At 47.3% G+C, this 576,716-nt stretch overlaps 6 protein-coding genes across 17 annotated transcripts; 3 read left to right on the top strand and 3 right to left on the bottom strand.

Annotated features, from left to right (window-relative positions):
* Positions 1-26,532: 26,532 nt before the first annotated feature.
* Positions 26,533-117,527, bottom strand: PCGF3 (polycomb group ring finger 3). Of its 3 annotated transcripts, XM_049886557.1 has the most exons (12): positions 117,316-117,527; positions 111,849-111,940; positions 88,479-88,520; positions 83,601-83,754; positions 63,652-63,769; positions 61,628-61,724; positions 57,244-57,299; positions 39,306-39,416; positions 38,625-38,713; positions 35,621-35,758; positions 32,189-32,269; positions 26,533-31,409 (listed from the first exon to the last, which is right to left on the bottom strand). In XM_049886557.1, exons 5-12 carry the CDS (start codon positions 63,758-63,760, stop codon positions 31,362-31,364), a joined length of 729 nt encoding a protein of 242 aa, XP_049742514.1. In that variant the 5' UTR covers positions 63,761-63,769; positions 83,601-83,754; positions 88,479-88,520; positions 111,849-111,940; positions 117,316-117,527; the 3' UTR covers positions 26,533-31,361. The 3 variants fall into 3 exon arrangements, with proteins under 3 accessions (XP_049742514.1, XP_049742516.1, XP_049742515.1); XM_049886559.1 differs by lacking the exon at positions 111,849-111,940; XM_049886558.1 differs by lacking the exon at positions 117,316-117,527 and having other exon boundaries at positions 111,849-117,306.
* Positions 117,528-159,436: 41,909 nt separating this feature from the next.
* On the top strand, positions 159,437-174,528 carry SLC49A3 (solute carrier family 49 member 3). 2 transcript variants are annotated; one of them, XM_049886539.1, is made up of 10 exons: positions 159,437-159,682; positions 165,176-165,334; positions 166,974-167,187; positions 167,381-167,457; positions 170,285-170,422; positions 170,656-170,772; positions 172,135-172,287; positions 172,622-172,779; positions 173,023-173,132; positions 173,879-174,528. In XM_049886539.1, the coding sequence occupies exons 1-10, from the start codon at positions 159,527-159,529 to the stop codon at positions 174,145-174,147; spliced, it is 1,551 nt and encodes a 516-aa protein (XP_049742496.1). In that variant the 5' UTR covers positions 159,437-159,526; the 3' UTR covers positions 174,148-174,528. The 2 variants fall into 2 exon arrangements, with proteins under 2 accessions (XP_049742496.1, XP_049742497.1); XM_049886540.1 differs by having other exon boundaries at positions 173,965-174,117.
* A 10,224-nt stretch (positions 174,529-184,752) lies between these two features.
* ATP5ME (ATP synthase membrane subunit e) lies at positions 184,753-186,476 on the top strand. The gene is made up of 4 exons (XM_049886564.1): positions 184,753-184,857; positions 185,118-185,172; positions 185,820-185,918; positions 186,383-186,476. The coding sequence occupies exons 1-4, from the start codon at positions 184,822-184,824 to the stop codon at positions 186,406-186,408; spliced, it is 216 nt and encodes a 71-aa protein (XP_049742521.1). The 5' UTR covers positions 184,753-184,821; the 3' UTR covers positions 186,409-186,476.
* PDE6B (phosphodiesterase 6B) lies at positions 186,023-248,952 on the bottom strand. Of its 2 annotated transcripts, XR_007517706.1 has the most exons (23): positions 243,987-248,952; positions 234,518-234,670; positions 233,697-233,786; positions 215,465-215,605; positions 215,303-215,377; positions 213,996-214,060; positions 212,824-212,890; positions 212,521-212,568; positions 210,982-211,131; positions 210,516-210,659; positions 209,289-209,354; positions 206,788-206,934; positions 200,736-200,843; positions 200,260-200,369; positions 199,255-199,342; positions 198,306-198,406; positions 197,719-197,826; positions 196,017-196,080; positions 195,449-195,523; positions 193,674-193,757; positions 191,025-191,175; positions 189,508-189,695; positions 186,023-186,051 (listed from the first exon to the last, which is right to left on the bottom strand). XR_007517706.1 is itself a non-coding variant. In XM_049886530.1 (22 exons), exons 1-22 carry the CDS (start codon positions 244,452-244,454, stop codon positions 189,634-189,636), a joined length of 2,565 nt encoding a protein of 854 aa, XP_049742487.1. In that variant the 5' UTR covers positions 244,455-248,952; the 3' UTR covers positions 188,934-189,633. The 2 variants fall into 2 exon arrangements, 1 of the variants encoding a protein (XP_049742487.1); XM_049886530.1 differs by lacking the exon at positions 186,023-186,051 and having other exon boundaries at positions 188,934-189,695.
* Positions 248,953-249,880: 928 nt separating this feature from the next.
* On the bottom strand, positions 249,881-372,501 carry EVC (EvC ciliary complex subunit 1). Of its 5 annotated transcripts, none has more exons than XM_049886525.1 (22): positions 372,313-372,501; positions 363,976-364,104; positions 341,014-341,097; positions 338,530-338,765; positions 333,695-333,779; positions 330,286-330,384; positions 323,495-323,632; positions 314,976-315,134; positions 306,619-306,835; positions 305,399-305,547; positions 302,671-302,769; positions 295,015-295,227; positions 275,822-275,931; positions 271,132-271,342; positions 269,623-269,829; positions 266,057-266,201; positions 264,338-264,449; positions 263,259-263,385; positions 261,547-261,720; positions 261,216-261,309; positions 255,484-255,595; positions 249,881-254,227 (listed from the first exon to the last, which is right to left on the bottom strand). In XM_049886525.1, exons 1-22 carry the CDS (start codon positions 372,484-372,486, stop codon positions 254,146-254,148), a joined length of 3,156 nt encoding a protein of 1,051 aa, XP_049742482.1. In that variant the 5' UTR covers positions 372,487-372,501; the 3' UTR covers positions 249,881-254,145. The 5 variants fall into 5 exon arrangements, with proteins under 5 accessions (XP_049742482.1, XP_049742483.1, XP_049742481.1 ...); XM_049886526.1 differs by having other exon boundaries at positions 249,881-254,230; positions 261,234-261,309; XM_049886524.1 differs by having other exon boundaries at positions 249,882-254,230.
* A 35-nt stretch (positions 372,502-372,536) lies between these two features.
* On the top strand, positions 372,537-571,008 carry EVC2 (EvC ciliary complex subunit 2). Of its 4 annotated transcripts, XR_007517705.1 has the most exons (23): positions 376,330-376,877; positions 387,775-387,829; positions 392,812-392,909; positions 394,136-394,204; positions 397,391-397,577; positions 401,247-401,356; positions 404,254-404,307; positions 438,286-438,420; positions 443,970-444,109; positions 481,238-481,562; positions 492,078-492,317; positions 496,496-496,671; positions 499,581-499,740; positions 503,313-503,767; positions 513,468-513,672; positions 515,834-515,956; positions 544,167-544,394; positions 552,555-552,769; positions 553,422-553,509; positions 560,364-560,563; positions 564,007-564,108; positions 564,583-564,740; positions 566,917-566,989. XR_007517705.1 is itself a non-coding variant. In XM_049886523.1 (22 exons), exons 3-22 carry the CDS (start codon positions 392,838-392,840, stop codon positions 567,182-567,184), a joined length of 3,552 nt encoding a protein of 1,183 aa, XP_049742480.1. In that variant the 5' UTR covers positions 372,537-373,433; positions 387,775-387,829; positions 392,812-392,837; the 3' UTR covers positions 567,185-571,008. The 4 variants fall into 4 exon arrangements, 3 of the variants coding, with proteins under 3 accessions (XP_049742480.1, XP_049742479.1, XP_049742478.1); XM_049886523.1 differs by lacking the exons at positions 376,330-376,877; positions 564,583-564,740 and adding an exon at positions 372,537-373,433 and having other exon boundaries at positions 566,917-571,008; XM_049886522.1 differs by lacking the exon at positions 564,583-564,740 and having other exon boundaries at positions 404,254-404,301; positions 566,917-571,008.
* The last annotated feature ends 5,708 nt before the right edge of the window (positions 571,009-576,716 follow it).

Raw genomic sequence — 576,716 nt, 5'->3', positions numbered from 1 at the left:
CTTCCACTCACTTTAGCTACTCTACAATCAAGAGCAAGTTTCAGAGTCTTTTCTGATATCCTTCTGGTCTTTTCTATCTTTCCTGTCTGTTTAATGACCTTTTGCTTTCTTCATGTATGATGTCCTGATGTCATCCCACAACTTGTCTGGTCTTTGGTCATTAGTGTTTAAGGCATCAAATGTATTCTTGAGATGGTCTCCAAATTCAGGTAGGATATACTCAAGTTGGTATTCTGGCTTTTGTGGACTTGTTCTAATTTTCTTCAGTTTCAGCTTGAACTTGCATATGAGCAATTGATGGTCTGTTCCACAGTCAGCACCTGGCCTGGTTCTTACTGATGATACTGAGCGTTTCCATCATCTCTTTCCACAGATATGCTTGATTTGATTCCTGTGTTTTTTATCTGGTGAGGTCCACATGTATAATTGCCATTAATGTGGTTGAAAAAGGTATTTGCAATATAGAAGTCGTGGGTCTTGCAAAATTCTATCCTGCAATCTCCAGGATCATTTCTGTCACGAAGGCCATATTTTCCAACTACAGATCCTTCTTCTTTGTTTCCAACTTCCTCATTCCAATCACCAGTAATTATCAATGCATCTTGATTGCATGTTTGATCAATTTCAGACTGCAGAAGTTGGTAAAATCTTCAATTTCTTCATCTTTGGCATTATTGGTTGGCACATAAATTTGATAATAGTCATATTAACTGGTCTTCCTTGTAAGCATGTGCATATTATCCATCACTGACAGTGCTGTACTTCAGGATAGGTTGTGGAATTTTTTTTGATGATGAATGCAACTTCAGTCCTCTTCAATTTGTCATTCCTGGCATAATAGGCCATATGATTGTCTGATTTAAAATGGCCAGTACCAGCCCATTTCAGCTCACTAATGCCTAGGATATTGATGCTTACGCTTTCCTTTCATTTTTGACGACTTCCAATTTTCTTAGATACATACTTTGTCTATTTCATGTTCCTATTATTAATGGATGTTTGCAGTTGTTTCTTCTCATTTTGAGTCTGTGCCACATCAGCAAATGAAGATCCTGAAAGCTTGACTCCATCTGTGTCATTAAGGTGTACTCTATTTTGAGGAGGCAGCTCTTCCTCAGTCGTATATTGAGTACCTTCCAACCTGAGTTGCTTGTCTTCTGGCACTATACCAGACAGTGCTCTGCTGCTAATCATAAGGTTTTCACTGGCCACTCTTTTTAGAAGTAGATTGCCAGATCCTTCTTCCCAGTGTCTTAGTCTGGAAGCTTTGCTGAAACCTGTCCATCATAAGTGACAATACTGGTATATGAAATACCAGTGGCATAGCTTACAGCATCACAGCAACATGCAAGCCAGCAAAGTATGGCAAACTGACAAACCAGTGGTGGTTGAGCCCATATAGACAGATCTAAAAAGAGCACAATGCTCAAGGAAGACAGTCTTTACTACTTAAGCCAAACTATTTTTTGGTTTTAAGAAGACGTCAGGGAATAGTTTTGGTTTGTTGTTCTTGTTGTCAGGTGCGTCGACTTGGTTGCGATGCATAGTGATCCTATATGCAACAGAACGAAACACACCCGGTCCTGTGTCACGCTCATGATCATTACACTTGAGCCAGTTGTTGCAGTCACTGCACCAATTCATCTCATTGAGGGTCTTTCTATTTTTCCCTGACCCTCTAATTTACCAAGCGTGATGTCCTTCTCCAGTGACTGATCCCTCCTGGTAATATGTCCAAAATATATGAAACTTAGTCTTCCCATCCTTGCTTCTAAGCAGCATTCTGGTTGTACTTCTTCCAGGACAGATCTGTTCATTCTTTAGGCAGTTCATGGTATATACAATATTCTTCACCAATACCGTAATGCAAAGGCATCATTTCTTCTTCAGTCTTCCTTATTCATCTTCCAGTTTTCCCATGCATTTGAGGCGATTGAAAACACAATCGCTTGGGTCAGGCTCACTTCTATCTTCAAGGTGACGTCTTTGTTCTTTAACACTTTAAAGAGGTCTTTTGCAACAGATTTTCCCAATGCAATCCATCGATTGATTTCTTGACTGCTGCTTCCATGGGTGTTGATTATGGATCCAAGTAAAATGAAGTCCTTGACAAATTCGATCTTTTCTCCGTTTATCATGATATTGCTTATTGGTCCAGTTGTAAGGATTTTTGTTTTCTTTATGTTGTGGTGCAATCCATACTGAAGGCTGTGGTCTTTTTTCTCCATCAGTAAGTGCTTCAAGTCTGCTTCACTTCCAGCAAGCAAGGTTATTTCATCTGCGTAACACAGGTTGTTAAATACTTTTTCTCTATTCTTGATGCCCTGTTCTTCTTCATATAGTCTAGCTTCTCGGATTATTTGCTCAGCACACAGATTGAATAAGTATGGTGAGAGGATACAACCCTGATGCACACTTTTCCTGACTTTGAACCACGCAGTATCCCCTTGTTCTGTCCGAACAACTGCCACTTGATCTAAGTACAGGTTCCTCATGAGCACAATTAAGTGTTCTGGAATTCCCATTCTTCACAGTGATATCCATAGTTTGTTATGATCCACACAGTTGAATGCCTTTGATTAGTCAATAAAACACAGATAAACATCCTTCTGGTATTCTCTGCTTTCAGCCAGGATCTATCTGACATCAGCAATGATATCCCTGGTTCCACATCCTCTTCTGAATCCAGCTTGAAATTCTGACAGTTTTCTGTCAATGTACTGCTACAGCTACTTTTGAATGATCTTCAGCAAAATTTTACTTGTGTGTGATATTAATGTTGTTGTTGTTGTTGCTGTTGTTAGGTGCCGTCGAGTCGGTTCCGACTCATAGCGACCCTGTGCACAACAGAACAAAACACTGTCCGGTCCTGCGCCATCCTTACAATCATTGCTATGCTTGAGCCCATTATTGCAGCCACTGTGTCAATCCACCTTGTTGAGGGTCTTCCTCTTTTCTGCTGACCCTGTACTCTGCCAAGCATGATGTCCTTCTCCAGGGACTGATTCCTCCTGACAACATGTCCAAAGTATGTAAGATGCAGTCTTGCCATCCTTGCCTTTAAGGAGCATTCTGGCTGTACTTCTTCCAAGACAGATTTGTTTGTTCTTTTGGCAGTCCATGGTATATTCAATATTTTTCACCAGCACCACATTTCAAAGGTGTCAATTCTTCTTCAGTCTTCCTTACTCATTGCCCAGCTTTCACATGCATATGATGTGATTGAAAATACCATGGCTTGGGTCAGGTGCACCTTAGTCTTCAGAGTGACATCTTTGCTCTTCAACACAATGTGTCTGTCAGTTTGTTGTACTGTGGGGGCTTGCGTGTTGCTGTGATGCTGAAAGCTATGCCACCAGTATTCAGATACCAGCAGGGCCACCCATGGAGGACAGGTTTCAGCTGAGCTTCCAGACTAAGATAGACTAGGAAGAAGGACCCGGCAGTCTACTTCTGAACAGCATTAGCCAGTGAAAACCTTATGAATAGCAGCGATATTAATGTTACTGTTCAATAATTTCCACATCTGTTTGAATCACCTGTCTTGGGAATAAACATAAGTATGGATCCCTTCCAGTTGTTTGGCCAGGTAGCTGTCGTCCAAATTTCTTGTCATAGATGAGTAGCACTTCCAGTGCTGCATCCAGTTGTTGAAACATCTCAAGTGGTATTCCATCAATTCCTGGAGCCTTGTTTTTCGCCAATGCCTTCAGAGCAGCCTGGACTTCTTTCTTCAGTACCATCAGCTCCTTATCATATGCTACCTCTTGAAATGGTTGAACATTGACTAATTCTTTTTGGTATAATGACTCTGTGTATTCCTTCCACCTTCTTTTGATGCTTCCTGCGTCATTTAAATATTTTCCCCATAGAATCCTTCACTATTGCAACTCGAGGATTGAGTTTTCTTCAGTTCTTTCAGCTTGAGAAACGCCGAGCGTGTTCTTCCCTTTTGGTTTTCCATCTCCAGCTCTTTGCACATGTCATTATAATACTTTACTTTGTCTTCTCGAGCCACCCTTTGAAATCCTCTGTTCAGTCCTTTTACTTCATCAATTCTTCCTTTTGCTTTAGCTGCTCGACATTGGAGAGCAAGTTTCAGAGTCTCCTCTGACATCCATCTTGGTCTTTTCTTTCTCTCTTGTCTTTTCAATGACCTCTTGCTTTCTCATGTATGATGTCCGTGATGTCATTCCACAACTCGTCTGGTCTTCAGTCACTAGTGTTCAATGCATCAAATCTATTCTTGAGGTGGTCTCTAAATTCAGGTGGGAAATACTCAAGGTCATATTTTGGCTCTCATGGACTTGCTCTGATTTTCTTCAGTTTCAGTTTGAACTTGCATATGAGCAATTGATGGTCTGTTCCACAGTCGGCCCCTGGTCTTGTTCCGACTGATGATATTGAGCTTTTCCATGGTCTCTGTCCACAGATGTAGTCAATTTGATTTCTGTGTGTTCCATCTGGCGAGGTCCATGTGTATAGTCGCCGTTTGTGTTGGTGAAAGAAGATATTTGCAATGAAGAAGTCGTTGGTCTTGCAAAATTCTATCATTCAATCTCCAGCATTGTTTCTATCACCAAGGCGATATTTTCCAACTACTGATCCTTCTTCTTTGTTTCCAACTTTCACATTCCAGTTGCCAGTAATTATCAATTCATCTTGATTGCATGTTCAATCAATTTCAGACTGCAGCAACTGATAAAAATCTATTTCTTCATCTTTGGCCCTAGTGGTTGGTGCATAAATTTGAATAATAGTCATATTAACTGGTCTTCCTTGTAGGCGTATGGATATTATCCTATCACTGAGAGCATTATTCTTCAGGATAGATCTTGAAATGTTCTTTTTGACGATGAATGCAACACCATTCCTTTTCGAGTTGTCATTCCCAGCATAGTAGACTATATGATTGTCTGATTCAAAATGGCCAATACCAGTCCATTTCAGCTCACTAATGCCTAGGGTATTGATGTTTATGCGTTCCATTTCATTTTTGAAGATTCCCAACTTTCCTAGATTCGTACTTCATACATTCCAGGTTCTGATTATTAATGGATGTTTGCAGTTGTTTCTTCTCATTTTGAGTCGTGCAACATCAGCAAATGAAGGTCCCAAAAGCTTTACCCAATCCACGTCATTAAGGCTGACTCTACTTTGAGGAGGCAGCTCTTCCCCAGTCGTCTTTTGAGTGCCTTCCAACCTCGGGTGCTCATCTTCCAGCACTACATCAGACAATGTTACGCTGCTATTTATAAGGTTTTCACTGGCTAATGCTTTTCAGAATTAGACTGCCGGGTCCTTCTTCCTAGTCTGTCTTAGTCTGGAAGCTCAGCTGAAACCTGTCCTCCATGGGTGGCCCTGCTGGTATCTGAATACTGGTGGGATAGGTTCCAGCATCACAGCAACGTGCAAGCCCCCACAGTATGATAAATTGACAGACAAGTGGGGGAATGAAAAATTTAATAAGCTGGAAAAATCCATTGACAGATAGCAATCAGAAATTCAGAAGATTAACAATTAAATTACAGAATTAGTCAACTCAATAGAAAGTCAGAGGAGCAGAATCGAACAAGAGGAAGGCAAATTTGTGAACTTGAAGATAAAGCACTTGGCACCAGTATATTTGAAGAAAAATCAGATAAAAGATATAAAAAAAAAATGAAGAAGCCTTAAGAATCATGTGGGACTGTATCAAGAGAAATAACATAGGAGTGATTGGAGTACCAGAACAGCGAGGGATAACAGAAAATACAGAGAGAATTGTTGAAGATTTGTTGGTAGAAAACTTCCCTGATATCATGAAAGGTGAGAAGATATCTATCCAAGATGCTCATCAAACTCCAAAATATGTGTCAACTTGGCTAGGCCATGTTTCCCAGTATTGCGTGGTCATCCTTCATTTTGTGATTGTAATTTTACATTAAAGATGATTAGGGTGAGACTGTAACACCCTTAATAAGGTCATAGCCCTGATCCAGTGCAAAGGAAGTTTCCCTGGAGTGCACCACATTTTATCTTACAAGATATAAAAGGAAAGGGAAGCAAGCAGAGACTGGGTACCTTACACCACCAAGACAGCAGTGCCAGGAGCAGAGTGCGTCCTTTGGACCTGGGGTTCCTGCTCAGAGAAGCTCCTCGCCCAGGGGAAGATTGATGACAAGAACCTTCCTCCAGAGCTGACCGTGAAAACCTTCCCTTGGAGTTGTCACCCTGATTTTGGACTTCTAGCCTACTAGACTGTAAGAGAATAAACATCTCTTCATTAAAGCCATCCACTTGTGGTATTTCTGTTACAGCAGCACTAGGTAACTAAGACACATTCCATCTTCTTTTGATGCTTCCTGCGTTGTTTAATATTTTCCCCATAGAATCCTTCGATATTGCAATTTTGAGGCTTGAATTTTTCCTTTGTTTCTTTCAGCTTGAGAAATGCCAGGCTTGTTCTTCCCTTATGGTTCTCTAACTCCAGTTCTTTGCACATGTCATTGTAATACTTTGTCTTCTTGAGCCACCCTTTGAAGTCTTCTCTTCAGCTCTTTTACTTCATCATTTCTTCCATTCACTTATGCTACTCTACGATCAAGAGCAAGTTTCACAGTCTCTACTGACATTCATTTGGGTCTTATTCTTTTTTTTTTTTCTGTCTTCTTAATGACCTCTTGCTTTCTTCATATATGATGTTCTTGAAGTCATTCCACAACTCATTTGGTCTTCAGTCGTTAGTGTTCAATGCATTAAATCTATTCTTGTGATGGTCCATAAATTCAGGTGGGACATACTGAAGGTCATACCTTGGCTCTTGTGGACTTGTTCTAATTTTCTTCAACTTCAACTTCAGCTTGCATATGAGCAATTGATGACCTGTTCTGCACTCAGCCCTGGTATAATGTTTAAATATTATCTCATGGCAATAGTTTTGGGGGTTCATCCAGGCTCCATGGGTCCAGAAATTCTGGAGTCCATGAGAACTTGAAATTCTGTTCTGCATTTTCCGTTTTGATCAGGAATCTTCTATAGAACCTTTTTTTTTTTAATGAGGGATTTCTACAAATTTCTTTTTCTTTCTTTTTTTATTGTACTTTAAGTGAAAGTTTACAAATCAAGTCAGTCTCTAACACAAATTTTTATATACACCTTTTGTTTTTTTGCTATATATATACTCCGAATTGCTCTCCCCTTAATGAGACAGCACATTCCTTCCCTCCACTCTTTCTTTTCATGTCCATTTGGCCAGCTCTGACCCCCTCTGCCCTCTCATCTCCCCTCCAGTCAGGAGATGCCAACAAAGTCTCATGTGTCTACTTGATCCAAGAATCTCATTCTTCAACAGTATCATTTTTGATCCCATTGTCCAGTCCAATCCCTGTCTGAAGAGTTGGCTTTTGGAATGGTTCCTGTCTTGGGTCAACAGAAGGTCTGGGGACCATGACCACTGGGGTCCTTCTGGTCTCAGTCAGATCATTAAGTCTGGTCTTTTTACATGAATCTGGGATCTGCATCCCACTGCTCTCTGGCTCCCTTAGGGGTTCTCTGTCGTGTTCCCCGTCAGGGCAGTCGTCAGATGTAGCCAGGCACCATCTAGCTCTTCTTGTCTCAGGCTGATGTAGTCTCTGGTTTATGGGGCCCTTTCTGTCTCTTGGGATCTTAATTACCTTGTGTCTTTGGTGTTCTTCATTTTCCTTTGCTCCAGGTGGGTTGAGACCAATTGATGCATCTTAGACGGCCGCTTGCTAGTGATTAAAACCCTAGACGCCACTCTCCAAAGTGGGATGCAGAATGTTTTCTTAATAGATTTTATTATGCCAATTGACTTAGATGTTCCCTGAAACCATGGTCCCCAAACCCCCGTCCCTGCTACGCTGGCCTTCGAAGCATTCATTTTATTCAGGGAACTTCTTTGCTTTTGGTTTAGTCTAGTTGTGCTGATGTCTCCTGTATTGTGTGTTGTCTTTCCCTTCACCTAAAACAGTTTTATCTACTATCTAATCAGTGAAAACCCCTCTCCCTCCCTCCCTCCCCTCTCTCATAACCATCAAAGAATATTTTCTTCTCTGTTTAAACTATTCCCCAGTTTTTGTAATAGTGGTCTTATACGATATTTGTCCTTTTGCAGCTGACTGATTTCACTCAGCGTAACGCTTTCCAGATTCCTCCATGTTATGAAATGTTTCACAGATTCATCATTGTTCTTTATCGATTAGTAATATTCCATTGTGTGAATATACCATCATTTATTCATCCATTCATCCATTGATGGGCACCTTGGTTGCTTCCATCTTTTTGCTGTTAAACAGTGCTGCAATGAACATGGGTATGCATATATCTGTTCATGTAAAGGCTCTTATTTCTCTAGGATATATTCCAAGGACTGGGATTGCTGGATTGTATGGTAGTTCTATTTTTAGTTTTTTAAGAAAGTGCCAAATAGATTTCCAAAGTGGTTGTACCATTTTACATTCCCATCAGCAGTGTGTAAGTATTCCAGTCTCTCCACAACCTCTCCAACATTTATTATTTTGTGTTTTTTGGATTATTGCCAGCCTTGTTGGAGTGAGATGGAATCTCATTGTAGTTTTGATTTGCATTTCTCTAATGGCTAATGATCATGAGCATTTCCTCATGTATCTGTTAGCCACCTGAATGTCTTCTTTAATGAAGTGTCTGTTCATATCTTTTGCCCATTTTTTAATTGTTATTTGTCTTTTTGTAGTTGAGTTTTTGCAGTATAATGTAGATTTTAGAGATCAGACACTGATTGGAAATATCATAGCTAAAAACTTTGTCCCAGTCTGTAGGTAATCTTTTTACTCTTTTGGTGAAGTCTTTGGATGAGCATACATGTTTGATTTTTAGGAGCTCCCAGTTATCTGGTTTCTCTTCTGCATTGTTAGTAAGGTTTTGTATACTGTTTAAGCCATGTATTAGGGCTCCTAGCATTGCCTCTATTTTTTCTTCCATGATCTTTATTGTTTTAGATTTTATATCTAGGTCTTTGATCCATTTTGAGTTAGTTTTTGTGCATGGTGTGAGGTATGGATCTTGCTTCATTTTGTTGCAGATGGATATCCAGTTATGCCAGCACCATTTGTTAAAAAGACTGTCTTTTCCCCATTTGGGCCTTTGTCAAATATCAGCTGCTCATATGTGGATGGCTTCATGTCTGGATTCTCAATTCTGTTCCATTGGTCTATGTATCTGTTGTTGTACCAGTACCACACTGTTTTGACTGTGGCGGCATAATAGGTTCTAAAATCAGATAGAGTGAGGCCTCCCACTTTGTTCTTCTTTTTCAGTAATGCTTTACTTATCCAGGGCCTCTTTCCCTTCCATATGAAGTAGGTGATTTTTTTCTCCACCTCATTAAAAAATGTTGTTGGAATTTGGATGGAAATTGCATTGTATCTATAGATCACTTTTGGTAGAATAGACATCTTTACAATGTTGAGTTTTCCTATCCATGACCAAGGTATGTTTTTCCACTTACATAGGTCTCTTCTGGTTTCTTGCAGTTGTATCTTGCAGTTTTCTATGCATAGGTCTTTTACATCTCTGGTAAGATGTATTCCTAAGTATTTTATCTTCTTGGGGGCTACTATAAGTGGTATTGATTTGGTGATTTCCTCTTCGATGTTCTCTTTGTTGATGTAGAGGAATCCAATTGATTTATGTATGTTTATCTTGTATCCTGATACTCTGCTGAACACTCCTATTAGTTTCAGTAGTTTTCTTGAGGATTCTTTAGGGTTTTCTGTGTGTAAGATCATGTCATCTGCAAAAGAGATATTTTTATTTCTTCCTTACCAATGTGGATGCCCTTTATTTCTTTATCTAGCCTAATTGCCCTGGCTAGGACCTCCAACACAATGTCGAATAAGAGTGGTGATAAAGGGCATCCTTGCCTGGTTCCCGATCTCAAGGGGAATGCTTTCAGACTCTCTCCGTTTAGAATGAAGTTGGCTATTGGATGTGTATAAATGTCCTTTATTATGCTGAGGAATTTTCCTTCTTTTCCTATTTTGCTGAGAGTTTTTATCATGAATGGGTGTTGAACTTTGTCAAAAGCCTTTTCTGCATTGATTGATAAAATCATGTGGTTCTTGTCTTTTGTTTTATTTATATGAGGGATTACACTGATTGTTTTTCTAATGTTGAACCATCCCTGCATACCTGGTATGAATCCCTCTTGCTCATGGTGAATTATTTTTTTGATATGTTGTTGAATTCTATTGGCTAGAATTTTGTTGGGGATTTTTGCATCTAAGTTCATGAGGTATATAGGTGTGTAATTTTCATTTTTTGTCTGTCTTTACCTGGTTTTGGTATCAGGGATATACTGGCTTCATAAAGTGAGTTTGGTAGCATTCCATCCTTTTCTATGCTCTGAAATACCTTTAGTAGTAGTGGTGTTAACTCTTCTCTGAAAGTATGGTAGAACTCTGCAGTGAAGCCATTCAGGCCAGGGCTTTTTTTTTGTTTGTTTGGAGTTTTTTGATTACCTTTTCAATCTCTTCTTTTGTTATGGGTCTATTTAGTTGTTCTACCTCTGTTTGTGTTAGTTTAGGTAGGTAGTAAGTTTCTAGGAATTCATCCATTTCTTCTAGGTTTTCAAATTTGTTAGAGTACAATTTTTTCATAGTAATCTCATATGATTCTTTTTAATTTCAGTTGGGTCTATTGTAATATTGCCCATCTCATTCTTATTCAGGTTATTTGTTTCCTCTCCTGTTTTTCTTTTGTCAGTTTGGCCAATGGTTTATCAATTTTGTTCATTTTATCAAAGAAGCAGCTTTTGGTCTTGTTAACTCTTTCAGTTGTTTTCCTGTTCTCTATTTCATTTAATTTTGCTCTAATTTTTACTATTTGTTTTCTTCTGGTGCCTGAGGGTTTCTTTTGTTGCTCTCTTTCTATTTGTTCAAGTTGTAGGTATAATTCTTTGATTTTGGCCCCTACTTTTTGTATGTGTGCATTTATTGATATAAATTGACCTCTGATCACTGCTTTCGCTGTGTTCCAGAGGTTCTGATAGGAAGTGTTTTCATTTTTATGGGATTCTATGAATTTCTTTATTCCATCCTTAATGTCTTCTATAACCCAATCTTTCTGGAGCAGGGTATTGTTCAGTTTCCAAGTGTTTGATTTCTTTTCCCTGCTTTTTCTGTAATTGATTTCTACTTTTATGGCCTTATGGTCAGAGACGATGCTTTGTAATATTTCAGTGTTTTGGATTCTGTTAAGGCTTGCTTCCCTTACGTGTCTGTCAGTTTGTCGTACTGTGGTGGCTTGTGTGTTGCTGTGATGCTGGAAGCTATGCCACCGGTATTCAGATACCAGCAGGGTCACCCATGGAGGAGAGGTTTCAGCTGAGCTTCCAGACTAAGACAGACTAGGAAGAAGGACCCGGCAGTCTAATTCTGAAAAGCATTAGCCAGTGAAAACCTTATGAATAGCAGCAAAACATTGTCTGATATAGTGCTGGAAGATGAGCCCCCCAGGTTGGAAGGCACTCAAAAGATGACTGGGGAAGAGCTGCCTCCTCAAAGTAGAGTCAACTTTAATGACGTGGATGGAGTAAAGCTTTCGGGACCTTCATTTGCTGATGTTGCACGACTCAAAATGAGAAGAAACAACTGCAAACATCCATTAATAATCAGAACCTGGGATGTACGAAGTACGAATCTAGGAAAGTTGGGAATCTTCAAAAATGAAATGGAACGCATAAACATCAATACCCTAGGCATTAGTGAGCTGAAATGGACTGGTATTGGCCATTTTGAATCAGACAATCATATAGTCTACTATGCTGGGAATGACAACTCGAAAAGGAATGGTGTTGCATTCATCGTCAAAAAGAACATTTCAAGATCTATCCTGAAGAATAATGCTCTCAGTGATAGGATAATATCCATACGCCTACAAGGAAGACCAGTTAATATGACTATTATTCAAATTTATGCACCAACCACTAGGGCCAAAGATGAAGAAATAGATTTTTATCAGTTGCTGCAGTCTGAAATTGATTGAACATGCAATCAAGATGAATTGATAATTACTGGCAACTGGAATGTGAAAGTTGGAAACAAAGAAGAAGGATCAGTAGTTGGAAAATATCGCCTTGGTGATAGAAACAATGCTGGAGATTGAATGATAGAATTTTGCAAGACCAACGACTTCTTCATTGCAAATATCTTCTTTCACCAACACAAACGGCGACTATACACATGGACCTCGCCAGATGGAACACACAGAAATCAAATTGACTACATCTGTGGACAGAGACCATGGAAAAGCTCAATATCATCAGTCAGAACAAGACCAGGGGCCGACTGTGGAACAGACCATCAATTGCTCATATGCAAGTTCAAGCTGAAACTGAAGAAAATCAGAGCAAGTCCATGAGAGCCAAAATATGACCTTGAGTATATCCCACCTGAATTTAGAGACCATTTCAAGAATAGATTTGACACATTGAACACTAGTGACCGAAGACCAGACGAGTTGTGGAATTACATCAAGGACATCATCTGTGAAGGAAGTAAGAGGTCACTAAAAAGACAGGAAAGAAAAGACAAAGTTGGATGTCAGAGAAGACTCTGAAACTTGCTCTTGAGTGTTGAGCAGCTAAAGCAAAAGGAAGAATTGATGAAGTAAAAGAACTGAACAGAAGATTTCAAAGGGCCTCTCGAGAAGACAAAATAAAGTATTATAATGACATGTGCAAAGAGCTGGAGATGGAAAACCAAAAGGAAAGAACACGCTCGGCGTTTCTCAAGCTGAAAGAACTGAAGAAAAATTCAAGCCTCGAGTTGCAATAGCGAAGGATTCCATGGGGAAAATGTTAAACGATGCAGGAAGCACCAAAAGAAGATAGAAGGAATACACAGAGTCATTATACCAAAAAGAATTAGTCGATATTCAACCATTTCAAGAGGTGGCATATGATCAGGAACCGACAGTACTGAAGGAAGAAGTCCAAGCTGCTCTGAAGGCATTGGCGAAAAACAAGGCTCCAGGAATTGATGGAATATCAGTTGAGATGTTTCAACGAACAGATGCAGCGCTGGAGGTACTCACTCGTCTATGCCAAGAAATATGGAAGACAGCTTCCTGGCCAACTGACTGGAAGAGATCCATATTTATGCCTATTCCCAAGAAAGGTGATCCAGCTGAATATGGAAATTATAGAACAATATCATTAATATGACACGCAAGCAAAATTCTGCTGAAGATCATTCAAAAATGGCTGCAACAATATATCGACAGGGAACTGCCAGAAATTCAGGCCGGCTTCAAAAGAGGATGTGGAACCGGGGATATCATTGCTGATGTCAGATGGATCCTGGCTGAAAGCAGAGAATACCAGAAGGATGTTTACCTGTGTTTTATCGACTACGCAAAGGCATTCAACTGTGTGGATCATAACAAACTATGGATATCACTGCGAAGAATGGGAATTCCAGAACACTTAATTGTGCTCATGAGAAACCTTTACATAGATCAAGTGGCAGTTGTTCGGATAGAACAAGGGGATACTGATTGGTTTAAAGTCAGGAAAGGTGTGTGTCAGGGTTGTATTCTTTCACCATACCTATTCAATCTGTATGCTGAACAAATAATCTGAGAAGCTGGACTATATGCAGAAGAACGGGACATCAGGATTGGAGGAAGACTCATTAACAACCTGCGTTATGCAGATGACACAACCTTGCTTGCTGAAAGTGAAGAGGACTTGAAGCACTTACTGATGAAGATCAAAGACCACAGCCTTCAGTATGGATTACACCTCAACATAAAGAAAACAAAAATCCTTATGACTGGACCAATGAGCAGCATCATGATAAATGGAGAAAAGATCGAATTTGTCAAGGATTTCATTTTACTTGGATCCACAATCAACAGCCATGGAAGCAGAGTCAAGAAATCAAAAGATGTATTGCATTGGGCAAATCTGCTGCAGAGGAACTCTTCAAAGTGTTGAAGAGCCAAGATGTCACTCTAAGGTGCGCCTGACCGAAGCTGTGGTATTTTCAATTAAATCACATGCATGTGAAAGCTGGACAACGAATAAGGAAGCCCGAAGAAGAGTTGACGCCTTTGAATTGTGGTGTTGGTGAAGAATATTGAACATACCATGGACTGCCAAAAGAATGAACAAATCTGTCTTATGCTCCTTAGAGGCAAGGATGGCGAGACTGCGTCTTACATACTTTGGAGATGTTGTCAGGAAGGATCAGTCCCTGGAGAAGGACATCATGCTTGGCAGAGTACAGGGTCAGCAGAAAAGAGGAAGACCCTCAACGAGGTGGATTGACACAGTGGCTGCAACAATGAGCTCAAGCATAACCACGATTGTAAGGATGGCTCAGGACCGGGCGGTGTTTTGTTCTGTTGTGCATAGGGTCGCTATGAATCGGAACCGACTCGACGGCAGCTTAGAACAACAACAACAAGACTTGCTTTATGACCTAATATGTGGTTTATTCTAGAGAATGTCCCATGTGCACTAGAAAAGAAAGTATACATGGCTGCTGTTAGGTGGAGTGTTCTGTATATGTCTATGAGGTCAAGTTGATTTATTGTGGCATTTAGATCTTCCATGTCTTTACTGAGCTTCTTTCTGGATGTCCTGACCTTTAACAAAACTGGTGTGTTGAAGTCTCCTACCATAATTGTGGAGCTGCCTATCTCACTTTTTAACATTGTTAGAGTTTGTTTTGTGTAATTTGCTGCCCTGTCATTTGGTGCATAAATATTTAATATGGTTATATCTTCCTGGTATATTGTCCCTTTAATCATTATATAGTGTCCTTCCTTATCCTTTGTGGTGGATTTAACTTTAAAGTTTATTTTGTCAGAAATTAATATTGCCACTCCTGCTGTTTTTTAAAATTTTTATTGTGTTTTAAGTAAAAGTTTACAAATCAAGTCAGTCTCTCACACAAAAACTTATATACACCTTGCTACATACTCCCAATTGCTCGCCCCCTAATGAGACAGCTTGCTCCCTCCCTCCAGTCTCTCCTTTTGTGACCATTTCGCCAGCTTCTAACCTCCCTACCTTCTCATCTCCCCTCCAAGCAGGAGATCCCAACATAGTCTCAAGTGTCCACCTGATCCAAGAAGCTCACTCCTCACCAGCATCCCTTTCCAACCCATTGTCCAGTCCAATCCCTGTCTGAAGAGTTGGCTTTGGGAATGGTTCCTGTCCTGGGCCAACAGAAGGCCGGTGGCCATGACCACTGGGGTCCTTCTAGTCTCAGTCAGACCCTAAGTCTGTTCTTTTTATGAGAATTTGGGGTCTGCATCCCACTGTTCTTCTGCTCCCTCAGGGGTTCTCTATTGTGTTCCCTGTCAAGGCAGTCATCGGTTGTAGCCGGGCACCATCTAGCTCTTCTGGTCTCAGGCTGATGTAGTCTCTGGTTTATGGGGCCCTTTCTGTCTCTTGGGGTCGTAATTACCTTGTGTCCTTGGTGTTCTTCATTCTCCTTTGCTCCAGGTGGGTTGAGACCAATTGATGCATCTTAGATGACTGCTTGCTAGTGTTTAAGACCCCAGACGCCACTGTACAAAGTGGGATGCAGAATGTTTTCTTAATAGATTTTATTATGCCAATTGACTTAGATGTTCCCTGAAACCATGGTCCCCAAACCCCCACCCCTGCTACGTTGGCCTTCGAAGCATTCAGTTTATTCAGAGAACTTCTTTGCTTTTGGTTTAGTCCAGTTGTGCTCATGTCTCCTGTATTGTGTGTTGTCTTTCCCTTCACCTAAAATAGTTCTTATCTACTATCTAATTAGTGAATACCCCCCCCTCACGTAACCATCAAAGAACATTTCTTCTCTGTTCAAACTATTTCTCGAGTTCTTATAATAGTGGTCTTATACAATATTTGTCCTTTTGGAGCTGACTAATTTCACTCAGCATAATTCCTTTTCGATTCCTCCATGTTATGAAATGTTTCACAGCTTCATCACTGTTCTTTATCAACGCGTAGTATTCTATTGTGTGAATATACCATAATTTATTTATCCATTCACCTCCCGCTCTTTTTCGATTCTTGTTTGCTTGATATGTTTTTTTCCATCCCTTGAGTTTTAGTTTGTTTATGTCTCTAAGTCTAAGGTGTGTCTCTTGTAGGCAGCATACAGATGGATCATGTTTTTTTTTTTTTTTAAATCCATTGTGCTACTCTCTGACTCTTTTTCGGTACATTTAGTCCATTAACATTCAGCATAATTATGGATAGGTATCATTTTGATGTCTTTTTTTGTGTGTTGTTGACAGTTTCTTTCTCCCATTTAATATTTTGTGCTGAGTAGTTTATCTTTATATATTGTCTTTTCCTTTTATTCATTGTTGTTGATTTTGTTTCTGCTGTGTCTATTTTTTTCTTGTATTTTATTTTGATGTGGAGGATAGTCTCCTTTGTGGTTACCTTAATATTTACCCCTATTTCTCTAAGTTTAAACCTTTTATTTCTTTATATCGCCTTGTCTTCCTCTCCATGTGAAAGATCTGTGACTACATTTCTTGGTCCCTCTTCATTATTTTAATGTGGTCTTTAACATAATGACATCACCGTTTCCCTGTTTTGAGAGTTTTTTTTAATCTTGATTTATTGTTGTGATTTCCCTGTCTGCGATGACATCTGATTGCTCTGTCTAGCGTTCTAGTCTTGGGTTGATACCTGATATTATTGATTTCTAACCAAAGAACTCCCTTTAGTAGTTCTTGTAGTTTTGGTTTGGTTTTTACAAATTCCCTAAACTTGTCTTTATCTGGAATTGTCCCAATTTCACCTTCATATTTGAGAGACAGTTTCGCTGGATATATGATTCTTGGCTGGCAAATTTTTTCCTTCAATGCTTTACATAAGTCATCCCATTGCCTTCTTGCCTGCATGGTTCCTACCAAGTAGTCCGAGCTTATTCTTATCGACTCTCCTTTGTAGGTGACTTTTCGTTTATCCCTAGCTGCTTTAAAAATTCTCTCTTTATCTTTGGTTTTGGCAAGTGTGATTATAATATGTCTTGGTGACTTTCTTTTAAAATCTACCTTATGTGGAGTTTGATGAGAATCTTGGATAGGTATCTTTTCATTTTTCACTATATCAGGGAAGTTTTCTGCCAACAAATCTTCAACAACTCTCTCTGTATTTTCTGTTATCCCTCCCTGTTCTGGTACTCCAATCACTCCTAGGTTATTTCTCTTGATAGAGTCCCACATGGTTCTTAAGCTTTCTTCATTTTTTAAAATTCTTTTATCTGATTTTTCTTCAAATGTATTGGTGCCAAGTGCTTTATCTTCAAGTCCACCAATTCTGCCTTCCACTTGCTCAATTCTGCTCCTCTTTCTATTGAGTTGTCTAATTCTGTAATTTTATTGTTAATCTTCTGAATTTCTGATTGCTATCTCTCTGTGCATTCTTCCAGCTTATTAAATTTTTCATTATGTTCTTGAATAACCTTTTTAATTTCTTCAACTGCTTTACCTGTGTGTTCCTTGTTTTGTTCTGCATTTGCCTGATCTCTTTTCTGATGTCTTGAAGGGTTCTGTATATTAATCTTCTGTATTCTGCATCCAGTATATCCAGGATGGCACTTTCATCTCGAATATCCCTTGATTCTTTGTTTTGAGAGCTTGTTGTAGCGATCATGGTCTGTTTCTTTACTGATTTGATATTGACCGTTGTCTCCGAGCCATCTATAAGTTATTGTATTAGTTCATTTTATGTTTGCTTACTGTATCCTAGCTTCTTTGTTTTGTTTTGATATGTCCAGATGGGTTGCTTGAGTGAGCTAGCTTGACTATTTTCACCTTTGAAGCTCTGATGTCCTGTCCCCAGATGGCAAGAGCTATTATCAGGTATATCAGTCTAGGAGTACATTCACTTTTCTTGTATGGATTCAGCTCAGGTGTCCAGGTAGCTGACAGTCTTAAAAGGGCAGGGGTAATTGATGTAGGTACCGTTATCTAGTTGCAGCAGGGGATCATGCTCTGAACAAGGCAGGGGGCTGAGAATTGTCCCACAAGTGTCTCTGAGGAAAGCTTGTCACTCTTCCCTAGAGTGTACAGGTGTGTATGTTCTGCAGATGGACCATGGGCACCCAAACTTTTTGGTTGTAAGGACTGGGAGGTACCAGTTATCCTTGGACCCCTGTTGCACGTGGCTCGGTGACCTGAGTGGAGCCACAGTCCTTAGACCCCTGATGTGGGTAGGTGAGGACCCTGTTTAATAGGCAAAGCGATGTCAAACATCAAACACCCACCTCTGTAATGCACAGCTGAAACAGCTGTAGTCTGCCAAAAAGGGTCTATTCTCCTGAAATAGGCCCACACAGGTCCATGCAGGGGGAAAAGGTAAAGTCCATGGACTGTTTATGCCTGGACAGGAGCCGCATCTGTCCTGAGCTCCCCAGGTTAGTGGAGCTGGCAAATTATCTTTTCCCCCAATTGCAAATTTATTCCTTCTCTAAGGCCAGGAAGATGGCTCTAGGTCCTTAACAGGGCCTATCTCAGGCCCAGAGAAATCAACAGCTGCTGAAGCTGGCTTGGGGGCAAGGGGAGCATGGTAAAATATATGCAAGTACTTTTGCCGAGAGCACCGCTCTTCTTTGGTTACGGAGGTGTTAGTAGGCTGTGTGGCTGGCTGCTTCTTCCTGAGGAATCTGCAGCCGGATGCTAGTACCAGTCCATTGCAGCCACTCCCAGGAATGGTGTCTGAGGGCTCCTGGTGATTCAGGTCCGGTAACTCCTCTCCGCTTCTGAACTGTCTCTTCCCCCCCTGTCATTTAGTCCGTTTTCTAACTTTGCCTTTGATGTTCAGGGCTCCTAGCTTGTCATAAATATATCCTTTCACTTGTTTTTTCAGGTCTTTGTTGTAAGAGGGTTCACCGGAAGCATCTGTCTATTCTGCCATCTTGACCCCACCTCTTCTATAGAATCTTTGATCAAATGTTGATCAGTGGTAGGTGGGCACCTTCTAGTTTTTCTGGTCTTATGGCAAAGGAGGCAGTTATTCATGAAGGTAATTAGCTACACATTCCATTTCTTCCCCCTATTTCTGGCTCTCCTTTGTTGCTCCCCAGGCAGATAGAGACCAATTGTTGAACCTCAGCTGGCCGCTTGCAAGCTTTTAGGAACTCAGGCACTACGCAACGAACTAGGAGACAGAACAGAAGCACTAAACACAGTATTAGGCCAATTAAGTGGAATATTTCATGAAAGCATGATCCTAAACCTCCAAACTAAGGAACTACATCCCATGAGGTGCTTAGCTGTACCTAAGCAGGAAGCAAGGGAGTCCAGGATGACACTTTGAGGCATAGGAAAGTGGGAGAAATGGGTTCATTTGCAGAGGGGGGCCAATGGGTGATAGGCTGGGGGTGACCAGGCTTGGTTTGGTTCAGATCTGCTGGTCAAGGGCAGCCAGGGATGGAGACAAATTTCCTGGAGGCAAAGGCTCTCATCTCCTTGTGGTTTGTGTGATGTTGTCATGACTGTTCTCTCCCATTGGACCCCAGATCCTGCCTCTCTCCTCCCTCACCCTCTGTGCCTATTGCCCAGCTTGGTCCCAGCCCTTGTTGCCCAATGGTCGTTACCAGGCTTGATCCCAAATGCTCTCTGCTTCCTCTTGTTTTGTCAGTTCATCTTTGTGTTTTGAGCAACATTTATATGGCTCAGAATAAGAAATTAGCACACATCATTCCATTTCCCTGTGGCCAGCTGGACAGGGGCTTCCTCAGGGTTCATGAGCTCAGAGGGGAAACACAAGGACAATCAGTGCAGAAACAGGAGGGGACCTTCTTCTTTCTTGGTGAATTATGGAGAAAATGTAGAGGTTAATACACACTATTCTATGAATGAATTATGTCTTGAACTTGAAATGTAAAGTCTGAAATTAAAGAACGAAAATATTAGCTTTCCATTTGTGGTTTGTAACATCTGTGATTTGGTAGCAGAGACCTGGCACCTCTTGCCCTGGGTCAAGGTGTCATTGTGAAGCTCATCTTTTCTTTCTGCAATGCTTGATACAGGATTCCACATAGTCAGTTTTAGTCAGTTTCATAATGAAAGCAGGTGTTTACAAATGCAGGGGTGGGCTGCAATGGTTAAGGTTGTGTGCCAACTTGGCTGGGCCATGATTCTCTGTGGTTTGGCAGTTACGATGTAGTTTGGCAGCCAGTTAATGCTGTGATCACCTCCATGATGAGATCTGATATAGTGAGATCACCTCCACAATGGAATCTGCTGTGAGTAGCTGATCAGTTGAAGGGGAGTTTCCTTGGAGGTGCAGCCTGCATCCAATATAGGTGGACTTTCTGGCAAGGCTCCTGGGCTTTTGCTCACTCTGGATCCTACAGCTGGCTCGTGTTTGAACTCCAGTTCTTGGGACTTGAGCTGGCAGATTACCTACCGTCTTACCTGCTGATCTTGGGATTCATCAACCTTCACGGCCACTGAGTCAGAAGCCTCCTGTCTGACCTTCCAGTCCGGGATTTGCAGCCCCTGCAGATACGTGAGTCAGGAGAAGCCTCCAGCCTGACCCACGGACTTGGGACTTGCCAACTTCTACAACCGTGTGAGCCATTTCCTTGATCTAAATATGTCTATATATATTTATACGTTGCACTGGTTTTGCTTCTCTAGAGAACCCAGCCTCAGACAGGTGTCTTAGTTTCCCAGTGCTGCCATAATGAGAATACCACAAGAGGGTTATTTCAAAGGATAGAGATTTTTCTCACAGTTTAGGTGGGGTAACATTCTTTCATCAAGGCATTCCTTGGAGATCTCCACGTGGCATCGATTTTTCCCTATTCTTGCTTCTATTTGTGTGCTTCATCTACTTCTCCGATACCTCAACAGTGATTGGCTTAAAACACAGCCTGCACTAACATGGCCCATTAACATAACGGAGCATATTGTATTCCCAGACAGGATCACACCCACAGGGACAGGGGTCAGGATTTACAACACATATTTTTGAGGGACACATTTCAATTCATTACCAGGGGCTTTACAGATCTCAGCACAGTGATGTTTCATTGGGCGTTAACTGCTCTTGAGATCCTGATGCCACATCTTCTTCATATAGTCTAGCTTCTCGGCTTATTTGCTCAGCGTACAGACTGAATAGGTATGGTGAAACAATACAACCTGGAAGCACATCTTTCCTGACTTTAAACCAAGCAGCATCCTCTTGTTCTGTTCCAGTGCCCTCTTGATCTATGTACAGGTTCCTCATGAGCACAATTAAGTGTTCTGTAATTTCCATTCTTTACAATGTTATGCATAATTTGTTATGATCCACACAGTTGAATGCCTTTGCATACTCAATAAAACACAGATAAACATCTTTCTGGTATTCTCTACTTTCAGCCAGGATCCAACTGATATCAGCAATGATATCCCTGGTTCCACGTCCTCTTCTAAATCTGGCTTGAATTTCTGGCAATTCCCTATCAATGTATTGCTGCAACTGCTTTTGAATATTCTTCAGCAAAATTTTACTTGTGTGTGATATTAATGTTACTGTTCAATAATTTCCACATTTGTTTGAATCACCTGTCTTGGGAATAAACATAAATATGGAACTCTTCCAGTTGGTTGGCCAGGTAGCTGTCTTCCAAATTTCTTGACGTAGATGACTGAGTGCTTCCAGATACTGGTTTTGGAATCATAATTAACATCTATTTCTTTTGCCATGGAGTCCCTGGTTGGTACCAACAGTTAACATGCTTGGCTGCTAACCAAAATGTTGGAGGTTCAAGTCCACCCAGAGGCAACTCGGAAGAAAGACCTGGCCATCTCCTTCTGAAAAACCAGCCATTAAAAGCCCTGTGGAGCAAGTTTTACTCTGACACACCCGGGGTTGCCGTGACTCGGGGCTGACCTGGTGGCCACTGGTTCTTCTCTTGACACGTGTTGGTGACATTTTAAGGGGCCTGAGTTTGGCTTTCACAGAATCACATTTATGTATGCGAGAACACTGGTGTTTAAAAGGAGATGTGAACATTTTCACACATACACAGAATGGCACAGAGAAACCAAACTGCCGGCAAGAGCCAAAAAAAAAAAAAAAGAAAACACGGAAAACTTGGCTATGTGGGAGAATGGCAGATGGTCGCTCACGTGCAATTTTCTAAGGCTGATGCAAAAAGAAGGGCTCTGAGGAGAGATGAGGAATGGGAACCGTGCTAAATTTAGGGTCATTCTTCCCTATCAAGGTAATTTTTAATGAGGCTTTGCTGTTATTGTTGTTAGATGTACTTGGGTCAATTTTTTTCTTTGTTTTAATTGTCTTTAAGTAAAAGTTTACAATTCAAGTCAATTTCTCATACAAAAACTTATACACACATTGTTATGTGACCCTAGTTGCTCTCCCTGTAATATGACAGCACACTCCTTCTCTCCACTCTGTATTCCCCGTGTCCATTCAACCAGCTTCTGTCCCCTTTTGCCTTCTCATCTCGCCTCCAGACAGAAGCTGCCCACATAGTCTCATGTGTCTACTTGAGCCAAGAAGCTCACTCCTCACCAGTATCATTTTATGTCTTATAGTCCAGTCTAACCCTTGTCTGAAGAGTTGGATTTGAGAATGGCTTTAGTTTTGGGCTAATAGAGAGTCTGGGGCATGACCTCTGGGGTCCTGCCTTTGGGTCTATTTTTTATTTATAGAGGCCCCATGTGACAGAGTAGACCTGCCCCATAGGGCTTTATTTTTGAATACACACAGCAAAACATACATGAATTCAACAGTTTCTACATGTACCATTCAGTGCCATTGATTATATTTACGAGTTGTGCAACCATTCTCACCTTGCTTTTCTGAGTTGTTCCTTCCCCATGAACATCAACTCACTGCCCCTAAGGTTCCTATCTAATCTTTTGTGTTGCTGTTATCAATTTGAACCCATATAGTTTTTAAAAGAGCACAATACTCAGAGATTTTTTTTTACTAGTTAACCTACTCTGTTGTTTGGTTTAGGGAGCCTTGGTAATGCAATGGTTAAGCGCTCGGCTGCTAGTGGGCAGTTTGAACTCTTCAGAGGCTCAGCTAGAAAAAGACCTGGTGATCTGCCTCCATAAAGATTATAGCCTAGGGTGGAGACCATGGTCTCAGGAAACATCTAGTGCAATTGGCATAACATAGTTTAGAAAGAAAATGTTCTACATTCAACTTTGGTGAGTAGCCTCTAGGGTCTTAAAAGCTTGTGAGAAGCCATCTAAGATACTCCACTGGTCTCACCCCATCAGGAGCAAGGGAGCAATGAAGAAAACTAAAGATACAAGGGAAAGATTAGTCCAAAGGACTAATGGACCACAATTATCACAGCCTCCACCAGACCGAGTCCAGCACAGCTAGATGGTGCCCGGCTACCATCACGAACTGCTCTAACAGGGATCACAATAGAGGGTCCTGGACAGAGCTGGAGGAAGATGTAGAACAAAATTCTAACTCTCTCTCTCTCTCTCACACACACACACACACACACACACACAAAACTAGCCTTACTGGTCTGACACAGACTGGAGAAACCCCAAGAATATGGTCCCCCCGCACTCTTATAGCTCAGTAATGAAATCAGCCCTGAGGTTCACCCTTCAGCCAAAGATTAGATGGGCCTATAAAACAAAACGAAACTAAATGGACACACCAGCCCACGGACAAGGACAAGAAGGCAGGAGGGGACAGGAAAGTTGGTAATGGGGAAACCAAGGTCAAGAAGGGGAGAGTGTTGATACATCGTGGGGTTGGCAAGCAATATCACAAAACGTGTATTAATTGTTCAATGGGAAACTAGTTTGCTCTGTAAATCTTCATCTAAAGTACAATAAAAAAATTGAAAAATATAAATCAGCCACCTTCTCATTAAAAAAAAAAAGTTTACATACAGCCTAGGAAACCCTATGGGGCAGTTCTACTCTGTCTTACAGGGTTGCTATGAGTCGAAATTGGACGGCACACAACAACATCGTTTGGTTTTAAGAAGACTTCAGGGGATATTTTTGGTTTAAGGTTTAAAGATTACCTCAGGGCAATAGTTCCGGGGTTCATCCACCTTCCATGGCTGTAGAAAGTCTGGAGCCCATGAGAATTTGCAAAGCTGTTCCCCATTTACCCACTTATGATCAGGATTATTCTATAGTTTTTGATCAAAATGTTCCCTAATGGTGGCTGGGCACCATCCAGTTCTTCTGGTCTCATGGCAAAGGAGGCAGTTGTTCATGGAGACAATTAGCCACACATACCATTTCTTCCTCCTATTCCTGACTCTTTTCCTCCATTGTTCCAGGTGAATAAGACCAATTGTTGTGCCTTGGATGGCCGCTTGCAAGCTTTTAAGACCCCAGGCACTACGAAACGAACTAGTAGGCAGAACAGAAGCACTAATGTTATTAGGTCATTTAACTGGCATGTACCATGAAACCATGACCCTAATCCTCCAAACCAAGAAACCAAATCCCATAAGGTGTTTGGTTGTACATAAGCAGCCTCAGTATCTACTCTTTTTTTTTTGGTCATCGTTGTAAATATACCTATCATACAACATTCACCAATTCAACTTTCTACAGGTGTACAACTTACTGACAGCACTTACCATCATCAGCTGTGGAACCATACCCATAATCAATGCGATCTTCCGTCACTGTAAACCTGAGCTCAGTGTTCCATAAGCCATAGCTACCCTCTTTCCCACTCCACTCATAAACTTTGGTCTCTGTTCTGTTTACTTAAGTGAGGCCATCCGATGTTTGTCCTTTTAAGATTGACTTATTTCACTGAGCATAATGTTTTCAAGTTCCATATTGTGGCATGCATCGACTTCATTTCTCCTACCGGCTGAGTGGTATTCCATTGTATGTATGTACCATTTCGTTTATCCGTTCATCTGTTGATGGGCATTTAGGCTGTTTCCAACTTTTGGCTATTGTGAATAGTGCTGCAGTGAACACTGGTGTATAAGTCTTTTAGGCATATACCTCGGAGTGGAATTGCCCAGTCATATGGTAGTTCTATTTTTAGTTTTTTGAGGAACTGCCACACTGCTTTCCACAATGGTTATAGCAGCCCCATAAGGTTTTCTAGGCTGTAATCTTTACAGGGGCAAATCGCCAGCTCTTTCTCCCGTGAAGCCGCTGGGGGTGGGTTTGAACTGTCAACCTTTCAGTTAGCAGCTGAGTGCTCAACCATTGTGCCACCAGAGCTTGATGGGGCATTAGAACTCATTTACTTGAGCAGCTGTCGCTGTGCAGAGCTGTCTTGCCATGCATGCATGATGGTGTTTGGGTCTGTGGGCAGAGCTAGGAGAACCCACCTGAAGGACTTAAACCCATGAGGTGCCCAAGTGACCTCACACGGCAAGGTGGGCACAGGGGGGATGTCTTCACATGCTGCTGACACAGAGACCCAGCAGACGGGCTCTAATGTGAACTCATTTTGAAACTGCCCTGTGGCTTACTCTAATATCTAGGTGAATGGAAACTGGTTACATGTCGTTTCAGCCACTATCTTGGTATCTGTAAGATGGAATAAAATAACTTCCCCAAAATGAACAGACCACCAAACTTTAAGTCTGTTTCTTAAGACTAAACTTATCTTTTACTCTTAATGATCTTGAGCCCTTGAGAATATAATGAGGTCATCATATTGTCCCTTCCTGCCAATTCTAGTTTTCTCCAATTTTCTGCCAGAGTGAACAAGATTGCTTTATGTGTGTCATGGATTGAATTGTGTCCCCCAGAAATATGTGTCAACTTGGTTAGGCCATGAGTCCCAGTGTTGTGTGGTTGTCCACTATTTTGTGATTGTAATTTTATGTTAAAGAGTATTAGGGTGGGATTGTAACAGCCTTACTAATGTCACATTCCTGATGCAATGTAAAGGGCATTTCCCTGGGGTGTGGCCTGCACCACCTTTTAAAAGAGATAAAAGGAAAAGGAGGCAAGGTGGGAGGGGACCTCATACCACCAAGAGAGCAGCACCCGGACCAGAGCACGTCCTTTGGACCTGGGGTTCCTGCGTGGAGAAGACTGAGAGAAGGACCTTCCCCTAGAGCCGACAGAGAGAGAAGGCTTTCCTCTGGAGCTGACACCCTAAATTTGGACTTGTAGCTTACTGACTGTGAGAAGATAAATTCCTCTTTGTTAAAGCCATCCACTTGTGGTATTTCTGTTACAGCAGCACTAGGTGACTAAGATATTGTGACTTAACTTTAAAAATTAAATTTTTGGCCACAGTGCTTTCTGCTCATTGTCTAACGTAGGGAAATAGAACATTGGTCTGTCAGTCAACCATCTAAGAATTAGTAGTAATTTTACCACATGGGTTTTTGTTTTTTAAACAGTATTTTCACTGGCATACCCAGCTTCAAACCAAAGCAACTTCTCTCTCCAGGCAAAAAGACAAACAGCATGAATTTTACATACAGCGTCCGCCAAACCTCTGGCCCAAACACTGGATCAATTTAAATGGAGTTTTGCACCCAGGGTGACACTTTACAAACGCTGAGTGGACCGGGTAGCCTAAGAGAAGGGGTGGACAGGATAGGCAGAGGGAGGGGCTGTGAGTGCACACGCGTGGGGGACCGTTCTCGTGGCGGACCGTTCTCGTGGCTTCCACCAAAACCTGCGGTGTTCTTCATTATGCTGTGTTATCATCGTATACGCTTACGGAGATCTTAGATAATAAATTTCCAGCCTGAAAGGACTTCAGTTTTTCTTTTGCTTTTATTACAAGCATATAATATTAATTGGCAAACACGGGATACAAGCTTCACTATCATAAAATCAAAACATTTAAGCAATATTCCAAAAGATTGTAGACAAAAACTAGCCACCAAGAGTACAAAAATTACACACCAACACAAAGCATAAAAAAATGTAAACTTTCAAATTAAACAGTCAAAAATATGTAGCTGTGTGATCACTTCCATAAACCGTGACAGCTTTAATCTCTCGTTTTGCCACGCGTGGGTGATAAAGGCTTAGTGGTTGAATTGACTGTTGTCCCTTAATCCTAAATTGATTTCAATTGGAAAAAACCGCTTTTGTATACCCAATTAAGGTACTGGAGGAAACCCTTACACTACCGCTACACGTACACCATGGTGGCCACCCCAGCTTGAGTCCATTCTTCAAGTACTCTCCCGGATCTGTGTGAAGTACACGTGGGTGTGACAGAGGCGGCCCCCGAGCTGCCAGGCGGCCCGGCCAGCTGGTGCCGGGCAAGGAAGAGGATACTTGTATAGACGAAGACAGAATTTGGATGGATTTCTAGTCTACTTACCCCAATTTATCTACCTAGTTCACTTAAATACCAAGGCAGAGAAGCACGTTGGTTTATCATGTTAAGGGCACACGTGATGTGGAGGAACTCCGATGATTTCCTGAGGAAACAGAGATGTGGATTTTTGTGTGCGTCTGTGAATTTAGCTGTCTGCATCACGTCTATTTTCAATGTTTTGAGACGGTATCAACTATTCACATACAAAGTATAAATCAGCTGGCTTGTTCCTGGAACACAGAATCCCACGACACATTTAGATCACCGTGAAATACTGTCCTACGTATCCTCTTGTGGAAAACACGCACGTCCCCTGACTGCATGAGCGGGCCGCAGGCAGGCATGGGGCCCCGGGAAGTAGCACCAACCTGTCTGTCATCCAAGTGTGGTCCCACGTGCCCGAGGGTGGCGGTGGTGTGGCCACTGCGGCACAGCCACCCGGAGACCCAGGCAGGCCTGCGGCGGCTCGATGGAGCAGCCAGGAGGCTGGTCTACGGATCACCCACATGTCACGTGTGCTTGCTCGCTTATTACTTTGTAAGTATTGCTGACAGGTAGTTCTCGCGCACACACAGGCACACGCGCGCGCGCACATACACACAATCCCGATTAACAGCATTCTTAGGATTAACAATGAAAAAGGAAAAACCAATATCTGAATGTACATATTCTGAAATTCCACCTACCTTCCCTTTTCAACTTAGCAGAATAGATGCTACATTACAATTTAAACATATTGTCTAATAAATGCATGTTCAAACCTATTGCACAAACGCATAAAAAAATGCTCATCCATAGAAAACAAAAACGTACAAATTAAAAGCTATTCAAAGTAAAAAGAAGCTTGCAAAACATCTCACAATTTCATTTTATATGCCTGTGAATAAAGCTGGGCCATGGGAACCAAACGATTGGATGGAAAATATGATAGAAGGCTTAAAATAGAATAAATAATCTTATAAAGTTAAGTTTCTTTTTTCTTTTTAACCCCCCAAATCTTAAAGTCAATATTATATATTCTATCTGCATTTTCTATTTTCATGAAAGCTGTATCTAGAGGGACCACGTGCCAGGTGACTGGTCCCAGTGCTGTCAAGAACGACGCTGTAGGATCATTCAACAGCGGTGGTTTGTTTTACCAGCAGAGATAGTTGTGAAAACTACTTCACAGTAACTCCATCTGTTTTAAAAAACAAACAAACAAAAATACAGACTCGACAGGATCCAACCCCTAACTGATCCTGGTTTTGGTGCTGGAGGAAAGGAAAATTCAGCCTTTTGATGCTAAATGAAAGCTTAACAGAAATGAAAGGAACCCACTCGGAAGCTTCCCTCTGATGGTAAGGTTCACTCCTCTTCCGCTCTTCCGACTAAGTAAGGCTACAGACAGAGACCACAAGAGGCAGAAGGTCACCAAGGGAATCGTCCTGTAGTGACGGTCGTCTGACACGATGGGATTTTAGAAAAATAGGTACTTTTGCGGCTGAGGTTTTATCAGGTTGACAGTTTCGAAAGCAGAATTACACGATAATGACCTGCGACCAGCTGGAGGTGTTAACGCTGGCTTCAGCTTATCTGCATCTCTCTGTGTATCTGAGTTTATCAACTTAGCACCATAGCAAATTCAAGTGATTTCAAAGGTAGCTACAAAGTTACAAATATATATCATGAGATTACTACAGCGACATCAGGTTGAATCTGAACTGCGAGTTAATTTTATTTGAATTTGGATGTTCATGCCGTTTACTTTTTCCTCAGTTTCAGCACATGGGAAAATACCTAAATTCTAACAGTATACTGAAAACTGCCCTGGGATGATAACACACGGTATGACAGAATGCTTCAGCAGTGTGCATATTTGAGGTAGACAGGTAATATTTACTCACACATATCTACTCTTTAAACCCTTGGAGAGTGACTCTAAAAAATGGCTTGGATGAATAGCAAGCTTAGGTAACTGAACGATTCAAACAGTGCTGGGAGCTGATGGGCTAAAACAGGCGCGTTCTGAACAATTCCGAACAAAGAACCTGTTTCTATGTTTTAAAAAGGCCTTACATTAAAATCACTTGGGCTGAATTAATTTGAATGTGTTTCTCACAACTAAAATTAGGTCTCATTAGTAGCTGCCTCCAACGTTTTCTGTATATGACATAGGAAGCAGAAGAAAAAGCAAACAAAATTGAATGTTGATGAGCCCAACCGTAACTTTCAAAGAAAATTCAAGAAAAAAAAAAAAATGCTAGTCACTAACATGAAACACTTCATGAAGAACCGAGCTCTCAGGGACCCCGTCAGAGAACCACTCTGGACACCCACCTCGGCACCCAGGGCACAAGGCAGCCTTGTCTGGGTCATGACACAGTTGGCACCAACGGCACCTGTCACAGGTTAAACTGGCCCACCTTGTACCGTGGGGTAAAGGTTTACAAAAAGGGGATGAGGAACCCAAAAGCTCACCAAGAAATAAACACACAACGTCCGGATGAAGTGACTTCAGGAGGTAACAGTGAAAACGCCAAGACCTTGAGCCACCTGGAAAATGGTTCTTTTCTCCTCATTCTTGCCTTCACAATTTTGAGTTATTATCTTAAAGGAACAAGTGTTTATGTGCAGGGAAACGGTTTATTCTCTAATTTGGTAAAAATACTAACATTTGGGAGGGGTGAGGGGTTAACAAAAGTGCCTGCTGACTGTGGCTGGTGTTGGAGGTTATGAAGTAACTCAAAAAGCCACTTCTACTGCACGGAATGGTTTTCGTTCCGAGTCCCTCGACCTGCCTACCCCCAGGTATCTCAAGTGCTGGGCTTATAAAATCCACTTCCGTTAACGGCAGCCGTGAAGTAACGAGGTCTTTCCGTGAACAGCAAGGAACGGGGCACTGTGGCAATTATCCAGATACCTGGCTGCTTTAAGGGGGACCATGGTCGAAGCCACGTGTGTGCCCGTGGGTGTCAGAGGCAGGATGCGTGTAAACACGCTGGCTTTCCCCAACAAGCATCACCCTTGCAATGTGGCCGTGCCGTTCAGGAGACTCACCTACTGCATCGGGCTCCTAAAGAAACAACACAAACCACACTACCTCTCTCGCAGCAGAATGAAAACGGGAAATGAAATGATGGCATGGGACCATGTGTACCCATTTTAATCAAAGTGATTTTTAAAAACAGGACTTGTTCTGCACACCAGTGTTATGTGGGTAAAGCTACCCCTAGTCCAGCCTGCTGAACGCAGTGAGAAGAATGAACATGACTTCAAGCGCCCTGTCTTCATGAACAGTGGTACATTCTGGTGACGAAGGTGCCTCGCTCCTGCCTGGGCCCCACGCCCGGCCCAGGGGGCACGTGTCTGCCCCCCACGGGCCCCAGGAGCGTGGGCAGCTACACTAAGTGATCACGGCCTCAGGCTGTCACACAGCCCAAAGGTAAGTGAGGGGAGCTACTCTTTGTTCTGTGTTATCATGTGGAAAATTAAATACCACGGTTAAATCATAATATTAATGGAAACCTCTTTTGGTATGCTTTTAAATTAAAATTTTTATATATTTTCTAAGTCTTCAAGAAGCTAAAGGCAACATAAATATCGTCATTCACCAGGAGAAGGGATTTTTTTCAATAAGTTAGGAAGGAGTCAAGAGAAGTACACGTATTTTTGAGGCTTATCGTGAAACCGAACTCATGAACTGAACTGAAACGAACTGAGATTTTCAGGACCTGGAAAGCAAGCAAAGGCTGTCTGTGTCAGAGGTGAGCTTGTCCCTGGGCGTCCCACCGCGTGGAGGCCGCCGCCTGCGAACGGAAGCCAGGAGGGAGGCGAGCGCTCTCCGGCTACGTGGACTGTGAAGTGTTTTCATCATCTGTGAACGCGGTGCTGGTAGTGTCTTGTTGAGTTGTGAATTCTCTCATACAAAAAGTTATAAATATTCTCTATTCAGAAATCTGGTCCGCGCGACACCCGGAGGCGACGTTCTGTCTGCAGTGAAGTCGCCGTGTGCGCTCCCGCCCGGCCACGCGGTCTGTCTGTGGGGCGCCCGGGTGCGCGGGCCAAGTCTGTGCTGCGCGGCGAGCCCCACCACTCACAGCAGGTCCATCTTGGGTCTGTAGTGCAGCAGTAGAGGGGCTTTCTGCAAAACACAGAGCCGGCTTCTTAGTGGGGCAGGTGGCACAGTGAGGACACACTGGCTCAGAGTGAACGGGAGGAAGCCCAGGACACGGGTTTGAGAAGGGTCACACGACCCATGATCATGGTCAGGGTTGAAGTCAGAAATGTTCTTGTTCCTTGGGCTGCGGAGACAGGCGGGACAGAGGTGGAGAAGAACGAGCCCCCTTCTGCCTGCGCTCAGGTGACCTACTTAACCACCTGTGCCAAAGGCAGCTGAGCTCAGGGCCCAACCGTGCTGCCCCCTGCCTTTGCCCTCGCACCCCTCCAGCCTGACCTGTGGCCCCACTGCCGACCACCATGATCCTGGGCACAATCTCAAACCACAGCCTCAAGATGGCGACTCCATCCGTCTGTCCTCCTGCTTCAGAAAGGGGCCTGAAGGTCCAGGCTGACTCTCCAGTTGCAGCGACCATACCCTCCCCCAGCTACTGTGAAGCAATCTCCACATCCCCTGAGTTTGGTCTCCTCCACTGGGGGGCTGGCAACAATGTGCAGAGACCACCCTCTTGAACACCGAGCCTCTCGACCAAGGGCAGGGAGCCCTGCACCCCAGGGGACCAAGCCCGATCCCAGAGGCGAGGGTTTCTGAAAGACAGCTACTGTCTTTTACGACAATACCTTCTGTCACAGAATTGTTAGTTTTCATCTCTTGGGTAAAAAATAGGCACAGAAAAAGAACTGCCTGTTTGTAACAGATTCTGAAGACCCAGTAAAAGTCATCACCAAGTAACAGGGTCTTACCTTGAATCTCCACCTAGTGACAACTACAAATTTGAGTGTGTGGTCCTTGCCAAGGATTTCTTCATTGCATAATATGTCCAGCTAAGGGAGGAAAAAGATTTGACTTAGAAAGGGCTGACACACGAGTGTCAAACATGGCTTCGTGTTCACACACTTCACAGACGCTTAACAATTAGGTTACCAATTACGCCAGTTTAAAAGGATAAAACTTCTCGGTGCCTTTTTCTCTATTCGCATGTGAGTGAATATATACGGGAATACAGTCTGGCTCATTTATTCATTTACCTCTGCCTCACACCGTAAAAGAAATTTGGTGCAACATAAAGATCATAGCTCGCTAGCAGTGTTTCTGGTACAGAGGGTGTCACCTCCTATAAGACAGGCCACTGGAGTGAGGAGTGCCCTTTCCCACCTGGGCCTCCCTCAGAGCTGCCCTACGTCTCGGGAGGCCTGGGCGGGCACTCCACCATCATGGCTCCTGCCCCCGACTCTGGCTGAGCCCGCACGCAGGCTGTGCCCCCGCCCAGATGCTCCCGGCTTCTCACACATGGCTCCTGGCTGCCACCTGCTGTAGGGATGGTACCTAGCAGCCGCGGGGCGGGGAGGTCCCTTCCTTTCTCTGAGCCCTGCACTCCACACCAGGACACTGCTTGCCATGCTTCACTGTCACTGTCCCGGCACCTGGAGGGCGGCAAGAGCCCTGAGTCATTCTTGCTTTCCACTGTAGCCCCTGCACGTCGGCCCAGGGGTTTGCACACAGGACTAACAGAAACGCAGAGTTTGGAAACGAGCAGCTAGCCCCAAGGATCTCAAGGATCGTAAACGTTTAAGTTGGCTACAGGGTGATGCATCCTGTTACCTGGCACAGCAGGTGAGGGGGAGCCCCGAAAGGCCCCTGTGAGGGTATGAGGTGCATTTCCCTCCTGCTCCTGCCAGTCTAGCCTAGAGCACCTCAGTCAGCCTCAACCCAGCCTCCCCCAACCCCCATGCCGACTCCACCCCACTCCTCCGGGCTCCCTCCCAGCCTGAGCCTCCCCCCACCCCCACACTGAGCCTCATCCATACCCCCAGGTCAGCTCCCCCCAACCTCAAGCCTCACCCACACCCCCTTCCAGCCTTTAGGATCTTGAAAGTCTCTCTTTCGTGCCATCCTGTCTCTGTCCCCTTCAGTCCCAGCTGGCAGCATCTTGTGAGTCTCCTGGGTAGCCCCATCTCTAGTCCTGGCTTTTGCTGATAGGGCTGAGTGGGTCCATGAGTCACACACCTAATCTCTTCAGCAAAAGCTGTCCAGTCACACACCCTTGGCTTTTTCGCCAAAGCATGCTTTCCTGACAGCAAAACTCCTACGAATTTCTCAAATCGTCAAGTCCTGGTTCCCTCTGGCTTAGAAACGCTTCCTCAATTCGCCTCTTTCCTTTCACGTTTCCCTGTAAGTAACGGGGGAAAGGCGGGCTGCACTTTCAGGGCTTTGCTCACAGTCTCCTCAGCTAAGTACCCACATTCACTGCTCACAAGCTCTGCTTTCCACACAACCACAGAGAACAGTAAAGAAGGCCCCCGGCCGCTGTATGCTAAGGGTCGCCTTTCCTCCAGTTCCCAATAACGTATTCATTTCCTTCTGAGCGCTCGCTAGGATCTCCTCTACTGTCCACAGTCCTATCAACGATCTCTTCAAGGCAACCTAGTTCTACCACGTTTCTCAAAACTCTTCCGGCCTCTATTCATTAACCAATTCCAAAACCACTTCCGTGTTTTTAAGCATTTGTTTCAGCAGCATTCCACATTCCAGTACCAAAATCTGTGTTTATTTCTTGAGGCTGCTGTGACAAACTACCATAAATTTGGTGGCTTAAAGAAACAGAAAATTATTCTCTCAGTTCTAGAGGCCAGAAGTTCAAAATCAAGGTGTCAGCAGGGCAGCACTCCCTCTGGGAGCTCTAGGGAAGAATGCTTCCTTGCCTCTTCCGGCTTCTGGTGGCTGTCGGGAGTCCTTGGCGTTCCTTGGCTCGTGTCCACGTCACTCCAGTCTCTGCCTGTTTTCATGTGGTCTTCTCTTCAATGGGTGTCTCAAACCTCCCTCTGCCTTTCCTTTACAAGGACACTTGTCACTGGATGAGATCCACCCAGGGAACTCAGGATGACTTTCTCTCAAGAGCCTTAATTACATCTGCAAAGATTCTGTTTCCAAATGAGGTCACATTCCCAGGTTCCGGGGGCTAGGGTGTGGACATATCTTTTTGGGGGCACCATTAAACCTACCACACTCTCCATAATACACCTTTGGTCTGCCTACTTCTCTCTATCCCGCTGCCACCACCCTGATCCATCTTTCCCAGAACACCTGCTACAGTACCGACTGGCCTCTCCTGCTAATTTCTGCACCCAACAATCCACTCTGCCCATGGCCTGAGGGATCTTTTAGAACTCTACATCAAACCACGCACCCCAGGCACCCCAGCTTCAGGTCCTTCCAACGCCTTTTCTCTGCAGTTCTCTGTGCGCGGCTGGCTCCTACTGACAATCTACATCTCAGTATAAGTGTTAGCACCTCAGCAGAGTTCCCCAATAATGCCTGAGCTAAGGTGTTCACACAGCCCTCCACCTACCAACCCCACTACACACTACCAGATCACCAGGCTTTGTTTGATACTCGGTATTTATCACTATGTGAAGTTATTTGACCTACCTCCCTACCTATCAACGGTCTGCTGCCACCGTCACACCCTGAGGTAAGATCAAGGAGAGCAGAACCTTATCTCGTGTGGTTCTTTTCAGTATGGCCAGTACCTAAAATTACTGCTCAAGTGAGTATTCATTGCAAGAAGATAACTGAGCCTCTCCAACGACAGTGAGTGTGCTCTCCTTCCAGAATGCTCTGATTATCGGGACCCGCCCCATGTGGCTCACTCCGCAGCCCCAGTGGGGCCTTCCTGAGGTCACAGAGGAGCCAGGCAGAATGCCTCCCACACCTGCTGTCCTCCCAGCCTGTTGTCCACATCCTGGGTGGCGCGCATGGCCGCTGTGTCATTCCTGGCTCAGCCTCCTCTGCGTACTTCCTGCACGTCAAAACCCTGCTGCTCCTGGTCTCCTCTTAACCTGCAAGCCCTGGGAGAGCACGCACCTCTGGACATTACAACACAGAGGGGACATCTGGCGTGTGTCTGAAATTAAAGACATGAATTCCTCCTCGTGGTGAAAAACTTGAATGCATTTTGAAACAGCTTCACACCCCTCCTGCCCCCGGGATTCTCTCCTAGTCCCCACTGCTCTTTCCTATCCCACTATCTGGAAAACAAATGGAAATTTTTTTCCTGATTTAAAACCTCTGAACAAAGTTGTAAAAGAAAAACAAAAACCCAAAGATTTTTAGAAGTATCATCTTCTACAAACAGGAAATAACTTACTATATTTTCTATTGTGGTTCAACTATACCTCATTGAAAGATGAAAGATTAAGTTTTTTGGCGATGAACTTCTTTAGATGTAAGACTGTCGCCTGGGCCGAGCAGCGGATCCATTTCCGTTTCAACCCTCGGAGTTTGCTGCTGTTGCATTCCAGACAGATGCTCACCTTGAAGACAGAGGACAGACATGCAGACAGGACTTGTTAAAAGGGAGTCCACGGGGCTTTTCTTTGGGTGCTTTCTTATACAGCTAATAATGCAATTAAATTTAAGAATGCTGACTTTTTTGAAATCAGAACTCTGCTTTGACCTTAAAACTGTAGAAAAATCATTTCACTTAAATTATTTGATACACAGTATCTTGGAATCTTGCCATCATAGAGAATTGAGACACAGAGGTAAACAAGGTGCCAAGGTCATGAACTGGCTAATGGCGGGGTCAGGATGCAAATAGGCTATGGGCCTCGAGAGTCCACGTGCTTCACCACCCCACTAACCCCCAATCCCCCAGAAAGAAAATACAGACTCTTTCTCACACTCGTGGAAAATGTGGGCACAAGTGGAGAACCGGAAAATCTCAACCCCCCAACCAGACAATGGTCGCTGACTGATAGGGAAAGAAGATAAAAATTAGGAGGAAATCAGTAGCCAAAATAGCCTACTTCACTTAGTTATGTAAGAATACGCTTCTCAAAGGCTCTTGGATTAAAAAGGAAAGAAATAATGAAATTATGGCCTCTTTAGAAATGAATGCCAAGGAGGGTGCTACTTGTCAAAGTCAAAGAATGAGGCCCAAAAAGCATTCAGCCTTAAACGCATTTTTTAAAAAGGGACAAAAACCACATAAACAAAGGTTTTAACTCAAGAAGCCAGAGAAAGAATAAAAATATGCCAAACTCAGTCAATTAAAAACAAAAAGTGGTTCTTCTGAAAAAAATCAATAAAACAGATAAATCTTTGGCATGTTTGGGATAAAAAAAGAAAAAGGCAAAAGTAATAATAACCATTGGGAATTTTTAAAACTGCAAACTCTGCAGCCCGACTTAAAACTAGAGGAGAATATACAACTTTATACCCGATAAACATAAAGATGTGCTCGAAAAGGATGTTTCCAGACTCTAGGCAAGGCTAGAGTTCCAGGCTCCTGTAACGGGGAGGGATCAGGGCGGCAGCACTGACAGGACCTGGGACCCAGGAGACCTGCAGGTCTGGGGCCCCATCCGGGCTGGATGTCAACCAGAGGCTCAGGGGGCTCCTCCAAGTCTGAGAAGAAGTGTTCTAGGTAAGCGTACCTGAACAAAGGCTGACCCAGAAAGGCAGAAGTGTGGACAGACGACAGACACAGAGGTACTAAAAGGGCGCCCCAAGATGATTTTACGGAGGCGTTCTACCAACCCGCCAACAGGCGACATCTGCTATTTAAGCTGAATCAGAACCAGGAAAAAGGTGGAATGAACAATAGGCAGTTAAAATACAAAACTATTTCTGCGACTCCTTCTTCCCCAAAGCCTTTGTTGAATTTGAATTGTCTTTTCTCTTCTCCACTGGTTAGAAATGCCAACTTTATCACATCCTAAATTTCCACAGTTCTACTTCTGTTGTTATGTTGATCACTATCTTAAGGAGCAGCAAATAAATTCTACGGGTTTTTCAGTTGATTGTCTTAGGTTTTATGTAACAATGACACCATCTGAGAATAATGGCATTTCTAGTTCTCATATACATATATCTCATTTCTTTTTTTTCCCCTATTGCGTGGGCTAGGACCACCGGAATCCTGTAGAGTAACAGTTGATAATGGGCACTTCTTCCTTGTTACTGACTTTAACAAGACTATGACTCTTTTTCACCATAAAGTATGATGATTATTATGTTTTCAAATTGAGGTAGCTATATTAAAAGTTTATGAAGAAATGGGTATGGGATTTTATTAAATTATTTTATAGCATCTCTTTGATTGCTTAGGAACCCCTAGGTGGTGCAAACAGTGAGTGCTCAGCTACCAACCGCAGAGCTGGTGGTTTGACTCCACCCAGGGGTGATTTAGAAGAAAAGACCTGGTGACCTCCTTCTGAAAGGTCACAGCCACCGAACACCCCGTGGAGCACAGTTCTACTCCGACACACGCAGGGCTCGCCGGGAGTCAGGGCTGACGGTTTAGGGTTCCTTCTGAAAGGTCACAGCCACCGAACACCCCGTGGAGCACAGTTCTACTCCGACACACGCAGGGCTCGCCGGGAGTCAGGGCTGACGGATTAGTGTTCCTTCTGAAAGGTCACAGCCACCTAACACCCCGTGGAGCACAGTTCTACCCTGACACATGCAGGGCTCGCCGGGAGTCAGGGCTGACGGATTAGTGTTTCTTCTGAAAGGTCACAGCCACCGAACACCCCGTGGAGCACAGTTCTACTCTGACACACGCAGGGCTCGCCGGGAGTCAGGGCTGACGGTTTAGGGTTCCTTCTGAAAGGTCACAGCCACCGAACACCCCGTGGAGCACAGTTCTACTCTGACACACGCAGGGCTCGCCGGGAGTCAGGGCTGACGGTTTAGTGTTTCTTCTTGAATCTCACAATGTAGTAAATGACACATGAACAGATTTCTCAAGGTTACGTTTTTACTTTTCTTTTAATACACTACTCAAGTTCAGGTTCTTTTACACGACATTTGTTTGTGCGCAGAAAGACTCCTGACAGACAGGCGCCAGATCACGCGCAGCCATCACCTGGGGCGTGGGACTGAAGAGACACAGGCACGCCGAGGGTGGAATGTACGTTTTTTATATTTAAGATGTTTACAGCCAGTGTAGTTACTTTGGTTCAAGAAAAGGAAGGAAGGAAGGAAGACTAAGGAGTTGGAAGGAAAAAAGCTAAGAAACAGTACTGACATTTAATGCCTGTTTTCTTCCTCCCTCAGCCTTTTGATTTTTAAACGGATACAAACATTCCATGAAGGTTTTCCAGGGCGCTGACTTTCCTGTCACGGCTTTATGACACACACTGGAACACGCACAGACGTGAACACCGCATCTACCTGCTCGTCACTTCTGTGGTAATCGTTATCCTCCTCCTGCTTCTCCTCTGCCGTGTCTTTGTTGGAGCTGTCATCCGCTTTGGTTTCACCTTTTAGCACAAACGGAAAATACTGTATTATGAAATCCAAAATGCCAATCAGAATTTTTAAAAACATCTACAGTATACTCGAAGAGCTATTAAAAATTCATGCTAATAAGAGACTTTGAACCATAAAGAACATGTATGAGAGGCAAAGGAAACCTGTAGGAGATTCCACAGAATGTCTGTGGACGCATGCAGTACTCCTGAAAGGCAGAGGTCTCCCAAGCCGTCGACACCGCTATGAACAGGAAGCGGAAGCTGGTGCATGTGGGTTTATGGGCACGTGTATTTGGGGAGGGGTAGGCACAGAGGATGAAGAGTGGGACAGAAGCTGACAGAATGAACACAGCAAGCTCCTGCTGCCTCCCCCTGTGGCCAGAGCCGTTTCAATGCTATTCCCTGCTTATGACATCAACCTACTTCATGTGCCAAGAGGTGTGTGGAACCCGTCAGATCCCAATAACCTTCCCATGCGCCCACGTACAAAGTTTTACCACTTTATAATACACACTACTTTTCGCAAGGCTTAAAAAGCAAAGTAAGCTTTAAAAATAAAACTTCCTCAACTTCTCTACAGCCAAGTGAGAAGCTTACTCACCATTCCGATGAGAATCTAAGTGCTGTTTTGCAGAACAAGCCTCCCCCTTGGTGTCTCCAGGTACCTCCATGCCCAGTTTGTGGTAGAATTCCCTCTGTTTTCTCATCTCCGCTATGAAAAATAAATACATAATCTTTGATCTTAAGCAGGCAATGAGTTGTATTACAATTCTGTTCACAAATATCACATGAAGAAAATGGTGAGACTGGATTACGAATTTTTGAAGGCTGCTACTAATAAAGCCAGGAATGAATCTGGGCTATAAGTCCTCGGAGGCCCCTGTCAGCTCAGCACAGCAGGAAGCCCACCTCGACGGACTTGTGAGCTACTCAGCTTTGGCCAATCAGCCCACCTGCCTCCACCTGACACGTATGTGCTGGGCACCCACCATGTACCAGGCAATCGAGCTGGGACACAGTGACTGGAGGTTTCTAGAATGCCATGTTTCTAGAATGTCAGGAAAGCATCTCCGAGAGCCGCCGTTTGGGCTGAGATCAGCCACAAGGGGGCCAAAACGGGGACATCCAGCAAGAGAGAAGGAGTGGCTCCACGTGCAAACAAGGACACTTCGGACTCAACATTGCTGTTCTGATCTGTGTTGCAGAACTAAACGATCATTTGGAGTTCAACAAATTTTGACCAGGGTGGCACTGGGGATCCATGACAAATCACCTACTGATGACCTAGGGGGCTCACTCAACGGAATCAGGACTTCTGAGCGCCCACGGACCATGAGCCCAGCAGTTTAATGATCCAGGTGTCATCTAGCATGTCTGTGTTCTTTCACACCACCTTTACGGACCTCTGCCAGCTCGGGAAGGCCTTGTCACCATTGAGGAACCACAGAAAAGCTCTGGCTTCCCTAAGAGTGGGGGATGATGGTGATGACCGTGACGAGGAAAATGACATCTTGTCCTCCCAACCTGTAAGGATGGAGCTCTTCACAGCTGTGGCAACAAGGACGGCTGGAGGGACACAGAGCTGCTGCCCTAGTGCTGGGCTGGGCGGCCTCCCTCCCAGGCTCCTGCGTACCCTTGAAGGTGATGTCTGCCTGGCAGTGGATAAAGAGCGCCCCCTGGTGTCCGTGGCTAGCAGTCACAGTTCACCCGAAATCCTGGGCTACGCTAGGAAAGAACCCAAACGCCAGTACGCAGAGCAGAGCTCCCCACTGTAGAGCGCCCACACTCACTACAGCTGTCCTGTGGCCTTCGCCTTCTCCTGTGTTGTTACTAATGCCATTTGTCTGGATGACGAGACAAGGCCACCCAGCCTCCACCTGCCATCAGTCAGACCTGGCCAGTGACAGGCTTTAAAAATGGATGAAAAAAATGGATGAAAGCAGGACCAGTCGAATCCTTACACGCTGCAGGAAAAGATCAAGTCCAAGAGACCCAGACCACTATTCAACCAATTTCACCAAGTAGCTCTATCAGTGTAACTCAAGACACCCAAGAACAAAGCCAAAGATGGCCAGCTTCCATGCAGAACCAAGCAGTGGGCAGGAAAGAAGCTTAAAAGCAAGCTGCTCTCAGGCCATCTCAGGTTTTACAACAGACATGCATTTAGACAGCAGTGTAAACTACCTCAACCGTAGACCGCCAGGTCCTTCTTCCTAGTCTGTCTTCATCTGCAAGCTCAACTGAAACCTGTCTGCCACAGGTGACCCTGCTGGCATCTGCATACCGGTGGCATAGCTTCTAGTGTCACGGCAACATGCAACCCACATGTGTCTGTCAGTTTGTCACACTGTGGGGACTTGTGCGTTGCTGTGATACTGGAAGCTATGCCACCAGTAGTTGAATGTCAGCAGGGTCACCCATGGTGGACAGGTTTCAGCTGAATTTCCAGACGAAGGCAGACTAGGAAGAAGGACCCTGCAGTCTACTTCTGAAAAGATTTAACCATTGAAAACCTTATGAATAGCAGCGGAGCACTGTTTGACATAGTGCTGGAAGATGAACCCCTCAGACTGCAAGGCAGTCAAAAGACAACTGGGGAAGAGCTGCCTTCTCAAAGTAGAGTCGACCTTAATGATGTGGATAGAGCAAAGCTTTCGGAACCTTTGTCTGCTGATGTGGCACAACTCAAAATGAGAACAGCTACAAACATCCATTAATAATCGGAACGTGGAATGTACGAAGTATGAATCTAGGAAACTTTGAAGTTGTCAAAAATGAAACGGAACACATAAACATTGATATCCTAGGCATTTGTGAGCTGAAATGGACTGGTATTAGCCATTTCCAATCAGACAATCATATAGTCTACTATGCTGGGAAGGACAACTCGAAGAGGAATGGTGTTGCATTCATCGTCAAAAAGAACGTTTCAAGATCTATCCTGAAGTACAACGCTGTCAGTGATAGGATAATATCCATATGCCTACAAGGAAGACCAGTTAATACAACTATTATTCAAACTTACACACCAACCACTAAAGCCAAAGATGAAGAAACTGAAGATTTTTACCAACATCTGCAGTCTGAAATTGATCGAATTTGCAATCACGATGCATTGATAATTACTGGAGATGGGAATGTGAAAGTTGGAAACAGAGAGGGAGGATCAGTAGTTGGAAAATATGGCCTTGGTGATAGAAACTATGCTGGAGATCGAATAATAGAATTTTGCAAGACCAATGACTTCTTCATTGCAAATACCTTTTTTCACCAACATAAAAGGCGACTTTTTTTTTTTTTTTATACACATGGACCTCCCCAGCTGGAACACACAGAAATCAAGCTGACTACATCTGTGGGAAGAGACAATGGAAAAGCTCAATATCATCAGTCAGAACAAGGCCAGGGGCTGACTGTGGAACAGACCATCAACTGCTCCTATGGAAGTTCACGCTGACACTGAAAAAAAATTAGAACAAGTAGACAAGAACCAAAGTATGACCTTGAGGATATCTCACCTGAATTTCGGGACCATCTCAATAACAGATTCAAAGTGTTGAATGCTAATGACCAATGACCAGATAAGCTGTGGAATGACATCAAGGACACCATACATGAAGAAAGAAGTCATTAAAAAGGCAGGGAAGAAAGAAAAGACCAGAATGGATTGTCAGAAGAGATCCTGAAACTTGCTCTTGAACATGGAGCTGCTAAAGCAAAAGGAAGAATTGATGAAGTAAAAAAACTGAACAGATTTCAAAGGGCTGCTCGAGAAGACAAAGTTAAGTATTATAATGACATGTGCAAAGAGCTGGAGATAGAAAACCAAATAGGAAGAACACACTCAGCATTTCTCAAGCTGAAAGAACTGAAGAAAAAATTCAAGCCTCTAGTTGCAGTAGGGAAGGATTCTGTGGGGAAATAATTAAATGACTCAAGAAGCATCAAAAAAAAGATGAAGGAATACACAGAGTCATTACACCAAAAAGAACTGGTCGACATTCAACCATTTCGGGAGATACCATATAAGCAGGAACCAATAGAACTGAAGGAAAGAGTTCAAGCTGCTCTGAAGGCATTGGTAAAAAACAGGTTCCAGGAATTGACGGAATATCAATTGAGATGTTTCAACAAATGGATCGAGCACTGGAAGTGCTCACTTGTCTATGCCAAGAAATTTGGATGAAGCTACCTGGTCAGCCGACTAGAAGAGACCCATATTTATGGCTATTCCCAAGAAAGGTGATCCTACCGAACGCAGAAATTACCAAACAGTATCATTAACATCACATGCAAGTAAAATTTCGCTGAAGATCATTCGAAAGCAGCTGCAGCAGTGTATCAATAGGGAACTGCCAGAAATCCAAGCCAGGTTCCGAAAAGGACGTGGAACCAGGGATATCACTGCTGATGTTAGATGGGTCCTGGCTAAAAGCAGAAAGATGCTTGCCTGTGTTTTATTGACTATGCAAAGGCATTAGACTGTGTGGACCGTAACAAATTATGGATAACACTGTGGAGAATGGGAATCCCAGAACATTGTGCTCAACCCGTGCATAGACCAAGAGGCAGTCGTTCAAACAGAACAAGGGGATACTGCATGGTTTAAAGTCAGGAAAGGTGTGTGCCAGGGTTGTATCCTTTCACCATACCTATTCAATCAGTATGCTGACCAAATAATCCGAGAAGAACAAGGCATCAGGATTTGAGGAAGACTCATTAACAACCTGTGTTATGCGGATGACACAACCTTGCTTGCTGAAAGTGAACAGGGCTGGAAGCACTTACTGACAAAGATCAATGACCACAGTCCTCACTATGGATTACACCTCAACATAAGGAAAACAAAAATCCTCACAACTGGACCAATGAGCAACATCATGGTAAACAGAGAAAAGATTGAAGTTGTCAAGGATTTCATTTTACTTGGATCCACAATCAACGACCATGGAAGCTACAGTCAAGAAATCAAAAGACGCATTGCATTGGGCAAATCTGCTGCAGAAGACCTCTTCAAAGTGTTGAAAAGCAAACATTTCACCTTGAAGACTAAGATGCGCCTGACCCAAGCCATGGTGTTTTCAACCTCCTCCTATGCATGCGAAAGCTGGATGATGAATAAGGAAGAGTGAAGAAGAAATGATGCCTTTGAATTGTGGTGGTGAGAATAATATTGAATATACCGTGGGCCATCAAAAGAATGAACAAATCTGTCTTGGAAGAAGTACAACCAGAATGCTCCTTAGAAGCAAGAATGGCGAGACTACGTCTCACATACTCTGGACATGCTGTCAGGAGGGATCAGTCCCTGGAGAAGGACATTATGCTGGAGATGGACTGACGCAGCGTCTGCAACAACGGGCTTAAGCATAACAACGATTGTGAGGACGGAGCAGGACTGGGCAGTATTTTGTTCTGTTGTATATAGGGTCACTAATGAGTCGGAACTGAGTTGGTGGCACCTAACAACAATGTCAACAGTCCATGGTGCCATGCAGATTTCATTGTTATTGTTACTGTTGGTGTGGAAAATTCAAAGTCTAGGATATATTTTAATTTCATCCCTTAAAACGCCCTAGCAAAGGAACCAAAACCAAAACCGCTGCCGACGAGTCGATTCTGACTCATAGTGACCTAGCAACCCTATAGGACAGAGCAGAACTGCCCTATAGGGTTTCCACGTAGCGGCTGGTGGATTCGAACCATTAACCTTTTGGATGGCCACCAAGCTCTCAGCCACTGAGCCACCAGGGCTCCGGCAAAGGAACACATATTAGCAAAATGGGATTCTTTTTAAATTAGTTAATTTACTTCTCTAAACTCTTTTTTTTAATTAATACTAAACTTTTTTTTTGGTTATAAAAGCAAAACAAACAAAAACAAACTCCCTCATCCAAAAGAAAACAACTAAGCTGCTCAAATCAATAACCTATGAAGCACTCCGTGAAAAGTCATTTATGTGTGTTGACCGTGTAACGCATTACTGCACGTTTCGTCTACATGCTTGTCTTCTGCTAGACCCCAGCTTGAGAGTCCGGGACACATCCTGGTCGTGGCCTGGACATATGCAGACACCGCACAAACACAGAGCTGTGCAGGATCAATGTGAGCACCAGGCGACATACTAAGATGGAAAACGGGGGCTACGCCTCAGGTCAAACAAAGGGAGATGAAATGTTGGAATGAAATGTGGCAAAACGCCTCCTGGGTCAGTTTAGAAATTTTGGGACTGGGCGGAAAACAGATGCATCCCTTAAATAATCATATAAAAGGTGGCTCAGGAAGGCAGGCCTGTAACGCACTATGTGGCAGTTCAGAGGCTGTTTCCCTCAGGGTCTCCAGAAAGGGCTGTGAACTTTACCATAAAACAGCCATTTTTTTTTTTTTTAATTTTATTGTGCTTTAAGTGACAGTTTACATATCAGGTCAGTCTCTCATACAAAAACTTATAGACACCTTGCTATACACTCCTAGTTGCTCTCCCTCTAATGAGACAGCACAGTCCTTCCCTCCACTCTCTCTTTTTGTGTCCATTCAGCCAGCTTCTGACCCCCTCTGCGCTCTCATCTCCCCTCTAGACAGGAGCTGCCCACATAATCTCATGTATCTACTTGATCCAAGAATCTTACTCTTCACCAGCATCATTTTCTATCCCATGGTCCAGTCCAATCCCTGTCTGAACAGTTGGCTTTGGGAATGGTTTCTGTCTTGGGCTAATAAAAGGTCTGGGGACCATGACCTCTGGGGTCCTTCTAGTCTCAGTTAGACCGTTAAGTCTGGTCTTTTTACGAGAATTTGAGGCCTACATCCCATGGCTCTCCTGCTCCCTCAGGGGTTCTCTGCTGTGTTGCCTGTTGGGGCAGTCATCAGTTGTAAGACAGCCAATTCTTACCTCAACACTGGAAGTGAGTCTGCTTCAAACACTCATTTTAATTTCCATTCCCTTTATTTTTCAACTATCAGAATGCCTAAGAATTGGAAATGACAATACTCAGTGCTGGGTATACACTATCCACAGAAATGTTAATTGGGATAACTCTTCAGGAAGGTAATTTGGCAATATGTATCAAAAATATTTAAAAAGCTATCTGGCAACCCACAGATTCTACTGCTAGTAATCTACCCTAAGGGAATGAACAGGGAAACACATAAAAAGATACAAATCCAGATATTTTTTGAAGACCTATGTATGATACTGAAAAATCAGAAATAAATGCTAAATGTCCAACGACAGGGTCTGGGTTAATCAGGAGAGCCAACCACCTGGCCGCATATGCCCAGTCTTATCCTACCACTGCAGACACCTATAGATGACGCTCGTAGGTGAGGCTGATAGAGCCTCAGAGTCCTTCTCTACATTACATTCATGATATCCACTACCATCCACTATGGATACAGTTGACACGCAAGATGAATCCAATGTAGCTGCTATTCTGGGTGAGAGTATGAGCCATCTATTCGATGGAATACTACGCAGCCATTAAAAAGGTGATACAGCTTTACATTTACTGACACAGAACAAGCACCACAATCCGTTGCTATGAAAAAGATTATGGAACAATATATGTACTATGAACTCATTCTTTGTAACAATTTACAAGGCTGTAATACTGGTATGAAGAGGATGATGTGAAAATTCAGAAGAGGGGGCACAGGAGCATGAGGAGAGGCCCATGAAAAGTAACGATGATCCCTGAAGGGACCGAATTACTGGGCTGAAGGCTGTGGGGATCATGGTCTTGGGGAACATCTAACTCAACTGGTGTAATATAATTTATAAAGAAAATGTTCTACATTCTATTTTGGTGAGCAGTGTCTGGGGTCTTAAAAGCCTGTGAGCGGCCATCTAGGATACTCCACTGGTCTCACCAAGGGAGAATGAAGAAAACTAAAGTCACAAGGGAAAGATTAGTCCAAAAGACTAATGGACCATGACTACCACAGCCTCCACCAGGCTGAATTCAGCACAACTAGATGCTGCCTGGCTACCACCAAGGACTGCTCTGACAGGGACCACAATAGGGGGTCCCAGACTTAGCTGGGGAAAATGCAGAGCAAAATTCTAACTCACAAAAAAAGATCAGACTTATTGGCCTGACAGAGACTGGAGAAACCCTGAGGGTATGGCCCCCAGACACCCTTCTAGCTCAGTAATGAAATCACTCCTGAGTTTCACCCTTCAGCCAAAGGTTAGACAGGCCCATAAAACAAAACTAGACTAAAGTGGCACACCAGCCCGGGGACAAGGATGAGAAGGCAGGAGGGACAGGAAAGTTGGTAATAGGGAACCCAAGGTGGAGAAGGGAGAGTGTTGACATGTTGTGGGGTTGGTAACCAATGTCATGAAACAATATGTGTACTATTGAACAAGAAACTAGTCTGTTCTATAAACCTTCATCTAAAGTACAATAAAAAAAAGGCCAAAAAAAAAAAAAAAGTAAAGGTTGTAGTCTTTGATTTTCAAAAGCTAAATAAATAAACGCAACAATGAACGGGGCTTTGAATCTACCAATGTAACTCACTATACAGGTAGTTCCAGACTTACGACAAATTCATGTTAGGATAAACTGCACTTCGATCATTTTTTTTGTTGTAGCACGTAATTTGCTGATGTTATCATTCTCAGATGTTCACTCTCAGGTGTTCACTTTTATGATTTACTGTTCAAAACACTGCCAGTTTTATAAAACTGCTTAGAATAAAAGGCCCTGGTGGCGCAGTGGTTAAGAGCTATGGCTGTAAACCAAAAGGCTGGCAGTTTGAATCCACTGGCTGCTCCCTGGAAACCCCGCGTGGCAGTTCTACTCTGCCCTATAGAGGCGCTATGAGTTGGAATTGAGCTGATGGCAACGAGTTTTGTTTGGTTTTGGTTAAAAATAAAAACTAAAAAAAAAAAAGGTATTTGACTTACATCAGAACCAACTTAGGACGGAGTTGTTGGAATGGAACCCCACTGAAAAACGGAAACCACTGATCACCTCAAGGCATGCAGAAAAAGCATCTAAGTTGAACATCCACTCCTGCTAAAAGCTCTCGGCAAACTAGAAAGGGAAGGGAGATTCCTCAGTCTGACGATGGGCATCTATGCAACGCTAATACCACACTTAGCGGGGAAAGACTGAATAGCCCTCTAAGATTCAGAACAAAGCAAGAATGTCTATTCTCTCCATTTATATTCAGGATTACACTGGAAGTTCTAGCCCCAGGGTTGGCAACCTTTTTCTTGAGTGGACCAAATGGTAAGTATTTGAGGCTTTTTGGAATATGTAGCAAAATTAAGATATTATATAGGTACTTATATAACAGGGCAGAAAATAAATTTTCACAATTCTTTTAGTGATGAAACTCAAAATACAGGAATAATAAATGAGCACAACTGACTGTAACACACTTCTACTAATGACCCAAGCCATGGTGTTTTCAATCAATTCATATGCATGCGAAGGCTGGACAATGAATAAGGAAGACCGAAGAATTGATGACTTTGAATTATGGCGTGGGCAAAGAATACTGAATACACCATGGAGTGCCAGAAGAACAAACAAATCTGTCTTGGAAGAAGTATAGCCAGAATGCTCCTTAGAAGTGAGGATGTCGAGACTCTTTATGTACTTTGGACATGCTATCAGGAGGGTTCAGTTCCTGGAGAGGGACATCATGCTTGGTAAAGTAGAGGGTCAGTGAAAAACAGGAAGGACCCTCAACAAGATAGACTGACACAGTGGCTGCAACAATGGGCTCAAACATAGCAAGGATTGTGAGGATGGTCAGGACAGGGCAGTGTTTTGTTCTGTTGTACACAGGGTCCTTATGAGCCAGACTGACTAGACGGCACCTAACAGTGAAAAGACTGGCATCTCTTTTTGAGTAGAAAATATGCTTAACTGGAGTTACGTTAGTACTCCCTATCATCAACAACGATTCTAAGGATGGCACAGGACCAGGCAGCATTTCGTTCTGTGGCACATAGGGTCACTATGAGTCGGAACCAACTCGATGGTATCTAAAAACATCATTATCATCAAAACTGATTGCAAACGTTCACCAGTTGATGCTCACCTGTAACGAGGTTCTATGTATTTCATCTTTGAAAATGCATTTTCAGACAGGAATACTGCTCTCAAATCCGTGAGCATGATCTGTGTCTGAGCATACTCATCGATGAGAAGGCATTCGTGGAACTCTATTAAATTCCTCATATTTACCTTGTAGTTTTTTTTTTTTATGCCGTTAAGTCACAGATCAATTGCTTCCAAGTGACAGGTGGAAGTGCCTCAACTGTGCAGTTAAATGGATGCTGAAATGTGGACACTTCCTTTGCACTTGCACTGAGGTACAAAAACACTGGTGGAATGTAGCTAGGGCTCAGAAAACACAGCCGCTGCAGGTCTGTGTGGGAACAGGGACTGTGCTTCTTGTCTTAGCTTTGACAGCACAGGAACTGTGTACAGCAGCCTGACACTCTGTGATACAAACATTAGCTGTCATTAGAATTATTTTACTACAGCGTGGGTTTCACATATAAGCACTGCTCTGCCTTGTATTTTAGGTTGAATTCATTAAGAAACATTTCAGGTCTTCGGCAAAAGCTAATCTGCAAAGTTGTTCAGTGTTTGACAAGAGTGGTTTATCTCATTCAGAAAATTTCCAATTTCTGCCCTTAGCTAAAAAAAGAAAAAAAAAAAAAATCACAATAAAACTTTACTACTGCTAAGCTATTGAAACACGTTGTGACAGGGTAAGTCAGTTTATTCAGCTTGTAACTGGTAAAAATTCACAGAACTGATGATTAAGTCCACAGACTGAATGAAGTCTACCGTTGACACTACTGAATCAGTAATGCATGACAGATTCAAATATTTTCTGCCAAGTACGTACTCATGAATAATACAATGAACTTTAAACACCAGCGAAGCTTTAAACATCTTACATTTTTACAACCTTTATAAATTTGTCCAACTACAGTAAACCTTTTTCAGATCCACATGTGTTTTTAAACACCATTGGTTGTAACATATCTTAGCAGATTCCACCTCAGGTCACACAGAAGGAATGTCTTCTCAATTTTTAGAAAATACTCTTGGCTATAGTTCCATGTAGCTATCTATCTATAAAAAAAAATAGAGACTAATTATTCAGTCACGTCATACTTGTCATTTACAACTCAAATATGCAACAAGAAGTGAGCAGTACAAAATTGGCACGAAACGAGAGACTGAAAGGGCTGACTCAATAGGGGGAGAGCAAGTGGGAGAAGGGAGTAAGATGTATGTAAACCTACATGTGACAGACTGATTGGAATGGTAAATGTTCACTTGAAGCTTAATAAAAATTAATTAAAAAAAAAAAAAAAAGAAGTGAGCAGTATTGATAGCATTTATTCATCAAGAGCCAAGGAAAACCCACTTGAGGTCATTTGCCTTGTTTTTTAATTGACTATTGATGTTGCTGCCCATGTCCTCAACTCTTCAAGCAACTGTTCGTGCAAAGGCGCATAATGAACCTAAACAAGCTTATTTTCTCCAGGTGTGTGCTTTGATTGCTGCAATCAAACACTACTTAATTAATTCACCATCGATACACGGCTTTCCTTGTTTGGTGAACAAATGAACCACTCTGAAACTTACTTTGACTGCAGTCTTTTCATTTTTTAATTTTTGTAAGGAAATTCTGCTGTGATGAGACATTCTGTTTTAAATTTTCAGTGTTTTCTAAACATCGCTTTCCTTTGAATTGGGAATATTCTTGTTGTTTGGTGCCGTCGAGTTGGTTCCAACTCATGGTGACTCTATGTACAACAGAACAAAACACTGCCCAGTCCTGCGCCATTCTCATAATCATTGTTATGTTTGAGCCCACCGTTGCAGCCACTGTGTTAATCCATCTCATTAAAGGTCTTTCTCTTTTTCACTATCTACTTAACCAAGCATGATGTCCTTCTCCAAGGACTAGTCCCTTGTGATATAACATGTCCAAAGTATGTCAGACAAAGTTTTGCCACCCTTGCTTCTAAGGAGCACTCTGGCTGTACTTCTTCCAAGAGAGATTTATTTGTTCTTCTGGCAGTCCATGGTGTACTCAATATTCTTCACCAACACCATAATTCAAAGGCATCAATTCTTCGGTCTTCCTTATTTATTGTCTAGCTTTCCCATGCATATGAGGCAACTGAAAATACCATTGCTTGGGTCAGGTGCACCTTAGTCCTCAAAGTGACATCTTTGCTTTTTAACACTTTAAAGAGGTCTTTTGCAGCAGATTTGCCCAACACAATACATCGTTTGATTTCTTGACTGCTGTTTCAATGGGCATTAATTATGAATTGAATGAAATCTTTGAAAATTTCAATATTTTCTCCGTTTATCATGATGTTGCTTATTGGCCCAGTTGTGAGGATTTCTGTTTTCTTTATGCTGAGGTATAAGCCATACTGAAGGCTGTACTTGTTGACCTTCATCAGTAAGTGCTTCAAATCCTCTTAACTCTCAGCAAACAAGGTTGTGTCATCTGCATATCAGAGGTTGTTAATGAGTCTTCCTCCAATCTTGATGCCCCGTTTTTCATATAGTCCAGCTTCTCAGATTTTGCTCAGCATACAGACTAAATAATTGTGATGAATGTTTAATCTAGTAATTTCAATGTATATTCTATTCTGTAGCAGAGCTACAGTGTCCTTATAGCTGTGGGTGGCATCAATGATTAGGCACTTGGCTGCTAACTGAAAAGGTGGCAATTTGAGTCCACCCAGAGGCACCTCAGAAGAACAGTCTGGCAATCTACTTCCAAAAGATCACAGCCATTGAAAATCCTTTGGAGCGCAGTTCTATTCTGACACACAAGCTGGAATCAACTTGAAACCACCTGTTTTTTAATTTTTATAGTGTCTTTGCATGATAAACACAACGATCTGCCATCTAATTCAGTAAGAAAATAATCCAGGCTTCATTGTGCCTTAAAGTGCAACATTTGAAATCACTTTCCTCCTGCTCCTAGTTCTGATAGGTATGCACTGGTAATACCAAAAATATTCTCGATACAGTGATGTGCGTGGCATCTGAAAGGTTGTCAAGTTATAACTGTGTCCCTGAGACAGGTGGCGCACTGGGCAGCAGGGTGAAGCAATGAGAGTGCCACACATGGTTTCGGCCACAACTTCTCAACTGTGCCATTGTATTGTAAAGGCAGCCAGACAATATGTAAGTGAATGAACATAGCTGTGTTCCCATAAGACTTTATGTGCAATCAGATTTAATTTCATATAATTTTCAGGTGTCACAAAATAGTGTTCTTTTTTTGATTTTTCCAACTATGTAAAAATGTAAAAAAATCACTCTTAGCTCGTGAACTGTATGAAGTCAGACGGCAGGTCAGATTTGGCCTGCGGTCTGTAGCTTGCCAATTCCTGCTCTAGCCAGTGCAATAAGGCAAGAAAAAGTAATAAAAATGCACGTGGCTCTTGGCCCAACATCTCACTCTACTTCCAGAAGAAAACCAACAGATCTGTGTATCCATATTCACAAAAGTATGTGTAAGGATACTCAAGGAAGTTTTGTTTTTTTTTTTTTAAAAGCAAAAGATGGGAAATAATTTAAGTATCTATCCACCTGTTAAAAAAAATAAAATGCCAGGCAGCCATTATCAAGAATGGAGCAGAGTCTAACGCACTGATGCTCATCTCAAAGCTACAATGAAATGAAAAAGCCAGGTGCACCGCAGTGTGAGTACCAGCTGTGGGGAAATGGGGAAGTGGTTCTGACATATTTAAAAAACAGATAATTTGAGACATTTTATTGATGAAGATGACCCTTCAGGCAAGACAGTTTTAAAATTCTAAGAACAAAAAGAAACAAAAAAAAAATACCAAGGCAACTCAGAAAACAGAACTGAGCCAACCAGCAACTGCTTAATCCAGAAAGCTACTAATTTGTATTTCCTCAAAAGTACACAGGAGGACGGAAGCTACCCACTGACATACAGCTTCTGCATCAGAGGAAGTCTCAAATCTAAAGTGGGAACAGGAAAGAAAAGTCAAAGTACTGAAGTGGTTTGCAAAGAGCAAGTTAGTAAATGGACAGGTTTAAAGTCTTACTCTTCAAGAAATAAACCTGGAATCTCCAGGGTCAATGCTTTATCTCATCATTAGACTGCCAAGGTTAAAATATGTTGTAGATTACAGGAGGACCAGGAGGAGGCTCTCCGGCCTGAGAAAGTAGGTTTATACGCTCCTGGCACAACAAAGAAAACCCCCAAAACTGTAGAGTCATCATTAACAAGAGTCATGCTGTTAAAGGGTTTCAGGTTCATAATCTTTCTAAAGAGCAACATATGTTCGAAAGTTTGAGACAAGAAAAAAAAACTGTTTGCCTAGACAGAATATACTGGATGACAGTGCCACACAGTGGGAGTCTCTTAGACCCTTGATTTCTTCACCTTTAAAATGGAGTTAATAGCTACATTAGCCTGTTGAGAAGATGAAGTAACTTGTGAAAAACTCCTTGCGTTGGGAGTAAACAACTTGTTATTCAAAATAGTGAGTATAATCTTTATACTTTCACTATTTTCTTCACAAGCAAAAGCTCTATTAAGAAAGGTATTAAACTAGACTGTGCCTGACGACTGCTACCAACTGGGTCTACAACGGGTAGTCCCAGACAGAGTGGGAGAAATTGTAGGACAAAAGATCATATTCACCAAAAAACACCAGTCTTACTGGTCTGACAGAGAATGAAGGGACCCCTGGCCTTAAGACACCCTTCTGACCTGGAACTAAAGCCATTCCCGGAGACCACCTTCCAGCCAAACATCAGACAGGCCCATAAAATAGACATTAACACCTGGGGGGGAATATGCTCCTTAGAAAAACCAATTATAAGAGATCAAAAGGGCAATACTTGCCCAAAGCAAAGCTGAGAAGGCAGGAACGGGTAGAAAATCCAGATGAAAAGAATGGGAAACCGAGGGCGGAAATGGGGAGGGTGCTAACATACTGTGGGAAATGAAGCCAAGGCCATGAAACACTTTATGTGCCAACTATAGAATGGGAATCTAATTTGCTCTGTAAACTTTCATCTAATGCACAGTAATAAAAAAATAGATAGATAAATTAAAAAAAAAAAAAAACCAAACAGAAAGGGCTCAGTCAAAGAATGTGATCAATGTCACTAAATGGTACATGTAGAAACTGTTGAATTGGTGTATGTTTCACTGTGCCTATTCTGAACGAGAACAAAATAAATAAAATCTAGAAAAAAATAAATAAAATCACAAGGAGAAAAGGCTAAAAGAAAAAAGAAAGGTATCAGTGAGCAACCAAGCACCGGACTGTTGGTGTTGAAATACCACTGACCACTAACAGAAACCTGGGCCATGGGGAAAGGGCTGGTTCCACACCTGGGCAGAAAATATACAACCTGAGCCTGGGACACCTTGCTAGCCAGAAAGCAGAGGAGCTATCTGAGACTACTAGGGTTGTGTCAAAGCCACGCAGGAGCTCAGGTAAAGGGGTGCTTACTGGCCAGGGATCAGGTACTTTCAACTTAAAAAAGGGTAATAGCAGCAATCAGCTGAAAACACACAAAATGTGGTTAAATCCGTCTAACTGAGGTGGTTGTAGAGTGCTAATGAACTGACTCAGGATCTTGAGAACAATGGGAAAGCCTTACGCATTTGCCCTGCCTTTCCTATACAAACGGAACCTCAGGGACACCCAACAGTGAAGTTTGTCGTCATGGAAGCAGTCCACCATGCACTATTTCACTACCTCCAATGAATGTGACTGTCAAGGGCTGCAAACAGGACACACAGAGACAATCACATGGTATCTGTCTCCAGATGGAAGAGCACAACTCTACCTGTGAAGGGGGCTTGCCAAAAATGCAAACCACAGTCAGACCAAGCCTCCAAATCCAACTGCCAATTTTGCCAGTTTACGGGAAACGCAGAGGACACCATGGAGATGTTATCAGCAAATCCAGACCTGGGGACTGTACAGGACAGGCACAGCACACCAGGAAAAGGGAAACCCAGAGAGATGCAGCAGACACATCAGTGGCCCCAGGTGTGGGCCTTGTGTGGATACTGAAATAAAACAAAACCACGGCATTTTTGAGACAACTAGAAATTCCAACACTAACTGAATATCAAGGAATTGCTATTATTTTTTTACGTGTTAAAAGGTATTGTGGTTTTTCAACTCCCACAGCCTCCACAAGACTGAATCCAGCACAACTAGATGGTGCCCGGCTACCACCATAGACTGCTCCAGCAGGAATCGCAACAGAAGGTCCTGGACAGAGCTGGAGACAAATGCAGAACAAAATTCTAACACACACACAAAAAAGACCAGATTTACTGATCTGACAAAGAATGGATAAATCCTGAGAATATGGCCCCTGGACACCTTTTTCACATTAAAAAATAAATAAATAATATATATATATATATATTATATATATATATATATATATATTTTATATATATATATATATATATTTTCTAAATGAAGTCACTACTGAGATTCACCTTTCAGCCAAAGATAAGACAGGCCTGTAAAACAAAACGAGACTAAAGGGGCATACCAGCCCAGCGGCAAGGATGAGAGATGGCGGGAGGGGACAGGAAAGCTGCTAGTGGGGAAACCCAGCTCAAGAAGGGGAGTGTTGATATTTTGTTGGGTTGGCAACCAATGTCACAAAACAATATGTGTATTAATTGTTTAATGAGAAACTAGTTCACTCTGTAAACCTTCATTTAAAGTACAATTAAAAAAAATAATAAAAAAGGTATTGTGTTTTTTTTTTTTTTTGAAAAAAAAAAAAAAGATTCCCTATCTTTTCAGGATACATGTGGAAATATTTACAGATAAAGTCCTATGAGGTGGGTAGCTGGGGGGGAGCAGCGATGGAACAAGACTGTGAGCTGCTGGCTGCTGAAGCTGGGTAATGAACACGTGGGCATTCTTTACATGATTCTATTTTTATATGTTTAAAATATTCTGTAATTTAAAAAATTTTTTTAAAGCATTTGTATTTTATTTTGATGTATTCTTTGCCTTTTCCCAGGGCTAAAAGGCTGCGATATCAGTCTTAAATCCACCTTTCAAGTATCAAAAGGTTGGTCGTTTCTATCCATTTCTATTGACTCAGGAAATCTAAACTCTTCATGTATAAATTCTGTAAACAGCAAAAACAAAACAAAACAAACAAAGAAAAAATCTTACTCCCTAAAGTAGGTATTAAAGGCCAGATACAACGTCTCCTGATTTAATGTATCAAACTGTATCTTAAATTATAAATCTATTTTGAAATATAACAATTCAGAAAACACAACCCAAATGAATTCTTCCCACATCGTATCTTTGAAAGAAAACGCACCTACGTTTCACCAGCGGCCCCCAGTCCCGAGCCTAAACCTGCACGCTAAGGCGGTGGCCCATCCCGGCCTCTCTGCCCCGTCACCACTCACACCCAGACGACGAGCAGCAGCTCCAGCCTTCAGAGCTGGGGAAAAACTGAGCCGACGGTTCCTAAGTAATGTATTCCTGCTTTCAGAGTAAGCACCCTGGTGGTGCAGTGGTTAAAGCAGGCGGCTGCTAACCGGAAGTTCTGCGGTTCGAACCCACCAGCTGCTCTGCAGGAGAAAGACGTGGCAGTCCGCTTCCGTAAAGATGTACAGCCTCGGAAACCCTACGGGGCAGTTCTGCTGTGCCTTACAGAGTCGCTGTGAGTCGTGATTGACTCGATGGCAGTGGGTTGGGTTTTGGGCTGGTTTTCAGGGTATTTGTACTAAGTAATATCTGCTTCGTTCTCAGTGTGATCTAAGATTTAATGCACTCAGGCTGTTTCCGAAACATCCGCGCTAAGCTCTAACGATATGGTAGTATCTCCTCCGCTGCCACCGCTCCTTCTGTGAGGGAGGTAAGGTGCTGCTGCGGGCAGGGAAGGAAGCAGGGCCTGGAAGATGTGGATGGGATCCAGAGGGGCCCTCCCCATCCAGCCCACACCTCCTGCTGCCCATGCAGCCTGCTGTACAGGGGAGGCCTTCACCACTGACCACTGCACCCCCGATGCCCAAACGAGGACTGGCAAGTAACAAATGTGCAATCAAAACTTGTTGAAAGAATGAATACAAATCTGTATACCCTAGAAAGACAATGGAAGAAACCAGCAAATAAGATGTAATAGAGTCAAGAGTTATTGTTGTTAGTTGCTGTCAAATCGATTTCGACTCATGGTGACCCCATGTGTGCCGAGAATGTTCCATAGGGTTTTCAAGGCTGTGACCTTATGGAAGTGGGACACTAGGCCTGTCTTCCAAGGTGCCTCTGGGTGGTTTGAACTGACAACCTTTCAGCCAGTAGTCGAGTGCTGAACCGTATGCACCACCCAGGGACTCCTGAGTGAAGAGTAAGGAGAGGCAAGATGGTGATACCACCAGAAGGTAAGAGGAGCTGGTCAGAGAACTGAGACTCCTGCGAAAAGAAGAGCCAGCCAAGGCCGTGCCGTGAACTTGGGGGCTAAAGAAGACATACCGAGACTCACCTTCTTGGAGGCCTGGTACCAATTTGTAAACAATATCTTGCATGGTTCTGTCATGACTGCAAAAGAACAAAAGAGGTGGAATTAGCGACAAGTGCCAGCCTTATAATTCTGGTACATCTTTCTTAAAAAATATCAAAACTCCAGAAGCCCAAGGCTGGAGTTTTGGCTGAATTTTATTTACTTCCAGTTCGCACTTGAAAAAAATGTACTGTCAAATGCGACATTTAAACTCTAGATATGTATGAAAACTTCGCAGTAACAGCAGAAAAGAGAAGAAGGCCACTTTGAGGAGCCAGGGCCCTCTCTCCTGTACAGCCAGCGCTAACACAGAGGGCACCCTTTGCTCCCTGGGTGGCCAAGCACCGCGCCACATGCTCCTACAAGCTCAGCTGTGGTGCTACGTGGCTCAGACACACCCCCTGCTTCCACTGGAAGGAAAACTTTTTATGTTTCCAAATAATTGAGAGAAAAGTTTGTAACATCAGGCCCTTCTTGTGGTCTTTATGATCTATTTATAAAAGTTTCCTGAAAAAGTTACAGAAGCCTAGGTTTTCAAACTTATTCCTTACTCTGGATTGTGATTTTTAAACATAAATTACAATTATCTTTAAGTAACTTTTCTTTGTGGGGGTAAAAAGTATCGGAGAGTTTCTTAATTTTTAAATCAATTTTAATTTTCAAAAATCATTCATTAAAAAGAAAACTCTTATGAGCCTGAACGGGTACTACCTAAATGGCTGGCAAATGATGACATTTCACAGAATCCACAGGAATCTAGCCAGTAGGGTCGAACCCAGGGCCAGCACATAGCAGCACTCTGGGCCACCGTTATAAGACCGTGTATGACATGGGCCTGCAGAGAACTCAGTATTTCCAAGGACTTGTCAAGTTCTGGAAACCCTGGTGACGTAGTGGTTAAGTGCCACGGCTGCTAAACAAAAGGCTGGCAGTTCGAATCTACCAGGCACTCCTTAGAAACTCCGTGGGGCAGTTCTACTCTGTCCTATAGGGTTGTTGTGAGTCGGAATTGACTCGAGGGCAACTGGTTTGGTTTACACTGTCAAGTTCTGGTAGACATCATGCTTTGAACCTTTCTAGGGACAATTCAGGAGGTGCCTCCCTGACCCCGGCCTGCACTGTGGCAGATGAAAGCTGCGCTTCTCTGACCACGATCCCCACTGAGAACTACATTTTCCATTATGACCTGGCCCATTCATACTGACGGGTGTGTGTGGGTCACACACACACACACATCCTCACACGCTCACAGACACATACACACATGTACGTAACCATAATACATACACATACTCATACACACAAAACATACACAAACACACATACACACATGCTCCGAGACACAAACAGATACATACACCGTGCACATACGTGCACACACGGAACCACGGCAAACCACGATTCGCCTATTACCTAGGATGCCCTTTGCTATCTTCTACCCCACCCCCCTCCCGGCTTTCCACAAAGCTTGTCCCAATCCACCATGAGAACAACGCCGGTTGAAAACCAAGCCCAGCTCTGCTCACGTGTCCTCGAACCCAGGAGCCTGGAGTGGGGGGAGACCAGAGAGTGGGCAGCTGGGGAGAGAAGGGCACCAGGAGCCTCCCCTCAGAGAAGGCTCCCTCTGGGTGGCACCTTGTTACTCAGCTGAGCACACAGAGCAGCACGTGCCCTGCTACGAACGTCCAGCCACACGCCAGCCTGCAGCTTGGCCGCCCCCGCAACACAGGCTGCTCCTCTGCGGCTCTCACGGTTGACCTCGCCATGCTAAAAGCTGTGCACCACTTCTCCCCTCTTCACTCATCCCAAGGTCTCCACCAAGGCCCAAGTGGCAACAGCACACAGTGACAGACAGGGGGGTACTGAACCCAGGGTCTCCTTGCCTGTGTGCTGGACACAGGTGCGCTGCCTGAGAGAGACTCAGGGCAGAGTTAGAACGTGGTAACGCTCACAGGGGCTCAGCACAGTCCATCTGTGTGCGAAGTCCCGAAAGGAGAATGGCCAAGACCAAGCGAGTGAAACCATAGTGAGGCCTCTGCCCTATCTGGCCCTCTCTCCACACGGCCCCACCCAGAAGCCAGAGGCCCCGTCCCCGTGGTGCTCACAGTCTGGGGATGCAGAATCAGGGCAAAGGACAGGCTAGGGCTGAGCCGGCGTCAGGAACAAGAAAGCCCTGTGTCAACAGCAAAGTCTGAACAAGATAAAATCCAATGACAGCCTGGTCAGAGCGGTGAAGGCTGCCATCTGGGTGGTTCAGGGGAAACCTGGAAACTGGCATGTGAGGAAGAAGAGGAGAAGGATTACTGGAGGCTGAGGGCCATGGGGTGGAGCTGCTCCCCCAGCTCTATTGCCATCGGGCTCCCCATGGCCTCGTCACCTGGCCTCTGCCTCATCTCTGCTGAGAAGGGTTATGGGGAGAGCCCAGATCAGAGGTAGGGCTGGCCTCCCCTGACCAGTCACAGACCTCTGAGGCCACATGAACCTGACCTGCCCTCGCCAGCTCTATCCCTTCTGCCCTATACCCTCTCCAGCTGCCCTCCTACCTGGTGCTTCGAGGCGGCCACACTGGCCTTGGCCTGGGCTGAGAAGGCCCAGACACCAGAACAAGCACTCAGCTCTCCAGCCAGCTCTCGTCCCCCCACAGCACAGGGGGCAGGCTGGATGCCTGCACTCTCAAGGAGAAGGGGCAGCATCCCAGTGGCTTTGGTGGCAAACACAGGCTTGCCAGGCTCAGTCACATGCTCAGCACGAAGGCTCCTCCAACCTCCCACTCTTAGCAGTTCAAACTGCCACGTCTTTTCCTTCAGCTCTGCAGGACAACATCCAAAGACAGAAAACCGGGGCAACAGGTGGGACCCGGAACGTGTAAAGGACTCCTTGAAACAGACCAAGTAAAACAAGGAGCCCCACCAAAAACGATACAAGGCACAAACAGCATCTCATGACAGAAGCCCAAAGTGCGAGTTAACATGTGGGGAAGATGCTTGGTGGGGCTCACAGGATCTCAGGGAATGGCACGAGACACCATGTCAGGGCCGCCTATTGGCAAGCATTAAAATCTGGCAGTGACAATATCTGTAAGAATGGAGAGCACGGGAACTCACAAACGATGCTGGGGGAGTAAAAACGGCTCCAACCACGTGGCAGGGGGGTAGGAAGACACTTGTTCTAGAACCCAGACATTCCACTCCTGGCTACGGCCGTGGACATGCTCCTGAACATGTACACGTGTGGCTCCTGGAGACACACCTGGAACACTTAGAGCAACATTGGGTGCTGAGAGCCCCAACTGGATGCAACCGAGCTGTGCTCAGGAACAGAGTGCGGGGCAGACTTTGGCCCCTTCTCCTGGGAGAAGGCTGTGAACCACAGCTATGATGGACATGGCTGGACACGGCTGAGTCCAAGGACAAAATCACCTAGAACACAGCACAGCCCCGCTGAGAGAAAGTTACAGGAGCAGACTCAGCTGGTGACTCCATAAGGACAGTGACATTTAGAGGGAGTCTTCTAGGGTGGGGGGACAGGTACCAGATCCTGGCAGGGTTCTACCTCTTAGCCCTGGAGCTGCTTCGACTTCATGAAGCTTCCCACCAGGCCTGTGTGTTTGTACTATTCAGTGTGATGACACCATTTCAGTTTTAAATGTGAAAAAGACCACATACGCCTCTCTCCCCTCAAAACTGTCTCCAGACTCATCTCTGCTATTCTCACGTGGTCTGGGGGTTATTCCATTTCCTTTATAGTAACTTCCCCAAATCTGAAAACAGGCATTAAAAGACCCGTTTAAAAACCACAGGCCCCACGCAGCTCAAACCACCACACTCTGAGGGGCTCCACGGGTCCCTCGCAAGTCCAGGAGCATCCCGACATCCTGAGACTGCCACACCAGGATCTGGGCCAGGTCAGTCCCTGATGTCTGAGAAACAGTAACTGGCTCTAAGATGAGTGGAGGCCATGGCATCGTCAGGGCCCCTCCCGTTCCCCTGAGATCCAGAGAGGCAGAAACCAGGACCCCATGCAGGTGACAGCGAGCCAGTGATGACTGAGTTACCAGCGGAGGCTGGAACTTCAGCCAAACTAGTAAAATTCCAACGTGGTCTCGAGGCTTCTCAAACTACTTAGAGTCAGTGTTGCTAGGGCACCCAGGAGCAGGCCCTGCAGCCCGCAGTCGGGTGTCCAGGGCTGACAGACAGGTGGGCTGGTGGGCAGAGTGGGACCCTGTGCAAGCAGCCGTAGCGGCCTCAGCTACCGGTGTTTAACCAACCACAGAGTTCAGACACTAAGCCGTGACTGTTCTGGAACGTTCTCCCACACACAGTGCCCTGCCCTGTGAGCGAGGTCCGCTGTCCCTGTGCAGACTTACCCAATGTACTGCAGAGGATGGCTCTGGTGGATGACAATTCTACACGTAGGGCAGGTGTTGTTTTCTTCCAGATACTTTACCAGGCAGCTCCTGCAGACTGTTTTCAAAGGTACACTCATGTTAGCAAAGTAAAATCCAGAATTCAGGACGCCCACTTACATCCATGTACTCAGACTAAAGCACAGTCAACAGACGTTCTAGAGGGATCAAGAGGTCACTTTTCATGCCACACTTTAATTATGACTCTTCACAGCTCCGAGTTTCTCAAAGAAAGCACCCTGCCCTTCAGGTCTTAGTAAACCATGGAGAGGTGTTAACTATGTCAACCAACCACCTTACTCCACAGATTCGGGGCTTAAGAATTAAGTTGTTAAATGCTGTTGAGTCGATTCTGACTCACGGAGACCCCATGTGCGCAGAGGAGAACTGTGCTCCACAGGGTTTTCAAGGCTGGGACTTTTCGGAAGCAGACCGCCAGGCTTGTCTTCTGAAGCACCTGTGGGTGGGCTCAAACCACCAACCTTCTGGCTAGGAGTCGAGTGTTTAACTACACCACCCAAGGATTCCTTTATGAATTAAGTAGGAAGAAAAAATTCAAGTGAAGTGATGATCACCAAAAGCAGAGGTCAAGAGCTGTGAAGTAACTGGAATGTCCTTTCTAGTTCTCATCTGAACATTGTAAATACACGGGTTAATTTAAAAAATGTTATAATTAAGGTCACCTTTTTTAAAGGATCACAATATTTTCTTTGTAAAATAAAACTACACCAGATTCAATGAAAATGATGTAACATAAAACGATCCCCGCCAATATTAAAAAATACAATTAGTTTTCAAAATTCTATCAAAGCTGGCAAATATTTTATTTTCTAAAGTGAAAAATACATGACCGAGAATCAGCTGTGTGCCACGTGTTCATGAGACTTTAAAGGTGTCGTCGAGGCGTGTGCCCCTCATCACTTGCCGGGCATTTCCAGCCACCCCATGACCCCTAGGTGCTCACAGGTCAAGGTAAACAACAACACTGACTTTTCAGTTGAGGTGGTACTTGAGAAAGAAGAAAACCAGGCTGAGCAGCAGCTAAGAGTCTTCTAACCATCAGCACCCAGGCTGAAGGTGGACAGGAAGCTGTGGGGTTGGTGCTTTGGAGCATGACTGCTGCCCAGCAAAAAAAAAAAAAAACAAAAACCTGTTGCCTTTGAGTCGATTCCAACTCCAGGTGACCCTAAAGGCCAAGGACTGCCCCATAGGGTTTCCCAGGCTGTAATCTTTACGGAAGCAGACTGCCACATCTTTCACCCGTGGAGTGGCTGGTGGGTTCAAAACACTGACCTTTCCGTTAGCAGCTGAGCACTTAATCACAGCGCCACCAGAGCAGAGCCAGCATTTTAAATGCTGCTTAAAATATTTAAGGAATGAACCACCTGTTTAAAACATTTAGAGGTGCCCTGGTGGCACAGTGGTTGTTAAGTACTCAGCTGCTAACCGAAAGGCTGGCGCATCGAAATCCCCAGCCGCTCCAAGGAAGAAAGATGTGGCAGCCTATATCTCTAAAGATTTCAGCCTGGAGACCCTATGGGGCAGTTCTTCCCTGTCCTGTAGGGTCACTGTGAGTTGGAATCAACTCGACAGCAATAGGTTTTCGGTTTGGGTTAAAACATTTAAGGCCTTTATTTTGACATTTTAAAAAATAAGCATCTCTGCCTACTAGAAATGGATATTCTGTGAAGCTAGTTACTGATTTAGCTGTTTATATTGAGATAAGGTTTTTCCTGTATTTATCTTTCCTGGATGATTAGATCTGATTCTGACTGAAGTTACCCACAGTATTCACTTGAAACGATTTTCTCAACTTCTCGTCTTTACTCCTATTCCTGTATCCTGCTATTCTTTGAGTTTGAGCTACAAACTTTTGGTTAAAAAAAAAAAAAAAGGCAAACACTGCAGAGGGCAGAGATAGACACTGTCACATACGAAGCACGAACACGTCTGCGAGAGAAACACGTGACAACGTGTGTACATACAGGTGTGCAGGCACTCGGTTACGGTGGTGGCGTCGATGAGATAGCCACTGCACAGGCGGCACGTGATATGGGCATTGATGTCCCAAAGTTTAATCTTTCTGGTCAACATCTTTGGCTTCTGCAAGAGAAAAGCACATATTGATTAAAATATCTGAACTATGCTGCTGCGCTTCATCAGAGATTAAGGTTTAACGTAAATCGAGTTAAAAGTCCATCCAGGGTGAACCAGTAACCAGTTGCCCCGAGTCGGCTCTGACTCATGGCGCCCCTATGTGTGTCAGAGGAGAACTGTGCTCCATGCGGTTTTCAACGGCTGGTTTTTTGCAAGCAAATTCCCAGGTCTTTCTTCTGCGGCATCTCTGGGTGGGCTCAAATGTCCAGCCTGTGTTAAGGGAGGCAGGTCGATGACGTGAAGGAGCAGGGCAGGCAGGGAGGACAGCAGGGGTGGTGGTGACTGGCCAGCTGGCCAGCCTCATCCAGCAGCCTTCAACACCACTTTAAACATCACAGGGCACATCCAGGCCACTACCTAATAATAAACAAACAAAACAAGGAACAGAAAGGCAAACGACTTAAAGGAGAAACATCAGTGCACTTCCAATATGATGAGGCATAATGGCAGGAATGCTTGTGGCCATTGCCACAGCTCCGCACAGTTCTGGGGGCCTGTCCGTACTCCACACTGAGAAAAAGATAACCAAGGGGTGTGATGGGGAGGAAGTAACAAGACTGGCACTGTCTGAAGATGGTATCACCACCTACATGAAAACCCGTCAGAGTCAACAGACTATCAGAACGAAAACCCACACTCAGCAAACTTATCAAATCTAAATGCACTTACGAAAATCAAGTGTTCCTCTAAGCCGGCGAGGACCCTCTCAAACTTTCATAGAAAATAAAATACGATGGTACAGCTGTTGTGGAAAACAGCGTGGCGGTTCCTCAAAAAACTAAAAATAGTGCTGCCATATGACCCAGCAATTCCACTGCTGGGAATATACCCAAGGGACTTCAGAGCAGCAGTGTGAACAGACATATGTACACCAATGTCCACGGCAGCACTATTCGCAATAGTGAAATGGTGGCAACGACCTAAATGCCCATCAACACAAGAATGGATGTGGTACATACAAAATGCGACACACACATACAATGGAACACCAGTCAGTCGAAAAGAGAAATGATGTCTTGATACATGCTACAACATAGATGGAGGTGGAAGACGTTACGCTGAGTGAAATAAGTCAATCACAAAAGGATAAATATTGTATGACCTCTCTTTTATAAAAAGACAAGAACAGGCAAATGTATAGAGACCAAAGTTTATTAATGGAGTTGGAAAAAGGAGGAGGCTTATTGCTTATGGAAGCAGCAGTCAAGAAATCAAAAGACACACTGCATTGGGTAAATCTGCTGTAAAGAACCTCGTTAAAGTGCTGAAGGGCAAAGATGTCGCCTTGAAGACTGAGGTGCACCTGACCCAGCCATGGTATTTTCAATCGCATCATATGCATGTGAAAGCTGGACAATGAATAAGGAAGACCGAAGAAGAACTGACGCCTTTGAATTGTGGTGTTGGCGAAGAACATTGAATACACCATGGACTGCCAAAAGGATGAACAAATCTGTCTTAGAAGTAGTACAACCAGAATGCTCCTTAGAGGCAAGGATGGCGAGACTGCGTCTTAGAAACTTTGGAGATGTTGCCAGGAAGGACCAGTCCCTGGAGAAGGACATCATGCTTGGCAGAGTACAGGGTCAGTGGAAAAGAGGAAGACCCTCAACGAGGTGGACTGACACAGTGGCTGCAACAATGAGCTCAAGTGTTACAATGATTGTAAGGATGGTGCAGGACCGGGCAGTGTTTCGTTCTATTGTGCGTAGGGTCGCTATGAGTCGGAACTGACTTGACGGCACCTAACAACAAGAACAATAAGAACAACAACAACTGCTTATGGAGTTTCCGTTTACGATGAGTGAAAAATTGTATCAAGCGCAGATTTGCACAGTTAATTAATGTAATTGTCGTCAGTAAGTTATATACCCGTAAAAAGCTGAAATGGCAAAAGTTGTTTGATAGACATATTTATAAGAATAACAAAAAAGAGCAGCTGCCAAGGTTGCTTATGTACAAACAAATATCTCACGGTATTTGGTTTCCTGGCTTGGAGGTTTAGGGTCATGGTCTCATAGGACATCCCAGTTAATTGGCCTAGTATGGTATTTCACTGCATAGTGCCTAGGGTCTTAAAAGCGTGCTGGCAGCCATCTAAGGCACAACATTGGTCTCTATTCTCCTGGTGCAACAGAAGAAGGGGAGTCAGGAATAGGAGGAGGGTACGGATTTGTGGCTAATTGCCTCCATGACTAACTGCCTCCTTTGCCATGAGACCAGGAGAACTGGACGGTGCCTGGCTATCACTACTGAACATTTTTATCACAGGGGGGAAAGTGTAGAACAAATTTTCAAATTCTTATGGAATCCAGGCCTTCTGGAGCCATGGGAGCTGGATAAACCCCTGAAACTATTGCCCTGAGATAATCTTTAAACCTTAAACCAAAAATATCCCCTGAAGTCTTTTAAAACCAAACAATAGTTTAGCTTAACTAGTGAAAAATGTCAGCTTTAAGCGCTGTGTTCTTTTAAGATCTATCTATATGGGATCACACTGACAATAGCAACTCGAAAGATTACGCAGGAAACTTAGGGGCAGTAAGTTTATGTTAACGGAGGAAGGACAATTTGGAAAAGAAGGGTGAGAATGGTCACACAACCTGAAGAGTGTGATCAGTGACACTGAATTGTACATGTAGAAATTGTTGAATTAGTGTTCATTCTACTGTGTATATCCTCAACAACCAAAAAATAAACTATAAAAAGAAAACATTAAGGTAGAAACTTGTGATCGTTTTCTTTGTCTCTGCTTGTACCCATATCACACTGGGCACGTGTGCTTATGGTCCTTTTAGCTACACATGGTCTTCTACATTCCACACAACAAACGGGTGGGACAATGCAAATAAGGTGTACTGAACCCTAATGAAGGAAGTGGTCAGATTTGTCATCTGCCAGGCTTAAGAAAAGGGCTAATTCCAGAGCAGAGGGGGGACCTCACTACCATCAAGAAGAAGAGCTGGGAGTGAAGCATGTCCTTCAGACCCAGCGTCCCTGTGCTGAGAGCCTCCTAGACCCAGAAGACAGAGAGAGCTGTAACACTGGACACAGAGGGAGACAGTGAGAAGTGGCAGCAAGCTCGCCAGAATCCAGCGGCAGAGAAACAGCAGCAGCAGAACCAGGAGACCGGTTTCCTGGTCCACAGAGCAAGGTGGCTACACTGGATGTGCTGACTCACAGAGAGAGATGAGCTCCTTTGGGCAGGAAGCTTGCTGGTGAACTGAGGTGACTCCAGGCACTTACTGGAGGAGCTAACGACTTTTTTAACACTTGCGTGAGCAGGGCAGAGGCCAGGCCACGGGGCTGAGGGAGATGTGTGCCTGCAAGCATGGCTGAGAAGTTGTCCTGATCAAAGAACTGTATCCTGAGTCATTCCCAATCCTGAACTGTAACCTGTTACTTCCCTAATAAACTCTATAATGGTGCGTGTGGTTCATGAGTTCTTTGTGGCCACTGGAAAGAATTACTGAATCCAACCGAGGAGTAGAGAGTGCCGTGGGAGCGACGGCTGGTGTCAGAACTGGTAAAAGGTTGGAGAGAAGATGAATGTCTGACCTCCGCCTTGGGGAATCAGCCTTGGCTGATGCTGACCTTCACTCTCTCCCCTCCCCCTTGTGACGCTGACAGAGGACCTTGGATGCGCCCACGCCGTCTCTACAGCGCGATGCCCCCATGCCGTCTCTACAGCGCGGTGCCCCCGTGCCGTCTCTACAGCGCGGTGCCCCCGTGCCGTCTCTACAGTGCGGTGCCCCCGTGCCGTCTCTACAGTGCGGTGCCCCCGTGCCGTCTCTACAGTGCGGTGCCCCCGTGCCGTCTCTACAGTGCGGTGCCCCCGTGCCGTCTCTACAGTGCGGTGCCCCCGTGCCGTCTCTACAGTGCGGTGCCCCCGTGCCGTCTCTACAGTGCGGTGCCCCCGTGCCGTTTCTACAGAACATCTCCCTCTTTTGCTCTTCTTTGTCAAAACGGACACATCTATCAGTGGGCTTTTACCTTTCTTCATAAATCTTAGAATGACTATGAGTTCCTCAAAAGTTTAACTAGACTTTTCTGGGATTATGTTAAATTCACAGATTAATCCAGGGATAACTGGCCAATTCAAATATGGGACAAGAAAGCCTAGCCCAGGATAGGAACACCCACTATAAGCACCTCCTTCATGCTGACAACTCTCTGTAAGTCGACATCCCCAGGTGACGTTAACACAGGAATGGCACAAGGCAACAGGCAGACGTGAAGCAAGAAACGGCTCTGTGAGGTGGGCTGATGTGGCCGAGGGGAGGGAGGCCCTCGGACACTGAGCTCTGGGCTGGGGAGGCGTGTGAGGTGCCACAGGAACCCCGCTCAGCTGTACCAGGCTGTGCAGAAGAAGGCAGGAGACAGAGCACTTCTTGGGGGGTTCCTAAGCACATGTCAAGGCCCCGAGGTGGCAGGGGCGGGAGTTAGAGCGTGGGCTCGGGGTGAGGCGGAGGGAGCTGGCGTCTTCACCGTGGGCAAGGCCAGTGAGGGACACCGTGGAGGGCTGCTCCGGGGGTTAGATGGGTCACATGGGAGGTGCTCAGCCAAAGAAACCAACAGTCTCCAGGCAGGGACTTCCCCAGCCCGCCTGACCTGCAGCCCCTGGACACTCACCAGGGCGGCGGGGCTGCCAAGGCCACCCAGTCTAAGGCCAGTACCTCCCTCCTCCGGGGGGCCGGGGGAGTGGGGGTGTTTTCTGCTGCTCTGCCTCCAGAGAACGAAACACTTCAGTTCTCAGATGGGCTTGCCGCCGCTCTGGCAGGCGGGCCTCACACCGGACATGACTTCATGTGGAAAATGACCGCACGTCCTCTGCACACCTGGGCCAAGGCCCGGTCACACCAACACAAAAGCAAACCTGCTGCCCGTGCGTTGACAGCACGTCCTCTGCACACCTGGGCCAAGGCCCGGTCACACCAACACAAAAGCAAACCTGCTGCCCGTGCGCTGGTTCTGACTCCTAGCGACCCGCGTGCTACAGAGTAAAACTGCCCCCCGGGGCTCTCTTGGCTGTAATCTTTACGAAGTACATCACCAGGCCTTTCTTCCTCTGCGCCACTAGGTGGTTCAAACCCCTAACATTCAGTAGCCAAGCAGAAACTGTTTGCACTATCCCGGGACCTAGCATCACAAGACTACTATGAAATTACCATTATTAATTAATTAGCTAAGGCTCCGATACCCTCTGGAGCCTAAAGAGGTGCAGAGACATCTCTACCACAGCTCCTGAGTCCTTCTGAGAGAGCGCCTCCCAAGGCCCAGCATGGCTGCGCCGGAGGACCCCAGAAGCCAGGCACACAGAGCCGACAAGCAGCACCCAGGCCAGCTGTCCCGCGTCCCAAAGATGCGTGTCCACATGCCCCAAGACGTCTCTTCCCGGACACCTGCCTTACGCCCTCTCCCCTTCCCCCTCAGACCAGAGATGTGGTCACCACCCCAGCCTAGGGAGTCAAAATTTGAATCAATTCCAGGGCCTCCTTTATTACTGATTGGGAAAAGGGAAACGCCCAACAACCTCCTAGTCACATGTCATTGTAACTGGTGCAGTGACGGGCAACACAGATAGACAGACTGCCAGGGTCTGAATCCAACTCCACACTTAGAGACTGTGTGGCCGAGGGTGAGGAGCATGATGTCCTGTGCCTCAGTTTCCTTTCACAAGTGAGGATTAAATGAGTGACTGCATGTAAAGCAATCCGACATTAAGCATCTAACCTTAAGTACTGCTGGTACTAGCATTTTAAGCCCAAACCCACTGCTGTAGAGTGGATTCCGACTCACAGCGACCCTGTAGGACAGAGCAGAACTGCCCAGTAGGGTTTCCAAAGCTGTAAATCTTCACAGAAGCAGACTGACACATCTTTCTCCCACAGAGCGGCTAGTAAGTTCAAACCACTGACCTTTTTGGTTAGCAGCTGAGTGCTTAACCAGTGCGCCACCAGGGCTCACTAGCATTTCAGGAAAGATGAAATGGAACTCAGGGGTTCGTCTATACCACACCCTCCCCTTTACCACACATCTACTGAAGGCAGCCTCATCTCCATGCAGCCACGCCCACATCAAAGGCCGGCAGGAGCTGAAACGTTGCCACTGAGTCCTTGCTCTTGGCCCTGGCTGGTAACTTTCACCTTCTGAGAAGGGACTCAGAGAAAAGACGCAGCAGCCCCCTTGTAGGTAAGGAAACATAACGAGTAACGTGTAGACGGGAGAGAAGTCCTAGAATCACTGCCAAGCAAAACCAAAGCACAGAAGAGGGCTGTCATGGATTGAACTGTGTTCCCCAAAATATGTGTTGTAATCGTAACCCCTATACCTGTGGGTGGAAACCCTGGTGGTGTATTGATTAAGAACTTGGCTGCTAACCAAGAGGTTGGCAGTTTGAATCCACCAGCTGCTCCTTGGAAACCCTATGGGCCAGGTCTACTCTGTCCTATAGGGTCACTATGAGTCCAAACTGACTCAACCGCACATAAAAACAACATACCCGTGGTTATGACAACATTGGGGAATGCGCTTTCTTTGTTATATTAATGGGGCAGTATTAGTGTCGGGTGTGTCTTAAATCAATCTCCTTTAAGATATAGGTAGTCCCTGACTTGGGATGTGACAAGTAATGAGGAACCATGATAAGTAATGAGGAACTTCACACTTATGACCAAGACCATCTGTTTTTTTGTCCATCTTGTCGTCAGTAACGTGTACTACATACAATGCTTCGACGCATAATTTGCTGTTATCATTCTCAGATGTTCACTGGAAGATGTTCAATGTTGTCATTTACAAAGATACTGATAATAAAAAAAAGGCAATAATTACGAAAACTAAAAAAAAAAAAGGTATTCGACTTACGTCAGAACCTACTTATACTGGAGCTGTCAGAATGGAACCCCGTTGTAAGTTGGGGACTACCTGTATAGTGAAACCTGTGAGGGCTGGAACTCAACAAATGGGACTGCCTTGTTTTTCCAGATCTCACAAGTTTTCCACCTCTGACAGGGTACAATCTCACCACTTTTCTATCACTCGTTTTAGCGGAAACTATTTGAGTTTTCTTTCTCTGACAGGTATCTACCTTACACAGGCTCTAGCTTTCGTAGGTTTTACTGTGTAAATGAGCAGATTAAGTAAGTGTGCAGGGGTGGGGGAAGGTAAACGCCACGTCACATGAAGATCATCAAGGAGCCAGGGAACAGAAGCTGAAAGACACAAGGCCCTTCCTCCAGAACAAACACAGAGAAAGCCTTCCCCTGGCGTCAGAGCCCTGAATTCGGTCCGTGAGCCTCCAGAACTGTGAGAAATAAATTTCTGTTTGTTGAAGCCACCTGCCTGTGGTATTTCTGTTATAGCAGCACTAGGGAAGACAAATGGCCAATTTGGAAATGTTTTTGTGTAAACTCTACGAACGCCTGAAGATGTGACGCCCCAACCGCCTGCACTGGCTAAGTGTGTAGTTGTTGTTGTGTGCTGTCAAGTCACTTCCGACTCATAGCGACCCTGTGTACAACAGGATGAAACACTGCCCAGTCCTGCACCATCCTCACAATCATTGCTGTGTTTGAGCCCGCTGTTGCAGCCACTGTGTCAATCTATCTCATTGAGGGGTTTCCTCTTTTTTTTGTTTTCCTACTTACCCACTTTTTTTTTTTTAATTGTGCTTTAAGTGCAAGTTTACAATTCAAGTCAGTTTCTCATATAAAAACCTATGCACACAGTGTTATGTGACCCTAGGTGCTCTCCTATGTGACAGCTCACCCCTCCTCTCCACCTTTTATTTCCTGTGTCCATTCAACTAGCTCCTGTCCCCCTCTGCCTTCTCATGTCACCTCCAGACACGAACTGCCCACAGTCTCATGTGTCTACTTGAGCTAAGAAGCACACTCTTTACCGGTATCATTTTATGTCTTATAGTCCAGTCTAATCTTTGTCTGCAGAGCAGGCACTGAGAATAGTTTTAGTTTTGGGCTAACAGAGTCTGGGCACCATGACCTCTAGAGTCCCTCCAGTCTCAGTCAGACCATTAAGTCTGGTCTTTTTAATAGAATTTGAGGTCCGCATCTGTCTTAGTCATCTAGTGCTACTGTAACAGAAATATCACAAGCAGAAGGCTTTAACAAAGAGCAATTTATTTTCTCACAGTCTAGGAGGCTACAAGTCCAAGTTCAGGGCTTCAGCTCCAGGGGAAGGCTTTCTCTATCGGCTCTGGAGGAAGGTCCTTTTCATCAATCTTCTCCTGGACCAGGAGCTTTTCCGTGCAGGAACCCCAGGTCTAAAAGATGTGCTCTGCTCCCGGTGCTTCTTTCTTGGTGGTATGAGGTCCCCAACTCTCTGCTTGCTTCCCTTTCATCTTGAGAGATAAACGGTGGTGCACGCCACACCCCAGGGCAACTCCCTTTGCCCCAGGGCAACTCCCTTTACCTTCGATCAGGGAGGTAGCCTGAGTGAGGGTGGTGTTACAATCCCACCCTAATCCTCTCAACATAAAATTACAATCATAAAATGGAGGACAACCACACATACTGGGAATCATGGCCTAACCAAGCTGACACATATTTTGGGGGGGACACAATTCAATCCGAGACATTCTACCCTTTGGCTCCCCAAAAAATCACATCCTTGCAACATGAAAAACATATTCACCCCATCATATCATAAAAAAAGTCTTAACTCTGAGTCCAAAATCCAAAAATTCCTTTTCATCTGTGGAATCTAGAATACAAGTTATTTGCTCCCAGCGGTACAACGGCAGAACAGGCACAAGCTAGGCATTTCCACTACAAACAGGAGAAACTGAGAGCAAAGAAGGCACAACAGGCACCAAGCAAGTCAGCAGAACACGTGAGATTAGCCCTGAAGGCTTTGAAAATAATCCTCTGTTCTCTGAGACCATTTACACAACGGCTCTGCCCTCCAGACTCTAGGAATTGGCCACACTCTCCGGATTTTGAGTGGAGGCCCCTTGGCCCTGGGCATCACCTCTGCCTTCCAAGCCCACTGGGACAGCAACTCTGCTCCCTCAGCTTTAAAGCCAAAAACCAAACCCACTGCCGTCGAGTCGATTCCGACTCATAGCGACCCTATAGGCTGGAGTAGAACTGCCCCATAGAGTTTCCAAGGAGCACCCTTCGGCTTTAGGCACACCATTTTCCTCAACCATCTGAGTGGCAACTCCACCCCTTGAAACCCCTGAGGTCATAGCCATACCTTTTGAGATGGTGGCAGCTCAGCTTCTTGTGTTCCTTGTCTCTTCAGCCTGCTTCCTGGTTTCTTGGCCTCTTGGGTCCTTGGCCCTCACACCTGCATCTGCCGTGCTGCGGCAAGTGTTCCAAAGCTCTGTAGCTCCACCGATAAGTGCCTAGAGGCACCCCGCTCCGCCAGGAAGCCTCCTGCGCACCTACACTCAGCTCTCTCACTCCATGGGTCGGCTCCACCTGGTCTCCTGGTTCTGCTGCTGCTGCCACTGGTCTTCTGCTGCTGCCGGCCGTCTGTCACTGCAGCTCCTCTATCGATTCACAATTTCAAAACCACTTCCACATTTTCGGTATCTGTTACAGCAGCACCCCACTCTCTTGGTACCAAATTCTCTCCTACTTATCTAGTACTGCTGTAACAAATAACACAAGTAGATGGCTTTAACGAAGAGAAATTTATTTTCTCACAGTCTAGTAGGTTACAAGTCCAAATTCACGGCGTTGGCTCCAGGGGAAGGCTTTCTCTCTCTGTCGGGTCTGGAGGAAGGTCTTTCTCATCAGTCTTCCCCTGGACCAGGAGCTTTTCTGCACAGTAACCCTGGGTCTAAAAGATGTGCTCTGCTCCCGGTGCTTCTTTCTTGGTGGTGTGAGGTCCCCAACTCTCTGGGTACTTCCCTTTCCTTTTATCTCTTGGGAGATAAAAGGTGATGCAGGCCACGCCCCAGGGCAACTCCGATCAGGGATCTGACCTGAGTAAGGGTGGTGTTACAATCCCACCCTAATCCTCTCAACATAAAATTACTACCACAACCAAAAGAGTAAAAAGACCACCTACAGATTGGGAAAAAATTTTCAGCTATGACATCTCTGACCAGCGCCTGATCTCTAAAATCTATATGATTCTGTTAAAACTCAACCACAAAAAAAGACACAACCCAATCAAAAAGTGGGCAAAGGATATGAACACGCACTTCACTAAAGAAGATATTCAGGCAGCTAACAGATACATGAGAAAATGCTCTCGATCATTAGCCATTAGAGAAATGCAAATTAAAACTACATTGAGATTCCATCTCACTCCAACGAGGCTGGCATTAATCCAAAAAACACAAAATAATAAATGTTGGAGAGGCTGCGGAGAGATTGGAACACCTATACACTGCTGGTGGGAATGTAAAATGGTACAACGACTTTGGAAATCTATCTGGCGCTTCCTTAAAAAGTTAGAAATAGAACTACCATACAACCCAGAAATCCCACTCCTTGGAACATATCCTAGAGAAATACGAGCCTTTACACGAACAGATATATGCACACTCATGTTTATTGCAGCACCGTTTACAATGGCAAAAAGCTGGAAGCAACCAAGGTGTCCATCAACGGATGAATGGATAAATAAATTATGGTATATTCACACAATGGAATATACTACGCATCAATAAAGAACCGTGATGAATCTGTGAAACATTTCGTAACATGGAGGAACCTGGAAGGCATTATGCTGAGTGAAATTAGTCAGATGCAAAAGTACAAATATTGTATAAGACCACTATTATAAGATCTTGAGAAATAGTTTAAACTGAGAAGAACACGTTCTTTTGTGGTTACGAGAGGGGGGAAGGAGGGAGGGTGGGAGAGGGTTATTTACTGATTAGATAGTAGGTAAGAACTACTTTAGGTGAAGGGAAGGACAATCCTCAATTCACAGAAGGTCAGCTCAACTGGACTGGACCAAAAGCAAAGAAGTTTCTGGGATAAACTGAATGCTTCGAAGGTCAGCTGAGCAAGGGCGGGGGTTTGGGGACTATGGCTTCAGGGGACATCTAAGTCAATGGGCAAAATAAATTCTATTAAGAAAACATTCTGCATCCCACTTTGAAGTGTGGTATCTGGGGTCTTAAATGCTAACAAGCGGCCATCTAAGACACATCAATTGGTCTCAACCCACCTGGATCAAAGGAGAACGAAGAACACCAAGGTCACATGACAACTATGAGCCCAAGAGACAGAAAGGGCCACATGAACCAGAGACTTACATCATCCTGAGACCAGAAGAACCAGATGGTACCCGGCCACAACTGATGACTGCCCTGACAGGGAGCATAACAGAGAACCCCTGAGGGAGCAGGAGATCAGTGGGATGCAGACCCCAAATTCTCATAAAAAGACCAGACTTAATGGTCTGACTGAGACTAGAAGAATCCCCGCGGTCATAGTCCCCAAACCTTCTGTTGGCCCAGGATAGGAACCATTCCCGAAGACAACTCATCAGACATGGAAGGGACTGGACAATTGGTTGGAGAGAGATGCTGGTGAGGAGTGAGCTACCTGTACCAGGTGGACACTTGAGACTGTGTTGGCATCTCCTGTCTGGAGGGGAGATGGGAGAGTAGAGAGGGTTAGAAACTGGCAAAACGGTCACAAAAGGAGAGACTGGAAGGAGGGAGCGGGCTGACTCGGTAGAGGGAGAGTAAATGGGAGTGTGTAGTAAGGTGTATATAAATTTATATGTGAAAGACTGACTTGATTTGTAAACTTTCACTTAAAGCACAATAAAAATTATTTAAAAAAAAAAGCTCCTTGGAAGAAAGACCTGGCAATCTATTTCCAAAATATCAGCCACTGAAAAATCCTATGGGGTGTAGTACTACTCTGACACACATGCGGTTGCCATGAGTTGGAATTGGCACAATGACAAGTGGTAGGTGTTGGTTCAATAGAGTAAGGGTATTTAAAAGCATGGGCTTAGGTACGATAGGTAAGGGAGTACGTACAGGTAGGGAAGAGTTCTCTGTTACATCCAGTGTCTCCTGCACCAAAATGTTTTTGGTTGTTTTGTGTTGTTAAATTACCAAGGCCTTTCTGCTCTTGATTTAGTCAGAAGCCTATACATCATATTTCATCATCACAGTATTCTAACTACGCGAGGACATTGATGGAAGCCATAGTAATATTAATTGCTGTTATTTATTGAACATGTTGCCAAGTGTTTTTCAAAGTATTTTGTTTGTTGTCTCTAATTTTCTTAACAGCCTGAAGAGCTAAATAATATTATTCCAGTTTGACATATGAGGAAAATGAGGCAAAATGAGACCAAATAGCTTTTCTGAGGTCACAAGGCCAATAATGGCAAAACAAGGATTTGAACTCAAGGCTGTCTGTGTGCAGCATCTGCTTTTCCACCTTGATGAAGCTAAGCAGGTCAAGGCGGGAAAGGGCAAGCGTTTGCTGAGCGAGGAGAACAGGGAAATACAAAGAGGAAGAAAGGAAAAACTGCTTGGAGAGGAGGAGCCTTGTCTGAATCACATCTATATGACACCCATTTCCTAGATCAGAATCTCAAAAAATGTTTAGTGAATGCAGATGTGGTTATAACCAACGAGTCAGATTCGCTCTCTGGCACTCTTTGATACTACTAGCGTACCTATCTCCTCATTACAAAAGGAAGGACTTTGTGCCCCTCACTCCCTGCCTCTCACCACTTTCTCTGCCACCACATGGCAGTATGGGTGTGGGGTGTTCTTTTTTTTTTCTTTTATTGTGCTTTAGGTGAAAGTTTGCAGACCAAATTAGTTTCTCATTAAACAATCAATACACACACACACACACACACAAAAATTACCACCACAAAATGGAGGACAACCACACCATACTGGGAATCATGGCCTAATCAAGTCGACACATATTTTTTGGGGGACACAATTCAACCCATGACAGCACCCCACTCTTCTCCTGCTCCATCGGGGATTCTCTGTTGTGTTCCCTGTCACAGCAGTCATTGGTGGTAACCAGGCACCATCTCTTCTTCTAGTCTCAGGCTGATGGAGTCCCTGGTTTATGTGGCCCTTTCTTTCTCTTGGGCTCATATTTTCCTGGTGTCTTTGGTGTTCTTCATTCTCCTTTGCTCCAGGTGGGTTGAGACCAATTGATGCATCTTAGATGGCCACTTGCTAGTGTTTAAGACTCCAGATGCCACTCACCAAAGTGGAATGCAGACGTTTTCTTAATACACTTTGTTATGTCAATTAGCCTATATGTCCCCTGAAACCATGGTCTCCAGACCCCTGCCCCGGCTACTCTGTCCCTCTAAGTGTTTGGTTGTATTTAGGAAACTTCTTAGCTTTTGCATTAGTCCAGCTGTGCTGACTTTCCCTCTATTGCGTGTTGCCCTTCCCTTCTCCTAAAATAATTCTTATCTACTATCTAGTTAGTGAATACCCTTCTCCCCCCCTCCCCACCCTCGTGACCATCAAAGAATGTTTTCTTCTGTGTTTAAACCTTTTCTTGAGGTTTTATTATAGTGGTCTCATACAGTATTTGTCCTTTCGCAACCAATTCCACTCAGCATAATGCCTCTAGATTCCTCCATATTATGAGATGTTTCACAGATTCATCATTTTTCTTTATCGTTTAATAGTATCCCATTGTCAGGATATACCATAATTTGTTTATCCATTCATCCATTGATGGGCACCTTGGTTGCTTCCATCTTTTTGCTATTGTAAACAGTGGTGCAATGAACGTAGGTGTGCATACACGTATTTGCATGAAGGCTCTTGTTTCTCTAGGATATATTCCAAAGAGTGGGATTGCTGGATTGTATGGTACTTCTATTTCTAGCTTTCTAAGGAAGCACCAAATTGATTTCCAAAATGGCTGTACCATTTTACATTTCCACCAGCAGTGTTAAAGTGTTCCAGTCTCTCCACAACGCCTCCAGCATTTATTATTTTGTTTTTTGGATTAATGCCAGCCCTGTTGGGGTAGGATGATATCTCATTGTAGTCTTGGTTTGCATTTCTCTAATGGCTAATGATTGTGAGCATTTTCTCACGTATTTGTTAGCCACCTGAATGTCTTCTTCGGTGAAGTGCCTGTTCATATCCTCTGCCCATTTTTAAATTGGGTTATTTGTCTTTATGTTGTTGAGGTTTTGCAGTATCTTGGAGGTTTCAGAGATCAGACATTGACTGGATTTGTCAAAGTCAAAAATTTTTTCCCAGTCCAAAGGTTCCTTTTTACTCTTTGGTGAAGTCTTTTGATGAGCCTAAGTGTTTGATTTTTAGGAGTTCCCAGTTATCTAGTTTCTTTTCTGGTGTTTGTGCATTGTTAGTAATGTTTTGTATATTGGTTATGCCATGTTTTAGAGCACCTAGCATTGTCCCTATTTTTCTTCCATGATCTTTATCATCTTAGATTTTATTTTTAGGTCTCTGATCTATTTTCAGTTACTTTTTGTGCACAGTGTGAGGTATATGTCTTCTTTCATTTTTTTGCAGGTGGATATCCAGTTATGCCAGCACCATTTGTTAAAAAGACTGTCTTTTCCTCATTTAACGGACTTTGGGCCTTTGTCCAATATCAGCTGCTTGTATACAGATGAATTTATGTCTGGATTCTCAATTCTGGTCCATTGGTCTAATGTATCTGGTATTGTACCAGTACCAAGCTGTTTTGACTACTGTGGTGGTATAGTAAGTCCTAAAATCAGGCCTTGGTGATAGAAACAATACCGGAGATCGAATAATAGAATTTTGCAAGACCAACGACTTCTTCATTGCAAATACCTTCTTTCACCAACATGAATGGTGACTATATATGTGGACCTCACCAGATGGAACACACAGAAATCAAATTGACTACATCTGTGGAAAGAGACGATGGAAAAGCTCAATATCATCAGTCAGAACAAGGCCGGGGGCTAAGTGTGGAACAGACCATCAATTGCTCATATGCAAGTTCAAGTTAAAACTGAAGAAAATCAGAGCAAGTCCACGAGAGCCAAATTATGACCTTGAGTATATCCCACCTGAATTTAGAGACCACCTGAAGAATAGATTTGACGCATTGAACACCAGTGACCGAAGACCAGATGAATTGTGGAATGACATCAAGGACATCATACATGAAGAAAGCAAGAGGTCACTGAAAAGACAGGAAAGAAAGAAAAGGCCAAGATGGGTGTCAGAGGAGACTCTGAAACTTGCTCTCGAACGTCGAGCAGCTAAAACAAAAGGAAGAATTGATGAAGTAAAAGAAGTAAACAGCAGACTTCAAATGATGTCTCGAGAAGACAAAGTAAAGTATTATAATGACACGTGCACAGAGTTGGAGATGGAAAACCAAAAGGGAAGAACATGTTAAGCATTTCTCAAGCTGAAAGAACTGAAGAAAAAATTCAAGCCTTGAGTTGCAATAGTGAAGGATTCTATGGTGAAAATATTAAATGACACAAGAAGCATCAAAAGAAGATGGAAAGAATACACAGAGTCATTATACCAAAAAGAATTAGTCGATGTTCAACCATTTAAAGAGGTGGAATATGATCAGGAACCAATGGTACTGAAGGAAGAAGTCCAAGGTGCTCTGAAGGGATTGGTGGAAAACAAGGCTCCAGGAATTGATGGAATATTAATTGAGATGTTTCAACAAACAGATGCAGCGCTGGAGGTGTTCACTCGCCTATGCCAAGAAATATGGAAGACAGCTTCCTGGCCAACTGACTGGAAGAGATCCATATTTATGCCTATTCCCAAGAAGGTGATCCAACCGAATGTGGAAATTGTAGAACAATATCATTAATATCACACGCAAGCAAAATTTTGCTGAAGATCATTCAAAAACGGCTGCAGCAGTATATCGACAAGGAACTGCCAGAAATTCGGGCTGGTTTCAGAACAGGATGTGGAACCGGGGATATCATTGCTGATGTCAGATGGATCCTGGCTGAAAGCAGAGAATACCAGAAGGATGTTTACCTGTGTTTTATTGATTATGCAAAGGCATTTAACTGTGTGGATCATAAAAAATTATGGATAACATTGCGAAGAATGGAATTCCAGAACACTTAATTGTGCTCATGAGGAACCTTTACATAGATCAAGAGGCAGTTGTTCGGATAGAACAAGAGGATACCGACTGGTTTAAGGTCAGGAAAGGCACGCGTCAGGGTTGTATTCTCTCACCATACCTATTCAATCTGTATGCTGAGCAAATAATATGAGAAGCTGGACTGTCTGAAGAAGAACGGGGTTGGAGGAAGACTCGTTAACAACCTGCGTTATGCAGGTGACACAATCCTGTTCGCTGTAAGTGAAGAGGACTTGAAGCATTTACTAATGAAGATCAAAGACCACGGCCTTTAGTACGGATTACACCTCAACATAAAGAAAACAAAAATCCTCACAACTGGACCAATGAGCAACATCATGATAAACGGAGAAAAGATTGAAGTTGTCAAAGATTTCATTTTACCTGGATCCACAATCAACAGCCATGGAAGCAGCAGTCAAGAAATCAAAAGGTGCATTGCATTGGGTACATGTGCTGCAAAGGACCTCTTCAAAGTGTTGAAGAGCAAAGATGTCACCCTGAAGACTAAGGTGCGCCTGACCGAAGCCATGGTATTTTCAATCACATCATATGCATGTGAAAGCTGGACAATGAATAAGGAAGACCGAAGAACAATTGATGCCTTTGAATTGTGGTGTTGGCGAAGAATATTGAATATACCATGGACTGCCAGAAGGATGAACAAATCTGTCTTGGAAGGAGTAAAGCCAGAATGCTCCTTAGAGGCAAGGATGGCGAGACTGTGTCTTACATACTTTGGACATGTTGTCAGGAGGGATCAGTCCCTGGAGAAGGACATCATGCTTGGCAGAGCACAGGGTCAGCAGAAAACAGGAAGACCCTCAACAAGGTGGATTGACACAGTGGCTGCAACAATGAGCTCAAGCATAACAATGATTGTAAGGATGGCGGAGGGCGAGGCCGTGTTTCATTCCATTGTGCATAAGGTCGCTATGAGTTGGAACCGACTCAACGGCACCTAACAACAACAACAACAACAAAATCAGGTAGTGTGAGGTCTCCCACTTCATTCTTCTTTTTTAGTAATGCTTTACTTATTCGGGCCTCTTCTGTTTCCACATGAAGTTGGTAATTTGTTTCTCCATCTCATTAAAAAATGCCAGTGGAATGTGGATCAGCATTGCATTGTATCTGTAGATCGCTTTGGGTAGAACAGACATTTTCACAATGTTGAGTCTTCCTATCCATAAGCAAGGTACTTTTTCCACTTACGTAGGTCTCTTTTGTTTTCTTGCAGTAATGTCTTGTAGTTTTCTTTGTATAGGTCTTTTACATCTCTGGTTAGATTTATTCCTAAGTATTTATGATGGTCTTCCTCTTTTCCGCTCACCGTTTACTTTACGAAACATGATGTCATTCTCCAGGGACTGATCTCTCCTGATAACGTGTCCAAACTATGTGTGACAAAGTCTCCCCATCCTCACTTCTAAGGAGCATTCTGGCTTAACACCAGCCTTGTTGCGATGAGATGGTATCTCACTGTAGTTTTGATTTGCATTTCTCTAATGGCTGATGATTGTGAGCATTTTCTCATGTATCTGTTAGCCGCTTGAATGTCTTCTTTGGTAAAGTGCCTGTTCATATCCTTTGCCCATTTTATAATTGAGTTATTGGTCTCCTTCCAAGACAGATTTGTTTCTTCTCTGGCAGTCCACAGTACATTCGATATTCTTTGGCAACACCATAATTCAGATGTATCAATTCTTCTTTGATCTTCCTTATTCTTCGTCCAGCTCTCACATGCATATGACGTGACTGAAAACAGTATGGCTTGGGTGAGGCATACCTTAGTCCTCAAAGTGACATCTTTGCTTTTTAATACTTTAAAGAGGTTTTTTGCAGCAGATTTGCCCAATGCAATACTTGTTTGATTTCTGGGCTGCTGCTTCCACGGGTGTTAACTGTTGATCCAAGTAAAATGGAATCCTTGACAACTTCAGTCTTTGCTCCTTAGTCTTAGGTTACGTGGCTGCTCACACACTGGTCACAAAGATGACCATGAAATACTTGGTGATGTGTGAAAACTCTAATCACAAATTCAACAATAAAAAATTCTTCCCTAAGAGATAAATCCCCAACTAAAGCCAGCAGACCAAATGTTCCACGATTAGACCTGCATTAGCGTTTATACACCCTCTGCCCACCATCCTGCCTTCCCCTCAGCTGGCAGGCACAGTCCTCCTCTGTCCCCTGTCCTGTGCTCCTGGGCTCTGAGGGTGGGCATAAGGCTCAGGCCCAGCCAACCCACATGCAGCCCACCCCAGGCTATAGCACCTGGTAGCAGGACGAGCATACCATCCGGTCTGGCCAGAGTTCCCTGGAGTTCTGGAATGCTGGACAGGCAGGGCCTCTTGCTCCCCTGCCAGGCCTGTGAGCAGCGGAACCCAGCCTGGATCTAGCACAGTCACTGGGCACCGATGGGGAGAGGCACGCAGAGCTGCAACAGGGGGCCAGGCCCTGATATCCCTGGACCCTACCATCTGCAACTAGAGTGGCCTCGCCAATACACAACCCAACAATATTCTTATTTTACTGCTGAAATTCCTCTACAACATGCCATCACTCCTGCTGCATTTTCTTTTGTGAAAAGGAAGAGCTGTCACAATCTCGTGGTCCAAAGGGCAGGCAGTCACCAACTCACAGCTACCTTATCTCATTCTGTCACTTCAGTTACACAATAATTACCACCGAGTACCTACACCCAGGCCAGGACACTCTGCTGAGTTCCACATGTATCCATCTGCCTACGCAACATCTCTGTTGGACTGTCACACCTGCTTCTCAAACAACATCCCCAAACAGAGTTCACGTTCTCCCTCCTGTGCCTGGACTCACTCCATGGTGTCCAAGCTTGGTAAACCACACCCCGCCATCCTGACGTGGGTCGGAGATTGAGGGGTCATCCCTGACCACCTCCTTCCTGCTCACCCAAAGCAGGCTTTCCACCTGTCAAAACTGTCCAGGTGATGAGAGACAAGAAGGAACAGGCTGCCCCATGTGCAGCGTCTGGCTCAGGCCCAGCCCAGAGCCAGCCCAGGAAGGGCCAGGGGACAGAGCTGGACTCACAGGCAACACCTTGCTGGGTAGGTCTAAGAGGCTCATGGTGGCCTAAGGAGCCAAGGGTCAGAGGACCAAGGCCTGGCCTCTACTCTCAGCCCAGATCCTTCCCACCCTACTCACACAAAGGGCTTCACATTTGGACAGGTGGACAAACCTAGCTCCAACAGTCATCACACTCCTTCTTCAAGGCAGAGGAGGAGCCGCATTTAGGGTGGGGTCCAGTGTGCAACAAATGCTCAGCTGATGTCCACTGTGATTACTGCTCTGGTGGACCACTACTGCTTCAGCCAGCACTCCGCTCCCCCCACCCATCCCCTGCACAACACTTCCTCCCTGGACACCAGGTGGGCAGGAGTCAGGTAAACCACAACCAAAAAGAGCCCCAAGATCCTTGGCAAATGGTGCAATCACCATCAAAAATCGAGGCCTACTTTTCAGTTTAGTTTTGTTCACAGTACCTTTAACAGGAAAGAGGTAGGCAAAGACGCAAGGATACCAAGGAAATTAAGCAGTGAAAAATGAACATGAAAACCTGTTCTGAGAGCTGGGCTTCTTGTAGTTGCCAACCCTTCCCCACCCAAGAAAGCAAACACACAGAGTGGAGGGGAACCAGCGTGGCTGTAAGCCCCGGGACTCACCTCCTCTAGATGCCGGGTTCTCCTCCTCTCTGCCTTCGCATGGATCGCTTTAGGCGATGGTTTCCACGTTACTGCTTCTTGTTAGCTGCTTCACTCTGTACTCAGGTTCTGCACGTCTGCTCCTTCCTTCGGTCCCTGGCTTTTTTCCCATTTTCTAGAATGGAAATGGGCACCTGTTACTTCATTTCATGCTATTTATGTCGGATCGCATACAATCCCGTAAGTACATTTTTACCAGTGATTGCCAGTATTCACAGGAGTAAACAGCCAACCAGAAATACCAGTCAAGAGCAAAATGTAAGTATCTATATACAGACACATAAATATAATTTTTCCTAATCTGCTGCACAGAGTTATCAAAAATAATATTTTAAAAGAACTATATAAGGAATTGACTTCAAAGGTCCCTGGGTGGTGTAAATGGTTTGTGTTCAGCTAAAGGTTGGCGGTTCAAACACACCCTGTGGCGCTGCAGAGGAATGGCCTGGCAATCTGCTTCCACAAAGATTACAGGCAAGAAAACCCTATAAGGCAGTTGTATTTTGTAGCACGTGGGGCTGTCTGGGATTGGAACAGACTCGACAGCAGCGTGTTTGGTTTTCTTGGTAGGTCTTTACTTGAACCAAAAGAAACACCTCCAACTGTTGTTGTCAGGTGCCATCGAGTTGGCTCTGACTCCTAGCAACCCCACGTACAACAGAACAGAACACTGCCTGGTCCTGTGCCATTCTCAGGATCGTTGTTACGCTTGAGTCCACTGTTTCAGCCACTGTGTCAGTCCATCTCATTGAGGGTCTTCCTATTTTTCACTGACTCTCTATGTTACCAAGCATGATGTCCTTCTCAGGGACTGATCCCTCCAGATAACATGTCCAAAGTATGTGAGATGTAGTGTCGCCATCCTTGCTTCTAAGGAGCATTCTAGTTGTACTTCTTCCAAGACAGATCTGTTCGTTCTTTCGGCAGTCTGTGGTACATTCTTCGCCAACACCACAATTCAAAGGTGTCAATTCTTCAGTTTTCCTTATTCACTGTCCAGCTTTGACTGAAAACACCATGGCTTGGGTCAGGCACACCCTAGTCTTCAAGGTGACATACCTGCTTTTCAACACCTTAAAGGGGTTGTTTGCAGCAGATCTGCCCAATGCAATGCATCTTTTGATTTCTCGACTGCTGCTTCCATGGGTGCTGACTGTGGATGCAAGTAAAACGAAATCCTCGACAACTTCCATCTTTTCTCCATTTATCATGATGTTGCTCATTGGTCCAGTTGTGAGGATTTTTGTTTTCTTTACGTTGAGGTATAATCCATACTGAAGGCTGTGGTCTTTGATCTTCATCAGTAAGTGCTTCAAGTCCTCTTCACGTTCAGCAAGCAAGGCTGTGTCATCTGCATAATGCAGTCTTCCTTCAATCTTGATGCCCCGTTTTCCTTCATAGAGTCCAGCTTCTCGGATTACTTGCTCAGTGTACAGACTGAATAGGTATGGTGAGAGGATACAACCCGGACACACACCTTTCCTGACTTTAAACCACACAGTATCCCCTTGTTCTGTTCAAATGACTGCCTCTTGATTTACATATAGGTTCCTCATGAGCACAATCAAGTGTTCGGGAATTCCCATTCTTCGCAGGGTTATCCGTAATTTGTTAGTATCCACACAGTTTAACGCCTTTGCATAGTCAGTAAAACACAGGTGACCATCCTTCTGGTACTCTGTGCTTTCAGCCAGGCTCCATCTGACACCAGCGATGACATCCCTGGTTCCGCGTCCCCCTCCGAAGCGGGCTCGGACTCCTGGCAGCTCCCTGGCGATACACTGCTGCAGCTGCTTTTGAATGATCTTCAGCAAAAGTTTACTTGTGTGTGATACTGTTTGATAATTTCTGCATTCGGTTAGATCACCTTTCTTGGGAATAAGCACAAATATGGATTTCTTCCAGTGGTTGTCCAGGTAGCTGTCTTCCAAATTTCTTGGCACAGACGAGGGAGCACCTCCAGTGCTACGTCCGTTTGTTGAAACATCTCAGTTGATATTCTGTCAATTCTTGGAGCCTTATTTTTCACCAATGCTTTCAGGGCAGCTTGGACCTCTTCCTTCAGTGCCATCGGTTCCTGATCATATGCTGCCTCCTGAAACGGTTGAACTTCAACCAATTCTTCTTGGTATAGTGACTCTGTGTATTCCTTCCATCTTCTCTTGATGCTTCCTGCGTCGTTCGATGTTTTCCCTGTAGGATCCTCACCACTGCAACTCAAGGCTTGAATTTTTCCTATAGTTCTTTCAGCTTGAGAAACACCGAGCGTGTTCTTCCCCTTTGGTTTTCTATCTCCAGTTCTTTGCACATGTTGTTATAACACTTTGTCTTCTCAAGACGCCCTTTGGGATCTTCTGTTCAGCTCTTTTACTTCATCATTTCTTCATTTTGCTTTAGCTACTCAACGTCCAAGAGCAAAATTTCAGAGTCTCTTCTGACATCCATTTTGGTCTCTTCTTTTTTGTCTTTTTAATGACTTCTTGCTTTCTTCATGTACAATGTCACTGACATCATTCAACGACTTATCTGGTCTTTGGTAATTAGTGTTCAACACTTCAAATCTATTCTTGAGATGGTCTCTAAATTCAGGTGGGATATACTCAAGGTCATACTTTGGCTCTCATGGACTTGTTCTAATTTTCTTCAGTTTCAACTTGAACTTGCATATAAGTAACTGACGGTGTGTGTTCCACAGTTGGTCCCTGGCCTTGTTCTGACTGATACGGAGCTTTTTCATCGTCTCTTTCCACAGATGTGGTCAATTTGATTTCTGTGTATTCCATCTGGCAAGGTCCATGTGTATAGTTGCCATTTATGTTGGTGAAAAAAGGTATTTCCAATGAAGAAGTCATTGGAAAATTCTATTACGTGATCTCCAGCATCTTTCTATCACCAAGGCACTATTTTCCAACTACGGATCCTCCCTCTTTGTTTCCAACTTTCACATTCCAGTCACCAGTAATTATCAATGCATCCTGATTACACGTTCGATCAATTTCAGACTGTAGCAGCTGGTAAAATCTTCAATTTCTTCATCTTTGGGCTTGGTGGTTGATGTGTAAATTTGAATAACAGTTGTACTAACTGGTCTTCCTTGTAGGTGTATGGATATTATGCTATCACTGATAGTGATGAACTTCAGGATAGATCTCGAAATGTTCTTTTTGACAATGAACCCAACGCCATTCCTCTTCAAGTTGTCATTCCCGGCATAGCATACCATATGACTGTTCGATTCAATATGGTCAATAGCAGTCCATTTCAGCTCAGTAATGCCTAGGATGTCGATGTTCATGCATTCCATTTCATTTCTGATAATTTCCAATCTTCCTAGATTCATACTTTGTACATTCCATGCTCTGATTATTAATGGATTTTTGCAACTATTTTTTCTCATTCTGAGTCATGCCGCATCAACAAATGAAGATCCTGAAAGCTTGACTCCATCCATGTCATTAAAGTTGACTATACTTTGAGGAGGTAGCTCTTCCTCAGTCATGTTCTGAGTGCCTTGAAATCTGAGGGGCTCATTTTCTGGCACTATGTCAGACAATGCTCCACTAGTATTCATAAGGTTTTCGCTGGCCAATTTTTTTAAGAAGGAGACTGCCAGGTCCTTCTTCCTCGTTTGCCTTAGTCTGGAAGCTCTGCTGAAACCTGTCCACCATGGGTAATCCTGCTGGTATGTGCAATATCGGTGACATAGGTTCCAGTATCACAGCAACACGCAAGTCCCCACAGTACAACAAAATGACAGACAGGTGGGGCAACATTTCAAACTACCTATCAGTTAAAATGGAGCCCTGGTGGCACAATGGTTAAACGCTCATCTGCTAACCAAAAGGTCGGTGTTTCGAACCTCCCAGCGGCAATTTGGGAGAAAGATGTGGGTGTGTGCTTCCATAAAGATTACAGCCTTAGAAACTCTGTGGGGCAGTTCTACTCTGTCCTATATAGTTGGTATGAGTCAGAATTGACTGGAGAGCAACGGGTTTGGTTTTTTGGTTTATCAGTTAAAAGGAGAGATGGATTTTGTTCTTCAAAGAAAAAAAAGTACTCATCACAACCAAAAGATAAACGTGCCAGCCAAAATTAATATGCAGGCCTCTGAGAGAAGAGACAAGAGCCCTCATCCATCTCTGCTGCACATCCCTCCTTGGTCTGTCCCTGGGCTCAGCCACAGCCAGGAGGGAACCCATGGCTCCTTTATGGAACAGAGGATGGATCCAGAAGAATCCTATTCTGGATATCCTCAGGCTGTGTGTGTGTATGCATGTGTGTGCGTGTGTGTATGTGTGTATTTGAGCAGGGTTTGATACAGGTGTCCTCAAACCCCGCAAAAGCACACAACTGCCCGTACAGACCAACCCCTGCTTCCTGGCGGTGGGTGGGGCCAGCTGCTGGGGCCTCTGGGGACAGTTGGACAGGTGTACTGTAGGTGCAGGAAAAGCTCACTCAAAAATAAGTTCACACAGGCAAACGTGGTGGATCTGGGAGAGGGCAAATGCTGACGACAACTAGGAAGCAGTGTCAAATTGTCCCTTTGCTCCCTGAAACTTCGTAACAGAATGAAGCTGAGGTAAAACAGACCAGGGGCCTCAAAGAGACAGTGTTACATCCAGCGGGCTACACGCATAGCAGGAGAATGGCTGGAGGCTGTGAGTTGGAATCCACTCGAAGGCAACTTTATTTTTTTTTAATGAGGAATTGACTGTTTTTCCTATGGCTACAATATACTTATTACAAAGTATGATTAAAGGTAAATTTAATCAATTTACATGCATTGAAACAAGGGAAAAAAAAAAAAACCCAGCTATTTAAAGTTTAAGTCACACTCACCTGTAAGTGGCAGCCTAGAATCGCATACTACATTTTGAAAGCCTGTGGAGAGAAGCAGAGAGTGACGTTACCATCTACAGCACTGAGCGGAAGGGCCTACTCCACCACGACACCACGGGCCATGGACATCGCAGGCCCACAAGGACGTGCAATCCACACTGTATTTGCCCCGCCCCCCAGATTAGCAGCTTCAGCTTTGTTGATTTAAACAGGTCTGTTCGTGTACTTTCTTAAAACCACCAAAAGAAAAAGAAAAATTAACGACAGTGAAAAACTAGGATCCAACACAGAGAAATGGGTAGGTCTCATTACCATCACTGCGGGTCTAAGCCCAGCCCCGAGGTATGAGACACATGGGCAGGAGCGGACACAGCTCTCTGGAGTGGCAAGAGACACCCAGGGCTACAGAAACTAAAGGAGACAAGGAAGGATCTTCCAGAAAGTCAGAGAGAAAAATGCAGGCAAGAGAAAGCACCACTCGTAGCACTGCAGACCCCCCTGAATTTGAATTTCTCATCTCCAAAACTGTAAAAGAATGCATTTCTCTGTTTTAAACCTACCCGCTTTGTGGTATTTTGTTATGGCAGTCCCAGGAGACTGAGAGAGACACGAAGACAGTAAGGCAGAATAAAGGAAGGGGGAGAGGAACAGCTGCCATCTTAGGATGGGTAAGAGCTTCTGCACACACCTCAGGGAGCAGCTGAGTTATCTGGGGAGGAATGCTCCAGACAGGAGATCAGCAAGAGCAAAGGCCCTGAGGCAGCCAAGGCTCAGCACCATCAAGGGACATAGTGAGGCCAGGGTGGCTGAGCAAAGGCAGGTCAGGAGAGGAGGCCACAAAGTCATTCTACCCATCATCTGAGGCCTGGGGATTTCTTCTCAGCATGAAGACATTACGGGAGGGTATCCTAGCAGGGCAATGAAGTGACCAGACTTCATTTTTTACAAAGAATCATTGCAACACTTAAACAGAAGAAACACTCGGTGCCAAATGATCTAAGAACCACTTAGAAAAGAGAAAGGTAATTTCTCTTCCCTTAATTTTTTTAAAGGGTTAGGCACAAAATCATATACATTCTTATTCTTAGTTAAGGAGCCCTAGTGGTACAGTCATTCTGTACCACTTGACTCGAAGGCACTAGGTTTTTTTTTGGGTAGCGGTACAGTGGTTATATGCTCGCTCAGCTGCTAACCAAAAGGTCAGCGGTGTGAACCCACCAGCTGCTCCGTGGGAGAAAGATGAGGTAGTCTGTTTCTGTAAAGATCACAGCCTTGGAAACCCCACAGGGGCAGTTCTAATCTGTCCTGCAGGGTCGCTATGAGTCAGAATCTGCAATGCAGCTGGGATCAGTAAGTAAAACTCTTAGCAAATGGTGCAGAAAGAAGCTTCTTTCACTGGATAAAAGTTCTGTATTTGAAAGAAATACTAACACAAATACACACATAAAGACTTACACATCATGAATATTCAAAGGAGCTTTATTCAAATAGCCAAAAGGGAGAAACAATGCAAATGCCCAGCAAATGCCCAACAGGTGCTCCACCCACCCAGGCAAACTACTGACAGTGCAACAGTACAGGAGTGTGATGCGAAGGGAAAGAAGCCAGACACTGCTTCCACTGGACATGAAATTCAGCAAAACTCCACTGAGTGAAAGCAGCTTACGGAGCAGTGGTGGCCAGGGCCTGGGCTGAGGGGAAAGGGCCTGGGCTGAGGGGAAGGGGCCTGACAGCAGCTTACGGAGTAGTGGTGGCCAGGGCCTGGGCTGAGGGGAAGGGGCCTGACGGCAGCTTACGGAGCAGTGGTGGCCAGGGCCTGGGCTGAGGGGAAGGGGCCTGACGGCAGCTTACGGAGCAGTGGTGGCCAGGGCCTGGGCTGGTGGGAAGGGGTCTGACAAGCAGCTTACGGAGTAGTGGTGGCCAGGGCCTGGGCTGAGGGGAAAGGGCCTGGGCTGAAGGGAAGGGGCCTGACAGCAGCTTACGGAGTAGTGGTGGCCAGGGCCTGGGCTGAGGGGAAGGGGCCTGACGGCAGCTTACGGAGCAGTGGTGGCCAGGGCCTGGGCTGAGGGGAAGGGGCCTGACGGCAGCTTACGGAGCAGTGGTGGCCAGGGCCTGGGCTGATGGGAAGGGGCCTGACGGCAGCTTACGGAGCAGTGGTGGCCAGGGCCTGGGCTGAGGGGAAAGGGCCTAGGCTGAGGGGAAGGGGCCTGACGGCAGCTTACGGAGTAGTGGTGGCCAGGGCCTGGGCTGAGGGGAAGGGGCCTGACAGCAGCTTACGGAGCAGTGGTGGCCAGGGCCTGGGCTGAGGGGAAGGGGCCTGACAGCAGCAAAGGAGCATGAGGGGAGTTTCTAGAGTGATGGAATGTTCCATAACATGAGTGTGGTATTAGTTAAGGACTACAGGTATTTGTCAAAATACTTCAAATTGTACACTAAAATTGGTGAGCTTTGTTGCTGTTAGCTGCCCTTGAGTCAGCCCGACTCATGGGGACCCCATGCACAATGGAATGAATTGGTGCCCAGTCCTGCACCATCCCCATGATCGGCTGTGGACTGGACCGTTGTGATCCATAGGGTTTTCACTGGATAACTTTCCGAAGTAGATCGCCAGGCCTTTCTTCCTAGTCCATCCTGGTCCAGAAGCTCTGCTGAACCTGTCCAGCATCACAGCAACACACAAGCCTCCCCTGACAGATGGGTGGTGGCTGTGCGCGAGGTGTGCTGGCCAGGAACAGAACCTGGGTCTCCCATATGGGAGGGGAGAACTCCACCTGAACCATCACTGTCCACACTGGTGAACTTTAATGTAAATGATACCTCTGGATGCCTCCCGTTGCTCCCTCCTTCTCTCCCTCACAGGGGCCCTGGTGGCATGGTCGTTAAACACTCAGCTGCTAACTGAAAGGTGGGCGTTCAAACCCACCAGCTGCTCCGTGGGAGAAAGATGTGGCGGTCTGTTTCCATAAATATTTTCAGCCTTGGAAACCCTCTGGGGCTGTTATATTCTGTCCTGTAGGGTCAGAATCAACTCAACGGTGGCGAGTTTGGTTTTGGTTTGGTTCTCCCCCATATAGCCTGTTGAGCCAGATCCTGTCCCCTCTTCCTGCAAACACCTCATCCTGAGTCTGTCTTCTATGACCGCCTAGAACACCTGCACCAGTCTACCACCCCCTCCATTTCACATTTTAGAACTGCAATCAGAGGCCCCTTCTCTGTGTAGGCCCTCCTGAGGCTCTGAGGGCTGCCACGGCACAGGACTCGCCCTTCACCTCCCCGCCAGCACTCAGTCTTCTCCCAGTCCCCTGAGCTGGTTAATATGGGGCCTTCCCACCTCTCAGCCACAGGGAACCAGCCTTGGGCCCTTCCTCTCCCTGGCCCCAGGCTCTTCCTGCCCTGCCATTAGGAATAAGATCCCCAGAGAGGCCTCCAGAACTTGGAGTTTCTACCATCTTCAACGATACCCGTGTCTCTGCACCCACGTGAGCTTAGGCAGGGCCATGTCTGTCCCTCACCGCTGGTCACCCACACCCAACAGAGCACCCAAGCAAGAGCCGGCGCCCATGCCAGAGCTACTGCGCAGTAAATAAATACCAGATGAATCAGAACCAGAGACATCTCTGCCTCCCTTCAACTACTGTGGAGCCCTAGTGGCAGAGGCTAAGAGCTCCACTGCTAACCAAAAGTTCAGCAGTTTGAATCTACCAGCCGCTCTTTGGAAACCCTACGGGGCAGTTCTACCCTGTCCCGTAGGGTCATGATGAGTTAGAATCGACTCAGTGGCAATGAGTTTGGTTTCGGATTTGGTTCAATTCTGTGGAAAACCTACTCTATTTTCATACAGAAACTATCAGACTACAGAGAGCGGCCCAGTCCCAAGTGCCCTTTCTTATGAACGTGGCCCGCTGCGCCCATGGCTGTGGCCTTAGGTGACATTCAGGGTCCCTACTCATGCAGCCGGAGTAACCAGGTGAAGCCGCCCAGCAACTGTACCGCCCCGCCCTATTCGATCTGTCTTCTCCCACCGTCTTAGTTCCCTAGTGATGCTCCAATAAAAATGCCACAAATGGGTGACTTCAACGAACAGAAACTGATTTTCTCACAGTTCAGAGGCTGGAAGCTGGAATTCAGGGCACTGGCTGTAGGGGAAGGCTCCCTGTGCCCCCTCTGGGGGAGGGTCTTTTTCTCTTTTCAGCTTCTGTTCCTGGTTCTCTGGCAATCTTCTGTGCTGTCTACGTTCCCCCACCTGAGCTGGCTTCTCTCTGTCCTAATCTGCTCCTTTTATATCTTGAAAGTGATTGGCTTTAAGTCACACCCTATGCTGCTACGGCTTCCGTAACACAAGAAAGAAAACCCTACACTCAGATGGAATCGCATCCAGTTACGGGGTGAGGAGCCCAATACATATTTCAGGGGAGACACAATTCAATCTAACACCCGCCAACCGTGAGAAGCGGGGTCACTTCTGCACTCTCAGTGCCCATCACACTTCCGCACACAGCAGGTGCTCAATAAAAGTCTACCTCACACAGTTCTACTCTTTAAATCCTATTTTGTGAGGGGGTGTCTGTCTTGTGCGCTGTGGCCTTTCCCACAGGGCCTGCCCTGCCCCTGGACCCCCACCTCCTGGGCCCCCAGGGCTCTTGCCCCGCCCCCCGGCCTCCGCTTTTCTCCATAGTACCCAGCACCTGCTCACACAACTTACCACGGGCACTCCCTGTGTCTGTCTCCCATGACAAGGTGACAGGGTCTCAGGTTTTGTTGACAGGTGTAGCCCAAGCACCCACAAGAGCGCCTGTGCATAACGGGCACTGACGAGGTCTTTGTTTTTAACAAATGACAAGTGGCTTGATCACCACGTGTTTTATGGGCTGGAGAGGACAACTGCTTTAACCTGAGTGTCACTAAAGGTACCTCAACAAGGACACTAGGCAGGACTTGTTCACTGACTGATTTTTCTTTTAAGGAAGCATATGTCCTAGTGGCACAGTGGTTAAGTGATATGGCTGCTAACCTTGGAAACCCTATGGGGCAGTTCTACTCTGTCCTATCAGGTCACTGAGCTGGAATCAACTCGATGCCAATGGGAGGTGCACATACATTCTAAGCCGCCAGGAAGTCCCTCACCCAGACGGACTGGGAGGTCAGCCAGTACCCTTCCTGCCTGCTCAGGTGGATCTGACACTGAAGATGAGTTTTAGCCTCATGAAGATAAACAGAGCCCATATCGTGAACGTCCCCTGCTTTTTCCAGCTGGGATACTGAAAAGGGGTCAAGTTTAGGAGGAAAAGATAAACTTTAAATCGTTTTGTACGTGGCTATATGGTATCACCTTGAAAGTTTCTTATAAAAAAAATATATAAAATAATGCTGAGTGAAATTAGTCAGTTGCAAAAGGACAAATATTGTATAAGACCACTATTATAAGAACTTGGGAAATAGTTTAAACTGAGAAGAAAACATTCTTTTGTGGTTACGAGAGCGGGGAGGGAGGGAAGGTGGGACGGGGCATTCACTAATAGTAGATAGGAACTATTTTAGGTGAAGGGAAAGAAAACACACAATACAGGAGAGGTCAGCACAACTGGACTAAACCAAGAGCAAAGAAGTTTCCTGAATAAACTGAATGCTTCGAAGGCCAGAGTAGCACGGGCAGGGGTTTGGGGACCATGGTTCCAGGGGGCATCTAAGTCAAATGGCATAATAAAATCTATTAAGAAAACATTCTGCATCCCACTTTGGAGAGTGGCGTCTTGTGTCTTAAACGCTAGCAAGCGGCCACCTAAGATGCAGCAATTGGTCTCAACCCACCTGGATCAAAGGAGAGTGAAGAACGCCAAGGACACCAGGCGATTACAGCCCAAGAGACAGAAAGGGCCACATGAACCAGAGGCTACATCATCCTGAGACCAGAAGAACTAGATGGTGCCCGGCTACAACCGATGACTGCCCTGATGGGGAACATAACAGAGAAGCCCTGAGGGAGCAGGAGAGCACTGGGGTGCAGACCCCAAATTCTCATAAAAAGACCAGACTTAATGGTCTGACTGAGGCTAGAAGGACCACAGCGGTCTTGGCCCCCAGACCTTCTGTTGGCCCAGGACAGGAACCATTCCCGAAGCCAACTCTTCAGACAGGGATCGGACCGGACAATGGGTTGGAAAGGGATGTTGGTGAGGAGTGAGCTTCTTGGATCAGGTGGACACTTGAGACTATGCTGGCATCTCCTGCCTGGAGGGGAGATGAGAGGGTACAGAGAGTTAGAAGCTGATGAAATGGACACGAAAAGAGAGAGTGGAGGGAGGGAGGGGTCTGTCTCATTAGGGGGAGAGTAATTGGGAGTGTGTAGCAAGGTGTTTATAAAGTTTTGTGTGAGAGACTGACTTGATTTGTAAACTTTCACTTAACGCACAATAAAAATTATTTAAAAAAAAAAATATATAAAATAACTCCATAACATGTTGTGAATTTACTCTCAAAAGAGCTCTTGACTGAAAACACAGTAAGAATTCCAGCTCCACTGCCACCCACTCACCAGGCGGCCCTGGCCCTTCTCAGGACCTGACAGAGGGGACTTCCCTCACTGTGGCTCCCACCATGGCCCGTCAAATCACCCTGTGTCTTGGCCTGCGGACAGCCATTAAGTCCCCGGATGCACCATGCCACCCACGTGAGCTCTGTCAAGGCTGCTCCTACAACATCGGTGACTGCAGCCCTCAGGGGCCTCCCCGCGCTCAGAGGGGCTTCCTCACCCTGCTCCAGTCTCGTCTCCACTCACAGAAGCCACGGCCCCCTCACCACACACAGCCACTGCGCCACCCAGGCCACAAGTCCAGAACTACACCTACTGTTAAACCAAGACGACTTCCACTGACATCGGTACAGCAAAGGCTGAGTGGCCCTTCTCAACTACTGAGTTTACTTCCAATTTTTCATTTTTTAAATTAAGTGTCTCTATAAAAAAAATTTTTTTTTTTTTTTTTATAAATACTTGGATACAATTTAAAAAAACAATTTCTTTGAGATAATCACTCATGTAGGATCCTCGGTCAAATGTCACGGCCAGCATTATAGCTCATCCTACATCAATAACCAACTATCAATAGTGAAGTAGTTCCAGAAGCGCTCACAGGTAGACATGGGATAAAACACACACCAACACCCCATCGTTACTCCCTAGGCGCAGCGGGCACATCTGATGATCCCAGTATCAAGTGCGGCATCTGACGGGCCTCCGTCTAGTCAGACTCCTTGGTGGCCCCATCCAATCTCCCCCCCAGCTTAAAACACCATCTATGCCATATAACCCAGCAATTCCACTCCTAGGTATACACCCAAAAGAACTGAAAGCAGGGACTCCAACAGCTACCTGTACACCAATGTTCACTGCAGCACTAGTCACAACAGTTAAAAGGTGGAAATAACCGAAATGTCCATCAACAGAAGAAAAGATGATCAAGACATGGACTATCCATACAATGTAATGTTAGTCATAAAGACAAAAGAAGTCCCGACACATTTTACGAAATGGAAAAACCTTGAAAACATTATGCTGAGTGAAATACGCCAGTCACAAAAGGACAAAGATTGTACGATCCCATTACATGAAATAACTAGAATAGGCAAATGGTTAGAAATCAAAGTTTACTAATGGTTATGAGGTGGGAGGGACAGGGAGAAGGGAAGTTAACTGTTTAGGGGACAATGAGCTCCTGCCACGGATGACAGAAATTTTTGGAAAAGGGTAACGGTGATGGTTGAACATTTGTTGTTATCATTGTTAGGTGCTCGAGTCAGTTCTGACTCACAGCAACCCTACATAGAACAGAATGAAACACGGCCTGGTCCTGTGCCATCCTCACAATCTTTGCTATGCTTCAGCCCACCGCTGCAGCCAATCCACCTTATTGAGGGTCTTCTTTTTCGCTGGCCCTCTACTTTACCAAGCATGATGTCCTTCTCCAGCAACTGGTCCCTCCTGATAACACGTCCAAAGTACTTAAGATGGAGTCTCACCACCCTCACTTCCAAGGAGCACTCTGGCTGTCCTTCTTCCAGGACAGACTTGCTAGTTCTTTGGGCAGTCCATGGTATATTCAGCATTCTTCACCAAGACCACAATTCAAAAGTGTCAATTCTTCTTCAGTCTTCGACACTCACTGTCCAGGTTTGCATGCTTATGAGGTGACTGAAAACACAATGGCTTCGGTCAGGTGCACCTTTGTCCTCAAAGTAACAGCTTTGCTTTTTAACACTAAAGAGGCCTTTCACTGCAGATTTGCCCAGTGCACTACGTCATTTGATTTCTCGACTGCTGCTTCCATGGGCGTTAACTGCAGAGCCAAGTAAAATGAAATCCTTGACTTCAATCTTTTCTCCATTTATCATGATGTTGCTTGTCTTGGCCTGGGTTCTCCAGAGAAGCAAAACCAATTTAAAAAAAAAAGCATATAAATATACATATAGAGAGAAATTCATATCAAGAAAATGGTTCACGCAGTTCTAGAGGCTGGACTGTCCCAAGTCTGTGGGTCAGGATAGACGCTTCTTCTTATTCATATAGCCACAGGGGCTGGCGAACCCAAGATTCGCAGGTCAGAGAGCAGGGTTCTTGCTCACGGGCTGAGAAGAGTGATGAATCCCAAGATCGGCAGGCAAGACCGCAGGTAAGCTGCTAGTTCAAGTTCCAGGAAGTGGAGATCAGATGAACAGGAGCCAGCTGCAGGATTCAGAGCAAGCAAAGAGCCCACAAGCCTTGCCAGAATGTCCACCTATATCTGATGCAGGCCACATGCCCAAGGAAATTCCCTTTCAACTGATCTGCTAAGCACAGCAGATTCTACCGTGGAGATGATCACAACATCATGCAATTGCCAAAGCACCTGGCCAAGCCAAGTTGACATACACGCTAACCACCATGATGCTTATTGGTCCAGATGTGAGGATTTTTGTTTTCTTTATGTTGAGGTGTAATTCATACTGAAGGCTGTGGTCTTGGATCTTCATCAGTGAGTGCTTCAAGTCCTCTTCACTTTCAGCAAACAACACTGTGTCATTTGCATATTGCAGGCTGTTAATGAGTCTTCCTCCAATCCTGGTGCCCTGTTCTTCTTCACACAGTTCAGTTACTTGGAATATCTGCTCAGCATACAGACTGAATAAGCACGGTGAAAGGATACAACCTGGACACACACCTTTCCTGATTTTAAACCACACAATACCTCTTTGTTCTGTTCCAACAACTGTCTCTTGGTCTATGTACAGGTACCACATGAACACAATTTAAGTATTCTGGAATTTTCATTCTTCCCAATGTTATCCATAATATGTTATGATCCACATAGTCAAATGCCTTTGCATAGTCAATAAAACACAGGTACACAACTTTCTGATATTCTCTGCTTTCAGCCAAGATCCATCTGACAACAGGAATGCTATCCCTTGTTCCACATGTCCTCTTCTGAATCCCACTTGAATTTCTGACAGTACCCTGTCGATGTACTGCTGCAACTGCTTTCGAATTATCTTCAACAAAATTTTACTTGCATGTGATATTAGTGATACTGTTGGATAAATTTCCATATTCTGTTGGGTCACTTTTCTTTGGAATGGGCACAAATACGGATCTCTTCCAGTCGGCCGGCCAGGTAGCTGTCTTCCAAATTTCTTGGCATAGGCAAGGGAGCATCTCCAGTACTGCATCTGTTTGTTGAAACTACTCAGTTGGTATTCCATCAATTCCTGTACCCTTGTTTTTGCCGATGCCTTCGGCGTAGCTTGGACTTCTTCCTTCAATACCATCAATTCTTGATCATATGCTACCTCCTGAAATGGTTGAATGCTGACCAATTTTTTTTGGTACAGTGCCTCTGTGTATTCCTTCCGTCTTCGTTTGAGGCTTCCTGCATTGTTCAATTCAAAATAGCCAATACCAGTCCACTTCATTAGTGAATGCCTAGGATATCAACCTTTGTGCATTCGGTTTAATTTCTGATGACTTCCAACTTTCCTAGATTCAGACTTCATACATCTCATGTTCCGATCATTAACGGACGTTTACAGCTGTTTCCTTCCATTTTGAGCTGTGCCACGTCAGCAGATGAAGGTCCCAAAAGCTTGACTCCATTTGGGTCATTAAAGTTGACTCTACTTTGAGGAGGCAGCTCTTCCCCAGTCGCCTTTTGAGTGCCTTCCAACCTGAGGGGCTCATCTTCCAGCACTATATCAATGTTCTGCTGCTATTCATAAGGTTTTCAATGGTCTTTTTTTTCAGAAGTAGATCACCAGGTCCTTCTTCCTAGTCTGCCTCAGTCTGGGAGCTCTGCTGAAAGCTGTCCGCCATGTGTGACACAGCTTCCAGTGCCACAGCAACATGCAAGCCACTGCAGTATGACAAACTGTCAGAGGAATGGTGGTGAACAACATGTGAGGCATAATGTCACTGAATTATGTGTGAAGAATGTTAAAATGGCAAATGTTCTGTTACATATATATTTATCACAATTGAAGAAAAAAAAAAAAAACCATTCAACGTCGACAACCACCATATCCACACCTCTAGCTTGACACTTCCTGGAACTCTCAATTCAGATACCAGTCATCAACATTTCACTTGGAGAGGTGGACACTGCCATATGGATGGCATATTTAAAATAAAACTCACCCAAACAGGCTCTTCTTATGCCTTCATTGCTCTGCCCTACAGCTTCTCAGCCACAAATCTCAGTGTCATCCTTGCTGCTTCCTTCCCTCACACCTCACTTCCAATCTGCAAACAAATCCTTCCAACATGCCCAGAGCCAGGCACTTCACACTTGGTCTGCTGCTACTGTCTTGCCCATGCCACCATGAGTTCCCACTTGGATTACTGCAGGAGCTTGCTAGCTGGTCCCCTGCCAAATACTTACTCTCAACACATACAGCAGAGGCATTCTGTTAAAACATGAATCTGATGAGATGGCTTAAAATCTTCCAGAGGCTCTTAGGAAAAGCCAAGGTCTTCTAATGGCCAACAAGGTCCCACGCCATCTGCTCTACCAACCTACACTACCATGTCAGTCACATGACTTGACTGGCAGTATTAAATATTCAATAGATGGGTTAGATGTTAAAGTTGAGAAAATCTTCCAGGAGAGTAGAAAAAGGAAATGTAAGGGAAAAGATCTAACTTCCAACTAACAGGTGTTCTAGAAAGAAAACATTGAAAGAAGGTGCTTTCAAATATAGTCTTCTATTTTATTTCTTAAGCTGAGTAACGAGTACATAGGTGTTTGTTATATTACTCTCTATGGCCATCTGCAAAGACTCCTGGAAGTGCTCCACTGTTAACCAAAAGGTTGGCAGTTTGAACCCACCTAATGGCTCTGTGAAAGAAAGAACTGGAGTTCTGTTTCCATAAAGATTACAGCCTAGAAAACCCCATGAGGCAGTTCTACTCTATCACAAGAGGTCACTATGAGTTGGAACCGACTCAACAGCACCAAACAACAACATGCCCTTTTGCAGGCAATGTTTTATAATTCGCAAAAAAATTATTCAAGAGTATTTCCACAAGCTGGAAGAATAGACAGACTGAAAGGGCCCAATGAGTGCCTAGCACAATGAAAGGAAAACATCCCACACCCGGCGGTTTTTGCTTAGGGGGCACTGAGTTCATTTTAATGGTGATGGAATGATTTGGAAAAGGACGGCAAAAACGGGTGCACAACTTGAAAAATGTCATCAGTGTCACTGAATTGTACGCGTCCGCACGCAACCACGTTATGAAACGTCTGAATACCAAGAATACAAAAAAGGATCCTAAACCTTTCCGGGGGTTAAAAAAGGAGGGCGTTCACTAAAGTGAATTGGCATCAGACGCTTCAGCAGCAACACCGAAATCTCGAAGTCAGTGAAAGCAGTTCTTTCAAAGTTCTAAGGAAAGACGATCTTCACCTTAGAATTCTATACCCAGCCAAACTATCAGTGAGGTACGAAAGTAAGCAAAGGCATTTTCAGAGGTCTCAGGAAATTTGCTCTCAAACGTTCATTCAAAAAATGTTTATTTAGCACCTTTTACATTCACATTCCAAGGAGCCCTGGTGGTGCAGCGGTTAAGCACTCAGCTGCTATCCCAAAGGCTGGTGGTTCGAACCCACTCAGTGGCTCTGCGGGAGAAAGACCTGGTGATCTACACCCGTGATTTCAGCCTAGGAAACCATATGGGGCAGTTCTACTCTGTCCAACAGGGTCTCTGTGAACTGGGATCAACTCGATGGCACACAAAACAACAACACGCTCCCGTGCCAAGACGCATCCTTGGCACTTGTTATCGCTGTAAGTCAGTCAGATCTCTGCACTCATGGGGATTATATTCCAGCTGGTGAAGAGACAAAAAATAAGCTCATCAGCAGAGTGGTAAGGCAGCGAGGCATGAATGCCAGGGTGGATGGGCTACTTTAGATAGTGGTTAGAGAGGAGTCAGAGCAAAGGGCCACCTACCGCGGACCTGAAGGGTGTGAGGGACCCCATGCAGAGCTGGTGGGCGGCATGCCAAGCAAAGGGAGAGCAAGTGGAAGGGCCTGGGCATGGGAGGAGCAGCTGGAACAGAGTGAGCGACAGGAGGGAGGTGGGAAGGAGGCATGGGAAGGTCAGTGGGGCACTCCCAAAGACGCCAAGGAGGGGTCCAGTAGGGGAAGACACAGACAGGGAGCCCAGTATGACCAATCCTGTGTAAATGGCCCAGAGAACAAGGAGTCAGATGGGAGGACAGACGCTCAAGGAGGGTGTGGGGATCAGATATGATACCTGAGAATTTACAACAGGAGGCCTGTTATGGACTGAATTGTGTCCCTCAAAAATATGTAGCAACTTGGTTAGGCCACGGTTCCCAGTATTGTATGGCTGTCCATCATTTTGGGATCTGATGTGATTATCCGATATGTTATAAAAACTAACCTCTATGATGTTAATGAGGTAGAATTAGAGGCAGGTTAATGAGGCAGAACACGATCTACAGGATTAGGTTGTATCCTGAGTCAGTCTCTTTTGTGATACAAGATAGAAAAGCTAGCAGAGAGGAGAAGGACCTCATTTCCATCAATCAAGAAGAGCCAGGAGCGCTGCACGTCCTTTGGACCTGGGGTCCCTGGGCTGAGAAGCTCCGAAACCAGGGGAAGATTGATAAGGGCCTCCTCCAGAGCCAACCGAGGGAGACGACCTTCCCTTGGAGCTGCTGCCCTGAATATGGACTTCTGACCTCCTCATCTGTGAGAGAATAAATTTCTCTTTGTTAAAGCCATCCATCCACTTGTGGTCCTTCTGTTACATCAGCACTAGATAACTAAGACAAGGCCATAAAGTTAGGCAATGTAAAGGAAAAAGGAAAGGTAAAATTAGAAACCATAAAAAATGGAAAAAGCAATGCAAAACAGAACTTCAGCCACTGCGCTGTCTGCTATTCAAACCAGAAACGAAACCAAACCCACTGCTGTCAAGTCGACTCCGACTCATGGCAGCCCCACGCGTTACAGAGCTGAGCTGTATCCTGCAGGGTTTTCCTGGCTGTGGTCTTCACAGAAGCAGATCGCCAGGTCTCCCTACCGCAGCACCACGGAGTGCCTTCGAACCGTCAGCCCTTAGGTTAGCAGCTGACTGCAAACTGCTGGCACCACGCAGGGACCTACTGAGCTGTACGACAGACGGTATGTGCATAAACGTAACATTAACTTCCAACGCTCGGACCTGACCTTTGGAGAAGCATGAAGGACTTGGGGTTACAGGAAAAAACCAAATTACCCGTCTTATAAAGGCAAAGTAGAAGCAGAGAATAGAACTGAGGGCGGGGGAGGGGGTGAGGGAAATGAGAGAGAGCTCATATTGGAATCTTCCAAAGTGGGAGTGAGGGATACTGCCTGAAGGTGGTGAGGCAGCAGTAACGATATTAGCATCTATGTTAAAACTCAGAGGTTACCAGTAAATGAGCTAAAAAGAGTGATAAAACTATATCAGAGTGTGGGGAGGAAAAGGGCGAGGGTGTAGAGGAGCTAACCCCTCACCTGCTACCCCGATCAGCAGCTGATGCACAAAGCAGATAAGTCTGTATAGGCTTACTCATTTTATCGCGCTCTGCTTTACTGCACTTTGCAGATCCTGCGTTTTTTACAAATTGAAGGTTTGTGGCAACCCTGCATCAAGCAGGTCTATTGGTGCCATTTTTCCAACAGCACGTGCTCACTTCATGTCTCTGTGTCACATTTTGATAATTCTCGCAAATTTCAAACTTTTTCATTATTACTGTATCTGTTATGGTGATGTGTGAAATTACTATTGTCATTGTTTTGGGGCACCACGAACCACGTCCACGTAAGATGGCAAACTTAACTGATAAATGTTATATGTACTCTGACTACTCCACCAACTGGCCATTCCCCGTCTCTCCCTCTCCTCAGGCCTCTCTATTCCCTGAGACATGACAATATTGAAATTAGGCCAGTTAATAACCCTACAATGGCCTCTAAGTGTTCAAGTGAAAGGAAGAGTTGCATGTCTCTCACTTTAAATCAAAAGCTAGAAATGATTAAGCTTGGTGAGGAAGGCATGTCGAAAGCCGAGATAGGCCTAAAGCTAGGCTTCCTTAGCCAAACGGTTAGCCAAGTTGTGAATGCAAAGGAAAAGATCCTGAAGGAAATTAAAACATGAATGATAAGCCTTACTGCTGATACGGAGAGAGGATCAAACCAGCCACAACATTCCCTTAACCCAAAGCCCTAACTTTTCAACTCTATGAAGGCTGAGGGAGGTGAGGAAGCTGCAGAAGAAAAGTTTGAGGCTAGCAGAGGTTGGTCCATGAGGTTTAAGGAGAGAAGCCATCTTCACAACATAAAAGTACAAGGGGATGCGGCAAGTGCCGACGTAGAAGCTGCAGCAGGTTACCCAGAGGATCCAGCTGAGAGAACTGAAGGTGGCGACACTCAACGACAGGGTTTCAGTCCAGAAAACGGCCTCATATCGGAAGAAGACGCCATCTAGGACTCTCACAGCCAGGGAGAAGTCAATGCCCGGCTTCAAAGCGTCAAAGGACAGGCCGACTCTCTCGTCTGGGGCTAATGCAGCTGGTGACTGTAAGTTGAAGCCAGTGCTCATTTACCATTGTGAAAATCCTAGGGCCCTTAAGAATTATGCTAAATCTACCCTGCCTGTGTGCTGTAAATGGAACAGTGAAGCCTGGACGACAGCACATCTGTTTACAACATGGTTTACTGAGTATTTTAAGCCCACTGTTGAGACCTACTGCTCAGAAAAAAAGACCCCTTTCAAAGTACTACCGCCTGCTGACAAAGCTCTCGGTCACCCAAGAGCTCTGATGGAGATGTACAAGGAGATTAAGGTTGATTTCATGCCTGCTAACACAATACCTATTCTGCAGCACATGGATCAAAGAGTAATTTCAACTTTCAAGTGTGATTATTTTTTTTTTTAATTAACTTTTATTAAGCTTCAAGTGAACATTTACAATTCCAATCAGTCTGTCACATGTAAGTTTACATGTATCTTACTCCCTTCTCCCACTTGCTCTCCCCCTATTGAGTCAGCCCTTTCAGTCTCTCGTTTCGTGCCAATTTTGCTGTCTTCCCTCTCTCTCTATCTTCCCATCCCCCCTCCAGTCAAGAGTTGCCAACACACTCTCCAGTGTCCACCTGATTTAATTAGCTCTCTCTTCATCAGCATCTCTCTCCCCCCCACTGACCAGTCCCCTTCATGTCTGATGAGTTGTCTTCGGTGATGGTTCCTGTCCTGTGTCAACACAAGGTCTGGGGAGCATTACCACCGGGATTCCTCTAGTCGCAGTCAGACCATTAGGTATGGTCTTTTTATGAGAATTTGGGGTCTGTATCCCACTGATCTCCTGCTCCCTCAGGAGTTCTCTGTTGTGCTCCCTGACAGGGCAATCATCGATTGTGGCCGGGCACCAACTAGTTCTCCTGGTCTCAGGATGATGTAGGTCTCCGGTTCATGTGGCCCTTTCTGTCTCTTGGGTTCTTAGTTGTTGTGTGACCTTGGTGTTCTTCATTTTCCTTTGCTCCAGGTGGGTTGAGACCAATTGATGTATCTTAGATTCAAGTGTGATTATTTAAGAAACACATCTTGTAAGGCTACGCGTTGAAACCGACTTGACAGCACCTAACAACAACGTCGCTGCCACAGGCAGTGATTCCTTTGATGGTTCTGGCCAAAGTAAACCAGGATTCACTATTGCAGATGCCACTAAGAACATATGTGATTCACAGAAGGAGGTCAAAATATCAACATTAACAGGAGTTTGGGAGAACTTGATTCCAACCCTCATAGATGACTTTGAGGGGTTCAAGGCTTCCGTGAAGGAAGGAAGTGCAGATGTGACAGAAACAGCAAGAGAGCTAGAGTGGGATGTGGCTGAATTGCTTCGGTTTCATGATAAAACCTGAACGGATGAGTTGCTGCTTCTTAGGGACGAGCAAAGAAGGCAGTTTCTTGAGAGGGAATCTACTCCAGGTAAAGACGCTGCAAACGGTCTTGCAACAACAACAAAGGATTTAAAATACTACGTAAAAGTACTTGACAAAGCCACGGCAAGGTCTGAAAGGACTGATTCCAATTTTGAAAGAAGTCCTACTGTGGGTAACGTGCTACAGAACAGCATCACACGCTACAGAGAAATCTTCCGTGAAGGGAAGAGTCAATCCATGTGGCAGACTTCACTGCTCTCTTATTTTAAGAAATTGCCACAGCCACCCCAACCTTCAGCAAACATCCCTCTGATCAGTCAGCAGCCATCAACATCGAGGCAGGACCCTCCCCAGTAAACAGATTATGACTTGCTGAAGGCTCAGATGATAACTGGCATTTTTTAGCAATAAAACCAAAAACCAAACATGTTGCCGTCGAGTCGATTCTGACTCACAGCAACCCTGTAGGAGAGAGCAGAAATGCCCCTTAGGGTTCCCAAGGAGCGGCTGGTGGATTTGAACAGCTGACCTTTTGGTTAGCAGCCGTAGCTCTTAACCACTACGCCACTAAGGTTTTCTTTTAGCAATAAAGCATTTTTTAATTAAGGTATGTACATTTTTTTTGACATAATGCTATTGCACACTTAACAGACTACGGTATGGTGTAAACATAACTTTTATACGCACGGGGGAACACAAACTTCATGTAACTTGCTATATTGTGATAATCGCTTTATTGCGGTGGTGTGAAACCGAACCCGCAGTATCTCCAGAGTATGCCTGTATATGTTAGATACACCTGGCCTTCTGACCTACAGAGCTGTGAGCTAATAAGTGGGTGTTCTTCTAAGTCCCTAAGTTTGTGATCACTGGTTACAGAGCAACAGAAAACTAATGGAGACTTGATACCTGGAAGTGGGATCCTGTTGTAGCAAATACTTAAAAATGCTAGAGCAGCTTAAGAGTTAAGCAGGATGGGTGGAGGCTGGCAGACTTACCAGGAGCATGATAGAAAAAGCTGAGGTTGCTACCACAAGCCAAGACTGCTGTCTTAGCCTTCTGGTGCTGCTGTAACAGAAACACAAGTGGGTGGCTTTAAAGAACTGAAACTCATTTTCTCACAGTTCTGGAGGCTAAAAGTCCAAATCGGGGTCTCAGCCGTGTAGATTCCTTTCTCGTCAGTAGCCCAGGGTGTTTCCTTGGTTTCCTTGCTTGAGGACGATCCTCACGTGGTGTCTGTCTTCTCCAGTTTGTACTGGCCTCTGTGACTACAGTGCTCTTCATGGCACTCAGGAGTGGTTAGCTTTAGGATCCACGCTATACTGGAATGACCCCAACAGGCAGACTGATTACACCACACTACGGAAGGTGATTATATCACATTAGATTAGAGTAGATCCACAGGAATAGGGGTTAGGACCCCAGCATATATTCTGGGGGCGGGGGGGGGCACAATCGCAATGTAACCCATAAAGATTGCCCTGAACAAACTGTCAGTAGACATACGCACGTTAAAAATGCTGCCAGTGGTAGCTAAGAAGAACCTGAGAGTTATCAGAAACTGGAGAAAGGGAGACCCGTATTACACAGGGGGAGAAAACGCAGTGAAATGGTGTTCCGCAGTTATGCAAAAAGCAGGCCTTGTACCCAATGAACTTGGGTACTTAGTTCAGGGGGTTTCTAAGCAGAGTGTTGACACTGTGCCTGGTTTCTTCTGGCTGCTTATAATAAAATGCAAGAGAAGAGAGAGAAATTGAGGGAGAAACTGTTAAGAAAGTGCCAGGATAGGTGATTTTTGAAAATCCTTGGTCTCTCCAGAGGGCAAGAGGCGCTGGAATTAAGAGGTCTGCTGTCAGGAACACATGCTCTAGAGAAAAAGGGGACGACTAGACAACTTTCTGCTAAAACCTCAAGAAGATCCACACATCAGAAGAGTCGTTCACGAGATGCGGGATGTGTCTCACAGATTTTCTCAATCAAGCCTGAGGGTTGCCAGGAAGCTGAAGGGTGTCATCCCTCAGCCTTCTCAGCAGCAGACAGAGAGAGAAGAGAGAGTCTCTGAAAGAGGCCTGTGGATGTCGCTTCTGTCTAAGACGTGGATTACTGAGAAAACTGTATCAACAGAAACTCTGCCAGCTAAGACCGAAAGGACAGAGAGAATATGAAATGAGAGAAGGCTGCCAGACCCCCGAGACCCTACTGGCAGGAGGCGGAATGATAAAACTACTCAGATGCAAAGACATGCTCCCTTTCATGGAAACAGGAAGGATGGCTCAAAGGGTGGAAGCAGCACCCAGACAGTGAAGCTGAGCCAGCAAGGATGACCCCAGACCCTGAACCCCAATCACAGAACTCCAGCTAGAGTTTGCCCCACTGGGTTACACAACTGTTTTGGACCAGTGACTACTTTTCACCTTCCATTTCCCCCTTCTGGAACAGAATGTCAATAACTGTTTTCCTATGACTGTCCCAGCACCAGAAGTTGGGAGTGTTGGGGGCAGGTCACATGTCACGGGTGCCCAGGAGCTGGACTTACTGGATTATACTCCAGAGGCTCACCCTCACCTGATTCAGATGGTTTAGATAACGAGATTTTGGACTTTTGAGCTGACAGGTAAAATTTAGGTGAGATTTGGGACTTTAGTGGTATGATACCATGAGACCCTTAGGAACCTTTGGAGAGGGTGGAAGTATTTGGCATTTGTGAAGGATGTAAATTTTGGGGGGCCGAGGGGAGACTGTGGCAGGCAGAATTCTGAGATGGCCCCCAAGGTTCCCGCCCCTGGTGTACATACCTTCCTCCAGTTATTCAATCACACACTAGTCCAGGTTTGCTGTAAAGAGGTTTTTGCAGATGTAACTGAGGTCCCAAATCAGTTCACCTTAAAGAGATTATGTGGGTGGGCCTGACCTAATCACATGAGTCCTTTAAAAGCAGAGTTTTCTCCAGCCTACTGCAGAGGAGGGAGCCAGAGAGACACACTCCAGCTTGCCAGCAGAAAGCAAACATGAACGCAGTGAACCACCTAGGGGGGACACACAGTTAGCAACTGTGGAAGGCCTTTAGGAGCTGAGAGCAGTTCCCAGCCAGCAGGTAGCAAAAAAACAGGGGCTTCAGTTCTACATCCACAAATGAATTCTACCAACAACCAGTGTGCCTGAGGAGGCCCCAAACCCCAGGCGAGAAGCGCAGGCCTGGCTGACACTTGGATTTCAGCCTGAGACCCTGCACAGAGAATCCAGCCCTGCCGTGCCGGAGCGTCTGACCTGCAGACCTGCGAGCTAATAAATGGGTGTCACCTAAGCCACTAAGTTCATAATTATTCATTATGCAGCAATAAGAAACTAACACAATAGTATTTAGAAAAATGAAAGTAACTGGCAGAAAGAAACTGGAATTCCTGGGTGGGGCAAACCGTTAAGTGCTCGACGACTACCTGAAAGGTTGGTGGCTTGAACCTACCCGAAGGCACTTTGGAAGAAAGGCCTGGCAATTTGCTTCTGAAAACTCTGCCTTGAAAACTCTATGCAGCAGTCCTACTTGGCACACATGGGGTTGCCATGAGCCAGAATCAACTCAATACCGACTAACAAAAACAACAAAGCAGAAGAAAAGACACTTTCCTAAGTATTTAAAATACAGAATGGCCACCAAACCTGTAAAGATTTTTATAAGGCAAGAATTTTAGAGACAAGAAACCAGCTAATAAGCAAGTGGCAGAGACTGGGTCTTCCAGGGCCCGTCCTCTCTCTTCGTATGCCCATCCTCCTCCTGGCGGTCTTTAACGAAAGGCCAGGGGGAAAAGGAACAGCCTCTACCCACTCTATAGTCTTTGTGATAAGAAAGACCAGCTTCGGAATAACTTAAGATACCCATTAATTTATGTGAAGGACATGTTGACAGCGAAGGCCTTATTTCAATTAACAAACTCTTTCCAGCCACCAAACCTTTTATAAACCCAAAACAACCAAACCAAAAAACCCCAAACCCGCTGCTGTCGAGTCGGCTCTGAGTCATGGCAACCCCACGTGTTAGAGGAGAACTGCTCCATAGGGGTTTCCTGGCTGTACTCGTTATGGAAGCAGCTTGCCAGGCCTTTCTTCCACAGAGCCACTGGGTGGGTTCCAACTGCCAACCTTTAGGTAACAGCTGATTGCCAACCACCTGTGTCTCCCAGGCTCCTAAACGTTTTATCAAGTCTGTTAAAAGTAACACAACTGAGTGAACCTGACTCACCCATGTGCACCTCAGAAACAGAAGGAAATGGCCAGAAGAACGCCTCCATGTCAGAAATGAGAAGGAGAGGGTAAAGTTAACATGCCCTCCTGACAGAGAAGGAGGTCCAGCTGCACATTACTAAGGTACAGCTTCCATCAAGCTCTGTGCACCTTGTGACTTGAGTGCTAACAGGTTTCCACTGCCCATTCACGTCACAAAGTCACCCCTCCCTGAGAGGCCACCGGCCAGGGGTGTGGGTCTTTCATGAGCATCTGGGGCCCTGAAGGCAGAACTGTGCCTCCCCAAGGACATGTGTGGCCACCGGGACCTTAACAGGGGGACCACACTCCACATCACAGATCAGCGGACGTGGACGTTGGGTGTCTCTGCTGGGATACAACAGAAAACACCCCACAGCACCCACGAAGTATTCTCGCCAAACCCTGAATCGGACCCAGCCTCTACTCAATTCCCTTTGAGTTTATCAACTGCACCGAGCAACAAAGAAAAAGTCAGACCACGCCGCAAGGGAGCGGCCAGGCCACCACGCCGCGAGGGAGCTGTCAGGCCACGCTGTGAGGGAACGGTCAGACCATGCCGTGAGGGAACAGTCAGATGAATGCACAGCGGCCTGGAAAAGTCAATATCACGGTGGGAGAGGGGGTGCCTGGAGGACAAGACCCTGAGTCACAACCAGGGCATCTGGGACACTCGGCTGGTTTTTGTTTGGGGGGTGAAAGCTGTGGAAGACATTCTTAAAGCTGTTGGAGAGATCTGAAAATGGAATGGATATTCATGAATACTAAGAAATAACTGCTCGTTTTCCTTGATGGGATAATGGCAGTTGTTATAGAGGAGACAATCCTTACTCTCAAGATGGGCAAGCTCTGATTACAGGGTAAAAAAAATAAATAAACCCCACTCACTTCCGTCAACCCAATTCCAACTCACAGCGACCTTATAGGGCACAGCAGAACTGCCCCAGATGATTCGATTCAACAATAACATGAATTTAGAAGAAATGAAGCAAATACAGCAAAATATAAACAACTGCTGAATTTAGGAGGACCACCACCCACCTGGAAACCCCAGTGGCGTAGTAGTTAAGTGCTACGGCTGCTAACCAAAGGGTCGGCAGTTCAAATCTGCCAGCTGCTCCTTAGAAACCCTATGGGGCAGTTCTACTTCGTCCTATAGGGTCACTGTAAGTCGGAATTGACTTGATGGCAACGGGTTTCATTGGTTTTTGGTTACCCTGCACCTGCCAGTCTGTCATATTGTGGTGGCTTGCGTCTGCTATGATGCTGGAAGCTATGCCACCAGTATTTCAAATACCAGGAGGGTCACCCACGGTGGACAGGTTTCAGCAGAGCTTCCAGACTAAGACAGACTAGAAAGAAAGCCCTGGCAATCTACTTCTGAAAATTAGGCAATAAAAACCCTATGGATCCTGACAGAATACTGCCCAATATAGTGCTGGGAAGATGAGCCCCTAGGTGGGAAGGCACTCAAGAAGCACGGTGGCTGCGACAAGGGACTCGCGTGTACTAGTGGCCACGTGGTGCTGCAGCACGGGACAATGTTCTGTTCCGCTGTACGTGGGGTCTCCATAGGTCAGAGCAGTCTCGGTGACAGCCAACAACAGGGGGAGGGGATAAGGTGCTCACCGTAAAGTTCTTTGATGTTTTCTGTACTGTAATAAAAACTTGGGTAAAAAAGTAAAATAGCAGCACTTGAAAATGAGGAAAGGCGAAGCTTTCACTTCCTAGCTGGGACTGTGCCCTGTGCCTCCGTGTCCTCAACAGGCAGATGGGGAGAGTCAGAGAGCGATCCCGGGGCCATGGGAGAATTAGACAGTCAACATCTGCAGCACTCTTGGGACAGGCACAAGAAAGGCACTCAAAGAACGCCAGCTTTTAGTCATTCAACAAGCATTTGCCGAGCACCTAATGCCACGTGAAAGTGGAACAATGGATAAGAAGACCAAAGAAGACTGGATGGATCTGAATTATGGTGTTGGTGAAGAATATTAAATACACCACAGACTGCCAGGAGAATGAACAAATCTGTCTTGGAAGAAGTACAGCCAGGATGCTCCTTAGAAGCAAGGATGATGAGACTTGGTCTCCCTTACGATTGTGAGGATGGCGCAGGCCCAGGCCCAGGCAGTGTTCATTCTGTTGTACATAAGGTTGCTATGAGTCGGAGCTGACTCAACGACACCCAACAACAATAGTGGCCATGCCCTGCCTCAGACCTGAGAGACACAGCAGCTGACAAGACTCATGCAACCCCCACTAATCCCACACAGCCCCCACGATATCTGTGTGGCCACCATGAAACCCACACAGTCCCCACTTATCAGCAGGAGACTTCAGGGAGCTCTACGGACAGCTTTCTACCCTGTGCGTATTTCTTACTACATATCTGGAATTGGCTATTAATGCAGCAAGTCCAGCAAGTATCAGTGCATGTGACCAAAAAAAAAAAAAAAAAAATATCCCATCAGCCTCCACTCTCTTCGTTCACCTAAATACTGGTGATTCTCTTTAAAAGCCAAACCAAACCAGATCAACCTAGCAATCGGTTGACAGGACTATAATTCCTGGTGGGTTTCAGCAGATATCAACAGGAGTTTGGCTTAATTCAATGGATGGTTCTAGAACACTCACGACACCATGCTCACACCTCAGTCCTCTGTCCTCATAGGTTAAGTCTCTCGTGGGTGTTCTTCTCTGTCATTGTGGCTCTGGTATCGTTCAGTTCTGTAAGGAGAAAAGCTGCAGGCAGAAAAGATAGCGTTTTATCATTCTGAAAGACCAAATGTCTTTTTCCAATTTGAAGATAAAATATTAACTTGTAGAATCGAAGAATAATCACCCCGTGGTTTGAAGCACCGTGCGGCATCTTTGCTGTGGTCACAGCAAATATTAAAAGCACAGTGAGAAACAAACAATAGGAAACTATCCCTACACCTTGACGTTCTTCAATAGTCACAGAACAATTACATCTTTAAATGTAATTCTGACAGTTAACCCAATAAGTCTCCAAATGAAACAAATCCTGCCATTTCACAGATTAAAAAGTCACGGTATAGGCCCACAAGCACACCTCGCTTTATAATCCAAATCGAACAACCCACATAATTCCAATCATTGGCTTGTGTCTCCCACACTAGCAGCCCCCTCTGCAGGCCTGAGGGGGGCTGAGGAGGTAGCAGCTGGTGACGCCAAAGTGGAGCCTTGGGTGGTCCTGAGAGTAGGGTGGTGGGGGGTCTCCTTCCACGTAGTGGGATCAGGTACCTGCATCCTGGGACGAGCCCTCCAGAGGGCCTCCCATGTGGCCTCTGGGTGGTTGCCTCGCCAGCCCTGTGCCACGCTCACTCCTGGCAATGCCAGAAAAAGACATGGTGTCTAGAGGTCTGGGCTCTCTCCAGGATGGAAGGCATGGGCCCAGGACTGGCAGGCTCCTGGACAGAGTGAGTTCCTACGTCTCGCAAATCCCTGGGTAGTGATTTCCTTACGAGGAACAACTATCTGAAAAGTTTCATGATCTCACACCTTATACCATATTCTTAAAAGGACACAAATAACTAAGCGTACAAGGATCAAAATTTTCCCTGTCGTTTTTAGGTGCCATCGAGTCAATTCTAACTCATCGCGACCCCTCATGACAGAACAGAACGGCTCCACGGGGTTTTCTTGGCTGTAATCTTCATGGCAGCAGTCACTAGGACCTTCTCCTAGGAAGCCACTGGTGGGTTCGAACCGCCAACCTTTCAGTTAGCAGCCAAGCGCTTAACCGTTGCACCACCAGGGCTCCTCAAAATTTTCCCTACATATTTGAATGGTCAAGGAAAACTTCCTACAGAGGTCAGTTTAGAATTTCTGGGGCAAAATAAAATGGAAAAAAATAAAAAAAGGCTCTGAAGAACTCCCAGGTCCTCCTCAGCAGAAGCCAGTGACAAGGACAGCTCCAACAGAGCACTCCAAGTCACTGCCACACACACCTACACACGCACGGTCGGTCTGCAGGGGTCTGACAGTGTGCGTATTCCAAACCTAACACTGCCTGATATCTTACAATTGCTGAGAACCGCTATTTGTGATTTCTGTCCCCTCGTGTATTTGGTCCCTGGATCACAATGACGTCAACTATATGGTGACACCAGAGGAACCTGTACAACTAAGCAGGCACTCAGATTGCTGGGACCTTGTATTTAACAGCGGCTGCACGTACACTGACGGAGTCCCTGGGGGATGAGAACAGTTAAGCGCTCGGCTATTAACCGAAAGGCTGGAGGTTCGAGTTCACCCAGAAGCTCCTCAGAAGGAAGGCCTGGCGATCTACTTCCCAAAAATCCGCCATAAAACCCTACAGAGCACAGTCCTACTCCGCACACAGGGTCGCCAGCTCCGCACACGGGGTCGCCAGCTCCGCACACGGAGTCACCAGCTCCGCACACGGGGTCGCCAGGAGTCAGAACCCACCCGAGAGCGACTGGGGTTTTTTTTTTTCTTTTCTGATACATGTAATCATGTTAATTTACTTCCGGGATGCTTTTTGGGTAGAGGCCCCGCGTTAGCTAAAAACCAGATAGGTGCCAGGCTCACAACACCACTGGGTCAGGTGGCCTTTGGGAGACCCCAGGGTACTCGGCCCACTCCTGGCGTGCACCCCGTGTATTCCCCATTCCCCTTCCCTTGAGCGCGGGCTGGACCTAGTGACGCACTTCTAACAAACAGAACGTGATAAAAGTGGTGGGTAATCGCTTCTAAGGTGAGGTGACAAAAACACTGACTTCCTGCTTGCTCTCTGTGGCCCTCTCTGACAGGAGCAGCTGCCACGCTGTGAGCTGCCCCGTGGGCAGATGCGCACAGCGGAAAACTGCCATCGCCCACCGACGGCCACGTGAGCGTCCTTGGAAGCAGGTCCTCCTCCAGTTGAGCCATCAGATGAGAACACAACCCCGGCCGACACCCTCGGCACAGTCTTGTGAGACCCTTGCCAGCAGACACAGCTAAGCTGTGCCCAGACTCATGACCCACAGACACTGTGAGAAAATAAATGGGTGTTTTCAGCCACTAAATTCCGGGGTGATCTGTTGTATAACAATAAATAATACAACCACCTGACACAATTACACCTTTAAAAATTAGAAAATGGGAAAAAAAAGAGCCTAACGAAACATGAAGATGACAGTGGTGATTCCGTGGTAGAGTTCTCACCGACTATGAGGGAGACCTCGGTTTCATTCCCGGCCAATGCACTTCACGCGCAGCCACCGCCTCTCTGTTGGCAGAGACTTGTGTGTTGCCATGATGTTGAATAGGTCTCAGTGGATCCTCCAGACTAAGACTAGGAAGAAAGGCCTGGCGACCTACTTCTGAAAATGAGCCACTGAAAACCCTATGGATCACAACAATCCCATCCCACTGTACGCGGGGCTGCCATGAGTCAGGGGCTGACAACAACCAAACTTGACTAACCAGTTTTCTAAATCTTTTACCAAAAATTTTACAGAGCAAATAAAAAGAAAAAAAGTAAAATAAACATCAAAAGAACCAATCAGAAATAAGCAATGAGTAAAAAGGTCCCAAGTGTTGTATGTGGCAAATGAAAGTTTCTAAGCTGGCCTATTCAGGGAGACAATTCTGTTGTGATTAAGTAAGATGAAACATTAAAGTAAAATCTAAAATGAAAATCTGAAATCTAAAATCTCCTAAGTAACAAGTGAAGCTGTACCACAAAACCAGGTACCAAATTGACCAGTCTGATGTCTCTCTGGAGGCCATGCTACAAGCTCAGAGTTTCAGACTATGCCTCATTCTATTGCCCAACTGCTGGATAGGTCTGCAGTCCCAACCCAAGTCCGTTTTTCCAAAAGCATACCCTACTTCCTTTCATTCCTTCCTTCACTCAGTAATATGACCCTACACCAGACTGCCTGTGCTGGGAGCTGAGGCGGGCACAGCCCCTGCCCTCCTGGCCTTTACATTCCCTCCGAACACTTCCAGAATTATTTCACTTGCCACACTCTGGAGCCCTTCCAAAGTCAAAGGCAGCAAATACCACCAGTTCTTTAATATTTCACGAAGTAAAAACTGCACCCTATTTTCTCATTATCACTTCCAAATAAAAGGAAAACACTGACAAGTTCTGGACGAAAGGCTGACTCACAGGTTTCAGAGAAACAAAGACCCTCCCTAAGATCCTTTAATGCTGCCCTTTCCTGGAGGAGAGGGAGAGAGGGGAAGGTGCTTGACTCACTCACCTGACATGCAACCTCACCAGCTCCAACTTTCTGCTCTGGGCCAACTACTCCCCAAATTCCCAGAAGCCCACACACCCAGGCTCACACCCACCCCTTCTGCGTGCTTCTGGAATCTCTGGACACTGAAAATTCCTCTAGGCTTGGGATAAGGGTGCACCTGTGCGACCTTGAGATTGGGGCTCCTTCGGTGATGCCACTGGGAGGAGGGGAAGGACAGAAGTAGCTGCAGCAGCCAGACCCTGACCAAGGGCTCAGACAGGAAATGACAGTGGCCTTGGCTGGGAAAGCAGAGTAGGGACAGGTTGCTGGGTTTGGGGAGTGAGCACAGTGTTGGCCTGGGCCATGGAGCCAGTATGGACTAGGAGCCCCCTGAAGCCCAAGTCCCCAGAGCCAGGAGTGTGGGCCCCAACCTTGGCTCACACCTGCCCCAGGGCCCCAGTTAAGAACGGTCTCAAGGTCTGTGGGGTCGGCCCAGGAGTTCATGATGTCAGGGCACTCAGGGACCTCATGGAAAGGGGGCATGGGTTTCACCTGTGGGGCTCAGGTGACCAGTATCCCAGAGGCCCAGGCTCCCAAAGCAGGCAAGTCCTGTTGAGTAGGCTGGCCAGATTCTGGGTGCCTCTGGATCCCGTCCCAGGATCACAACCCTCTAGGGGCCTGGCTAAGGGGCCCCAGCTCTCGTCACAGACCAGATTTTGGGAGTAGACATTTCCTCAGTGACTTCTCAGGGGTCTGGCCCTCCCTGGGGACTTGTACCATGGTAAAACCCCTCCTCATGGTGTAGTCCAGGGTTCCAGCCTATTGGAGGTGGCTGTATCTGGGTCCCTGAAGTGCTCTTGGGCCTGTCCCAGGGCCTGGACCTTCTCAGTGACCATTCCTAAGATCCGGCCCCCTTCAGCAATCTATTCAGGGTCCCGGCCCTCCTTGGTGACAAGCCCTGGGGCCCCAGTCCTCCTTGGTGATACGTCCCGGGGTCCAGCCCTCCTCGGTGACAAGTCCCAAGATCCAGATCTACTCGGTGGCCTGTCCTGGGTCTGGCCCTCCTTGGTGACCTGTCACAGGGTCCCACCCCTCCTCAGTTACAACTCCCGAGGTCTGGCCCTCCTTGGTGACCTGTCGCAGGGTCCCACCCCTCCTCAGTTACAACTCCCGAGGTCTGGCCCTCCTTGGTGTCCTTGGGTCCCAGCCCTCCTCAGTTACAAGTCCCAAGGTCTGGCCCTCCTTGGTGTCCTTGGGTCCCAGCCCTCCTCAGTTACAAGTCCCGAGGTCTGGCCCTCCTTGGTGTCCTTGGGTCCCAGCCCTCCTTGGTGATGATCCCTAAGGTTAAGCCTTTCTTGGTGATCCGACCTGAAATCCAGACATCCTTGGTGACCTGTCCCAGAGTCCCAGCCCTCCTGAGTGACCCATTCTGGGGTCTCAGACCTCCTCAGTGACCTGTCCTGGGTCTGGCCCTCCTCGGTGACCAGTCCTGGGGTCTGGCCCTCCTTCGTGACTGGTCTCGGGGTCACAGCCCTCCTTGATGACCATTCCTAAGGTCTAGCCCTTCTCGGTGACTGGTCCCAAAGCCCCAGCCCTCCTCGGTGACCAGTCCCCGGGTCCAGTCCTCGCCGGGTTCTGCCCACTCCCGGGGTCTCGCCCTCCCCAGTAACCAGTCCCGGGGTCCGGCCCTCCTCAGCGACCACTGCTAAGGTCTGACCCTCCCTGGGTCCTGCCCGGGTACGGGGCCTGCCGAGGGTACCGGGCTCCTGCGGGCCCAGCCGATGAGGGGGTGCCCAGGACGCGGGCAGAGGCTTCCGGAGCCTTCTGGGCTCGCGGAGGCCGAGGCTGCGGCCTGGGAACGGGCGCTCGGGCCCAGCCCGGCAGGGACGCGGACTCACTGACCTGCAATCTCCTGGCCGCGAGCGAGCGGGGCGCACGCGGGGGCCGCTCCGGGGGCGGGGGAGGGGGCGCCGCTCCCTCCGGGTCCCCCCCAAGAGGAAGATAAAAAAACCAGTCCGGAGTTTAAAACAAAGAGGCGGAAATGCCCGAACGGAGCCGAGCGCCGAGTCGGGGGCGCCGCGCTCGGAGCATGCGCGTTGCTCTGTTCGGCTCTCACCCCGCCGCCGGAGCCGGGGCGGAGCCGGGTAGGGGCGTGATTAAAAGCCGTGGGGCGGAGCCATAGGGGCGTAGCCAGTGTGCGCAGGCCAGTCCGGGCTCCGCAAAGGCGCCAGGGGCCTGGAGGGGGCGGGGCCTGCACAGAGAGGCGTGCTCAGTAGGCGCGGGGCGGGACCAAGAGGGGACGTGGTCAGAAGGCGCAAAGGAATCCGGCCTGTCCCGACGGGCCGGGAGTGGTCGCGGAGGCTGTGCTCAAAGGGTGCAGGAAGCGGGGAGGGGTCTTGGAGGGCGTGGTCAGAGGGCGCTGGGCGGGGCCATGAGGGCGTGGCCAGAGGGCTCAGAACCCGCCGGGCTCCTCCAAAGAACACCGCGGGGCACGTGGGACCGTAGAAGGCGGGGCCTATGGGTGCAGGAGAGGCGTGGTCGGAAGCACAGGACCGGGTCAGGTAGGGGCGTGGTCAGAGTGTCTGGGCGGGGCTCTTGGAAACGAGGAGACGCAGTGGGGACAAACGGGGGCGGGGCCTACGGGAGGGGCGTGGTCAGTGGTTGCAGGGCGGGGCCAGGAGCCGGGCGTGGTTAGAAAGTCCAGGCTGTACTGCTGGACCCAGCTGGGCGCCGGAGGCAAGGAGGGGTCTGAGGCGGTGGCTGGACCGAATGGACGCGGCTGGACTACAATGAGGGGCGTGGCCAGAGGGGCGTGGTCAAAGAATCCAGGCTCCTCCCGCCTCTACAGCTGGACAGAGCGGGGCGTAGGAGGCCAAGAGGTGTCAGGAGGCGTCAGAGGAGGCCTCTGCGAGCCCGGCCCGGGACCCTACAAGCAGCTTAGCACTGAGCATGGCTCTTCGGACCAGGAATTTCGTCCGGGGGAGCCGGTCTCCTCAGAAGGCGGAGACGGTTGGCTGCGGCCACTTCATTCATTCCTGCGTTCCCTGCCCCTTCCCTGGAGACCAGCACTGAGCGCCCTCCGTGCACCAGGCAGGTGCGGGATCGCGGCGGACAGAGGCTCTGCCTCCGGGCTTCTGACCCCACAACTCGTCCTTTTGCCCGTCTTTGCACGGGCACTGCCCTAGAGCCGGGTGCAGTGACCGTGGCGCCCAAGCCCTGTGGGGTCCACACTGTCGTGGAAGGGACAGAGATAACAGAGCACTAAGTAAACACGGTGTCATGTAGGAGAGAAGCTAGCCAGGGAAGTGGAGAGGGAGCAGCTGAGGGTGCCAGAGTGTTACTGGAGTGGATGGACCCGATGGCCCTGCAGATGAGGGCTGGCACAGTAGAAAGAGGGAACTCAAGCAAATATCTGGCGAGGGGACTAGTACAGCCAGGGAGTGCAGCCCCTGGAGGTGGCGATGTTAGGGGAAGGCAGTGTGGCTGAGGAGCAGAGGGCACAGGAGGTCGGAGGTGAGCACAGATGGGGATCAGGGGCTGTGGAGGATAATGAGCACCCAGGGGCAATCTCTAAATTGCGCCCCCACCCCCCATTTCAGGATGAACAGACGTTGATAGCTTACCTCAGCAGATAACCCGTCCCTTGTCCAGCTGTCTCAGTCAGGTGTCTTTCTTACTTGTGGCACCTCATAAAGTCTGACTTTTCTGCGGGCAAGTGCCCCTTTCCACCCCTCCCCCCCACCAGCCTCTGAGTGGCTGGAGGGGTGAGCAGAGGGGTGCCACGACTGGGCTTACATTTTTTGACTCCCTCTGGCTGCCATGTGAATGTAAGTGCAGGATCAAAAGCAGGAGGCCAGTGACAGGGACAGCTGATGGTGCTGGACCAGGTGGGGGGCTGGGGAGGGAGAGGGAGAGGGAGGTTGCTGAGGGCTGTAAGTGGAGACTGGAAAGGATGAAGGAGGAGGTAGTATGACTGAGTCTGTTCTTCCTCCAACAGGGATAAGCCCAGGAGTCAAGAGATGTCTCAGTTTCTTAGTGCCGCTGTAACAGAAATACCACAAGTGGATGGCTTTAAGTAACAGAAATTCATTTTCTCACAGTTTAGGAGGCTGTTGTCGCTGGGTGCTCTTGAGTTGATTTTCAACTTATAGCAACACCACGTAACAGAGTAGAACTGCCCCATGGGGTTTTCTAGGCTGTAATCTTTACAGGGACAGATCACCAGCTCTTTATTTGAGGGAGGAACCACCAACCTTTCAGTTAGCAGCCAAGGGCTTAACCGTTGTGCCACCAGAAGGCAAGAAGTCCAAAATACAGGGCACCAGCTCTTGGGGAAGGCTGTCTGCTCTGGGGGAAGATCCTGGTCTCAGCTTCTGTAGCCCCAGCTTTCCTCAGTTCCTTGGTGATCTCCATGTGGCATTTATCTTTCCCCATTTGTGCTTCCTTCTCTCTGTGTCTAATCTGCTCTTTGGGTCGATGAACCCCTGAGACTATTGTCCTGAGACTTTTCTTTAAGCCTTAAAGAAAAATATTCCCTGAAGTCATTTTAAAACCAATTGTTTAGCTTAGCTAGTAAAGAATTTCGACCTTGAGCATTATGCCCTTTTAAGAACTGTCTATACGGCATCAAATTGACAATGGCAAGATTAGATAGGAAATTTAGGAAGCAGTGAGTTTATGTCAATGAGGGAGCAAGAACTCAGAAAAAGAGAGTGAGAATAGTTGCACAACTCAAAAAATCTAATCAATGTTACTGAATTGTACATTTAGAAATCGTCAAATTGGTGTACGTTTTGCTGTGTATATTCTCAACAATAAAATAAATAAAATTTAGAAAAAAAAGACATTAGGTTTAAGACACTCCCTACACCAATATTGCCCCATTAACATAACAAAGAAAACCCCAATCCCAGATGGAGTTACATCCGCAGGTATAGGGTTAGAATTCCAACATATATTTTGGAGGGCACAATTCAATCCATAACAAGAGGGAATCAGCAAGAAAGACCCAGAAGGAGCAACAGCAAGGAAGAGGAGACCCAAGAGTGAATGGCGTCCCCTGCACCAGGTGAGTGGCTGATGGGTCAGGTCAGCCTCAGTGAAGGCCCCAAAGGTGGACATTGGGAGTCACAGGCAATGTTGGTGAGAGCAGGCTGGGTACATTGTTGGGCGTGAAAACCTGATCATTGTGGGTTTCCAAGAGAAGGGCAGAGAGAAATTGGAGACACAAAAACAGACAACTTTTTTCAAGGTGTTTTTCTATGAAAAGGAATCAAAGAAATGGGGCTAGAGCTGGAGGGGATGTGAGATCAAGAGAGGTGGTTTCTTTTTCATCAGGAGCCATGACTACATCCACGGGTGCTAAGGGGGCAAGCCGGTGGAAAGGGAGATGCCACAGTGAGGTCCTTGCGTAAGATATGGGTTTGGGGTCCAGGTGGAGAGGCTGGCCTTTGACAGAAGTGGAGACCACCCATCACAGAAGGGAAATAGGTAGGCAGGGCGCTGGTGGAGGGGGTGGTGGAAGTGGGCGGGGGAGGAGCTTGTCCACACTCTCTTCCAGCTGCTTTTGTTTTTCCAGTGAAATGGAAGCTAAGTCATAAGAGAATGAGGGTAGAGGAGGAGAGAAAGGAGGTGCCAGGGAGCAGATCTGAGTGTGAGCAGCGGCCATATGGATGAGGGCAGAGTGACCTCAGGAAGTCATCTAACGTCCTTCTTCCATCCGGGCTACCTTGTCTGCAAATGGGGATAAAACAGCTGCTTTTCGGGCTGCTGAGGGGGAGGTGAAAATGTGTGTGTGAGGTGCTGATGTGTAAAGGTATGGTCCAGACCCTCAGTCTCTCTGCCCAGAGGGCTTAGGTTGGATACATGGTTGACCAGCAAGCTCTTGCAGGAGACATTGCCATGCCTAAGACCTCTTCCTGAGACTCAGGGCTGATGGGTCCAGCTGCCTAGGTATCTTTTGTGGTTGTGTACCATCAAGTCAATTCCAACTCATACTGACCCTATAGAACAGAGCAGAACTGCTCCATAGGGTTTCCTAGGCTGAAATCTTTACAGGAGCATATTGCCAGGTCTTTTTTCCCATGGAGCTGCTGGTGGGTTTGAACCACCAGCCTTTCGGTTAGCAGCTGAGCATTTAACCATCGCACCACCAGAGCTCCTTAGGTATCCGTAGGCACCTGTAATACAGCATCAGGACTTGTCTAAGTTCCTAAGGCATAAGAAGCAGGATCATCACAAAGCGGATTTCTATGAGGTGGAGGTCAAGTATATCTCCACTTTCTCCCTTCCACATAGTTTCTGACACCAGCTGTTCCCCCCACGACACTCTCTGCTTCTGTTTAGGGTTCAATAATTCATTGCAATGCCACACAGAACTCACAGACCATACTTACAGGTAGGTGGTTTATTAGGGAAGTAACGGGCTACAACTCGGGATCAGGTTCAACTTGGAAATAACAGGAACAACTCGGGATCAGGTTCAGGAAGCACATAGGCAAGGGCTGGAAGGCTCCCTCAAAGCAAAGAGCACATCCTTCTTCAATGCAGGACAGCTTCCAACTAACAGAGCTTCTTCAGCTGCTCTCTGCCATTAGGCCTCCCTGCTATCAGCCCTCTCTGCCACTTACTGGTCTAGCTGATAGTGTACCAGCCCTCTCTCAGCCATGCAGGCTCTGCTGCTGGGCCCCTTCTAGGCCTGTCAGCTGCTGGCTCTGCTTCTGGGCCCCTTCTGGGCTTCTCGCCACCAGCTCTCTGCTGCCAGGCCCCTTCTGGGCCTCTTGCCATCTTCAGTGTTACAGCTCTTTACCCGTATTGCAGCTCTTACAGGAGGTTCCCTACACAGGAACCCTGGTCCAAACTGCTCTGCTCCAGGCTCTTCTTGGTCTTGAGGTTCCCTCCTTCCCCTTTTAAACCTCTGAGGGTTAGCTGCTCATATAAGTAAACTCCTTGTCAATTTCAAGGTATGGCCCTCTAAGCAGGACATCGAAGTGACCAATCACCACACTGGACCACAACTCACTCAATTCCGTTGGGTGGATTTACACACCACCTTTCTGACTAGTTAACCAAACAATTTCTGCAAGGTGAGTGTGGTTGTTAATGTTACGTGTCAACTTGGCTGGGCTATGATTCTCGGGGATTTAGCAGACACTATGAAATCACCTTGCATTCTTTGATCTGATGTGAGTAGCTGATCTGTTGGAAGGGGAGTTTCCTTGGGGGTATGGCCTGCCTCCAGTATGTAAGTGGACGTTCTCCTAAAGCTCATGCTCTTTCTCTACCCATATTCTTCTTGTTGCCTGACATCCAGTTCTTGTGACATGAGCCTGCCCAAGTGTCTGGACTGCTGCCTGACCTGCAGATTTTGGATTTGCCAACCCCACAACCATGTGATCCAGCAGAGGCCCCTAGCTTGCTGCCTGGCCTGCAGATTTTGTATTCCCCAGCCTCTGCACTCCTGAGAGCCAGCAGAGGTCTTCAGCTTGTCACCTGACCCACGAATTTTGACTTGCCAGCCCCCACACTTGCATGAGCCATTTCCTCACATTTGCATTTGCATGAGCCATTTCCTTGAAATAAATTTTTCTCTCTATATATTTGTATATATTTTACTAGTTTTGCTCCTCTAGATAACATAGATCAAGAGGCAGTTTTCAGACAGAACAAGGGGATACTTCATGGTTTAAAGACAGGAAAGGTGTGCGTCAGGGTTGTATCCTTTCATCATACCTATTCAGTCTGTATGCTGAGCAAATAATCTGAGAAGCTGGACTAGACGAAGAAGAACAGGGCATCAGGACTGGTGGAAGACTCATTAACAACCTGCGTTATGCAGATGACACACAACTTTGCTTGCTGAAAGCAAAGAGTACTTGAAGCACTTACTGATAAAGATCAAAGGCCATAGCCTTCACCATGGATTGCACCTCAACATAAAGAAAACAAAAATCCTCACAACTGGACCAATGAGCAACATCATGATAAATGGAGAAAAGATTGAAGTTGTCAAGGATTTCATTTTACTTGGGTCCACAATCAACGCCCATGGAAATAGCAGCCAAGAAATCAAAAGACTCATTGCATTGGGCAAATCTGCTGCAAAAGACCTCTTTAAAGTGTTGAAAAGCAAAGATGTCACTTTGAAGACTAAGGTGCTTCTGACCCAAGCCATGGTATTTTCAACTGCATCATATGCATGCAAAAGCTAGACAATGAATAAGGAAGACAGAAGAAGAACTGATGCCTTTGAATTGTGGTGTTCAGCAAAGAATATTGAATATACCATGGACTGCCAAAAGAACGAACAAGTCTGTCTTAGAAGTACAACCAGAATAGGCGTTAGAAGCAAGGATGGAGAGACTACATCTTATATACTTAGGGCATTTTGTCAGGAAAGATCAATCCCTGGAGAAGGACATCATGCTTGGTAGAGTACAGGGTCAATGAAAAAGAGGAAGACCTAAATGCTAGCAAGTGGCCATCTAAGATGCATAAATTGGTCTCAACTCACCTGGAGCAAAGGAGAATGAAGAACACTAAAGACACAAGGTAAATATGAGCCCAAGAGACAGAAAGAGCCACATAAATCAGAGACTGTATCAGACCCGAAGAACTAGATGGTGTCCAGCTACCACCAATGACTGCCCAGACAGGGAACACAATAGTGAACGGAGCAGGAGAACAGGGGGATGCAGATCTTAAAGTCCCATAAAAAGACCAGGATTAATAGTCTGGCTGAGACTGGAGGGACCCTGACGATCAGGGTTCTTGGACCCTTTGATAGCCCAAGATTGGAACCATTCTCAAAACCAACTGTACATACAGGGATTGGCCTGGACTATAAAATTTTTTTTTTATAAAATAGACAATAATGCTGGTGAGAAGTGAACTTCGTGGCCCAAGTAGACACATGAGACTATGTGAGCAACTCCTGTCTGGTGGTGAGATGAGACGGAAGAGGAGTACAGGAGCTGGCTGAATGGACATGGCAAATACAGGGTGGAGAGGAGGAATGTACTGTCTCATTAAGGGGAGAGCAGCTGGGAGTGCACAGCAGGGTGTGTACCACTTTTTGTATGAAAGACTGACTTAATTTGTAAACTTTCACCTAAAGCACAATAAAGAAATTAAAGAAGAAAAAAAAAGAATCTTAGGGGGTGGTGACTTTATGTTAATGTGGAGGAACAACTCAGAAAAGGAGTGTGCAAATGGCCGCACAACTCAAAAAATGTAATCAATGTCACTGAATTGTACATGTAGAGATGGTTGAATTTGTGTATGTTTTGCTGTGTATATTCTCAAAAACAAAATAAATTAAAAAAAAAGGAAGACCCTCAACGAGATGGATTGACACAGTGGCTACAATAATGGGCTCAAGTATATGAACGATTTTCTGCATGGTGCAGGACTGGGCAGTGTTTCAGTCTGTTGTATGTGGGGTCGCTATGGGTTGGAACTGACTCGACAGCACCTAACAACAACAGCAGATAACCCAGACTAAGACAGTGAGCAAAACAGATCACAGGGCACACTGTGGCCCAACAGTGATGGTTAATGTTATGTATCAACTTGGCTAGGCTATAATTCTCAGTTGTTTGGCATGTGATCTTCCATGATGCAATTACTTTCCATTTTGTGATCTGATATGAGTGCCAGTCAGTTCAAAGGGGAGTTTCCTTGGGGATGTGGCCTGCCTCCATTTATATAAATGGATGTTCTGGCAAAGCTTGCACTCTCTTTTTCTCTGTCAACACTACACACTTTATTGTACTTTCATTTGGTATTGAGAGTGATTCTAAAAAAAAACAGAAAACAAACCTATTGCCATCGAGTTGATTCTGACTCATAACGACTCTATATGACAGAGTAGGACTGCCTCACAGAGTTTCCAATGCTGTTATCTTTACAGAAGCAAAGCGCTACATCTTTCTTCTGAGGAGCAGCTGGTGAGTTCAAGCCATCAGCCTTTCAGTTAGCAGTCGAGTGCTTAACTGCTATGCCACCAAACTCATTTAAGAGTGGTTCTAGAGGAACAAAAATCTTAAGGATGAGATTTCTGAATTGGTTCTCAAATTTGGCCATATTTAAAGGCACTACTGACTTTATTCCAGTAGTATAGAGGACATTGTTAATCCATGGCATGATGTGACAATAGAGAAAGGGAAAATATCACCACCATTGGATCAAATATTTGTGAGAGACAAGGCTCTGGGTGAATATGTATTTGATGCCTTTCAACATTTTTGTCCAACCAATAAGAATAATGAAGCTAGATGTTTGTTCCTACTTTTGCCAGACAAAGGTGAGGAAGAAAAAGGATGAACTCAGGACTTCAAAGTCCCAGCTTGATCACTGCATAAAGGACCTGAAAGATGCTGTTTGTGCCCTGAAAGAAAGCCTTATTTCTTATCATAACAGAGTTGATGTTGCTGAAAACCAATTCCAGAGTCTTATCATGACGGTGGCTGAATTACAAAACCAACTGAATTACCAATCTCAAAAATTAAAGTGAGGGCATTGACTGGGAAGACAAGTGATCCTGAAAATTAGGATGGTACGATAGTTAAGATTGTGTGTCAGCTTGGCTGGGCCATGATTCTCGGTGTTTTTATGTGATCACTCTCATGAATGAATCTGCTGTGAGTAGCCAACCAGTTGAAAGGGAGTTTCCTTGGAGGTGTGGCCTGCATCTGAGTATAAGCAGATGTTCTGGCATTTTTTGCTCACTTTTGATCCTGCAGCTGTCTCCTGTTCATCTGACTTCCAGCTCTAGGGACCTGAGCTATCAGCTTACCTGCCAATCTTGAGATTCATTGATCTTCACAGCCTGTGAGCAGAAGCCCTGCTCTCTGACCTGCTGATCTTGGATTCGCCAGCCCCTGCAGCTATGTGAACCAAGAGAAGCCTCTATCCTGATCCACACCCTCTACAAATTGATAAAAATCTCTCTATATTTATATGCTTTACTGGTTTTGCTTCTATAGAAAACCCAGCCTAAGACAGATGGAGACATGGGGAGATACAGATGAAATTTTTTCAACAACATAAATGGCAACTGTACATGTGAACTTTGCCAGATGAAATACACAAGAATCAAAATGACTACATCTGTGAAAAGAGACTATGGAGAAGCTCAACATCATCATTCAGAACAAAGCCAGTGGCTGACGGGGGACAGATCATCAATTGCTTGCATGCAAGTTCAAGTTGAAGCTGAAGAAAATTAGAGCAAGTCCGAGAAAGCCAAAATATAACCTTGAGTATAAGCCACCTGAATTTACAGACCATCTCGAGAATAGGCTTGATGCATCAAACACCAATGACCGAAGACCCAGATGACTTGTGGAATGACATCAAGGACATCATACATGAAGAAAGCAAAAGGTCATTAAAAAGACAAGAAAGAAAGAAAAGACCAAAATGGATGTCAGAAAAGATTCTGAAACTTGCTCTTGAACGTTGAGTAGCTAAAGCAAAAGGAAGAAATGATGAAGTAAAAGAGCTGAACAGAATATTTTAAAGGGCAGCTCAAGAAAACAAAGTATTATAATGACATGTACAAAGACCTGGAGTTAGAAAACCAAAAGGGAAGAACATGCTTGGCGTTTCTCAAGCTTAAAGAACTGATTAGTAAATTCAAGCCTCAAGTTGCGATAGTGAAGGATTTTATGGGCAAAATACTGATTGACACAGAAAGCATCAAAAGAAGATGGAGGGAATACACAGAGTCACTGTACAAAAAAGAATGGGTAGATATTCAACCATTTCAGGAGGTAGTGTATGATCAAGAACTGATGGTACTGAAGGCCTTGGCAAAAAACAAGGCTCCAGGAATTGACAGAATACCAATTGAGATGTTTCAACAAATGGATGCAGCCTGGGAAGTACTCACTCATCTACGCCAAGAAATTTAGGAGGTGGGGCGAAGATGGTGGAATTGTCAGATGCTTCCTGTCATCTCTCTTAAAACAAAGACCAAGAAAAACAAGTGAATCAATTATATATGACACTCTAGGAACACTAATTATCAGAGACAAAGCTGAAGAACCAGACTCAGTGGCAGACGGAAGGAGAACAGTTCAAAAGCAGTGGAGGAGTACAGACTACGAGATCGCCAGCACTCTGCTAGATGATGCTATGTGGTGCAGACAGCCCTAGGCAAACAGGATCATTCAAAGATGAGCCAAGCAGCAGTGAATCTGCATGTACCTCCAGAACCAAGTAGGAGTGACACCAGACCTGCGAAAGTTAAGTGCAAGCTTCTAACCTACTGTGTGGGGGCAAAATAATCTCTACCCCTAGAGTTGCACAGCGGAGAAGTACTTCCTTCCCTTCAGCCACCCCTCACCGTGTTCCACTCCAACACCAGTCCCGCAGTATTCATGACTGCCATGCCCCCTAAGCCGGGAACTCAGGGCTCTCCCCACCTACACCAGTCTCACAGCTTTTGAAAACACCATGCCTCCTAAGCTGGGAACTCAGAACTAATTGGTAGGCACTGCTGCTTCACCCAGCCACTGGCATAAGGGGTCTGTGGACTTACTGTGCCCCTCACCCCTGCCCAGATCTGTGCCCCAATTCAACAATGCAGGCACTCAATAGCATAAAACAGCATGCACACAACTGAAGCACATTTTCAACTGCAGCAGCCAAGGGGGAGCCGCAGATTTGTGACATTTGACATTGCCCTGTCACCAAAGCAGGGGCCTCACCCACCCGCACCAGAGCCTGAGGGCTGGCAGTACCATCCACTTCATCTAGCCACCCATGACAGGGGTCTGAGAATTAGTGGTGCCTCCCAGTCCCTCCAGCCAACAGCACCGGGTGCCCAAGGATGAGCTTCAGTACCCCCCACTAAGCATTTTAGGGGACAGGGACACGCCCTCCACTGAGTCACCTGGGGGGCAGCTGTCAGCCCCCTGCCTTGCTTCACACGTAGCCCACCATGGCAGCTAGATACCTGTGCCTGCTCCGAACACCTCTACACAGCCCTGCCCACCTAGGACTGTAGGTGAGAGTCTGCACCACACATTCAGTGACTGACGACCTGGACACCTGTGCCACACCACCACAAGAAAAGTGTACAGATTCCTGGGTTCACACACCTAGTAGCCACTCTGAGCACCTGGAGACAGGACACGAGAGCTTCAAAAATGCTAACAACCAAAGTAGCTCATACACCAAGCCTACTTGGGCATAACAAAACAAAATAAAAAAAGTCACAGTAAACAAATACATGATAAATAAATAAATAAATATAATAACTTATTGATGCCTTGGAGACAACAGTCAATATCAAATCACATAAAGAAGCAGGTCAAGATGGCTCCAGCAAGTGACCACAATAAAGAATCAGGAAGCCTTCCAGAGGAAGACAAGGCAATGGAACTACCTGAGAAAGAATTCAGAAGACTAATATACAGAGCCCTCCAAGAGATCAGGAAGGCAATCAGGCAAAACTAAAGCCACACCAAGAAACATACAGACAAAACAATAGAGGAATTCAGGAAAACAACACAAGAACAAAATGACAAAAGTAACAGGCTACTAGAAACCATACAGAAACAGCAACTAGAAATCCAAAAGATTAACATAAAATTTCAGAATTAGACAACTCAGTAGAAGGTCATAGGAGCAGTATTGAGACAATGGAAGTCAGGATTAGGGAGACTGAAGAGGAATCTCTTGAGACCAATTTATTTGAGAAAAAAGCATAAGAAAGAATTTAAAAAATAAAGAAGTCCTAAGAATTATGTGGGACACTATGAAGAGGAAAAATCTACAAGTGATCTGAGTGCCAGAATGGAGGGGATAACAGAAAATACAGACAAAATTGTTGAACATATGCTGGCAGAAAACTTCCCTGATATCATGAAATATGAGAAGATATCTATCCAAGAATCTCAACGAACCCTATTCGGGGTAGACCCCGAAAGAAAGTTGCCAAGACATACAATAATCAAACTTGCCAAAACTAAAGACAAAGATAGAATCTTGACAGCAGCTAGGGTTAAACGAACAGTCACCTACAAAGGAGAACCAATAAGCCTAAGCTCTGACTACTCAGTGGAAACCATGCAGGCAAGAAGCAATGATCCCATTATAAGGCCTTGACATATAAAAAGCATTGAAGGAAAAAAATTGCCAGCCAAGAATTGTATATCCAGCAAAACTGTCTCTCAAATATGATGATGAAATTAGGTCATTTCCAGATAAACAGAAGTTAAGAGAATTTGTAAAAACCAAAACAAAATTACAAGAAATATTAAAGAGAATTCTCTGGTTAGAGAACCAACAATATCAGACAACAATCCAAGACTAGTACACTGGACAGATCAACCAGTTATTAACCCAGATAGGGAATTCACAAAAACAAATCAAAGCTAAAAGACTGAAAACAAGGAACCAGAGGTGTCACTAGGTAAACAATGACAAAGTAAAAACCAAGAAGAAGGAATAAAAAATGTAGTCATACAACTTTCATATGGACAGGAAGTTAAGGTGATATCAAGAAATAAAAGATTGGTTTAAACTTAGAAAAACAAAGATAAATTTCAAGGTAACCACAAAGCAAGCTAAGAAACCTATCCATCCAAATAAAAAAGAAGAAAAACATAAAGACTTAGCAAACAAAATCAACAATAATGAAAAAGATGAAAATAAAATACATAAAGAAAAAGAACAGCACAGAAAATTAATTGGAACAAAGAAACTCAACACCACACACATGCACACAAAAATCAAAATGACATCAGTAAACTCATACCAATCAATAATTACACTGAATGTAAATGGTCTAAAAGCATCAGTAAAGAGACAGAGATTGGTAGAATGGATTTTAAAAAACTCCATCTGTCTATATGCTGTCTACAAGAGACACACCTTAGACACAAAAACATAAACAAACTAAAACTCAAAGAATGGAAAAAAATGTATTAAGCAAACAACAACCAAAAGAGAGCAGGAGTGGCAATATTAATCTCCAACAAAATAGACTTTAAAGCAAAATCCATGACAAAGTTAAAGAAGGACACTATATAATGATTAAAGGGTCAGTAACCAGGAGGACATAACCATGATAAATATATACACACCCAATGACAGGGCTCCAAAATATATAAAACAAAATCTAACAGCATTGAAAAGAGAAATAGTTCGACAGTAATAGTAGGAGACTTCAACTCACCACTTTCAGTGAAGGACAGAGAACCTATAAAAAACTCAATAAAGATACAGAAGATCTAAATGCCACAATTAATCAACTTGACCTCATAGACATACACAGAACACTCCACCCAACAGCAGCAAAGTTATACATTCTTTTCCAATGCACATGGAACATTCTCTGGAATAGATCACATTTTAGGCCACAAAGCAAGCATTCGCAAAATCCAAAACATCGAAATAATACAAAGCATCTTTTTGATCATAATGCCAAAAAAGTAGAAATCAATGACAGAAACAGCAAGGAAAAAAAATTCAAATACAAGAAAACTGAACAACACCTTTGCTTGAAAACTACTGGGTTATAGAAGAAATCAAGGATAGAATAAAGGAATTCACAGAATCAAATGAGAATGAAAACACATCTTAACCAAAACCTTTGGAACAGCAAAAGCAGTGCTTAAAGATCAATTTATAGCAATAAATGCACACATTCAAAAAGAAGAAAGGACCAAAATCAAAACATTAACCGTACAACTCCAACACATAGAAAAAAAAAAGAAAGAGAGGGACAAAAGGAGCCCTCAAGCACCAGAAGAAAGGAAATAATAAAGATTAGAACAGAAATAAATGAAATGGAGAACAGAAAAACAATTGAAATAGCCAACAAGACCAAAAGTTGGTTCTTGGAGAAGATCAACAAATTTGACAAACCATTGGCCAAACTGACAAAAGAAAAGCAGGAGAGGCAGCAAATTACCAGAATAAGAAATGAGATAGGTAATAATGCAACAGACCCAACTGAAATAAAAAGGATCATAACAAAATACTCACTGTACTCAACAAAATTGAAAACCTAGAGGAAATGGACAAATATCTAGAAACACACTACTTAACTGAACTAACACAAACCAAGGTAGAAAAACTAAATAAATCCATGACAAGAGACTGAAGAAGTTAAAAAAAAAAAAAAAACTTTCAACAAAAAAAACCCTGGCCCAGATGGCTTCACTGGAGAATTCTACCAAACTTTCAGAGAAGAGTTAGCACCAGTACTACTAAAGATATTTCAGAGCATAGAAATGGAAGGAATACCCCCAAACTCATTCTATGAAGCCAGCCTAACCCTGATTGCAAAGGCAGACAAAGACACTACAAAAAAAGAAAATTACAGACCAATATCCCTCATGAACATAGATGCAAAAATCCTCAACAAACTTCTAGCCAATAGAATTCAACAGTGTATCAACAGTGATACACTGTGATCAAGTGGGATTCATACCAGGTATGCAAGGATGGTTCAACATTAGAAAATCAATCAACATAATCCACTGCATAAATAAAACAAAAGAAAAAGAACCACACAATCTTATTAATCGATGCAGATAAGGCATTTGACAAAGTCCAACACCCGTTCCTGATAAAAACTCTCAGCAAATAGGAATAGAAGGGAAATTCCTCATTATAATAGAGGGCATTTATATAAAGCAGTCAACATCGTTCTAAAACAAGAGAGACTGAAAGCATTCGCCCTGAAAATGGGAGCCAGACAAGGATGTCCTTTATCACCACTCTTATTCGACATTGTACTGGAGGTCCTAGCCAGAGCAATTAGGCTAGAAAAATGAATAAAGGGCATCCAAATTGGTAAGGCAGAAGCAAAAGTATCCCTATTTCCAGATGATATGATCTTAAACACAGAAAACCCTAAAGAACCCACAAGAAAACTCCTGGAACTAAATGAAGATTTCGGCAAAGTATCAGGATACAAGATAAATATACAAAAATCAGTTGGATTCCTCTACACCAACAAAGAGAACTTAGAAGAGGAAATCATCAAATCAGTACATTTACAATAGCCCCCCAAGAAGATAAAGTAATTAGGAGTAAATCTAACCAGAGATGTAAAAGACGTATACAAAGAAAACTATAAAACACTACTGCAAGGCACCAAAGGACACCTGTATAAGTGGAAAAACATACCATGCTTGTCTTAGTTATCTAGTGCTGCTAAAACAGAATTACCACAAGTAGGGGGGCTTTAACAAAGAGAAGTTTATTTTCTTATAGTAAAGTTGGCTAAAAGTCCAAATTCATGGTGTCAGCTCCAGGGCAAGGCTTTCTCTTTCTGCCGTCCTTCTCATCAATCTTTCTCCGGACTAGGAACTCTCTGCACAGGGACCCCGGGTCCAAAGGATGTGCTCTGCCCTTGGCACTGCTTTCTTGGTGGTATGAGATCGACCCTGTCTCTCCACTTGCTTCTTTTTTTCACGTATCAAGAGATTGCCTCAAGACACAATCCAATTTTGTAGATTGAGTCCTGCCCATCCTCCCTCATTAACATCATAGAGGCAGGATTTACAACATATAGGAAAATCAGGCAATGCCGGGAATCATGGCCCAGCCAAATTGATAACACACCTTTTTGGGGGGGACATAATTCAATCCATGACAATGCTTATGGATAGGAAGACTCAACATTGTGAAAATGTCAGTTCTGCCCAAAGGGATCTACAGATCCTGATCCAAATTCCAATGGCATTTTTTAATGAGATGGAGAAATAAATCACCAACTTTATATGGAAAGGGAGGAGGCCCCAGATAAGTAAAGCATTACTGAAGAAGAAGAACAAAGTGGGAGGCCTCATACTACCTGATTTTAGAAACTTTTATACTGCCACGGTATAACAGTTTAAGTCAGGAAGGGTGTGCATCAGGGTTGTATCCTTTCACCACACTTATTCAATCTGTATGCTGAGCAAATAATCTGAGAAGCTGGGGTATATGAAGAAGAACGGGGCATCAGGATTGGAGGAAGTCTCATTAACAATCTGCGTTATGCAGATGACACAACCTTGCTTGCTGCAAGGGAAGAGGATTTGAAGCACTTGCTGATGAATATCAAAGACCACAACCTTCAGTATGGATTACCTCAACATAAAGAAAATAAAAATCCTCACAACTGGATCGATAAGCAACATCATGATGATGGAGAAAATATTGAGGTTGTCAAGTCTCATTTTACTTGGATCCACAATCAACATCCATGGAAGCAGCTGTCAAGAAATCAAAAAATGCATCGCATTGGTCGAATCTACTGCAAAAAAACTCTTTAAAGTGTTGAAAAGCAAAGATGTCACCTTGAGGACTAAGGTGTACCTGACCCAAGCCATGGTGTTTTAAATCACCTCATGTGCATGCGAAAGCTGAACAATGAATTAGGAAGAAGAAAGAAGCACTGACACCTTTGAATTGTGGTGTTGGCAAAGAATATTGACTGTACCATGGACTGCCAAAAGAACAAATCTGTCTTGGAAGAAGTACAACTAGAATGCTCCTCATAAGCAAGACTACGTTTCACATACCTGGGACATGTTATTGGAAGGGATCAGTCCCTGGAGAAGGACATCATGCTTGGTAAAGTAGAGGGTCAGCGAAAAAGAGGAAGACCCTCAACCAAAGGGATTGACACTGGCTGCAACAATGGGCTCAAGCCTAGCAACAATTGTGAGGATGGCACAGGACTGGGCCATGTTTCATTCTGTTCATAGGGTTGCTATGAGTTGGAACCAACTCAATGGCACCTAAGAACAACAACAACAAAGGAGAGACTAAAGGAAGAGATCCATATTTGTGCCCATTTCAACGAAAGGTGTTCCAATGGAATGTGGAAATTGTTGAACAATATCATTAATATCACCTGCAAGTAAAATTAGGCTGAGAATCATTCAAAAGTGGTTGTAGCAGTGCATTGGCAGGGAATTGCAGAAATTCAAGCTAGATTCAGAAGAGGATGTGGAATGAGGGATTTCATTGCTGATGTCAGATGGATCATGGCTGAAAGCTGAGAATATCAGAAAGATGTTTAACTGTGTTTTATTGACTATGCAAAGACACTTGATTGTGTTGGGTCATAACAAATTATGGATAACATTGGGAAGAATGGGAATTCCGGAACACAGAATTATGCTATGAGGAACCTGTACTTAGACCAAGAGGCAGTTGTTCGAAAAGAACAAGGGGATACTGTGTGGTTTAAAGTCAAGAAAGGTGTACCTTAGGGTTGTGTCCTTTAACCATACTCATTCAATCTGTATGCTGAGCAAATAATTCGAGAAGCTGGACTATATGAAGAAGAATGGGGCATCAGGATTGGAGGAAGACTCATTAACAATCTATAATGTGCAGATGACACAACTCTGCTTGCTGAAAGTGAAGAGAACTTGAAGCACTTACTGATGAAGATCAAAAGCTACACAGTTCAATATGGATTGCACTTCAACGTAAAGAAAGTAAAAATCCTCACAGCTGGACCAATGAGCAACATCATGATAAATGGAGAGAAGAATGAAGTTGTCAAGGATTTCATTTTACTTGGATCCACAAACAAAGCCCATGGAAGCAGCAGTCAAGAAATCAAACAACGTATTCCGTTGAGAAAATCTGTTGCAGAAGACCTCTTTAAAGTGTTGAAAAGCAAAGATGTCAGTTTAAGGACTAAGGTATGCCTAACCCAAGCCATGATATTTTCAGTCGCCTTACGTACATGTGAAAGCTGGGCATTGAATAAGGAAGATCAGAGAAGAATTGATGCCTTTGAATTATGGTGTTGGCAAAGAATATTGAATATACCATAGAGTGGCAGAAGAATGAACAAATCTATTTTGGCAGAAGTACAGCCAGAATGCTTCTTGGAAGTGAGGATGGTGAGACTCTGTCTCACGTGCTTTGGATGAGTTATTAGGAGGGACTAGTCCCTGGAGAAGGACATCATGTTTGGTAAAGCAGAAGGACAGCAAAAAAGAGGAAGACCCTCAATGAGATGGATTGACACAATGGCTGCAACGACAGCCTCAATCATAGCAACAGTTAGGAAGATGGCACAGGTCCAAGCAGTGTTGTATATAGGGTTGCTAATGAGTCAGAACCAACTCAACAGGACTTAACAACAACAACAACAAAGGAGAGACTAAGGAGCCCTAGTGGCTCAGTGGTTAAAGCACATGGTTGCAAACTGAAAGGTCAGCGTTTCAAGCCCAAAGCTGCTCCTCAGGAGAAAGATGTTGCAGTCTGCTTCTGGAAAGATTAAAGCCTTGGAAACCCTATGAGGCAGTTCTACTCTGTCGTTTCGAGTCACTATGAGTCAGATTGACTCCAAGGAAATGGGTTTTTGGTTTGCGAGTAGAGACTTCAGGCTATAACTCAGATGATAGAGGAGCTGGGCGTTGGGGAGGCCAAGAGACCGCTAGAGTCTGTAGGACAGAGTACAGAGAGGAGGGGGCTGCACAGAAAGAGAGCTCCAGACATCTGTAGACAGTTCTTGAGTCTTGAGTCAAGCACGGTGGAGGCATGCATGGGAGAAAACTGCCCAAGTCCAGGAAAGAGCCACCTGGGAGGGGCAGAGGGAGCACTTCTGGGAGCTTATACAGGGCTGGAAGTAACTTGTGTCCCCACCAGCCACCACCACAGGGTGGGAGAAATAGTCGAATTGATTTGGATTCATGGTGACCCCACGTGTGTCAGAGTATGGTTTTCAGTGGTGGGTATTTTGGAGGTAGATCACCAGACTTTTCTTCCAAGGTGCCTATGAGTGCGTTGCAACCTTTCAGTTCGAAGTTGGGCATGGTAGCCATTTGTATCACCCAGGGACACCAGCCACAGGAAACCCTCGTAATCAAAGAAGCATCACGTAGAAGAATCACTTCTTCAGCAGTAGGAAAAATGGGCTAAAAGACTCCTCTGGTCTGGCCTAACAAAGTTGAAAAGCCTAGGCAGATCAAACTGTTTCCAAGTAATTTTACCCAGGGAATAAAGCACAAGAATATTTATAGGAAAAAAAAAATCCAGGACCAACAAGGGAAAATTAGCAATATCTGATACTCAATAAAAAATTATGAGGCATGCAAAGATGAAGGAAAATACAAGCTATAATGAGGGAAAAATAAAATATAACAAAAATGGTCAATTGGAACAGACTGAGAAATGACACTGATGATAGAACTAGGAGACAAGGCCATTAAAACAGTTCCTATAACAATATTCCATATGTTCAAGAGGCTGGAAGAAAGATTGAACATGCTTGGAAATAGAGCCCTGAAGGTCTTTCATACTAGAAAGCGAATAAGCCACAAAGACCACTGGAGCCGAGTTAAAAACGACTCAGGAGCCAAACCAAAGAGGCACCCATTGGTAAAAAACGAGACAATTGATCACCTAAAAGAATAATAATGGAAATAGATTAAAACATATCAAATATATTTAAACCATAAATTTATGATGCTATTTGGGGAAAAAAAAGTTGGTGTTGAAGGACATAAAGAACCAACTCATTATTTTGAAAACTGGTAAATAATGGAGCCAATCGTTTACATAAAAACCCGTTGCCATTGAGTCGATTCCAACTCACAGTGATCCTATAGAACAGAGTAGAACTGCCCCATAGGGTTTTCAAGGCTGTAATCTTTAGAGAAGCAGACTGCCATATCTTTCTCCCATGGAGAGGCTGGCGGGTTCGAACTGTCAACCTTTTGGTTAGCAGCCAAGTGCTTTAATCGCTGCACTACCAGGGGTCCTTCAGAATCAGCCGTTCATTTCCCCTTACATACAAATTTTGCATTCAAATCACCAGCAATTATCACTGCATCTTGACTGCACTTTTGATCAGTTTCTGACTGCAACAGTTCGTATACCTGTACGTAAAAAACGTGAAACCCTCACAAATGGACCCATAAACAACATCATGATAAATGGAGAAAAAATTGAAGTTGTCAAGGATTTCATTCACCTTGGATCAACAATCAACGGTCATGGAAGCAGCAGTCAAGAAATCAAGATTGCATTGGGCCCATCTGCCACAAAAGACTTCTTTAAAACCTCAAAAAGCAAAAATACAACTTTGATGACTAAGGCCTAACTCAAGCCATGGTCTAAAGTTGGACAGTGAAAAAAGAAAGACCAAAGAAGAACTGATGCATTTGAGTTGTGGGGTTGGCAAAGAATATTGAAAGATACCATGGACTGTCAGAAGAACAAATCAATCAATCTTAGAAGAAATATAACCGGAATGCTCTTAGAAGAGAGAACAGTGACACTTGTCTTGCTTAGTTTGGCTATGTCATCAGGAAAGAGCAGTCTTAGAAAATGAGATCATGTTTGGTAGAGGGTCAGTGAAAATAGGGAGCCCCTCAATGAGATGGATTGACACGATAGCCGTAACAATGGACTCAAACATAGCAATGAACATGATGATGGCAGGGACCTGGCAACTTTTCATTCTGTTATATGTGAGTTTGCCATGAGTCAGACCCAACTCGATGGTGACTAACAGCAACAACATATACAAACTGCACCTCAGGGCAACCAAAGAGTTGACGAGTGATAGCTTCTCTTTATGAAATCTTCCAACTAATAAGTGAAGAATTAGTTATAGAATTGAAATATCGCCATTCCACAACTCCTAATGAACTAGTGGATATAGATAACCATCATCAATGCTACTAGCATCACCAAAAGAGAGGTGATCAGATATGAAGTGCCTTCTGTTGGAAGTGCAACACCATCCATGATGAGGTCTTGTCAAAAAAATCCAGCCTGATTCCAAACGTAGCAGAGACTTTCAGGCCCGGCCCCACATCCCCACACCCACCTCTGACTTCAGCTGCCATTCCTTGACTTGAGGTTCCTGCAAGTTCTCCCTCACTGCAATCTGTCTACTTTCTGTCCAGGGCCATCTCTGACAAAGGTGAGGAGAATCCCAGAGGCCACTGGCAAGGGAAACCCAAAATGCCAGGGAGTTGATGCCCCCCAGATAACCCTCTCACGGCGGGAGGCTCAGCTGTGGGTGGCGTTTCCTCCTTTCCTGTCTCTCACTCCCTGCTTCTTTTTACTTCCTAAAATCACCTCCTAAATAAAGCACCTGAGTCAAGTCTTACCTCAGGCTCTGCTTCGGAGGGACCCAAACTAAGCCTCTGGTCAAACGTCTGGATGGAGTACCAGAGTACAGTCCAGGAAATGAAGGGGACACCCTGTTTAACACCATGGAATGCAACTGGAAACAACTCCGGTTCTTCCACAAATAATCTCCAAGGGATTAAAGAAGGTATAGAGAACCTATACATTAAAAAGAAGAGGAGTGTAGACCCATGACTTTATTTGAATCCTAAGTCAAACAAACTATAAAGCACATAAAACACATATACAAATTAATTAGGGCAATCAAACTCTGACTAGATATTTAATTATATTAAAGATTTTAAGGTGTAATAATGGTATCTGAGTTTTTTTTTTTAATGTGTAACCAGTTGCTGTTCGGTCAGTTCCAACTCGTGGTAACCCCGTGTGTGTCATAGTAGCACTATGCTCCACAAGGTTTTCGATGGTTGATTTTTTAGAAGTAGATCGACGGGTCTTTCTTCCCAGACACCTCTGGGTGGATTCAAACTGCCAACCTTTTTGTCAATAGTCAAGTACTTAATCATTTGTGCCACCAGGGACTCCTGATTTTTTAGAGATAGATGCTAAAATATTTACAGATGAAATGATATAGCTGATAACATAGTTTATAAAGAAAATAGTCTACATTCTACTTTGGTGAGTAGTGTCTGGGGTCTTAAAAGCCTGTGAGCAGCCATATAAAATACTCCATGGTCTCACCCCTTCAGCAGCAAGGAAGAATGAAGAAAACTAAAGATACAAAGGAAAGATTAGTCCAAAGGACTAATGGATCACATCTACCACAGCCTCCACCAGGTTGAGTCCAGTGCAGCTAGATGGTGCCCAGCTACCACCACTGACTAACTACTTTGACAGGGATCACAATAGAGGGTCCCAGACAGAGCTGGAGAAAAACGTAGAACAAAATTCTAACTCACACACACACACACAAAAGACCAGACTTACTGCCCTGACAGACACTGGAGAAACCCCTAGGGTATGGCCCTCGGACACTCTTTTAGCTCAGTAATGAAGTCGCTCCTGAGGTTCACCCTTCAGCCAAAGATTAGACAGGCCCATAAAACAAAACGAGGCTAAAGGGGCACACCAGCCCAGGGGCAAAGATTAGAAGGCAGGAGGGGACAGGAAAACTGGTAACAGTGGACCCATGGTTGAAAGGGGAGAGTGTTGACATGTTGTGGGGTTGTTAACCAATGTCATAAAATAATATGTGTAGTAACTGTTTAATGAGAAGCTAGTTTGTTCTGTAAACCTTCATCTAAAATACAAAAAAAAAAAAAAAATGATACGATGTCTGAGATTTTCTTAAAATAATCCAGAGGAGTGGAGCTAAGGAGCGGAGGTGAGAGAAACCTAGACAAAACAATATTGGACGTAAGGTGATAATGATTGAGGCTGGGTGATAGATTCATGGGTATTTATTATACAATTCTTTCTCTCTCTTTGTTTGAAATTTCCCATAATTGAAACTTTGAAATTGCTATCTGCCTCCCACCTGTATTCCCTGACCCCCTTCTTTACTTATTCCATAGTACACACCACTGTCTGGCATAGTATTGATTCTGTACGTTTTACATTTTTGCCCATCTCTCCTTTCCGGAAGGGGGGATTGGTGATTCAGTGGTAGAATTCTCACCTTCCATCTGGGAGACTCAGGTTTGATTCTCAGCCAGCGAACCTCAAGTGTAACCACCACCCATCTGTCATTGGAGGCTGCTATGTAGCTATGATGCTGAACAGGTTTCAGTGGGTCTTCCAGACTAACAGAGACTAAGAAGAAAGGCCTGGTTGTCTTATTCCAAAAATCAGCCAATGAAAATCCTATGGATCAGCACAGAATGATCATAACCAATTATTAGAGTGGCTCAGGACTAGGCAGGGTTTTGTTCCACTGTGTGTGGGGTCATCATGAGTCAGGGTTCAGCTGGACAGCAACTAACAACAACAACCTCTTCAGACATCAGGCTTCACTGGAAGGCTGGGTGTCTTTTGTTAGTTTCCTTCACAGTGACATCCCCAGCTCCTGGAGCACAGAGCAGTGCTCCATGAATGTTTGCTGATTTAATGCATCAATCAATGAATGAAGCAAGAAGAACTGAAATCAAACAGGTGAGTGCTTAAACCAACCAGGTAGATTTTGGAAGTGAAATTTATAGTCACTGACATAAAAAAAAAAAGACCAATAAATGGGGTGAACTTCCCAGAACACAGTTGAAGAGACACCAATGATAGATACATGACGGGCCTGAGGCTCACGCTGGATGCAGCAGAAGAGGGCAAACAAATAACTGAAGGATGGTTAAGGGCCACGCAGGGCAGATTTTAAGTTGCAGGGATTCCAGGAGAAAAGGAAAGTGGGATGACAGAAAGGCAACCATTGACAAGATGGTACCTGAGACGTTTCAGCTTTGCAGACCATCCTGACTCTGCAGACAGAGATGCAAAAATAAAAGCACGCACAGACCCCTGGTGGAGCTATAGAAGGAGGGGGAAAAACGGGCCATTCCATCCTATAAGGCAGAAAAGAACGACAGACCATCAGCAGATACAACAGCAGCAGCCGAAGCCCAGTTATAACAACTATTGGTTGTGAGCACCACCCATCTGACAGTGTTCTGTCCTGTGGTGGCTTGTGTGTTGCTATGATGTTGGAAGCTATGCCACCACTATTTCAATACCAGCAGGGTCATCTATGGTGGACAGGTTTCAGTGGAGCTTCCAGACTAAGACAGACTAGGAAGAAAGGCCTGGCAACCTACTCTTGAAAATTATCCGATGAAAACCTTATGGATCACAACAGTACATTGTCCGACTCACTTACTTTGGATGTGTCATTAGGAAAGACCAATTGCTGGAGGAGGACATCACGTCTAGTGAAGTAGAGGGCCGAGGAGGGTGAGGGAGAGCCCTGGTGAGATGGACTAGCACAATGGCCACAGTGATGGACTGAACATGCCGGGGATGACGATGATGGCACAGGACCAGGCAATGTTTCATTCTGTTGTGCATAAGGTGGCCGTGACTCGGTGTCTCCGCGACGGCAGCCAACAACGACAACATTCACTGCAACAATGACAGTGGCAAGTTTGGGTGTTTTTTCAACACAAAACGAAAACTCTCAACAATAACCGCAAAGAGGAAGTACGTGGGCTCAATGAAGAGGCAACACACTCTAAGACCCCTGACCTCTTGAGGAAGAGCCTGGAAATACCAGATAACTTTAGAGGTTGTTGGGAAAATCTACAGTTACTAACTGTATATGTTAAAAACTTAATGGCAAATCCTGAAAGAACCGAGAGAAGAGCGAATAAGTGTGATAGACCAGGGAGAAAAGAAAGGAATGGAGAAAACGCTGCCAATTCAACAGAACACAGCAGACGGGGGGGAAAATTAAGTGGTAGAAATCTGCATGATAAATCATCACTGAAAAGAGAGAAAGTCGCCTGTTAGGTGAGAGAATCAGATTAGATAAGAAAACAAAACCCAGATTAATGCTGTTTGCGGAGAGTCACGTCGAAAACAAACAAACAAGCTTGAAAGTCTGAAACAACGGTAGAAAAAAATACACTAGAAAGTTACACTCCAAAAGAAAGCTCTCGTTGCTGTACTCGTATCAGACAAAACAGAATGTAAGGGGGAAGAGCATTCCTAGGGAGAAGGAGGGTTACAGTATAATAAGAAACAATAAAAGAACAATCCATCAAGAAAATCATAATAACAAAATTATAAGAGAAACGGAAGAAGCAAAATCATGGTAGATAGTGACTAATGTCTGTCAGAAACTGAGTGGAGCCCTGGTAGCACGGTGGTTAAGAGTTCGACTGCTAACCAAAAGGTTAACGGTTCGAACCCACCAGCCGCTCCTTGGAAACCCTATGGAGCAGTTCTACTCTGTCTTACAGGGTCGCTAACAGTTGGAACTGACTCGACGGCAGTGGATTTGAATTCTGGATCAGAAATGACAGACCAGCGTAGACAAAAAGTAAGACTATCAAATACTTGCGCATCAAAAGCAAAGAGCTTTAATAGTATAGAGTACTGCAGGAAACAGAACATGTGTATGTTAAAAACTTAATGATATATATCTATATACGTATGTGTACACAAACAGAGAGAGAGGGAGAAGGGGAGAGAAAGAGAGAATATGTATAAATATGAACCAGGTATTTAGTTACAAAGAAAGTCTCAGCCAATTTCAAAGAAATTATTTTGTACAAATGACCTTTTGTGATTTCTCTGCAAATAAATTAGAATTCAACGAGAGGTTTGAATTTGTGTGTGTGTGTGGTAAAACAGGAGCCCTGGTGGCATAGTGGTTAAGAGGTCGGCTACTAATCAAAAGATCAGCAGTTCAAATCTACCAGCCACTCCTTGGAAACCGTATGGGGTAGTTCTCCTTCACCTTATGGGGTTGCTATGAGTTGGAATTGACTAGATGGCAAAGGTTTTTTTTTTTTTTTCTTCAGGTGGTAAAATATATTATTGTTTTTAAGTGCCCTTGCGATTGCACAACAGAACAAAACACTGCCCAGTCCTGTGCCATCCTCAATCATTGCTATGTCTGAGTCCATTGTCGCAGCTACAGCATCAATCCATCTCACGGAGGGTCTTCCTCTTTTTTTGCTGACCCTCTATTAAGCATCATGCTCTCCAGTGATTGGTTCCTCCTGATGAAAATAAAACTGATCATTGTAACCATTTTTAAGTGTGCAATGAAATGGCATTACGTATATATTCACAGTGTTAGGCAACCATCATCACTATTTCCAGAAATTTTTCATTGACACAAACAGAAACTCTACACCCATTAAGCAATAACTTCCCATTTTCCCTTCCTCTAGCCCCCAGTAACAGCTGATCTACTTTTAGCTCTATGCATTTGGCTATTCTAGATATTTCCATAAGTAGGGGCATACGATATTTGTCCTTTTGTGTTTGACTTATTTTATTTAGTGTAAAGTTTTCAAGGTTCATCCATGTCGTAGCATGGAGCAGGACTTTCTTTCTCTTCCTGGCTGAATATATTCCATTGCATGCATATACCACGTTTTGTTTACCTGTTCGTCTGTTGCTGGGCAGTTAGGTTGTTTCCACCTTTTGGCTATTGTGAATAGTGCTGTGATGAACATTGGTGTACAGGTATCTGTTTGAGTCCTTGATCTCGATTCTGTTGGCTGTATATCTAGGTGTAGAATTGCTGGGTTATATGGTAATTCTATGTTTAACTTTTTGAGGAACTGCCAAACGGTTTTCCACAGAGTGTGCACCCTTTTATATTCCCATCAACGGCGCGTGAGGGCTCCAGTTTCTCGACATCCTCGCCAACATTTGTTATTTTCCTTTCTTCTTCTTTTTTTTAAATAATAGTCATCCTAAAGGGTGTGAAATAGTATCTCATTGTGGTTTTGATTTGCATTTCCCTGAGGGCTAGTGATGTTATTACCCAATGGGGGTCTGTGCCCTGGAGCAGTCGAGACAATGAAAGATACTCCATGTCAGAAAGAGGGAGAAAGTTTATTAGGACGTGACACCAACAGAGGGGCCCCGACAGCAACGCAGGCTGTCCTTTATGGAGTCCCCCAAAAGCAATTTTTACATCAGAGCTTACGTGTCATTTTGGAAAGGATTACCTAATGTTTTTAAGCACGTAGCCCACAAATGGTGGTATATATCATAAAACAACTATCAGAAACTCTTTATTAAACTAAAGATGCGTGTTGGACATCTGGACTCTAATCTGTATGCTTGTTACAGGCTAAAAAAAATTTACATAAGAATCTTTCGGCTAGTGGAACTGGCCTGCCAAGTCCACTCTGACTGAGATAACGAGCAAGAAAGAAAGTTGCAGACCAAAAGCACAAGGCAGCCTTCCTAGCTGCCGTCTTGCAGGCCGAAGGCCATTTCTCAAGAGAACGAAGAAGAGGAGAGAGACCAAGGCCACAGGAGTTGAGAGGGCTCCGCACGCCTTTGGAAAAAGGCCAGTACAGCCGGTGTAATAAAAAACGCTTATAGATTACTCAGAGCATCATTATGGCGTTACTTATGTCAGGCTCTCAATCAGCCATCTTGAATAGGAGAAAACATGTTGCGAGGTATTAGGGTCACAATGTTGAGCATCTTTTCACGTGCTTATTGGCCATTTGGATATCTTCTTTGGAGAAACGTTTAGTCAAGTCCTTTGCCCATTTTCAAATGGGTTATTTGTCTTTTTATTGTTGACTTGAGAAAGTTCTTTACATGAGTCTAGGTATAAGTCCTTAGCATGTATATGATTTCCAAATATTTTTCTCCCCACATTGTGAGCTCCCTATGATGCTCTTTGAAGCACAAAACTTTTTAATTTTCACGAAGCCTAATTAATCTATTTTTTCCCCTTTTTGTCTGTGCTTTTAGTGTATTTAAGAAACCATTGTCCAATTATGAATATTTGCCCCTCCTTTTTTTCAGAGTATTATGATTTTCTTTCTGAAATTTAGGTCTGTGATCCATTTTGAATTAATTTTTATATACAGTATATGGTAGGAGTCTACCTTCACTGTTTTGCATGTGGATATTCAGTTTTCCCAGAACCATTTCCTGAAAAGACTTTTTCCCCCCATCGAATGGTCTAGGGAGATTTATGGAAGTGACTGTTAGGCCTTTCCTTCTGAGAAGCTGCTGGGTGGGTTCAAACCTCCAACATTTAGTTTAGCAGCTGGCCGCAAACCGGTAGCATTTTAATTTTTTTTTGATGTTCTTGTAAAGGGAATTATTTTCTTACTTTCATTTTTGGATTGTTCACTGTCAATGTATACAACTGATTTTTGTGTGTTGATTTTATATCCTACGTCTTTGCTGAATTTATTAGCTTTAGTAGGTTTGTGTGTATGTGGATTCTTTAGAATTTGATACATACAATATCATGTCAGCTATGAAGAGAGAATTTTATTTCTTCCTTTCTGATTTGGATGTCCTTTATTTCTTTTTCTTGCCTAATTGTTTTGGCTAGAAGCAATTCAGATCTATTCAATTCTTTAAATTGTGCAAGGGCTCCAAAACTGAGGTGCTTGGCATGCCTAGGGTGCCTGGCCCAGGTGTAGCCCCAACTCCATTTTGTGACTTCTTCTTCTGCATCCCTGAGAATGTAGCCTTGACATCTTCATACGCATATGGCCTTGGGCCTCTGGGTGGTCGGAACTGGCAGATCCTGGCTCCCTATCAATCATCTTGTGACCCCCTTTTGAGCACATATTTCCACAACCACGTGAGTGTACCCAATCCCCTTAACCCACCCATACCCTGTTAACTAATCCCAATCAAATCCCCACTTCAATATATCCCAGCGTCCACTTTACTGATTGCTTGCCTACCAATCAGAGCATTGGTAAGCCAAGTTCCTGGTTCAACTCTATGACTCTGTCCGTGTGACTGCAGCTTGCAGGATTCATTGGTTCCACTTTGTGGGATCCACGTCAACCCCATTCAAATGGCATTGGCTTTCAATAAATCTCTTGAACTTTTATTTTAGTTTTTTGACTTTTTCTCTACCACAGAATAAATGTGATGTTTTTATGCATTTACCTTTTAAATGGTGTAGGAAAAGTAAGAGAATGTAAGCCAAAAATGTATACGCAAACCAAATACACAATAATACTGACTTTTATAATTATCCGTGAAGTTACCTTTGCCACTGCTTTTTTATTTCTTCATATGGTTTAGAGTTACTGACTAGTGTTCTTTCATTTCAGCCTGAAAGACTCCATTTAACATTTACTGTAGTGCAGCACTACTAGTAAAAACCACCTCAGCTTTTGTTTCCCTGGAAATGTCTTATCTTTCATTTTAAAGGACAATTTTGTTAGGCATAGAAATTTTGCTCATCTTAGTTTCTTCGTGCTGCTATAACAAAATACCACAAGTGGGTGGTTTCAAAGAACAGAAATTTATTTCCTCAAAATTTAGGAGGCTAGAAGTCTGAATTCAGGATGCTGGCTCAAGGGAAAGGCTTTGTCTTTACTCCCTGGGGGAAAATTCTTGCCTCTGCTTCTCTAGTGTTCTTCCTTAGAGATCTGTACATTGCATTTATCTTTATTGCATTTGTTCTAGCTTCCCTGTGTCCAATCTGCTCTTTTTATGCCTCAAATGTGAGTAGGTTTAAAACACAACCTGCACTGACATGGCCTCATTAACATAACAAAGAAAACTCTATTCCCAAATGGAATCACATCCACGGGAGTAGCGGTTAGGCTTCCCACACATAAGTCTAAGGGAAAAACATTCAATCCATAACATTGGTTGACAGTGTTTTTCTTTCAGAACTTTCAGTATGTCCTACCACTGTCTTCTGGACTTCATGGATTCTAATGAGCAATTGGCTGTTAATCTTATTGAGGATCCCTTGTATGTGACAAGTTGTTTCTCTCTTGCTGCTTTGAAGATTCTCTTTACCTTTCAGTTATTTGACCATAATGTGTCTCAGTGTGTATCTCTTTGATAAATGCAAGTTTGGAGTTTGTTGGTCTTCTTGGATATGCCTATTCATGCCTTTCATCGAAGTTAGGAAATTTTGATCATTATTTCTTCAAATGTTTTTTTCTGCCCCCTTTTATCTTCCTTCTCCTTCTGAGGCTGTCATGGTCCATAAGTTGGTACACTCAATGGTGTCCCACAGGTTCCTCAGACTCTGTTCATGTTTCTTCATTCTTTTTTCTTTCTGCTTCTCAGATTATATAATTTCAATTGCCTTGTTTTTAAGTTTACTGAATTTTTCTTTTGCCTGCTCAGAGAGGATTAACATCCTGTAGTGAATTTTTCATTTCACCTATTGTACTCTCATCTTCAAAATTTCCATTTGATTCCTTTTTATAAGTTCTATCTCTTTATTGACACTTCCTATTTGTACATACATTGTTATCCAGATTATTGATCCTTGATTTCTTTTAGGTCATTTATCATGTTTAAGACAGTTGATTTAATGTTTTTGAATAGTAATTCCAATATCTAGGCTTCCTCAGAGATGGTTTCTGTCAAAAAAAAAAAAAAATCTTTTTTTTTTTTTCCTGGTGAGTGGGTCATACTTGTCTATTTCTTTGAATGCTTGATAATTTTTTTGTTTAGGGCTAGACATTTTGTGTATTATAGTGTGGTAACTCTGGAAATCAGATTCTTCCCTCCTCAGGGACTGCTGATTTACCTGTTGAGAGCTGTAGTCATGTTTGTGTAGTAACTTTTCCAGGCTGTTTTTGCAAAGTCTGTATTACTTGTTTTTTGTAGTTACTGAGGTTCCTGTTCTGTTATCTCTGTGGTTAGCCAATGACCGAACATAGATTTTCTTAAATGTGTGCATCCAAAAAAAGTGACTGGTTATTATTTTTTTTTTAAGTCTTCCAATAGTCATTGCCAGGGAAGCCGCTACAATCCAAGGGGACTGAAACAAAGGCAAGAATTTGTGCCAGTCCTTCAGGGAATCACCAGACTGACCAAAGTGGATCACACCAAATTTTTGGAGGGCATACTTCTTAGTGCCCATTCTGACACAAGCCAGCCACTCCACAGCCCACGGCTGTGGCAGGGCTGAGGAGTTGGGGATGGTAGCTGATTCATGCATGCTGCACTCTTCTAAATTTCGGCAGCTTCCCTCTTCATCAAACATTCCCCTTGTTGTGTAAGTATCTGATCAGGTTCCAGAGTTCTGAAATAGTTGCTTCTCATATTTTTTTTCCAGTTTAATGGTTGTTTTGGTGGAGGGACCTAGCCCTGAAGCTTCCTAGTCCATCATTTTCCATGACATCATTCTAGACAGAATTTTAAAATTCATACATTTTGAAAATTAGAAATACATTTTAAAATTACTTGTGAATTAAAAGAAAATTACAAATAAATGTAACAAAAGAAGCTGTCTTCCTCCCAGTGACATTCCAGGGCACTAAGAGTAAATACCTCCCCCTTCCCCTCCCCAGAGTTGATTCTCTTGCAGTCTAAAGGTAAAATTTATCTCAAGGGAAGGAGTGAAGAGCAGGTAATCAGCAGCCTTATATAAGATCAGAGTTTTCAAATTTAGGGTTCTTTTCCTGAAATGCACCACACTGTGTGTGTAGGTAACATTTGGTTCTCATTGCACCACCCCATGAAGATCAGGTCTGGGAAAATCAATGCAAGATGTTGCTCTGGCTGCTGCTTTTTCTAAGAGTCATAAACAGTCTTTGTCTTTGACCCAGGTGTCTCACGTCTTATGTTTCCTGTGTGTGTGTGTATATATAAATATATACATAAAATATATATATATATTTTTTAAAAAAGCTGCTGCCATTGAGTTGATTCCAACACATAGCAACCCTATAGGACAGGGTAAAACTGCACCCTAAGATTTCCAAGGAGGGCTGGTAGTTTCAAACTGCCTACCTTTTGGTTAATAGCCATAGCTCAACGTAGCTCTCAACCACTGTGCCACCAGGGCTCCATGTATTACATGTTGTTGTTGTTAGGTGCCGTCGAGTCGGTTCCAACTCATAGTGACCCTATGCACAACAGAAAAATACACTGCCTGGTCCTGCGCCATCCTTACAATCATTGTTATGCTTGAGCTCATTGTTGCAGCCACTGTGTCAATCCACCTCGTTGAGGGTCTGCCTCTGTTCCACTGACCCTGTACTTTGCCAAGTATGATGTCCTTCTCCAGGACTGATCCCTCCTGACAACATGTCCAAAGTATGTAAGACGTAGTCTTGCCATCCTTGCTTCTAAGGAGCATTCTGGTTGTACTTCTTCCAAGACAGATTTGTTCGTTATTTTGGCAGTCCGTGGTATATTCAATATTCTTCACCAACACCACAGTTCAAAGGCATCAAGTCTTCTTCAGTCTTCCTTATTCATTGTCCAGCTTTCACATGCATATGATGCGATTGAAAATACCATGGCTTGGGTCAGGTGCACCTTAGTCTTCAAGGTGACATCTTTGCTCCTCAACACCTTAAAGAGGTGTTTTGGAGCAGATTTACCCAGTGCAATGAGTCTTTTGATTTCTCAACTGCTGCTTCCATGGCTGTTGATTGTGGATCCAAGTAAAATGAAATCCTTGACAACTTCAATCTTTTCTCCATTTATCATGATGTTGCTCATTGGTCCAGTTGTGAGGATTTTTGTTTTCTTTATGTTGAGGAACACTGGTGGCGTAGTGGCTAAGTGCTACGGCTGCTAACCAAAAGGTTGGCAGTTTGAATCCGCCAGGCACTCCTTGGAAACTCTATGGGGCAGTTCTACTCTGTCCTATAGGGTCACTATGAGTCAGAATCGACTCGATGGCAGTGGGTTTTTGGGTTTTATGTTGAGATGCAATCCATACTGAAGGCTGTGGTCTTTGATCTTTATTAGTAAGTGCTTCAAGTCCTTTTCACTTTTAGCAAGCAAGGTTGTGTCATCTGCATAACCCAGGTTGTTAATGAGTCTTCCTCCAATCCTGATGCCCCGTTCTTCTTCATATAGTCCAGCTTCTCGGATTATTTGCTCAGCATACAGATTGAATAGGTATGGTGAAAGAATACAACCCTGATGCACACCTTTCTTGACTTTAAACCAATCATTGTCCCCTTGTTCTGTCTGAACAACTGCCTCATGATCTATGTAAAGGTTCCTCACGAGCACAATCAAGTGTTCTGGAATTCCCATTCTTCACAATGTTATCCGTAATTTGTCATGATCCACACAGTTGAATGCCTTTGCATGGTCAATAAAACACAGGTAAATACCTTCTTTCACCTACATAAATGGCGGTTATACACATGGACCTCGCAAGATGGAACCATATATTACATATATACATATATTCACTGTCTCTCTCTCACACACACACAAATTAAATACTACCTCACATCATATAGAACCAAAAACCAAATCAGCTGCCATCAAGTCAGCTCACACACATATATATGAAACTGTTTTATTGTGCATGGGGTTGCCGTGAATCAAGGGATGACTCGACAGTGGCTTAAGAACAATTCCTTTAACCTCTTTACAGACTAAGTCTGGGAAGCATCGCAAGGGCAGCATAGGGCCAAAGAGAGTGCCCAATGGAAGGAAGCCAGCAAGCTGTGTTCCCAGACACTTGTTACCTTGCCTTTGGGGAATATGCGAGCCCACCATGCCAGCCTTCTGCCAGCCTACATGTGGAATGAGCTAGAGAAGACAGGGAGGAGGCAGACTCTTCCATCTGGTGGTGTGTGTCAATAGGAGCATAGGCAACAGTGACCAGAGCCTTTCTTTGTTGAAATTAAGCAGGCTCACATTCCAGTGCTGATTTGCAAACTGTTTTCAGTTTATAGGATTCCTGATTGACCCTCCAGATGAGTAAGAATGGAGTCATATCATCATTTTTCAGGGCAACATGATTGTCCCTCTTGATTTGCTTACTCAGTTCCCTACCATTGGGCAATGGCCATGTGGGTGGACTTTCAGTGGATGTGAACTGGAAGGGTAACAAAGGGATGGGCATGAGCCTAGGCACCTATTGGGAGGGGGCTGTCTCTGGAGTCAAAGAATGTCTGGAAGACTACTACATAGAATATGCACGGGTAAGACGTGGGCTACGCAAGGAAGAACCTGCCAGACAGACCAGGGGTAGTGGAGACACAAGGGCTTCCGTGGAGTAGCCAAAGAATGGAAGGACACTAACCCAACATATTTCTATTTTTATCCCTAAACTCAGCCTGGGTTCCATCCTAACGCCAGGGATGTAGGTAGGTGTGGACAGACATGGCTCTTGCCCTCATATATTATCTTACCCTCCTCTTGGGAGGAGCAGATAACAGCACGGTAAATAAACAAGGTGGGCCAGTGACTAGCCACAAGTGAGACTTCTGCCTCGGCACAGAGGGAGTTGCCTTACACTCCAGCTTTGACAAAGTCTCCGATTTACATGGACTGCTTTCAATTGAAGGACTCAGAAGAAAGTCCTAGCAATCTGCTCCTGAAAAATCAGCCATTTGAAAACCCTATGGAGCACAGTACTACTTTGACACACATGGGGTCACCATGAGCCGGAGTCTTTTGGACTGCGACTGGGGAAAAAAAAGGAAGACACGTTAGCCTGAAAAAACCTGAATTAATGTTAGTTTGGCATGCTTAAACTCGTTGGTGTTGAGTTGATTCCGACTCACAGTGACCCTATAGGACAAGAGTAGAACTGCCTCATAGGGTTTCCTAGGTGTAATCAACCAGTAATCTTTATGGAAGCAGACTGCCACAGCTTTCTCCTGTGGAGTGGGCTGGTAGGTTTGAACCTATGACCTTTCTGTTAGCAGCAGAGCACTTAACCACTGCACCATCAGGGCTCCTTTGGGATGCTTAGAGAGGTCTTTATGTGGTAAAAAAAAAAAAAATTGAACAGAGATTTAGTCATTAGTCATAATCGTGTATGTTGAACGTTGCTTTAAACAACCTTTAAGGATCATTTTCTTTCTTTTTTTATTGCAATTTAGGTGAAAGTTTAAAAAGCAAATTAGTTTCTCATTAAACACTTAATACACAAATTGTTTTGTGACATTGGTTGCTAACCATGATACGTCAACGATCTCCCCGTCTCCACCCCAGGCTTCCTGTTTCCATTTGTCCAGTTTCCTGTCCCTTCCTACCTTCTCATCTTTGCTTTTTGGCTGGTGTGCCTATTAGTCTCCTATGCACGACTGAACTATGAATCACTTCCTTCACGTGTAAATCACGTGTAAATCGAAAACCAAACCTGTTGCCGTAGAGTCGATTCCTATGCATAACGACCCTAGAGGACAGTCCCATAGGTTTTCCAAGGAGTGGCTGGTGAGTTTGAACTGCCAACCTTTTGGCTAGCACCCTAGCTCTAAACCACTGTGTCACCAGGGCTATTGGCCCTATAGACCTGTCTAATCTTTGGCTGAAGGGTGAACCTCAGGAATAATTGCAGTACTGAGTTAAAGGGTGTCCAGGGGCCATACTCTCGGCGTTTCTCCTATCTTTGTCAGACCAGCAAGCCTGGTCTTTCTGTGTGTGTGTGTGTGTGTGTGAATTTGAATTTCGTTCTACATTTTTCTCCCACTCTGTCAAAGAGCCTGTATTCTGATCCCTACCAGAGCAGTTGGTGGTAGATAACTGGGGACCATTTAGTTGTTCTGGGTTCAGTCTTGTTGAGGTTGTGTCTTTGGTTTTAAGGATCATTTTGAAAAGCAAAACCATGTATGGTTTTGTGTATAGATCCCCAGTGTACACCAAAGACATCCAAAAAATATAACTGTCCTAAAGGTGTGCAGATGAAACTCCTGTGGTGGTGTCATACCAGAATCTAAAACACAAGCAACTTAGACACTGTCTTAGTTACCTAGTGCTGCTGTAACAGAAATACCACGAGTGGGAATTTACTTCTTCACAGTTCCGGAGGCTAGAAGTCTGAATTCAGGGCACTGGCTCTAGGGGAAGCTCTCTCTCCCTTGGCTTCCACCCTTGTCTCAGCTTCCGTAGCCCCAGTGTTCCTTGTTTTCTTGGTAATCTTCAAGTGGCATCTAGCTCCCCTCTCCTACTCCCTATTCATGCTTGCTCCTGTGTTTGATCTTCTCTTTTTATAACTCAGAGGTGATTAGGTTTAGGATCCATCCCACACTGATATGGCCTCATTAACATGATGAAGAACACCTTATTTGCAGACAGGTACACCCCCTGGTATAAGAGTTAGAACTCTGTAACATGTCGATGTCGGGACCCAGGGGGAGGAGAGAGAATCAACATCAGCATCCGCATCAGCCCAGAGCTGATTTCTTTGAGGTAGAGGTCAGTTTCCCCACAACCTTGCCACTATTTCATGTTGTCACCTTTTTTTTTTTTTTTTAGCTATTCTATTAGCTATGTAGAGGTCTCAGCTATGTAGAGGTCTCATCGTGGTTTTGAGACAGATACGGTTAACTGTGTTGGCAGAACAAAAGAACTGCTAAAAGATTACCATCTAGGAGTTGGGTAAACAAGAACCACACCCCATCAACATGAGATAAGGTTGAAACAACCCATGAATTACTATCTCCTTCTAGTGTTTTTCTAGTCCCTTCTGCCTTTACAGGCTCCGCATGCACAGAACAATAACCTGTTTAACCTTCCTTAGCCCTCTGAAGATGGCAATTTAGCCCCAAAGATCAATGTGGTTGCGCTATATCCCATAATAAGTGATGCCAAGGGCTGCCAAGAGGACTCCATCTTGAATATCAGCAGGTTCCAACTTGGATTCCAGATGTGAGCGCAACCTAATTAACACGCACCGCCATTCTGAGGCTTGGCAGAGCACAGGGTCAGCAGGAAAGAGGAAGACCCTCAACGAGGGGGATTGACACAGTGGCTGCAACAATGAGCTCAAGCATAACAACGATTGTAAGGATGGCTCAGGACCAGGCACTGTTTCGTTCTGTTGTGCATAGGGTCTCTATGAGTTGGAATTGACTTGACGGCACCTAACAACAACAAGCCATTCTGAGAAGTACCCACCCCTTGAAAGAAGCCCACTAAATATTCATTACTCTATTGTCTCCACCGAACCCATATAGGCCCTAATCTTGCTTCCCTTTTAAGTTGGTCTTTTGGAGAGGCTTAGTCTTCCACTGACTCCTTTTACTTGGCTCAAGCAAAATAAAGCTTATTGAAGATAAAGTTTGTCTTCTGCGTCTTACTCGGGAAAAGAAGACCCTTTGTGTCAGACTGGTGATGGCTTTAATATGCATTTTCTTAATAGCTAATTATGTTGAATTTCATTAAAATTCATTATTATTTGCCATCTGCATATCCTCTTCAGTGAAATGTCCCTCCAGATCTTTTGCCCATTTTCTAATTGAATTGTTTGTTTTTTGACCATAGAGTTTTGAGGGTTCTTTAGATATTCTTTTGTTGCATATGTGGTTTGCAAATATTTTGTCCCAGTCTATGTCTACAAAAACCTTTTGGTAGGAATTGTGTTAAACATGTAGATCAATTTGGGGAGAATTTGCTTCTTTAACTATGTAGTATCTCCATTTATTTAGGTCCTCTTTGATTTCTTGGAGCTCCAATGGCACAGTGCTTAAAGTGCTTGGCTGCTGACTGAAAGGTCAGTGGTTCAAACTCGCTAGCTGCTCCATGGGAGAAAGATGTGACTGTCTACTCCTGTAAAGATTTACAGCTTTGGAAACCCCATGGGGCAGTTCTAATTTATCCCAGAGGGTCACTATGAGTCGGAATCGACTCAGGGACAATGGGTTTTTTGGTTGATTTCTTTCATTGGTGTTGTGTAACTGTTAGCATACTGTTCTAAACAGATCTTGTTACGTTTATATGTATTTCCTTTTCTTTGGCATGATTGTAAACGGGATTATGGTTTTTATTTAGGTTGCCATATATTCATTGTTAGTATGTGGAAATGTGATTGATTGTTGTTTGTTGATGTTGCATCCTGCAACCTTACTGAACACACCTACTCAACAAAGAGTCCTGAGGAATGGGGAGGAGCCCCATGCAGGAGGAGGAACAAGGTCAAGAGCCTAGCCTTGCTTACATTTACATTAACCATGCAGATCACAGGTGGCCTTGGGAAGGGGACTATTGGTGGAGACTTGGAGTAGACAAGTCAGACTGTACTGGGCAAAGGAGTATGGTCAAGTCTGGTTCTGCATCCAATTCACAAGCTGTCTACCAATACAGATTCTTGGGCCCCATCCAGTGCCCCGGAATCACTGCCTCCAGGATGGGCCCAAAGAACCTGGCTAATGCCACTGTGGCTGCACTATAGCCCTAAGAAGATTCCAGGAACAGGAAAAGGACAGGATGTGGGCACAGGGGGAGCAATGAGACAGGACTGAAAGGTGGGCAGGAGTTCAGGAGAATTGGGCAGGTGCATGTGCTGTGGTGGGCAGGGCTGTTTCCCATTGGAGATGGCAGGAGAATGATCAGAGGGTTGAAGAGAGGGGAAACAGTCAAGCAGGGGAGGTGAGAGAGGGAGTTGGTCAAGTAGGAACATGGCAGGATGCCCAGGCTCTGTGGAGTGACACTGACAGGCCAAATGTGCAGGTGTGCAGAGGCCAGGCAGATTGAGAGAGGCTATGCAGATGTGCAGAGGCTGGGCAAGTATGCAGAAGGCATGCAGGTGTGCAGAGGCTGGGTAGTCGTACAGAAGCCAGGTAGGTTTGCAGAAGCTGGGTAGGTGTACAGAAGCCAGGCAGGTGTGTAGTGGCCATGCAAGTGTGCAGAGGCTATACAAGTATGCAGAGGCCAGACAGGTGGGCAGAAGCCATGCAGGTGTACAGAGGCCAGGCAGATTGGGAGAGGCCATACAGGTGTGCAGAGGCGATGCAAGTGTGCAGAAGCTATGCAGGTGTGCAGAAGCTGGGCAGGTGTGCAGAGGCCACACATGTATGCAGAGGCCAGGCAGATGGGCGGTGGCCAGGCAGCAGCTCCCTTGGTTGTAATCTGCCAGATCCCAGCCCCAGGGTGAGCTTTGGGCAGGTTGATCAGTCTCAGTTTCCTGGTTTATAAAATGGGGGTAATGATCAGCCTCTCCCCAGGGAGGCTGTGAGGGCTGACTGGATGGGCTGCACATGTAGGGCCAGGGACTGGCCTGTCTCACAAGCTTATACTATGATCCCCAGGGGTGTTCACTCTGGGGCAGTGACCTTTGCCTACTGGGCCCCAACCTGGCACATAGTAGGACTTGATGCGTGTTTGTTGATTGAGCGGGAGCCCAGTGGCCAAGGCAGTGAGCAGACTGGCCGGAGGGAAAGACCCTCTGGGAGGATGGGCGCTGATGGACGGAGAGGGAAGCCGATCCTGTGAGGAGGGAGAGGAGGTGACCTGGGCCAGTGGGCATCAGAACTGGTGATGTGGGAAGTGGGTGTGCTTCAGGGATGCTGAGGAGAGTGCAAGGCCCAGGGGAGGGGCCTAATAACAGCTGCCAACAACAACCTGTGCCCATCTGTTACCCTAAGACTCTCTGTGTTCTTGTCTGTTTGCTGATGTTCCGTTGTCATTTCTCCCCATTCAACTGTACAACTCCAGCGCCATCACACAGCAGTCTAAGGGCCTTGTCTGTGTGGTTCAGGGCTCCCCACCTAGCCCCTGGGACACTGTAGACACTCAGCAGAAATTTGCAGATGGAGGAGGTAGCCCCTGGGGTCACTTATATATCTCCTGGTTGAGGAGTTGGGTTCACAGACGCTGCCCCAGGTCCTGAGGCTGGTCATCATCAAATCCAGTCCAAGCCAAGTTCCCTCCAGGGGATGTGGAAGCTCTGGGCTAAGGGCCTGGCAGGCAGCGGAAGCCCCAGGCTATGCAGGCAGTGGAGGAGTCTGTGAGCCGGCCAGGCCCTTGTAACTGAGACGGGATGTCGCTCTGAACAGGGTGGGGTGGGGCCAGGGGACAGAAAGGAGGAGGGGGAGGACCACAGGGTCACCTGTGGTCTCATTGAATGGTGTACTACCCGCAGGAGCGCGTCCACAGAGAGCCCCATTTTCTCTTTGTTACTGGACCAAAAACCCAAAACCAAACAAAAACCAAACCCTGGTGGCATATTGCTTAAGAGGTCAGCAAACCAAAAAGTCAGCCGCTGCTTGGAAACCCTACCAAGCAGTTCTACTCTGTCCTACAGGGTTGCTATGAGTTGGAATCAATGTGATGGCAACATTTTTTGTTTGTTTTCTTGCCATCAAGTCGATTCCAACTCATGGCAACCCCAGGTGTAGCCGAGCAGAACTGCTCCGTAGTTTTCTTGGCTGTAGTCTTTATGGAAGCAGCTGGCCGTGTCTTTCTTGCAGAGTACCACTGGGTGGGTTTGAACCACCAACCTTTAGATTAGTAGTTGAGTATAAACCATTTGCACCAGCCAGGAACCTCTTTGTTTCTGGATGGGCCTCCACAAAAGCAATCCCAGAGTGGGCAGCTCCATCAAACGCCCTATTGCCACTCTGTTCGGCACCCTCCCCATCCCAGTAAAAACCCACACTAAAGGCTGGACCCTCACAATCAGCTTGTTGAGACTTAGGTGTGGATGAAGGATGGGGCCACTCAAAGTGGACAGTTAGGACAAAAGCATAAATAGCTTTGAGACACTTTAGACAGCATGCATTTGAGGAACGAGAGGGCTTGCTTGCTTGGGAGGAATACCACTGGCCTCTGGCCAGGTATCCCCCTCCCCCGCTCACACCCTGGTGGCCCCTTTGGAAGAGAGAGCAAACCCAGACCTCTGTCCACCCTGCTTTCCAGCCCACAGGTCTCACCCTCCTAAACCAAGACTTCCTTAAAATCTCAAAAACCCAATATGTCACTTGGCCTACACAAGCCATGGTGTTTATTTTCAGTCGTCTCACATGGTTGCCAAAGCTGGACAATGAAAAAGGAAGACCAAAAAAACAATAGATGGATTTGAATTATGGTGTCGGAGAAGAATATTGAATACACCATGGACTGCCAGAAGAAAGATAAAATCTGTATCGGAAGAAGTACAACCAGAATGCTCCTTAGAAGTGAAGATGGTACGGCTCCATCTTGCTTACTTTGGACATGTTATCAGGAGGGACCAGTCCCTGGAGAAGGACATCATGCTTGGTAGAGGGTCTTCGAAGAACAGGAAGCCCCTCAGTGAGATGGATTGACACAGTGGCTGCAGCAATGAGCTCAAACAACCTACTACTGTGAGGATGATGCAGGACCTGGCAACGTTTCCTTCTGTCGTACATCCGGTTCGGTCACTATGAGTTGGAACCAACTTGACAGCACTTAACAACTCCATCCTAAACAAATCAGGTGTCTCCATCCCAAACAAACTCCTCCTCTGTTCCACCCAGCTGTTTTCCTCAGATCACAACCCTACAAACGGCCAGGGTGGGAGCTGCCACAACCTGTCTTCTGTGGCCTCGGCCAGCTCCTCTGGCCTCCTCCTCCTCGCTGGCCTTCTTCTTCCTCTGCTGCCAGCACCATCTTGGCTCCTGGACTACCTGCCCCCTAATCCTCACCTCCGTTGGAGGGCAGGTCAGGGCTGGTCTGGAATTCAATGATCTTGGCCAATTGATTCCAGCTTCCTCTTTCGGGCTGGCCTGTGGCCAGTCCCAGTGACCTGATTGGAGTTTGGGAATTGCTGTCCAGCCTGGGGGTGGGGTGGGGGGCATTTCCACAGCCCCTTTCAGGAAATGCTGCCCAGAGCAGAGTGATCTTACCACTGAAATTCTAGAAGGCAAAGCACTGGCTCCTTCTCCTGCATCCATGGAGTGGAGGTCCTCACTGTGGGGACCCCACAGAGGCTGGCCCCCTCTCCTGCCTCCATGGAGTGGAGGTGCCCACTGTGGGGACCCCACAGAGGCTGGCCCCCTCTCCTGCCTCCATGGAGTGGAGGTGCCCACTGTGGGGGCCCCACAGAGGCTGGCCCCCTCTCCTGCCTCCATGGAGTGGAGGTGCCCACTGTGGGGGCCCCACAGAGGCTGGCCCCCTCTCCTGCCTCCATAGAGTGGAGGTGCCCACTGTGGGGACCTCACAGAGGCTGGCCCCCTCTCCTGCCTCCACAGAGTGGAGGTGCCCACTGTGGGGGCCCCACAGAGGCTGGCCCCCTCTCCTGCCTCCATAGAGTGGAGGTGCCCACTGTGGGGACCCCACAGAGGCTGGCCCCCTCTCCTGCTCTATCACATGAGCATGCCCACAGTGGGACAGCGCGCTTCCGGGCAGGGATGGGGGGACATGCTTGTGTGTGGGGTCTGTTTATGACAGGAACTTCTATCCTGCCTCCCCCACACACACCCCTGAAGCTGAGAGAGGAGGGTCCCACTTCACCGACTTGACCTCTTCCCATCTGGGACCACGTGGCCTCGGCGGCCATCTCCCCACTCCTGACCACCCTGTGGCTGGTCGTGGTGACCTCACCCTGTAATATGGGGGTGGAACCGGACACCCCAGCGCCCCGCCCTGCCGGCTGCTCCTCTGGGCCCCGCCCCACCTCCTGGGGCTGTTCCGGCCCTCGCCTCTCGATCTTTAAGCCCGTGTGGCTGGCCTGCGGCTGGAACCGATGGCGGGGGCGACGGCGGACGGGCCGGGAACTGGGGATGACCGATCGGCCGCCGACCTGGCCCAAGTCCTGAGCGCGCTGGGGGGGTACCGCGTCTACGCTCGCCGCTGGGTCTTCCTGCTGGTGCTCAGCCTGCTCAGCTGCTCCAACGCCACGGTAGGGGCGCGGGGTCCGGGGCGAGGGTCCCGCGTGGGGGTCCGGGTGCCGGGGTGCGGCCGCGGTGCCGCGGTCGAGCCGAGGGAGCCCCAGGCCCCGCCGACCTAGCTCCCCACTCTGTCCGCCCCGCACACTCTCGGTGCGTCCCGAGCTCAGGGCGTCGTCTGGTCCCGGCTCGGGGGCGCGGGGACCGCGACTGCACCGTAGGACGCCGGGGCGGGCGCGACCTCAGCCAGGTGGTCCAGCCTGGCTCTGTGCCCTGGCCTCGGGACCGGCCCGGGTTTCATTTTCCTGCTGCCGAAGTGCCCGCCGCCCCGCCCGGCACCAAACTTCCTTCCCGGGCGCCCGCGCGCCGCCAAGCCGGCCTGTGGCCCGGGACAAGCGAGGCGGAGGCTTCGGGGCAGACAGCGCCCTCTCCCCGACGGTGGCTGGCAGCTGCGGCGGCCTGGCAGGCCTCCGGGCCGGTAACCTAGAGTGGTTCCCGGGGATCGCGCTCCTGCAGCAGGGCCCTGGGGTGGGGATGGGAGGCACTGCCGAGAGCGGGAAGGGGTTCCTCCAGCCGCCTAGCCTTTTGGACTGGTGATTCAGGACCTGGTTGCTGCCCTCCCTGGCCAGCCCTGCCCCCACCCCTTCTCAGGCCCCACCCCAAAGGCCATGGGTCCCTGTAGGGTATAGGTCCACGCTCAGCCTTGACTTACCTGTGCCAGGACACCGTTCCCTGGGATTCTGACTCTGGGCTCTTACGGGATGCCTTCCTCACCGCCCCCCGCATCCCACCCCAGTGCTTCCATAGCCCCCAGCTGGGGTCCTGCAGACCTACTCCTGGGACTGCCCTGAGCTGGGCCAGGGGCTCTCCTTCATCCTAACGGCAGAACAGCAGGGCTTCCTGGACCAAGCGGGTCAGCCCGTGAGAACCAGGTTGGATGATTAAGAGGGTCTTAGTGCCCCATTCCCAGACTCGCTCCCGCCCCTCTGGCCACAGGCTGGCTCTCTCTGTCACCCAGCCCACCACAGGCAGGTGGACTTGGCAGGTGAGCATCTCTCCCTGTCCCCCGTCGGGGTCCTGGCCATGCCCTGGAGCCCACCAGGTGACTGGCAACCCTCACTGGCTCTGTGGTGTGTTCCCCCTACACAGCTGCAGGACTAATCTTTTTCACAAGGGAAATAGAATTGAAAGAGGCTGTTTAAGGAACTAGAAGCTGGGTGGGGAGGCCAGAGCAGAGTGGGGGAGGAGAAAGGGGCTGAGAGGTGGCCCAGGGGCCTTTGGGGACCCCAGAGGGAGAAGGGATTTTATTCTGAGTGTGATGGTCTCAGCCACGAGTGGGGACAGTGATTGGGGGAGGGGAGGAGGGAAGCTGGAGAAGGGGCTGTGTGAGCTGATGAGACACAGTAAGAGTGCGGGGGGCGCACGGGGGACATATTCCGGGAGGAGAGGACAGCGTTGTCCACGGGCTGTTTAGGGCAGAGTGGGAGAGGGGCCAAGGCCAATGGCAGTTCCTTTCCCTGGAGCCAGGTGTGCATGAGCCCGTTGCCATCAAGTCGATTCCGATTCACAGCGACCCTATACGACAGAGTAGGACTGCCCCGTAGAGTTTCCAAGAATCAGCTGGTGGATTGAAACTGCCAACTTTTTAGTTAGCAGCGGAGCTCTTAACCAGGGCTCCAGGTGTGGGTGGGCAGGGTGGGTAGAGCCTGTCTGTGAAACCAGGAGGGGGCGTGTTGTGGAGGGGGAGGGGAGAGGTTTAGCCCTGCCCCCCTTTCACACAGTGGGCATCTGTGTGTTTGGGCTTCTCATTCACACGGCTCCTGAATTGGGAGACACTCAACGTGTGTTGTTGCTGAATGAGCATGTGACTGAAAGGGATGCCTGGACCCCCCTGGAGATTGGCATCCCATGATCCCTGTGGTCTTCTACTCTGCCCACCTGTCCAAGCTGGGTCCTAATTGCCCACCCCCTTCCACTGGGGCCTCCTTGGAAGAGCTTTGTGCCAGCCTCTGGCAGCCAGGCGGCCCATGCACCTTGGACAAGCATCCATGTGCACCTGGGTGGCTGCTCCGAGCCCGCTGACCTCCAAGGTGGCCTCCTGCTCAATGGCTGTGGTGGGGACTGGCCATCCTCCCTGCCTGAGGCCACTCCTGAGTCTCCCTCCCTCCCTACTGTGACCACCTCCATGCAGGAAGGAAGGGACTGTGCAATTAATTCACCTTGCAGAGACCTCAGGACGGGAGGGCAGCATGGGACAGCCATGTCATGAAAAGCCGAAATTGGCGGCAGGACCCACAACTTGCAGAGGTGTTGAGCCTCTGCTGGATAGTCAGGGAAGGCAGTCCTGTGACCAGGGATCATGCAGGACAGCTGTGGGACAGAGCCTGAGACTGTCTCTGGGCTCAGGAAGCCCAGTCTTGACTCAACAAGAGAATCTGCGGGCTGGTTCCTGGGGGTCCTCTGCGCGGCCTGAGTTAGCGGGCCAGCCCTGGGTGGTTCAGGTGGATCACCACAGAGCCTGACGTCTGCTGTGCAGCAGCTCCAGAGACCTCCTGTGGCTGCTTGGACCAGCCATGACTTCCTCACTGTGGTCTGGCTCCCAGGCCACCTGTGCCAACAGCCTAGCGTAACTGGCTTATAGTGGAGCGGTCTCAGGTCATAGGACTGCCCTGGAGCAGGGGCTGCCCTCGGCCCCTGGATTCCTTCAACAGTTCTCACAGTCCTGGGGAGCTGGGGCCTCAAGAAATTCCTTGGCCTCTGAAGTGCATCCACTGTGCGAGTTTTTTTTTTTTTTTTAAATCCACAAATCATTATAGAACAAACAATAACCTATCTCTGACAACCAAGAATTGTACAATCCCTGGCCTAGTCACCCTGGTGAGCAGTGAAAATTGTTTTTCCTGATGAGACAGTAGTGGTCCAGGGGTAGAATTCTCTCCTATGTGGGAGACCCGGGTTTGAGTCCCAGCCAACACACTTCAGGCACAGCCACCACCTGTCTGTTGGTGGAGGCTTTTGTGTTGCTGTGATGCTGAACAGACTTCAGCGGAGCTTCCAGACTAAGATGCACTGGGAAGAAAGGCCTGGTGATCTTCTTCCAAAACTCGGTCAGTGAAAACCCAGTGGATTACAAGGTCTGATCCACAACCAGTCATGAGGATGGCGCAGGGCAGGTGGGCAGTGTACATGGGTCGCCATGGGTCACCATGATTCAGGGCCAACTCAGCAACAGCTCACAACAATAAGCTCTACCACAAGCCCTAGCTCCCTGCAGCCCCAAGTACCTAGGGCTTCCAGATTCGGAGAGCGGCAGTGTGAGGGACAGGATGGGGCAGTCCTGGGAGTGAGGTCTGGGTCCCAGCAGACAGCCTGCAGCCCTGGGGAGCCCAACATTCCAGAAGAGAGCCACCGGCATGCCCAAGGGGCCACGGAGGGCGAGCTTGGGGTCCTCTGCACTGGCGCCTGGCAGGACTGGGGGCAGATAAAGGACGTTCTTGCACGAAGCATGAGCCAGGCAAATCAGGGCCCTCTCACCACCTCGCCCAACCCCTCTCCCAGTCTGGCCGGGAGACAGGGCTCTTTAAGAAGCCACGTTCCCCGTCCACTGGCTGGCTGGGCAGGAAGCAGCAGGGCCTGCTAGAGGATGCCCCTCGGCCTGGAGATGTGCTGCTGCTCTGTCAGGAGAAAAGAAGGAAGAAGGGGCAGCTGTTTCCCCACCTCATGTCACTTGAGGGCCCGGGGTCTGTGGCCAGCGCTCTGTGTGGGTCAGGAAGCTGAACCTCGCGCCTCTGGCAGTCTGCGGTCTCTGGCAAGCATCCTGAGTCCCTGCGGGCCTGGGTGGCCTCTTCTCCAGGCACAGCTGGGTTCTTCACAGGCTTTGATTTTGTGACATGCACTTATCCGTGGTCCCTGTGTGGCTTCCCTCCCCGCCTCCTTTAAAGAGCCCCACTCCTCTCCTCCCCCACCCAAACTTCAGGGATGAGTGATGGCATCTCTGCCAGGAAGCCTTCCCTTCTGACCCAGCTACACTGGCCCACTGGCTGAACTCCTGTGAGTTTCAGCTCCTGATGATGCATGTCGGGGAGGGGGATGTCACCTGTCCCCAGGTGAGTCTCACCTGCCCAAAAGCACAGGGTTTCCTGGAGGGGAGGGTGGAGCCACTTGGGCAGGGCTCCCCACGGTTAGATGTTTCTACGTCAGTCCCTGGAGAAGGACGTCATGCTTGGTAAAGTAGAGGGTCATTGAAAAGGAGGAAGACCCTCAACGAGATGGATTGACTTAATGGCTGCAACAGCGGGCTCAAGCGTAACAACGACTGTGAGATGATACAGGACCAGGCAGTGTTTCATTCTGTTGTGCATAGGGTCACTGTAAGTAGGAATTGACTCGATGGCACCTAACAACAAAAACAACACGTCAGATCCGGTCACCAAGTTTGCAGACAGGTGGTGCTGCCTTGTGTATCTCCCAGCCTCTGTTCCCTGGTAAAAAGCCCCTCTGCCCCTGCCTTGATGCTTATGTCTCCCCTGCCCTGAGCAGCCCCTCTGACTCCGTTCTGGGCCTCTGCTTGGCACCTCCACGACTCTCCCAGGCTGTGCTGCCCAGCACCCTTTCTCACACTCCAGTCCTCTGGACGTTCGTCCACAGGCATTAAGTATCCACTGCCCAGGCAGGCCTGGCACTCTCTCCAATGTGTTCTCTGCCCCACCCGGCTCAGCAGGGCTATGTGATCAGGAACCAGGGCCAATGCCATGCCTGTTCCCTCTTCTGCCCTCCAGGTCCCAGCCCAGCTCCAGATACCTCCCTCCTGGCTAGGTCTGGGTCAGCTCCTTCATCTCTGCCATCTTAGGTCCCTAGTGCTCCTGTAGCAGAAATACCACAAGTGGGTGGCTTTAAAGAACAGACATGTATTTTCTCACAGTTCAGGAGGCTAGAGGTCAGAATTCAGGGCACAGGTTCCTCGTCTCTTTTTAGCTTCTGTAGCTCTGGGGTTCCTCAGTTCCCCGGCAGTCTTGGTGGGGCATCTGTCTTCCTTCTGTGCTTGCTTCTGTGTTTAGTCTGCTCTTTTCATACCTCAGAAGTGATTGGGTTTAGGACCCACCCTACACTAACGTGGCCTCATTAACATAATAATGAAAACCTATTCCCAAACGGGATCACAGCCACAGGAATAGGGGTTAGGATTCCAGCATATATTTTGGGGGACACAGTTTCATTCATAACACCCAAGTTCACCATCCTTGGCCTGGGCAGAGCCTCCTGACTGCCCAGCCTGTCCCTTCCTGTCTGTCTTCTATTAGACAAGGTGGACATGTCACCTCACTGGAGGATTAAGTCCAGTCCACAGGACCTCGAGGTTCACGCTAGGACCCCAGGGCCACTCCAGGGACAGCTGTGATTCCATCATGGGCATGCCACCTGACTGCCACCCTGTGCCCCACAGAGCCCAGTGACAGCGTCTGCAGCCCTCTGCCCCGGGCTAACCCCACTGTCTTGTGTCCCCACAGCTGTGGCTCAGCTTTGCGCCCATAGCCGACACTGTCGCCAAGCACTTCTCCCTGTCCTTAGAGCAGATCAACTGGCTCTCACTGGTCTACTTTGTGGTGTCCATCCCATTCGGCATGGCAGCCATCTGGGTTCTGGACTCTGTCGGGCTCCGCAGTGCGGTGAGTCTCCAACACCACACCGAGGCCGGACCTGGGATGGGTGGGGTCTGCCCCATTGGAGCTCCGGCTGTCATCACCTTCCCTGACAGGGTGTCTGCAAGGCCCAATCTCCCCAACCCCGTCCTCAAGATGGGCCGCTCCCCAGCAGGGCCACAGGACAGTCGGGGTGGTGGGAAGTCAGGGCATCTGTGAGTGGGGTGCAGGGCCCAGGGGCTCAGGGTGCTGGGTAGGTTCAGACTGGCGGTGAGTGAGGACGGTCAGGATGTGGGTACAGCATGGGGGGAGGAGAGGTGTCTGGAGGGGAGTGGAGGCAAGCCTGCAGTTGCAGGGAATCTAGGGTGGAGGGCTCTTCAAGAAGGTGCAGGGCTGGCCTTCAGGCTCTGCAGCCCCCTGGAGAGGTTTTCTGGGCCCCATTTCTGCTCTGCACCACGTGGTAAGAGGAGCCTACTTTAGGGAGTTTTAAAGGGTAGCACAAAACGTCTGGGTGATGCCTTGGACAGCATGGGCAAGGCCTTGAGCCCACAGCTCCCATTCATTATCCACAGCGGGAGGTTCTGCCCAGAGGTTGGATGTGGGGCGAGGTGAGGGCTGCAGCTGCAGCCTTGGCCGTTGGGGGGGAAATCTCACAGGACTGTGGAAAAAGGAACAGCAGGGATGCCTCGAGGACCCCAGGACTTAAGGGTGGACTGGGGTCAACGAGGGAGGGGAGCTGCGAGAGGGAGGAGAAAGAGGGACCTAGGAAGTGACCCAGGGAGATCTGGGCTGCAGGGCCTGAGTGTGGGGGGCCGTGTGGGCAGAGACCCTCAGGACCTCAGCCCACCCTGTCATGGCAGTGTCTGGAGAGAAGCAAGGAGGCTGGGAGGAGCATTCCCTGTCACCCACACCAGCCTGCAGGGCAGCACGTGGCAGAAATGTCTCAGAAGCTTGTGGGGAAGGAAGGGACCTGAGGGGTGGTCCCCAGAGAAATGTGACTGGGGAAGGTTCTAAAGGCATGAGACTCAGGGGTGTGCCTGATGGGGGAAGGGGACATGCCAGTAGGGAGGGGGAGGCTGAAGATGAGGGGGATTCTCAGAGCAGGTGGGTGGGGGCTGTGCTGAGAAGGGGACAGACCCTGTGAGCTGGCAGGCAGGGGACTGATTTTCAGTATAGCACGGGATGGAGAAGCTGGATATCGGGGTTGGTTGGGAGAGGCAGAGGCTCCAAGGTGAAAGGGGTGCTGCCCTTGACCCTCAGCTGAGTGAATGTTCCCAGCCTACGGTCCCTCCCCCTCGGCTGTGAAGCAACCAAGTACAAAGGCGAAAGGCAGATTCAGGGTTGGGTTTTGCCCTCCTCCAGAACACCTCGCCCCGGTGCCTGGGTGGGTCAACGGTGCCTGGGTGGGTCAACGGCACACTGTCCACCCTGGCTCCCCACCACCCTCCCTTCACTCCCCTGTCTGCCCATCCTCCATGGAGACCAGGAGGGGCCATCACGGGTCCCGGGGAAGGGTGCCCTGATGATGTGGACACTGCCCAGGCCTGTCTTCCCAGCCACGCGCTTGGTCAGAGCGCTCTGTCTATCCTGGAAGTAAATGCCAGGAAGGGAGGAAGCCGAGGGAGGCAGGAGCGGTCTGAGCAGTGCTTCTGTCCCGTCCCTGCAGACTGTCCTGGGTGCGTGGCTGAACTTCCTCGGAAGTGTGCTCCGCGCTTTGCCCTGCATGGACCTTTCGATCCAGACTCCGTTTTCCTTCCTCCTGGCGGGGCAGAGCCTCTGTGCCCTGGCCCAGACCTTGGTTGTCTTCTCTCCGGCCAAGCTGGCTGCCGTGTGGTTCCCTGAGCACCAGCGAGCCACAGCCAACATGATCGCCACCATGTGTGAGTGCAGGCGGGAGTGGAGGCCACCTCCCAGCCCCTCCCTGAGGCTCCTCTGCCCCCTCTGGCTTTGCTTCCAGGGTCTGGGTGCCTCTCCCCCCCACACTACCAGTGCTTTCCAGCAGGGGGTGATGGCACCAGAGCTGGGAGGGTCCTGCTGGGAGCAGGCAGACCTTATGTTTCTCTGTCCATCCAGCAAACCCCCTGGGTGTCCTGCTGGCCAATGTGCTGTCACCTGCTCTGGTCAAGGAGGAGGGCGACATCCCCTGGATGGTGAGCGAGGTCCTGAGTGTGTGTATGTGTGTCAGTGGGCGTGCACTCACACATCCACACCTATCCGTGTGAGCACGCACCTGCCCATCTGTGCAGACACCAGACACTGGGGTGGGTGACATGATGTCCACGGGACCCTCTGTGTCTGTGCAAGTGTTGGTGTTGTGTCGGGTGCTGTTCTAGGGGCGGGATGCCAGGTGGGTAGTTACATTCCACTGGGAACCCTAGGCCACAGGAGAGCTGAGTGGCAGTCAGGGAGGGCACTGGTGGCCAGGGTCAGGGAGGAGGAGGCATTCATGCTGAGAGAGGGGGTGGGGGGGCTCTGAGGTGTCTAAGAAGAGGGACCAGCAGAAGCCAAGGCCCTGAGACGGGAGTGAGCTCGAGAAGCTAGAAGTTCAAACTAAAGCCCAGTGTGGCTAGAGTCCGTTGAGCAAAGTAAGGGCAAGGAAAGCCAGGTCAGAAAAGGCAGCAGGTGTCACGAGTGGATATTTTACTCCACTGGGGGAGAGTGTAAGCAGAAAGGTGATTGGGTCTGATCCAAGCACAGACTTGGAGCCAGGGGTATGGGCTGGGTGAGCCGACGGGGAGGTATAGATCCAAGGAGAGATACAGGGATAGTGGTCAGGGTGCAGTGGGCGGATAGGGATACACTGTGTGGGCGGATAGGGATATACTGTGGAGTAAAGCTGGCAGAACCTGCCAATGGCTTGGAGGTTCAGTGAGGGAATTGGAGGACTGGGCTTTCTGCCTGAGCAGCTAGGTGAGTGGAGGAAGTGCCATGAACAGAGACAAGAGGAGGGACAGGAGCAGGCTGGAGAGGAGTTTGGGAGGGACTCAGATGCCCTCTTTGGGGTGTGTTAGGTGTGACCTGCTCATTATATGGGATGTCCAGTTAGCCATTTGTAACACAGTGTAACGTATCGTCTAAATTCATGATGGATAAGAATCAAGATCAGCACAAAGCTGGTTCCTATGAGGCGGAAAAAAGCAAAAAACAAACCCATTGCCCTTCAGTCGAGTATGACTCATAGCGACCCTATAGGACAGAGGAGAACTACTCCATAGGGTTTCCAAGGCTGTAATCTTTATGGGAGCAGACTGCCACATCTTTCTCCCACAGAGCGGCTAGTGGGTTTGAACTGCTGACTTTTGGTTAGCAGCCAAGTGCTTAACCACTGCACCACCAGGGCTCCACTATAAGGTAGAGGTCAGGTATCTCTGCCTTTCTACTTCTCCATTATTTCTGACACCAGCCACTCCTGCCATAGCACTCTCTACTTCTCTGTAGGGTTTGATAATTTGTTGCAATAGCCACACAGAACTCACAGACCATACATACGGCTATGTGGCTTATTAGGAAAGTAACAGGCTACAAGTCAGGATCAGGATCAACTTGCAAGTAATAGGAACAATTCAGGATCAGGGAGCACACAAGCAAGGCCTCTTCTGACCAGGACAGCTCTCAGACCGAAAAGGCTCATGGAGCAGATAAGCTTTCCACTGGAGCAGCTCTAAGACTGTTCTCAGCCAGCACCATTGCCCTCTTCCAGTGATCAGTGAGTGTGGCTTCTCTGCTGGGCAGCTGCCTTTTCTGCCATGCAGGCCTCTCTGCCATTGGCCTCTCTACCGCTAACTGGCCCAGCTCATAGCCAGGGTAGCAGCTTACTCATCTCTCTCAGCTGCTTCTCTCCTGGTTAGGAGCCCGCCATCAGGCCTCTCTGCTGTTGGGTGCTCTGCTGTCAGCCTCTCTGCCATCTGCCTCTCTGTTGCTAACCAGCCCAACTTACAGCAAGTGTAGCAACTTGCTCAGCTCTCTTAGCTGCTCTCTGCCATCAGGCTTCTTTGCCACTGGCTCTCCATCATCATCCTCTCTGCTGCTAACTGGCCCAGCTCACAGCCAGTGTAGCAGCTTGCTCACCTCTCTTATGCTCTCTGCCATCAGGGCTCTCTGCTGTCAGGCCTCTCCATTGTTGGCCTCTCTGTCACAGCTCATAGCCAGTGCAACAGCTTCGGGACCACTCTGCCTCTCTGCTTGCTCAGCTGTCAGACACTATCTCTCTCAACTAGGAGGACTAGCAAATCTTTGCATTCAGACATTTATATATCCCAATCCTCATCAGTTACAAGGTGGTACCTCCCTCACCAGACCAGAGTTCAACCAGTCCTCAATTACCCATAAGGTGTCAAAACAATTCAGGTCTAGTACAAAAGTGACATTTTCTGCCTGTAGAGACCAGCTCCTCCCCTGGGCAAAAATAACAACTCTGGGGTATAAAGCAGCCTAGGAGGTCCTCCTCCTTCCCCGGTGCTTCTCCCAAGAACTAGGGCAAAGGTAACTCCTCAGGGCTTAGGGGGAAAATCTCCCAAGCTGTTTTTCCAAAGAACCGAGGCAAAAGGCTGATAAAGGATTTCATTGCACCAGACCGTCGGATGGGTGAATTGGAGTTCTGGAGAAGGTCAAGCTAAAGTTATAAGTGTAGGAGTCATCTTTGTGAGATATTTTGAAAGCCATGGCTCCAAATGAAAGCATCTACGGGGGAACAGGGGTGGAAAAAGCAGAGTAGAGTTTGTAGCCAGCCCTGAGCTCCCAGTTGGTTGGAAACCCACAGATCGAAGGTCTGGAGCAGGCGCAGCTGGGGAGGAAGGAGGGGATGGGGCAGTGCGCCATCATGGAAACCCAGGGCAGGGGCTTCAAGGTGACTGTGCGTGTGAGTGTGCGTGTGTGTTTGCATAAGCCTGTGTACCTGTGTGCATCCGTACCTTTGTGCACATGTGTGCGTGTGTGTGCATGCATGCATACGTGTTCACATATGCATACCTCCCCCAGCTCGGCGCCTATGTGATACCTGCTGGCATCGCCTGCCTGCTGGCCACAGCGTGCCTCTGGGAGAACGTGCCTCCCACCCCTCCCTCGGCTGCCGCTGCCAGCTCCACCTCGGAGAAGTTCCTTGATGGGCTGAAGCTGGTCAGTGCTGCCTGCTCCTGGGGGCCGAGGTAGATTTGCCCTGGCAGGGGGAGGAGCTGAGGAGGAGAAGGAGGTCTGGAAAGCTGGTCAGAACCCCTACAGATTGTATGATTGCTTGTCCTCACACCAGTGTCAGAGCCCACAAATTGTCCCTCGGGAACCTGACTCCCTGAGCACATTGGGCTGGTGCCCCCATTGGTGGCTCCCAGGCTGAGTAGCCCCTTCCCCTCCAGCTGGTGCGGAACAAGGCTTACCTCATCTTGGCGCTGTGCTTTGGGGCCGGCATCGGGATCTTCTCCAGCTTCTCTGCCCTCCTGGAACAGATCCTTTGTGTGAAAGGCTACTCCAATGTGAGTGTCTGCCCACCCCTCCCGCCCTCCAGGGCTGCCTGTGCAGGGAGAGAGGCTCCTAGGCTCTGCCACCCACCTCTGCTGTGGCTGTGGAGTCACCCACAACCTCCCCAGATGCTCACTGTCCATATCACAAACGGGGACAACGTCGATGCCCTTTGGCTGTTGTGGGCGTTATTGAGATACTAAGTATGAAAGTGATGTCAAATGCCAAGCACCATCTCTAGGTGGTGGAGGAGGTGGTGGCGATGGTGGCTCTGGGGATGGACTGGAGGGGGTGATGGTCCTGGTGGCAGGGATGGTGGTGGAGGAGCTGGTGGTGGTGATGGTGGGCCTCAGGATAGGACGGCAGAGGTGGGGGAGGTGATGGTCCTGGTGGCAGGGGTTATAATGGTGGAAATGGTGGCAGTGGTGGCCATGGGGGTAAGTGGAGGTCCTGGTAGCCATGGAGATGGGATGGAGGAGGTGGAGGAAACGATGGTCCTGATGGCAGGGGTAATGGTGGTGGAGGTGGTGGCGGTGGTAGCTGTGGGGATGAGGTGGAGGTCCTGGTGGTGATGGAGATGGGACGGAGGCAGTGAAGGTGATGTCCTGGTGGCAGGGGTAATGGTGGTGGTGGTGGTGGTTGTAGCCATGGAGATGGAATAGAGGAGGTGATGGTCCTGGTGGCAGGGGTAATGGTGGTGGTGGTGGTGGTTGTAGCCATGGAGATGGAATGGAGGAGATGGGCCAGGCGATGGTCCTGGTGGCGGGGGTAATGATGTGGAGGCGGTAGTGGTGGTAGCTGTGGGGATAGACTGCTGGTGGTGGTGAGGATGGTGGTGCTGATGGTGTGATTGGAGGAGGAGATGGTGGTATTGGGATTTTATATGTGGTGCGTTTAAGCATCTTTCCCTGTTAGTGTCCACCCTGGTGGGTCTCTGGGGAGAGGCCCTCCTCTGATAGCTGGAGATAAGGACATTGAGGTCCTGCAGAAGGGAGGCACTAGCTCGGCTCACGACCCTTCTGCTATCTGGCATCATCGCTGGTCCCCACATGCACACTCTCACCCCTACCTGGATGCACAGGCCTGAGGGCACGAGGGCGTCTGCAGTGACCATGCCCTTCCCTTAGCTGGAGGACCATCTCTCCTCAGCAGTTGTTGAGTCTCTGGGTGGGAGATGATACAGTGAAGCACCTTGAGGGAGATGCCCCGTGTGGAGGTGCATGGTACAGACGTGATCTGCCTTGGTGTCATCCCTGGCCCTTGGGAACTGCACAGTGGCCCTACCATGGGCCCCTGGTGACAGTGTACGTCCTAAGGATCAGTGCTAAGCTGATCCTCTGAAGACAGGATGCCCCTGGCTTCTCCTCCTCCTCCAGGATTTTGCAGGCCTCTGTGGGGCCCTCTTCATCACGTTTGGGTTCCTGGGGGCGCTGTGTCTTGGCCTGTATGTGGACCGGACCAAGCACTTCACCGAGGCCACCAAGATTGGCTTTTGCCTGACCTCCATGGCCTGTGTGGCCTTCGCTGTGGTGAGAGCCCCTGCGTGCTGAGACCATCCCTGCAGGGGTGGGAGCTGGGGTGGGTACCAGGTGGGCAGGAGGGCAGGGCTGTGGGCTCAGGGTGCTGTGGGCCAAGGCCAGGAGGAAGGGTGAGAACCAGACGGGGAGCTGCAGCTCAGCTAAGTCAGGCCTCTGACTGCTTGTCTGGTCCCAGATGAGGGCTTCCCTGAGCCCAGCACCCTGCCCTCCTAGCCCCACACCCTGCACAGCCAGTAGGGGTGGGCTCCATCCAGGACCAGTCCAGGTCTGGGGTGTTGGGGTGCGTCCGGCAGCCTTGCCCTCTGTGAGACTGCGCTTGCTCCAGGTGTCCCAGCTACCGGGACAGACCATCTGGCTGGCCATCATCTGCTCCCTGTTCGGGTTATTTGGCCTGTCCCTCGCACCCATTGCCATGGAGCTGGCTGTAGAGTGCTCCTTCCCTGTGGGTGAGGGCGCTGCCACAGGCCTGCTCTTTGTGCTGGGGTAAGTGTCCCCCACCCCAGTGACCCATGTGGCGCTTGGCGCCCTTGGGTCCCCATATGCACTAAGCACCTGGAGACCCTCCCCCACCACCCTCCCCCTCCCAGGCAGCGTGACCCAGCCCCTCCCCTGAGAACAACCACTCATCCCTGCCCCTGCCTGCTGGCTGCATTGCTGTTCCCCACCCCCCGACACTGTGGTGGAGTCCAGCCCCCCGCCGTGACTGAGGGCCACGTGTGTGTCCAGGCAGATTGAGGGCGCGCTCATCATGGTGCTGCTGACCATGCTGACTGGGCGCCGTGCTGAGCCGTCCTTCTCCACCTGCCAGCATGAGGAGGCCCTGCTGGACTGGATGGGTAAGTCCACACTTGGACCCCAGGAGCCCCATTCTCAGGGGCTGGCACAGCCCCCAAGACCCTCAGCCCAGGCCCAGCCCCAGAGAGCAGAGCCAGGGAGGTCCGGGCCTGGGGACAGAAGTCCCCTCCCGCCCTTAGCCCTCCTCTGGCTCAGGCCCTGGACACCTTCCCTCGCTGGCTTAGTTCTCTTGGCTGCCTTACGCTCTCCTGGGGGGGGGGGGGGGGAGGCGTGGTGTGGAAGGACGGGGGGCAGGGGAGCAGTCAGAGGGAGACAGGCAGAACCCTTGGGCATAGCATGAGACGGTGGGGGGAGCAGTCAGAGGGCGACAGGCAGAGCCCTTGTGGGAAGCATGGTGGGAACTGTGGGCTCCTGGAGCAGACCCGAGGACCCACTGAGAGCCCTGCCTCTAAAAACTCCAGTTTGAGATGTTTTTAGATCAGAGAGAGACAGCGGTGGGGATCAGACAGAGACTGAGGTGGAGACAGAGATCAGAGACAGAGACAGAGACAGGAGTGGGGACAGACCCCAGAGAGAGAGGGTCTTTGCAGGTTCATGACCTGGAGACCCCACGCTTGGAACCTCGGAGCCCAGGGCTCAGTTTGTGACGGGCTCTGGAGCCCTGTGGCGACTGAGAAGGGGATCTGTTTCTGGGTGGCTGTGGTCCTGGTTAGTGGGGCCAGAGGGAGTCAGGGTCACCGGGCTCGGTCAGCCCCGGGGGCAGGTGTGACGTGTGCTGCTCCTCCAGCGTCCGTGTTGCTGATGGCCAGCCTGTGCGCCGCATGCAGCTGCGTCTTTGTGCTCTTCTTCCACACCCCGTACCGACGCGCACAGCTGGAGGCCAGCGCCTACCCCTCCATCCAGGAGGATTACGTCCAGGGGGGCGCTGACCCTGCCCCGCCATGGGAGCCACACCCTGAGCCCCCAGCACCGCATCGGCAGCCGGCTCTGCAGGGAGGTGTTGGAGAGTGTGTTTCCAGACGCTGTTCTGGCTCTGCTGCCCCTGGGAAGCCCTGACTCCGAAGAGCCCCAGGACCCCGGAGATGTCAAGATCACGTCCACAGGCGAAGGGAGCAAGGCCGGGTGTTAATCTCTCAGGACAAGAAGTGGGCCAGGGCCTTTCCTGAACAGGAGGCTGGCTCTCATCAGCTGTGCCAGGGAGATGCCCTGTGACAGTCATGCCAAGAGCCTGGTACACGGATGCTGGCACCCAGAGATGCACAGGAACTCGGCATGCCCAGTGCATGCCCCGTGGCCTCAGCCCAAGGCAGATGCTGTGGCTGCGGCAAGAGGAGCTACTGCAGTGTGGACGTGGCCACAGGACACCTTGGTGCCTAGACACAGGACGGCCAGTCCCTGGGAGGGTTGGTGTAGGGAGCCAGACTGGGGGCAGGGCCGAGGGGGTGCTGGGTGGGTGGGGGGGTCGAGGGTGCCTTTATGGCCAAGCCTGAAGTGGGCAGGGATCTCAAGGGCCTGGTTGGAGGAATCCTGCCCCAGACCCCAGGCCGGGTGGTAGGGCCAGGCTGAGTGCAGAGGAGGTGGTGAGGGGGCATGCACCAGGAGACTCCCTCCACCCCAGGCAGACACTGCAGGCGCAGGTTTGGGGGTCCACATTTATTGAGTAGCCACAGCTGAGGAGACCCTGGGTGTGGGCCTCACTCCTTCTCCTCCCCATGGGTGATCACGTAACTCAGGGCCTTGTAGTCCAAGTTGCCTGTGGCATCGATGGCAGCGAACTGGAACATCTGATCGACCTATGAGCCAGGTGGGGTGGACAGGCATCAGGGACGGGGATGGGTCAGGCCCAGGAGGGAGAGGAGGAACCGGAAGGGGTCCCTGAGGGCTCCAATGCAGCTGGAGGTGGGTGAATTACAGGCACTGAACTGCTGCCAGCTCTGAGGCTCTTTTTTGCTGCAAGGGAGGTGTTGGGGGGCTGGGAGGTTAGACTGGCCAGGAGCAGACAGGAGTGAGGGGCTGCGATGCAGGGCCGGGGTGGGAGGGGCAGTGCAGACAGCCTCCACTGTGGCCAAGACCTTCTGCCTGGCCCCAGCCCATACTCTGCCCCTCTCAATCACCTAGCAGGTTAGTGAACACCACAGGCGCCCAGTGCTGGGCCTCTTGGCACGTAGCGGTGGGTGGCAGGGAGCTGGGGAGGGCAGCAGTCTCACCCACTGGGCTTGGGATGTGCAGAGCTGGCCTGGGGGGTTAGGGGTGCAGGGGATGTGGGGAGCCCTGCTTTGAGCACCCACAGCCACCCCGGACAGACCTGGCAGTGGCTACCTTGTGGCCTCCAGCTGCCGGCCCGACCCTGCTGAGCCCTGTTCCCCCGCCCTGGGGCTTTTTCTGAGGGTGACAGCGTAGGGTGCCTAGGGAGAGGGAGCGCCCTGTACTGGGGGGCTGTCATGTCCCACAGCTGACCCCCAGAGCCCCCAGCCCATGTGATGGGTGCTGGATGTGGGGGAGGTAGAGGGGAAGGCTGACAGGCCAAGGGGAGGTGGGCAGGGGCGGTAGGGGCCGAACCTCTTCCTTGGTCATCTTGTCAGCCTGGGACATCAGCAGATGTTTGATGCTAAGGAAAAGGAAGGGAAGGTGTTATGAGAAGGGTCGGAGCTAACTGGAGGGGCTGCCCTGTGTGCGCCTGTGACCAACATGTTGGCAATTCACCCCCTGGGGCTTCTCCACGGAGAGGGGCTGGGGGCAGCACTCTCGGGGAGACCCCAAGGGTGCGGTCGGCTCTGATGTCTCCCCCCAAGCCCTGCCGACAGCACAGGCACCTTGGGGGCAGCACGAGGTGGGCGTCCTTTCCCCATACACACACGGTGTCATCATCCTGGGGACTGCCCCGGGGGTTGGGGGCATCTGACAGGCCAGACACTAAGGGTGATGAGAGGCAAATGCTGGGTACACAGAGGTGCTTTGCCAGAATGTTCCTTTCCCCAGGGCCTGGCACAAGGCTGTTGTCGGGTGCCATCCAGTCGATTCCGACTCATAGCGCCCCCATGTGACAGAGTAGTACTGCCCCATAGGGTTTCCTAGACTGCAATCTTTACGGGAGCAGGTTGCCAGGTCTTTCTCATGCGGAGCCACTAGGTGGGTTCGAGCCCCCAACCTTTCCAGTTAGCAACTAAGCTCATAACCATTGCACCACCAGGGCTCCTGGCATAAGGTCAAACCAAAAAAACCAAACCCTTTGCTATCGAGTAGATTCTGACTCATAGTAGCCCTATAGGACAGAGTAGAGCTGCCCCACAGAGTTTTGTAGGCTGTATCTTTCTGGAACCAGACTGCCGCATCTTTCTCCTGTGGAGCGGCTGGTGGGTTCAAAGCGCCAATCTTTTGGTTAGCAGCTGGGCGCTTAACCATTGCACAACCAGGGCTCTTGGCATAAGGTAGCCCTCAACAAAAGCTGCTAAAGACAATAATAACAAAACAACAATAGTCATGTAATAGCTATTATTAATAATTAATATACTCAGTCACAGTGACAGTGACGCCCCAGTTGCCTGGCTAGGTCCTGAGAGAGCAGGACTGGTTAGCTCTCAGTTATCCAGGAGGGGACTGAAGCCGGTGAGAGGTGGGGGAGGTGGGCTTGGTGACAGGCAGCTGGATGCCCCCTCCCTGGGGCAGGGTGTCCTCAGACCCTGGGAGCTGAGCTGGGGACCCCGCCCTGGTACCCCACCCAGCAGCCAGCTGCACTCACTATTCGTTGATGCTGCCTTTGCCTTCGGGGTCAAGCATCTTGAAGGTGTTTAGGATAGTCTCCTTGGCGTCTGTACCTGTCCCCAAAGCCACCTTGAGCCCTGGGCATTTAGGGTGCCAGTAGGCAAGTGGGGAGGGGCAGGGAGGAGGGAGACAGCCCTGCCTCTGCGACGCCAGGCCTTTGCTACATGGAGCCCTCTGCCTGAGCAGCCCTGTCCATGCCTGTCCACCTGGGACACCCTGTCTTTCTGCCCTGCAGTCACCTCGCTGGGCCTGGCTGGGGCTCTTCTTGGGGGCCCCAGGGTCCATCCCAGGCTTGGAGTTGGGGCGAGTGCTCCATGACTGAGAGATGAAGAATACTGTTGTCAGCATCAAGGGACCAAGGGACAGACAGGAAGTCGGGAGGCGGAACAGCCCAGGTTCGGTTTGAGAGTCCTATCTTACTTCAAGGATGGCTGTCAGGGGCCCCCAGAGATGTAAGCCCCCAAATACTATGTGTTAGGATTTTTCGGGAAAACTGGAAATATCGATTTTTATGTAAAATATCTCGGTTTGTATTAAACCAGTTGCCGTGGAGCCGATTCCTACTCATGGTGACCCCATGTGTGTGAGTAGAACTGTGTTCCAGAAGGTTTGCAATGGACGAGTTTTTGGAAGTAGATCACCAGGCCTTTTTTCCAAGGTCTCTCTGGGTGGACTTGAACCTCCAGCCTTTCGGTAGGAGCTGTGTTTGTTAACCATTTGGATTTGTGTGAGGAACTAGCTAAACATGGGCATGGACACATTCGCCTGAGGGCTTCCCCCGACTAAAGGAGAAGGGGGCTGGCCCTGACTCCACCTGGGGCCTGCACACCTGGCACCTGAGGACACTCACCTGGTGTCCCCACGCCTGGTGCCCACACACCTGGAAGCCACAAGCACTCACCTGGTGTCTCCACCCCTGGTGCTCACACACCTGGCCTCAGCAGACTCTCACCTGGTACCCCCACACCTGGCACCTCCACACCTGGTGTCTGCAGGCACTCACCATTCAGCTTCTCTCCAAACAGGTTGAGGAACATGGTGAAGTTGACGGGCCCTGAGGCCTCCTTGAGAAGGGCACCTAGCTCGTCGTCCTTGACGTTGGTTTTGCCTGTGGCAGAGGCGGGAGTGGAGGTGGGGCAGACATGTCACCTCCTGGGGAAGCCCCTGCCCTCTGTGCCTGTCTCTGGCCCTGCTCTCTGTCCTTCCCCTGTTGTGATTGTGATTGTCATTGCTGCCTATGCTGTCCCCACTGGCAGAGGAGCCCTGGGGGTTCGCTCCACCTCTATCCGTTCACCAGGGTGACCCCACAACAGTGCCGGCACAGGAGACAAGGAGGGGAGATGGAGGGAGGCGAGCAAATTGGGGCACTTGGAGGGAGGAGGCATTCAGGTGCTATGAGGTACAGGTTGGGTGAGTCAGCAGAACCTCAAACCCTGAGCCCCAGCAGGATCCATTGATGAGGGAGGGGAGAAGCAGGCTGAGCCCAGAGCCTGGGAGGACACAGCTACCAGTTCATATTGCTGACCCGGACAGAAGGGGGTCCGAGAGGGGAGAGGAGGCGGGTCAATGTGTACCTGCCTGCTGCTGAGCACGCCCCCATGATGGGGGATGGAGGTGGAGGCGTGCCAGACTGTGCTGTGCTCAGGATGGTGGGGAATGGGGACAGGAAGAACCAAGGAAAGGTGAGCGGGGCATGTCCCCTCCCCAGTTCCACAGGGGCTATGTGGAGTTTCTGGCTTTCCTAGGGCTCCTGGGGCAGGGGGTGAGTCTCTCCTGTCCAAACCGTCAATGCCCGTGATCCTGGTAACGTATAGGCTGGAAGCCTGGCATCGGCCCCTTCCTGGCCCACCCCCCAGCAGCCTGGTGCCCCCAGAGCTGTGCCAACCCCCTCCCATCCTGCTTCACCCTGGGGACATCCTCTTCCAGCTCAGGTTACATCACGGGGGATTTCCCCTCCTGGGGGAGGCCCCTGACCCCACCTCCTCACAGCCAGCAGGAACGTGGGGTTGGCTTTCAACCCAGAATCACACTTGAGGTCGGGGTGCCTGGCCTTTACTCAGAGAGGAAGAATAAGGGTGTGAGGAGGGGGCTCAGGGTCCATGGGCTGACGGCATTCTCCCAGGACCACCTACCCAGGGAGGCGTAGGTGTCATCCAGGTCCTCCTTGTCGATGAACCCGTCTCAGTATTGATCCATCAGTGTGAACGCCTGCAAAGCCAAGCCAGGGTGCTGCTGCCACCGCCACCCAGTTCTGCCCTTCTGAGCTGCACCCGGCTCTGCCCTTCTGAGCTGCACCTGGCTCTCAGACCCGCTGCCACTTGCTCCAAGTGAAGCTCCCAGGGTCTTTCATGCGCCTACATTAGGCTTTCTAGGGGCCTCGGGCCGAGCCTTTGGAAACAGGGGCTCCTGAAGGAGGGGTCTTACCTCCTTGAACTCCTGGATCTGGGTCTGCTCAAAGTTGGAGAAGACATTGGAGGATGCCCTCTGGGCCCAGAGGGCCCCCCCTTCCTTCTTCCTGGTCTTCCTGCTGGCCTGGAATGAGAATGGAGGCTGAGGGTCCTCCAGGCAGCTGGGGTGGAGCGAACACTCCGATGTTTTGTGAGACTTAACTCAGAAGGTGGGTGGGCCGTGCACTTGGGCCCGAGGGGGGCTAGCAGCTTCAGGCTTTGGTGTCTTGGGTTCAGTGTAGGGAGGGGGAGGGCAGTGGCCCCAGGAGTCCCATGAAGAGCACAGCCCCCCAGACTTGGGGCTTCTGAACTTGGCTGGGGTCTAGCCAGGAGCCAGCTGGGCCTCTGGGTGCTCAAGGGGCAAGCAATCAGCATGGGTAGCCAGAAGGTGGGTGGGTTTGTTCTTGGGGGTCTGTCAGCAGGATGGCTGTCGGGCGTGTGCCTCCCACCCCAGCACGGATGTTCACACTGACGCTGACTCTCAAGCTCACGCTCACTCTTCCCAGCCCCAGCTGCCCACCCTCTTGCATGCACGCTCACCATGCCTCTCTGCCGATGTACCACCTGTGCCCCTGCCTGGACTTGCCCTTCTTAAGCTGCTGCCCAGGCCCCCAGGAGGGCTCCAATGTCAGCCACCGCTCCCTATAAGGACAGGCTCCTGGCCACCCCAGGGGACCAGACAACTGCAGAGCAAGCTCTGGACAGCCTGGGGGTGACTCAGGTGCCCCTCCCTGCCATGCCTGCTGTCCCAGTCTTGGCCCTCCCTGCCCCCACCCAAGAGCCTTTGTCCCCCAGGAGCAGTCAGCAGATCCCACGGCCTCCTCCCAAGGCCTTCCTCCATCCCCACGGCCAGATGGGAACAGATGACATGTCCTGGGTGGAAGGGAGCTGGTAGAGCCAAGAGGTTGGCACTCAAACTCCAGGCTGTTGGGCTATGGGGTTCCCACTGCACCCCCCCGCCAATGAGGATAAATACAGCCTCTTGGCCAGTGTCTGGGGGAGCCTGCAGGCCTGCAGAAATAAGAGATGCACCCCAAAGTCAGGAGCCCTCTGCCTGTGGGGTGGGAGCAGGGCAGGGGAAGACCCAGGCGAGGCTGTTGGGGAGTCTGGAGGCCCAGCAGGAGAGAGGAAAAGGCTTTGGGTAGAGAGAGGTGGTGGCGGGGACCCCACATTGTTCCCTGCACTGCAGCTCCCTGCCTGGAGAACACCCTCGGAGCCCCCAGGGCCCGTGTCTGGGCAGGAGGTGGCAGGAAACAGGACCAGGAGCAGCTAGGAACAGGGATAAAGGACCTGGGTCCCTGGGAGGGCTCTCTTCCTGAACCACGTCTGTGTTTGCAAAAGCAGCCCCCATGGTTTCCCCTGTATCAGGGTCCTGCTCCCCAGGGGACACGCAGCCTTGAGGGCACCAGTGGCTTCCTGGTAGGTAGGTGCTACCACGCTAGGTTCCCAGGCTCAGTGTTTGCTGCCCACTGACAGTGTGGGGGACAGGGGACGCTACAGAAACGGTTCACCGTGTGTGTGCGCGCACACACGTGCATGAGAGAGACAGACAGGGCCACGGCTGGGGAGCTCTGGGAGGCACTGATGGCCTCCTGACCTTGGGGGCTGCAGCCTGGGAGGATGTCCAAAGGGACACACAGTTACCTGAAGGGGGAAGGGTGGCGAGGCTGGAGCAAAGGGGATGGGAAGGTTTGTGGGCTTGTTCCTGGCTGGGATCAGAAGGGCCTGATGCTGGGAAAGCCAAGAAGGGCCAAGAGAGCCCCCTGGGGAGGGTTCCTGGGGCAGCGGAGCCTGAGCCAGCACTAAAGATAGCCTGGAGCCCCGGGAGGATGTTGGGATTCGCCTGGCCGGCACAGCTGACAGGTGCAGCCACATCACAGGCAGCCCGGAGCCCTGTGCCAGGCGGGTGCTGGGACCCCAGGAAGGGCCCTGAGCCAAGGCAGGGGTGTGAGTGTGTGTTGGAGGGTCTTCTGCTCGCCCCCGCCCACCTGTGGGAGCTATGGTAGCTATGTGATCCCCTTCTCCTCCCACACTCCACCCCCACGTTCGGCCCCAGAGACACTTACTTATTTTGATTCTGGAAGCAGGAGCTGCTGAGGAGCCTGGTTTATTTTAAAATCCAGTGAAGGAAAGGCACATTTGTCACCTGAGGTCATCAGCCCAGCTTCTCAAGGGCAAGAACCCTGGGCTCCACTGGGTGGGGGCAGGGAAGAGGGTGCTGGAGGCCAGGCATCCCTCTGCAGTTTATCTCATGCCTGGGAAAGGCGTTATAAGCTTCAATAGCAGTGAGGACTGTGGAGGGGTTCTGCCCTCTCATGAGACCCGGCTGAGCCCAGGCCAACGTCCTCGTCCACTCTTACGCTGTCCCCAGACAGATGGAGGCTCGGGGCAGGTCCCAGGGTCTTTGGAGCCACATAGGCTAGGCGTGGTCTGCTCCTGGACCCCTTAGGGCTTGGGTTCAGGCAGAAAGGCATGGGGAGGGGGACATCCCCATGAAGGCTCTGGAGCCACCTCAGAGGCCAGGGAAGGAGCAGCCACTGGAATTCTCAGAGGGCAGATGGCCCAAGGTGGGGCAGTGCTTGGGCCCCAAATCAGCCTCACAGTGCAGCAGAGGGTGGGCAGGAGGGCTCAGTGGTCCTGTAGATTGGCCTTGGTGTTCCCACCCCCCAGCCCGGGAAACAAAGAGGGCAGGTGGCTTCTGTCAGCTGGAAATGACCGTAATTAGTCTGCACCTGCTCCAGGTGCATCCACCTAAAAACCTTCCTTAACTGGTGTTTTCCAAACCCACGTTCTCTGGAGACTTCATGGTAAAGCTAAGAACCCTTGCGCTTCCTGCAAATGAAAGACTGAACACATGGCCCCGTCACAGACTGGACACACGGCCCCGTCACAGACTGGACACACGGCCCCGTCACAGACTGGACACACGGCCCCATCACAGACTTCTCCTCCCTCACCCCTCGAAAGGACCCGTTCTTGCTTCAGTGATGACTTTCCAGACCCTGTCCCTTTTTTTCCCAATACATTTCCTCAAAGCTTCTTAAAATGGAGGCTGCAGTCTTTTTCAAACAGAAGTCTTTGGTGTCTCCTCTACTGCAGCAGTTTGGTTTATTCACAAATAAAACCTTTGTTAATTTTTTCTATAACTCTACTCCAGAACCTGTCATTTAACACTTCCCAGAGTTCCCCAGGAAACCCTGGTGGTGTACTGGTTAGGAGTTATGGCTGCTAACCAAAAGGTCGGCAGTTTCAATCCACCAGGCGCTCCTGGGAAACCCTATGGAGCAGTTCTACTCTGTCCTGTAGGGTTGCTATGAGTCAGAATTGACTCTTTGGCAATGGGTTTGTTTGTTGTTTCTTTTAAGAGTTCCCCAAGCAGGGAGGTCCAGAGCCAGGAATGCATTCACAAGACTGTGTCCTACCCAGTGGTCAGAACCACAGGCATGACCTCTGTGCCACCCTGCCCAGGGTCAGGACGTTGACAATGTGTCAGAGAGGGAGCAGGCTCTGCTTCCAGGCTGTGCAAACTGAGGGGCTCAGCCTGGGTAAGAATGGCCTGAGGCCAGCATGCGGGTCTCCCCCCTTGACAAGGATTTACTGAGCACCTGGGCAGTCCTGGGGTTTTTGGTTGCTCGCTGCCTTTGATTCACTTTAGATTCACAGTCAAGGTCTCTTTTGAGACATGTGGGTTTGATGAGGGGTTAAGAAGTGGGCTTTCTCATCCCAGCATAGTGAGGACCTTGCCGGGGGCCCGAGTCTTGGTTTGCAAGGCACTCCAGCCCGGAGCGGGGTGGGGTTTGGGTGGCAGGAGGTGGGCAGGGTGCTCCTCCGGGCTCAGGGCTCTCCTGCCCAGATTCTCCATGGACGTGCTGTGTCCACACAGGGTACTCCTGTCTGACCACACTGCCTCCATCTCTGGGATAGCCCCTGGGCAAACCTGGGGCTCTCCCAGGCCATGCCTTCCCTCAGTCCAGGCCCAGCCAGAGCTGACCACAGGCTGGGGCCTGACCCGGGCTTGGGAGAGAGGATGGAGCTACCTGCTGAAACAGAGAACAGCAGAGAGGAGAGACCGGGGACAGTTCCTGGGGCCCAGCTGCCTAGTTGGGGTGGGCTGGGAGCTTGAGTCCCCATGTCCTGAGGACAGGGCAGTCAGGGGGGCCCAGAGAGCAGTCTCTGCCAGGGGTGGTCCTCCCAGGAAGACCCCAGCCCTCTGTGGAGTTAGTGAGGAGAGCCCCCAGAGTTTAGGACAGGAGGTGGGGGCGGGCAGGTAGCCTGAAGGTGCACCCAGCAGAGCAGTCCCTGGAGTGGGGAGGGGCTCTGACCAGCCTGGTCTGTCTGTGACTCCTGAGGGGCTGGGCCAGAGGGTCACTCACTGCCCTGGGGCCACCGCCTCTCCAGTAGGAGACCATCTGTACTGAGATCATACTTTGTACCCGGGACCCTGGAATTCCCTGCCCAAAGGCCTCAAAACCAAAAAAAAAAAAAAACCCAGAAAACCAAACCCGTTGCCATTGAGTGGATTCCGATTCACATTGACCCTATAGAACGGAGTGGAACTGCCCCGCAGGGTTTCCAAGGAGCACCTCGTGGATTCGAACTGCTAATCTTTGCCTCACTTGAGCCCAATTCCAGGCCCCCACAACCCCTTCACCACCCTTCCCCGATGGCAGACTTGCCCAAGTGAGCACACCGCTGGACTGGAGGGCTGGCCAAGGGCTTGTGTGCAGCCTGGGCGTCCGCACTTGATTGACAGAGTGGAGGGTGGAAGACCTGTCTCCCTGAGCACCAAGTCCTATGTGAGGGGGGAAGGAGGGAGAGGGGAGGGAGGAAGGGAGGGGAGAAGGAGGGAGGGAGGGGGAGGGGGAAAGGAGGTGGGGGAAGTTCTGGGAGGGGTCCGGGAATCTTTCAAGCGGGTCTTCCAGGCAGTCATGGGATATCTCCAAAGTGAGAGGCCAGCGGAAATTTTGCTCTGCAGATTGTAGTCTTAATTTACGCTGGTCAAATATTTTGACATGCTGCGTGTGGCCTCGGTTTGTATTCAACCTGGCCTCGAAAATGTTAGCGGACACCCTGCGGCGTGGGTGGGGGGTGGGCCCGCAGCGGGAGCGTGGTAGGAGGTGGGGGCGCTCTGCAGCCCGGGTGGGGAGCGGTGGGCGCGCTACAGCCGAGGCCGGGGGCGAGGATCCAGAAGGAGAAGCGCGGGTGGAGACGGGTCCCCCAGGTCCAGCCCTCTTCTGGGAAAGGAACCCTCGCACCCAGGAGCGCCCACCGCAGACGCGCAACCCTCGTGGTTATCGCGCGGGTCCGTGCACGCTCGGTGGCGCCACCCATTGAGCGGGGCACGCGCCGTTCCCTCTTCGGCCACTAGGGGGTGTCGCCTCACGCCAGCTCTTCACCGACGGCGCATGCGTTGGCGAACGGGCAGTGGCGTCACGCTTTTGTCTCTCCGCGGCGTTCCGGGCTCTTGCGGCGTCTTCCTTCGCCTCCGGCTTGTGCTTCCGGTGCGAGGGTCAGGGACAAGATGGTGCCTCCCGTGCAGGTCTCTCCGCTCATCAAGGTGAACCAGGCTCCGCGGCCGCTCCCCGGTTCTCGGCTCTGCGTGGGCCTTGGCGTGGCCGGCCCCACGCAGCCCCGCGTCCCGGTCCTGCACCCCGCTCCTGCCCCTCCGGTCCCCCCGGGTCCCCGGGCGCCCCGAACCCGACGGGCTGCCACCCCGGCTCTCGCGCGCCCCGGTCCCCGGACTCGCACAGCCCCGCTCCGGCTCTCCCAGGCCGCGAGCCCGCACCCCGCACCGCGCTGACCGCTCTTTCCCCGCAGCTCGGCCGCTATTCAGCCCTGGTCCTTGGCATGGTCTACGGAGCCAAGCGCTACAGTGAGTGACCGCGGGCGGGCGCCGGGGGCCGGGGGGGCCGGGGGGACCGGGCCGCCGTTACCCACCAAGGGGCCGCGCTGGGGGCCTGTCGAAGCACAGGGTGTTCAGCTTTGGCTCTCAGGGCTCTTGGTGCCGCTAATAAACCCAGCGAAGTGAGCAGCAATGAGCCAGGACGGGGCGTCTCTTCTCCCGGCCCACAAGCGTCTAAACCACGGTGCTGGGGGCTGGGGCAGGACACACACCTTCCACCCGACGCCTGTAGCAAGGTGCCCTAACGGGTGTCACCGGCGCGGAAACATTACGGGAACGTAAGTCGACTTGAGTTTAGTTCAGGCTGCCAGGTCCCCAAGTGCAGATGGAACTGGGCAATGGTTGGTTCTTGTTGAAAACCGTGGTGCTGAGTGGGTGGGCGTTGGAGAAGCGCTGAGGTTCGAGGGTGTGTGTGTAAGGGGCCAGGCCAGGCGGGGAGGTCAGCAGGGACCGTGTAGCAGCTGCCATCAGAACTGGGTTCTTGGTTGAGGAATGAAGATCGGCCTTGACCTGATAATGGAGAGTGCCCGGGTGTCCAGAGTGTAGGGGGCTCAATTCCCTTTTCCATGAAGAAACTAAGGGGAAGCATCTTCTCCCCCTGCCCCTAAACAAACCAGGTTACCTAAAACCTCGGGCAGAAGAGGAAAGGAGGATAGCAGCTGAGGAGAAGAAGAAGCAGGATGAACTGAAACGGATTGCCAAGGAGCTGGCAGAAGGTACTCACCTCACTCATCTTACTTAGAGGTTCTGTCCTCCCAGATTTGCAGAAAGAGCAATGAGGTGCAGCCTCCTTGTGAGCGCCTGGGTGGGGGGCCGGTCCGCCCCTCCTCTCTTCCTGCTCTGACTGACCTGCCAGGAGAGGGCCCACCCTCTTTATGGGGGGTAGGAGATGGGGAGCAGAGTCACCCCGAGTGTTGGTGGTGGGGGAAATGGTGAGGGTTTGGTTTTGGAGAGGCTCTCCAGCCCCAAGGCCTCAGGGATCAGACAGAGGCGTGAAATGGCTTTACCACCCTGCAAGAGATGCCTCCGGATGAGCTTGCTCTGATTTAAATTGGAATGTCTGGGGATAAGGAGAACCGAGGGCGACAATTTAACTAGTGCACAGCTGAGTTCATTACTGAAAACCTGAGTGGTTCTTTGAGTATATAGTAATGGGTATGTTTTTCTTTTACCATTTTAGCCCAAGAAGACAGCATATTCAAATGAGATTCGTATGAGCTGACTTTTCTTCCCGAGCGGTAGTGGATAAATAAAGCTTTCTGTGTTATACCATCCTCTCTGGCTCTCATTTCAAGTATGTCACTTCTCCCAGCTTTTGGAGGAGAGGCGTGGGAAGGGGGTTTAGAACTAATCAGCGCCACCATTGCAGTCCTGAAATGCAACTCAAACATGGTGGGAAATACAGAAACTTCTCTCGCCCCTTTGCTCTGAGGCATCCAGGTGGGGCTCCCCAGTGGTTGCATTTACAGCTGAGACACGGCAGGTGCTGGATGGCTTGGGTGCTCTTTCTTTACTCTGAGTTCTAGCAGCTTCTCTGCAGCCAGCTGAGACCCTCTGGTGGGCAGGAGGGCCTGAGCAAGTGTATGTATCCTGGGGGAAGGGCCTGGAATTTGGTCCCAGGATTGGGCACAGGAGACGTGGCCTCTCGGGCATCAGCCTGGGGTGTTGCGGGCCCTGTCCTGGACCACTGTCCCACAAGTGGGCTCGGAGATTGGACCTACTGTGCTGGAGCAGACACCACTCCCCAGCTGGGCTTCCTGGCTTCTGTGCGTCACCACTGGTGGAGGAATAATCTCTGCTGCTTTGTAGCCATGTGCCTTGAGCACTTTCCCTAGTCTGGGTCATGGTTTCATTGTAAAATGAGGTCATTTGCAAATGGGAAGCAGTGTAAAAGCATTTAACGCCCTGTTGGTGAGGCGAGGTGAACAAGATGGTGTAGTAGGGTCACCTCAGTAGCTTCCCAGCTGGCATCCACCGCCCTCTCTGTGTCCGGCCGGCCTCAGTCCATCCTGAGGCAGGTTAGGTGGTGCCACTTCTCCCCTCGGACCCCCAGAAGTCCCCACCTCACCTGGGGACTCTGCTCCAGCCTCACTGGACTTGTGACTGCTCCCTAGTAGGTCACGGAGCCCCACCTGAACAACTGCTGGCTGTCTCCTCAGACTGCGTACTATTAGCCTGGATCTGCACCATGACTCCCACCCCTCCCGTCTGCTCAGATGTCATCTCAGATGACACCTGAGCGCCCTACTTGGAATTCCCTGAACTGTCTCCCCTGCTTCCTCCTTCCCTAAGGCACCCATCACCACCTCGCCTCTTAGACACTTGCGTGTTAGATTCACCTCAGGATTATAAACTCTAGGAGAGTGTGTTTGACTTAGCCGCTAGACCCCCAAACCCTGAGCCATGCAGCTGATCCAGGCCCTCAGAGGTAGGTCTGGAGGGGGTGGCTGGCTGGTGCCTGTCTCCCTCCGGAAACCTGGGGGAGCTCCCAGCCCTTGTCACAGGCCCTTGTCATGAGGGATCACAGCCTGTCCGATGAAAATGAAACCTGGCTCCTCCTGCAGGTCTTCTGTGAGTGAGTAGCTGTGCGGGGCATGCTCCTTCCTGCTGGGAGCCTGGGGGGAGGACCCATGTGGCCACCTCCTGAGTAGTCACTGAGTGGCATTAAAACAGCTGGCCCAAGTGTGCTGCTGAGAGGAGTGGCCGCTGGGAGTGAGCCCCTGGGTGGTGCAGATGGTTAAGCACTCGGTTTCTGGCCAGGTTTGCAGATTTGAACCCACCTAGATGTGCCTTGGAGGAAGGGCCTGGTGACCTACTTCCAGACGATCACGGCAATTGAAAACGCTTTGGCGCACACTTCTCTGACACGTGGGGTTGCCACGAGTCGGAATCAACCCAGTGGCAACCGGTTTGGCTTTTGGTTTTAGGTCTTGAGGCAGACGTGCTTTGGAGCTCACATCACGAGTTAATAATCTAATTTCTACCAGATAATTGAAGACCCATTTCCAAGTGACTGCAGCGATGTTTCTCTTTGGCTTTATGACCCAACCACTCTCTCTTAGGAAGCTTATAGCTATAGCTGTAAGGAACAATTCAGCCATAAGAGAATTTGGGACAGATTTCAAGGTTTCGCTGTACAGTGGTTAAGAGCTCGGCTGCTAACCAAAAGGTCAGCAGTTCGAATCCACCAGCCGCTCCTTGGAAACCCTGTGGGGCAGTTCTACTCTACGCCTGTAGGGTCGTTATGAGTCAGAAGCGACTTGACAGCAATGGGTTTGGTTTTTGGTACCATTAAGGCCTATCCTGCCAGTAAGGTTTCAGAGCTCTGTGGTTAGCTGCCGTTGAGTCAGCCCCAACTTACGGCAACGCGACACAGAACAGGAGGAAATGCTGCTCGGTCCCAAGCTATCCCCATGATCGGTTGAAGATCAGACTGTTGTGATCCATAGGGTTTCTATTGGCTGATCTGAAGTAGATTGCCAGACCTTTCTTCCTAATCTTTTTTAGTCTGGAAACTCCGCTGAAACCTGTTCAGCATCATAGCAACACCCAAGCCTCCACTAACAGACGGGTGGTGGCTGCGCTTGAGGTACGTTGGCCAGGAATCAAAGCCAGGTCTTCCGCGTGGAAGGCGAGGACTCTACCCCTGAACCAAGCACCACTGCCGTCTTTCAGGGCTTCACACAGTGTGTTTATTATGGAAGATTTTCTGCAGAGCACCATTCAAGTCTGAATCTCTGCTGTAATCATGATTTCGACCTTCTGGTAGAGGTTTCAGATGGGTCAAATACAACGTGTGTTCGTAATTTTCACCACAGACAAGATGGACAAGTTGTTTTTATTTTATTCTAAATTTCTGGGCATGTTTTTTCCTAAGCCAGTCTCTCTGCCCACCTATCTACCTATATACAGGTATATACATGTGCCAGGGTGAATATTCTCACCCAGATATCTTAGACACACAGTTCCCAGACCCTTTTCCAAGATCTGGTCCTGTTGCTATGTATCCTAAACACGGTTCAGTGTAATGTAGACTACCTTGTTTAAATTATTTGTAGTTGGCTTTAGTTTATAAAAGAGACCTGGTAGCACAGTGGTTAAGTGCTCAGCTGCTAACCAGAAGTTCAGTGGTTGGAACCCACTAGCCGATCCATGGGAGAATGGTGTGGCAGTCTGCTTCCACAAAGATATACAACCTTGGAAACCTTACGGAGCAGTTCTACTCTGTCCTATAGGGTCGGTCACTAGTGAGTCGGAATTGACTTGATGGCAGTGGTTTTGTTGTTGGTTTATAAAAACACAAACCTTAAAAATTTTCAAAATAATCAAAATTATCTTCAGTCCTTTTCTTGGGACGGTTAGAGGCAGAGCCTGAGTCCTAGCCCAGCTTGCACGACAAGGGAGCACCTGGACCCCCCAGAGGACAGACGATCACAGGATGCAGCAGGTGGAAGACTTTGGCGCTGGGCCGCCGTTGCACACCTCTGTGCCCACTGCAAGAGAAGGACAGGAGAGTGAGGGAGAAGGGTGCGGTGTGCACGAAGCCCCAGCCCTTCCCCTCTGCTGGGCGAGTCCTCCACCAGGGCTGCAGGAGAAAGGGCAGGACATGGCCCTCTGGCAGCCTAAAGCAGATTACGCATGCTGAGCCTTTTCTTATCTCGGTGCCTTAGCCCTTGTTGACATGGTGCCCAGATTTACTGCCGGTCCTGGCCTCTGCGACCCTGGAGTCGCCTTCAATTATATTGATCTCCCCACTCAACAGCAAGGAAGAGCAGGAAACAATAATAAGCAATTCAAAGCTGAGGTAGCTGACAGGCAAATCCTGATAACAATGCCATTAGAATTCTAATTTTCTCGTGTGTGTGTGTGTGTGTGTGTGTGTGTGTGTGTGTGTGTGGAGGGGGGTGGGGGGAGCTATCTGACGTGTTACAGTGAAGTCACATTCCCATAATATAGGACGAAAAGCTAGATAAATACCCTGGACACAGCAGAGGAAAAGAGGTGGTATGCACTTGACCCTTTTTTCTTCCCTCCCTCCCTCCCTTTCTCTTTCTTTCTCTCCCTTTCTCCTTCTCTCCATCCCTGCCTGCCTGCCTGCCTTCTTTCCTCCCTCCCTTTTCCTCCTTCCCTTTCTTCCTTCTGTTTCTCAGGTTTGCTATTTTGTTTCTGAGGGTACCCCCCCCAAAAGAAAGCCAAACCCATTGAGTCAATTCCAACTCATAGTGACCCTATAGGAGAGAGCAGAACTGCCCCATAGGGTTTCCAAGGAGCAGCTGGTGGATTTGAACTGTCAACCCTTTCTCTAGCAGCCTGAGTCCCTAACCACTGTACCACCAGGGCCCCTGATGTTTCTGAGGGTAGCAGGGGAATGTAGGCAGATTTTCTGAGTTACTTAGAGAAGTGCTACTTGATGGAGGAACAAAAGGACTGTTACGGGTAGATGAGGCTTCAGCTGGGCTTGCCCTCCCCTCTGTAAAGGGGGTAACCCAACTACCTCCTAAGAGGCAGGGAAAGTTCCTTGGCTAGGAGCCAGAAGGAATACTCTTAGTCCAGGCTTGTTAATTACATTTAGTCCGCAGAGCTGTTTACCTGAAATGGAAAGTTCCAGAGACAGTGGGTAGTCCTGGTGGGTGTCTCTGCAATGCAGGAACCCAGCTGTGTCAACCACAGAGCTGTTTGCATTCCTTTCTGCCTTTTCTCCAAACTTGACTACCTGCCCCCCCCATTCTCTGTCTTTTCTGCTAACATATTCATGCACTTTAACTTGGGGGGCCAGCCAAGACCCAGGGCCAGCAGAATGGCAGTTCACAGAAAGCCCCCACCTTTCTTGACCGCTGCTCTCTCCTCCTCCTTCTTCTCTTCCAAGGCCTTCACCTTGGCCTCGTACTCGTCGGCCAGGGCCTTCCACTCTTTCCTGTTGTTCTGCAGCCTGTCGAACATGGGCAGGATCTCCTCGTGGAAGCGGGAAAACTCCTGGAAGAGAACTGGAAGTCAGGATCCCTCCCGGTGGCCAGGGCTCCTGGGAGGGCTGTGGTAAGTCATTTCCAGCACTCAGCCCACAAAAGGTGCCCAGAGGGGGCCTGTCTGGTGGAGGAGGGAGAACCACTGAGAGGCCACTTCCCTAGCAAAACTCTAAAAGGAGAAGGGCTATGGGGCTGTGTCCCGTGATGGCTAGAAAGGGGAGTTGCAGGTGTAAGTTCTTAAGAAGCAGACAGTCCTGAGAGAGAGGAACCCAAGAATAAAGTAAAAGATATTGGCTGCAGGAAGGATGGGGGGGGCGGTGCAGGACTGAGGGGCGCCCCAGGTGGGGGGTGGGAAGGCGTGGGCAGACACGCATGCCTTATGGCTCCCTCTCCCATCACGCACATGCACGTGCGGGTAAGTATGCAAACAGGCAAACAGGTGGTGACTGCAGGCCAGCACTGACCAGTCAGGTGGAAGCCGGGCCCATCAGAGCTTGCTCCTGGTGCAAGGGCTGGGTGCCGTGTGTGTCTGTGTGTGTGTGTCTGTATATGTGCATGTGTGTACGCGTGCACCACTGCAGCCTGTCCCCAAGGAGACAGCCACCCTGCTCAGCGACACAGAGAAGCACTCTGCCATTTTCAACTCGCTTTTTTTTTTTTCTGCGTTATTTACAAGGGGCATGGCGGGGGAAGGGAAGAGCCCTCCCACCCCACGGCACTGCTGTCCCCTAACCCCACTTGTGTGTGCTTGGGCCTCTCCTCAGTAGCTGGTGTGGAGATGCGGAAGCAGTGGGAGGAGAAGCTGGGGGAGGGCTGTGTATGGACTGAACAATCTCCCAGAAAGTCCCTACCCCTGTGCCTGTGGCCCTGTTTGGAAATAGGTTCTTTGAAGATGTCATCCGTTAATGTGAGGTCATACTAGGGTAGGGTGGGTCCTAATTCCCTATGACTACCTGTTTCTGGTCGAGTCAATTGCGACTTATAGCAGCCCTAGAGGACAGAGTAGAACTGCCCCATAAGTTCTCCAAGGAGCACCTGGTGGATTTGAATTGCCAACCTTTCGGTTAGGAGCTGAGCTCTTAGCCACTGTGCCACCAGGCCTCCTCTGTATGATTGGTAGTGTCCTTATAAAAGAGAAGAGACACCAAGACAGGGAGTCAGAGGAAAGATGCCATGTGATGCCACAGCTGCAAGACACGGGGTGCCTGGAACCACCAGAAGCTTGTTGAGAAGCAGGAAAAGATTCTGCCTCAGAAGGAATCGCCGCAGCTGACCTCACGGCCTCCAGCACTGTGAGACAACACCCAGCTGTCCTCGTAAGCCGCGCGCTGCATGGGACTTTGTCATAGCAGCCCCCAGGAGATTAAGACAGGCTTATTCTCTGTAACTGCCCCCTTGGGTGTCCGTTCAGCTCCTGAAAGTACACCCTGGTCCCGCCTGTTCCCACCCTCGACCAGCACTCACAGTCCAGCGGGGGGCAGCGGTGAAAGGAACTAATGATTCAGTAAAGGGAAGCTCGGGGGCCCTGGGAGCCGAGGTGGGGACTGGGCACAGCCTGGCTCTGCATCTGCAGTGCAGTCGGGGAAGACCCCACTCAGGACTTAATGAAATCATCCTCACAGCAGAGCAGGGCCCGTGGGGAGGTGTGGGCCCCAGGGACCTGGAGACCCAGCAGATGGAGCCAGCGGGCCTTGTAAGCCTTCTGAGGGGAGGGTGGGTGCGCTAGGGAGAGGCTGGGGTGGCAGAACCCGCCTGCTCCTGCACTGCCAGCCGGTGGCCCTGGGCCAGTCTCCTCCTGATCTGTGACATGACATCACAGCACTGTCCCATGCACTCTTGTGTGGATCAAATGGCATAACTTGAGGACCCCACATGGCACAGGGACATCAAGTCCACCCCAGCTCATGGCAACCTTATGTCCGAGAGAAGGAAACGCTGCCTGGTCCCACACCAGCCTCGTGACCCTGGAATGTGTGAGTCCACTGTTGTCACTGTTGTCTCAGTACATCTTATCGAGGGTTTCCCCCGTTTTCACTGACCCTCTACTTTACCAACCGTGACTTTCTTTTCTAGTGATCGGTCTTTCCTGGTGATGTGTCCAAAGTAAGTGAGCCAAAGTCTCACCATCCTCGCTTCTAAGGAACATCTGGTTGTACTCATCAGGTACTCAACACAAATTTATTGAACACCTATGATGGGCTGGGCAAGTGTCAACCCCCACACCATAGTGACAGAGATACAACCCTGTCCTCACAGACATCTGTTGTTAGGTCAAGTGCCCTGGACCAGGCCACAGTGCTGGAGGGGAAGCAGGGGACACACTTGTGCCCTCTCTGGTTTATTCCCCTCCTGTTACAATGCTCCCACTGGTCTGTGTCTGGCTCCATGCCCTGGCTGCAAGCCCAGCCCACATCCCCTCCCTGCTGCCCTGTGCCAAGGGATCGGCCCCCTCCTTGCCCCTCTGCCTCCATCCTGCCCTGCTGGTTGGTGTGAGTGAGCAGTCAGTACCTTGTACACGAAGGTGCATACGAAGTCGATGAAGCCGACTTGCAGCTTTGGGAGCTCGGCTGCTTTGTTCCTGTCCATCATTGGCTTGTTGGGAGGAAGCAAGGACATGGCAAGAGTGAATGACGACATGCCTGTCACATTCCAACAGCAGCCTAAGTCCCAAGTGCTGCCTGGGGCCTGCCTCCCGCTGCCCTGGAGCCCTGCAGGGCCTCATTCAGACGCCCGTCCCCCCAGCTCAGCAACCCCAGTGAGCACATTCACGAGACACAGAATGAACCCAGTGGAGCCTCTGCTTTCCAAGTGCTTCTAGCCCAAGGGGTGCAGATGGAGCCCTGGCCCGGGAGGACCAGACCTGCTTTAACAGACCCTGTGTCCCTGGATGGTGCAAACAGTTAACATGCTCAGTGGTAGATGAAAGATTGGTGGTTCTAGTCCACCCAGAGGCACCTTGGAAGAAAGGCCTGGTGATCTGCTGCCAAAAGATCGTCCGCTGAAAATCCGGTGCGGTGCAGTTCTACTCTGACACACATAGGGGCACCATGAGTTGGAACTGACTCAAAGGTAATTGGTGGGTGCTGCCCTTTGACATGAAAAGCCAAGACATCCTGCTCTGCTCAGCCATCCTGCCCCTGGGTCCTGAGGGCTTCAGAACCGCAGCCCATTCAGCTGTTTATAGTGCTGGCTTTCTTCCCACATTCCCAAAACTCCCCTGGCGCTGTGCTGGGGACTGGCTCAAGTCCTGTTAAGAGGTAAGAGTGCGGTGGCTGGGGGCAAGGACTCTCGCACTCTTGAGGCCCACAGAGAAACTTATCTGGTGCTGTCCATGGTGCTGACCCAGAGCCCAGGCATGAATGCCCATTACTCACATGCAGACCCAACCATCTTGGCCCTAGCACTCTCTGTGGTACAAGCCCAGGGTGCACACAGACTGGAGCCCCTGAGCATCCTTGCTGTAAGTCTTCCTTCTGCAGAGTCACCCCAAGTTCCCTGGCCCAGGAGGGACACACTGCTGCTTCTCCATCCTTCGGGAGACCAAGGCACCCTCTCCTGCTGAGTTTATGCCTGGTCTCCAAGCCTTCTCAGCCCTGCACTCCAGACAGCAATTCACCATTAATTGGAGCTGACTTGTGAGATGAAACCCCTTCCATCCCTTCCACACACTGTTGGAGCAATCCTATGCTGTCTGTGTCCCCTTGATTCCTATCCATGTACCATTCGTGGCACTAGCAGCATGTTCCTGACCCCGAGTTGCTGACTTAAAGACCATAGCATTGTCCATCTCCCTCTGGTGTAGCCCCTTTACCAGCCACCTGCTTTCTCAGGGGGCTGGATGTGGACTCTGGCCCTGGGCACTCTGGTGCTGGCTCCCTACTCCCCATGGGTCAAACCCTGCCCTGGGTCTTCCTAGAGCAGAGCTCGTGGCCCAGCAAGGGCTCATCCGTGAACCTGCCTCCTTGTCCTGGACCCAAAGAGGCTCTTCTTTACTGAGCCTGTAGTCCTGGCTCTGCAGTTTTGACGACCACTTTTTACCTCTGCACGATTATCATGCTTTTATCCAAACCCCTTATATTCCATAACTTTACCCAGATTCTTAGCCACCTAACTTCATGTCAGGCTCATGTCACATGGCTCCACAAAGTGAGGTGAAGGACCAGGATCACAGAACCCCTGGGAATCTCCTACCTGCCACTCTACTAGAACCTGGATGCTCCTGAAACCCAAGTCGATGTCCGAGTCCCTTTTCAGGGATGGGAGATTCTAGAAACAATACTCACAATGGGCTGCTGATCCAGTACCGTCCTTTCCAAGTCACCTTGCTCCCAGAACTCAGCTGCCACCAGCAGAGCCACCTGAAGGCACAGAAAGACAGTCCTCATTGTGGAAACTGTTGTTATGCCCTCCCCATGACTTCCGGGCCCTGCTCTCTTGGCCTCTCTGGCTCCTTTTGCCATTGTCCCCTGGACTGGCCCAGAGCAGGCAGCAGCCCTCAGTGTTACTTGCAAATGCTGTTTTCAGTTGGAACAGGTCCGTCCCTGCATGTAAACCAGTTACCACGGAGTCAGCTCTGACTCCTGGCCGCCCCATGTGCGTTGGAGCAGAAATGCCCTCCATCGGGTTTCCAATGGCTGATTTTTCAGAAGTGGGTCCTCAGGCCTTTTTTCCAAGGTGCCCCGGGTGGATTTGGACCTCCAACATTTTGGTTAGCAGCCCAGCGCTTTGACCATTTGCACCACCCAGAGGTCCCTCCTTCATGTAAGGTCTCCCCTAAGTGCAATCTGAACCCACGGGCGCCGCGAAGGCGATGTTCACCCTGGTCTGGCCTGGGCCTGCGTGAGTTCTGACCTTGCTCTGGATCTCCCAGGGCTTAGTGATGGCAGACAGGTCACACGCGGTCATCATCATGGCCCTGTGGGACAAAGGGGGCCTCAGTTATTCCCAGACAGGAGCTTCCCACTCTTACCTCCCAGAGGCCAAGTGACCATGGTGGTAAGCAGGTCCAAATCCCAGTGTCCTTTCAGTAGTGGGGCTCACTTTCTGCACCCCGCTTTCCACCTCCAGCGTACACCAGCTGTCCCCTCTCCAAGCTCCTTCGCCTACCTCTTCTCCCCACCTCTCACCCGACGCCTCCACCCTTGCTTCCTCCCCCTTCTTACAGCCCCCAAAGGCCCTTCCATCCCTCAGCACCTCTGTGCATTCACAAACTAAAAAGTCAACAAGTGTCATCGGGCGCCTTCTAAGTGCTGGCGCTGGAAGGTGATGTACTGTGTCCTCTTTGCTCTGAGGCAGTCCTGGGGGGAGGACTTCAGTTCTGAGCCTCCATTTGTAGATGAAGACAAGGAGGCTCAGGAAGGTGAAGTAAATTATTGCCAAAGGGCACAAAGCAAGGAAAGGGCCTGTCTGAGCCCAAGTCCTGTGCTGCCTGTCCCCAAAATAAGGAGCAAGTAAGGGTGGAGTACTGTGTGTGTTTAACACATTGTTTTATTTATTTTTTTAACTTAACAATATATCTTTGAGATATTCCCATGTCAGTCCACAAAGAGCTTTCTCAGATTTTACAGTGTCATCGTATTCCATCTTATGATGGTTGGTTTTGTGTTAACTTGGCTAGGCTATGGTTCCCAGTGGTTTTGCCAAACACTTGTCTAATTGCTGTTCCATACTGTAATGTAATGTAATCATGTTCGATAATGTAATATAATGTAATATAATCCATCAATTGATTGAAAGAGGAGTTTCCTTAGCCCGTGGTCTGCTTCCAGACTATCAGTACATACTTTGAAAGAAATCACTCTCTTTCCACTCTGTGCTCTCTCTGTCACCTTGACTTACAGATCCTGGGACACAAGCCTGCAGAAATCTCTGGCTTGCTGCCTGGCCTATGGATTTTGGGACCTGTCAATCCCCCACAACTGCATGAGCTAATTCCTTGAAGTAAATCTCTCTATATAACTATACCTCACTGGTTCTGTTTCTTCAGAAAATCCTAAGAAACATCATACATAATTATTTAGCAAGCCTCCTATTGATGGATATTTAGGTTGCTTCCACTATTTTGCTATTATAAACAATGTAACAACGAACAACCCTAGATCTACCTCATATGGCACATGTACAAGCGGGTTTTTAGGGTAAATTCTCGGGAATGGAATTGTTGGATTAAAAGGGAGCATTTGTTTTGAGGCCTCAGCATCCAAGGTCTTTAACAGATGAGCTACTCTTGTTCCAGAGCATTCTGGGGGTCCCAGGGAGCTCCCCCCGACTTGGCCACAGAGAAGATTTGTAGGATCAATGAGCTAATGCATGGATGGAGAATGCTACCAGAGGTCAACCTCGGGTGTCCTGCTGACTCCCCACAGGAGGATTCCACATCCCTGACACACGCTGTCCTTTCTCTCCAGGCAGGCCCCGCCCAGGAAGCCCCAGGCAGCCCCACCCCAGGCAGGCCCCGCCCCAGAAGCCCCCCGCCCCCCCCCCACCGCAGCCCTCACTCCCAGGAAGCCCCGCCCGCAGGCAGCCCCTGCCCCTCATGCGTGGCAGTGCTCACATGACAATCTCCTTCCGAGTGGTTTCCAGGGACAAGTACTCCACCCATTTCTTCTGGTCATCGTAGTTCTTGGACTCATCTACAATCTTCTGGAACATTGTCCTCTTCCTGAACCCCGAGAAGTAAGGGAGAGCCGCGGGCCAGGAGAAGGTGCATGAGAGATGGGTTAGGGGCTGGGTGGGCACAGGCCCAGCCCCACCCAGACCTCCCCACTCTGATATCAGTGCCTCAGCCAAGTCGTGGCCCCTCGCCCACCCTAGTTGGGACCCTCTGCGCACTCCATGCACTGTCCTTGATCCTAACTCAGTCACCCCCCTTGCAGGAGAGTCAGGACCCCTCTGAGGGGCTTGGGTCTGGGGCAGAGCAGGGTGACAATCTGGGTGTTTGCGTCTGAGCTCAGCCCGCCTCGCCCTGGCCAGACTGCAGCCTACCCTTGCCTGGGGCTGGAGGTGGGGGGCTCCTGGCTGAGTCCCTCCAGGTTGGCCTCAGAACCCAGGACTCCCTGCCCCGCCCAGGTGAGGCTAAGACCCGCCTGGGGAAGGGGACTCCCAGTCCAGCTCCCAGGTGCCCAGCAGGGGCGGACCCACTTGAAGTAGAGTGCCAGGTCAGTGGCGATGATGGCGATGTCCATGAGGTGGATCACGTGCTCGTGCTGGCGCCGGTTCAGGTTCTGGTAGATGTTCAGGGTCTGCAGAGGCCAGGGGTGCCTGTCGGGGGTTTGTGCAGGCACAGGGCTTCTAGCCCACCACATGCCCAAGGGTCCTCCATGTTCATAGTTGGCCTTCCAATGGATGCTGAAGTCCGCTGGGGCTCCAGCCTCCCTCCTCCCTCTGTGGGTCTCTACACCTGGGCCTCCTCTTGCCCTGAGCCCTAGCCCACGTGATTTCGCAGACTATGACCAGGGGAGGCGGGAAGGGAAAGCACTGAGCCGGGTAGGCGTCCTGGGTGCTCCAGGCCCAACCACTCTCTGGTTCCCCTGCTCCCTCTCTACTGTCCTCCAGCGGGACCCCTACTCTCCAGTTTCCACCCCAACTCCAGCCCAAGCCTGTTGTCTCTTTGGCCTCCACCTCCACAGCAGTGATAGTTCCAGCCCAGGGGTGGATTAGCCAGTAAGCAAGGTACGCGCAGGCTTACTTGTGTTTACTTACTAATCTGTAGAGAACAGTCATCACTATGTCATCACTACAGAGTAGTAAGTATGCACAAGTAAGCCCGTGTGTACCTCGCTTATTGGATAAGCCACCCTGCTCCAGCCATAGATCTAACCATGCAATTTCTTTACACAATGTCCACTGCCTATTACTGATCCTCCAGGGTGGCCCAAAGCCTGTTTCAGATCCCAGATGCACCCACCGCTCCCACTGGGCCACATGGACCTCACTCTTGAACCTTTCTCTGTGTGCTCAGAACACCTGCTCCCCGAGGACAGTGACTGTGACACCGGATCCCCAGTGTGCAGACAGGGCTTGGTACGCCGGCGATGGCCAAAAGGCCAAGAAACAACCATGAATAAACCCCAGGAACAAAGATACAAACCTCCTCTGAGAGCAAGAACTTCCCAAATTCCAGATGGTGCCGTTCCAAAATGGAGGAGCCGTGGAGCTTTGCTAAGGGATTCTGGGATCTGTTGTGCAGATTTTATTAAAAAAAAAAAAGGGGTTAGAAGCCCCAATAACCGTGTAATGGATTGAATTGTGTCCCCCCAAAAGATGTGTGGGCGTCCTAACTCCTGTGCTAGTGAACGTGACCTTGTTTGGAAATAGGGTCTTTCTTTGACAATGTTACAGTGAAACCTGTGAGAGCTAGAACTCGATGGAACTGCCTTGTTTTTCCGGGTCTTGCAAGTTTTCTGCCTTTGTCAGGATGCAGTCTTACCACTTTTCTACCCTCTCTATTAGTGGCAAATATTTGCATTTTCCTTCTCTGACAGGTTTCCCCCTTACACGGGTTCCAGCTTTCACAGGTTTTAATGTATCAATTAAGCGTACAGGAGCCAGGTGGGTCCTAGTCCTAATTCCTTCGAGTGGTGTCTTATAAAGAGGAGAAGAGACACAGAGAAGGACACACACAGGGGGAAGATGCCATATGAATGTCCTTCTATAAGCCAGGGAAGGCCAGGAGCCACCAGAAGCTGGGACGGTCACAGAAGGATCTTCCCCCAGGGTCTTCAGGGGGAACACGGCCTGCGATGCCCTGAATTTGGACTTCCAGACTCCAGAACTGTGAGGCAATCATTTCTGCTCTTCCACACCCCCGTCTGTGATACTTTGCACCACAGCGTGGTCACTAAGACAAGCAGCCGTGTTGCAGTGAGGGGCAGTCTCGGCACCTGCCCCTGTGCTGGGAACCTCTTGGTGCCATCCTGGACCCTGCCCCATGGTGGCAGGGCAGGACATCCCGGGGGCATTGTAGGCCCCTGAGGTGGACCCTCCTTCTGCGAGTCTGTTCCCGTGGGGTGCTCAGATCCCCCAAGGTGCTGCTGAGGCCCCCCTCCTGGGTGGGGAGTCCGCCACCCCTTCTGCCCGCACCCTGGCCACCTACTTCATCTGGTACAGGTTGTTGGTGCCGCGGTGGTCAATGTCGTGGCACAGGCCGGCCGTCACCATGGCCAAGGCCTCCAAGTCTGTATAGTAGTTTTTCAGTTTGCCGGTCTGTGGGGACAGGGTCACCCATGCCCATGAGTCCTGCAGCCTGGCCCTGTGCCCTCCCATGAGGCCCAGGCGCTACCTACCCACTTCCTGGGGGTGGGGCTGGAATGGGGGTGCACCAGTCCTAGGAGTGATGGCCTTTGCTATCTCTCCTGAGAGGCTGCGTGAAGCACTTGAGGGGCTCCCCATGTGGAAGAGCACCCCCACCTCTAGGCATGTGGGGTGGGGCCTTTGGAGCCAGAAGGACTGGATCAACCCCAGGCAGCCAGGAGGCCTGATGGGAGATGCTTCTCAGTACACAGCCTGAGAGCGTTTTTGGACAGCCCTGGGCTCCTGGGGACCCTGTCCTGCCCACCCACATCCACGCACCATGAGCAGTGTGAACATCGTCTGGGCCACGTTGAAGCCATGGCGCCAGTTGTGGTAGGTGATTCTCCGGTACCCTTTGCTGACAGAGTAAAGGAACCGCACCAGGACCTGAGGGAGGGGCAGAGAGAAACACGTGGGTTCCTGCCTGCAGAGCTGAAGTTGCCTGTGCCTCAGAATGTAAGTCCCACCAAAACGTTACCATGGCAGTGGCTCCATGGTCAAAACTGTCTTCATCCCCATCACCCATCGACCCTGCACACCCCATCACATCCCATTTCCTAGGCCCCCATGACACTCCCTACTCCCCACTGATTCACTAGTAGCTGCCTGACAGTCCTTGGCAGGTGACCCTGCCCACCCCCCAGCCGCATTCTTGGGTGGGGAGTGTTAGGTCGGGCACCTATGGTGGATGGGGGGGTGGCAGGAAAACGTGAGGTGGGCAGGGTAGAAGCTAAGGACCACTCCATTGTTCATTAGGTTTCTGGAGGCTCCATCTTGTTGCCCAGCCTAAAACTGGGTAGTGGACCCTGGAGGACCTTGGGATATTTTAAGAAGAAAAGGCCAGCTTTAGGCATCGGTGTTTGGATGGGGTGGATTTGTGGGTAGGCTGGCACCCAGTGCTGGAGGGGCAAGATGGCAGCTAAAGGTCCAAAGGCTGAGGAGTCGATAGGAGGGGGAGAGCCGTGGGGTAGTGTAAGCCCTTTGTCTCTCTGGGTGAGAGAATGCGGGTCAAAGAGAGCCTCTTAATGCTTCCACTCTGATTTTTAGGGCCAGAAACCTATCTGAAAATATTTTAAACTTGTTACTATTTTCTTTAATTTTTCTATTGAGTTTTCCCTTAGTATTTGATAAAATTTTCTTTTGAAAATGCCAGCCTGCTCCACTTGCTTTCAGAAGACTATGAGGAAAGACGGTTACCTCACCTGGGCGTGAGGAAGCAGATACCACATGCCCTTTGGAATGGAGGTGAAAGCAGGAGAGGAGCAAGAAAGCGACAGGGAGGGAGCAGAACCATGGGGCAAAGAGTTGGGGACCCTGGGAAAGCCATCCCTTCTCCCTATGGTGATCTCTGAAGAGTTCTGCTGGGTTCAAACCCTAGAGGATGTTGTGTGCTTTCTGTTAGGTGATAGGCTGGTCGTATTTGCTCTCTACTCCCCCTAAACCTCCAATTACTACCCAGCGATGCACCTAATGATTAAACTACCTGTAATTTATCTTCACCAAACCATGCATCCATCTATCCATTCACCTGCTCACCCACCCATCCATCCACCAGCCCGTCCGCCATCCATCCACCCATCATCCATCCATTCATCCATCTACCCACTCACCCACCTTATCCATCCACTGACCTGTATTCACCCATCCACCCATCCATCTCCTCATCCACCCATATTCACCCATCACCCATCCATCCACTTGCCTCCCATCCACCCACCAACCCATCCAATATTTATTCTAGACATACTTGCTAAGTATATTCTACCTGACTGCCTTGTTCTAGACTCTGGTATATGATGATGAACAAAGCAGCTTCAGTTGCTACCCTCGGGGAGTTTGCAGTACAGGGAGTGGGGGTGCGGAGGACCTACTACCTATTCCCTATGGGAAAGGACATTTTCAGCACCTTTGATTATATTTGCACCCTTTTCAGGGTGACTTTCAATTTGTTTACTTTTTAACATTTTCACATATTTGTAGCCAATGTTTCTAAGGAGATTTCTGCTTTCACTTCACAATTTTGTAGATTAGCTTGTAACTATTTCTGCCCCCTTGAAAGGTCTGAACGGCAAACTTAAAAAGACATGGCAACATTAATTTTGGAGAACTGCCTGGGTGGAGCAGCTCCATGAGCCTGTACCAACCTGAGCTGCCTCTCTGGATGTGCGTGGGGGCCAGGGTACAGGAAGAGGCATCCCTGAGAGAAGGGCACCACCTCTCAGGGTTCAGGAAAGTTGCTTTCCTGGCCTGGACCAGCTATGGCAGGAGGTGCTGGATCCCAGACGGGACTTCCTGTGCATCTCTGGTGCATGTGCTGTGTCTACCAGTGTCCCACGCTCAGGTGTGATGTTAGGATTAGATGGTTAGAGCCTAATGATGAAGATTAGAACCTAAAGTTCCCCAAACTGGCCTATGCAACACAGCCTTCACAGACCCCTGAAATTCCTGATAAATTCACATGGGCATAAAAGCACGGCCACCTCCTCACCATGTTCCTCCTTAGCCTGTTCCAGTTTTAATTCCGTCCCGGCCACTCCCTGGAATGACTTTTGTCAAGGTCTCCAACCACTTCCAACATGTTAAATCCACTGTCAGCTCCCCACCCTTATATGACTTGGCTGCTTGACCACTCCCTCCTTGAAATGGTTTCTCTTGGTTTTTAAGACACCAGCTCCCTCCTGCGCCACTGACTCCTTCTTGCCCTTCGTTCTCTGCTTTGTGTCTAGACGTTAAGACATCACAGCTCAGTGCTGGTTCTCTCCTCTCTTCTCACTCCTAAGGTGGCCTCACCCAGCCTTGAAGGGCTCTAAGTACCATCTATAGGAATCCCTGGGTGCTACAAACAGTCAATGTGCTTAGCTGCTCACCGAAAGTTTGGGGGTTCAAGTCCACACAGGGGTGACTCAGAAGAAAGGGCTGGCAGACTTCTCTGTCTGGGATCACAATAGAGGGTCCCAGGCAGAGTGAGAGAAAAATGTAGAACAAAAATTAAATCCATAAAGAAGACCAGACTTACTGGTCTGATAGAGACTGGAGGAACTTTAGAGCCTACAGCCCTAAGACATCGTTCTAACATGGAACTAAAGCCATTCCTGGAGACCATCTTTCAGCCAAACAATAGACAGGCCTACAAAACAAACAACAATACCTGAGAGGAACAAGTTCTTTAGAACAGTTAATTCTATGAGACCAAAAAGGCAAAATCTGCCTGAAAGCAAAGACGAGAAGGCAGGAAGGGGTAGGAATACTGGATGAAAGGTATCAGGGAACCCAGGGCAGAAATGGGGAGAGCGCTGACACATTGAGGGAACAGTGACCAGTGTCTTAGAACAGTCAGTGTACAAATTGTCGAATGGGAAGCTATTTTGCTCTATAAACCTTTACCTAAAGCATAATTAAAAGAAAAAAAAGGTCTTGCAATCTACTTTTGAAAAAACAGCCATTGAAAACCCTGTGAAGCACAGTTTTACTCTGACACACATGGGGGTGCCATGAGTCAGAATCAACTCAACAGAACTGGTTTTTATACCCTGATAATCAGATCATTTCAAACGCACACCTCCACCATGGACTCTCTCTGAGCTCCAGTCTCAGGTATGCACCTGCCTACTCCTTGCTCCACATCACGTGTCTGTCAGTTTGTTGTACTGTGGGGGCTTGCGGTTGTGATGCTGAAAGCTGTGCCACTAATATTTCAAATACCAGCAGCATCACACATGGTAGAGAGGTTTCAATAGAGCTTCCAGACTAAGACAAAGAAGAAGGACACAGTGGTCCACTTCTAAAAATACTGGCCAGTGAAAACCTTATGAATAGCAGTGGAGCACTGTTTGATATAGTGGCGGAAGACGAGCCCCTCAGGTTGGAAGGCACTCAAAATACAACTGGGGAAGAGCTGCCACCTCAGAGTAGAGTCAACCTGAATGATGTGGATGGAGTAAAGCTTTTGGGACCTTCATTTGCTGATGTGACACTACTCAAAATGAGAAGAAACAGCTGCAAACATCCATTCATAATTGGAACATGGATTGTACAAAGTATGAATCAAGGAAAATTGGAAGTTGTCAAAAATGGAACACTTGAAGATCAATGTCCTAGGCATTAGTGAGTTGAAAATGGATTGGTATTGGTCACTTCGAAGGGGACAATCATAGGTCTACTATTGCTGGGAATGACAACTTGAAGAGGAACATTGTCCCATTCATTGTCAAAAAGAACATTTCAAGATCCAAACTGAAGAACAATGCTCTCAGTGATAGGATAACATCCATATGTCTACAAGGAAGACCAGTTAACGAGACTACTATTCCAATTCACACACCAACCACTAAGGCCAAAGGTGAAGAAATTGAAGATTTTTACCAACTTCTGCCGTCTGAAATTGATCAAATATGCAATCAAGATGCATTGACAATTACTGGTGATTGGAATGCAAAAGTTGGAAACAAAGAAGGATCAGTAGTTGGAAAATATGGCCTTGGTAATAGAAATGACCCTAGAGATTCCATGATAGAATTTTGCATTGGAAATATCTTTTTTGAACAACATAAATGGTGACTATACAAGTGGACCTTGCCAGATGGAATACACAGGAATCAAATCAACTACATTTGTGGAAAGAGATGATGAAGATGCTCAATATCCTCAGTCAAAACAAGGCCAGGGCTGACTGCGGAACAGACCATCAATTGCTCACACGCAAGTTCAAGTTGAAAATGAAGAAAATTAAAACAAGTCCAGGAGAGCTGAAGTATGACCTTAAGTATATCCCATCTGAATTTAGATACAATTTCAAGGATAGATTTGACACATTGAACACTAATGACCGAAGACCAGATGAGTTGTGGGATGATATCAAGGACATCATACATGAAGAAAGCAAACGGTTATTAAAAAAGAAAGAAAAGACCAAAATGGATGTCAGAAGAGGCTCTGAAACTTGCTCTTGAGTGTAAAGTAGCTAAAGCAAATGGGAGAAATGAAGTAAAAGAGCTGAACAGAGTTCAGAGGGCAGCTTGAGGAGACAAAACCTAAACCAAACCAAACCCGCTGCCGTCGAATCAATTCCGACTCATAGTGACCCTATAGGACAGAGTAGAACTGCCCCATAGAGTTTCCAAGGAGCGCCTGTCAGATTCGAACTGCTGACCTTTTGGTTAGCAGCTGTAGCATTTAACCACTACGCCACCAGGGTTTCCTGAGAAGACAAAGTATTATAATGGCATGTGCAAAGACCTGGAGTTAGAAAACCAAAAGTGAAGAACACGCTCAGCATTTCTCTAGCCTGCAGTTGTAGAGGCTGGAAAATCCCACGTCCATGGGTCAGACTGGAGGGTTCTCCGGACTCACGTGGCTGCAGGGGTTGGTGAACCCAAGCTCAGCAGGTCAGACAGCAGGCCCCTGGCTCACAGGCTGTGGAGGCTGACGAATCCCAAGATTGGCAGGTAAGCTGCTAGCTCAAGTCCCATGAACTGGAGGTCAGGTGGGGATCCAGAGTGAGCAAAAGCCAGCCAACTTTGCCAGAAAGTTCACATATATTGTCCACATATATTGGATGTAGGCTACAGCCCCAAGGAAACTCTCTTTCAACTGACTGGCTGCTTCCAGCAGATCTCATCATGGAGGGGATTACATTATATTAGACCTCATTATGGAGGTGATTACATCATTACATAACTGCCAAACTACATCATAACTGCCAAATCACTGAAAATCATGGCCCAGCCAAGTTGACACACAACCTTAACCATCACGGATGGGCTCAAACATAGCAACAATTGTGAGGATGGCGCAGGACTGGGCAGTGTTTCGTTCTGTTGTACACAGGGTTGCTGTGAGTTGGAACGGACTCCACAGCACCTCAAAACAACAACAACGCTCATCGCTCCGGGACATTTCCAATAACTTCCAGAACAAGACTTCCAGAAGCGAGCTCAAATCCACTCCTCCTCCTCTCTGCCCCGTGTAAGGAAGTGGCACCACAGCTCACCCTGTTGCTCAGGCCCTAAATCTGGAAGCCATTCTGGGCTCCTCTTTCCTCACACCCTTGTCCAATCCCTCAACAAGCCTGCCTGTGCTGCCTCTGAAACACTCCCGTCTCATTTGCCAAGACTCACATAACTTTGGCCTCGAGGGATGTGAGCTTTCTTGGAAAGGAGGAAGCTGCTTACCAGAGAGGAAAAATGTAACTTAACAGACACAACTTTGGAGAAGTCACTATTATGCAGATTGACTCCCAGGGTGGTTGCCCCATTCCCATCTCCCCGTCATGCCTGGTCCCACCATTCCCCTGGGGGACTCCTCCTTCACCCCATGCCTGCAGCCCCCTTACCTCCTGGGGGATCTGGAACTTGCGCACCACGCCCAGCTCATAGTACATCTGGATACCACACTTGACCAGCTCCAGCTCCGTGCACTCCAGGTCTGAGAAGTGGAACTCATAGATGGCGAACTTGGTGGGCCCCGGGAGCTCTTCTTTCTGGGGAAGGGAGGGGGGGCTAAGGGAGGCCGGCCACTGCAGCCCCTGCTTGTTCCTCATCTCTCCTCCTTCCAGAGCCATCTGTCCAGCCTCAAACTCCCAGAGCTCACCAAAACCCCAGGCTTCTCCGGTGACTCCCGCACTTCCAGACATTCTGGCCTCTAGCTGGGGGCTTTCGCAGCCCCTGCCTGCTCAGCCTTCCTTCCTCCCCTCTTCTCCCACCGGGTGCCCAGTGCCAAGGGACTCGCCCGTCTGGGCAGACACAATGACACTGTCAGGGACACACAAAAACACACCCACAAGGAGACACACACAAAAGGTATACAGGCACACAAAGACACACAGGGACATACAGAGGTACTCAGGGATATACCTGGATACACAGGCACACACGTGGTTACACAGGCAGACATGTGAAAACACAGGCACACATGGACTCACTGCACACACATGAACATATACATACATGGAGACACTAGCATACACACACGCAAGCACATGGTTGAACACACAGGCAGACATGGATAATGGTCGGCACATGAACACACACACATACAGTTACAAACGCACACACCGGGATCTGTAAGGGCAGATGATACAAATTAAAAATAAGGAAGCGGCACCCTGCTCCCTTTTCTTTCAGCACTGCCTTTAGAAAACTTATTGTCAGTTCATTCTCTGTCTCTTTGAAAAGCACGAAAACCAAGAACTGGGAGCCTTCTCTTTTGAAATGTAGCCATCAAGGTAGATCACACTCCTACCGCCTAGTTTCGTGGAAGGAAATTAACAGGACTTCAGGTGGCTCCTGCCATAAAGATGCTAAAAATTAGCAATTTTGTCTTGGAAATGTGAATGCAAAGGGTCGTATCCACTTAGCTATATAAAAGTGGAAGAATTCGCTTTGTCTCGGCCATCTTCTGCTGATTGCCTGTGATGCATCACATTTTGCTTTAATGCTTGTTCAATAATAAAACTGTTTTCTTTCTCTTCTATTTTTGTGGGGATGTTTTCTGGGTTGGGAACAAATTTTGTTTTTAATTATATTTCCCCAACAATAGAAACAACAACAACAATACACGTATACACGGGTATACAGATGGGTACACAAGCATATACATGCAAACACAAAACACCTGGATATACAGCCGTACACACAATTACACAGGCACACCTATGGATACAGAGGCACTCACACAGATACACTGGCACACACATGAATACAGAGGCGCAAACACAGATACAGAGACACACACATAGATACACAGATACACATGAAAACACACGAATACACAAAAGAACCTGGACACACAGGCACACACATGGTTCCAAAAGCATACACATGGATATGGTGCACACACATAGACAGGCACACACATGACACACAAGCACACACATGGGTACAGTGCACACACATAGATACACAGGCATACACATAGTTACACTGGCATACACATGGACACGCACATGCATGGAGACAAGACACACACACGGATAGGCAGAAGCACATAGGGATACATGGTGCACATGGATACACAGACACACACTTGGGTAGACAGGCCCACCCGTGATACACAAGCACACATATGGATACACAGGCACACACACGGATACATAGATGAACACACGGATACACTGATGCACGCGTGGACACACTGGCGCACACAGGGATACACAGACACAGATATGGACACATTGTGATACACGTAGATTCGCTGGCACATCCCAGGCAGACTCCCCACACAGAGACGCACACTCAGACACTGGGCACTGTAGGTACCAGTTAACTTCCTGAGCCTCCAGATGCTGAGTCAAAGCCCTGTCACTAAGACCCACAGACGTCGGATGGTTCTGGGCAAGTGAGACAGGCAGACATGCGGTGACGTAGACATTACACAGTGTCCGTAGTGATCCAGCCATGTTCTCTGTGAGCACACCACAGACGTGTGCACGTGCACAGGCACACATACACACGTACAGTTGCACACACACACACACACCTGGGAAAACACAGATGGAGACTTAGTCCAAGTCATATGCTCACACAGACTAAAATATTGGATAGTCAGGACAATCAACAGAAGAGACAGACAGACACACAGACACATCTGGTAGCATAGACATCAAGTTAATTTTTTAGCAGGACAAACGCTCTGGGACACATACTTCTCAAGACTCTACACTAAGTAAGGCAGACACATGTATGCTGAGAAGTACAGACACACACACAAGACCCTCACAAGATGACTTTACAAGCTCAGAGAACGCCCCAGCCTCCTGGGAACGGAGACGTCTCCGACATCCCAGTTCTCAGGCGCTTCCAGTCTGCACCTGAAGGACCGAGTCTGCTTCCTTACCAAGATTTGCCGCAGCTCTTCCTCCTCACATTCAGCAGGCTCCTTTCCAAGGCGCTCTCTTGTCGGCTAATGAAGAACAACAGGCGTGTTGTGAGACAGAGTCATAACGTATACCCGTCATGGGCAGGGGACAAATGACAGGGTCGCCTATACCCATCATGAGCTCTTGTGATGATCAACCTGATGCCTCCAAACCCTCCGTCCACCATGAACGTGAGACAAACTCTGCTATACAAGGAACAGCCATCACAAGTTCACCTTCCATCCCTGAACCACGGCACCTCTCTCTGCCTTGTACCTTCAGTGGCTCTAAGCACCTGACATACAAGTGACCCTATGGGCTCCTGCACCCACTCTCATGTACACTGACTGGGTCTCTCCCTTCTGGATGGATCTGTCGCCCCTCTTCAGGGCTGCCCTCCAGGGCTCAGAGCCGGGGGTGGTCTCCAGGGTACCCAAGGCTTGGCCACATGGAAGATGCTGTGGCTCTGCTGGGGCTTACGGTGTCCATAGCACCTTAGTACAGGGACTGCTTTGTCTTTGATTTCTCCACTCCTAGAAGAGGTTCAAGGAGCCCTGGTCGCACAGTGGTTAAAACTACTCAGCTGCTAACCAAAAGGTCAGCAGTTTGAACTCAGCAGCCACTCTGCCGGAGAAAGAAGTGGCAGTCTGCTTCTGTAAAGATCACAGCCTTGGAAATCCCATGGGACGGGGCAGTTCTACTCTGTCCTACAGAGTCACTATGAATTGGTATCAACTCCAGGGCAGTGGGTTCAGTTTTGGTTTTAGAGGAGGTTTCCCGTCCAAAAACCCTCCTGGGCAGGACAGCAGCTTTGACAGTCCCACGGAGGAGGTGGACAACATCTGAGCCACAAAGGACAAAAACTGCCCTGGGAAGGTCTGGCCAGAGCCTCTAATTGCCAAGATAAGTGGCAATGTGCGTGGTTGTGGCTAACATCTCCTGAGTGTCCCTGTCTCTCAGGTGCTGTCCTGAGCACTTCACAGGGGTAATTGATGGAATCATACCACCCTACAAGGCAGGACTACTTATTCCCCTTTTACAGAGGAAACTAAGGCACAGAGAAGAAACTCATGCTGGGTCATACAATGTGTGGGGAACCCAGGCTTGAACCCGGCCGTCTGATCCCAGGGGTGTGTGGTAACACCTGGGCGACCCTGCCTCCCTGCTGGGCAGAGGAGAGACCAATGGAGTGATGGGAGCGGTACCAGGATCTCCTGAATTTCATCCTTGTCGCATTTCACATGGTACAGAACCATGTCTTGGGCGATGTCCTTGCGATTCTCCAGCTTGTTCATCTTGTCATAGGTGTCAGTGTTCAGCACTGACCAGCCCAGGAACTGAGTCAGGGACTGGGAGACAGGACAAACAGTGTCACCAACCCCCATCACACCTGCACTGAGTACCTACTGTGTGCCAGTCCCTGCGTCTTAGAATGAGGATTCCTGGGTGCCACTTGGATATAGTGAGTGCTCTGAATGGGGTCTCCAGGATGCCCACCAGAGGCTCCTAAGAATGGGACCTCTTGAGCTTTTCCTTGTTCCTGCTCTCCCTGGCCTTCACGCTGGGCCAGGGTGGCTAACGTGAAGGTAGGGAGGGACCCCACACAACCAGCGTCCCACACCATCACTCAAGATGTCACCTCCAAAGCCACGCCTGGTGACAGGACTTTACCTCCATGAGAACTTCATCCTGCTCGTCAAAGGGCTTCCCATCTTTCCTGTTGTAAAACGTCGCAACCCCCACAATCTCCTCCTTTTTGTTGACAATGGGCATGGACAGGACATTCTTGATGGTCCACCCAGAGTCGTCAAGTGGTCCCTCCTGCAGGAAGAGGTCTTCAGAGATGACCCCATGCTCTGGTCTGACCCTGGCCAGAGCTTCTTACCAGAGAGTGTAAGCCTCACTCATGCTTCAAACAGTTACAATTGGGTTATTGTTCCTCGCTCTTCACTCCCTCCCTGCAGGTGAATTTTACCTCCATGCATTCTGGGACATGACTTCTTCCATTATAGGAGGTAGAGGATATTTTCCCACCAGGGCCAGCTCCACGGCTGTGTAAGCTGTGCAGTCACACAGGGCTCCATTCCGAGAAGGGCTCCACATCTGGCTGAACGTTCTGTTGTTGTCTTAAAGCTCTTAATAATTGCTGAACAAGGGGCCTCACGTTTTCATTTTGCATTGGGCACCACAAATTATGTAGCTGGTCCTGTCTCCCACCTCACTGATGCTGGATTTCGTCAGTGAAATGTGGAAGGTGACCAGTTTCTAGAGGAGGCCCTTAGAGTCAGAACATGTTTTCACTGGTCCACTTGTCCCTCTGTCTCTCCCAGGAAAGAGCCTACCCTGGTCACATGGTCATATGTTCCCAGATAAAGACATGTGGTTCAGACTTGAACTCTTGGTGGGGCCCAGCCTGGTCCAGCCAAATTGAGCCAAGATCAGCTGAGCTCCAGATGAGCCCAGCTAAGATCAGCCATGTCTCAGCTGAGCCCAGCCAAGATCAGTTAAGCCCCAGCTGAGATCAGCCTAGCCCCGGCCAAGCCCGGTCAAGATCAGCTGAGCCCCAGCTGAGCTCTGCCAAGATCAGCCAAGCCCTAGCCAAGCCCAGCCAAGATGAGCTGAGCCCAGTCAAGATGAACTGAGCCCCAGCCAAGCCCAGGCTGAGATAAACTGAGCCCCAACCGAGCCCCGACTGAGATCAGCTGAGCCCCAGCCAAGAACAACTGAGCCCCAGCCGAGCCCCAGCCAAGGACAACTGAGCCCCAGCCGAGCCCCAGCCAAGGGCAACTGAGCCCCAGCCGAGCCCCAGGCAAGGGCAACTGAGCCCCAGCCGAGCCCCAGCCAAGGGCAACTGAGCCCCAGCCGAGCCCCAGCCAAGGGCAACTGAGCCCCAGCCGAGCCCCAGGCAAGGGCAACTGAGCCCCAGCCGAGCCCCAGGCAAGGGCAACTGAGCCCCAGCCGAGCCCCAGCCAAGGGCAACTGAGCCCCAGCCGAGCCCCAGCCAAGGGCAACTGAGCCCCAGCTGAGCCCCACCCAAGATCAGGTAAGCCCCACCAACCTGCAGACCTGTGAGCATGAAATACATGCTTGTTATTTTCAACCACTAAGATTTTCAGTTTTTCAAGCAGCAAAGACTAATTCAGTCCATGTTCCTAAACCAAAGCCTCTTCCTTCCTAAACAAAATACAATTGCTATTAATTAATAGATACCTGAAAGTTAAACATTTCATCAGCGGGGGCATTCATAATGTTACAGATCTGAAAAAGGATCAGAAAACAGTCTCACCTGAAGCAGTCACGTGTACAATACAATTCTAAAAAGGGCCACCCAACCCCAGCCTCACTTGCAAGCAGTGAGCTTCCAACTAGGCAAAGCAGAGCAGCCAAGCGTCGGCTGGGGCACACGTTCAGGCTGGCGGGCAGGGCTGGCATGTGGGGGAGACAAGCGCAAGCAAGCAGCAGACACTGGGCGAAGGCAAGGCACTGGGGGCCACCAGACAGCTCTGGACTCACAAAGCCACTTTCTGCCACATAGGTTGGAAGGCCGCTGGCCAGGGCCCAGTGATCGGCTGGGGGTGTACTGGGAAGAGAGAAGTAAACGGTCAGATGGACTAGATGCTTGAGGTTGTTAGACGTGTCCATGTAGATTTTTGGTACACACACACACACGTTTTAACTGCTATTCCATTCTCTGAGCTCCAGGGTCCAGGGGGCAGCAGTGTATGGAAGTGGATGGACCCAGAAAGGCTGGTGGGTCATGGGAATCTGGTGCGGGCCTGAGGAGAATGAGAGGAGGCAGGGGAAGGGGCTTGGGGGTGTCTGTGTTGTCTCCTTTCTCCTCCCAACTCTGCCCATGCTGGGACCACTTGCTCTGTAGGGACCCCTTTCTCCCCTACTGAGGGCCACATGGCTTCATTCCTGCCCCTTGGGGCTCAGTGTTGGTCCCCAGTCCTGTGGGTCTGGCCCTGTCCGGTGCCGAGGCCTGCCACCTGATCCCAGTCCCTGCTGGATAGGTTTATGGGATTGTGGGGTCACATGGCCATGAGGCCATGGGCTTGGGAATAACTGACCACCTTTCTCAGTGTCCCTGAGCTCAGCTGATCTTGACTGGGCTTGGCCGGGGCTAGGCTGATCTCAGCCGGGGCTTAACTGATCTTGGCTGGGCTCAGCTGAGACACGGCTGATCTTAGCTGGGCTCCTCTGGAGCTCAGCTGATCTTGGCTCTGCCCTGCCCTCCACCAGCTGTGCTGCCTGAGGCTTCCCCACCACCCCCAGCCTCACCGCGGGAGCAATGCCAGACCTGCCCCTTCTAGCAGCTCCATCGCCTGGGCTGGGCTGGCTGAACCAAGATGGGACCCTGAGGGCCTCAGAGGTCAGTAACTGCTGATGGGGCCAGTCCTGCCTCCTGCCCGGCCATCTCACCCAATCCCCCTGGATGTCCCCTGGCTAGTCACCTCTCCACCTCCTAGCGCCACTTCTCACCCTCCCCGAGAACAAGGAGTTAGTGTCCCTCCCTACCCCGCTCCCCTGAGACCATAAAGCAGGGAGCTCCTGGGGCCCAGGTCCGCTGCCTTTAGGGGCTGAGCTGAGCTGAGCCTGAGAGGAAGGCCCCCAGTCTCCATGAGACACTTCTCGGGAAGCCCTGTCACTTACGAGATGACTTCTCAGGAAGCCCTGTCACTTACGGGATGACTTTGATGTCCTCCTTGCCGTGCAGGATGTAGTCAATGACTTTGTAGAAAAGGATTTCCTGAGAAATGGCACCGCGTCAGTCATTAAGGGTCTCCCTGGGCCCAGCCCCTGGCAGGCACCCTCCCTGAGCACTTGAAGAGACACCAGGGGCCCCCACCACCCGGACACACACACACGCACGAATATCCACCAGGGTCCACCCACCACCCATTCCCACACATATGTATTTATACGCACATACACACCACAGACATGCCCACTGTGCACGTGTGTCTTACACATACACATGCACACACACACGCGTGGACACACCACACACACATATTCATGTACACACATGCAGACCGTCACTGATACTCCCAGGACACACTTTGCACACTGACTTAGATCTATCTTCTCTCTGTGTCACATCCAACCCTCCCCAACAGGGCCCCATACTCCACACACATGCCGCCCACCAGGCCACACCTAAGACCACACACTGACATTCTCCCACAGTCCTGGCTGGGCAGGTACACCCGCACCACCCACTGTCATCCACATGAGCACAGGGGCTGGCAGGCTCTGGTGCTTTGGGGCACGTGTGGATGTTAGCGAGTGTGCGCGTACACACACATACACAGAGACACACACACAGTGATGACAGATAGCAGTCAGCCGTCACCGCCAACACTTGCGCAGTTCTCCCCACTGCCAGGACTCTTCTACGCGCTTTGCACCCACAACTCATGGAATCCTGACAACACCCCTGCAAGGAGGGTGCTCTTATTGCTCCATTTGACAGATGGGGAGACTGAGGCACAACCAGACCGTGCAGCATGTCCCAGGTTGGATCCTGGTAAGCAGCCGAGGTATCTGACTCAGGAGACTGTGCCTCTACCCACTGGACCACACACCTCTCTGGTGTGTGCACACACACACACATTCACACACAGTCCCAGCCGGGAGAGATGTTATGAAGATTTAAGGACGGGGCAGCAGGGGCACTAGCCAGTCAGAACAGACACTAGCGATTACCACCTGGCCGGTGATCCTTATCTGGGGGACCAGGCCCGGCCGCCTCACTCCCAGGAGCACCAGAGTCAGGGGGAGACACAGATGGACACTCAGGGGTCTGCCCCTCAGGGCGAATATGCAGCCGGCCAGGCTGTGACCACCTGTCCTGTCTCCACACCATCCCACCTTAGCCCTCCCCTAACCAGGGGTTGGGCTGGGACAGGCTCCTCTCCCACCCTAGAGCTGGGGCCAGAGGAACCCAAGGGTCTGGGCTGCACTATCCCCTTGCCTCACCCTGACTTACCCGGCCATCGGGTGTCCGTGGGCCCGAGTATGGCTGGGCTTCCCCCATCAGCACAGGCCACACGTCGAAGAATTCCTGGGTTGAGGAGAAGCAACAAGTGGTCAGTGCTGCCGCCGGAGCTGGGCGAGGTGGGCAGGAGCCCCCAGGAAGCCTGGGCCTCACCTTCTCCTTGGTCATGTCCAGGAGGCCCACTGAGTACCGGTCGCAGTTCAGGTAGGCCCTTACGGTGTAGAAGGCCTTGTGAAACTGCCGCTCGATGTCTGTCAGCTCCTCAAACACCTTGTTGGCCGACCACAACAGCACCTTGGGGGGGCACACCTGTGGGCCCATGGCCACACCCAGACCCACCCATCTGACCATAGCAGTACACACACACACACACACACACACACACACACACACACATACATACATACACTGCCCACAGCACACACAAGGGGACCCAGATACCACCTGACTGCAGGAGGAGCCACTGACTGCCGGCCACACCTCTAACAGCTCTGGAACTGGGGTGTCATCCACAACCCATGAGCACAGAGGCCCCCAGAAACCCACTGGACAGTGAGGCCACCAGGCTGGGAGCCCGTCCCTTCTATTCACCACCTAGCGCTGGACTGGCACTCGGTTGAGTGGTGAATGAATGTCTGAATAAACATTTAAATCAATTGCCATGAGCTTGAAATGGAAAGATGTGACCATGCAGCCGCACAATGGACCACTCTCATGAGCAGCCTGAGATGCTGGTGTTTGAGGGTAGCGATTCATTGCTTTCTGGATATCAGGCCCTTTCGTGGGCTCAGCAAAGTGAATCTGAGAGTGATGATTCACTAACATGCTCCGTGGGGCAAGGCCAGCTGGCCCTGCCTGGGACATCACTCCCTGGCCAGGGCTGGGACTCACTCCTTATAGCTCTCCGTCCCACCCAGCCTGGAGCCCCATTTCTCTGGTTCTCCCATCATTGCCCAAAAGCAGACCCCTCTGGTCCCTGCTCTCTCGCACCATCACCCTCACAGCTTCGTGTACCCTCTTGCCAGTGCTGAGTGCTGCCTAGTGCCAAGTCCTTTTCCTCCACCGTGACTCCTCCTTGCAGCCTCCCTTCCTGCCAGCCCCTCTCTTGGGTCCTCTGTAGTCCCCTGTGCTCCTTGCTATTACCGAAGACACCACCTCTCAGTGTCATCTAACCAGAAGGAGCTGCCCAGGCTCTGTGTCCCTCTGAAGGCCAGCTGGAGTCCTCCCGCACACACCCACCTTCAGACCAGGGTCTATTCCTGTGTATCCCCATACGTCCCCACTGGGGGAGCTCATGTTGGCCATGCCCACTGCTACCCCACACCAAGGCATGATGACTTTGACTTCTGGTGTCCTGTCTACTCCCGCCTGCCACTATCCTGCGAGCTATCAATGCCCTGGGCATCTGTAGCCTCTATATCCCCAGCGCACTCTGCCTCTGAAATCCTGGACTCACATATGTCCAGAGACTCCTGTGCCTCCAATTCTCAGCTCTGCTCACGCCGCTCCTGCACTGGAACTTCTGGTCAACCCCCACCATTTATGCCATAGCCAGCACTTCTTTGATACTGCCCCTACCTTAGTCAACCCCTGCCTTGACTCCCTAGCAATCCAAGGGACATGAATTTCTGCACCACCAGCTGGCAAGTGATAGGTGAAACCTACCACTACCCAATACCAAGTCCACTTGTGGGAGAGAAGCACAAACCGAGTCTATGTCAGGAGATAAACACAACACCAAGCCCAGCGGTGGGAGAAACGCACACCGTGCTTTTCATCGATGGGGGAACAGGGCCATCAGACACGCTACAGGAGAAATGCACAATAGCAGGTCCACTGTGAAAGAAACAACACCAAGTCCGCTATCATGGACCATCTCACAAGCATAGAGTGCATGCCTGTGAGTGTGTGAGTCTGTGAGTGCATATACGTGTGTGAGAGTGTGTGAATACATGTGTGCATGATTTTTCACGAATCTGAGTGTGAATGGGTTTGTGAGTATGCATGTGTGTGCGTGTGCATGCGTGTGACTGTGTGTGTACATGTGTATGAGTGTGCATGTGTGCATATGTGGGTGTGTGAGTATGTACATATGTATGCATACATGAGCGTGAGTGTGCATTTGTGAGTGTGCATATATGTGTGAGTATGATGTGTGCATGTATGAGTGTGTGTGCATGTGTACATATGTGAGTGTGCACATGTGAGTATGCATGTGTGCATACACGAGTGTGTGTGTATATGTATGGGCGCGTACGTCTATGCATGTGTGTGCATATGTGTGTGTTGACTGTTAATCTTTTTTGCATTGGTTCTACAGATATTCCCTGTACTTTTCCTAGTACAAAGCCCTGGTCAGAACCACTGCTCACACCAGACATGAGCCCTGTCCTCCTGCGGGAGGGGGAGCCATTAATCGAATAATTATACAAACAAAACACCAACTTGGGACTGTGATGAGCAGTGTGATGAGATTCTGGGTTTCTCTGAGTCAGGGCTCTGGGCAGCATTTCTGGGGAGGGAACAGTCCTGCTGAGGACATGTGGGGCAGGCAGGATTCCCTAGGTGAAGAGGAATGTGCACAAGGAGTGGGTCACAATGAGGGCTTTGTCTGCATCTCAGGGTAATGAGAAGCCATGGAGGAGATTCCAGGTGGGTGGGTGGGGGTCACTCTTGGACCTGCTTGGTGTAGTGCCTGGATGGTGCACAGGTGAGCAGGGAGGCTGGCCAGGAGGTACACAGGAGTGGGGTGGGGTGGGGGTGAAGAGAGCCTGGGTCAGGGCAAAGGGTGTGCAAATACAAATACATGGGTGGAGATATTTGGGAGGACTTGAAAACATGGAGGTGGAGAGTTATGGATTGAACTGTGTCTTCCCAAAATACATGTTGAAGTCCTAACCCTGCACTGGCAAATGTGAACTTGTTTGGGAAAATAGGGGTTTTTCTCTGCAGATGTTATTAGGTAAATTAAAAACTCATACTAGAGTAGGGTGAGTCCCAGTCCTGATCCCTTCTGAATGGTGTCTTATAAAAGAGAAGGACGGAAACAGGGTTACACACAGGGGAAGACAACATGTGAGGATCCATCTATAATTCAAGGAAAGTCAGGAAACACCCAGGGCTACAGAAGCTGAAGGAGACAAAGAAAGGATCTTCCCCCAGAGTGAACAGAGAGAGAGCATAGCCCTGCCAATGCCCTGAACTCAGATTTCTAGCCTCCAGAACTATGAGCCTATACACCTCTGTTCTTTAAAGCCACCAACCTGTGGTGTTTTGTTCTGGCAGCCCTAGGAAACTAAGACAGGGATGGCAAGAATGACTCCCAAGTTTCCAGAATAGTGGCACCACTCGCCAAGGTGGGAGATAGGAGCAAGCATCAGGTTCGGGTGAGGGGGTGTTATATGTTCAGAGATGTCATGGTGGGGGGGGGGTCAAGCACTCAGAGAAGTTGGGGGGATTAGGTGTTTAGAGATATGGGGGGGTCAGCGGTTCAAAGATATCAGAGGTGTAATATATATATAATAGGAATATCAGAAGGAGAAGAAAGAAAGGAACAGAAGAAATACTTGAAATAATGGAAGAAAACTTTCAAAAATTAATGGCACTAAACCATAGATCCACAAAGCTCAAAGAACAGTAAGCAGGGTACATGTAAAAAAAATCTACACCTAAACATATCGTATTCAAACAGCAGAAAACCAAATACAAAGAGAAAATCCTGTAAGAAGCCAGAAAAGGAAGACAAGACAAAACAAAACAAATACCACCACCTTACTTATAGAGGCAGAAGGAGAAAACTGTATTGGACATCTTGTCATAAACCATGCACGCAAAGGAGATTGTAGTGAAATATTTACTGTTGAAAGAAAAAAATCTCAACAATCTAGAATCTTATATCCTTCAAATTATCCTTCGGAAGTACAGGGTAAATAAAGACTTTCTTGGACAAACAGAAAGTGAAGAAATTCATCACCAGTGAACCTGCCCTGAAAGAAATGTTAAAGAAAGTTATTTAGAAGGAAGGACAATGGTATAGGTCAGAAACTCAGGTCTACATAAAGAAAGGAAGATCCCTGGAGAAGGAAGAACGGAAGGCAAAATAAAATCTTTTATTTTTATTTTTCTCATTCTTAATTGATCTATGCCTTAGTTTCTTAGTGCTGCTATAACAGAAATATCACAAGTGGGGGACTTTAAAGAACAAAAATTTCTTTTTCGCAGTCCTGGAGCTAAAAGTCTGGGCGCTGGCTAAAGGGGAAGGCGGTCTCTCTGCTGGCTCTGGGGGAAGATCTTTGTCTCAGATTCTGTAGCCCTGGTGTTCCTTGGTTCCTTGACGGGCTTCACATCACATCTATCTTCTTTGCTGCTTGTGCTTACTTCTGTGTCTAATCTGCTCTTTTTATAACTCAGAAGTGATTAGGCTTAGGACACACCCTACACTGATATGACCTCATTAACGTAACAAAGAAACCTTATTTCCAAATGGGATTACATCCACAGATATAGGAGTTGGGATTCCAATACATGTTTTTTTTGGCGGGGGGGAGGACACAATTCATTCCACAGCAATCTAATAGACAAATATTTGTTTAAAGTAATAATAGTAACAGCACATTAGCTGATTACTGCATATAAAAGTACATATAAGATCACTATGAGTTGGAATGACTCAGTGATAATGGGTTTCATTTTTTTTTGGTTTTAGCATATAAAAGGAGCCCTGGGGGCACAATGATTAAAGCACCTGGGTGCTGACAGAAAGGTTGGTGGCTCAAACCCACCCTGCAGTTCCTCAGGAGAAAGGCCCAGCAATCTGCTCCTAGAAAGATTACGGCCTAGAAAACCCTATGGGGCAGTTCTACTCTGTTACATGGGGTCACTATGAGTGGAGTTCAACTTGACGGCACCTAAAAACACAGCATATGCATAAGTGAAATTAATGACAGAAATGTACAGGAAGGAGGAATTGCAAATACCCTACCCTTGAAGCAGTCTAGAGATAATATATGACTCCATTCATATGAAAAACCCATAGAGACAGAAAGCAGATTAGTGGTTGCCAGGGGCAGGGAGTGGAGGATGGGGAATGATTGCTCAGTGGGGTCAGGGTCTCCTCTGGGAGTGATGAGAATGTTTAGGAAGTAAACAGAGGTGATGGCTGCACAACATTGTGAATGTACTAAATGCCACTGATTCGTATGCTTTAAATGGCTAATTTTATGTTATGTAAATTTTACCATAATAAAGCAATTCTCTTACCCTATTCATTCTCCTACCCTCCATCTCATCCTCAAAACATCATATTCTTTTTCATTATTCCTCGAATAGCAAGTGGGAATATTGTAGAAAGTTAATAAAGCTTATTGTCAGGATTTTTTTTTTTTAATAAAGTAAATGGATGGAGAACTACATACTATGCTAACACCAGTCAAAAGTAAGCTGGAGTAGCTATATTAATTTCAGACACAGAAGGCTTCAGAACAAAGAAAATTATCAGGGATAAAGAAGGGTATTACATAATGATAAAGGGGTCAATTCTCCAAGAAAACATAATACCAAAAAACCAAACCCATTGCCGTTGAGTCGATTCCAACTCACAGTGACCCTATAGGACAGAGTAGAACTGCCCCATAGAGTTTCCAAGGAGTGCCTGCTGGATTTGAACTGCAGACCTTTTGGTTAGCAGCCATAGCTATTAACGACTACACCACCAGAGTTTCCAAGAAAACACAAGAATCCTTAAAATGTATGCACTAACAACAGAGCATGACAATATGTAGACAAAAGCTGACAGAACTGCAGGGAGAGATAGACAAACCCACTATTAATTATAGCTGGAGACTTTGATATCTCTCTTTCAGTGACAGATTCAGCAGGCAGAAAATCGCTAATGGCGTAGTTAAACCCAGTAGCACCATCAATCAACTGGATCTAATTGACACGAATAGTTCATCCAACAACAGCAGAATACACATTCTTCTCAAGCTCACATAGGATATTCACCAAGATAGACCACATTCTGGGCCATAAAACACGCCTTAACAAATTGCAAAGAATAGAAATTATAGGAAGTGTGTTCTCAGACCACAATGGACTTAAATGAGAAATCAAGAACAGAAAGATAGCAGAAAATCTCCAAAAATATTTGAAGATTAAACAACACGTTTCTAAGTAACACCTGGGCCAAAGAAGTTGCAATAGAAATTAAGTAATATTTTGAACTAAATGAAAACAAAAATAAACTCAGTGCCATCGAATCGATTCCGACTCATAGTGACCCTAAAAGACAGGGTAGAACTGCCCCATAGAGTTTCCAAGGAGCGCCTGGCGAAAAATACTATTTGTTAAAATTTGTCCGATACAGAGAAGGCAATGCTTGGGGAAAATTTATAGCATTAAATGCTCATATTAGAAAAGAAGAAAGATCTAAAATTAATAATCCAAGTTTCTACTTTGGGAAACTAGATAAAGAAGAGCAATTTAAGCCTAAAACAAACATAAGAAAAGAAATAATAAAAAATTAGAGCAGAAATCAATGAAATAAAAAACAAAATCAATAGAGGAAATAACAAAACCAATAGCTGGTTCTTGAAAAGATAAATAAAATTAATAAACCTCTAGCCAGGATAACTAAGAAAAAAGAGAAGGGTCACAAATTACTAATATCAGAAATAAAAGATGGATCATTATTACTGATCAAATGGACATTAAAAGGATAATAAATGAATATTATGAGCAACTCTACGCCCACATTTTTGATAACTTAGATAAAATGGGCCAATTCCTTGAAGGATACAAACTACCAAAAGTCAGGGAAAATTAAGTCTGCTTTATCTGAAATTTCTCTGAAAGCATGGAGAAATAGATATTTTGAATAGATCTATAACTATTAAAGAAATTGAGTCCATAAATAATAATCTTCCAAAACAGAAAGCACCAGGCCCTGATGGTTTCACTGGTGAATTCTACGAAACATTTAAAAAGAAATAATATCAATTTTCTACAATCCCTTCCATAAAATTGAAGCTGACAGAACACTTCCTGAATCATTCTATGAGGCCAGTATTATCCTAATACCTAAACCAGATAAGGACAGTACAAGAAAGAAAAACTACAGATCAATATCTTTAATGAACATTGATACAAAAACCCTCAATAAAATATTAGCAAATTGAATCCAACAATGTATAAAAAGAATTATACACCAAGGCCAAGTGGAATTTATTTCAGATATGCAAAGCTGGTTCAACATTCAAAAATCAATTAGTTCAATCTATCACATCGACAGGCCTGAAAAGAAATATATGATCATATCAACTAATGCAGGAAAAGCATTTGACAAAATCCAACTCATGATAAAAACTCTCAGCAAACTAGAAATAGAGTGGAATGTCTTCAACTTGATTAAAAAACATCTACAAAGAGACCTACAGCTAACATTATACTCAATGGCAAAGAACTGGATGCTTTCTCCCTAAAACTGGGAACAAGGTGAAGATACCTCCTCTCACTGCTCCTATTCAACATTGAACTGAAGTCCTAGCTAATACAATTAGACAAGAAAAGGAAATAAAAATTATGTAGTTTGGCAAGGAAGAAATAAAACTCTCTTTGTTCACAGGTAAGATGATTGTTTATGTAGAAAATTCCAAAGAATTGACCAAAAAACTCCTGAAACTAATAAGTGATTACATCAAGGTAATAGTATATAAGGTTATATACCAGCAATGAACAATTGGAATTTGAAATAAAAAATGTAATAACATTTACATTAGCATAAAAAAATGAAATTCTTAAGTATAAATCTAATAAAATATATACAGGATCTATATGAGAAAAATTACAAAACTCTGATGAAAGAAATAAAAGATCTAAATAAATGGAGACCTATTCCATGTTCATGAATGGGGAAGATTCAGTAGCATTAAGATGTCACTTCTTCCCAACTTGATCTGTAGATTCAGTGCAAGTCCAACAAAAACCCTAGAACACTAGCTTGAGGATATTCACAAACTTATTTGAAAGTTTTTATGAAAACAAAACAAAAACAAGAAGTCAACACAATAGTAAAGAAGAAAAAAATTTGGAAGATTTACATTACCCGACTTCAAGACTTACTGTAAATCTACAGCGATCAAGACAGTGTGGTATTGGTGGAAGAAAAGACATAGAGATCAACGGAACAGAATAGAGAGCCCAGAAATACACTCACACTAACAGAGTGAGCTGATCTTAGACAAAGGAACAAAGGCAGTTCAACGGAGAAAGAAGAGCCTTTTCAAGGAATGATGCTGGAACAACTGGATGTTCATAAGCAAAAACTGAATCTAGACACACATCTTAGACCTTTAAAAAAATAACTTAAAATGGATCGTAGACCTAAATACAAAATGCAAAACTATAAAACTTCTACGAGATCACACAGAACAAAATCCAAGTGACCGTGAGTTTTTAAACGCAACACTAACAGGCTGATCCATAAAAGAAAAAATGGATAAATTGAACTTCATTAAAATAAAAAAATTCTGATCTGTGAAAAACACTCTTAAGAGAATGAAAAGGCAAGCCATAGACTGGGGGAAAGTATTAGCAAATCATATGTGCTAAAAGACTTGTATCCAAAATATATAAAGAACTGCTAAAACTCAATAATAAGAAAACACAATTGAAAAATGGGCAGAAGATCTGAACAGACAATTCACCAAAGATGACATACAGATGGAAAACATGAGAAAAGATTCTCAACAACATTTGTCATTAAAACCCATTGCTTTCAAGTCGATTCCAACTCATAGCAACCCTATAGGACAGAGTAGAAGAACTGCCTCACAGGGGTTCCAAGGCTGTAAGCTTTATGGCCACCACTCATCTCTTAGTTTCGTGTACTGTGGTGGCTTGCATGTTGCTGTGATGCTGGAAGCTTTGTCACTGGTATTTTAAATACCAGCAGGATCACCTGTGGTGGATAGGTTTCTGCAGAGCTTCCAGACTAAGAAAGAATAGGAAAAACGGCCTGGAGTTCTACTTCTAAAAAAAATTGGCCAGTGAAAATCTCATGAATAGCAGTGGAACAATGTCTGATATAGTGCTGGAAGATGAGCCCCTCAGGTTGGAAGGCACTCAAAATATGACTGGGGAACAGCAGCCTCCTCAAAGTAGAGTTGACCTTAATGACATGATAGAGTCGAGCTTTTGGGACCTTCACTTGCTGATAAAGCACTACTCAAAATGAGAAGAAACAGCTGCAAACATCCATTAATATTGGGAATGTGGAATGAACAAAGTATGAATTTAGGAAAATCAGAAGTCGTCAAAATTGAAATGGAATGCATAAAGATCGATATTCTAGATATTAGTGAGCTGAAATGGATGGGTATTGGCCATTCCGAGTCAATCATATGCTCTACTATGCCAGGAATGACAAATTGAAGAGGAATGGCATTGCATTCATCATCAAAAAGAACATTTCAAGTTCTATCCTGAAGTACAATGCTATCAGTGATAGAATAATATCCACATGCTTACAAGGAAGACCAGTTAATAGGACTATTGCTCAAATTTGTGCACCAACCACTCATGCCAAAGATGAAGAAATTGAAGATTTTTGCCAACTTCTGCCGTCTGAAATTGATCACACATGCAATCAGGAAGCAGTGATAATTACTGGTGATAGGAACGCAAAAGTTGGAAACAGAGAAGGATCGATAGTTGAAAAATATGGTCTTGGTGATAGAAATGACGAGGGAGATTGCATGATAGAATTTTGCAAGTCTAATATAATGACTTATTCATTGGAAATACCTTTTTCAACAATATAAATTATGACTACATGTGTGGACCTCACCAGATGGAATACACAGGAATCAAATCGACTACATCTGTGGAAAGAGGAGATGGAGAAGCTCAATGTTATCAGTCAGAACAAGGCCGGGGCCAACTGCAGGAACAGACCACCAATTGCTCATACGCAAGTTCAAGCCGAAGCTAAAGAAAATTAAAACAAGTCCATGAGAGTCAAAATACAACCTTGAGTATATCCTATGTGAATTCACAGATCATCTCAAGAATAGATTTGACACATTGAACGCTAACAACCAAAAAGACCAGATGAGCTGTGGAATGACATCAAGGACATCATACAAGAAGAAAGCAAAAGGTCATTAAAAAGACAGGAAAGAAAGAAAAGACCAAAATGGATGTCAGAAGAGACTCTGAAACTTGCTCTTGAACATAGAGTAGCTAAAGTGAACGGAAGAAATGATGAAGTGAAAGAGCTGAACAGAAGATTTCAAAGGGCATCTCAAGAAGACAAAATAAAGCATTATAATGCAATATGCAAAGACCTGGAGTTAGAAAACCAAAAAGGAAGAACACACTTGGCATTTCTCAAGCTGAATGAACAGAAGAGAAAAAAAATTCAAGCCTCAAGTTGCAATATTGAAGGATTCTATTGGCAAAAATTGAGCCCTGGTGGTGCAGCGGTTAAGAGCAATGGCTGCTAACCAAAAGGTCAGCAGTTTGAATCCATTAGCCACTCTTTGGAATCCCTATGGGGCAGTTCTACTCTGTCCTATAGAGTCGCTATGAGTCCAAATTGACTAGACAGCAATGGGACAGGCAAGATATTGAATGACACAGGAAGCATCAAAAGAAGATGGAAAAAGCATAAAGTCACTGTCCTGGAATCATGGATTGAATTATGTCCCCCCAAAAATGTGTGTATCAATTTGGCTGGCCATGATTCCTGGTATGTGTGATTTTCCTATAAGTTATAAATCCTGCCTCTATGATGTTAATGAGGGAGGATGGGCGGCAGTTGTGTTAGTGAGGCAGGACTCAACCTACAAGACTGGATTGTGTCTTGAGGCAATCTCTTGAGATATAAAAGAGAGAAGTAAGCAGAGAGACAGGGGGACCACATACCACCAAGAAAGGTACCTGGCCAACCAACTGGAAGAGATCCATATTTGTGCCCATTCCAAAGAAAAGTGATCCAACAGAATGTGGAAATTACTGAACAATATCACATGCAAGTAAAATTTTGCTGAAGATAATTCAAAAACTGTTATAGCAGTACATCAACAAGGAACTGCCAGAAATTCAAGCCGGATTCAGAAGAGGGCTTAAGACGTGGGATATCATTGCTGATGTCAGATGGGTCTTGGCTGAAAGCAGAAAATACTAGAAAGATGTTTATCTATGTTTTATTGACTACACAAAGGCATTCAACTGTGTGGCTCATAACAAATTATAGATAACATTGCGGTGAACAGGAATTCCAGAACACTTCATTGTGCTAATGCAGAACCTGTACATAGACCAAGAGGCAATGGTTTGAACAGAACCAGGGGATATTGTGTGGTTTAAAATCAGAAAACGTGTGCGTCAGGGTTGTATCCTTTCACTATACTTATTCAATCTGTATGCTGTAACCTGAGAAGCTGGACTATATGAAGAGGAACGGGGCATCAGGATTGGAGGAAGACTCGTTAACAACCTGCATTATGCAGATGCCACAACCTTGCTTGCTACAGTGAAGAGGGCTTAAAGCACTTACTGATGAAGATCAAAGACTACAGCCTTCCATATGGATTGCACCACAACATAATGAAAACGAAAATCCTCACAACTGGACCGAAAGGCGACATCACGATAAACAGAAAATATTAAAGTTGTCAAAGATTTCATTTTACCTGGAACTATAACCAATGCCTACAGAAGTAGCCGTCAAGAAAGCAAATGACATACCACGTCATTGGGCAAACCTGTTGCCGAAGACCTCTTTAAAATTTTAAAAAGCAAAGATGTCACTTTGAGGACTAAGTTGCTCCTGACTCAAGCCATGGGATTTTCAGTCACCTCGTATGCTGAACAGCGAATCCGGAAGACTGCATGAGTATTGGCGCAGTTGAATTTTGGTGCTGGCGAAGAATGCAGCAGGTACCACGGGCTGCCAGAAGAACCAACAAATTGGTCAGAATGCTCCTAGAAGTGAGGATGGTGAAACTTTGTCTTGTTTACTTTGGACACAGCATCAAGAGTGACCAATTGCTGGAGAAGGACCTCATGCCTGGTAAAGTAAAGGGTCAGCGGAAATGAGGGAGACCCTTAATGAGATGGATTGACACAGTGGCGGCAAGAATGGGCTCAGCCATAGCAACGGTTGTGAGGACAGCGCAGGGCCGGGCAAAGTTTCGCACTTGTTATATATAAAGCGGCTGCCATGAGTCAGAGCCAACTTGACAGCAACTAACAACAACATCGTCTGCTTTACGGTCTATGAAAACACTTCCCCAACTGCCCCCAATGTCTCTCTTAGCTTCTGACGTCCAGAACCCTGCCCAAGTCTATGCATGGAGTTTCGTTCTTAGGACTGTAGTCTAGACCAGTTCCCTTTGCTTTTTTTATTGCTGTTGTTTGTTTTGTTATTTTTCACCACCATGTGTTTCTGAGGAACCCTGGTGGTGCGGTGGTTAAGAGCTCGGTTGCTAACCAAAAGATCAGCAGTTCAAATCCACCAGTCGTTCCTTGGAAACCCTATGGGGCACTCTACTCTGTCCTATAGAGTCACTGTGAGTTGGAATTGACTCCGTGGCAACGGGTTTTGGTTTCTTTATTTCTGATGAGCCCAGGATTTTGCCTTGAGCACGTCTCGCACCCTGGATTTGTCTGTTTCTCAGGATTGGACTCAAGGTGAGCCCTGATGGTGGGAGCCCTGCAGAGGAGATGCTGTGAGCTCTGTCCTCCTTCTGTGGAGGCACTGTCTCTAGCTGTCCCACTGCTGGGGATGCTGATGGCATGCCACGCCTGATTAGGATGTTGACCACTGCAAGAATGGTTCAATGCAATGTAAGTATGGCATTCCAACTGCAATGTGTTGTGTGATGGTTACTTTTATATGTCAACTTGACTTGGCTATGGTGCCCAGTTGCTAGGCCAAATAGTAGTCTAGTTGTTGTTATGGAAACATGTGATGAAATCATTTGGCCTTGGGTGGAGCAGATTGCCTGCCATAAAGCAATGTTATGTCAAGTCATATTGTGGAAGCCCTGCTGGCACAGTGGTTAAGCATTTAGCTGCTCACCAAAACGTCAGCAGTTTGAATCCACCAGCTGCTCCTTGGAAACCCTGTGGGGCAGTTCTACTCTGTCCTTTAGGGTTGCTATGAGTCAGAATCTACTTGATGGCAATGAGATGGGCAAAATATTGAACACAGGAAGCATCAAAAGAAGAAGGAAGGAAAAACAGAGTCACCGTACCGACAAACAATTTGTCGATGTTCAACCACCTCAGGAGGGTAGCATGTGACGGAAAAGCGATGGTATTGAGGGAAGAATACCAAGTTGCACTGAGGCATTGGAGGAAAACAAGGTTCCTGATGGAATATCAATTGAGGTATTTCAGCAAGCTGCTGCAATGCTGGAAGAGTTCACTTGCGTATGCCAAGAAATTTGGAAGACAGCTACCTGGCCAACCAACTGGAAGAGATCCATATTTGTGCCCATGCCAAAGAAGGTGATCCAACAGAATGTGGAAATTATCAAACAATATCGTTCATACCACATGTAAGTAAAATTTTGCTGAAGATCATTCAAAAACAGTTGTAGCAATACATCAACAGGGAGCTGCCAGGTTTGGTTTTTGGTGCTATTGTGTCCGTGAGTTGAAAAGGGAGTTTCCCCCTCGTAGGCTCTGCCTCCAGATTCTAAATAGAGATTTTGACAGAACTCCCACCCTGCACTCTTCTAGTCACCTGACCCACAGAGCCTGGGATGCAAACCTGCCAGAATCTCTAGCCTGTCCCCTGACTGATAGGTTTTGGACTTGCCAGCCCCCCAGAATTCTGCTGTCTGACCTGTGGATCTTGGGTTCGTCAGCCCCTGCAGCTACGTGAGTGAGGAGAAGCCTCCAGCCTGACGTCTGACCCATGGACTTGGGACTTTCCAGCCTCTGCAACCTCGTGAGCCATTTCCATGAGATAAATCTCTCTCTATGACTAATGTGTACACACACACACACACACCTCCCTTTTATATACATACGCTTCACTGGTTTTGCCTAAGACAGATGCTTACAAAAACAATGTGATAAAAGGGAGGTTTACACAAAACTTCAGAAGTCCGACCTTTTTCTGTACTTTCCTTGCTTTCTGAAATGCTGGCTGTCTCGTACTTTGATTCTTTGATGCTCCCTTGGAGTGTGGCTGACAATTTCTTTTTTTTTCAGGAATTTGGTCCCTGAGTGATACTGACAAGGGGGATTGTTTGAACCGACATATTTCAGAGCCAATTCCAGAAGGCATTATACGACAGTCACAAAGGAAAAATGGAGACCTCTAAATGTGTGGACAACGCCATACTTAAACATGTTATTTGATACAACGATATTTTACATGAATCATTGAAGACAATTTCAAAAGAAGAAGAACATTGAATAAACAAGCACTTGTGTTTGAGGGGAGTCCCTGGGTGGTGCAAACGATGAAAGCACTCGGCTGCTAACTGAAATGTTGGGAGGTTCGAGTCCACCCAGAGGTGCCTTGGAAGAAAGGTCTGGTGATCTACTTCTGAAAAATCAGCCACTGAAAGCCCTACGGAGGGCAGTTCTGCTCTGACACACACCCTGTGTCCCCGGCTCACAGTGAAGAAGCGTCTAGAATATGAGGCTCTTGTGAGAGAGTAAGAGGGGTGTACTGAAAAATACTGCTGCCAAGGGGACTCTGACTTCTAGTGACCCTGTAGGACAGAGTAGAACTGCCCCATAGGGTTTCCATGGCTGTCAATCTTTATGGAAGTAGGCTGCCACATCTTTCTCCTATGGAGCAGCTGGTGGGTTCAAACTGCCAACCTTCTGGTTAGCAGCCACCGGGGCTCCTTAAAAAATGCCCAAGTTCTTCTGGGGTCTTAAAAGCCAGCAAGCGGCCACCTAAGACGCATCAATTGGTCCCAACCCACCTGGAGCAAAGGAGAATGACGAACACCACAGACACAAGGTAATTATGAGCCCAAGAGACAGAAAGGGCCACATAAACCAGAGACTCCATCAGCCTGAGGCCAAAAGAACTAGATGGTGCCCAGCTGCCACCAATGAGTGCCTTGACAGGGAGCACAACAGAGAGTCCCTGATAGAGCAGGGGAAAAGTGGGATGCAGACCTAAAAGTCTCATAAAAAGACCAGACTTAATGGTTTGACTGAGACTAGAATGACCCCAGAGGTCATGGTCCCCAGACCTTCTGTTAGCCCAAGACAGGAACCATTCCCAAAGCCAACCCTTCAGACAAAGATTACACTGGTCTATAAGACATAAATGATACCGGTGAGGGGTGAGCTTCTTAGCTCAAGTAGACACATGGCAGACTATGTGGGCAGCTCCTGTCTGCAGGTGAGATGAGAAGGCAGAGGGGGACAGGAGCTGGTTGCATGGACATGGGAAATACATAGTGGAGAGAAGGAGTGTGGTGTCACATTGTAGGGAGAGCAACTAGGGTCACATAACAATGTGTGAGTAAGTTCCTGCATGAGAAACTGACTTGAATTGTAAACTTTCACTTAAAGCACGCACACACACACACAACACCTAATTGTGACAAAAGCAACAGCTGGGAGGGATTCCTACCCTCCAAACAATCATGATTCAAAATCAGAATCAGAGTGTGACATGCGATGTCTACGAAATTCCCAGTATTGCCCAAAAGGCACAAATCACATGAGCCACGCTGGGAAAAAACCCTGCCCTTAGATCGCTGGCACCCGATTCCTACAGAAAAGTGAGTAGCCAGTCGTCCACCCGGTAAAGAAACAGATAATGCCTGAAGTTGTCTAAATGGTACCCCCCCTGCCCCGATGAGTAATTCCAGCTGCTGTTGTAGCAGTGTTCAGTGGTGATTAATAAGGTTTCCGTTGGCTAAGTTTTCGGAAGCAGATCACCAGGCCTCTCTTTCTATTCTGTCTTAGTCTGAAAGCTCAGCTGAAACCTGTCCACCATGGTGACTCTGCTGATATTCAAAATGCTGGTGGCATAGCTTCCAGCGTCACGACAACATGCGAGCCACCACAGTACAGCAAACTGACAGCCATGTCAGCGAAGACAAGGAAAACCTTCAATGAGATGATTGGCACAATAGCTACATCAATGGGCTTGAGCGTATCGATGATTGTGAAGGCGGCGCAGGACTGGGCGACGTCGTGTTCTGTTGTACGTAAGGTCTGCAAACTGGCAGAGGCAGCGTCTCCTGCCCAGCTGACCTCACCCCACTGGTGGGGAGCTGCACCACCACCTGGGATCCTTCCCCAGGGTGCTCCCGTCTCGGCCCAAGGCTGATGCCCTGTGTTTGATGAATCCTGGGGTGCCCCAGCTGGGCCCGAGGGCTTTCCATCCTGGTCAGGGCCTCGAGGACCTCAGTCCTCTCTGGCTATGCTTTTCGCCACAGAAAATCAGGAAACGGGCCTACATACGTAGTCTTGGTGAAGTTCACCAGCAGGAGTTAGAACGATGAATGCCCTGACCACTCTGTAGAGAAGGACATCAGACTGGTGTTATGGATTGAATGTGTCCCCTCAAAATATGTGTTGGAAATCCTAACTCCTTTAGCTGTGGTTGCAATCCCATTTGGGGATAGGTTTTCTTGGTTATGTTAATGAGGCAGGACTAGTGAAGGTGTGTCTTAAATCAATCTCTTGAGACATAAAAGAGCAAATTAAGCAAGCTGCAAAAAAGCAGAGATGCAGGAAGACAGATGGCACACCACATGAAGATCCCCAAGGAGCCAAGCAATAGGGACCTTCCTCCTCGGAGCCGACGGAGAGAGAAAGCCTTTCCCTGGAGCTGACACCCTGAATTCAGACTTCTAGCCACCTACACTGTGAGGAAATAAATTTCTGTGTGTTACAGCCACCCACTTGTGGTATTTCTGTTACAGCAGTTGGTAAAGTGGAGGGTCAGAGAAAACAAGACAATGAGATGGATTGACACAATAGCCGTAACAATAGGCTCAAACATAGGAATGATCGCGGACACGGCACAGGACGGAGCAACGTTTTGTTCTGTTACCCATAAGGTCGCCATGAGTCGGAGGTGACGCCACTGCTACTGACCACGGCAGTGCCCTCAAGTGCAAAAGCACCAGTAGATATTTTGCTTCCAGAACTGGTTCACTGCCACTGCAAGCAACGTGGCTTAAAATCCAGCCCACTCTGGACACTCGCTTCGCTTGCTCAGCACCTCCTGGGATACCAGTTGTCCATCCCATCTTCTCAGGAAATCATGGGCGGTCTGACAGTTGGCATGAGAGGAGCCATCAGCTCAACAATTGGCCAACAGGACGTCATCTATCGCTGGGCTGAGATGACTGCCACCCTCGTAAAATCGCCAACCCAGAGTCGTTCCAGCATCATCACGGAGCACCCCAGCCACCCACAACAAACTCATCTCCTCCCCCTCCTCCCCCAGGGACGGGCAGCCATTATCTAGGAAGTGGTCAGGTCACCTCCACTCTCTTCCTTCTCTGAGGCGCAGCCCAGCCCCACACCCAGACTGACAGCTGCAGCCTTTTTGGTTGTCTGCTGGCCCTCCCCCTCCCTGGCCCACCCACTTTAACTCAGGACCCCCCAATGGGCCTGGCGTCCAGAGGCCCCCAGACCACTTGCCCTGGAGGGTGGAGGTGGAGCATACCTGACTTCTCTCCGAGGGCCCCCATTAGCTTCGCACCCTCTGCCCACAACAGAACGTCACTCCCTGCCCCGTCAGGCCCCCACACCTCCCTGGTGCCCAGAGAAGGCAGTCCCGGCACAGGAAGCTGTTGTTTCTTGAGGGGCTTGGCTGGGGCCGGACTGGGAAGTCCACCTTGCAAGCAGCCAGACTATCTGTTCCCTTTGTTTATAATTTACGCCTGCTCCTTCCAAAGGCGATTCAAGACAGCTCCTAAGAAGGGGCCGGCCTTTCTGTCTGCAGCTCCCCGCACTCAGCACCACAACCACAGAGCACACTGCACCCTCCTTTCCTGGGAGCAGTTGGCCCTGGGAAGCTGCCCCGGGGGACACAACATCACCTGTCACCCCTGGTCTTCCTACAGAGAAGCCGAGGCCGAGGCCGAGGGAACCCAACAACTCCGCTCAGGGATGGGAGCCCAGGCCTGGCTGAGGTCACTGATCACGGAGTCTGTTCTGCCCTCAGTGGCCTGGACACAGGAGTTGAGGCTGGAGGGGCTGTCTGGGCCCATCGGGCAGGAGGGCAAGGGGCCAGAGCGGTAGAACGAGGGAGCTTGGGATGGAACCACGGGTGGGTCCATTGAGCGAGACATCTCAACCGGTGGAGGCCAGCTGGCTAGAGAGGTCAGAGAGGCTGGGGACAGGAGCACCAGCCCTGGGTGGTGTCTCCTGCAGGTACCTGGCCTCGGCGCGTCTCACAGTTGTGGAGGTAGCTCAGGTGGTAGATCTTCAGGTTTAAGGTGGCAAAATTCAGGTACTTCAAGAAAACCTGGAACAGGAATTGTAGCAAAAGAGTTAAAAATCCTTGTCATCAGGTGTGCCCAGAGGGGGCGCTGCGTACACACAGAGCCGAGGACTTGCCCACCCAAGAGCACACACACAGACTTCTGTGTCTAAGAAACACACCGCGGTACAGCTGAGTACGTGGAGCTAAGACAAGGAGACAGGTGTTGCTGTTGTTAGCGGCTGTCAAGTTGGCTCCCAACTCATGGCAACCCCATGCACAACAGAGCAAAACGCTGTCCAGTCCTATGCCACATCCGCATGGTCAGTCGTGGATCGGACCTTTGTGATTGGCTGGTTTTTGGACGTAGATTGCCAGGTCTTTCTTCCTGGTCTGTCTTAGTCTGGAAGCTCTGTCAAAACTGTTCAGCATCACAGCAACACACAAGCCTCCCTGACAGGTGGGTAGTGGTTGCCCATGAGGTGCACCGGCTGGGAATGGAACCCGGGTCTCCCGCACGGAAGGAGAGAATTCTATCGCTGAGCCATCACTGGCCCGCCCCATAGGAGATGCATACACACAGACATACGCAGGCAGACTTGTCTCCTAAACACACAGAGACACGTGCGAAGTGGAGACGCCCACAGACATGTACAAGGCATGCAAAGACGCGGAGATCTAGAGGCAGGCCTCGGTGCAGACGCAGACACGTGTGCATGGAGGGGACCCACCCAGGACCACACAGAGGCCACGCCCAGAGGTCCCACGGCACTCACATCTTCATCTTCAGAGGTGAAACACTGGCCGTCAAGCTTGTTCACAGCCATGATGACGGCCACCACGTCCTTGCCATTCATGATGGGTGTGGCCAGGATGTTCCTCGTCACATACCCGGTGAGCTCATCAGCAAACGGGCTAAAGTGGGGGCACTGGAGCGATGGTGGAGACACAAGGGAGGGCTCTGCTCAGCGATGGGGAGTTCCCTGCACCCCTGGTCCCCGTGGAAGGGACTCAGCTTTGCAGAGACCACTGCCTAGGCCGGGGTTGAGACTCCAGATGGCCCGGCCTGGGGCATCAGGACACGGGTCATAGGCAGTGGGAGCTGGTCCACCCCAGGAACTGGAGCCAGCTCACACCCTTGTTTTCCACACAACCCTCCTCCTCACCCCGTCCCTCTAAGCCAATGCTCCCTAAACGTCTGACCCCCAGCCCCCAGGCCAGCAGTCTATGGAGAGGCTTCAAGGCACCACAGAACTTCCTGCCCCACTACCTTACCTGCACCTGGCTGGCGGCACAGACCTGGGCCCTTCTATACCTTCCAGCCCTTGAGTCTGTCCCCTCTGACCCCTACCACAAATCCACCCTGGCCCAGGCTACTGTCTCCTCCTGCCTCCAGACCAGCTCCCAACCTGAGTTTCCACTGAGTCAGCTTCGCCTCGTGGCGACCCCATGTGTATAAGACCAGAGCTGCACCCGATACGCTTTTCAACGGCTGAGTTTTTGGAAGTAGATCGCCAAGACTTTCTTCCCAGGCATCTCTGGGTGGGCTGAAACCGCCAACCTTTCAGTGAGCAGTGAGTATGTTAAATGTTTGCACCACCCAGGGACTCCTACCCCACAGGCTCCTCCTCTGAACGAAGGATAAGTCCGAATCTGACTGATGGCTTGTCCACCAGCCCCCTGGAGGGGGTCCCCACCCCTCCCACTCCCACCAGTTCTAGGATGGCTCCTCTGGGCCCCTCCCCTGGTCTGGGGATGGTTGAGGAACACTAAGTTTTTCTTCCACAAGAAGCAAGGCCACCATACTGAGCCTCGTCCAGACATACTGAGTGCTGGGGACAAAGCAGTCCAGATGACCGTTCCTCTCCTTTTAAGAGCTGGATGTACTGCGACCTCACCCTCCACCTGCTGGGTTCTGACACTTCTTTACAAAAGGCCAAAGTGACCAAGGTGGACAGCTCCAGAGTCTGACCCTGGGCTGGGTCTGTGTGACCTGCAGCAAGCAGGGCCTGGCCTGCACCCATCTCTGGCCTGGTCAATTGAACAACAGTAGCAGTATCTGCCTTTGCAGTCAACTGCTAGTCTACAGGTTGCTGGTTCAAACCCATCCAGCGGCTCTGCAGAGGAAGAGGCCTGGCGATCTGCTTCCGTAAAAATTACAGCCAAGAAAACCCTATGGGGCAGCTCTACTCCAAACACATGGGGTTGCCATGAGTTGGAATCAACTCCATGGCGACTAACAACAACAACCCTTGTCCTGTGGCAGGTGTGGAAGTTGACCAACGCCACGTGATTTCTAGCGCCTCCTCTCCACCATGGAGTCCCTGGGTTTTCTCTCCACCAGGGGGCCAGAGAAATGGCAAACTCAATTCCCAGCCTGCCTTGCAGTTAGGGGTGGCCATGCCTCTGTTTTGCCCAACAGGATGTAAAAGGACGTCCCCTGGGGACTTCTAGGGGTTTTTGATGACCTCATAAAGGGGCAGAGGCTGGTGCCAGCCCTCCTGCCCATTCTTGATTCGTTGAGGTGCGTCTGCCATTGCAGCCACGTGGTGCCCAGTGCTGGGATGAGAGCCGACAATGGTGACATGGAGCAGGAGGGACAGGCAAGCCTGGGAGGTGATGGCCCCATGGAGCAGGAGCAATGATATCCTGTGACTCGAGGACCCCGAGACCCTAGCTGGCTAAACTGCTGTCATTTGCAGCTGAGTATCAATCCCACCCCTGTGGGCCCCAGGGCCTCAAACAGGTGTCCTCTCACATGCTTGTCATGTGGCCACCTCATGTTCTTCAGTGGCTCTTTGGACAATGCCCTCCTCCCCACTCAGCTGTTAGCACACGAGGGCCTGGGCTATTCCTGGTTGTGCTGTGGTCCAGATTCTGCCCTGCTTCTTCCTGGTCACCCAGAGCCATCATGCCACCCCTTTCCTTGCCAAAGTCCCTCGTGCTCCCTTCCTGGCCCTTTGGTGGTGAACGTCAAGCATTTCTGGGAATGAAGTGATCTTGTCTGCTGGGCAGGCCCCATGGCTCCTTCCCTGATGGCTACTATTACCCTCTGTTACGGGTTGACTTGCGTCTCCCAAAAAGATTTGTGAAGTCCTAACCCTTGTACCTGTGCATGTGACCTTATTTGATCTCAAACCTGGCCGCCCCATCACCTCACCCCCCCCACCCCCGCACACCTGCGTGGTTCACAAGGACAAGAGCAGAACTGCTGGGGGGTCTCCCCATTTGCCTTCCCTGCCGCAGTCTGGACCCTTCACCCAGGAGCCCCCACCATGCCTCACCCCTTCTCTCAGCCATGGTCTCCCCACTCCCGGCCTTTAAATATGCTCCAGACTCTTTGTTTCAAGAATGTCCTCATGCCCTCCATCTGCCATCCCATCTCCCTCATCACCTTCGCTGCGAACCTCTCTGAAGGACTGTCTCACTTGCTGATTCTTCGTCTTCCCTCCTCATCACGTCCCAAGCCACCCCGTCCGCTTCTACCCATCTTGCATCGAAATTGCCCTTGTTAAGTCACGAAGACACTGGGCCACTACCTGTGGTGGCACTTTCTGCCACCTCTCTCTCTTGCAGAGCACCCTCCCTTTGCTCTGTGTAGCCGTCTCCTCTCCTGGGTTCCCCTGCCTTCCTGGCCGTCCCACCTCATCTCCTGGCAGGCCCGGTGGCTCCTTTCCCAGCAGCTGCTATTACCCTCTGTCAAGGATTGAACTGTGTCCCCAAAAGATGTGGGGAGGTCCTAGCCCCTGTATCTGTATCTCTTTGGGAAAATAGACCTTTTCTTTGAAGATACTATCAGTTAACGAGGTCATTCCAGAGTAGGGTGGTCCCTCTTCCCTTCTGATTACAAAATTCCTCTTATAAAGAGGAGAAGAGACACAGGAACAGAGTCAACAGGAGGTGAAGCCGCCATGGGATGATTCGTCTACAAGCCAAGGACTGTCAAGAAACGCCAGGGGCTACAGAAGAGTAAGAGACCAGGAAGGAGCTTCTCCCTGAGCCGCTGAGAGAAAGCCTCGCCCTGTCAACACCTTGAGTCTGGACTTCCTGTTCTTTTGGAAACCCTGGTGGTGTAGTGATTAAGTGCTACGGCTGCTAAACAAAAGGTCAACAGTTCAAATCCACCAGCTGCTCCCTGGAAACTCTATGGGGCAGTTCTACTCTGTCCTATAGGGTCACTATGAGTCAGAATCAACTCAAGGGCAACAGGTTTTTTTTTTTTCTGTTCCTACAGTCACTTGCTTTGTGGTGGTTAGTCACAGCAGGACCAGGACACTGAGATACCCACCTTATGCTGATGGCATCGCCTCTCTGCTCCTGTCAGCCTCTGACCTCCCCGTGGAGGCTAAACCAGCCTTTGTGATACAGCCAGGTCCTGCCCTGCCCATGTCTGACACCCATCTCTGACCCCCACAGCACCAGGGTCTCCACCCTGTGGCCTCTTGATGCTAGCTGCTCCTCAGCCCCACCACTTCCTCAGTGGGGAGGTCATGGGCCTTAGGAAGCTCCAGGGCTGCTGGGGGTGGGAGGGGGCTGGCCACCCTTCAGGCTCTGGGTGGGTCATCTGTGGGCTTTGCTGGCCCCTCCTTCCCTGTCCCTGTCCCCCATCCAACACCCCCCAGGGAATGTCTTCCCAAATCCAGGTTCTGAGGGCAGAGTCAGGGGGCCACAGCAGCTCAGCTACATCTTTGTAAATCTTTGCAAATCTGCCATCAGGCCGGGGAGGGTCCCACGTGAAACCAGGTCTGCTAACCATAAGCAAGGTTTCCAGGCTCATTCTTTGTAAATCTTTGCAAATCTGCCATCAGGCCGGGGAGGGTCCCACGTGAAACCAGGTCTGCTAACCATAAGCAAGGTTTCCAGGCTCATTCCCTTCCTTCATCACCAAGTTCTCGTCCTCCTCAGCTCCCATCACTCTGCTGCCCTGACCCCCCACCTCCATGGAGGAACAGCCCACTGAGGGAGCACCTGACCCTGTCCCAGCTCCGCAGGGCACCCCTCCCAGCCTCAGCTGCCCCTCCCCCATTATCCTCAGCAGCCCTTCCCTCCCTGAGCCATGGAGGAAACTGAGGCCAGAGGTGCTGAACTACCCCACTTGCAGGCCCACCGGCAAACCTACTGTGGGGGTCCCCTAGTTGATCCTTCCCATCCTGGGCACATGGCCCTCTGGATCCTCGGTCCACAATGAGGCCTAGCTAGAGCCCGGCCCAGACAGCCTCTTCACCAGCCCCTTGGGAAGTGGGGACCCTCCCGGCTCCATCACGTGTTCTCCTGTAAGGCCCCAGGAGCTGATGTGAGGATGGCCAGGACCTCCCACTGCCACAGAGAAGGGCTTCCCCCAGGCTTCTTTCTGCCTGACCTCCTGCTGCCCCTAGCTCCTCCTGGAGAGCTGAGGTAAAAACATGCATCGAACACATGGCTTCCTGGCTGGCCCGCTGGCCTCCCAGGTTCCCCCTGCCTCCCCTTCCCAGCCTCTCCTGCTTGATCGCCTCCCTATGCCCCCCAGTAGTGATGCTCTCGGGTCCCTCCTTCTGTCCCCCAATAGTGATGCTCCCAGGCTCCCTCCATCTGTCCCCAATAGTGATGCTCCCAGGTCCTTCCTTCTGTCCCCCAATAGTGATGCTCCCAGGTCCTTCCTTCTGTCCCCCAATAGTGATGGCTGGGCTCCCTCCCTGTTTCCCTCTTACTCACTGCCTTCCCAGAGCACCACCTCCGCCCCCCCGCCCCCGCCCCAGTGTGGTCTGTGGCCGGCATCACCCTGGAATGCATTACAACTGCACCTGGAGTCAAACTCTGTACAGGTGTATTCAATGTGAGTAGCCTAGTCCAGACTCCACCCACTGGCTGTGCCCTAAACTGCATCCCAGCCACCCCTGCCCTCTCTGTCCACCACCCCAGCAACGGGCACCCACCAATCCCCTGTAAAGGAGCCCCGATGCCACCCTGGCACTCTCTCCTCAGGTTTGGTGGGTCTCCACCAGGATGTCACAGCCCTGCGGGATCTAGCAAGGGACAGGGAAGGCCTGGTGCCAGCTTTGGCATTCCAGACATGCTGCTTCCATTTGTTCATTCATTCACTCAGCCCTGCTTGGAGAATTCCTGCATCCTCCTCTGAGAGGCTGCCCCAGGGCCTTAAACACTAGATAGCCAGGGTGGAACCACTGACCAGGCTGGTGGGCCATGAGCCCAGCCCCCACCCTTCCTGGGGTCTGCAGATCCCTGGGTCCTCGGTTTTGAGGCTCAGAGCCAGAGGGCCCTCCTGAGACCCCAACACACCAAGGCTGCACTTCATGGAGCCTCAACCTGTCAGGCACGGATGGTGCAGGCCATGATGTCTGTCTGTCTGTCTGTCTGTCTGCCCAGGGCATGGTCATGACACCTGACACATCCCAACATTCCCAGAGTCAATGGTCCTCAGAGGCTTGATTGCCCAGACAGGCCCGTATCAGCCTGGCCTGACCGGGTGCTGGGGAAGAGGGAGCTCACAGGCTGTGCCACCCTCAGCCCAGGAAGACAGATTCTGTAGCTGAGGGAGGGTCCGTGGCCAGCCCAGGGCTCGGGGTGCCCCAGCACCATGGCTAAGCCATCGCAGCAGCCGGTAGAGGTGAATGTCGCCCCCCCAGTTTGCAGCAGAGGAGACAGAGGCCTCTGCAGGTTCTCCCCGGCCCCGTCCAGGTGTGGCCTGCCATCCCCTCCCAGCCACCCACACCCACGCATTTCCTATCGTGGGCAAGTGTTCCCCGTACCCTGCTCTCCAAGACCGCCACAGGCTGACCCACTGCTGCTCATGACTTGGAGGGACAACTGGGGGTCACTGCCTCAGTCTCCCCTTCTGTAGAATGGGGAGTGAACATGTAAAACTCTGTAAAATGGGGGCGAACCCACGTCTGGGTTCCTGCCAGGTGTGTCCTGCACATTCTAAGCAAGCGCTAACAGAGCCCGCCGCTGGGCGACGCTTAAACCGGTTGCCGTGGGGTGGACTCTGACTCACGGCGCCACCATGTGTGTCACAGCAGAGCCGTGGGGTGGACTCTGACTCATGGGGCCACCGTGTGTGTCAGAGCAGAGCCATGGGGTGGACTCTGACTCACAGCGCCACCGTGTGTGTCAGAGCAGAGCCGTGGGGTGGACTCTGACTCACGGCGCCACCATGTGGGTCATAGCAGAGCTGTGCACCACAGGGTTTTCAGTGGCTGATTTTTCAGGAGTAGATAGCCAGGCCTTTCTTCTGAGGCACCTCTGGATGGACTTGAACCTGTAATGTTTGGGTTAGCAGTCCAGCCCTTAGCCATCGGCCCTGCCCCTTAGGGCATCGTTAAGCACTTATGGAAAGATGGCCTCTCTGTGGATTTCAAGCCTGGGCTCTGTCCCACAATGGTGCTAGGGATACTGAGGTGAACAAGACTGAGTATGGCCCTTAGGATTTTCAGAGTAGAAGCGAGGCAGGTGCAGTGTCCACGTCCCAAAGGGAGGCAGTGCCTGCTTTGCCAGGCAGTGGGGGGCATTCCAAGGCAGAGGTCTTCAGCCTAGTGCTGGTGGGGGTCAGGAAGGGGAGATCGGGCCAGAGCAGGCAGGTGTGAACCAAGGTGCATGAGGGGCAGAGTGAGGGGGCACCAGGCAGGGGGCAGCCCTGCAGGGAGGGCGTGGGGGTGAGGCCCAGTTGAGGAGGGCGTAGCAGGCCATGCCGTTTGAGCAGGAGCCTCAGAGCCCTGGACCCGCCCCTGGACATGGTTCTCAAGTGTCTCCTTGCCCTGCTTGAGGACCCCCAAACTAGCCTCCACAGTGACCATCGGCAATGAAGAGCTTTGGGGGCTCTGTGGTGCCCTGCAGGGGGAGGCTTGTGGGGAGCCCTGGCTGGGAGAACTTGGTCAGGGCTGAGGGGAACAGACGAGGCCCAGGGGGCAGGTAGGGCTGGGGAGGGCGTTTGAGGGCACGCAGCTGAATTTCTTTTCTTCTGGTAACTCACGCTCCTGGTGTTCCATTTGATTCATGGTTGACCCATTTCTTAAAAAGGAAGTGAAGACAGAGCTAATCCCAGAGATTATTCTATTCAGGTCGCTGCTTGTTGACAGCAGATAACCGTAAGAGGATCGGGTCCTGCTGCATTTGTCCATGTGTGTCCAGGGGTGAGGGGGCCATGGGACTGCTCGGAGGGCCTGGGTCTCGGGCTTGGTCACTAGAAATGGAGGAGGCTGGCCCAGCACGTGATTCCTGCTTCCATGCGCCCAAGCCCAGGGGTCTCGGCAGACCCCAGCTCCCGCGTCCCTCAGCCTCCTCATCCATGGAGAAGGTTCAGGAAGGGCAGGGTGGGACGGGGCTGCCTCCTTCTCTTCCTCAAAGCCCTGCCCTGTCTGCAATCCCACCTTCTGGCTCCTCTGCAGATTCTCCCTGCATCTCTGCCCCAACAACATGTCCAGCATGTCCCAAACCGACATCACCTTCTTCTGCAATCCCACGCCACCCTCTGCCTACCTAGTTAAACAAAACCAAAAAACCAGGTGCCATTGAGTCAACTCCGACTCGTGACAACCCCATGCGTGTCAGAGTAGAACTGTGCTCCATAGGGTTTTCAATGGCTGAAACCGTTGTTCAGAAGATCACCAGGCCTTTCTTCCTCTCAGTTAGCAGCCAAGTGCTTAATGTTTGCCCACCTGGTTACTGAAGCCCAAACCCGGCTGTCCCCACTGCGCCCTTCCTCTTCCCGCCCATCAATAACCCCCCAGCAGGTCTGTTTCGAATCTAACTCCTCAATCTCCTCTAGACCCAGCACTGCTCTCCACCCCTCCTCCCTGCCCTGAACCGGCCCCTGGTCCTGCTTCCCAAGTGGTCTCCCTGCCCCTCCTCAGGAACGGCGTCACTACAGAGCTCCGCGGAGCCCTGAGGACCAAATGCAAACTCCTCCCCATTGTCACATAGCCCTGCCAGCCTGTCCACCCTCATCTGCCACCCACCCGCCCTCCCCCAACCCTGGCTGCTCCCCCTTCCTCTGGGCTTACCCTACCACTGCTCTGACCCTCATTCTCACCCTCAGGAGTCCTGGGCCTAGGAGCTGACCAGGTGTTGCCCCAGGCCATCATCTCTGGCCACTTCAGACAGGGCTTCCTTCCCTGCAGGCTCTGGATGGGTTCCCTTTGGCCCTAGATGGCCCTGAAGCCCCCACCTGGGCTGGGGGCCTTCCCACGGCACCTTTGGCCCCCAGCCCTGTGGAGCCCTGGGCCCAGCCTCAGGATCCAGGTGCAGACATGAGGGCACAGAGCTTGCATCTGAATCTGTGTCACCCGGGTCTCCCAGCCACACACTCAGGTCTGATCACGCTGGTCAAACAGATACGTTTGCGTGACTACCAGCATCAGTGTTGGGGGAGCCACAGCTGCACTGTCTGTCCCCTGCAGAGCTCAGCGGGGGCCTGATTCTAGTGAAAGAGACGGTGGTCCTAGGGCAGGGACCTTCCATTCCCGGGATGGATGGGCAGGTGGCCACGAGGTATGGGTGTGCCTTTCAGAGTGGGACTCAGGAGGCTAGCAGTGGCTCCAAGGCCAGGGTGATGGGAAGACAGCAGGCGCCTCCAGGAAGAGGAGCAGCCTTGGGCTGACTGAGCCCGTGGGGCCTCTGAGTACTTGTTAAAAAAACAAAAAAACTAAAACATTTTCAATTCTTTTCTAACCAACCAAACCAAAAGCCAAAGCAGGTGCCATTGAGTCAACGCAGACCCACGGTGACCTCATGTGTTCAGGGTAAAACTGGGCTCCACAGGGTTTTCAAAGCTATAACCTTGGGCAAAGGGTTGAGTGGTTGGCTACTAACTAAAAAGTTGGTGGTTTGAATCCATCCAGAGGCACATCGGAAGAGAGAGCTGGCGATCTACTTCCGAAAGGTCACAGCCACCGAAAACCCTATGGAGCACAGTTCTACTCTGACACACACGGGGTCGCTGTGAGTGGGGGTCACTCAACGGCAGCTGGTTAATCTGTCAGATGCAGACCGACAGGCCTTTCTTCTGAGGGCTTCTGGGTGGGTTTGAACCACCAACCTTTCCATCAGTAGCTGAGTACTTACCTGTTTGCACCACCCAGGGACGCCATAAGAAGGTGTTCTTTGGAGCAAGAATAAACCCTTTGCCCCAAGGAGGCCCTCTTAGGGGGCCTAGGTATCAGACTCTGAGTGGGTGCTTGGCCACCACCAGACTGTGCCCAGGAAATGCCTAGTCGGACAAGCTGCCTGCCATGAAGTCCAGCCCAGACCTACCTCGTTCACGTCCTTGACGTTCACCATCTTCTTGGTCTGGGCCACATGCCCGACCACCCCAATGTCCAGTGGAAAGACGATCTCAGAGTCAGGGGGCACCAGGCATTGCTCCAGGGTGCTGCCCGGCTGCACGCTGAAGAGGCGCGTGGCGAGCTCGGCCACACCGTTGCGTTGGCGGTACATGAAGAGGCTGCAGTGGTCGGCGCGCAGGAGGCCGCAGAGGCGCCGCAGGATCTTGAAGACCACCCGCTCCATGTTCACGCTCTCCTGCATGTCCTGCACCAGCTCGAACAGCACCGCGCTCTCCTCCACCTGGCACAGCTCCTGGAAGCTGCTGCAGTCCGCCAGGCTCCCGGCCTCACCAGCCCTGGCTGCATGCTCGGGGCACAGCTGCTTCCCAAAGTACCGCTCCGTGAAGCCAGGGTTCTCGTCCAGAAACCTCTGCACGTGCTCCTCACTGAGGCTCATGGCGTCTCCGTTCCAGACCCCAAGAAGCCACTAGTTCCTCCAGGAGTGCATGGGTGCCAAGTGGGGCTGGGCTCCCAGCAAACACTGTCATCAGCAAAGTCTTTCTTAGGGATGATTACGGGATGAGTCAGCTGACTCCCAGGAGCTGAGGGAGAACCCCCCTACCTCTCCCTTAGACCCCGGAACTTCCCACTTCTGCAGGAAAATCAAACTCCCCTGGCATGGGGGCCGAGGGGTCGCTGAGCCCGGGGATCCTGCCTGGTGCAGGTGTCGTGGACAGCTGGAGGCAGGTAGTGAAAGCAGCCCCTCACACCTAATCCCCAGGGAGCAGGTAATCCCATAGACAGAATGACCCTGTTTACTTGGGGGAGCTGGCCGGGGCTGGTCCAACAGGCGGCCCGGGTCCCTCCTCGGTGCCCAGACCTGGGCTTAGGTGTGCTGGGGAAGATGGTGGCATGGCTCTGCCTCTGGGTGTGGCAGCCCACTCCCAGGCAGGGCGACGGAAGCTAGGCTGGCTGCGCTCTGTGCCCCAGACACCCAGCCTGGCGAGAGGGACCACACACAGAGCCGGGAGCATGCTGGTGGAGGGGCATGGTCCGAGCCCCATGGAGGTCACAAGGGGTGATTCCGCAGACATTCTCTTCTCTGCTGGTGTAGAGAGGCCTGTGGCTTCATCTCTCAAGGGGCTGGCACGTAAGAGCTGGTCTCGTGAGCTCACCACGATGCATCTCTGCTAAGTGGTACACAGTGATGCCATGGCACCCTTAGCCGGAGTCTCTGCGTGGTGTAAACAGTGAATGCACTTGGCTGCTGACCGAAGGGCTGGAGGGTCAAGTCCACCTGGAAGTGCCCTGGAAGGTCTGGCAATCTGCTTCCAAAAGATCACAGCATTGAAAACCCCATGGAGTGCATTTCTACTCTGCTCTAACACACATGGGGTTACCGTGAGTTGGGGCTGACTTGACGGCAACTGCTTAACCGCCCTTAGTTACCAGGCATCTAGATTAGCCCCAAAGAGCCCTGGTGGCGCATCAGTTAAGCCCTTGGCTGCTAACTGAAAGACTGGTGGTTTGAACTCACCCAGCAGCTCCACAGGAGAAAGGCCTGGTGATGTGCTCCGGTAAAGGTTGTTGTTCTTGTTCTCTCCTAGCAACCCCACGGACAACAGAAGGAAACACTGCCCAGTCCTGCGCCATCCTCACAACTGTTGCCATGTTTGAGCCCACTGTAGCCACTATGTCAATCCATCTCACTAAGAGTCTTCCTCTTTTTTGCTGACCCTCTACTTTACCAAGCAGGATGTCCTTCTCCAGGGACTGGTCCAAAGCATGTGAGACATAGCTTTGCCATCCTCATTTCTAAGGAGCATTCTGGCTGTACTTCTTCCAAGACAGATGTGTTCATTCTTCTGGCAGCCATGGTATATTCAATATTCTTCACCAACACCATAATTCAAATGCATCAGCTCTTCTTCAGTCTTCTTTATTCATTGTCCAGCTTTCTCATGCATATGAGGCGAGTGAAAACACCATGGTTTGGGTCAAGCACACCTTACTCCTCAAGGTAACATCTTTGCTTTTGAACACTTTAAGGAGGTTTTTTTTTTGCAGCAGATTTGCCCAATGTAATACGTTGTTTGATTTTTTGACGGCTGCTTCCACGGGTATTGATTGTACATCCAAGTAAAATGAAATCTTTGACAAATTCAATCTTTTCTTCATTTACCATGATATTGTTTATGGGTCCAGGTGTGAGGATTTTTGTTTTCTTTATGTTGAGATGTAATCCATACTGAAGGCTGTGGTCTTTGATCTTCATTAGTAAGGGCTTCAAGTCCTCTTCACTTTCAGCAAGCAAGGTTGTGTCATCTGCATAATGCAGGTTGTTAACGAGTCTTCCTCCAATCCTGATGCCCCATTCTCCTTCATATAGTCCAGCTTCTCAGATCATTTGCTCAGCATACAGATTGAATAGGTATGGTGAAATGATACAACCCTGATACACACCTTTCTTGGTTTCAAACCATGCACTATTCCATTGCTCTGTTTGAATGACTGCTTCTTGGTCTATGAACAGATTCTGTGTGGGCACAATTAAGTGTTCTGGGATTCCTACTCTTCAAAATGTTATCCATAATTTGTTATGACCCACACAGTTGACTACCTTTGCACAGTCAATAAAACTCAGGTAAACATCCTTCTGGTATTCTCTGCTTTCAGCCAGGATCCATCTGACATCAGCAATGATATCCCTGGTTCCATGTCCTCTTCTGAATCCAGCTTGAATTTCTGGCAGTTCCCTGTCGATGGACTGCTGCAGCCGTTTTTGAATGGTCTTCAAGATAATGATATTAACGCTCTTGATCAATAATTTCCACATTCTGTTGGATGACCTTTCAGTGAGCACCAATGACCTTTGACCAGACGAGTTGTGGGATGACAGCAAGGACAGCATAAACGAAGAAAGCAAAAGGTCATTACAAAGACAGGAAAGAAAGAAAAGACCAAAATGGACGTGAGAAGAGACTATGAAACTTGCTCACGAATGTCGAGGAGCTAAAGCAAAAGGAAGAAATGATGAAGTAAAGGAACTGAACAGAAGATTTCAAAGGGCAGCTGGAAAAGACAAAGTAAAGTATTATAATGACATGTGCAAAGAGCTGGAGATAGAAAATCGAAAGGGAAGAACACACTCGGTGTTTCTCAAGCTGAAAGAACAGGAGAAAAAATTCAAGCCTCGAGATGCGATACTGAAGGACTCTACAGGGAAAATATGGAGCACTGGTGGTGGAGTGGTTAAGAGCTACAGCAAGCTATGGCTGCTAACCAAAAAGGTCAGCAGTTCGAATCCACCCGTTGCTCCTTGGAAACCCTACAGGGCAGTTCAACTCTGTCCTACAGGGTCGCTATGAGTCAAAACTGACTTGATGGCTCCTAAGAACAACAACAACAACATGGGCAAAATGTTGAATGATGCAGGAAGCATCAAAAGAAGATGGAAGGAATACACAGGGTCCATGTACCAAAAAGAATTCAACGACATACAACTATTTCAGGAGGTAGTAGAAGATCAAGAACCCATGGTACTGAAGGAAGAAGTCCAAGCTGCACTGCAGGCATTGTCGGAAAACAAGACTCCAGGAACTGAAGGAATACCAACTAGATGTTTCAACAAATGGATGCAATGCTGGAAGCGTTAACTCAGCTTTGCCAATAAGTTTGGAAGACAGCTACCTGGCCAACTGACTGGAAGAGATCCTACAGCCCAGGAAACCCTATGGGGCAGTTCTACTCTGTCACATAGGGTCGCTAGTAGTTGGAATCAACTTGACTGGCACCTAACAACAACAGATTAGCCCCACCCATGCATCTAAGGCCAGGCGATCTACTTCTGAAAATCAGCCAGTGAAAACTCTATGGATCACGACCCATCACAACCAACTGTGAGGATGGCATATGACCAGGCAGCACTGCTGTGCATGGTGTTGCCATGAGTCGGGCCAACTTCACGCAGCTAACAATGGAGAGTGCTTATCTTCCACTCCCCACGTTTCCACAGACTGAGGGGACTTCCATGGAGTTGGGGGCTGTTGTGGTCTCTCACTCATACTTTAGGGCAGAAGGACCAGTCCTTGATAGGTCAGGCTGGAAGAAGAAGTGAGCATGCTCTTTGGAGAAGCCTGGCCTCAGGAGACAGGTTTCCTCAGAAGCTCAAGTTTCAGGCATCTCAAGGGCTTAGATCCTTACCAAGGCCCCAGAGTGGGCTGGTAATGTGTTCACAGAGGCATACATTGCTGCAAATTTTACAACAGTCAGATGTTTAAACTGCAGCCAGTTAAGGCCACCATTTTCTTTGACTAAGGAGCCCTGGTGGCACACTAGTTAAGTGCTAGGCTGCTAACCAAAAGATTGGTGGTTTGAACCCACCTGCAGCTCCAGGGGAGAAAGACCTGGTGATGTGTCCATAAAATCGCAGCCAAGCAAACCCTGTGGGGCAGTTCTACTCTGTCACGTGGGGGTTGCTTTGAGTCGGAATCTATTCAATGGCACCATAACCACAGCGATGTCTGTCTTATCAGGGACATTGGAGAGCCCATGGTCATGCTTGGGAGCTGGGTTACAGCAAGTTGAGTTGGGTTTAGTGGGATATTTTTGGGGTTCACACTGAGTACCGCTGTGTGTAGTTAAGTTACTGCTGGCCAGCCCAGTGTACACATGGCTTCTAGGAATACTCTGCCACCTACTGGTCAACTCACCCAGCATCAGGACACAAACGTGCAGGGCCAGCGGTTATCATGACACAAACGGTTCCCATGGCAACCAGCACCAGAAGTGTGTGGGTACTGAGGAGTTGAGTATTGAAATGGACAGAGCCAGAAGCTCGTCTATGGAAAATCTCCCAAACACCAGATGCATGAAATTTTAAGTGAAGAAATATTAGAAGAAAAATATTTCAAAGGTGTGTCAGGCAATTCACTCACAAAGATGGATTTTTCATTTTGTGGCATTTGTTAGATTTAAAAATATATATAATTTGTTGATTTCTTCTCTGTTTAATCATACTTTTTGTAATTCTTTGCTTTTTATAAAGAACCTTTTCCCCCCCAGTGTACAAGTTCCAGGACCCACAGAAGTTGGGTCTCCCCAGCTTCTCCTTCCCTGCTGTGCATGAGCAGTGTCCCAAGGGTGAGGGCCTGGGATTGGGTCTCCACATCTGGGTGACTGGATGGATGAGTTTAATTCAGGGTTGAGTTAATTGAATTGTGGTGTTGGCAAAGAATACTGAATATACCATGCATTGCCAAAAGAATGAACAAATCTCTCTTGGAACAAGTACAGGCAGAACGCTCCTTAGAAGCAAGGATGGCTAGCCTACATCTCACATACTTTGGATATGTTATCAGGAGGGATCAATCCCTGGAGAAGGACGTCATGCTTGGTAAAGCTGAGGGGCAGCCAAAGAGAGGAAGACCCTCAACGAGACGGACTGACACAGTGGCTCCAACAATGGGCTCAAGCGTAACAGCGATTGTGAGGATGGTGCAGGAACAGGCAGTGTTGTGTTCTGTTGTGTATGGGGTTGCTATGCATCAGAACAGACTCAACAGCACCTAACAACAACAGCAATTCTAGCAGCAAGACCTAGAGTGCTGGGAGTATAAAAGGGGGCCTGGTCTTGTCTGGGAGTCCCTGGGTCGTGCAAACTGTGAACATGCTTGGCTGACAACTAAAAGGTTGGAGGTTGGAGTCCATGCAAAGATGCCTCGGAAGAAAGAAAAATCAGTCAAGGAAAACCCTGCAGAGCACAGTTCTACTCCGACACACACGGGGTCACCATGAGTCCGAATTAACTTGACGCCCACCAGCCTGATGGTGCAAACAGCCAACATGCTGGCTGCTAACTGAAAGGTTAGACATTTGAGATCACCTAGAGGAGCCTCAGAAGAAAGGCCTGACAGTCTACTTCCAAAAAAATCCGCCACCGAAAACCCTACAGAGTGTGGTTCTACTCCGACACACATGGGGTCACCATGAGTTCAAGTCAACTGATTGGCGAGTTTTTTTGTTTTTGGTCTTGTCTGGGGGAAGGGATCAGAGAAGGCTTTATGAAGATGTGACCCCTGAACTGAGATGTGAAAATGGGCAGGAGTTAAGGAGGCCGACGGGGTGCGGACGGGGCAAGGGTGTCTCAGGGAGAAGGACATCACGTGCAAAGGCCCCGTGGTAAGCAGGGGTATGGCCCATGGGAGGAAACGAGAGACAGCAGTGAGGCTGGGTAGTGTGAGGGTTGGGGGCAGGAGCTGGGCTGCAGGGAGGCTGATGCCAGATCTCACAGGGCCTATGGGCCATGCTAAAGACTGGATTTTCAACCCTAATATCAACGGGATGCCACCAGAGAGGGTCACAGATTTGTGTGTTAGAAAGATCTCCTCGATGCAGTGTGGTGAACAGATTAGAGGTGGGTGGGGCAGGTCGGAGGGATGAGTGGGACCAGTGAAGAGACTTCTGCACCAGCAGGATCAGCACCGCTCTCGTCAGGGGTTGCAGAGAAAATACAGTATGAGCCAGATACCAGGCTGGCTGGGAGACTCCTAAGAGGGTTTACTGACCTTGTGTTTGGATTGAATTGCATCTTCCAAAAATATGGGTTGGAATCCTAAATCTTTTACCTGTGGACATAATCCCAATTGGGAATGGGGTTTCCTTTGTTATGTTAATAAGGCCGTATCAGTGTAGGATGTGTCTTAGATCTAATTACTTTTGAGAAATAAAAAGAGAAGATTGGGCACGCAAATGGAGGAAAGATAGACGCCACGTGGAGACTGCCAAGGAACTCCGAGAGGAAGCTAGAGAAGCTGAGACAAGAATCTTCCCCCAGAGCCAACAGGGTCTTATCCTAGTTCTGTTCTTTAAAACCATATAATTTGCTACCCTGTTACCACAGCACTAGGGAATTGTTACACTGTTGTAGTTGTGGTTGAGAGGACTTGGACTCATGGCGACCCCACCTGTGTGGAATAGAACCACACTTCATACGGTTTTCAAGGCTGTGACCTTTTGGAAGCAGATAGCCAGGCTTTACTTCTGAGGAGTCCCTGGGTGGGTTTTGAATATCAACCTTTTAGCTAGTAGCCCCGTGCTTAACCATCTGGTCCACTCGAGGACTCCTGCTAGCTGAGATGTCTTATAAACCCCAGGGCATCATCCTAGAGTCTCAAGTTCAGGCCAGTGTGTTTTCATATTAGAATTAATTCACTAAGCCCCTCATTATAGGCCATCCCTTTCCAGCTCTACTTCCTTCCATTGCCGTAACAACCACATTCCATAATAAGAACTAGGAGACGTAATCAAAAGGCGGGGAGACTTGAGATTTGTCGTGGGGCCTCATTGCTGATCTCATTCTTTCCCCTGGCCCTGGGTGTGCTGCGTTCACGTTGCCGTCCAGCCGATTCTGACTCACGGCGACTCCACGCGAGTTGGGGTAGAACTGTGCTCCATGGGATTTTCAATGGCTGATTTTTTGGAAGTAGATCGCCAGGCCTTTCTTCCAAGGTGCGTCTGGGTGGTCTGGGAACTCCAGCCTTTCTCCAAGAGCATGTTAACTGTTTGCACCACCCAGGGATTCCTCATCAGCTTCAGGGTGTCACACAGTCTGTGCCAGGACACTGCTGAGCACCGTGCGTCTTCTGGATAGCCATGCTTGATTTTAATCAGGGAGACAATTCTAGTAGGAGTCAGTCACCTCTATGCTCCTGATCCTAATTAGAAGTGTCAATTTGTGATGGAAAAAAAAAAAAATCAGCCCACAAGTGTTTATTTATGTGCCCCTAATGTGGCCAGACGCAGTGGGTTTTTTTTAACGTGGCCAGCACAACAGTTGGAATGAGGGTGGGAAGGGTACAGCTGCATGTGACACAGTCCCTTTGCTAAGGAGGTTATACTGAAGCAAAGCCAGGACCCATCCAACAGCCGCCACGGCCAGAATCTGCTCAGCCCAGAAGCTGTGGGCAGGCTGAGGCGGTCAGGGTGACTTGGGGGGACAGGGGCCTGGGCTGGGCCTCGTGGTCTTTAAGTGTACTGAGACCCAGCTGCTGTCGAGTCAGCTCCCACCCATGGCGACCCCATGGGTTTCAGAGTAGAACTGAGCTCTGTAGGGATTTCAACGGCTGACTTTTCAAATGTCAGTCTCCAGGTCTTTCTTCCTAGGTGCCTCTGGGTGAACTCGAGCCTCCAGCCTTTTGGTTAGTAGCCAAGCGTGCTAACCACTCGCATTACCTAGCAACTCCGTTAAATCTACACTCACCAGTTACTCTCAGGGTAACTGGCCAGTCCTGGTATTGCCAGAGGGGGTGTCTGCATTTACAACACCCGTGACACCAAATCAGACATTCCCAATGAAGGAGTCATCCCTCTGGGCTGAGGACACCACGTGACAAAATAAAAGAGATTTCTGTGCAAACCAGATTCCGAAGGTATTGTACAAAAGAAGTGGTCACTTTTTAAAAAGACGACTCTGCTGAAGAATGGAATGTTTTATTTAGCCACAAGAGGGCGCTGTCGGTTCATTTGGGGGAAGCTGACTGGGGAGGAATTGGGGATTAGCAATGGGTAACGGTTAATGTTAAAAAATGGCATAAGTATTGCGGATTATTTTTTCTGTTAAGGAGCCTCTTCATTCCTGAATAAGAGAGTCTAGCTTAGGTTTCAAGAAATAAAAATTCAGGCCACAAATGGTCCAGAAAATCCCCGAGACAAAGGCCCCAACAGCCACGGAGCCAACCTTGTGCTGGGAATTTGTGGAAGGAGTGGGCTGGATTTGCCCAGGACATGCACGCTCAGACCCACGCTCCTCAACTGCGGGGTGTCCCCAGGGGACAGGCGTCAAGGTCTGGGGACTTTTGCGGCTGTCACAATTTGGGGGTGCTCTGGTGGGTGGAGGCCAGGGACGCTGCTCAACACCCCACAATGCACAGGGCGGTGGTCCCTCATCTCTGCTGCAAAGAACTATCTGCCCAAAAGGTCCACAGTGCTGAGGACAAGAATCCCTGGTTTAGAAGCAAAAAGCAATTTTCTCTATGGGGAGGAAAGGCCGCTCCTGGCAGTGGTTTAACACGTGCGGCTGGGCTGGAAGCTTCTAGATGTTCTCACCATCCACTGGGAACCTCTGGCGGGGGAGGGGGGGATGGCTATGTGATGGAAGAGCTCACTCCCCTCCAAGGTCAAGTCCAAGGGCTGGGCCAGACCTCTCTCCAAGAACTTCAAGTGCTCCCAAGAGGAAAGCCTGCTACAGATGCCATTATGGGTCTCTGGGTTCTCAGGCCCCAGGGTGTGGTCAGGACAGACCTTCAGGCCAGGGGTTCCTGGTCCCTGTCAGAGCTATTGGCCCTGAGATTCAGCCCCATAGTGGCCAGGCCTCAGCTACTGGATGAGCCAAGCAACGGAGAATGCTAAAGACGGGAATCCACTTGGTCAGGACAGGTAGGCAATGGCCATGCTGCGTGAGACAGTGGGGGTGACCAAGTGGCGGAGACAAAGGCCTGGAGACCATTCACTGGCCCTGGGGAGCTTCATGGAGAAGCCTGGAGAGCAGAGAGGTCCCAAGGCTATAACCAGGACACCTGCAAAGGCAATGGGATCAGCACCGCTCGGGGAGGGAGGTCCGGGCAGTGTCAGGACAAGGCGTTGTTGGGTGCCGTGGAGTCGATACTGACTCGTGGTCACCCCACGTGACAGAGGAGAGCTGTCCCACAGGGTTTACAAGGCTGTAATTGTTACGGGAGCAGACGGCCACATCTTTCTCCTGAGAAGCAGCTGGTGGGTTGGAACTGCCAACCTTTTGGTTAGCAGCTGAGCACTTAACCTCTGCGCCACCAGGGTTCAACATTAGCGGAGCGGAAACACAGGCCAGGGAAGCCCAATGAGATAAGAATGTGTTTCCAGGCAAAAAAAAATTTTCTCAGGCGAAGGGCAATCATACTTCTGCTTTTTGAGGCTCTCTGACACCCATGCCCCATCCACCCTCACGACACCCTGTCAGGCCCGCAGGGAGATCCCATCTTCACGAGGACGCCAGGGCTCCCATGTCCCCCCCATGGTCTCCTGCATGGCTGGGGAGCAGGTGTGGGCTGGGGTCTTCAGAGTCTCAGCCAGGAGCCTAGACTGCTCCCCGTCACCGCCCGACCGGCCATAAACTACAAATTGCTTCTTTTCTTCAGCATCTTGTTTGCATCCTCAGCGTCTGCAGTGTCACCGTCTTGCTCACTCAGCCGTTTGCTGCTGCAGACACGGAAGACATGTCAGTTAGGACCTGTGGGGTCAGTCCCGACCACGTCTGCCCTGGTGCAGTCACTTGTCAACTGATCTGTGCTGGGCCCCTGAGAAGGCAGTGACAAGCCAGCAAAAGTTTTCTTTTTTAACTTTTTAAATTTATTTTTTGTACTGCAGTGAGATATATCCAACAGAACGTTTGTCATTTCAACCCTTTTCACATGTGTAATTTGGTGACATTAACGACGGTCGTCATGGTGTACAATCATCACCGCTGTTTCCAACTGCTTTCACCCCCTTCATGGAAACTCGTGGCCCCTCCCCTCCCACTCACCCCTGTAACCATGAGCGAACTTTAGTCTCTACGCATTTGCCTGTTCTAGGGATTTCCTGTAAGTGGGATCAGGAACACCTTGGCTGGGCCTTACGTCTGTGATACCTGTCCTTTTGTGTCTGGCTTTTATTTCACTCAGCACGGTGTTTTCAAGGTTCATCCACATCATAGCCTGTATCAGGACTTTCTTTCTTTTTTCTAGCTGAACGATAGTCCAGTGGCTTTCATTTTGATGTGGGTTGTTCAATCAATCAATCAATCAATCAATCAATCAATCAATCAATCAATCAATCAACCAACCAACCAACCAACCAACCAACCAACCAACCAACCAACCAACCAACAAACAAACAAACAAACAAATAAATAAATAAATAAAGTTCCTCATTTCCTCGTGTTGGGCGGGAGAGCACCCAAATGCCATGAGACTAAAGGCATGTATGGCCACGTGACTGGGGTGCCCAGGGCTGACCTCCCCATTTTAAATCCCACAGCATCTTTAGCCAGCGGCTGCCCTGGTGGGAGAGGGGTTTGTCCGACTGGTCAGGCACGGAGCCCATCTAACCAAAATTAGATGTTAATCATAACAGTGGTGATAGGAGGAAAGGGCTGGCAATCTCCTTCCAAAAATCAGCCAGTGGAGACCCTATGGATCACAATGGTGCAGTCAACAACCGATCATAAGGATGGTGCAGGATCACGCAGGGTTTCGTTCCGTTGTGCACAGGGCCGCCACGAGTGGGGAGCCAACTTGACGGCAGCTAACAACAACAACTACTAAATAGTAATACTAACACAGTATTTCCCACTAACATCAGGGTTTACAGTTGCCGTGCCCCGTTACAGCCATCATTCCTTGGACCCTTGCACTAAATGCCCCTGAGAGAAGGGCTGGCAGGTGAGCAGGAAGCCGGGGACCCCCTCATACCTGAGTGGTCCTGTAATGTGGCCCCCAGAAGCAGGGTCTTCGTCATTGAGCACCCCCGGCTCCCCTCTCTCCCGGGGAAGAGGCTTCTTTCTTTTGGTCCTCAGGGGCTTCTCTGCAGAGGACAGATGAAACCAGACACCGATGCTGACTGTAGGCTAGGGGCACCTTGGCTGGGCCTCACTCCAACCTGGCTGGCATCTGGGCATCCTCTGTAGGGCCTCATGCCCATTTAATCTACCAGGAAACTGAGGCCCAGGGAGGTGCAGTGCTTTGCTAAGCCCACACAGCTAGAAGTGGTGGAGCTAGGATTGGAACTCTGGTCTCTCAGATCCCCCTCCCATTGTCTTACTACTACACCCAGCTGCCTTTAAGCCTCACAAGGCAGGAGGAAGCTGAGAACACAGTGCGGGAGCTACGCTTCTACTTTATTAGAGCTCTGCGTTTTCCCACCACCGTACTAGCCGTCATCTCGTTACACCTAACCTGTTGCCGTTGAGTCGATTCCGACTCATAGTGACCCTATAGGACAGAGTAGAACTGCCCCATAGGGTTTCCAAGGAACGCCTGGTGAATTTAAACTGCCAGCCTTTTGGTCAGCAGCCATAGCTCTTAGCCACTATGCCACCAGGGTTTCCATCATCCCACTAGCACCACTCTTTTCCTATACTGGCATCCTGGGGTCAGGTTTGGGCCACATTGGGGACAGTTGGTCACGCTAGTGGCAGAACTTGGATGAGGCACTTGGATTTAAAACTTGGGCCCCTTGCGGGGAGTGCAGGCTATTCCAAAGTGATAGATGGAGGATGAGCCAGGAACAAGGACACTGTGATGTCACTGAGGTGGTGACTGTCAGGGGGAGGGGCTAGGAACATGGACACTGTGATGTCACTGAGGTTGTCACTGTCGGGGGAGGGGCCAGGAACAAGGGCGCTGTATGTCACCGAAGCTGCCACTGTTGGGGGAGGTGCTAGGAGCGAGGACACTGTGACATCGCTGAGGTTGTCACTATTGGGGGAAGGGCTAGAAACAAGGACACTGTGATGTCATTGAGGTTGTCATTGTCTGGGGAAGGGCCAGGAACAAAGACAGCACTGATGTCACTGAGGCTGTCACTGTGGGGGGAGGGGCAGGAACAAGGACACTGTGTTGTCACTGAGGCTGTCACTATTGGGGAGAGGCCAGGAACATGGACACTGTGATGTCACTGAGGTTGTCACTGTTGGTGGAGTGGCTGAGAACAAGGACACTGATGTCACTGAGGTTGTCACTGTTGGTGGAGGGGCTGAGAACAAGGACACTGATGTCACTGAGGTTGTCACTGTTGGTGGAGGGGCTGAGAACAAGGACACTGTGATGTCACTGAGGTTGTCACTGTTGGTGGAGGGGCTGAGAACAAGGACACTGATGTCACTGAGGTTGTCACTGTTGGTGGAGGGGCTGAGAACAAGGACACTATGATGTCACTGAGGTTGTCACTGTTGGTGGAGGGGCTGAGAACAAGGACACTGTGATGTCACTGAGGTTGTCACTGTTGGTGGAGGGGCTGAGAACAAGGACACTGATGTCACTGAGGTTGTCACTGTTGGTGGAGGGGCTGAGAACAAGGACACTGATGTCACTGAGGTTGTCACTGTTGGTGGAGGGGCTGAGAACAAGGACACTGTGATGTCACTGAAGCTGTCACTGTTGGTGGAGGGGCTGAGAACAAGGACACTATGATGTCACTGAAGCTGTCACTGTTGATGGAGGGGCTGAGAACAAGGGCACTGATGTCACTGAGGTTGTCACTGTTGGTGGAGGGGCTGAGAACAAGGACACTATGATGTCACTGAAGCTGTCACTGTTGATGGAGGGGCTGAGAACAAGGGCACTGATGTCACTGAGGTTGTCACTGTTGGTGGAGGGGCTGAGAACAAGGACACTGATGTCACTGAGGTTGTCACTGTTGGTGGAGGGGCTGAGAACAAGGACACTGTGATGTCACTGAAGCTGTCACTGTTGATGGAGGGGCTGAGAACAAGGGCACTGATGTCACTGAGGTTGTCACTGTTGGTGGAGGGGCTGAGAACAAGGACACTATGATGTCACTGAAGCTGTCACTGTTGATGGAGGGGCTGAGAACAAGGGCACTGATGTCACTGAGGTTGTCACTGTTGGTGGAGGGGCTGAGAACAAGGACACTATGATGTCACTGAAGCTGTCACTGTTGATGGAGGGGCTGAGAACAAGGGCACTGATGTCACTGAGGTTGTCACTGTTGGTGGAGGGGCTGAGAACAAGGACACTGATGTCACTGAGGTTGTCACTGTTGGTGGAGGGGCTGAGAACAAGGACACTATGATGTCACTGAGGTTGTCACTGTTGGTGGAGGGGCTGAGAACAAGGACACTGTGATGTCACTGAAGCTGTCACTGTTGGTGGAGGGGCTGAGAACAAGGACACTATGATGTCACTGAGGTTGTCACTGTTGGTGGAGGGGCTGAGAACAAGGACACTATGATGTCACTGAGGTTGTCACTGTTGGTGGAGGGGCTGAGAACAAGGACACTGTGATGTCACTGAAGCTGTCACTGTTGGTGGAGGGGCTGAGAACAAGGACACTATGATGTCACTGAGGTTGTCACTGTTGGTGGAGGGGCTGAGAACAAGGACACTGTGATGTCACTGAAGCTGTCACTGTTGGTGGAGGGGCTGAGAACAAGGACACTATGATGTCACTGAGGTTGTCACTGTTGATGGAGGGGCTGAGAACAAGGGCACTGATGTCACTGAGGTTGTCACTGTTGATGGAGGGGCTGAGAACAAGGACACTATGATGTCACTGAAGCTGTCACTGTTGATGGAGGGGCTGAGAACAAGGGCACTGATGTCACTGAGGTTGTCACTGTTGGTGGAGGGGCTGAGAACAAGGACACTGATGTCACTGAGGTTGTCACTGTTGGTGGAGGGGCTGAGAACAAGGACACTATGATGTCACTGAGGTTGTCACTGTTGGTGGAGGGGCTGAGAACAAGGACACTGTGATGTCACTGAGGTTGTCACTGTTGGTGGAGGGGCTGAGAACAAGGACACTGATGTCACTGAGGTTGTCACTGTTGGTGGAGGGGCTGAGAACAAGGACACTGATGTCACTGAGGTTGTCACTGTTGGTGGAGGGGCTGAGAACAAGGACACTGTGATGTCACTGAAGCTGTCACTGTTGGTGGAGGGGCTGAGAACAAGGACACTATGATGTCACTGAAGCTGTCACTGTTGATGGAGGGGCTGAGAACAAGGGCACTGATGTCACTGAGGTTGTCACTGTTGGTGGAGGGGCTGAGAACAAGGACACTATGATGTCACTGAAGCTGTCACTGTTGATGGAGGGGCTGAGAACAAGGGCACTGATGTCACTGAGGTTGTCACTGTTGGTGGAGGGGCTGAGAACAAGGACACTGATGTCACTGAGGTTGTCACTGTTGGTGGAGGGGCTGAGAACAAGGACACTGTGATGTCACTGAAGCTGTCACTGTTGATGGAGGGGCTGAGAACAAGGGCACTGATGTCACTGAGGTTGTCACTGTTGGTGGAGGGGCTGAGAACAAGGACACTATGATGTCACTGAAGCTGTCACTGTTGATGGAGGGGCTGAGAACAAGGGCACTGATGTCACTGAGGTTGTCACTGTTGGTGGAGGGGCTGAGAACAAGGACACTATGATGTCACTGAAGCTGTCACTGTTGATGGAGGGGCTGAGAACAAGGGCACTGATGTCACTGAGGTTGTCACTGTTGGTGGAGGGGCTGAGAACAAGGACACTGATGTCACTGAGGTTGTCACTGTTGGTGGAGGGGCTGAGAACAAGGACACTATGATGTCACTGAGGTTGTCACTGTTGGTGGAGGGGCTGAGAACAAGGACACTGTGATGTCACTGAAGCTGTCACTGTTGGTGGAGGGGCTGAGAACAAGGACACTATGATGTCACTGAGGTTGTCACTGTTGGTGGAGGGGCTGAGAACAAGGACACTATGATGTCACTGAGGTTGTCACTGTTGGTGGAGGGGCTGAGAACAAGGACACTGTGATGTCACTGAAGCTGTCACTGTTGGTGGAGGGGCTGAGAACAAGGACACTATGATGTCACTGAGGTTGTCACTGTTGGTGGAGGGGCTGAGAACAAGGACACTGTGATGTCACTGAAGCTGTCACTGTTGGTGGAGGGGCTGAGAACAAGGACACTATGATGTCACTGAGGTTGTCACTGTTGATGGAGGGGCTGAGAACAAGGGCACTGATGTCACTGAGGTTGTCACTGTTGATGGAGGGGCTGAGAACAAGGACACTATGATGTCACTGAAGCTGTCACTGTTGATGGAGGGGCTGAGAACAAGGGCACTGATGTCACTGAGGTTGTCACTGTTGGTGGAGGGGCTGAGAACAAGGACACTGATGTCACTGAGGTTGTCACTGTTGGTGGAGGGGCTGAGAACAAGGACACTATGATGTCACTGAGGTTGTCACTGTTGGTGGAGGGGCTGAGAACAAGGACACTGTGATGTCACTGAAGCTGTCACTGTTGGTGGAGGGGCTGAGAACAAGGACACTATGATGTCACTGAGGTTGTCACTGTTGGTGGAGGGGCTGAGAACAAGGGCACTGATGTCACTGAGGTTGTCACTGTTGGTGGAGGGGCTGAGAACAAGGACACTGTGATGTCACTGAAGCTGTCACTGTTGGTGGAGGGGCTGAGAACAAGGACACTGATGTCACTGAGGTTGTCACTGTTGGTGGAGGGGCTGAGAACAAGGACACTGTGATGTCACTGAAGCTGTCACTGTTGGTGGAGGGGCTGAGAACAAGGACACTATGATGTCACTGTTGGTGGAGGGGCTGAGAACAAGGACACTATGATGTCACTGTTGGTGGAGGGGCCAGGAACAAGGACACTGTGATGTCACTGAGGTTGTCACTGTTGGTGGAGGGGCTGAGAACAAGGACACTGATGTCACTGAGGTTGTCATGTTGATGGAGGGGCAGGAACAAGGACACTGTGATGTCACTGAGGTTGTCACTGTTGGGGGAAGGGCTAGGAACAAGGATATTGTGATGTCACTGAAGTTGTCACTGTTGGTGGAGGGGCTGAGAACAAGGTCACTGTGATGTCACTGAGGTTGTCACTGTTGATGGAGGGGCAGGAACAAGGACACTGTGATGTCACTGAAGCTGTCACTGTTGGTGGAGGGGCTGAGAACAAGGACACTGTGATGTCACTGAGGTTGTCACTGTTGGGGGAAGGGCTGAGAACAAGGACACTGTGATGTCACTGAGGTTGTCACTGTTGGGGGAAGGGCCAAGAACAAGGATATTGTGATGTCACTGAAGTTGTCACTGTTGGGGGAGGCACCAGGAACAAGGACACTGTGATATCACTAAGGTTGTCGCTGGGGGGGGAGGAGCCAGGAACAAGGACGCTGTGGTGTCACTGAGGTGGTCACTGTCAGGGAGGAGGACGTGTCCCCACTTTACGGCTGAGAAGACAGAGTCAGGGATGAGAAACAGCTGGGAGGGGCCAAGCAAGGACTCGGGATTACCACCAGACTGGGGTTTAGACAGCCAGGGCCCTGGGGTGTCCTTCCTGAGCCTGCTCACTACAGACAGGGATGCGGGGCCCAGCACCAGCTGCTTGACTACTACGCCCTTGCGTTCTGAGCCCGGAGCGCCTCCCTGCAGACGACGCCTTCTGAGACTTACCCAACAGCCCCCGCTTACTTGAGGACGAGTTGCTTTCAGCTAGGGGCACCCGGGCCAGTGCAGCCAGCTCCATGATGAAGCTCTGTTCGGCTTCCTGAGTGCAAAAGGGAGAGGGTCAGCTGGGCCCCCATCGCCCTTCTCCATCCCTCCACACCTCCCCACCAGAAGGAAATCTGACACCTCTGAGGATGGCCTAGGGTCCACTCCAGGCTTGGAGGATCAATCACCATGAAGCATCTAGAAAGGGCTGGGCAGGGCAGAGGCATGAGGGAGGGAGGGAGGGAGCTAACATTTACGGGCTCCTGCCAGACAACTGGCTCTCCTCACTCACACTGGTCATGGGCCCCCTTTTACAGATGAAAACACTGAGGTCGGAGGCTGAGGATCTGCTGGGGCCCTGGAGGTGGACGCAGCAGAGCCAGGATCTCAACACTTCTGTTGGCTCCAGAACCTGAGATCTTAACTGCCACACCACAGTTCGACTGGACAGACCTGGATTCCAAACCTGTGGGTCCATGCCTTGTTAGCTGCGTGACACTGTCTCTAAGCCTGTTTCCCCACTGTAACTGGGACAATAACAGTAACCTCCTCCTAGGTTGTCGGCGGATGACATTGGACACTGCATGTGAAGCTCTCAGCCCAGTGACTGTTTCTAACAGCCCCTTAATAAACAAATGTTAACTAGGAGCCCTGGTGGTGCAGTGGTTAAGTGGTTGGCGGCTAACCAAACGGTTGGCGGTTTGAATCTACCAGCTGCTCCTTAGAAACTGTGTGGGGCAGTTCTACTCTGTCCTATAGGTTTGCTATGAGTCTGCATCGACTTGATGGCAACAGGTGTACGACTACTCTGGAGTCCCTGCGTGGCACAAACGGCTAAGGCGCTCGGCTGCTAACTGAGAGATTAGAGGTTTGAGCTCACCAGAGGCGTCTTGGAAGAAAGGCTTGGTGATCTACTTCTAAAAGGTCACAGCCTTGAAAACCTTATGGAGCACAGTCCTGTTCTCCGACGCAGGGTTGCCAAGATTCAACAGCAGCTGGCTTTTATAATCACTACATTCTTATACATATTCTTACGTATATTCATATATATATCTCGGAGCCCTGGTAGCACAGTGATTAAAAGCTCGGCTGCTAACCCAAAGGTCAGCAGTTTGAATCCACCAGCTGCTCCTTGGAAACCCTATGGGTGGCTCTATCCTGCCCTATAGGGCTGCTACGAGTTAGAATCAACTCAACAGCATCGGGTTTGGTTTTTTGGTTTTATATTCTTTTATGACCGCCACCACTGGTGGTGACTACTCCCAAGGGCCCAACACTCTGTGAAATGCTTATATTCCGGGATATTTGATTTTTCCTTTAACGGCAGCCACTTTGCTTGACTGCCTCCCCTTACAAGCTCAGTAACAAGATGTTTCCGGGACGAACTATCCACTACACATAACGAGATCAGATCTGCCTGTATGTTCCAGAAAAAGTGCAAACTTCAGTTACCACCAAAAAACCAGCTGCCACTGAGTCATTTCTGACTCATGGGGACCCCACGGGTGTCACAGTAGAACCTCGATCCACAGGGTTTTCAATGGTTGATCTTTTGGAAGGAGACTGCCAGGCCTTTCTTCTGAGGTGCTCTGGGTGGGCTTAATCCACCAACCTTTCGGTTAGTCACCCAGTGCTTAATCATTTGCACCATGCAGGGATCCATCGGTCACCGATGCTGCCTAAAGGCACTGCCCTCACCTTAGGCACCACCTGCGGCGAGAGCCACACACGGGGAAATAGTCGTCTCCCTTCCCGCTGAATCGACAGGAACTGGTCAGCTGCTGTGGGCCTGGCCCCAGCTGGGTGCAGCGGACACCCAGGGACTTAGCACAGGGCCTCGCTGCCTGCCTTCCAGGTGTTAACGGTCCAAGCTGACGGCCACCAGCCGGTGAGACTCAGCAGGCAATGAGGGACGTGCAGGCACCAGGGCCCTGGGGAGGGGCTGGCGGTACGAGCCGCGAGGTTGGGTGCCTTATTTCTCCTCTTCTTTCCCATGCCTCGTACCTGAAGCTGGGTCTCCAGCTGGCCTTCCAGGAGGTCCATGGCTCTGGCCCTTTGCTTCCCGGCGTCTAGGCGTAGCTGCTGATGCACAGCGAACTGGGCCAGGAACCTTTTCTGCTGTGACAACATCCTGGGGGAGGGAGGAAGGCAGTCAGTGCCACCCATGCTGGCAGGTCAATCAGAGTCCCAGCACCAATCTTTGTGCAGGGCTTGCCAAGTTGTGACAACTAGACACGTGAGAGTTGAAACCGACTCGACCGCAATGGGTTAGATGCATTTGGGGGCCCTGGTGGCACAGTGGTTAAGAGCTAGGTTGCTAACCAAAAGGTCGGTAGTTTGAATTCACGAGCTGCTCCTTGGAAACCCTCTTGGGCAGCTCTACTCTGTTCTATAGGGTTGCTAGGAGTGAGAATCGACTTGACGATAGGTCTCATGGATTTTTAGACACATTAGAGCCCTTGGAGCCATCGAGGAGGATGGCTGTCTCGGGCATGATTTATCGCAGCCATAGGCTGCAGACACAGCACGCGTCCCCCTCACCAGTAGGCTGACTCAGCATAATGGTGGACGCCGACTGACGAGTGTTTGGGAGTTTGCAGAGCTTCCACGTGCATGGTTTTTCATCTGATCCCAGGTGGCTCGGTGACATCAGCAGGACAGGGAGCAGAAAAGTCAGGGAGGAGGGAGAGGCTCCGAGGGACAGCCCTGAGGTTGCCCCGCTGCAAAGTGGCTGAGCAGCCAGCACATCTAGACCCCCTTGGCCTCCCAGGCCTGTCTCCTGTGAGAACAACATCATTCTCTTGGGAGAACACCATTACACTAGGTCACTCCCTGTAAACAACCGGCACCCATGCCTCACCCCAGGCTCTGGCTCTGAGGCACCCAAAATCAGAACAAGAGGAGAGGTGCCATGTCCTGGGCTGTGAGCACCACACCACAGCCGGCAGAGTGGGGAGGGGACGGCCTCTGGGGCTTCCACACTAGGCAGGGAGACGGGCAGTAACAGATAGCAAGCGCAGGTGCCAGATGCGGATCCGTGCAGCAGAGACGTGAGGGGACCCACACAAAGGTCATGAGCTCACCTCTGGTGGATGGCCTGGGGGGCGTCATGGGCTCCGTCTGCCATCTTGGCCCCCGATGAACGGTCACTGAGTTCTTGCTTTTTCCTCACCTTGAAGTTTTCCACTCTCTCACCTAGACCCATTGGACACACAACCATCAGGGGTGTGGATGAAGGACCAACTCTGCGCTGGGCCTGGGCGGGTGCTGGGGGCATGGGGGTGGGTGAGGCACACTGTTCTTGAAGAGGACACTGTCGCCTTCTCACCAGCATGCGCAATTCCACCCTTGGGAAGGGGATTGTGTGTGTATGTGTGAGGGGTGTGTATGTGATGTGTATGTGTATGTGTGAGGTGTGTGTGTATGTGTGAGGTGTGTGTGTGATGTGTGTGTATGTGTGTCGTATGTGTTTGTGAATGTGTGTATGCTGCATATGTGTGAGGTGTATGTGTGGTGTGTGTGGTAGTATGTAGTGCGTATGTTATGTGTGTGGTGAGAGATGTGTGTGCATGGTGTATGTGGTATATCTGTGAAGTGTATCTGTGCGTGTGTAGTGTGCGTGGTGTGAGGAATGCGTATACGATGTGTGTGTGGTATGTGGTATATGTGTGCTGTGTGTGTACGGTGTATGTGGTATATGCGTGGTGCATATTTGTGAGTGTGTGGTGTGAGGAACGTGTATACAATGTGCGTGTGTAGTATGTGTGTGGTCTGTATGTGTGGTGTGTACGGTGTGAGGTGTGTGTGTGTGTGGTGTGTGTGTGTGTATGATTTAATTGAACACAGGCCTTGGTTTCCCCAGTACAGGGGGATAACAAAGGAGGCAGCTAAGCTCAGTTGAGAGAAATAACATTCACAGAAGACCACCCCAAGGACCTGTTGCCTGACCATTCTCTTGAAGGCCATTCCAACCCCAATCCTTGGAAAATCCAGTCAAACTCCATCAAAGAGCACAGAATTCCACACTGTTCTGAAGCTCCCAGATGTTGGGAAGGATATTACAAGGAGTGGCCTTCAAAAAATTGACTTTTTCATATTATTATGTACATATTATTGCTGGAATTGGGGATATTGTCCGTTCCTTCATTTGGGGTGGCCTTTTGTTAAAACCCATGTGTTATGGATTTAATTGTGTCTCCTCGAAAATATGAGTGGAAATCCTAACCCCTATACCCTGTGGATATAATTCCATTTGGGAATAGCATTTTCTTTGTTATGTTCATGAGGTCCCATCAGTGTAGGGTGGGTCCTAAACCTAATCACTTCTGAGATATAAGAAGAAGTCTAGACACAGAGATAAGGAAGCACACACTGGGGAAGACAGACGCCATGTGACAGAAGACAGAACCGAGGAACCCATGGGCTCCAGAAGCTGCAGGAGACAAGGGCTACTCCCCAGAGCCGACAGAGAGAGAGCCTTCCCCTAGAGCCAGTGCCTTAAATTTGGAATGCTAGCCTCCTGAACTACGAGAAAATAAATTTCTGTTCATTAAAGCCATCCCCTTGTGGTATTTCTGTTACAGCAGCACTAGATAACTAAGACATTGCTATATGCATGTATTTTTATAAGTGTCCCAAAAGCGCTTTGTTGGACAGAGCAGCAGACAAATAAAAACGTTAAAAAAAAAAAAATTAAATTTCAAAAAATGAAATTAGAAAACCCTGAAATTCTACCCAGCCCCAAACTGAACTCAGCGTTTGCTCATCTCTCCCTGGGTTCCCCCCCGCGGCAGGTGCCCTACTCTGCAGGGTCCTCAGCTGCTGCAGTCTCCTCTCCTCGTGGTCTTGCATCACCTTCTCAACCTGCTGGTAGTACACCTGCACCAGTCGACTGACACCTGCGCTGGTCACATAGACGCTCTCTACGGCCGCCTCCATCAGTGATGTCTGTGGGGAGGACAGAAGGACTGTGACTCAGCAGAGAAACCATGTACGGGAGCACAGACTGACCCCTGTCTCGTCTTGCCCCGATTCATACCTTCCACTCCGCTTACCAAACTTGCTTGGCCAGAGAGCAGGCCAAGAGGCCATGGTTGGCTTAAAGCAGTCATGACAATCTTATTTCACCTGCTCTAGGAAACAAATCTGAACTTAGCAAAAGGAGACTTTATTCAAGAGATGATTGCAAGCCTGGAAGCTATTGCTCTCAGATAATCTTTAAACCTTAAACTGAAGCCTTCTTTGTACCAAAAATCAGCTTATCTTAATTAGCAGAGTACATCTTCTTTGAGCACTGTGTTCTTTTAAAGAATTATCTATTCCAAGTCAAATTGGCAATGGCAACTCGAAAGGTTAGATGAGCTTAGGGGGCAGTGGGTTTAAGTCAATGGTGGTAGGATAATGTGGAAAAGGACAGCAAGAATGGTAGCACAACCTGAAGAATGTAATCAATGTCGCTAGAGTGAACATGCAGAAATTGTTGAATGGTGTACCTTTGGCTGTATATACTTTTACCAAAAAAAAAAAAAAAATTAAAAAAAAAGGTGATTACAAGACAGAGTCGGAGGAAAGACTATAGCAATAGGGAGAACACTCTGACTTTAAGATCGGCAAGTGTCCCAAAGGTTATTTAAAAAGGGTTTTTCTTTTACAGAAATGACAATAAACTAGACTCGGAGAACCAGGTGTGGGAAAGTGGGATGAGAGGGGGGTGTGATGGCACAGTAAATCAGAGAATGTTTTTGGCTGAGTCCAGCTTATCCTCCAGGAGGGGCCCTGAAGGGAGGGTTGTATGTTGGCTCAGGCTGAGGGTGGCTGAAGTTCAGGGACCTGGGGGCAGGAGGGAAGTTTGGTTGACAAGCATTTTGTTCTGATTGATCAGTGGGGACAAGCTGTCCAGCTAATCATTTATGGGACCAAGAATGGGAATTGGGGCCCTGGGGGGTACAGGGGTTAAGAGTTCAGCTGCCAACTAAACAATTGGCAGTGCAAATCTACCAGCTGTTCCTCGTAAACCCTACAGGGAGGTTCTACTCTGTCCTATAGGGTCGCTATGAGTCGGAATTGACTTGACAGCAATGGGTTTGGTTTTTTTCACTTGGGTTTGGCTCAGGAGCCCTGGTGGCACAGTGGTTAAGCTCTAAGCTGCTAACTGGAAGGTTAGCGTTCAAATCCACCAGCTTCTCCGCAGTAGAAAGATGTGGCAGTCTGGTTAGGTAAATATTTACAGCCTTGGAAACCATATGGGGCAGTTCTACTCTGTCCTATAGGGATGCTTGCTATGAATTGGGATTGACTTGATGCAACAGGTTTGCTTTGGTTTTGGGTCTGGCCTGGGAGGAGGGAGGCAGCTCAGGCGAGCAGGACATGTTGGTTGTGGAGAAGGCCTGAGCTCCCATTCTGTCTCTTCCACCCACTAGCTGGAAGGCTGTAAATAGGTCTTTTGTCCAATCATGAGGCTCAGTTTTCCCAACTGTACAATGGGAACAAAAATTAGCCTTAATTGTGCAAGGACAGTAGTGAGACTCCCGTGAGATAAGGTGGACCAAAGCTGTTACAACTTAGAAGTGCACTGAGACACATATCAACCCTATGCACAAGAGAATGAAACACTGTCAGTCCAGCGCCATCCTCACAGTCATTACTGTGTTTGAGTCCATCGTTGCAGCCACTGTGTCAGTCCATCTTGTTGAGGATCTTCCTCTCTTTCACTGACTTTCTGCTTTACCAAGCAAGATGTCCTCCAGGGATTGATCCCTCCTGACAACATGTCCAAAGAATGTGAAGTCTTGCCACCCTCACTTCCAAGGTGCATTCTGATTGTACTTCTTCTAAGACAGATTTGTTCATTCTGCTGGCAGTCCACGGTATATTCGATATTCTGCACCAACACCATAACTCAAAAGCATCAATTCTTCTTCGGTCTTCCTTATTCAATGTCCAGCTTTTGCATGCATATGTTGTTGTTGTTTTAGGTACTTCCTATAGTGACCCCGTGTACAACAGAATGAAACACTGCCTGGTCCTGCGCCATCCCCACAATTGTTGTTATGCTTGAGCCCATTGTTGCAGCCACTGTGTCAATCCATCTCGTTGAGGGTCTTCCTTTTATTTGGCTGACCCTCTTCTTTACCAACCATGATGTCCTTCTCCAGGGACTGGGCCCTCTTAATAACATGTCCAAAGTATGTGAGATGAAGTCTCACCATCCTCACTTCTAAGGAGCACTCCGGCTGCACTTCTTCCAAGACAGATTTGTTCATTCTTCTGGCAGTCCATGGTATATTCAGTATTTTTTGCCAATACCATAATTTAAAGGCATCAATTATTCTTCAATCTTCTTTATTCATTGTCCAGCTTTTGCATGCATGTGAGACTATTGAAAAGACCATGGCTTGGATCAGGCACCCATTACTAGTATTGATTTTCTCATTATTATTTACCATTACTGTAAATACAAAGAGTAAACCACTGCCTATTCAGGCCAAGCCGAAGCTGGCTGCCGTTCTCAGCCCTTAGGGTCAATTCCATAAAGCCTCAGAGTCTCAGCAGAGGTGGCTGGTGTCAGGGACAGTACATGCCACTCTGGGACAGGGGCTTGGGTTTGAATCCTGGCTCTGCTGCTGACTTGTCATGTGACTCTGAGCCAAACCACATTCCTCTAAGAGCTGTGACAGACGAAGCCAGTGTTTGGAACACATCTACCACAGTGCCTGGCACACAGCAGACAGAAACCTGCCATCTGCTATGAGCGGTGGTCACAGCTCTACGAGGGAGGCAGTCCCAACTTGTTCTTATTAGTTGCCATCGAGTCAACTCTGACTCATGGCAACCTCAGGTACTACAGAATAAGACACGGCCCAGTCCCGTGCCGTCCTCATGGTCCCTGGCACGTCTGAGTCCACTGCTGCCTCTCAACCCGGAGAGCTCGCCTTTCAGCGCTACATCAGGTAATACTCTGTTGTGATCCACAGAGTTTTCATTGGCTAATTACCAGAAGTAGATCTCCAGTCTTCCTTCCTGATCTGTCCTAGTCTGGAAGCTCTGCTGAAACCTGGCCACCATGAGTGACCCTGCTGATATTTGAAAGACTGGTGGCATAGCTTCCAGCATCATAACAACATGCAAGCCACCCCAGTACAACAAGCTGACAGATGGGTGACAGAGTCCCACCTTACAGGTGCAGAAAGTGAGGCCTGGAGAAGTGAAGTCAACTCTGCAAGGCCACAGGCTCCCAGTGAAGGGGCAGCAAGAATCAGACCTGGTGTGCTGACCCCTAGGTGCTGCTCTTGCCTGCCCCCCACCCCCCCGCCACTTCACCCCAATCCTTCTTGCCACTCGGGTTCCCCAGGGACAGGTGGGCAGGTACCTTGAAGTCTTCCCTGTCCTTGGTCCGGCTCCTGGTGGCCGAGTTCCGTGCGTGTCCCAGCAGCGCCTGCCCCACGGCACGCTCTGTGTGCTGCTGCAGGAGCCGCCCGGCTTCCCGGGCCTCGGCCAGGAGCTGCTGGCGCAGCTGCAGCCGCATCTGCTGGGCCTCGTCCTCCAGCCTGCCGGCTTCCTCCAGGACGCGTGCCTCCTAGAGAGGGACAGGAGGCGGGGGGGGGGGGGCGTGGAGAAGCGCCGGCCAGGAGTTGTTGGCCCTGCCCCGGCCCCAGGAAGGTGTGGGAGGGGTGGGGAAAGGCAGAAAAGGGGCTTGCTATAACCAACAACGGAGGAGCCTCAGTGTCTGTTGAAGGCTCCCCAAAAGCATTTATTGAGCACCAATTGTGTGCCCGGTGCCATCAGTGGTCCATCACATGTATAACAAGTTGCTAGAAGGCCATGAGGCCTGGACAATAGGACCAATGAGGGCACAGAGGCTCAGAGAAGTGACTTTCCAAAAGTCACACAGTGGAGACAGGGTTCAAAGCCAGGTCTGAGTCTAAGAGTAGTCTGGCGACATCAGGAAGCCAGGGCAGGGCACACAGGGCCTGGGGTTGCCTTTCTGTGGAGGAGGAAGGAGTCTGAGACGGGGTGAAGGAGCAACCAGAGCCACGGCAGAGCACGCTTTCCTGGGCAGAGCTGAGGAGAGGGTGAGCCTGTCCCTCGCCAGAGAGTTGAACACTGGCTGCCCCTGTAGCCTGGTGCCTCTGTGCAGACATGGAGCCAGCCTGCTTGGGTTTAAATCCCAGCTCCCCAATTTACAAACTCTTTCTTCAGATCAGATAAAACCTTCAAACAGATTAACCAGTTGCCGCTGAGTCCCCTCTGACTCATGGCAACCCCATGCATGTCAGAGTAGAACTGTGCTCCACAGGGCTTTTAATGGCTGATTTTGGGAAGATCACCGGACACTCTTGGGTGGATTTGAACCTCCAAACTTTCAGTTACCAGCCCATCTCGTTAACCAATTGCACCTCCCATGGATGCCTCAAACATGTTGCTGTTGTTAGCTGCCATCCGGTGGATTCCAACTCATGGCGGCCCATGTGTGTCAGGGTAGAGCTGTTCCACAGGGTTTTCAAGGCTGGGACCTTTCAGAAGCAGATCACCAGGACTGTCTTCCAAGGTGCCTCTGGGTGGCTTTGAGCTGCCAACCTTTTGGCTAGTAGTCAAGCGTTTAATCATTTGTACCACCCAGGGCTTCAAAACATTACAGGGGCCCTTACCACCCCCAGCCCCTGATATCAACTGTACCTATCTCCTATGAATTTTCTATTATAATTCTATCACTCACTTAGAGCCCTTCGGTACACTGGGTGGTCCCCTGTGGGGTGTCTCCACCCTGCAACAACACTGGGGAATAGGACTTTGGGTGTTGGCCAATGTGGTTGGGGCCGGGTGAAGGGGCATGGCCTGTCTGGGGTGCGGGCACAGCAGAGGCACCGTCCTAACACACCAAGGCTTTCAGCAGCTGCCACTGGTGCTCGTCCAGGCACTGGGAGGAGCCCTGCTCCAGGGCGTGCTGCTCGCGAAGCTCCTGGAGGAGGCTCTTCTTCCCAGACAGCCTCATCTGGGCCAGGGTGGTGATGGCGCTGCTGCGGAGTGCCAGCCTGCGGAGCGCCGAGCACAGGAGCAGGTCATGGCTCTGCAGGACACACCGCGTGGACCTTCGGGGAAGTGGGAGGAGGAGAGGCATCAGTCTCTTGGACTCACTAAGCTAGGAGAAACTCCCCAAACTGTCGTGCCCACAGGGGTCCTTTCTAAGAGGGACGTAGTTTGGAATCATCCCTTCCTCTTCTGCCTCTCTGTTATGGATTAAATTGTGTCCTCCTCAAAATACATGCTGGAATTCTGGCCCCTATACTTGTGGATGCAATTCCTTTGGGAACAGGGTTTTCTTTGCTATGTTAATGAGGCTGTATCAGTATAGGGAGTGTCTTAAGCCAATCATCTTTGAGATATAAAAGGAGCAGATTAGGCACAGAAGCAAGGATGCACAAATGGTGAAAGACTGATGCCATGTGGAGATCTCAATCAACTGAGGAAGAGAAGCCAAAAGAGACAAGGATTTTCCCCTAAAGTGGACACAGAGCACCTTCCCCTACAGCCAGCACCCTGAATTCAGAATTCTAGCATCTAAATTTTAAGAATTGGTCAATGCTCAACCATTTTGGGAGGTGACATATGACCAGGAACTAATGGTACTGAAGGAAGAAGTCCAAGCTGCACTGAAGGCACTAGTGAAAAGCAAGGCTCCAGGAATTGATGGAATACCAACTGAGATGTTTCAACAAATGGACACAGCGCTGGAAGTGCTTACTCGTCTATGCCAAGAAATTTGGAAGACAGCTACCTGGCCAACTGACTGGAAGAGATCCATATTTATGCCTATTCCCAAGAAAGGTGATCTAACTGAACGTGGAAATTACTGAACAATATCATTAATAGCACGTGCAAGCAAAATTTTGCTGAAGATCATTCAAAAGTGGCTGCAGCAGTATTTCGACAGGAAACTGCCGGAAATTCAGGCCTGATTCAGAACAGGATGTGGAAACAGGGATGGATCCTGGCTGAAAGCAGAGAATACCGGAAAGATGTTTACCTGTGTTTTATTGACTATGGAAAGGCATTCGACTGTGTGGACCATAACAAATTATGGGTTACGTTTCGGAGAATGGGAATCCCAGAACACTTAACTGTGCTCTTGAGGAATCTGTACATAGATCAAGGGGCAGTTGTTTGAACAGAACAAGGGCATACTGCATGGTTTAAAGTCAGAAAAGGTGTGTGTCAGGGTTGTATCCTTTCACCATACCTACTGAATCTGTATGCTGAGCAAATAATCTGAGAAGCTAGACTCTATGAAGAAGAATGGGGCATCAGGATTGGAGGAAGACTCATTAACAACCTGCATTATGCAGATGACACAACCTTGTTTGCTGAAAGTGAAGAGGATTTGAAGCCCTTACTGATGAAGATCAAAGACCACAGCCTTCAGTATGGATTGCACCTCAACATAAAGAAAACAAAAGTCCTCACAAGTGGACCAACAAGCAACATCACGATAATAAAAAAAAAGACTGAGGTTGTCAAGGATTTCATTTTACTTGGATCCACAATCAACCGCCATGGAAGCAGCAGTCAAGAAATCAAAAGACGGATTGCATTGGGTAAATCGACTGCAAAAGACTTCTTTAAAGTTTGAAAAAGCAAAGATATCACCTTGAGGACTAAGGTGCAATTGACTCAAGCCATCGTGTTTTCAAACGCCTCATATGCGTAGGAAAGCTGGACAATGAATGAGGAAGAGCGAAGAACGGGTCTTTGAATTGTGGTGTTGGAGAAGAATAATGACTATACCATGGACTGCCAAAAGAACAAACAAACCTGTCTTGGAAGAAGTACAACCAGAATCCTCCTTAGAAGCAAAGATGGCGAGGCTATATCTCACATACTTTGGACATGTTCTTAGGAGGGATCGGTCACTGGAGAAGGACATCATACTTGGTCAAGTAGAGGGTCAGCAAAAAAGAGGAAGACCCTCAATGAGATGGACTGACACAGTGGCTGCAACAATGGGCACAAGCATAGCAACAACTGTGAGGATGGCGTAGGACCGGGCAGTGTTTCGTTCTGTTGTGTACAAGGTTGCTATAAGTCAGAATCGACTGGACAGCACCTAACAACAACAACAACAAACTGTGAGAAAATAAATTTGTTTTCTAAAGCCACCAACTTGTGGTACTTCTGTTACAGCAGCACCAAGAAACTGAGACATCATCCTCTTAAACACTGGTCTCACCAAAACACAAAACCCATTGCCATGGAGTCAATTCCAACTGATAGTGACCCTATAGGACAGAACAGAACTGCCCCATAGGGTTTCCAAGGAGCACCTGGTGGATTTGAACTGCCGACGTTTTGGTTAGAGCTATAGCTCTTAACCACTGTGCCACCAGGGCTCCACTGGTCTCACCAGGGGTTTATAATCAGTCCTTTGCTTTTTTATCTTTTTAACTTTATCATATCCTCTCTCAAGTTTCAAATGCATATTATGTAGCTGCCTACAGTACATATCCATTTGAATTTCTTACATAACTCTCCAAATGCACACATCCAAAATGGAAATTGTGAACTAACCATGCTATTTTTGAGTTCCTATCTCAGTGACTTAAGAATACAAAAACAAAAACCTCGGTCTGCCAGAGAGGTCTGACATTTAGTTTTATAACCTCAGGTATTTGCTGAGAAGCTGAAGGGCTACACAGAGCTTTGGGAGTTTTATGGGATTTACCAGTTGCTGTCAAGTTGATTCCAACTCATGGCAACCTCATGTCTGTCAGAGTAGAACTGTGCACCATAGGGTTTTCAACAGCTGATTTTTTCAGAAGCAGGTCTCCAAGCCTTTCTTCCAAGGTGCATCTGGGGGATTCCAACTGCCAATCTTTTGGTTAGCAGCCGAGTGTGTTAACTGTTTGCATCACTGATTCCTTTATGGGATTCCCAAAACCAAGAACCAAACCCATTGGCATCAATTCTGACTCGTAGTGACACTATAGGACAGAGTAGAACTGCCCTATAGGGTTTCTAAGGAGCTGCTGGTGGATTTGAACTGCTGACCTTTGGGTCAGCAGCCAAGCTCTTAATCACTGCACCACCAGGGCCCCTTTACGGGATTAGGGAGACAGAGATCAGAGTTCAGGACCTACCAAGGAGAGAGGACCTTGCAAACATCTCAGGGTTTCACACTGGGATCTCTGAAAGGTCCCATCCTAGGAATAAGGGTGGACCATCTCTTACAAAGGCTTAGCTTTGAATAGCTAAATTCCTAAATGGATGGAGTTGGTCTGCCACTATCTGAACTTCCTCCTAGAAGTAAGATAAATCCTCTCTGGAGGAAGATTTCATCAGTCAAAATCTTATCTCTACAAGATTTCATATACAGTGTTTGTCATTCAATAATCAGACATGTAAACAGAAATGAATTGCCCAAAAATCAACAGAATAAACAACAAAAACATACCCATACCCATAAGATATCAGCTATTGGAATAATCAGATGTGAACTTGAAAATACTTATGATTAATATGTTCAAGAAATTAATTGACGAGATGAAGAATTTCAGCAGGTAACTAAAGTCATCTAATGGAAATTCTAGAAATGAAAACACAGTAACTAAAGAACTCAGTAGATGAACTTAACAGCAGATAAAATATAGCTGAGGAGAGAGAAAGTGAACTGGAAGATAGGTGTTATGGATTGAATTGTGTTCTCCCAAAATGTGCATCAACTTGGCTAGGCCATGATTCCCAGTATTGTGCAGTTGTCCACCATTTTGTGATCTGATGTGATTTTCCTATGTGTTGTAAATCCTACCTCTATGATGTTAATGAAGCAGGATTAGAGGCAGTTATGTTAATGAGGCAACACTCAATCTACAAGATTAAGTTGTGTCTTACGTCAATGTCTTTTGAGATATAAAAGAGAGAAGTGAGCAGAGAGACAGGGAGACCTCAAAACACCAAGAAATAAGAGCCAGGAGAAGAGCGCATCCTTTGGACCCAGGGTCTCTGTGCTGAGAAGCTCCTAGAACAGGGGAAGATTGATGACAAGGACCTTCCCCAAGAGCTGACAGAGAGACAAAGCTGGCATCCTGAATTCAGACTTCTAGCCTCCTAGAATGTGGGAGAATAAGTTTTTCTTTGTTAAAGCCATCCACTTGTGGTATTTGTTATAACAACACTAAATGACTGAGACAATAGGTCAAAAGAAAATACACAGACTGAGGTATAGAGAATAAAAGAATAAAAATACAAAATAGCATGTAAGAGACATACGGGGCAAGGTGAAAAAGTCTAATATATGTATAATTGGAGGAAAAAATTACTATCCCCATTTCATAGATAAAGAAATTGAGGGTAATAAATCTTAAGTAATCCGCCCAGATTAAGTTTGACTCCAAGTGTGAGCTTTTAACCATGGCATTCTACTACCACTCTACTGGACATTTGTACTTAAAATTTGGTTAGGTCCTCAAAAGCACACAGTGAGGAAGGAGGGTGGTGGTGAATGTGTCTACCTTATAGGTAAGGACATCAAGACTAGAATGGAGTATCATGCAGGACTTTCAGAAAGCTGTACTCACTCTTCACTGAGGCCGGTGAGTCGGTTCAAGACCCCATGGATGATGCTCTCGTGGTCTTCTCGCAGGTGCGTCTGCAGCACAGTGGATAATGCCTGCTCCTCCATCCACAGCTAGACACCAGGGAGAGAGGGCACACTTGGTTAATCCACTGAAGCTCATTTTTATCAACCATTGCTTTGTTGGATTTTGCCTTTTGTTTCTTTTTTTTTTTTTTTAATCATTTTTTCACATCAATTGGTCCCAACCCACTTTGGAGCAAAGAACACCAAAAACACAGGGAAAATATTAGCCCAAGACAAAAGGACCACATAAACCAGACTCCAACAGCCTGAGACCAGAAGAACTAGATGGTGCCCAGCTACCATCAGTGACTGCCCTGACAGGGAACACAACAGAGAGTCCCTGATGGAGTGGGAAAAAAATGTGAAGCAGAACGCAAATTCACGTAAAAAGACCGGACTTAATGGTCTGACTGAGACTGGAGGAACCCTCAAAGCTATGGCCCTTAGATGCTCTGTTAACCCAGGACAAAAACCATTCCCAAAGCTCACTCTTTGGACAAAAATTAGACTGGACTACAAAACATAAAATAATCCTCATGAAGAGTGTGCTTCTTAGTTCAAGCAGATAAGCGAGACCAGATGGGCAGCTCCTGTCTGGAGGTGGGATGAGAAGGTAGGAAGGGACAGGAGCTGGTTGAATGGACACACAAAACCCAAGGTGAAAAGGGGGAGTGTGCTGTCCCACTATAGGGACTGCAACTAATGCCACTTAACAATATGTGTATAAATTTTCATATGAGAAAATAACTTGAGCTGTAAACTTTCACCTAAAGCACAACTAAAAAATATAAATATTTTTTCCCCTGAGACCAGAGGAATTAGATGGTGCTTGACTACCACTATCAATCACTATGACTGGGATCACAACAGAGGGTCCCAGAGGGAGTGGCAGAAAAACGTAGAACAAAAATTCAAATTTACAAAAAAGACCAGACTTACTGGTCTGACAGAGAATGGAGGAATCCCAAGGTTACGGTCCTAAGACACCCTTCTGACCTGGAACTGAAGCCATTCCCAGAGACCACCTTCCAGCCAAACAACAGGCAAGCCCAAAAAATACATAGTATATACCCAAGAGGAAGGTGCTCATTAGAACAATCAATTATATGAGATCTAAAGGGCAATATTTGCCCAAAAGCAAAGATGAGAAGGCAGGAAGCAACAGTAAATCAGGACAAAAAGAAACAGGGAAACCAGGGCAGCAATGGGGAGGGTGCTGACACATTGTGGGGAATGAAACCAAGGCCACGAAACACTTCATGGACAAACTATTGAATGGGAATCTAATTTGCTCTGTAAACGTTCACCTAACGCACAATAAAAAAAACTTTTTTTTTTTTTTTTTGTAGTAAATATGCTGTTGTTGTTAGGTGCTGTCGACTCGGTTCCGACACATAGCGACCCTAAGCACAACAGAACGACACACTGCCCGGTTCTGCGCCATCCTTAAAATCGTTGTAATGCTTGAGCTCATTGTTGCAGCCACCGTGTCAGTGCACCCCATTGAGGGTCTTGCTCTTTTCCGCTGACCCTGTACTCTGCCAAGCATGATGTCCTTCCCCAGGGACTGATCGATCCCTCCTAACAACATGTCCAAAGTATGTAAGAAGCAGTCTCGCCATCCTTGCTTCTAAGGAGCATTCTGGCTGTACTTCTTCTAAGACAGATTTGTTTGTTCTTTTGGCAGTCCACGGTATATTCATTATTCTTCGCCAACACCACAATTCAAAGGCTTCAATTCTTCTTCGGTCTTCCTTATTCATTGTCCAGCTTTCACATGTGTATGCGGTGATTGAAAATAGCATGGCTTGGGTCAGGCGCACCTTAGTCTTCAGGGTGATATCTTTGCTTTCAACACTTTGAAGAGGTCCTTTGTAGCTGATTTGCCCAATGCAACGCGTCTTTTGATTTCTTGACTGTTGCTTCCATGGCTGTTGATTGTGGATCCAAGTAAAATGAAATCCTTGACAACTTCAATCTTTTCTCCGTTTATCATGATGTTGCTCATTGGTCCAGTTGTGAGGATTTTTGTTTTCTTTATGTTGAGGTGTAATCCATACTGAAGGCTGTGGTCTTTGATCTTCTTTAGTAAGTGCTTCAAGTCCTCTTCACTTTCAGCAAGCAAGGTTGTGTCATCTGCATAACGCAGGTTGTTAATGAGTCTTCCTTCAATCCTGATGCCCTGTTCATCTTCATATAGTCCAGCTTCTCGGATTATTTGTTCAGCATACAGATTAAATAGGTATGGTGAAAGAATACAACCCTGACGCACACCTTTCCTGACTTTAAACCAATCAGTACCCCCTTGTTCTGTCCGAACTACTGCCTCTTGATCCATGTACAGGTTCCTCATGAGCACAATTAAGTGTTCTGGAATTCCCATTCTTCACAGTGTTATCCGTAGTTTGTTATGATCCACACAGTCAAATGCCTTTGCATAGTCAATACAACACAGGTAAATATCCTTCTGGTGTTCTCCGCTTTCAGCCAGGATTCATCTGACATCAGCAATGATATCCCTGGTTCCACGTCCTTTTCTGAAACCCGCCTGAATTTCTGGCAGTTCCCTGTCGATATACTGCTGCAGCCATTTTTGAATGATATTCAGCAAAATTTTGCTTGCGTGTGATATTAATGATATTGTTCTACAATTTCCACATTCGGTTGGATCACCTTTCTTGGGAATAGGCATAAATATGGATCTCTTCCAGTCAGTTGGCCAGGAAGCTGTCTTCCATATTTCTTGGCATAGACGAGTGAGCACCTCCAGCACTGTATCTGTTTGTTGAAACATCCCAATTGATATTCCATCAATTCCTGGAGCCTTGTTTTTAGCCAGTGCCTTCAGAGCAGCTTGGACTTCTTCCTTCAGGACCATTGGTTCCTGATCATATGCCACCTCTTGAAATGGTTGAATATCGACTAATTCTTTTTGGTATAATGACTGTGTGTATTCCTTCCATCTTCTTTTGATGCTTCCTGCATCGTTTAATATTTTCCCCATGGAATCCTTCACTATTGCAACTCGAGGCTTGAATTTTTTCTTCAGTTCTTTCAGCTCGAGAAACGCCAAGCGTGTTCTTCCTTGTGGTTTTCCATCTCCAGCTCTTTGCACATGTCATTATAATACTTTACATTGTCTTCTCGAGAGGCCCTTTGAAATCTTCTGTTCAGTTCTTTTACTTCATCAATTCTTCCTTTTGCTTTAGCTGCTCAACGCTGAAGAGCAAGTTTCAGAGTCTCCTCTGACATCCATCTTGGTCTTTTCTTTCTTTCCTTTCTTTTCAGTGACCTCCTGCTTTCTTCACGTATGATGTCCTTGATGTCATTCTACAACTCGTCTGGTCTACGGTCACTAGCGTTCAATGCATCATATCTATTCTTGAGATGGTCTCTAAATTCAGGTGGGATATACTCAAGGTCATATTTTGGCTCTCGTGGATTTGCTCTGATTTTCTTCAGCTTCAGCTTGAACTTGCATATGAGCAATTGATGGTCTGTTCCGCAGTCGGCCCCTGGCCTTGTTCTGACTGATGATATTGAGCTTTTCCATCGTCTCTTTCCACAGATGTAGTCAATTTGATTTCTGTGTGTTCCATCTGGTGAGGTCCATGTGCATAGTTGCCGTTTATGTTGGTGAAAGAAGGTATTTGCAATGAAGAAGTTGTTGGTCTTGCAAAATTCTATCATTCGATCTCCGGCACTGTTTCTATCACCAAGGCCATATTTTCCATCTACTGATCCTTCTTCTTTGTTTCCAACTTTCGCATTCCAATCGCCAGTAATTATCAATGCATCTTGATTGCACGTTCGATCAATTCAGACTGTAGCAGCTGATAAAAATCTTCTAGTTTTTCATCTTTGGCCCTGGTGGTTGGTGCGTAAATTTGAATAATAGTCGTGTTAACTGGTCTTCCCTGTAGGCGCATGGATATTATCCTATCACTGACAGTGTTGTACTTCAGGATAGATCTTGAAACGTTCTTTTTGACGATGAATGCAACACTATTCCTCTTCGAGTTGTCATTCCCAGCATAGTAGACTATATGATTGTTCTATTCAAAATGGCCAATGCCAGACCATTTCAGCTCACTAATGCCTAGGATATTGATGTTTATGCATTCCATTTCCAATTTTCCTAGATTCATACTTCGTACATTTCAGGTTCTGATTATTAATGGATGTTTGCAGCTTTTTCTTCTCATTTTGAGTCGTACCATATCAGCAAATGAAGGTCCCGAAAGCTTTACTCCATCCACGTCATTAAAGTCGACTCTACTTTGAGGAGGCAGCTCTTCCCCAGTCATCTTTTGAGTGCCTTCCAACCTGGGGGGCTCATCTTCCAGCGCTATATCAGACAGTGTTCCGCTGCTATTCATAAAGTTTTCACTGGCTAATGCTTTTCAGAAGTAGACTGCCAGTCCTTCTTCCTAGTCTGTCGTAGTCTGGAAGCTCAGCTGAAACCTGTCCTCCATGGGTGACCCTGCTGGTATCTGAATACCGGTGGCATAGCTTCCAGCATCACAGCAACACACAAGCCCCTGCAGTACGGCAAACTGACAGACATATGGGGGGTAGTAAATATATATGTAGCAAAACATTTGCTATTCTGACATTCTTCACAAATAAAGTTCAGTGACATTAACTTATATTCATCATGTTATTCAACCATCACCCTTACCTGTCTCCAAATTTGGCCATCATCTTTAACATCCGCGTCCCCTAAGCACTGAATTACTTTGTCTTGTTAAAAATTTTTTTTCTTACCCTGATTTCATTAAAATATTCTCCAAATTTCTTCTCTACCCTGTTTTCATTAACATTTTCTCCTATATTTTCTTGTAAATATTTTGCTATTCACATTTGGTCTTAAGGCATCTAAAACTTATTGTTCATGGTGTGAGGAAGGGATCCCATTTTCTCTAGATAACTAATGGTCCCAACACAGTTTACTGAATTACGTATCAATTTCTTAGTGGACTTTAATGTCACCTTTGTCTTACATAGTTCCTATATATCACACATCTATTTCCAGGCTCTCTATTTTATTCTATTGATCTGTCTGTTATTTCTGCACCAATACATACTGTTGTCATTGATACAGTTTATAACAAGACTGCATAGGTGGTAAGGCAAGCCCTCCTTTAGTCTCTTGTTCAGAACTGCTTGGCTGTTCTTGTTTGTCTTTCCTTTCATATGAATTTTAGGGTAAGTTTGTTAAGCTTAGCAAAAAAGCCCTTTTGGATTTTATTGTAATTAGGTTGAATTTATAGATTTGGAGAGAGTTGCCATCTTTTCAAAATTGAATTTTCCCATCAAGAGTGTGGTATTTCTCTCTATTCAAATCATCCTTTATGCTTTTGGTAAGTTTTATAATCTTCTCCGTTAAGCTGTTGCATAGTTTGGTCAGAGTTATTCTTAGGCACCCTATAGTTCTTATTCTGAAGAGGATCATTATTTATGTTATCACTGGGTGTTGCCAGTAGGTAGGAAATCTACTGATTTGGGATATTTATTTTTTTATCCACCAACCTTGCTGAGCTCTTTCTTTTTTTTAAATATAATTTTATTTATTTTGGTGCTTTTGTTGAGAATATGTACAGCAAAACATACACCAATTCAACAGTTTCTATGTGTACAATTCAGTGACATTGATTATATCCTTCAAGTTCCACGACCATTCTTATACTCTTTTTCCGAGTTGTTCCTCCCCCATTAATATGAATTCAGTGCCCTCTAAGGTTCTTATCTAATCTTTTGAGTTGCTGCTGTCAGTTTGATCTCGTACAGATAGTTCTTAAAAGAGCATAAAAAAGAAAACCAAACTCGTTGCTGTTGAGTCAATTCTGACTCTTAGCAACTCTATAGGACAGAGTAGAACTGCCCCCTAGGGTTTCCAAGGATTGGCTGGTGGATTCAAACTGCCAAACTTTTTGTTAGCAGGTGAGCTCTTAACCACTACACCGAGGCAGATTTTTTTTTTAATAGTTAGGTTAAAAAACTGTTTGATTTTAAGAAGACTTTAGGGGATATTTTTGGTTTAAGGTTTAAAGATTATCTCAGGGCAATAGTTTCAGGGGTTCATCTACCCTTCATGGCTCCAGAAAGTCTGGAGTCCATGAGAATTTGAAAATTGTTCTGCATTTCCCCCCTTTTGATCACTATCATTCTATGGAATCTTTGATCAAAATGTTCAGTCATTATAGCTGGTCATCATCCAGTTCTTCTGGTCACATGGCAAAGGAGGTAGTTGTTCCTGGAGGCAATTAGCCACATATTCCATATCCTCCTCCTATTCCTGACTCTCCTTCTTCCTCTGTTGTTTCAGGTGAATAGTGACTAATCGTTGTGCCTTGGATGACCACTTGTAAGCTTTTAAGACTCCAGGAACTAGGCAATAAGTTAGGTGATAGAATACAAGCATTAAACATGTTGTTAGGCCAATTAAATGGAATATCCCATGAAACCATGACTCTAAACCTCCAAACCAATGAACCAAATCCCATGAGGTGTTTGGCTGTATGTAAGCAGCCTCAGCAGCTACTCTTCTTTCTGTGCTGTAAATATATCTATCACACAACTTTTGCTGATTCAATTTTTTACAAGTGTACAACTTATTCCAATAATTGGCTGTTCAACTCTACCCTTAGCCAATGCAATTTTTCCATCACGGTTAACACCGCCTTTTCCCCTCCTTCTCGCCCCTGGTAACCACTAATAAACTTTGGTCTCTGTACTTTTGCCTTTTCTTGTCTTTCTATACAAGTGAGGTCATATAATATTTGTCCTTTTGTGACTATTTTACTCAGCATAAAGTCTTTAAGCTCTATTCATATTGTAGCATGTATCAAGAATTCATTTCACCTACTGGCTGAGTAGTATTCCATTGTGTGTATGTATCACATCTTGTTTATCCATTCATATGTTGATGGGCATCTAGGTTGTTTCCACTGCTTGGATATTGTGAATAGCGCTGCAGTGAATACTGGTATACAAGTCTCTTTTTGAGTCTCTGCTTTGAAGTCTTCTGGGCATATACCCAATATTGGAATTGCTGGGTCACATAGTAGTTCTATTTTTAGTATTTTGAGGAAGTGCTATGCTATTTTCCGCAATGGCTCTACCATTTTTCACTTCCACCAGCAATGGATAAGGGTTCTAATTTCCCCCCATCCTCACCAACATTTGTTATTTTATTAATCTTAGCCATCCTAGTGGAAGTGAAATGGTATCTCATTGTGGTTTTGATTTGCCTCTCTCTGTTGGCTAATGACGCTGAGCATCTTTTCATGTGTTTGGTGGCCAGTTGAAAGCCCCTTTGGTGAAATGTCTATTCAAGTCCTTTGCCCATTTTGTGATTGGGCTGTCTTTTTGTTGTTGCTGTTAAGTAGTCGAAGTTTTATACATGTTTTGATTATGAGAGTCTTATTGGAAATATGGTTTCCGAAGATATTCTCCCAGTTGGTAGCTTTTCTTTTCACTCTTTTGGTAAAGTCTTTTTATGAACAGAAGTTTTTAAATTTTATGAGGTCCCATTTATTTATTTTGTCTTTTGCTTTTATATTAGATAATCCATTGTTGAAAGCTAGGCCTGACAGTGTTGCCCCTGCATTTTCTTCTAAGAATTTTATGGTTTTAGTTTGTACACATTTAAGTCCTTAACCCATTTTGAATTTGTTTTCGTGTAGGGTGTGAGGCATGGATCCTGTTTCATTTCTCCACAGGTGAAAAAATCAATTTTCTCAACGCCATTTATTGAAGAGGCTCTTCTTTTCTCATGGAATGGACTTAGCATCCTTGTCAAAAATTGCTTGACCATAGATATGGGAGTTTATTGCTGGACTCTCAATTCTATTCCATTGGTCTATGTACCTATTGTTATACCAGTACCAGGCTGTTTTGATTACTGTAGCCATATATTACGTTTTAAAATCAGAAAGTGTGAGTCCTCTTACTTTGTTCTTCTCTTTCAACACTGCTTTAGCTATTCAGGGCCTCTTGTCTTTCCATATAAAGTTGAGGATTGTTTTTTCTATTTCTGTAAAGAAGGCTGTTGGAATGTTGATTGGGATTGCATTGAATCTATAGATTGCTTTGGGTAGTACTGACATCTCAACAATATAAGTCTTTCAATCCATGAACATGGAACATCTTTCCATTTATTTACGTCTTCTTTAATCTCAGCAGTGTTTTATACTTTTCATTGTATAACTCCTTCGCGTCCCTGGTTAGATTTCTTCCTAGGTATTTTATTCTCTTAGATTGTAAATAGAATTATTACTCTAATTTCTCTTTCATATTTCTCATTGCTGGTGTATAGAAATCCAAATGATTTTTGTTTGTTGACCTTGTACTCTGCAACTATGCTATATTTCCCTGTTAGCTCTAGAAGTTTTCTTGTGGACTCTTTGGCTGTATGTAGGATTATATCATCTGTGAATAGAGATAATTTTATTTCTTCTTTTCCAATCTGGATACCTTTTATTTCTTTTCTTGTCTTATTGCTCTGGCTAGGACTTCAAATACAATATGAATAGAAGTGGTGAGAGTGGGCACAGTTGTTCCAATTTCAAGGGAAAAGTTCTCAGGCTTTCTCCACTAAGCATGATGTTGGCTGTTTGCTTTTCATATATGCCTGAATCATACTGAGGAATTTCCCACCAATTTTCTTTAAGGTTTTCACCAAGAAATGGTGTTGGGTTTTATGCAATGCTTTTTCTGCATCCATAGAGATGATCATGTTGTTCTTTTCCTTTGTTCTACTTATGTGGTCTGTTACACTGATTGATTTTCTAATGCTGAACTATCCCTGCATTCCTGGAATAAAGTCCATTTGATTATGGTGTCTGAGTCTTTTAATATGCTGTTGGATTCTGTTCCCTGGCATTTTGTTGAGGATTTTTACACCTATATTCTTAAGAGATATTAGCCTGTAGTTTTCTTTTCTTGTGGTGTCTTTGGTTTTGGTACCAGGGTTATGGGGGCCTGTCCTGAGAGAGAGACAGAGAGACAGGGACAGAGAGAGAGAAGAGAGAACCCTGCATGGCTGAGAGAGCTGTCCTGCACCGAAGAAGGGAGACTCAGCCGACCTGCTTCCTGACCCTGATCCTGAGTTGTAGCCTGTTGATTCTGAACCTGAACTGTTCCCTGTTACTTCCTTAATAAACCACTTAATTGTGAGTATGGTCTGTGAGTTCTGTGTGGCCATTTCAACAAGTTTTTGAACCCAGCAGAGAAATACAGAGTGCTGTGGGAGGGATGGTTCGTGTCAGAATTGATAAAAAGATTGGAGGGTGGAGGTGTGTGTTGCATTCACTACCTACTAGGCATTTGTGCTCAACTACTAACCTAAAGGTTGACAGAACCCACCCAGCAGCACTGAGGAAGAAAGGCTTGGCAAGCTGCTTCTGTAAAGATTACACCCAAGACAACCCTATGCGGCAGCTCTACTCTATAATACATAAGGTTATCATGAGTCGGAATTAACTGGACAGCAATGGGTTTTTTTTTTTTTTGGTTTCGACATTGCTCCAACTTTTTTACTCATATTATCTCAATCATCCTAAAAACATTATTAAGTCAATACTATAATCCCCATCCTACAGATGAGGAAACTAAGGCACAGGGAGGCTAAGTAATTTACTCAAGATCACACATTCAACAGTTCATCCAACAATTCATTCAATAAGTATTTGCTGTGCTTATATTATGTGTCAGGCACTGCTCTCAGTGCTTGGGGTATATCAGTGAACAAAACAGATAAGACTCCCCAACTCAGTGTTTTTAACTTAATCACACCTGCCAAGTTATACGGTTTGCTGTGTAAGGTACCACAGTCACAGGTTCAGGGAATTAGGATGTGGATATATTTCAGGACCCATTATTCTGCCAACCACAAGTAAGCTAGGGAGAAGCCCAGAAACCATCATTTCAATAGTCACATTTTGAGAAACACCATTCTAAGACTTGTTGCAATCATACCATTGGTAACTTCCAGAATTCTTGATAACTTCTCTAAGTAGCAGGATATGAAATTAACAGGGCCCCTTGTGTAAAAAACTCATGAGTCGGAATCGACTTGACGGCACTGAGGGTTGTGTAAAAGGCTTGGTGATCTGCTTCTGGTAAAGAGGACAGCCAAGAAAACCCTATGGAGCATTTTTACTCTGTGACACATAGCGTTGCCACAAGTCAGAATCGACTCAATGGCAGCGGGTTTGGTTTTTGATTTTTGGTGTAGAAAACCTCGTGGAAAGGCAGTTCGTAGTCTGGGTGTGTTTTTGATTCGCCGTGAATAGTTTTGTGGGTGTTTTTCTTCTCATAACTAAATATTCATCTAAAGCACAGAAAGTTCATTTCTCATTTTTCCATCAACGAGGAAACGTGGTAAGTGGGCGAGAACATGGGTCTCTAAATATGGTAATTCAAAGCAATTGAACCATCAATTATGGCATATATACCTTGAGAAAACAGTCTGGAGTCAGACTTATTTAATCAGTTGATAATGTCATTACCTCTTCTGCTTGCTTCTTGCATGCCAAATCCTCTTGAAAATCTTCCCCACAGATCAACGAAAGTTCACACCAATATACACATCAAATAAGTAAATAACCATAAGAAACCATAGCTATACATAGTCTGATGTTTGCCTAAATAATTTAAGAATCGTAAGTAGAGCATTTTAGATGAATTGGGGTGTTTGTTTATTCATTTATCAGAAATCAAATTCTGGATATCTTCAGCGTCAAGCAGGAAATCTAAAATGATGATGCTAACAAATGGACACCGTGTGAAAGGTCCGGACATGCAGTATTTCACGGGAGTCCTGCTGGCTGTTTTGATCACTGTTTTTCAGATGCAGAAGCTGGGGTTCCAAGACATTTACCAAGTTGTACAAAATCACAGAATTGCAAGAGGTCGCCAACAGGCTGAAGCCGCTCATCCCATTAATGCGCTTGCTCTGGACTCTGGCTCAAACACAAGGTGAGAGGCCATCCTATAAGACTGCAGTGGTCTCTAAGAGGCCCTCACACCCACTGGGTGCTCCACCCCAGAGACACATTAGATGCCCCTGGGGAGCCTTCTAAACCATGCTGCCAGGTCCCTGCCCATGAATTAACCGGCCTGGGTAAATTCACCAGGCCCAGGGATATCACTGCTGACATCAGGTGGATTCTGGCTGAATACCAGAATACCAGAAAGATGCTCACCTGTGCTTCACTGACTACGCGAAGGCATTTGACTGTGTGGATTATAACAAATTATGGATAACATTGCGAAGAATGGGAATTCCAGAACACTTAGTTGTGCTCATGAGGAACCTGTACGTAGATCAAGGCAGTTGTTCAGATAGAACAAAGGGATACTGCATGGTTTAAAGTCAGGAAAGGTGTGTGTCAGGGTTGTATCTTTTCACCACACCTATTCAATCTGTATATTGGGCAAATAATCCAAGAAGCTGGACTACTTGAAGAAGAACTGGGCATCAGGATTGGAGGAAGACTCATTAACAACCTGTGTTACGCAGATGACACAACCTTGCTTGTTGAAAGTGAAGACGACTTGAAGCACTTACTGATGAAGATCAAAGACCACAGCCTTCAGTATGGATTACACATCAACATAAAGAAAACAAAAATCCTCACAATTGGACCAACAAGCAACATCATGATAAATGGAGAAAAGGCTGAAGTTGTGAAGGGTTTCACTTCACTTGGATCCATAATTATCACCCATGGAAACAGCAGTCAAGAAATCAAAAGATGAATTGCATTGGGCAAATCTGCTGAAAGAGACCTCTTTAAAGTGTTGAAAAGCAAAGATATCATCTTGAACACTAAGGTGCACCTGACTCAAGCCATGGTGTTCTCAATTGTCTCATATGCACGTGAAAGCTGGATGGTATATATAAGAAAGACTGAAGAAAACCTGACACCTTTGAATTGTGATGTTGGCGAAGAATATTGAATACACCATGGACTGCCGAAAGAACGAACAAATCTATCTTGGAAGAAGTACAACAAGAATGCTCCTTAGAAGCAAGGATGGCAAGACTACATCTCACATACTTTGGACATGTTGTCAGGAAGGATCAGTCCCTGGAGAACGACGTCATGTTTGGTAAAGTAGAGGATCAGTGAAAAAGAGGAAGACCTTCAGTGAGATGGATTGACAAACGGGCTGCAACAACAGACCCAAGCATAACAAAGATTGTGAGCACAGCACAGGACCCGGCAGTGTTTCGTCTGTTTTACATAGGATCACTATGAGTCAGAATCGACTCAACGGCACCTAACAACAACAACAACAGGACTTGGTATGAACTGGATGGATTCGCTTCATTTAGACCACTTGGAAGAATAAAGGGCCAAGGACTCTGTGATAATTTCTGGAGCCCTGGTGGTGTAGGATTAAGAGCTTGGCTGCTAACCAAAAGGTCGGCAGTTCAAATCCACAGCCACTCCTTAGAAACCCTATGGGGCAGTTCTATTCTGTCCTACAGGGTCGCCATGAGTGATCATTTCTAAAGTTTCCTTATTCTTGTGTGAAATGCTGCAGAGTACTCCTGAGTACTTACACATCCCAGGCACCAGGCTTTGAATAAGGGGATGTAAATAAATATGAAAGAGGTCAAATTGGTGGTTTAACGGTAAAATTCTCGCCTCCCGTGAAGGAGGCCCAGGTCCCATTCCCGGCCGATGCCCCTCATGGCAGCCACCACCCATCTGTCAGTGGCGACTTGTGTGTTGCTGTGACTCTGAAAAAGTTTCAGCGGAGCTTGCAGACTAAGGTGGACTAGGAAGAAAGGCCCAGTGAACTACCGAAAATCAGCCAGCGAGAACCCTGCGGAACACAAGGGTCTGATCTTCAACCAGTCACAGGGATGGTATGGGACGGGGCAGTGGTTTGTTCCATAGTGCGTGGGGTTACAGTGAGTCAGGGGCAGACTCTACTGCAGTGACAACGACAAACATGGAAAAGCTGGGCTGCTGTCCTCAGTGAACTTACAATCAAATGCAGGTGATGCGCACGTTACCTGCGACAGGACAACGTGATGAAGCTTATGGGGGACTGGGATAAACGAGAAGGACTTGGACGGGCAGGAAACCAGGCTGTGTTCCCACCCCATGGCTCCCACTGGCCTCGTGTTTGCACAAAGCCTTCCTCTGTCTCCTTCGTACCTTCTGTTGTTGTCATCATGTGTTGTTGATTCTGACTCAGAGTGACCCCGTGTGACAGAGGTGAACTTCCCCACAGGGTTTTCTAGGCTGTAATCTTTACAGGAGCAGATCGCCAGGTCTTTTCTCCCATGGAGTCATTGGATGGGTTCAAATTGCCAACCTTTGGGTTAGCGGCAGACTGCTTAACCATTGTGCTACCAGGCTCCTTAGCAAACACATAGCAACCAAAAACTACTAAGGGTTACCAGGAGTGGGAGGAAGGGGAGAAGGGGGAGCTTCAGCTTCGGGAGCAGAGAATTTATGTTTGTGTTCACAGTGGGGGAATAATTTGGAAAAAGGTAGCGAGAATGGCTGCACAACTTTAAGAATGTAATCACGTCACTGACTCTTACGTGGAGAAATTGGTGAATTGGTGGATGTTTTTCTGGGTGTATTTTCACCACAACAAGACAAAAAGAAAAGAAGAAAGAAACAGGTTGTTTCTCATAACACGAATGTAGGAGTGGTGGTCCAGGGCTGGTACGGCACCTCCGCCACGTGATCCCGAGGGCTGTCCAGCTCTGCCCCGCCCTCCCTCAGACGTCAGTCGGCCTCCGCCCCGCCCTCCCTCACACGTCAGTCGGCCTCCGCCCCGCCCTCCTTCAGACGTCAGTCGGCCTCCGCCCCGCCCTCCCGCAGCCGTCGGCCTCCGCCCCGCCCTCCCGCAGACCTCGGCCTCCGCCCCGCCCTCCTTCAGACGTCAGTCGGCCTCCGCCACGCCCTCCTTCAGAGGTCAGTCGGCCTCCGCCACGCCCCCCTGCAGACCTCCGCCCCGCCCTCCCTCAGACGTCGGCCTCCGCCCCGCCCTCCTGCAGACCACAGCCTCCGCCCCGCCCTCCCGCAGACCTCGGCCTCCGCTCCGCCCCGCCCGCCTGCACACGTCGGCCTGCCCTCCGCTCTCTTGCAGACCTCGGCCTCCGCCCCGCCCCCCCGCAGACCTCGGCCTCCGCCCCGTCCTCCCGCAGACCTCGGTCTCCGCCCCGCCCTCCCGCAGACCTCGGTCTCCGCCCCGCCCTCCCGCAGACCTCGGCCTCCGCCCCGCCCTCCTTCAGACGTCAGTCGGCCTCCGCCACGCCCTCCTTCAGAGGTCAGTCGGCCTCCGCCACGCCCTCCTGCAGACCTCCGCCCCGCCCTCCCTCAGACGTCGGCCTCCGCCCCGCCCTCCTGCAGACCACAGCCTCCGCCCCGCCCTCCCGCAGACGTATGCCTCCGCTCCGCCCCGCCCGCCTGCACACGTCGGCCTGCCCTCCGCTCTCTTGCAGACCTCGGCCTCCGCCCCGCCCCCCGCAGACCTCGGCCTCCGCCCCGCCCCCCCGCAGACCTCGGCCTCCGCCCCGTCCTCCCGCAGACCTCGGCCTCCGCCCCGCCCTCCCGCAGACCTCGGCCTCCGCCCCGCCCCCCCGCAGACCTCGGTCTCCGCCCCGCCCTCCCTCAGACCTCGGCCTCCGCCCCGCCCTCCCGCAGACGTCGGCCTCCGCCCCGCCCTCCCGCAGACCTCGGCCTCCGCCCCGCCCTCCCTCAGACGTCGGCCTCCGCCCCGCCCTCCTGCAGACGTCGGCCTCCGCCCCGCCCTCCCTCAGACCTCCGGCTCCGCCCCGCCCTCCCGCAGACGTCGGCCTCCGCCCCGCCCTCTCGCAGCCGTCGGCCTCCGCCCCGCCCTCCCGCAGACCTCGGCCTCCGCCCCGCCCCCCCGCAGACCTCGGCCTCCGCCCCGCCCTCCCGCAGACCTCGGCCTCCGCCCCGCCCTCCCGCAGACGTCGGCCTCCGCCCCGCCCTCCCGCAGACCTCGGCCTCCGCCCCGCCCTCCCTCAGACGTCGGCCTCCGCCCCGCCCTCCCGCAGACCTCGGCCTCCGCCCCGCCCTCCCGCAGACGTCGGCCTCCGCCCCGCCCTCCCGCAGACGTCGGCCTCCGCCCCGCCCTCCCTCAGACCTCCGGCTCCGCCCCGCCCTCCCGCAGACCTCGGCCTCCGCCCCGCCCTCCCGCAGCCGTCGGCCTCCGCCCCGCCCTCCCGCAGACCTCGGCCTCCGCTCCGCCCTCCCGCAGCCGTCGGCCTCCGCCCCGCCCTCCTTCACACGTCGGCCTCCGCCCCGCCCTCACTCGCGCGTCGGCCTCCGCCCCGCCCTCCCGCAGACGTCGGCCTCCGCCCCGCCCTCCCGCAGACCTCGGCCTCCGCCCCGCCCTCCCGCAGACGTCGGCCTCCGCCCCGCCCTCCCGCAGACCTCGGCCTCCGCCCCGCCCTCCCGCAGACGTCGGCCTCCGCCCCGCCCTCCCGCAGACCTCGGCCTCCGCCCCGCCCTCCCGCAGACCTCGGCCTCCGCCCCGCCCTCCCGCAGACCTCGGCCTCCGCCCCGCCCTCCCGCAGACCTCGGCCTCCGCCCCGCCCTCCCGCAGACCTCGGCCTCCGCCCCGCCCTCCCGCAGACCTCGGCCTCCGCCCCGCCCTCCCTCAGACGTCGGCCTCCGCCCCGCCCTCCCGCAGACGTCGGCCTCCGCCCCGCCCTCCCGCAGACGTCGGCCTCCGCCCCGCCCTCCCGCAGACCTCGGCCTCCGCCCCGCCCTCCCGCAGACGTCGGCCTCCGCCCCGCCCTCCCGCGGACCTCGGCCTCCGCCCCGCCCTCCCGCGGACCTCGGCCTCCGCCCCGCCCTCCCGCGGACCTCGGCCTCCGCCCCGCCCTCCCGCGGACCTCGGCCTCCGCCCCGCCCTCCCGCGGACCTCGGCCTCCGCCCCGCCCTCCCGCGGACCTCGGCCTCCGCCCCGCCCTCCCGCGGACCTCGGCCTCCGCCCCGCCCTCCCGCGGACCTCGGCCTCCGTCCCGCCCTCCCGCAGCCGTCGGCCTCCGCCCCGCCCTCCTTCACACGTCGGCCTCCGCCCCGCCCTCACTCGCGCGTCGGCCTCCGCCCCGCCCTCCCGCAGACGTCGGCCTCCGCCCCGCCCTCCCGCAGACGTCGGCCTCCGCCCCGCCCTCTCGCAGACGTCGGCCTCCGCCCCGCCCTCCCTCGCGCGTCGGCCTCCGCCCCGCCCTCCTTCACACCTCGGCCTCTGCTCTCAGTCATTTGAAGCCTCAGAGTCAAAAGCAGGTTTGTGCCGCTCCAGGCAGGAAGAACAGGCCAGGCCCAGGGAGACGTTTTCTCCCAGCAAGACTTGGTAGTGCTTGGCTGAGATTCTGCACCTCATCTCCAGGCCAGAGCTGTCTACTCGGCTACTGCGGCTGTAAGGGATACTCGGGTCCGAGCACGTTAGGTTTACAGCCAGGTCTCTGGGTGGCACCAATGCTCTGTGCTCCGCTACTAACCTAAAGGTTGGCAGTTCAAATCCACCCAGTGGTGCCATGGAAGGAAAGCCTGGTAATCTGCCTCCATAAACGTTACAGACAAGGAAACCCTATAAAAAACACAAAACCAAACCCTCTGCTGTTGAGTTGATTCCGACTCATAGTGACCCTACAGGACAGAGTACAACTGCCCCATAGTTTCCAGGGGGTGCCTGGTGGATTTGAACTGCTGACCTTTTGGTTAGCAGCCGTAGCACTTAACCACCAGGGTTTCCGGTCTCCTATACAGTAGCTCTATTCTGACACACGTGGGGTTGCCACGAGTCGGAGTCCCTCGGCAGTAACTGGTAGTGGGTAGCGGGTAAGGGTGGAGGAAGGCACGGAGAAAGGACATGCAGGCAGCTTTGCTGTCTGTCCCATTTGGAAATTTTTTTCTTTAAAGGTATTTAATTTTTTAAATATAAAATTAATGTATATTGTATTTCCTGTTGTTGCTCTGAGGAACCTGGTGGCACAACGAGTAAGTGCTCAGCTGCTAGGCAAAAGGTGGGTGGTTTGAGGCCCCCCAAACAGCTCTGTGGAAGGAAGACGTGGCGATCTGCTGTTGTGAACATTATAGCCTGGGAACCCCTGTGGGGTGTTCTACTCTGTCACCTGGGCTCGCTGAGTCTGAATCCACTCGCCAGCACACAAAAACCACACTGCTGCTGTAACCCATTACCACAAACTTAGTAGTTTAAAACGCTACAAAGTTATTATCTTACAGTTCTGGAGGTCAGAGTCCAGAGCGGGTCTTGTTGTGAGGACGAGTCAACTCCGATTCCTGGTGACCCCATGTAACAAGAGAACTGCCCTGTAGGGTTTTCTAGGCTGTGATCTTTACAGAAGCAGATCTCCAGGTCTTTCTCCCTCAAAGCGTACTAATGTGAGTATCTTTTCACATTTGTGTGTGTGTGCGTGTGTGTGTCTGCGTGCGTTAGATGCCACTAAGTCAGTTTCAACTCATAATGACCCCGTGTACAACACAATGAAACACTGCCTGGTCCTGTGCCATCCTTACAATCGTTGCTAAGTTTGAGCCCATTGTTGCAGTCACTGTGTCAATCCATCTTGTTGAGGGTCTTCCTCTTTTTGGCTGACCCTGTACTTTACCAAGCATGATGTTCTTCTCCAGGGACTGGTCCCTCCTAACTGGCTCTGTATATCGGCTCTGACAGGGCTAAAATCAAGGTGTTAACAGGGCTGCGTTCCTCCTAGAGGCTCTGGGGGAGAATCCATTTCCTCGTCTTTTCCAGCTTCTGGGGTCCACCTGCATTCCTTGGCTTGTGGTCTCATCGTTCCAACCTCTGCTTCCATCATCACATGGCCTCCTCTGACCCTGACCCTTCCTCTTATAAGGACGCTTGTGATTACATTGAGACCACTGGATAATCCAGAAAGAAATCTCAAAATCCGTAATTAATCACACCCGTAATGTCCGTGTCAGGTAACCCAGTCACTGGTTCCCAGGAGTAGGATGTGGACATCTCTGGGGGACATTATTCCATCTACCACACTTCTACATGGCTTTAATCATCAGATAGACTCTCACTGAAAAACCCGAGTCCCATGTGGGCAGCCCTTCCCACCTGAGTCCTTTTCTCTTTGAACCACGTCCCTTTCTGTCACCTTTTTGTTGTCATTTTGTTGACTATTTACTTCCATCATTGTAAATAACATGCTTTGCTGGGCTTCTTTTTTTTTTTTTCTTTTATTGTGGAGCCCTGGAAACCCTGGTGGCGTAGTGGTTAAGTGCTACGGCTGCTAACCAAAGGGTCAGCAGTTCAAATACACCAGGCGCTCCTTGGAAACTCTGTGGGGCAGTTCTACTCTGTCTATAGGGTCGCTATGAGTCAGAATTGACTCGACAGCACTGGGTTTGGTTTTTTTTGTTTCGTTTTATTGCGGAGCCCTGGTGGCATGGTGGTTAAGAGCTTGGCTGCTAACCAGAAGGTTGGCAGTTTGAATCCACCAGCCGCTCCTTGGAAACCCTATGGGGCAGTTCTACTCTGTCCTACAGGGTCGCTATGAGTAGGAATTGACTTGACGGCGAGTTTATATCTATATAAAAAAAAAAGAGAAAGAAAGAGTTCTACTCTGCACACATTGGGATGCCTTGAGTTGGAACCGACTCGACGGCAACTAACGACAATATATACGTGTAACAGGAATGTGCTATTTCCACGCTTTTTACATGTACACCTGAGTGCCATTAGTTGCATTCATCACGTTGTGCAACCATCACCACTGTCCATTTCCGAATTTTTTCATCGCCTTTAACAGAAAGAAGCTCAGTGCCTCCCAAGCAATGACTCCCTGTCCGCACCCATGGCTCTACCTCTGGTAACCAATAGACTTTGATTGCTGCTCTTTCTTGACTGATCAACTTAAGACATTACCTACTGACTTCGTGTCCTGGATGATGAGGGCTCAGCTCTCTCACCCATTCTCTTGGTGGGCTGTTGTCAAAGTTGGCAACAATAATATTTGTAAAATGCCTAGAATAGGGGCTGCGAGATGCTCAGTAAACAAAATCTCCCATGATTCTTCGCAAGTTCCAAAAATGCTGACCCCAGACCCTGTTTTACCAAATCCCGTACCTGCTTCTCTTGCTCCTGGACATCTTGGAAGAGTCTCCACTGCTGTTTCCGGAAGCGGTCTGACTTCCCCAGCTGTCGGGCAGCATTCTCCTGGACCTCCTGTCTCAAGTATTCACACTCTGCCTGGGATAGGCCGGTTACACCAGAGAGCGTCTGGAGGAATAGGACGTCCACAAGCTTCTGGAAAGTTCCAACGGTGCTGTGGTACAGTTCCTGAGGCCGAGAACCACACAGTGGGTTAGAGGTCACACTCTCACACTGCGAGGGGTCATGCTCTTTCCTTGGCCCCTCTACCACATGGTGCCCGCATGGCACAGCCCTGACCAAAAGACTCTACAGAGGAACCCACACATCTTGGGAAATGCTTCCTACCTGAAGCAAGTTCCAAATCTTCCCTCCTGACCTGCCATGCCATTAACCTCTGATGTCTCCTCTCAGAGACCATCTCTGGTTCTTCCGTCAGTCACCATCTAGATGACTTTCACAGCCCCTCAGGGGTCTCTCTACCTCCCCTCCATCCACACACTCAGGCCAGTTATGTGTGTGACCACAGATCTTATTATGAGTCTACCCTGCCTCAAACTCCTTTGAAGACCTGCCACCGTCTGTTACGAACTGAACTGTGTACTCCCAAAATATGTGTTGGAATCTGCACCTGTATGTATGACCTTGTTTGGAAATAGGGTTTTTCTTTTGTTATGTTAATGAGGCCTTACCAGTGTAGGGTGGATCCTAAACCTAATCACTTCTGAGCTATAAACAGAGCGAAACAGATGCAGACACACACAATGGGAAGACAGAGGTCACATGAGGACCATCTACAAACCAAGGAACTCCAAGGAACCAAGGAACGCCTGGGGCTACCAACAAGGAAGGAATAGATACGGCCGAGACCCCAATCTGGGGTCTGTTCTTTAAAGCCACCCATTTGCGGGATTTGTGGTATGGCTGCCCCAGGATTCTAAGATACCATCACAATGAAAATTACCACAGAGCTTGGTGGTCTTTCAGAATGGGGCTCTTGTCCTACCTCATCTCCCATCTTTCTGTTGTCTTCACTCCATCTCCTCCTGCCCCAAGGTGATGGACAGTCTCTTCATAAAGATTATTTCTTTAAGTTGTGGGGGAAAAAAACCCTCACAGATAATAATATAATAAAAACCTGTAACTCCACCACTCAGATACCCTGTGTATAAACTAAAAATATGAAATCTTATAAGTTGGAGTCCCCTATGTTCCTCCAAAATTCAATTCTCCCCCCGCCACCACCCTCCCCAGAGGCACCCATCCCGTGAATTCAGTGCCTGTCTCTCAGCTTGCTTTTTTCTATGCTTTCACGACATGTCATGTCCATCAACATGGTGTTCCAGCTTGGCCATGAGTTTCTCAGAGCATAGCATTCTTCTGAGTTTGAATTAAATTCAGCTTACATTTATTGAGCACGCTGATTGTGACCTAGATACACTATACTAGATGCCGATCCTCCATATTTCATTAAAAAAAAAAAATTCAATTGTCCCTGTATCATACTGGTTAAGAGCATGAGTCCCAGAGTCTGATGGCCAGGGCCCACTGCCTACAAACTTGTTCAAGTTACTTATCATCTCACTGCTTCAGTTTTCTCATCTGTAAAATGGGGGTGATTATAACAGAACACCTTCACTGAGTTGGTATAAGGACTGAAAAAGATTATAAAAGAAAGTGCTTTTGACATTGTCTGGCACTGGTTACAATTCCTAATTATTAAAAAGTATAGTTATTTATTACCTGCTGTTTGCCAGGTACTCTGAAAGGCCCTATAGATGCAAAGGTAGTAAGATAAGACTTCACTCTTAAGAAACCTTATGGTAGTCCATTAGAAAGACAATCAAACAAACGATGACCCAGAGGGTAGAAAGTACAAGGAGAGGTAGTAACAGACGAAGGATACCTAGGTCAGGGGCCCAAGACCACTGCAAAAGGTCAGCAGTTTGAACCCCCCGGCCACTCTGAGGGAGTAAGATGTGGCAGTCTGCTTCCATAAAGATTACAGCCTTAGAAGCCCTATGGGGCAGTTTTACCCTGTCCTGTAGAGTCACTGTGAGTTGGGATCAGCTCGAGAGCAATGGGTCTTTTTTTTTTTTTTTGGTTTGGCCAGCACACATGTTGTTGCTCTCAGCTGCCACCGAGTCAGCCCCCGACTCATGACAACCCCATGCACAACAGGACAAAAAGCTGCCTGGTCCATGATAGGTTGCAGACCAGATCATTGTGCTCCACAGGGTTTTCACTGGCTGATTTTCAGAAGCAGATCACCAGGCCTTTCTTCCTAGTCCATCTTAGTCTGGAAGCTCTGCTGAAACCTGGTCGGCATCATAGCAACACCCAAGCTTCTACTGACAGACTGCTGGTGCCTGCACATGAGATGCACCGGCTGGGATGCGAACCCAGGTCTCCCACGTGGGCAGCGAGAATTCTACCACTGAATCACGAATGCTGTCACAGAGCACGTGGTAAGCACTTAATAAATGCTAGCTATCATCATCAGATGGAAGTTGGGAAAGTTGGTGTGTGAATCTCAATAAATGTTATCTATTATTATTTTCAGGTGCCTGGGTGGCGCAAACGTTAAGTGCTTGACTACTAACCGAAAGGTTGGCGGTTCAAAGTCACCCAGAGGTGCCTCGGGACACAGGCCTGGCAGTGGAGCCACTATGGGGGTACGGACCACACGGGCTGACACTGTCAGATGGGGTGACACCAAAATGTCTATAAAATTTTTGTGCAGTGTTTCAGCAGAAATTTATTATTTTTTTATTAAAATATTCCTGTAGTTAGTTATAACAACAAAAGCATTTTTTGCAAGCTCACCTGAAATTTATCGATATATCTACAAGGTTAAAACTCTATGCTAATTTACTTTTTGAACCTTCTAATGCAGTCCGTTGCCACTGAGTCAATTCTAACTCATAATGACCCCATAGGACAGAGCAGAACTGCCCCATAGGGTTTCCAAGGAGCTGCTGGTGGATTTGAACTGCCAACCTTTTGGTTAGCAGCCTGAGCTCTTAGCCACTGCACCACCAGGGCTCTGGTCATCAAATTCCTCCCACAACCACTGCATACACAATACCATGACTGGTGTCACGCCCAAAAGTGGAGTAAAATTGTGTGCATGTGGGACAGGGCCTGGGACACAGCCAGCCAGGCTGTAAGGCAGGTTAACTGTGTGTGTGCTCTGTGAACACACACCCTCCTACACAAACGTGTTAAGTGCCTGCCGAGTATTGGATCATTTAGTCCTTACATTTGATCGTTCCCCTTCCTTTGCAGAACAATTTCCTTAATATCACACACAAGCAAAATTTTGCTGAGGATCATTCAAAAACAGCTGCAGCAGCGTATCGACAGAGAACTGCCAGAAATTCAGGCCAGTTTCAGAAGAGGATGTGGAACCAGGGATGTCATTGCTGATCTCAGATGGATCCTGGCTGAAAGCAGAGAATACCAGAAGGATGTTTACCTGTGTTTTATTGACTATGCAAAGGCATTCCACTGTGTAGATCATAACAAACTATGGATAACACTGTGAAGAATGGGAATTCCGTAACACTTAATTGTGCTCATGAGGAAACTTTACATAGATCAAGAGGCAGTTGTTTGGACAGAACAAGGGGATACTGATTGGTTTAGAGTCAGGAAAGGTGTGTGTCAGGGTTGTATCCTTTCACCATACCTATTTCATCTGTATGCTGAGCAAATAAGCTGAGAAGCTGGATTTTATAAAGAAGAACAGGCATCAGGATTGGAGGAAGACTCATTAACAACCTGCGTTATGCAGATGAAACAACCTTGCTTACTGAAAGTGAAGAGGACTTGAAGCACTTACTAATGAAGATCAAAGACCACGGCCTTCAGTATGGATTACACGTCAATGTAAAGAAAACAAAAATCCTCACAACTGGACCAATGAGCAGCATCATGGTAAACGGAGAAAAGATTGAAGTTGTCAAGGATTTCATTTTACTTAGATCTACAATCAACAGGCATGGCAACAGCAGTCAAGAAATCAAAAGACGCATTGCATTGGGCAAATCTGCTGCAAAGACCTCTTTAAAGTGTTAAAAAGCAAAAATGTCACCTTGAAGACTAAGGTGTGCCTGACCCAAGCCATGGTGTTTTTGATCGCCTCATATGCATGGGATATGATGAATGGATGATGAATAAGGAAGATGTAAGAAGAAGTGACATCTTTGAATTATGGTGTTGGCAAAGAATATTGAATATACCATGGACTGCCAAAAAGATGAACAAATCTGTCTTGGAAGAAGTACAACCAGAATGCAAGGATGGCAAGACTACATCTCACATACTTTGGACATGTTATCAGGAGGGATCAGTCCCTGGAGAAGGACACCATGCTCGGTAAAGTAGAGGTCAGAGAAAAAGAGGAAGACCCTCAAAGAGATGGATTGACACAGTGGCTGCAACAATGGGCTCAAGCATAAACAATTGTGAGGATGGCGCGAGACAGGGCAGTGTTTCGTTCTGTTGTACACAGGGTTGCTATGAGTCGGAATCGGCTCGACGGCACCTAACAACAACAGTGTGAAGAAAGCTTATTAGCCCCATTTTAACAAAGGAGGAAGCTGAGAGTAGGCCATCGAGAGACCGAAACCCTATAGCTTGTCATAGCCCGTCAGTGCCATTCTAGACTAGCCCCCATCATTTCTGGCCTGGACCATTGCACTGCCTTCCATCTGGTCTCCCGGCTGCCACCAGTGCCCCCTACTGTCCACTCTCTATACCGATACCGGGGATGCTTATAAAACATAACTCATGGCACTTTCCTACTCAGAACACGCCAGCAACTTCCTGTCTCATTCAGAAGTAAATACAATCATCTTAGGATGGTCTCCAAGGCCCTGCAAGGCTTCTGACCTCATCGCCCAGCCCTCTGCCTTCCTCTCCTGCTCCCTGCTGTCGCCACCAGCAGCCTATGAGAACATGAGCGTCATCCATTGGTTTGCTGCTAAGCCCCAGTGCCTAGAACTTTCAGCAGTATGTGTAGTGCTCAGCAACATTCGTTGAAGGAATGAAAAAACATTCCCAAGGTCACCAGCTGGCCAGGGAGGGAGCTGGGGTCACACTAGGTCCCTGGACCCAGAGCTGGGCTCACACAAGTGGGTCCACGGCCTCCTGGTGAACAGACTGAGTGGTGGGAACCTTCTGAGGATTAAATGATCAAATACTCAGAAAGACCTGAACAAGGATGGGCCACAATCTTGATGTCATCCTCATGCGTGTCGCTGCCCACCTGGGGACATCTCCTCTGCAAACCTGGCTCGGGCATCACTTCCTGAGGCAGCTCCCACCCCTCCTCTTACTCTCAAGTTGTTGTTGGGTGCCACGGAATCAGCTCTGACTCAAGCGACCCACATATAACAGAGCAGGGCAAAGACTTCCAGTCCTGAGCCATCTTCACAACAGTAGGTATGCTTGAGCCCAGTGTCACAGCCACTCTGTGGCAGCCACCATACTCACAAGTGGGAGTGTGATTACGGGAGCAGCAGGCACTGGGCACCTACTGTGTGCAGAGTGGAAGGGTTATTACGGGAACAGCAGCCACTGGGCACCTACTGTGTGCGGAGTGGGAGTATTATTACAGGAGTGACAGGTACTGGGAATCTACTGTGTGCAGAGTAGAAGGGTTATTACGGGAGCAGCAGGCACCGGGCACCTACTGTGTGCAGAGTGGAAGGGTGATTACAGTAGCAGCAGCCACTGGGCACCTACTGTGTGCAGAGTGGGAGTGTTATTACAGTAGAGCAGGCACTGGGCACCTACTGTGTGCAGAGTGGGAGTGTTATTACAGGAGAGCAGGCACTGGGCACCTACTGTGTGCAGAGTGGGAGTGTTATTACAGTAGAGCAGGCACTGGGCACCTACTGTGTGCAGAGTGGGAGTGTTATTACAGGAGAGCAGGCACTGGGCACCTACTGTTTGCAGAGTGGGAGGGTTATTACAGGAGTGACAGGCACTGGGCACCTACTGTGTGCAGTGTGGGAGTGTTATTACAGGAGAGGAGACACTGGGGACCTACTGTGTGCAGAGTGGGAGTGTTATTACAGTAGAGCAGGCACTGGGCACCTACTGTGTGCAGAGTGGGAGTGTTATTACAGGAGAGCAGGCACTGGGCACCTACTGTTTGCAGGGTGGGAGGGTTATTACAGGAGTGACAGGCACTGGGCACCTACTGTGTGCAGAGTGGGAGGGTTATTACAGGAGAGGAGACACTGGGGACCTACTGTGTGCAGAGTGGGAGTGTTATTAGAGGAGTGACAGGCACTGGGCACCTACTGTGTGCACAGTGGGAGTGTTATTACAAGTGTGACAGGCACTGGGCACCTACTGTGTGCCAGCAGTTGCATAAACCCCTCACGTCCACCACCTTGTCCAGGCCTCATGACACTGCTGTGATGGGCAGGGTCCCACACTGTCCCCATCTTACAGAGGGGGAGACTGAGGCCTAGGGAGGACAGCAACAGTCTCCAGGCCTCGCAGTGAGGAAGGGAAGAGCAGAAGCAGTGGGATGTTGAGTCCAGAGTCAACTGCTCCTGGCTCTGTCTACCATGATCACACTCGTAATGACCCTCTCCTAGCTCAGGGAACATGGTTCTGTCTTTTGATAGCGCTGGGTTCTCGGCTGTGTATCTTGTTTGCCATCACGTCCCCGTGGTCCCTTGCCACTTTGGAGGGCCCAGGGGCTCACATCCAGCCTGTGAGCCTTCATCTCCCCATTCCAGAACTGCATGAGGTTGCATGGAGAGAGCACTCAAACCCAGGCCTCCCCATGTCAAGCCCAGCATGCCTTCTGCCTTCATCCCTGTACACAAATGACTCCCACAAACATCAGCCTATTTTTTAGATGTTATGGATTGAATTGTGGAAACTCTGGTGGCGTAATGGTTAAGAGCTACGGCTGCTGACCAAAAGGTCAGCAGTTCAAATCCACCAGCTGCTCCTTGGAAATCCTATGTGGCAGTTCTACTCTGTCCTATAGGGTTGCTATGAGACAGAATCTACTTGATGGCAATGGGTTGGTTTGGGATTGAATTGTGCCCCCCACAATAAGTACTGAAGTCCTGGCACCTATACCTGTGTGTGTGATCATGTTTGAAAACAGGGTTTTCTCTGTTATGTTAATGAAGTCATACCATTGTAGCATGGGTTCTAAACCTAACTCCTTCTGAGTTGTGGGAAGAGCAGAAAAGACAGAGACACGTACAGAGGGAAGACACATGCTATGCAAGGCTGGTTAACAAGGAAAGGAATATCAAGGATGGCCAGCAGACACTGAAAACTAAGAAAGAGGCTGTGGAAGGAATCAACATGCCCAAGTCCCTGATTTGGACTTTTAGCCCCTAGAACTGTGAGACAATAAATGCATGCTCTTTAAAGCACCCCAGAAATGGACAGGGCCTCACACGTGACCCAGGCCAATCCCCCACATTCCAGTGTGGACAAAGGGGACCATTGAGAGGATGTGACTTGACTGTGTCATATGGTCAATGACTGCCAGGGCTGGACCTGAACCTCGGTCCAGGAGGGGCAACGTTCTCACGTACCCTAAGATCCTCAGGCCTCTGTGCAGGCCCTGCCCTGAAGGCCACCCACCTGGCAGAGCACAGCCATGGCCTCTGTTGTTTTCATGTCTTCCTCTTCCTCCAGTTGGCTCCACGTCAGCCTGTGCCTCTCCAGGACCTCATGAAACTCCTGTGGGTGAAACGGGAGCTGAACCCTGTGGGCTTCTGGGTGGAGGTTTACTGACCTTTCTTTCTGGAAAATTCTCTCCACTGACCCTGCCTCTCAGATGGTAAGGTGTTCACCCTGCTTTGTACATAAGGAAACAAGGCACCGAGATGTCAACTGTGGCTGAGGCCTGCACCAGCAATCCTGATTTCCAGGTTTTCCAGGAAACCTACAGACTGTGCCTTGTTAACCCAAACTGGGAATCTCTTAGTATCAGGAGGGGCCACAGGTCACCCCCTCATTCCATCTCTCAGCCACATTCTCCCAACCTCACCCTCAGACGTTGGCTGTGGGGGACCACCGCCCAGACCCTGGAGACCACCTGGAGAAGACCGTGGCCTAGCGTGGTGATAGACACTGGGGGTCACAGGTCAGTGTGGTCAGCAGCCAGTGGGGCCTGGCCTGTCCATGCAACTGGGCACTGGGAGGAGCCAGACACAGCCCTGTCTGGGGCCCAGCCATGCAGCAGGGTGCAGGGGCAGACACCAGGAGTGCACTGGACGTTCTGGACGCAGTCAGGGAGCGTGTTATCAGGGGTGTCGAGACCGTGACAGATTCCCCGAAAGAAGGAGCTATGGGGGAAAACTGCCCGTGGGGGCCATGTTCAAGTCGAGTCTGTAAGCACGAGGACAGTCCTCTGGGGCAGATGGGAAGCCAAGGCCATCCAGGCTCAAGGGGTGACAGCAGCAAAGACTGGGAGGTGAAAAGCGGCCAGCTCTGGGGAAAGCTGGACGGGGTCCTACGTGATGGCAAGTTAGCAGGAGCCAGGAACAGACAGAGTGGGCAGGGGTGAAATGAGGCAGAAGGGCGGGATCAGAAATTGGGGGGTCTTAGAGGCAGTGCTAGAGGGTTTGGTTTCCATGCATCCCGCATTCATCCATGCATCCATCCATCTTTCGTTCATTCATCTATTAATTAATTAATTCATTCATCCATTTGTTCCTTCCTTCATTCATCTGTTCATTCATTCATCCATCCACTCATCATTAGTTCATTCATTCATTCATCCATCCATCTGTTCATTCATTCACTCTTCCATCCATTTGTTCATTCATTCAGCCCTTCCCTCCTGCATCCGTTGTCCCCTAATGCCAGCGTGTGCCTGGCCTGTGCTGAGGTCCCGAGATGTAGAGACAACTCAGTTATCTTCTCTGCACTGGGGACTCTCACCAAACAATGTGACATACAAGGAGAGGGCCCAGAAACCTTGGAGTAACCAAGAGCTATGTAAGCTTATCTTCCTACTCTTATTTCAAAGGATAAGACAGCTACCCCCTGTCCTTGGCCCTTTCGGACAAATCCCAAGCTCCTCTCCCAGGTGGGGGCTCAGCAAGGAGGCTCCCTAGTGGGGAGGGGCAGGTGGACCAAGGGCTGAAAGGCCTTTCCTCTGTTTTTGGGGGGTCCCCTCCCTTGGCTTCTTACTGGGAGGATGCTGCCACCTCCTCGCTAGCCCCAGGGAGGGGTCCCATGCCTGGGCTGAGTCTGGACCTAGACACTGTCCCAGGTGGAGCAGAGACGAGCTGTGCCAAACACTAAGACAGAACAGAGTGTAGAGGAGCAGGCTGCCCCTGACTTGGTCTCATGGAACCCTAACAGCCCCATGAAGGAGGTACAATGATTCCCATTTCACAGATGAGAAAACCGAGGGGTGAGGGGTTATGCCATGTCCTCAGGTCACTCAGCTAGTTAACACCAGTCAGCATTCAAACTGCAGAGCCCAAATGCTTGACCAACATGCAAGGTGGCCACGAATAAGTAGTCCCCTCGCCCCCTAGTTCCACCTCCAATTACCAGGGAAAACACACAGAGCAGTAACAGGTTTCTGGATTCTCTGAGATTGACAACCTGCGCTGACACCAGCTAATTTCTTCTCCCTCTGGAGGGTGACATCTGGCTTCCCGTCCTCCTGTGGGTCCCCTTATCCCCTTGTCCTTGTCCCCTTCCCATTCAAGTCCATCTCCCAGTCTTGCCCACTCATCCCAGGTTCAGGGCTGGGGGCTACCTTGCTTCCCTGGGACTTGGCACCTGACCAATGAGGGGCTTGTCCCTGTATGGGTGGGCCTACCCTGCATTCCAGGACACGGTTGGTCCCCTCTGGTCCATACAACACGTTGCCGGTGCCACCATACACTGGCCACCTCTGGGGAGCCCCTGCTGTGTGCCAGCCCCACGTGAAGCTTTCTCCACAGAAACCCAGGCCTGTATCTTCTGGCTGCTTGTCACAACTGGTGTGACCTTGACAAAGTCACGGGTGCCCTCTAGGTCTCAAGCACCAGCCTGCCCATATCCCAGGTTGGCACAGGAGCAGGAGTGTGGGGGACACCACCTGCGTGTGGACTCTCCCATCTAACTGAGGGTGCTGTTACACTGACCACTAGTTTACAGACGAGGAGATGGGGATGCAGGGACTAAGGGCTTGTCTAAGTCACTCGGCTGGCACGTGGGAGGTGAGGCATTCATCTCATGTCTGATGGGTGTCAAGGCCTCCCTCTTCCCAAGCATGGTAAGCGGACCAAGCCACCACCTAGCACTCCTGCAGGGCTGCACCCAGCGATGGGGCCTCAGCTATGGGCGAGAGTCAGGAGCAGGTCACCTTGAGGAAACCCTCTGCGTCGGCGGCCGGCTGAGCCTCGGCCAGGAAGCTTCTCCGCTCCTTGTCATGGGCCAGCGCAAGTCTGCTGGTGGCCTCCGCCTGGTGGGCCAGCGACGCCCTGACGAGGTCTTTGCCCCGCTGGACAAGCTCTGCAGTTGAAGGAAGCACACAACATCACAGTGCGCTCTTGGGCAAGACTTCCAGTGGCCTCTTCTGCCAGCACTGAAGACTTGGCGAAATGTGGGGCAAACCCCATTGTTATCTCAGTTTTGTCACTGAGGCTGGTGTAGGGAGTCCCTGGCCCCTCGAAGCCCCAGATCCCTCATTATTTGAAGGAACTCCCACTGCCCCTGGGTCCAGGGCTCAGGGTCCCACAAGAGGCTTCAGTTAGCTGCTGTGCAGAGTGTGACCAGGATGTAAATAAGATGTATTTTCCTGGGAAAGATGGAGAGGATATTAATTTTGGACAAAAAAGAGCTCGGGGGAGGGGCTAGGTGGGTGGGTGCAGGTGACCTGAGAGGGCAGACAAGAGTCCAAGTCTGCAGGGGAGACTGGAACATTCTAGACTTGAGTCGAGATTCAAAACCCACAAGGATGAGTGCTATGGATTAAATTTTATCCCCCCAAAATATGTGTCCAGTCCTAACCACTATACCTGTGACTTCGACCCTGTCTGGAAATCGCGTTTTTTTTATGTAAATGAGGTCATATGGAGCAGGATGTGTCCTAAACCTAATCCCTTCTGCGTGGTATCTAACGAAAAGAGCAGAACAGACACAGAGAGAGACACAGGGCAAGACAGACGCCAGTGAAGATACATCTACAGGCAGCCAAGGAATGTCGAGAAACACCCGGGGCTATAGACGCAGAAAGAGACCAGGGGTCTTCCCCAAGAGCCCACAGGAGAGAGAGAGAGAGAGAGATGCTAGCCCTCCCGATGCCCTGAACTCAGGCTCCCAGCCTCCGGAATGTGAGATATTAAATTTCTGTTGCTTAAAGCCACCCGCTCTGTGGTACTTTGTGACAGTGGCCCTAAGAGGCTAACTGTCCCCTGACAGACCAGGAGCCACAGCCCAGGCACTGTCTCATGGGCCACATGGCTCTACTTCTCCCGACATGTGGAAGTGCTGCCCCCAGCCCAGGCCACCCTGCCTCGGCAGCACTGCAGACCCCAGAAGGACCATGTCCCAGACCAGGGCGCCACAGTCCTGCCCACTCACCCCTGCTGAAGTGCTCGGCCTCCTCCCAGAAGGCCTTGTGCTGCCGGGTCAGCAGCTCCTCCTTCTGCTGCCCGGACAGCTTCCCCTCCACCGTCAGCAGCTCTAGGCTTTGGGAGATGGCGGCCAGCCGGCACCTGGTCTCCTCCTGGATCTGCAGCTTCAGGCACTCAATCATCTTGGCCATGTGCTCCCGTGCCAGGGTCCTCTCCAGGATGTCCTGGGGGGAAACAGAGAGACAGTGAGCTGGGGCATCCCGGTTTGTGCTTAATCATGGTATCTGGTTAGTGCATGACCCTAGAGTTGACAATTGGCTCCAACCCAGGCGTCCCACCTCCTTCTGAGCAGAGCGTGGACAAGTTCACAAAGACCTCCCTCATGAGGACACGGAGAGCTCACACAGCGCTCAGTACATAGTGAGTGCTCTGCAGAGCGTAGCTATGTGGGGCGGAATTCAGTCTTTGCATGCAATTAAAAAGGAAAAGCTTCTTTTTTTACAGTCATCCCCTCCCCATTCCATCCCTGGGTGGCAAAAATGGTTTGTGCTTGCCTACTAACCAAAGGGTTAGCTGTTTGAACCCGCCCAGCGGCACCATGGAAGAAAGGCCTGGTGATTTGCTTCCGTAAAGATCACAGCCATGAAAACCCTATGGAGCAGTTCTACTCTGTAACACATGAGGTCGCCATGAGTTGGAATTGGCTCAACGGCAACAGGTTTGGTTTGGTTTTCTCCCCCCACTCAAGCTGGACCCTTGGCCTCCACAGTCCCGGAAAAGGATTGCATAGAAAAGCAACACTAGACCAAAAAAAACCCAAACCCGTTGCCGTCAAGTCGACTCCGACTCGCAGCGACCCTATAGACAGAGTAGAACTGTCCCATATAGTTTCCAAAGAGCAGCTGGGTGATTCGAACTGCCAGCCTTTCTGGTTAGCAGCCGAGCTCTTAATCACTGCGCCACCAGGGCTCCGGGCTGCTCTTTAGATAAGTCAGAAGTGATTAGGTTTGGAACACTCTCTACATTGATATGTCCCCAATTAGCATAACAAAGAAAACCCTATTCCCAAAGGGGATTACATCCACAGGTATAAACAGGGGTTAGGATTCCAACACATTTGGGGGGAACACAATTCAATCCATCACAGCGGCCTTTCAGATGTGGACACGGCTCTGTCACCTCCTCACCCCAAACCCTGCACCCACTGTCCTCAACTCAAGGGCAAACTCCTGGGCATGGCTGCCAGGCCCCTCAAGACCAGGCCTGGCTTGGTCCCCAGCCTTATCCCTCCACGCCTCCCTGCTGCTGGCCCCCCACCCCCTGGACACCCTCGCTGCCTCCTCCCCCAGAGCCTTCTCTGATCTCTCTTCCCCCTTCTAATTAGCCCCTCCTGCATGCTCCCACTGGCCCCCATGCTTCAGTCCTTGAGGAGGTAACCCCAGAGGAAGTCCTTGGTCTGAAAGTCCTTAAGGCAGGGCTGTGCCTGGGTCACCCATGTCCCCACTGCCCAGCCTGGCCTGATGGTCACTCAGTTTGCTGAGCTGCACTGGTTCCTGTCCTAACAACGTGGGAACAGGCAAGGATAACGACCCCCTGGGCACAGACAAGAACACTGTGGATTACTCAGGAAGACCACTCCACAACTGATGGTGACTTTGAACCCTCCTTGCTTCAGTTCAGGCCACAGCTGAAGCAAAAACAAAACAAAACCAAACCCAAATCCGTTGCTGTAGAGTGGATTCCGCCTCACAGTGACAAGCTGATTCTGACTAAACCCTACGGGGCAGTTCTACTCTGCCTTATAGGGTCGCTATGAGTCAAACGAAATCCACTTTACAGAAACGGGATTTTTTTTTTTTTTTTTGCTTTAACAGTCCACCTGACAATAGTCAGCGTGACCACTAGAGGGCATGAGAGGATAAGCGCTGAGTGCCAGGTGCGGGCAGCAGGAAGGGCAGATCAAAATCCAGGGTGAGTGGCCAGGCTGGGTGGGGTAGGGGAGAAATGAGTGGACCATCCTGGCTGCAGCCACCCCTAACGCAATGCTGTGAGGAAACAAAAGCCAATGCAGGCCCCCACGGCTCAGGAACGAGAGCCCAGTCCATGGGTTCCTGTTCATGGAAAGATGGCGGTGGACAATGGGTTGAGTAGGGGCAGGGGCGAAGGCAGGAACCACCGCTCCTCCCAGCCTGCAGCAGAGTCTTTACAAGTGCCAATTCAAAGCTTTGCTCCACCCCTCGTGGCTGCATGACCTCAGACTCTTTACTTACTCTCACGGGGCCTCAGTTTCCTCAGCTGTAAAACCAGTAAACCAGTTGCCATCAAGTCAATTCTGACTCACGGTGACCCCTTGTGTGTCAAAGTAGAACTGTGCTCCACAGGGCGTCCAATGGCTGATATTTCAGAAGCAGATTTCCAGGGCTTTCTTTCAAGGAGACTCTGGGTGGACTCAAACCGCCAGCCTTTTGGTTGGTAGCCGAGCAAGTCCACCATTGCACCAGCCAGGGGTTATTATTATCACCTTTCACAGATGGGAGTCCCTGGGTGGTGCAAACAGTAAACACGCTTGGCTGCTAACCAAAAGTTGGAGGTTTGAGTCCACCCAGAGGCACCTTGGAAGAAAGGCCTGGTTATCTACTTCCAAGAAATCAGCCACTGAAAACCCTTTGGAGCGCAGTTCTACTTTGACACACATGGGGTTGCCCTGAGTCAGAATTGACTCTATGGCAACTTTTTTTTTTTTTTAGTAACACCTCACTGATACGGCTCTCATGAAGATTACCTAAGTTAAAATATATGTTGTTGTTATTGTTGTTGTTAATTGCCATCAAGTCAGTTCCAACTCATAGTGACCCCATGTATAACAGAATGAAACACTGCCCGGTCCTGCACCATCCTCATCATCGTTGTTATGCTTAAACCCATTGTTGCAGCCACTGTGTCAATCCATCTCATTGAGGGTCTTCCTCTTTTTTGCTGACCCTCTATTTTACCAAGTATGATGTCCTTCTTCAGAGACTGGTCCCTCCTGACAGCATGTCCGAAGTATTTGAGATGAAGTCTTGCCATCCTTGATTCTAAAGAATATTCTGGTTGTACTTCTTCCAAGACAGATTTGTTTGTTCTTTTGGCAGTCCGATATATTCTTTGCCAACACCACAATTCAAAGGTGTCAATTCTTCTTCAGTCTTCTTTTCATCGTTCAGCTTTCACGTGCATAGGAGGTGACTGCAAACACCATGGCTTGGGTCAGGTGTACCTTAGTCTTCAAGGTGACATCTTTGCTTTTCAATACTTTAAAGAGGTCTTTTGCAGCAGATTTGCCCAACGCAATGAATCTTTTGATTTCTTGACTGCTGCTTCCATGAGTGTTGATTGTGGATCCAAGTAAAATGACATCCTTGACAACTTCAATCTTTTCTCCATTTATCATGTTTCCTATTGGTCTAGTTGTGAGGGTTTTATGTTGCGGTGTAATCCATACTGAAGGCTGTGGTCTTTGATCTTCATCAGTAAGTACCTCGAGTCCTCTTTACTTTCAGCAAGCAAGGTTGTGTCATCTGCATATCATAGGTTGTTAATGAGTCTTCCTCCAATCCTGATGCCTCATTCCTCTTCATATAGTCCAGCTTCTTGGATTATTTGCTTCGCATACAGATTGAAAAGTTATGGTAAAAAGATACAACCCTGACGCACACCTTTCCTGACTTTAAACCAGGCAGTATCCCCTTGTTCTGTTTGAACAACTGCCTCTTGATCTATGTAAAGGTTCCTCACGAGCACAATTAAGTGTTCTGGAATTCCTATTCTTTGCAATGTTATCCATAATTTGTTATGATTCACACAGTCAATGCCTTTGCATACTCAGTAAAACACAGGTAAACATCCTTCTGGCATTCTCTTTCAGCCAAAATCTATCTGACATCAGCAATGATATCCCTCCTTCTGCGTCCTCTTCTGAATCTGGCTTGAATTTCTGGCAGCTCCCTGTCGATGTACTGCTGCAGCCACAAGGTAAGATATATAAAGCATTTAAAATAATAGCTGAACACAGTAGGTGAGCCACAGACGTGGATATTTTCATAATTATCTAGGGCAAGTCCCTATATCCTTCTTGTACATCCCAGGAGACTGATTCTAATGACCTCTTGGGTTCCCTTCCAGTTTCGAGATTCGGAGATGCCATATGACCCATCACAGGTCCAAGTGCCCAGCCAGAACTGCTCAGACTCCAGCCCAAGGCTTTAAACTCCTCTAGAGTTTATCAATAAGGCAATCCAAGACACTGAAGCTTCCTCTGTCCTCTTGGGTACGTACAACACAGGCGGAGCTAACCCATCCCTCCTCTGTCCAACCCTAGATTGTAGCCTGCCATGGCTCGATTCGTGTACCCCAAAAACGACAGGCTCATGTCCTAACCTGGGAACGTGACCTTGTTTGGAAATAGGGTTTTTGAAGATGTTGGCAGTTAGGTTAACGTGAGGTCACACTGGTCCTCATCCCATATGACTGGTATCCTTATAAAGGGGGAGAGACACGGTGACAGGGAGGCGCACATGGTGGCAGAGACTGGAATGAGCCATCCATAAGCCAAGGAATTCCAAGGACTTCGGGGAACCAGTGGAAGCTGGGAGAGAGGCAGGGGACAGACTCCCTCAGAGCCTTCAGAGGGAACCAATCTTGCCAACACCTTGATTTTGAACTTCTAGCCTCCAGAACTGTGGGAGAATAAACCTCTGTTGTCCTAAGACGCTTGGTGTGCAGCCCTCAGGAATCTAACACACAGCCCTTTCCAGGAGTCATTGGAGTCATTACAGAGGCTTGTTCCTGTCGCTTCTGCCTGCTGACATGTGACCTGCAGGGTTCTAACAACTGACGCAGACTGGGTGCTTCCTACCTGCCAGGCTCTGTTATAAACGCTTCACTTTATTATTGATACTTGAACACTCTCAACCCTGTGAGACAGGTGCTATTATCACCCCCATTTTACAGATGATGAAACTGAGTCAGTGAGGTTAAGTAACGTGCCCAAGATCACGCAGCTCAGAAAGGGCAATTCGTGGTATGAGCTCAGGTTTCTGGCTCAAGTTTGCATTCTCAACCTCTGGGATAGGGTTTCCTTAACAGGACAAGGCATACAGTAGGTGCCCACTACCGGCCTAGCAATCTACTTCCAAACACCAGCCACTGAAAACCTGGTGAAGCGCAGTTCTTCACTGACACACATGGGGCCACCATGACTTGCAGTCAACTTGACAGCAGCTGGTTGGCCTGGTAGGAAGGTCCTACGGTTCAAACTGGGTGATTACTTGGAATAAACCATCTTTCTCTTTGGAAGTTATTGGCTAATATTTGGTCAGAGTCACCTAAGGATTTTTTTTTTTTTTTTGGATCAATCGCCTGCTGACAGCAAAAATAAATAGATATTTAGATAGATAAATAATTAAATAAATAAGAGAGAGCAATGTCTCTCTATGCTGATGGGCATTAACACGTCTCAGCAGCCTTACCATTAATATCCAACTCGGAGGGGCCTGGGAGGAGACTGGGATCTCAGGCCAGGCTCAGCTCTGTCCTCAGACAGGATGGGGTATCGGGACCTGGGCTTAGCTGTCTCCTTAGACAGGATGGGTGCTCAGCTGTGTCCTTAGACAGGATGGGGTCTCAGAGCTAGTGTGTCCTTAGACAGGATGCGGTCTCAGGCCAGGCTCAGCTGTGTCCTTAGACAGGACGGGAGCTCAGGCTAGGCTCAGCTGTGTCCTTAGACAGGATGGGAGCTCGGGGCCCAGGCTCAGCTGTGTCCTTAGACAGGATGGGATCTCAGAGCCAGGCTCAGCTGTGTCCTTAGGATGGGGTCTCAGGCCAGGCTCAGCTGTGTCCTTAGACAAGACGGGAGCTCAGGCCAGGCTCAGCTGTGTCCTTAGACAGGGCAGGAGCTCAGGCCAGGCTCAGCTGTGTCCTTAGACAGGGCAGGAGCTCAGGCCAGGCTCAGCTGTGTCCTTAGACAGGACAGGAGCTCAGGCCAGGCTCAGCTGTGTCCTTAGACAAGACAGGAGCTCAGGCCAGGCTCAGCTGTGTCCTTAGACAAGACAGGAGCTCAGGCCAGGCTCAGCTGTGTCCTTAGACAGGATGGGGTCTCAGAGCTAGTGTGTCCTTAGACAGGATGCGGTCTCAGGCCAGGCTCAGCTGTGTCCTTAGACAGGGCAGGAGCTCAGGCCAGGCTCAGCTGTGTCCTTAGACAAGACAGGAGCTCAGGCCAGGCTCAGCTGTGTCCTTAGACAGGACAGGAGCTCAGGCCAGGCTCAGCTGTGTCCTTAGACAGGACAGGAGCTCAGGCCAGGCTCAGCTGTGTCCTTAGACAGGACAGGAGCTCAGGCCAGGCTCAGCTGTGTCCTTAGACAGGACAGGAGCTCAGGCCAGGCTCAGCTGTGTCCTTAGACAGGATGGGGTCTCAGAGCTAGTGTGTCCTTAGACAGGATGCGGTCTCAGGCCAGGCTCAGCTGTGTCCTTAGACAGGGCAGGAGCTCAGGCCAGGCTCAGCTGTGTCCTTAGACAGGATGGGAGCTCAGGCCAGGCTCAGCTGTGTCCTTAGACAAGACAGGAGCTCAGGCCAGGCTCAGCTGTGTCCTTAGACAGGACAGGAGCTCAGGCCAGGCTCAGCTGTGTCCTTAGACAGGGCAGGAGCTCAGGCCAGGCTCAGCTGTGTCCTTAGACAGGACAGGAGCTCAGGCCAGGCTCAGCTGTGTCCTTAGACAGGACAGGAGCTCAGGCCAGGCTCAGCTGTGTCCTTAGACAGGACGGGAGCTCAGGCCAGGCTCAGCTGTGTCCTTAGACAGGACGGGAGCTCAGGCCAGGCTCAGCTGTGTCCTTAGACAGGGCAGGAGCTCAGGCCAGGCTCAGCTGTGTCCTTAGACAGGACAGGAGCTCAGGCCAGGCTCAGCTGTGTCCTTAGACAAGACAGGAGCTCAGGCCAGGCTCAGCTGTGTCCTTAGACAAGACGGAAGGAAGCTCAGGCCAGGCTCAGCTGTGTCCTTAGACAGGATGGGAGCTCAGGCCAGGCTCAGCTGTGTCCTTAGACAGGACGGGAGCTCAGGCCAGGCTCAGCTGTGTCCTTAGACAGGATGGGAGCTCACGCCAGGCTCAGCTGTGTCCTTAGACAAGATGGGAGCTCAGGCCAGGCTCAGCTGTGTCCTTAGACAGGATTGGAGCTCAGAGCCGGGCTCAGCTGTGTCCTTAGACAGGATGGGGTCTCAGACCCGGGCTCAGCTGTGTCCTTAGACAAGACAGGAGCTTAGACCAGGCTCAGCTGTGTCCTTAGACAGGATGGGATCTCAGAGCCGGGCTCAGCTGAGTCCGTAGCCAGGATGGGAGCTTGGGGCCCAGGCTCAGCAGTGTCCTTAGAAAGGACGGAATCTCAGAACAGGGCTCAGCTGTGTCCTTAGACAGGATGGAAGCTCGGGGCCCAGGCTTAGCTGTGTCCTTAGACAGGACGGGAGCTCAGGCCAGGCTCAGCTGTGTCCTTAGACAAGATGGGAGCTCAGGCCAGGCTCAGCTGTGTCCTTAGACAGGATGGGAGCTCGGGGCCCAGGCTCAGCTGTGTCCTTAGACAGGACAGGAGCTCCGGCCAGGCTCAGCTCTGTCCTTAGACAGGATGGGAGCTCGGGGCCTAGGCTCAGAGTCATCTGGGGCATTTTGAATCTGGAGATACCAGGGTCCCCACTACAGTCTCATCAGATCGGAATCTCAGGGGTGAGGCCTGGGCACTGCAGGTGAGTTTTTAAAGCTCCCCAGGGAACACGGTGTGGTGAGAAAAAACCTACCCGTCTCTGCCAGTGGGTATCCACCATGGCTGCTCACTGTGCTCACTGGGGCGTGCTAAGACCCCCCAATGCTCAGTTTACGCCTAGACTAGTTAAGTCTATATCTTTGGGGGGACCAAGTGGGGACTTTTTAAAGCTGCCCCGATAACTGCAAAGTGCAGCCAGGCTTGGGAACCAGTAATACCCATCTTCTGGCTACCGGTACCACTTGTCATCAAGTCAGCTCTGATTCATGGGGACCCCATGTGTGTCAGAGTAGAAATGTGCTCCACAGAGTTCTCAATGGCTTATCTTTCAGACATAGACGGCCAGCTCTTTCTTCCGAGGACCCTCTGCATGGATTTGAACAGCCAGCCTTTCAGCTAGCAGCTGGGTGTGTTAACCGTTTTCTCCACGATAGCTTCTCTATTTACCAACTGAATGAATGCGTTGCTCTTTTTCTGCAGTATGAAGGGGTTTGGCTGATCACTTGGAGGCTCTCCAAGCCTCGGGATGCCACACCGGTCCTGGGAACATCTCCGTGCCCATCCCGGCCCCGTGTTACCAGAGCGTGCACGTCCTGAGATTCCTGCAGTAACCCCTCGACTTCGATCATTCTTTCTGTTAGAGTCAGCAAGAGCTGCCGGGCTTTGGAGCTGGAACACTTAAACTGGTCCACCAGAAAGTGTGGGATGTTTTCCATCTGTTTCCAGAAAGCTTCCATCTGTGGGAGGAGAGAGAGAAATAAGAGGTGGGGGAGCAAACCTACTTAAGAAAATGACATGGTTTTACTCGGGGATTATAATTCGCTCCTTATCGCAAGTGGGCATTCTAAACAATTGGTGGTGAGTTTATTTTGGCAATCATCGTGTTCTGTGGAGAGTTTCCTCCCTGGGCCACCGTTGGTGTCAATCAACTTGGAGACGGCTTTTCAGTGAACACCAATGCCTTGCTGATGCAGCAGGAACACTGAACTCAGCCAGCTTCAGCGGCTTAAAGACAGGTAATCAGATCCTGGCTGCTACACGGGGGATGTGGGACACGTGATGTTGTCTTGGGAACTTTGGGACCTTTCAAGGGGATTATACATGTTCTGAAAATAAAGGCAGAAAAACTATTTAAATATAGTTGTTACCGTAAAAGTATAAAAAGAATAACATTGCAGAGATGGCACCAGCCATGAACACATTTTGCTTTGAGATCATTTTCCTTTTTCTCCCCTTCTTATCGGGGGCAGAGCTGGGAATCGCCAAGTGGCTGAGAATGCCGGGGGCTTAACGGGAAGCTGAAGGAGCCCTGGTGTTGCAGTGGTTAAATGCTCAGCTGATAACAGCAAGATCGATGATCCAAACCCATCAGCTGTTCCATGGGAGAAAGATGTGGCAGTCTGCTTCCATGAAGATTATAGCCTAGGGAGCCCTACGGGGCTGTTCCACTCTGTACTACAGGGTCGCTCTGAGTCAGAATTGACTTGACAACAGTTTTTTTTTTCTGGGTAATGTGAACCTGTAATCCCAGCTCTGAAAACAACAATGCCAGGAATCATAGAAGCTTTCCTTTACGGTACGCCGCTTGTGTGCCAATATATAAAATATGTATTGGGAGGGCACGGCACAAACGGTTAAGTGCTTGACTACTAACCGAAAGGTTGGCGTTCAAACCCACCCAGAGGCGACTTGGAAGAAAAGCCCTACTGATCTGCTTCCAAAAGGTCACGACCTTGAAAACCCTGGAGCACAGCTCTACTCTGCAACGCATGCGGTCCTTGTGACTTGGAATCAACTTGATGACAGCTGGTTTGGTTTAGGGACAGGCTCAGAGTAGTCAGGTAACTTCTCACAGGTCGTGGAGCTAACGAGAAGCAGAATTTGATGGAGGTCCATGCTGTGAGGCTGAGATTTTCTCTCCATTTTGGCTCTGCCTCCCAGAAGTGAAATGAACACTTCTTCTTGCTGGACAGGACATGGGAGAGGACAAGGGTTAGTGGCACCAAAACCCCATACTGATCTTGCTGCTGTTGTTGTTAGGGGCCATAGAGTCGGTTCCAACTCATAGTGACCTTCTGTATAACGGAAGGAAACGTGCCTGGTCCTGCACCACCTCCAGGGTTCTCGGTATGTTTGCGCTCGTTGTTGCAGCTACTGTGTCAGTCCATCTCATTGAGGGTTTCTTTATTTCACTGACCCTCTACCTTACTGAACAGGATGTCCTTTTCTAGCCAATAGTCTTTCCCGCTGACACAGCCCAAGTAATCGAACTGATGTCTCACCATCCTCATTTCTAAGGGTCATCCTGGTAGTAACATTATTTTGCTGCTAAAACCCACTGCCATTGAGTAGATTCTGACTCATAGCAACCCTGTAGGACAGAGTGGAGCTGCCCCATAGGGTTTCCAAGGCTGTAATCCTTACAGAAGCAGACTGTCACATCTTTTTCCCATGGAGCCACTGGGTGGGCTCGAACAGCCGACCTTTCTGTTAGCAGCCAAGCACTTAACCACTGCACCACCAGGTCTGATTTGGTTGCTGCAGCTACATAAAAATGACAATTCTGCTCTGTCAACGTTAAACACCCAGTCATTCAGACCGTCCACCTCCCAGGAGCTGGGCACTGCCAGGAGAAGGCCCACACCTGCAAGAAATGGCACCTCTCTGAAAGTTTGGCCCCCTGTCACGGGGACTCACTGTAGCTTAGTAAGCCCTTTATCTGCCACTGCTCAGCTCCTCACCCCATCCCCACCAGGAGGGACTTCAGACCTAACCGCAACCCTCAAGCTCTCCAAAGGCTCTTGCCCCTCTCCCAACAACAGGTAACACACCTTCCAATTGTTGTATGAGAATGTGGACTATCAGCTAAGCTACTGACCATGGAGGCAGGGGTGGCTCAGTGTTAGGACTCTTGTCCTCCATGAGGAAGCCTGAGATTCGAGTCCTGGCCAATGCACCTCATGGGCAAACACCACCCATCTGTCGGTGGAGGCCTGTGTGTTGTTACAATGCTGAACAAGTTTCAGTGGAGGTTCCAGACTAAAACAGACTAGGAAGAAAGGCCTGGGGATCTACTTCTGAAAATCAGCCCATGAAAACTCTGTGGAGTGGGCGAAGCAAGAGGGCAAAGTGAGTGGTCACTCTCATTTACTCCCCTAGCAACTAGCCCACTGAACAATGAATTAAAACAAGCACAGACTGAGATCTCAGAAATTCAGATGGCAGCTGAGGTGTTGGAGAATCGGGGTGAGTCCAGAAGTGGTGGAGAGGAGGAGCGAGGGCAGCACAGAAGCTGGGAGAACCTACCTGCTAACATTTGGAGCGCTAGCTTATTGCAGCCATTTTGGGATGTGGGTGGGCAAAACCCGAAACAGGTAACACAGAAGAGGAGCTAACCCGAGGAAACCTGAGTTTGAAAGGCAGCACAGGTTGGCCACGTGGGTTCAAGGGCCGCACAATTGGTGGGGGGCAAAGGGAGACCTTGGCACTGTGAGAGAATGGTCTTGTATCTTACCGAGGTCCGAGACGGGCAGACACTAGGACCAGGAGGAACTGCAAGGGCTTCAGGACGAGAGGAATGCACTGGATGGTAACACAGAGGGAAACAGTTGGTTCTCTGCTCACAGAGGGACACTGTGGGAACACCTGTGCAGGAGTCCATGCGAGGGAAAGACATGGAGAGCCCCCAACCTTCTCCACAGGAAAGCCGAGCCCCACCACTGCTTATGTCAGCATCTGCGACCAGCTAACCCCCAAACTGTGCATGCGTACTGAATTCCAGAGATCAAGTATCCAGAACTCCTGAATCAGCAGTGGAAAAAAACCTAAGGATTAGAGTGCCTTCTAGTGGTTCAAAGGAGAAGATACAAAGTCCGCTGCTGGTGGATCCATTCTGACTGGTAGCAACCCTGTAAGGCACAGTGGAGCTGCCCTCTGGGGTTCTCAGGGCTATGAGTCTTTGCAGAAGCAGGCTGCCACATCTTTCTCCCATGGAAGAAATACAAAAATATGAAAGAAATACAAAAAGATCAACTCCACATCATATCTTAATAAAATTCTTGAAAACCAAAGACAAGGAGAGAATTTGAAAGCAGGAAGAGAAAAACACAATAGAACATACCATGAGTCTTTCATAAGAAACAGTGCAGATTTCTCCCCAGAAATTCTACAGGCAAGAAGACAATGGAGCCACAAATACAAAATACTGAATGAAAGCAATTGCCAACCAAGAATTCTTTATCCAGCAAAGTTGTCATTCAAAAACAAGGGAATAAATCAAGACATTCCCAAGCAAACAGAAGCTCTGGGAATTTGCCACTACCAGACCAGCTCTGCAAGTATTACTCAAGGGAGTGCTCCAAAGGGAAAGGCAAGAGCATTAAATAAATACTAGTATCTATACATGAGAAAAATAAATAGATGAAAAATAAGAGAGAAAGAGAGCTCTTTGAAAAAATACTGCAAAGTGGGCAATCACAAGGACCAACTATATGATATTTTCAGGAAATAAACTCAATAATTAGATTCTACCAACAATACAACATCAAGTTGGTAAGAAACAAGTACACAGTACACTTATGGGCTATAGGTGGTATATTGATGCTAACGGAGACATACCTACAGAAATGGGGAGGGAGAAGCATATCAGGAATAGATTTAATATGTTAAGGTTGTATGTTAACTGGTGTTCATATGTTAAATGTTACAGTTGTAAGTTGTGTAATATATGTGGTAACCACTAAGAAATCACCCAAAAAAAGGACTCATAAGAAATGAAGGAAGAAGCAAAAAGGCTCATCCCAAGAAAGCAGCCAAATACAAACAAAATCAGAATAAAAAAGAAGATAGGAAACACTCAAAAAACAAATTGTAAAACGAGTGAGGTAGACAGTTCATTTTCAGCAATATCCTTAAACGTAAATGGTCTAAACGCTCCATGCAAAAGGCAGAAGTGGCAGAATGGGTTAAAAAAAACATAATCCATCCTTTTGCTGTCTACAAGAAACACATCTTAGACATAAGGACACAAATAAACTGAAAATAAAAGGATGGAGAAAAATATTCCATGCAACCAGTAAACAAGAAAGATCAAAGGGGGCCATACTGATAGAAGATAAAATACTTCAAATCAAAATCTGTTACAAGAGATAAGGAAGGTACAGGTCAATTCAACAAGAAGATATAACAAGTATAATTATACATGCACCTAACAGAAATGCTCCAAAATACATGAAATAAATACTGATTAATATGAAAGGAGAAATAGACATCTCCACAATAAGACTAGGGGATTTCAACACACCACTTTCAATACAGATAGATCATATAAAAAGGAGATCACTAGGGACCATGAGAACTTAAATAAAACCATAACTGCTGGTGGGACTGTAAAATGGTACAACCACTACAGAAAACCGTGTGGAGCTTTCTCAAAAAACTAGAAACGTAACTACCCGATGATCCAGCAATTCCACTCCTAAGTATATACTCTAGAGATCAAAAATAATGACATGCACAAAAAGATGCACACCTATGTCCACTGCTGCTTTATTCACAACAGCAAACACATGGAAACAACTAAAATACCCACCAACGGATAAACGATGAGCAAATTGTGGCACATACGTACCATGGAACACTACGCAACCATAAAAAATGATGATGAGTCCGCCAAACATATTACAACATGGATGCACCTGGAGGGCGTAATGCTAAGTGAAATAAGCCAAGCATATAAGGACAAATATTGTATGATCACTCTTTTATAAGAAGACAAAAATAGATATATACAGAGACAGCAATCTTCATTGGTGGTTACTAGGGAGAGGTGGGGGGGGTGGGGGAGGGGAAAAAACGCTTTGGATGGTAGAAACTTGTTATTTTTGGTGACGAGAAAAGTGGCACCAAATGTGGATGGAGCGAGCACAGCACAACCTAAGTAAGAGATGTCGCTGAGAAGCACTCAAGAGAAAAAGTTATCTGTACTAAAAAATTGGACGTATACAAGATGGCAACAACTCCAACAAAGACCAAAAAATGAGTGGTATCTGGATGGGAATAGGCACAACGATATATGGGTAAGTACAGGACTATACATAAATGAGAAAAGAGAAAACTATGTTGTTGCTGTTAGGTGCCATGGAGTCAGTTCCGACTCATAGTGACCCTGTGTACAACACAATGAGACACTGCCCGGTCCTGTGTCATCCTGTTATGCTTGAGTCCGTTGTTGCAGCCACTGTAGAACTATCTGTAGGTATATTTAAATACAAATACATAGGTGCAGGCCCATATATTTATTTAAGACACAAATATGGATACTCCTCAAATATAACCAAATACCTTCCAAGATTGGTTTTCTGGGTTTGAAAACTTAGGACCGTAGTCTCATGGGACGACTCAGTCAATGGGCATAGCATAGTTCATGACAATCATGCTCTGTATCCTAGTGAAGTAAGTAGCACCTGAGGTCTTAAAAACTTGTGAGCAGCCATCTAAGTTACAACTGCCGGTCTCTACTTGTCAAGAGGAATAGAGTAAGAAGGTAACCAAAAGCTCAGTGAAGAAGTAAGTCAACACAAGCCATGACTTCATCAACCCTGAGATCAGAAGAACTAGATGGTGCCCAGTTACCATCACTGACCGTTCTAACTGGGATCACAATAGATGGTTCTGAATAGAATCAGAGAAAAATACGAAGCAGAACTCAAATTCTTAATTAAAAAAAAAAGTCAAACTAGAACAATAGAGAACAGAGGACTCTCTGAGACCATCACCCTGAGACACTCCTGAAACCTAGAAGCCAGCCTATCCCCCAAGATCACCTTTTAGTGAAATAGCAGAGTGGCACACAAAATAAAAGATATTACCTGTAAGATCAGTGCTCTACTTAAAAAGCATATGTATGAGACCAAAGGCTCAACAATTACTCAAAAGAAAAGATGAGAAGAGAAGGGGCAGAGAAGCTAGAGCACTAGAAATAGAACAACCAGAACACAATTAAAGAGAATGTTGACACACTGGGAAAAATGTAACTAATGTTACTGAACAATTTGTGTGGAAATTTTCAAATGGGAACCTGATTTGCTTTGTTAACTTTCACCAAAAACTCAATAAAATATTATTAAAAAAAAAACCCTATGGGTCATAACGGCCTAATCCACAATCAATCACAGAGATGGCACAGGACTGGGCAGCCTTTTGTCCTGTTGTGCACGGGGTCTCTATGACTCGGGGGCTGACTTGCTGGCAGCTAACAACATTGAAGTTGACAAGGATTTCATTTTACTTGGATCCACAATCAACACCCATGGAAGTAGCAGTCAAGAAATCAAACACATTGCACTTGGGCAAATGTGCTGCAAAGGACCTCTTTAAAGTGGTAAAAAGGAAAGATGTCACCTTGAGGACTAAGGTGCACCTGACCCAAACTATGGTGTTTTCAATCACCGCACACACGCATGTGAAAGCTGGACAGTGAATAAGGAAGACCGAAGAATTGATGCCTTTGAATTATGATGTTGGCAAAGAATATTGAATAGACCACAGACTTCCAGAAGAATGAACAAATCTGTCTTGGAAGAAGTACAGCCAGAATACTCCTTAGAAGCAAGGATGGTGAGACTTCTGAGGAAGACCCTCAATGAGATGGATTGACACAGTGGCTGCAACAATGGGCGCAAGCATAACAACAGTTGCGAGGATGATGCAGGAGCAGGCAGTGTTCTGTTCTGTTGTGTACTGGGTCACTATGAGTCATAACCAACTTGATGGCACCTAAGAACAACAACAAAAGAGCTAGCAGATATTGGGTGCACTTTCATGGGCTATGCAAAGCAGGCAGGCTCTAAGTGGCTAAAAATCTACTTATTTGGGCTATTTTTAAACACAGCTGGATGTGTACCAATTTGAGTTTGGTGCCCGTGGTCTTTTTTGTGCCCACGGGCCTCAGCTTGCTATGAAGAAGTAAACAACTTGGGGCCAATACAGAGAGACCATCCTTGACTCATCTACAAAACTGGTCCCTTCAAAATAGAAACTGGACCAAGCCACCCCCTGCATGAAGCCTACGAGAACTTCTACTAGCCTCCAGCTAAAGTGCAACCTCTCTGGCGTGACATGGAAACCTTCAGGCCACATCTCTTTGGCTTTTTCTTCTCTCCCTGTTCCCCATAGCTGCAACAATGGACTCAAACATACCAACGATCACGAGGATGGCAAAGGACTGGGCAACATTTTGTTCTTTTATACATAAGGTCACCATGAGTCAGACAGAGCTCACTAGACAGCAACTAACTACATCAACAACCTGCTCTCCAGGCCTCTCTGCCTCCCTCTTCTGCCCAGCCATCAACCAGCGTCCTTGCTTCTTCCAACTAGCCTTTGGATAGTCCTTTCTCTATGGAAACATTCCTGGCTCTGGGGTAAAACGAACTCTTCTCTGCCCTGTGCCTCGGCCTTCCGTGGTGCTTGTATCTACCACGGCACCTGGAACCCCAGAGAGTCATCATTTGCTTATCGTTGGTCTCCACCACCCTGGCTATGAGCATGTCTTGGGCACGGCCAAGGCCAAGTTCATTTTGAATCCCCAGTGCCTAGCACAATGCTTGACAAAGAGTGGGTGCCAAGAAAATGCTTTTAAATAAATATCATCAGAATACTGAGGAACGGACTAGGGGTGGTGCAGCCCCAAAGGGAAAAAGATCTTTTTGGGAAAACCATCCTTTCCAGAATTTACAACACGCTTCTGTGAGTGATGCCTGGCATTTGAGAAGTTAGTAGCTAGCATCAGCTCTACTCCACAGGGCAGTAATGACATAGAGGGTTACGCCAAGCTTCACATTGAATGATAAAACGATCAATCTAAAATTTAAATGAAGGAAATTCATTAAAAAGCTTCCTCTGTAAATCCGCTCCTAAATTACACTTTCTCTATCCCTTCACTTCGGAAACTGGATTTCTGCTTCCAGGGCAGAACACGACAGGGAATTCACGTATTAAACAGGCGTCTCAGTATCATTGCTTTAATCTAACCAATTTTACTGTCCCAGAAACTGAGGTTTTTTTTTTTTTTACAGAAAGAAAATCCATCACATACGTTATCTATTAGCTGCTCAGAGTATTCTCTCTCCTTCCTTTCCACGTCGGCCAGGGTGATGTATTCAGAGTCACAGGCACCCAACATTTCCGTGTTTGACAGCTTGGTCTGAAGTTCCTTTTCTAATTCCTCCAAGTCCTGAAAAAAAGAAAGCAAGTAGACAGAATAATCTCATGTGTCTTAAGTTCTAGGAAGATCAAGGCTTTTCTTCTTCACATTATCACGAAATTTAACCATAATTAAATCCTCTCTGTGCGATGTTCTACTTAAAATTTGATAATAAAAATCTACTTTTCTAATTTAATATCGAGCATCAAGAATAATGGATTATTTTCTTCTGAATAAAAAAAAATTAGACTGTATTTGAACAAAAAACAAAAGTTTATCTTTCAGAACTTATGGAGATCTGGAAAATGTCATTTTAGGGGGCTGGGAAGGAATGTTTCTTCAATACTTCCCCGATTTCCATGGGGAACGATTACTCACTGCACCCCAGGGGGAGGAAGCGCTATGTATTTGATTGATGGATTCCAGAGCAGGAAGTGAGCACAGTGGTCCAACCCACCCAGCCTCTCCCTCTTCAGCATGGACCCTCCAGAGAAGGCTATTGCTCTGGTCTGGCCTCAGCCCACAGAAAGCCGGGCAGCAAAGACGCTGGGTCCATGTAAGGAGGTCCGAGGTGGCCCAGCGTTGCCAGTAGGTGATTTAGTTAATTCTGGAATTCAGTATTAGGAAGTCATGTTTCTGCACACTTAAGCCTCGTCCTCCAAGCTGGCCCCTATCAGTAATAAGGCTGACGTTCCCATATGCGTCTCATTGACTCCTGGTCTCTCAATTGATTCAGAATACAGGAAGGAAAAGGGGGAGCCCTATCTTTGGAGCCTTTAAACCCCAACATGGAGAGTGGAAGGCAGTCCTATTTTCTCCAGAGCTGTGCTCTTTGGCATGTAACCAACACAGGTATAAGCCCAGGTTGACTAGGAAAGGTAACATCGATAAAAAGTGCTCTTAAGTATCTAAGCACCTGGTGGATTTGAACTGCCGACCTTTTGGTTAACAGCAGTAGCACTTAACCACTACGCCACCAGGGTTTCCATCCAAGCAGAGGCCTTGTGTAATTTCTAATCCTCAAGGCATCTCGACAAGAGAGAAATCACGGCCCTTTTCCAGAGAAGGAACCTGATATTTGGGAAGATAAGACATTTTGTCCAAAGTCTCCAGGTAGGAAGTGGCAGTGCTAGGCTTCTCACTTGCCCCGACTGTCTCTAGACATTCCATTGCCCTTCCAACCACATGCATCACGCCACCTCTCTCCAAGGAGCAGCTGCCACTTCAGAGCACTTGTTCTCTTCTGTGCTAGAAGCTTTAGGGCCTTTGTGAGCATTAAAGGAAAGCATGCATATAAGCCCTTGGCCACACTGTTGTTAGCTGCTGTTGGATTGGTCCCCTGTGCACAATGAAACTGGACCCTTGTGATCCACAGATTTTTCACTGATTTTTCGGAAGCAGATTGCCAGGTCTTACCTCCTAGTTTGTCTTAGTCTGGAAGCTCTGTTAAAGCCTGTTCAGCATCCCAGCAACACACAAGCCTCCAGAAACAGATGAGTGGTGGCTGTGCTTGAGGTACACTGAACCGAACCCCAGTCTCTCCAGGTTGTTAGCTGCTGTCAAGTCATTTCCAACTCATAGCAACACTGTGTACCACAGAAGGAAACACTGCCCTGTCCTGTGTCACGCTCACAATCGTTATGCTTGAGTCCATTGTTGCAGTCAATGTGTCAGTTCATCTTCTTGAGGCTCGTCCTCTTTTCCTGTGACCCTGTACTTTACCAAGCATGATGTCCTTCTCCAGGGACTGATCTCTCCTGACAACATGTCCAAAGTTGCAGTCTCGCCATCCTTGCTGCTAAGGAGCACTTTTGTTGTACTTCTTCTACGACCGATTTGTTCATTCTCCTGGCATTTCGTGGTATAGCCAATATTCTTCGCCAACACCACAATTCAAAGGCATCAGTTCTTTTTTGGCCCTCCTTATTCATTGTCCAGCTTTCTCACGCATATGAAGCGATTGAAAATACCATGGCTTGGGTCAGGTGCACCTTGGTCTTCAAAGTGATGTCTTTGCTTTTCAACACTCCTTTGCAGCAGATTTTCCAAAGCAATGTGTCTTTTGATTTCTTGACTGCTGCTTCCATGTAAATGAAATGAAAGTAAAATGAAATCCTTGACAACCTCAATCTTTTCTCTGTTTATCAAGATGTTGCTTATTGGTCCAGTTGTGAGGATTTTTGTTTTCTTTATGTTGAGGTGTAATCCATACTGAAGGCTGTGGTTTTGACCTTTATTAGTAAGTGCTTCAGGTCCTTTTCAGTTTCAGCAAGGAAGGTTGTGTCATCCGCATATCACAGGTTGTTAATGAGTCTTCCTCCAATTCTGATGCCTCCTTCTTCTTCATATAGTCCAGCTTCTCAGATTATTTGCTCAGCATACAGACTGAATAGGTATGGTGAGAGGATACAACCCTAACACACATGTTTCCTGACTTTAAACCACAGAGAGCAATTGTCCGAACAACTGGCTCTCAATCTATGTACAGGTTCTTCACGAGCACAATTAAGTGTTCCAGAATTCCCATTCTTTGCAATGTTATCCATAATTTGTTATGAACCACACAGTCAAATGAATCAGTCAATAAAACACAGGTAAACATCCTTCTGGTATTCTCTGCTTTCAGCCAGGGTATGTCTGACATCAGCAATGATATCCCTGGTTCCACATCCTCTTCTGAATCTGGCCTGAATTTCTGGCAGTTCCTTGTCAATATACTGCTACAGCTGCTTTTGAATGATCTTCAACAAAATTTTGCTTGTGTGTGATATTACTGATATTGTTTGATAATTTGTGGAAATTCCCCTTCTTGGGAATAGGCATAAATATGGATCTCTTCCAATTGGTTGGCCAGGTAACTGTCTTCCAAATTTCTCGGCACAGACGAGTGAGCACTTTGAGTGCTGCCTCTGTTTGCAGAAACATCTCAGGGGATAGTCCATCAATCCCTGGAGCCTTGTTTCTGCCAATGCATTAGTACTGCTTAGACGTCTTCCTTCAGTACCATCGGTTCCTGATCATATGCTACCTCTGGAAATGGTTGAATATCGACTAATTCTTTTTGGTATAACAACTCTGTGTATTCCTCCCATCTTCTTTTGATGCTTCCTGTGTCATTTAATATTTTCCCCACGGAATCCTTCACTATTGCAACTCGAGGCTTGAATTTTTTCTTCAGTTCTTTCAGCTTGAGAAATGCCAAGTGTGTTCTTCCCTTTGGTTTTCTATCTCCAGCTCTTTGCAGGTGTCATTACAATACTTTACTTTGTCTTCTCGAGCCTCCCTTTGAAATCTTCTGTTCAGTCCTTTTACTTCATCATTTCTTCCTTTAGCTTTAACTACTCGATGTTCAAGAGCAAGTTTCAGAGTCTCTTTTCTGACATCCATTTTGGTCTTTTCTTCCTTTCCTGTCTTTTTAACGACCTCTGGCTTTCTTCATGTATGATGTCCTTGATGTCATTCCACAACTCTTCTGGTCTTCAGTCATTAGTGTTCAATGCATCAAATCTATTCTGGAGGTGGTCTCCAAATTCAGGGGGAATATACTCAAGGTTGTACTTTGGCTCTCGTGGACCTGCTCTGATTTTCTTCAGTTTCAGCTTGAACTTGCATATGAGCAAATGATGGTCTGTTCCACAGTCAGCTCCTGGCCTTGTTCTGACTGATGATATTGTGCTTTTCCATCGTCTCTTTCCACAGATGTAGTCAATTTGATTCCTGTGCATTCCATCTGGCGAGGTCCATGTGTACAGTCACCGTTCATGTTGGTGAAAAAAGGTATTTCCAATGAAGAAGTTGTTGGTCTTGCAAAATTCTATCATGCAATCTCTGGCATCATTTCTATCACCAAGGCCATATTTTCCAACTACCGATCCTTATTCTTTTTTCCAACTTTCATATTTCAATCACCAGTAATCATGAATGTATCCTGATTGCATGGTCAATCAGTTTCAGACTGCAGAAGCTGATAAAAATCTCAAATTTCTTCACCTGTGGCCTTAGTGGTTGGTGTGTAAATTTGAATAATAGTATTAACTGGTCTTCCTTGCAGGTGTACCAATATTATCCTGTCACTGACAGTGTTGTACTTCAGGACAGATCTTGAAGTGTTCTTTTTGACTATGAATGCAAAGCCATTCCTCTTCAAGTTGTTATTCCCGGCATAGTAGATCATATGATTGTCCCATTCAAAATGGCCAATACCAGTCCATTTCAGCTCACTAATGCCTAGTATATCGATGTTTATGCATTCTATTTCATTTTTGACGATTCCCAATGTTCCTAGATTCATACTTTGTATGTTCCAGGTCCCGATGATTAATGGATGCTTGCAGCTCTTTCTTCTCATCTTGCGTCCTGCCACATCAGCAAATGAAGGTCCCAAAAGCTTAACTCCATCTACGTCACTAAAGTCGACTCTACTTTGAGGAGGCAGCTCTTCCCCAGTCACCTTTTGAGTGCCTTCCAACCTGGGGGACTCATCTTCCGGCACTATATCAGACAATGTTCCGCTGCTATTCGTAAGGTTTTCACTGGCTAATGCTTTTCAGAAGTAGACTGCTGGGTCCTTCTTCCTAGTCTGTCTTAGTCTGGAAGCTCAGCTGAAACCCGTCCTCCATGGGTGACCCTGCTGGTATCTGAATTCTGGTGGCATAGCTTCCAGCATCGCAGCAACACGCAAGCCTCCAGAGTAGGACAGACTGACAGACATGTGAAAGGCGAGAATTTTACCACTAAACCACCACTGTCTTCTTTGGCCAGCCAAATACCAAAACCAAACCAAACCCAACCCATTGCTGCTGAGTAAATTCCGACTCATAGCGATCCTGTAAGGCAGAGTAGAACTGCCCCTTTTGTTTCCAAGGAGCCACTGGTGGATTCAAACTGCTGACCATTTGTTTTGCAGCTGAATGCTTAACCACTGGGCCACCAGGGCAGCCTAAGTCTCCATAATAATAGCCATTATTATAATTAAGATGCTTGCCCAAGGTCAAACAGTTCTGTAAGTGGTGGAGGTGGGGTTGGATCCCAGGCTCTCATTCTTTCCATTATGACACTAGGCATTGCTTCATTATTACTGGCATAATTATGAATATCATTACCATTATCATTATTTTACCATTGGAAATTTATCTAAAGTCATCAAACCTCAGTTTCCTCAACAGTAAAACAAAAATAATAATTCCCACCCCCAGGGGTGTTGTGATGAGTAAGTGAAACAGTGCATGGAAATCACCGACTGTACTGCCTGATGATTGTGGTGGTGGTCCTGGGGAGATGACAGGGACCGTGAAATGATGAACTATCACCCCCAGGATGCGTGGGGGAGAAACATTTCCTCCCGACTGCCCAGATTCCATGGTGGCGCTAATGAGGATGATGATGAAGAAGACGGTGGCGGAGATGATGATGATGGTGACGATGATGACAGTGGTGGCGGTAATGAGGATCATGTTCTCATGGATTATACTTCAACATAAAGAAAACAAAAATCCTCACAACTGGGCCAATAAGTAAGATCATGATCAATGGAGGCAAGATTGAAGTTGTCATGGGTTTCATTTGACTTGGATCCACAATCAACAGCCATGGAAGCAGCAGTCAAGAAATCAAATGATGCATTGCAGTGGGTAAATCTGCTGCAAAAGACCTCTTTGAAGTGTTAAAAAGCAAAGATGTCACTTTGAGGACCAAGATGCACCTGACCCAAGCCATGGTATTTTCAATCACCTCATATGCACGTGAGAGCTGGACAATGAGTAGGGAAGACCAAAGACAAATTGATGCATTTGAATTATGGTGTTGTAGAAGGATATTAAATAGACCATGGGCTGCCAGAAGAACAAACAAGTCTGTCTTGGAAGAAGTACTGCCAGAATGCTCCTTAGAAACATCTCACGTACTTTGGACGTGTTATCAGGAAGAACCAGTCCCTAGAGTAGGACATCATGCTTGGTAAAGTAGAGGGTCAGTGACTCTCGATGAGATGGATTGACACAGTGGCTACAACAACGGACTCAAACATAACAAGATGGTGAGGACCGGGCAGTGTTTCATTCTGTTGTGCACAGGGTCGCTATGAGTGGGAACGGACTCAAAGGCACCTAACAACAACAACAGCATGTACTCGGGGTCTAACTATTACTTTTCTAGTAGTAGTTCACACATATTCTTTTATTTTTTATACAACCATTTCACACAGGAAGAAACTAGGATTCCGAGAGCTTGTAAGAGATAGAACCAGGATACAAACCTCTACCATTCTGACTTCAAGCCCTGCCTCTTTTTGCTGCTACAAATGAAACAGTATAAACTTTTTATAAGAGACTGAAAAGAATATGATACAAAGTAGTATAAGCAGTGACAACCAACAAACTATGTATTTAAGAATACCCCAAACTTGTGCAGAAAAAGCCGTAACAGTGGTTGTCTTTGACTAATGGACATGGCCAACATTCTTCTCTTTCTTTGGCTTTCAAAATTTTCCAAATTCTAATGATATACATTGTTACATTTTATTATTTCTATGCATACTTTATATATCATCATCTACTGTTCAAAGTGTATATTGTAATAAACTAGTTTTATCCATTAAAGCAAAATACTTTCATGCCATAAGTTTTCGATATTGTAATATACTATTTTTTAAGTTACCTTGAAATATAAGTTGAAGACTGACTTACATTTTCTTGTTTTGAAAGAATCTTCTGGTATAACTCATCATCAGACTTCTTTTTTGGAAGAAGGTCAAGGAGGCACATTTTAAAAATTTGAATAAACATCTGTTGCCAAAAAAGAAAACATGAGAAAGGTTTTAACAATCCTTTTGCAAATGGGATCTTACTCTCCCTTTTTCTCTCTGTCCCTCTCTTTTGCGTTGTCTCCGTATCCATCATCTATGTATTTACCTACCTGTCTCCCTGCCTACCTACCTATCTACCTACCTGTCTACCTGCCTACCTACCTATCTACCTACCTGTCTACCTGCCTACCTACCTATCTACCTACCTGTCTACCTGCCTACCTACCTATCTACCTACCTGTCTACCTGCCTACCTACACATAAACTTTTTGCTATAGGAAAAGACCTCAGGTTTTAAATCATACCACAACGGCCTATCACGGATTGCATTTTCATGAAGTTTCTTAAAAAACCCGCTGCCATCAAGTGGATTCCAACTCCTAGCGACCCTATAGGACAGAGTAGAAACCACAGGGTCTCCAAGAAGTGGCTGATGGATTCAAACTACTGACCTTTTGGTTAGCAGCCTTTTAGTAGCCGAGCTCTTAACCACTGCACCACCAGGGCTCATGCTTTATTTCTTCTTCATTCATCCATTCAACAAATAATTATTAGGTGCCCACTCTGTGGAAGGAAACCCTGGTGGTACAGTGGTTAAGAGCTATGGCTGCTAACCAAAAGGTCAGCAGTTCGAATCCACCAGGAGCTCCTTGGAAGCCCTATGGGGCAGTTCTACTCAGTCCTATAGCGCTGCTATGAGTCAGAATCGACTCAACAGCAATGGGTTTGGTTTGGTTTTTTTACTGTGTGCGAGGTCCCTGGGTGGTCAGACGGTTTGTGCTCAACACAACAGGCCTCTGGGGTTGGGGGCAGGGACACCCTCTCGTTCTGGGATTCTTGGGTGATTTGTGGTTTCAAACACTGGCACTGTTCATGAGGTCGGTCCTGCTCCCACGGAGCTTGGATTTTTTTTTTTTTTTTTGCTACATCCCCAATTTGAAAGTCTTAAATCTCCAGTTGACAATGAGGTTGCCCCATGGGGACATCTGTCTGCCTGTGTCTCTATTTCTCTGTCCCTCTCCATCTCTCTTTCTCCTTCCACCAGGCTGTCTCTCCCCCTCCTGTAGGTCTCACCCCTCATTCAGTATTTCAGAGGATGTGCCTCTGGGAGACACGATTCCCCATTTGCACTCCTTCCTCATGGTGTCTGGCTACACCAACCAGGAACTCTGTTCCCACAGTGAGGCCTCGCCCTCTGACACTGTAGCTCAGGTCCAATGTTTATTCGATCACATTTCATGAAGGGCCATGTGTCTCTGGCAGGGAATGTCTTTGTTTTTCTAAAGCGCAATGGCCCTGATTTCTCATTATTCAATCACTGAGTACCTGAACTAGTATCTGCTTCAAAAAGGCACTAAACTTCTTATCTTGGCCCCACACTTACAGCTCTATGACCTTGGGCAAGATCCCCCTCTCTGTGCCTCAGTTTCCTCATCTGTAAAGTAGAGAATAAAGGCAACCACCTTGCTGGGTTGTGGTGGTGAGGTTTAAATATAGTCATCCATATAACACCCCCAGGGCCTAGTACAATGGAAGCACTCATAAAGGTCAGCACTCATTAATACTATTGTCACTGCAGTAGGGTAAACTGTGACCCCCCCAAAAGATATGTCTAAATCCTTACCCCCAGGACCTGTGAATGTGACTGTCTTAGCTACCTAAGGCTGCCCTAACACAAATACCACAAGGGGGTGGCTTTAAAGAACAGAAATTTAGTTTCTCACAGTTCTGGAGCCTAAAAGTCCAAATTAAGATCCTGGCCATGTCAAGTCCTTTCTTTTTGGTAGCCCTGGGTGTTGGCTGGGGCCTCGGCTCCTTGGCTTGTAGATTATCTTCACATGGTGTCTGTCTTCCCCCCGTGTATGGGTGTGTCTAATCTGCTCTTTTTATAAATCAGAAGTGATTAGGTTTAGAACCCACCCTACTTGGGTTAGTAACATAACAAAGAAAACCCTATTCCAAACAGGATCACATCCACAGGTATAGGGGTTAGCATTCCAATACCGTTTTGGGAAGGACACAATGTAATCCATAACAGTGACTTCTTTGGAAATAGAGTCTTTAAGGATAGATGTAATTAAGGATTTCAAGATGAGATCATTCTGGATTTAGCGTGGCTGCTAAATCCAATACCTGGTGTCTTTATAAGGCAAACAAGAGAGAGAGCTCCGAGATAGAGATGCAGAGAGAAGAAGACCATGTGAAGACAGAGGCAGAGGTTGGAGTGATGAGGCCACAAGCCAAGGAACGCTAAGGATCACCAGCAGCCACTACAGGTGGCAAAGAAGGATCCTCCCCTTGAGAACTCTGGAGGGAGTGTGGCCCCACCAACACCTTGATTTCAGACTTCTGGAATCCAGAACTGAGAGAGGATATAGTTCTGTTGTTTTAAATGTACCTAGTTTGTGGTAATTTATTATGGCAGCCCTAGGAAATTCATATAATAATTATTCTCATTCATTTAAAAATATCATTCTCTTTGAAATTTCTTTTTATCTCTTGTCTCCACCATGAGATGTACTCCAGGCAAGCACCCATTCATCTGTCTTCTTAACCCCTACAACTGTGGTTAGAGTAAGGGTATTCTGAGAACAGAAGAGTAATCCTCCTAACATGAGGCATATAAAAAGAACCATGCCCAAAGACTAGAGGTTGGCCTGTATGCTGAAGAAGTACTTTACCCAAATAATTTGGGTTTTGTTGCATTTTCCAGGGAAGTGACTTTTTTAATTTCCCTAATGATTTGGTGGTTAGAATGTCTCTGTTATTCATACAGGGATCCAGACCACCTAAGAGTTTGAGATAACCTGATGATTCAAGGTGGGAGGGAACCATGCCAGACAGACCCTCTGTGTGGGAGAGCCCAACCTCAAGGGAGAGATGGGGTGGCTGGAAAATGCATTCAATCATGTGGCCAGTGATTCCAGAAATCACTCCCAGTCAAGAAATACTCAGGACACCAAAGCTCAGCTGAGCTTCCTGGTTGGTGATACACATTGGTGCACTGGGAGAGTAGTGTATACCCGGGACATGAAAGCTCCTGGAACTTTTTCTACGTGTCTTTTCTTTGGTATCTTTCTTGGTATACAAAACTGTAATCATAATTATTTAAAAAAAAAAAAAGGGCTGTACCCTTCTCGGCAGGCCTGGACCTCTTCTCCATTCTGCTCTGATGTCTAACCCCGCTTTCCCTGCCCTAGAGTGAAGGTATCCAGTACTCAGTGTACACAGACAGCCTTGTTGCCCAGCCCATCCCCAGGACAGGGAGATAAAACAATGTCTCCAACTACCATATGCTTTTCCTGCCTCAGCGCCGAGTCCAAATGCAGCAGGTCTTTTAAGTGAAGGTTGTAGGCACACAAGTTAATGTCTACACTGAAAAATAAAAAGACAAACAGAGAGGACTTGTAGAGCATTTGAAGTGAGAGATGAGGGTACAAAATATCAGCACATTTCTACTCAGTACAGGTCACAGTAGCGCTGACTCCAGGTGGTAATTCTGCATTGTGCTGATAGTCCCAATATGATAGGAGGGGAACATACGACATGTGATATGACGATATCATCGCTGATGTCAGATGGATCCTGACTGAAAGCAAAGAATACTATAAAGATGTCTACCCATGTTTTACTGACTACAAAAAGGCATTTGACTGTTTGGATCATAACAAATTACGTGTGATATTGTGAAGAATGGGAATTCTGGAACACTTCATTGTGCTCATGTGCAACCTGTATATAGATTAAGAGGCAGTTGTTCGAACAGAACAAGGGGATACGGCACAGTTTAAAGTCAGGAAAGGTGTCCATCGGGCTTGTATCCTTTCATCATACTTATTTAATCTACATGCTGAGCAAACATAATCCGAGAAGCTGGACTATATGAAGAACATGGCATCAGGACTGGAGGAAGAATCATTAATAACCTGTGATATGCAGATGACGCAACCTTGCTTGCTGAAAGTGAAGAGGACTTGAAACACTGATGAAGGTCAAATATGATAGCCTTCAGTAGGGATTGCACCTCAACATAAAGAAAACAAAAATCCTCACAACTGGACTAATAGGCAGCATCACGAAAATTTGAGGTTGTCAAGGATTTCATTTTACCTGGATCCACAATCAATACCCATGGAAGCGGCAGTCAAGAAATCAAATGATGCATTGCATTGGGCCAATCTGCAAAAGACCTCTTTAAAGTCTTGAAAAGCAAAGATGTCACCTTGAGAACCAGGGTGGACATGATCCAATAGCCTCATAGGCATGTGAAAGCTGAGCAATAAACAAGGAACACCAAAGAATTGGTGCCTTTGAACTATGGTTTTGGTGAAAAATATTGAATATACCATGGACTGCCAGAAGAATGAACAAATCTGTCCTGGAAGAAGTACAGCCAGAATGCTCCTTAGAAGTGAGAATAGAGAGACTCCATCTTGCTTAGTTTGGACATGTAAGCAGGAAGGACCAGTCCCTGAAGAAGGACATCGTGCTTGGTAAAACAGAGAGCCAGCTAAAAAGAGGAAGACCCTCGACGAGAAAGACTGACACAGTGGCTGCAACAATGGGCTCAAACATAGTAACAACAGTGTGGATGGCGCAGGACCGGGTAGTGTTTCGTTCTGTCGTGCATGGGGTCCCTATGAGTTGGAAGTGACTCGACAGCACCTAACAACAATGGTGATATGGGATGATAAACCCACCCAAGGTTTATAAGATGGAATCAAATGAGCTAAGAGACACCCACTAACGACCAGAAGGGGACAGTCAGTGTAAGAGACACAGCTGCCTGTGACAAGAGAGACAGAATATATGAAGAGAAGTAAGGTGAGAGGAAAGAAAAATGGTATTTCCTTGAGATTCTCATGTCTATCATCACATGTCCGCCGCCTGGCTGTCAGTTTGTCATACTGTGGTGGCTTGGGTGTCACTGCGATGCTGGAAGTTATGCCACTGGTATTTCAAATACCAACAGGGTCACCCATGGTGGACGGGTTTCAGCCGAGCTTCCAGACTAGTACACACAAAGAAGAAAGTCCTGGCAATCTACTTCCGAAAATTAGCCAGTGAAAACCTTACGGACCACAACAGAACACTGTCCAGTATAGTGCTGGAAGAGAAAACCCTACGGACCGCAACAGAACACTGTCCAGTATAGTGCTGGAAGATGAGCCCGCAGGTCAGAATACACTGCATAGTGGCCGCAACAATGGACTTGAGTATTCCAACAATCACGGAGATGGTGCAGGACCAGGCTACATGCCGTTCCGTTGTGCATGGGATTGCCATGAGTTAAAGCTGACTTGGTGACAACTGAAAACAACAATGATCGCATACGGTCTTTCCTTGGTGCCTGATGTGAACTTCTTATTCCCATATTACAGATAAGGAAACTGACTCAGGATACAGATGCCCAGAGAAGTCAAGGCAAGCAGATAAGTGGGGAAGTGTAATAAACGTCTTTGGCCTTATTTCCCTCATAAAACCAAAAACCAAACCAGTTGCCTGCCGTCGAGTTGATCCAACTCAGGGTGCCCCCATGGGTGTCAGAGTAGAACTTTGCTCCACGGGGTTTTCATGGACGGGGCCTTTCAGAAGCAGATCACCAGGCCTATCTTCTGAGGAGCCTCTAGGTGGGTTTGAACTACCAACCTTTTGGTTAGTAGCCAAGCACTTAACTGTCTGCACCCCTCAGGGACTCCTTATTTCCTTCGCATTATTGTTGCTGGTTGCTGTTGAATTGATTCGGACTCACAGTGGCCTCATGTTTTACAGAGTAGAGCTGCTCCATAGGGTTTTCTTGGCTGTAATTTTAACGGAAGCAGATTGCCAGGTCTTTTCTTCTGTGGTACTACAGGGTGGGTTCGAACTAGCAAATGCATTTTAAATAATGAGCTTTATACTCCAGTGGTTACAAGGCATTCAAATCCACATGATGACAAACAGCCTGTCCAACCCAAGAAGGCTTTTTTTCAATAAAGTCTCTTCCTCCCTGGGCCACCTTCAGGGTCAACACCAAGCTCGAGGCTCCGAGCCTGTTCCTTCCGCGGCCCTGGGCCATCGTTGTGCCCTGGCTCACCTCACCCAAGGTCCCCTGCACTCCCTGAACTTTAGGGCAGAATGAGGCCTGGGGGCCAATGTACAAACCTGCCAAGGCTGAGTTTCTTGAGCACCAATCACACGCTGAGCTCTGCTCTGGGCTGTAGAGTTTGGGGGTCCAGAGAGCAGACTTTGGGATAAGGTGGCTGGGTCACAACCGGCTCTAACACTCATTCGCTGTGTGACCTTGGGAAGTAACTGAGCCTCTCTGTGTCTCACTTGATTCTTTGTAAAATGGGAGAAATAATAGTACCTACCCCACAGGGTTGTTTGGAACCCTGGTGGCACAGTGGTTTAAGAGCTCGGCTGCTAACCATATGCTCGGGAGTTTGAATCCACCAGCCGCTCCTTGGAAATCCTACGGAGAAGTTCTACCCTGTCCTATAGTCACCATGAGTTGGAGTTTGTTTTTGTTTTTCCACAGGGTTGTTAAGCCAGTTGCCGTCGAGTCAACTCCGACTTATGGTGATGCCGTGGATATCAGAGCAGAGCTGTGCTCCCTAGGGTTTTCCATGACTGATTTCTCAGAAGCAGATCACCCGGCTTTTCTTGCAAGGCACTACTGGATGGACTCAAACCACTAACCTTTCGGTTAGCAACCAAGTGCTTGACTGTGCCACCCAGGGACTCCATAGGGTTCTTAGGAGGAATTAATAAATAATTAATACGTATTTATTGATCACTGACCCTGGTCAATTGCTCCCAAGGCTAATAGGGACACGCCAGCAACATGGTGGAGCTAGTCCTTGAACTCACGAGGTAATCCATGTAAAGGGCTTAGCTCTCTGCCAAGTACACACACACACACACGCACACACACACACACAAAAAAAAACTGCTTGCTGTCGAGTAGATTCTGAATGGTGCTTAATCAGTGCCAGCTGGTGCTATGCAATGCACAGGTCGTATCAGCAATTCAACAAGGAGGCTCCCTTGACATCTCTGTAGCCCTAATCCCAGCAAACCCCACATGTTGTTGTTGTTGTCAGGTGCCGCCAAGTCGGCTCTGACGCATAGCCACCCTACGTGCGAGGGAACCAAACACTGCCCAGTCCTGTGCCATCCTTATAATTCTTGTTATGTTTGAGACCATTGTTGCAGCCGCTGTGTCCATCCATCTCACTGAAGGTCTTCCTCTTTTTCACTGACCCTCTTCCAAGCATGATGTCCTTCTCCAGGGACTGATCCCTCTGACAACATGTCCAAAGTATGGAGATGCAGTCTTGCCAGCCTTGCTTTTAAGGAGCATTCTGGTTGTACTTCTTCCAAGACAGATTTGTTCATTCTTCTGGCAGTCCATGGTATATTCAATATTCTTCATCAACACGGTAATTCAAAGGCATCAATTCCTCTTCCGTCTTCCTGTTCACTGTCCAGCGCTCACGTGCACATGAGGCAATTGAAAACACCATGGCTTGCATCAGGCGCACCTTAGTCCTCAAAGTGAAATCTTTGCTTTTTAACACCTTAATGAGATCTTTAGCAGCAGATTTGCCCACTGCAATGCATCATTTGATTTCTTGACTGCTGCTTCCATGGGTGTTGACTGCAGATCCAAGCAAAATGAAATCCTTCACAACTTCAATCTTTTCTCCATTTGTCACTATGCTGCTTGTTGGTCCAGTTGTGAGGATTTTTGTTGTCTTTATGTTGAGGTATAATCCATACTGAAGGCTGTAGTATTTGATCTTCATCAGTAAATGATTCAAACCCCATACAGTGAGAGACAACGCATCAGGAGCCCGGCTCTGACATTAGTCTGCTGAGTGTCCTTGGTTATGTCAGTCAACCTCTCTGAGCCTCGATTTCCTCATCTGACAATGCTATAACCCACTGGCTGGCTCAGAGAGAGCCGGAGGCCCCACCTCCCCCCGCCGCCCTCCTTATCTCTCCCAGGTCAGCACCTCACGGAAGGTGTCCACCCAAAGGCTCTCCCCATACCCCACCACCCTCCTTACCTCTCACAGGTCAGCACCTCGGGGAAGGTGTGCACCTGGAGGCTCCCTCCATACCCCACCACCCTCCTTACCTCTCGCAGGTCAGCACCTCGGGGAAGGTGTGCACCCGGAGGAAGGAGCGGCTGAGGAACCTGTCGTCACTGGTGGCTGAGTGGATGGTGGACGAGGAGCTGCCATCATCCTTGCCGGCCTGGCTCAGGCTCCCCAGGCTGCTGGAGGGGGAGGCCTCTGTCACTTGGTTTGGGAGAGCCACCACCTGCTTTAGGTTTTCGTGCAAAGATGGGTTGGACGAACCGTCAGCAAGAGGCTGGGGCAGAAGAGAAGTCACGCTTGGTTAATTCAGGAGGCCATGTGAGGGCATCGTGGGGCTCTGACATCAGTGATGCCTGAGGTGGCCCACGGAAGGGCTGGTAGACAGACTGGTGATGGGTGGATGGGCAGGATCCTGGCTACACCTATGCTCTGGGGCCCTGGTCACAGCTGTCCCCACGAGGGCAGCCCCTGTGCACTGGTGCTTCTACCCTTAAACTCCTACCCCTAAGCTCCTACCCCTAAGCTGCCCACCATCTGTGCTGCTGGCCCGGACCCTGGGCCTGCCCTGTCTGCTTAGGTCCTGGCTGACCACCCAGATCCTTGCTGACCACCCAGATCCCTGCTGACCACCCAGATCCCTGCTGGCCACCTAGATAACTGCTTACCACCCAGCTCCCTGCTTACCACCCAGCTCCCTGCTGACCACCCAGCTCCCTGCAGACCACCCAGATCCCCTCCACCGACACTGACGTGCCATCTCCTCCTGCCCTCGGCCTTCCAGGTGGCTCCCACTGCCCCCAGGACAGGCTCAAAGCTCCTTAACAAGGGACTCGAACCTCCAGGCACTGCTGTGTGACACGGGTAAGAGCTGGTACCTGGCATGGCCGGGGTCTCAGCAATGCTGGCTGCCACCTGTGCCCAGCCCATCGCCTGCTGCTCCCTAATATGCGGCCTGAGCAGCACTGAGCTGGCTGCCAGCTCCAGGCCCTTCTCGTCATCTCATCCTTCTGGCCTTCCCAGGCCTGCCTGAAATGCCCTGCCCTCAGGGTTTGCTGGGCTGGACTGTCCACCCAACACCGATCCCAGAGTCTCCCTTGATGCCTGGGCCCACCCCACGCTGGTCCTGCAGGCCCCTGGTTGTTCCTATGTCACCTGCTACCATGTGCTGCCTCACTGTGAGGTCTCCAGGGCTAGGACAAGGCTTCCTGAGCCCTACCTAGTCTCCAGACCCCCTGTGGGGCCTCATGGGCTGCTGGGCGGTGTGTGGGGTGGGTGAATCTAGCCTGGAAGTTTCACTCCTTCATCCACTCATCAGACAGCAAAGCCAAGGAGGGGGTTCCCATTGTGTGTTCCAGGGAGCCACTCCATGAACGATAACCAGTTACTCCTCACAACAAAGGTTCCTTGGAGAAAATGCTTTGGGAAAGGCTCGGTTCACCAATACGAAACAATGTCTTCAGTGCAGGAGTTCACAGACCCTTCAATGTGCTCTGAGTCTCTTCAAAGGCAAATAATAATTAAAAAAAAAACACAAAAACCCAAAATCCTAACAAGGACCCAGTGTTTATAGTATTGCACACATGTGCTAAGGCCCTACATATATTGTCCTGTTTAACCCTCACAACGCCCAGTGACATAGAAGCCTCACTCTCCCCATTTCACAGGTGAAGAAACTGAGGCACCAAGTTCGGAAATGGCTGAGATGGGAACGAGAGTCGAGGCAGCATGACTCCAGAGCCTGCCCTCTTCAACGCCAGGAGCGTTGGCAGCATCTTCCTAAATTTACTTGCCCGGGAACCTCTTTTTCCCCAGATTGGCTCATGGGCCGAGCGCTCCCTGTGGGACCATGGGATATACGGATCTCTGCGAAACTCCCAGACACAGGTGTGAACTCCTGGCTCAAGGTGTGAGAGGCCTGGGTTCAACTCAGGCTCTGCCACTACCTACTATGTGGCCTTGGGCAGATAATTAGCCTCTCTGGGCTTCAGTTTCCCGGCATGTAAAGTGGAGATAATGATATTATTTACCTTGTAGGATTATTGGAAGGTGGGAAGGCCTGAGGCATGACAAATATTTAGCACTCTGCCAGCCCCACAGGCAGTGTTCAATAATGTCAGCTGCTGGTATTCCTGCAGCCCTGGGGTCTGTGAACGAGGGCTGATGGTAGTAACTTTGCCAGTGTCACTACCTGTATTAGTGTTAAAAGAACAGGGTGGTGCTGGCATGTCCTTCTGTGTGGCTGCCCTACTGTGCTGTCTCCTGGTGTCCCTGGGGACAACAGAAACTACAGCAGTTCCTTACCGTAATATAACACGGGCGTACCCTGTTTACTGACAACGCTGTCGTAACATGGATTAACACTGAAGCTTGCCTCCATTACAAAGCCCCAACACGACCTTATTAACATGCCATAAAACCATCGAATAGGATCTAAAATTGTGCGTTTAATGCCCCAGTCCCACCTGAATCTCTAGTACATTACTGAATGACTGCATTTCTAAAACAGAGCTCTGAACTCTCACCCGGAATTTCTGGTTGATGGGATAGACGACTTTTGCCTTCAGTGCAAATGCTGTGATGTTGCTGTTGAAAGACGGCTCACATTCCTGGGGAAGAAAGAGAACAAACAACGTGGGATGCTTTCCATAAAATGAGGGGGAGCCAACCAAGTATTGGCAAAGCACCGCACTCCATTTGTAACAGTGACCTCAGAAAGGGGCCATGATAGGCACACTCAGGTCCAAGTAAGTGCTCACTTGCCAGAGGATGGATGGATGGGTGGATGAATGGTTGATTAAATGGATGAATAGATGAATGGCTGGATGGTTGGGCCGATGGTTCACTGAATGGATATATGGATGGTGGATAGAGGAGTGGATGGGTGAGTGGATGGATGGATGGATGGACAGTGGATAGATGGATGGGTGGATGCATAGAGGTAGATGGATGGTGGCTAGATGGATGGGCCGATGAATGGATGGATGAGTGGGTAGATGGTGGATGGATGAGTGGGTGGATGAACGGATGGATGGATGGTAGACTGAATGGATGGGTGGATGGATGGATGGATGGATGGTTGGTTGGTTTAATAGATGAATGGATGGATGGATAGGTAGATGGATGGGTAGATATATGGACAGGTGGATAGATGGATGGCTGATTGAATACATGGATGGATGGGTAGATAGATGGATGGGTGGATAAGTGGATGGATGGTTGATTGAACAGATGGATGGATGGGTAGATAGATGGGTAGATGGATGGATGAGTGGATGGATGGATGAATAGACATACGGATGGTCACTAGATGCTATCAAAAGAAAATGACACATTCTTCATTTAATTCTAATTCTTCAGCTTTGGAAGAAATAAAAATTTGAATAACATGACAATAATTAATAAGAGCCTTTTTAAAAACCATAAATCACTTTTTTGTGGAAAAAGCAAACCACGACATAATTTTAGCATTGTCAGGGGTATGAGTGTGTACACTGACAATATACATGCAAGGCTTTGGATTAGGTCCTTAATAGGTGGTTGGGCAAGTTTTTTTTTGGCAATTTAATATTTTTCAAATATACCATTCGGTGACATCAATTATATCAATCATGTTATGTAACCATCACCAATATCTACTGTGGGTGAGCAAACCCTTTAACTTCTCTGAGTCTTAGTCTTTCCAGTCAGTGAACAGGTGTGGAATTCCCCAACCAAGGAACAGAAAGATAAAGCACCCAGCTGAGTTGCTACAACAGAGATACTAAGCAATGGGTAGCTGTGAATAGTGGTAGTAACAAGCTGCTCTCAAAGCCTGCTCATGAATCACCTCCACCAAGAAGCCTTCCCTGACTGCAGCCAGATGGACATATGCATAACCTGCCCCTCCATGCCCACATCATCTGCCTATCTGTCTCCTTTGAGGGCAGCCCCGTAGTACTCTGCAAAGCCAGTGCTGAAGAAATGCTCTATAAATAGCCATTTTCAAGGGAATGGAGACTGGGAGGCTGGCCAGGTGCCTGGAATTCTAGACCATGAGAAATCTCTACTCAACAATTCCAAACAGGTGGACTGATGAAAACTGCATTGAAGTCAACTTCCGTGCTTTTCACTAAATCTTGATGAAAGAGATCCATAAGAAATTATTGATTCCCAATTGCTAAGTTCACCTTGGAACAGGACACCCTATCATGGGGAATGCAAATGATTTATTTCTTCTTCAATGTGGGGCGTTTAAACAGTATCTGCCGGAGCTGGCAACTTGGCCTATATACGTCCCGAGAGAGTTTCACCTTGATGCCCTTCTGAGTGAACAGTGAGGGAAGCTATGTAGCAAGAGCCTAAGCGTTTCGATCTATACCTTATGACTTGCAAAACCCGATTTAGATGACAAGAACGTGGAAAAGCCAGAACATGGGTTACCTTCTGTCTTAGTCTCTTGGGCTGCTATAACAAAGTACCACAGACTGGGTGGCTCGCAAGAACAAAAGTGTATTGTCTCACAGTTCTGGAGGCTGGGAGTCCCAGATCAGGGTGTTGGCAGTGTTGATTCTTTCTGAGGCTCTGAGAGAGAATCTGCTCCATGCTTCTCTCCTAGTTTCTGGTGACAGCCTGCGATCCTTGGTGTTCCTTGGCTTGTAGACACATCATTCCAATCTCTGCCTCCATCCTCACACGCTGTCTTCCCTCTGTCTCTTCTCTTTTATAAGGTCAACACTCATATAGGATTAAGGAGTCTTGGTGGTGCAATGGTTAAGCTCTTGGCTGCTAACGGAAAGGTCGGTGGTTTGAACCCACCAGCCACTCTGCAGGGGTAAAGACCTGGTGATCTGCCCCCATAAAGATTACGGCCGAGGAAACCCTATGAGGCAGTTCTACTCTGTCCTATAGGGTCGCTATTGACTAGAAGGCACACAACAACAACAACATATAGGATTAGGACCGACCCTACTCCAGTATGACCTCATGTTAACTGATGACATCTTCAGAGGCCCTATTTCCAAACAAGGTCATGTCCACAGGTAACGGGGGTTAGGACTTCAACCGACCTTTTATGGTTATTCAGTCTACAATACCTCCTTAAGCTTCTAAGAACCCTGGCAGAGAGGTTCTGGTCTCCATTTATCAGATTAAGAAAATAACACTCAGAGGGGTTAAGCCACTTGCCCAAAGCCACACAGCTAATAAGGGCCAGAACCAGGATTTGAGCTGAGATCCCCTGGTTCCAAATCCCATGCTTTTTAGCTGACACCACGCTGTCTCCTTCAACATCATGCAAATTGGAACAAGAGTAAGAGCCATGAAGATAAGAGAAAGTGCAAGCTCAGTACACAGGGCCCCGCAGTAAGACAGCTGCTGGGCTTGGCTTCCCCACACCCCAGGACCACGGGCCAGACACTGTCACTCCCGCACCCCAATCAACCACCTCATCCATTTCACCGCTTATAAATAACTTCTCCAATCCAGAGCCCTGGTCTAAACCTCCACCACCTTTACCTTGAATGGCTGCAATAGCCTCTGGCAGGCTCCTCACTCATGAACTGAAGGCCTACTGTGTGCCGGCGCAATTGGCCCACGATCAGCCACTAACCCAAGGGCTGGTGATTCAAAGCCACCCAGCAGCACTGCAGAAGAAAGCCCCGGCAGCCTGCTTCTGTAAAGACCACAGTCAAGAAAACCCTATGGAGTAGCTCTACTCTGTAACACATGGGGTTGCCACGAGTTGGAACTGGCCCGACAGCAATGGGTTTCTTGGTTTACTGTGTGCTAGGTGTTTTACGTACATTTGCTCATTTATTTATCGCACAAAGGCAGCTTAATGAAGTACATATTATTATTATTATACCCATTTACAGAGGGACAAAACAAGGCTCAGAGGTTGTTGTTGGTGCTGGTGCTGTTAGTTGCCATTAGGTCAGCCCTGCCTTATGGCAACCCCACACACAAGAAAAGGAAAAGCTGCCTGGCCCTGTGCCATCCTCATGATTGACTGAGGATTGGATGGTTGTGATTCGGTGGGTTTTCACTGGCTGATTTTCAGGAGCAGACCACCAGGCCTTTCTTCCTAGTCTGTCTTAGTCCAGAAGCTCTGCTGAAACCTATTCGGCATCATAGCAACACCCAAGCCCCCACTGACAGACGGGTGGTGACTGTGTGTGAGGAGTACTGGCTGGGAATCAAACCCAGGTCTCCCACATGGGAGGTGAGAATTCTACCACTGAGCCACACCTTCTAACTCACTCTCCCCATGGCAATCGGATGGCTTTTTAAATATATGCAATCCCCATCACTGCCTGGTTTGAAATCCTTTCTGGGTTCCCTTTGCTCTGAGGGTCCAGAGCAGGGCCTGTCCCCAACCCCCACCTCCAGCATCCTGTCCCACTCTCTGCTTGAAGCACTTTTGCAGAACTGGGACAAAAGCTGAGAATGGCAGTAAGATGAAAATAGCTGACTTTGGGACCGGCTCCTCATTAGCGGAGCCAGTGCAAAATGAAAATGGGGGCCCCCTCTTAAAAACCATTAAGAATTTCAACACAGCAACAGCAGAGCCCAGCAGCCAAGTGTGGGTCCCCTCTCAGCATGGGTCCTGTGTGAGTGCCCAGGCCACAGCCTGGGTTGGATCACCCAGTGCGAAAGGTAGGCACAGGCTTACTTACTAATCTGTAGGGACCAATTTTCCACATGGGTTTCACCATAGACTGGTAAGCACAAGTAAGCCCATGCTTACTCTGCTTACTGAAAATCCATCCCTGATAAAACCCAGGGACTGTAATTTGAAAAAAAGGCTTTGATTCTGTAGGAAGGTGCTGTGGGGTTGGGAGAAAAACAGATGCCAGCCATACCTAGAAGCAAAATCTTTTTTTTTTTTTTTTAGTTGTGCTTTAGATGAAAGTTTACAGTTCAAGTTAGTTTTTCATACAAAAATTTATACATTAGTTGCCATCCCCACAATGTGACTGCACACTCCTTTCCACCCTGGATTTCCTGTGTCCATTCAGCCAGCTCCTGTCCCCTTCTGCCTTCTCATCCTGCCTCCAGACAGGAGCTGCCCATTTCATCTCATGTGTCTACTTGAGATAAGAATCACACTCTTCGTGAGTATTATTTTATGTCTTATAGTCCAGTCTAATCTTTGTCTGAAGAGTTGACTTCAGGAATGGCTTTAGTTTTGGACTAAAGGAGAGTCCGGGGGCCATGCCTTCCAGGTTCCCTCCAGTCTAAGTCAGACCATTAAGTCTGGTATTTTTACTAGAATTTGAGTTCTGTACCTGACTTTTCTCCTGCTCCATCAGGGACTCTCTCTTATGTTCCCTGTCAGGGCAGTCATTGGTGGTACCACCACAGAGTTCTTCGGGTCTTGTTGTTGTTGTTAGGTGCCGTTGAGTCAGTTCCGACTCATAGCGACCCTATGCAAAACAGAATGAAACACTGCCCGGTCCTGCGCCATCTTTATAATCGTTGTTATGCTTGAGCTCATTGTTGCAGCCACTGTGTCAATCCACCTCGTTGAGGCTCTTCCTCTTTTCCGCTGACCCTGTACTCTGCCAAGTACGATGTCCTTCTCCAGGGACTCGTCCCTCCTGAAAACATGTCCAAAGTATGTAAGACGCAGTCTCGCCATCCTTGCCTCTAAGGAACATTCTGGCCGCACTTCTTCCAAGACAGATTTGTTTGTTCTTTTGGCAGTCCATGGTATATTCAATATTCTTCGCCAACACCACAATTCAAACGCGTCAATTCTTCTTCGGTCTTCCTTATTCATTGTCCAGCTTTCACACACGTATGATTTTTTTTTTTTAATAACTTTTATTAAGCTTCAAGTGAACGTTTACAAATCCAATCAGTCTGTCACATATAAGTTTACATACATCTCACTCCCTACTCCCACTTGCTCTCCCCCTCTTGAGTCAGCCCTTTCAGTCTCTCCTTTCGTGAGAATTTTGCCGGCTTCCCTCTCTCTCTATCCTCCCAGCCCCCCTCCAGACAAGAGTTGCCAACACAATCTCAAGTGTCCACCTGATATAATTAGCTCACTCTTCATCAGCGTCTCTCTCCCACCCGCTGACCAGTCCCTTTCATGTCTGATGAGTTGTCTTCGGGGATGGTTCCTGTCCTGGGCCAACAGAAGGTCTGGGGAGCATGGCCGCTGGGATTCCTCTCGTCTCAGTCAGACCATTAAGTTTGGTCTTTTTATGAGAATTTGGGGTCTGCATCCCACTGATCTCCTGCTCCCTCAGGGGTCCTCTGCTGTGCTCCCTGTCAGGGCAGTCATCGATTGTGGCCGGGCACCAACTAGTTCTTCTGGTCTCAGGGTGATGTAGGTCTCTGGTTCATGTGGCCATTTCTGTCTCTTGGGCTCTTAGTTGTCGTGTGGCCTTCGTATTCTTCATTTTCCTTTGCTCCAGGTGGGTTGAGACCAATTGCTGCATCTTAGATGGCCGCTTGTTAGCATTTAAGACCCCAGACGCCACATTTCAAAGTGGGATGCAGAATGATTTCATAATAGAATTATTTTGCCAATTGACTTAGAAGTCCCCGCAAACCATGTTCCCCAGACCCCCGCGCTTGCTCCGCTGACCTTTGAAGCATTCATTTTATCCCGGAAACTTCTTTGCTTTTGGTCCAGTCCAATTGAGCTGACCTTCCATGTATTGAGTGTTGTCTTTCCCTTCACCTAAAGCAGTTCTTATCTACTGATTAATCAATAAAAAACCCTCTCCCACCCTCCCTCCCTCCCCCCCTCGTAACCACAAAAGTATGTGTTCTTCTCAGGTTTACTATTTCTCAAGATCTTATAATAGTGGTCTTATACAATATTTGTCCTTTTGCCTCTGACTAATTTCGCTCAGCATAATGCCTTCCAGGTTCCTCCATGTTATGAAATGTTTCAGAGATTCGTCACTGTTCTTTATCGATGCGTAGTATTCCATTGTGTGAATATACCACAATTTATTTACCCATTCATCCGTTGATGGACACCTTGGTTGCTTCCAGCTTTTTGCTATTGTAAACAGAGCTGCAATAAACATGGGTGTGCATATATCTGTTTGTATGAAGGCTCTTGTATCTCTAGGGTATATTCCTATGAGTGGGATTTCTGGGTTGTATGGTAGTTCTATTTCTAACTGTTTAAGATAACGCCAGATAGATTTCCAAAGTGGTTGTACCATTTTACATTCCCACCAGCAGTGTATGAGAGTTCCGATCTCTCCGCAGCCTCTCCAACATTTATTATTTTGTGTTTTTTGGATTAATGCCAGCCTTGCTGGTGTGAGATGGAATCTCATCGTAGTTTTAATTTGCATTTCTCTAATGGCTAATGATCGAGGGCATTTTCTCATGTATCTGTTGGCTGCCTGAATATCTTCTTTAGTGAAATGTGTGTTCACATCCTTTGCCCACTTCTTGATTGGGTTGTTTGTCTTTTTGTGGTTGAGTGTTGACAGAATCATGTAGATTTTAGAGATCAGGTGCTGGTCGGAGATGTCATAGCTGAAAATTCTTTCCCAATCTGTCAGTGGTCTTTTTACTCTTTTGGAGAAGTCTTTAGATGAGCATAGGTGTTTGATTTTTAGGAGCTCCCAGTTATCGGGTTTCTCTTCATCATTTTTGGTAATGTTTTGTATTCTGTTTATACCTTGTATTAGGGCTCCTAATGTTGTCCCTATTTTTTCTTCCATGATCTTTATCGTTTTAGTCTTTATGTTTAGGTCTTTGATCCACTTGGAGTTAGTTTTTGTGCATGGTGCGAGGTATGGGTCCTGTTTCATTTTTTTGCAAATGGATATCCAGTTATGCCAGCACCATTTGTTAAAAAGGCTATCTTTTCCCCAGTTAATTGACACTGGTCCTTTGTCAAATATCAGCTGCTCATACGTGGATGGATCTATGTCTGGGTTCTCAATTCTGTTCCATTGGTCTATGTGTCTGTTGTTGTACCAATACCAGGCTGTTTTGACTACTGTGGCTGTATAATAGGTTCTGAAGTCAGGTAAGGTGAGGCCTCCCACTTTCTTCTTCTTTTTCAGTAGTGCTTTGCTTATCCGGGGCTTCTTTCCCTTCCATATGAAATTGGTGATTTGTTTCTCTATCCCCTTAAAATATGACATTGGAATTTGGATCGGAAGTGCGTTAAATGTATAGATGGCTTTTGGTAGAATAGACATTTTTACTATGTTAAGTCTTCCTATCCATGAGCAGGGTATGTTTTTCCACTTAAGCATGTCCTTTTGAATTTCTTGTAGTAGAGCTTTGTAGTTTTCTTTGTATAGGTCTTTTACATCCTTGGTAAGATTTATTCCTAAGTATCTTATCTTCTTGGGGGCTACTGTGAATGGTATTGATTTGGTTATTTCCTCTTCGGTGTTCTTTTTGTTGATGTAGAGGAATCCAAGTGATTTTTGTATGTTTATTTTATAACCTGAGACTCTGCCAAACTCTTCTATTAGTTTCAGTAGTTTTCTGGAGGATTCCTTAGGGTTTTCTGTGTATATAATCATGTCATCTGCAAATAGTGATAACTTTACTTCTTCCTTGCCAATCCGGATACCTTTTATTTCTTTGTCTAGCCTAATTGCCCTGGCTAAGACTTCCAACATGATGTTGAATAAGAGCAGTGATAAAGGGCATCCTTGTCTGGTTCCCGTTCTCAAGGGAAATGCTTTCAGGTTCTCTCCATTTAGAGTGATATTGGCTGTTGGCTTTGCATAGATGCCCTTTATTATGTTGAGGAATTTTCCTTCAATTCCTATTTTGGTAAGAGTTTTTATCATGAATGGGTGTTGGACTTTGTCAAATGCCTTTTCTGCATCAATTGATAAGATCATGTGGTTTTTGTCTTTTGTTTTATTTATGTGATGGATTACATTAATGGTTTTTCTGATATTAAACCAGCCTTGCATACCTGGTATAAATCCCACTTGATCAGGGTGAATTATTTTTTTGATGTGTTGTTGGATTCTATTGGCTAGAATTTTGTTGAGGATTTTTGCATCAATGTTCATGAGGGATATAGGTCTATAATTTTCTTTTTTTGTAATGTCTTTACCTGGTTTTGGTATCAGGGAGATGGTGGCTTCATAGAATGAGTTGGGTAGTATTCCGTCATTTTCTATGCTTTGGAAGACCTTTAGTAGTAGTGGTGTTAACTCTTCTCTGAAAGTTTGGTAGAACTCTGCAGTGAAGCCATCCGGGCCAGGGCTTTTTTTTGTTGGGAGTTTTTTAATTACCGTTTCAATCTCTTTTTTTGTTATGGGTCTATTTAGTTGTTCTACTTCTGAATGTGTTAGTTTAGGTAGGTAGTGTTTTTCCAGGAATTCATCCATTTCTTCTAGGTTTTCAAATTTGTTAGAGTACAATTTTTCATAATAATCTGAAATGATTCTTTTAATTTCATTTGGTTCTGTTGTGATGTGGTCCTTCTCATTTCTTATTCGGGTTATTTGTTTCCTTTCCTGTATTTCTTTAGTCAGTCTAGCCAATGGTTTATCAATTTTGTTAATTTTTTCAAAGAACCAGCTTTTGGCTTTGTTAATTCTTTCAATTGTTTTTCTGTTCTCTAATTCATTTAGTTCAGCTCTAATTTTTATTATTTGTTTTCTTCTGGTGCCTGATGGATTCTTTTCTTGCTCACTCACTTTCTATTTGTTCAAGTTGTAGGGACAGTTCTCTGCTTTTGGCTCTTTCTTCTTCTTGTATGTGTGCATTTATTGATATAAATTGGCCTCTGAGCACTGCTTTTGCTGTGCCCCAGAGGTTTTGATAGGAAGTATTTTCATTCTCGTTGCTTTCTATGAATTTCCTTATTCCCTCCTTGATGTCTTCTATAACCCAGTCTTTTTTCAGGAGGGTATTGTTCATTTTCCAAGTATTTGATTTCTTTTCCCTAGTTTTTCTGTTATTGATCTCTAGTTTTATTGCCTTGTGGTCTGAGAAGATGCTTTGTAATATTTCGATGTTTTGGACTCTGCAAAGGTTTGTTTTATGACCTAATATGTGGTCTATTCTAGAGAATGTTCCATGTGCGCTAGAAAAAAAAGTATATTTTGCAGCAGTTGGGTGGAGAGTTCTGTATAACTCAATGAGGTCAAGTCGGTTGATTGTTGTAATTAGATCTTCCGTGTCTCTGTTGAGCTTCTTACTGGATGTCCTGTCCTTCTCCGAAAGTGGTGTGTTGAAGTCTCCTACTATAATTGTGGAGGTATCTATCTCGCTTTTCAATTCTGTTAAAATTTGATTTATGTATCTTGCAGTCCTGTCATTGGGTGCATAAATATTTAATATGGTTATGTCTTCCTGATCAATTGTCCCTTTTATCATTATATAGTGTCCTTCTTTATCCTTTGTGGTGGATTTAAGTCTAAAGTCTATTTTGTCAGAAATTAATATTGCTACTCCTCTTCTTTTTTGCTTATTGTTTGCTTGATATACTTTTTTCCATCCTTTGAGTTTTAGTTTGTTTGTGTCTCTAAGTCTAAGGTGTGTCTCTTGTAGGCAGCATATAGATGGATCGTGTTTCTTTATCCAGTCTGTGACTCTCTGTCTCTTTATTGGTGCATTTAGTCCATTTACATTCAGGGTAATTATAGATAAATAAGTTTTTAGTGCTGTCATTTTGATGCCTTTTTATGTGTGTTGTTGACAATTTCATTTTTCCACATACTTTTTTGTGCTGAGGCGTTTTTCTTAGTAAATTGTGAGATCCTCATTTTCATAGTGCTTGACTTTATGTTAGTTGAGTCATTACGTTTTTCTTGGTTTTTATCTTGAGTTATAGAGTTGTTATACCTTTTTGTGGTTACCTTATTATTTACCCCTATTTTTCTAAGTAAAAACCTAACTTGTATTGTTCTATATCACCTTGTATCACTCTCCATATGGCAGTTCAATGCCTCCTGTATTTAGTCCCTCTTTTTGATTATTGTGATCTTTTACCTATTGACTTCCATGGTTCCCTGTTATGTGTATTTTTTTTTTTAATTAATCTTAATTTGTTTGTTTTTGTGATTTCCCTATTTGAGTTGATATCAGGACGTTCTGTTTTGTGACCTTGTGTTGTGCTGATATCTGATATTATTGGTTCTCTGACCAAACAATATCCTTTAGTATTTCTTGTAGCTTTGGTTTGGTTTTTGCAAATTCTCTAAACTTGTGTTTGTCTGTAAATATCTTAATTTCGCCTTCATATTTCAGAGAGAGTTTTGCTGGATATATGATCCTTGGCTGGCAGTTTTTCTCCTTCAGTGTTCTGTATATGTCGTCCCATTCCCTTCTTGCCTGCATGGTTTCTGCTGAGTAGTCAGAACATATTCTTATTGATTCTCCCTTGAAGGAAAACTTTCTTTTCTCCCTGGCTGCTTTTAAAATTTTCTGTTTATCTTTGGTTTTGGTGAGTTTGATGATAATATGTCTTGGTGTTTTTCTTTTTGGATCAATCTTAAATGGGGTTCGATGAGCATCTTGGATAGATATCCTTTCGTCTTTCATGATGTCAGGGAAGTTTTGTGTCAGGAGTTCTTCAACTATTTTCTCTGTGTTTTCTGTCCCCCCTCCCTGTTCTGGGACTCCAATCACCCGCAGGTTATCCTTCTTGATAGAGTCCCACATAATTCTTAGGGTTTCTTCATTTTTTTTAATTCTTTTATCTGATTTTTTTTCAGCTATGTTGGTGTTGATTCCCTGGTCCTCCAGATGTCCCAGTCTGCATTCTAATTGCTCGAGTCTGCTCCTCTGACTTCCTAGTGCGTTGTCTAATTCTGTTATTTTATTGTTAATCTTTTGGATTTCTACATGTTGTCTCTCTATGGATTCTTGCAACTTATTAATTTTTCCACTATGTTCTTGAATAATCTTTTTGAGTTCTTCAACAGTTTTATCAGTGTGTTCCTTGGCTTTTTCCGCAGTTATCCTAATTTCATTTGTGATATCATTAAGCATTCTGTAAATTAGTTTTTTATATTCTGTATCTGATAATTCCAAGATTGTATCTTCATTTGGGAAAGATTTTGATTCTTTTGTTTGGGGGGTTGGAGAAGCTGTCATGGTCTGCTTCTTTAAGTGGTTTGATATGGATTGTTGTCTCCGAGCCATCACTGGGAAACTAGTTTTTCCAGAAAATCCACTAAAAAAAAAAATGCAGTCAGATCCCTATCAGAGTTCTCCCTCTGGCTCAGGCTATTCAGATGTTAATGAAGCCGCCTGGTGAGGGTGGGGGAGGGAACAGAGAGATAGGAGAGTAGCACCTCAGAATATAGCCAGAGTTGCTTGTCTTGCTTGGAATGACTATTATATCTGAGATTCCCGGGGGCGTGTCGCCTATGTGTGCTGGCTGTGTGGAGATTGCCCCCGGGGGGTCTGGCCCGTTGGAGTCACGGTCAGATCCTCCGCTTCCAGCCCCACGCCCAGTGTCAAGGCTCCCCTACTGGGACGGTGCACTCTCGACTCCAAAATCAGTCACTGCCTATCAGTCACTGCCTCCCGGGGACTTCTCGTCCCTCCAGCCGCGTGGCCGTGCCGCCCCCGAGAACCAGTTGGGGGTTAGTTCAGATGGGTGGAGCAGCTCCCCGTGCTTGTGCCGTGACCGAGTGTCCCGGCTGGGACGCTGTTCTCCCCGCTCCAATACCAGTCGCTGCCTCCCGGGGACTTCTCCTACCGGCTGAGTCCCATGCCGCCCGCGCGACCCGGCTGGTCCCCTTCCCAGGGTTAGTTCAGGGGGGTGGAGCAACTCTCCGTGTTTATGCCGTACCTGCGTCCAGTCCAAATCCCTGCGGGACGGTTCCCCGGCTCGGACGCTGCTCTTTCTGCTCCAAGACCAGTCACTGCCTCCCGGGGATTTCTCCTACTGGCTGCGTCCCATGCCGCCCGTGGAACCGGCTGGTCCCCCTCCCGGGGTTAGTTCAGGAGGGTGGAGCAGCTGTCTGTGCTTGTGCCGTACCTGACTGGTACGCTGGCTCCAGGCTCTGGAAACAATCGCTGCTTCCCCGTATTAGTTCGTTCTCCGTCTCTAAATCTGTGTTTGTTGTTCAGGGTTCGTAGATTGTTATGTATGTGATCGATTCACTTGTTTTTCCGTGTCTTTGTTGTAAGAGGGATCCGAGGTAGCGTCTGCCTAGTCCGCCATCTTGGCTCCGCCCCCCACACACGTATGATTTGATTGAAAATACCATGGCTTGGGTCAGGCGCACCTTAGTCTTCAGGGTGACATCTTTGCTCTTCAACACTTTGAAGAGATCCTTTGCAGCCGATTTGCCCAATGCAACGCGTCTTTTGATTTCTTGACTGCTGCTTCCATGGCTGTTGATTGTGGATCCAAGTAAAATGAAATCCTTGACAACTTCAATCTTTTCTCCATTTATCACGATGTTGCTCATTGGTCCAGTTGTGAGGTTTTTTGTTTTCTTTATGTTGAGGTGTAATCCATACCAAAGCCTCTGGTCTTTGATCTTCATTAGTAAGTGCTTCAAGTCCTCTTCACTTTCAGCAAGCAAGGTTGTGTCATCTACATAACGCAGGTTGTTAATGAGTCTTCCTCCAATCCTGATGCCCCGTTCTTCATATAGTCCGGCTTCTCGTATTACTTGTTCAGTATACAGATTAAATAGGTATGATGAAAGAATACAACCCTGACGCACGCCTTTCCTGACTTTAAACCAATCAGTATCCCCTTGTTCTGTCTGAACAACTGCCTCTTGATCTATGTAAAGGTTCCTCACGAGCACAATCAAGTGTTCTGGAATTCCCATTCTTCACAATGTTATCCATAATTTGTTATGAACCACACAGTCAAATTAATCAGTCAATAAAACACAGGTAAACATCCTTCTGGTATTCTCTGCTTTCAGCCAGGATCCATCTGACATCAGCAATGATATCCCTGGTTCCACGTCCTCTTCTGAAGCTGGCCTGAATTTCTGGCAGCTCCCTGTTGATTTACTGCTGTAGCCGTTTTTGAATGATGTTCAGCAAAATTTTGGTCGCATGTGGTATTAATGATATTGTTCTATAATTTCCACATTCGGTTGGATCACCTTTCTTCGGAATAGGCATAAATATGGATATCTTCCAGTCAGTTGGCCAGGAAGCTGTCTTCCGTATTTCTTGGCATGGACGAGTGAGCACCTCCAGCGCTGCATCTGTTTGTTGAATCATCTCAATTGATATTCCATCAATTCCTGGAGCCTTGTTTTTCACTAACGCCTTGAGAGCAGTTCGGGCTTCTTCCTTCAGTACCATCGGTTCCTAATCATATGCCACCTCTTGAAATGGTTGAATATCAATTAATTCTTTTTGGTATAATGACTCTGTGTATTCCTTCCATCGTCTTTTGATGCTTCCTGCATCGTTTAATATTTTCCCCATGGAATCCTTCACAATTGCAACTCGAGGCTTGAATTTTTTCTTCAGTTCTTTCAGCTTGAGAAATGCCGAGCGTGTTCTTCCCTTTTGGTTTTCCATCTCCAGGTCTTTGCACATGTCATTATAATACTTTACTTTGTCCTCTCAAGAGGCCCTTCGAAATCTTCTGTTCAGTTCTTTTATTTCATCAGTTCTTCCTTTTGCTTTAGCTGCTCGACACTCAAGAGCAAGTTTCAGAGTCTCCTCTGGCATCCATCTTGGTCTTTTCTTTCTTTCCTGTCTTTTCAATGACCTCTTGCTTTCTTCATGGATGATGTCCTTGATGTCATTCCACAGCTCGTCTGGTCTTCGGTCACTAGTGTTCAATGCGCCAAATCTATTCTTCAGATGGTCTCTAAATTCACGTGGGATATACTCCAGGTCATATTTTGGCTCTCATGGACTTGCTCTGATTTTCTTCAGCTTCAGCTTGAACTTGCATATAAGCAATTGATGGTCTGCTCCACAGTCGTCCCCTGGCCTTGTTCTGACTGATGATATTGAGCTTTTCCATCGTCTCTTTCCACAGATGTAGTCAGTTTGATTTCTGTGTGTTCTGTCTGGTGAGGTCCATGTGTATAGTCGCCATTTTTGTTGGTGAAAGAAGGTATTTGCAATGAAGAAGTCATTGGTCTTGCAAAATTCTATCATTCAATCTCCAGCATTGTTTCTATCCCCAAGGCCATATTTTCCAACTACTGATCCTTCTTCTTTGTTTCCAACTTTCATATTCCAATTGCCAGTAATTATCAATGGATCATGATTGCATGTTGGATCAATTTCAGACTGCAGCAGCTGATAAAAATCTTCTATTTCTTCATCTTTGGCCTTAGTGGTTGGTGCATAAATTTGAATAATAGTCGTATTAACTGGTCTTCCTTGTCGTATGGATATTATCCTATCACTGACAGCTCTGTACTTCAGGATCAATCTTGAAACGTTCTTTTTGACGATGAATGCAACACCATTCCTGTTCGAGTTGTTGTTCCCAGCATAGCAGACTATAGGATTGTCTGATTCAAAGTGGCCAAAACTAGTCCACTTCAGCTCACTAATGCCTAGGATATTGATGTTTATGCGTTCCATTTCATTTTTGACGATTTCCAATTTTCCTAGATTCATAATTTGTACATTCTAGGTTCCGATTATTAATGGACATTTGCAGCTGTTTCTTCTCATTTTGAGTTGTGCCACATCAGCAAATGAAGGTCCCAAAAGTTTTACTCCATCCACGTCATTAAGATCGACTCTACTTTGAGGAGGCAGCTCTTCCCCAGTCATCTTTTGAGTGCCTTCCAACCTGGGGGGCTCATCTTCCAGCACTATATCAGACAGTGTTCCACTGCTATTGATAGGGTTTTCACTGGCCAATGCTTTTCAGAAGTAGACTGCCGGGTCCTTCTTCCTAGTCTTAGTCTGGAAGCTCAGCTGAAACCTGTGTTCCATGGGTGACCCTGCTGGTATCTGAATACCAGTGGCATAGCTTCCAGCATCACAGCAACACACAAGCCCCCATAGTACAACAAACTGACAGACACATGGGGGTCTTCGGGTCTTAGACTGATGGAATCTCTGGTTTATGTGGCCCTTTCTGTTTCTTGGGCTAATATTTTCCTTGTGACTTTGGTGTTCTTCATTTTCCTTTATTCCAGGTGGGCTGGGACCAATCGATGCATCTCAGATGGCCACTTGATAGCTTTTAAGACTCCAAATGCCACTCACCAAAATGAGATGAAGAACATTTTCTTAATACACTTTGTTATGCTAAGTGACCTCTCGAACATTTATTGTCTTTTTTGGATTAATGCCAGCCTTGCTGGGGTGAGATGACATCTCATTGTAGTTTTGATTTGCATTTCTCTAATGGCTAATGATTGTAAGCATTTCCTCACGTACCTGTTAGCAGCCTAAATGCGTTCTTTGGTGAAGTACCTGTTCATATCCTTTGTCCATTTTTTTATTGGGTTATTTGTCTTTTTGTGGTTGAAGTTTTGCAGTATCTTGTAGATTTTAGAGATTAGACCCTGATTGGATATGTTGTAGCCCAAAATTTTTTCCCAGTCTGTAGCTTGTCTTTTTACTCTTTTGGTGAAGTCTTTTGATGAGTGTAAGGGTTTGATTTTTAGGAGCTCCCAGTTATCTAGTTTCTCTTCTGGTGTTTGTACACTGTTAGTAATGTTTTGTATTCTGCTTATGCCATGTATTAGGGCTCCTAGCCTTTTCCCTATTTTTTCTTCCATGATCTTAATCATTTTAGATTTTATATTTAGGTCTTCGATCCATTTTGAGTTAGTTTTCGTGCATGGTGTGAGGTATGGGTCTCGCTTCATTTTTTTGCAGGTGGATATCCAGTTACGCCAGCACCATCTGTTAAAGAGACTGCCTTTTCCAGGCTAACAGGTTCTAGGCCTTTGTCAAATATCAGCTGCTCATTGGTGGTTGAATTTACGTCTGGCTTCTCAATTCTGCTCCACTGGTCTATGTATCTGTTTTACCAGTACCAGGCTGTTTTGACTACTGTGGTGGTATAACAGGTTCTAAAAATCAGGTAGAGTGAGGCCTCCCACTTTGTTTGAAGCAGAATCTTTGATGTGATGAAAAAAATGCAAAATTGTTCACTATAGATGATCTGGTAAGTGAGGTAAGCACCATGCTTACCTTGACTATTGGACAATCCGCCCCTGGCTGGACCCCACAAGCCGGCCCCAGGTGATGGTCAAGTGAAAGCTCATTTGCTCAAGAAGAAGGTGAAGAAGCAGAAAGAACAGTGTGCATTTTGCACTTCTTCCAAATAGAGGGAAACGAAAGGGCAGATGGAAGGTGTGGGGAGAGTGAGGAAGGTATGGTCTTCTGCTCCCCAGGGGCTCATCTTCAAGACACCAAACGACAACTGCACTTAACTGCAATTCATGTGAAAAGATGATAAGAAGAAAAGGATGTAGGTGCTTGGTACCACCTGACACCCACAAAAGCAGGACCTGGGGGGGCGGGGCTGGACATGTGCGTTCAAAACACAGTCCCAAGCTGATAATGAGCCCGGGAGTGGCACAAATAGTTAAGCACTCGGCTACTAAGCAAAAGGTTGGAGGTTTGAGTCTACCCAGAGGTGCCTCAGAAGAAAGGCCTGGCAATCTGCTTCCAAAAGGTCACAGCCATTGAAAACCCTAAGGAACACAATTCTATTATGCAACATATGGGTCACCAGGAATCAGAGTCCACTCGCCGGCTGATGGCACTCTTGCACCCGTGTGGAGACCCTCTGACTGCAGTCCCCTGGAGGTCAGGTGCCGATGGCAGTGGTGGGTTTGCAGGAATGAAGGATGGGGAAGCACTTGGCACACGGAGTCAGGCGTGAACTGGCTTCTGCTACCTGAACAGCATTCTCTGCTTTCGTTTTGTCTTTTTAACGGCTCTTCTTATTAAGTTCGGATGTCCTCCACGCTCTAATAACCTCCCTCGCTGAAGCAGTACAATTATTCAGAAAATCGGCTGCAGCACACATTTACGATGTAAAACTTCTTCAGCTGGAGCAATGCAATTATTCAGAAAATTGGGTAAAGCACAATTGTAGGGGAAAAAAAGCCATTTCACTGGGTGACAGAAAGGTGTTCTTTTCAGAGATGGCACAAATGCATCCATCACCAGCCTGTCCCCTTCTCCCTCGTCCAAAGCAGAACAACGGGAGAGAGAACCCAGGCTATGGGGTAGCATGCCTCAGAGCCTTCTGGAATTTTCTGTTTGTTCTGGCTGAAGGGCGCTCTTGATCAAAACAGAGTTCGTTCAAGGAGCGGCTCAGACCACGGACACCTTGATTTTCTGCACATTGGAGGACAGTGGGGTTATAGCTCAACTCACCCAGCCAAAAAAGTCCTGCCCACCTTGGATTGACAAACTCAGACTGCCAGGGGCGGTAAACACAGTATGCGCCAGCTTATAGCAAGCAAGGAACCCATGGGCTTGTGTTTACTTGCTATTCTGTAGTGCACACCTTTGACGGTGAAACCCAGGTGAAATCGTGCACCACAGGTTAGTAAGTAAGCACAATTAAGCCCGTGCCTGCCTTGCTCGCTGGTGACCCGTCCCTGCAGACTGCCAAAGGCTGCGGCATTCCGGCCAAGCAGTCAGTGGAAGAGGGAGACCTTTAACTTGACTCTTGGCAATGATTAGCCTGATAATGGGGCGTAGCTAAATGGTTAACAGGTAAAACATGCCTAGGCGCAAAAGCTGAGTTCGCTTTCCTGGGGAGTGGAAAGTCTTGGGCTCCACTGCCAACTCTGAGCAACTGTTGTGTGGCAGGAATGTTCACCTGGGCTAACTCCATCCTGGGTGGCCCTGGGACGGGGGTTGGTAGCCTCATTACTGTCATTGCCACGGTGAGAAACTGGGGGCTCGGAAGGGTTACTTTCTCGTCCAATATCACACAGGAAGCACATGGCAAAGCTGGGCCTGGATTCCAGGACTCTGGATCCCAAGGCCAGAGTTCTTCTCATCACATCCAAAGCTGCCCTAAAGGAGCCCTGGTGGTGCAATGGTTAAGCACCTGGCTGCTAACGGAAAGGTTGGCAGTTTGAACCTACTCATCAGCTCCACGGGACGAAGACCTGGTGATCTACTCAGGTAAAGACTGCAGCCTAGAAAACCCTATGGGGCAGTTCTGCTCTGTCACATGGGGTCACTATGAGTCGAAGGCACCTAACAACAACAAAGCTACCCCGGGGTGAGCAGGGGTTAATAGTATGGAGCGAGGGGGACAGGGAAGTAGAGATGGATAGATGAGGGCGTGTTATGGGTTGCCCCCCAACCCCAGCTGTGACCTTGTTTGGAAATAGGGTCTTTGAAGATGTTACCAGTTAAGTTCACATGAGGTCAGACTGGAGCAGGGTGGTCCTAATCCTACATGACAGGTGTCCTTATAAAGGAGGAGAGACACAGAGACAGAGGGGGACAGCCATGTAACGACAGGCAGAGACGGCAGTGATCCAGCCACAGGGAACACATGGACCACCAGAAGCTACAAGAGACAAGAGAGGGTCCTCCCCTAGAGCCTTCAGAGGGAGCGCAGCCCTGCTGACACCTTGACTTCAGACCTCCGGCCTCCAGCACGCCAGAGGACATGTTTCTGTTGTCTTAAGCCCCCCAGTCTGTGGTACTTTGTTAGGACCGCCCCAAGGCAGTGCCACAGGTGGAAGGAAACCAAGAGAAGGGAGGCACCACACACCCACAGACTCACACGCACTGTTACACACGCACACACAACAGTGATACAGGTGGAAAAAAGGGAGAGAGAGAAACCCAGAGGGGGAGACAGCACACACCCAGAGACTCACATGCACTGTTACACACACACAGGCATACACACACACACACACACACACACACACACACACAGACTTACAGGGCCGTACAGGGGAGAGATGCAAACAGAGAGGGGTGGACAGAAGGATTTATTATTCATTGCCACTGAGTCAATTCGGACTCACAGTGACCCTACAGGACAGAGCAAAACTGCTCCAAAGGGTTTCCTAGGCTGTAATCTTTACGGGAGCAGATCACCGGGTCTTTTCTCCCAAGGAGCCTCTGGTGAGTTTGAACTGCTGACCTTTTGGTTAGCAGCTGGGTGCTTAACCGTTGTACCACTAGGGCTCCTTATCTTATATATACACACATACACATATATACACATATACGTGTACATATACAGAGACATATATTTATACACACTTCCACTATCCTGCTCTCTGGAGCCCTGGAGGAGCAGCGGTTAAGCGTTTGGCTGCTCACCAAAAGGTCAGCAGTTTGAATCCACCATCAGCTCCTCAGAAACCCTACGGAGCAGTTCTACTCTGTCCTACGGGGCCGCTAAGAGTTGGAATCGACTTGATGGCAATGGGTTTATTCTGTTTTCTTTAGTAATTTTTAACAAAGACAGAAAAATGACAATTTGTAGTTTATTTTTTAAAGAAATTATACTTTTACGAGTACTTCTGTGTAGTGTACACTTTGCTTTATTCATTTATTTTTATTGCGGTGAGTATATCTACAAAAATAACAAAATTTGCCGTTTCGGCATTTTTTACGTGCACAATTCAGTGACATCCAGTGCTTTGATCATGTTGTGCAAACATCACTACTACTTGTTTGCAAATCTTCCATCATCTTTAGCGGAAGCTCAGTGACCCCCAAGCAACGACTCCCCCTTCCCCAACCTCCCAGCTCTGGGAACCACTGGTAGACGTGGGTCTCTATACATTTGCCTGTTATAGATATTTTATGTAAGTGGGCTCATGCAATATTTGCCCTTTGGTGACTGGCTTATTTCACTCAGCATAATGTTTTCAAGGTTCATCCATGTTATTTTTTAACTTTGGGTGGTTGAGCCTGAAGTACTGAAGTCTGCAGTACCTTCTGGGAGACCAGGAAGTGACTAGAAATACCACAAATTTGGAAGAAACACCCTGTCTTAGTCATCCAGTGCTGCTATAGCGGAAATACCACAAATGGATGGCTTTAACAAAGAGAAATGTATTCTCTCACAGTCTAGGAGGCTACAAGTCCAAATTTAGGGTGTCAGCTCTAGGGGAAGGCTTTTTCTCTCTGTCAGCTCTGGGGGAAGGTCCTTGTCATCAATCTACCCCTGGTGGAGGAGCTTCTCGGCACGGGGACCCTGGGTCCAAAGGATGCGCTATTACCTGCCTCTTGTTTCTTGATGGTATGAGTTCCCCATGTCTCTCTGCTCACTTTTCTCTTTTATATCTCAAAAGAGATTGGTTTAAGATGCAACCTAATCTTGTACATTGAGTTCTGCCTCATTAACATAACTGCCTCAAATCCTGCCTCATTAACATCATGGAGGCAGGATTTATATCACATAGGAAGATCACATCAGATGACCAAATGGTGGACAATCACACAATACTGGGAATCATGGCCTAGCCAGGTTGACACACATTTCTGGGGGACACAATTCAATCCATAATACTCTCTGTCCACATAGCCCACATGGGGAGCAGTGCTCTGGGGAGTAGGTGCAGGGCTGGGCAGAATGAGGGTGCCAGAAAGTGGAGAGCAGAGAGAATCATAGCCTCAGCCTTTTAACGTCCCTGCCAGAGACCCAGCAGCCCCACTCCTAAACATTTACTTGAGAAATGAAAACAAAAGACTCACACGTAAAGGTCCATAGGAGCCTCGTTCATAAAAGCCAAACACTGGGAACAGCCCAGTCCATCTCCCAAACGTGCACCAGCTGGGGAACGGATAAGTGAACCGTGGAGTATCTGCTCAGTGAGATACAGCTGTCGGTGCGCTTTGTTGCTGTCAGGTCAGCCCCGACTCACAGTGCCCCATACGCCACAGGACAAAACGCTGCCCGGTTCTGTGCCATCCTCGTGATGGGGTGTGGGTCAGACTGTTCGGATCCACAGGGTTCTCCCTGGCTGATTTTCAGAAGCAGACCACCAGGCCTTTCTTCCTAGTCCCTCTTAGTCTGGAGGCTCCGCTGACACCTGTTCAGCAGCTCGGCAACACACAAGCCCCCGCTGACAGATGGTGGTGGCTGCACATGAGGTGCACTGGCTAGGAATTGAACCCATGTTTCCCTCATGGGAGGCGAGAATTCTCCCACTGAACCACCACTGACCCCATTCAATGGACTACGACTGAGCAATAAAAACGGATGAACCACTGAGACACACGTAAGAGAGATAAATCCCGAAATTGCTATGTTGAGGGAGAGCAGACACAAAAGCAACACACAATTCCATTTATATGAAGTTCTAGAACACGTGAAATGAATCCCTGGTGACGGAACTCCCAGGAGCGGTTACCTCCGTAAGGGCGGAATTCACCGGAAGGAGCACCAGGGAACTTTCTGGGGCAACGGATGTGTTCTTGATTGGGGTGTCAGTCACATGGGTGTGTACATTTGTCAAACTCATCAAACCATAAACTTACAACCTCTGCATTTCATTATATGTAAATTATACCTTGAAAAAGAAGGCTACTGGAGAAGAGAATTTCAAATTCTCATGGAATCCAGACTTTCTGGAACCATAGAGCCTGGATGAACTCCCAAAACTACTGCCCTCAAATAGTCTTTAAACCTTAAACCAAAAATATCCCCTGAAGTCTTGTTAAAACCAAATAGTAAAAAAAGTCTGGCTTAACTAGTAAAAAAGTTCTGCCTTGAGCATTGTGCTCTTTAAGAACTATCTATATGGTATCAAAGTGATAACAGCAACTAGAAAGATTAGATAGGAACTGTCAGGGATTGAACTGTGTTCCCCCAAAATATCTGCCCACTTGGCTAGGTCATGATTCCCAGTATTGTGTGATTGTCCACCATTTTGTCATCTGATGTGATTTTCCTATGTGTTGTAAATCCTATCTCTATGACGTTAATGAGATGGGATTAATGGCAGTTATGTAGACTCAATCTACAAAATAAATCTACAACTAAAGCCAATCTCTTCTGAGATATAAAAGAGAGAAGCGAGCAGAGGGATGGGGGACCTTTATACCGTCAAGAAAGTAGAGCCAGGAGAAGAGCGTGTCCTTTGGACCTGGAGTCCCTGTGCTGAGAAGCTTCTAGTCCAGGGGAAGACTGATGACAAGGACCTTCCTCCAAACCCAACAGAGAAAGGAAGCCTTCCCTCGAGCTGATGCCCTGACTTTGGACTTCTAGTCCACTAGACTGAGAGAGAATAAACTCCTGTTTATTGAAACCATCCACTTGTGGTATTTCTGTCACAGCAGTGCTAGATGACTAAGAATTCTTAAGGGGCAATGGGTTTATGTTAGTGGGGAAGGAAGAACTCAGAAAGGGAGAGTGAGAATGCTTGCATGACTTGAAGAATGTAATCAATGTTGCCCAATTGTACACGTAGAAATTTGAACTGGTGTATGCTTGTGCTGTGTACATTCTCAACAACAACAAAATAAAATAAATTATTCTAAAAAATGCTTGAAGAAAAAAAAAAAAAGAAGCCTATTGGGGAAAAATATCTGTCAGAGCCTCCTCTGGATGACACCTGTGCTGCCAGGTGGGACGTTCGACACCACCCTGCACCCTGGCAGATGAGTGCATTCAGAGAGCTTACCTCCAGCACCCCAGCATCCTTGGATGGCTGTGCTTCCCTCCTTCTCCTCTTCCTTGACGGGGAGCCCGTTCCCGAGGGGGTCTGCACACCACACTCCAGATTCTTGAGCAGACTCTGAGTGTCGTCTCTCTAAAATCAAAAGGGGTGGGGCACAGCACTGAAGTCAGTCAGTCTGGTACCCTCCGGTGACATAGCCCTCAGCTCTCTGCCTCTGTCCCCTCTGCTCATGTCTGAGCCTTTGCAGGTGTGGCCCTGTGTCTGCAATGCCCTCTTTCCACGCCCACCTGGAGCTGCTACACAACCTTCAAGACTGTTCAGGCATCCCCCTCCCAAGAAGCCTGCCCCGAAGCCCCCAAGACAGGAGCTGCCCCATCTCAGTGCACCCTCAGGACTTGGAGGAAAGAGTCTGAGCAAAGCTCATTCCACTTTTCTCTTGGCTCTGTGGCCCGTGTGAGACTGTGAGCTCCGGCAGGGTGATGGCTTAGCATAGGAAATGGCACACAAGTACTGAGTCTCCTCTCATCCACCATAATTTCACTGGATTACTCTTAAGGAAAGGAGTCCCTAGATGGCACAAATGGCTAAACACTTGGCCATTAACCAAGACGTTGGTAGTGCAATCCACCTGGAGATGCCTTGGAAGAATGGCCTGGCAATAAGATCCAAAAAATCAGCCATTGAAAACCCAATGGAGCACAGTTCTACTTTGCAACACGTGGGGTTGCCGCCATAAATCAGGACTGATTCAACAGCAGCTGGTACGTATATATGTATGCGTTCTTAAGGCAGTACCTTGTTGTTAGTTGCTGTTGTTAGCGCAAATGGTTAACGCACTTGGCTGCTAACTGAAAGACTGGAAGTTTGAGTCCACCCGGTGGTGCCTCCAAAGAAAAGCCTGGCAATCTACTGTCAAAAAAAATCAGCCACTAAACACCTGTGGAGCAGAGTCCTACTCTGACACACTTGGGATTGCCATGAGTCACAACTGACTTGATGGCAAAAACAAAACAAAAAACTATTAAATTATACAGTGGTTTCTGTTGTGAAGTACTTAAACTCTTATGCCTGAGACCTTCATCAAGTCCCTCTTTGACCACTAGCTGTTTACAGATATAATCTTTGATACGGGAGAAATACCACCAGTTTGCCACTGAATTAGTCAGTAATTATTACTGAGCATCTCCTGTACGCCAAGGAGCCCCGGTGGTTCAATGGTTAAGCACTCCACTGTTACCCAAAAGGTTGGTGGTTCGAATCCATGAGTCACTCTATGGGGGAAAAACCTGGAGATCTTCTCCTATAAAGATTACAGCCTAGGAAACCCTGCAGTGCAGTGCTGCTCTGTCCTCTAGGGTCAGTATGAGTCGAAACCAACTCAATGGCACCCAACAACAACAACGAATGTGCCAAGTCTTGTTCTAGGCACTGGGAATAAAGTAATGACCAAAATATACAAAGTCCCTGCCCTCACGGAGCTTACGTTCTAGTGACAGAAGACCCACTGCTGTTGAGTAGAATCCAACTCGGAGACGAGAAATGTAAACAAACAAATACATGGCATGTCAGGGGTGAGGAGTGTCATAGAAAAATAACAGAGGATGGGGATGGAGAGGGATGGGAGGCGAAGGCCTCTTGGATAAGGCAGATTTGGGAAGAAACTTGAAAAAGGAAGGGAGCAAGCCATTGAGATACTTCAGGGAAGAGCATTCCTGGGAGAGGGAATGGCAAGTGCAAAGGCCTTGAGGCAGGTGCGTATTCAGCACGTGCAGGAGGCCCCTGTGGGGGTTGTCAGGCACAGAGGGGTAGACGATGGGGCTGGAGCGATGGCAGGGACTAGATCATGTAGGGCTTCCTAGGCCATGAGAAGACCTTGGATCTGACTCTGAGTTCGAGGGGAAGCCTGCAGAATATCGTGAGCAGAGAAGCGGCACGATCTGACCAGTCAGATGTGCCCTGTGAGGGCACCACGTGGAGTGCTGGCTGGAGAACACAGTCAGAGGCAGAGCAGCTGGCTCCTTAGGGAGAAAGTGGGTGCAGAGCAGGGTGTGCGCCGGGGTGGAAACAAAGAGCCAGGCTCTGCATATGTTTTGACGACAGAACCAACAGGATGTCTTCCTATCAGATGAGATGCCAAGGGAGTGGGAGAGAAAGCGAGGAGTCAGGGATGAGTCCAAGGTTTGGGTCTGAATGGCCAGACAATGGTGGCACCAGTGATCTTATGTATTCTCCACCTTTAAAGGCAAAACAACAGAGACAGTACAAAGATCAGTGGCTGCCAGGGGCTCAGGGGACGTGGGAAGGGATGACTAGGTGGAGTACTGTGCACTTTTAGGGCAGTGAAACTATTCTGCATGGTACTGTCATGGACACATGATAATGATTTGTCAAAACTCATGGGACTATACAACACAAGAGTGAACCCTAATGTAAACCACAGACTTTATGTAGTAACAGTATATCAATAGTGGTTCATCAGTTGTAACACATGAACCCAGGAGTGCAGGGTGTTGATAATAAAGAAACCCCGGACAGGGGGCCGAGGGGGCATATGGGGACCCTCTGTACTGTCTGTTCAATTTTTCTGTGACCCTAAAACTGCTTTAAAGCATAAAGTCTAAGTTTTAGGTATCTCTATGAGCATTTGCCTGCTCAAACTCACCAGCTACTCCATAGGAGAAAGATGTGGCAGTCTGCTTCCCTCAAGATTACAGCCTTGGAAACCCCATGAGGCAGTTCTCTTCTGTCCTACAGGGTTGCTATGAGTCAGAATCGACTTAATGGCACACAACAACAACATGTTTAGACGTGCCACTAACTGAAAGGTTGGAGGTTTGAGTCCACCCAGAGGCACCTCAGAAGAAATGTCCGGTGATTTCTTTCTGAAAAAATCATTCATTAAAACCTTATGGAGCACAGTTCTACTGTGACACACATGAAATCAACTCAAAGGCACCTGGTGATGTTTCAATAGTCTATGTTTAAAGTCACTGAAGCTCTAAGAGCCTCAGTTTCTCCACCTGTAAAATGGGATTGCTAATACTGCCACTAATATAAGTTGGAAGGACGGGTTTAAGAAGCTCTATGCCAATAAGCGTGTTCCCTACTGTGTTTCCTGCCAACAAAACTCTTTGACGGAGCTCTGATCTTAACCCCACAGAGCAGCTGAACAATGGGTGTGAACTTCCCATCAATTTGAGAAGAAGTCTGTGCCCAGTTGAACAAAGGACTTGCTGGGGGAAATCAGAAGACCTGTCCTCATCCTTGAGGTTCTTATAAGGCACACATGTACTTTCTGATCCTGATTCATCCTTTCTATTGAACCTCCCTGCTCTGCCTCTGACTCTACCCTCCATCCAGGATTCCCAGGTACCAAAGACAGAAGAATCCATTGCCATCAAGTCAATTTCAACTCAGAGTGACCCTACAGGACAGAGGAGAACTCCCCCATGGGGTTTCCAAGGCTGTAATCTTTACAGAAGCAGTCTGCCACATCTTTCTCCTGTGGAAGGGCTGGTGGGTTCAAACTGTCGACCTTTCAGTTAGCAACCAAGCAATGTAAACACTGCACCACCAGGGCTCCTCAGAGACAGAAGTTTAGTAAATGTTCACTGCATAATTAAAAGTAAACTTCTACTCCCGGGTGTGTACATACGGGTGCCTCACACATCCCCACATGTTTCCCTGTGCCCCGCAAGTCCCTGGCCCAGTGCAGGTGTCCAGAAATGCAGGACAGTGAAGCAGAAAGGCCACTGATTGAATCATGCCAAGCTGAGTCTGGTTGGGGCCCACTGTGTGCTCACGCAGTGGGATTCAGAGGGGAGGGAGGGCAGGGGGCTTTGTGAGGTGTGGGGGACACCAAGACACTCCTTTATTCATCCAACATTTACGGAGTGATGATGCCGCCTTTCAGACATACAAATTCTCAAAAGAGCTGTATCCATCCCTTTCTCAGAAAGCTACTGTAGGATGCGCTTCATCTGTGTGAGGAAGTTGGCCAAGAAAGACAAGTGCACGGATCCCTGAAACAGAGGCTCCAGCCCAGGAGAGAAGTGAGGAAGTTCCATCATTATGGTCCTGAGAGATCTCAACGGTGACAGCTAAAACCTAGAGTAGCTCTTCTCTAACTTTTAAGATCACAGAACTTACCAGGAGGACTTGCCAAAAAGCCCAGCTTCTCCAGAGTCTGATTCAGCAAGGCTAGGGTAGAGTGCAAGAATTTGCATTTCTAACAAGTTTATGGTGATGCTAACGCTGCCGGTCAGGGCACACTTTGAGTATCTGTGGTCTGGACAGGTGGGAAGGTCTGAGGAGAGATTTTTTTTCAAGATGATAAGATTGATCATATATCAAATATTGAGATGTACTGAAAGGTAATGTACATAAACGGGGGAGAGATGGTGGTAAATGAATGATAGCGGATGCTGTCGAGTCACCTCTGACTCACGGCAACCCAAGGTGTGGCAGAGGAGAACTGTACTCCACAGGGTTTTCAATGGCTGATTTTTCAGAAGTAGATTGCCAGGCCTTTTTTCTGAGGTGCCCCTGAATCTCCAACCTTTCAGTTAGCAGCAGAGCATGTGAGCCATTTGCACCACCCAGGGACTCCAAATGAATGGTAAGTACATAGAATCTAAGTAAAAAACCAAAACCAAACCAAACCAAAAAAAAAAAAACAATAAAAAAAAAAAACCCAAAACTGGGCAACTTCACTTTGGGACAAAAGAAATGTTGAGTAAGAAAGGAAAATAACTGTAACCATAATTAGCATTTGACTAGCAGTGAACAAAGTTTACAGAATTGTAATAATGGAAACAGTGACTGCTGATTGAACCAAAATTATCCTCTAGCCACATAGGGAGGGGAGGGGAGTGGCGGAGGGGTGGGCACATGTATGAAGGAGGGGGGGGGAAAGAGGGAGAAATTCTCCCCTTCCACAGTGGGACATCAAAAAGTATTGCCTAAAGCCAAAAATGCAAAAAAAAAAAAAAAAAAAAGGCAGCAATGTAAGCAAGTTATTTAGAAATATGAGTAAATCCTGGTGGCTCAATGGTTAAGCACTCATCTGATAACCTAAAGGTCTGTGATTTTTGAACCCACTGGCGGCTTCAAGGGAGAAAGACCTGTCAATCTGCTCCTGGAAAGATTAAACTTACTGCCTTCAAGTTAATTCCCACTCATTGCGACCTTATAGGACAGAGTAGAACTGCCCCACAGGGTTTCCAAGGAGCAGCTGGTGAATGCCAACTGCCAACCTTTTGGTTAGCAGCCATAGCTCTTAACCACTGAGCCACCAATCCCGTAAAGCCTACAGCCTAGGAAACTCTATGATAGGGCAGTTCTACTCTGTCACATAGGGTCCCTAGGAGTCAGAAACATTAGCTGAAAGAGCTGAACAAGGGAGTGGCTTCCAGGGGTGAGGAACGGGTAGCGGTGTTGCTGTTCGTTTGCGTGTTTTGTGTTTTTTATTTTAGCAAACCTTGTAAACGGATACTTTAAATGATGTCTGATGCAAAGAAACATTTTTAAATGATGAGCTAAATAAGTAAAATCATAATAAAACATAAATGACGAAAGGGAGATGTTGCAAGATAAAATGATGAGTCTGTAACTTGGACCAGGGGAAGAGAGGGAAGAATGCTCTGGAAGCAAGGAGGAGGAAGTGTCTGATGGAGCCTAGAGGGTCAGAGAAGGCTCCCCCAGGGGTTCTTCTCTCTGGGTCTGAGAAAAGGAGCAGCCAAAGAGGCAGAGACAGGTCACCACGGCAGAGAACGTACGTGTGTGCCGACGCACAGAGGCGTCTGGGGAACCGGATCTCCTGTGTGGCTGGAGAGCAAAATGCAGCACAGGCACGTGCATAACTGTGCGTCGGGTGGGATGCCCCCCAGCAAGGTAAGCCACATTAGGCACCATGCTAATTTGGAATTTGGACTTGGTCCTTTGTAGGCAACCAGGAGTCTCCGGAGGTTTTTCATCAGGAGAGTCATATTGTCAGATGTGCATTTTAGAAACAGGAGGTAAGGAGAAAGGAGGCCCATCAGAAAGGAGGCAGCCGCAAAGGTCACGTTCAAGCCATCAGAAAATCCTGTCGGCCCTGCCCTAGAGCCAGTGCCCCCTCCAAGATGACCACTCTGGTCTGAGTCACCGTCATCCCCACCTGGACTAGTACAGCTCATCACTGAGCAGCTTCAAGAGCCCAGACAACTTGATTAACCCCGCTGAGCCTTGGCTTACTCAGCTGCGAAATGGGAGCGCTAACCCCCCACCTTTGAATTATGGCCTTGGCAGAGAATATTGAGTATACCATGAACTGCCAGAAGAACAAACAAATCTTTCCTGGAGGAAGTACAGCCAGAATGCTCCTCAGAAGCCAGGATGGTGAGACTACGTCTCACATACTTTGGACACGTTGTCAGGAGGGACCAGTCCCTGGAGAAGGACATCATGCTTGGTAAAGTAGAGCGTCAGTGATAAAGAGGAAGACCTTCAATAAGATGGACTAACACAGTGAATGTGACAACGAGCTTGAGAATAGCAATGATTGTGAGGATGGCACAGGACCAGGCAGTGTTTTGTTCTGTTGTACAAGGGGTCGCTATGAGTTGGAAGCAACTCTACGGCCCCTAACAACAACCCCCACCTCACCAGGTAACAAACGTTTAAAGCCCTGGCTTTGGGGTTCAGGCAGACCGGGGCTCAAATCTCAGCCTCACCATTTATGGATGAAAAATAACCTCTAGGCTTGGAGTGAGGATAAAAAAATAAATGTCCACTTTGATCACCCCTTTGCAGCAAAACACTCCCCCAGAGGTTCCCTGCAGGCTGAAAGAGGCTGTGCACACACCTGTTACCTGCCACATGGGCCAGGGTTCTGGGGGAGAAGACCACACCAGCTTCTCTCAGATTCTCCCAGGTAGACCTTACAAAGTCAACAATGCAAGCACCTACAAGAATGATCCTACCACGATTTATCAAAGAACACTGTTAGTGCAGTGGTTAAGTGCTCAGCTGGAACCCACCAGCTGCTGCACAGCAGAAAGATGCGGCAGTCCGCTCCCGTAAAGATCACAGCCTTGGAAACCCTATGGGGCAGTTCTACTCTCTCCTACAGGTTTGCTATGAGTCGGAATTGACTCAACGGCAGTGGGTTTGGATAAGGATTTATCCAACGCCTGCCATATTCCAGACATTGCCATGAAAATCCAATTTCCTGACAACAATCGCAGGTGAAGGATCCATTCATCTCCTCCAGGCAGCCATCCCCCTGCCCCCGCCCTCCATCCGCATCAGAACCCCGCCACACTGAACAGAGTGGTTAGGGGCTTGGGCTTTGGGGTTAGATACACAGCTGCCATTTGGGCAAGTTACTTAACCTCTCTGTGCCTCAGTCTCCTCATCTGTAAAATGGGGACGTGGGTGGAGCTGGCTCAGTAAGGTGCTATGCAGACTTAAGTGAGATAACTCCTGTAGAGTGTCTAGCCCTGTGCCCAGCAGAGTTAGTGCTCAATAAAACGCTAGCTAGCATTGTTATTCCCCATCACAAAACTAACCAGGCTATGTTACCATCAAATGGTTACTTGTAACTTGAGGCTGTGAACCTCAAGCGGTGGAGGACAGGGTCTCTCCTGGACATCCCTGTGTAGTCTAAGCCTCAGTAGAAGGAGCTCAGCAACGTTTTACTGCGGAGGATGAATGAATGAATGTAGGAATGAATAAATGCATGCATGAATGAATGCAGAAAAGGAAGCTGGGGATCAGAAAGGCTAGGGAGCCCACACAGCAAGGAAGCAGCAGGAGCAAGAACTGACAACCGGGGGTGAAATCCAAAGCCCCCTCGCTGAGCTGGGCCCCTCTGACAGCACAGAGCCCAAACCCACTGGAAATGCTACAGGTAAGGAGACCGAGGCCCAGAAGGTTTAGCAGCTTGTCCAGGAGCCCTGGTGGTGCAGTGGTTAAATGCTGGGCTGCTATCCGAAAGGCAGGCCGTTGGTACCCCAGCTGCTCCACCAGAGAAAAGACCTGGCAATCTGCTCCCATAAAAATTACAGCCCAGGAAACTCTATGGGGCATTTTACTCTGTCCCGCAGGGTGGCTTTGAGCCGGAATCACTCAACAGCAACGGGTTACCGGGCTAAAATCACACAGCAGAGTCGGATGGAGCCGCCACTTCCGGGGGACAGCAGGTCAATGTTCTCTTGTCGCTCGGCCTCCTCCCTCTGAAGTCAAAGGGAGCCCGGAGCCCGCGATCTCGCTGCGAGTGGCTGCAGAGCCCGCTCTCGTACCCCGGGGCCCGGAGGCCCGCGCCGGCCGCCCCTCCCCGGCTGCCCCGGGCGGACCCACCTGGCGCCTGGGCTGCAGGCGGCCGGCGCGGCAGCCGAGCCAGAGGGCGCAGCAGAGGCCGAGCGCCGCGCCCAGCAGGACCGCGGGGGCCAGCAGCGCGGGCGCGGGGCGCACGGCCTCGCTGCCCACCAGCAGCCGCGCGGCGTCCCCGCAGGCCACCGCGCCGCGGGTCATCCGGGCTCAGGCCGCCGGCCACCCGCCCGCCGCCGCCGCCGCCGCGCCCAGCACGCCAGGCCAGCGCTGCGGGGCGCGGGGCCCGCGGGCCAGAGACATGGCTGCCTGCGCGGCGCCTCCCTTCGCTTGCTCCCCTTTCCAGGGCCGCCGGCCGAGCGAGCCCGAGGGAGGAGCCTGGGCCGCAGCCCCAGCTTCAGCCACCCTTCCCTCCTCTGCCTCGCACTGGGCATGCCCGGCGACAGAGGCCTGCCAGGAGCACCGTTTGGGAAGATTCTGGCTTTACAAACAAAATCTTAAAAAGCAAAGATGTCACTTTGAGGACTAAGATGTGCATGGTATTCTCAGTCGTCTCAAATGCATGTCAAAACTGGATAGTGAATAAGGAAGACAAAAATCTGATGTGGTGTCGGCGAAGAATATTGAATGTATCTACTGGGAACTGCCAGAAGCACAAACAGATCTGTCTGGGAAGAAGTACAGCCAGAATACTCCTTAGAAGAGAGGATGGCGAGACTTCAGCTCGCTTACTGTGGACACATCAGAAGGGACCGGTCCCTGGAGAAGGACATCATGCTTGGAAAACCAGAGGGTCAGCAAAAAAATGGGAGACCCTCCATGAGATGGATTGACACAGTGGCTGCAACAATGGGCTTAAACATAGCAACAATTGTGAGGATGGCACAGGACTGGGCAGTGTTTCATTCTGTTATGCACAAGGTCACTATGAATCAGAGTTGACTGGATGGCACCTAACAACAACAATTATCCTTACAAAATAGTACAAGTTTCTGGCTTCAAAAGGAGAAATAGACACCCAATAGTGTGGCTGTTTATATTTATTGAGCACCTAGGATATGCCAATCATTTTGCCTGGTGATCTCACCAAGGCCGTGACAGCTCTCTGTGATGGGTCAGTGGGTGCTATTATTAGCCCATCCTCCTGAGGGGTAAGTTCATGGTCAGCAAGGTTATGTGATCAACTGCAGGCTGTCCTTGGGCCGCCTTAGCCTCGGCCACTCGTTAGCGTGAAGACCCCTGTTTTCATCCTGTTTTCCCTCGTGGGTGCCTGATGCTTTTCTGGGAGGCATTGTGTACAGAGACTGTTACCTCCAGCCCCCTCTAGGAAGGAGATGCTGTGTCTTTCACTCATTGCCTCCTCATTCATTCATCAGCATTTTCCGAGAACCTGCTGGGAGTGAGGCCAGCGATGAAGCAAACAAGAAATGAGCCAGACAAGGTCCCAGGTGTTGAGGTCTCACACCCTGCGGGGACATAAACAACTAGATGACTTCAGCCCCCTGTTCCTCCTTTAAGCAAACATTTACTGAGCAGCCGCCGCGTCTCTTTTTTCCAGTTACTGTTGAGTTGATTCTGACTCCTGACAACCCATGTGTGTGAGAGTAGAACTGTGCTTCGTAAGGCTTCCAATGGCTGGTTTTTCTTCAAAGGCTGAAGTAGATTGCCAGGTCCTTCTTCTGAGGCACCTCTGGGTGGATTCAAACTGCCAACCTTTGGGTTAGCAGTTGAGCACTTAATTGTCTGCACCATCCAGGGACTCTGAGCAACTAACTACTAGATGCCAGTTATTGTCCTAGGTGCTGGAGCAACGGCAAACACACACACACACTCACACTCACACACATACATATACACACAGACACTCCCATATACACACTCATACACACAGAGACAAACACACAATCACACGCACACACTCATATACACATACACCCCTACCTTCTTGGAGCTTACATTCTGTGGTGATGGCAGAGCAGGCAGACCATGGGGTCTAATACACCAACCGAAAGCTGCTGAGGGGATTCTGACTCACGGTGACCCTATGGGACAGAGCAGAACTGCCCCATAGGGTTTCCAGGGAGTGGCTGGTGGATTCGGACTGCTGACCTTTTGCTTGGCAGCCAAGTTCTTAACCACTGCACCACTGGGGCTCCTATAAAATGTGAAAACAAAACTGTTGCCGTCGAGTCAATTCCGACTCATAGTGACCCTATAGCATGGAGTAGAACTGCCCCATGGGGTTTCCAAGGAGCACCTGGTGGATTTGAACTACCAATCTTTTGGTTAGCAGCCGTAGCTCTTAACCACTAAGCCACCAGGGTTTCCAAGACTCCAGTGTTGTTGTTGTTAGGTGCTGTTGAGTTGGTTCCGATTCATAGTGACCCTGTGCACAACAGAATGAAACACCACCCAGATCTGCTATGCCTGTGCCCATCGTTGCAGCCACTGTGTCAATCCAACTTGTTGAGGGTCTTCCTTTTTTTCCCAGACTCTCTGCTTTACCAACCATGATGTCCTTCTCCAGGGACCGATCCCTCCTGACAACATGTCCAAAGTATGTGAGACGCAGTCTCTCCTCTCCATCCTTGCTTCCAAGGAACACTCTGGTTGTCCTTCCTTCAAGACAGATTTGTTCCTTCTTTCGTCAGTCCATGGTATATTCAATATTCTTCACCAACACCACAATTCAAAGGCATCAATTCTTCTTTAGTCTTCCTTATTCATTGTCCAGCTTTCACATGTATATAAAGTGACTGAAAATGCCATTGCTTGGGTCAGGTGCACCTTAGTCCTCAAGGTGACATCTTTGCTTTTCAACACTTTAAAGAGATCTCTTGTAGCTGATTTGCCTAGTGCAATGCGTTTTTGATTTCTTGACTGCTGCTTCTGTGGGTATTGATTGTGGATCTAAGTAAAATGAAATCGGGGTTTTGTGCTTTTTAGCTGGATGTCCAGCTTGAGTTTCTCATTTCTTTCATTATCTCATCAACCCTTTGAGGTGGGCAAGGTGGGAACTACTACCCCAAATCCCTTTTTAAAGATGAAGAAAGTCACAGCTACAGAGGAGAGGGTACTCTTCAAGGTCACACAGCTGGGGAGTGGGACAGAATATATCATACCCTCGTCTGTCTGGCTTCAGGGCCCTCTCTACTCTGCAGAGCTTCTCAGATGTCTCCTTAGAAGAGTCTCCAAGGTACAGAGGGGGTAAACTTGGCTCCTGGGAACTTCTACCGGGGCAGCAACCTGAAGTTACTGCTTTACGCTGCGTATTTCTTTGTTGTGGCCGTTGTTAGGTGTCGTGGTGTTGACTCTGTGACCTTCTGTCTGACAGAACGAAACACTGTCCGATCCTGTGCCATCCTCACCATCGTTGTAGCCACTGTGTCAATTCACCCCATGGAAGGTCTCTCTATTTTTTACTGACCCTCTACCTTATCAAGCATGACAGGGCACCATGTACTGGCCTGGCTCCCTGCCTCTGACTGGGGTGTGTGTTCGTGTGAGTGCGTGTGTGTGAATGTGTTTTTGTGTGTGTGAACTGGGCCAGTGCAGGGGCTGATTTACACGAGGCTGGCGGCGAAGGGGCCTCAGGCAGTGGGTGCTGCACTGTGGGAACTGAACCCAAAAGGAAGCAAGGGTTGCTTTTCCCTTTGCCCCCAATGCAGAGCCAGTGCTGAGCTGCCAGCCCTCCTCGGTGCCCCCCTCCCTGTGATGTCCTGTCCCCTGTGGGCTTTCCAGGACACTTTCCGCTATCTCTGCAAATGCTTCTCAGGGCTGCTGCACCTGGAGGTGGCTCTGATTCAGCCCAGGTGTGCGCGTCAGAGAAGGCTGCCTGGAGGAGGTGAGTCTGAGCTGAGACTCAGAGAACCCAGCAGGGATTAGCAAAAGGGTTCTAAAATCATAAACCAGTTGGAGTGGGGTCGATTCCATTCCAACTCATGGCGACCCCATGCGTGTCAGAGTAGAACTGTGCTCAACAGGGTTTTCAGTGGCTGATTTTTCTAAAGTAGATTGCCAGGCCTTTCTTCAAAGCTGTCTCTGGGTGGACTCGAACTTCCAACCCATTGGTAAGGCACCACCCAGGCACTGGGGAGGGGCCCTTGGAATCCTTTAAAACTCTGGGACTCAGGAGTGACGCGACCTGATTTGGGCACGGCGGAGCCCTGGGGTGGGGCCCATCAAACCGAGCATGGCAGCGGCCCCGCCAGCGGCGCTCCCTCCCAGTCTCCCTGGCAGCCTCCACGCCCGTCAAGCCCCAGATGCCGGGGTCAGTTCCAGAAAACTTTGGGCGCCCGCGCGTACTGAGCATGCTCGGCGGCGGGGCGGGCCTGGGGTCCGGAAGCTCCCGCCACTTCGCGGCGCTGGGCACTTGGGGGTCGCCCGTCCCGGCAGCGATGGGCCCCGCGGGCGCCCCGTGGGTGCTGGCCGGGGGTCTTCTGGCCGCGGCCCTGGCACTGCCTGAGGGCGCGGGTACTCTCCAGCACCCCCTGGCCGCTCAGCCTCTCCCGGGGACCCTCGCGGCTCCCGGGACCTGGTCCGGCCCAGGGATGCCTCCCGGGCCGAGTGGAGCGGGGCCCCAACCGACTGCGCAGGTGAGTGTCCCCGCGACGCCTCGGGCCGCCGGGACTCGCGCCCAAGTCTCAAGCCTGAGTCGGGCCGCCTGGCTCGGTCTATACCCGCAGGCGGAGGAAGGTCCCCTTAGTGTTGGGCAAAGAATCCGAAAGGAAGGGCAAGATCTGCCGAGACTCTTTGCACTGTGCAGTAGCCAGTCCCGCCTGTAGTCCCCAGACTTAGGGGCAAGGTGGAAACGCCGCGGGGCAGTGGCCTCAGGCATGGAGCTCTCGCCGGGGTGGATACCCGCTCTGCAGCCTGCAGGCTCTGGGCGCTGGTGAAAGTCACCTTCCTTCTCTGCCTCTGTTTCCTGATCTGTAAATGGGGGACCGTCAGTCACAGCATCTACCTGAAACGGGCTGCGTGAGACTTAGCGGAGTTCCTCTAAGTAATGCCCCTGGGTCTTAAGCGCTCAGTGTTAGCCTCCAGTTGCCATGGAGCGGATTCTGACTCTAGTCGACCCCATGTGTGCGTAGGGTTTTCAAGGCTGTGACTTTCAGAAGCAGATCACCAGGCCTGAATTCCGAAGGACCTCTGGGTAGATTAGAACTGCCAACCTTTCAGTTAGTAGCAGAGCCGTCCAGGGAGTGTTAAAAAACAAAAGAAAACAAAACACACAACTGTGCCGTGGAGTCAATTCTCACTAATACAGTAAACTGCCCCATAGGTTTCCAAGGAGTGGCTGGTGGATTCGAACTGACCTTTTGGTTAGTAGCCAAACGCTTAACCACCACCTCACCAGTGATTGTCAAAGGAGTTGAAAAACTACTGGCTGGGTTTTAAGTAAATTGCACTCTCCTGGTTGTTGGGTTTAGCCCTTCCTCACTTCAGCCTGCTCCTTCCTTTGTGGTCCTAGACTTAGAAGGGCACAGGACCTGGCAGTCACCTTAGATGTCGTCCCCCCACCACCGGCTAATCACCAGATCCTACCAACATTGCTCCCAGTGGGCTCTGATGTCTGTCCCTCCCACAACCCACTGCCATGGGAGTCAAGCCCCACCCCTGATCCTCTGGCCCTTGGTAATTGAGGCCCCTGTGTCTCCTCCCCGCCCTCCCTTCCCCATTTCTATCCTCTGGCATCTGTTCTCTGACAGGCTTCTGTCCAACCAAGTCCCTCCTCTGCTTAACGTCCCCCCAGGCCCAGGCTTCCCTGCCTGCCCTCAGGGCTCTGGGGAGGAACCCAAGCTTACTGTCCCAGGAATGCCTGGTCCAGTGTTCTGACCCGCTGACACCTGGGGTCCTGTGTTCTGACCTGCAGACACCTTGAGGTCCTGTGTTTTGACAGCTGACACCTGGGGTCCTGTGTTCTGACCTGCTGACACCTGGGGTGTCAATATTTAGGTCTCTTAAACGAGATTTTGTCCACTCTCTGTTACGATTGATTTTGTCCACTCTCTGTTACGATTTTCTTAGATCTTCACTAGAGAAAAACAAACAATATTATATTGATTTGCTGCGCTTTTAAAAAATCTTAAGCGACAAAACATTTTTACGCAGCCCTTTTTTTTTTTTTTTTGCTTCTGCCGTGTGGGATGGGAAATAACCTGGCTGGTTTTGAAGAAGAGGAAACCCAAAACTGAGACTCAGGGAGGAGCAGTGAGGCTCCCCCTGCCTGTCCTGTGCTCTGGCTATTTCCCCCATACTCAGAGCCCATTTGCACTTCAGCCTCTCCCTCAGCCCTTCTGGACTCACACGTCTCTTCCGGAACATTCTGTGGGCATTTACATCTGTCAGAGGGAGGACTGTGCCCTCTGGGAAGGGCCTGAGAGTAGCCAGGGCACCCAGCTGTCCCACCGTGAGCCTGTCCTCTGGTCCCAGGGCTCCGGCCTTGCACAAACCAGAGTGAACGCCTCCTGGCTGCCCGTGGGCCCACCTCCCTCCGCCGCTCTGGGCCTGCTCAGACGGTCCTTCCACGGGCTCTACAGGAAAGAGCTTGGCCTTGGGTGTTAAGTTCTGACCATGCCACTCCCTCACTGTGGGACTTCTTGGGCCTTGCTGCTCCAGTGTGTCATGCCTGCTTCCAAAGTCCATCCCTGACGGCGCTTGTTTTCGTTGCGATTATTCGGAGCCTTTGCTGGTGTCTCCTGCATTCATTCACTCACCCATTTATTCTCTGATACATGCATTTATTGCACTTTTGCTAAGTTCCATGCTTTGTGCTGGGCGCCGGGGAGGCAGACTTTGAACAAACAGGCAGATGCGTTATTGCACATAGTCATTAAGTGTTATGAGGAGAATAATGCGGAGCTACCACCGAGAGTGACAGGGATGTCCTTTAGTTTGCAAGGTCAGAGGAGGACACATGAATTGAGAATGGAAGAATGAGTAGGTTCAGCAGGGAACGAGTTGGGGAATAGAATGTCCCAGGTAGAGGGAACAGCCTGGGCTTGGCCCCCTAGGTGGGAAAAACCAGTCAGTTTTTTTTTTTTTCATCCATTACGTTTTGATTGTTCTTTAAAAAAAATTTTTTTTTATTGTTCTTTAAATGAAAGTTTACAATTGAAGTCAGTTTCTTATACAAAAACTTATATACACAGTGTTATGTGACCCTAGTTGCTCTCCCTACAATGTGACAGCACAATCCTCCTCTCCGCCCTGTATTTCCCGTGTCCATTCAGCCAGCTCCTGTCCCCCTCTGCCTTCTCATCTCGCCTCCAGACAGGAGCTGCCCACTTAGTCTCATGTGTCTACTTGAGCCAAGAAGCTCACTCCTCACCAGTATCATTTTTTGTCTTATAGTCCAGTCTAATCTTTGTCTAAAGAGTTGGCTTCGGGAATGGCTTTAGTTTTGGGCTAACAGAGAGCCTGGGGGCCATGACCTCTGGGGTCCCTCCAGTCTCAGTCAGACCATTAAGTCTGGTCTTTTTACTAGAATTTGAGGTCTGCACCCACTTTTCTTCTGCTCCATCAGGGATTCTATGTTGTGTTCCCCGATTCATGGTGACTCTGTATGTGTCAGAGTAAGAACCGTGCTCCGTGGTGTTTTCAATGACTGACTTCTTGGAAGTAGATTGCCAGGCCTTTCTTCCAAGGTGCTTCTGAGTAGACTCGAACCTCCAACCTTTCAGTGAGCAGCTGAGCACTTTTACCATTTGTACCACCCAAGGACTCCCCTAGGTGGGAAGGGCTTGGCATATTCCCCTTTCTGGCCCCACGATGCCTGGACTTCCAGTGGTGAGAACATTTATCACATAGTTGGGGTGACTTGTCTTTATTCCTGGCTGGACTGTGAGTTCCCGTGGGGCAGGGTTTTTATCTTCCTTCATTTCTTTATTCAGTGCTCACGAGAGTGCTGCCTTTACCCCAGCGATTCTCCAAGTGGGGTGCTGGGACTCCTGGGGTTGCTGAACCCCTTCAGGGCTCCGGCTGTTTTCATAGTAGTAGGAAGTCATTACTTACCTTTTCCACTCTCCTGTTCTCACAAGGGTACAGTGGGGCTTTTTCAGAGGTGACCAGTAACTGACCAGTTGCTGTCTAGTGGACCCTGACTCATGGCGACCTCATGCATGTCAGAGTAGAACTGTGCTCCGTGGAGGTCAATGGCTGATTTTTTGGAAATAGGTCGCTAGGCCTTTCTTCTGAGATGCCTCTGGGTGGACTTGAACCACCAAACTTTCGATTAGTAGACAAGGGCTTAACCCAGGGACTCCTTTTCAGGGTGACAGCGGTGTGATACTACAGCACATCGAATGCAGAAACATTCATTCAAGGTGTTTTTTAAGGAATTGGCTCAGGTGATCGCGGGGGGCTGGTCCACAGCAAGTCCAAAGTTTGTGGGTCAGGGACAGGCTGGAGGTTCCTGCAGTCTGTGCCCTGAATCTGTACTTCAGTCAACAGGCTGCAGGTTCCTGCAGGCTTTCTCCCAGATCCCCAGGTCAGGTGATGGGAAGAGAGGAGAGACGGAGGTTCTGGCATCATGCCTATTTGTAGTCCGGAGGCAGAACTTGTTGTTGTTGTTAGGTGCCGTTGAGTCAGTTCCAACTCATAGCGACCCCACGTACAACAGAAGGAAACACTGCCCAGTCCTGTGCCATCCTTACAATCGTTATGCTTGAGCCCATTGTTGCAGCCACTGGGTCAATCCACCTCGTCGAGGGTCTTCTCCTTTTCTGCTGACCCTGTACTCTGCCAAGCATGATGTCCTTCTCTAGAGACTGATCCCTCCTGACAACATGTCTAAAGTATGTAAGACGCAGTCTCGCCATTCTTGCTTCGAAGAAGCATTCTGATTGTACTTCTTCCAAGACAGATTTATTCATTCTTTTGGCAGTCCGTGGTATATTCAATATTCTTCGCCAACATCACAATTCAGAGGCGTCAGTTCTTCTTCGGTCTTCTGTATTCATTGTCCAGCTTTTGCATGCGTATGAGGGATTGAAAACACCACGTCTTGGGTCAGGTGCACCTTAGTCCTCAGGGTGACGTCTTTGCTTTTCAACACTTTAAAGAGGTCTTTTGCAGCAGATTTGCCCAGTGCAATGTGTCTTTTGATTTCTTGACTGCTGCTTCCATGGCTGTTGATGGTGGATCCAAGTCAAATGAATCCTTGACAACTTCAATCTTTTCTCTGTTTATCATGATGTTATTGGTTGAGTTGTGAGGATTTTTGTTTTCTTTCTGTTGAGGTGTAATCCATCCTGAAGGCTGTGGTCTTTGATCTTCATCAGTAAGTGCTTCAAGTCTTCTCCACTTTCAGCAAGCAAGGTCATACCATCTGCATAGCGCAGGTTGTTAATGAGTCTTCCTCCAATCCTGACTTCATATAGCTCAGCTTCTCAGATTATTGGCTCAGCATACATATTTCTCTCTAGGGATCATAATATATAATGATAATATAAGGAATAGTATCACTATATATTATATTATGTTTTTTTTTTTACTATATTATTAAATAGGAAGAAAGATTCTTCGGTCTATTTCTGAAAAGCATTAGGCAGCGAAACCTTATGAATAGCAGCAGAACATTGTCTGATACAGGGCCGGAAGATGAGCCCCCCAGGCTGGAAGGCACTCAAAATACGATGGGGGAAGAGCTGCCTCCTCAGAGTAGAGTCGACCTTAATGACATAGATGGAGTCAAACTTTTGGGACCTTCATTTGCTGATGTGACACGAGTCAAAATGAGAAGAAACAGCTGCAAACATTCATTAATAATTGGAATCTGGAGTGTACAAAGTATGAATGTAGGAAAATTGGGAATTGTCAGAAGTGAAATGGAACACATAAACATCGATATCCTAGGCATTAGTGAGCTGAAATGGGCTGGTATTGGCCATTTTGAATCGGACGATCATGTGGTCTGGTATGCTGGGAATTACAACTTGAAGAGGGACTGTGTTGTACATCGTCAAAAAGAACATTTCAAGATCTATGCTGAAGTACATTGCTGTCAGTGATAGGAGAATAGCCATACACCTACAAGGAAGGTCAGTTAATATGACTATATTCAAATTTATGCACCAGCCACTAAGGCCAAAGACAAAGAAATTGAAGATTTTTACTAACTTCTGCAGTCTGAAATTGATTGAACATGGATTCAGAATTCATTGATAATCACTGGTGTTTGGAAGGCAAAAGCAGAAACAGAGAAGGAGCGGTAGTTGGAAAATATGGCCTTGGTGACAGAAATGGTGCCAGAGATAGCATGACAGAATTTTGCAACAATTTCTTCATTGGAAATACCTTTTTTCAATAACATAAACTGTGACTGTACATGTGGACCTCATCAGAAGGAATACACAGGAATCAAATTGACTACATCTGTGGAAAGAAATGATGGAAAAGCTCAATATCATCAGTCCGAAAATGGCCAGGGGCCTACTGTGGAACAGACCATCAGCTGCTCATATGCAAGTTCAAGTTGAAACTGAAGAAAATTAGAACAAGTCCACAAGAGGCAAAGTACGACCTTGAGTATATCCCACCTGAATTTAGAGACCATCTCAAGAATAGATTTGACTGAATGAACACTAATGCTCGAAGAGCAGACGAGTTGTGGAATGACACCAAGGACATCATCCATGAAGAAAGCAAAAGGTCATTAAAAAGACAGGAAAGGAAGAAAAGGCAAAAATGGTTGTCAGAAGAGACTCTGAAACTAGCTCTTGAACTTACGCTAAAGCAAAGGAAGAAATGATGAAGTAAAAGAGCTGAACAGAAGATTTCAGAGTGTGGCTCGAGAAGACAAAGTAAAGTATTATAATGACATGTGCAAGGAGCTGGAGCTAGAAAACCGAAAGGGAAGAACACGCTCGGCGTTTCTCAAGCTGAAAAAACTGAAGAAAAAATTCAAGCCTCAAGTTGCAATTGTGAAGGATTCTATGGGGAAAATATTAAACGACACAGAAAACACCAAAAGAAGATGGAAGGAAAACACAGAGTCATTATACCAAAAAGAATTGGTTGACATTCAACCATTTCAGGAGGTAGCATATGATCAGGAACCGATGGTACTGAAGAAAGAAGTCCAGGCTGCACTGAAGCACTGGGGAAAAACAAGCCTCCAGGAATTGACAGGATACCAACTGAGATGTTTCAGCAAACAGATGGAGCGCTGGAAGTGCTAAGTCACCTGTGCCGAGAAATTTGGAAGACAGCTACCTGGCCAACCAACTGGAAAAGATCCATATTTATAGCTATTCCCCCCAAAAAAGGTGATCCAGCCAAATGCAAAAATTATCAAACAATATCATATGCAAGTAAAATTTTGCTGAAGATCATTCAAAAGTGGCTGCAGCAGGACATTGACAGGGAACTGCCAGAAATTCAAGCTGGATTCGGAAGAGGACATGGAACCTGGGATGTCATTGCTGATGTGAGGAGGATCTTGGCTGAAAGCAGAGAATACCAGAAGGATGTTTACCTGGTTTTTATTGACTATACAAAGGCATAGTGTGGATCATAGCAAATTATGGATAACATTGCAAAGAATGTGAATTCCAGAACATTTAATTGTGCTCATGTGGAATCTGTACATAGACCAAGAGGCAGTCATTCGAACAGAACAAGGCCATATTGCATGGTTTAAGATCAGAAAAGGTGTGTGTCAGAATTGTATCCATCCACCATACTTATTCAATCTGTATGCTGAGCAAATCTGAGAAGCTGGACTCTATGAAGAAGTGCAGGGCATCAGGATTGGAGGAAGACTCATTAACAACATGTGTTATGCAGAAGATACAACCTTGCTTGGTGAAAGTGAAGAAGGCTTGAAACACTGATGAAGATCAAAGACCATGGACTTCAGTATGGATTACACTTCAATATAAAGAAAACAAAAATCCTCACAAATGGACCAAGAAGGAGTGTCATGATAAATGACATGAAGAGAAGACTGAAGTTGTCAAGGATTTCATTTTACTTGGATCCACAAGGAATGCCCATGGAAGCAGCAGCGAAGAAATCAGAAGACGCGTTGCATTGGGCAAATCTGCTGCAAAAGACCTCTTTAAAGTGTTGAAAAGCAAAGATAGCCCCTTGAAGACTAAGCTGTGCCTGTCCCAAGCCATGGTGTTTTCAACTGCCTCATATGCATGTGAAAGCTGGATGATGAATAAGGAAGACCGAAGAAGAATTTATGCCTTTAAATTATGGTGTTCGTGAAAAATATACCATGGACTGCCAAAAGGGTGAACAAATCTGTCTTGGAGGAAGTACAACCAGAATGCTCCTTAGAAGCAAGGATGGCGAGACTGCGTCTTACATACTTTGGACATGTTGTCAGGAGGGATCAGTTCCTGGAGAAGGACATCTAGCTTGGTAAAGTAGAGGGTCAGCAAAGAAGAGGAAGACCTTCAGTGAGATGGATTGACACAGTGGCTGCAACAGTGGGCTTAAGCATAACAGTGATTGTGAGGATGGAGCAGGACTGGGCACTGTTTCGTTCTGCTGTACATACAGTCAGTATGAGTTGGAACTGACTCAACGACACCTAACAACAAGAACAAGAATATTATTATATTACATATTATGTTATTAAATATAAAACGAGGGATCCCTGGTGGCAAAATGGTTAAGCGCTCGACTCCTAACTGAATCCTTGGCAGTTCAAACGCATCGAGCCTCTCCACAGGAGAAAAACTTGGCAATCAGCTCTGGTAGAGATTATAAAAAACAAATAGACAAAACAAAAAACCAAACCTGTTGCCATTGAGTGGATTCCGACTCATAGCAACTCAAAGATTACAGCCTAGAAAACCCTATAGGGCACATGCAGTCACTATGAGTTGAAAATTGATGACACCTAACAGCAACAAATGTAAGATTACATTCTAAATATATGTTATTATTAAAAATATAAGTATGTCATCAAACATTGAATATATTTATGTATAGAGCTATATACATGTATACAAATTTTATACATATATAAATAATTTTCTAAATATGTATAAATCCCAGTTTTACTCAATGGGATCATATTTTTTGTACTTTTTGTGACTTGGCGACTTCACTTGATTCAGAGGCTCTTTCTAGGTAAAAATCGATCTATCTTGTTCTTTTTAATAGTGGCTTAGACTCCATGGTGTGGCTGGACCTTAATTGACTATTTTAAATAGGATTCTTCAGGCTGCCCCCACCATAAGGCCCTCAGGAAGTGCCGTGAGCTGGGACTGCCAGGGCTGGGAGGGGGAGCGTTGACAGGCAGGGCTGGATGGCTGCATAGTTTCCTACGTGTTCTCTCACTTCTGCCTGTCTCCTCCTCCCTCTGCCCCTCTAGGAGCTGATGTGGTACTCTGGTGTTGATGGGTGTCCCCTGTGCAGCTGGGACAGGTGGCCTCCAGTGTTGTAGGCTCCATCATCCCAGCACCGGTGCCTCAGCCCAGGGATGTCCAGGGGCCTGGGGGTCTGTGACTGGCTGGGCCCGAGACCCACTGCCCCTTCTGGGGCCAAGGGGATGGGCGTACTGTGACCACAGAAGGGGAAAGGTTTCCAGGTGCACAGACGCAGTGACCACAACAGTGTCCTCTCTAACCTTGGTGACCGTCCTATTGTCAGTGCTTTGCTGGGGCCCCAGGCCATGTGAGAGCTGTTTAAGGATTAGGCACGTGAACTCACTATGGGAACTGGACTCCAATTCCAGGCTCCCAAGTGTCCCATTTGGCGCTTGAGGTCTCACACCTTTGCGTATCCTTTCTCCTTCCACTTACGTAGTGGCCAGCGTATATATTACAGTGTGGGTGAAGGTCAGCTAATCAGGCTCCTGGGTTCAAAGCCAGTCTCTACCACTTGTGACTTGTGTGACCTGGAGTGAGTTACCTGGCCATTCTGCATCTCAGGATGCTACCTCTTCAGTGAGGATAACACTCGGTGGGTTATTATGAGGACCACAGTGTAGCATTCACTGGGAACACACAGCACAGTGGCTGGCACGTTACGAGGGCTGGATCCAGGACAGCTAGTATTATTGTTATTGTTATGCAATCACGGGGTCCGGGCTTTCCCAGGGCCCAGTATTCACAAAGATGGAGTGGAAGGGTTTGGCTGGGCTCAGTGTGGACATATTTTCATAACTAAACAAGGCTAAGCACCTACTTCACCTGGAAGGAGACTTCGAGGCCCTCACTTTTCAGATGAAGGATGTGTCTTAGTTTCTTAGAGCTGCTATAACAACTACCACAAATAGGTAGCCTTAACGGACAGAAATTTATCTTCTCATGGCTAGGAGCCTTGTTGTTAGGTGCCATTGAGTCGAATTTTGACTCATAGTGATCCCACGTGACGGAGTAGAGCTGTCCCATAGGGTCTTCTAGGCTGTAATCTTTATGGAAGCAGATTTCCAGGTCTTTCTCCTACAGAGCTGATGGGTGGGTTTGATCCACCAACCTTTCGGATAGCAGCCAAGTGCTTAACCGTTGCACCGGCAGGGTTTCCTGCTTATGAGGCTAGAAGTTTGAATTCAGGGCACCAGCTCTAGAGGAAGGCTCTCTTTGTGTTGGCTCTGGGGAAAGGGCCTTGTTTCTTTCAGCTTTTCTTCCTGGGTTCCTTGGCTGTCTTCATGTGGCATCTGTCTTCGTGTATCTGTGCTGGCTTGCTTTTGTGTCAAGTTGCTCCTTTTCCATTTCAAAGGTGATTGGCTTACGACGTACCTACACTGATATGGCCTTATTAACATAATAAAGAAAAACCCTGTTCCCAAATGGGGTTATATTCACTGGTATAGGGGTTAGGATTCCAACAGGCATTTGGGATGGGGGGACACAATTCAATCTATAACAGTGTCTGAGGCCCAGAAGAGGCTGAAAGACTGGGCTGAGGACTCACAGTAAGTAAATGGTTCCAGCTAGAATCCAGCTCCCCCCTGCTCCCCGTCTCACATTTTACCTGCCACTTCATGAAAACTTGCAGGACCTTGGAATTCAGAGGTTCGAGACTTATCCAAGGTCACAGGGTTAGTGAATGGCGGAGCTAGAATTCGAACCCAGCTCTGTCTGACTATATACAGGTAATCTCCGACTTATGACGAGGTGCCGTTTCAACCACTCCACTGTAAGTGGGTTCTGTCGTAAGTCGAATACCTTACTTTGTTTTTAGTTTTTGTAATTACTATCCTTTGTTATCAGTGTCTTTATAAATCCGATCTTTACTTGTCTTTGAGGGTTGGCATGAGAATGGTAACATCAGAGAATTACAGGCTGCAATACTGTATGCAGTACCTATTACCAAGGATGAGATGTACAAAAATAAGAAAATAAAAACCTGACTGTGGTAAGTGCAGTTGTCATAACTTGAATACATCTTAAGCTGAGGACCACCTGTACTTCAGACTTCGGGATGAAAGGGTAACTGATCTCAGTGTGATCCACTTATGAAAATTACTTTCATCCATTCCTTGTATGTTCTTAAGTTAATGACTTTGTGCCCTTTTTTTTTCTTCAGGACTTTTCCCGTGTGATTTGGCCTGATGGTGAAAGCTCTCATTTTAACACTGCAGGTAAGTTTTTCTTTTGGTGGAGTTTTCATTGTTTTGCCCATGAAAGAGAACCAGAACCCTAAAGACTTATCCCTGCAACCCTTACCTCCCTCACTCTCTGCTGATTCCCTCACCATCCCCCTATCTTCTGCCAAGAGGTTAAGCCTTGACCTCACAAAACAAGGGCAGCGTGCTGCTGCCTCCACCTCCAACAGGTGGCTGGAGCTTCAGTGACACAGAACAGAATTTAGGGTAAGGCGGGTCTGTCTCCAGTCCCCTCGGAAGGAGTCTGATTAATGAAACACGGAATTTATGTATTGTCTGTTGTTGTGGGCTGCCGTTAAGTTGGCCTTTACTTGTGGTGACCCCATCCACAACGGAACGAACCACTGCCAGGTCCTTCGCCATCCCTGTGATGGCTTTCACGTCAGACAGTGTTCCACTGTGATCCATAGGGTTTTCATTGGCTGATTTAATTAATTCATTTATTTTGTTGTTGTTGAAAGTATACATAGCAAAGAATACACCAATTCAGTAATTTCCTCATGTCCATTGATTACATTCTTCAAGTTATACAACCATTCTCAATCCCCTTTTCCCAATTATTTCTCCTCCTTTAGCATAAACTCACTGTCCCTTAAAAAAAAAAAAAAAAGGCTTCCTGTTTAACCTTTCAAGTTGCTGTTGTCAATTTGATCCCATAGAGATAGTTCTTTAAAAGAGCACAATGCTCAAGGCAGATGTTCTTTACTAATTAAGCTAAACAATTGTTTGGTTTCAAGAAGACTTCAGGGGATGTATTTGGCTTAAAGATTAAAGATTACCTAAGGGCAATTGTTTCGGGTGTTCATCCAGTGTCCATGGCTCCAGAAAGTCTGGATTTCATGAAACTTTGGAATTTTGTTCCGCATTTTACCTCCCTTTCGATCAGGATTCTTCTATAGAATCTTTGATCAAACATACAGTAATGGTAGCTGTGCACCATCCAGTTCTTTTGGTCTCATGGCAAAGGAGGCAGTTGTTCCTGGAGGCGATTAGCCACACATGCCACTTCCTCCTCTTATTCCTGACTCTTCTTCTTCCTCTGTTGCTCCAGGCAAATAGAGACCAGTTGTTGTACCTTGGATGGCCACTTGCAAACTTTAAGACCCCAGGCACTACGCAACAAGCTAGAAGGTAGAACAGAAGCACTTAAACCAGGGGTTCGAGCTGGTTTGGTCGGTTCAAACCCCTGCTGAGAACTTGCATTTCTAACAAGTTCCCTGCTGAGAATTTGCATTTCCACCCCAGATATACTGAATCAGAATCTACAAGATCCCCAGGTGGTTCTTATGTATAACTTCCTGGGAACTCGTTAGAAATGCAAATTCTTAGCAGGGAACTTGTTAGAAATGCAAATTCTCTGCAGGGGTTCCAACCAGACCGAGTGGGTTCCAAGCCCTGCTAGAAATGAAACTTGGCCAATTAATTGGGATGTCCCATGAAACCATGACTCTGAGCCTCCAAACCAAGAAAACAAATCCCATGGGGTGGCTTGTTGTCTATAAGCAGCATCAGCAGCTGCTTCTCTGTTTTTGTTGTTATTGTTGTTGTAGAAATATCTATCACGCATCATTCGCCAATTCAGCTTTTTCCAGGTCTACAGCTGAGTGAGCTAAATGGCAGTAATTAGCTGTGCACCCATTACCCTTGATCAGTGCCAAACTCCCCATCACAATAAACAGAAACTCAGTGCTTTATAAACAATGACTCCCCCTCCCCTCTCCCTCAGGCACCTGGCAACCGCTGATAAACTCTGGTCTCTCTACATTTGCCTATTCTTGTCATGCAGTATTTGTCCTTTTGTGATTGACTTACTGACTTGTTTCGCTCAGCCAAATGTCTTCAGTCTCTGTCCATGTTGTAGCATGTATCAGGACTTCATTTCTCTTTCTGGCTGAGTAGTAGTCCATTTTATGTATGTATCACATAGGGTCGCTATGAGTCAGAATCAACTCGATGGCAGTGGGTCAATGGGTACCACATTTTGTTTATACATTCGTCTTAGTTAGCAAATGCTGCTGTAACAGAAATACCACCAGTGGATGGCTTTAACAAAGAGAAATTCGTTCACTCACGGTCCAGGAGGCTACAAGTCCAAATTCAGGGTGCCAGTTCCAGGGGAAGGCTTTCTCGTCTCTGTCGGCTCTGGGGGAAGATCCTTGTCATCAGTCTTCCCCTGGTCTAGGAGCTTCTCAGTGCAGGAACCCCGGGTCCAGAGGACAGGCTCTGTTCCTGGAGCAGTTTTCTTGGTGGTGTGAAGTCCTCATCTCTCTGCCCATTCCTCTCCTCTATATCTCAAAAGGGATTGACTTAAAACACAGCCTAATCTTGTAGATTGTGCCCTGCCTCATTAACATAATTGCCTCTAATCATGCCTCATTAATATCATAGAGGTAGAATATACAACACATAGGAAAATCATATCAGATGACAAAATGGCGGACAATCACACGATACTGAGAATCATGGCCTGGTCAATATGACACATATTTTTTGGGGACAAAATTCCATCCATGACATTTATCCATTGACGGACATCGAGGTCGCTGGGTGATTTTTGGAAGTAGACCACCAGGCCTTTCTTCCTAGTCTGTCTTAGTCTGGAAGCTCCACTGAAACCTGCTCAGCATCATAGCGACACACAGGCCTCCACGGACAGATGGGTGGTGGCTGCACGTGAGGTGCATTGGCTGTGAACTGAACCTGGGTCTGTCGCCTGAGAGGCAAGAATTCTATCCTTGAACCTCCAGTGCCTCTAATAATGTGCATATTAGCCAGATGTATGGGAGTGCCTGGGGGGTGCAAGTGGTTAATGAGTTCAGCTGCTAGCCAAAAGGCTGGAGGTTTGAGTCCACCCAGAGGAGCCTCGGAAAAAAGGCCTGGGGATCTGCTTTGGAGAAATCAGCCATTGGAAGCTCCATGGAGCATGGTTCTACACGGACACACGTGGGGTCACCATGCGTCAGAACTGACTAGACAGCGACTGGTAGAACTGGTAGGTAGTATTAGCTTCCTATAGCCCCTGTAACAAATTACCACCAACTTAGTGGCTTAAAACAACGCAAATGTATACTCTTACAGTTCTGGAGGCCAGAAGTCTGAAATCAGTTTCACTGGGCTAAAGTCAAGGTGAGCCATAGTGGTGCAGTGGTTCAAGCACTTGGCTGCTAACAGAAAGGTTGATTGTTCGAACCCCCCAGCAGATCCACTGGAGAAAGACGAGGCAGTCTGCATCTGTAAGAATTTACTGTCACGGAAACCCTGTGGGGCAGCTCTACACTGTCCTGTAGAGTTGCTATGAGTTGGAACTGACTCTACCACAGTGGGTTTGGTTTAAAGTCACAGTGTCAGCAGGGCCACATTCCCTTGGGAGGTTGTTGGGAGAACCCATTTTCTTGCTCTTTCCAGCATCTAGAGCTGCGTTCCTTGGCTCTTGGGCTCTCCCTCCATCTTCAGGGCCAGGGGCGTAGCTCCTTCTGCTCTGACTCCGTGTCCCTGCGCTTCTGTCACACGGTCTTCTGTCTGCAGCCACATCTCCTTCTGGTTCCATCTGCTGGGCAAGCATTAGTCCAGAAAGCTGACCCTTAGTCCCCCGGGCTAATGCGTTCATTTTCTAGGGCTTCTGTAACAGCACCACCAAATGGTGGCTTAAACCAATAGCAATTTATTTTCTCACAGTGCTGGAGGCTAGAAGTCCACAATCAAGGGTCAGCAGGGCCATGCTCTCTCTGGAGGCTGTGATTGGGGGGTCCTTCCTTGCCTCTTCTAAATCCTGGTGGCCCCAGGCGTCCCTGGCCTCGGCGTCACACCAGTCCCTCCCTCTATCTTCAATGGCCTCGTCCCGTGTGTCTGAGCCCCTGTCTTCACCTGTGTTCTCCTCTCTGTGTCTGTTCTCCCACACGGACACCAGTCATCTCCAGTTAGGGCCCACCCTTCTCCCATATGACAGCATGTTAACTAATTACGTCTGTAAAGACACTATTTCCAAATAAGGTTGAGTTCACAGGGACAGGGGTTAGAACTTGAACATATCTTTTTGGGAGGCACACATCAGCCCGTAACACATAAACCTGTTCCCATCAAGTCGATCCTGACTCACAGCGACCCTAGAGGACAGAGTAGAACTGCCCCATAGGGTTTCTAATGAGCGGCTGGTGGATTCGAACTGCTGATCTTTTGGTTAGCAGCTGTAGCTCTTAACCACTATGCCACCAGCATTTCCCTATAACATATAGCATTCATGAATTTCCAAAAAATATCCACACCGAGAAAATTCCAGAGGGAGGAATTTCATGTTGGATGATTCAGCAGGCATTTGTGGTCCTCCTTACCCATGATAGTGAAACGTCATAGCAATTGGTGTTATTGAAGGCTTACTCTGCAGTAGGAGGTACTGAGAGTGTCCTGTGCCTTATCTCACTGAATCCTCAAAAGGACCCAGTGAGTTGAGATGTATTCTGCCCACTTTACAGTCGAGCAAACCGAGGTTCAGAGAGTTTAGGTTACTTACCCAGGGACTCATACCTGGTGAGTGGGCAGAGCTAGGATTCGAACCCAGGACTGTGATGTCCCTTGTGTGTGTGTGTGCGTGCGCGTGCAAGAATCACCCAGGGTCCTGCCCTTTCCTAGTGGTCTTGATTCAGTAGATTTGGGGTGGGGCCCAGGAATGTGCATTTTGGCATACAACCTGGGTACAGAGACCACGCTGGAGATAAACTGTGCTTAAGCTCTGGAGCCTTCCCAGTGAGCATGCCTCAGTTTTTTATGGCAGAGAGACAGTACGTCTTTCATTCATTCAACACACATTTTCCAAGTGCTGCCCACATGCCACGTGGCCTGCCTCCAGGGCTGAACCACCGGGCTGTACTGCCTTTCTGTATGAGGTAACAGGTAGGAAACCCCACTGCACATGAAATGCAACAGGAAAATTGAAGACTTTAACCCTCTCCTGACTTCTGCAGCCTCAAGCAGCCCACGGACTCGTTCCATGTTCGCTTTTACACCCTCAGGGACCAGGAAGACCTTATTCAAAAGAGAGTCTTCTATAGCACACCACCTGGTAAGTAGCAACTCCGATGTGTTAACAAAAATATCAGAAGTTGGAAAGAAACTAATTTTCAGCTGACTGTGTATAAAATGTCATAGGCTTTTATTCCTCAAAACATACAGTAAAACCTAAGAAAGCTGGAACCTGTGTAAGGCAGAAACCTGTCAGAGAAGAAAAATGGAAATATTTTCCACTAATACGGAGGACAGAAAGTGGTAAGACTGCACCCTGTTAAAGACGGAAAACTTGGGAGAGCCAGAAAAACAGGGCCGTCCCGGCGAGTTCCGGCTCTCACAGGTTTCACTGCATTTTTCATTTGGAAGCAAATCCACTTATCTTTCCAAAGTGCTATTTCATCTGTGCAACATATCGTATTTAGAAGAAGAGAATATTTGAATCTGAATATTAGGCCGCCACATCTGATGGTTTTAACGTGTGGCTCCGGGTTCGGCTTTAACCAGGCTGACTCTCTCCCCAGCTGTTGCAGAAACGATGCTGCTCATACTAGCAGTGAACATTTCATTAATATTTACTGGGGCCCTGGCCCTGTGCTTAGCACTCTCTCTTTCTCTCTATATATGACCCCATGTGAGACCCATTGCCTGTATTTTAAACAGGTGCACTTTTTAATAAAAAATCTTCAAAATGGCTTAAGGCAGTTTCATACTAGCGGAAGTAATTTCTTTATTCCCTTTTACAACACTCGTCATACTGTGCTTTTATTAAATATGTATTGTTGTTAGGAGCCGTTGAGTTGGTTCCCACTCATAGTGACCCTGTGCACAACAGAATGAAACACTGCCGGGTTCTGCACCAGCCTCACAATCGTTGTCATGCTTGAGCCCATTGTTGTAGCCACTGTGTCTGTCCGTCACGTGAGGGTCTTCCTCTTTTCCGCTGACCCTCTACTTACCAACCATGATGTCCTTCTCCAGGGGTTGGTTCTTCCTGACAACATGTCCAAAGTATGTGAGACGAAGTCTCATCATCCTTGCTTCTAAGGAGCATTCTGGCTGCATTTCTTCCAAGACAGATTTGTTCATTCTTTTGACAGTTCATGGTATATTCAATATTCTTCGCCCACACCGTGAATCAAAGGCGTCAGTTCTTCCTTATTCATTGTCCAGCTTTCGAATGCATACGAGGCGATTGAAAACACTGTGGCTTGGGTCAGGCAAACCTTAAATATGTGTAGCATGAAATAATTTTGACTTTCTAATATTTCTGTCTCATTGTAGTATGGAGACATTTCAAGAGAAGTTCAAGGCACTTATGAGAATGGAGTCATTTTTCAGAAATGTGCGGTGGTAAGTGTCTGTAGGCGGCTTATACTTCAAGAGACAATAATTGGACTTTGCCCAAATCATTTGTTAATAGAGTCTTCACCGTGTGTTAACCAGGTCACAGGGTTACCTACTAGAACCTCGATACGTGAATGCTCAAGTAACGTACAAGGGATCTTATATTTTATACGGCAACCCCACAGTTGAGACTTTTTTTCTAACAGTTAATTTATTGGTAGTAGAAATCCACTGTGATCGTTTTAAATGGGGAAGAAAGTGTGATGTCTTTTCTCATAGATCATACACATTGATATGGTGCTTGACAGTGAAAAACGTTGTTGAATGCCTGGGGGGTCGTTTAATCTAATTCCATGGGGTGGTTATTTATATTATCCTCATGTTTGCTGTCGTTGTTAGCCACCGTCCTTGAGATGGCTTCCCGACTCGTGGAGACCCCATACAGGGTGAGATTGGCCTGTGGTGATCCATACGATTTCCATTAGCTAATTTTTGGAAGTAGATCATCAGGCCTTTCTTCCTAGTTTGTCTTAGTCTGGGAGCTCCACTGAAACCCGTTCAGCATCACAACACCATGCAAGCCTCCGCTGACAGACGAGTGGTGGCTGTGCATGAGGTACCTTGGCTGGGAATCGAACCCAGGTTTCTTGCATGGGAGGTGAGAATTCTACCACTGAACCTCCACTGCCGCCTGTCCTCGTGTTACATTTTGGACTATAGGGTCTCCCTCTTCTTGTGCCCATCTTTCCAAGGGGTACAGGACACCTATGACAATGTTAGTGCCTTGCCAGGCTTGGAGATCAAGTACTGTATCCTTCCATGATGGAAACCCTGGTGGCATAGTGGTTAAGTGCTACAGCTGCTAACCAAGAGGTCGGCAGTCCGAATCCGCCAGGCACTCCTTGGAAACTCTATGGGGCAGTTCTCCTGTGTCCTATAGGGTCGCTATGAATCAAAATCGACTCGATGGCCGTGGTTGGGTTGGTTACCTTCCCATGAGAAGTGTGCCATCTGGTGGAGAAAGGCTGGTGACTGCAGGGCAGCGTGAGGGTGAAATCAGTGCGTTGATAGGCCTGGTGGTGCCAGGGACAGCTGCCTGAAGGAGGTGAGCGTTGAGCTGAGTAGTTTAGAAGGCACAGGAGTTAGGGACAGAGTGAGTGACCGGAGAACAGGGTAATCTAGAAAGATCAACATGCATGAATAGAGGGCACAGTGACGGATTGCAGTGCGAGGCTAGGGTAAGTGTTTGAAAGAAGCCCAGAGAAGAACATGGACTCAGAGCTGTCTTAGTCATCTAGTGCTGCGGTAACAGAAATACCACCAGTGGGTGGCTTTCACAAACAGAGATTTATTTTGTCACAGTTTAGGAAGCTGTTGTTGTTAGATGCCATTCAATTGGTTCCAAATCGTAGGGACCCTGTGTACAACAGGATGAAACACTGCCCGGTCCTGCGCCGTCCTCATGATCGTTGTTATGTTTGAGTCCATCGTTGCAGCCACTGTGTCCATCCATCTCTCTGAGGGTCTTCCTCTTTTTCGCTGACCCTCTCTACTTTACCAAGCATTATGTCTTTCTCCAGGGACCGATCCCTCCTGATAAGATGTCCAGAGTATGTGAGACACAGTCTCGCCATCCTTGCTTCTAAGGAGCATTCGGATTGTACTTTTTCCAAGACAGATGTGTTCATTCTTTTGGCAGTCCATGGTATATTCAATATTCTTCTCCAACACCACAATTCAAAGGCATCAGTTCTTTTTCAGTCTTCCTTATTCGTTGTCCAGCTTTCACGTGCATATGAGGCGATTGAAAACACCATGGCTTGGGTCAGGTGTACCTTAGTCCTCAAGGTGACATCTTTGCTTTCTAACACTTTAATGAGGTCTGTTGCAGCAGATTTGCCCAATGCAGATGGCATCTGTCTTCCCTCATTTGTCCTTGCCTGTCTCTGTATATGGAGCCCTGGTGGCATGGTGGTTACAACTCGATGGCTAACCAAAAGCTCTGCAGTTCAAAGCCACCAGCCGCTCCTTGGAAACCCTATGGGGCAATGGGTTAGGTTTGGTTTTGGTTTCTCTGAATCTGTGCTGCCTGATACAGTGATATAAAGATATTACTTCAGGTCTTTGTACCACTCAGATGTGATTAGGTTTAGGACACACCCTGCATTGTATGGCTGTGTTAACATAACAAAGAAAACCCTATTCCCAAATGGATCACAGCCACAGGAATAGGGGTCAGGACTCCACCACGTATTTTGAGGGCGGGATGCATTTCAGCCCATAACAGGGGCCATGAATGAGGCCAGCCTCAGAGTCCAGCCCTTGGTTGAGAGGGGCTTAGGCAGCATTCACGCCCCCCAGAGGGAGGGTGGGAAGGAGGCCTCTGAGAAGGGCTTCCTCGCAGTGTGGGGCTCGTCCACCCATGTTGGCTTTGTAGGCAAACCTGTGTGAAGTCCAGGGTGTGGCCACAGGGCCCAAAGCCCTCAGGAACTGATTGGTGACCCTTGTCCTCTGGCCTCCTTACTTCCTTGGGGAGATGGCTAATGTCAGAGATGCCTTCTGGGGCCAGGGCTGATGCTTCTAAGTAACTGAGTCTGCTGTTTGTTTTTCTGGGTGACACCAATGGTCACACACCTGCCTGGGGTGCTGCACTTGGGTCTTTTTTCTTCCAAGTTTTTCTGCAGGTATGATTTCACTGCATCATAGGGTCCCAGATCTTCCAGTGGAGTTTCTGGGTGGTACACATGGTTAAGTGCTCAACTACTAGCCCGAAGGTTGGCAGTTCAAGCCCACCCAGAAGTGCCTCGGAAAGACAGGCCTGGGAGTAGTTCTACTTTGTAACACATGGGGTTGCCCTGAGTTGGAATTGACTCAGTGACAACCAGCAACAACAACAACGTCTTCGAAATTATCTCCAAGGAACAGCTGCACAAGCAAGCGTGTGTCAAAAGCCTCCTGGGGCCTCTCGAGTCAGACGGAGCCTGGTGGGTTGTCAGAAGCTTTGTGAGGTGGCAGAGCTTCCTTCTTCCTGGGAGAGTGGGTGCAGGCACAGGGGGAAGTCGCTCCCCTCAGCAGACCGGAGCTGATCCCAGAGGTGGCATAGCTTCCTTCTTCATGGGAGAGTGGGTGCAGGCACAGGGGGAAGTCGCTCCCCTCAGCAGACTGGAGCTGATCCGTTTCTCCCTGTCCTAGGTGTCTGGGCAGAGCGTACCACAGACGGCTCACGTGTGGCTGCTGGTCAACAACACCAGGTTGCCCTCGGCCGCCAACCTCTCGGACCTGGTGCTGCTGGACAACATCACCGGCCTCACCGTGAGGGAGTCGGCTGGAAATAAGACGTCGGAAGGATTCCAGGCTTTCAGAAGGAAGTTTCTGCAAGGTAACCTCAGAGCGCGCTCAGGTCAGGGATGCAGATGATGAGCATACCTGGGACCCACGGAGGGGGTGGTGTGTGCCAGGCATGTTTTTGTTTTTTCTCTACCTGAAAAACCAAACCAAACCTTTTGCCGTAGCGTCAGTTTCGACTTTTAGTGACACTATTACAAAATAGAAGCACTCCATAGGATTTTCTTAGCTGTAATCTTTATGGAGCCCTGGTGGTACAGTGGTTAAAGCAACTGTTTACTAACTGAAAGGTTGGAGGTTCAAAACCACCAGTGGCTTAAGGGAGAAGGATGTGGCATTCTGCTTCCGTAGAGTTTTACAGCCTTGGAAACCTCATGGGGTCACTAAGAGTCGGAATCAACAGTGGGTTTTTGGTTTTTAATCTTTATGGAAGCAGTTCTCCAGGCCTTTCTTCCGCAGAGCCACTGGGTAGGTTTGAACCGCCAACCTTTTAGGTTTGTAGTCGAGTGTAAGCCACTTAGGTTTGTAGTTGAGTGTGAGCGGCTAGCACCACCCAGGCTCATATCTCTACGTAACCTTTAAAAATAAGTTATATGTAAGAAAGCATTTGCCATTTCAACATTTTTTGCACGTATAATTCAGTGATATTAATTACGTTGGTCATGTTGTGGAGTTCTAGGAATGGTGGTGCCTTCAGCAGCGGAAAAGGGGTAGCTGCTTTGTCTCAGAAGCTGAGTTAGTTAACACCAGGTTTCTCCCATGCCTCACCTTTTACAAAGTCCCCGGAGTTAAGGGAACACGGAAGAGTCTCACAAAAACAAAATGTGCTCAGTTCAGCAATGAGAAGGAATAAAGTGCCGGTACAGGTTACAACGTGGGGGAATCAAAACACGTTACGTTCAGTGGCAGAAGCCAGGCATGAAAGACCACATTCTGTATGGTTCCATTCACCATTGTCGTTGTTTTGTGGTGTCCAGTCGGTTCTGACTCTTCGTGACCCTATAGGACAGAGTAGAACTGCCCCACTGAGCTTCCCAAGCTGTGATCTTTATGGGAGCGGATTGCCGGGTCGTTTCTCTGGCAGAGCTACTGGGAAGGTTTGAACTGCCGACCTTTCAGTTAGCAGCCGAGCGCCTAACCATTGCACCACTAGGGCTCCTTCTATTTATGTTAAATGTCCAAAGTGCACTTGGCTGCTAACTGAAAGGTTGGCGATTCACGTCCACCCAGAGGCACCTCAGAAGAAAGGCCTGGCGACAATCAACTTTTGAAAAATCAACCAGTTCTCCTGTAACACACATGGGGTCTCCACAAGTCAGAGTCAGCTCCATGGCGGGTTGGGTTTTGGTTTTGGACCCAGGGAGAGACCCTGGGTGGTGTAAACTGTTAACACGCTCGGCTGCTAACAAAAAGGTTGGAGGTTCGAGTCTACCCAGAAGTACCTCGGAAAAAAGGCCTGGTGATCTACTTCCCATAAAATCAGCCACAGAAAACCGTATGGAGCACAGTACTCTGACACACGTGGGGTTACTATGAGTGTGAACTGACTTGATGGCAGCTGATTTGTTGTGGTTTTTTTTGGTTTTAGGGGTGGGCGAGGACTGAGGAATGACTGTTACTGGTTACAAGATTTCTTTTTAGGGTGATGGACATTAAATTGTGGTGATGGTAGCACGACGTTGTAAATAGACTAAAATTCCCTGAATTGTACACTTAACGGAGGTGAATTTTGTGCTAGGTAAGTCATACCTTAATGTCTCAGTTTCCTGTGTCTGGGCTAACAGATTAGCACAGACTGGGGAGGCTTAAAACAAATGGAAATGTCTTGTCTCACAGTTCTGGAGCCCAGAAGCCCTCTCGGTACCCCTGGGCTGAATCAAGGTGTTGGCAGGGCCACACTCCCTCGGGGGTTCCAGGAAGTGGAGTTGAGACATCGCTGCCTCCTCCCAAATCGAAATACCACAGTGGGGGCCACTTGCCCCCCCCAGGTCTTGTTTCAGGTTCCTCTCTTTCCCATCCAGGACTCCCAAACCCAAAACCAAACCCATTGCTGTTGAGTTGATTCCGACTCATACCAGCTCTATAGGACAGAGTAGAACTGCTCCATAGGATTTACAAGGAGTGGCTGGCGGGCTCAAACTGCTGACATTTTGGTTAGCAGGCGAACACTTAACCACGTGCCACCAGGGCCTGTTAACTTACCTTGGGGTTTAACTGAGTGCGGCCTCTCCCCAGCAACTGGGCTCCACCTCTCAGGAGCGGACGGGGCAGGCATGTTGGATCTTGACTTCTTGCTGGGAGAGTGCTTTGATCCAGAAACCCTGTCCCCTGGCTCCCAGGGAAGGGTGTAATTAAGCTACCTGGAGATAACTAGAGGCCACGAGGTTGGGACTCTGTGGGTGGACAGGGTGCAGGAACCCATGGGTGCCTTTTCCACCTCCTTTCTTGGCCCCAGCCTCTTGCTGCCTCCCCATGCCAGGGTGAAGGGGACCTTGCCGGTGCCCCCTAGTGCTCACAGAACCCAGCTGCCTGGGGGTGTTAGAAAAAACCAAAACCAAGCCCCTTGCCGTCCAGTTGATTCTAACTTATGGCAACCCTGTGGCAGCAGCTACTATCACACCCACCCAAGGCCTGAGGATCGGGGAAGGAGTCTGTGGAGGGCAGGCTGTGGTGCTGGGAATAGTAGATCCCACCTGAATCCTGAACGAGACTAACAGGTTGTGGATTTCCAGTGTGTGAGCTCAGTGAATCCCAGATTAGTGCTGCTGTAACGGAAATGGAGCCCTGGTGGTGCAGTGGTTAAGAGGTGGACTGCTAACAAGAAAAGGTTGGCAGTTCGAATCCACCAGCTGCTCCTTGGAAACTCTGTGGGGCAGTTCTGCCTCTGAGTTACAGGGTCTCTGTGAGTTGGAATCAACTCAATGGCAATGGGTTTGGTTTTTCTTTTTTGGTAACAGAAATAGCATAAGCAGGTGGTTTTAATGAGCAGAAATGGATTTTCTCACAGTTTAGGAGACTAGAAGTCTGAATTCAGGGCACCGGCTTGAGGGGAAGTCTTTTCCTCTGTCCTCTCTGGGGGATGGTCCTTGTCTCAACTTCTGTGGCCCTGGTGTCCCTTGTTTCCTTGGAGATCTCCAAGTGGCAGCTGTCTTTCCCCATTTGTCTTGTTTCTCTTTCTGCCTGATCTGCTCCTTTGGTATCTGAAAAGTGATTAGGTTTAAGACACACCCGACACTGGTAAGGCCTCATTAGTGTGACAGAGAAAACCCAGTTCTCAAATGGGATTACACCCACAGGTGTAGGGGCTAGGATTCCAACACATAGTTTTGGTGGACACGAGTCAACCCATAACACACCCAGTCCCACGCAGTGCTGGGTGGGGGTGTGCATGGGGGTGCCCAGGTAGGACTCTGGCAAGCAAGAGCAGAGTGGAGCTCCTGTGCTCCCCGACACCCCGTTTTAATGGGAAAAAAGAGGGAGCCCAGGAGCTGAGTAGCCTAGTTGATTCTTCTCCTGTTTACTACTCAGAATTCTCCCTGTTAACAGCGTGTCGGATGGGAAGGACTCCCTGACGGCAGACTTTGGGAGGTGAGGGCGGCCTCCTTTTGAACCCTGAAAGCAAGCTGTGTGGCTGGGCCTGGGGGTGGTGGGTAGCTGCGTGGGGAAAGCCTCTTCTCACCCCGTGTGTCTTCTCTCTGAGCAGCTGGAGATGCCTTTGCTGTCAGCTACATAGCCTCGCTCGTGGCCCGACATGTCAGGGACGGGGAGACCCTGCTGCTCCCGGCCCAGCTCACGTTCCACAGCTCGTCACAGGTACTGCCCCGTCCCTTCTACCTCTGTGCCGTCATAGTGTGAGGGAGATTTAGAGACATTGGCACCCAGGGCACAATATTGCTGTTGTTGTTAGCTGTTGTCGAGGCACCCCGACTCATGGTTGTTGGGTGCCATGTTGAGTCGATTTTGACTCCTAGTGACCCTAAAGGACAGAGAACTGTCCCATAGGGTTTCCAAGGCTGTAATCTTTACTGGAGCAGATTGCCAGGTCTTTCTCCCATGGAGCCGCTGGTGGGTTTGAACCTCCAATCTTCTGATTAGCAGCCTAGTGCTTAACCATTGTGCCACCATGGCTCCTTCCAACTCACGGTAACCCTTGCAAAACTGAATGAAACAGTGCCTGGTCCTGCGCCATCCCCATGATTGGTTGTGGATTGGACCATTGTCATCCACAGGGTTTTCTTTGGCTGATTTTCAAAAGTAGATCACCAGGCCCTACTTCCTGGTCCGTCTTAGTCAGGAAGCTCCGCTGAAACACGTTCAGCATCACAGACAGACAGGTAGTGGCTGTGTATGAGGTGTGCTGGCCAGGAATTGACCCAGGTCTTCTGTATGAAAGGTGAGAATTCTATACTATCTGTTAGTTCATCCCTTGATTGATTCATTCCGTGGTGTCGTGGGCTCTGGGCTCTGACACACGTTGCCACAAACCTGTCTCTGTGAGTAACTCTCCTTGGGACCTTGAGAAAGTTACTTGCCCCTTCTGGGCCTCACGCAGGGTTATTATAAAGACAACTTGGACATGTTATCAGGAGGGACCAGTCCCTGGAGAAGGACATCATGCCTGGTAAAGTAGACGGTCAGTGAAAAAGAGGAAAACCCTCAACAAGATGGATTGACACAGTGGCTCAACGATGGGCCCAAACGTAGCGATGACTATGAGGATAGTACAGGACCAGGCAGTGTTTTCTTCTGTTGTACGTGGGGTCCCTGTGAGTCAGTACCAACTTGGTGGCATCTGACAGCAACAGCAACAGATGGCTTTAAAGAAAAGAAATCTATCGTCTCCCAATTCTGGAGGCTGGAAGTCAAGTCAGGGTGTCGGCCATGTTGATTCCTTTTGAGGATTTGAGTGAGGCACCGTCCCATGCTCCTGTCCCAGCTTCTGGTGTTCCTTGGTGTTCCTCTGCTGCTTGTGGATGTGGCCTCATGTGGTGTCACCCCCGGGTGTGACCGTCTCATGCCTGTCCTCTAAGACACCACTGGGAACGGATAAGGAGCCACTCTACTCCTCTGTGACCTGGGTAACTGATAGTATCTTCAAAGAAAGACCTTATTTCTCCAAACAGGGTCACATTCACCTGTTGAGGAGGTAGGACTTTAACATTTCTTTTCTGGGGACACAGTTAAATCCATAACACCAAGTAAGTTAAAATAAAAAGTTAAGATAGGGCAATAGTTTGCACTCGAAAGCCAAAATGAAACCAGAAACCTCCATCTCCTCACATAGGAGTATCAGGACTCTGCGAGCTCTGACGAAGCTCTGACGCACCCAGGGGGCACCATGGGAAGTGCAAGCCCTGGGTGGGTGGACTTGGGCATGGGGCGCGGCTCCCTGGCTCACTCCAGTATGACCTTCCCAGCCCCGTCACACCCAGACGTCGCCCTGTCTATTAATCCGATTCTTGGTTTGTGTACGATACTGACTCTTCTACCCCCAGCCTCCTCCCCACACTGCTGCCACTGGATTGTCAGCTCCACGTGACAAGAGACCTCATCTGTCATATTCACAGCCGTGTCCCCAGTGCCAAAAATAGAGGCTGACACATATCAAAACCAAAAGGCCAAACCTGTTGTCATCAAGTCGATTCCAACTCATTGTGACCCTATAGGACAAAATAGAACTGCCCCATTGGGTTTCCAAGGAATGGCTGGTGGATTCGAACTGCCAACATTTTGGTTAGCAGCCATGGCTCTTAACTACTGCGCCACCAGGTGCTCAGTAAATATTTGTTTCCCCACCTGTCTGTCAGTTTGTCATGGTTTGGTGGCTTGGGTGTTGCTGTGATGCTGGAAGCTGTGACACTGCTATTCCAAATACCAGCGGGGTCACCCATGGTGGACAGGTTTCACTGGAGCTTCCAGACTAAGACAGACTAGGAGAAAAGGCCTGATGACTTGTTTCCCAAAATTAGTGGGTGAAAACCCTATGGATCACAAGAGAACATTGTCTGATACAGTGCTGGAAGTCGAGCCCCCTAGGTTGGAAGGCACACGGAATAGACAGTGGTCGCAACAATGGGTTTGAGCACGCCAATGATCGTGAGGATGCCGCAGGACTGGGCAGTGTTTTGATCTGTTGTACATGGGGTCGCCATGAATTTGGAGCCAACTGGATGGCAACTAACAACAACATACGTTCTCAGTGGCAGAGTGTGAGGAGGCATTAAGATAGACCCATAGGGAGCTGGCATTTGGGGGCAAGGGGTGCATTAGAATGAAAGGGGAACCCACCTAGTCCCGACAGAGCCCAGCAGCTTTTTCCACCTTACTTGATGGAAGCCGATGCTCAGAGAGTTCCAGGAACCAGCTGCAGGGCGCACACCTGGGCATCTTTGAGGTCAGCACTCAAGCCTGTACTAACTCCAGCCCCAAGTGTTTCACCACACGGCCATACTGCAAATAATTTCCTTGGTTATTTGGGAAACTGGTGTTTGGATGCCACATGTGCCTTCAGTAGAGAAAGAGGGGTCCTGATTCCATCGATCTTTCCCCCAAAGGGGTTGTAAGACCTGTGCAAATCCCCACCCCCCACCTACAGCTCCAGGGCCTGTTGCAGCTACAGACACGGTGGGTTGGAAATATTACCACATGTATTCTGCTGTATCGGAGATCCAAAAACTGTCGACCAAAGCATTTCCTCTTCTTTTTTCTAGAACAGAACACAGCTTAAAGCCCTTTTCGCCATCACAGCAGAAGAAAAGGTAACGGTAAGAGAAAAGACAGGACTTGCACACCATCGTTATGCAAATGTGTCTTTTGTGCCTGCGGTGTGCTGGCCTCTTGCTTGTCCTCAGAGCCAAGGGGAGGGCCTGTAGCTAGCCTTGGCACCACAGACGAATGGTGAGGCTGTGGACTTCATGCTGTCTTTCACATCTCCAGCATGTCCCCAGTGTGGCTTGAGGAGGTATAGCTAGCTTACCATCCTCTGTACCCCAGTGGAGCCCCTGGGGGGTGCAAACTGTTAACCCACTTGGCTGCCAGCTGAAAAGTTGGAGGTTCGAGTACACCCAGATGCACCTCGGAAGAAAGGTCTGGCAATACACTTTCAAAAAATCAGCCATTGAAAACCCCATGGAGTGCAGTTCTACTCTGACACACAGGAGGTCACCGTGAGTCGGTGTCAACTGGGCAGCACCTGGTTGGTTGGTTGGTTGGTATCCCTGATGACCCTTCCGTCTGGGCAAGATGGATCAGGCTACTGCCTGGACAGGCTGAGGTTCCACCTATTCCCCTGTGTTCCTACCTGCCCCTGGTGTGCCCCGCCTGGTCCAGCTGGTGGTGAGGCTTTGTTTTCATGGATCTTTACAGAGCGTGGGGTCCTGGAGGGCTCTCTGCTGTTCGCCACTAATCTTTCAGGTTTTTGTTCATCAGTTTGATCCTTCACACTCGTGCTCTCACTCACTCGTTCACGTAGTCATCACGTGTTTGTTCACTGTGTAGCAACAGTGCACGTTTCTCACGCAACAGTCGTGACGGTGCTGCAGGGCTGGGCAACATTTCTTTCTTTATACACGTAAGGTGCTTGTGAGATGAAGCTGACTCACCACAACCAACAACCACAACAACAACAACGTGATAGGCTTTCTACAGAATTTACATGTGCCAAATCATTTCATCTTCACCACAATCTTGTGAGATAGATTCTATTTTTAAGTGACTTCCATCTCACAGATGGGGAAACTGAGGCACAGCCAGGTCAAGTAACTTGCCCAAGGTCACATCATATTAGGAATTGAATTGTATCCCCTAAAACTGTGTATTGGAATCCTAACCCCTATACCTGCAGATGTAATTCCATTTTGGAATAGCATTTTCTTTGTTATGTGAATGAGGCCATGTCAGTGTGGGGTGTGTCTTAAACCTGATGATTTTTGAGGCATAAAAAGAGCAGGTTAGACACAGAGAGAAGCAAGCACAAATGAGGGAAAGATGGATGCCACGTGGAGATCCCCAAGGAACCAAGGAACGCACAGAACACTTGTGAAACTGACGCGAGGATCTTCTCCCAGAGCCCTCAGGGAGAGCCTTCCCCTAGAGCCCAAGAACGCATTGGTGTCGAGTTGATTCGCAGCGACCCTGTAGGACAGGGTAGAACTGCCCCATAGGATTTCCAAAGGCTATAATTTTTTTTTTTATTATTATTGTACTTTAGATGAAGGTTTACAGAACAAACTAGCTTCTCATTAAACAGTTAGTACACATACTGTTTTATGACATTGGTTAACTACCCCATGACATGTCAGCACTCTCCCTTCTTGACCTTGGGTTCCCTATTACCAGCTTTCTGGTCCCCTGCTGCCTTCTAGTCCTTGCCCCTGAGCTGGCGTGCCCCTTTAGTCTGGTTTTGTTTTATGGGCCTGTCTAATCTTTGGCTGAAAGGTGAAACTCAAAAGTGACTTTATTACTGAGCTGAAAGGGTGTCTGGGTCCATACTCTCAGGGTTTCTCCGGTCTGTCCGGCCAGCAAGTTTGGTTTTTCTTTTTGAGTTAGAATTTTCTTCTACATTTTTCTCCAGCTCTGTCCAGGACCTTCTACTGTGATCCCGGTCAGAGCAGTCAGTGGTGGTAGCCGGGCACCATCTAGTTTTATTGGACTCAGTCTGGTGGAGGCCGTGGTAGATGTGATCCATTAGTCCTTTGGACTAATTTTTCCCTTGTATCTTTAGTTTTCTTCATTCTCCCTTGCTCCCAAAGGGGTGAGACCAGTGGAGTATCCTAGATGGCTGCTCACAGGCTTTTAAGACCCCAGACGCTATTCACCAAAGTAGAACGTAGAACATATTCTTTTTAAACTGTATTATGCCAATTGAGCTAGATGTTTCTCTTGACCGTGGTCCCCACATCAAGGCTGTAGTCTTTGCGGAAGCAAACTGCTGCATCTTTCTCCTTTGGAACAACTGGTGGGTTCAAATTGCTGACCTTTCATTTAGTAGCCAAGCGCTTAACCACTGCACCACCAGGGTTCCTTCCCCTATAGCAGGTTCCCTGAATTTGTCTCCCGAACTGCAAGAAAATATATTTCTGTTTGTTGAGGCCACCCACTTGTGGTATTTCTGTTATAGCAGCACTAACTAACTAAGACAGATGGCTAGTGTGTCAGGGGCCCCCGACCCATGCTGAGGTCCGGTGATTCTCTAGGAGGACTCCCAGGACTCAGCACACAGTTGTACTCATGGCTGTGATTTCTTACAGTGACAGGATAGAGCAAGACCAGCACAGGGAAGGGGCACGTGCGGCCGGGTCTGGGGAACCCAGGCCTAAGTGTCCAAGAGTTCTCTCCCTGTGGAATCACACAGGACTCGCTGAACTCCCCCAACAGTGACTGTGACAACACAAGTGAGATTGTCTACCAGGGATGCACGTTAGAGACTCAGTGCTCAGCGTCTTCACTGGGGGCTGGTCACGTAGGCATCTCCTGCCTGGCACGTGGCAAGGTTCCAAACTCCCAGAAGAGCAGCTGTTCGGCGTAAACCACATAGTGTGCACGACAGTTTAGCCTGGTGAGCCACTCATCAAGAAATGGTGGGGCGGGGGGTTGGGTGGGGAACAACAAACCAAACCTGTTGTTGTGAAGTTGATTCTGACTCATGGTGACCCCATGTGGTACAGAGTAGAACTGCCCCATAGGGTTACCTTGGCCATAATCTTTGTTGTTGTTGTTAGGAGTCATCGAGTCAGTTCTGACTCATTGCAACCCTGTGTACAAAATAATGAAACACTGCCGGGTCCTGCGCCATCCTCACAATTATTGTTATGCTTGAGTCCATTGTTGCAGCCACTGTGTCAATCCATTTCGTTGAGGGTCGTCCTCTTTTTTTCTGACCCTCTGCTTTACCAAGCACTGGATGGGTTGGACCTCTTCCTTTAGTACCATCAGTTCCTGATCACATGCTACCTCCTGAAACGGTTGAATATCGACGAATTCTTTTTTTTAAATTGTGCTTTAAGTGAAAGTTTACAATTCAAATCAGTTTCTCATACAAAAACTTATACACACATTGTTATGTGGCCCTAGTTGCTCTCCCTACAATGTGACAGCACACGCCTCCTCTCCACCCTGTATCTCCCATGTCCATTTAACCAGCTCCTGTCCCCTTCTGCCTTCTCATCTCGCCTCTGGGCAGGAGCTCCCCACATAGTCTCATGGGTCTACTTGAGCCAAGAAGTACACTCCTCACCAGTATCATTTTCTGTCTTAGAATCCAGTCTAATCTTTGAAGAGTTGGCTTCGGGAATGGTTTAGTTCTGGGCTAACAGAGAGTCTAGGGGCCATGTCTTCTGGGGTCCCTCCAGTCTCGGTCAGACCATCAAGTCTGGCCTTTTTACTAGAATTTGAGTTCTGCACCCCATTTTTCTCCCGGCCCATCAGGGACTCTCTCTTGTGTTCCCTGTCAGGGCGTCAACCAGTTCTTTTTAGTATAGTGACTCTGTATTGCTTCCATCTTCTTTTGATGCTTCCTGTGTAGTTTAATATTTTCTCTATAGAATGCTTCAGTATTGCAAGTCGAGGCTTGAATTCTTTCTTCAGTTCTTTCAGCTTAAGAAATGCCAAGCATGTTCTTCCCTTTTGGTTTTCTATCTCCAGGTGTTTGCGCATGTTGTTATAATACTTTATCTTCTCGAGCCACCCTTTGAAATTTTTTTGTTCTGCTCTTTTACTACATCATTTCTACCTTTTGCTTTAGCTACTCAATGTTCAAGAGCAAGTTTCAAAGTGTCTTCTGACATCCATTTTGGTCTTTTCTTTCTTTCCTGTCTTTTTGATGACCTATTGCTTTCTTCATGTATGATGTCCTTGGTATCATTCCACAGTTCCTCTGGTTTTTGATCATTAGTTTTCAACACTTCGAATCTGTTCTTGAGATGGTCTCTAAATTCAGGTAGAATATACTCAAGGTCGTACTTTGACTGTCATAGACTTGTTCTAATTTGCTTCAGCTTCAACTTCAACTTGCATATGAGCAATTGATGATCCATTCTGCAGTCAGCCCCTGGCTTTGTTCTGACTGATGATATTGAGCTTTTCCATCATCTCTTCCCCAGAGGTAGTCGATTTGATCCCCGTGTATTCCATCTGGCGAGGTCCACGTGTATGGTCACTGTTTATGTTGTTGAATAAAGGTATTTCCAACGAATAGGTCTTTGGTCTTGCACAATTCCACCGTGCTGTGTATCACCAGAGCTGTATTTTTCAACTTTGTGTTGTTTCCAACTTTCACGTTCCAATTACCAGTAATTATCAATGCATCCTTATTGCATGTTTGATCCATTTCAGACTGTGGAAGTTGGTAAAAATCTTCAATTTCTTAATCTTTGGCCTTAGTGGTTGGTGTGTAAATTTGAATAATAGTCATAGTAACTGGTCTTCCTTGGGAAGACCATTCCTCCCATAGATATTATCCTGTCATTAACAGCGATGTACTTCAGGATAGATCTTGAAATGTTCTTTTTGATGATGAATGCGGTGCCATTATTCTTTGAGTCATCATTCCTGGCATAGTAAACCATATTGTTGTCTGAATCCAAATAGCCAATACCAGTCCATTTGAGCTCATTAATGCCTAGGATATCAATGCTTTTGCATTCCATTTCTTTTTTGATGGTTTTCAATTTTCTTAGATTCATACTTCATACGTTCTATGTTCAGATTGTTAGTGTTTGCAGTTTGCAGCTCTTCTCATTTTGAGTCCTGCCACATCAGCAAATGAAAGTCCAGAAAGCTTGACTCCACCCACATCATTAAGGTCAACTCCACTTTGAGGAGGCAGCTCTTCTCCAGTTGCTTTTTGACTGCCTTCCAACCTGAGGGGCTCATCTTCCAGCACTATATCAGACAATGTTCCGCTTTTATTCATAAGGTTTTCAGTGGCTAAATCTTTTCAGAAGTAGCCTGATGGGTTCTTCTTCCTAGTGTGTCTTAGTCTGAAAGCTCAGCTGAAACCTGTCTGCCATGGGTAACCCTACAGTACAACAACCTGACAGACTTGTGAGACCTGTAATTTTCATGGAAGCAAATTGCTAGGCCTTTCTTCTGTAGTGCTGCTGGATGAGTTCGACTGCCAGTCTTTAGGTGAGTAGCTGAGTGCAAACCATTTTTGGCCACCCAGGGACCTGAAATAGTGGGAACCTTCCCCAAATCAAAGTTCTAGATATCAGCCAGGGGCCAATCTTGCCAGCAGCCCTTTCTAGGGGTAGCAGTCTCAGGCCTCGTGTGGGAACTCCGCACAGCTAGCAAGTGGTGGAGCCAGGACTTGAACCCAGGCAGTTTGGCTCCAGAGCACGTGCTGTTAAGCAGTGGACCACACTGCTGCCCAGTGAGCTGGAGCCCCGGAGCAGAAGAGACGGAAATAAAGCCTGGAGCAAGCTGACCGTGTAGTGGGGAGTCAGGTACACAGTAAAACAAATGTCCTCACTGGTCTGTGGGCTCTTTGCTGGTGGGGTCACATCTGATACATCCCTGTGTCCCCATGTGCCTCACTGCCAGGGACGGGTTACCCAATAAGCAAGGTATGCGCAGGCTTACTTTTGTTTACTTACTGATCTGTAGTGCACCATTTCACTTGTTTTTTATCACATCTGTGAAATGGTGCACTGCAGGTTAGCAAGTAAACACAATTAGGGTGGTGCGTACCTTGCTTATTGGTTACCTTGCCCTTGAAGTAAGTTACTGCTATGGTGCTTAGCAGGTAAATGTCCCTTGATTGTTCTTATCGTCACCAGTGACGGTGATTGCTGATCAGTGGAGGAGGTGGCAGGTGGCCACAACAGAGGACCTTCATGGAGCTGACCTGTATGAACTGACCCTCCTTGTCCCCAGCCCTCTGATGTGGATGGAGACGAGCAGTACCCAGGTCCTCGGGGCTGCCCATAGCCCATAGCCCATAGCCCATAGCCCATAGCCCATAGCCGGTACATTGTCTTCAGGAGAAACAAGAAAAGGGGTCCCCAATGGGGTGCAGCTCCAGGGGTGTAAGGCCTGGCACTGGGGCGAGGGCTGGATTTTAGCCCCTGTTAGGAGCCCTTTGGAGCCCTGGTGGTACAGTGGTTAAGAGCTCAGGCTGCTAATCAAAAAAAGGTCGGCAGTTTGAATCCACCAGCTGCTCCTTAGAAACTCTATGGGGCAGGTCTACTCTGCCTTATAGGGTCATTATGAGTCGGAATCGACTCGATGGCAATGGGTTTGGTTTTCTGTTTGGTTTAGGAGGCTTATCCAGGGACTGGTCCCTCCTGATAACATGTCCAAAGTTCGTGAGATGAAGTCTTGCCATCCTTGCTTTGAGACTTCATCTCACGTACTTTGGACATGTTATCAGGAGGGATCAGTCCCTGGAGAAGGACATCATTGTTAGTAAAGTAGACCTTCAATGAGATGGATTGACTCAGTCCCTGCAACAATGGGCTCAACCATACAATGATTGTAAGGATGGTGTAGGACCAGGCGGTGTTTCATTGTGTCGCACATGAGATCACTATGAGTTGGAGCCGGCTCCACGGCACCTAAAAACAACAACAGAGCCCTCGTGACCCAGTGGTTAAAGTGCTCAGCTGCTAACAGAAAGGTCAGGGTTCCAATCTACCAGTAGCTCTGCAGGAGAAAGATGTGGCAATTGGCTCCAGTAAAGATTCCACCCCCCCCAAAAAAAACCCAGAAAACAAACCCAAACCCACTGCTATTGAGTCGATTCCAACTCAAAGCGACCCTGTAAGGCAGAGTAGAAGTGCCCCTGAGGGTTTCCAAGGCTGAAATCCGTGCAGAAGCAGTCTTGCCCCTTCCACCCCTGGTCCATGCGGTGGCCATCTTCCTTAAAACCCAAACTTGCCTGCTCAGTGTTCTCGAGGGGTTCCCACTGCCTGCTGGATGAGGCCCAAGACCTTCGGTTTAGTATTCAGGATCCGTCAGGAAAGTTGACCCCACCGCCCATCTGTCAGTCTGTCACACTGTGGTGGCTTGTGTGTTGCTAGGAAGGAAGGCCTGGTGATGTGCTCCCCAAAATTAGCCAGTGCAAACCCTGTGGGTCGCAGGAGATCCGACCTGCTTGCTGTGGCCGTGTCATCAGTAGGGATCAGCTGGTAAAGGAGGACGTCATGTCTGGTGAAGGAGAGGGCCAGTGAGGGCGAGGGAGACCCTCAGCGGGATGGACTGGCTCAGTAGCTGCAACGGTGGACTCAAACCTGCTGACGATGGTGAGGGCGACGCAGGACAGGGCGGTGTTTTTGTTCTGTTGTTCATGGAGTCGCCGTGAGTTGAAGCTGACTCGATGGCAGCTCACAACTGTTTCTTGGTGCCATTGGGTTTACCTGTCTTACACATCTCTCTGGTTTTGCACAGGCTGCTCTTTTCCTACTTGCCTTTTGAATTCTCGAGAAGCTCATAAAATCTCTCAGAACACCGTCTGGCTTCTTCACTGTGGTTCCCTAGCACTGCAGTTCTCGGCTCCCCCTCGCGGACTGGTTGTGCCCTCTGCTGGGATCTCTGGCTCTGGACTCTCTGTGAAGCCCTTGTCATTTTTCTATTGAGATTATTCTCCTGGTTGGCACCTATTGCACTATTGTTGGCATCCGAACGGAATTTTTGTCTTGCAAGAGACTTTACAGAATTCTGAATTTTATGCAAATAACACGCACCGCTGGCGCTCATGAAAATACCTTACAGGGGAGGGAATGGCCGGCAAACAAACAGAAGGCTCGTGTGATTTGTATAAAAATATAGTACCTAGTCCCTCTTCCTCCTTTTATAGAGTAAAAACCTCAGGTCCAGAGAGACTCCAGGAACTGGCCAAGGTGCCACAGCTAGAAGACACCATTGCAGGACAGAATAATGCCCTAATAGATTGTCTGATCCAGCCTCATTCAATAGACTAGTAAGTTAGCAAAGCTGAGAATCAGCCGGTGAAAACCCCATGGATCACAGCAGAACATTGTCAAGTATAATGCTGGCCGATGAGCCCCCCAGGTTGGAAGGCACTCAAGATACGACTGGGGAGGAGCTGCCTCCTCAAAGTAAAGTCAACCTTAATGACGCGGATGGAGTCAAGCTTTCCGGACCTTCATTTGCTGATGTGGCAGGACTCAAAATGAGAAGCAACAGTTGCAAACACCCATTAGTAATCGGAATGTGAGTGAAGATGGCACAGGACCAGGCAAGGTTTCTTTGTGTTGTATGTAGGGTCGCCATGCGTTGGAGCTGACCGTATAGGCAGCTAGCATCACCACCTGTGTGTGATTCCCTCTGAGCTCTTGCTCTTGGCCAAATTGTCGGCTGGGAGGCCAAGGGTCAGTCTGCTCTCGGTGGTGCCCCTCAGGGGCTGTGGGACAAGTCACTGCCTTGTTCTTGGATATTTTGCTCAAAGTAAAGGATTTGAACTAAATTGCTCCTAAAATCTCTTCCAGGAAAATCACTCTACATCATCTTCCCTTTTCTGCAAACATTTTCAGTTTTGGGGGGGTGGGACGTGGAATTTGGTTTTTATCTATGATGAGTATTTAGAGGAAACAACCCCTCCACATTCCCCCTTCCCCCACATACACTGCAGAAGCTGGAAGAATAAAAAAACCTTACCCTCGTATTCCTGCCACCTGACAGAACCATTGCTAACATGTTAGCTTCTTGCCTACCACAAGGCTGTGAATAAATATATTTCTTACATAATTGAAGTCAAACTGTATAAACCATTCTTCATGCTTTTGACACTTGATGTTGGCTTCCAAGCTTTTAAAGCATTCCTTTTGAAAGGCCTTTTCGTTCTAGCATCGTCCTTCGTAAATGTGGTGATAGAGCTCATGAAAGGAGCCTGCCGCCAGCTATTATGTGACTAAAGCGTCTTAATGACGGACGATTCTCTTTCAGGGACAAGAGGAAACGTAGTGAGGGCTCTGGAGGGCGGGAAGCAGGGACCACTAGCCACCTCTTTAGTAAGGGAAATGTGCTCATTGCCATCTGTGCTTGTAATGATCATCAGTGGGATGTGACTGTGCCATTCTTAGGGGACTCTCAGGGGCATCGTTAACTTGGGACTGGTTTCTGGTGCCCTAAGCTGCTTAGATTTCTGTACTTCTCACCGCAGCCGTGGGTCCCACCAGCACCCAGCTTCCCAAGCAAGACGCTCAGGGACACTCTGTCCTTCGTCCGCTCTGACATCCACACCACTGCTCAGTCACTATGTCCTGTTGACTCTGACCCCTAAATATTCCTCTGACCAGGGCCCTTCCCTCTAGCCTGACCATAGTCATAGTAGCAGTAGGAGTAGCAGTGAGGGTGGTAATGGTAGCAATAGTACTGGTAGGAGTAGGAATGGTGGTGGTAGTAGTAGTGCTGGTAGTAGTAGTGGTTGTGGTAGTAGTAGTGGTAGTAATAGTAATGGTAGTAGTAGCAGTGGTGGTGGGAGTAATCGTAATGGTAGTAGGAGTAGTGGTGGTAGGAGTAATGGTAGTAGTAGGAGTAGTAGTGGTAGTAGTGGCGGTGGTGGTGGTGGTAGTAGTAATTGTAGCAGTAGTAGGAGTACTGGTGGTAATGGTGGTGGTAGCGGTGGTGGTAGTAGTAGTAATTGTGGGAGTAGTGGTGGTCATACTGGTGGTGATGGTAGTAGTAGTAGTAGTAATAGTAACGTTAGTAGGAGTAGTGGTGGTGATGATAGCGGTGGTGGTGGTAGTAGTAGTAATTGTAGTAGTAGCAGCAGCTCCGATTTACTGACTGATTTCTGTGTGCTACAACCCAGTGAAGCAGGCGCTATTTTGTGTGTGTGGTAGAATATCCATAATAACATTTACCATTAGTTAGTGACATAGTACATTCACAGTGTTGTGCAATTATCACCAGTGTCCAGTTCCAAAATGTTTTCATCACCCTCTTACCTAAAAAACAAACCAAAACAAACCCTTACCCATTCGCAGTCACTTCCCAGCCCCTTCTTCTTCAGTCCCCGGCAACCACTAATCTTTCTAGCTCTGTGAATTTGCTGACTGTGGGTATTTCATATAAATTGTTAGTTTCCATCCCATGGTGACGTTATGTGTAACAGAACTGATGTTGGCTGCTCCCGTGCTGTCTTCGTGATCGTTGGTAGTTCGAGTCCATTGTTGTGGCCATGGTGTCAGTCCATCTCAGCGAGGGTCTCTCGTTTCTCCTGACCCCATAGAGTCCTAAGTAGACAGCCTTTTGTGTCTGTTGTCTTTCACTCAGCACGGTATTTTCCAGGTTAGCAGTGGTAGTAGTAGTGGTGGTACTAGTAGGCTCATTCAAGGCTCGTAGGACTTAATTCCTTTTTATGACTAAATACTATTCCATTGTATGGCTAGACCACATTTTTTTTTTACCCATTCATCCATTGATGGATATTTGAGTTGTTTCCTACTTTTGGCTCTGCTGTGAACATTTCACTTACAGGTTTTTATTTGAACGCCCACCTGTTTTCAATTCTTGGGGTGTACTTTAGTTCCAGTTGTGGGATTGCTGGATCATAAGGTAATTTTTAACTTATTGAGGAATGACAGGTACTATTTTTATCTTCATTTTTCAGATGATGAAGCTGTAGCTTAGAGAGGTGAAGACCCCGGCTCCCTCAGTGTGGTCCGGGGAGGAGCTGGGCGTTGAACCCCCAACTAGGGCCAAGGTCTGTGGTCTTGACCAGCATGTTTTCCCACTTCCTACAGTCTGCCTCTCGCCCTTATCATTTCTCCCTTGGCTGTAACATCTGGTTTGCCTTCTCCAGGCTGAAGTCCACACAGCAGCCAAAGCCTTCTTCTTAAAATACTGATCTGTCCATGTTACTTAGCCCCTGAGTGGTGCAAATGGTTAAGCGCTCAACTACTAGCTGAAAGGTTGGTGATTCAAACCCACCCAGAGGAGACTTGGAAGACAGGCCTGGTGATATGCTCCCAAAAGGTCACAGCTTTGAAAACCCCATGGAGCACAGTCTTGCTCTGCACACATGGGCCACCATGAGTTGGAATCGACTTGATGCCAACTAACAACAACCTTGTTACTTCCTGGCTTAAAACGCTTCAGTGATTCCGTTTGCCCTTAGGCTAGTATCACAGATCCTTAACCTGCTTTCCAAGGCCCTGGGGCCACCTGCAGGTCTTTGCTCATGCTGTCCCTCTGCCTGACTCACCTTCCTCCTGGCCTGGCTCCTTTTCCTTGGTCTGTGGGTCCAAAGAAAAAAAAAAAAAACCTGTTGCCGTCGACTCGATTCTGACTCATAGGAGAACTATGAGGGTTTCGAAGGAGCGACTGGTGAATTCCAACTGCTGACCTTTTGGTTAGCAGCCGTAGCTTGCCATAGATCTTAACCACCGTGCCACCAGGGCTCTGCCCATGGGTCACTTCTTGGAAAATCTTCTTTGGTACCATAGGTGGTACAGATGGTTTTCACTTGACCACTACTCCGAAAGTTGCCTTGAACCCCCCCGGAAGTACCTTGGAAGAAAGACCTGGTCACCTGTGTCAGTAAAGATTACAGCCAAGAAAACCCTATGGAGCAGCTCTATTCTGTAACACATGGGGTTGCCACGAGTTGGAATCAACTAGACGGCAATGGCCTTGAGCTAGGTTAGGGGCCACCTCTCCTCCCTCTCCCAGTCTCAGCTCCCCAGCCTCAATCAGACTGTCACGCTGTATTACCACTGCCACCTTCCCCCTTCCTCTGAGAGGCCATGAGCTCCTTGGAGCAGAGTCTGGGTCTGGTTCCTCCTCGTCCTTCCAGCACCCAGCGCAGGGCTCATCAAATCAGTGAACTAACTGGTTGTCAGGAAAGCTTATCACAGTGTCTAAACACAGGTCAAACCTGGCAGCAGCCCAGTGTGATGTATCCACTTCAATAGAGAACGTCAGCAAACAGAATCGTGGAAAAGCTTGGTTTCTGCACCTGGGAGGCGGACATAAGAATTCTGAATTTGAAGTGTTTAAAAGATTCCAAAGAGAGTAAGGCCTGGCCTGTGGTAAAAGTTCAATAGAGGTTGATGGTTAAGGGTAATTTTGAAGGGATTGTGATGGCTTTTGGGTAGAGTCTCAGGAATTCTCAAATTCTGCCCTGCTAGGCACTCACCCCCAAAAGGTTCCTGGGAGAGCTGATGGCTCAGAGTGGGAATCAAAATGTTAATAGTGACACCAGTCCCTGGTGCCCCAAATACAGGGCTCATGGTAAAAGGCTAGACTGGAGCCTGAACCCTAGAGAGGTGGCCGAGCTGTGATGGCCACTGGCCCAGGCTCTGAAGCCAGACAGTTGGGTGTGACTCTCCTGGGTCCACTATTTACTGGCTGGCTCTGTGACCTTGGGCAATTTATTTAACTTACCTGTACCTTGCCTTTATAATTTGAAAAAATAAGAATCAAAACAAATGCCAACCTCATAGTAAGTCCCTGGGTGATGCAAATGGTTAACGTACTTGGCTGCTCACCAAAAGATTGGTGGTTTGAGTCCACCTAGATGTGCCTCAGAAGAGAGGCCTGGTGACCTGCTTCTGGAAAATCAGCCATTGAAAAGACCATGGAGCACAGTTCTACTCTGACACACACAGATGGGGACACATGAGTCAGAGTCAACTCGATGGTGACTGGTCAACCTCACAGTAGTGTTGTGAGCATTAAATGGAGTAACACATTGTATTAATTAATTGTATTAATACATGTGAAGCACTTGAGACCGTCTCTGGCCCTTAAGATCTGCTCAGTACACCTTAGCTACAGTAATGGTGATGCCGCTGCTGATGGTGATGATGGTGGTGGTGGTAATATTGATGATGATGGTAATGATGGGGATGATGGTGATGATAACGATGGGAATGGTGGTGATGAAGGTGATGATGATGATAACAGTGATGGTGATGGCGGTGATTATATGGAGCCTCCTGCTTCCCCTAAAACAACGTCTTAAGATCTTACTCTCTTTGGCTGACCACATGGAGGAGGAAAGTTGAAGAGCAGTGGCGGGTAGTTGCCAGAAATCGTTGGCATCCCTTGGCTTGTAGCTGCCTCACTCGCATCTCTACCTCCGTCTTCTCATGGTCCTCCTTCTTCTGTGTGACTGTGTTTCCCCAAATCTCCCTCTCCTTATAAGAACACCAGTCATTGGGTTTAGGGCCCACCCCAGTCCAGCATAACCTCGTCTTAACTTGATCACATTTGCAAAGACCTTATTTCCAAATAAGGTCACGTTCACAGGCACTGGGGGTTAGGATTTCAACATATCTTTTTAAAAACAAATTCAACGCGCTGCATGTACCTAGACTGGCATACTGTAGGTGATCAAAGCTCCATCATTCCTTTTACTTTGCCATCCCTCTTCCTAAAGCTGTAAGAAAGTTTTTGCTGTCTTTGAAAGAGCAAACCCTGAAGACAGATTTCTTATCTATGGCCCCTTTGTTTTCTTTAGAGGCAGATTTCTTTGGTCTCATTTCCATCAATATTTCAATATAATCTCCATGCAGTGCCCTTCATATTTATCCAGTTTATTGATTTTTTTCTTGCCCAGTAGGTACGCAATCAAGGCTCTGGGCTCAGAGCTCAGACGGATGTTCCCAGCACAAATGGGGAGCTTGCGTTTTATTTTGGTGCTAATTGGAATTCAGGATTTAGAATCGGGAAGGTGTGAGGATGTGAAAGCAGAAGTGGTTCCCTTACCGCCTCTGATACCGCCTTTATAAACGGAGGCTGGTTCATCACAGGCGAGTTGTATGTAGAAGTACACTTTGATTCAGATTCTAGTAAATGTCTAGACTGAAGCTCCTGTTTCCAACCTGCCATAGGCTGGGTTCTCTAGAGAAGCAAAACTAGTGAAGCATATCTATCTATCTGTCTGTCTGTCTCTCTACCGATTGAGGGATTTATCTCAAGGAAATGGCTTACAAGGTTGTGGAGGCTGGCAAGTTCCAAAGTCCGCGGGTCAGGCGTCAGCTGGAGGCTGCTCCTGGCTGCAGGGGCTGACAAACTCGGAACTGGCAGGTCAGACGGCAGGCTACTGGCTCACAGGGCCGCATAGCTGGTGAATCCAAAAATTGGCAGGCCAGATGACAAGCTGCTGGCTCCAGTCCAAAAACCCAGAGGTCAGATGGGGATGAGCCAGTGACAGCATCCAGAGCAAGCAAGTGAGCTTTGACAGAATGTCCATGTATGTATATGTTGGATGCATTTCCACATCCCTGAGGAAACTCCCCTTACAGCTGATTGGCTGATCATATCCGATTACATCATGGAGGTCATTACATTGTATTACTTATAGGAGATCACAAAATAGGGAATGATTACGTCGGACCACAAAATGGAGAATAATTGACACAATACTGAAAATCGTGGCCTCGTCATGTTAACGCAGCCTTAACCCTCACATGTGCCTAACTTGGCTTTGATGGTCTGGAAGGTCACCTTGGCCTTGTTGGTTTGTCAGAAAAATGTAACCTTGACTACAGGCTGCTTAGCGGTTACAAGAATGAGGAATAGCTCAACTGTCTTCTAGCTCCTAAATAACATGTTTAATGTTCCCATTAGCTGCAGCCATTTTGAATTAAACCTGTGGTCACAGGTTGGGTTCTCTGGAGGTGGATGCTTAGATAGATTGGGGTATAAGATTGACATCTGTGAAGGAAGGAGGAGAAAACAGGATTGGGTGAAGGAGAAGTCAAATCGTGATCTGGGGGACAAAGCCTCAGCTATGCTGGCAGGATAACAGTTGCTATCAAGTGGATTCTGACTCATGGCGACCCCATGTGAGTCACAGGAGAACTTTCCCCCATAGGGTTTTCAATGGCTGATTTTGTGGAAGTAGATCACCAGGCCTTTCTTCCGAGGCAACTCTAACTAGACCTGAACCTCCAGTGTTTCAGTTAGCAACCGAACGTACGAACTGTTCGCACCACCCAGGGACTCCGGAGCAAGTGTAGCCATTTTGTCCGTTGCCTTGCCTAGTTACCATATGTCGGCTGCTCTGGAAGGGGAGGTGGCTCTCTGAGGCTGATGCCGACCCTGAAGCTGGAGGCTGTCTACTGACCACGCTGCCCATAGCTGGGCACCAAGTCCTTCCTTGAAAAGGGACCTGGGTGGCACATGTTTTCTACCAGGGTTGCATTTAAAAATACATTTATTATTATTATTTTTTTTAAGTACTACACGCCCACTGTAGAGATCTTAGAAAACAGAAATATAAAGAAATGGAAAAATTCATCAAGTAATCACACTCAACAAAGTCCTGGGGATTTTCTTCATATTTTATTTGCGTATGTGTGTGCATGTGTATTTTTACTTTAGTGATATTGGGATCATACTGCATATACAGCTTCGTCCCTTCTTTAAAATATTGTATTAGGATGTTGTTAGCTGCCGAGTTGGTTCTGACTCAAAGCGACCCTGTATACAACAGAACGAAACACTGCTCAGTCCTATGCCATCCTAACAATTGTTGCTGTGTTTGAGCCCATTGTTGCAACCACTGTATCAATTCGTCTCGTTGAGGGTCTTCCTCTTTTTTGTTGACCCTCTACTTGATGTCCTTCTCCAGGGACTGATCTCTCCTGATAACATGTTCAAAGTTTGTGAGATGAAGTCTCATCATCCTGGTTTCTAAGAGGCATTCTGGCTGTACTTCTTCCAAGACAGGTTTTTTCTTCTTTTGGCAGTCCATGGTATATTCAATATTCTTTGCCAATACCACAACTCAAAGGCAGCATTTCTTCCTCGGTCTTCCTTATTCACTGTTCAGCTTTCCCATGCATATGAGGTGACTGAAAACACCATGGTTTGAGTCAGGCGCACCTTAGTCCTTAAAGTGACGTCTTTGCTTTTCAGCATTTTAAAAGAGGTCTTTTGCAGCCAATTTGCCCAATGCATTGTGTTGTTTAATTTCTTGACTGCTGCTTCTGTGGGTGTTGATTGTAGATTCAAGTAAAACAAAATCCTTGACAACTTCAATCTTTTTCTCCATATATCATGATGTTGCTTATTGGCTCAGGTGTGAGGATTTTTGTTTTCTTTATGTTGAGGTGTAATCCCTACTGAAGGCTGCAGTCTTTGGTCTTCATCAGCAAGTGCTTCAAGTCCTGTACACTTTCAGCAAGCAAGTCATGCTGATGTCATCTGCATCATGCAGGTTGTTAATGAGTCATCTTCCAATCTTGGTGCCCCATTCTTCATACAGTCCAGCTTCTGGGATTGCTCAGCATACAGACTGAATAGGTATGATGAAAGGATACAACCCTGATGCACCCCTTTCCTGGCTTTAAACCAGGTAATATCCCCTTATTCTATCTGAATGACTGCCCCTTGATCTATGTACAGGTTCCTATTGAGTACAATTAAGTGTTATGGAATTTCTGTTCTTCACAATGTTATCCGTAATTTGGTATGATTCACACAGTCAAATGCCTTTGCATAGTCAATAAAACATGGGTAAACATCTTTCTGTTATTCCCTGCCTTTAGCCGAGAGCCATATGACATTGGCAATGGTGTCCCTCGTTCCAGGTCCTCTTCTGAATCTGGTTTGAATTTCTGGCAGTTCCTTGTCGATGTATTGCTGCAATAGTTTTTGAATGATCTTCAGCAAAAGTTTACTTGTGTGTGATATTAATGATATTAATGATATTGTTCGATAATTTCCACATTCTGTTGGATTCGCTTTTCTTTGGAATTGGCATTAATATGGATCTCTTGAACTTCCGGCCAACTTGGTGCTATAGATGGAAGCACCACACCGTCCCTCCACAACAAAGACCTGAAAAACTAAGAAAAACAGAGACAAGCGTCAACCCTGGAACCCTAAGCATCAATTGAAGAGATAGAGAACTGGGCAAACACCAACTGGAATAAGAAACTGACAGAGAACACAGAGTGAGGAGATATGCATTCAGAGGTCCCTTGTTTGCGAACACAGCGTGAATTCACCATCTTGGACTCCTGTTGAAGATGGGCAGATGGGGAGTGCTGGAGGGCAGCTTCATGGAGCTTCCAGCAGGAGCACCTAGTAACCAGCAATACACGCTTTCCCACCACCCATCGTTCTCCCCCCTGGTCAACCTCTCCCACTTCGTAGCTGGCTGCAGTCGCTTGGCTGGCCAGGAAATGCCTGGATTTGCCCTGCCTATTTTTTTTTTTTGTCCACCCACATTGGGGATTGGTGGACAAGGAGTACAGGAAAGCAGCTTTCAGGAGCTCCCAGCAGGAGACAGAGCACCTGGTAACCAGTGATATGTGCTGTCCCACTCCCCCATCCTTCTTCCCTGTGCTGCTCAGCTTCCTCTGCTTCCTGCCACCCGCATTCACCTGGACTGGAGGCACTGGCTTCGGTCCCTTGCTGCAAATAACCCAAATACGAAATGAAATGCAGGACATTACAACAGACCCAACTGAAATAAAAAGGATCGTTACAGAGTATTATGAAAAACTGTACTCAACTGTCATGGTTTGAATTGTGTCCCCCCCAAATATGTGTCAACTTGGTTAGGCCATGTGTGGTTGTCCTCCATTTTGTGATTTTTCAGTGTATTATAAATCATAATCTCTGCCTGTCATTAAAGACGATTAGGGTAGGATGTAACACCCTTGCTCAGGCCACATCCTTGATCCAATGTAAAGGGAATTTCCCCGGGGTGTGGCCTGCACCACCTTTTATCTCTCAAGAGGTAAAAGGAAAGGGAAGCAAGCAGAGAGTTGGGGACCTTACACCACCAAGAAAGCAGTGCCGGGAGCAGAGTGCATCCTTTGGACCTGAAGTTCCTGTGCTAAGATGCTCCCAGACCAGGTGAAGATTGATGCATCACAAGGACCTTCCTCCAGGGCTGACAGAGAGAGAAAGCCTTCCCTGCAGCCAGAACCCTGAATTGGAACTTCTAGCCAACAGGACTGTGAGAAAATAAACTTCTCTTTGTTAAAGTCCTCCACTTGTGTTTCTGTTATAGCAGCACTGGATGACTAGGACACTCAACAAATTTGAAAACCTAAAGGAAATTGACAAATTTCTGGAAACACACTACCTACCCAAACTAACTTAAAATGATGTTGAAAATCTGAACAGACCCATAACAAGAGAAGAGATTGAAAAGGTAATGAAAAAGCTCCCAACGCCCCAAAAAAGCACCCTGGCCCAGATGGCTTCACTGGAGAATTCTACCAAACATTCAGAGAAGAGCTTATGCCAGTACTACTCAAACTACATCAGAACATAGAAAAGGAAGCAATGCTTCTGAATTTATTCCATGAAGCCAGCATAACCCTGATGCCAAAACTCAGCAGAGACACTACAAAATAGAAAATTACAGACTAATACCTCTCATCAATATATATGCAAAAATTCTCAACAAAATTCTAATCAATAGAATTCAGCATCATATCAAAAAAATAATACACCACTACCAAGCAGGTATGCAAGGGTGGTTCAACATTAGAAGGTTAATCAACGTAATCCACCACATAAATAAAAGGAAAGAAAAGAATCACGATATCATCTCAATCGACACAGAAAGGACATGCGACAAAGTCCAACACCCATTACTGATAAAAACTCTCAGTGAAATTGGTATAGAAGGGAAATTTCTCAACATGATAAAGGGCATCTATGTAAAACCAACAGTCAACGTCATTCTTAATGGAGAGAGGCTGAAAACATGCCCCTTGAGAACATGAACAAGAGAAGAATGCTGTTTATCACCACTCCTGTTTAATCTTGTACTGGAAGTCCTAGTTAGAGCAGGAAGGCAAGAAACAGAAATAAGGGGCATCCAAATTGGTAATGAAGAAGTTAAACTCTCCTTATCTGTGGATGGTATGATACTATACATGTTGTTGTTGTTAGGTGCTGTAGAGTCGGTTCCGACTCATAGCGACCCTATGCACAGCAGAACGAAACACTGCCCGGTTCTGAGCCATCCTTACAGTCGTCATTATGCCAGAGCTCATTGTTGCAGCCACTGTGTCAATCCACCTCATCAAGGGTCTTTCTCTTTTCCACTGACCCTGTACTCTGCCAAGCATGATGTCCTTCTCCAGGGACTGATCCCTCCTGACAACATGTCCAAAGTATGTAAGACGCAATCTCGCCATCCTTGCTGCTAAGGAGCATTCTGGTTGTACTTCTTCCGAGACAGATTTGTTCTTTCTTTTGGCAGTCCATGGTATATTCAATATTCTTCGCCAACACCACAATTCAAAGGCGTCAATTCTTCTTTAGTCTTTCTTATTCATTGTGCAGCTTTCACAGGCATGTAATGTGGTTGAAAATACCAAGGCTTGGGTCAGGCACACCTTAGTCTTCAAGGTGACATCTTTGCTCTTCAAGACTTTGAAGAGGTCCTTTGCAGCAGATTTACCCAATCCAATGAGTCTTTTGATCTTTTAAAATAATTTTTATTGTGCTTTAAGTGAAATTTACAAATCAGTCTCTCACACAAAAACTTATATACACCTTGCTACACACTCCCAATTACTCTCCCCCTAATGAGACAGCCCACTCTCTCCCTCCACTCTCTCTTTTCATGCCCTTTTCACCAGCTTCTAACCCCCTCCACCCTCTCATCTCCCCTCCAGGCAGGAGATGCCAACATAGTCTCAAGTGTCCACCTGATCCAAGAAGCTCACTCCTCACCAGCATCCCTCTCCAACCCATTGTCCAGTCCAATCCATGTCTGAAGAGTTGGCTTTGGGAATGGTTCCTTTCCTGGGCCAACAGAAGGTGTGGGGGCCATGACCACTGGGGTCCTTCCAATCTCAGTCAGACCATTAAGTCTGGTCTTATGAGAATTTGGGGTCTGCATCCCACTGCTCTCCTGCTCCCTCAGGGTGTTCTCTGTTGTGTTCCCTGTCAGGCCAGTCATCGGTTGTAGCCGGGCACCATCTAGTTCTTCTGGTCTCAGGATGATGTAGTCGCTGGTTCATGTGGCCCTTTCTGTCTCTTGGGCTCGTAATCGCCTTGTTTCCTTGGTATTCTTCATTCTCCTTTGATCCAGGTGGGTTGAGACCAATTGATGCATCTTAGATGGCTGCTTGCTAGCGTTTAAGACCCCAGATGCCAATGTTCAAAGTGGGATGCAGAATGTTTTCTTAATAGATTTTATTATGCCAATTGACTTAGATGTCCCCTGAAACCATGGTCCCCAGACCCCTGCCCCTGCTACACTGGCCTTTGAAGCATTCAGTTTATTCAGGAAACTTCTTGTCTTTTGATTTCTTGACTGCTGCTTCCATGGCTGTTGATTGTGGATCCAAGTAAAATGAAATCCTTGACAACTTCAGTCTTTTCTCCATTTATCATGATGTTGCTCATTGGTCCAGTTGTGAGGATTTTTGTTTTCTTTATGTTGAGGTGCAATCCATACTGAAGGCTGGGGTCTTTGATCTTCATTAGTAAGTGCTTCAAGTCCTCTTCACTTTGAGCAAGCAAGGTTGTGTCATCTGCATAATGAGTCTTCCTCCGATCCTGATACCCCGTTCTTCATATAGTCCAGTTTCTCATATTATTGCTCAGCATACAGATTGAATAAGTATGGTGAAAGAATACAACCCTGACGCTCACTTTCCTGACTTTAAACCAATCGGTATCCCCTTATTCTCTGAACAACTGCCTCTTAATCTATGTAAAGGTTCCTCAGGAGCACACGCAGCTAAAGCAAAAGGAAGAATTGATGAAATAAAAGAACTGAACAGAAGATTTCAAAGGGAGGCTCGAGAAGAAAAAGTGAAGTATTATAATGACATGTGCAAGGAGCTGGAGATGGAAAACCAAAAGGGAAGAACACGCTCGGTGTTTCTCAAGCAGAAAGAACTGAAGAAAAAACTCAAGCCTCGAGTTGCAATAGTGAAGGATTCTATGGGAAAATACTAAACGATGCAGGAAGCATCAAAAGAAGATGGAAGGAATACACAGAGTCATTATACCAAAAAGAATTAGTTGATGTTCAAGCATTTCAAGAGGTGGCATATGATCAGGAACCGATGCTACTGAAGGAAGAAGTCCAAGCTGCTCTGAAGGCATTGGCGAAAAACAAGGCTCCAGGAATTGATGGAATATCAATTGAGATATTTCAACAGACAGATGGAGCATTGGAGGTGCTCACTAATCTATGCCAAGAAATATGGAAGACAGCTTCCTGGCTAACTGACTGGAAGAGATCCATATTTATGCCTATTCCCAAGAAAGGTGATCCAACTGAATGTGGAAGTTATAGAACAATATCATTACTATCACACGCAAGCAAAATTTTGCTGAAGATCATTCAAAAACGGCTGCAGCAGTATATCAACAGGGGACTGCCAGAAATTCAGGCTGGTTTCAGAAGAAGACGTGGAACCAGGGATATCATTGCTGATGTCAGATGGATCCTGGCTGAAAGCAGAGAATACCAGAAGGATGTTTACCTGTGTTTTATTGACTATGCAAAGGCCATTCAACTATGTGGATCATAACAAATTATGGATAACATTGCAAAGAATGGGAATTCCAGAACACTGAATCGTGCTCATGAGGAACCTTTACATAGATACTATACATAGAAAACCCAAAAGACTCCATGAGAAAGCTACTGGAACTAATAGATCCAGCACAGGGGCTGAATACAAGATAATCATACAAAAATCAGATTCCTATACAGCAATAAAGAGAACGAAGAAAAGGAAATCAGGAAAACAATACCATTTATAATAGCCCCTAAAAAAAGAAAGTACTTAGGAATAAATCTAACCAGGGAAGTAAAAGACCTATACAAAGAAAACTATAAAACACTACTGCAAGAGATCTACATAAACGGAAAAACATACCATGCTCATGGATAGGTAGTCTCAACACTGTGAAAATGACAATTCCACCCAAAGCGATTTAGAAATACAATGCAATCCGGACCCAAATACCAACAACATTCTTTAAAGAGATGGAAAAACTAATTAGTAACTTTATATGGAAAGGGAAGAAGCCCCAGATAAGTAAAGCACTATTGAAGAAGAAGGTAGGAGGACTCACACTACCTGACCTCAGAACCTACTATACAATGTATTTGGTACAACAACGGATCCAATGACCAGTGTAACAGAATTGAGAACCAGGTGTAAATCCATCCACCTGTGGTCACCTGATCTTTGACAGGGGCCCAAAGTCCATAAAATGGGGGAAAAAACAGTCTTTTTAATAAATGGTGCTGGAAAAACTGGAAGTCCATCTGCAAAAAATGAAACAGGACTCACACTTCACACCATATACAAAAACTAATTCAAAATGGATCAAAGACCTAAATATAAAGCCTAAAACTATAAAGTTCGTAGAAGAAAAAATAGGATCAATGCTAGAGGCCCTAATACACGGCATTAACAGGATACAAACCATGACTAACAACACACAGACTCCAGAAGACAAGCTAGATAACTGGAATCTTCTAAAAATTAAATACTTACACTCATCAAAAGACATCACCAAAGGAGTAAAAAGAGAACCTACAGACTTGGAAAAAATTTTTGGCTATTACAAATCAGACAAAGGTCTAATGTGTAAAACCGGTAAGAATACCCAACACCTGTACAACGAAAAGACAAATAATCCATTTAAAAAATGGGCAAAGGAAATGAACAGACGCTTCACCAAAGAAGACATTCAAGCGGCCAACAGACACATGAGGAAATGCTTGCAATCACTAGCCATTAGAGAAATGGAGATTAAAACCATAGTGAGATACCATCTCACCCTGGCTTTACTGGCATGAACCAGAAACACAGGCTGTAACAAACATTAGAGAGGCTGCAGGGAGATCGATCGGAACTCTTATTCAGTGCTGGTGGGAATGCAAAATGATACAGCTGTTTTGGAAAATGGTATGGCACTTCCTTAGAAAACTCAAAATAGAAATACCATACGATCCAGCAATCCCACTCCTAGGAAATAAGAGTCGTCACACGGATATGTGCACATCCATGTTCATTGCAGCACTGTTCACAATAGCAAAAAGATGAAAACAACCTAGGTGCCCATCAACAGATGAATGGATAAATAAACGGTGGTACATACACACGATGGAATACTATGCAACGAATCTGCGAAGGATCTCATAACATGGATGAATCTGGAGAGTATTATGCTGAGTGAAATAAGTCAATCACAAAAGGACAAATATTGTATGAAATCACTACTGTAAAAACTCACGAAAATGTTTATACACAGAAAGAAACAATCTTTGATGGTTAGGAGGGAGGGGAGGGGTGGGGATGGAGAAGCACTAAGTAGACAATAGGTAAGTGGTGACTTTGGTGAAGGGTGAGACAGTACACAATACTGGGGAAGCCAGCACAGCTTGTACACGGCACGGTCATGGAAGCTCCGTAGCTACATCCAAATTCCCTAAGGAACTGAATTGCTGGGCTGAGGACTTTGGGGACCATGGTCTCAGGGAACATTTAGTTCAATTGGCACAACATAGTTTATAAAGAAAATGTTCTACATTCTACTTTGGTGAGTAGTGTCTGGAGTTTTAAAAGCCTGCGAATGGCCATCTAAAATACCCCACTGGTCTCACGCCCTCGGGAGCAAGGAATATTGATGAAAACTAAAGATACAAGAGAAAGATTAGTCTAAAGGACTAATGGACCACACTACGGCCACGACCAGACTGAGTCCAGTACAACTAGAAGGTGCCTGGCTACCACCACTGACTGGTCTGACAGGAATCACAATAGAGGGCCCTGAACAGAGCTGGAGAAAAATGTAGAACAAAGTTCTAAGTCACAAAAGAAGACCAGACTTACTGGCATGACAGAGATTTGAGAATCCCTAAGAATATGGCCCCTGGACACCCTTTTAGCTCAGTAATGAAGTCAGTCCCTAGATACACCCATCACCCAAAGAGTAGACAGGTCCGTGAAAGTAAATGAGACTAAAGGGGCGCAGCAGTCCAGGGGCAAGGACTGACTAGAAGGCAGGAGGGGACAGCAGAGCGTGTAATAGGGAAACCAAGGTCGAGAAGGGAGAATGTTGACGTGTCGTGGGGTTGTTAACCAGTGTCATAAAACAATATGTTTACTGTTTAATGAGAAAATATCTAGTTCTGTAAACGTTTATCTAAAGTATCAAAAAAAAAAAAAAAAAAAGAATCTCTGCCAGTCAGTTGACCAGGTAGCTGTCTTCCAAATTTCTTGGCATAGACGACTGAGCACTTCTGTACTGCATGCATTTTTGAAATATCTCAATTGGTATTCCGTCAATTCCTGGAGCCTTGTTTTTTGCCAATGTGTTCATTGCAACTTGGACTTCTTCCTTCATTACCATCAGTTCTTGATCATATGCTACATCTTGAAATGATTGAAATTCAAACAATTCTTTTTGGTACAGTGACTGTGTATTCCTCCCATCTTCTTTGGATGCCTCCTGCATTGTTCAGTACTGAATGACTGAACGACGCATATTAGGGTATAAGCATTTTTTTCATATTGGTAGAAGTTTCTTCAAAACCTTCTTTTAAATAGTTGGGCATTCAGAACTCCAGGGGAAGAAGGAGAAACTTAAAAGCTTTCAGAAAGCAAAAACAGATCCATCCAAAGATTTTCAGGCACACTTATGCCAGAAGACAATGGAGTGGGACCTCCAACATCCTGAGGGAAAATGATTGTGGACCTTCAGTTATTTGCTAAGGCAAACTAGTAATCAGATGAGGGCAAAATAACAACATTTTCAGACCTGTGAGGAAAAAAAAATCTTTTCTAAACAAATTTAATTGAGAATAAATAAACACTGAGGGTACTCCATCAAAATGAAAAAAAAATTATCCAAGGAAAAGAAAGGAGTGAATCCAGGAAACACAGTTTTGCTTAATCAGTAATTCTGGGATAACACAGAAAGCAGTGGAAAAATAGCTCAAAATGCCAGCTGTGAAGCAAGCCTAGAGCAAATGGGGAAGGGTGACTTTAAAAATAAGAAAATTTAATCCTTGCCACAGATATTATCATCAAGTGAACATGCACCTATCACGAGCAAAGGGCAATTAGAAAACCCAGGAAAAACAAAAAGTTATACAAGGAAGTCTTGGTTCAAATTGAAGCAAACCAAAAATGAGGCATGATTTTGAGTAACTGATAAAATGTAAGAAAGAGGACTTCATTGGAAATATCCTCTTTTGAGGGGTACATGTTTAGTGACAGTATTGCATTCAATTACTTTATTCTGTAGTAAATAATATTTACCTAATCATCATCATCATCATCATAATATTCTTTTTCGTTTTTAGTTTCAATCATAAACAAGGCATGGAAGACTTAATTGTGGTTGCAGAGGAGAACACATTTTATAAATCAAAATGCACAAAGATAGAGGCAAGTGTGGGGGCACTAATTTCATCATTTTCTTAGTAAGGAACCAAGAGATATTTAAAGTTAATGCCGTATAAAAAACCAAAAAGCCAAACCAGTCACTGTCGAGTTGACTCCGATGCATGGGGATTCCATGTGTTTCAGAGCAGAACTGTACTCCAAAGGGTTTTCAGTGACTGATTTTTCAGAAATAGGTCACCATGCCTGTCTTCCGAGGTACCTCTGAGTGGATTTGAATCATCAACCTTTTGTTTAGTAGCCAAACGCTTAATCGCTTATGCCACTTGGGGACTGTCATAAAAATGGGGGTTTAATTATTTAGTTTGAAATTGTAAAGGTGATAAATTGTGAAGCTAAAAATAATAACTACTCAAATTGGCGGGAAATGTGGAGAGGGGTATCTGTTGGGTAACATCAAGACCTAAATGCACATCTGTCTTAGTAGGAATTCAGTAAATAATGTGTAGTGTTGACGGATCAAGAAATAGAGACAGATGCATATTTTTTAAAGTATTGGAGTTAACTAACCATTCCGGCTAACTTAACCGTAGAAACTAAAAACAACTGTTTCAACTAGACACCTCTGAGAAGTGGGATTGTTGTTGCTAGGTGCCGTCGAGTAGGTTCCGACTCATAGCGACCCTATATACGACAGAACGAAACACGCCCGGTCCTGCACCGTCCTCAAAATCCTTGTTATGCTTGAGCCCCTTGTTGCAGCCACTGTGTCAGTCCATTTTGTTGAGGGTCTTTCTCTCTTCCACTGACCCTCTACTTTGCCAAGCACAATATCCTTCTCTAGGGACTAGTCCCTCCTGATAACGTGTCCAAAGTATGTGAGACGAAGTCTTGCCATCCTTGCTTCTAAGGAACATTCTGGCTGTACTTCTTCCACAGTATATTCAGTATTCTTTGTCAGCACCATAATTCAAAAGCGTCAGTTCTTCCATGGTCTTCCTTATTTTGTCCAGCTTTCACGTGCATACGAGGCGATTGAAAATACCATGGCTTGGGTCAGGCACACCTTAGTCCTTAAAGTGACATCTTTGCTTTTTAACACCTTAAAGAGGTCTTTTGCAGCATATTTGCCCAGTGCAATATGTCCTTTGATTTCCTGACTGCTGCTTCCATGGCTGTTGATTGTGGACCCAAGTAAAATGAAATCCTTGACAACTTCAGTCTTTTCTCTGTTTATCACGATATTGCCTATTGGTCCAGTTGTGAGGATTTTTGTGTCCTTTATGTTGAGGTGTAATCCGTGCTGAAGGCTGTGGTCTTTGATCTTCATCAGTAAGTGCTTCAAGTCCTCTTCACTTTGAGCAAGGAAGGTTGTGTCATCTGCATATCACACGTTGTTAATGAGTCGTCCACCAGTTCTAACGCTCATTCTTCTTCATATAGTCAGGTTTCTTGGATTATTTGCTCGGCATATGGATTGAATAAATACGATGAAAGGATGCAACTCTGATGCACACCTTTCCTGACTTTAAACCATGCAGTATCCCCTTGTTCTGTCTAAGTAACTGCCTCTTGGTCTAATACAGGTCCCTCATGAGCACAATTAAGTGTTCTGGGATTCCCATTCTTCACAAGGTTATCCATAATTTGTTATGAATCACATAGTGGAATGCCTTAGCATAGCCAGCAAAACACAGGTAAACATCTCTCCGGTATTCTCTGCTTTCAGACAAGTAGGATTAGGGGTATGGATATGGGAAGGAAAGAAAGGAAACTTGCCTCCCTTTTTTAAACCCTTGGTGTCTCTTAAAAAAGTTTTTTTTCTGCCATGCATGTATTACTCTCCTTTTTAAAACTAATAAAATGGCTATATAATTGCATATTTTATGGGTGAAATAGTTTATCAAAGCTTAAAATATTTAACCATCTTCCATATTGTAGGCATTTAGGTTGTATTCAAATTTCGTTACTTATGTAATGCTCTGAAAAACGGCTTTGTATATAGATAAATCTTTGCCCATATTTTTGGTTAAGACAAATCTTGTATATAAATCTTTCTGCATATTTCTGAATTATTTCTTGAGGAGCGAGTCCTATATATGAAATGACTGGGCTAAGGGGGAGGTTTTTTTTTTTTTTTTAATTTCATTAATTTTCTTGTTGCTGAGAATATACACAGCAAAACATACACCAATTCAACAGTTTCTACATGTACAATTCAGTGACATTGATTACATTTTTGAGTTGTGCAACCATGCTGACCCTCCTTTTCTGAGTTGTCCCTCCCCCGTTAGCATAAACTCACTACCCCCCTAAGGTTCCTGTCTAATCTTTAGAGTTGCTGTTGTCAGTTTGATTCCAAATGGATGGATCTTAAAATAGTGTAATGCTCAAGGCAGACCTTTTTTTTTTCACTAGTTGAGCTAAATTATTGTTTGGTTTTAGGAAGGCTTCAGGGAATATTTTTGGGTTAAGGTTTAAAGATTGCCTCAGGTCAATAGTTTGAGGGATTCATCCACCCTCCATGGCTCTAGGAAGTCTGGATTCCTTGAGAATTTGAAATTCTATTCTGCATTTTTGGGGGTGGGGTGGGATTTGAACTTTTTAAAAAATAATTTCTATTTTTCTTTAAGTGAAAGTTTACAAATCAAGTCAGTCTCTCACCCAAAAACCCATATATACCTTGCTACACACTCCCAATTACTCTCCCCCTAATGAGGCAGCCGGCTCTCTCCCTCCACTCTCTCTTTTCGTGCCCTTTTCTCCGGCTTCTAACCCCCTCCACCCTCTCATCTCCCCTCCAGGCAGGAGATGCCAACGTAGTCTCAAATGTCCACCTGATCCAAGAAGCTCACTCCTCACCAGCATCCCTCTCCAACCCATTATCCAGTCCAATCCATGTCTGAAGAGTTGGCTTTGGGAATGGTTCCTTTCCTGGGCCAACAGAAGGTGTGGGGGCCATGACCACCGGGGTCCTTCCAATCTCAGTCAGACCATTAAGTCTGGTCTTTTTAGGAGAATTTGGGGTCTGCATCCCACTGCTCTCCTGCTCCCTCAGGGGTTCTCTGTTGTGTTGCCTGTTAGGGCAGTCATTGGTTGTAGCCGGGCACCATCTAGTTCTTCTGGTCTCAGGATGATGTAGTCGCTGGTTCATGTGGCCCTTTCTGTCTTTTGGGCTTGTAATTACCTTGTGTCCTTGGTATTCTTCATTCTCCTTTGATCCAGGTGGGTTGAGACCAATTGACGCATCTTAGATGGCTGCTTGCTAGTGTTTAAGACCCCAGACGCCACTGTTCAAAGTGGGATGCAGAATGTTTTCTTAATAGATTTTATTATGCCAGTCGACTTAGATGTCCCCTGAAACCATAGTCTCTAAGGCCCTGTCCCTGCTCCGCTGGCCTTTGAAGCATTCAGTTTATTCAGGAAACTTCTTTGCTTTTGGTTTAGTCCAATTGTGCTGACCTCCCTTGTATTGTGTGTTGTCGTTCCCTTCACCTAAAGTAGTTCTTATCTACTATTTAATTAGTGAGTGCCCCTCTCCCACTCTCCCTCCCTCCCTCCGCCATCTCGTGACCACAAAAGAATGTTTTCTTCTTAGTTTAAACTATTTTTCAAGTTCTCATAATAGTGGTCTTATACGATATTTGTCCTTTTGCAACTGACTAATTTCACTCAGCATAATGCCTTCCAGGTTCCTCCATGTTATGAAATGTTTCACAGATTCCTCACTGTTCTTCATCGATGTATGATATTCCATTGTGTGAATATACCATAATTTATGAATATCCGTTGATGGGCACCTTGGTTGCTTCCATGTTTTTGCTATTGTAAACAGAGCTGCAATAAACATGGGTGTGCATATATCTGTTCGTGTAAAGGCTCTTATTTCTCTAGGATATATTCCAAGGAGTGGGTTTGCTGGGTCGTATGGTAGTTCTATTTCTAGCTTTTTAAGGAAGCGCCAAATCGATTTCCAAAGTGACTGTACCATTTGACATTTCCACCAGTGGTGTAGAAGTATTCCAATCTCTCCACAGCCTCTCCAGAATTTATTCTTTTGTGTTTTTGGATTAATGCTAGCCTTGTTGGACTGAGATGAAATCTCATTGTAGTTTTGATCTGCGTTTCTCTAATGGCTAATGATCGTGAACATTTACTCATATATCTGTTAGCTATCAATGTCTTCTTTAGTGAAGTGTCTATTCATATCTTTTGCCCATTTTTTAATTGGGTTATTTGTCTTTTTGCAGTTGAGTTTTTGCAGTATCGTGTAGATTTTAGAGATCAGGCGCTGATCAGAAATGTCATAGCTAAAAACTTTTTCCCAGTCTGTAGGTAGTCTTTTTACTCTTTTGGTGAAGTCTTTGGATGAGCATAGGTGTTTTGACTACTGTGGTGGTATAATAGGTTCTAAAACCAGGTAGAGTGAGCCCTTGCACTTTGTTCTTCTTTTTCAGTAATGCCTTATTTATCCGGGGCCTCTTTCGCTTCCATATGAAGTTGGTGATTTGTTTCTCCATCTCCTTAAAGAATGTCTTTGGGATTTGGATCGGAATTGCATTAAATGCATAGATTGCTTTTGGTAGAATAGACATTTTTATAATGTTAAGTCTTCCTATCCACGAGCAAGGTATGTTCTTCCACTTACGTAAGCCTCTTTTGGTTTCTTGTAGAAATGTCCTGTAGTTTTCTTTGTATAAGTCTTTTACATCTCTGTTAAGATTTATTCCTAAGTATTTTATCTTCTTGGGGGCTACTGTAAATGGCATTGATTTGGTGATTTCCTCTTCGATGTTCTTTTTGATTTGAACATTTAAAAACCTTACATATACAGGCTTTTTTTCCTTTCAATTTTGAGTATAAACAAGTTGATTAAAGCACTCCGAAAGATAAAAAGGATTTAAAAAAAAGTGAGGCTATCTTAGCCCATGTCTATATTCTTGAGGCCCTCTTACTAATGAATAACCACACATAGTATCTCCATCACTGTGTGCCTTAGTTACCCAGTGCTACCGTACCAAAAATAACATAAATGGATGGCTTTAAAGTCCAGAAATGAATTTTTTCACAGTCCAGGAGGCTAGAACTCCAAATTCAGGGCTTGGCTCTAGAAGGAGCTCCCTCCTTGTCTATTATAGCTTCTAGTAGCTGCCAGCAATCAATCCTTGGCGTTTCTGGGCTTGTAGAGGCGTCTACCGTGTGCATCTGTCTCTGTATGATGTCTTCCCCTGTGTGCGTCCCTGGGTCTGTTCTGCTCTTTTTACAACTCAGAAGTGATTAGGTTTAGGACCCACCCTACTTGGGCATGAACATAACAAAGTTAACGTAACGAAGAAAGCCCTGTTTCCAAATAGGGTCACATCCACAGGTATAGGGGCCAGGACTCCAATACATGTTCTTGGGGGCACAATTCAATCTTAACACCATGTCAGTAGAATCACTTTACTTACCAGGTCACAAAGGAAGGGAGGACAGCCAAACCCACTGCTGTCGAGTTGATTCCGACTCATAGCCACCCTATAGGACAGAGTGGAACTGCCCCATAGAGTTTCCAAGGAGTGCCTGGTGGATTTGAACTGCCGACCTCTTGGTTTGCAGCCATAGCACTTGACCGCTACACCACCAAGGTTTCCGGGAGGACAGTAGTCACTTGGATTTAGTGAGCAAGTGCTATGGGCCAGGCATTCTTCTAACCATTTCCGTTGAATTTTTTTTTTTTTTGAATCCTCAGAACAACCATCTGAGAGTTATTATCTACGTTTTACAAGAGAAGGAGCAGGGGCAAAAAGAGATAAAGTGATTTTCCCAATGCCAGACCAAACCACACCAAACCAAACCAAACCTGTTGCTGTCAAGTTGGTTCTGACTCATGGCAAACCCATGTGTGCAGAGTAGAACTGCTCCACAGGGACATGGCCAATAGGTGCCAGCATTGGGCACTACACCCAGGCCTTCCGAGTCCACATTCTTTCTGTGCTGTTGGAGGCCATTATTCACAAAAAGAGAGTAAGCCCAAGACCAGTGAGTGCTACGTAAAGAATATAATGACGCAAGGGAAGAAAGATTCACTACCTGATGACTTTCTACCATATGGCCTGGTAATAGACACTCAATAAATAGTTGTTGAATAAATAAATAAGCCAAGCTTTGCACTAAGCTCCCATGTAGTCATTATTTTATTTAATATTCACATTGTTGTTGCCCTTGAGTTGATTCCAACTCATGGTGACCCCATGTGTGCGGAGTAGAACTGCTCCATAGGGCTCTCAAGGCCGTGACTTTTCAGAAGCAGATTGCCAGGCTTTTCTTCCAAGGTGCCTCTGGGTGGGTTCAAATTGCCAACCTTTCAGCTAGTAGTCAAGCACTTAACTGTTTGCCCACCCGAGGACCTGTCAGTCTTCCTGCTTTGAGGTAATTATTTGATGCCCATTTTACAGATGAGAGGCTGAGGTTCACAGTGGTGAAGTCACTTGCTAAAGGTACCTCTTGGGATTTGAAATCCTGCACTTATAGGGTTTCGGGGAGAGTTTAACGAGCTAATCTTTGTGAAGCTCTTCGCCTAGTGATTCTCAAGGTGTGGTCCCTGGACCACCACCACCACCAGCAGCAGCAGCATCTCCCGGGAACTTGTTATTTCTGTTAGTTGCCATCGAGTCAGCTCCGACTCATGGCGACCGTTTGTATAACAGAACGAAACGTCGCCTGGTCCTGCGCCATCTTCATAATCATTGCTGTGTTTGAGTACATTTTTATAGCCTTTGTGTCAGTCCGTCTCACTGAGGCTTTCCCTGTTTTTGCTGACCCTCCATTTTACCAAACATGGTGTCGTTTTCTAGCAATTGGTCTTTTGTGATGACGTTTCCGAAGTAAGTGAGTGGAAGTCTCACCGTCCTCACCTCCAAGGAGCATCCTGGTCGTATTTCTTCTAAGACTGACTTGTTCGTTCTCCTGGCAGTCTGTGGTGTATTTGATGTTCTTTGTCAACACCACCGTTCGAATACAGGGAACTTAGTTGTTAGAACTGCAGATTCTTGGGCCCTACTCCGGACCTATTAGAAACTCTGGGAGTGAGCCCAGCAATCTGTGTTTTCACAAGCCTTCCAGGTGGTTCTGATGCAGCTCAAATTTGAGAACACAGCTTTATCCCAAGCCTGAACCATTATTGTTGTTGACATCATTATCTAGGTCCCTGGGTGGTGCAGATGGCTAAGTACTCACCCACTAACTGAAAGGTTGGTGGTTCAAATGCTCTCAGAGGTGCTTGAAAGACAGCCCTGCCAGTCTACTTCCAAAAGATCACAGCCATCGAAAACCCTATGGAATGCAGTTCTACTCTGAAGCACATGGGTTCCCCATGATTCGGAGTCAACTTGATGGCAACTGGTTTGTTCTTTGGAATCCCTAGGTGTTGCAACAGATACCTCTCTCAGCTGCTGACCAAAAGGCTGATGATTCAAGTTCACCTATAGGCACCTCAGAAGAAAGGCCTGGCAATCTACTTCTGAAAAATTATCCATTGAAAACCCTATGGAGTGCGGTTGTACTCTGACACACATGGAGTTGCCATGAGTTGGAATGGCCTCCGCGGCAACTGGTTGGTCTTATGGAAAGGGAGGGCAGTGGGATGTGGAGTGCCTGGGACTCTCCTGCTTCTGTTATTTGATGTCAGTTACTTCTGTCCTATCAGTGGATTCACGTCGGTCCCAGGCTGCTACTGGCTGGAGCCCAGCAGAGGTCTTTAGAGGGGAGAGGAACTAACTGGGCCTGTTAAGCCCACCCAGGCTCTCATGACCATCCCATCTGGTTGCATGAATGCCTGGTGCCTGTCTTCTACCTGCTTTGTAATTCCTCCCAACCATGTGCGTTCTCCATTGTGCTCCCAGAGTCAAGAGTTACTGTGCCTCAGATGAGAAGTGTTTGCAGGGCGCGGCAGGGTGGGGCGGGGTGGGGCAGGGCAAGGCAGGGCGGGGTGGGGCGGGGCAGGGCAGGGCAGGGCAGGGCAGGGCAGACAGTGTCCAAGGAAGGGGAGGATGACTTGCCAATTGTTACTCTGGCAGATTCTGCCCCTCGTCTCTTGGAAAATTTCATGAATTCCTAGTGTTGCCTTGGGGTTGTATATCCCATGTGGGAATTTAACATTTCTTGAGTGCCTACTATGTGCCAGGCATGGGGCTACATGGAGCCTACTATGTGCAGGCCAGCACGCGTAAGCTCCGTTGGTGCCCGTCTCGTGTAATCCTTACAAATGTGCTGTGTGGAATCCATGCTGTAAGGAAGCTCAAGTGCAGAGGGCTCCAATGACATCCTCAAGTCCCATAGCCGGGAATTAGGTGGCGGAGCTGGGCTGCAAACCCAGGCTGGCTGTGTGGACTGCAAAGCCTGTCCTTGTTCTGCTAGAACTGTTAGTCGTGTACTTGACTTGAATATGTAAAGTAAAACTACAAATGCATGCTCTCTCTTTCGTCCTTGTAGGTTCTACCAAACCACGGTCTCCACGCAGCAGGATTTTTCGGTGCCTTCATGGTCTCTCTTGCCCTGACCTGGATCACGCTTTTCTTCATGGTTCGATATCAGTGTTTAAAGGGAAACATGCTTAACAGACATCAGGTGAGTTTCCACGTGAGTGTTCTTTCCCGAGGGTGGTTTGGTTGGTGCAGAGCTGAGATGGAAGTGTCTTCCCCAGTTTGTGGTTCTCAATCCTAGGTCTGCATCAAGGTTACCTGGGGAGATGTTGACAAGTACTAATGTCCAGGCCCCACCTCCAGAGATTCTGAAGTGACCGTCCTGGGAGGGGTCCCCATCATTAGTAATTTTTAGAAGCTGCCTGGATGATTCTAACCTGCAGCCAGCACTGAGAGCCCTTGCAGTCTCGCTGAATCGCTGACCACCCCACCTGTGTGGTGGGCTTTGTATTTCTGCCACACCCTAATTTAAGTCTGTGGGGTACTGGACCTTGTTTTACTCAGTAAGGTGGCATTTGAGGTGTCTTGGTCTGGGACTTCCAGAACACACCTGATGATTTGTGCTGGCAAGTGGAGGCTGGCCAGAGCAGAAACAACTTATCTGGGAGGCAGATATCAACTAGCCTGAGGAGGCATGTATTTGCCTATCATGTAGGACTGGCCAATAAAAGCCTAGAAAACAAAGCTCAGAGAGCTTCCTGGTTGGTGAAGGGAGGGTCACGTGCCCTCTGAGACATGGCAGCTCTGCATTGGAACCTTCCCAGTCCTTGCTCGTGCATCCCTTCCTTATGATGATTCTGATTTTTATCTTCTTAATATAGTAAAAAGGAGTTCTATGCAGTGCTTAAGCACCCAACTGCTAACTGGAAGGTCAGTGGTTCAAGCCCACCAGCAGCTCCTCAGGAGGAAAGACTTGGTGATCTGCTCCTATAAAGATTACACCCTAGGAAATCCTATGGGGCAGTTCTACTGTGTCATACATAGGGTCACTATGAATCGACTTGATGGCACACAACAACAACAATATTGTAGTAAAACCAGTAGTTGTGAATATAATGTCTTCTGTGAGTTCTGTGAGTCATTCCAGCCAATTAATGAACCCTAGGACAGTGTCCTCTTAACTTGTAAGGTCTGACCTAGCCCTGGGTGGCTGGGGTCAGACAGAGAGAGACAGAGTGCTGTGTGGGTGGCTGATGTCAGAAATGATGGGGAAGTGGGAAAGTGGGGATATGATTGATCTCCACCTTGTAGGAACTGGCTTTATGCTGATTCACATCCATGAAGCTATCCCCATAAGATCTCATTCCACTCCTGCTAAAAAGTCCTCAGAGACTTGCTATTATCCTCAGGATACAGCCCATACTCTTTAGCATGACTTATAGCTACCCCTTACTTCCCTGTGATCTGACTTTGGCTCACCCTGCAGTGACACTTTCCACTTCCCACCTCCACCTCCAGCCATGCAGAATGACTTGGTGTTCCCTGAACATGCCGAGCGCCGCGTGCTCACACCTACACACCTTTCCAACCACTTCATCACGCTTCAGTGAGTGTAATTCTTACCCATCCTTTAAGACTCAGCTGGGGCATTGTGGATGTCTTCTCTGGTCACCTCCTGGCCAGGAGAGGAGCCCTCTTTCTGGGTGCCCACACTAGCTTTTCTCTGCTCCATCCAGCACTTGTAACCTGTAAAGAGCTCTGCATTCCTGTCTTAGTTTGGGTTCCCACAGAAGCAGACCCTGAGATAAGGATTCAAATTCAAATAATCTGTATGGGAGATGACACCAGGAAATAACGGTGGGGGTGGGGAAGCTAGACAGGGCAGAGAAAGCAGCCAATAAAGGGTGAGTTATCATGAGGTTACCACTTTGGCACCTGGAGCTTAATTCCGCTGTGGACCTCTGGGAGACAGTGAAGAACTAGCCTCAGAGTCATTCCAGGGAGCTGGGGTATCTATTAACCAGGTCCCAATAGTCATTGATTGAAGACTGCTTCTGGGTAAAGTGGGGGTGAGGAAGAGGGGTGACATTATTTCTCTGGCATGGACTCTGAAGGTCAGAGAAAGCATTCAGAGAAAGAAACATAAGTGTTGGGCAGTGGATCCTGGGCTAGTGGGTACTGAAGTGGTATGGGTAATGGGATATAGGCAGGGAACCAGTGGTATCTGCTACAGTCCACATTGCTGGGTATAGAGCCTGTAGCTTAGAAGGTACTCAATAAATACGTGAAGGAATGAATGAGCTCTTGGCCAACCAATGTATGGGAGATGCAGTGCAGTGAGTTACTTAACTGTTTCATGACCCGTGGGACATTTGGTATCCCACCCACTTTTTCTGCTTCTCAGGTCTCTTGGGACCTTTTCTCACTAAAAGTATTTGTTACCCTCCAATGGGGATTTGTGTAACAGTGAAAGGTGAAAGAAACATTCATTGAAGCAAAAATAGCAGAAGTATCAGGCTTAAATGTAAGATAGTGCATCCAGGAAATGTGATTGGGTAAAAATTTTGTCTCTTTTGGCTTTTGTACCCCTAGATAAGCCTCGTAAACATATTTATGCTTTCCTGTGTGATAGTTAGGGAGTCCTGGTGGGCTTGTTTTTTTTTTTGGTATGTGTGATATTTGGAAAACCAGAGGTTCCCCACGTAACCTAATGGAAGGTGCCCCACAATAAATCGTGTCTTCCATGACCAGTGGGAAAGTCAAGCATCCATCAATCATGATGCCTGAGAACCCCTCAAGTTTTGTGGTAAGCTTGTATTCCCACATAATATTTCTCAAAACCTATGTTACCAACTAAAAATATAAAAACACTCCATGACTTAGCATGCTTTCATTAATGAAAAACACATGGTGTTAAAAAAAATTCAAAGTGGAAAATACTTAGGTCTTGAAAGGGTTTTAATATGGCCATTCTAGCCATGCGTGGTCTTGTGACTCCCATGAAATGATTGGGTGAAACTGTGCAAATGAGGAGTTAGCAGACCACCAAGGGGATTGGACAACCTGTTAAGAATGCAAATAAGGTGCATAGAAACTCTGTGGGGGGTAGTACCATGCAAATAAGGCGTATGGAACTCTAACAAGGGGATTGGTCAGTTTTGCTATCCTGCTAGGCTTAAAAGAGAGCCAATCCAGAGCAGAAAGGGGACCTCAATACCATCAAGAAACAAGAGCTGGGAGTAGAGTGCATCCTTTGGACCTGGGGTCCCTGTGCTGAGAACCTCCTAGACCCAGGAGAAAGAGAAAGATGGTGAGAAGCAGTGTCAGAAAAATGGCAGCAGCAGAACCAGGAGACCGGCGAGAGACAGCAAGGTGGGCTTCCCGGCTCATGGAGTGAGGTGGATACAGTCAGTGTGCTGATTCATGGAGTGAGAGAGCTGAGAGCCTTCAGGCAGGAGGCTCCCTGGTGGAGTGAGGTGCCTCTGGGCACTTACCAGCTAAAGAGCTTTATAACACTTTCCTGAGCAGGGCAGAGGCCAGGCCTGAGCTGGGCCAAAGGTTGAGGGCCAAGAGAGGAGGCCTGTCCTGAGGGGGCCTAGAGGAGCCTGTCCTGAGGGGGCTGAGAGGAGCCTATCCTGAGGGGGCCGAGAGGAGCTGAGAGAGCTGTCCTACACTTAAGAAGGGAGACTGCCTACATCCTTCCTGATTTTGAACTGGAGTTGTAGCCTATTGATCCTGATCCCAAGCTGTAAGCTGTTACTTTCTTAATAAACCCCCTAACTGAGTATAGTCTATGAGTTCTGTGTGACCATTGCAACGAATTATCTAACCCAGCAGAGAAGTAGAGAGTGCCGTGGGAGGGATGGCTGGTGTCAGAATTTAACAGATTGGAGAGTGTAGGTATGTCTGACCTCCACCTCATAGGAATCAGCCTTGGGCTGATGTTAATCTTGATTCTCTCTCCTCCCCTTCCTGAAGTTAGATGAGGAGGTCTGACACCCCCACACCGTTTTTACAGAGGGACGGAGGGAGGAAAACAAGGTGGCAGTTGACAGAGGGGGACAAATTCTCTGAAGCTTTCCAGAAGGCATTGTTGATAGTGAGCACCCTTGGCAGGTTGATGTGTTCCTGTGGGACCCTTGGAGGCTGGGCTGTTGTGACTTGGTGTCTTCAAGACGAGTCCTCCAAAGGCGCATCCGCCGTCTTCCTCCCTCTGCCTTTGTATTGAGGAAACCGAGGCCCATGAGGTTCAACGACTTAATATGGCCAAGCTGAGCCTGGGACGTGGACTTCTGGGCCCCCCTCTGTCTGGAGCACTGCAAGGCCCTCCCAGCCTAGGACCCATTGTTCATTCTGTTCCTGCTTCCTGGAGGGTGGGGTTATCACTCTAAAGTGAGGTCAGCCCATGGCCTCCTTGGTGGGCAAAAGTGGGAAGAAGGAAATGGCCCGTCTACTCAGACATTTTACTGACTCTTCCCAAGCTGTTATCAATCAGAAAAGAACAGAATGCACTCGGCTGCTTTGAGGGAGGTGCAGGATTTACTTCCTGGAGATTAAAGGCTGACTGTTACAATCTCGGAGAGGCTAGCCAAGGGTGAATTTGATTTAAGGCCTGACAGCCCTTGCAGTATTTTTTCCCCTCCATCCCAGAATAAACTCTTTTCACATTTTTCTTTGTTTTCTGCCAGTGTGGCGGCAACCATAGAGATGACATGGTGTGTAAAGCAGAAGGGGACAGCGTTCAGAGCTAGGTTGACTTGGGATCAGATACCCGCCTGGCTCTTTATGAGGTCTGTGACCGCATTGTTGTTGTTAGGTGTTGTTGAGTTGATTCCGACTCATAGCGACCCCATGTGACAGAGTAGAACTGCCCCATAGGGTTTCCTAGGCTGTAACCTTTGTGGGAGCAGATTGCTAGTGCTTTTTCCCAAGGAGCTGCTGGGCTAGTTTGAATCGCCAGCCTTTCAGTTAGCAGCCCAGCACCTAACCGTTGCACCACGAGGGCTCCCTTTTGGGACCTTAAACCGTTGCACCACGAGGGCTCCCTTTTGGGACCTTAAACCGTTGCACCACGAGGGCTCCCTTGTGGGACCTTAAACCGTTGTACCACGAGGGCTCCCTTTGGGACCTTAGAGGATGTTATTTCACCTTTCTGAACCTCAGTTTTCTTATTTGCAAAGTGGGGCAACACTTACCTTGTTGTTGGAACAGCTTAATGATGTAACCTATACAAAGAATATTACCTAGCAAAGGGGCAGGGATTCTTAAATGTTAGCCCTGGGTATTGCATTTCTGCAGAATTAATAATATTGGGGACAGAAGATATATATCATCTATACAGTCAGAGGACTGGCCTTAATTATCTCTAATGTCCTTTTCGTCTCAAAGTTCTGCACTCTGGTTTGAAGCCCGCTAGACCTTTGGTGCTAAGTTCCACCATACTGATTGCAGTTTCCTCTGATGATGATGATGATGGTCATACAATATTTTATTGGTCTTTACAGGTTACAAAGGCCTTTTCCATTCATTGCTTCGTTTTAGCCACACAACACCCCTGTGCAGGGCTACAGGAATTATGAGCCCATTTCTCTGATGAGGAAACAGAGGCTCAGGGAAGTGCAATGGCTTACCCGAGTTTACCCTCTCATGAGTGGCAGGGCCCACTGACCTTTCTGACTCCAGATCCCCCACCTTCTCTCACATGGCATTCACAAGGAGGCCCACTAACCTGTTGTTTCTGAAATTCTCCTGAAGGTTCAGCACCAAGAGAGCAAGCTGGAACACTCCCAGTTCACCTCGGCCGATGGCGTGAATGAGGATCTTGCTCTCAATGACCAGATGGTAGACATTCTGTCTTCCGAGGACCCCGGGAGCATGCTGCAAGCCTTAGAAGAGTAAGAATTATAAATTGCGTTATACTTTCAAAGATGGGCTTTGTCTGCAGGAGAATGAGAGCAAACACTGAGTATGTCTCATTCGTTCATTCATTCCATTAATCATTCATTTGGCACTCAGTAGTCATAATCGGAAAACCCTGGTGGCTTAGTGGTTAAGTGTTACGTCTGCTAACCAAAAGATCGGCAGCTCGAATCCACCAGGCACCCCTTGGAAACTCTAGGGGCAGTTTACCTCCATCCTGTAGGGTTGCCATGAGTCGGAAATCAACTCAACGGCAGTGGGTTTGGATTTTTTTTGGTTTTAGTCATAATCGAACACCTGCTGTCTACTGAACACTGCTTGGCAGTTAGGAAAAGAGATGAATAAGACATGCACAACAGAACGAAACGTTGCTCAATCCCGTGCCATCTGCACAATTGTTGGTATGCGGGAGTTCATTGTTGAGGCCACTGTGTGTTTTGAGTGCTTTCCAATCTAGGGGGCTCCTCTCCTAGCACTATATTGTACATATTCTCTTGTGCTTCACAGAGTTTCCATTGGCTACTTTTCAGAAATAGATGGCCAGGTCTTTCTTTTTAATCTGTCTTAATCTGGAAGCTCCACTGAAACCTGTCCACCATGGGTGGCCGTGCAGGCATGTGAAATACCAGTGGCATAGCTTCCAACATCACAGCAATACACGAGGCTCCACACTGTGACAAAATGACAGACGCTGGTGGAGATAAGACGTAGTTCCTGCTGTAAGGCAGCCTCGTGTAGTGGGAAGGACAGCACCCAGAGACAGGTGACCACAAAGTTTGGCAAGCACCATGCTGAAGAGAAGATCAGGGCTGGCCGAGCCTAGAAGAGGAAGCCATTAGCGTTGGCAGGGCCGTAGAAGTGCTTCCCAGAGGAGGTGACATTTTACTAGTTCTTGAAGCATGAGTAGAAGTTTTCCAGGTGGGTTAAGTGAGGAAAGGCTTTTCAGGCAGAGGGAAGAAAGGGCAAGTGCAAGGATGGGAAATGAGCAAGCCATGTTTGACATAGCTAAATATGATTGCCGTGTAGGCTGGAGTATTGAGTGTAGAAGAGTTGGGAAAAAGGCAACTGGAGAGAGAGGTTGGGCCAGGTGATGTGATGGTCCGCCGAGCTGAATTCAATTCTGTTTATTTATTTGATAAATACTGAAATTGTCATACTGTGGTGGCTTGTGTGCTGCTGTGATGCTGGAAGCTGTGACGCTGGTGTTTCAAGTACCAGTGGGATCACCCGTGGTGGACAGGTTTCAGCAGAGCTTCCAGACTAAGACAGACTAGGAAGGAAGGAAGGGCTGGTGACCTGCTTCTGAAAATTAGCCAATGAAAACCTCATGGGTCACCACAGAATATTGTCTGATAAATTGCTGGAATGCTCCCCTAGGTTGGAAAGCCCTGAAAATACACAGCAGCTGTAACAATGGACTGAAACATAGCAATGACTATGAAGATGGCTCAGGACCAGGTAACTTTTCATTTTGTTGTACGTGGGGCCGCCATGAGTTGGAGCCAGCTCAATGGTAACTAATAACTAACATCAACAACAACAACCACAACAAATGTGCCAGACACTGTTCTGACTCATATAATTCACTTAACAACTCTATGAAGTAGGTGTTGTTATTTTTCCACCTCATAGATGAGGATTTGAGAGAGGTTAAGTAGCTGCCCAGGGGCACACACTAGTAAATGATGTTGGTGTTGTTAGGTGCCGTTGAGTCAGTTCCAACTCATAGCAACGCTGTGTACAACAGAATGAAACACTACGTGGTCCTGCACCATCCTCACAGTCATCGCTACGTTCCAGCCCATTGTTGCAGCCGCTGTATCAATCCATCTCGTTGAGAGTCTTCCTCTTTTTCACTAACCCTCTACCAAGCATTATGTCCTTCTCTAGGGACTAGTCTCTCCAGGTAACATGTCCAAAGTACATGAGATGAAGCCTCGCCATTCTTGCTTCTAAGGAGCATTCTGGCTGTACTTCTCCCAAAACAGATTTGTTCATTCTCCTGTGAGTCCATGGCATAGTCAATATCCTTTGCCAACACCATAATTGAAAGGTGTCATTCTTCTTAGGTTTTCCTTATTCACTGTCCAGCTTTTGCATGCATATGAGGCGATTGAAAATACCGGGACTAAGGTCAGGCGCACCTTGGTCCTCAAAGTGCCATCTTTGCTTTTTAACACTTTATAGAGGTCTTTTGCAGCAGATTTGCCCAATGCATTACATCATTTGATTTGCTGACTGCGACTTCCATGGGTATTGATTGTGGATCCAAGTAAAATGAAATCCTTGACAACTTCAGTCTTTTCTTCGTTTTTCATGATGTTGCTTATTGGTCCAGTTGTGAGGATTTTTGCTTTCTTTATGTTGAGTGGAAACTCTGGTGGTGTAGTGGTTAAGTGATACGGCTGCTAACCAAAAGGTCAGCAGTTCGAATCTGCCAGGTGCTCCTTGGAAACTCTATGGGCCAGCTCTACTCTGTCTTGTAGGGTTGCTATAAGTCAGAATCGACTTGACGGCCATGGGTTTGGGTTTTGGTTATGTTGAGGTGTAATCCATGCTGAAGGCTGTGGTGTTTGATCTTCATCAGCAAGTACTTCAAGTTCTCCTTTTTCGTAAGCATGGTTGTGTCATCTGCATAACAGAGGTTATTAATGAGTCTTCCTCCAATCCTGATGCCCCGTTCTTCTTCATATAGTCCAGCTTGCTGGATTATTTGCTCAGCATACAGATTGAATAAGTATGGTGAAAGGATACAACCCTGACACACAACTGTCAGGAAAGGAAATGATAGGACCAGGTTTTAAGCCCAGGAGGCCTGGCTCCAAGCATATTAAGCATAACAATTTTAGAAGTCTCTGTCTGAAAACCCCATTATCTGGACCTCTGGGTCTGATCTATTATCTATTGTTCCATTTAGTTTTAGTCAGATTTTCTTGTCCCCTTATATGCCTAGGTATTTTTGTTTATGTGCCAGACATTGTACATGAAAATTGAGAAGATAATTTGAGGACAGGGATGATGTAATCTTCCAGGAGTACCTTAATCCAACCAAGGGTTGAGATCGTGCAAAACTGGACTTCATTTCCTTCAAAACGGAAAAACCAAACCTATTGCCATTGAGTCAATTTCAACTCACAGTGACCCTACAGGACAGAGTAGAACTGCCCCATAGGGTTTCAACAGTTGTAACCTTTACGGAAGCAGACTGCCACATCTTTCTCGAACCTTTTGGTTAGCAGTTGAGCCCTTAACCACTGCGCCAGGGCTGCCTATTTCCAGTATACCTTTTCTTCTAAGAAATGGTCCTTCAGAGTCCCAACCAAAAGCCAAGGGGAACCTCTCTTTGGCAGTCTCTGGACTCCAGGTTTTGGTCCCCAAGCTCTATCAGTCTGTCAAAAGCTCTGCTCAGCTTATCAGCCCCTTCTAGAATCAGCAGGTGCCCTTAGGGAAAAAGAGGTTCCAGATGTGGGGCTGCCCTCTCTGGGTTTCTTTCTTCTCCCACGTCTTGGCCCTGTAATTTTTCACTATGTTGTTATCTCTCAGGTATGCTCAAACAGATTTTGATTTTTCCCAGCTTTTCTATTTGAGGTAGTTGGTCCACATTTACCTAGATGATTCTTACTGGGAGTAGAACCTTCTAGGCGTCTTTGTGTAAACCATACTCTAGGTGATGAGCCAGATATAGCCTCCATCATCAGAGGGAGTCTGATGAGGGAAATAGACATGGAAATAGACCAGGCTCAAAATAGCATGGAGCAATAGGGTCAGCTAGTGCATTGATTAAGAGCATGGTCCCTTTAGACCAGGGTTTGAATGCAGACTCTGCCACTGTGTGACCTCGGTTAAGTTTCCTTTCCCAGCTAAGCCTAAACCCAAACCAAACCAAACCCGTTGCCATCGACTCGTTTCCGAGTCATAGCAACCCTATAGGACAGAGTAGAACTGCTCCATAGAGTTTCCAAGGAGTGCCTAGTGGATTCGAACTGCCGACTTTTGGTTAGCAGCCATAGCACTTAAGCACTACGCCACCAGAGTGGAGATAACTGTAGAACATTCCTCATAAGAATGGCATATAAAGACTGGCATGCTGTCTGGAACATACAAAGTGCTCAATACCTGGTGCCTGGTATTATGTAAGCAGTCTGGTATATCTGGTCATGGTTGTGTTACATGTGTGGGTGGAGAGTGAGGGTGGAGAGGTGAGGGATACATCATGGAGGGTTCCAGGCTCCACAGTAGGCACTTTTAGACCTAGGGAATGGTTTTTAAGTATGGGCATATTTGTGTTATAAAAGACCACGGTGGATGGAAATGGAGAATGGCTTGGAGGGGAGAGATGGAGGCAGGGAGACTCTTGTAGGAGGCGTTGATGGGTGACGTAGGGTAGGAGCAATAGGCTTGGGGAGGAGGGGGTTAAGCAGGAAGAGCGTACACAACTTGGTGACTGATTGTGGTATGACTGTGTGTGTATGTGGATGGGCATGTAGCTTGGGCACTGAAGGGAAGGGAAACAGCCAGGGTGAATTCCCTGATTTCTGTTTTGTTTGTTTGAATGTTTGTTAGTTTGATTGTGTTTTGAGTGGGGAAGGAGGGAGAATCCCATGGTTCAGGCTACTCAGCAGATCCAGAGACTGCAGAAATGTCCAGAGAGAGGAAGAATGAGAGGGTCTACTTTCATGGGAACAGCCGGACACTGAATCTGGGGAAAGATCATTGGAAGACCCATTGAAGCCACATAATTCAACCATTGAAAGAGACCTCATTCTTTTTTATTGTACTTTAGATGAAGGTTTACAAAACAAACTAGCCTCTCATTAATTAGTATGTGTATTGTTTTATGACATTGATTAACAACCCCATGACATGTCAACGTTCTACTTTTTCGTCTTTGAGTTCCCTATTACCAGTTTTCCGGTCCCCTCCTGCCTTCTAGCCCTTGCCCCTGGGCTGGCGTGCCCCTTTAGTCTCGTTTTGTTTTATGGGCCTGTCTAATCTTTGGGCTGAAGGGTGAACCTCAAGAGTGACTTCATTACTGACCTAAAAGCGTTTCTGGGGGCCATACTCTGAGGGTCTCTTCAGTCTCTGCAGGCCAGTAAGTCTGGTCTTTTTTTTGTGAGTCAGAATTTCGTTAAACATTTTTTTCCAGCTCTGTCTGGGACCCTCTATCATGATCCCTGTTAGAGCAGTCAGTGGTAGTAGCCGGGCACCATCTAGTTGTACTGGACTCAGTCTGGTGGAGGCCATGGTAGTTGTGGTCCATTAGTCCTTTGGACCAATCTTTCCCTTGTGTCTTTGGTTTTCTTTATTCTCCCTTGCTCCAGATGGGGTGAGACCAGTGGAGTATCTTAGACAACTGCTCACAGGTTTTTAAGACCCCAGACATTACTCACCAAAGTAGAGTGTAGAACATTTTCTTTATTAAACTATGATACACCAGTTGAGCCAGGTGATCCCCAAGACCAAGGTCCCCACAGCCCTCAGCCCAGCAGTTTGGTCCCTCAGGGAGCTTGTATGTGGAACAGACCTTATTCTTACCTGGTTTTATCTGATTTGATCTTTCCTTCCTTGTTAGAGTGATGATTGATTATGAAGGGGCAGGTGAGGACCCCTCAACCTGGATTCCATTTATAGGAACCTTACTTATTCTAGATTCAAGGTGCATAGCCTCACCTGCATACTGCCTAAGGGGCATAATTTCTATAGATTTATAGTCATAACAATGATGACAAAATTGTGAAACCAGAATTTTTATGTAATACCTTATATTTGTGTCCAAACCAAAACCAAACCCATACCCGTCGAGTTGATTCCGACTCATAGTGACCCTAAAAGACAGTGGAACTGCCCCGTGGGTTTTCCAAGGAGAGGCTGGTGGATTCGAATTGCCAACCTTTTTGGTTTTAGTTAGCAGCCAAGCTTTTAACCACTGTGCCACCAGGGCTCCTATATTTGTGTAGCATTGAAAAATTTACAGTCTCTTTCACTCACCTTATTTAATTTGGTTCTCATAGTAATACCTTTGGAGCCCTCCCTGTTGGCTCAGTGGTTAAGTGCTCAGCTGTTAACTGAAAGGTTGTTGGTTTGAACCCACTAGCTGCTCTGCAGGAGAAAAACCTGGCTATCTGCTCCATGAAGATTACAGCCTAAGGAACTCTGTGGGGCAGTTCTATTCTGTTACTCTGTCCTATAGGCTCGACGTGAGTTGGAATCGACTCCATGGACGGAACAACAGTAACACCTTCTGGTAGGAAGGGTTAGAATCTGATCCTTCAGCAGGTTAAGAGGTTTACCCAGGGCCACTATTTAGTGAGTGACAGAACAGAACTTGAGCCTTCTAACTATTTCATCCTGGATACATTATATTTCATAAAAATTCTCTGAGCCTCAGTTTCCCCATCTCTCCAGTGGAGAAACCATAACCTACCTCCCTGGGATACTCTGAAGTTTAATGGTATGAAGGAGAGGTGTGCTTGTAAAGACTCCTGAAGCCCATCATTGCCTCTGAGCCTGGGTCTGCTTTAAAGGGGAGATGGTTGTTAGTTGCCTTGAGTCAGCTCCAACTCATAGCAACATCATGTATAACAGAACAAAACTGCCATCTTCATGATCATCACTGTGTTTCGGCCACTATGTCAGCCCATCTCATTGAGGGTTTCCCTTGTTTCCACTGACCCTCTATCAACCATGGCATCCTTTTCTAGTGATTGGTCTTTCCTGATGACATGTCTGAAGTAAATGAGCTGAGTCTTGCCATCCTCATGTCTGTGGAACATTCTGGTTGTATTTCTTCTGAGACCGATATCCTTATGGTTAGCAAAGGGAAGATAGCTGTTGTCAGGTGCCATTGAGTTGGCTCGACTCGTAGCGACCTTGTATACAACAGAAGGAAATGTTGCCTGGTCCTGCACCCTCCTCACAATCCCTGCTGTGTTGGAGCCCATTGTTACAGCCACTGGGTCAGTCCATCGCTTTGAGATTGGCAGAAGCTAAAGAGGCGTGTTCAAGATGATTGATTAGTATATTCTTGAGTCTTCCTCAAGAGAACAGAAAATAGCACTGAAAATGGGGGCGCGGGGCTTGGAAGCAGAATCGGGCATCTGTCTGATCCTGTCTCCTGGGAACCTGGAAACAGTATCCTGTGGCTTATAGAGATGGATCTGGATAGAACCTGAAGTGAACAACTCTGCCTTTTCTTTTTTCCGATGACTCCTTGTTGGCTGGAGAGAAATGTTCTGTTATGTCTGACTTGGACCACTTTGTGAGCTGAACAGATACTCAAGTGGAAACGGGTTTTCACGCTGCTCAGAAGTGTGCTCCTTCTCAGCAAAGCGTCTCTGTGAAGTGCCGGCCTCCAGCTTCCCAAGCGCAGGCTGACCTTGCACCGAGGTGGGCGTCAGGCCTTGTTCATCCCCTTCTGGGTGGCAGGCAGTCTGGCTTGGCTAATTAAGCCTTGTGCAATGCTCAGATGCAGTCCTTCATTTTACCTTAATTCCCTAATCAGAATGCCAAGTGTGATAAATTAAAATTTGCCACAGAGTGCCCAAGAGGGACGAGGGAGGGGTGGCAGAAGGAGGGAGAAAGGCGGGTGGTTACTGAAGGAGGTTCATAGATGTTGTTTGTTCTATTAAGTGGGATGAGCAGGTAATTCTCAGAGTATTTCCTAACTCAAAGTCAGTTTTCTTCCAAAGCAGGAACATGAAATGTCGAGGGAAATGATTTGGTGTGTGTGATCCGTACCTGGATATTTAATTAGCAGGTAGACAGTACTCCGTAACCTTTGGGCCAGAGTAATATAATAGTTTAAATATGAAAGTATTAGTCCTCCTTCCTTTGTTTTTGACTCAAAGTGTGATGGATTATAAGAAGCTCAGTGTCAGGGTTCTCTGCAGAAACAGAACCAGTAAGAGATATATGGGTGTGTGTGTGTACACGTGTGTGTGTGTATGTGTGTACATAAAACCGAACCCATTGCTGTCGAGTTGATTCAGCTTATAGCGACCCTATAGGACAGAGTAGAACTGCCCCATAGGTTTTCTAAGGAGCACCTGGTGGATTTGAACCGCTGACATTTTGGTTAGTAGCCAAGCCAAGCTCTTAACCATTATGCCACCAGGCTCCAATGTGTGTGTGTGTGTGTGTGTGTGTGTGTATATATGAACATGTTGTTGTTAGGTGCCATCAAGTCCATTCTGACTCGTAGCGACCCTGTGTACAACAGAACAAAACACTGCCCGATCCTGTGCCATCCTCACAATCATTGCTGTTTGAACCCATTGTTGCAGCCACTGTATCAATCCATCTCCTTGAGGGTCTTCCTCTTTTTTGCTGGCCCTCCTCTTTACCAAGCCTTCTTCAGGGACTGGTCCCTCCTGATAACATATATACACACCACATGTCGTCTTTAGGAGCTGTCGAGTTGCTTCTGACTCATAGTGATCCTATAGAACAGATTAGAGCTGCCCCATAGGGTTTCCTAGGCTGTAATCTTTATGTTGTTGTTGTTGTTAGGTGCCGTTGAGTCGGTTCTGACTCATAGCGACCCTATGCACAACAGAACAAAACACTGCCTGGTCCTGAGCCATCCTTACAATCGTTGTTATGCTTGAGCCCATTGTTGCAGCCACTATGTCAATCCACCTCATTGAGGGTCTTCCTCTTTTCTGCTGACTGTACTTTGCCCAGCATGATGTCCTTCTCCAGGGACTGATCCCTCCTGACAACATGTCCAAAGTATGTAAGACGCAGTCTCGCCATCCTTGCCTCTAAGGAGCATTCTGGCTGCAGTGCTTCTTATAATCTTTATAGGAGCAGGTTACTAGGTCTTTTCTCCCACAGAGCTGCTGGTGGGTTTGAACCGCTGACCTTTTGGTTACCAACCCAGTGCTTAACCATTGCACCATTTCTAATATATGCCATTGTTGTTGTTGTTGTCGTAAAGTCGATTCTGACTCATGGCAACCCCATGCGTGTAGAGTAGAACTGCTCCATAGGGTTTTCAAGGCTGCGACCTTTCAGAAGCAGATCGCCAGGCCTGTCTTCTGAGGCCCCATTGGGTAGGTTTCATCCGAAAACCTTTACACTCTTAGTCAAGTGTTTAACAGTTTGTTGCCACTCAAGGACTCTTCATATCCCTTAGGTGACTTGATTATATGTAATCAAGGGTTAATTTCCAGCTCCACTATTTATGAGAGTGGCTGAGAGAGAGAAGAGGGAGAGAGAAATAGATTTACTTCAAGGAATTGTCTCACACAACTGTGGGGAGTTGGAAGTCCAAAGCCCACGGGTCAGGTGACAGGGAAGAGAGGAGTTCTGGCTAGATGCCTGTTTATAGTTGGGAGACGGAATACTCCCCAGGGAAAATGCTGCTTTTGTTCTTGAGGCCTCTAGCCGATTGGATGAGGCCCACCCGCATTTTGGAGGGTAATCTGCTTTACTTAAAGCCAACCCATTCAATCACCTGTAACTACTGCATAATTTAAAGTCTGGAAAGGTGTGTGTCAGGGTTGTATCCTTACACCACACCTATTCAATCTGTATGCTGAGCAAATAATCTGAGAAGCTAGACTATGTGAAGAACGGGCATCAGGATTGAAGGAAGACTCATTAAAAACCTGTGTTATGCAGATGACACAACCTTGTTTGCCAAAAGTGAAGAGGACTTGAAGCACTTACTGATGAAGATCAAAGACTACAGCCTTCAGTATGGATAACACCTCAACATAAAGAAAACAAAAATCCTCGCATCTGCACCGGTAAGCAACATCATGATCAACGGAGAGAAGACTGAAGTTGTCAAGGATTTCATTTTACTTGGATCCACAATAATGCCCATGGAAGCAGCAGTGAAGAAATCAGACGATGCATTACATTGGGCAAATCTGCTGCAAAAGGCCTCTTTAAGGTGTTAAAAAGCAAATATGTCACCTTGAGGACTAAGGTGCGCCTGACTCTAGCTGCGGTATTTTCAGTCACCTCACATGCATGCGAGAGCTGGACAATGCTTCGGGAAGACAGAAGAAGAATTCATGCCTTTGAATTACAGTGTTGGTGAAGAATGTTGAATATACCATGGACAACGAGAAGAATGAACAAATCTGCCTTGGAAGAAGTACAGCCAGAATGTTTCTTAGAAGGGAGGATGGTGAGACTTTGCCTCATGCACTTTGGACATGTTATCAGGAGGGACCAGTCCCTGGAGAAGGACATCATGCTTGGTAAAATAGAGGATCAGTGAAAAAGGCAGAGACCCTCAGTGAAATGGATTGACACAGTGGCTGCAACGATGGGTTTAAGCATAACAAGGATTGTGAGGATGGCATAGGACCGGGCACTGTTTCGTTTGGTTGTACATAGGGTCGCTATGAGCCAGAACCGCTAGACAGTACCTAACAACAACCACCACCCACTATTCCGTACCCTACATTATATGAAATTGGAAACAGCTGCCGAATTTGCTGGTCCTGAAGCTTTAATGCAATAGAGATGGTGACGTTTACAAAGGTTTTAGTCTCATAAAGCACTTAGTAGCTCTAGAAGTTTATATTTCTTTCTCCTTGGAAACCTAGCTTATTTTGCCTTAAGAGTGTTTAATGTTGATTATCAAGCATGGCCTGACAGTGTTCAGCTTGAGAGCTAAATTTATCTCTTCCTTTCTCCCTCCGCCCTTTCCCACCTCCCTCCCCACCCCGACATTGGATATTTATTGGATGCCAGCTCTGTTCAGGCAACTTGGTTGAATGCTCCTGTTAGGGACCTGGCAAACTTTTAAAAAATTGTCAATTACTTTTAATCTTTCCATCTTGGCTTATAGTCAGTCCTAGGCAGGCGCTCCTGGAAAGAAAATGTCATTCAGAATGTCAGGGGCTTAGCATGCGTGGAAATCTGTGATAGTCTCCCCTCTAAAAATAGCTTTCTTTCTGTAGCAAATCCCGCATCCCAATTGTAATTCTTCCATGAGGCTTTGCTGGGACTTTAAATATGCCATTAGGTGAGCTGATTGCCACCTCACCTCTAAGACCAAAGCCGTAACTTTGCTCTATCTTGGTGATTTATTTTTGACAAAGAGCATATCCTTGGTTTGGGTGATTGTTTATCTTTTAGATCATTTATTCTCAGGCTGCCTCGTGAGGAGAGGATTTGAGGAGGACTGTTTCCCTGGTGGAGCCCTGGTGGCGCAGTGGTTGAGAGCTCAGGTTGCTAACCAAACGATCGGCAGTTCAAATTCACTAGCAGCTCTTTGGAAACCGTATGGGGCAGTTCTCTTTCCTGTAGGGTCGCTATGAGTTGGAATCGACTCGACGGCAACGAGTTTGGTTTTTTGGTTGATTTCCTTGGTTGCACAATGGTTAGTGCTAGGCTGCTAACCAAAAGGTGGGCAGTTCAAACCCACTATCGGCATCATGGGAGAAAGATGTGGGAGTCAACTTTCCTAAAGATTACAGCCTTGGCAGCCCTTTGGAGGCATTTCTACTGTGTCCTATAGGGTCGCTATGAGTTGGAATTGACTCAGTGGCAATGGTTACTTCCTTTGAAAGGAGCCCTGGCAGGACAATTGTTAAACACTCGGCTTCTAACTGTAAGGCTGGTGGTTCAAACCCACCGGTGGCTCCGAGGAACAAAGGCCTGATAACCTGCCCCCATAAAGGTTACAGCCTAGGAAACCCTACGGGGCAGCTCTACTCTGTCACATGGGTTTGCAGTGAGTCAGAATTGACTCGATGGCATACAACAACAACAACAACATTTCCTTCAAAATTTATCAGGCTTCTTGACTGTTGTCATAATGGAGGTTACTTGCTGGGTTGGAGAGGAAGGGGAAGTGGGACTGACTGGATCCCGGAAGCTTCTAGAAGCATAGAACACCTGCGGTACTTTAGCTCTGCCCTCGCTCTGGGTCTGAGTACTCCCAAGCCTGTCCTGCCCGTGATCTTATTTAATTCTCCCAGCAGCTCTCATTTTTTAGACAAGGAGCTAAAGTTCAGAGGTTCATTGGTCTTGCCTAGGCTCACACTAAGGAGCCCTGGTGGTGCCTTGGCTAAAGTGCTTGCCTGCTACCCAGAAGGTTGGTGGTTTGAACCCACCAGCTGCTCCACAGGAGAAAGACCTGGCAATCTCTCCTGTAAGGATTACAGCCTAGGGAACCCTGTGAGGCAGTTCTCTTCTGTCACATGGGTTGCTAGGAGTTGGAATTGACTCGACGGCACCTAATAACAACAAGGCTCACGCTGGTGGTCCTGGATTCAGGCCGGGCCTCAGTGCTTTCAGGCCCACTGTCCTGTTGACAGCACAGCTTTTTATAAAGATTGAGCTTTGATTTTCCAGGGAGGCAACGAAAATAGAGAGCAAGGACACCCAGACCTGTGTTATTTCCTTTCTTATTAGAGTGAAGCTTGTCTCCCTCTTTGGATGCTGCCAACATCGCCTCTAAGCTGTTTTGTGCAAAGTAAATGTTCAATGAGTATTTGTCGAATTGAGGCTTTATTTTAGTTTTATTGAGTAGTTTTTTTATGGGCCAACCATATGGCATGTTTAAAAATAATGTTATCCTTTTAATTCTTTTACAGACTTGCTACAGAGAGGCAGCTCTGTTTCTCATCTCTAAAAACCTGCCACCCAGTGTCTTAGTTACCTGGCGCTGCCCTAGCAGAAATACCACAAGTGGTGTTTTTAAAGGACAGATGTTTATTTTCTCATAGTTGTGGAGGCCAGAAGCCTAAATTAGAGTCTCGGCTGTGTTGATGCCTCTGTCTTAGATTCTGGTGTCTGCCAGTCCTCCTTGGCATTCCTTGCTAGAGACCCTGGGTGGTGCAAAAATGTTTAATGTGCTTCACTGCTAAGCAAAAGGTTGGAGGTTCGAGCCCACCACAGGTGCCTTGGAAAAAAGGCCTGGCAGTGAACCTCTGAAAAATCAGCTGTTGAAAACCCTATGGGGTGGGGGGCGGGGCACCGAGCTTCTGTTAAGGGCGAAGGGGAAATTTGGAAGTGGCTACCGGTGATGGCTGAAGAGCGCAATAAACATAACCAGCGTCGCTGGATTGTGCACGTGAAGAACGTTGAAATGGCCTGCGATTTGTTATATACATATTTACCACAGTGAGAAAAAAAATCAACTAAAAGAGAAAACAATTCTGTGGAGCACAGTTCTACTCCGATACACGTGGGGTCGCCATGAGTTGGAATTGACTGGATGGCAGCCGGTTGGGTACGAGCGACCCGGGGCTGCCGTAACGAAATACCACAAACTGGATGGCTTTAAACAACATTCATCCCCTCACAGCTCTGGAGGCTGAGAGTCCAAGATCAGAGTGTCGGCAGTGTCAATTTCTTGTGGGGCTCTGAGGGAGAACCGGTTCCCTGCCTGTCTCCCAACTTCTGGTGGCTCCAGGTGTTGCTTGGCTTCAGCTGCAGTCACGTGGAGTCCCTCCTCTGTCTCCCTGTCTCTTTTCCTCTTTTCCAAGAGCACCACTCATACAGCATTAGGGAACCCACCCCCCACTTCAGTATGACCTTTTGTGAACCTAACTGATAACATCTTCAAAGACCCTGTTTCCAAACAAGGTCACGTTCACAGATAGTCGTGGTTAGGACCTTGTCTTAGTCATCTAGTGCTGCAATAGCGGAAATACCACGAGTGGATGGCTTTAACCAAGAGAAGTTTATTCTCTCACAGTCTAGGAGGCTAGAATCCGAATTAGGGTGCCAGCTCGGGGGGAAGCCTTTCTCTCTCCGTCAGCTCTGGAGCAAGGTCCTTGTCATCAATCTTCCCCTGGTTGAGGAGCTTCTCAGCGCAGGGACCCCAGGTCCAAAGGACACGGTATTCTCCTGGCTCTTGTTTCTTGGTGGTATGAGGTTCCCCTGTCTCTCTGATGGCTTCTTTTATATCTCAAAAGAGATTGGCTCAGTCTTGTAGACCGAGTCCTGCTTCATTAACAACTGCCCTTAATCCCAATTCTTTAACATCATAGAGGCAGGATTTACAACACATAGGAAAATCACATCGGGTGACAAAATGGTGGACAGTCACATAGTACTGGGGATCATGACCTAGCCAAGTTGACAGATCTTCGTGGGGGACATAATTCAATCCATGAGAGACCTTAACATATCTTTTTTGGGGGACACGATTCAATCCATCACAAACCCCGGAATCAATACTCATGGCACTTTTGTGGTCATTTGCTGACATGCCCAGGGTGGCAAAAAATCTGAGGGACTCAGCAACACACAGGGCTGGTCCTGTATTTGCCAATTCAGTGTGCCAGGGGACTTTATAGAGCATGCCAGTTGTCCATGAAGTCAGTCCTAACTCATGGCAAGCCCTGGTGTGTCAGAGTAGGACTGTGCTCTCTACGGTTTTCCATGGTTGAGTGTTTTGGAAGTAGGTCACCAGGCCTTTCTTGTGAGCCACCTCTGAGCAAACTTGAACTGTCAACCTTTCAGTTAGCAGGAGAGTGCTTAGCCTCGTACCACAAATAATGTGTAACATTTCAGTTTCTCCTTTCTCATCTCCCCCATCAGGGAAGGCACCTCCTGAGGGGAGCAGTGAGTGGGAGAGAGGAGAGAGGCCAGAGCTGCTGCCCTAACAGGGTCCCCTTGTGTAAAATGAGGCTGCGGATGGGGGGGTCCCCTGCACATCTGCCTTTGAGGGGACATGAGAAGGGGTGGGCTCATGCCTGTCCATGTGCCACGGTGTGTGGACTCCTGGGCCCCCGTGCTCCTGTCTTCTGGGCCAACACTAACCACAGGCCCGTGTTTTGGGGGGATGCTGCGTAAACATCTGTGAACGTCCCCACAGAGCAGAGCAGAGCAGTGGGCCTCTGAGGACGCTGGAGAAAGTTCAGCAGTTTCCAGCTCTTTCAACAGCAATATACTCATCACACCCAGGAGGGTGGTGAGATGATCCCATTAGTTCTTTTTGGTTTCTGGGACCTGCCATATGCTTTATGCTGTTTCTCAAGGAATGGAATTGTTAGCAAAGTGAAATAATCTAGAACAGTGATCTGTGCGTGGTTTTGGTTTGCCTTTCCTTCTGAAAGCCAGCCCTTTGTTGGAGTCACCTCATGATGGACTAGTGCATCCTTGGTAGATTTCACCGTGGGTTTCAGGGAGCTCTTGAATTTTCATGGATTAATTAGAATAGACTTCAATAAAATGGTTGAAGAATCAACCAATTCCTTCCTCTGTTTCTTCCTCTTTCTCCCTCTCCTTCCTTCCTTTCTTCTTTCCTTCCTTCCTCTGCCCTCCTTTTGCTTCTTCTTTCTGTATTGGTTAAAAAAATAAAATAAACACCCTTGCTGTCAAGTCCGTTCCAACTCATAGTGACCCTATAGGACAGAGTACACCTGCCCTATAGTATTTCCAAGGAATGGCTGGTGGATTTGAACTGCTGACCTTTTAGTTAGCCGTAGCTCTTAACTACTCCAAGCATCTAGTATATGACAGGTGCAGCCCCTGGGTGGTGCAAACAGTTGACGTGCTTGGCTGCTAACCAAAAGGTTGGAGGTTTGGGCCCATGCAGAGGCACCTTGGAAGAAAGTCCTGGCCATCTACTTCTGAGAAATCAGCCATTGAAAACCCTACTGAGCACAGATCTGCCCTGACACACGTGGGGGCGCCATGAGTTGGAGTCTGTCAGGTATGTGTGATACGGTAGAGACTGAAGCAGTAAGCATGCATGTTCCCTGCCTTTGGGGCTCCGTCGAGTCGCACACCACATTGTTTGCAATGATCGGGTTATATGTCCTTCTCCCACATGAGACCCCAAACCCCTCTGGTGGCCCAGGTCTGGTGGCACCAAGCAAGGGCCAGTAAGCATCTGACGAGTGAAAGGGTAACATGTGAGGTGATGTTTGAGCTGGGTCTTGAAGGGTCACTAGGACTTTGTCAGGAAGAGAGTGAAGTGTTCTCGGCAGAGGAAACTGAGCCTTCAGGGGATGTCCTCAGAGCCTGGGGGACTTCAGGAGTCTGGGCTGTAGGTCCCCGGAGAGCGTCAGGGAGGAGGCCTTTTTGGCTGTTGTTAGTCGCCGTCGAGTCAGCTCTGACTCACAGTCCCGCACCATCTTCGTGATTGCTGTGCTGCTGTGGCCGTTTTGTCAGTCTGTCTCACGGAGGGTCTCCCTCATTTTTCCTGACCCTCTACATCACCAAACATGATGACCTTTTCCAGCGATTGGTCTTTCCTGATGGTGTGTCCAACGTATAGTGAGCCAAGTTTCGCCATCCTTGCTTCTAGGGAACGTTCTGGTTGAATTTATTCTAAGACTGATTTGTTCATTCTTTTGGCCAAAAAAAAATCCAAACCAGTTGCTGACGAGCTGATTCTGACTCAGGTGGGTCTCACATGTGCAGAGCAGACCTGCTCCGTAGGGTTTTCATTTGCTTTTGGAAGCAGAACTCCAGACCTTTCTTCCTGGGCTCCGCTGGATGGGTCCGAACCACTAACCTTTCAGTTTCTAGTTGAACGCCAAACGAGTTGCGCCATCCAGGGATTCTTCCGGCAGTCCACGGTATGTTCAGTGTCCTTCACCAACACCACAGCTTAAACACGCCAGTTCTTCTTCAGGCTGCCATTTCCACTGTCCAGCTTTCACATGCATATGAAGCAATTGAAAAGGCCATGGCTTGGGTCAGGTGGACCTTAGTCATCGGAGTGACATCTCTGCTTTGGAAAACTTGAGAGAGGCCTTCTGCAGCATAGTTGCCCAGTGCAACGTTGTTCAACTCCTTAACACTGCCTTAGTCTCTGCAAAAAGGCGCTCACAGACCCTGATTCCTTCCGCACTCCAACCCAGCAGATTTCTGGAAGGATCAGCATCAGAGTTCACCCAGAGCACCGAACGGCCAATAGGAGCACATTTGCTGTGAAGGTCAGCTGAGGTAGAAATCGGCCCTGGGTCACACCTGCACGTCGTCTGGGCTACCTGTGAGGCCGTGGGCTGCAGCACAGTGCCTGGCAAGCCAGAGCAGCATTTTTATGGGGACATAAAGGCCACGGCTGATGAGCAGAGCAGCGGTAATACTCATCTGGTTACCACGACAACCCTGGCTGTCATCTTCCCAGCAAGGTGAGGGTTTGAGGAGCTCTGTGTGCAACCAGCACCTCCCATTCTTGGCAAGTGTTCCCGAGCTCCCACTCAACGCCAGGCACTGGGCTGGGGTAGGGGCTGGAGAGGATGCCAGGAAAACAGGAACCTCACGATGCTCACTGTCAACCAAGAGAGACCACTCTCTTGCAAATAAATACAGTGCAGGGTAGAATAAATTGGGACAGTGGTGGTTCAGTGATAGAATTCTCACCTTCTATGTGGAAGGTGCAGGATTGATTCCTGGCCAAGCCACCACCCATCTGTCACTTGAGGCTTATGTGTTACTATGATGCTGAACAGGCTTCAGCAGAACTTCCAGACTAAGACAGACTAGGAAGAAAGGTCTGGCAATGAAAACCCTATGGATCACAATGGTCCATCTACAACAGGGTTGCCATGTGTCAGGGCCAACCTTATGGCAGTGTCATGGATTGAATTGTGTCCCCCCCAAAATATCTGTCAACTTGGCTGGGCTGTGATTCCCAGTATTGTGTGGTTGTCCATCATATTGTCACCTGATGTGATTTTCCTATGTGATGTAAATCCTATCTGTGATGTTGATGAGATGGGATTAGCGGCAGTTATTGAGACAGGACTCAATCTCTAAGATTGAGTTGTGCCTTGAGCCAGTCTTTTTTGAGTTATAAAAGAGAGAAGCTGAAGAGACAGGGGTCCTCATACCACCAAGAAGCATGAGGTAGGAGAATAGTGTATCCTTTGGACCCGGGGTCACTGCACTGAGAAGCTCCTTGACCGGAGAAGATTGATAATAAGGACCTTCCCTCAGAGCTGACAGAGAGACAAAGCCTTTCCCTGGAGCTGGCACCTGAAATTTGGACTTCTAGCCTCTTAGACTGTGAGAGAATAAACTTGTTTGTTAAAGCCATTCGCTTGTTTTTCTGTTACAGCAGCACTAGGTGACTAAGGCAGCTAACAGCAGCACGCCCAGGGCTGAGAACAATGGGTGCCCGGCTCAGAGTAGGTGATGGACCAGTTTCTTGTTGTTTGATTTCTGGACTTTTAATTTTTCCGGGGTCGCTGGCCTGTGGCCAGGTAGGGAAGCTGAGGAAGGCAGGATGGAGTGGGGTCTGGGCAGATTGTTTGGGATTGGGGAGATCCTGGCAGCTTCTGGCTTTGGAGAAGGGGAATGAGGGGGTCAGGATGGTGCTCGAACCCCCTCAGCTGGTTGATGTCAGTGGGAATTACACGGTTTTTCCCTGTGAGCATCTGTCGATGTGGTCTCTGAATCCTTACCAGGCGATTTAGTTCAGTTTTCTTTACTTCCTCGTCAATCTTTGCTCTGTTGTTTTTGATGTTCGTTTGTCTGCTTTTTCACAGACACTAAGAAACATCCAAGACGTTCAGTTGGTGCTGTTGTACACCCGTCTCTCTGGAGGGATCTTCCTTTCTCATCGTTGTGGTCCCAGTGAGGGGGACTTCATCCCGGGGGTCCCTGAATTACCGTTAGCTTCTCGGCGCTGCGGGAAGTCAGTCTCAGTAGGCGTGTGATCGTCGGAGGTGCTGATGTTGACAGTGATACGGTGTGCAGCCAGAACAGCTGTCAGGCTGGCACTCCCACCTGTCAGGGGCAGCTCAAGTCCACACTCAAGGCATCGATTGGCGCCTTTCTGCTAAGCAGGTGTCTGAGCAGACTTCCTGCTGAACTCAAGGAGGGAAGCTTGAGAATGAGTGTCCCCTTCTGTCTGTGGAGCAGTGAGGAGGGAGGTGGAAGGACAAACCCATAGCCTTCCCTCCTGCTTGGCCTCCGGTGATGAGTGGAGGCTCCCCCTTTTTAGAAGGTTAAGGATGGGGAATAAAGGTTCCCCTTAATATTGCCCCAGGGTCTTTTCTTCTAACCTCTTGGATTCCTTGGCTAAGTCTGTGTGCTACCAGGGTCACGTCTGTCCCCTCAGGGAAGGAGGCCTCAGGACATCAGAGCAGCCTCCATTGGCTTCCTGAGGCCCTTCTCCAGGCCCCAGCTCCTCCTCATGGGTCATCCACAGTTTGGGGGACAGGCCAACTTTTGACCTTGGAAAGTCCTGAAAGAGGTGAAAATGGGGCATAAAAGTTAACTTTGAGGCCACAGTGTACACTAAGCTGACTCTCAGCCTCGGCAGAGAGGATCCAACGGTTATATAAAGAATGGCCCAACTTGGGATGATATGTTGTTGTGGTTAGCGGCCATTCAGCCAGCCCTGGATTCACGGGGTCCTGCACCATCCCTACAATCGGTTGGGGGTCAGACTAGGGATCGTTTACTAAGTTAGCAGAGAGGAATTAATGCCCAAAATGAAACCTCCTTGAATTAAAGCCCAGTGAAATTCAATGAGTTTCTCGCTCTGTCCCCTAATTTCTTAATCTGCTCAGTTGTAGCCAGAAGAGTCTGACACCAGTTCAGCGTGGCTTCTATGAGCAGCCGCTGCATCTGGGCTGTCTGCAATGGGCCCGCACAGAGAGGCGCGATGATTAATCTACTAGACGACCCTTCTTTGGGCTGGGTGATAATCTCACCTTACTAACAAGGAAGGAGGCAATGGTGGCTCTGTTGTAGAATTCTCACTTTCCATGTGGGAGTCCCAGGTTCAGTTCTCAGCCAGTGCACTTTGTGTGCAGCCACCACCCATCTGTCGGGGGAGCCTGGTGTGTTACTATGATGCTGAACAGGTTTCGGCAGAGCTTCTGGGCTAAGATAGACTAGGAAGAAAGGCCTGGCAGTCCACTTCTGAAAATCTTCCAACACGAACACCATAGATCACAATGGTTTAATCTGCAGCTGATCACGGGATGGCACAGGACTGGGCAGTGCTTTGATCTATTGTTCATGGGGTCGCCGTGAGTTGGGGGCTAACTAACGGTACCTAACAACAGCAACAACTAATCAGGAAACTAGGCTCAGAAGGATGTTACACAACAAACCTGAGCTCACCCACTTCCTAAGGGTGGGGCAGAGAGTGAAGCTAAGTTGCTGAGACTCCCGAGCCGGTGCTCTCAGACATAATGGAGTACAGCACTTATCACTGTCCAGGGGAAGGTAATTAGCATGTACTCAAGGGGAAGTCGGGAGAAAGGTTCAGGAAGGAACCGGAAGTGGGTTCTGTCCAGAGTTGACTGCCCTATCGGGCTCTGTCCAGTGAGTAGGCTGAGAGTGGGCAGTGATACGGAAACCCCAGCCCAGAAAGACCCAATGGCGTCTGTCCCCGTCTGTACTCACTCCCTTTTAAGGAGTAGCTCAAGCCCTGGAGAGGTGCCTGTCAAGTCAGTTCCGACTCATAGTGACCCCATGTATGTATAACAGAAGGAAGTGTTGCCTGATCCTGCGCCATCCTCATAGGTATGTTTGAACCCATCATTGCAGCCACCGTGTCAGTCCATTTCATTGAGGGTCTCCCTCTTTGTGCTCACTCTCTGCTTTTACTTCTCAACATCAAAAACTCTCAATAAGAAGAAAGTGCTGCTGAGGACATATGCATGTTTCTGACCACCTTGTATCACTCAGATTTATGACAGACTGAAAACTCAAAATGTGTCCCAAGTTTAGGAGTCCCTGGCTGGTGGTGCAAACGGCTAAGCGCTTAGCTACTGACCGAAAGGTGAGTGGTTCAAATCCACCCAGAGGCACCTCGAAAGAAAGGCCTGGCGGTCTACTTCTGAAAGGTCACAGCCATTGAAAACCCAGTGGAGCACAGCTCTACTGTGACACGCATGGGGGCGCCATGAGTTGGAATTGACTCTATGGCAACTTTTTTTTTTTTTAAATAATTTGTTTATTTTGCTTTTGAGGATATATGCAGCAGAACATACACCAATTCAGTAGTTTCTGCACGTACAATTCAGTGACACTGATTACATTCTTGGAGCTGCTCAACTGTTGGCACCCTCCCTTTCTGCATTGTTACCAACTGGCTTTTTACCACAAGTTTTAGGGATGCTTCTTTCACCTATGGTAACTCCTTTTACTCTGATTTAACCTCCCACTAAAATTTTGGCAATAAAAAAAGCTCGAGGGTGGGAGTGTTTTCCCCTAAATTTCTCTTATCCAGGCCCTGAAATCAACAATATGTAAACACGATTTGTGGTCCGGCCTGGGATCTTGCAGCGTTATCTCTCTACCCATGGAAATTGACTCCTGTTGGGGACAAGTTCACTTTCACTAATACCGAATTGGCTTTTGTGGGTCTGTTAGTGTAAAATGGCATGGTGGGGCGTCTGACTTCCTCTAACTTCGTGAGGGAGGAGGAGAATTCAGACCAACAGCCCATAGCTGATTCCTATGAAGTGGAGGTGAGACACACCTCCTCTCTCCAGCCTTTCAACCAATTCTGACACCAGCTGCTCCCCCCACGGCACTCTCTACGTCTCTGCTGGGCTCAGTAATTTGTGCAGTGGCCACACAGAACTTACAGTCCATACTCACAGTTATGGGGTTTATTAAGGAAGTAACAGGGCACAACTCAGGATCAGGATCAACTTGGAAATTGCAGGAACAACAACTCTGGACAAAGTTCCTCCATCAAGACAGCTCCTTCTCGTCCTCTGCCACCGGGGCCTTCTTGGACAAGTGTACAACTCTTAGCTCCATGGTCCGGCAAGCCTCACTGCAGCCATTGTGCACCGGTCTACTGGGTCCTGCTGACTCAAGCCACTATTGCTCTGCTATTGTTGTGCCACCGTCTCTCTTGCTGTCTTTCTTTCATGCTACAGCTCCCTCTGTGTCTCTGAGGTCTAGGTGGTTCTCAGCGCAGGGATCCCAGGCCCTACTCCTAGCTTTTTTTTCTTAGCAGTAGTTTGGTCCTCCTGTGTTCTGGGATTGGCTCTCTTTTAAGCCCAGCGGGATGGCAAAACTGACCAATCCCCTTGTTAGGGCTCCATACACCTTATTTACATGTTTTTATTTATTTTTTACCCAATCATTATTTGTTGTTGTTGTTGTTGTTAGGTGCTGCTCAGTCGGTTCCGACTCATAGCGACCCTGTGTACAACAGAACAAAACATTGCCTGGTCCTGCACCATCCTCACAATCGTTGTTATTCTTAAGCCCATTGTTGCAGCCACAGTCAATCCATCTCGTTGAGGGTCTTCCTCTTTTCTGCTGACCTCCTACTTTACCAAGCGTGATGTCCTTCTCCAGGGACCGATCTCTCCTGACAACATGTCCGAAATACGTAAGATGTAGTCTCACCATTCTTGGTTCGAAGGAGCTTTCTGGTCATACTTCTTCGAAGACAGATTTGTTTGTTCTTCTGGCAGTCCATGGTATATTCAGTATTCTTCACCAGCACTGCAATTCAAACGTGTCAATTCTTCTTCAGTCTTGCTTATTCATTGTCCAGGTTTCACACGCATATGATGCAATTGAAAATATCATGGCTTGGGTCAGGCGCACCTTAGTCTTCAAGGTGACATCTTTGGTTTTCAGCGCTTTAAAGAGGTCTTTTCAGCCCTGACAGGGAACACAACAGAGAATCCCTGATGGAGCAGGAAAAAAGTGGGATGCAGTAAACAAATTCTAGTACTAAAACCAGACTCAGCGGTCTGAGACTGGAGGAACCCCAGAAGACATGGCCCATGGACTCTCTGTTAGCCCCAAACTAAAACCATTCCTGAAGCCAAAACTTCAGACAAGGGTTAGACTGGACTATAAGACATAAAATGATACTAGTGAGGAGTACACTTCTTGGCTCAAGTAGACACGTGAGACTATGTGGGCAGCTCCTGTCTGGAGGTGAAATGAGAAGGCAGAGGGGGGACAGAAGGTGGTTGAATGGACATGGGGAATACAGGGTGGAGAGGAGGAGTGTGCTGTCACATTATAGGAAGAGCAACTAGGGTCACATAACACTGTGTGTATAAGTCTTTGTATGAGAAACTGACTTGAATTGTAAACTTTCACTTAAAACACAATTAAAAATAAATAAATAAAGAGGTCTTTTGCAGCAGATTTGCCCAATGCAATGCATCTTTTGATTTCTTGACTGCCGCTTCCATGGGTGTTGATTATGGATCCAAGTAAAATGAAATCCTTGACAACTTCAATCTTTTCTCCGTTTATCATGGTGTTGCTCATTGGTCCAGTTGTGAGGATTTTTGTTTTCTTTATGTTGAGGTGCAATCCATACTGAAGGCTGTGGTCTTCGATCTTCATCAGTAAGTGCTTCAAATCCTCTTCACTTTGAGCAAGCAAGGTTGTGCCATCTGCATAACGCAGGTTCTTAATGAGTCTTCCTTCAATCCTGATGCCTGTTCTTCTTCATATAGTCCAGCTTCTCAGATTATTTGCTCAGCATACAGATTGAATAGGTACGGTGAAAGGATACCACCCTGGTGCACATATTTCCTGACTTTAAACCACGCAGTAACCCCTTGTTCTGTTAGAACAACTACCTCTTGATCTATGCACAGGTACCTCATGAGCACAATTTAGTGTCCTGGAATTCCCTTTCTTCGCAATGTTACCCATAATTTGATATGATCCACACAGTTGAGTGCCTTTGCATAGTCAATAAAATATAGGTAGACGTCTTTCTGGTATTCTCTGCTTTCAGCCAGGATCCATCTGACATCAGCAATGATGTCCCTGGTTGCACGTCCTCCTTTGAACCTGGCCTGGATTTCTGGCATTTCCCTGTCGATATACCGCTGCAGCTCCTTTTGAATGATCTTCAGCAAAAGTTCATTCACTGTATGGGAGTCACAGAAACTATGGCTGGAAGGGCCACATTAAGTAATTCACTGCACCACAGTTATGCTTACAGGGAGCCTTGGTGGCACAATGGTTATGCACTCGGCTGTTAACTGAAAGGTTGGTGGTTCGAACCCATCCAGTGGCTCTGCAGGAGAAAAGACCTGGCTATCAGTCCCTGTGAAGATGACAGCCTAGGAAACCGTATGGGGAAGTTCTGTTCTGTCACATGGGGACACTGTGAGCAGGAATCGACTCATTTCACGCAATTGTGCTTACACCAGCTAACTTGAAGAAACTGGATGCATACTGTAAAAAACAGCCACGGCCATTCATTTTCTTTCTGGATTAATTATTCTCCGTGTTGATTAACGAGTCCTTTTCACATTTCATATCAAATTCTCTCCTGATGTTATTCTGACATCTTGCTTGCCATTTGGTGAGAACTTGATTAATTTTTACGTGAAAGAAATGAGGAAAAGAAAACTAATGTCTTTCTTTTTTTATCATCAGTAGCTAATCAAAGTATTAATCAGCTCTTGAATAATTTAAGCAGTGCTATTTCTTTTAGGAAGATCCTGTCATGGGCAAACCTGTTCGCGAATCCTAATGGCCTACTTTTATTGAGTGCTACTTTTGTGTTGAAGTGCTCAGCTGCTAACCAAAAGGTGGATAGCTGAACCCATCATCTGCTCCGTGGGGGAAAGATGTGGCAGTCTGCCTCTGTAAAGATTACAGCCTTGTAAACCCCATGGGGCACCTCTACTCTGTCCTACAGTGTCACTATGAGTCAGAATAGACTTGATGGCACACAACAACAACAACAACAACCTCTGTGTTGAGAGCATTGTTCTAAACTCCTGTGGGAAGAAACTCATCTACAAGAGGGATCTCACTTGTATGTGCAGCACAACAGATCTGAGCAAATAAGCTCATTTTTAAAGTGTAGCAGACGATGGCACTTTTGTGACCTGAAAAATGAACAGTCCCTAGGAAAGCAGGGTTTATCCACCTGTGAGTTTCTCATACTGTGGTGGCTTGTGTGTAGCTGTGATGCTGGAAGCTATGCCACCAGTATTTCAAATACCAGCAGGGTCACCCATGGTGAACAGGGTTCAGCAGAGCTTCCAGACTAAGACAGACTACGAAGAAAGACCTGACGATCTACTTCCAAATATTAGCCAGTGTAAACCTTATGAATCACAACAGGATGTTGCCCAATTCACTTTACATCATCAAGGGGGATCAATGGCTAGAGGAGGACATCAAGTTTGGTGAAGTAGAGAGCCAGTGAGGGTGAGGGAGACTCTCGGTGAGATGGGTTGGCACATATCTTAGTTATCTAGTGCTGCTATAACAGAAATACCATAAATGGATGGCATTAACAAACAGAAACTTGTTTTCTCACAGTTTAGGAGACGAGAAGACCAAATTCAGGGTGCCGGCTGTAGGGGAAGGTGCTCTATCCAGTCTGAGGGTAATTCCTTGTCTCAGCTTCTCTAGCCTGCCCTTCTTTAAGTTCCTGGGCTTGTAGACTGATCTGCCTCTGTCTTCTTTAGATACTGTGGGCCTTCCTCTGTGTCTGCTTCTTCTGAGCCTAATCGATTTTTTTTTTAATGTCTCAAAAGTGACTGGTTTTAGACACACCCTACACTGATGCAGCCTCATTAACATAACAAAGACAATGGCATACCCAAATGGAATTACATCTACAGGTATGGGGGTAAGGATTTACAACATATACATTTTTTTTAATTAATTAATTTATTGTGCTTTAAGTGAAAGTTTACAAACCAAATCAGTCTCTCATACAAAAAGTTACACACACCTTGCTATGTACTCCTAGCTGCTCTCCTAATAAGAAAGCATAATCCTCTTCTCCACCCTGTATTCCCCGTGTCCATTCAGCCAGCTTCTGTCCCCCTCTGCCTTCTCATCTGCCCTCCAGACAGGAGCTGCCCACATAGTCTCATGTGTCTACATGAGCCAAGAAGCTCACTCCTCACCAGTATCATTTTCTATCTTATAGTCCAGTCCAGTCCCTGTCTGGGGAGTTGGCTTTGGGAATGCTTCCAATCTTGGGCTAACAAAGGGTCTGGGGGCCATGGCCTCCAGGGTCCCTCTAGTCTCAGCCAAACCATTAAGCCTGGCTTTTTTTTTTTTTTTACGAGAATTTGAGGTCTGCATCCCACTATTCTCCTGCTCCATCAGGGATTCTCTGTTGTGTTCCCTGTCAGGGCAGCACAGCACATATTTTTGGGGACACAATTCAATGCACAACAGCATAGCAGCTGCAATGATGGATTTGAACATGCTGGCAATTGTGAGGATGCTGCAGGACCAGGCAACGTTTTGTTCAGTTGTACGTAAGGTTGCCGTGAGTCAAAGTTAACAGTAGCTAATGATAACTTTGCTATGTTGTTGAAGAAGTAAAAAATCTTTAAGAATCAGAGCCCAGCAAATGTAACTCAGAATGCCTCTGTCTCAAGGAGTCATTAGGGACTTATTTTTTTGAAAAATACGTGTTTCATTGTCTGAATAATTAAAAATGCCATAGGGAGTAATGAGAATCTACGTCTTCACCAGTGGACCCAATCTTGTGCATAAATGAAGAAGTCTTAATGTTTATTTTTCTCTCCTGTGGCCATATGGGAAATTAACAGATGCCAGCTAGCTTCGTTCATAGCATGGTGTTTTAATTGCTTTAAGGGAACATTGTTCTTTTATGGCTTTGGAATATCCTGACAGTTTTTATTGTTGTCAGTTCTGGTAGTTTATCCATAGTGACTGTTACAGATTGAATCATGTCCCCCAAAACTATATGTTGAAGTCCTAATCCCTGGTACCTGTTAATGTGACCTTGTTTGGAAATAGGGTCTTTAAGATGCAATCAGTTAATATGAGGTCGTACTGGAGTAGGATAGGTCCTAAACCAATATGAGTCGTGTCCTTATAAAAGAGGAAAAGAGACACAGAGGGAAGACCTTATGGCCAGCTGATGATGCAGTTAGAATTAAAGTGATGAATCTATAAGCCAAGGAACGCCAAGGATCGCTAGCCATACCAGAAGCTAGGAGAGAGGCAGGAACAGATTCTCCCTCAGAGCCTCAGAAGGAATCAACATGGCAGACACCCTGATCTCGGACTCCCAGCCTCCAGAACTGTGAGATAAATTTCAGCTCTTATGAGCCACCTTTGTGCTCATGAGGAACCTGTAGATAGATCAAGAGGCAGTTGTTTGGACAGTACAAGGAGATACTGAGTGATTTAAAGTCAGGAATGGTGTGTGTCAGGATTGTATCCTTTCACCATACCTATTCAATCTGTATGCTGAGCAAATAATCTGAGAAGCTGGACTATATGAGGAGGAACAGGGCACCAACACTGGAGGAAGACTCTAACAACCTGTGTTATGCAGATGACACAACCTTGCTTGCTGAAAGTGCAGAGGACTTGAATCACTTACTAATGAAGATCAAAGACCACAGCCTTCAGTATGGATTACACCTCAACATAAAACAAAAATGCTCACAACAGGACCAATAAACAACATCATGATAAATGGAGAAAAGATTGAAGTTGTCAAGGATTTCATTTTACTTGGATCCACAATCAACACCCACGGAAACAGCAGTCAAGAAATCAAAGTCACATTGCATTGGGTAAATCTGCTGCAAAGGACCTCTTTAAACTGTTGAAGAGCAAAGATGTCACCGTGAAGACTAAGGTGTGCCTGACCCAAGCCATGGTATTTTCAACAGCATCATATGCATGTGAAAGCTGGACAATGAATAGGGGAGACCAAAGAAGAATTGAAGCCTTTGAATTGTGGTCTTGGTGAAGAATATTGAATATACCATGGACTGCCAAAAGAATGAACGAACCTGTCTTGGAAGAAGCGTGGCCAGAAAGCTCCTTAGAAGCGAGGATGGCGAGACTGCATCTTACCTACTTTGGACATGTTGCCATGAGGGATCACTCCCTGGAGAAGGACATCATATTTGGTGAAGTACAGGCTCAGCAGAAAAGAGGAAGAACCTCAACGAGATGGATTTACACAGTGGCTGCCACAATGGGCTCAAGCATAACAACGATTATAAGGACGGTGCAGGACCGGGCAGTGTTTTGTTCTGTGGTACATAGGGTGGCTATGAGTTGGAACCGACTCGACGGCACCTAACAACAACAACGTGAGCCACCTTGGAAAGCCTGGTGGTCTAGTGGTTAAGAGCTTTGACTGCTAACCAAAAGGTCGGCAGTTTGAATCCACCAGGCGTTCCTTGGGAGCTCTATGGTGCTGTTCCACTCTGTCCTACAGGGTTGCTGCGAGTTGGAATCTGCTTGGCAGCAGTGGGTGTGGTTCTTGGTTTTGGATGAGCTGGCTGGTCTGTGGTACTTTGTTACGGCAGCCACAGGAGATTAAGAAAGAGTCCTGGTGGTGCAGTGAGTAAGTGCTCGGGTGCTAAACCAAAGGTTGGTGGTTCAAACCCACCAGCTGCTCCTCAGGAGAAAGATGTGGCAGTCTGCTTCTGTAAAGATTTACAGCTTTAGAAATCCTATGGGGCAGGTCTCCTCTGCCCTACAGGGTTGCTATAAGTTGAAATCAACTCCACAGCAATTGGTTTAGTTTTGGTTTTATGCCGGGCATTTTATGTTTCTGATCTGGTTAGCGCTAAACAATAGCCTATGAGAGTTGTCCCCGCTATACTGGTGGGGAAACTGAGAAACTCAGAAAAACTGAGTACTCTACCCAGGTCCCTTAGCTAGTTAAGTGGTTTGACACCAAAGCTCTTTGACAGAGAGGTCTTCTTGTTCGTTTCAGTCTCCCTCTCACAATTTACCCAACACTGGCAACCACGGATACTTCTTGTGCAAGTTAATAAATGGATTAATGAATGAGTGATGGATGGGGTTGTCAAGTAAGCTGTGTTAGTCTCCTACTTTGCTGTAACAAATTACTGTAAGCTAGTGACTCAAATATTCTGTTGATATCTGGAAGGTTTTCACTGGCTCATTTTTTTTTTCAGAAGTAGATTGCCAGGGCCTCCTTCATAGTCCATCTTAGTCTTGAAGCTGCACTGAAACCTGTCCACCATGAGTGACCCTACTGGTGTTTGAAATACCGATGGCATAGCTTCCAGCATCACAGCAACAAGCAAGCCATCACAGTATGAGAAACTGACAGACAAGTGCTGGGCCGGGCAACATTTCATTCTGTTGTATGTAGGGTCACTATGTTTCTTAACTGACTCAACAGCACCTAACAATAACAACAGCATAAATTAATTTTCTTACATTTCTGGAAATCAGAAGTCCAAAAAGGGTCTAACGAGCAAAAATCAAGGTGTCACAGGACTGTGTTCCTTGTGGAGGCTGTAGGGGAGAATTTGGTTCCTTGCCCTTTATAGCTTCTAGAGGCCGCCCACGTTCCCTGGCTTGTGGCCCCTCCTCCATTTTCTCAGCCAGCAATCACACCACTCTTAGCTCTGCTTCCGTTGTCACATCTTTTCTCTGACTCCTTCTGCCTCCGTCTTCCACTTCAAGGACCCTTGTTCTTAATCTTCCTATGGTAAGATCTCTTCATGGCTCAACCAGTTAATACTTTTGGCTGCTAACTGAAAGATTGGAGGTTCAAGTTCACCCAAAGTGCCTTGGAAGAAAGGCCTGGCAGTCAACTTCCAAGAGGTCACATCAGTGAAGACCCCATGGGGTACACAACTCTAGTCTGACACACATGTGGTTGCCATGAGTTAGAGTAGACTCGATGGGAACTGGAAAAGGAAATCTTAGGATCAGCTGATTAGCAACTGTAATTCCATCTGCATCCTCAATCCCCCTTTGCCGTGAAATCTAACAGACCCACAGGTTTTAGAGGTTAGGACATAGACCTCTTTATGGGGCTATTATTCCGCCTTTAATGAAGGAGTCTTCATTAAAGATCTAAATCTGTTTTGTTTGTCCTAGAGTGGAGACATGTCTTCTCCTCTGAACTTGTGGAATGCTGTTTGGTTGGTTGGTTGGACACCGAACCATGCACGGACTGCCTCGATCGGTCTCCCGTTCCTTTCTTGCCTTGTAATGTGGAAAGCACTCTTTGCAGACGTACATGTGCAGTGAATACTTGTTGAGAAAATGCAAGATCGAATGAATGAACTGTTGTTTAAAACTAGACCAGCTGGGTTGTGTCTAGAGGACACAGGAGCCAATGTGATCTAAGGTGATGAAATTTTAGCATCAGGAAAGAATAATGACTGCAGTTATTGAACCCACAGTGGGTCTCTATGAGTCAGAACTGACTTGACGGCACCTAACAACAACATTGAAACCAACAAATACGTAAAAATCTATAATTTCATGGTGATGTTATGGAGAGATGCCAACGATCACGAGGATGGCGCACAACCGGGCGATGTTTCGTTCTGTTGTACATAGGGTTGCCAGGAGTCAGAGTCGACTCTGAGGAAGCTAACCTCCATAATTCTGCAGGGACAGGAGGGTCTTCCTTGTTGCTATTGTTAGGTGCCCTCCATTCGGTCCTGTCCTGACTCATAGTGACACTATGTACAGCGGGATGCCCGATCCTCTCAATCGTTGTTATGCTTGAGCCCATTGTTGCGGCCACTGTGTCAATCCATCTTGTTGAGCTTCTTCCCCTTTTTCACTGACCCTCTACTTTACCAAGCATGATGTCTGTCATGGATTGAATTGTTTTCCCAAAAAATGTGTGTATCAATTTGGTTGGGCCATGATTCCTGGTGTTATGTGATTGTCCACCATTTTATCATCTCGTGTGATGTGTTGTAAATCCTGCCTCTATGATGTTAATGAGGGGGGATGGGTGGCAGTTGTGTTGATGAGGTAATCTATGGGATTGAATTGTGTCTTGAGCAGGTTTCTTTTGGGATATAAAAGAGAGAAAGGAACAGAGAGACAGGGGAATGTTATATCACTGAGAAAGCAGTGCTGAGAGCAGAGTATGTCCTTTGGACCCAGGGTTCCTACGCAGAGAAATCCCTAGTCCAGGGGAAGATTGATGAGAAGGACCTTCCCCAGAGCCAACAGAAGGAGAAAAGTTTCCCCTGGAGCAGACATCCTGAATTTGGACTTTTAGCCTATTTTACTATGAGGAAATAAATTTCTCTTCATTAAAGCCATCCACTTGCGGTATTTCTATTATAGCAGCACTAGATGACTAAGACAAGATCCTTCTCCAGGGACTGGTTCCTTCTGATAATATATCCAAAGTAAGCAAGACAAAGTCTAGCCATCCTTGCTTCTAAGGAACATTCAGGCTGTACTTCTTCCTAGACAGATTTTTTTTTTTTACTGTGCTTTAAGCAAAAATTTACAATTCAGGTCTGTTTCTCATATGAAAACATATACACACATTGTTATGTGACCCTAGTTGCACACTCCTCCTCTCCGCCCTGTATTCCCCGTGTCCATTCAACCAGCTCCTGTCCCCTCTGCCTTCTCATCTCGCCTCCAGACAGGAGCTGCCCACACAGTCTCATGTGTCTACTAGAGCTAAGAAGCACACTGCTCACCAGTATCATTTTATGTTTTATAGTCTAGTCTAATCTTTGTCTGAACAGTTGGCTTCAGGGATGGTTTTAGTTTTGGGCTAACAGAGCGTTCAGGAGCCACGACTTCTGGGGTCCCTCCAGTCTCAGTCCAAGACAGATTTGTTCGTTCTTCTGGCAGTCCATGGTATATTCAGTATGCTCTGCTAACACCATAATTCGAAGCTGTCAATTCTTCCTCAGTCTTCCTTATTCATTGTCTACCACACCTCTCTGTGGATGGGGTGGGGGTTGGGGGTCTTCCTAGTTTCAGCTAAATGTCCAGACTCACAAGACTTTCACCAGCCAACTTGTCCATACACAGAAGGTTAGAGGGCGGCGGCAGCTTGTACTCATGACAACGTTAGGCACTCCTCTCCAGGTGTCCTTGCTACCTGTCACACTGCAGCCTGTATACCTCTCCGGGAGGCATCACCCTCCCAGGTGAGCTGAGAAGCTCCATGTGATCCACAGGAGCCAATATCTCTTTGACCAATTCACAGCCTGTAACTTCCAGGGTCCTCCCCAGGGACATGCTCGGTTACAAGCATCACCACCCTCAGGGACATCCAAAGTATGGCATTCCCATCAGGGATTTATGCTTCACCGACAGGCCTTCCCATCCAGACGTAATTTACCAATCAGACATCATTTTTTTTTCATAAGCATGCCGTTGTCGGTTGCTAGGTGCTGTTGAGTCAATTCGGATGCATAGTGACCCGATGTGACAGAGTAGAACTACCCCATAAGCTTTTCTTGGCTGTAATCTTTACGGGAGCAGATCGCCAGGTCTTTCTCCTGCGGAGGCCCTGGGTGGGTTCGAACCTCCAGTCTTTCTGTTAGCAGCCAAGTGCTCAACCGTTGTGCTACCAGGCCTCCTTTATAGGCTACATTGCCTAATAACATGTTTGATGTTCTTGTCCTCATTAGATTTCTAGTGGGACAGAGCTGAAGAGTTAGCGAAAGCTCAGATTCTTGGGGAGCTGGGGAAAGTTTTGTTAACTTTTGCCCTCATGCTAAAGCAAAACCAAACAGACAAACACACAGACCAGAACTCATGGTCGCCATTGGAGGGTGCGATGATACTAGCTCCTTAATGAGAAAGTTGATAAAGTGCAAGGAGAGAATCAAATATCTCCTGTCCTGTGAACTTTTAAGTCAGGGTAACTGAATTCTTCTCTCTGAAGAATTCTAGCTACAAAATGTGGCAGAAATAACAAAACTAGAAAGTCTGCATTTTTCAACCCCTGAAGAAATCATGGATCTAGATAACAATTATAAATGGGTGCTAAAACCATTAGGCGAAGGGTTGATGGGGAATTTTATAATGCAGGGATATCATCCTGGCCTCACTTGAACCTACAGATCTAAAATAAAACAACAGAACAAAAACGTTAGCTGTGGCAACAGCTGCTATTGTCAAAACGCTAGGTGGAGACCATAGTTGCAAACCATTAGGGGAAAGGTTGATAGAGAATTTTATAACGCAGGGATCCTTCTGGCCCCACTTGAACCTACAGATGCAAAACCAAACCAAACCAAAAGCAGTTGCTATAGCAACAGTTGCTATGCCAGTTCCAACTGATGGCAACTGGCTATGCGTCCAAGTAGAATTGTTCTCCGTAGGGTCTTCAATGGCCGATTTTTTGAAGTAGATCAGCAGACCTTTCTGCCAAGGCATCTCTGGGTGGAGGCGGACTGCCAGAACTTTTGGTTAGCAGCTGAGCACTTAGCTGTTTGCTCCACCCAGGGACCCCTGCAGATCCATCAGCCCATGGTACGATCCAGTGAGGGCACTGATGGTTCAAGGATAGAAGTCTCGTCTCCCATGCAGAAGACCCAGGTTTGATTCCCGGCTGATGCACCTCATGTGCAGCCCCCACCCGTTTGTCACTGGAGGCTTGTGTGTGGCCCTGGTGCTGAACAGGCTTCAGTGGAGCTTCCAGACTAAGGTGAAAAAGCCCCAGCTATCTGCCTCTGAAAACTAGCCACTGAAAACCCTGTGGATCACAACCGTCCGACTTGCAGGCAATCATGGGGATGGTGTAGGCCCGGGCAGTGTTTCGTTCCACTGCGCACGGGGTCGCCACGGGTCGGTGGCTGACTGCACGGCAGCTAACAGCAGCAGTAACCACAACCTAGTAAGGAGCACACGGCACTAATTATAAGGTGTTTTGAAAAACAAATTGAATCTGACTCCGGTCCAGACCTATCAGTTTATAGGAAACATGAGAATTGCAGAATAATAAAACGCCATGGAAGCATTCAGCCAATTCCAGAATATGGGGCATCACACAGGCTGAGTGGCCTCATCTCCTCAACAAATCAGTGGCATGGAAGAGGAAATGAGAGGACGGAATTCTATAAAATCGTGAAGGTGACACAGGAGCGGGTAACTGAGGAAATCATCGTGAATATTGAAAGCGCTACACAAAGATGCTTACTTACTTCAGGGTTATTTTAAATTTTGAAATTTCCAAGTAATATTTGCACAAGGATAGAAGTATGGGTAACTGAACTGTGATGTATCCCGTGATGACATATTCTGCAACCATTATAAATGACGCTGTTACGGTCTTTAAATGCCACCGAAAGATCCCTGTTACGGTGTTAGTTAAAAAAGAGGGTGAAATTGTACTTGCACCTATGTAAATGGCGTTTTTGTTGTTCATTTGGCTCTGACTCGTGGTGACTGTCGTGGATTAACTTGTGTCCCCCCAAAATAATGTGTCAGCTTAGGCAATGATTCCCAGTTCTGTGCGGTTGGCCTTCATTTTGAGATTGTAATTTTCCTAGGTGTTGTAAATCCTAATCTCTGCCTGTGGTTAATGAGGCAAGATTAGAGAATTAGGGTGGGATTGTAGCACCTTACTAAGGTCACATCACTGATCCGACGTAAAGGGCGTTTCCCTGGGGTGTGGCCTGCACCACCTTTTATCTTACAAGAGATGAAAGGGAAGCACGCAGAGTAGGGGAGACCTCATACCACCAGGAAGGCAGCACCAAGAGCAGAGTGTGTCCTTTGGACCTGGGGTTCCTGTGTGGAGAAGCTTCTAGTCTGGGGAGAAGATCTTTGGCAAGGACCTTCCTCCAGAGCTGACAGAGAAAGCTTTCCCCTGGAGCCGATGCCCTGAATTTTGACTTCTAGACTCCTAGACTGTGAGAGAATAAATTTCTCTTTGTTAAAGCCTTCCGCTTGTGGCATTTCTGTTGTAACAGCACTAGTTAACTAAGACAGTGACCTTATATATAATAGAATGAAACGTTGCCTGGTCCTGCACCATCTTGAATCGACTCGAGGACAGTGGGTTATGTAAGAAATATGTGTAGAAGAAAGACTGGAAGCAAATACAACAAAATGCCTTCATTGGTTGTGATTCAGTGATGAAACTACTGTGATTTTAAACCTTCTTCTATTTCTCCCTGTTTTTCTGGATTTTCCGTCATGAACGTAATGAATTTTTCCCTCTGCATCTTTTTACAGCTTTGCAGAGTTATAGTTAACACACTGTAATAGTCATCGTCTTAAAAGCTTGACGAGTTATGTAACTGTACACAGCCTGCGGTCACCACCAGGGTCAGGTTGTAGAGCACTGTGAGCCTGTGCATCAATTCCTATATATTTTTTAATGACTTTGTTTTTAGAGCAGTTTTAGATTCACAGAAAAACTGAGAAGATAGTACAGAGGGTTCCGTCTGCCCACTCCCAGTTTCCCCTATTAACATCTTAGCATTAGTCTGTAAATGAGTAATTTCTTTGACAATGATCAGCACAAAGCTGGTTCCTGTGAGACAGAGGTTAAAGATGCCCCAAATGTCTGATTTTTCCAAGCTGCTGTCCCCCTCCATCGTCTCTAACACCAACTCCTCCTCCTCCCCTCAGTACTTCCCCTTCTGCCTTTGGGTTCAGTAATTTGCTGCAGCATCTCACAGAACTCACACATGGTACTTACGATTACGGGGTTTATTAGGGAAGTAACAGGTTGCAATTCAGGATCAGGACCAACCTGGAAGTAACAGGAACACCTCAGGATGCAGTTCTGCAAGCAGGACAGCTTCTTCTTGGCTTGATGCCACCAGGCCCTGGTCAGGCCTTGCTGCTGCCTTGCTCTGTATGCCGGCAAGCCCACCGCAGCTGTTTCCTGCTAGTCTCCTGGCTCTCACTGCTCTTGCCGCTGCCACTCTTGCCACACTGTCTCTCGCGGCCCTCAGTGTTACAGCCCCTTCTTTTGTTTCTCCGTGTCTCTCCTAAAACCTCTGTCAGGGAAGCTGGTTATATAGCAAGCTCCTTACCAGTCTCAAGGTGTTCCCCCTCAACCGCCAGCAAGACCACGAACTAACCAATCCTCTACAAGGGTTCCATGTATCCTATTTACATAGTCCTACCCATGCAAGGATTCCATGCACCTTTTTTGCTTTAGAAAACCTGTCCAATCTCCTTGGTAGACCACAGGCACCTTATTTGCATGGCCCCACCCAACTGTTTTGTGGGAGTTACAGGACCGTGGCTAGAAGGGCCGTATGAAAGCAATTCACTGCATCACGGTATGGTACATTTGTTACAATTAATCAACCAGTGTCACGTTGCTGTTACCTGCCTCTGAGCCGACTCCGCCTCATGGTGACCTTATGTATAGCAGAAAGAAATGCTGCCCAGTCTTGCATCATCCTGACAATCACTGGCATGTTCAAATCCATTGTTGTGACTATTGTGCCAATTCGTGTCCCTGAGGGTCTCCCTCACCCTTCTTGGTCCTATACTGTCATGGATTGAATTGTGTCTCCCAAAAATATCTGTCAGCTTGGCTAGGTCATGATTCCCAGTATTGTACGATTGTCTAACATTTTGTCATCTGATGTGTTCCCTATGTGTTGTAAATCCTATCACTATGATGTAATGAGATGGATTAGTGGCAGTTACATTGATGAGGTCTACAAGATTAGATAGTATCTTAAGCCAATCTCTTTTGAGATATAAAAGAGAGAAGTGAGCAGAGAGACGGGGAGCCTCCTACCACCAAGAAAGCAGTGCCAGGAGCAGAGGTTCCTGAGCAGGGAAACTCCTAGACCAAGGGAAGACTGATGACATTGACCTTCCTCCAGAGCTGACAGAGTGCCTTAGCTAGTTAAGTGGTTTGACAACAAAGCTCTTTGACAGAATAAATTTCTCTTTGTTAAAGCCATCCGCTTGTGGTATTTCTGTTATAGCGGCACTAGATGACTAATATATCTACTTTACCAAACATGATGACCTCCTCTAGTGACTGGTCTTTCCTGATGACATGTTCAAAGCAAGCGAGTTAGACAACGTTCTAATCAGCAATGTTGATCCATTATTATTAATTAAAGTCCATACTTTATTCAGATTCCCTTCGTTTCTTCCTAATATTCTTTTTCTGTTTTAGAATACCATCCAGGGTACCACATTTTATTTAGTTGTCATGCCCATAAATTAATTTTTAATTGGAAAAAAAAGTAAACATTATTTTTAAAATCTTCAAATATATTTAACTAGCCATTTTCCTTTTTTTTTTTTACTGTTTACTGTTCTTAGCATGGTACTTAAAAAATTTACTGAATAGAAACTACTAAATTTAGTGGCTAGTCTTAAATAACTGAATAGAGCATGAGGCAGGCAGTAAGGGAAGAGAAAGAAGGGAAAAGGAAGAAAGAAAGGCCTTACCGGCAAATAATTTAAGACTTGAGGGCCTTGGGGGAACCTTTGGTTTCTGTTGTGATTTCATGTAATGGAATTCTCTTGACCTTTGTGTTTTCCAGCTTGGAGATTGCAACCCTAAATCAGGCCGACTCCAATCTGGAGGCTTGTCGAACCCAAATCAGCAAAGACATCATTGCACTTCTACTGAAAAATCTGACCAGCCGTGGCCATCTCTCCCCACAAGTAGAGAGGAGGATGGGTGCTGTTTTCAAGAAGGAATTTCTGTTGCTGGAAAATGAAATACAAGAGGAGTATGATCGGAAGATGGTGGCGTTGACAGCTGAATGTGACCTGGAATCAAGAAAGAAGACAGAAAGCCAGTACCAGAGGGAGATGGTGGCAATGGAGGAAGTGGAAGAGTTGCTGAAACGTGTTAGTGAGAGGGTAAGGTGGCTCTTAAAGAAGCCTTTTGCTTGCCTCACTCCTTCCTTTCAGGGATTTGTCATGTATCCACTCATCCCACCACCCATCTATCTATCCATCCATCTGTCTGCACATCTATCCATTCTTTCATCCACCCACGTGCCTCCCCACTGACCCATCTACCTAACCATCCGTCCATCCATCCACCCATCCATCTATATGGTCATCTACCCACCCACTCATCCATCCACCTATCCATCCATTTACCTATTCATCCATCCACCCATCCATCCATCCGTACAGTCATCTACCCATCCATCATCCATCCATCCATCCATCCATCCGTATGTTCATTCACCCACCCACCACTCATCCATCCATCTTCCTATTCATCCATCCACCCATCCATCTATCCACTGATTTACCTACCCACCCAAGCATCCATCCCGCCCATCTATCCATTCATCCATCCACCTATCCATTCATTTATCCATCTATCCACCCATCCATCTGTCCATCCATCCGTCCGTCCATCCATCCGTCCATCCACCCACCCACCTACCTGTTCATCTGCCCACCTATTCATTTGTCCATCTGTTCATCCATCCATCTGTCCGTCCATCCGTCCATGTATCCATCCACCCATCCATCCATCCATCCATCTGTTTACCCACCCATCCATTTATCCATCTACCCATCCATCCATCTGTCCATCCATCCACCCATCCATCCATCTGTCCGTCCATCCGCCCATCCATCCATGTATTCATTCACTGATCAATCCATCTATCCATCTGTTCATCCACTCATCTATCTACCCATCCACTTATTCATCTGTCTGTCCATCCATCCATGTATTCATCCACCCATTCATCCATCTAGCCATATGTTCGTCCACCCATCCGTCCATGTATCTGCCCATCCACCCATTCATGCATCTATCTATCCATCCACCCACCCAGAATTCATTTAGCACACATTTATTGAGCACTTACTGTCTCTCAGGCACTGTGTTAGAGAGTAAAGGTACAGAGAAAAAGGAGATACGGCTCTTCCATTCAAGAAGTTCATAGTCTACTGAAAGATTCTCACATATAAAAAAACACAACATCATTCAACTATGTTATAATGGAGGCATGTTCAAGGTGCCATGGGGGCTCATAGGGAGAGTAGGAAGGCTTTGTTCTTGGAAGAGTGTATTGCAGAGAGCACGGCTTGGGGAAGGCAGTGCACACGTGTTCCTTGGAACTGGAATCCATTGGATCACGGGTCTCTTCCTCACAGGCTGTAGACACAGAGAGACCTGGATTCACATCCTAGCTCTGCTCCTGAGGACCTCAAATAGCCTAATCCTAAGTCTGTAAAATGAGGCCAATGACATCTACCTTTCAGGGCTGCTGGGAGGAGTAACCGCACACGTGGGTTTCAGAAGGCTGTCAGTGCTCAGAGTTCTGAGAGGTCTGACTTCTCAGCCTTCTCAGAGCTGGCCTCTGTCAGAGTTCAACTCTCATTTTGCCTAGAGATGTGTTAGTTGCTGTCTTCAAAGGAATCATCCCAGAGTTTTTCCCTGAGTGTACCAAATTAAGCCTGATTTCTACCTCACTTGTCTTCCTCCGTGAAGAAGACAGCTTGCCCAATCCATATGCCTAGTCAGGACTCAAGCCTACACATCCTGTTTAGAGGAGTCCTTGGGTGGCACAAACAGTTAATGTGCTCGGCTATTCACTGAAAGGTTGGAGGTTGGAGTCTACGCAGAACCTTGGAAGGAAGGCCTGGTGATCTACTTCCAAAAAATTAGCCATTGAAAATGCTATGGAGCACAGAGCTACTCTGCCATATACGGGGGCACCATGAGTTGGGGTCTACTCGATGGCAACTGGGATCCTGTTCTGAAAATCTACTACCCAAGCTTAGATTGTTGTTGTTTTTAGGTGCTGTCAGGTCGGTTCCGACTCACAGGCGACCTTATGTATAACTGAAGGAAAAGCTACCTGGTCCTGCACCATCCTCACAATCTATGTTTGAGTCCATCTTTGCAGCCACTGTGTCAATCCATCTCATGGAGGGTCTTCCTCTTTTTCACTGACCCTCTACCAAGCATGATGTCCATCTCTAGGGATTGGTCCTTCCTGATAACATGTCCAAAGCATGTGAGACTAAGTCTGGCCATCCTTGCTTTTAAACAGAATAGATTTGGGTGGTTGAATACCCACTGTGTTAGTCACCTTGTGCTGCTGTAACAGAAATACCACAAGTGGATGGCTTTACCAGTGAGAAGTTTATTCTCTCACAGTCGAGTAGGCTAGAAGTCCAAATTCAGGGCACCGGCTCCAGGGGAAGGCTTACTCTTTCTGTTGGCTCTGGAGGAAGGTCCTTGTCATCAGCCTTCCCTTGGTCTGGCAGCATCTCAGCACAGGAACCTCAGGTCGGAAGGACGCACTCTGCTCCCGGTGCTGCTTTCTTGGTGGTATGAGATTCCCATGTCTGTCTGCTCGCTTCTCTCTTTTATATCTCAAAAGAGATTGGCTTAAGACACTACCTAATCTTGTAGACCTCAACAGTATAATTGCCGCTAGTCCAATATCATAGTGATAGGATTTACAACACATAGGGGAATCAAATCAGAAGATAAAATGGTAGACAATCATACAATCATACAAACGAATCATGACCTAGTCAAGTTGACAGATATTTTAGTGAGGACACATGACACCCACTTAGGAACAGCTTCTCAGCTCTTAACTTCCACCCTCTAGACTCTTGGCATCCACAGACATTCCCTGGGAGCTCGTAGTTTTCAGGTGGTCAAGTGTGGCCAAAACATGGGCTAGGAAGAAAGAAAAGAGGCAAGTCTCCCACTGCCTGGCAGCCATGTGCCTCCTTGTGCCTGGTGCCTCCCCTACCATAATACTCAACTTGTTTTGAGGTTAGATTAATTTGTGGTTTGGTTCTTGTATAGTTTCCTAGGGCTGCTGTGATGAATTACCGCCATCTGGGTGACTTAAAACAACAGGCATTTATTTTCTCGCAGTTCCGGAGGCCAGAACTCTAAAATCAATGTGTTGGCAGGGCTGTGCTCTCTCCAGAGGCTCCAGGGGAAGATCCTTCCTTGCCTCTTCCAGTGTTCCTTGGCTTGTGGCCACATTACTGCAACCTCTGCCCATCTTCACGTGGCCTCCTTCCCTGTGGCCCTGTTTTCTCCCCTTCTGTCTCCGGTAAGGACACGTGTCTTTGGATTTAGGGCCCATCCAGACAATCCAGGATGCTCTCTTCCTCTCAAGATTATTAATTACATGTACAAAGACCCTTTTTCAAATAAGGTCACATTCACAGGATGTGGGGGTTAGGATGTGGCCATATCATTTGGGATTCCACTCACTACAGCCCCCAAAAGGTCATTTAGCACTTGGAAGAGGTCTTTTGCAGCAGATTTGCCCAGTGCAGTACATCACTTGATTTCTTGATTGTTGCTTCCATGGGTATTGACTGTGGATCCAAGTAAAATGAAATTCTTGATAAGTTCAATCTTTTCTCCATTTATCATGATGTTGCTTATTGGTCCAGTTGTGAGGAGTTTTGTTTTCTTTATGTCGAGGTGTAATCCATACTGAAGGCTGCAGTGTCTGATCTTCATTAGTAAGTGCTTCAAGTCCTCCTCACTTTCAGCAAGCGAGGTTGTGTCATCTGCATTTACGCAGGTTGTTAATGAGTCTTCCTCCAATCCTGATACCCCATTCTTCTTCATATAGTCTGGTTTCTTGGATTATTCACTCAGCGTAGATGGAATAAAGGTGGTGAAAGGATATAATCTTGACACACGTCATTTCTGTTAAAAAGCAAAGATGTCACTCTGATGACTAAGGTGCGCCTTACACAGACCGTGGTCTTTTTATTTGCCTCATATGCATGCAAAAGCTAGACAATGAATAAAGAAGTCTGGAGAAGAATTGGTGTATTTGAGTATAGTGTTGGTAAAGAATATTGAATATACCATGGACTTCCAGAAGAAGGAACAAATCTGTCTTGGAAGAAGTACCACCAGAGTGCTCCTTAGAAGCAAGGATGAGGAGACTTCATCTCACATACTTCGGACATGTTGTCAGGAGGGATCAATCCCTGGAGAAGGACATTATGCTTGGTGAGGTGGAGGGTCAGAGAAAAAGAGAAAGATCCTGAACGAGACAAACTGACATGGTGGCTGCAACAATGAACTCGAGCATAACAGTGATTGTGAGGATGGTGCAGGACCGGGCAGTGTTTCGTTCTGTTGTACATAGACAGGCTCGCTACGAGTTGGAGCCAACTCAGTGGCACCCAAGAACAACACCAACACAGCTCCCCCCCGCTCCCCCCCAGCCGGCCCCATTCTTTGCTGCTCAACACCACGTTTCCTGGAGCTGGCACATGCCGCTCACTTCAGAAGAATGTTTCGAATGCACTGTTCTGTGATGTAGTGCTAAATAATCTCGTTCTCTCTCTCCCATCCTCTTCTTCCCTAAATTTGTTCTAGTTGTTCCCCTACCACCTCGTAAAAATGAGACATGCTCAGTGAAGGAAACTTGGCAGATACTCCAAAGCAGGGGTCAGGGAACAAAGGCCCAGGAGCCAAATCCAGCATGGCCTGCTGTTGTAGGACCCACGAGTTAAGGGGAGTCCCTGGGTAGTGCAAAGGTGAACATGCTCAGCTGCTAACTGAAAGGTTGTAGGTTTGAGTTCACTCAGAGGTACCTCAGAAGAAAGACCTGGCAATCTATTTCTGAAAAATCAGCCAGTGAAAACCCTGTGCAGTGTACTGGGCAAATAGTCTACATGAATCATGGCCTTATCTACTCTGAGACTAGAAGAACTAGATGGTGCCAGGCTACCACTACTGACCATTCCAATCAGGGCCGCAAAAGATGGACCCTTTTAGAATGGGAGAAAGATGTGGAACAGAACCTCAAATTCCTAAAAAAAAAAAAAAAAAATTAGGACAACAGCAACAACTTGAAAGCCACTCCATCATACGAAACCCCCAAACCAAAAGCTGAACTGGTTGCTGTCAAGTTGATTTTGACTCATGGCAACCCCATGTGTGTCTGAGCAGAGCTGTGCTCCAGAGGGTCTTCAATGGCTGTTTTTTTTTTTTTTTCATCGTGCTTTAAGTGAAAGTTTACAGCTCAAGTTAGTTTCTCATACAAAAATTTATGCACTGTTATGTGACCCTAGCTGCTCTCTCTGTAACGTGACAGCACACTCCTCCTTTCTACTCCGGATTTCCCATGTCCATTCAACCACCTCCTGTCCCTTTTTGCCTTCTCTCCTCATCTTCGGACAGGAGCTGTGCGTTTAGTCTCGTGTATCTACTTGAACTAAGAAGCACACTCTTCATGATATCATTTTATGTCTTATAGTCCAGTCTAATCTTTGTCTGAAGAATTGGCTTTGGGAATGGTTTTAGTCCTGGGTTAACAGAGATTCTGGGGGCCATGTCTTCTGGGGTTTCTCGTCTCAGTCAGACCATTAACTCTGGTCTTTTTACTAGAATTTGAGTTCTGCACCCCACTTTTCTCCTGCTCTGTCAGGGACTCTGTTGTGTTCCCTGTTATGGCGGTCATTGGTGGTAGCCAGGCACTATCTAGTTCTTCTGGTCTCAGGCTGATGGAGTCACTGGTTTATGTGACCCTTTCTTTCTCTTGGGCTCATATTTTCCTGGTGTCCTTGGTGTTCATTATTCTCCTTTGCTCCAGGTGGGCTGGGACAAATTGATGCATCTTAGATGGCTGCTTGCTAGCTTTTTAAGCCCCAGATGCCACTCACCAAAATGGGATGCAGAACTTTTTCTTAATAAACTTTGTTATGCCAATTGAGCTAGATGTCACCTGACACCATAGTCCCCAGACCCCAGCCCCTGCTACTCTGTCCCTCGAAGTGTTTGGTTGTATTCAGGAAACTTCTTAGCTTTTGGTTTAGGCCAGTTGTGCTGCTTCCCCTGTATTGCGTGTTGTCCTTCCCTTCGCCTAGAATAATTCTTGCCTACTATTTTTTTTTAATCTAGTTAGTGAATACCCCCTTCCCTCTCATGCCACCCTAGTAACCATCAAAGAATGTTTTCTTCTGTGTTTAAACTTTTCTTGAGTTCTTGTGATAGTGGTCTCATACAGTATTTGTCCTTTTGGGACTGACTAATTTCACTCAGCATAATGTCTTCCAGGTTCGTCCATGTTACGACATGTTTCTTGGATTCGCCATTCTTTATTGTTGCGTAGTATTCCATTGTATGAATATACCATAATTTGCTTATCCACTCATCCATTGATGGGCACCTAGGTTGTTTCCATCTTTTTGCTATTGTGAACAGTGCTGCCATGAACATTCATGTGAGGGCTCTTATTTCTGTGGGATATATTCCAAGGAGTGGGATTGCTGGATTGTATGGTACTTCTGTTTCTAGCTTTTTAAGGAAGTACCAAATGGATTCCCAAAGTGGTTGTACCATTTTACGTTCCCACCAGTATTGTAAACAATGGCCGATTTATTGAACGTAGATCAACAGGCCTTCTGAGGCACCTGTGGGTGGTATCGAACCTCCAACCTTTCATTTAGTAGCCGAGTGCATTAGCCATTGGATCACCCAAGGGCTCCAGATTTATTGAGTTATCTTTAAACGCCTGTGGAATACCTTATGGCTTTCAAAGCCTTTCTGTGCTGAGGGGTCCTTGGAGAGAAGGGAGGGACATAGACGCTGAAGGCTGATTGTTTGGGCTTGGAGCCTCACTCTGTTTTTCACAAAGCACATTGCTCAGTCTCCCTGGGTATCAGTTTCCCCATCCTTAAAATGGGAATAATAACGATGCTTATCTTATCGACTGTTGTGAGAACACATAAGCTAATATTTGTATAATACACTGACCAGTGCTTGGCACAGAGTCAGCCCTGTAGAAAAGTGTTTGCTATGATTCATCATTTAATGAAATCTTTAATGAAGCCTGTGGCATAGAACAATCAAAGAATGTGACATATCTCCACTCTGAGATGGGAGAACCAACCAAGGACCAGAGGGGAAGGGCCTTGACCGGCCTCCTGCAACCAGCCACTGGAGGTCAGGGCTGTGCTTGACTGGAATCTTTAGCCAGGAGCTTCTCAGATGGTGAAAGAAGATGGTGGGCGTGTGTCTTACGCCGTGCTGCCGAGGCATTCAGACTCCTCGGTGAGTGTCTTCAAGGAAGATTCCTTAAGCACCAGAACACTTATATTTTAACCATGTCTGATGGATGTATTCTTTAAAACATTTTTCCCATCTACCTGTCTTGTTAAACTGAGTACAGGGAGTATAATTTAGTGCAGTCATAATTTTGTGAGTGTGATTTCAGCTTTTTGGTAGTTTGGAGTCAACATTACAAGCAGCGATTGTCCTAGAACAGTCTGGTTTCAGCCTGGGTGTCTCAAACCAGAACTTAAGAGCCCTCTCTCACCCCAGCCCCTGAGGCTCCCCTACAGGACAAGTTGCTTTCCGAGGCACTTGAAACCATGGGATAAATACGCCTCGTTTCCCTGAAAAGTCCATGTTACTGGAAAGTTCAAGAGAGAGCTGGGCATAAAAAGACCAGACCTAATGGTCTGACTGAGACTAGAAGGACCACAGAGGTCATGGTCCCCAGACCCTCTGCTAGCCCAAGACAGGAACCATTCCCAAAGCCAACTCTTCAGGCAGGAATTGGGCTGGGCAAAAAAAAAAAAAAAAAAAAAATTTTTTTTTTTATGGGATAGAAAATGATATTGGTGAGGAGTGAGCTTCTTGAATCAAGTAGACACATGAGACTATGTGGGCAGCTCCTGTCTGGAGAAGAGATGAGAGGGCAGAGGGGGTCAGAAGCTGGCTTAAATAAAGGAGTGTGCTGTCTCATTAAGGGGAGAGCAACAAGGAGTACATAGCAAGGTGTATATGAATTTTTGTATGAGAGACTGACTTGATTTGTAAACTTTCGCTTAAAGCACAATTAAAAAAAAAGAGGGAGTTATTCAAAATATAAAACTTCACCTAAGAATCTGGAATTCCAGCTTCTCCCGTATCCCTGCAGAGCGCCCTCTGGTGGGCTGAGCAACGGCTGCCCCTTTACACAGGGGTTGCTGTCTCCACTTTTCCCCAGTTCTCATCACTCTCTAGTGCCTGGCATACCAGGCCCACCTCAGTCATTTCCACACGTGACCTGCCCTGCTTGGCAGGCCTGGGGGTGTGTGTCCGCTTCTTTACGGCTTAGTTTTCTCATCTGTGTCCCAGGAAGGGTGCAGCAGTCTGGACCCCATTCGCAGGGCAGCGTATTTGGAAGTGGGGGGTGGTTCCTGTGCAAGTTTATTTTAGGAAGTGTTTTCATTCTGACACAAACTCATCATTGCCTTATGCCTCATTCTTAAGCAGAAATTTGTGTGCGTGGTGTGTGTGTGCTTTTTGTGCTAGCTGTGAGAAGCTAAATTAGTTTTACCCATATTTCATTCCTATTAATTTAAATATAGAACCCTGGTGGCACAGCGGTTAAGAGCTCGGCTGCTAACCAAAAAGGTCGGTAGTTTGAATTCGCCAGCCACACTTTGGAAACCCTATGGGGCAGTTCTCCTCAATGGCAGCAGGTTTGATTTTATTAATTAAAATAACTTGAGGTTTGGGGCTTATCAAATTCCATACTGTCAAAAAAGAAGGTCATTTTGATGGCTGGGCCAATGTACCTGGGCACCAGCTACCTCCTCAGTAGCTGAATGTCCCCACGGCACCTATAGTCAGTGCCCCTACACCTTCATGGTTCCTTGCAAATTGCTTCCTGTGGGTTAAAGGCAGCTGTGAATAACCACTTTTCTCAGGTAGAGAGACTCAGAAAAGCCGAATCCAAAGTCTAATCCTTTTTATAAAGCAGATTTTTTAAAAGACTGTGTTGTTATTTGGTGGCTGATATTGGGGTGGATACTGGAGGTGTGGAAACCCTGGTGGCATAGTGGTTGAGTGCTATGGCTGCTAACCAAAAAGTTGGCAGTTCGAATCTGCCAGGCGCTCCTTGAAAACTCTACAGGGCAGTTCTACTCTGTTCTATCGGGTTGCTATGAGTCGAAATCGACTCAACGACGGTAGTGGGTTTGGTTTGGTTTTTACTGGAGGTGTGGTCAGAAGGATGCAAACGAAAGTCTGGTCGCTGCTCTTCACATCCTTTAGGTGGCACTGTGAGCACCTCGAGGGCAGGAGCTGTCATGGGGTGGCTGTAGGATGTCTCTGTTGTTAGCTGTTGTGGAGTTGGCCCCTGATTCGTGCACTGCGGAAGGAAACGTTACCCAGTCCTGTGCCATCCCCATGGTGGATCATGGATCAGACCATTGTGAGCCATAAAATTGTTGATTACACTCTTCAAATTGTGCAACCATCCTCACCTTCCTTCTCCAAATTAGTCCACTGCCATTACCATGACGTCACTGCCCCTAAGCTTGTCGTCTAGCCGTCTGAGATGCTGTTGTCAGTTTGTCCCCACATAGAATAATCTTTGAAAGAGCACAATGCTCAAGGCAGACATAGTTTTAAACATGAAGCTAAACTGTTGTTTGGTTCAAAGCAGCCTTCCGGGGAAGTTTTGGGTTGAGGTTTAAGGTTTAAAGATTATCTCAGGGCAGTAGCTTTAGGGGTCCAGGCAGCCTTAATGGGTCCAGAAAGTCTGAAAATCCCTACACCTTTGCCATACAACATAACCTAATCATGGGAATGACCATCCTATTATATTCCAAGTTCTCGGCCACACTCAAGGAGAAGGGGTTGACGTGTGAGTACCCCAGGGGGCGGGGATCTTGGGGGCCGTCTTAGAATTCTGCCTACCACCTGGAGGTAATAGTGCCCTCCTTCCCACCACAGGACGTGTGACAAATTGAAGTAATGGGGGTGAGAACACGGCAAAGGCGTTTTCCTCTTTTGCTTTCCTTAGACTGGACCACATGAAATGCTGGCATCCAAATAGTCATTTCTTTACACCTCTGTTGCTTCTCTTTTTACCCAAATGATCTCAATTTGGGCCTGATTGCTGGTACTTTTTTCTTCAACTAATGAAAAAAATGAAAGATGATGGAAATCACCTTGGAAGCCTAACAGCGCGATGCATCCATGTGTAAGAGTTTTCCATTCAGGCAGGCTGTTTCCAGGCAGTTTGATTTGCAGATTTCCATCCCTGTGAATTTTCTGCTTTTGAGATTATTCTGGAAAGCGTTAAGCTAGCAGGGGAGGGCAGACTGCGACAGCATTGCGTGGGACAGAGGAGCCTCATCTTTGTCAGCGTGTGACATTGTGTGCGCGTGTGACAGTGTGCATGTGCCAGTGTGTGTGTGCTAGTGTGCATGTGTGTGGATTGTGTCTCGTGTACATATGTGTGCACGTGTCTGTCATGTGCATTGCATACGTGCATGTGTGTGCGTGTATGTGTATGAGCTGTGTACATGTGTGTTTATTGCATGCGTGTGCCTATGCATGTGCACACCTGTGCTGTGCACGTTCAGTGTGTCAGCCTCACGCAGCTGCTCTTCTCCCCGCAGTCGGCAGCCGAGTGCAGCAACCTCCTGCGGACCCTGCATGGCCTGGAGCAGGAGCGTCTGCGCAGGGCTCTGGCCCTGCAGCAAGAAGACGACTTTGCCAAGGCGCACAGGCAGCTGGCCATCTTCCAGAGACACGAGCTGCAGAGGACCTTTTTCACTCAGATCCAAAGTGCTCTTGTCAAAGGGGAGCTGAAGCCTGAGGGGGCTGAAATGCTGCTGCAAGATTATTCAGAAATGCAGGTAACGCCCGATCAGGCTGCTGTGACGGCCACCTCTCCTCCCACAGGGCAGCCCTGCCTCCGCTTTTGTGGGCTTACCAGTGGACTGACTTCTCGTCCTTCTGCCTCTGGCCGTGGGGGCAGCTTCCAGGAAGTAGGGCAAATCGTGGCTTAGAGCCTGGGCCTCGGAGCCAGGCAGACTGGATTTGAATTCTAACTCTACCACCCACCAATTGTGTGAACTTGAGCAAATTACTTAACCTCTCTGAGCCTCAGTTTCTTCATCTGTAAAATGGAGATAATACTGTACCCACACTCACTGGGATGTGATGAACATGATACAAGCTGACTCACAAAAAACCAGAGCTTGGCACAGTATATGCTTAATGTTTATAGCAGTAAAAAATGAGATAGATAGCTGCTGTCCAGTCAACTCTGACTCATGGTGACCTTACGCACAACAGAATGGCGTGTTGCCTGGTCCTGCTATGATCGTCCTCGTTCTTGCCGGCATGTTTGAGTCTATCGTTGCGGCTACCGTGTCAGTCCTTCTCACCGAGAGTCTCCCATGCCCTTGCTGGCCCTCTGCTTTACCAAACATGATGTCCTCCTCCAGTGGTTGGTCCCTCCTGATGATGTGTCCAAAGCAAGCGAGTTGGACAATGCTGTATTGTGATCCATAAGGTTTTCATTGGCTCATTTTTGGGATGTAGATTTCCAGGCCTTTCTTCCTAGTCTGTCTTAGTCTGGAAGCTCCGCTGAAACCTGCCCACCATGGGTGACCTTGATAGTATTTGAGATACTGATGGCTTAGCTTCCAGCATCATAGCAACACACAAGCCACCATAGTATGACAAACTGACACGTGACTGGTGGATATATATATACGTGTGTGTGTGTGGTGGGGGAACCCTGGTGGCGTAGTAGTTAAGAGCTACAACTGCTACCAAAAGGTTGGCAGTTCGAATCCACTAGGCACTCCTTGGAAACCCTATGGGGCAGTTCTACTCTGTCCTGTAGGGTCTCTATGAGTCGGAGTCGACTCAACGGCAACAGGTATACGTGTACGGATGTGTTTATGTATCTCTGTATCTATCTTGAGGGGAGCCTTGGTGGCACAGTGGTTAAGCGCCGAGTTGCTAACTGAAAGGTTGGTGGTTGTATCCCCCAGTTGCTTTGTGGGAGAAAGATGTGGCAGTCTGCTTCCATACAAATTTACAGCCTTGGAAATCCTATGGGGGCAGCCCTACTCTGTCGTATGGGGTTGCTATGAATCAGAATTGACTCTGTGGCAGTGGGCTTTTTATATCTACCTCTCTGTGTATTTATGATATCAATTGACGTATACCTCGGGTTAAGAATGTGTCTAGATGTGCCTGGATGCACTGGTGTGCATTTTCCACGTAGGGTTGAGTTTGAATGTTACTAATCCAGACCAAATAGATTCCTAGATCATAGCAAAAGTCATCCTTTGGCCCCGTGTTCCCCCTCGGGGCTGAAAGCTGGCCCCGGGGGTGGCGATGGCAATTCTTACCTTGTGGGATTTTGTGTTTGGCCTGTGAATAGACTATTTGAGAAATGCAGATATCACTGCTTAGAGGGACTGCCTCTTTTGGTTTACGAGCTAAATCTCTGACTATAAAATAGCGAAGATACTGTTGGGCCCTTTAGGGGGACGGGGGTGCTGCTTGACATACTCCAGCTGGGAGGGGCTCATGGTACAGTTTGCTCCTTGGTCCGTTGTGTTCATCTTATGAATGCAAACCTGTGGTTCTAGAGAAATGTGTTTTTCTGATGTAGAAGTCACTCTGCTGTTTCAATTTTGTCTTTATATGTGAAAAAAATTCTAGGGAGTAGGCTTGCTGGTTCCATTGCTGTCTTTAAAACCTCCTACTTGGGTGAAAGTCCAGGTTCCACTCACAACAGTGTCAGCACATCCATTCAGGGTAAACCAAGGCAGGGACCGGCCCCTGTTACTGCTGTGGCCAAGGCAGAGGTCAAGGTGAAATTGAACAAGCGGAGAAGGTGCGGACACAGAGGCCCAAGTCTGGTGTGTGAGCAGGTCCCCAGAGATGAAGGCGTGCTACTTGGTGTCACCTAACAAACGACAAAAGGCCGGCAAAGGTGGGTCCTGCCCATCCCCTGGGGAGACACGCCAGGACGGATGTCTGGCCCGGGCCCAGGCCGAGTGAGTGAGGGTAGAGACAGACCAGAAAGTCCCGGGAGGAGACCGAGAAATCATCGGGAGCCTTTCAGGAAAAGAGGGACAATCTTGGAAGGGCCCCGGGACGTGAAGAGAGCAGCCAGCCTCTTAATTTGGTTTTTCCCAGTGAAACTTTGTTGTTGGTGTTACTGTCAGCTGCTGCGGAGCCAACACAGTGGAACGGAATGCTGCCAGGTTCTGATCGGTTGTGGATCAGACCATCGTGACCCGTAGGGTTTCCACTGGCTGATTTTAAGAAGTTGCTCACCAGGCCTTTCTCCCTAGTCGGTCATTGTCTAGAGGCTCTGCTGAAACCTGTCCAGCGTCATAACAACACTGACAGACTGGCAGTGGCTGCACGTGAGGTGCATTGGCCGGGAATCGAACTGGGGTCTCCTGCATGGATGGGGAGAATTCTACCACTGACCCAGTAATGGTAAATAAAGTCACGAACTGCCGTATTCACAGTGTAAACAGATGATTAAAATGGATGTTCTGGAGACAGCCTGGTACAGACCCTGCAGTTATATGGCTGAGCTCAAATCCTTGCTCAGCCATTTACCAGCTGTGTGATGTGGACTCAGTTTCCTCATCTGTGAAGCGGGAATAACGGTACTCCCTTAGATTAAGTTAGGTAAGCGTGACTAGCTCTTGGCCCGGAACCTGTCCCAGAGAAGACACCTACTGTAAGCTATTATTACTCTCATGTGTTTGGTTGGGTTTTGTTCATTTTGTAGATTGAGAAAAACTTGCTGCTACTTTTGGCTGTGTGCCTTTTGTCTCCTCCGTGAGTCTGGGAGTTCCTGGGGGTCAGGACCAGTGGCTGATTTATCCTGGAAGGTCCTGGGACCTTTAGCACCTGTGGGAACTCTGCGGTGTGAATGTGTGCACGGGTGAATGGACGCGTGACCAAATGAGTGAAATTTACGCTTCATGTCTCGGGGCGGTAAAGTTGTTTTGATCACCCTGTATCATCTGGGACCGTTGTTGTTGTTAGGTGCCGTTGAGTTGGTTCCAACTCATAGTGACCCTGTGTACAACAGAATGAAACACTGCCCAGTCCTTACAATCATTGCTAAATTTGAGCCAGTTGTTGCAGCCACTATATCAATCCACCTCGTTGAGGGTCCTCCTCTTTTTTGCTGACCTTCTACTTTACCAAGCATGATGTCCTTCTTCAACACCTGATCCCTCCTGATAACATGTCTGAAGTAAATGAGACGAAGTCTTGCCATCCTTGCTTCCCGGGAGCACTCTGGCTGTGCTTCTTCCAAGACAGACTTGTTCGTTCTTCTGGCAGTCCCTGGTATATTCAGTGTTCTTCACCAAAACCATAGTCCAAAGGCATCAATTCTTCTTTGGCCTTCCTTATTCATTGTCCAGCTTTCGTATGCATACGAGGCAATTGAAAATACCATGGCCTGGGGTCCTCAAAGTGACATCTTTGCTTTTTAACACTTTAAAGCTGTCTTTTGCAGCAGATTTTCCCAGTGCAAGGTGTTGTTTGATTTCCTTACTGCTGCTTCCATGAGCATCCCATCTGGGACTAGCGTTCACTTCTTAAAGCCCTCTGTTCTTGTTGGAGTCCCTGGGTGTTACAAAGGGTTGGCTGATGCACTCGGCTGCTAACCAAAAGATTGGAGGCTTGAGTCCACCCAGAGGTACCTCAGAAGAAAGGCCTGGCAATCTACTTCTGACAAAATCGACCACTGAAAACCCTGTGGGTCACAGTTCTGCCGAGACACACATGGGGTCCCCGTGAGCTGGAATCGACTTAATGGGAACTGGTTTTTGGTTCTGGTTTCCTTTCTTGTTAGTGTGCACTTTTCTTCTAAGCCTTTGCGAAGGGCTCAGAGGTTTAAGATTTTAATCTGCACACTTCTTTATCAGTGTGTTTTCCTTTGAAAGGAAGAAAAAATCCATTAAATGACCAGATAGAATTTTCTCTTAAGTTTTAATTAGGCATAATATCTCGATTTTTTTTTTTTTTCAAACAGGGGAACGTGGAAGAGTTAATGGACTTTTTCCAGGCTACGAAGAGATACCACCTAAGTAAGAGATTTGGTCACAGGGAGTACCTGGTTCAGAACATGCAGTCGTCAGAGATCCGCGCCCAAGGCCTTCTGAGCGCGGCTGCTGCTCAGCTGACCCACCTCATCCAGAAACACGAGAGGTAAAGCTGAGAAATGTCAGAACGGTGCAGGCGGGCTGCCTCGGCCAGACCTTCTTCCCAGGGACATCCCTCTGCTCTCACTGCTCCGGACTTACTGCTAAAGAAGATGTCTCTAAGTTTAAAAATTCTTCGCACTCTAGAGTCTTAGAAACGTACACAATAGTCGAGAGAACAGTATAATGAGCCCCATGGGTTCATCATTCATCCTCAACACACACCAGCTCGTGGCCAGTCTTGACGTAGCTGTTGTTGTTAGCTGCCATTGAGTAGCTTCCAACTCACGGCGACCCCATATCTGTAGAGTAGACTGCTCTGTAGGGTTTCAAGGCTGTGACCTTTCAGAAACAGGTCGTCAGGTGTGCCTTTGAGAAGCCTCTGGGTGGGTTTGAACCACCAACTTTTTGGCTAATGACCCCAAAACCCATTGCCATCAAGTCAATTCTGACTCATAGCGACTCTGTCGGATAGAGTAGAACTGCCCCATAGGGTTTCCAAGGGGTGGCTGGTGGATTTGAACTGCTGACCATCTGGTTAGCAGCTGAACTCTTAACCGCTACACCACCAGGGCTCCTTTCAGCTAGCAGTTGAGTGCAAACTGATGCAGCTATATATCCTGTATTAGTGTCCCAGCACTGGGGGACTTACAAGAACCGAAATTTATTCTCTTACAACTCTGGAGACTGGGAGTCCAAAATCAGGGTGTTGGCTGTGGTAATTCCATCTGAGGGCTCTGAGGAGAATTTGTTCCAAGCCTCTCTCCCAGCTTCTGGTACGGCCAACAACCCTTGGCTTGTAGATGCATCACGCCAGTCTCTGACTCCGTTGCCACAGGGCTGCCGTCTCTCTATCTCTCTGTGTCTCCTCCTCCTGGATTAGGATCCAGCCTGTTCCAGTGTGACCTCATGCTACCTGATAGCATCTTCAAAGACCCTGTTTCCAAACAAGGTCACATTCACAGGTACTAGGGGCTAGGACTTCAGCGCATCTTTTTGGGGGACGCCATTCAACCTATCACATGTCCCCACTCTGGATTACTTTGAAGCAGACCCCCAGCAGCGTTCCTTGAGAAGTCAGTGCTGGAGGCTCATATTGACAGCACTGTGGAGAGGCCACTCCCTTTTGAGCTCCGACACTCTGCCTGGCTCTTGCATTCACCTCTGGGATTAAGTCTGAATGCCCAGCTGCTTGTCCTGGATTCTGACTGGTTTTTCTCAGTCACACCTGGGGCTCGAGCAGCCAGGTAACATGGCGGTAACATGGAGTTCTCATCCGTATGCTTCTTCCCCCTCACAGCTTTCCTTCCCAGCTACTCTTTAAGGAGGCTCAATTGTACACAGTGAAATTTATTCTTCATAGGTGACAAGAAGCTCTAAAATTCATAGGGACATGACTGTGAAGTTGGTTTTCTTATGATGCTCTGTGGCTTTATAAGTCGGTTCCGCCACTTAGGTAATTTTATCAAGGCTTTGCAGCTCTCGTGCTCAGTTAATTTGGATTCTGTAAGGTGCGAATTATGCACACACTCCCCACCCAAAGATGTTAATGAATTTATCACACAGTTTATGTGACATCCTTGATTAATTTTCAGTTAAGTGAAAGAATCATTTCCTTGCTTTGAACTGAAGTACCTGACAGCTGGCTGTACCGTTGTGAGCAGTTACCGGAGAAAAAAGTGTTTTACCTTTTATCTTAAAATTTGGTTTTAAAAAGGCTGGCTCAGACTTATATTTCTAAAGTGTTTATCTGCCACTCATTCATTCACTTGTTTATTCCTTCAAGAACCCGGCATTGAGGATCCAGCATGTGCCAAGCCCGGGGCCGCACAAAGATGCAGCTAGATGAGGAATAGTGGTGATAGTGTCATTGTTGTCGTTGTTGTGTGCCCTCGAGTCGCTTCTGACTCATAGTGACCCTGTAGGACAGAGTAGAACTGCCCCATAGGATTTCCAAGGAACAGTTATAGTGGTAATCAAAAAACCAATCCAAACCCGTTGCGTTGATTCTGACTCATAGTGACCCTCTAGGAAAGAGTAGAACTGTGCCATAGGGTTTCCAAGGAGTGGCTGGAGGATTCGAACTGCCGACCTTTTGGTTTGCAGCCCAGCTCTTAACCACTGCGCCACCAGGGCTCTGGTAACAGTGGTAGTAAGAAAGTATTCTGTACATTCACTTCTTTGCCTCTGTTTGTGCTGTTCTTGCCACCAGGAATTCTTTATCCAATTTTCCTCTTGGAAAATTCTATCTGTAACCACAGCAGCCCCTTGAAATCCCACAAGTGGGTGGCTTTAAAGAACAGACATTTATTTTCTCACAGTTCTGGAAGCTAAAAGTCCAAATCACAGTTTCAGCTGTGTTGATTTTTCTGCTGGAGTCTCTCCTAGTTTCTGGTGTCCGTGGCGATCCTTGGCTCCTTTGCTTGTAGACACGTCCTCACATGGCATCTGTCTTCCCCTGTGTGTCTCCGTCTGTTCTGCTCTTTGTATAACTCAGAAGTGATTAGGTTTAGGGCCCACCCTACTCTGACATGACCTCATTAATATAACAAAAGGAAAACCCTGTTTCCAAACAGGATTGTATCCACAGGGCCACGGGCCAGGAATTCAACACATATTTTTAGGGGGACACAGTTCAATCTATAGTAGTTACTTTCTCCCCAAACTCTTGCCCTGCTTTCCCGCAACAGATGCCTTCTGTCTTGATACCAAGCTTTCTTCGCACGTCTCTAGAGACACTGACTTTATTCCGCTTGTATTTCAGTACTGTCTTAGCCACCTACTCTTCTAGTCCTTCTCGAGAGTAATGATTTTTCTGATTCATTAAACACCAATATAGAGGTGAACAATCAGCCACAGCGGCCAAGCCCCAGGTGAGTTGGGAAAGTACATCAACTCTACTTCCTCTTCGTCTAGAGCTGGGTACTTGGATGAGGAGCAGATGGAAATGCTGTTGGAACGGGCTCAGACGGAAGTCTTTTCTATAAAACAGAAGCTGGATAATGACTTAAAGCAGGAAAAGAAAAAGCTCCACCAAAAACTGGTAACTAAGAGAAGACGAGAAATGCTGCAAAAGGTACGTATAGCCTTATGCTATTTGTTCTTCCCATAAACACCTCTGAGTGCCCACCAAGGGCCAGGTACCACACCGATCATTCAAGCTGTCAGAGAGCTAGGATTGGAAGGGTGGCTCAGCAGACATCATGGTGGCCATCTATGGTTGATTGGTAGTGACTTTTTGCAGCGCTGTGTCGAGAAGGATTCTGAAGGTCCTATCCAGCCTCAACAGAGCGGAAGATGGTGGTGTATAAGAGAGCTGGCTTGAGTGAACGATGATGATGGCGATAGGTGCTAAGATTTCTTAACTGTTTACTTGTTGCCATTGCTGTTAATTGCTGTAATGACTCATAGTGACCTTATGTATAACAGAACAGAACATTGCCTGGTCCTGTGCCATCATCATGATCCTTGGTATGTTTGAGTCCATTGTTGTGGCTACTGCATGATGCGTCCCGTCCTAGAGAGCTCATCTTCCAGCACTACATCTGACAATATTCTCTTGTGATCCATATGGTTTTCATTAGCTAATATTCTGAAATAGATCACCAGGCCTTTCTTCCTAGCCTAAGAGTGTTTAGTTAGCACTGTGCTAAATGTTATGTAAGATATCTTGTTTAATTCTTACAGTAGCCTATTGTAAGAATTAAACAAGGTACCTTAATCTTGATGGAGACACTGTGGCTTAGAGAGATTAAGTAACCTGGTCAAGGTCAAATATCTTGTAGGTGTTAGAAGTGGGGTTTGAACCCAGGCCTGACTGACTTAGAACCTAAGCCCTTATCACCAACACTAGCGTGCCCAGCTGTCTGCCTGTATTGAGAGAGGAGGAGAGACCAACGCATAAATGCACTGTAATGTGCTCACCTCGTGATGTATGCAACATGACTCAGTAGCAGAGAGAGGAAGGGACTGCCCACGGATACCAGGGAAGGCTTAACGGAGCAGGTGCTGGGTAAACCGAGTCCTGAAGGGCGATGTGCATTTGATGTGTGCAAGGCCAGGAAGGACATGACAGGCAGTGGGAGGCTTCTCGTTCGTAGGTGGAGCAACTAAGGAGAAGGTATGCTGCTTTGGGGGATTCAGCAAACATGATGTGGCTAAAGCATGCAGAAGGAGAAGGGCAGTGGCCGGAGAATACCTGTGCAGGAGGCAGGGGCTAAGGCATGAAGGCATGGTATGCCAGGCTCAGGAGTTTACCCTTCATCCGAGGACAGAGGGGAATGTTGACGGATTTCACGATCAGGTTTATGATTTAAGAAGCTCGTGTGACCAATCCGTAGGGGAGAGTGGGAGAAGCCTGGGGCAGAAGACCCATGGGAGGCTCTAGCACTTGGCAAGGTGAGAGATGGTGAGTGTCCTGAGTGTGGAGAGTGTCTTAGTCTCCTAGTGCTGCTGTAACAGAAATACTGCAGTGGGTGGGTTTAACAAACAGAAATTTGTATTCTCACGGTTCAGGAGGCTAGAAGTCCAAATTCAGGGTACTGGCTCTAGGGAAAGTCTCTCTCTCTGCCAGTTCTGGGGGAAGATCCTTGTCTCAGCTTCTGTAGCTCGGCCGTTCCTTGGTCCCTTGGTGATCTTCATGTGGCATTTATCTTTCCTCCATTTGTGCTTGCTTGTCTCTGTCTCTAATCTGCTCTTTTTATACCTCAAAATTCATTGGATTTAAGATACTCCCTACATGAATATGACCTCATTAATATAACAGAGAAAACCCAGTCCCCAAATGAGATTACATTCACGGGTGTAGGGGTGGGATTCCGAGACATATTTTGGGGGACACAATTTAATCCATAACAGGGAGGAAGGACAGACTCAGAGGATAGATGGGCTATAAAGGATGTCCTCTAGGCTATTGCTTGGTACCTTTCAAGAGAGAGAGGAGGGGGTACAGAATAACTTTTTCATTTGGAACTCTGATTTTTATTACCAAGTTTTGGGGCCAAAAGAAAGCCATGAGTCTTATCTTAACCATTGATTGGACTTGACCATCCTTGAGCCATTGGTCAAGAGACCAAAACAATGGGGCCTGGGACCACATACCTGTGATGGTCTGGCCTAATCCAAGCATAGTATCTAGAAGTATGAATGGATGCAGGTCTTAAAAGAGATTCTGGAAACCTACCATAAATATTATTTCCTGTGGGCACTCTTGATAAATATCGTGAGTGGCACAGAGTTAGTTTAGGATGGAGCTCCACAGAGGCAAGGACTTACATCCCTAGTCCTTAGAGAACTGCTTGACACATAGTAGGTGCTCAATACATACTTGTACAATGAATGAATCAAAGAAGGAATTGACACTCTCTGGTCACCAGGAGCCCTGAACAAAAGGAAGACCATTCCTTGTTCTTGCAAAATAGAACTAACAGACTATCTGTGGGCCCATTATTGTAAATAGCACTGCGGTGGGTATCTTTGTGCATGTCAGCGTTTTTCCCCCTGTAGGGCCTCCGTGGCTGCTGTTATCTCTCCAAGGGATATTCTTTTCTCATATCTTGACCCAAAATAAGACCTTATCCATCAGGCTTCACTTAGATTTTCTTTTTCAGAAGAGCTTCCCTGACCTCCTTATTTAAATTGTCACTTGTGCTCAGGGTTTTTGTTTTGTTCCTTCTTATAATATAAAAAAAAAAAATTTTTTTTTTCTTTTTATAATATCACAGTTTGCAATTATCATGTGCTTGGCACATTTTGGCACATAGTAACAATTATGTTGTTGTTGTCAGTTGCCATCTGGTCAGTTCCAGCTCACGGCGACCTTACGTATAACAGAACCAAACGTTGCCCAGTCCCGCGCCATCTTCATGATCATTGCTGTGTTTGAATCATTTATTGTGGCTGTTGTATCAGTCCATCTCATGGAGGGTTTCCCTTGTTTTTGCTGACCCTCTATGTATCAACCTTGGTGTCCTTTTCTAGAGATTGATCTTTCCTGATGACATATCCAAAGTAACTGAGCTGAAGTCTTGCCATACTACGTGCCAGGCATTTGTCTAAGAGTTGTACATGTTGTTGTTGTTTTGTGCCGTCGAGTTGATTCCTACTCACAGTGACTGCATGTTACAGAGTAGAACTGTTCCATAGGGTTTTCTTGGCTGTAATCTTTATGGAAGCAGACCGCCAGGCCTTTTCTTCCGTGGTGTCACTGGGTGAGTGTGAGTTGTCAAGTGCAAACTGCACCACCCAGGAACCTTTGGAGATGTTTTAAGCAACTCATAACCCTTACAACTACGTTATGAAGAAGGTCCTGTTATTATTCCAGTTTTACAGATTAGGGAGTGAAAGCACGGAGAGGGTAAGAAACACGCTTTGGTTCACCCAGATTGTAAATGGAGGAGCCAGGATTTGAACTGTGGACTCTGAGCTTTATTTACTCAAAAAATATGTGTTCAATGGATATAGAACAAGTGAGGTTTTTGCTATATTTTGGGTTATTTCCTCAGGGAGAATTTTCTGGTTGTGTGATTATTGGGGAAAAGGGTATAAACATTCTGTGCCACATGCAACCAGTTTCCAAAGTGTTTTCCCAAAGGGTTGACCCCACTGAAGCCCACTCCCATTTAATGTTCCTTCCTGGACTTTCCCCAGCACAAGGAGCAGCGGAGGGAGCAAATGTCCATTGGAGAGGCCTTCCGAGTGGCCGAGGATGCCAGCCAGTACCTCAGCCAGTGGCGGAGCGTGATGGTGGACCACAGCGCCGCCCTGGAGGAGCTGCAGGAGCGGCTGGATCAAGCTGCCCTGGATGACCTCCGGGCCCTGACCCTCTCACTGTCCGAGAAAGCCACTGAGGAGCTGCGGCGCCTGCAGAACTCAGCAATGACCCAGGAGCTGCTCAAGCACAGCGTGCCCTGGCTCTTCCTGCAGCAGATCCTGGAGGAACACAGCAAGGAGATGGCTGCGAGGGCCGAGCAGCTGGAGGGCGAGGAGCGGGGCAGGGGCCAGGAGGGCGTCCAGAGCTTGCGGCAGAGGCTAAAGGACGATGCGCTCGAGGCCTCAGTGGAGGAACAGGCAGAGCTGAGGCACTGGGAGCATTCCGTCTTTATGTGAGTACCAGGTGCTGTGTCGTCACGGGACCTTTGTTCGTTGGTTTGTTCATCATACTGTTTACTTTGATGATTGAGCCAAGAACCACACATTCACGTCTACTTCTCAGGAGTTGTAGTGGACCACAGCCCTCCGACACTCCTGCTGCAGTAACTGGATAGTAACGGACACATCACACAAGTCATGGTAGTAAAGGTGGGAGAGCGAGGGGCAATGAGAACTGCAGGCAGGCCCCGACTTACACTTTTCATTCCCAAGACTCCGTCATAAGTCGGTTCTGACATATGTTGAATACTTCATTTTTTAAAAATGTTTTCATTATTTTTGCCTTTTCTTATCAGTATCTTTAGAAATCCAGTCTTTATTTGTCTTTGGGGCTTAGCAACATTACATGTAAACTTACAGATGTGATGACATTAGCAAATTACACGCTACAACATTGTATGTGTTGTTTGTAGTATGTGTTACTAATGATAAGATGTACCAAAAAAAAAGGCAGTTCTAAATGTGGGTACATCATAAGTCGGGGACTACCTCTTGTTATTCTTAGGTGCTGTCCAGCTCATAGCAACTCTGTGTACAACAGAACAAAACACTGCCCGTTCCTCACAATGTTTGTTATGCTTGAGGCCAGTGTTGCAGCCACTGTGTCCCTCCATCTCATTGAGTGTCTTCCTCTTTTTCACTGACCCTCTACTCTACCAAGCATGATGTCCTTCTCCAGGGACTGATCCCTCCTGATAACATGTCCAAAGTATGCGAGATGTAGGACTACCTGTAATTGAAGTAAAATCCCAGAGAAACCAGTGATGGACGATCTCCTTCCTTCCTACAGTGTTTGCCAGTTCTTCTTATGGTCCAAGGATGGGGCCTTTAGTGGTACAAGAGAACAACAGAGCCTTTGTGGTCACAGGGGGAAGGGGTGGCACAACGTATTGGAAAATGAAGGAGCTTAAACATGGCCAGTATGGGGGCTGTAAAGAGCAATGAGGTGTGGGCAGTGTACATAGAAAGACCCGGGTTTAAATCCTAGCACCGCCACCAACTGTCTGAGCCTGGGCACTTGCTTTACCTCTCTGGGTTTCATCTTTCTTACCTGTAAAATGGGATGGTAATACTAAGTTATTTAGAGTGCTTTCAGCTACGCATAAGACACTCAGGTGGTTTAAAACATGAAGGAAGTGTTTTATAAGAAGTCAGGAGTAAACATTCCCAATTCTGGTTCAGTGACTCAGTGATATTAAGTACTCAGCTCTTGCCATCTTTCTGCTCCACCATCCTCAGGGTGTCGCCTTGATCTTAGGGCTTGCCCCCTTGTGGTTTCAGAATGGCTGCTGCCATGCCAGGTGTCACAGTCATCTCTTTTCAACATCTGAGGAATTGAACCTTCTGATCTCACAGGCAGAATTACATCACAAGCCCATGCCTAAACCATTCCCTCGCAAGTAGAGTAGAATGGCCACGATTATCTTAGACCAGAGGACAACAGACTTTTTCTATAAAGGGCGAGATACTAAATGTTTTAGGCTTTGAGGACCACATAGTCTGTTGCAGCTACTCAGCTCTGCTGTGGTAGCATGAATGCAGCCATCAACAATATATAAACAAATGAGCATGGCCCTGTTCTAATAAAATTTTATTTATGAAAACAAGCCATGGGCCATAGTTTTCTAATTCCTGCCTTAATCCAGTCATGGTTCCCTCCCTGGGAATGTGAGGGGTGTTCCTATCCCCAAGATTTTTGGAGGGTCAGCCCCTGTAAACAAGATCACTACTCAACCAATAAGGGGTAAGGAGCATGGCTCTTGGTTATATAATCAACAATGTCTAGCAAAACACCCACTTCACGGTGTTGAAGAGGGAGTGAATGAGCTAACGTATTTGCAACTCTTCACACAATCCTTGTCCACACTCAGTGTGCAAGAAATACAAGCGGCTGTCACTGTCACCATCATTCCTGGGCTGGAAGAGCTCACTTAGCAGAAGAAAAACAGACACCTAGGAAGATGGTCTTGATAAATGAAGCGGGAGGAGCTAACTGTTGGGATGTGCAGTGGAGAATCGTCATCTTTGGCAGCGTCCCGAAGGAGGGATGTTTTGTGTGTGGGGCACCAGTTGGTGCTGGGAGCCAGAGATGAGCGGGACATACTGGCCGTGGGTGCTTTGCTGAGACGGGGTGAGACTGAGGGCAGAGAAGCTTGGCAGGAGGTGAGGTCTTTATCTAGGTGTGAAGAAGGGAGACCAATTTGACCAGATGTGGGGGAGCAAAAACAAACAAACAAAAGCTGCTTAGTGTAGATAAGCACTAGCCGTCACGTACACAGTCTGTTCGTTTAGAGCAGTAGACACTGTTCGCGTGTGAGGACATAATCATACCCATTTTCTCCCTTTCCCTTCAGCCAACAGATCTAGCAATTCTTAAAGTTGCTTGTCCTTTAAACAAACAAACGCAGAAAACCCCATTCGAGCAGATAAACAAATAAAACCTAAGCCACTTCAGTGTGATTTCTTGGTGGAGAAACACCACAGTTCCAAATCTGTATCCCTTTTTATTAGGAATGGTTGCTTCTAGCACAGGTTTGTGGAGGGTGTGTTGTGTGTTAGGGTGAGGAGGAATGAGACCTATCTTAGTTCCCTTGGACCCTGGGTGGCTTTAAAGAACAGAAATGTATTCTCTCACAGTTCTGGAGGCTGGGAGTCCAAATTCAGGGTGTTGGTGGGCCCATGCCCGCTGTACCCACTTTAGGGGAAAACCCTTCCTTGTCTTGTCCAGCTTCTGCTACCTGTTGCCATTCAGTCGATGGAGACTCATAGCGACCCTATAGGACAGGGTAGAACTGCCTCATAGGATTTCCAAAGAGTGGCTGGTTAGCAGCTGAGCTCTTAACCTGTGTGCTACCAGGGCTCCCCAGCTTCTGGGTAGCCCCAGGCATTTCTTGGCGTTCTTGGCTCTTAGATACTGTAAAAATGGCTTGGCAGGGTTGGCGGGGGGGGGGGGGCCGGCGGGGGAGGTGGTATCTGACCTCCTCCAACCCTACAAGGGGGAAGGAAAACCAAGACAAACAGCCCAAGGCTGATTCCTATGAGGCAGCGGTCAGACACGCCTCCTCTCTCCACCATCTTTACCAATTCTGACACCAACAGTCCCTCCCACAACATTCTCTGCTGGATTCGATAATTCATTGCGATGGCCACACAGGACTCCCAGGCCACACTCACAATTACGGGGATTATTAGGGAAGTAACAGTTACAATTCAGACTCAGGAACTCTCAGAATACAGTTTTTCCATGAGGATAGCCGCTGCCCAGCCGTGCTCACAGGTACGCCTCTTCCTGGCCCTCAGGCTCTGCCCAAAGACACTCAGCTTTCTTTCTCTGTGGGCTGGGAAGCCCACCATGCCATCTCTTGCTGCTGGGTCTTCGCTGCTGAGTCTCAGCTGCTGTTCTCTGCCTCCTGAGTGGTGGGCTTTTCCTCTCTGCTCTGAAATTGGCTCACTTTTTTTTTTTTTTTTTAATAATTTTTATTGTGCTTTAAGTGAAAGCTTACAAATCAAGTCAGTCTCTCACACAAAAACCCATATACACCTTGCTGCACACTCCCAATTACTCTCCCCCTAATGAGACAGCCCGCTCTCTCCCTCCACTCTCTCTTTTCGTGTCCATTTTGCCAGCTTCTAACCCCCTCCACCCTCTCATCTCCCCTCCAGGCAGGAGATGCCAACATAGTCTCAAGTGTCCGCCTGATCCAAGAAGCTCACTCCTCACCAGCATCCCTCTCCTACCCATTGTCCAGTCCAATCCATGTCTGAAGAGTTGGCTTCAGGAATGGTTCCTGTCCTGGGCCAACAGAAGGTCTGGGGGCCATGACCACCGGGGTCCTTCTGGTCTCAGTCAGACCATTAAGACTGGTCTTATGAGTGAAATTGGCTCTCTTTTAAGGCAAAAGTGACCAGTCCTCTGGGGGGGCCACAATTACCCTATCACACAGTCCCACCCAATCACCTGGGTGGGAGTTACAAGTCCACGGCTAGAAATGCCACACAAATGTCATCAATCACACCACAGGTACGCATTCACGTGGCGTCTGTCTTCCCATTGTGTGACTCTGTCTCCATGTCTGTTCTCCCCTTTTATAAGACACCACTCAGAAGGGATTAGAACCCGTCCTATTCCAGGATGACCTCGTGTTAACTGATAACATCTTCAAAGTGAAACTCTATTTCTAAACAAGGCCACTTCCACAGCTACCAGGGGGTCAGGGTGTCAACACATCTTTTGGGGGAACACAATTCAATCTATAACAAGGACTTTTCTATATATCCTGTCCATCCGTCTGTCTGTCTCTGTTCATGCAGTTTGCCCTGCTTTGCTCTCTGCAAACAGAACCCAGAGGTGTGTGTTGCTCAACCTTGGTGCTCCCCACCGGCACTCCTGCCTTGGACCCTTCGATGTGTGTCAGATGGTAGAGCACACTTCTGTGATGCTGGTCTCCCATCCTCCCTTGGTGGGAATCACCTTCCCAGGCACGGACTCCTCCTGGCCTGAACGATTTAATGCCTCTTCCTACATAGCACGCTTCTCCGGGACTGGCTTTGCCACCGGGGAGATCAGGGCCCCAGGTGTTTGCAGAGCGTGATATTGTCTTGATTGGAGTGAAGTGACCTCCGGCTTTCTCGTCTCTCTCTTTTATGTTTCTGGCCTCATTTATCTTCCAATTTTGGTTCGTTTTTGCTTTCTTGACAAGGCAAACAAGATTCAGCCTTTTCCAAGCCCGTAAAAAATCAGATCTTAAATGCCATCTCTTATTTCCACGAATCGTTCTCAACAATAATTATTCAGCTCAGCCTGTTTTCCGCTGGAGTCTTTTATAAGTTCCAGCCTGGCCTGGACTCTTGGCAGCATGTGAATTAGACTTGACATTCCATTACCAGATGGGGCATTTTCTTCAACTTCATTTGGATCCGTTTTGCAAGGAGTATTACGGTTGTTGCTGCTGTTACGGCCGTTGCTGCTGTTACGGCCATTCGACAGGAAGAGAGAAATCTCACCTGGCTGTTGGAAAGCTCTTTATGATTTCCTAAGGGTTAAAGAGGGTCACTCAGCCACACAGATGGTTGGAAGTCTGCTTACATACTTTGCTTTTATTTAAGATTCTAAAAGGTTCCAGCCTTTATTCCTGAGGCATTGTATAAAATTAGCCTTTGCACAATAGTTTTGAAACACATTTTTATAAGCTTCCCATTTTCAAGCAAGATGGGGTTGCTCTGTGCCTGGTTGGATAAACCAAGGGTTAATGAGTATGAATATTTTTGTCTCAGAAAGCACATCTTGGAGGCTCTTTCCCAACTTCCTGTCGTGATTTGAAAGTTCTTTCGGGGGAAAGACTTGTCTTCAGTATTTCTGGGTCATTTTGGTACATTCCACATAGTTGAAGACTGAAGCACGTAACCACCAATGGCTGGCTGGTTTGAAGATGGTGAAGAATAATGACTTGGATTAATTTTAGAGTTGCTTGCACTGTGTATTCCATGTTACCAGCAAACAGACAGGACATAGGTTTCACAGGAAAGAAATTACCTGAGAGTGGCTACAGTTTTCTGCACCCAAAACACAATTGGTGGGCAACATGGGGTGAAGAAGCCCAAACAGGCGTGTCTAGCGATGAATGAGGGCTTGGGGCCTTCTGACCATTTTCAGCTGAGCGCCCACGTCAGCTCTGAAGGATCTATTCTCTTTCCACAAGAGACCTTTTTAGTTGAGCCGGTGTCACACATTCCAGCGTTGAGATTTGGGCGTGGTCAGGAGGCCCCCAAGGAGTCCTGGTGGCGCAGTGGTGAAATCGCTGGGCTACTAACTGAACCATCGGCGGTTTGCTCCTTGGGCGAAAGATGTGACAGTCTGCTTCTGTAAAGACTTACACCTTTGGAAACCCCATGGGTCAGTTCTACTCTGTCCTCTAGGGTTGCCATGAGTCAGAATTGACTCGATGGCAGTGAGTTTGGTTTTGGGTTTGGTTTAAGGAGTCCCTCGGTGATGCAAAAGGTTAACAAGCTCAGCTGCTAACTGAAAAGTTGGAGGTTGGCATCCATCCGGAGGTGCCTCAGAAGAAAGGCCTGGTGATCTGAAAAATCAGCCATTGGAAACCCCATGGAGCACAGTTCTGCTCTGACGCACACGGGGTCACCCTGAGTCGGACTTAACTCCATGGTAACTAGTTTTTAAGCCTGGCCATGGCCTCCGCCTCTAGGTCTTCTCGTCTATTTCTGAATTCTAAAGCACTCACAGAAGCTTATTTTCGGCAGCCAATGTCGACGGGACATTTTCGTAATAATCACACAATCCGAGTTTGTCCGCAGAAGAATATTTGCTGAATGAAAAAAGGGACAGAAACATTGTTCAAGGCAGGAAGGAAAGAGGACGGCCCCTCCTTGAATTACTCTCTCCCCTGGATCATGGGGGACAGCCTGTCCAGAAGGCCCCTCTGACCTTCCATTTATCACCTTGGCCAGAACCAGGTCCCGTGAGGCTTAGAAAGTGGGTCTGTACCCCTCTTCCCTTCAGAGGGTGTTATGGATTGAATTATGTCCCCCCAGAATATGTGTTGTAAATCCTAACCTGTGTGCCTGTGGTGGATCCTGGTGGTCCAAGGGTTAAGAGCTAGGCTGCTAACCAAAAGGTCTGCAGTTGGAATCCACCAGCCACTCCTTAGAAACCCTATGGGACAGTTCTATTCTGTCCTGTAGGGTCGCTATGAATCAGAATTGACTGGATGGCAACGGGGGTTTTAATGGTTTATGCCTGTGGCTATAATCCCATTTGGGAATGGGTTGTCTTTGTTATGTTAATGAAGCAGGATTAGTGTAGGGTGTATCTTGAGTCAAGCTCTTTTGAGATATAAAAGAGATTAAACAAGCAAGAAGAGAGCGTGATAGGGTAAGATAGATGCCAAATAGATGCCGAGACACATGGAGATCTCCAAGGAACCAGAAAGCAGAAGCTAAAGAAACAAAGACCTTGCCTCAGAGTGAACAGAGAGAGAGAGCGCCTTCCCCCAGGGCTGGTGTCCTGACTTTGGCCTTCTAGCCTCCTAAACTGTGAGAGAATAAAAATGTTTGTTCTTTAAAACCACCCACTTGTGGTATTTCTGTTACAGCAGTACTAAGAAACTAAGCGTGTAAACCACTCAACATGGTTTCTGGCATAATAAACCCGTTGTTGTCAAGTCGATTCTGACTCATAGCAACCCTGTTGGATGGAGTAGAATTGCACCTTAGGGTTTCCAATGCTGTAAACCTTTATTGGACCAGACTGCCGCATCGTTCTCCCGAGGAGCAGACTGGAGCCACCGGCCTTCCGGCCAGCAGCCGAACGTTAATCCACTGTGCCACCAGGGCTCCTCTGGCACATAATTAAAAAAACCAAAACCAAACCCATTGCCATCGAGCCAATTCTGAATCATAGCGACCCTACAGGACAGAGAGAACTGCTCTGTAGGGTTTCTAAGGAGTGGCTGGTGAATTTGAACCACTGACCTTTTGGTTAGCAGCCAACACTTAACCACTGTACCACGAGGGCCCCAATAAAAACCAAAACCAAGCCCATTGTTGCGGAGTCGATTCTGACTCATAGCGACTGTATCCCCAATAGGTGCTACTAAGTGATAACCCTGATAGCGTAGTGGTTAAGAGCTCAGCTGTTAACCAAAAGGTTGGCAGTTCAAAACCACCAGCCATTCCTTGGAAACTCTATGGGGCAGTTCTACTCTGTCCTATAGGGTTGCTATGAGTCGGAACCGACTGGACGGTACCTAACGACAGGAACAACAAATGATAGCTGGAGTCTCCGGGTGGTGGAAATGGTTAACACACTGGGCTGCTACTGAAATGTTGGAAGCTAGAGTCTACCCAGAGGTGCTTGGGAAGAAAGGCCTGGCAATCTGCTTCTGAAAAATTAGGCATTAAAACCTCTATGGAGCACAGTTCTATTCTGACACACATGGGGTTGCCATGCCTTGGAGTCAACTCAATGGCAACTTTTTTTTTTTTTAAATGATAGCTGTTGGTCATCATTCTTTAAAGCACTGTGCAAGAGTCCCCTTTTCCCTGACCCCCCTGTGAAGAGTTGACCACGCACCTCTGTGCCACTGGTTGTCATGCTGCTTGCTGACCAGGCTCAGTGGACAACCCCTTGTTTCCATGTGTCCTTCTACTGTGAGACAGCCTATTGCTTCTCAAAGACATCCTCACGGTGTCATCTTAACCCAGTAACTCAGTGCTGTCGAGTCGATTCCAACTCATAGCGACCCTACAGGACAGAATAGAACTGCTCCATAGAGTTTCCAAGGAGCACCTGGTGGATTCGAACTGCCGACCCTTTGGTTAGCAGCTGTAGCACTTAACCACTACGCCACCAGGGTTTCTGGTGTCGTCTTAGTCAACCCTAAATTCTCAGCTCCAGCACCATGTTGTGTTGTGGAATAAATTCTGTCCCCCAAAATATGTGTTGGAATTCTGACACCTATTATCTGTGGATATGATCCTGTTCAGAAATGGAGTTTTCTTTTAATTGTGCGTTAGGTGAAAGTTTACAGCTCAAGTTAGTTTCTCATACAAAAATTTATGCACACACTGTTATGACCCTAGTTGCTATCCCTTTAATGTGATCACACATTCCTCCTTCCCACCCAGATTTCCCGTGTCCATTCTATCAGCTCCTGTCCCTTTCTGCCTTCTCATCTCGCCTCCAGATAGGAGCTACCAATTCAGTCTTGTGTGTATACTTGAACTGAGAAGCGTACTCTTCATGAATATTGTTTTGTATTTTATAGTTCAGTCTAATCTTTGTCTGAAGAGTTGGCTTTGGGAATGGTTTTAGTTCTGGGTTAGCAGAGAGTCCGGGGGCCATGTCTTCCGGGGTTCCTCTAATCTCAGACTGTTAAGTCTAGTCTTTTTACTAGAATTTGAGTTCTGTACCCCGCTTTTCTCCTGCTCTGTCAGGGACTCTCTGTTGTGCTCCCTGTCAGGGCAGTCATTGGTTATAGCTGGGCACCATCTAGTTCTTCTGGTCTCAAGCTATGAAGCCTCTGGTTTATGTGGCCCTTTTTGTCTCTTGTGCTCATATTTTCCATGTGTCTTTTGTGTTCCTCATTCTGTTTTGCTTCAGGTGGGTTGGGACAAATTGATACATCTTAGATGGCCACTAGCTAGCTTTTAAGACTAGAAATGGGGTTTCCTTTGCTACATTAATTGGATGATACCCAAGTAGGAGGGGTTCTAATCTAATCACTTCTGAGTTCTAAAAAGAGCAGATTAGACATAGAGCACATGTCGGGGGCAGACAGATGCCATGTGAGGATTGTCTACAAGCCAAGGAACCACGGAACGCCCGGGGCTCCCGACAAAGAAAGAATCAACAGGGCTGAGACCCTGATTTGGACTTTCAGCTTCCACAACCGTGAAAAAATAAACCTCTGTTCTTTAAAGCCATCCACTCGTGGTGTTTGTGTTACAGCGGCACTAGGAGACTAAGGCAGTGCTGAAGAGATACTTGGGTTAGACATGCAGGATTAAGGAGACCCCGCTCTTCTCTCCCTGTGTGGATTTAACCCCTTTTGAGCTTTGAGTTTCCAGCTCCCCTTCTCCACCAGCACCCCCGTTTGTTCTCTCGACGAGAGTGTGTGACTGTCCCCCCTCCTCTAGGAAGCTCTGCTCTGCCGCCGTCTGTCTGTCTGAGGAGGAGCTGCTCAGAATGAGGCAGGAGGCCCAGGGCTGCTTCGCTCAGATGGACCAGAGCTTGGCCCTCCCTAAAATCCGGGCCCGGGTGCTGCTGCAGCAGTTCCAGACTGCATGGCGAGAAGCAGAGTTCCTGAAGCTGGACCAGGCCTTGGCTGCCCCCGAGCTGCAGGTAGGAGGGACACTGGGTCGCCCCCTGGACTGTAGTGGTGTGGCCACCCTGAGTTGCCGGCCCCGTGGGACCCAGCATCTCCCCCTGCCCCCTCACCCATTCTGTCCTGTCACCTGGTTGGTGTTGTCAGCTGCTGGCCTCGGTCTCCTTGTCTGTCAAACAGGGCGTTTTTTGTTAGTGGTTGCAGCTTGGACCGTTGTGACCCACAGGGTTTTCATGGTTGAGTTTCGGAAGTAGATCACCAGGCCTCTCTTCTGACACCATCTTCGTCTGGAAGCTCTGCTGAAACCTGTTCAGCATTGTAGCAGCACGCAAGCCTCCCCTGGCAGACAGGTGGCGGCTGCATGTGAGGTGCATTGGCCGGGAGTCAAACCTGGGTCTCCCACATGGACAGCAAGGGTTCTCCCACTGAACCACCACTGCCCTCCAAATGGGGCGTCTGAACCCAGGGTGCTCGAGTCCCGAGACGGATCCTATCTCTGTGAATTACTTGTGTGTGTGTGTGTGTTTGCTTTCCTCTGAGAGTGGGGGGCGGGGCAGGTGCTGGGGACCTGGGGGTCCTCTCATGTATTGTCACCATGGCCAGCCTAAGTGATAGCTTGGGAGCCTGGGTAAAGTGCGGTGGGCAGGCCTGAGTCCAGGCCTGCAGTGGACTCTGGAGGATCACGGGACCGCAATGGTGTAGTGAAGACGCAGAGAAAGGGCCGGTGGGAGAGCTGGGAAGGGAAAGAGACCAGCCTTCACTGGGGACAGCCACCCGGCACGGATTGCATCTGTGTGTATTGTGTTGGGTCACCTTCCATTACGTGATGCTGTGTCCTGTTGTGTCATGTTGTACTGTTAAAGTATAATGTCATGTTGCATTGTTTATGTGTGTTCCGTTACATCGTGTTATGGTGTATCATGTTGTTATGTGTTATGTCCTTAGGTTGTGCTATGTTCTGTTGTTCTATTTATTATGTTATATTATAACATTATTGTATTATGGTAGGCGTCCCTGGGTGGTACAAACAGTTCAACAACATTTTTCTGATTTGGGAGGAGGCAGCAATGTCTTAACTTCACTTTCTGACAGTGGAGCCAGCAGGCATGAGCCCTTTCTCCACATGCTGTTAGAGATGTGGGGCTCCCACATTACCTAATGGGGATTCCTCCCCACAAGGTGGTGTGTTTTTCGGTCCCGAGTGGTGCAAACAGTTAATGTGCTGAGCTGCTAACTGAAAGGCTGAAGGTTTTCTTCTACCCAGAGGCACCTTGAAAGGAAGGCCTGGCGATCTACTTCGGAAAAATCAGCCGTTGAAAACCCTGTGGAGCACAGTTCTGCTCTGACACACATGCGGTCGCCATGAGTCAGAGTGGACATGAAGGCAAGTGCTTTCCATAGGATCACAGCAAGAACACAGCACAGCATAGCATAACATAAACATACCAAGAATCTGCTGCCGTCGAGTCAATTCAGACTCACAGTGACCTTATAGGACAGAGTAGAACTGCCCCATAGGGTTTCCAAGGAGGAGCTGCTGGATTCGAACTGCCGACCTTTTAGTTAACAGCCGAGCTCTTAAGCACTGCACCACCATGGCTCCAACATAAACGTAACAACATAATGTAGCATAATATGTTGTCAGTTGAGTCGATTCTGACTCACGGCGACCCCATGTGTGCAGAGTAGAACTGCCTCATATGGTTTTCAAGGCTATGGCCTTTTGTAAGCAGATCGCCAGGCCTGTCCTCCGAGGTGCCACAGGTGAGTTCGAACCATCACCCTTTCGGCCAGTAGTGAACGCTTTAGTTATTTACGCTCATGTGCACTGATTGTTTCCTCCGCTGACACATGAGTTCACAAGGCAAGGACCTCGTCCATTGTGTTCTCTGCCCAGAGGTTGACATAGGCGGTGGGTCCGCGTCGGTCCGCTGTCCTTCTGACTCCCGAGCCCTGGTCCTGCCCTAGACTGCCCGCCTCTCCTCTTTCTGCTGCAAGGAGCCCACCAACATCTGTGAAGACTAGAGTCCCTGACACCGAGCTTGCTCCCAGGCAACAGATGTTTTTCCTCCTCACCGTCCTGTGAGCTGCAGAAACTTCTCTTGCGTGGGGAGGTGGTGCTGCCTGAACTTGCTGTTGACCCGTTTCTTGCCCTTGTGTTCTCTGCATCCCCTCCAGCAACAGTCCAAAGGGAGAAAGCAGCGCTCCAAGAGTAAAAGCAAGACAGAACTTTTGAAGAAGTGCCTTGAAGACAAAATTCGCCTCCTGGAGGAGCAGGCCCCTGAAGACCTGGTGGAGAAGGTCAGTGTTCTGCCTCACTGGTTGTTTCTTATCACATAGGGCAGAGCTGATGGCCACCCATTAGCCAAGCACACAAGTCCTGGAGGCTGTTACCATCTGCTCTGCACTGAGCTCTAAACTTGTTATTGTCATGTTAGCTGCTATAGGGTCAGCCCCAGACTCAGGGTGACCCCACGCTCATTGGGATGAATCACTGCCTGGTCCAGCACCATCCGCATGATCAAACTGATGTGATCCGTAGGGTTTTCATTGACTGGCCTTTGTTCCTAGTGTATCTTAGCCTGGAAACTCCAGTGAAGTCTGTTCGGCATCATGGCCATGCGTAAGCCTCCACTGACGGATGGTGGCTGTGCATGGGTGCATTGGCTGGGAATGGAACCCGGGTCTCCTGCTTGCAAGGCGAGAATCCTACCACTGAGAAACCACTCCCCATATGTGCCCTTAACATGTTGCTCTTGTCTTTGGGTGCCGTCAAGTTGACTCTGACTCCTAGTGACCCCATGCGACAGAAGAGAACTGCCCCATAGGACTTCCTAGGCTGTAATTGTTGTGGGAGCAGCTCACTAGGTCTTTCTCCTGTGGAGCCGATGGGGAAGTTTGAAGTGCCAACCTTTTGGTTAGCAGCCAAGTGCTTAATCTTTGTACCACCAGGGCTCCTTGCTCCTAACTTATGGACCTACAGATAGGACCCATTCCTTACCGCCCCCTTGCCTTTCCACCTGTCCTCCTGTCTGGAATCCTCTTCCTCCCTGTCACCACCTGGAGGCCTCCGTGCATCCTTCAGGCGTCATCTCCACTGCTGCCGCCACTGACCGTGGTTGCTGCCACCACTGACCGTGGTTGCTGCTGTATTTGTGCCTGGCTCTGCCAGAGTCATGTGCAGATGTCATTTCACTTGTTGTTGTTGTTAGGTGCCACCGAGTCGGGTCTGACTCACAGCGACCGTATGTACAACAGAAAGAAACACTGCCTGGTCGTGCACCATCCTCACTATGGTTGTTATGCTTGAACCCATGGTTGCAGCCACTGTGTCAGTCCATCTCACTGAGGGTCTTCCTCTTTTTCACTGACCCTCTTCTTTACTAAGCATAATGTCCTTCTCCAGGGACTGGTCCCTCCTGATAACAGGTCCAAAGCACATGAGAAGAAGTCTCGCCACCTATGCTTCTAAGGAGTATTCTGGCTGTAGCCTTCCAAGGCAGATTTGTTTGTCTTTCTGGCAGTCCATGGTATACTCAGCATGCTTCACCAGCTGGTGGGATCACACCCTCCTCGGTGCTCTCACAAGCGGCCTGGCTCCCCTCTCCAGCCGCATTTCTCCTCACTCCCTATTACTGCTTTGTGTTCCAGCACATACCACACGGTGCTTCTATTCATGCTCTTCCCTCTTCCTGGGATTTCCTTTCCACCTTTCTTTATGTGGAACAATGAATTTTGTCCTTCGCTGCCCTAAGGTGTTGCCTCTGTCTTCAGGTGTTACCTTTTCCAGGAAGCCTCCCTGGATTTACCTGGACACCCACTTGTCTTCTCCCCCCACCGTCCTCCCAGTTTTCTTCCTTATCATATCAATTATCACATTGTTCGCTCATTCCACAAGTATTTTGGGGAGACAGCAATGTCCCAGGCACTGTACTAATGAACTTTGGGGTGCAGCAACGACTGAGATGGTCTTGCTCCCTGCTCTCAAGGGGCACACTTTCTGGTGAGGGAGACAGATAATAAACACTTAGGCAAACAGCAGTTACAGACTGTGATCAGTACTATCAAAGAAGCAAATACGATGATGTCAGGGACAGGTTATCCAATAAGCAAGGTAGGCATGGTGCTTACCTTGCTTACCAGATCATCTGTAGTGAGCAATTTCACATTTTTTCACCATGTCAAAGATTCTGCTTCTAGGTATGACTAGCATCTGTCTCTCTCCCAACCTCGCAGCACCTGCCTGCAGAATCAAAGCCTCTTATCAAATTTACAATCCCTGACGGGGTGGGTTACCCAGTGCTTACCTTGCTTTTTGGGTAATCCACGCCTGGATGATGTGATCGTGAAGGTGGGCTGGGGTGGGCTTGGATTGGCTGTAGGTAGGAGGGTCAGGAAAGGCCCTTCTGAGCAGGTGACACTTACGAGTTGACACTGTGTAATTATCACCTTAGTGTCTGCCTGTCTCCCTCAAACCCAAAGCCAAACAGTGCTGTTGAGTCAATTCCGACTCATAGCAACCCCATGTGTTATGGAGTACAACTGAGCTATGCAGGGTTTTCTTGACTGTAATCGTAGTTGAGGTAGGTTGCCAGGCCTTTCTTCCACAGTGCCACTGGGTTATTTGAACCACCCGGAGACCTCTGTCTCCTTCAGGTCTCAGCAAAGAAGAGGTTTCCAAGAAAAGTCATGTGCAGTGAATGGGTGTATGAAACCCCATTTTGGAGCTGCTGCTGTTGTTCCGACCTTCTGTGCACAGGCTTTGCCTGGTTTGTAGATATTTTGCAGTATGTGTGTATTTCTCAGGACACAAATCCATAACCAGTGAAGAGCCACGGAGACTGCTCTGGGCAAGGTCAGTCACTCCTCCCAGGCAGGTCAGGTGGCTAATGTCTTAAGGGACCCAACAAATTGCACCTCTGTCCCTTCAGGTTCTGTATGAAGTTGGGAAATAAGACTAAGTCTTATTAAGTAATAAATGTTGAGAGAGAGGCTAGAAAATTATCTTTCTTATTGCTGAAGACTAATTCAGGGGATATAAATGAGTGGGAGAGACAAGTGGGCTTGCACATCAGCCCCAGAAGTAAACAACCACCCAATCAAAGGCAACACCAGAGGACACATGGCGGGGGGAGGTGGCTGCCTGTCCCTGGAAGAGCAGAAAAGAAGTTGAACCTCCAAAGAAGTGAGGAAGTTGCAGAGGCAAGCCTGCCCAGTTTACCTGCATTTTCTAACAAGGGTGTATTAGTTAGCTAGTGCTGCTGTTGAAATGGAAGAAAATTAAAACAAGTCCATGAGAGCCAAAGTACGACCTTTCGTGTATCTCATCTGAATTTAGAGACCATGTCAAGGATAGATTTGACATGTTGAACACTAATGACCTCCAGCCCCCTTCCCCCACCTGTCGCCTGGGTCCATTCCCCCCAACCAACTCCAGAGTCTCCCCACCTATCGTCTTCACTCCCTGCTCCCTGGCAGAGCCATTAAGCCCCTGACTACCCGACCCCGCACCACCCCACTGCCTTTCTGCCTTTTGTTTCTCTGCTTTCTTTATAGCAGGGACCAAGCTGAGTGCCCCCACCTGTCTGTCAGTTCGTTGTACTGTGGGAGTTTGCGTGTTGCTGTAAAGCTGGGAGCTATACCACCTGTATTCAAATACTAGCAGGGTCACCCATGGCAAACAGGTTTCAGCTGAGCTTCCAACATAAGACAGACTAGGAAGAAGGACCTGGCAGTCTACTTCTGAAAAGAATTATTAGCCAGTGAAAACCTTATGAATAGCAGCAGAACGTTGTCCTATATAGTGCCAGAAGATGAGCCCCTCAGGTTGGAAGGGACTCAAAAGACCACTGGGGAAGAGCTGCCTCCTCAAGGAAGAGTTGACCTTAATGACGTGGATGGAGCCAGGCTTTCGGGACCTTCGTTTGCTGATGTGGCATGACTCAAAATGAGAAGAAACAGCTGCAAACATCCATTAATAATCAGAACGTGGAATGTATGAATTATGGATGTAGGAAAACTGGAAATTGTCAAAAATGAGATGGAATGCATAAACACCGATACCCTAGGCATTAGTGAGCTGAAATGGACCGGTGTTGGCCATTTTGAATCAGACAATCACGTGGTCTACTATGCCAAGAATGACAACTTGAAGAATAGCATTGCATTCCTCATCAAAAAGAAGATTTCAAGATCTATCCTGAAGTACAACGTTGTCAGTGATAGCATAATATTCATATGCCTAGAAGGAAGACCAGTTATTACGATGATTATTCAAATTTATGCACCAACCACTAAGACCAAAGATGAAGAAACTGAAGATTTTTATCAGCTTCCGCAGTCTGAAATTGATTGAACATGCAGTCAGGATGCATTGGTAATTACTGGTGATTGGAATCTGAAAGTTTGAAACAAAGAAGAAGGATGAGTAGTTGGAAAATATGGCCTTGGTGGTGGAAACAATGCTAGAGATTGCATGACAGAATTTTGCAAGGCCAATGACCTGTTCATTGGAAATACCTTTTTTCACCAATATAAACGGCAGCTATACACATGGACCTCGCCAGATGGAACACACAGGAATCAAATCGACTACATCTGTGGAAAGAGATGATAGAAAAACTCAATATTATCAGTTAGAACAAGGCCAGGGGCTGACTGTGGAACAGACCATCAATTTTTCATATGCAAGTTCAAGTTGACACTGAAGCAAATTAGAACAAGTTGATGAGAGTCAAAGTACGACCTTGAGTATATTCAACCTGAATTTAGAGACCATCTCAAGAATAGATTTGACACGTTGGACACTAATGACCAAAGACCAGATGAGCTGTGGAAAGACATGAAGGACATCATACGTGAAGGAAGCCAGAGGTCATTAAAAAGACAGGATAGAAACAAAAGGCCAAAATGGATGTCAGAAGAAAAGATTCTGTAACTTGCTCTTGAAAGTCGAGTAACTAAAGTAAAAGGAAGAAATGATGAAGTAAAAGAGCTGAACAGAAGATTTCAAAAGGCAGCTTGAGAAGACAAAGTAAAGTAGTATAATGAAATATGCAAAGACGTGGAGTTAGAAAACCAAAAGGGAAGAACACACTCCACATTTCTCACACTGAAAGAAAGGAAGCAATAATTCAAGCCTCAACTTGTAATATTGAATAATTCTATGGGGAAAATATTAAACGATGCTGGAAGCATCAAAAGCAGATGGAAAGAATACACAGAATCACTGTTCAAAAAGGAGTGGGTCGACATTCAACCATTTCAGGAGGTAGCATGTATTCAAGAACCAGTGTTACTGTAGGCATTGGCGAAAAACAAGCCTCCAGGAATTGACAGAATACCAAGTGAGAAGTTTGAATAAACAGCTGAGCGCTAGAGGTGCTCGCTCATCTATGCCAAGAAATTCGGAAGACAGCTACCTGGCCGTAGCTGGCCAACCAACTGGAAGAGATCCATATTTGTGCCCATTCCCAAGAAGGGTAACCAACAGAATTGGGAAATTATTGAACTATATAATTAATATCACAATCAAGTAAAATTTTGCTGAAGATCATCCAAAAACAGTGCAGCGGTACATCGACTGGGAACTACCAGAAAGTCAAGCAGGATTCAGGAAGAGGATGTGGAACCAGGGATATCATTGCTGATGTCAGATAGATCCTAGCTGAAAGCAAAGAATACCAGAAAGATGTTTAACTGTGTTTTATGGACTATGCAAAGGCATTTGACTGTGTGGATTATAACAAATTATGGGTAACATTGCAAAGAATGGGAACTCAGAACACTTAATTGTGCTCATGAGGAACCTGTACATAGATGAAGAGGCAGTCTTTCTAACAGAACAAGGGATACTGCTTGGTTTAAATCAGGAAATGTGTGCGTCGGGTTGTATCCTTTCACCATACTTACTCAATCTGTGTGCTGAGCAGATAATCCGAGAAGCTGGACTATATGAAGAAGAACAGGGCATCAGGATCGGAGGAAGACTCATTAACAACCTGCGTTATGTAGATGACACAACCTTGCTTGCTGAAAGTGAAGAGGACTTGAATCACTTGCTGATGAAGATCAAAGACCATAGCCTTCAGTATGGATTACACCTCAACATAAAGAAAACAAAAATCCTCACAACTGGGCCAACAAGCAGCATCATGATAAATGGAGAAAAGGTTGAAGTTGGGAAGGATTTCGTTTTCCTTGGATCCACAGCCAACGGCCCTGGCAGCAATAGTCAAGAAATCGAAGGATGTATTGCATTTGGCCAGTCTGCTGCAAAAGACCTCTTTAAAGTGTTAAAAGGCCAAGACGTCACTTTGAGGACTAAGGTGCTGCCGACCCAAACCACGGAGTTTCAACTGCCTCATACGCCTGAGAGAGCTGAGTGGTGAACATGGAGGCCTGGAGAAGGACTGGTGCCTCTGGATTACGGCGTTGGCCAAGAATATCGGATATACCGTGGGCTGCCAGGAGAAAGGAAAATCCGTCTTGGAGGACAGAGTGTTCCTTAGAGGTGAGGAAGGTAAGACTTGTCTCACCATACTTCGGGCGTGTGTCATTAGGAAGGACCACAGCAGTGACTGCGCGGACGGCGTTCGGGCGTGTCGTTAGGAAGGACCACAGCAGTGACTGCGCGGATGGCGCGGGAGCCGGCAGTGTCTGGTCCTGTCGTACGTAGGGCTGCTGTGACTCGGAACTGACTCGATGGCACCTAACGACGGTGCTGCCGTAACAGAAATACCAGAAGTGGCTGGTTTTAAAGAACACGAATTTATTTTCTCACAGTTTAGGAGGCTAGTAGTCTGAACTCAGGGCGTGGCTCTGAGGAGAGGTCTCTGGTTCAGTGTCTGTTGTTGACACTGGATGTCGCTGTGTCTATTTTCAACTCGTAGCAGCTCCGTATGCCGGAGTAACCCTCTCCACAGAGTTCCCTAGGCTCCGTCCGACAGGAGCAGATGGCCAGGGCTTCCTCCCGCAGAGCCACTGGCTGGGTTCCAATCGCCATCCTTTGGTTAACTGCGGGGCGCTTAGCTGCTGCTCCACCGGGGCTCCGCTTTCACCTTCCAGCAGCTGGTCATCCTTGGGATTCCTGGGCTTGGAGATTCAGCTGGCCTCTTCATCATCAGGTAGTATCTGTCTTTCCCTGTGTGTTCTTGTTTCTGTGTCTTATCTGCTCTCTCTGTCCCTCAGGAGTGATTAGGTTTAGGACACACCCTACACTGACATCTATATGTATATGTGTGTGTATGTGTATGTATGTATATATATGTAAACTCTGGTGGTGTAGTGGTTAAGAGCTACAGCTGCTAACCAAAAGGTCGGCAGTTCAGATCCACCAGGCGCTCCTTGGAAACTCTATGGGGCAGGTCTACTCTGGCCTTTAGGGTCACTATGAGTCGGAATCAACTCGACAGCAACGGTACGGTATGGTGTATATATATATATAGTCTCATTAACATAACAAAGAAAGCCCTATTTCCAAACAATTGGTATACCTTGTTGCTGTTGTGTGGATTCTGACTCATGACAACCCCGTGGGTTACAGAGTAGAACTGCCCGATAGGGTTTTATTGGTTGTATCCTTCACTGGAGCAGATTGTCAGCCCTTTCTTCTGTGGTGTTGCTGGGTGAGTTGGAACCGTCAACCTTTAGGTTAGTGGTCAAGTGCAAACCATTTGTGCCACCCAGGGACCTCTCCACAGGTACAGGGGCTAGGTTTCCAATACCTGTACTGGGCGTACAGAATTTATTCCATAAAATGAGGAAGAGGAAAGGGCGGAGAGAGGCTGGGAGCTGCACTGAGTGAGCTCTGTCCCAGGCAGAAAACCATAGCACATCAGGGTGGGGGAGCATCCCCCCAATCCAGGCCAGTCCATGATCCTGCCTGAGTGCTTCAGGTACTCTTCACTTGCAGTCAGAGCTCAGGAGGACCTTGTCGGAAAAGTGCTCTTGGAGAAGGAAAAGTTGGAATTTGGTTTGGCAGAGAGGATGCATAGCCTGAGCCAGGCAGGTTTGGAGGAAGCCCAAGAACGTGAAGCCCCATACAGAGCAGGCCATGCTGGGCTGTTGGGTCACAGCAGGTGATGGGAAGGCAGGCCGGTGGAGGAGAGATCTCAGTGCCAGGCTGGGAAAGAGGGGTTGGGTCTCACTGGGATCATTGAAATGGAAGAGTTCCAGGATGAATGATTGGGTAGAGAGCACACAGTGGCAGTGGTTGTAAGGTGCATATGTACCACAGAACGAAACACTGCCTGGTCCTGCACCATCCTCACAATCGCTATGTTCAAGCTCGTCATTGCAGCCACTGTGTCAATCCATCTTGTTGAGGGTCTTCCTCTCTTTTGCTGACCCTCTGCTTTACCAAGCATGATATCCTTCTCCAGGGACTGGTCCCTCCGGATAACATGTCCAAACTATGTGAAATGAAGTCTCACCATCCTTGCTTCTAAGGAGCATTCTGGTTGTACTTCTTCCAAGACAGATTCATTCGTTCTTCTGACAGCCCGTGGTATACTCAACGTTCTTCACCAACACCACAATTCAAAGGTGTCAATTCTTCTTTGGTCTTCCTTATTCATTGTCCAGCTTCCACATGCTTATGAGTCAATTGAAAACACCATGGCTTCGGTCAGGTGTACCTTAGTCCTCAAGGTGACATCTTTGCTTTTCAACACTTTGTCGTTGTTGCTAGGTGCCGTCGAGTTGGTTCCGACTCATAGCGACCCTATGCACAACACAATGAAACACTGCCTGGTCCTGCACCATCCTTACAATTGTTCTTATGCTTGAGCTCATTGTTGCAGCCACTGTCAATCCACCTCGTTGAGGGTCTTCGTCTTTTCTGCCGACTGTGCTTTGCCAAACATGATGTCCTTCTCCAGGGACTGATCCCTCCTGACAACATGTCCAAAGTACGTAAGATGCAGTCTCACCATCCTTGCTGCTAAGGAACATTCTGGTTGTACTTCTTCTAAGACAGATTTGTTTGTTCTTTTGACACTCCATGGTACATTCAATATTCTTCGCCAACACCACAATTCAAAGGCATCAATTCTTTGGTCTTTCTTATTCATTGTCGAGCTTTCACATGCGATGCAATTGAAAATACCATGGCTTGGGTCAGGCGCACATTAGTCTTCAAGGTGACATCTTTGCTCTTCAACACTTTGAAGAGGTCCTTTGTAGCAGATTTACCCAATGCAATGCGTCGTTTTATTTCTTGACTGCTGCTTCCATGGCTGTTGATTGTGGATCTAAGTAAAATGAAATTCTTGACGACTTCAGTATTTTCTCCATTTGTCATGATGTTGCTCATTGGTCTAGTTGTGAGGATTTTGTTTTCTTTATGTTGAGGTACAACCCATACTGAAGGCTGTGATCTTTGATCTTCATTAGCAAGTGGTTCAAGTCCTTTTCACTTTCACCAAGCAAGGTTGTGTCACCTGCATAACTCAGGTTGTTAATGAGTCTTCCTCCAATCCTGATGCCCCGTTCTTCTTCATATAATCCCAGCTTCTCATATTATTTGCTCAGTGTAGAGATTGAATAGGTATGGTGAAAGGACACAACCCTGACGCACACTTTCCTGACTTTAAACCAATCAGTATCCCCTTGTTTTGTCCAAACAACTGCCTCTTCATCTATGTACAGGTTTTTCATGAGCACAATTAAGTGTTCTGAAATTCCCATTCTTCCCAATGTTATCCATAATTTGTTATAATCCACACAGTTGAATGCCTTTGCATAGTCAATAAAACACAGGTAAACATCCTTCTGGTATTCCCTGCTTTCAGCCAGGATCCTTCTGACATCAGCAGTGAATCCCTGGTTCCACACCGTCTTCTGAAACCGGCCTGAATTTCTGGCAATTCCCTGTTGATATGCTGCTGCAGCAGTGTTTAAGTGATCTTCAGCAAAATTTTGCTTGAGCGTGATATTGATTATATTGTTCTGTAATTTCTGCACTGGGTTGGATCACCTTTCTTGGGAATAGGCATAAATACGAATTTCTTCCAGTCAGTTGGCCAGGAAGCTGTCTTCCATATTCCTTGGCATAGATGAGTGAGCACCCCTGGCACTGCATCTGTTTGTTGAAACATCTCAATTGATATTCTATCAATTCCTGGTGCCTTGTTTTTGCCAATGTCTTCAGAGCAGCTTGGACTTCTTCCTTCAGTACCATCGGTTCCTGATCATATGCTCCCTCTTGAAATGGTTGAACATTGATTCTTTTTGGCATAATGACTCTGTATTCCTTCGATCTCCTTTTGATGCTTCCCGCGTCGTTTAATGTTTTCCCCACAGAATCCTTCATTGTTGCAACTCGAGGCTTGAATTTTTTCTTCAGTTCTTTCAGCTTGAGAAACACTGAGTGTGTTCTTCCCTTTTGGTTTTCTATCTCCAGCTCTTTGCAAGTGTCATTATAATACTTGACTTTGTCTTCTTGAGCTGTCCTTTGAAATCTCATGTCTTGTTCTTCATCATTTCTTCCCTTTGCTTTAGCTGCTTGACTTTCGTGAGCAAGTTTCAGAGTCTCCTCTGACATCCACCTTGGCCTTTTCTTTCTTTCCTGTCTTTTCAGTGACCTCTTGCTTTCTTCATGGACGATGTCCTTGATGTCATTCCACAACTCGTCTGGTCTTCGGTCACTAGTGTTCAGTGCGTCAAATCTGTTCTTCAGATGGTCTCTAAATTCAGGTAGGATATACTCAAGGTCATATTTTGGCTCTTGTGGACTTGCTCTGATTTTCTTCAGTTTCAGCTTGAACTTGCATATGAGCAATTCATGGTCTATTCCACAGTCGTCCCCTGGCCTTGTTCTGACTGATGATATTGAGCTTTTCCATTGTCTCTTTCCACAGATGTAGTCAATTTGATTCCTGTGTGTTCCGTCTGGTGAGGTCCATGTGTGTAGTCACTGTTTATGTTCGTGAAAGAAGGTATTTGCAATGAAGAAGTTGTTGGTCTTACAAAATTCTATCGTTTGATCTTCGGCGTTGTTTCTACACTTTAAAGAGGTCCTTTGCAGCCAATTTACCCAGTGCAACGAGTCTTTTGATTTCTTTACTGCTGCTTCCATGAATGTTGACTGTGGATCCAAGTAAAATGAAGTCCTTCACATCTTCAACCTTTTCTCTGTTTATCATGATGTTGCTTGTCGGCCCAGTTGTGAGGATTTTTGTTTTCTTTATGTTGAGATGTAATCCATACTGAAGGCTCTGGTCTTTCATCTTCATCAGTAAGTACTTCAAGTCCTCTTCACTTTCAGCGACCTGACAACTTTGGTCACGTCCTTAGGAAAGGCCAAGCACTAGAAGAAGTCATCATATTTCATAGAGAGTCATCAAAAATTAGGAAAATCCTTAACGACATGAATTGATACCACAGCTACAACAACGCACTCAAATGTACCAACAATCACAAAGATGGTGCAAGACCAGACATAGTCTCCTTCTTTATGTGTAAGGTCACAGTGAGTCGGAGCTACTGACGGCAACTAACAATAGTCTTGTTATGGATCCTTGACTGTGGGGACCCATTTTATTCTTTGCTCAAACTTGTCATTTTAATGGAAGGAACCAAGCCCATTCCTGCCTGTAGTTTTGAGTTTTTAACTCCTACAATAGTTTCTCTTGGTGGCAGGGATAAAATATTGCTTTTATTCCTTCTTTTCTTTTTCTCCTTGCTTTTGTTCTGTTTGTGAGTTTTATTTCATTTTGAAATTCTTCATGCTTTGTATTTACTACTTTTACTTTTCTTTTGTATTTTGTTTCAATATTCTTCAGTTTTTTTAAATTACAATATTCTGAGGATTATTTTTAAAGGGAAAGAAAAAAACCCAAACCCACTGCTGTCGAATTGATCCCAACTCATAGTGACCCGCAGAACAGAGTAGAACTGCCCCATAGGGTTTCCAAGGCTGTAATCTTTATGGAAGCAAACTGCCACATCTTTCTCCAGGAGAGGAGGTGGTGGGTTCAAATGGCCAACCTTTTGGTTAGCAGCTGAGCACTGAACCGCTGCACCACCAGGGCTCCCTGGTTTTACAGATGCAGAAATTGAGTCTCGGGGTGGTTAATGAATTCGCCCAGGTTCTTGCAGCTATGTGATAGCGGATCCAGCACTTGAACCTGAGGTTCTCTCCGTCTGTTCTCACCTCTGTGCCTGCGGCCTCCTGACCAAAAGCTCATCAAGGTTGGCAGGAAATATTCTCACAGTTGCGTGTTAGGTGCTGGCGAGTTGTCTCTGACTCATACCAACCCTGTGTAAAACAGATGAAACGTTGCCTGGTCCTGCGCCATCCTCACAATTGTAGGTATGTTTGAGCCATTGTTGCAGCCTCTGTGTCAATCCATCTTGTGAAGGGTTCCCTCGTTTTCACTGTTCCTCTACCCAACAGAAGCCCTGGTGGCAAAGTGATTAAGAGCTTGGCTGCTAACCAAAAGGTCAGCAATTCGAATCTACCAGCTGCTCCTTGGAAACCCTATGGGGCAGTTCTACTCTGTCCTGTAAGGTCACTATGAGTTGCAATTTACTCGATGGCAATGGGTTTGGTTTTGGTTTTCTACCCAACATGATCTCCTTCTTCATGGCCTCATCCTTCTTGATAACATGTGCAAAGTAAGTGAGATGGAGTCTCACCATCCTCGCTTCTAAGGAGCATTCTGGCTGTACTTCCTCCAAGACAGTTGCATAATAAGGAACAAACATGCCTTGGCTCTTGCATCTAAAAAATGAAGATGGTAGCAATGATAACCCACTCATCACAGGGTTTTTGGGAGGTGCAAGTGGGTGGGAAGGTTTTTTCAACTTTGAAGTGGAGTACAATACTCATTTCTGCTGATAGTTGAGAAGCTCACATGCTGCCTAGCCCGGGCCTCAAGGAGAAAGCAGATGAGATCAAGATGGCATCCACTGAAGGCATTTGTCAGCTGTGGCCTTTGAATGACAGGCCATCTCCAGGAGTGGCTATTTCATTGTGGCAAATGCCAATACAAGAAGCCTACCTGAGTCAGTGGCTTTGATGTTGCTCCTGAAATATATCAGCTGCATCTCTCAGCACTGCGTGTTGTCGGTTCAGATTTTTTATTTGCAGGGTAATTGCTGATGAAAATGACAGCCCCAACAGCTGAGAATGGTTTGATCAGGTTTCAAGACTGCAAAGTCCCTCAGAGTTTATGTAGCTGGAAATATGGAGCTGGGCTTTGCCAATGACTGCCCAAGAGATGGTTGTAAGCCCAGCCTGGTGGGCTACCTAGTACCCCCAAAGGAGATTTGGGTTTATGGCTGGAGTTGTAAAGCTCTCTGGGAGCACCTGCTGGGTGCCCCCTTTCTTACTAGAATGTGCCCCAGATATCCACTCCAACCTTCAACCCCACACTGTAAGCCCCTTCTCTGGACTCTTCCATCTGGTAGATGGGGAAAGAAAGATCTGGAGAGCTCACACGGTGAGTGAGTGGTGGAGCTGGGCTTTGAATGGAGTGTCTGTCCCATCAGCCATGTCTTCCCTTTCCGACATCGGGACTGCATCTGGCTCTTCCAGTGAGAAGCCTGGAACTTCCCAGAAGGACCCTGGGATGCTCTTCCTTCCATCCCTCTCCCCTTTCCGCCATTTTCTTTCTTTTCCTTGCCCTTCTCCACCTCCCCTTTTCCTGCTTCCTCCTTCCTGTTCCTCCTCTTTGAAGGAACATTTTGTGGAACGTTCTCTGAACCTCCTGGGTCGTGCAAACGGCTAATGGGCTTGACTGCTAACCAAAACGTTGCAGGTTAGAGTTCACCCAGGAAGGCTGGTGATCTACTTCTGAAAGTCAGCCACTGAAAACCCTATGAGCACAGCTCTACTCTGACACACAAGGGTGCCATGAGTTGGAGTTGACATGATGGCAGCTGGTTTTTCTTCCTCGGGACTGGACACAGTTCTAGGTTTTTGCTCTTAAGGTACTCTCAGTTTTGGGAGAGAAACTGATTTGTCTGTCAACCATTTGGAAGTTCGAATCCAGCTTTCAGATAGAAAATCCACCCAGCTAATCTGTAGCCCCACCTTGAGTGAGCGGTTGTGTGAATTATTCAGAAAGAATGGTATGGCTAGATGAGGAAGGAAGAAAGAGCCAGCCAGACAGACATGAGCTCCCCGGCTGCCCATGGGTTAAGGGCGTAAGGTGTCAGCTCTGGTCCCAGGCAGCAGTCCCAAGAGGCCAGATTGCTCCTATGAAAAATGGGATACTCAGCCGGTCTTTCTGATGGGCTTGTTGCAAGCTCAGAGATGCAGAATTTTCAACCTGAGAGCCTTGGGTGGGCATACGCATTTTAGAAGAGTTAATCAAGCTCCTAAATAAATTTCTGTTTTGGATTGCTTTGAATTTAGAGATTAATTTGAGAATTTTCATCTCACCTGAAAAGATGGAATGTTTCTTATTTTATTCAGATCACCTTTTATGATCTTTAGTGGAGTCCCTGGGTGGTGTGAACTGTTAATGTGCTCAGCTGCTAGCTGAAAAGTTGGAGGTTTGAGTCCACCCAGAGGTGCCTCTGAAGAAAGGCCAGGTGATCTACTTCCAAAAAATCAGCCACTGAAAACCCAATGGAGCATAATTCTATTCTGACACACGTGGGATTGCCATGAATTGGAGTTGACTTGATGGCAGCTGTTTTTTCAATAGAATTTTATAATTGCTTCCATATTAGGGTAACCATACATTCAGATTTGCCTGGGACAGTCCAGATTTCCCACATTATAGCCAGGTACCTTCCCCATGAGCTCCCTCTTTCACTCTCAGGTTGGGTGTTAAATATATGGTCATCTTATACGTAAAGGTCTTGTGTGTTCTTTATGGTCATTCCTGGATACATTACAGGTGGTTGCAATTGTAAATGATAACCTATTTCTGATTTTATTCTTGACTTTTTTTTGATACTGGTATAAAGAAATTTTTATAAGTCTTTTCAGACTCCCTTTTTGTTCTATCTCTGGAGCCAGATTGCTGGATCCAAGTCCTACCTTTGCCACTTTCTAGCTGTGTGACCTTGGGAGATGTAACCTCTCTGCCTCACTGTGCTCGTCTGTAAAATGTGGGTAAGAGAGCCACTCACTTCTTAGAATGGTTGTGAGGATAGTTGATTCTGTTGATTTTTTTTTTTTGCACACTTTATCATAATAAGTAGAAATAATTACAGTTTTATAACTTCTCTTCCAATCCATACACCTCATTTCTTTCTCTTACTGTGTTAATAAGGACCCTTGGTGCTATGTTAAACCAAAAACAAAAACAAACCAAACCCACTGCCTTCAAGTCGAGTCCAACTCATAGCAACCCTCTAGGATGGAGTAGAACTGCTCTCTGGGGCTTCCAAGGCTGTAAATCTTTGCGAAAGTGATTGTCAGCCACATCTTTCTCCCACTATGTTAATAATTGTCTTGTTTTTGCTCTTAAACAGAATGAGTTTAAAATATTCTGTTAAGTACAGTGTTTGTTACAGTTGTGTTTACCCCATAACCTAGCAAATTGAGAAATTTCTTTTTATTCCTACTTTGCTGAGTTTTTTAAAATCATAAATAGGTATTGAACTCTATCACTCTTTTTCCAGCATCTACGGAAAGAAGCTTATGATAATCTCTTTTTGTCTATGAATGTTGTGAATTATACTGGTAAATCTGTACTGGACCCTCTCTTTCACTTAATGCAAGTTGGCAAATTCCCTGGCATAAAATCATTCATAATATTCCCATTTCATCTGCTGTTTATTTAGGATCTGTAGTGATGGATGGGAGAAATTATGTCTTCTTTCACTCTCTCTTTTTCCTTGATCAGTCTGGCTAAAAGTTGATCAGTTTTATTGACTGGTTTTTCAAATAACGAGCTTTGGCTTTTATTTTTCTCTATTATATTTCTGTTTTTAAATCTTATTTGATTTCTGCTCTTACCTTTTATTATTTCCTTCCTTTTGCTTACTTTGGGTTTAATTTGCTCTTCAGTTTTTTAGTTTCCTAAGTGGAAACTCCTAGAGACCCTATAGGACAGAGTAGAACTGCCTCCAGGGTTTCCTAGGCTGTAATCTTTACATGGGCAGATCACCAGGTCTTTTCTCCCGAGGAGCGACTGGTGGGTTCGAACCACCAACCTTTCGGAATGCTCAGCTGTCCACCAGTGGTTCCGGGGAAGAGAAGACCTGGGGATAGGCTCCCGTAAAGATTACAGCCTAGGAAACCCTAGGGGCAATTCTATTCTGTCCATTTCCCTCTAAGTCAGAAACTGACTTGATGACACACAACAAGGTGGAAACTTAAATTTTTGATTGGAGTCCTTTCTTCCTTTTAAATATAATTCGATGATACTACGAATTTCTCTATAAGCATTGCTCTGGGAGCCTCCCGCAATTTTTTATATGTTGAGTTTTTTTTTCATTCAGTTCCAAGTATCTTCAAGCGTGATTTCTTCTTTCACTCGTGGGTTATTTAGAAGTGGACGATCGAATGCTTAAACGTTTGGTGAGTTTTCAGGTGTCTTCGTGTTATTTGTAGACATTCTCATCGACTGTGCTTGTTTCTCTTACTAGTTTCTAGTTTGAGTCTGTGTTGTCAGAGATCATACCTTGTCTGATTTCAATCTCTTTAAATCCATTTAAATTTATTGAGATTCCATTGATGGCCAAAACTCTGCTCCATTTTGGTCAGCATTCCAAATTTCCTTGATAAGAATGTGGAATCTGCTGTTTGGGGCTGAGTGTTGCATAAATGTCAATTAGGTTGATTTGGCTGACAGTGCTCGTCAAGTCTTCTGTGTTCCTACTGATTTTCTGTCTTTTTTTCTGTCAGTTACTGAGAGGAGACTGTTGAAATCTCCAACTACACTTGTGGATCACTCTATTTCTCCTCTCATTCTCTGCCAGTTTACGTTTCACGTATTTTGAAGCTTTGATATTAGGTGTGTAGGGAACTTGAGGGAACTCAAGGCTGATTGAGAAAAAAGATGTTCCCATGTGACAGCAGCTTTGCACAAGTTATTTATTGGGGCCAAGGCTTGACAGGTACATGCAGGGATGGTCCCCACAGCAGGAGGTCTGACAGAGGCAAGTGCCTTAGGAAGCCACCAGGAGGGGAAGAGGGCATGAAAATTCCAGGAAGGAGGAGAAGAGGGGAGACTTACCTGTGTCTTGGTAAAATCTTCCTGCAGCAAGGTGGGAAATCTGAGTCAGAAAACCCTAAAAGCAGCAACATCTTAAAACCCTGCCGTAGAGTTGATTCTGACTCATAGTGACCCTACAGGACGCAGTAGAACTGCCCCCCTAAGGCTTCTGAGGCTGTAATCTTTATGGAAGCAGATTGCCACATCTTTCTGCAGCAGAGAGGCTGGTGAGTTCAAACCACCAACCTTTGGTTTAGCAGCCGATCGCTTAACCACTGAGCCAATAGGGTTCCTTTATGCCGTACTTAATCTGTCATTTATCCATCTCACTGAGGGTCTCCCTCTTCCTTTTTGGCCCTGCACTTCACCAAACATCCAAACATGATGTTCTCCTTTAGCGGTTTGATCCCTTCTGACGATGTGGTGAAAGCCAAGTGACTTGGACATTGTTCTTTTGTGTTCCATAAGGTTTTCATTGGCTAATTTTCAGAACTAGATTGCCAGGCCTTTCCTCCTAGTCTGGAAGCTCCACTAAAACCCTGCTGGTATTTGAAATACTGGTGGCATAGCTTCCAGCATCACAGCAACACGTAAGCCACCACAGTACAACAAACTGACAGGCGGGTGATGAAAATATTCTTTAGGAACATTGAAATGTAAGTGAAAATGAGATGACCCTATTTCCGGCTCACCTATCGTTTCTGGTCTTATTGTAATATCTTGCCCTCCATCTGGGTGGTTCTTCTACCGTGAATCCATTCATCCCTCCATCATGCATTCGTGTCCAGACCTCATGATAAGCTGTGCGTGCGTGCGTGCGCAATTCACTAGAAACCCCTTTCAATATTCAGGAGCGGGCCTCCCACAGTGCGTCCGCCATACATCCTATTGTGTTTCTGCAGCTGCCTCGGCAATTATGCAGAGGTGGCTGGCACTCCTTCCAGAAACGGCTCTTCACACGCCTGTCCCTCCAGAAGTGACAACAGTTTATGCATGAGAATAATGCGCTGACTTCCAGATGGCCTGACAAGAGAGAAACCGATGCCGCTGGCACTCACAGAACTTGGAAAAGAAGACGTATTGCAGGGGAATCCATCTCAGGAAGGAGAGGGAAACGCCATCCATCCCCGAAGCCAGGGAGAGCCTTCAGATGGTTCTCCTCATGTCTATGCTTTCCGTTCTTACCCTTTTAGACAGACTCCTTCAAAGGCATCTCCCTGAAACACTGTTCTGAGAGGCATTTCATAGCCTCCAGCTGCTAACCAAACACAATCCTGATTCCTGAGCTTGGCAATCAAGGCTCCGCGGTCAGGCTTCAGGCCACCTTTCTCCTCTTACGTTCTGCTTCCACCTTTCACATAGTAAGACGTGACCATGGTTATCTTGGCGTGGTTTGAATGTAGTTATTTCTTTTCTACTTTTCCATATGGCCCATTTTTAAATTTTACTTCACCATTTTATCAAATTTATGCATCAGTCTTTTAAAGAGTCAAATAACGTCTGCTGAGAAGAGATCAGCACCCTCTCATGGCACAATGCCCCCTTCACCGCCCACACACATTTTCAACTCCCCAGGTGTTGTTAGTTGCCGTGAGCCAGCCCGCACTCGTGGTGACCGTATGTATAACAGAACAGAACTCCACCTGGTCCTGCACCATCTTCATCGTCGTTGGTATGTGTGAGTCCATTATTCTGGCTATTGTGTCCGTCTGTCTCATTGAGGGTTTCCCTCATTTTCACTGACCCGCCACTTTACCAAACATCATGTTCTTTTCTAATGATTGGTCCTTCCAAAGTAATTGAGTTGAAATCTTGCCATCTTTGCTTCTAAGGAGCATTCTGGCTGCATTTATTTTAAGACTGATTTATTCATTCTTCTGTCAATCCATAAGATATTCGATATTCTTTGCCAATATGTATAACCCGAAAGTTGGAAACAAAGAAGAAGGATCGATAGTTGGAAAATATGGCCCTGGTGACAGAAATGATGCCGGAGATTGTATGATAGAATTTTGCAAGACCAATGAGTTCTTCATTGCAAATACCTTTTTTCACCAACATAAACTGTGACTATACTTATGGACTTTGCCAGATGGAATTCACAGGAAGCAAATTGACTACGTCTCTGGAAAGAAACGATGGAAAAGCTGATATCATCAGTCAGAACAAGGCCAGGGGCTGACTGCAGAACAGACCATCAATTGCTAATATGCATGTACAGGTTGAAACTGAAGCAAATTAGAACAAGTCCATAAGAGCCAAAGTATCACCTTGAGAATATTCCACCTGAATTTAGAGACCATCTGAGGAATAGATTTGATGTGTTGAACACTAATGACTGATGACCAGACAAGTTGTGGAATGACATCAAGGACATCATACATAAAGAAAGTAAGAGGTCATTAAGAAGACAGGAAAGAAAAAAATGGACATGTTATCAGGAAGAATCAGTCCCTGGGGAAGGACATCGCGCTTGTTAAAGTAGAGGGTCAGCCTAAAAGAGGAAGACTCTCAATGAGATGGATTGACACAGTGGCTGCAACAATGGGTTCAAGCATAACAACAATTATGGGAATGTCACAGGAGTGGGCAATGCTTCATTCTCTTTTACACAGGATCACTATGAGTCGGAAATGACATGACAGCACCCAACAACAACAACATATAGAGAGAGAGAGAAAGAGGAAGGGAGAGATTGAGAGATTTATCTCAAGGAAATGGCTCCTGCAGTTGTGGAGGCTGACAAGTCCCAAGTCTGTGAGTCAGGTATCAGGCTGGAGGCTTCTCCTGACTCAGATAGCTTCAGTGGCTGACAAACCCAGGATCGGCAGGTAAGATGGCAGGCTGCTGGCTCAAGTTCCAGGAAGTGGAACTGAGATGATGACAAGCCAGATGCAGGATCTAGATTGAGCAAAACCAACAAGGTTTGCCAGAATGTCCGTATGTATTAGATGCAGGCTACACCCCAGAGGAAAGTCCCTTTATAATTGTTTTGCTGGTCACGTCAGATCTCATCATGGAGTTTACATTGTATCACAAAATGGAGGATAACTACATCATTACATAATTGCCAAATTACATCATTACAAACTACATTATTACATAAATGCCAAACCACTGAGAATCATGGCCCAGCAAAGTTGACACACAACCTTAACCACTGAAGACCCTATAGGACAAAGTGTAACTGCCCCATAGGTTTTCCAAAGCTGTAATCTTTATGCAAGCAGATGGCCACATCTTTCTACTGTGGAGTGGCTGGTGGTTGTGAACTGCTGACCTTTTTGTTAGCAGCTGAGGGCTTAACCACTGCACCACCAGGGCTCCTTAAATTACCCACTGCTGTCGAGTCAATTCCAGCTCATAGCAGCTGTGCAGGACAAAGTAGTACTGCCCCATAGGGTTTCCCAGGCTGTAATCTTTACAGGTGTAGATTGCCAGGTCTTTTCTCCCCGAGGAGCCGCTGGTAGGTTTCGGTTAGCAGCTGATCACTTAGTCATTGCGCCACCTGGGCAATGCCCTAGTTGTTTTAGACTTTTGCACTTTGAATATATAGTTAATGGGGGAGGTGTCTTTTCATGCATAGAAATAAATTTTTCTATCTCTAAAATGTAAGCATTTATGATGCTTATTTACAAGCTGTTATTTCATTCAACAAATATTAATCCAAGAAATGTTTACTGAGTTCGCTCCCCTCCTGATATGAGATGGAATTGAGGGTTTTAAGCCCTCTCCCTCTTCCTCCTCCCTCCGGATATTTAGAACTCATCCAGAAGAACATGGGTTAGGCCAACCTGATTTTTGAGAGGGCTAGAGCCCTGGTGGCACGATGGTTAAGGGCTTGGCTGCTAACTGAAAGGTCATTGATCAACTCACCCAGTGGCTCTGTGGGAGAAAAGACCCGGTGTTCTGCTCTCATAAGGATTACAGCCTACTCTGTCATACAGGGTCGCTACAAGTCGGAATCAACTCAAGGGCACATGACGACAACAAGACACTAGAATGGGAAGTCTCGAATTGTACACTTATATTTAAACATGGTTTCACCAGCCTTCTCATTTCAACATTGGGATGTATCAAAAATAATTAAAGCACATGGAAGCTAAAGCATGCATACCCACAAAAAAGGCATACACGGTTTATTTGAGCAATCAATCTGTATGCATACAGGGAGACCTTTCCGTTCAGAAAGAACCACACAAGGCCGGTTTTAGGCCTGTTACAGTGAGATTTTAAGGAGGGAAGGAGGAAATAGAGCAGAAAATTAACCATTGGCTAATCGGAATAGTGGCACAGTGGTGAAGTGCTTGGCTGCTAACCGAAAAGTCGATGGTTTGAACCTACCGGCCTCTCTGTGGAAGAAAGATGTGGCAGTCTGCTTCCGTGAAGGTTTACAGCCTTGGAAACGCTGTGCGGCAGTTCTCCTCTGTCCTGTAGGGTCGCTATGAGTCTGAATTAACTCAATGTCAATGGGTAATCTTAACGTGATTGATTGAACCATGCCTCCCTTTCTGAGGTCAGCTGGCATCAGATCACGAGGTGGTCTCTGTGGGCTGGCCAGCCACCCTTCATTTGCATGATAAAGGTATGTCAATTTCTCAGGAAGCTTCAAAGGTTTAGATTTATCTTCTCATTAATTCCCATATGAACCTCACACACTCCAACCTCAGTGCCTGTACTTGTAGTAAGTCCTTCCTAAGTCCTTCAATGTCCAGGTCAAATGCCAACTCCTTTCTAAAGCCTTCCCTGACCCTTCTACTTCATTTTTTCCTCTGATCTATTTATTATAGGAGCACATAGGGACCTCTCTTATGGCACTGACCATTTTCTGCCTTTAATAAGATTATTGACACTGACAACAGCAGATAAACTCTGAGCTCCTTTATGGTTAACAGACGTCCTTGTCACAAAGGGGAACCTGTGCGACTTGGTAGCGTTAAAAATAATCAAAACCCCCTGAAATTTGAACCTGAGGTTTATTCCGAGCAGTTATTCTGCATGCATAGGGGGAGATCATTTTGATTCCAGAAGAAACAAATGGCACGAAGAAGCTAGGTACAATGAGGCTTATAAAGAGAAGAGGAGGGAGAAATATAGATCAACCATTGGCTAATGTTTTTTTTTTTTTTAATTTGTTCATTATACTTTAGGTGAAAGTTTACAAATCAAGTCAGTCTCTCGTACAAAAGCCACACACAGCTCGCTGTACACTCCCAGCGGCTCTTCCCTTAATGAGACAGCACACTACTCCTCTCCATCCTGTATTCCCCGTGTCCATTCAACCAGCTCCTGTCCCCCCCTTCCTTCTCATCTCACCACCAGACAGGAGTCGTCCACATAGTCTCATGTGTCTACTTGAGCCACGATGTTCACTCCTTACCAGCATCATTGTCTGTCTTATAGTCCAGGCCAACCCCTTTCTATAGAGTTGGTTTCGGGAATGGTTTCAATCTTGGGCTATCAAAGGGTCTGGAGACAATGACTGTCAGGGTACCTCCAAACTCAGTCAGACCATTAAGCCTGGTCTTTTTACGAGAATTTAAGGTCTGCATCCCACTGAACTCCTGCTCCATCAGAGATTCTCTATGGTGTTCCCTGTCAGGGCAGTGACCATTGGCTAATCTGATTGACCAAACCCTGCCTTCCCCTTTTACTGAGATCGACTGGCCAGTCTGCTGCTAATTTGTCCCTCCACCCACGTGCAGCCATGAAACATTTTGAGATTTCAGTTAGGAGGTACTGGTTTGAAGAATATCCTTTTCTAGCAGGATAAAACAGATTTGCATTGCGGTAGACAGTGGGCTCAAACAGAACACCAATGATTGTGAGGATGGCTCAGGACCAAGCAGCATTTAGTTCTGTTGTACCTAGTGTAGCTATGAGTGGGAACTGACTCAAAGGCACCTATCAAACAAAACAAAGAACAGTTTCTGGCAGGCTTTTGCAGTTTGGGTCAGGCTTTTTATGGTTGCTGTCTGGTACCGTGGGTAAGAAAAACCTTAAAATCAAAGTAAGATGTCTGTTATCAATTTTCCTATTCAAGAGTGGTCACTGTATCTCCACATTGTTTCTCTATTTCTGATTTTTGGTGTATGCCACAATGGCCAATGTCCTCTGAATTTTCCTGTGCCTTCAGAGGAATCTGTCAATCTGGGCCTCTCTTTCCTTTTTCACGTGTGATTCTTGATGCGGACCACTGTCCTGACCCTCTCCATGTGGAAGGACTTTTTCTGGTGGTGTTACCCAGCTCAAGTTCTTGGTTCGGGCCCGGTGTGACTTGGCCAGGAAGGACAACACCAGGATGAGGAACAAAGAGAGGATTTATTCTGAGCTTGTTGCATAAGCTGAGGCAGAGGAGAACGCTATCCTCAGATTCTGCCTGTCTTGGGTTACACAGGTCAGATATTTTACACTCTGAGGAAGGAGTGTTGTTGGGTGAAAAACCCCAGGTTTTGCTTGGTGTGACTTGGTACAGCCAATAAACAAGAGGCCGAGGTGGGAGATCAGAAAGGCACCATTATTTCATTGCGCAAGGAAAGGAGCAATCGGGACTGTTTCCTCCAAGACTGCTCGCACGCAGCTTGGGGAGGTGGGCTTTTGCAGAGAGCAGACAAGAAAATGCAAATTCATCATGAATATTCATGACTGAATTTCATGCAGGCGCTCAGGGTTTGGGGATGACTGTATTTTCTCTAGACAAGGGTTCAATTCTCAGGGATGGAGTAAGAGGTGGATTTTTCTTCATTAGCATGTTATGTCTCCACCTAGAGGCGGGTTGGGGCCCTCTATGACCTGTTCTGTGGCTATCTTGTCAGGGACAATTTCAGAAGAAAGGGCAGTTTATTTTGTTTGGTGTTTTTTAGGAAGATAAGCCAGAGCAGGTGTCTCTCAGAAGGGCTGGGCTCTGAGGCTGCCTACCTCAAGAGGAGCCCATTAAAACAAACAAACCATTGCTATTGAGTTGATTCTGACTCATAGTGTAGACTCGTATGTGTAGACCTTATTAAAAAAAAAAAAAATAGAACTGCCCCATAGGGTTTCCAAGGAGCAGCTGGTGGATTTGAACTACCGACATTTTGGTTGGCAGCCAAGCTCTTAACCACAACACCACCAGGGCCCTGAGGAAGGAGGAAGTTCTCAGCAAATCATACAACTACAGGTTTCTGCATTTTCTAACATACTATGTAAACACAATACAGTACTAACCTCATATTGTTAAAAAAACCAAAAACTTTTTTTTTTTAATATCTTTAGGATGTCTCATTATCCTGTTAAGTTTCCTCCTAGGGAAGTGACTTTTACTATGTCAATGAGCCTGTCTCTGACCTTTGGGCTCAAGGTTCTGGTGCAAGGGTTAGCATTGGACAGTTGGCCTGCTGTGGTTAGTGCTCTGAAGGTTTAACAGGGAGTTACCGTTTTGTTCTTAGCAAGTTTTGTGTAAACTAGGCTCGCTCAGCACATACTGATGGTATTGGTGGCACTCGGCCTTTCCTCATTCTTTGCTCACTTTTCTCCAAGGAAGGAGTTATACGACTGGTGTATTTGGTTCCAAACTTCGTCAGGGAGGAGGGGTGGGATTTATTGGACTCCCTAGAACCCAACAAACTCTGTTTGTTGACATGGGTTGATTTTATTTTGCATTTAAAGGTTGTCAGGGTCCATAGAAGAAACTTGTTTTCTGAAATCCACAGGCAGTCATAGAAGACTAAGGAAGGTGCTTGAAACTCCCATTTAAAACAGTGTTTAGCAACGTATTATTTTGCAAATGAACTTGTATTATTTTGGATAGCTTGAATATGTTATGAAGCCTGTCATTGATACCTCACAGAAATGCAAATCTGCCCCCTTGTCCACGTGTTTCCTGGAGGATGAAAGCCCTCACTGGGGACTGTCTCATGGTGCTGGAATTAACAAATTAAGCTTTCCAAAGAAGAAAAGAGGATTTTAGAGAGTCTCCCTTTTTTTAATTCACTTTCTGCATTGTCCTTACAGTACCTAACGTAAAAGGCTTAAAGCTTTACCCACTCATTTTAGTTATGTGTGTTAAAAAAATTAAAACTTTGAAGAAATTGAGTGTAAGGTTAATTCTGAGCAGTTTTTCTATATGCATGTAGGGAGACCGTCCTGATAAAAAAAAAAAAAGGCAAATAGCTCAAAGTAGGATGGTTACAATGAAACGTCTAAGAAGAAGAGGAGGGAGAAGAATAAATACATCAACCACTGGATAATCTTAACTTGATTGATTGAACAGCCCTGCCCTCCCCCTTTCACTGAGATTAGAAGGTGTTCTCTGGTCTGGCTGCTAAAAATTCAGCCCTCTACCCTCCTACAGCCATAAGATCTTTTGAAATTTAAATTAAGTAAGCCTAAGGTCTTTTTCATTAAATCACAAGGTCATAGTTTGCTATTAACTGCTTCTCACATAGGAAAGAAAAATTGCTTAGCACCTTTGGGTGGAAAAAAAAACAGGCCAGGTAAGGCACCAAAACCTAAAAACCAAACCCATTGCCGTCGAGTAAATTCTGACTCATAATGACCCTATAGGACAGAGTAGAACTGCCCTATAGTTTCCAAGGAGCACCTGGTGGATTCGAACTGCAGACCTTTTGGTTAGCAGCCGTAGCACCTAACCACTACACCACCAGGGTTTCCAGCTAAGGCACAGGCAGGATTAATTTGGGGTCAGGAATTTTTAGGTTCACAGATAAGAAAGTACTTTTGAAATAAAAGTAAAAACTCTATTTCTAATAAAAAATATTATTCCACGTGTGTTTGCGTAAATATGTTGACCACCTCCACTCTGTCCTGCATCTTTGCGGGGGACTCGGCCGTACAGTCTGCTTGAATCCCATTCCGTTGCAGAACAGGGAAGACTGAGCAGGCATGATGTCCTTTTCCAGCGATTGGTCTCTTCTGATGACGTGTCCAAGTAAGCAAGCTGAATTGTTACCATCCTCACTTTTTTCACTTCTAAGGGCACTCTGGTTGTATTTCTTCTGAGATTAATTTGTTTGCTCTTCTGGCAGACCACAGTATATTCGATATTCTTTGCCAGCATCACAATTGAACCGTAGCAATTCTTCTGTCTTCCTTTTTCATTGCCCAGCTTTCTCATGCGTATGAGATGATTGAAAAGCCCATGACGAGTCAGACACACCTTAGTCATCAAAGTGACATCTTCTTACACCTTTAAAGAGGTCATGGAGGCATGAAAAACCAGTTACCGTTGATTCTGACTGGGTCGTTGTGGCGACCCATGTATGTCAGAGTAGAACTGCTCCATAGGGTTTTCAAGGATTGATTCTTTTGAACGTAGATTGCCAGTGTTACAAAGCGCTAGAAGGTGGGTCCTTGTCCAGTGCGCTCAGACTTGCCAATTATCTGGACGTCGGTCTTTGAGAAAGTAACTTTATTGCTACGCACAGAGCAAGGAGCCAGAAGGAAGTTCCTCAGATCCGGCTCCCTGAGCTATGGAGAAAAGCAGGGCTTATATGTGATTAGGGCAGCAATATGGCAGCTGAGCAGGTATTCCTGGGAGGGAAAACTCTAGAAGGTGGCCAGGAAACCGGAGGTGACGTGGTTCTTGTCGGACCCTCACTTCGAAATAGGGCCTGGGTGTTGATTTCCTTCTGATTTGTCCCTCCTGTGCCTGCATCCTCTGTTGAGGTCAGTAAGCAGCCACAGCTGGCCATCCTGTGCATGCGGGGTGGGCCAAATCTGATTTGTGTTAGTTTAAGGACTAATGGGAATTTACTGGTATTAGTAAGGTCAGGTTATACCAAGCCTTTCTTCTGAGGTATCTCTGGCTGGATTCAAACTGCTAACCTTTCAGTTAGTAGGCAACGGTTAACTGTTTGCACCACCCAGGGATTCCACAGGAAGCACAGAGAGCTTAATTTCCATGCCCAAGGTCGCCAGTTAGGAAGTGACAGAGTAGGAATTCAAACACTGAGGTCTCTCTCTGGAGCCCATGCTTTTCTCCACTGTTGCTTGATGAGTTGTTTGATGGTTGGATTCATGTCTGATTCACTTCTCCTCTCTCCCCATCTCAGTGCTGCACCCAGCACTTTCTATCATACACAGTTGGTACTCAGTTTTTGGATGAATGAATAAAGGTATAAATATATTTTCTGTTGGAAATTTACAATGGAAAATTAACTGTGGTAAAAAGGGAGTTTACTGAGAGGCTGTGAATATCTGTAAAGGACTTTAGAGCTCAGGTTCTATGAGATCCCCATACAAAAGTCGTCAGAAACCTCTCTCAGGCCCCATTCTCACAGTGTAGCGCTCAGTCTTAGGTGGACATTGGACCCCACCCACTGTGTGAGCTGTGCGGACTCCGCAGGCGGACCATGGCTTGAGTCAGGTGCATCTAAGTCATATACGGAGACGGTGAAATGAAAAGAGTGAATGAAGTCATGCGTCTAGAATTTTCTGAGCCCTTTGGGTGCCAGACCCTGCTCTGGAAAAGTTTGTGTTCTAGTTGGGGAAGCTGTGTCATGCGGGCCAGGATGGAGAAGAGCGTGGAAGGAAGGAAGCTCAGAGAAAACAGCGATAAACACCCACAGAAGTAAGGAGGCATTGAAGGGGCTTGCTGGAGACTAGAGACTCAAGGACAAATAGGGGATGTATAGGAAGACGAGGATGGGGGTGGATTTCATTCATAAGAAAGAGCACAAAGGCTTTTAGACACAAAAGGCATGGTGTGTAGGGAACAGCAGAGGTCCCTGGTGTGGGGTGGGGGCCAGCTGAAGAGCCAACCAGACCTTTCCCGATGTACCTTAGCTGGGTGGAAGGTAAGGGGTGGAAGTGTTTCGAAGTCCATATTAAGAAGTTTAAACTTTTGTCCTCTAGTAAGTGGGGAGCCATCGAAGGGTTTGGAGCTGGAGAGCAGCGTGAATAGATTTGCCTGTGGAATGATAAATGCGGAGTCAGGGACAACTGGACTGCAGCAGCCACATGACGTCTTTATAAGCTGAGATGCCCCTGCTGTATAAAGGCGCTCCATGCAGATTTCCAGTGCTTTGGTGTTCAGCATTTGAGACGTTTCTCAGAATCCTGACTTAAGGACTCACTGCTGTAGGAAGGAGGCCCTGGGGGGCACACACGGTTATGTGCTTGACTGCCAACTAAAAGGTTGGGGATTCATACCCGCCCAGGAGCACCTCTGAAGAAAGGCCTGGCAATCTGCTTCTGAAAAGTCACAGCTTTGAAAACTCTGTGGAACCCGTGGGGTCGCCATGAGTTGGAATCGACTCAATGGCAACCAGTTTGGTTTGGTTTCTTTGCCGTAGGAAACCTGATGGGAAGCTAGTTTGTAAGTTGTATGCTGTCTTTCCTTCACTCTGTGTATTTACTCCTCTCCGCCTTCCGGCTTGGTCACTCCCCAGGTCCAGGGAGAACTGCTCCGGGAGAGAGTGCAGCAGCTTGAGGCCCAGGAGCAGCGGTTCGCAGAATCCATCGTGTCCCTGCAGTTCCAGAAGGCCGCCAAGACCACCAAGACGCTGTCGGCCTACACCGCCCTCCTCAGCATCCAGGACCTGCTGCTGGAGGAGCTGAGCGAGTCGGACACCCTGACCAAGTCGGCCTGCACCCAGATCCTGGAGTCACACAACCCGGTGAGTGTGGGTGGTGGGAAGGGAGAGGATGAGCTCGGCTACCACCATCCCGTGGGGGCTTCCTGGGCTCACCTCGCTCCTCCCATGGTCACCTGGTCCTGCTGGCATCCCCGTCCTGCTGTGCTGCAGGGCCGCTGGGAGGGTTCAGTGAGGGCAACAAGAAGTACCTCGAGCTTTCTCAAACCAAGGCTGCTGTATTTCATTGATTCTAAGAAGCAAATAGTCCCTGGCTGGTGCAGACAGTTAACGTGCTTGGCTGCTAACTGAAACGATGGAGGTTCGGGTTCACCCAGAAGTGTCTCAGAACGAAGACCTGGTGATCTACTTCCAAGGAATCAGCCACTGGAAGCCCCACGGAGACCAGTTGTACCCTGATTCACGTGGAGCTGCCAGGAGGCAGGGGCTACTCCGTGGCATCTGGTTAAGCAAACTTTTGAATTTTAACATCTCTGGAACCGGGATGCATCTCACGATCCACAGCATGTCATGGTTTCATTGGCGTACACCAGTGAGGATGGAGACGGTGCGGGACCGGGCACCCTTCTGTTCCGTTCTGCATAACAAGGTCACCAGGAGTCCGAGCAGACCCTGTGGCAGCTAACACAGCAACGAACAAAGACAACAACGGCATCGTGTCTTTCGCAGCGTTGGGACCAACGGCATCGTGTCTTTCGCAGCGTTGGGACCAACAGCAGTGTGTCTTTCAGTTGCCGTGTTGTTAGTTGCCGCTGGATGAGCTCTAATTCACGGCGAGCTTGTGCACAACAGAACCAAACGTTGCTGGGTCCTGCGCCGTCTCCAGGATCGCTGGTATGTCAGAGTCCGTTGTTCCAACCGGTGTATCAGTCCGTCTCGTTGAGCGTTTCCCTTGTTTTCACTGACTCTCTGCTTTACCAAATGATCTTTCAAATGTTTTTTTATTATCTGCCACTAATCTTCCAATTTTTTCTTTTTTTTTAAAAAAAAAAATAAAAGCAGTTGCTGTTGAATGAACTTCAGGTCCTAACAATCCGTGTGTGCCAGAGTAGGATTCAATGGGTGATTTTTCGATAAATCCAAAACCCAAACCCACTGCTGTTGAGTCGATTCCGACTTATAGCGACCCTATAGGACAGAGTAGAACTGCCCCGTAGAGCTTCCAAGGAGCGCCTGGCGGATTTGAGCTGCTGACCTGTTGGTTAGCAGCCGTAGCACTTACTTCGCCTTGATAGCAGCAATGAGATAAGGATTATTTTCTATTTCTATCACTCTAATTAGGTGCCCTGCTGGCACAGTGGTTAAGTGCTCAAATGCTAACCGGAAGGTTGGCAGTTTGAATATACCAGCTGCTCTGTGGGGGAAAGATGTGGCAGTCTGCTTTCGTACAGATTACCAAAAACAAACAAACAAACAAACCCGTTGCTGTCAAGTTGATTCTGACTCAATTCCGACTCACAGCGACCCTAGAGGACAGAGTGGAACTAAGTGTCCCATAGGGTTTCCAAGGAGTGACTGGTGCATTCGAACTGACGACTTTTTGGTTAGCAGCTGTAGTTCTTAACCACTGCACCCCCAGGGCTCCTCCGGAAAGATTACAGCCTCAAAAACCCTATGGGGTATTCCTTGTTAGTTGCCGTCAAGTTAATTCCAACTCATGGCGACCCCACGTGCGGAGTAGAACTACTCTGTGAGGTTTTCAAAGCGATGAACTTTCAGAAGCAGATGGCTGAACCTGTCTTCTGAGGTACCTCTGGGTGGGTTTGAACCACCAACCATTGGCCAGCAGTCGAGCACTTAACCATTTTCACCACCCAGGGAGCCTGCCAGTATTCCTATGGGCTGCGTTACTCAAGGTATGAGTGGCATACCCATAAAACAAAAGCTATGGCAATTGCTGTTTGAAGGACTAATTTTAAGACTCTTGTAGATTTTAGAATTTCATATATTCCTTGTTATTATAATAATTGATAGTAAAGAAAAAGGAACTCACACTTATTGAACACCTAGTATGTGGTAGGCAGGCACTGCTAATTTGTGAATGGACATGATCGCATTTAACCATTAAGAATTCTTTAGTTAATTATGCTTAAGATGCCTTAAGATGCCTTAAGCATGATTAATAACCGTTTGCAATTTTATGCTGCTTTGCAGTTATGCTTTTTGTCACACATTTTATTAGCTAATTATTGCATCAGACCATGAAGAAGGTACCGTTAATATGCTCAATTCTCAGGTGGAAAAACCGAGATTCAGGCTGGTCAAGCTCTTGGTCAAGATCACTTGGTTGATAAATGACAGAAGGCAGAAACGGAATCGGTTTCTGACTTCAACCCACACGGACTATACCAGTTGAGGTTGCGAAGGAGGACTCACTTCATTTCTTTAAAAAGTGTAAATAATATTAGACTCTGAAGAATGTAAGACTATTTTTCTGGCAAACACTCTGCGCTACACTATGACAACTGTTTTAGGGGTAGAAAGGAAGTAGGAGCATTGTTGAGGGCAGTGGTGGTTCAGTGGTACAATTGTCGCCTTCCGTGCAGGAGACCCAGGTTCAATTCCTGGGCAATGCATCTCACGAGCAGCTTTCACCTCTCCGTTAGTAGAGGCTTGCATGTTGCTCTGATGCAGAACAGTCTTCAGCAGAGCTCCTAGACTAACCCAGGCTAGGAAGAAAGGCCTAGCAATTTACTTCCCAAAACCAGCCCCAGAAAACCCTGGGGATCAGAATGGTTCCATCCTGTTGTGCATTATTCATTTTAGCATGAAACTTCCAGATGCTGGATAGCTAAGAATACCCATACTTCTTAATGCTTTGCTGAGTTACAAGAGGATGTGGAGAACCCCCAAGGGCCAAGCATATCTCAGAGTAAGCTGAAATCACAGAAGCTGAAAGCAATTTCAAGAGCTAATTCTACCGTGGAAGCAAAGGCTGAAGTCTTAAACTCATGGATTTGGGATTAATTTGGGGGGATACAACAGGAGGCATTAGGATGCCCTGACGCGGTAGAATACGAAGTGAGGGGTGGGAGGAGAAACCACCTGCTGGCAAAACAAACTGATGAAGAAACCCTTCTGTCCCCACACCTGTTCCAGGTGTCTGGGGACAGCCTCTCCTGTGAATCTGTAATCAAAGACCTCTCTAACGTGGGGAAGGAGTTCAAATGCATTAGCCATTCAGTCAGGGAATCTCCAAGCTGATAAATTAATAAGGAGTCCTAGTGACACGGTGGTTAGAGCATTTGGCTGTTAACCAAAAACTGGTGATTCAAATGCACCAGCCTCTCTGAGGGAGAAAGATGTGGCAGTCTGCCACCTTAAAGATTAAAAAAAAAGGAAACCCTATGGGGCAGTTCTACTCTACACTATAGGGTCACTTTCAGTTGGAATTGACTCCATGGCAATGGGATGGCAATGATGGCTCCAGTTTAGCAGTCTACCCTGGAGCATGGCAGAAGCAAAGCCAGATCTTCTCCGGACAAAAAATATTCTCGATCTGGGAACCTCAGGATTTTCGCAGATTAAGTTCAGCCAAATACGAGTTGAGTTCTCGATTAAAAAAAAAAAAAAAGATCAAGAAGCAAGGCAAGATGACCTACACACAGCAGAAACAAAAGAATAACAGAGTAAGGTTCGTAAAGGTTCAAGATATCCTAATTATCAGTACAGAGTATAAAATAATGATTTATCAAATTATTAAAGAAATGAAAGATGTTACAAAGATAGTAAGAAACTTAATTCAGCTGGAGAATTTTCTAAGCATGCATATACTTAATAAAAGACTCAGAGTAGCAAAAGGAAAAATGGATAGGACAACAAGGAGAAATTGATGAATCTAGCCTCGACACATCGATTGGTATTCCATCAATTCCTGGAGCCTTGTTTTCCGTCAGTGCCATCCGTCCAGCTTGGACTTCTTCCTTCTGTACCATCAGTTGTTTCAACAAACTGATGCAACGCTGGAAGTGCTCACTTGTCCACACCAAGAAACTGGGAAGACAGCTACCTGACCAACTGACTGACTGAAAGAGATTCATATTTATGGCTATCCCCAAGCAAGGTTATCCAACAATGTGAAAATTGTTGAACAATATCATTAATATCACACGCAAGGAAAATTTAGCTGAAGATCAAGCAGCAGTATATTGCCAGAAATTCAGGCCGGATTCAGAAGAGGACATGAAACCAGGTCTGTCACTGCTGATGTCAGATGGACCCTGGCTGAAAGCAGAGAATACCAGAAAGATGTTTACCTGTGTTTTGTTGATTGTGCAAAGGCATTCACCTGCGTGGATGATAACAAGTCATGGATAACATTGTGAAGAATGGGAATTCCAGAACACTTAATCGTGCTCGTGAGGAACCTGATATAGATCAAGAGGCAGTTGTTCGGACAGAACAAGGGGATACCGAGTGGTTTAAAGTTAGGAAAGGTGTGCGTCAGGGTTGTTTCCTTTCACCATACCTATTCAGTCTGTGTGCTGAGCAAATAATCTGAGAAGCTGGACTATACGAAGAAGAACGGGCATCAGGATTGGAGGAAGACTCATTAACAACCTGCATTATGTAGATGACACAACTTCGCTTGCTGAAAGTAAAGAAGACTTGAAGCACTTACTGATGAAGATCAAAGACCACAGCCTTCAGTAGGGATTACACCTCAGCATAAAGAAAACAAAAATCTTCACAACTGGACCAATAAGCAACATCATGATAAACAGAGAAAAGATTGAAGTTGTCGAGGATTTTATTACTTGGACCACAGTCAACACCCATGTATGCAGCAGTCAAGAAATCAAAAGATGCATTGCATTGGGCATATTGGCCGCAAAAGTCCACTTTGAAGTGTTAAAAAGCAAAGATGTCACCTCGAAGACTAAGAAGCTCCTGACCTAAGCAATGGTGTTTTCAATTGCCTCATGCATGTGAAAGCTGGATGATGGATAAGGAGGACCGAAGAAGAATTGATGCCTTTGAATTGTGGTGTTGGCGAAGAATATTGAATATACCATGCACTGCCAGAAGAATGAACAAATCTGTATTGGAAGGAGCACAGCCAGAATGCTCATTAGAAATAAGAATGGTGAGACTTCATCTCACATACTTGGGACATGTTATCATGAGGGACCAGTCCCTGGAGAAGGACATCATGCTTGGAAAAGTGGAGAGTCAGCAGAAAAGAGGAAGACCCTCAATGAGACGGATTGACACAGTGGCTGCAACAAAGGGCTCAAGCATAACAACAACCGTGAGGATGGTGCGGGCCAGGCAGTGTGTCATTCTGTGGTACGTAGTGTTGCTAGGAGTCGGAACTGACTCGACAGCACCTAACATCAACAACATGACAATTTTCAGGATACTGAAGCTTCTGACTCTCAGGTTACCACTGCTCCACTCATTGTAAGTGCCCTAGGACGCACCCTCACTCCAGCCCTAAAAACACTCAGTGGCCCTTCTTACTTGAGACCACCTGACTTCTATTAGTGATCGGTTACATTTTCAAATTTATTTTAAAGCTGTTTTTGGGTAACATCAACACTTCCTATCTCTTGTTTGTTTAGAGGAGAAGAGTTAATATGCCCTGAATTGGACGCAACTGATAAATCTTTGAATCCAGTGTGGCACATCGAAGGCATTCGGGGAATGTTCGCCACCGTTATTATTACGGTTGTTGTTGTTATTATTATTACGACCAGGATTATTGTTACTTTTGCCGTGTACCAGGCCCTGGCTCGCTGCTGGGGAGATAGATAAAGAAGTCAGCTACGGTCTCTGCATCCCTGCCTTCAGCATTTCAAATCGAGTGAGGATTATGGGCATTAAAAAAAGATAGTTCCAGAACCGAGTTTTGAAGTCTGACTGTGCTAAGTGGCAGCAGACATGTGGGGTGTTGCAGGGTTTGGGGGACAGAACTGAACTCCCAGGAGGACTTGCCGTTAGTGGCAGCAGATTATAAACTGCAGGACTTATTTCCACCTGATTGTCAGTTCCTGGCCAGGGCACATCAGTAGCTTGAGCGACAGAAGTATGAGGTGCCCACCACGTTCTCTGGTGACATCAAAAAGCGTGGCTGGGCCTGGCATCGCAGTAGATGTCTGTCTCTGACTCAGGCTTCCGTGTGGCTGACAGCTTAACAGAGCGCACTGCTGGAGACTCAGTTTGGACAATGTCCCTTTGCGCTTTTGAGAAGCCTGTGTTCAGATGTGTTTCCATTCGGGATAATGCAGTGAGAGGCGTCTTCCTCATTACAGTCTCACCATGTTAGTGACTTCTGCTCAGACGCCTCCACGGTCCTGGGATAAAGCCGAGTACCTTGACTTGGAGATAAGGCTCTCTGCTGCGACCTTAACTTCCTCTCCAATCTTCTGTCTTGGGTCTCGAGTAGCCTGTGTGGGCCTCAGGGCTTTGAGGCCTATTTGAGAATTTGATGCAAGCTGCGGTGTCTCTGCAGAAAGACCATCTTGTACATGTTTTAGGAGGATCAAGGACCATTGTCTTGGTTACCTAGTGCTGCTGTGACCAAAAAAAGAAAAATGCCACAAGTGGGTGGCTTTAAAGAACAGGAATTGATTTTCTCACAGTTCAGGAGGCTGAAAGTACATATCGGGCCATGTTGATTCCTTCCGAGGCTTCGAGTCAGCGTCTGCTCCCTGCTTCTCTCCCAGCTTCCGGTGGCTCCCTGCAGTCCTTGGCTTGCAGCCGCAGCGTCACATGGCGTCCTACCTCTGTCTCCCAGTCTGTGTCCCTCCTCCTCTTTTATCAGGACACCAGCCACATGGGATTAGGACCCATCCTACTGTGATACAACCTCAAGTTAACCTAAAAAATGTCCACCATGTTAAACTTTATATGAACTCATGGGCTTCCTTTTTCAATTCATGAATCTGAGAATGTCTGGTATAGAAATCAGGTATAAGCTCCGAAGAACGGTACAAAGCAGAAGGGTAGTCACAGACAGACAGGAACAAAGTAGCTTGTTGTTGTCAGGTGCCATCGAGTCAGTTCCCACTCATAGTGACCCTGTGTACAACAGAACGAAACACTGCCCGGTCCTGCGCCATCCTTAAAATCGTTGTTATGCTTGAGCTCATTGTTGCAGCCACTGTGTCTGTCAATCCACCTCGTTGAGGGTCTTCCTCTTTTCCGCTGACCCTGTACTCTGCCAAGCATGGTGTCCCTCTCCAGGGACTGATCCCTCCTGATAACATGTCCAGAGTATGTAAGGTGCAGTCTCACCATCCTTGCCTCTAAGGAGCATTCTGGCCGCACTTCTTCCAAGACAGATTTGTTCGTTCTTTTGGCAGTCCATGGTATATTCAACATCCTTCGCCAACACCACAATTCAAAGGCGTCAATTCTTCTTTGGTCTTCCTTATTCACTGTCCAGCTTTCACATGCATATGATGTGATTGAAAATACCATGGCTTAGGTCAGGCGCACCTTAGTCTTCAGGGTGACATCTTTGCTCTTCAACACTTTAAAGAGGTCCTTTGCAGCAGATTTACCCAATGCAACACATCTTTTGATTTCCTGACTGCTGCTTCCATGGCTGTTGATTGTGGATCCAAGTAAAATGAAACCCTACGCTGAGCAAATTTCACAATGGCTGGCTGGCTTTTTTTTTTTCTCTTATTTGGGATCAAGGGGAAATTCTGAACTAGGTTAAACTGGGCAGGCATGTCCTGATTGACTAGCTTAGGTTTCTGTTTCTTGGAGGGTCCGTTGTTTGCCTTGGGTTTTGACTCCTGGGAAAGTCAGGCATTTACAGGAAATAGAAGCTTAGCTGGGTTTCAGTTTGCTGATTTAGCGTAAGTGACTCCATCTTGGGCCTGGTATAGTCAGGTTCATACCTAACTGATGGCATCTTCAAAGACTCTATTTCCAAACAGGGTCATATTCACAGATACAGGGTCGCGACTTGGACATGTCTTTTGGGGGACACCATTCAATCTGTCACAGGCAACCAGGAGAAAGGCATTATAGGCCAAAGGAACACCTCGTGGAAAGGCATGAGGCCTGAGATATTGCAGTCACACTGTGCCATTTGGCACAGCTAGACAGGAGAGGCAGACAAGACCCACTCCTGCCAGGCTCTCAACACCATGCCCACAGGTTGGATTTTGTCCTGCGGCCATCCTGCCTTTTGCAGCGGGACTCACCACCTGCCCCCTCTGCCTGCAGGAGCTACAGGAGCTGGAGAGGAAGCTGGAGGAGCAGCTGGTGCACCAGGAGGGGGCTCAGCAGCAGCAGGCCCTAGCGAGCTGGCAGCAGTGGGGGGCTGAGGGGCCTGGGCTGCTGAATGAGCCTGCGGAGGTGAATTCTGAAGGGCTGGTCTCTGCCATCCTGCGGCAAGCTCTGAGCAAGGGCCGGAAGATACTGGAGCACCACCGGCAGAGGTAAACCAAGGGCCCTGGTGGCTCTGTGCTGGGTCAGCCCATGGGGGGCCGGGGACACCCGGACCTCTCACACCCAGTTTGATATCGTCTACCTAGGCTCTCATGCACCTTTCTAAGGTATGGGTCCCCGACTCAGGCCAGAGCTGCTGACTTTGTAGCATGCTCCCTCACCCTGACATTTTCTGTGCCTTACTTTTTCCTTTAAATACCATTGAGGTTTTACTACACACAATATGCTTTTGACTTTTTATTTTGAAATAATTGCAGGCTAACAAGAAGTTGCACAAGTAGTACAAAGATTCTATGTACCCTTCATGCAGCTTCCCTCAATGGTAACATCTAACATAACAAAAATAAATAAATAAAAATAAAAATCCAGCTGCCAAGGTGACAACTTCCCCAAAATCAGCCATTGAAAACTCTGTGGAGTGCAGTTCTACTCTGACACACACGCCATTAATTGGAGTTGGCTCAACGGCATCTGGTTCTAGATAAGAAAAATGAAGCTCTTTGTTTGATACTCACGGTATCAAACAAAAAGACCATGTAGATTAGATTTGTGATTCTTTGTTACCTAAATGACAAGATAATTCCTCTCATCGCATCACTGTATAGCAGAAGTGGACTCACCTAGATTTTAATTTTACTCTAGTTTGAGAGAAGAACAACAGAACAGTGTCATGCTTGAAGATTTGCTGGAAAATATGGAGACCGATACCTTCCTGACCCTGTATGGCCAGGTAAAAACATCCCACACCAGCCCATCATGTCATCTCCCAGAGCCCAGGTGCCCTCATCTTAGGATGGGGTGACCATGGAAACACATCATCTCTCAGAGCCCAGGAGTCCTCATCTGCAGAATGGGGTGACCATGTGAGCAGGACACCTCCAGAGTCCAGGTGCCCTTACCTGAGGCTAGGGTGACCATGTGAACCTTGGGAACTGCTGGGAGGACTTATGAACAGCCCCCAGCACAGGACCAACCTGTAGGGGACATTCAGTCATGGGAGTGGCAGCACAACAGTGACGATCTTTGTTTGCCCTAATCAACTTCTTTTCTGTGATTGACAGGCACCCAAACATCCTTCCTCTTCTTGTTCTTAAATAAGTTTAATTTACAAAGAATTGGTTCCAACGAACCAAGCTGGCCAGAGACAGAGGCCTGTGTGCTGGCACTGCACCTTTCCACTGTTCAGAGCTGGGGTTGACTGACCCTTCTCAGCACTGGCAGGAGGGACAGCTCCCACCTCCCTTCCCGAGACCGAGCCCCCAGGCAGTGTGTACATTTGTTGTTGGTTAGTTGCTGTTGAGTGGGCTGTGACTCATGGCGACCCCATGTACAACTCAAGAAACACTGGCCGGTCCCACACCGTCTTCATGATCGTTGGGGTATCTGTGTGCATTGTTGCGGCTGTTGTAGTGCCTTCCAGCCTGGGAGGGGCTCATCTGCCAGCACCCTATGGGTCCACATTCTGTAGTAATCCATACGGTTTTCATGGATTTTCAGAAGTAGGTCACCAGGCCTTTCTTCCTAGTCTCTCTTAGTCTGGGGGCTCTGCTGAAACCTGTCCACTGTGGGTGACCTGCTGGTATTTGAAATACCGGTGGCATAGCTTCAGCACCACAGAAACACGCAAGCTTCCACAGTGTGATAGACTAACAGCCTGGTGGTAGAGCGTTTACACAGCGGAGATGTCTACCTGACCTTCTGCTCCTACCTGTGTTTATGTGCATCCCGAGGTGGACTTCCTGGGCCTTATCATCCCCCATCTCAACGCCTTAACCTTAGTCGAGTCTGCGAAGTTCCCTTTACCATGTAAGGTCACATGTCCATAGGTCCTGGGGATAGCAGTTTGGGCACGCTTGGCGGGGTCATCATTCTGCTGACCAGGTGGATCAGGAAGCCATGGTTAGCACCGGAAGACTGCGTGTCAGTGGGGAGTCTGATGTGACGGCCTCACACTCCTTCCCTCTGATGTGAGAGCTAACCTGGGTGTTGCAGATACTTACCTACCCTGTGACAGGCCCCTCACAAACTACATTCTGCCCCTCACCTCGCTATTGGGCAGATTCTCTCATCATCCCCCTTTTCACACAAGTCCTCCAGAGGTGGAATTCTTGCCAAAGCCATACTCCAGGTAACAGGTGAGCAGTCCCTGAGTGGTATATGTGGTCAACGTGCTTGCTGATAACTGAGAGGTTGGGCCTTCAAGTCCACTCAGAGGCACCTTGGAAGAAAGACCTGATAACCTGCAGAAAAATCAGCTATTGGAAGTCCTGTGCAGCGCAATTCTACTCAGACCCGCGTGGGGTCGCCATGAGTCGGAGCTGACTCGGCGGCAGCTGGTTAGACTGGTAGTAAGAGGTGGAGTAAGAGGCAGTGTGGTGAGAGGATACACCCTGACGCACACCTTTCCTGCCTTTAAACCACACGGTATCACCGTGTTCTTCAAACAACTGCCTCTCGGTCTGTGTACAGGGTCCTCATGAGCACGATTAAGTGTTGTACAATTCCCGTTCTCCGCAGTGTTACCCATAATTTGTTATGACCCACACAGTCCAATGCCTTTGCATAGTCAGTAAGACACGGATAAACGTCTTTCTGGTGCTCTCTGCGTTCAGCCGAGATCCGCCTGACATCGGCATTGATATCCCTCATTCCATGTCCTCTTGAGAATCCAGCTTGAATTTCTGGCGGTTCCTGTCGAAGTACTGCTGCAACCACTTTTGAATGATCTTCAGCAAAATTTTACTTACGTGTGATATTAATGGTATTGTTCGATAATTTTCGCCTTCTGTTGGATCACCTTTCTTTGGAATGGGCACAAATATGGATCTCTTCCAGTTGGTTGGCCAGGTAGCTGTCTACCAAGTTTCCTGGCCTAGATGAGTGACCACTTCCAGGATTGCATCCGTTGGTTGAACCATCTCAACTGGTATACCGTTAAGTCCTGGAGCCTTATTTTTTGCCAGTGCCTTCAGGGCAGCTTGGACTTCTTCCTCCAGTACCGTTGGTTCCTGATCATATGTTACCTCCTGAAACGGTTGAACGTCGATCAATTCTTTTTGGTACAGTGGCTGGGTATTCCTTCCATCTTCTTTTGATGCTTCCACGTGTGTAGTCACCATTTATGTTGTTGTGAAAAGATATTTCCAATGGATACGTTGTTGGTCTTGCAAAATTCTATCATGCGATCTCCAGTGTTGTTTCTGTCACCATGGCCATATTTCCAACTACTGATTCTTCTTTGTCGCCAACTTTCATATTCCAATCACTGGTAATTATCAATGCATCTTGATTGCTTGTTTGATCAATTTCAGAGTGCAGAACTTGGTAAAAATCTTCAATTTCTTCATCTTTGGCCTTAGTGGTTGGTGTGTAAATTTGAATAATAGTCATATTAACTGGCTTTCCTTGTAGACATATGGATATTATCCTATCACTGACAGCTTTGTACTTCGGGATAGATCTTGAAAAGTTCTTTTTGAAGACGAGTGTGACACCATTCCTCTTCAATTTCTCATTGCTGGCATAGTGGACTATATGATTGTCTGATGCACAATGGCCAATATCAGTCTATTTCAGCTCACTAACGCCCAGGATATTTATCTTCAAGCGTTCCATTTCATTTTTGACAACTTCTAATATTTGATACTTCAATAAATTGATACTTCATACATTTCACATTTTGATTATTAATAGATGTTTGCAGCTGGTTCTTCTCCTTTTGAGTTGTGCCACATCAGCAAATGAAGGTCCCAAAACCTTGATTCCATCCACGTCTAAGGTCGACTCCACTTTGAGGAGGCAGCTCTTCCCCAGTCATATTTTGAGTGCCTTCCAACCTGAGGGCCTCATTTTCAGACACTGGATCAGATAATGTTCTGCTGCTATTCGTAAGGTTGTCGGTGGCCATTTTTCTCAGAAGTAGATCTCCAGGTCCTCCTTCCCGGTCTGTCTTACTCTGGAAGCTCTGCTGAAATCTGTCTACCATGAGTGACCCTGCTGGTATTTGAAATACCAGTGGCATAGCTTCCAGCGTCACAGCAACACCCAAGCCACCACAGCACCACACACTGACAGACGAGTGACTGGGGTGAGAATGTTCCTTTGACTGATAACAGCAACTCAGAAGATTAGATAGGAGCCTTAGGGGATAGTGAGTTTATGTAAATGAGGCAGGAACAGCTCTGAAAAGGAGGGTGAGAATGGTTGGTTGTACAACTGGAAGATTATAATCAGTGTCACTGAATTATACATGTGGAAACTGTTGAATTGGTTTGTTTCGCTGTGTATATTCTCCACGACAAAATAAAATTTAGAAAAAAAAATGAAAGACATCAATGTCACTCACTCGGTGTCTTAGTTGCCTTGTTTTTGTTGTTAGGTGCCATCCAGTCAGTTCTGACTCATAGTGACCCTACGTACAACAGAACGAAAACACTGCCCAGTCCTGCCCCATCCTCACAATCATTATGTTTGAGCCTTTTGTTGAAGCCATTGTGTCAGTCTAATCTCGTTGAGGGTCTTCCTCTTTTTCACTGACCCTCTACTTTACCAAGCATGATGTCCTTCTCCAGGGACGGGTTCCTCCTGATAACATGACCAAAGTGCATGAGATGAAGTCTCACCATCCTCCCTTCTAAGGAGCATTCTGGCGGTACTTCTTGCAAGACAGATTTGTTCATTCCTCTGGCAGCCCATGGCATATTCAATATTCTTCACCAACACCATAATTCAAAGGCATCAATTCTTCTTTGATCTTCCCTATTCATTGTCCAGCTTACTCATGCGAATGAGATGATTTAAAATACCATAGCTTGGGTGGGGCACACATGAGTCATCAAAGTGACATCTTTGCTTTTTAACACTTTAATGAGATCTCTTGCAGCAGATTTGCCCAATGCAATATGTCATGTGATTTTTTTTTTTTTATTGTGCTTTAGGTAAAAGTTTACAGCTCAAGTTAATTTCTCATTCAAAAATTTGTACACATATTATTTTGTGACATTGATTGCAGTCCCTACAATGTGACAGGACACTTCCCCTTTCCACCTGGGTTCCCTGTGTCCATTCGACCAGTGCCTGCCCCTACCTGCCTTCTCATTCTGCTTTTGGACAGGAGCTGTCCATTTGGCCTCGGATATTCATTTGAACTAAGAAGCACGTTCCTCATGTGTATTATTTTTGGTTTTATAAAAAAAAAAAATTTTTTTTTTTTTTTTTTTTTTTTATATAGGCCTGTCTACTCTTTGTCTGAAGAGTGGGCGTCAGGAATGGTTTCAGTTCTAGGTTAATGGAGCATCCGGGGGCCATAGTTTTGGGGGTTCCTTCTGTCTCTGTCAGACCATTAAGTGTAGTCTTTTTATGTGAATTGAAATTCTGTTTTACATTTTTCTCCTGCCCTGTCTGGGGCACTCTGTTGTGTTCCCTGTTAGGGCAGTCATTGGTGGTAGCTGGGCACCATCTGGTTCTTCCAGTCTCAGGCTGGTAGAGTCTGTTGTTCATTTGGTCCTTTAGTCCTTTGGGCTAGTATTTTCCTTGTGTCTTTGGTTTTCTGAATTATCCTTTGCTCTGAGTGGGATGGGACTAATAGAGGTACCTTAGACCTTATCTGATCTCTTGACTGCTGCTTCCATGGGTGTTGATTGTGGATACAACTAAAATGAAATCCTTGACAATTTCAGGGTTTTCCCCATTTATCATGTTGTTGCTTATTGGTCCAGTTTTGAGGATTTTTGTTTTCTTTAGATTGAGTTGTAATCCATATTGAAGGCTGTAGTCTTTGATCTTCATTAGTAAGTGTTTCAGTCCTCTTTGCTGTCAGCAAGCAAGGCTGTGTCATCTGCATATTCCAAGTTTTTAATGAGTCTTCCTTCAATCCTGTTGCTATGTTCTTCTTCACATAGTTCAGCTTCTCGGATTATTTGCTTAGAATACAGATTGAATAATTATCATGAAAGGATGCCACTCTGACGCAAGCAACATTTTGCTGAAGATAATGAAAAAATGGTTGCAGCAGTATATCGGCAGGGAGCTGTCAGAAATTCAGGCCGGATTCAGAAGAAGATGTAGAACTAGCGATATCATTGCTGATGTCAGATGGATCCTGGCTGAAAGCAGAGAATACCAGAAGGATGTTTACCTGTGTTTTATTGACTGTGCAAAGGCATTCGACTGTGTGGCTCATAACGAATTTTGGACAACATTTTGAAGAATGGGAATTCCAGAACACTTCATTATGCTTATGAGAAACCAGTAGGTACACCAAGAGTCAGTTGTTCGAACACACGGGGATATTATGTGATTTAAAGTCAGAAGGTATGTGTCAGGGTTGTCTCTGGAGGCTAGAAGGCCGAATTCAGGGCGCCAGCCCTAGGGGAAGGCTTTCTCTGTTCTGGGGGAAGGTCCTTGTCTTTCGTCTTGTGTTCCTTGGCTCTCTGGCGACTTTCATGTAGGATGACATCTGTCTTTCCCCCATCTCTGCTTGCTTAATCTATTCCTTTTATGTCTCAAAAGACATTGACTCAATTCACACCCTACACTAATGTTGTTGTGCATATGATTATATCATTAGATCATATGTGCAGATTTTTGTAACCACCACAAAGATTTCCCTTGTGCCTCCCCTAAATTTGGGGGACGCTGGTGGTTCAGGGGCAGAATTCTCGCCTCCCACGTGGAAGAGCCAGGTTTGATTTCTGGCTGATGCACCTCAAGTACAGCCGCCACCTGCCCGTCAGTGGAGGCTTGGGTGTTGCTATGATGCTGAACAGGTTTCAGCAGAGCTTCCAGACTAAGACAGACTGGGAAGAAAGGCCTGGCGATATATTTCCAAAAATCAGCCAGTGAAAACCCTATGAATCACAACAGTGCAGTCTGTATCCGATCCTGATGATGGCACAGGACCAGGCAGTGTTTCGTTTTGTCATACATGGGGTTGCCGTGAGTTGGGGGCCGACTGGACAGCAGCTCAGACAACCCCTAAATTTGTGGTCACACTCATCCCTTCCCCGCTGCTGTCTCTAACCCCTGGCAGCCAGCATTGTGTTCTCCACCTCTACATTTTGTCACTTTTGCAGTGCTCTGTACATGGAATCCCAGTGTGTGCTGTTGGAGATGGACCCTTTGCACACGGCATCGTGCCCGAGACCCACTGCTTGGTTCTTTTTACTGCAGAGTGGCGTTCCATGTCATGGGGCACAGCCTGGTTTCATAGCTGTTTACCTTGAGGGACATTCTGGATGCTTCCGGGGCCTGTACTCTCCCCCCCGTGCGGTCCTGCCTCACGAAGCATGAGTGAGAAGAAGGGTCGTTAACTGGCCCTGCTGCCGGCCAGGGCTTTCATTCTGGTGGTTTGTGGATCACTGGAGTGAGTTGAGGCAGCTAGAAGGATGGATGGAACCTTTGAAAATGTTGTGGGGGACCAGGGCTGCTGACTGAGTGGATTTTTTTTGACAGGTCTGAGAATTGGGAAACATGTTTTTAGGACTGAGCTACTGAAATATTCATCACTTGGGACAAAAAGTCTTCAGAATGTCATCAGTTAAACACGATTGTTCACCAAGATTAAACCCCTGTTAACCCCTCCAGGAGCTGAGACTGACGTCTTACCTCACGAAGCTGGCGATGGTGCCGGGGGCCACGCTGCGCCGGCTCCTGAGCGTGGTGCAACCTGCGGCCTCACAGCCCGAGCTGCTCACGGCCCTGGACGCTGTCATCGAGAAGCACGCCGACCACGCGGCCACTGCGGAGAGCGGCGGCGGGGAGCAGGCCGACCTGGGCAGGAGGAGGTGACTGCAGTGCCTGCGGGGCTGCCGGGGCGACAGTGACTGGGACCCTGCAGAAAACAGAGGGAGGGAGGGGGGTGCAGGGTGGCCCTGGCACACACACACAGATCTTTCCCCGAGGGCACGTTGTCAAGTTCCAGGAGCAAATGACAGGCAGAATGGTCGCTGTGAAGTCTTTTTAAGTCACTGTAGGCCCAAGTATTTTCTCCATAATTTTCATTTTAGTCACTAATTTTCTGAAAAGTAGAATCTTAAGAAAATAAGTTTGCTGGAGCCGTATAAATGGCATGTACACCCGTTCAAGAAAGTGTAAAAATATATAGAAAAGCAAAAAGAAATATCCATGGTTCTACCACCTGTAGAAAACAGCTGTTAGCATTTTTTATCTCCTCTTCCAGGTTGTGTTTCTCTGCAGGGTTTTGTGAGCATGTGTGGAGTTTGTGTGTGTGCGTGTGTAATTGTGTGTGTGCTGTAGGTGTGCTGTAGGTGTAACCTATGTGGTGTAAATTAGTGTTCGTGTGTGTGCGCTGTATGTGTGTGATTGTGTGTGGTATCTCTGAGTATGTATGTGCTGTGTGTGTGACTGTGTGACCTGAGAATGTTTGTGTATATGTGGTGCATCTGAGTGTGTGAGTGAGTGTGTGTGATGGGTGTAAGTGTTGTTATGTATGTGAGTGTGACTATGTGGTGTGTGTAGCTGAGTATTGTGTGATGTCTATGTGTCTGGGTATGTAGTGTGTTGAGTGTGACTCTGTGGTGTGTGAGAGTATATTTGTGTGTGAATGTGTGAGAATGGTCGTGTGTGGTGTGTAAGGTGTTTTGAGTGGCTGTGTAGTGCATGTGAGTGTATTTGTGTGTAGGTGTGTGAGTGTGCAAGTGTGTATGAGTGTGTGAGTGTGCAGGTGTGGTGTGAGTATATTTGTGTGTGTGGTGTATCTGTGAGTGTATGAGTGTGAATGTGTGGTGTGAATGTATTTGTGTGTGTGTGGTGTGTCTGTGTGAGTGCATGAATGTGCATGTGTGATGTAAGTGTTATATGTGTGTGTGGTGTGAGTGTACTTGTGTGTGGTGTGTCCATGTGTGTGAATGTGTGGTGTGAGTGTATTTGTGTGTGTGTGTGGTATGAGTGTGTTTGTGTGTGAATGTGTGGTGTGAGTATATTTGTGTGTGTGTGGTGTGAATGTGTGGTGTATTTTGTGTGTGTGTGTGGTATGTCAGAAACCCTGGTGGCGTAGTGGTTAAGTGCTACGGCTGCTAACCGAGAGGTCGGCAGTTCAAATCCACCAGGCGCTCCTTGGAAACTCTATGGGGCAGTTCTACTCTGTTCTGTAGGGTCGCTATGAGTTGGAATTGACTTGACGGCAGTGGGTTTGGTTTTTGGTTTGGTGTGGTATGTCTTTGTGAATGTGTGATGTCAGTGTATTTGTGTGTGGTGTGTCTGTGTGAGTGTGAATGTGTGGTGTGAGTGTGAGTTTCTGTGTGAGAGTGTATGAGTGTGTAGGGATCACACTGTAGGGACAGCCTTCCTGTCTGTCTTACATAGTCATAGGACCCATATGGAACGCCTCGTTTGTCCTCTGTCCAGGCACTGGGGAGGTGTGGGGAGTGGGAGAGGCAACGGCTCTTACGGTCCAGTGGGGGAAGCAAACAACATCTAAGTCAGCATAAACCCATTGCCATTGAGTCGATTCCAACTCCTGGCGACCCTGTAGGACAGAGTGGAACTGCCCCACAAGGTTTCCAAGGCTGAAATCTGTACGGGAGCAGACTGCCACATTTTTCCCCTGTGAATTGGCTGGTGGACCTTTCCACCAGTGCCCACTGGCCCCCTCTGCTGGATGCCCAGGCTCAGCTCAAGTGTCCCCTTCTTCCCCTGGTTGAGTGATATCACCTGTTACCTGTCTGCGGGCGCCCCCTCCCCCCCTCAACTGAACTGAGGACCCCTGATGGTACCTTGTCCAGGCCACAGAATATGTCTGGGCACTGTGTGTTGAGTGTCTGAAAGGAGAAATGGTGACAACTCGTGGGGCTTCCTGTGTCAGCTGAAAGTCACACTGACGGATGGAAATCCACCCTGCTTTAAAAAAAAAAAAAATTCATGTGGTAAAAAACATGTAAAGTGCACAATTCAGTGACATTAATTACACACACAATGTTGTGCTTCCAAAACGGTTTCATGACCCTGAGCGGAAACTCGGTGTCTGTTAAACAGTGACTTACCATCACCAGCCCCGCCCCCAGCCCCTGAGAGCCACGACTCTGCTGTGGTCTCTAAGCATTTGCCTGTCCTAGGAATTCCATTTAAGTGGGATCAGACAGTATTTGTCCTTTTGTGCGTGGCTTCCTTCACTCAGCATGATGTTTTCAAGGTCCATTCACGTTGAAGCATGTGTCAGAATTTCATTTTTTTTATGGCTGATTAGTATTTCGTTGTACCTATATACCACGTCTTGTTTATCCATTTATCAGTTGATGGACACTTGGGTTAAAACAACCCTTTGGCTATTGTGAATAATACTGCAGTGAACATTGATGTACAAGTGACCTGTTTAAGTCCTTCCTTACAATTTTTTTGGGTGTGTACCCAGGAGGGGATGGCTGGGTCATATGGTAATTCTATGTTTAGCATTTTGCGGTACCATTGACCTCTTTTCCATGTTAGCTGCACCATTTACATTCCTGCCAGCAATGCAAGGGTTCCAATTTCTGTCCATCCTCGCCAGCACTTGCATTTTCATGTCTTTGATAATAGCCATCCTAGAGCTCACTTTGCTAACCAAAAGGTAAGCAGTTCGAATCCATGAACTGCTTCTTGGAAGCCCTATGGGGCTGTTCTACTCTGTCCTGTAGGGTCGCTATGAGTCGGAATCAACTCAATGGCAACAAGTTTGGTTTGCTTTTTGGTTTAAGGTCCCTGGGCTCAAATGATCACGAGGATGGCCCAGGACCGGGCAGTGTTTCGTTCGGTTGTACACAGGGTCACTATGAGTCGGAACCGACTTGACGGCACCTAACAACAACAACAACAAGGTCCCTGGGTGACACAGTGTACTACTAACCAGAAAGGTGGCAGTTTGAACCCAACCAGCAGTGCCGTGGAAGAAAGGACTGGCCGTCTGCTTCTGCAAAGATTACAGCCAAGAAAACCCTATGGAGCAGTTCTGCTCTGTGACATGTTGGGTAGCCATAAGTTGAAATCGACTTGAAGGCAACGAGTTGTTTTTTTTTTTTTTTGTTTAAATGGCTAATGATATTGAGAGTCTTTTCATGTATTTGATGTCTTTTTTGGGTAAATGTCTACTAGGACCTTAGCTCATTTTTTGATTGGGGTGTTTTTGTCTTTTTGTTATTGGGTTCTGTAGTGCTTTTTGGGAAGTACTGTTACGATTCACTAGAAAAACTCTATTCCCTTTTGAAAATGTAAGACACTCCCTTCTTACCTTCAGGAAACACCAGGCCTGGTGGAAAGCCTTAGAGGGCAAACTGAGAGGAGATCTGATCAGCAGAGGGCTAGAGAAGGCGCTCTGGGCTCGCAGGAGGAAGGAGAGGTAACGGGGCACCTGCTCAGGTGGGCTGGGAGGGGGTGTGCCCTGCTGCCTGGGAGCTGCGTGGGGAGGCAGGAGCTGGAGGGGGTGAGGGAAGCCTTGCTCAAACAGGCAAGCCTTCCTTTCCTCCTTCCTCCCCGGAGACTGCAAATCTTTATTCTAAGTGGGTGTAGTTTGGAAGCTGAAGATAAGCCTGTAGCTATCAGCTCTGAGAATGTTCTCTTAAGATTTATTGGCATTTTAATTACTGTATTTATTTTAACTAATGGCTCTTTTTAATGGAAAGAGAAGAATCCTTAGCCTAGTTTGCAAAGCCCTTTCTTGTCCATCACTGCACTGGATCCTCCCTGCCTTCCAGAAAGTGGGGGTGGTCAGACTGAAGCTCAGAAGGTCAGACGAAGTGGCCCCGTCTGCAGGTGGTAAACAGGCTGTGGATCCGGCCCATCTAGCTGGCCCTTTATTTCCTTCAAATTCCAGGCCCATGACTGTTTCGCTCCGTGGAAGGCCGTTCTCTGTTGGCAGTGGTTAACACACACCTGGAGTTCAGGGCCAGAGTTTCTAGATTGCCACAAACAGCTGACTGAGTGTCTCCTGTGATCCCCCTAGAGAAGATTTGGAGAAAAAATCTACATCGGGTAGATTGATTTTTTTTTTAAAAGCCAGTTGCTGTCAATTCTGACTCGGAGCGACCCTATAGGACATAGCAGAGCTGTCCCACAGGGTTTCCAAGGCTGTAATCTTTACGGGTGTGGACTGCCACATCTTTCTCCCAGAGCGGCTGTTGGGTTGAAACTGCAAACCTTTCAGTTAGCAGTCGAGCGCTTAACCATTGTGCCACCAGGGCTCCTTGGATAGATTCATAACGGGTTAAAAAGTGTACCTGCTGTGCGTTGTGCAAGCAGTGGGTGTCTAGAGGAAGCTTGTAGCCAGAGCCCTGCCCCATCCACAACTTCTCAGAGCTAATGAGCCCCTGGGTGGCGTGTATGGTTTAGTGCTTAACTACTAATACTAACCAAAAGGTTGGTGGTTTGAACCCACCTAGAGGTGCCTTGGAAGAAAGACCTGGAGATCTACTTCCAAAAGGTCAGAGCCATTGAAAACTTTATGAAGCAGTTCTACCCTGATACACGTGGGGTCTCCGTGAGTCAGAGTCAACTCCGTGGCAGCGGGTAAGGCAGAGCTTCTGAGTCTGGGCTTAAGGAATTGTCCGTGATAAAATCTTGGAGTCAGTGCTAATAGGTCGGACATCAGAATTTAGTCCCAAAGAAATTAGATCAGAATACGAAACCGGAACCAGGAAATAGAAAGTCACGTGTTATAAGCGTAACCACCGTCGCCAGTTGCCCTTGGGTCGACTCTGACTCATGGCGACCCCATGGCGACCCCACGTGTGTCAGAGAACTGTGCTCCACGGGGTTTTCAGTGGCTGATTTTACGAGAGCAGATCACCAGGTCTTGCTCCTGAGGCACCCCTGGGTGGACTCGAACCACCAACTCTGGCTAACAGCCAAGCGCGTTGGCTGTTTGCTCCATCCAGGGGCTCCGCTAAGGAGCAGAGGCTCAGGATGGGGGCGCTAACGCGTTCCTAGGCCACGGGAGTAGGAGTGGAGGAGACACAGCTCAGTGGAGTTATCCTAGCTCGCTGCACTCTGCCTAGAGGCACCGTGTGTTTATGGAGGAACGAGGAGAGAGCCGGGTTTTAAATCCTTGCTCAGACTCATAAGTAGCTGCAGGAGCAGGACTTAGTGGTGATGGTGGTTGTGAGCTGCTGTTGAGTTGGCTCCAACTCGTGGTGACCCCATGTACGACAGAACTAAACTCTGCTTGGTCCTCTAGCAGACCATACTGTTTTGTGATCCATGAGATTTTCATTGGCTGATTTCTGGAAGTAGATCACCAGGCCTTCTTCCTGGAAGTAGATCGCCAGGCCTTCTTCCTGGAAGTAGATCGCCAGGCCTTCTTCCTAGTCTTTCTTAGCCTGGAAGCTCTGCTATAACCTGTTCACCTGCCCACCGTGGGTGACCCCACTGTACCTGAAATACCAGTGGCATGGCTTCCAGCATCACAGCAACACACAAGCTCCTGCAGGACAACAAACTGACAGACGGGTGGTGGGGATGGAGCTGAATCTGCCACTCCACTTCAGGGAGGGACAGCATACCTGCCAGTGACATTCAATAGGTAGACCCTAGTGACATGTCCTTGTCCTGCTCTGCCTGGGCAGAGAGCTTCTGGGTTTCTAGGGCTCTCAGGGGTAGTCAGGGCCATCAGCAAGAGTGGCAGGGATTTAGGGTTGGATTGCTGATGCACAGAGATTCCAGCAATTCTTCCAGGGGACACGCCAAAGCCGGTCACACTCCAGTTTCAAAGGGCATTTTGCCTAACTTCTAGCTGCTTTGTAATCAGGTTTGCTTTGCATCAGTCTGCCTTTAATGAGAGGTTAGCAGGCAGCGGTGTACTAGTCAGTGTTTAACAACATGCTGCGGGATGGGGGTGCTCCATTCGTAGCCTTTGCCCATTTCCATGGTGTAAATACTCCTACCATGGCTGATTTCAAGCTAACAACTTGCTGACAACTGGCTGACAAAGCGCCAGAAAATTTAACAATGAGCTGGTACCTGCTGCATACCGCCACCATGAGCTTCACCTAATTTCAGGGGCATTGGGTGACCAAAGGGAAAAATCCTTCTCTTAAAATGCATTTGGTTGGGAACCCCCAAGACCCCAAAGGGGATTCCCCTACAGAACTCTCCGTACACTCCGGAGGGTCCATTGCCAAATGTTGAATTTGGTCTTCTGTTCTTTCCTTAGCATATTGAAGAAGACGTGCCTCCCTCTCACCGAGAGGATGGTATTCCCTGGGAAAGGAAGTTGGCCCCACCTGTCCCTGGAACCCCTTGGCGAGCTGGCCGCCGTCTCCGTTGTAGGGGCAGACACCGTGGACTTATTAAACACAGGCGAAAAGATCTTTATATTCAGGAGTCCAAAGGAGCCGGAGATCTCATTGCACATTCCTCCCAGGAGAAAGAAGAACTTTCTGAATGCCAAAAAGGCCATTTGGGCTTCAGGCACGGACTAGCCCAAGGGAAAGTGCCACAGGGGAGTCTAAAGACAGATTTATCTTCTCCTGCCCGTGTGTGTGTGTGTGTGTGTGTGTGTTTATTGCGTACAACTTGCAAATAGAAATTGCAGATGCAGAAGACACAGACACACCTGACAATCCACCACTCTCCGGCCTCTCAGGGACTCACTTTCCTCTGGGGCTCAGGAACATCCAGATGGCCCACTCTCTTCAGCATCATGAGGAACGTGGGACTAGCCCATCCACATTCAGTCCCCAGTCCCCAAGGATCTAGAAGAGCGGGTGTCCCCACCTCAATACACCACACTTCTACCTTCCAACATCCGGCTGAGTTACGGGTTGTGTGTCGAAGGCAACATTTCCGTTCTTGTTTTATGTTTGTTACATATCCTATTTTTATAAAGGCAACTTTTAAAAATAGATGTAGCTTACGCAAAGCTCTTCACAATGGAACTAGTTCTTGCTTCACGTAGAAAACTATTTAGTTTTAATTACTCCTTGGTTTTGGGTACATGCTGTGGGGTCCAACGGAGATCTTGGCCCTCTTTCCTTCCCGCTTGATAACAAGTGTGCCAGCCACTGGGATATAAACTGTGCAGTGCAAATCAGAGTTATTTTTCTCATTTTGTAAATGAGGACATTCAGAGATGTAAAAAGGTGAAAGGACTGCCAAAGTCCATAAACCTAATAAATACCAAAATCAAAACTCACACTTGGTCTTTATGGCTTCAGACTCCTTGTCCTTTCTCTTGCCCCTGGACCAATGGACATCTTTGCCAGCAAATCAATGGCATAAAGCTGCTTCCATTTATGAAGTGCTTTTATATGCCCTGACCCTTTCATCTTCATAGCAGTGGCAGAAACCAGTGATACGTCACTGGGGCTGGGTCAGATCATTTTATGAGCTTTTCTGAGAGCCAGGCAGAGAAGACACTTGCATGGATCTTTCCTCCAGGGAGGAGATAATTCAGAAAGGGCCCCTGTCCCTGGCAAAGGCAAGAGAAAGAAACACAGACAGAGCATCTGTTTCATGAGAGCCTATGCTAGGACATTCTGGCTACTTTAACCTACTTATCTTCACCAATATCCCATCAAAGTGGTATCATTATGGAGCCAAGGAAGCTGATACTCAGAAAATTTAACTTTCCTGCAGTCATACCAAATCATACCCAAACCTAACTTTGGAGTCTTTGGGTAGTGCAAATAGTGAACATGCTTGGATTCTAACCAAAATGTCGGAGGTTTGTATGCACCCAGAGGTGCCTCGGAAGAGAAGCCTGGGGATCTGCTTCTGAAAAATCAGCCATTGAAAACCCTGTGGAGCACAGTTCTACTCTGACACACAAGGAGCAAATTACCACGAGCTGGAATCGACTCAATGGCGGCTGGTTGCTGGTCATCTGCCGCGGGGCATCCTGTTTCCATTGGCAACTGGAGGCCAAGTCTTCTTTGTAGTTTCCTGTCAGCATGCTTGCAGCACGGCAGTGAACAGGGACCTGGGCTTAGGATTGTGCTTCTGCCAGGTGTAGGCTGTGTACATTCATGATCAGCTGCTGGTTGACCTGGCTGCATTAGTGAATATACGGAAGATTTAGTGGACCCAGTTTTCCCATCAGTAGGCCCAATGAGCAGAGAGAGGGCAGAGAAGGAGCTGTGGCTTTCACGCACGTAGAGCAGAGTGGAAAATGTGTGTACTTTGGAGTAGGCAGATGTGAGTTCAAATCCTGCTCTATTTGTGAGCTGTGTGTCCTTGGGCAGGTGACCTGACATTTCTGAGCCTCATTTTCTTCATCAACAAAATGATGGTGAGAATCCTTGTGAAGATTAAATGAGACTGGGCCTGTGAAGCAGCTGGTGGTGTGTGCCCTCCACATCTTTGTCCTTTTCTGCACCTTGAGGGTGATCTATCTGCCTTTCCAAGAATTTCCTGCCTCCACAAGGGCTCTGCCAGAATTAGGCATGGTTGGAAGTAGATTGCATGTGAAGATATTAAAAAATAGCTCAAAATTATATACTGAAGGCTGATTGAAGAGGCTATTATCAACAGGAGGTGCTCAAGTCATTCAAAATCTGCTATTTGAACCTAAGAATAACTCCTTATGTTAATACATGGGAAACACTGGCTGCACATTTCTTTGTATAAACATATTACACGAGAAACACTAAGATGTGCTGGGAGAAAACCTATGCTTCTGCGATCAAATAGATCTGGGTTTGAATCCATCTCTACAACTTCTGAGCAAATCACTTTACCACTCTGAACCTCAGTCTCCTCACCTGTAAAACAGACGTCCTAGTACCTCGTGGGAAAACCTCATGGTGTAATGGTTAAGTGCTATGGCTGCTAACCAAAAGGTCAGAAGTTCGAATCTACCAGCTGCTCCTTGAAAACCCTGTGGGGCAGTTCTACCTTATCCTATAGGGTCGCTATAAGTTGGAATAGACTCGACGGTAACGGGTTTGGTTTTTGATTAATACCTAGTGAGGTGCACCTGACCCAAGCCATGGTGTTTTCAGTCTCCTTGTACACATGTGAAAGGTGGACAGTGAATAAGGAAGATGGAAGAATTGATGCCTTTGAATTATGATGCTGGCAAAGAATATTGAATATACCATGGACTGCCAAAAGAACAAACAAATTTGTCTTGGAAGAAGTACAGCCAGCATGCTCCTTACATGTGAGGATGGTGACACTTCATCTCATGTACTTTGGACATGTTATCAGGAGGGACCAGTCCCTGGAGAAGGACATCATGCTTGGTAAAGTAAAGGGTCAGCAAAAAAGAGAAAGACCCTCAAGAAGATGGATTGACACAGTGGCTGCAACCATGGGCTCAAGCATAACAACGATTGTGAGGATGGCACAGGACCAGGCAGTGTTTTGTTCTGTTGTATATAGGGTTGCTATGAGTCAGAACCGACTCGATGGCAACTAACAACAATACCTACCTTGGAGGCCTGGTAGCACAGTGGTTAAGAGCTCGGCTGCTAACCAAAAGTTCGGCAGTTTGAATCCACCAGCCACTCCTTGAAAACTCTATGGGGCGGTTCTACTCTGTCCTATAGCATTGCTATGAGTCAGAATTGATTGACAGCAACGGGTTTAATACTTACCTTAAGGAGCCCCGATGGTGCAAGAGTGCAGCGCTTGGTTGGTAACTGAAAAGTCGGCAGTTCAAACCCAACAGCGGCCCCTTGAGAGAAAAGACCTGGGAATCTGCTCCTGTAAAGATTACAGCCTAGGAAACCCTGTGAGGCAGTCTGTGACAATAGGGTCTCTATGAGTCAGAATCAACTCGGTGGCACACAGCAATAACAACACCTATCTTACCGTGGTGATGTTGTAAAGAGTGATGATATTGAATATCGTGTCTGCAATGTCTGTTGAAATGTTGGTACTCAATAATTGCAGTTTAAAAAAAAATTCAAGCAAGCACTCACAATGTTGAGCTTTGGGGTTCTTTTCATTCCTGATGCCAATTTGTGTGAAGGCAGCCACCTTTCTCCTGAAAAGGACATCATCCTTGGCAGAGTACAGGGTCAGCGGAAAAGAGGAAGACCCTCAACGAGGTGGATTGACAGACACAGTGGCTGCAACAATGAGCTGAAGCATAACAACGATTGTAAGGATGACGCAGGACCGGGCAGTGTTTCGTTCTGTTGTGCATAGGGTCGCTATGAGTCGGAACCGACTCGACAGCACCTAACAACAACAACAAGCCACCTTTCCAGATGCCTGCTGATGTAGACCAGGTCGATGTTACTCCATGGATTCACCTGCCACAGCACATGGAGCTTACTCATGAGGAAGAAGCTACAGGACATCTGGACTGAGAGGACTTGAGCTCAGTCTTGGTCTCTGTTACTTCTGAGCTGGGGTAAGTTGAGAAATTGCTGAACCTGTATGAGGCAGCCGTTTTCCATGGATTCTGTCTTCTAAGAGGTTGCTCTAGTTGAGCTGACAGACTCAAAAATAAGTAATTATTAAGTTCTAGGAATAAAACAGATGTATAAATATCTTTCTGTGGGAGTTTATGAGATCAAATCTAACTGGGGATATTTGGGAACAGCTTTATGCTTATGACTCCCAAACCTTGGTCTGCAAACTGGACTTCTTGGGCTCCAGGCGCTTATGTCTGCAGCTTGCTGGCCATCTTCTGGAGACCTCACAGGTGCCTCAACCTCAGCATGTCCAACCCTGAACTCATTATCCCCTCGTGTAAAACCCATTCCTCTATGAATGTCTCTACTCTTAACGAATGGCATCAAGCCAGAAGTCTAGAAGTTATACTAGACATCTCCCTGTTTCTCAGCTCTAACATCTGATGGCCAAATTTTGCTGATTGTACTCCTGAACTAGCCCCCACATCTGTGTCCTTTTCTCCTTCTCCCCCATTGCTTCCCAGGCCAGAGCACCATCACATTTCCTGGATGATGGCAGTGGCCTCCTTCCCTCCTACCTGGCCACCACCCATCTGTTCCACAGTAGCCATAACTGTCTAAGTCACTGTTTTGCTGAAAGACTTCTCGCCTTAGTTTCCTAGTGCTGCTATAACAGATATACCACAAGTGGGTGGCCTTGGAGAACAGAAGTCTATTTTCTCGACCTTCAGGAGGATAGAAGTCCAAATTCAGGGCACTAGCTCTGGGGGAGTGCTTTCTCTCTCTCTCTCTGTTAGCTCCTGGGGAAAGACCTTTTCTTCTTTCAGCTTCTGTAGCACCATTCTTCAGTTCCTTGGTGACCTCCACATGGCATCTATCTTCCCCGATCAGTGTTTGCTTGTCTCTGTGTCTGTGCTGCTCCTTATAATTCAGAAGTGACTAGGTTTAGGCCTCACCCTGCACTGATAGGCCTTATTGACATAAGAAAGAAAACCCTGTTCCCAAACATTCCCAAATGGGATTATACATATATGTATGTTGTTAGTTGCCATCCAGTTGATTCCGATAGATACGTGTAATCGGAGGTTCGAAATAAAGTAATTTTCGTATTTTACTTTCTAACCATAATCCTGGTTTAGGAGTATCTAAAACCAGCTTCTGCTGCTATTCGTAAGGTTTTCACTGGCCAATTTTTTCAGAAGTAGACTGTCAGGTCCTTCTTCCTAGTCTGTTTTAGTCTGGAAGCTCTGCTGAAATCTGTCCATCAAGGGTGACCCTAGTGGTGTTTGAAATACCAGTGGCAAAGCTTCCAGTATCACAGCAACACACAAGCCAAAACAGTATGACAAATTGACAGATACGTGGTGGTCCTTAAAAAGACATAGGAAAAAAAAGGATGAAAACGAACATCAGAAGAGACTCTGAAAGTTACTCGCGAACGTAGTAGAATAGCTAAAGCAAAAGGAAGAAAAGATGAAGTAAAAGGGTTAAAAAGAAAATTGCCAAGACTGGCTCAAGAAGACTAAAGTATTATACTGAAATGTGCAAAGACCTGGAGTTAGAAAACCAAAAGGGAAGAACATGCTTAGCGTTTCTCAAGCTGAAAGGACTGAAGAAAATTCAAGCCTGGAGTTGTAATACTGTAGGACCCTACAGGGAAAAATATTAAATGATACAGGAAGCATCAAAAGAAGATGGGAAGAATATACAGAGTCACTGTACCAAAAAGAATTTGTTGATGGTCAGCCATTCCAGGAGCTAGCATATGATCAAGAACCCATGGTACTGAAGGAAGAAATCTAAGCTGCACTGAAGGCATTGGCAAAATATCAGGCTCTAGGAATTGACAGAATGCCAACTGAGATGTTTCAGTAAATGGATGTTGCACTGCAAACAGCTCTGGAAGTGCTCATTCGTCTAAGCCAAGAAATTTGGAAGACAGCTACCTGGCCAACCAACAGGAAGAGATCCATATTTGTACCCATTCCAAAGAAAGGTGATCCAACAAAATGTAGAAATTATTGAACAATATCATTAATATCACATGCAAATAAAATTTTGCTGAAGATCATTCAAAAGCAGCTGAAGCAGTATATAGACAGGGAACTGCCAGAAATTCAGGCCAGATTCAGAAGAGGACATGAAATGAGGGATATCCTTGATGATGTCAGATGAGCCCTGGCTGAAAGCAGAGAATACCAGAAAGATGTTTAAAACCAAACCAAACCCCCTGCCGTTGAGTTGCGTCCAACTCGTAGCGACCCTATAGGACAGAGTAGAACTGCTCCACAGAGTTTCCAAGGAGCGCCTGGCGGATTCAAACTGCCAACCTCTTGGTTGGCAGCCATAGCACTTAACCACTATGCCACCAGGGTTTCCGAAAGTTGTTTACCTATGTTTTATTGACTATGCAAAGACATTCTACTGTGCGGATATAACAAATTATGGATAATATTGTGGAGAATGAGAACGCCAGAACACTTAAATGTGCTCATGAGGAACCTGTACATAGATCAAGAGGCAGTCATTTGAATAGAACAAGGGGATACTGCATGGTTTAAAGTTAAGAAAGGCGCGTGTCAGGGTTGCATCTTTTCACCATGCTTACTCAATCTGTATGCTGAGCAAATAATCTGAGAAGCTGGACTGTATGAAGAAGAACAGAGCATCAGGATTGGAGGAAGACTAAACAGTCTGAGTTATGCAGATGACACAACCTTGCTCGCTGAAAGTGAAGAGGACTTGAAGCACTTACTGATGAAGACCAAAGACCACAGCCTTCAGTATGGATTACGCCTCAACATAAGGAAAACAAAAACCCTTACAACTGGACCAGTAAGCAACATCATGAATAACAGAGAAAAGATTGAAGTTGTCAAGGGTTTCATTTTTCTTGGATCTATAATCAATGCCCATGGAAGCAGAAGTCAAGAAATCAAACGATGTGTTGAATTGGGCAAATCTGCTGTAAAAAATCTTTTTAAAGTGTTAAAAAGCAAAGATGTCACTTTAAGAATTAAGGTGCCCCTGACTCAAGTCATGGTATTTTCGATCACCTCATATGCATGGGGAAGCTAGACGATGAACAAGGAAGACCGAAAAAGAATTGATGCCTTTGAATTGTGGTGTTGGTGAAGAATATCGAATATACCGTGGACTGTCGGAAGAACAAACAAATCTGTCTTGGAAGAAGTACAGCCAGAATGCTCACTAGAAGCAAGGATGCTGAGACTTTGTCTCACATGCTTAGGATGTGTTATCAGGAGAAATCAGTCCCTGGAAGAAAGACATCATGCTTGGTAAAGTAGAGGTCATTGAAAAGGAGGAAGACCCTCAACAAGATGGATTGACACAGGGCCTGCAACAACGGACTCAAGCATAACAAGGATTGTGAGGATGGCACGGGACCAGGCAGTATTTTGTTATGTTGTACATAGGGACGCTATGAGTCGGAACTGACTCAACGGTGTCTAACAACAACAACAAAACCCACTTCACATAACAATCCAACCCCATAGCCATCCAGTCGATTCTGACTCATAGTGACCCTGTAGGACAGAGTAATACTGCTCTATAGTGTTTCCAAGGAGTGGCTGATGGATTCAAACTGCTGACCTTTTGATTAGCTGCTGAGCTCTTAACTACTGTGCCACCAGGGCTCCACATAACAATAAATAGAGAATAAATCTTATCAGTTATTATTCTCTTCTGTGATTAGGTAGATTTGATTAACCTACAGACCCTCATAGTTTCAGGTAGAGACTGAGATCTGCATATAACAGAAAAAACAAACAAACATGAGCGATTTAAATAAGAGAGGAATGTGTGTGTGTGTGACACATGGAATTCAAAGGGGGGCAGTCCAGGTTGGTACAGGAATTCCACAGTATCCTTAATGCCCTAGGTTCCTTCTATCTTTCTCCTCTGCCATCTTAGGTTCATGCTTCTGTACTCAAGGTTGTCTCATGGTCCTAAGATGGCTGCTGCAACTCTAATCATCACATCCTCATTCTAGGCAAAAGTAAGGAGGAAGGAGAAGAGAAAATTATACCAGCTACATAAGTCTCCTTTAGAGAACTTTTCTGGAAGCGCTGCTCAGTGATGTCTGCTTGCAAATCATGGTCCAGAACTAAGTCATATGACCACCTCAGTTGCAAGGGAGGATGGGAAATGTCATTTTTAACTGCCATCCCCCAAGTTGGGATTCTGTAGTAAGATGGGAGTGGGGGAAAGAAGAGGTTTTGGTGGGCAACTCAAACCAACTAGTTGCCATTGAGCTGACTCCAACTCATGGCAACCTCTTGTGTGTCAGAGTAGAACTGTGCTCCATAGGGTTTTTAATGGCTGATTTTTTGAAAGTAGATCACCAAACTTTTCTTCTGAGGTTACTCTGGGTGGACTTGTCTCCACCCTTTCAGTTAGCAGCTGAGCATGTTAACTGTTTGTACTGCCCAGGAACTACGGGCAATTCAAAGTCTCTGCCAAATTTCCATGTGGCCATTGGGGGACCAGAAATGACTCAGCCTTCCTTTTCTCTTACAAGGATAGGAAGCTAGGGCTTTTTGTTCACCATTTCTTCCATGTAGATTCTCACTCCTCAAGATTCTTTGGATTCAAAGAATCCTTTGGGTATCACTATTTCCATTTTTATATATAAGCCAACTGGGACTCAGGTAAATAAATTCCTTAAAGTCAACCAGCTTAGTACATTGTAGGGTCAGATTTCTAAATATAGTCTGTCTTACACCAAAGCCCATGTCTTTTTCTACTCCACCACCCTGATTTTCACATGTGTGAAAATTGAATCATTAGTTTATTCTTTCAACCATTTATTGAGTGCTTGCCATTTAGTGTTTATTTCTTTCACGAATGAATGAATGAGTGAACGAGTGAATGTCTCAGGGAGAGACACTCATTCTATTTCTGGAGGCAGACACTGCTGGGTGCTACACAGAACTCTCTACAAGGTGGTGTGACGTATTGACGAAGGGGCCACCTCTTCTTTCTGGGGTGTGCCCCAGGAAAATTTCACAAAGGACATAATGTTGTAGCTGAGCCTTTAGGGCTGAGCCAGGCGTGCTGGTCAGGGCAGGGCATTGCAAGCAGAAGAAACTTCATGAGCTCAGGCTCAAAGCTCACTGGAAGCATCATATGCATTGTCGTGTGGCTGGGAAGAAGGGGGTGAGGAGACTACAGGGCAAAGGGAGCCAGGCTGAGCAGGGCTGGTCCTGGTGGCCACAGGGGTGGACTTTCTCCAGAGGTGCCTTGTTTTTTGGGAGGAGCAAGTTGATGAAGTGAGTTTTGATCCTCGGACTTGAGTCTCGGGCCTACATCTGTGACCATTCCATGCGTTCACCACAGTGTTTATAACTCCTCACCCTCCCTCTTCTTTGTTGAGTTCTTTGCGATTCCGTTTTTGGATCCTACAACTTGAACTCCCACTGTGATGCGCAGGACTCTCTGTTGTGGTTGGTTCTGAAGCTCCGGTTCCATTCTTTGGATGATGCCACTTCATTCTTCCCTGTTGGTGAATCTAAAACAAAAACCAGTTGCCATTGATTCCGACTCATGGCGACCCCATATATTTCAGAGTAGAACTGCACTCTGTAGGATTTTCAGTGGCTGTGATCTTCCGGAAATAGATTTT

Source organism: Elephas maximus, chromosome 5, assembly GCF_024166365.1.
Source record: "Elephas maximus indicus isolate mEleMax1 chromosome 5, mEleMax1 primary haplotype, whole genome shotgun sequence".
Classification (NCBI taxonomy): domain Eukaryota; kingdom Metazoa; phylum Chordata; class Mammalia; order Proboscidea; family Elephantidae; genus Elephas; species Elephas maximus.
This window is presented reverse-complemented; position numbering and strand designations above follow the sequence as displayed.

Bases quoted from the DNA above. Each gene is read 5' to 3' on its own strand.
- PCGF3 (XM_049886557.1), bottom strand. From the start codon at position 63,760: ATGTTGACCAGAAAGATTAAACTTTGGGACATCAATGCCCATATCACG. The intron at 61,725-63,651 runs GTATGTACACAC...CTTTGAAAACAG, and splicing joins AACCGAGTGCCTGCACACCT to TCTGCAGGAGCTGCCTGGTA. The intron at 57,300-61,627 runs GTAAGTCTGCAC...GTTCTTTTGCAG, and splicing joins CATCCTCTGCAGTACATTGG to TCATGACAGAACCATGCAAG.
- SLC49A3 (XM_049886539.1), top strand. From the start codon at position 159,527: ATGGCGGGGGCGACGGCGGACGGGCCGGGAACTGGGGATGACCGATCG. The intron at 167,458-170,284 runs GTGAGCGAGGTC...TACCTCCCCCAG, and splicing joins AGGGCGACATCCCCTGGATG to CTCGGCGCCTATGTGATACC. The intron at 172,780-173,022 runs GTAAGTGTCCCC...GTGTGTGTCCAG, and splicing joins GGCCTGCTCTTTGTGCTGGG to GCAGATTGAGGGCGCGCTCA.
- ATP5ME (XM_049886564.1), top strand. From the start codon at position 184,822: ATGGTGCCTCCCGTGCAGGTCTCTCCGCTCATCAAG. The intron at 185,173-185,819 runs GTGAGTGACCGC...TAAACAAACCAG, and splicing joins CTACGGAGCCAAGCGCTACA to GTTACCTAAAACCTCGGGCA. The intron at 185,919-186,382 runs GTACTCACCTCA...TTACCATTTTAG, and splicing joins TGCCAAGGAGCTGGCAGAAG to CCCAAGAAGACAGCATATTC.
- PDE6B (XM_049886530.1), bottom strand. From the start codon at position 244,454: ATGAGCCTCAGTGAGGAGCACGTGCAGAGGTTTCTGGACGAGAACCCT. The intron at 234,671-243,986 runs GTAGGTCTGGGC...CCATCGCTCCAG, and splicing joins ACGTCAAGGACGTGAACGAG to TGCCCCCACTTTAGCCCGTT. The intron at 214,061-215,302 runs GTAAGTCAGGGT...GCCATTTCTCAG, and splicing joins CACGGACACCCGATGGCCGG to GAAATCCTTTTCTACAAAGT.
- EVC (XM_049886524.1), bottom strand. From the start codon at position 372,486: ATGACCCGCGGCGCGGTGGCCTGCGGGGACGCCGCGCGGCTGCTGGTG. The intron at 330,385-333,694 runs GTAGTTGGAGAC...TTTTGGCAACAG, and splicing joins TGAGGCAGGAAAAGCATATG to ATGTTTATTCAAATTTTTAA. The intron at 255,596-261,215 runs GTAAGTCTCAGA...TGTCCTCTGCAG, and splicing joins AAGTAAGCGGGGGCTGTTGG to AGAAGCCCCTGAGGACCAAA.
- EVC2 (XM_049886521.1), top strand. From the start codon at position 376,545: ATGCCGGGGTCAGTTCCAGAAAACTTTGGGCGCCCGCGCGTACTGAGC. The intron at 513,673-515,833 runs GTAGGAGGGACA...CATCCCCTCCAG, and splicing joins TGGCTGCCCCCGAGCTGCAG to CAACAGTCCAAAGGGAGAAA. The intron at 564,109-566,916 runs GTAACGGGGCAC...TTCTTTCCTTAG, and splicing joins GCTCGCAGGAGGAAGGAGAG to CATATTGAAGAAGACGTGCC.